Source organism: Equus przewalskii, chromosome 22 (assembly GCF_037783145.1).
Source record: "Equus przewalskii isolate Varuska chromosome 22, EquPr2, whole genome shotgun sequence".
Classification (NCBI taxonomy): Eukaryota; Metazoa; Chordata; class Mammalia; order Perissodactyla; family Equidae; genus Equus; species Equus przewalskii.
In genome coordinates, this window is record NC_091852.1 from 14,275,953 (window position 1) to 14,841,880 (window position 565,928).

Here is a 565,928-nt window from a genome sequence, read left to right on the forward strand (position 1 = left end):
GTGGCTGCAGATACCAGGGGTAGAGGGGACCATGAAGAGTTTAAGATTTTAGGACTAACTGAAGTCATGGTGGAAGACATTGGACTGTCACTGGTTGTGGAATGGGGGTGTTGGAGTTTGAGTCAACTGTGAGATCACCAAGAGTCGTGGAAACCTGTTTAGATTGTTTTACTTATAAATTCTGCATGGTGGACATAATGTATGGCTTCTTGACTCCAAACAAATAATGCCTACTTAACATTTATCTTCCATAGTTAGACATCCTTGTGATAAAAATTTTGTGCATGCCTGCATCTTTATGAGGCATGTGGAAATGAGGCTCATTTTCTACACAGGAAGAATTAGAATATCCCATATTCTGAATTAAGTGTGTCATGTTGCTTGGGTGTCCATAAGTTCTCAAGTTTGGGTTGCTGTTTTGGGCAGGTTTGGACCAGGTACCACAATGCTGAGCCTAAGTGAAATCCATTGATCCTCCAACCCCAGTGTTAGCTAAACCCTAGGCACAGAGGGAAGGAGGAAGGCCTTGCTGAGGCTGTGGGAGAGCTATGTGGGACTAACATCTACGTGAAATATTGGCCTCTGAGGAATAAGAGGCAAAAGGGAAGGGGGACTGGAATGTTCTGGTCTCTAGGTGAAATTGCCACCGAATCTTGGCATGGCTTGCCCTGCAGCCCACCATCATTCACTAATTGGCAGAATTTCCTCTTTGTTATGCTGGCTCTATTGAAAACCTACTGCAGGAGCAAATCTGCTTGTCAAAGCACTGGCTCCAATGAGGCAGAGACTCTTCAACCTGCATGGCTTTTATGCCTGAAAAACACTGGGTGCAGCCGAACACTGTGCGCAGCCAGGATGAGGCAGAGGATCTCACCTCCATTCAGCACAGGCTTATTTGACAAGCCCTTGCCTCGCTGTTTCAAGTGACCAGCAGAAAGACACCCACACTGTAGCTCTGCACCAGAAGTGTTTCTTCTTACACACAAATTGAAAGAGTAGATAGCTTAGAAAGAAAACTGTTCTTGCAATTTATTTTATATTTCAAAATCAGTGGATTATTTGTTTGGGGGATGCTTATTATTATTTTAACCTGTGTTACGTTAAAGTAGCTATATATTTGGCTTTATATATATTTTTAATTTAATTATGCGTGTGCTCTGACCTGCAGTACCATATAACTCAACATGTACTTTGGCTTCCAGACACATCTACCCAGCTGTTTACTCAACCCTTCAGTTTGGATGCCTAAAAGGCATCTCAAACTAAACACATCTAAAACCAAACTCTTAATTTCTCCTACACTCCTGTCTCAGCCATCCTGCCAAACCTGTCTTCATCATCACTAAATGGTACCTCCATTCATTCTGTCACTCAGGCCAAAATCTCTGATCAACCCTTGTACTCTGCACTTGACCAACCTTTGCCTGGGAGGATCCTCACCAAGATCCACATACCTCATTCCCTCAGGTCACTCATGTCTCTGGTCAAATTTTATCTTACCAGAGAGGCCTTCTGTGACCCTCCCTGTCTGCTACCTTGTCATTTTCCTCTTCTTATCTACTTTATTTTTCCATAGCATATCACCATATAAGAAGTTATATATTTGTTTCTTTACTTCTTGTCTGTGTTCTCTTACTAAAATGTAAGCTTGTTGAGGATAGGGATATTCTTTTGCTCATTGCTATATGCACAACACAGGAAGATCCTTACATATAGTAGGTGCTTAATAAATATTTGTTGAATGAATTAATGAGCAAATAAATGAAAGAATTGTTTGAGTGTAGATCCAAAAGGTGATTATCCAGGGTTTAGTGTTAACCAGCAGGTAAACTGAAGTCATGCTTTGAGGAGACACAGCAAATGAAATTTAATGGGAATCTCTGCAGAGGACTACTTAAATGGTGATTTCTTGGGATATTTTCTCTTTGGCTATTCTTAAGTCTTAAGGAAAAATAGAAAAAATAATGTACAATTTTAGTTAAGAAATATTTACTGAGGATTTTCTCAGTGCGTGCTGTCGTGAGGGACATAAATATAATGCAGACACAATTCTTTCTTTCAAGGATATTGCAGTCTTACATTACTACAACACTAAATTGATCCACTGTGGTGAAAAATCCTCAAATGTCTTAATCCTCCACTCAACAAAAATAAATTATAATTGCGTAATTACCTCATTGTTATATTAAAAAAAGAAACACATATAAATAATTCAAATACAGAAAGGTTATAAAAAAGAAAGGAACAAATTACCTCGAATATCAATACCAGAAATAACCAGTGTTACTGGGCGAACATGACATAGATAAAAGAAATCATAGAAGTTCTTTAGAAAGAGAGGGAAAGAAATAGGTTGATAAGATGGGATAATGCTATACATGGTGTTTTACAAATGAGAAGTGACTAATGTTCCTTGATTTAACAGAATAGAAAAAAATAAAGTGCAACAGAAAGAATAGTTAATTCTTACAAAAATCTTTCTTCCCTCCTTAAGGTATTGATTTCTAAAAGGTCCTTTTAAGTAAGAAATTGCCCCACGAAGACCAGTAAGATGTTGGGGTGTGTGTAGCTAGTTGTGCTGCTGACAGAATCACTTGCTATGAAACAGGCAGAATAGCCATGCTGCTATCCTCCCCCTCATACCTACTGTTTGTTTTTTTTTTTCATTTTCAGGGTTTTTTTTAAATCACAGTTTATAACTGTTGCTTTCTATGTTGTGAACATAGTCCTCCCAGTTCTTATTTTTACCTCTATATTAAGATGGATCCAGTGCTCTTAACAATGAATTCCTAGTAGCTGAATTCTTTCCTTCAGCTCCACTTGGCTAGAGTTTTGGCATCAAGTAGAATTTTTTTTCCCCAAGAAGGGCTCCTGGGTGCTATGTTTTCAGACTTCTTTCATATTTGAGAATGTCTTTTGTTTTCAAACTTGAGTGGCAACTTGACTAGGCCAAATTTTTGTTTCTCAAAGAATGGTGTGGCTATTGCTACACTGTCTCTGATGTTGAATTCTGCTGTGAGATATCCAAGGACAACTTGATATTTGCCCCCTTTTGTTCCTTCAGAAATTTTTCTTCATATTTTTTCTTTTTAATAGACTTTATTTTTCAGAGCAGTTTTAGGTTAACAGAAAAACTGAGCAGAAAGTACAGAGTTCCCCTATGCCCCTCCCACCCCCAGGCATAGCCTCCCCCACTATCAACATTCCCCGCTAGAGTGGAACATTTGTTACTATCAGTGAACCTACACTGACACACCGTTATCACCCAAAGTCCATAGTGTACATTAGGGTTCATTCCTGGTGTTGTAAATTCTACAAGTTTGGGCAAATGTATAACGATATGTATCTACCATTATAACTTCAAAAAATATATATAGTTATAACTATATATAGTTATAAAATAGTTTGACTACCCAGGAAAGCCTCTACGTTCTGCCTATTCACCCCTCTCTCCCCTCTAGCTCCTGGCAACCACTAATATTTTTACTGTCTCATAGTTTTGCCTTTTCCAGAATGTCGTATAGTTGGAATCATACAGTATATATCCTTTTCAGATTGGCTTCTTTCACTTAGCAATATGCATTTAAGTTTCTTCCATGTCTTTTCATGATTTGATAGCTCATTTGTTTTTAGTGCTGAATAATATCTTTCCTCATTTTTAAAATTAAAAAAATATAATCAGAGGTATCTGAATGTTATTATTCTATATGTCTTTTTTTCTTGGTGTAAGGTGTGACCTTTAAATTTTACTATTGTTTCATATTTGACACATAGAAACATAGTAATAAAATAAACTGCTTTAAACTTTCCACTAGATTAGATCAGAATTTTTCCAGGATCATTGCATCTACCAATGTTCTCTGCTATCATAGCCCATTATCGATCTCACAGAGATAAACACTATCTTGAATTTTGTGTTTATCATTCCTTTGTTTTGTATGAAGACTTTCATCATGTATTTATAAATATATTCTTCTAAACTATAGATGATTTAGTTTTGTGTGTTTTATAGAAATAAATTCACAATATATGTATATCATCTTCTAGAACTTGGTTTTTCACTCACTATTATTTTTTTGAGAATTATTATTTTATTATTATCAACCACCTTGTTGCATAATATTCCGTTGTGTGAACATGGCCTGATTCCATTCTCCTGAGGACAGGCACTTGGGATGTTTCCAGTTTGTCTTACTATAGACAGTGCTGCTATGAGCGCTTTTTTATTTCTATCACGCTGCACAGGTGCAACAGTTTCTCTGAGGGGGTACAACGAGGAGTGGAATTGATGGATTGCAGGTCATGTCAACATTTATTTTAAAAGACAATTCCAAATTGTTTTGCAAAGAGTTCTTACTAATTTACATTCCCACCAGCAGTATAGAAAGTATGTGTTTTCCATATTCTTGCCAATACTTGGTATTTCAGACTTACTTTTTGCCGTTTTAGTAGATGGAAAATAGCACTTCTTTGTGGTTTTAGTTTGCATTTTCCTGGTTGCTAATGAGGCTGGGACTTTCTCAAATGTTTGTCCATCCTTGTTTCCTCTTCTAAGAAATACAAGTTCATGTCATTTACCCATTTTCCTATTTAGTTGTTTTTCTTTTTAACTGTATAGGTCTTTTTATATATTGGTTATATTCCTTACAAATATTTTCTCTTCTTTCAAAGATCAGCTTTTCGCTTTTTTTATTGTACTCTTTCTCTGAAAGATAGAAATTCTTAATTTTAATATACACAAATTTATCAATCTTTTCTTTGATGTTTAGCACTTTTTTTATTTAAGAAATTTTTTTCCTTATTCCAAAGTCAAAAAGATATTCCTTGATCTTTTCTTCAAAATGTTTTAAAGTTTTGTCTTTCACATATAACCCTTTAATCCATCTGGAAATGATCCTGTATATAGTATGAGATAGAGACACAATTCATTTTTTCCCACCTAGATAACTAATTGTCTCAGCAACGTTTACCAAATAGTATCTCTGTCACATATTAAGTACTGATAAATGTCTGTGTCTGTTTCTGGGCTTTCTCTTCAGTTTGTAATAGTGGCTGCACCAATACCACACTGTCATAATTAGTACAACTTTATAATAAGTCTTGTTGTGGGGTGGGGCAAATCCTCCTGCCGTATTGTCCATTCTTGGCTTTTTGTTCTTTGATAGACATTTTAGAAACAACTTTTCAAGTAGCTCTAAAAATTCTATTGAGGACTTTTTCTTTTTTACTGGAAGATTGGGAAGAATTGTAATCTTTATGATATTGGATCTTTCTATCTATACCTGATACATTTCACAATGTAAGTCTTCTTTAAAGTCTTTCCATAAGTTTTGTAATTTCTCCAAACAAGTTCTGCATGGTATTTGTTAGATTTATTTCCAAGGATCTTATATTTTTTCATAGCTATTTTAAATGTAGTGTAGTTTTAAAAATAAAAGAGTTTAGCTGGTATTTAAAAATGCAATTAATGTTTGTATATTGATCTTATAAATGCCCTTTAGCTTTATTCTCTTATTTATTCTAATAAATAATGTAAATCATCAATATGCAAATAATGATCACTTTGTTACTCCCTTCCTAATCTTTATGCCTTTAATTTTTCCTTCTTGTCTTATGGAACTGACAAGGACCTTCAATAAATGTTGAATGTAAGCAGTGATAGTGAGCATCCTTGTCGCAGTCTCAGTTTTAAAGGGAGTACTTCCAGTATTTCTCCATTGAGAATGAGGTTTTCTCTACGTATTTTAAAATAATCTTTATTAGAATAAAAATGTTTTCATCTATTCCTGGATTGCTAAGTTATTTTTTACCTGAATAGATGTACTTTATCAAATGATTATTCTTCGCCTGAGGAATTGGTCTATGGCTTTTCTTCTTTAATTCATTAACCTGGTGAATTACGCTTATAATTTTTCATTTGTGAAGCTACTCTTGGCCTTCCTAGGATAAACTCAGTTATATCTGTGATGTAATAGCATCTTTATATGCTGCTGATTTTAGCTTGATAATATTCAGTTTAGGGTTTTTACATCTATGTTCACAAAAAAAGTAATATAGTTATAAACAACTCACCAGTTTGTGTTTTACAGTTAGTATGTATTGTTGGTTGACTCCAGGATTTGTACGGTGACAAATATTTAATAGCCACTCAACAGATAGTTTTGATATTGATGATGAAAGTATTAGAGTTGACAGAGTGTCTTTCTATATCAGAAAAATGCCACTTTAGGACTGTGGTTTAGAAGATAAGGGGATGTCTTCTCTGATTAACGAGCCCATCGTAGACACTGTCAGTGTCTCCTCACAGCAAGACACCACAGCAAGTCTTCATGTCTCACAGCATCTATGTGGCCAAGAGAGAATAAAAATATTTTCAAAGCATGATAATATTTCTAAGTTTCTGAAATACTACAGTGAAAATTATTTTAGGGAGTGGGATGTCCTTGTTCACAGAACAGAATTTCCTAATTTTAAATGGAATAGCCTGTCTCTCCAAAAATATATTTCACTGAAAGTCCCCAGTGCTGCAGAGGAAATTCAAAGGGACAGGATAATGGATGGTTCCCTCAATTCAGTGTGTCACTTGTTACCACAATAATTACACTCACTGTCCTCCTCATGTTCCTTGTCTTTCACCTTGCCTCAAACATCAGAATTCATATTTGTTTTCAAACTGATTTTATATATGATCTACAATAGGAATCATCTAATTTCACGGACTTAGTTATAGTACTTACTATAACACTGGTCTTTCTTCATTTTTCTTTGATTTAATCATCATTTCAGAACTTAATATTATTGTTCTCTCTGCCATCACTTTTTTACTATGTTATAATATTCCTTTATGACTTGCTTTCACATACCAAACAGTATGTGATGAACCAAAAATCAATACTATAAAATGATGAAGCAACTCCAAAATAGACAAAAAAAAACAACAACAAAAACCAAAGAAAATGTATAAGTCAGAAAAATAAACACAGATCTACAGGCTGCATGGTAATACAGTTTGAGGATTCAGATTTTTTTTACAAGTAACGATGACCTTGAAATGAAGAAATAGCAAGAAAAACCAAAAGAACAAATGGGCCATGAAATTTTATCTCTTGCAAGAGGAGAGAATAATTTACATTAGTGTCCTCCAAATATATTATTTTTACCCTTCAGCTTATATGAGAATTAGAGAGGCTAACAAGTGAATTGATTTTGCCATGATAAAAATAGAAGAGGAACCATGTGATAGGAACGGGTCTTAGGCTGTCACTCTGATGAAATGGCCAAACCTGGAGATATCACTGAACATGGAACATGATGAAAGTCATTTAAATTCTAGTGCTGAAACAAAGAGTAAGAAACAGAAAGTCTTCAAATGAGATGTACTGTAAGGGTCGATTTTACTCATTTGTGAGGTATACCATGTGAAGGGACATGCCACATTGCAGTGTTTGTCTTGATCGACTGTCATGGGTAATTTATTTTTAAGAGTCTTGCACTGTGTCTATCTAAGTATGTGATTCACCATATGGCAACTCCAGTTCTGGATGCTAATAATCCACATTTCTGTTACTGATGTATTTTATTAGTTATTTATCCAACACGCTCACTTCTATCCAACTGTAGGGCAGAATAATGACAGTGATCCCAGGGAGTTGCATGTAAATAAAAAAAAATGTTTTCAAATATTGATGGCAGCTCAAGGCACCCAGCATAAAGCTCCTCAAATGCTCATTCACTTTAAAGAATCAACTGATACTGAAGTAGCTTCTTTTACTTTCTGCGCTTCTACAATAGCTTTGGAGTATTAATAAACCTTCGTGGATAGCCCATTACACGTAGCCAAGGAAGGACTTTCAAAGGAGTCCACACATTTAAATTAACATTTGGCCTTCTAACTCCACAAGAGGTCATAGAATTTTAAGTGGGACTTTATCGGTTTGTTCTGTGCCCTGTATAATTCCCTTGGATTTTAATGAAACATTAGAGCTGATAAAACACTGAAAAGCACTTGACCTAGAAAGAATATTGAAAAGTCCACCTTTATATCTCATTGGTACCACACCCATAGTCACCTGAGTTTTTCATGAATATTTTAGTGGATGCCACTGAGAACATATTACAAAGACCAGGGAAAAGACACTCATACACACTCCTTATACCATGACGCTACGTAAGCCATTATCCCCTGATTATAGGTGCCACTTCCAGGCAGATGGGAGAGTAAGGAATAATCCTGAATTAACTGAATTAATATCTGAAGTTACTGAATTATTGCAGAATGGATTAAGGTTACTTTTTCCCCTGTAATCGAATATAATGAAGTTTAAACTAGAGATTAAGTTGAGTTATAGAAAAATAAAGAACATTATTTTTTCCCCACACACATGGATGTGACCAAAAAAATTAAAATTTACTACATTTTCTTTTGACTTGAGTATTAGTTATCTATTGCTACATAACAAATTACCCAGCCAAAGTGGCAACTTAAAACAATTATAAACATTTACGTCACATAGTTTCTGTGGTTCAGGAATTCCAGAGTGGCTCAGCTGGGTGTTGAGTGGTTCTGGGTCAAGGTCTATCAAGAGGCTGCTGTCAATACGATGATTGGGACTGTAGTCATCTAAATGATTGACTGGAGTCGGAGGGTCTGATTCCAAGATGGCTGACTTAATCCCTGGAAAGTCGGTGCCGGCTGTTGGCAGGAGGCTCAGCTCCTCACACATGTACCTTATCGTAAAGCTGCTGAAGGGTCTTCATGACACGGTAGCTGAATTCCTCCAGAGTGAATAATTCAAGACAGCACAAGTTGAAGCCATACGTCTTTTATTATCTAGATCTGTTATCTAGAAGTCACCTACCATCATTTTCACAATATCCTATTGGTTACAATTGGTCAACCCTATTTACTGAGAGAGGTGAGGATCGTTGGAGGACCCCTTATAGCACAGTTAACACAATTTGCAAACTAGAACTACATGTTGTTTAGAAGGCATTTCAGCAGTAACTATAAACATCGAAACGGTATTTCAAAGCATTTATGTTCAGATCAGCACACCCAGTCAAACAGTCTGAGAACTCTGTTTTGTATTGTTTTCCTGTTAGTACAACACCATCTGATAAAAATAACAGGATTTTCCATGGAACATAGCTCCTTTTTTCCGCTCCACAGTCTAGTGCAAATGTCATTTTACCAGCCTTTACATAATGCTAAAGCACAGATTCCTTGTTAAAAGTCACACAGTGTGTTAGAGAGGAACAAGGCTCTGGCTGAAGTTATTGCACACACATGGAGCATTTCATCTACGTTTCGTTGTTACTACAAACAAGAGGCAATGAAACAGGAAGGATGGAATTAAATGTCTGAGTTAAAGAAAGAAATGCGCCCGTCATAACTGGTTGGCAGTATTGTAAAATACAGACTTTTACTCCCAGGTAAAATAGGTTGTGAAAGGCAGGTAAGGAGGGAGGAATAAAACAAAGATGGGCCTCCAACAGGGCCTTCTAATTTTACAAATGAGGAAACTAAGGCCCAGCAAGTCTAACTGACTTATCCGAAACTACACAGTGGATTAACCAGTTACATATGCACAGGTGATTTCACAGGCCTGACCTCTCTTCTCTTAACTAATTTTGTATTTATACAACATCAAATGACAGATCAAAAGAAGAACAAAGTTGAGTTGAATCAGTGATTATCACCTAGACAAATAACAAAAGTGATTGCTTGGTGGACTTCAACTATTTTTTATTTTTTAGAAGCAGAAATTTGGTCAAACAACTTTGCATTGTGAAGACAACACAAATCACTAGATGAAATCTTTTTTTCTAATTCCCAAACTTTAACTCAAGGTACTGTTAAACAAACATTTTGGCGCTCTTTGCAAGACATTGCTCCAGAACAAAATATTTCTGTTTCTTTTTACTTGTAAAAATGCTCTGATTTTTAATATAATTTTAAATATAAAGGAAACCTCTTTCATGTAGGAAGCACAAATCATAGAAAATAATTTCACGTTCTGCCCAAAATTCTGATCAGATGAAACTGTTATCCTTTAGCTGAATGTCTCTTTGGCATTCAGGTGGCATTTTACAAGTGTGTTTCAAGCATTGTTTTGCAAACTGCAGTGTGACTCATTGCCTTTTCAACTCTGCATAGTCTGCTCCTCTTTAGTGTGCAAAACTTTCGGATTGTCGTAGTTTTATTTTCACGCCACGTTACCCTAGAAAACGTTCTTCCAAACAAAAATTGTTGTTAAAAGGAAGAAGATGCAGTGTTTATCTTGGGTTCTTGTGAATGAAAATAATTCCTAATACTCTATGGCTTGGTTTAGAAATGTCACTGCTCACATGGAAACTGAATTAGCATATGCTAGATGGCAACTCTTAGTTGCTAGGACAAGATGGAAGAGGTCCTTGGACTAATTGATTAGAAAATGTGAAAATTAATGGGCACTGTAGATGAAGAAACACAGTAATATACACAGGCACCTGAACGTCTTTATAAAATCAAACATTTATTAAGCACCTACCACGGATTGAGCGTCTACCAGTGATCGTGGATGGTGCTGTTATTAGAGGTTCAAGATTGGTTTTAGGGTTTGAATTTTATTACTCACTTCTTCTATCCTCCAGATTTTATGTTAAATGTATTAAACACAGAACACAGAAGGAAAAATGGCCAACTATCTTAGAAAATACTCACTAATCAGGGCTCTTCTAGAAAAGGCTTGACAGCATGGCTAAGGCCAAGAGGCTTAAATAAGTTTCAGCCTTTATCATACCCACCAACCTCCACCCCACTGGAAAGCTGACTCAAAACACACCCACCAGTGCCAGTGACACAGAAACAAGAAAGAAGTTAAAAAAAATCATGCTGTTATCACCAATGCCTACTGTTTAACTGCCAAGGGTACCCAGCCCCTACTTCTGTGGACTGATAAACTGATGAGAGGCTGTCCTATGAGATGAAAGAGAGCAAAGAAGAAAGGTCTTGGGTTCCTCGTATGGGGAAAAGGCCCTGGGGCAGCCTGCCTTTGTAAGGTGGGTCAAGAGCCCTGCCCAGGTAGCCCTACTGTTTGAGAAGAGAAAGAAAGCCCCATGGGAGAAGGCAGGAAGCGAAAGTGAGAGCAAGGGACCAGCCCTGAGAAAACTGCCACCAGATGCAGAAGACATTGGTCATTGATACTCGTCTGCTCTCAAGGCAATGACCCCACCCATCAGTGAATGTGACCCAATGAAAGTCAGGCACAGAGAAAGAAAAAATTCTCTTTGATAAGGAAGTCGAGTTGCCATCACTGATATTTTTTTCTATTTTCCTCTGTGTGGGGAAAAGAACCTTGGGCAGAAATTCTGTTTTCCTTTGGGCAGAGGCTAAGTCCAGGGGAGAAGAGTCTCCCATACTATCAGGTATCAAGGTGCCTCTTAACGAATTTGGAATCGGAAAGCTAGGGTTCAAGTCAAAGGCCGTCACCACCACCACCACCATCATCACGACCACTTTGCTGGATAAACATTGGCAGTTATCACCTGGAAATCTCAATTCCCTCTGAAAAACCTGAGCGTCACTCCCTACTGGCTGTGAGTGACAAAGGTGTTCTCCTCCCTGTAGGTTTGCCCAAAAACTTCTCTGGGCCAATCCTGGTAGGTCTGGGAGTCTCTTAGAGGTCTCCTATCCCCTGAAAGAAGAGGTAGGATGCAGAGGAAAGGGTCGAGAATTAGACCTTGCAGCAGAACATGTGCCTGGGGTGAGCTATTGACTTCAGGAGGCCCACTGAACAATAATTCTCTTTAAGTCCCCCTGGGAATTCCTAGGACTGGCTTCTACCTGATCTCTTAAGTGTGTTCCAGTTTTCCCAGGTATAATTGTGGCATGACCCTTCCCCTGGCTCAAAGGAAGGACCTGCTTTTCCCCTGCAGTTGTTGACTGGACCTCACTGCAAAGACACTGTTACAGGCTGGCTAGGTAGAACAGTGCACCTGCCAGGAAACGTTATGATCATCCCTTGAGCATCAGCTCCAAGTTCATCATACCCCTAGTTTAGTGTCACGTTCACCACCGGTTAGCCTCTTTTGGGCCCAGCTGCCCACCTGAGTTGGGCCTGTTGGCTCTGCCTACATGTTTCCAGCTTCCTTTCTGATTTCTACTGGTCTGCTATTGAAGTTACAGCAAGCCTCCTGTTTAAGGTTACAGTTCTCCAACCCTGACAGGTGCGCAAAAGTGATGGGCCTTTACATTGTAAGCAACCCAATAGCACCAGCCAGATATGGATGGCAGGGGTTTAAATTAGGTCATGCTCTCTACTTGAGTGCAGTATGGTTAAGAAATGTGTAAGGCTTGCTTTCAAAGAAGGCAAGCTGCTTTCTCCACCAGAAATGTTCTTGCCACATCTCAACAGCATGTCTAGGCCCTTCTTTCTGTTCAGTGCTCTCAAGCAAAGATGTTTGCTTGTTTCTTTGTAACAAGTACCTATTGCATGTCTCTATTGTTTCACTGATCATACCATATTATAACTATTGGGTTTAAGTCTATTTCTTAATTTTGCTGCACGTTTCATAAAGGTCAGGACCCTATACTAAGTATCTTGATACTGTGAGTACCTATCATTATGCTGAGGACAGAGTGGGCCTTCAATGAATGTGTTGCATGACTGGGTACACAAATGGATGAATGCATGAATGAATGAATGAATGGATCCCACAGTTAGATTGGGATATTATGGCATATAAAAGTAAAAGATCATTACACATCCTTCCCAAAGTATCACAATACTTTGGCAGACCTTTGACAAATCCCAATTTATAGGGCAAGGTATCTAAGACACCAATTTTTTCTCCCATGTTTTACATCTCTCAATCCCTGTCTTCCAGAGGGCAGTTGGGATATGCTTGTCATGGTGTGCTTGTACATCCAAAGTGGTAGGATGGGTATCCATGGTTTAGAAGGAATTCATGGAGAGGCTGGTGAATCGTTTTAAAGAAATGTGACATCACCAACACTCCTGACACCACCGAAGACAATAGTATGTGGAAACTCACAATATCTACGGCTGTGAGTGGAAAACTTTTCAGAAAAGATGGTATCTGAATATAAAGAGTTTTAAGAATATCATAACCAATTTAATTTGCTTATGTTTTCCTTTTTAAGGAATGCACAAGAGTGCTGTATCGTAATAATCTATGTCTAAATAACTCTAAAATAGCTCTCTCAATAAGAAGAAAATAAAAACTCTGAGAGAAAAACATTATGTAAATTTAATTGATAGCATCTTTTCTTTCTCAGCAATCTGTAAAATAATGGTGGTTCTTGTAGTCGATGACATTATGTTCCATGAAATATGTGGTACTTGCTGTAAAATTAGTGATTTTTTTCCTCTTTGAGGAAAAAAATGGACTGAGTAAATTATATCTGTTCTCTCTTTTGCTGAAGTAAAGGCACAGGGAGATCTGCATGTACCTTTTTCAGAGAGATAAATTTCACACTGTTACAATAAACAGAACACACCATGCTTGCAGATTCTCAGGGAAAAGTTTCTCTGCTCTGAAGTTTTGTTATTGTTTAATGTTGTTACTGAAGAAAAGAGAGGGACCTCCCCAGGGAACCCGTTAAAAGAGTCAATATATTTTTGAAAGCACTGAGAATCAGTTCCACCCTCCATACTCCCCATCTCAAAACGGATGTAAGCAAAAGAGACTATAAGCCTCTGTCCTCACCCACCCTAACTTTGAGACAGACATGAGTTTATTGCCCAAAACGTCTCTTCCTTCAAAAGAAGGTGGTTAGTCCACATCTTAGATGATCAAAAATAAAAGAATAATAACAGTAGCAAAGGAAAGTATCTTGTGTGCAGAGCTATACCATTAGTGAGAAGTAAGGAACCCATTGGATAGTCACGAAGCCTCTGCCAAGCTCTTTGTGTCTTGAACTTTCCACTTTGCTGCTTTTTTTTTAAAGAGCCAAAATTAGACCTCACCCAAGTGGACGCTAATCCTGATATTTTGGCAAGGACCAAAAATACATATTTACCTTTACTAGGTCTACCATCCCTACATTTTCTTCTCTGCTCCCCACCCAGGTGGGCCCACCCACTCCATGGCTTTCCAATTCTTCGCCTCATCCTCCACTTCCCCTCCAAAACAAACACTGGGAAGCAGTATCTGCAGAGGTATAAATGATAGCCTTTGACCACGTTCCATGGATGGTGCATTTAACAGCATCAGGTCCTGGATGTAACGCAGGCAGCACACAGCCCACTTCCAGCCCATCCAAACAGAGGAAAGTTATGACTAAAAGAATAAATAAAAGACACCCTCCCATATGAATGTGCCCCAGTGTGCAATTATAGCAAAGTCTGTAATTCCCAGCAGTATCATTTAAGTTCTTGCCTTCTCGAACTCTCATGGTAGATTGTAAAAATACTGATTTACCACCTTTCTTGGCTAGTCATCTCTGGAAACGCTCACCCCACTCCACCCGAGGCTTAATAAAAAACTGGTGTCCAAAAGGGTTATAGGTTCATCTCTAAATTCGATATTTGTCCAAGGAGAAAAAATAGTATTTGTTGTTTTGGGGGTCCAGAAAGCAAGAAAGAGGAAAGAAAATATTTGATATTCCAGGAGTGCATGTCTCAAAGCTTCAAAATTCTCTCCAGCAATATCTGTAGTCCCTGTAGCATCAGTGGCCTTTGCTCGGGGACCCACCTATTCTCCATAACTGCATAAACATGTAACCTTGTTGTATCAGAGAGAAGCAGCTACACATGCCACTGAAAAAAATTTTAATTACTATATCTCTTCTCTAAAAACCAACTGGGTTCCACAAGGGGAGGTTGGACACTACCCTGGGCAGGTTACACAGGGCAGAGAGCAGCCATGAGCCAAGGGGAGGGCGTGGGGAGGCCGTGAGGTAGTGTCTCGTCTGAAGGAAATGAAATACTGCTTGCAGAGGGCTTATTAAAAGCTTCATGCTTGAAAAATCCATAGCAAAGGCAAATCTTGGGAAGCGGTTTCCCCTTTTGCTGGTCATGTTAGCTTTATAGTTGGAAATGTGAATGCAATTTTGACATTCATATGGACTTAGGAAAAAAAAGATAGTGAAGCATGAAGCCAGTTTTTATTGAAAAAATGTGACGGGCAACAAAACTTCTCAAGTCAGCACTTTGCCGGTGACTAAGGTGCAGCCTTCTCTTCTGGGGCTTTGCATACCACCTGGTCACAGCTACAGCAAATAAAGAAGCGAAGCCGCCTGGCGACTGCGGAGGCCATGGCTTTCCTCTGAATGCTCTGACAAAATCACTAGAAATTTCCCCAATATTTCAGGACATCATACTCCCAGCAGCAGCAATACAGCTTACTGTGTTCCCCAAATTTAACTTTTAAAAATTCAACTGGGGTATTTTTTAATTTTAAAGTTAAATTTGATATGTAGCATTTTTGAATAAGTAATTCATGCACATGGTATGAAATTCAAAAGGTATAACCAGTATAGGCTGAAATGTAGGTCTCCCCAGACTTCTCCCCAGTGATTCCAATCCCCTTCCTGGAGGCAACTCTTGTTATCTTTTCTCGCAGATCCTTCTAGACTACTACGGCATATGCAAGCATACTCGACATATAACCTTTCCTTTTCGTTTATTGTATGGGCTTTCTTTTTGGTTCACTTCAAGAGGTTTAGTAAAAAATACAATAAAATTGGTGAAATGGATAATTTTTTAAAACAATCTGATGAAATAATTTACTAGATTTAAACAGATATTTTTAAAGTATTTGCATATTGTTAAACGAGCCTTTAACCTAAAAATGCTTTTTTTCCCACATATAGGTACATCCACAATATCCCTACCAGATGAATTCCAGCGTGAGAATTTCTCTCGCGTCTCTTATTCTTCACGGGATTGTGTCTTCCATCAATGGAGCTTTCTCTTTTATCCCACTTCATTGTGATCTTTACACAGTCCCACTGATGTTCGTTGTTTCAGCCTTTCTTTGAAATTGTTAAAGTAATTGTTCAAGGTTTTCTTGATGGAGATGGCAAAAATCATGATTTTTTTAAATTGGCTGATAGAAATCAAATCATTTACCTCTGGCATCCATGGCTGATCACTGGTAAGAATGAGAGACGAGGTGTTACACTGTAGAAAGAGCACTTGCCTCGGATTTAAGTGGGTCTGATCTACTCATTCTAACCTTATTAGCATCTGGATCTCACCCAGATCTTCAAATCTCTCCAGACTTCTATTTCATTTTTTGAAATTGAAGGGAAATCACAATTAGAAATTTCCTGCTTAAACATTCTGCTTCTTGTCTGAGACTTTCCTGTGTTTTCTGCCCATATGTATCTAATTCCTAAAGTCTCAAATTAATCAGGGCAACAAGCTTCTTCTTCTTCTTAAATTAAAATGAAAAAAGTGAGCACAGTCACTGAAATTTGCTAGGTGTTCTGGACTAGATATTTGTGTCCCCCCAGAAGTCACAGGTTAAAGACCTAACCTCCTATGGGATGGTATTTGAAGGTGGGGCCTTTGGGAGGTAATTAGGTTTAGATGAGGTCATCAGGGTGGGGCCCCCAAGGTGGGATTAGTGCCCTTATAATAAGAGGATGAGACCAGAGCTCACTCTTGCTGCCATGTGAGGACACAGAGAGAAGGTGGCACTCTGCAAACTGGGAAGTGGGTCCTCGCCAGATTCTGATAATGCTGGCACCCTGATCCCAAACTTCTCAGCATCTGGAACTGTGAGAAATATATTTCTGTTCTTTAAGTCACTCAGTCTATGGTATCTTGTTATGGCAGCCTGAGCTGACTAAGACACTAGACATTTCCTCGTTTCTTCACAGCAAATAGTTAGCAACTCAAACATACGGTTTCAGCTGATGCCAATTCCTCTTTGTTTCGTTCAATCAGATAGACTCTTTCAGCATTAGCGCCTCAGAAGTGCATGTTTCATCCTGCATATGGGGTGGGGCCTGCACTTCATACAGACACTGGTCACTGGGCACATTTCCAGCTCCTGGGTCCTGCCACTGAACTCACTGAAAACTAAGAACTGGAGTAGGACAGTGACATCTGCCCACATTCGCCACACCAACCAGCCTGAAGTCTGGGTTACTGAACTGAGCCGAGCTGTGTGTGTGGGCAAAGACAAGAGGGGACAGTGGGCTGCCGAGATTGAAGCAAAGACTTATGAAAAATTCTTTCCAGGGGTTAGGCTATGGTCAGGAACCACAAACACGGCCTTTTTAAGGAGTGGAATAACACATGGAAATCCAGTATGAGGCAGCATATATTTTGTTCTTCTAATTGTTACATTTGTAACTTTGAATACGTGCTTTTCACTCAACAAATTTGTACTAAGGGCAAATTATGTTCTGGGCGTTGTTCTAGGTGCCAGTGATACAGCAGTGAAGAGCTCTCCCTACAGAAAAAGAAAAAAAATCCCTGAATTTATAGAGCTCACATTCTACCATTGCGTTCTCCTACTTCTGTTCCATCAACCTAGTTAGCGTCTCAACTAACTCATTTATGTTTAACATAAGATATTGGTGCCCTATTCTTCTTTTACAGCTGTACTTGTATCTTGTACATATCAGGATTTTTAATGTTCCCATTCTGTTTTTCAAATATAGATAGGTCTTCCAATCTTTGTCCACATAGATTGATTCTAAAAGTCAAAAATCTATAAAGAGATTTATGTTATCATTACTATGTACATGCCAATGACTGCAGAGCCAAGTAACATGCTAGAATTACATTTTTTTCTCTAAAATATCTAATGACATAACCTCTGAGCCAATTACAGGAAAATATTTATATCCTAATCATTTGAGTCAAATGAAGTCCCTGTTCTTATATGAAAACAATTAAATGCTAAAAATTGTGACATGCCATATCAAAAAAAATGACACATTTTACTTTATTTCATAATATCTGAACCATAATTTCTTATATAAGTTTTTTGTTTTTCCTGAAGTTTGTAATTGCTTTCTTTTTTCTTGTTGATAGAAAAATGATGCTCCTTCAGCTTATCCTCAGACATATCTAAACCATCAATCATGTCGTCCAGTGCACGGAGTTCGCCTTTGTCCCCAGAGATGTCTCTCCCTGAACTCTGCATTCTCCTGCTCCAATCAGGAGTAGTTTCTGCCTAAACCTGTTGTATAGCTTTTACCCTCATCTCTTCACTGTCTTCCTGGGGTCTACTGTTCCTTGGATTTTACTTGTCCTCATTCTTAATTTTCCACCCTGGTCTTCTTAGGGGGCATCCCAAAATAACTTCCTAAGAAATGATTTAGGAGATCCTGAGACACGTACCTTAAAGACATGTCTTTATTTTTGCTCTCATATTCACTGGACAGTTTGACCAGGCAAAGAATTCCAAGTTAAATAAAGAAGTGAAAAGGCAAGCAAAAGACTAGGAAAAAAATATTTGCAAAACACATATCTGAAAAAAATGAGGATTCAGGATTTATAAAGAACTTCTAAAATCAATAAGAAAAAGACGAACAACCCAATTTTTAAAGTGGGCAAATACTTGAATAGGAACTTCGAAAAGAAGATAACCAAATGGCTAAGTAGTATGTGAGAAGTGGTTCAACATCAATGCTCATGAGGGAAAATCAAATTAAACTCACAGTAAGATATCACTGCATGTTGACCAAAATGGCTTAAGCTAAAAATATGGATAATACTGAACATTGGCAAAGACATAGAGCAACTAGAACTTCAGTATACATTACTGAGGGTAAAACTCTTTGAAGTACTGTGTAGCAGTTTCTAATAAATTTAAACACACACCTACTTATGACCAACACAGCAATTCCAATCCTGGGTAGGTACCCAAAAGAAATGGTCAAACAATTCACAAAAGCTGTTTAAAAATTGTTGTAGTAGCTGTATTCATAATAGCTTCAAACTAGAACAAATCCAATGCCCATCCAAACAAGGAGGGATAAACAAACCATACTATAATAAGACAATGGAGTGCTTCTCAGCAATAGAAAAGAATGAACTACTGCTACACTCCACAACTTGGATGGATATTAAAACAATTACATGCTCAAAAGAAGCTAGACATAAGAAGTATATTCTGTATGATTAAATTTTGTATAGCTCACGAATAGGGAAAACAAATCTATGGTGATGGACGTCAAATAGAAATGGTTTGAGGGAGAAGGTGATGTGTGTTGACTTGGAAGGGGCATGAGGGAACATTCTGGGGTGATGGAAACAGTCTGTATCTTGGTGTGCTTGGTGATAATGCATATACTCATCAGGCTCTACACTTAAGTTTTGTGCATCTCACCATGGGTGTTACACCTCAATTTTCTTTTTTTTAGAAGAAAGACATCTAGATTGAAAAACCACCTTTCCTCAGTACTTTGAAAGCTTTTCCTCCTTGTCTTCCAACATCCACAGGTGATGATAAGAAGTCTTGTGCCAGTCTGATTTTCATTTCTCTGAAGCCCAAGTTTATTCACTCTGGAAGCTTAAGAACTTTTCTTTAAACTTCTTGTTCTTTTTTTTTCTTTTTGTGCAAAAATGTCACTTTTTATTATTTATTTATTTTAAATCAAATTCATAATAGTTTACATCATTGTGGAATTTCAGTTGTACAGTATTTCTTGTCTCTCACCACACAAGAGCTCCCCTTCAGCCCCGGTTCCCACACTCCACCTCTCTTCCTGTGGTAACCACTGAACTATTTTGTTTGTCCCTGTGTTTGTTTATATTCTGCATATAAGTGAAATCATGTGGTGTTTGTCTTTCTCAGTCTGGCTTATTTCGCTTAGCATAATACCCTCCAGGTCCATCCATGTTGTTGCAAATGGGATGAATTTGCCCTTTTTGATAGCTGAGTAGAATTCCACTGTATATATATACCACACCTTCTTTACCCAATCATCAGTCGATGGGCACTTGGATTGTTTCCATGTCTTGGCTATTGTGAATAGTACTGCAATGAACATAGGGGTACCTGTGTTACTTTGGATTGTTGATTTCAAGTTGTTTGGGTAGATACCCAGTAGTGGGATAACTGGGTCATATGGTATTTATATTCTTAGTTTTTTGAGGAATCTCCATACTGTTTTCCATAGTGGCTGCACCAGTTTGCATTCCCATCAGCAGTGTATGAGCATTCCCTTTTCTCCACATCCTCTCCAATATTTGTTGTTTTTGGTCTTGGTAATTACAGCCATTCTGACTGGTGTAAGATGGTATCTCATTGTAGTTTTGATGTGTATTTCCCCAGTGATTAGCGATGTTGAGAATCTTTTCATGTGCCTGTTGGCCATCTCTACACCATCCTTTGAAAACTGTTCATATCCTCTGCCCATTTTTTGATCAGGTTGTTTGTTTTTTTTTGTCATTGTTGAGTTGTATGAGTTTTTTATATAACTTTAGATATCAACCCCTTGTCTAATAAATGATTTTCAAATATTTTCTCCCAGTTGGTGGATTGTCTTTCCATTTTGTTGATGGTTTCCTTTGCTTTGTGGAAGCTTTTTAGTCTGATGTGGTCCCATTAATTAACTTTTTCTTTTGTTTCCCTTACCAGAGTAGACATGATATTCAAAAAGATGTAGCTAAGACCAATGTCAAAGAGTGTATTGCCTATATTTTCTTTGGGGGTTTTTATGGTTTCAGTTCTTACATTCAAATCTTTAATCATTTGGAGTTAATTTTTGTGTATGGTGCAAGATAATTGTCTACTTTCATTCTTTTGCATGTAGCTGTCCAGTTTTCCCAACACCATTTATTGAAGAGACTTTCCTTACTCCATTGTATGTTCTTGGCTCTTTCTCAAAGATTAACCGTCCATAGATGTGTGATTTTATTTCTGGGCTTTCAATTCTGATCCATTGATCTGTTTGTCTGTTTTTGTGCCAATACCATGCTGTTTTGATTACTATAGCTTTGTAGTACGTTTTGAAGTCAGGGATTATGATGCCTCCAGCTTTGTTCTTTGTTCTCAGGATTGCTTTGGTTATTTGGGATCTTTTGTTGTTCCATATAAATTTTTGGATTCTTTGTTCTATTTCTGAGGAGAATGTCATTGGGATCCTGATTGGGATTGCATTGAATCTGTAGATTGCTTTAGGTAGTATGGACATTTTTTCCATGTTTATTCTTCCAACCCATGAACATGGAATATCGTTCCATTTCTTTATGTCTTCCTCAATTTCTTTTAATAGCGACATTGTTTTCAGTGTAAAGGTCTTTCACCTCTTTGGTTAAATTTATTCCTACGTATTTTATTCTTTTGTTGTGATTGTAAATGGGATTGTATTCTTGATTTCTTTTTCTGCTAGTTCATTGTTAGTGTATAGGAATGCAACTGATTTTTAAAAATTGAGTTTGTACCCTGCAGATTTGCTGTAGTGTTAATTATTTCCAGTAGTTTTCCAGTGGATTCTTTAGGGTTTTCTATATATAGAATCATGTCATCTGCAAATAGTGAAAGTTTCACTTCTTCCTTTGGATTCCTTTTATTTCTTTTTCTTGCCTGATTGCTCTGGCCAATAACTCCAGTACTATGTTGAATAAGAGTGGCAAGAGTGGGCATCCTCTTGTTGTTCCTGTTATCAAAGGGATGGCTTTCAGTTTTTCCCCATTGAGTATGATGTTGGCTGTGGGATTGTCATATAAGGCCTTTATTATGTTGAGGTACTTTCCTTCAATATCCATTTTATTGAGAGTTTTTATTATAAATGAGTGCTAGATCTTGTCAAATGCTTTCTCTGCATATATTGAGATGATCATGTGATTTTTATTCCTCATTTTGTTAATGTAGTGTATCACATTGATTTATTTGCAGATGTTGAACCATCCCTGCATCCCTGGAATGAATCCTACTTGATCATGGTGTATGATTCTTTTAATGTATTGCTGTATTCAGTTTGCCAATATGTTGTTGAGAATTTTTGCATCTAATTTCATCAGTGGTATTGTCCTGTAGTTTCCCTTCTTCTTGTCTGGTATGAGTTTAGGAATTCATCCATTTCTTCTAGGTTGTCAAATTGTGGGCATACAGTTTTTCATAGTATTTTCTTATAATCCTTTGTATTTCTGCAGTATCTGTTGTGATTTCTTCTCCTTCATTTCTAACTTTATTTATCTGAGCCTTCTCTCTTTTTTTCTTGATGAGTCTGGCTAAGGGTTTGTCAATTTTGTTTATCTTCTTAAAGAACCATCTCTTAGTTTCATTGATCCTTTCTACTGTTTTTTTTTTTAAAGTCTCTATTTCATTTATTTCTGCTCTGATTCTTATTATTTTCTCCTTCTGCTGACTTTGGGCTTTGTCTGTTCTTCTTTTTCTAGCTCTGTTAGGTGCATTTTAAGATTACTTATTTGAGATTTTTCTTGCTTGTTGAAGTGGGCCTGTATTGCTATGAATTTCCCTCTTATGACTGCTTTTGCTGCATCCCATAGAGTTAGTATGTGGTATTTTCATTTTTATTTTTCTCCAGGTATCTTTTAATTTCCTTTTTGACTTATTCAATGATCCACTGATTGTTCAATAGCATGTTGTTTAGTCTCCACATATTTCTGACTTTCCCGGTTTTGTTCTTGTGATTGATTTCCAGCTTCATGGCATTGTTGTCAGAAAAGATGGTTGGGATGATTTCAATCTTCTTGAATTTATTGAGGCTTACCTTGTTACCCAATATATGGTCTATCTTTGAGAATGTTTCATGGGCACTTAAGAAGCATGTGTATTCTGCTGTTTTTGGATGGAATGTTCTATGTATGTTTAAGTCCATTTGGTCAAGTGTTTCATTTAAATCTACTATTTCCTTCTTGACTTTTTGTCTGGATGATCTATCCAATGAAGTAAGTGTGGTGTTTAGGTCCCCTACTATTATTGTATTGCTATTAATTTCTCCCTTTAGGTCTGTTAATAATTGCTTTAAGTACTCTGGTGCCCCTGTGTTAGGTGCATATATATTAATAAGTGTTATGTCCTCTTGGGGAGTGTCCCTATTACCACTATATACTGCCCCTCTTTGTCTCTCATTGTCTTTTTTAACTTGAAGTCTGCTTTGTCTGATAAAAGTATGGCAACACCTGCTTTCTTTTGTTGGCCATTAGCTTAGAGTATTGTCTCCCACCTCTTCACTCTAAGCCTATGTTTGTCTTGGGAGCTGAGGTGCCTTTCCTGGAAACAGTATATTATTGGGTCTTGTTTTTTAATCCATCCAGCTTCTCTGTGTCTTTTGATTGGAGAGTTCGGTCCATTTACATTTAGAAGGATTATTGTTATATGAGGGCTTAATGCTGCCTTTTTAACTCATTTTTTTTTTAAAGATTGGCACCTGAGCTAACAACTGTTGCCAATCTTTTCTTTTTCTGCTTTTTCTACCTGAATCCTCCCAGTACATAGTTGTATATTTTAGTTGTGGGTCCTTCTAGTTGTGGCATGTTGCCTTTTTGACTCTTGTTTTCTGGTTGTTCTATGTTTCCACTGTTTCTCTTTCTTTGTATTTCTGACTGCCATTTCATTTTGTTGGTTTTCTGAGAGGGAGTTCTCAGTTCTCCCTCTTTTTGTGAATTGTGGCTCTGCTCTGATTTTTTGTTTAGTGGTTACCATGAGGATTGTATGAAAGATATTGGAGATGAGATAGTCCATTTTCTTATAGCCTCTTACCTCAATTAACCTAAGTTGTTTCTTCCCTTTCCTCTCCTCTTCTGAGTAATTGCTGTTACATATTGTTCTGTTTTTAATTTTGTGAGTGTGTGCTAAATTGAAGTGTTTATCATTACTTTTGATGCTTTCTTTCCCCTTCTCTTTTAAGTTGTAATTGAGCCTTTGCCTCCCTGTTCTAGTAGAGAGCTGCAGGTTTCTGATCATATCTGTCTATTTATCTCCTTGTTCAGAGCTTTGTAGACCTTTGCTTGTTTGTTGCCAGTGTGAGGGCCTCTTTAATTATTTCTTGTAGGGGAGGTCTGGTGGCAATGAACTCCCTCAGTTTTTGTTTATCTGGGAAAGCTTTTATTTCTTCATCACATCTGAAGGAAAGTTTCACTGGATAGAAGATTCTGGACTGAAAACTTTTGTTTTTCAGTATTTTGAATATATCATTCCATTCTCTCCTAGCCTGTGGGATTTCTGCCAAGAAATCTGCTGAAAGCCTGATAATGTCCTTTGAAGGTTATTTTCTTCTGCCTTGCTGCTCCTAATAGTTTTTCTTTATCCCAAACTTTTGCCATTTTTACTATTATATGCCTTGGAGAGCATCTTTTAGTGTTGATAAAGTTGAGTGTTCAATTAGCTTCATTTATCTGTAAATTTGAAACCATCCTCATGTTTGGGAAGTTCTCAGCAATTACGTCTCTCAAGAAGCTCTCTGCTCCTTTCTCCCCTCTTCTCCCTCTGGAATACCAATAATCCTTATGTTGCTTTTCCTAATTGAGTTGGATATTTCTCAAAGAATTCCTTCGTTTTTGTAAAACCTTAGCTCTGTGTCCTCCTCCACCTGTAGAATTTCTACATTTTTATCCTCAAGAAGACTAATTCTTTCCTCCATAAGATCAATTCTATTTCTTAATAATTCTAGATGATTATTTATTTCAATGTTTTTTTCATATCCAGAATTTCTGCTTGGGTTTTTTTTGTAGTTTCTTTGGTGAAGAGATTCATTTTATTGCTGAGCCTCTTGAATTGTCTTTCTGTGTTTTCTTGTAAGTTGTTGAGTTTCCTTATGATGGCTATTTTGAGTTCTCTGTCATTTAGGTTGTGTATTTCTGTGTTTACAGTGTTGGTTTCTGGAGAATTGTCATTTTCCTTCTGGTCTGAATTGTTGCACCAGTTTCTCATGGTGTTTGATGAGCTAATCTTTTGTCTAGGCATTTGTGGTATTCTTAGGATGCAGATTCCCCCTGTTACCACTAGAGGGAAGAGGGAGCAGTGTTTCTGGCCCCACCCTATCTGCTGGAAGGTGTGGGGGTGTTATCAGTGCTTGCTCCAGCCTGGGATGCCTTCAGGCACTTGTGTGGACTGTCCTTATTGGGTGGGGCTTGCTCTCCAGGCTGGGGCCACTCTTTGGAGCCTCAGGGGTGCTCTGAGCTCATGCTCCCCACCAGAAAGTGATCACCAGTGGGCTCAAAGCTGCCATGCCTATTCCTGCAGCCATCTGGACCCATTCCCTCTTTTGGAGTACAGCTGCACTGTGAGCACTCACGGGCACCTGGGAAGTATTTGTCCCAGCACAGAAATCTGCTGAGGTCCCTGTTTATGATCCACAGACCATGGGGCCACTGTGCTGGTGGGCAGGGTTTCCTTGCTGGGACTCAAACTGTGGCTGCTCCTTTATGGCACAGGGGTGCAGTGGGCTCCCTCTCTCCGCCAGGAGAGTGACCATGAGTGCAGGCTAAGGGTTACTGCCTCCTCCTCTTACGGTCATCCTGCTGCATGTTCGACTTTCTGGGTGCTTGTACCAGGTTGGAAAGCATTCGTGTGTGTGTACAGGACTACTGGGGAAGAGCAGGTTGTGCTCACCTATCTCTGCCACTTCCTAGGGGGCCAGTCCATCCACCCTCAGATGTATAGCTGTGTGTGTCTTTCAGGCGTCCTGTTGTGCTGTGTGGGCTTCCTCTGTTGGTCAGTGAATGTCCATTTAGTTGTAGTCCAAAAAAGGGAGAGACGAGGAGAACAGCTCACTCCACCATGTTGCTGATGTCTAAACTTCTTGTTCTGAAATTCCGTGAAGACGTCTCTGGGTAGGAATCTTTTTTCCCATTTATCCCATTAGGCCCTCAGTATGCCTTTTCAGTTTGAATACTTGTGTCTATCTTTATCTCTGGGACATATTTTTCTATTAATTTTTAAAAGAATTTCAACTCTTCTTTTTATTAAGATCTACTCTTCTTGAACCTCCATGAGTCAGAAGATGGGCTTCTTAAGTGAAGCCTCTACGTCTCTTACTTTCTTTCACTGTTATCTTCCCTTTGTCTTTTTGCTCTATGTTTTGTAGATTTCTCCTCTTTATCTTACAGAAATTATACTTAGTTTCTGAGCACTCTTACTTGTTTTATGTTCCTGTTTCACAGTGTTTTGATTTTATTTTAGGATACTATATCTCTTCAAATCTCTCTGAGGGCACTTAAGGATTTTCTAAAAGTCCTCCTCTGTTTTCTGAATTGTCTATTTTCTCTGATAATTGTGGTCTTCCTCTTTCATGCTACTTGTTTTCCTCATGTGTTTGATCCTCCTTAGAGGATATATATTAATAATGAAGATGTGCGTTTACTCCTCTGTCCAGTAGGAAGATTTGTTTCCTCAAAAAAGATGTTTCATTATCTGGGGGTCTTCCTGGAAGATCTGTGTATAAGGGCAGTGCAGGTTGAAAGACCAGCTCTATGGTAAGTGGACATGGAGCTCCCTGATGGTTGAAATGCCAGAATGAGGAATGCCTTCTGCTGAGGGGTCAAAACTCTTAGAGGTCATGGCTTTCTCTGGTTTATTAGGTATCATTAGAGAAGGGTCTTGGAGGCAATGGCCAGGCAGCCTGCAGCTCTGCTGGAGTCAGGGAGCAAGCAGGGTTGCCAGGCACTGACCTTCATACCATCTTCCCATTTTATATCTTCAGCTCACCCTTTCTTTCTTATGATTCCTGTGACTCCAAGCCTTTAGCCCCTCCAGGCTGGTGGATAGCCTCTTCCACTACAGATGCTCACAGCACATTCTAGGCTGTGGTTTTTCTACTCTTTTAATCTGTCCACATGCTTCCAATCACTTCTCATCTTCTGGAAATTTCTTGAAGTCTCTCATCTACTAGTGTCCTCCTCCCCATATTCTTTCCACTCTTTTAAAACTTTTATTATCACTTGATTGTAGCCTCCTGAGGGATGGAGGTAAACATGTGTGTTTAATATATCTTGAATTGGAATGTATATTGTTTTTCTTCTTTTTTTCCAAAAGTAAATTAATTTATTTAGAAAAACCTGATACAATGTTAAATATAACATGATTAAGGATATTACCAAACAAAACTCACTTATCAAGGCATCAACTGACACTTCAGTGCAGATGATTCCCAGATCTATACTCTCGCCATTTTCCTACATTTCCACGTACCTGTTGATCATTTCCACTTCTTTGTCCTACTTTTACCTCATTCACAGCAACCCAAGCTCATTTTCATTGACTCCCTCCTCACAAAGATCCCCTTCTCTGTTATGACTGGCCCCCTCAGTCTTTGTACAAGTTCCATCCCCGTCCATGCAGGTTGAGCACTTCACACAAGTCTTTGACTTGACTTTGCTCTGTTGCTTTATAGTCAATGAGTGCTCAAATCCTCTCAGTTCTTCCTTTTCAGCTTATTCTGTTTGGAGTGAATTATCTCCTTTAGCTCAGCCCATGTCTGGAAAATAAAGGGGACTAAAAGTAGTAATGGATATTTTGGCTCCAGTACTGCTGGGAGAATGGAAAAGGAATCACCACTTGACACCCAGTTATATCTTTTCCCTTTACACAGAGTGCACAGTTCATACTTAGCTAAACAAGAAAATTGTGCTAATTAAACATTTAAAGAAAATAAATTGTATTTGTCACAGAGAAGAATTTAAAAACATCTTTTTAAGGGTTGAATGCCTTATATATTCTTAGACCTAAAATTAGTTTCAAGTCCAGTAGACCAATTCCAATCTTTCCTACTCCACAGCCATTCTGATCAAGTCCCAACCCCACCTCATTTCTTTCCTCTCTTTATATAAATAAGACACTACAAGTGCATGTAGTATCTGAATCATCACATTAGATAAAGACAGCATCTTCTGACAGCTGAAGTTTATGTGGGGGGAAATCACCCTTATACTCCCTCCAATGCCATTGTACTTGTATGATGTTAGTGCCAGTCTGACGTTTGCATCATCATCTGTAATTAGAAACATACAAAATGATTATCGGGGTGAACCGTTGTTAAACCTAGTTCAGGAATTTGTTTTCTGCTTTGGCTCATACTCATGTCTCTACTGAAATATGACTGTAGGGTTTACACTTAGACACTTGGAAAATTCAACTTGCCATTAAGTTGTTACTTCTGTGCCTCTTGGGTAGAAATAAATTGATTAGAGAGCAACTCTGAGGTCTGTTGGGAAGGTTTGGTGGGGGTGGGGGCAAGCAGAGAGAGGGGTGGTGACAGGAGGAAGAGGAGTATTTATATTCAGTGAGGTTTTGATACAAAACAGAAAGGCACTCACAGATGGTGTCTGATTACAGTTGGATTACTGCCAACAAATCACAGGTACACACTGCAGGAGAAACCAAATGTAGCACCCATGGGAACCTCATTCTCCAGCCTTAGTGCCCTTCAAGGACTTAGGATTGTGCCCTCTGTCACTGTTGCTGATTATATATATATATATATATATATATATATATGAATCCATAATTCATTTTAAGAAACCTCATCATATCAAAACTTGAATGTATTGAAGAGGTACATTAACCAGAACAAATTTCTATCACAGAAGAAGCTTCACAAAATGAATTTATAAAATAGTAAATTTCCTTATGAATTTAAAATTTGATTTATTTACAAAATTAATTTTCCATGCAGCTTTTGTTTCATTCATTGAATCACTCATAAATCTTTATTGATGACTGCCATATTCATGTTTTCAAAAATACATCAATTAATGCAGAAGAAGATTGATATCTAAATCAGGACAGGCCAGGATCTTGAGTTAACATGATGTCCTTTTGTTTTCACCTACAAAGAGGACAGTGACTCATTTTTGCTCAGTAGAGGGTGCTGATTGGCAACTGATGTCTAAGTTTATCAAAGGCATCATAACTCTGAGACTGCATCTTAGTGGTCTGTGACTCTCCAGCTTTATCTCCACAATTCTCTGACAACTTGATGAAAACCAAAAATACCTAAACAATCAGTTGTTTGTCCATTGTAGAGCAATGTAACAAAATCAGCTGGTTTCTGCTGGAACACGATGAACTTAAACTAAATTGTCACAATGTGAGGTGTATTGGATTTCTTAGACAGTGAAAGAAAGGCCATTCACTGCAAAAAAGAAATCCAGAGTCCTGAGGTGCTTCCTCAAATTCGTGGGATCCATGTCCAAACGAAAATAACAACAAAATTCCCTTTCAATTCTGTGGGAAGAAAAGTCACTGTACTACAGGTGGGGGAACATCACCATTCATCCACATAAGACTCTCTACGTGAAGAGCACAGGTCTAGAGATCAAGAGCCAGGATCAGATTGCCTGGGTATGAATCCTGACTCCGCGTCTTACAAGCAGATGTGTGTTTTAGGGCAAGCTACTTAACCTCGCTGTGCCTCAGTTTCTTTATCTGTAAAATGAAGATAAACATGGCACCTGTGTCGTATGGCCATTTTAGGATTGTTAAGACAGAAAGTGCTTGGGAGAGAGCTTGGCCCAGCCACAGTACTGTGTAAGTGTTTGCTACTGTGATTAGGGTAAATACTGCTCTAGGCCAGGTGCTTTACAAGAGCAATCATGGTCCATCCCTCTAGGTGGATAGTGGATATTATTATCCCTATTTTCCTTGTTGAGAAAATGGGTTTCAGAGGTGATAAGCAATTTTTCCAAGACCACACAGTGGCTAAGTGGTTGAGCTGCAATTCATACCCAAGTCTTTCTAATTCTAAGCCATCTCTTCCCACTTGTGAAGAGAAAGTAGCTAACTAGCTAGTTGGCTGACTTTCTCACTTTTCAACTAGTTGTCCTAGTATTCTATTAAGAGGGTCCTGGCCAGGCTTCGACAGCCACCGCAAAGATGCTCCATCTGCTCCTGTCCCCTTTACAGCCAGGGAGCAGCCAGTGTAGTCACCCAGCATGGGGCAGCAGCTCCTCAGGGAAGCCGGGGGACAGATGCAATGATCAGAGGGCCCTGGTCCCGACCACTTTCTCTTCCCTATTATCAGAGAGGCTCCCTGCAGGGATTGCCTGTCAGACTGTATGATTTGCTTGCTCTTTCTCTTTCAAAATGTTTCCATTTTTTCATACTATAGTTAATATTTTATTGTTTCTTGTGGATGAAAAGAGAAAAGCTTGTTCTGAAAAATATATAACTCCCCCTTCCACAGAAGAGATCCATCCTGGAGCGGTGTTCACAGCCAGCACTGCCAACTTCAAAAATAAATGGTTCTGATATCTTCAGAAACCAGATTTTCATATTTGTTCTCTGAAGAGCGGAGGGTACATTTTTAATAAAGCTCTAGTTGTGATAAATCACTGGCTCAAAAATAGCAGGCAGAGGCTTAGCAAGTGTGGTGGCCTAGGAACCATTGGGGTGAGTAATTTGCCTATAAAAACAGGAGCACCAGGGAAGTCTTTTGTAAGGTTCAGCTCACTGTACCTGGGTGACTTCATTTCCCATTATCAGGTCTGATCTCAGCGAAGGTGATTTGCGCGCAGTCCAGATCTGGCTGACTCTGGCACACACCCACCCAATCTAACCTTAAATTTAAATCAGAAGGGCAGATATTCATCTTCCCCATCATATTATGGTATGTTTAAGTACGACATTAACGTAGCTTGTACATATTTATTTGTGACAAGGCTCAGACCTTGGAAAACCTTCTTGTTTAATTTCTTTTACACAGTGACTGAATACAGATTAATTTTTGTGACTAATAGGAGTATATATGCTTAACTTCAAAAGCAATCCTTGCTGTGATAGTTGGGGCTACTTAAATGTGATCTGGAGCAAGGATGAGCTAGGAGGAGTTAGGATGGCTACACAGAAAGAAGTGGCAAATGTCATTATCTTACCTCTCTCTGAGCTCATCCGTTATGCATTTAGTCCAGTTCTCTGCTGTAGGCGACAGGAGCAGGTGGTCTCAGAAAGGGCCCCTTAGGTAAGTAAGCTTTGACTTAACTGCTACTTGAACGCTCTGAAACATGAGCAAAGTCCTCTGGGGTACCCCTTCATGTGAAGGAGTGGAGCTGTCTCCATATACTGAGAAGGAATTAAGGAAAAAGGACATGTGACGTAGCCACAGAATATCCACCACAGGGTGCTGTGTGGGCCGGCAGACAAGGGGAAAGGCATGAGTGTGTTGCCCTCCCTTTTAGGGGAACTGTGGATGAAATGCTGAACTCTTTTCCAGCTGGAGGACCTGAAGTACAGAGGAATATGGAACAAGAGTCCTAGTGCAATCCTCCTTGCTCCCCCTGCCCCCTACATATTAATTGCTTGGAACTCTGGGCGTGCCATAGGGGTCAAATCCCACTGAAGTGCAAAATGCTAGAAGACCTTCTCAGCTCTTGGCTCTGAAAAAGGAGGACGTGCTGCATATTTTCCTTTGGCCTTCTAGATCTACCCTCTACCTTCTCTCCTCTGCTCTGTGTCCTGGGAGATTGACATTTCATGAATTGCATCAAAGGGCACCTTTGCCCTCTGGCTTCCAATTGGGTTCAATCGATGGGAAGCAACAGGAAGAGAAAGACAGCAGATAAGTGAGATTGGGGTACTTATTCCCTGAGTCCTCCCCTGTGGGGTCACTGCAGTTTTCCTACATCCTTCAACAAATGGCCCAGCTCCCGTCTGGTCCATCTTGCATAGATAGAGATCAGCCTTAGAAAGGACATTGTCTGACTCTTCCAGCAGAGAAGAGGAAGCAAAGATATGTGTGGATGCAGTTGTGGGTAGGAGATGCAGGAAACGGAGCGTTCTCCCATGGTAGCATCCTTTCACTGCGTGTGTGTGAAAGAAAGAGGTAAACGCATTCCTGATGCACAAGGGGAGAGGTTAGTAGAAGAAATGGCTGAGGGGTATGGAAAAATATGGAGAGATTTAACTCAGAAAATGTATAAATTTAAGGCATCTTTGAAGACTGCATGAAATTAGAGAACATGAATTTGTAGTGGCACCAATCTTCATGTGTAGCATTCAGAATTCTGTGAATGTGAGCAGAAAAGGCAATCAGTTGGAGATCTGTAAAATTAGGAGTTTACCACGCATAGGAAATAAAAGGAGGACACTGAGAATTGAAGACTTTGGCAAGAGAATGAGTGAAGAAATTTGCCTTGCAGTCTTGAAGGGACTAAACATAATGTGGGGATGACAGTTGAGAACAGATTGAGAGGAACTAGAAGAATATGTGACTGTGATCAGAAAATATGAGATTTGGGTGGAGGGAAGTAATTCCTGGTAATGATAAGTTTTGAAATGGAAATGAGGTGGAGGTCATTAAAGTTCAAAATGTCAAGAAATGAGAAGTGTTTTTCATCCAGAATGACAACAGATTAGAGAGGAACACTGTCAACCCATGCATGAGTCTTCAGTAGCTTTGAATAAATGAGAGTTGATGGCAATGACAGTAGAGGTAGATGATATTAGCTGCAGATGAACTTGTTTTTGTGCATGAAAGGATGGAGTAATGGTCTAAAAGCAATGCTGGGGAGCGGGAGGGTGCCCAGTCTGTCTCCTGACTCTAAGGTACGTAGAAATGATCAGCTACCACTCAGTAAAGCTGCCAGGGAAGCAGTACCTTCAGGGGAGGGCCAGATTTCAGCATAGACAGGAGGTGAAAAAAATATTTAATGATGAGGTCAAGGAAAGAGAAAAGTCCATTTGTTATGAATCTGGGGAACAATGCAAGGGATTAGGATGGGGGGATTAGGGAGAAGTTGAGTTGAAAGAGAGATAACCAGAGTGACGTGCATTTGTAGAGGTGCAAGGCACCATGGGTTTGGTTAGCGTAAGTGGTCCAAATGACTGACTGGTAGCACTACCCAGGTACTGGGAAAGGGATAGGGAGGAGGGAACGTGACCAATCTGGTCTGGAAGAAGTTAGAGCAGATGAAGGATTGGTTGATATTTGAGGAATTCCTAGTCCCAGTGAGCAGGCAGGCATGGGGATTAATTAATTTCTTGAATTCTTACCACAGCGGTTCTCAAACTTTTTGGTCATAGGTCCCCTTTCTACTCTTTAAAATTATTGAGGCCCCCAAAGAGTTTTTGTTTGCATGGGAGATATCTATCTATATTTAATATGTTAGAAATGTAAATTGAGAAAAATTTAAATTATTGATCTATTATGCTATTTAAAAAAAATCCATTTCTTGCTAACACAACTAACATTTTTTAAGCGAAAATTAGTTTGTTGAGAAAAATTTATTTCAATGCAAAACTATGCATTGTGTAGAGGACATCCCTTCTGGGTTACCAAATGCTAAACTTCCTTTTTCTTTGAGCTATTCTATATCTCTGTAGTTGTAGATGTCTGACAGACATGCAAATCATGTCCCATCTGATAAAGGTTGGAGTGGAAAAACTGATTTTGCCTCCCATTACAATTCATTTCGGCATACCTCTACTCCATTATAAATTTGAATTTAACTTATTTTTTGAACTGTTTGGAATACCTACCTGGTTCCCTTATTCATTAATAATTAGAATAAGATCTTCAACTTGTGTCCATTTTTACACCTGTATGAAAGTCACGATTTTACTTGAATTTTTTAAAAAATCATCTTTATGTGAGTGTATTTTCTAAAAAAAAGAAATTAGTGAGAAGAGTGGAGTTGTTTTACACTTTTATAAATCTTTTTAATCTCGGGCATAATAGAAGACAGCTGCTTTCCCATGTCTGCTTCTGCATTCAATCTGCTGTAGATACGTTGCTTTAGTTGAAGTATATGAAGAAAATCTGGCTTCACACAGATATGTAGTTGGAAGAGGGAGGAGTATTTTAATACCCTTTAAAGATAATTGCGGATATTCTTAATATTGTATCAAAACTTGCAAAGTTGTAGTTTCTTAAAGGTTAGTTGAAATTTGGAATCTGAAACCATTTCAATGAACTTTTCGTACTCTGTTAAGTTAAACATTCGTTGTTCTCTCACTTTGAGAGGAGCTTTTACCCATGTGTGATCTTCTAACAATGCATTGGGCATTGGGAAAACGTTGGTTCACTGAGTCATGCACATCTTCCAAATGTTGACACATCTCATTATATAACATTTTTTTTAAAAATCACATTGTTAATATCACTGCCAATCTAAAAGCAAAAATCCTTAAATATTAGGAAGCTGTCAAATTTACAGGTGAGCATGATTTTCAAAATTCTAGTTTTCACTTGCAAGCTTGAATTTTATGATGAGCAACAAATACAGTCAGTTGTTTTCCATAAGTGACAGGCTCACTCACTCATTTAAGAAATATTTGCCAAATAGTCAAGTCTGAATAGCCATAGTTTGCTCATCAGTCCTTCGTTCAAGCTAAAATGGCATTTCACAAAAAGCAGCTAGTCCAGCTTACAAGTGTTTTTCCTCAAGATAACCATGATACTTCAGTAAGCAGCAGAAATACTTTATGTGTACTTCTCATTTTGTCACACGGACTATTAAAAAGACTATATTCAATGGTTGAGATTTAAAATTAATAATTTTTACTGTTTCAAACAAAAGGACATTCTCAAGTGAAATTGACATTTCCTTTTACTGTAAGTGGAAGTGAAGAATCCAACGCCTCCTAGTTTAATGCCACTGTCTTGACTTGTTATAAGGCATCAAGAAGTTCACCCACTACTGCTTTTGTATCATCAGTGCAAATGCCAATATGGTGGAAAAGCAAATTATGTCTTAACATTATTATGGAAGTAGTTTTGCTCTTGTGGACCCCCTGAGAGAGTCTCAGGGACTCCTAGAGTCCTCAAACTACACTTTGAAAACCATATCCTTACTGGCTTCTCTTGCATGTCACCTTTACTAGAGGAACTTATTCCTCTGTAGTGACTTCTCTGCTGGTATGTGAGATGCTTTCACTTTTCTTTCTCTGGGGTTTGACATAAAGTAAATTATCCATGAACGTTTGTTGGAAGAAATTCACCAGAGGGGAGCCCAAAAGACAGAGTGATTAACTCTACCTGAAGGAATTGGCAAGGTTTGAAAAAGTGGCATTCAAGTAGGTTTTGAAGGGTGAAAAGGAGTTCCACGTGTGGATCTTGCCAAAAAGAGCATTGTGGGTAGAAGGCATACAACACATCCATGAGACCTTTGCCATGCTGAGTTGATTTGATGGATAGAGATAACCATTATGGTGTTGGACATGTGGGCCAGGTCTTGAGACATACATTTAAGTTAGAGAGAGATTTAGAATCATCAAAATATTGGTATTAGTTATAATCATGGTGGAGGATATGATCTCATAGGAAAAGTGTGTAGAGTGAGGGACAATGGGGGTTGGGGGAAAGAGAAGATGATGGAATCTTTCACGAATCTGCTTTAAAGGGAGTAAGAGAAAAAGATGTCAGCAAAGGAATATGAGAAAGAATAGTCAGAAATCAGGTTTGGGATTTAGGAGAGAGTAGAATCCTGGAATTAAAGGAGGAAAGAATTTAATAAAAAAGTATCCCAAAGTATCAAGAACCTCAGGGAAATCAATATTGAATATTGTCCAGGGGCCGGCCCCGTGGCCTAGAGGTTAAGTTCGCTCTCCCCACTATGACGGTGCAGGATTTCGCCAGTTCAGATCCTGGGCGCGGACATGGCACCACTCATCTGGCCATGCTGAGGTGGTGTCCCATATGCCACAACTAGAAGGACCCACAACTAAAAACATACAACTATGTACCAGGGAGCTTTGGGGAGAAAAAGGAAAAATAAAATCTTAAAAAAAAAAACGTCCATTAGAGTTGGTAACAATGAAATGTTTGGTGGCCTTTGCCTGGATAGTTTCATGTAAGTGGTGAGGGCAGAAACCACATTACATGAAGATAAGGGTATGTGCAAGGATGATAAAAGGGGGAAAGAGTATTAATGACTCACTTAAGAAACTTGACTATAAAGAAAATGTGAGAGAAGAAGAGATATGCAGTTTCAGAGAAGGATTTTTTTTTAAATGTAAGAGATATGTGCATATTTGTAACCTATAAGGAAAGATTCACAGAAAAGGGGTCAGTGAGATTAAACATAAAGAGGAAATTAGAACGAATGGATCATGTCACGGTCTTGGAAGAAGGAAGGGGCCAGGCTCCAAAGCATAATGAAAGACATTAGACTTATATTAGAGGAATTAAACCTTTCTCTGAGACCGGAGACAAACACAGGGACAGATAATTAAATTTACATCTTTGGAGCAAAAAACTTGACATTTTTCACAACTCAGTAGACTTTATTCTCTCTATAAAATAGAAGGTAAGTTTTCTTTTGAAAGTGAAGGTAATGAGGGGCTGGCCCCGTGGCCGAGTGGTTAAGTTCGCGCACTCCGCAGCAGGCGGCCCAGTGTTTCGTTGGTTCGAATCCTGGGCGCAGACATGGCACTGCTCATCGGACCACGCTGAGGCGGCGTCCCACATGCCACAACTAGAAGAATACACAACTATGTACCGGGGGGCTTTGGGGAGAAAAAGGAAAAAATAAAATATTTAAAAAAAAAAAAAAAAAAAGAAAGTGAAGGTAATGGGGCATAGGAAATATTCTAGCCAGATTACCCAGCAAACAGAACCTAGAACAAAAGCTTATTTTCTAACACTTTTTGGCAGTGTGTGCCACAATTCCAAGGAAGTAGGAGGATGGGAAAAGGGAAGTGAGACAGAGACAGAGGAAGAACAAGCATGAAAAGGTACTTTACTGAGATGACGCCTGCTTGCTATCAGGTGCAACTGATTACATGACACCAGAGGTCCATGCAGAAGGCCATGTGAAATATTGCAAGACAGTCTAGGGAGGGGATGAGAATAAAGGGAGAAGAATTTTTCCAGTAGCTCCTATCTCCATTGGTCAAAGTTTTGCCCCAAAGAGTACCAACACCTCTGCACTACTAGTTTGCTAGTATCTAGGTGCCTGGCAGTTTTCCAGGGAAGCCCCGGGGCACAAGATGAGTTGCTGTGCCCATGTGAAGATGGTGGGTGAAGTATTACTTGGAAAGAGTCCAAATAGAACAGATCTTCGCAGTGGCATCTGGGACAAAATTAATGGTTGAGGGCCTATGAGAAAGGTAAGGTCAAAAGGTTCGGGCATCATGCCTAAGAGATGTCTGAAACAGGAAGTTAACTTGAAAATAACAGTAAGACTTCAAAAAGTCAACAGCTCCCTAAGAATAAGAGAATTTTTGAGCAACACTGAAGGCACATTGGATACAGAACATTCATACCGGCAATAATTTGCAAGGCTACGTTATTTTCTCCAATAACATTCAATGGCCCCAATATAAGAGGGACGTAATCACATTGTAGAGTTTATACTGAAGATTTCTGGGATAGGATTAGTGGAAAATGAAGAAGTGAGGTTGTAGGTGAGGAATGGATTGTAGTGACCAATCGTAAAATCTGGACATAACGAAGAAGTAATCATACTCAAGAGTGGGCCAAAAGTGTCAGAGAAAGGGACTGGAAGTCCTAACATATTTGAAATCTGTTTTAATGGGAATGAAAGAACAAGAGTAGAAGAATATGAAATTGAGATTATAGAACAGCATACTGGAATTTACTATTTTGGAAGGGAAAGATTTTGTTGAAATGAAGAACAATTCTTGAGTCATGGGAATGAATTTATGAAGCAGAATCACGATGAAAATTCCATTTGACTTCATGTCAAGGATGTTGAATGTATCAAACACATGGAAGGCTCTCAAGATGACAGTAATAGATGAGGAAGTGAGGTGAAGAAGAGATGCAAGATGCCAAAGTTATCATTGAATGTAGGAAAGTGAACTAGAGGTTAGTAGACCCAGTGACAAGAAGGAATAGGAGGTGGCATTCATTAACTATTGTCTGGCAGGTCTGAGTATCAATTGCTTGCCAGGCACTGCACCAGGTTCTGGGAAAACAAAGATGAGCAAGACAGTCCCCCAATCTAATAGGGAGACAAACAGGGAAACCAGTATTATAACACAATAAGGTATGTGTTTTAATGAAGTTATGCATACCATGCTTAAGAAGTCATAGTAACGGATGCTAAAGTTAGTCTTGAAAACTGATTCAGAGTTTTGCAGGTGAAAAGAGAAGCAAAGGAATTCTAAGAAGAGGGAAGAACATACTAATAGGCACTCACTGAGAAAGAGATTCAGCAGAAAGAGACTAAGAACTATGGATGAACTTGATTACTTTGTGGACTTTTAAAACAGATTCAGTATGTGTTGCATATTGTTTAAAAATTCTTCTGTTTTTAATTTTTGTTGCAATGCACAATTTTATATATGAATATTTAATTTAATTTTAAAAATAATTTGCACCTTCAGTTTGTTTCTTTTCTTGGCATTCATGTTTTTTAGCTCCCAGGAACTGTGAAGAAGGATTACAGAAGCAAGTCCTTACAGGATCATCCCGTTTGCCTCAACCCTGGGTGGGGTGAGAAGAGATCACAAGTCTCTTCAAGACAAGGTTGAGCAGTCTGGTCCAGGATCAATAAATTACAAATGTCTGCTCTAGAGAGCTGAAGACTAGAAAAGAAAGTCATAAATGAAAATCAAGAGTATTATCTTTAGAATTGTCTGCTTACGTTAAAGGATATATTCTGCTTGCTTCTCCCTTCTTTTACTACTTTTGAAGGAAGATTAACTCATTTTATTTTTATGGCATTGGTTGCACTTCCAATTTTTAGAGAAGCAGCAAAAAAGGGAAATAGCCTCGTAAACTGCCATTAGCCCTTTAAAATGGTCCTGTGGATAAATGATCAAATGGTGAGGGCCTTAAAGACTTTTCCTCTGCTTGTAAATGGTCACTAGCTGATGTGCTACCCAACATCATTCTCCTACATTCAGTTTTAGAGCAAATAGTGGAGACAGCATGGGATGGGTAAAAGAGGACAAGAGACCTAGGTTAAAGTCCTGAGTTTCTTACCTGGTGCATGACTAAGCTACATGACTAAACTAGGTACTGCTGCATGACTAAGCTGGGTACTGTCTACAGGCAGATTGTTGTCTTCCTAGAAATTTGTTTTCTTTTTCTATAAGGCTAGGCCTGGGAACAGTCCTGATGGGGTAGACCTGAACTCCCCAATATCAAAGGACTCAGTCAGCAGGGATGCCCTTACAGAGCTTTGACACTCTTGGAGTGCCCTCTGGAGCTGTACCCGGTCCTGCAAGGACTTTCCCAGACTACTCCCTGACTATGGTTTGCCTGATCCTGGATCCTTTGCTCAGCCACATCACCTGCCTATGTGCCCCTCCATCCCCTTGCCCCAAGAGGCTCCATAGCTTTCATCAAATTCTCAAAGGGACCTGTGATCCAGAAAACAGGTGTGTGTGTGTGGGGGGGGGGGGAGGACTCATTTTGCTAGGTCTTCAAGATCAGTGCTGCCAGTTTCCAACCTAGAAGCACGGGGATAGGCAGGTGAGAAATAGGTCTAGGCAATCAGTCAGACGCAGTTCTTTTGGAGGAACCAGAGGAGACCTGAGGTCAAGTTCAAAACTAAGAGTTCTCAATTATGAGAAGTTAGGAGTCTTGTCCATTGCATTTCACCATGTACAAAAGCACATGTATTATTAGGAATGTTAAGAGTTGTTTTGTTACTAAATTGTAATCTGTCTCTCAGTAAATATTTCTTAATTTAAGGTGATAATTTCCTGTAATCCAGAAGAAAATCCAAAGGATATTCATGCATTGGATCTTCTATCATTGGTCAAGTGAACCCAAAAGAAGGAGAAACTTTTAAGATATGATTGTTGATGCGTTTCCCCAGGGACCCAACCTCTCATCATAAGGGGGTAGAGGAAAACTTAATGATTCATGGAAGCCTCTCCAAGGCTATAAATTCTGATGATTTCTCAATGATATTTCACTACAGATGAGGCACTTGCATTTATACCTCAGCTTCCTCATTTGTGAAAGAAGACGTTTGGGCCAGGCTAGTGCTTCACAAAGCATGGCCATGAAATTCCCTACACAGTATCATCTAGAGTTTCTACTTAAATCGCAAACTTCCCAGATGAATCTCAAAACAATATACTAAGGGAGAAAAGTTAAACACAAAAGGCTTCATGCTGCGTAATTACATTTATACGAAATTCCAGAAAATGTGAAATTCCAGGAAAGAAAGCAGACAGGTAGTTGCTGAGGGCTATCGGTGAGGGAGAGGAAATGGGATGGATTGCAAAACAGCACAAAAACTCTTTGTGGGGCGATGCAACTGTTTCATATTGTGATTGCAGGGGAGGCTACACGGCTGTATACAATTATCAAATTTCATCAAAGTGTACACCTCAAGTGAGTGAATTTTACTGTATGTAGGTTACACCTCCTCCAAAAATTTTCAGACTCCCAGGGCTTATCAGAACCTAATTTTTAACAAGCTCCCTCAGTAGATGTTTTATTCACTAAAACTTGGGAACTATTGAGTTTAATAATTTATTTGTCTCTTACAAATTTAGGATTCCATAAAACTCCAAATCGGGTGACAGTGGTAAAGTGTTCCTTAATGTCAAAGATAGATGGCAACGGATATTTTTAGCTGTTATGCAGACTATGAAAAATATGGAAGACTAAGAAGTCTAGAAGTTAAAAAAAATTATTTTTGAGCTTGGCAAACCTCTCTCTAGGGAACAGATTTAGAAGAAGGATTTAGCATGTGGGTTAGAAGGACTTCAAGGGCTGTTGGTAACACCTGGCCTCAGGCCTCGGCAGACAATTCCTTTGCCTCTGGCTACATCTGCTCAGTCCTGCAATTCAGAAGAATGCAGACTTTGAGAGCAAGAAGAGCCAAAACAGAAACTAATATAATTTTGCTATGCCTACCAGCATCATTCTCATTCCTGTTAGTCTGAGTTTTAAGTAATTTTAATAAGCAAATGAATCCTTTTCCAAATCTCCAAGGCCTATTTTATTGTGAGAGAAAAAACACAATGGCTTGCCGAAGGCCTTGGAATGCTGCTAATCACCCTCAGAAGAGCCGAGTGAGGAGAGCGCTGGAAGTCCAGCTCTCTTGCTGCTCATCTGGGTGATGACATCATCCAAGTTAATTGATTGCATTCCTATCTACCTTACCATTTGGGACCACGCATTATTCAGACTATTTTTTGTTAATCCAAAACAAAAAGTGCTCACCCTCTGGAGCATGGCCCTCGTGTGTGAGATCACGATATTGATGGTGAACTGCTGACAACTACCGGGGAGGGACCGCAAGCTGCCAGCGGTTGCCTGGAAACGGCCTCAAAGTGGGCAGAGGAGGCCATGAGAAGATCCAAAAACCAAAGAGGATTTCAACACTTGAAGTATAATAAATGAATGGTTCCTCAATAAACAAATAAAATAGAAAGAAAGAATGCAGGAAGGCCAAAATGGGAAGCAATTAACTAGGAATGACCAGGCTCAAACGTATAAACACATCACAGGCCTCTGGTCAGCAGAGGAAAAATGGACCGTAGAGTCACTCCCGCCTCCTTTGCTGCTTCACTACTTGCTTCTGTCCTCCTTCCCTCTCCGTTCGTTCCTCTCTCTCTGCCTCCCCACCTCCCTTCTCTGATTCAATATTTAAATGAGCATCTTTTACACAGATCCAAAAGGGGGCTGGAGAAATACAATGAGTACAAAAGACCCAGTTCCTTTGGAGGTGTTTGCAATCTAGTGGGAGAACCTGACAGCTAACCAATGACAATTAAGCATAAAAAGTGGTTTAATAGAACTAAGTGCCACAGGAGCCAAGCAAGTGTCTTTCTCTCCATAGGAAATTTGTCTTACCTGATACCAGTTTTCTCGTCTGGGGGAAATCTGCCTCCCAGTGGATATTTGGCAATATCTGGAGACATGTGTGGTGAAAGGACAGGACAGCTGTAGTAGAAAGAGAGCCTTCAGATAGCGATGCAGGTCTGACAACTGTGAAAGGAGAGAGGGAAGGAAGATGGCTTGAGTAGGATGAGTGACAGACTGCATCACAGCTCTGTAAAAGCTGTGGTCAGGCTGATGAGGACTCCCTGAGCACATACCGTCCATTCGAGGAGTCCTCTATCAGGCAGGAAGGGTCCTTTTCTAGTATCCTAGTATCCCCATCATGCTCATTGGCTGAGAACTGTCTGGGAAGACTATCACCTTGGCACAAATGCCATAGTGGATCCAGAGGTGTGACATCAGATGCTATCAGCTAATGATGCTCCTCTCTCGGAGGTGCTCCCTCAAAGGGACTGAGTGGTGAACCTCCTTGGTCACCACAAATAGATGGTGACTGTGTCCATGTTGTTAAGCAAGATTTATTAAAGGTCTCCATCTCCTTCCAAAAGGCTAGGCAGCACATCTGAACTGAATGAAGAGAATGTACAACTGCAAATTTTCTTCCTAAAGATTTTTTGTTTATAAAGCTACTGGCTTGATCTTTTGTTATGTGTATCTATACCATACTAGAAGAGAGACTTGTCCTTCTGTGACACAAATTAAGTGAAGAAAAGCTGTGATTATGTGCCAATATGAGACTACAATTTCTGCCCCTGAAATGTTAATAAGAGGGATAAGAACACACACACATTTTTCTATAACGATTCCCTGCTATTTCCACAGGGCATTGGCTATATGTTGCTGAAACTACCTTTCTGCGTATAGCCCATCACCAAAGTAGCAACTTCAACTCCAGGATCCAGGATCTATCAGATGTGTGATGAATCTTCTCTTGGCAAATAACGAAAAGCAATATAGAAAACATCTGATATTTGGTGCCATTTTATTTGGAAGAAGACAATGAGGCAGTGAAACTCCTTGACTAGTTTCAGTCTCTCTTGGCATCTTGATTTTGGCAGGTCTGAAACAACATCACAAGGGGAACCATCTGCCTTGTGTGCTTGCCCCTTAAGGAGAAAACATGGTTCTCCTATTATGCTATTGATTGCACTGTAGTCTAGTGGGTTCCTTAGGAAATGATGTGAACATACGCAAAACAGCACTCTGTGGTCCCTGCAACCAGTCAGAGTATGCTGTCCTTGGGATTAATGCAATCTGCACTCTGAGTCACAAAGAAGATCCTTATTGTCAACAGCTGGTGTTTGGGTCTACTCACTGTTGGACAATAAGGAGCCACTCCAGTGTTGTAGATTTAAGCATAAGATGTGGAATATGATGCATTCCTGAGTGGAATTTCTTAAAACCCAAATGCCAAGAGTAATTCCTCTGAAATAGAAAGGCGAAGGTAAAGGGAAGAAAGAGAGAGATAGTGTGTTTACGTCAGCAGTTTGCTCACTTCTCAGCTTTTTTGTGGCATTTTGAGGAAAGTGATTTTAGCATTAAACCCCTCAGTGAGAGTCCTCTAGTTCACACCCAGCTTCAGGAAATGGGAAAAGAACAGAATACAGTTTTGCCAGGAAGCTCATGGCACTTATAAAATCTCATCACGTTAATTCATGAAATCCCCAAAGGGAAACGGCCCCATATCAGATGCTTTCCTTTGGGGAACACCACACATGGGATAGTCTGTAGGAAAAATCCTAAGTTTCCAGCTCTCACGTACCAGAAATAGCTAAAGAGCTGAGGAAGGGGGAGCTCGTTATATTATTATTTTTCCAGAGGACTCAGCACATTTATTTTATCTGCAAACGATTTCGGGGAAAAGACAAGCTACCACACTATGCCTCATCAATGTCAGAAGATGTATCATACACAAACTCTCAATAATGACTTTAAAAAGTGATTATGAATTAGTTCATTTCTCAATGCAGTGCACACTACAGTAATAATCCAAATTGCCTGTGACTTATGAGTGTATTTGGCAACAACCACTAGTTCCCACTGTAGTGTGAAATTAACACCACAGACTGTAGCTGTGGCATTTATTGAGCACAAGGGAGCTGATTATAGCCTCATAAATTCAAAGGCAACCTCTGCTATTACTTAATTAGAATCAGTATCTATGCATAAATTACAGTCGCAATAACTAGGCCTGTTATAGTCAAAGATTTGTCAGCTTCCTTATTATCCAACAATCTCTTATTTTTCCATGTAAACGTGTAATTTAGGAAGGTTGTAAATTGTCTGTAAAAATGGTTCAAAGGGGGAAATTGGCACTTGGTAGCCCAGAGGCCACTAGTGTTTTGTTTCTAAAAATATTAATCTTGTGCTGTTGCTTTTTTTTTTTAAAGAATGAAACCACTAGATCCCTAATCCAACCCTAGTAATAAATTGTTTTGGCTACATATGCATGTTTTGATATGCAAAACTTTATTTTAAAACAAGTGTTGTCTTGGCACTTTTCCTTCTAGAATGCTTTTTATTTTTTAAATTACTATAAACCAAACTTTATGCACATATACATTCTCCTAACAGACGCTAGATTATTACCCTCCAAATCCCTTTTTATTTTTTTACTAACGTGTGCAACACTTTTACATAGTTGTAATCAATGTGCACATTTTCTTTTGGGCCCAGCTTTTTAAATTTTTGGCTTAACACTTTTACTTACATACATCAACCTCATCGATATAATCAACATACGGCTCAGTATTCTATCAGATTAATCTTCTAGAATATTTCAGAAAGATAAAATCATCAGAGTCAAATCACATCTTTGCATCACGCAAGTATATATTCCAGTCTAAAAGGTAAGTTTTAGCCATAAGACAAGCCAACTGTGATAAATCATCAGGGAAACAGTTGATCGAGAATGTGGAACAGGTCGTTGAAATAAAATGAATCCATTAATTTTTTGGCACTATGCTGTGTTTTTAAATATCATTTGGCTAAATTAACAATTTTTCAACTGAGTGTTTTTCTACTCTGTAGATGCTACCTATTTTATTTCACAAAGTAGGAGCCGTATTATTTACAACGTAAGAAATTGCATAAAAAGAGGCAGGGTAGCTTTCTTTCCACTTTCAACTACAGTCAATAATCTTTTTATTCTCCAGATGGACATAGTCTAGCCTTTAGCAGTACAATATTTTTAAAAATCACATTTTCAAATTTGTCTGTGTATAATTGTTTAAAAATACATCAGCCTGATAATTTGAAATATGGGATCTATTATTGCTAATATTAAATTATCACCATTATTTTTATTATTATTGTTGTTGTTATCCATTCCAGCAAATGTTTTTCCAGCTTGCTTTTCCTTGGTTGTTGTTGGGGTGTGGGTGTCTTAATGTTAGGAACATAAAGTAGGCAAACATTTTTTTCTCCACACCCAGTAGTAATCATTATTTATTCTGGGCAAATAAAAAGGTAAATAGCTATTTTCAAGCCTGCACTTGACTGTCACCAGGCATGGGCTGTACAAAACTTTAAAAAAAAATTTCAGGAACATATTTAGCAAAGGAATTCAACTATTAATACCACAGTTTATCTGCTTTGCTATGTAGGGTGTCTACCTGACTTTGAGACTTAAAACCACGCTGACACACCCGCACACCATACAGATGACAGCCAGCAAGAACGGGCTTCTGGACATTGTATCACTATATATTGATGCCTGGACTCACGAATTTGGCTGCTTAAATGACAGAATTGGGTTGGCTCTGTTTAATCCCATCAAATACTTATAAGCTGTTGTGATGATGAGTGGGGAAAAATATTGCTGGAGGATGGCAGCTGTAATAAGTGTGTGAGTATGGAAATGCAGGGAAATTACTGTAGACAAGCTCAATTTATCCATAGGGAGGGCAGAATATGAAATTCTGCCTGCATGGAATAATTTCGGGGCTTCTGGTGTGACCTTGCTAGCTAAAAAGAAGGAGAAGAGCTTTCTTATTTTACATTTTATGTTAGAAGTCATCACTTAGATATTGAAGGACAATATAGTTGCAAACATGCTGAGGGGGGTATATTTGAAGAAACTGGTACCGTCTTAGTTTTGGAAGAAAAATTAGAAGGTTAAATTTAATCCCACTTCTCAGTGAGTAGAATAATTACGAGTACTTCCTTTATAGTAGTATTCGGTGTATGCTAAGGGGTGAGGGAATATGTCAGTGTAAACCTGCATCCACAGCATTGCCTCCTTTTACCTTTTCCTTCCTCCAGATCTGCTGGGATGTGTGTGAGGATGCAAATGGCAGAAGCCTGGAGAAGATAAGATTATTAAACACAATGGGCAGTGGCGTGGAGGGAGAAGTTTGGGGAAAAGTTGCAAGAAAGAAAGCAAGATTGGGAAGAAATTCCTTACAGAGTAAGACTTTAAAGAAAGACAGAGAAAGGAGATGTCTTCTAAGAGTCTTTACTGTGTGATGTGTTACGTAACCTCAAGGGACTACCAGGAAAGATTTGCCTCCCTTCGAGGCTGGTTTTGAGTCAGGTCTATGGTTCTATTGGGTATACCAGAAAGCTAAGATGGGCCATAAGGGCTGCATACAGGTTTATATCTTAGAATCAATGGGTTTGGGATCCTTCACCTTGTGCATATTTTAGCAGGAATACATTAAAAAAGAATATGAGGGCACACAGTTTTTGAAGGAAGAGTCAGGCAATGCCCTTTAGGGTAGGATTGTCATATTTAGCAAATAAAAATACAGGATGTCCAGTTAAATTTGAATTTCAGATAAACAATAAATAATTTTTAGCATAACTGTGTCCTAAATATTGCATTGATCCTACTACATGCTGGAGTCAAAGATAGGCATGACAGGTATCTAATGAGCTATCTCTATCCTCTCTATGTCTGAAATCATAATATAATTCTGGTAGTGTTACCAGCTCTCTCTGGTTTGAAAAAATTAGATTTTTTTTACTAGGAATATGAATGTTACTAAGTACTAGACGTCTGGTAAGAAGAATAGCATGTTAATATGAGATGCTGAAGGCCCAAATGCATACAATTTAGAAGAATAAAAATCTATTTCTTCAAAAGCTGATTTAATACAGTTTATCACCAAGAGCCATAAAAGCTCCAAATGACTTGCTAATTTATATAAAGTAGAAAGTCTACCACGTGCCTTTGTGAATTTGCCGAAGTATACATCTGCATTTATTGAATTTCCAAATCCACAATATGCTAGGAGGATTGGTTGTCATGTCAACTTCCATGTGCTGTACTGAGAGACTATTTTATTTTTTCTTATTTTTTTAAAAGCCAATTCCATAATAAAGCTAAATAAATATTGCTGCAGGAAATAGAGAAATAAAGATATTTTGTATGTCTTCTTTTTTTTTTTTAAAGATTTTTATTTTTTTCCTTTTTCTCACCAAAGCACCCAGTACATAATTGTATATTCTTCATTGTGGGTTCTTCTAGTTGTGGCATGTGGGACGCTGCCTCAGCGTGGTTTGATGAGCAGTGCCATGTCTGCGCCCAGGATTCAAACCAACGAAACACTGGGACGCCTGCAGCGGAGTGCGCGAACTTAACCACTCGGCCACGGGGCCAGCCCCTTTTGTATGTCTTCTAATGTCCATGTATTGATACTAACCAACCACAGCTAGAAATATCTCTGTTGGCATCTTATTACCAAAGATGTAACATACAGGAAGTGAACTATTAAAAGATATTGCCTTTGCTCCCCTGGTTCAAGAATCATATTGAATTCATATTCATTAAGTAGTCACAAAGTACACCAGGCTGTGTTACATGGGATGTGAGTATCTTTCAGGTGAGGATACTGTTTCTAGGAGCACTTGGTCCATGAAATTTCTGCATTGCTAAAACGTTTTTTCATGAGACTTCAACCCCAACCAACATCAACACTTTTAAATGGATAATAACACTTACCATAGGTTAGAAATCATGGCTTTTTCCTCTTAACAAGGACATATCACCTATATATGGTTTTGCTAGAGATGGCACATCAACTTTTACTGTCAAAAGGTCCAAATATCACTTCTTACCAACCCTATCTCCCTTTGCTTTCAACTATCCCATGTCCTGAAAATCAATCGGGTAGCCAATCACTGTTATGTGTACACTTCCTGCAAAAGTAATAATAATGATGATGGTAGTGGCTAATAATAATAATGATATGAGAATGAAGGTGATGATGATGATGGTGACGATATCAACAGCAGATACTGTTTTGGTCTACTCAAGCATCCCTTCCCTCCATTGTTTTGGTAATTGTACCTCCTTTCCTTTGGGAATTGTTGTCTCCCTTTCTGTCCGGTTTTAGTGAAGGTGTCGGTTACACTGCACAACACAGTCACACACATGTATATACACATGTCTCAGAGATTGGCTCAGCAATGATCAAGTGACTCAAGCCAGACCAACCTGAGTTTTAGGAACTCATACTTTCATGAATTTGCCTTCAAAGACACTGCAAGACTCCTCATAGACACTGAGAGAAAAGAATTTTTTTTTCCTCTTGAGCTACTCAGCTGAGATTATGAAGACCCAAAGTTGTCTCTGGTCATGTGCCTGTTCCCATTTAATAACTCATTGGCAGTAGGGATCATAAGCCAATGGACTTCAGGGAAGCAGAGATGATACTCTCAGACTTCCTGGAGTCTCTAAGTCCAGTTGTTCACCTCAGCACCCTACCCTAGTCCCAGGACACATGAAATTATAAATTCCCTTTTTCCCAAACTAATTTAAGGATGAACTAATATAGCTACCGTTTATCATGCACTAATTTAGAACTCTAATTCATGTATAGATATGAAATATATATGTAGAGTTGGGGATTTATATGCCTACCAAAACTCTAGGTTACAAGTGGCAGAACAACATTGTAGCCATTATTCTTAAAATACATAGCACATTTGATATAAATTATAAAAAAAATAATAATAATTCTTTTTCTCCTACTGCTTATTCAAAATGTACTCATGAAAAGAGACTACTGGGCCTGCCCTGTGGCCGAGTGGTTAAGTTCACACGCTCAGCTTCCATGGCCCAGGTTAGCTGGTTCAGATGCTGAGCGTGGACCTAGCACCACTCATCAAGCCATACTGAGGCAGCATCCCACATAGAAGAACTAGAAGAACCTACTACTAGGATATACAACTATCTACTGGAGGACTTTGGGGATAAAAACAAGAAAGATTGGCAGCAAATATTGGCTCAGGGCCAATTTAAAAAAAAAAAAGGGAAAAAGAATACTTCTTTGTGGATTGTCTCAGCAAATTCTCAGGGAAGATTTTAATTGACTACACTTGGGTCTTATGTCCATATCAGAAACCAACCACTGTGGCCAAGTACTCTGGACCCTGGGTCATGTGACCATTCCTATTGTCAAATCATGTAGATCAAGAATAGGAAGGGGTGGTTCCCTAAAGAGATGCTGGGCAGACCAAGAAAATAAGAGGGCATGGCAACAGCATCATTCCATTTATTCCTCTTCTCATTCTCATGAAGTAATATTTACCTTTGTTTTGCAGATTGAAAAAAACAGCTTCACAAAAATTCAGTCATTTGCTCAAGTAACTTTGGTAGTCAAGAGAAGTTGGATTTCAAATCCAGGTCTATCTGATTCCAAAACTCCCTCTCACTTCTGCCGTGATACAGTCTTGGAGGTCAATGGCAGGAGGTGCTGGGCTTCACTGGTACCTGATTGCCTCTCTAGGTTGCAGCAGAGAAGTTGGCACAAGGCTGTATGGGAGTGGGCAATGAACCTTCGGGAGGAATCTGCTCATCAGATTTGGAACCAACCGGTTCCTCTCCAGGAAAGTGACTGAGGTCCCAACATGAAGAAAAAGAGTTTAAAGTGTTGCCTAATGCTCCAGGGATGGAGGACAGAGGGACAGAAAGATTAGGTCTTCAGATGGACACTCAAATACCAAATTAGTGAAGCAAAAGGAGTAGGCTGAATCTGGGCAGCCCCTAAGGAATTTAACTCAGGTGGCCAGTTATAAGCATAGTGCTTCCTAAGATGATCCTGAAAGGTTATTTTCTTTCCTATTGGTTCTTAAAGAGGTTCTAAGCATTCAGTTCCTACCAGAATCAAGAGTGATCATCCAGGAACGATTTTCACAATGTTTAACCAGAGATTGAACCCAGGACCCACAAATCAAAATGTTAAACTTTTAGTTGCTGGAGGCAGGAGAAGAACCTGTGAAGGCAGTTGGGCCACCAGGGCAAAGAGGAGGAGTAGATGGGTGGGGCAATGGCTGTTTACCAATTAGTAGGGTAATATTTCCATATTTTAACAACCAATAAGACCATCCTGGGTGTTTGCCTCCTGACTAGAAGATTTGGCTTCACCCCTTTGTTCATGAGAGCCAGGAGCCAGCAGCTACTTTTCACTATACCCCCCTACTTCTTGCTGCTGGGTGTCTTGGGAGTCTGGTCTACCTGAGGTAGACCAGAAAGAAAGAGGATGGAATCCAGGCATACAATTGTTCAAATGTGGCCAAAGCAGGTTCTTAATGTTTTCTAGACATGAAGGCATTTCTCTGATGTTTGTTCTCATTAATCTTCCCTTTTTCTCTTTTGCTCAGAATGTCTATCTCCATATTTCACTAGGGGCTGAAGTTGAACAAAAGGGTCACACCAGATGCTCATGCATATCTCTGCATGTGTACACAAACAGAAACCCTTTCAAAGGAAGCAGTCCCGACCACCCCAAACTGTGGGAGGAGAAAATGAAGCCTGAAATGTTGAAATGAAGGACAGAGGTACAGACAGGTACCAGGAGAAAGAGGATGAGAGTTGGGAGAGAGTTGAAATGCAGGTATGGCAGTTAAGGTTAGGCACCAAAAAAACAGGTCATGACCAAAAGGACTAGAAAAATCAATAATGTGTAGAATCTGGGAATTATAGAGGAAGCATAATTCAGGATGCAAAAAAGTGTCTAGAACCCAGATCTCTAGGTCCTCACTGAAAGCAAATAGAGATATTCCACCAGAGTCAAGATATTTCATGAGCTGAGCTGTAGACAACCTGGTATATCAGCTCCTAAGGCACTTAAATTCTTTATGTTCATATAGGTCTCCCTCAAAAAAAGGTGGATGAGGCCAAATTGGATTAGTTTAGATTGGATTGGATTGGATTGGAATGGATAGGACCAGACTGGATTGAATTGAATTGAGTTGACCTCCAGTGGCTGAAGAGACAGGCAGTTCCCAATAACCACAAGCAGCGTCAGGGAAGAAAAATCATATAACTTTCCACACTCCAAGAACAGGTTGGAAGGGGATAAAGAAAACATTTGATTTCTTAATCACAAGATTTGGCCCCAAGCATCGTGTGTTTAATGTCTGAAAAGACTATCTGATCTGCCAACTTTCTGTTTTGCATGACTGCCCAAATGGGTTACAGCTGTTCAGTTTAAAAGCTCCTGATTCGAAACCAACTACATAGCTAGTTCTTAAGATTTGAATACTACACAAATCTTTACATTCTCTTTTGGAGGAATTTCATATCATGCCTTTCAGAAGTTGATTCTCCTTCAGTGAGCCAGAGTTACCCATGTGCCCAAACTCAGCCTATGATTACGGGACTAAGTCATTGTAGAATCCTTTAAGGCTTCCACTTCCAGTGCCTGGAGAGACATTTTCCCCAGGATCTCAGAGTATGTCTACATAAGGACAATCCAACAATATGTCCAAGAATAAGTTGAGGTTCACCAGAGACATAGCGGAAAAGATTTTTCTGGGTTAGTAAAGGTTATTTTTGCATTTCTTCTTTTACCTTTTGCTTCTTTGCCCCTATACACAGAAGCCTTCTGAGATTTCTTTACAAGTCTCATGAACCTGAGGTGACTATACATTGACCGTCTACTGTATGAGTAATGTTAGAGGCTGGCTGGGCAGGAGACATGAAGTTTTATGGGTCAAATACAACCAGATACAGCTAGAAGGAAAGGAAGACTAGAGCAGGGACTTTATAAAGTCCAATTCCAGGGCCAGGGACTGAAGAGTTTTTGCTGTAGAGGTCATCTGCAGTAGAACGTAGGAGGAATTCCATTCTAAAAGTTATTTTAATGGCTATTAGTCTATTCCAGTAGCCTGGTGGACAAACAAAATCAAAAAGACATACAAAGCTCAGATATATGGAAAACCCAGTACCAGCAGAATCAATTGGGTAGCATTATCATCCAGTTCTGTGTATGGATTCAGAACTCTAGCCACCTTTTTGAAGGAGAAGTGATGTAAGCAAGGATTACATCCTTTTGGATTCAGAGTAAGGTTCTAATTAGAATTACCAATAGAAACCAAAAGAGAAAACTATGAGAGGGAGAAGGCAGGAACAAGGTCTTAGTGTTAATATTGATGCCTAATCTAAGGAATAAATAAATAAGTAGGATTAGCATGCCAAAATTTGTCCAGAATTTGGTTGTCAGCAAAAGACACTAGATTCTATGTAGGATCCTAGCAACATTCAGATCTCACTTGGGTGGGGTCAAGGCTATTCTTAATTAGGATGTAGGGGAGAGCTTGGGATTCTGCATTTCTAAGAAGTTCCCAGGGAATACTGTTGCTGCTGGTCCACAGACCACACTGTGAATAAGAAGGGTCTAGAGCAACGGTCCTCAAATGTGGCTGCAGATTAGCTTTAAGCAATGCTGGTGCCTGGAGACTTTGATTTAATTGGCCAGGATGGGGCTTTATTTTCTGGTTGTCTAAAAGCTTCCCTGTGTAATTCCATTTAAGAATCCATTTAGGGTCACTTCAATTGGTTCCCTTTGGATTTTAGGACAGTGTTTTTCTTTATTCCTTTTATTTTTCATCCTGCCAACAAGTTCTCTGTTGATAGTTCTGGGGGTTGTAAGTGTTCAGAGTCCTAGGCACTCTGGGTACTTTTTCAATCATGAAACATTTCAAGGTAATAAATCTTGTTTAATTTTTTGTTTTGTAATTTGATTTGTTAAAATTGTGTAACTCAGAGATTTTTTGTTTCATTTGCCTTTAACTTTTTTTAACCTACTTTAAGAAGAATCACTCAAAATATTCCTTAGAGTAATAGGTAGATTGGAAATTCATATTTTTCCTTTCTTTTAAAACCCATCCCTTGTCTTGAGTGGTCTTCCCACAGCCCCCTTCTTCTGTTTTCTTTTACTTGGGTTGCTTGGATTGTGCCCTAATGATGTGTTTGTTCTCTCATTACCCTCGTAGGCTTGAGCCAACTCCAATAGCACATTCTTAGGAAGTTGATGCCTTTGTTTAATTCCGTATATTTCTCCTCCTAGAGAGAGGGCAAATGAGGACGGCTGTCAGTTACAAGATGTGTGGAGCACATAGATAATCTAGCACTTGATTGGGAATAGCATTTGCATGAAGAAGATCCAGTAACTTTCCACTTACATCACCCATCCTCTTAAATCTTCTCCTTCCCAACCTCCCTGCCTCCTCCACCCCCATTCCACCCCTATTTTCTGTCATCCCAGAACAGAAGGTTTCCATCAATTCAAAGGTTGGCTTATGACACCTTTGATCCTCTTTTAGGCTGAATTTTTCTTATTTACTGTTGTTCTCTAGCATTCCAGAGGCTATTTCATTCTAGGCAACATGCCTACAATTGGGGTGGACTGCCACCAAAAGAATCTTGGTTTTCTCCTTGGGGTATGAACAGTTTGGTTTCGCCTAAGCAGAGATGAATTAAATGAATTAAATAAAATCTTTTCTTTGCAAGGTTTTTTTTAAAAGATTGGCACCTGAGCTAAGAACTGTTACCAATCTTCTCCTTTTTTTTTCCTTCTTCTTCTCCCCCCAAAGCCCCCCAGTACATAGTTGTACACTCTAGTTGTAGGTCCCTCTGGTTGTGCTATGCAAGATGTTCTAAAATAAATATGTAATAGAAAGATATAAGGTTGTTTCTCAGAGGACCTTAAAGCAATCTTTTTCAGACTGCAGATTATTACTCATTAGTAGGTTGTGAAACAAATTTAGTGATTCTTGCCCAACAATGTTTTTAGTAGATGAGAAGAATGGAAAAGAGAGGACAAAATATCAGAGAATATCTCACATCGTAAGGGCAACTATAGTCTTTTTTTTCTGGACAGGACTCCCATTTCAGTTATATAGATGTAAATTGTATCTTTACTGTGAGTTGTGTTTAAAAAGACTGAAAGCCACCGTCCCAAAGCATTCCTCTGTCAGCCTACCTTCACTCAGAACCTTCCAAAAAGTGTTATAACTCAATGGTAATTTATGATTTTAAGATCTTCAGATAAGACATCAGCTGGCTATTTTGGCACAAAAAGACAATCTGCACTTACATATATTTCTTGACCTCTCTCATAGAATAAAACCCTAAATTTCTGTTTTCAATCAGATTGGAACATTGGATTTTATTTGATCCATTTCTGTGCAGTGTCCTCATTGCCTATTGGGCTTCCTGACCACAGATCTTTGTCTACTTTGCAGTTTACATTTATTTTTATTTTTTCCCCAATCACTTGGAGACCCTCTCTGAAGTTTTTTGAAGCTATTATTTCCTTTTTAGGAGAAAGGAAACATCAGTGGTTCTTAAAATCAAAGGCTTGAAAGGAACTGAAATCCTATAGTTCTGTAGTGATCTGGAATGCTGCTGCCTCTGGGAGTTCGCAAAAGGTTCCCAAGGGATAGAATGGTTTGAAGGGAATCAAACTGGATTTTCATCCTCCAGATATTTTTCTTCCTAAAATTGATTGGACTGGGACCATATTACAGTCAAGCCATCCCTTTCACAATTGCCCTCTTCGACTTTTCAAAAGAGTAGCATACCTTCTGCTGCTTCTTAAGATGGTGCAGTGCTCCAGGGTGTAAAATCCCATAAGACACCAGGTGAATTCAAAACACGGGTGGAGGATTGGGAAAGTGAATGACTTTAACGCCCGAGTAACAAATTTGTGTGCATATCAGGTACTTTCCAAGTCATGCTTTCGAAAAACTGAAAAAACAAAATTGTGCTGCCAGATTCTAGATCATTAAAAATAATTTTTCAAAATATATCATGTTTTTGACAAACAGCTCAAAAGAAGTTCCAAAAAATGAGTGAGACTATTGTAACAAAACTCTGTGTATTCTCATCTACTTAATAGGTATGCCCTCATTGATGACATCTATAAAAGTAAAAAACCAGAATAGAAAAGATCCTGAGCCTTTTCTCATTCTGAAAACAAGTAATACTTTTTCATGGTAATGTGAATTAATCAGGAAAAAATCGCCATATTTATCTCATTGAAAGATTCATTTTCAATAGAATTTCACATTTTATATGTAATACTTTTCAAAATTTATGATACATTTATAATATTTTGAATAACTGGCTGCTAGTAATGTTGTAACAATAGAGCAAAAAAATTTAGCCCTTAGAACCTTACAGTTACAGGAAATATATTGACATTTCCATTTCAATTTACTTCCATATTTTTTTTACACAGAATTAATCAATAAAGTCAATTAATTAAAGACTTTCCAGCCTAAATATATATTAGGATAAAATTCAGAGAGGGAAATGCAATGAAAATACACTACTAAAGAAAGCTTGCTCATGTATTTTTTAATGGATAATGATATATATAAATTCATATGATATTTAGATTCCATTGGATAAATTTTAAAAATTTATTGTGATAGTTTAATTTTACATGTTGCTACTTATGTCTTTTGCACAATTTCATCTTTTGACAAATAAAATTATATACTTAAAATAGAAAAAGGGATATTTATTGAAAATAAGTTTTCAAAATTTTTTAGGGGGTACACAAACATCTAGCCCTCTCACAGCCTATTGTTGTCAGAATTCTGCAAGGCCATCCCAATATAAGAATTTTTATTTCTTCTACAAAATCTTTTTATGAATTTTCTCTATAATTTTCCAATGAGTAAATGTAGTCTGAACGCAGCCTCGCATCACCCAAACTAGTCTTAGTTGGAATGCTTGATGCTAGTTGGACTACTAACTAGAAACATTGACCAGAATAAGCAGCACAAAAAGCTCTGCCTCAACTTCATAATCCATGATGCAGTTCACAGATGGAAATTATTAACATTATGGGACATTTGGTGTTATAATACTTTAATTAATAATTCTTGATAATTAGATAATCAGGCAGTCTTTTGGGGGGGAATACACACCCCATCAACTGGTAAATGAAATGAAAAAAATGTCAAAAAAATTAAAAATCAGAATTCGTTTCACTGTTCAGGATCTTGCACTGAACACATGTATTTATTGCCTTCTCTCAGAGATCCCTTAAAATGATGGCAAAGATATACATAAAGGTATTTTTCATAATAACAAAGCAAATGGATGTGGAGGAACACCAGTGGATGAGAGTTTTCAAAACTTTCTGAAGAATAAAAACCATAAGGAACAAATAGAAGAAGTTACATTTTCAGAGGGTACTTCAGCCAAAGAGGGGGCCAGGCAAAACCCCAAAGAGGCTATTTATTCAAAAGTGAAAAATGAGGCAAAAAAGGAGGACAACATTGAAAATCTGTGCAAAGAACTGCTACCGTATTACCTTTCTCCAGGTATAACTTAGAAAAGATATTTCTTTAAGAAAGAAATTGATTAAACTTTCTAGTTTTTCTTTTTGTTCTCTGTTGATCTTGGAATGATCTCTTTCCATTGAAGCCGAATTTTCTGATGGTTTACCCTAGCTAGACTTTAGTTAGCTTACTTACATTTCATGTTGCAAGCTTTCCACAAATGCGTGATGATCCTTGTTATCTGTTCTCATTTCAGATTGCGGCAACAGAAGGGCTCAGTAGAAGCTCTGTGTATGTGAATGGGATTTGCCATCTAGAAGATTTTACTTTAGGCTAAACAGATAAGAAGCCAGTTTGGACAGCCCCAAATCTCAAAGTAAGAAGGACTTTGCTCTAGGGTCTTAATAGCTGTGTTTGAAAGGTAAATCTGAGGAAACTTCTAAGAATATAGAACAAAGAGAGACAGAAATGAGAGTAAAGAAAAATGACAATAAGAATTTATCCAGGAGGCCCAATATCTATCTGATGTAGGTCCTAGAAAAATTTCAATCTATAGTGAAGGGGCTTCTAGAGTGCCCAGGTGAATAAATGGAAATGGTCCCAGGGACACACTATCATCGTATTTCAAAAGATCAAGAATAAACAGAAGATCCTAAAAGTTTTTGGGTTATGGACCAGAAAAAAAAACAGGACCCCAGTTTTTCATCAGCAACTGAATGCTAGAAAACTAAGCCATGCCATCAAAGTTCCGAGAGGCATATTCAGCCAAACCATCAATTCTGTGTGAAGAGAGAATAAAGATATTTAGAGAATGGGAGACTCAGAATTCTTAACTCTCAGTGTACTTTCTGGGAAGTAATTTGAAGATACACTTGTGATACGAAAGATATGTTTGGTCTTTATTCTGTTTCTGGCACAGAGCTCCCAAAACCCTCGGAATGTCCTAGGTGACGACAGTGTAAAGGTGTGTTTTGTTAATTGACTGAGGTGGCTTTTGGAAAGCACTTACGGATGGAGTTCTTGGCCAGGAGAACCAACCCTGTGATTAGAGGGTTGGAACTTTCAGTCCTGTCCTTCTCACTCCCACCAATCTCCAGGGAGGGAGAGGGGCTTGAGGTTGAATCAATTGCCAATAGCCAATGATTTAATCAACTGTGTTCATGTAATGAAGCCTCCAGAAAATCCCCAAAGGAGACAGTTCAGAGAGCTTCCAGGTTGGTGAACACGTGGACGTTTTTGGGGAGAGTGGTGTGCCTGGAGAGGGCCTGGAGGCTCCCTGCCCTTTCCGCGTACTTGGCCCTTTGCATCTCTCCCATCTGGCTGCTTCTGAGTTGTATCCTTTTATAATAATCTGGTAATCTAGTAAATAAAATGTTTCTCTGAGTTCCATAAGCCACTCTAGCAAATTAATCCAACCTGAGGAGGAGGTTACTGGAACTACTGATCTATGGCTGATTGGTCAGAAACACAGATGACAAATGGCATCTGAAGTGGTGTGTTGGGGGGGGCAGTTCTGTTAGGACTGAGCCCTTAACCTGTGGGATCTGATGCTATCTCCAGGTAGATAGTGTCAGAACTGAGTTGAATTGTAGGACACCCAGCTCATGTCAGAGAATTGTTTGTTGGTGATGTGTGGAAAAATACACACACACACATTGGAAATTGTCTCAGAACACTTTTTCACTCTATGAAAATGAGAGCGTAAACCTAGAAATATGGCATCCAAGAAAGTGATAAATCTAATCCAGGAGAGCAGAGAAGGTAGGTCCTGAGATGATAACTTTGCAACTGGAATAGAGCAAACCTCAGATTCTGGAAGATCTCTGTGGGGAAAAAAAAAGAAAGTTGAAAGCTTTCCAGTAGCTCTCAACACTTCTCATATCATGGCACAAATAAAAAATGGTAAAATATATATCAGGCACACTTAAGTAAATGGAGGAAGCTGCATGCCCCTGGAAACCTAACTCTGTATGTTCTGTGAGCCCTGGGTCTCCTTGGCTGACCTGACGGCTGAGGGGTCGAGAACCTGGCTGACCTGGAACTCATTCATGAAATCAGTTGTTGGGAAGTTCTGAATTACACAGCGTGGTTAAAAGCTTAGAATAACTTGATAATGTGATAAGATAATTGGTGGCTTATTTAAAAAAGAGAGAGAGAGAGAATCCAATCAAACTTTTGACAGGAGTAATTTCTTTGGAGTGACATTGATTCATGGAGGAAAAAAAATATAATCTGGGCACACTATTTGCCTCTGAGGCAGAAAATATTTACACAGTCATAATATGATATTATTATTTATTGATTTTTACCTTCTAGAATCAACAAGGGTAAATCAAGGGAAAAGGTGTAAAATGTAAATATTCTCAATATTGACAATATTAAAAGCTGGAGTTTGAAAGGTAAAGAGAGGATGAGGACTGTGGAGGGAGGACTAATGACTTTATCATATGAATTTGGGAGCCGAGAGATACTGTTTATAAAGTGAGAGTCTTCTCTCGGATTTCTGCCATCTGCCCTCAGCTACTGAGTTCCCAACGAAATGGAATGTCAGGTCTTACACTCTTTCGGTGTCCTTGATTGAGGGAGAAGCAATATGAAAAGAAGTACCACCTCTAAGGCACCAAAGGGTGAAAATTAGAAGCAACTAAAAATGGCATTGGAAAACTACCAAGAAAGGAAAAGACATAAGAAAGATTTCATATTTCTGTTGCCAAATAAATTGCTGTTAGGAACTCAATAAATGCTAAATCCTGAGAGGTGGGGGAGGTAGAGAGAGAGAGAGAGATTGTGGTTTATTAAATAAGAAACAGAGGTTTAAAAATCCTATTCAAAGATGCAGGGAGGGACTATATAAGTAGGAGAGAGGTAGGGGAGATGGATAGTGATATAAAAATAGCTAAATCCTCATGATTCATGGCAGGAAGTCAATAGACAATGTCTAAATTTGATATATCAAGAAACTGCATCATTATCATATAATTTAGACAACCAGCAGAAGAAGTAAGAATTGAGGAAATTTCCCACTGTGTCCCCAGTACCTAGAACAGTGACTAGCTGATTGCATATGCTCAATAAATATCTGCTGAAAGAGTGAATTTGCTGAATAATGTGTAGGAATGGCAGAGGGGATGAGGGAATTCGACGCTGTTGCATACATTCATTATAAACCTATAGCAGTTCTATTTGCAAACAGAATTCAGATTTCTACTTCTCAGGGAATGTGATCCCATCTCTAACCAAGGGGTAAATCCTGATTAGTCTAATGAATCATGGTACTCCTACCTCTCTAATCGGTGATCGGATTAGAGGATGTCATGTGGCCCAGTTCTGTCCAATCAGATATGAAAGGAGGATTCTTTGCTTTCCTCTTCTTGCTCTCAAAATAGACATGTCTGAATATGATGCCTGGACTGACATAACTATCTCACCACCAAGAGGAAGAAACTAGACGGAGAAAAAAAGCAACATCACAGAACAGCTCAGGCATAGAAAGAACCTGAGTCCTTGATGACATCATTGAACTCTCAGTTGAACAACCCTATCTCAACACGTCTTGTAGGTGAGACAATAAATTTTCCTTTTTGTTCCAACTAGTTGAGTTGGGGGCTACTCTTATTTGTTCACAAAGTATAACAACAGGTGAAGATCTTTCTGTATTTTTTTATATCAGTAAACATACGCCTGTGTTAATGTTTATGAAAATAATAAAATAAAGCTGTACATAATTTCATCCAATTATAATAGAAAAATATTTTTTTAAATCTGCGTTTAAAGTGTTGTGCTCTCTAAATTTTGGTGGCCAAGTTTCAAGCCCAGTTATGCCCTCCTTTATTTCTACTCTGATTCTTGTCTTCCAAGACAAATTTTCCAAAAGCTCTTCCTCTCCAGTCTGATAAGCTCAGAAGTTTTACCACGATGAACTCTAGTTGAAAGGAGATACTTCTTCCTGGAAACAAAAAGGAAAGTAGAAAATATAGCTACATTACCTATTTAGTTTCCTTATCATGATATTTATTCTTTCAACAAAGTGTGAGACAAAGTCAATAGCTGAGAGGGAATGAAAGGAAATGAGTGCAAGATGTGAGGTGAAAGGAAAAGGCATAAAACAGTCATCTCAAGGACTAAAGGATATAAATTACAGATGCAAAAGGATTTTGAATGGGATATTTCCTACTATTTCAGAATTTCAGTTAGAACCCAAAAGCTGAGAGAAATTGAAGGGTCTTTGAGACACTTGTATGAAAGAGCTACAAAAAGATAGCAAATGGCCTAGTGAGCATCACGTTCTATAGCCTATATAAGCAGGGTCTAAGAATTCATGGAGAATTGTTTGGAAGAGAATTTAGAGGAAAGATGGAGTTTTGAATGATTAATTTTACTGCCTTCGACACAGACAGTAGAAAGTTGGTAGGGCCATGAGGGAGCCATTAGAAGGAGCTTCAAGAAAAAAAATTAGATCTACAGGTGCTTACGTCCTGCTTTCACCTGCTCATTATGAGAAGGCAAGAAAAGAGCTCAGAAGTAGAATCATCTTGAAGTGTGCTGATCTAGCAGACCAAGAATATGTGCTGTAAATTGTAGGATACAAGTCATTGCTATAGAGGGGAGTCAGATATGAATATTCTTATAGTATCTTTGCTTAAAGAGTTCTTTGCCTTTAAGCCTGAGAGGACTCCAGGTTTAAAAGGCTGTTGATGTACTGAACCTCTTGTCATGGTAGTGCTGGAGGTGGTGGGGTTCAGAAACTGAGATAGTGGGTCACAAGAGATTGCTGACTCTAATAGGGCAAAGAGTCCCTCTGCTGGGGGAGGTTGAGTCACTAAAGACAACAGAAGAGCCAGTATTTCAATCCCTGACCTGACAGAGGTTAATTGACAGACAAGAGAGAACATCCATTAGTCTCACCTGACTGAAAAGATCTTTTCCCCATTATCTCATTCATCTTTTGCTGATCTTGACCCTCCAAAAGCCAGAAGAAACAGAACAAGCTAGTGGGAGTCGGGGGAGGGGGAAGGTGGGGAATGAAAAAGCAAGGTGAGGAAACATTGAAAATGTAGACCGTGCTCTTCTCCTCCACTGAATATCCTCAAACCACGGGTCAAACCTGAGCTGGAGAAGAGGAGAAACTTTGAACTGAGTGATAAGTTCAAGTTGTAATTTAGACTGGACTACACGTTTTCTTTGGCCTGAGAATGTGTCTTGTTTATGACTGAAAGTGGTCAGAAAGCATAAATATGCCTGAGATGCCATCAGTGAGTGGGGAAGGGAACACGTCTTCACTAGGTTGGAAAGCAGGGGCTGGAGGAAAGCAAAGAAGTTTCCTGCTTTGTCCCTGTAGAAGAAAACCCATTCATTAAAGTTGCCGTACTTGGGGAGAGCACTGTAACAGGATTGTTAGACAGTATCCATCTTGGGTTTCTAGTTATGGATTTCAGGTGATGCCAGTCAGTTGCATTGTGACTTCCCCCCCCAAAATATTCTGCTCCTCCAGTATAGGCACAGAAGAAGTAAACAGTCAGGTTTAACCAAGGTTGGGATTTTGCTTATGAACACATAGGAAGCGAGTGAAGAAAAGTGAGCTGAGAATATTTTCAAGGAAGTGACTACAGTGAAGGATTTATGAATAGAATCCAAGTTGAGTGAGGAAAATAGAGATAGCAGGGGGATGGATAGTGAAAAGAGGGTGGAGTTATGGTGCAGAGACATTGACAAAGCAAGAACTGATACAGTTAGGAAAATACAGAAAGTAACTGGAAGAATAAGTTGTGGTGGTCCAAGAATGATTTGTTTGAAATGGAAACTTCAGAGGCAATACAACTTCTGATGATGACAAGATTTAGTATGAGGTTAGTAGGACGAAAATGTTGTAGAAAGTGAGGCAGTTAAGTAACTGAGGAGGTTAAAAGTGTAATTTTATGGATTGGTTAGAACTGGTTTGAGTTAATTTTAATTTTAAAAGAATTGGACCAACTTTTCAGTTTGATCTATGCTGAACCAATAGATCTATCAGTTTCTAAATGTATACCTCATTCTATGAGGCCAATATTACCCCAATACCAAAACCAGACAAGGACAATACAAAAAAGGAAAACCACAGATCAATATTGCTGATGAACATAGGTGCAAAAATCCTCAACAAAATATTAGGAAATTGAGTACAAAAATACATTAAAAGGATCATACACCATGATCAAGTGCGATTTATAGCAGAGATGCAGGGATGGTTCAACATCTGCAACTCAATCAGTGTGATACACCACATTAACAAAATGAAGAATAAAAATCACGTGATCGCCTCAATAGATGCAGAGAAAGCATTTGACAAGATCCAACATCCATTTGTGACAAAAACTTTCAATAAAATCGATATAGCAGAAAAGTACCTCAACATAATAAAGGCCATATATGACAAACCCACAGTAAACATCATACTCAAAAGAGAAAAACTGAAAGCCACTCCTCTGAAAACAGGAACAAGAAAAGGATGCCCACTCTTGCCACTCCTATTCAACATAGCACTGGGAGTTTTAGCCCGAGCAATTAGGCAAGAAAAAGAAATAAAAGGGATCCAAATTGGAAAGGAAGAAGTGAAACTCTCAAGATTTGCAGATGATATGATTCTATATATAGAAAACCCTAAATGTATATCTCACTGGTTTTATCCATTGTGAGCTAAATCTGAACCTGTTTTACCTAATTTAAAATTACTGACATTAAATTATGCAGTACATTAGTATGCAGTATTGTTTTTCACTTTGATTAGTAGCTTAGAAGATTAGATTGGATTTAGAGTGACTTATATTTACATTGACTTTATTTAGAAAATCTGTGCTAAAGTTAAGGAAATATCTCACCAGTTAGAGAATTTTTTTGAAGAAAACACATAAAGCTTTTATCAAAGTGGATCAACACATCATAAGGATGATAAAAATTACAGGAATCCATAGTGCTTTCTTCTCTTTCAAAATATGAAAATTGTCTTGTGGTTTGAATTTACCCCTGCAAGTTTTCACCACTTTTCTTAGTAGGAGAAACCCTCCTATTCAGACTTTTTATTTTATAAACCTTAAATCTCGTTTCTGAGTACTCATTTTGTCTATTTGATGCTAATGTTTCACAGTCACAGCCTACAAATTTGTGACTACCTTCACATAGGCAAAAAAAAAGTCCTCCTTATAACTAGATGAACATATTTGTAAATAGAGTGAAGCCTTGTCTACCAATGAAAACCTATTTCCATCAACACTCTGGTAATCGTTTACCATGTCAACGTTAAGTGAGTATGTGAAAGAGATTGAAAGGGATATAGTTGGAGTCCTGTTTTCTTCCCTTTTAGGGGAGTGGTCCACAGCTCTCTGACCATCCCAACTCTGATTGGTTTTTCACATGTATTCAAGCTGAACACTATGTTTTAAGATCCATATGCCCTTCCCTGTTAGTTATAGCCATATAATACAAGAATATCCTCTGTTTTATTCTACCATATCCATGAATATAGACTATCCAACAGTCATAAGTTATATAGACTAAAAATGAATTTGAGAACATATCAATTTGTTACAAAGATATTTAATATCCAGATGTTTCATTAATACATTATTAGCAGTATTACATAAACCAGTTTTTAAAGTATAGTTTTAGGATCCTACATCTGAATCACCTGGGATTATTTTCAAAGCGCAGTGTGCAGGATCAAACCACAGCCTAAGTGATTTAGACTTTCGGGGGGTGGGAGGGCTGGGTAGGCCTGGGGATCTACAATTTAAAGAAATTCCCCCAGATAGTCCTCAGACTCAGAGCTGTTTGAGAGCTGTCTTTAGGAATCAAGATAAAGTATCTTCATCTCAAATCAGGAAAACCAGGATTAAACTGCAGGATTTTTAAAAGTATATATATTTAAGTACAGACATGAACTCAAAATTAGATAAACAAAGGCTATTCAATCAATTGTCCCTTGTAGTAATGAAATGGGCTTATTTCTATAGGATTTATCAATGACCTATCTTTACAGACAAATTCAAATGGAGAGTGGAGAAAAGTTGGATAATTCAATCTCCCTCTCTCTCATTCTCTGTTCCAAACATCCAAACCCCATTACTTACTCTCAGAAATTTTGGGTCTGCGTCATCCAAAAGAATTTCCTCAATTCTGATTTTCCATTTCCCTATGTGAACTTTGGATCTTAAAGGAAAAAGAAAACAAAATTATTTCAGAGATTCCTTCCTGGCGAGAGGTGAAAGGTTGCATTGTAAGCTAGAATTCAAGTACACTTAAGGGCATTTTTTTCCTCTGAATACTTCCACTCAAATGATCCTCTTTGCCTCCTGTCTCCTCAGCTTTCCTATTGTAGTGTCTTCCTTTCCTCTTCTCAACCCAGATCTGTCCCTGACCCAGTGAAATCATGAGTATTTTAGCTTTTCATAAGGTCTTGACTTTTACAAGCACTTATCTTCCTGCCCAAGGTCACTCACGTCATTTTTAGTTTGCACATACCTGTTCTACTAGCACAGATTAGAATTTTGCTGGCTCCTTGAAATCCACTTTCTGTACTCCTAAGTGTTTGCCTTTCAGGACTTTTTAGCCTCATTTGTTTTCCCTCTGAGCCTGAGCAAAGTGGATCAACTATTGAGGAAGCATTTGTAGTTGCTGTGGAGATTTTTATTTGGTTCCCTATGCTTTTTTATTATTTTTTTGTGAGGAAGCTTGTCCCTGAGCTAACATCTGCCCCAATCTTCCTCTATTTTGCCTGTAGGATGGGGCCACAGCATGGTCTGACGAGCAGTGTGTAGGTCCAGGCTGCAATCTGAACTCACAAACCCCAGGCTGTTGAAGCAGAGCCCATGAACTCAACCATTGCACCACTGGACCAGCCCCTCCCTATGTTTTTTAGAGAGGAGTCATTCAGCTTTTCAATCTTTCTTTTTTCAGGAAGATTGGCCCTGAGCTAACATCTGTTGCCAATCTTCCTTTCTTTTTTTTTTTTCCTCCTCAAAGCCCCAGGACATAGTTGTATTTGTAGGTCATTCTAGTTCTTCCATTTGGGATGCTGCCACAGCATAACTTGATGAGCGAAGCGTAGGTCTGTGCCCAGGATCTGAACTGGCAAACCCCGGGCTGCTGAAACAGAGTGTGTGAACTTAACCACTGGGCCCTGGGCCAGCCCCTCAATCTTTTTATTTAGACAACTGCTACAGAAAGAAATGGCTGAACAATTAACTTTAGAAATTGGCTCATCAGAAAACGGAAAGACTCAATGGCTACCTATACCATCTAAAACAACTTGCTTTCCCTGCAAAATCTGTGTGTGTGTGTGCGTGTGTGTGTGTGTGTGTGTGTATGCACATGTATTTGCAAACATGAGAAAAGAGAGGGATAGTGTGACAGTGAGAGAGAGAAGATATCTGCTTCATGTAAAGCACCATGATAATTGCCATGGGATACACAATGATAATTTAAAAACTACATGTACTTTCAGAGGTGTTTCCAATACAACTTTGAAGGCAGGTATGTCCACAGACAATGAGGAAGCTGGAGAAGCAGGCTTGAGTGGAACTCCTGAGTGGAGGTTTCCATGCACAGCAGTGTGGAAAGAGCCAAGGGTTTTGGGGCAAATTGAGCTGATTTCAAATCTCAGCTCAGCTCTTCTATGACCTTGGGGAAGTGGTAAACATTTGCTGAGCCTCGGTTTCTATGTCTCTAGAGGAGAGCAGCACCTAGCTCCCGGGGTTTCTATAAGGAATAGAGCTAAAAGTAGGTAATGTGCCTAGTGCATGGTAGGGGCTTAATAAATAGGAGTTGTTATTATTGAAATAGCCAGCAGCTGCAAGTCTGCAATTTGAGCTCTCTGCCACTGTACCTGGAATGCAAAGTCAACAGTTTCTGCATCCAGATGCAAACCTATCTTCATTTCAAGAAATTGGCTCCAAATCAGAATGTAGTTTTTAGGGCAGGGGTCAACTTTCAATGCTGTCTAAGCAGTGTGGGCCATGTTAGAGACTTTGAGGTCAGCAAGGAATGTGAAAACAAGCATTCTAAAAAGCAACTAAAAAGTCTATAGTTTAAAATCAAACGAGAGGCTTGAGCACAAGGTTCTTTTGGCATCTAGATACTTCATCCATACTCGGAAAACACTGCGCTTTATTTAAAGGATAGATCTGTATGTGCTGCTGTAAATGAATGTCCATGACATACTTGATACTGGCCCTGATATCGGTTTCCCCACGTTAAACCCAGCATATATGGGGCTAAAACCAAAGCACTCATTCCCTGTTTACTCCCTGGCTTTCTGGCTCCAGAATCCACTATCCTCCCTGGAGACAGACACCACGAAGCACAAGCACCTGGATTTGTTATCTCCTCCCAGCCAAGGAGATACAGGCTGGTGGGAAAGCTGCTGACCAGCAAGGTCACGGGCTCCCTCCTGTCTGCAAGTAGTCTCAAGGCCAAACACAAGCTGATGGGAAAGCTCCAACCAGCAAGGCCATATGCTCTCCCTCCCCTGCCTAAAACCCCAAATAAAAACCTTTCCTTTTAGCTTTTCAGAGAGTTTAGGATTTCAGTGTTAGCTGCCCTTTCTCCCTGCTCAGAGCTGTGGAATAATAAAATTCCTACTTTCTTCCACTACACCTGGTGTCAGAGATTGGCTTGCTGTGCAAGGGGTGAGCAAACTCACTTCAGGTTCTATCTCATACTGATGTGTGAAAAATTATAATGAACGCCTGAGGTTTCCATTTTACAAATCTGTTTTCTCAGCCTCTAGTAATGAAAATATACTTTGTCTGGAGACCATCCCTCCCCTTTGTCAATCAAGGTGTCCTGGCCAAGAGGAAACCTTGTAACTCAACCTAAGCAATCTGATACTTTCCTGGGAGTTTGACTCTCAAATGATATTTACATAGCATGCAAAGGGACGGAGCTGATACATGCTTATGACAGAGCCCTGAAGAGATTGCACCAGTTTCTGCTACCATGATGCCCAGGAGTACTCTGATTCCTGTCCTTTTCAAAGATCTTAATCCAGCTCTTCAACCTTTCTTTCAATTCTTCCTTAAGGAAGAAATATGCTTCAGTACAGATCTAATCCCTTAAGACTTTTTCTAGAGCCAGCCCTGATGGCCCAGCAGTTAATGTTCAGTGTGCTCTATTTTGGTGGCCCGGATTCAGTTCCCAGGTGTGGAATCACACCACTTGTCTGTCAGTAGTCAAGCTGTGGCAGCAGCTCACATAGAAGAACCAGAAGAACTTACAACTATCCACAACTGTGTACTGGGGCTTTGGGAGGGAAAAAGGAAGGAAAAAAGAGGAAGATTGGCAACAGATGTTAGCTTAGGGTGAATCTCCTGCTGCCGCTGCTGCAAAAAATATTTTTTCTAAGAAATTATTTTCCTTTTAAGTTAACCAGAGTAGATTTCTGTTGCTTTCAAACAAAAAACCCTAAAACACAGTGACAAAGTAACAAACATTGTGTTTGTTTTTGTATGTATATTTTTAATTCACTTACTTTACAAATTTTTGGACTAAAATTTACTTACATGTATTATTTTTATAAACAAAAAGCACTAATAAGTCAAAAAGAAATTTAGCTAACCAGAATGTCCTCTGAGACGGAAATAAGCTTAACTTGAATCTTCTTTGCGAGGTAGGAGCAGTTTTCACTGGGAAGTCGGGGGCAGCATTTAGAGCCAACTGTCCCAAGGCACCTGAGGGAAGTGGGGAGCAGTACTGAGAGGGGAGAAAGTGCTGCAGTGGCGAGCCTCTGGGTACCAGCTACACCATGTTTAATTATTATTGAGGTCTGATGAGGCCAACAGATCAAGAGACAACTGCCATTGAAAAGATAGCTGTTATACTCCAGATCCCAAGAGGAGAAGGCATACCACACTGTGGGAGCCACATGGGGAAGAACTGGGGTGATCAGGAGGCAGAGAGAGGGGGAACACTGAGGGTAAGAGCCCTTATTGTGGTTTTCATTGGAAAGGCACACTTACAGTTGAGTTGCTTGCTATCTCTAGGAATTGGCAAACCCTGGGAGGGGCAGTCCCTTCAGGGTCAGTGAGGCCCCAGATATAAAAGTATCAGAATAGGGAAAATAAAAGACATGGTTAATATACCTTACAATCTAGATAAGGCTCTTGAACTCCTGCCCCTTCCATCATCCATGGAAGTTAGAAACCCTTCCTGGGAGTTCTGTAAATTTTCAAGAGAGCTAACATTTCCCTCTTGGAGTAATTTTGATCCCTGGGATTCTGTGTTTTTGCATGTTGCTCCTGCTCTATACCATTTAACCCCAAGGTAGCATGCAGTTCTCTCTTCAGTTTCCAGTTTGAGGCGGGAGGGGGGCGGGGAGGGGGGTGGAATCACATTAAACATGCTTTTGGAAACAGTAATCTTTACTCAGGTGGGTGAAGGTGGGTGCAAAAGTGGACCACATCATCTTGGATCTACCATCTTGCTGACTCCTCTTCTCTCTTCCTCCTCCTCCTTGCCAGATTGCCCTCCACAACTCCAAATGTTTCATCTTCTCTTGTACAAAGCAATTTTTTTTCCTATGAGTTTTTGCTCTAGTGAGCACTGGGTCCCATACATTCACTTCTACAGACCAAAGTAGATTTTCACGGTGTATTTCCAAAAGAAGACAGTTTCTCTTGCTAAGATGAGTTCTGGTACCACCTGTTAGGAATAAATTTTCTCCACCTCTCAGATTTATATGTAACATAGAGCAGGAAATGAAGCTTTATGAAGGAGATATATATGGTGTCCACAGGGACTAAGCAAGAGGAAGAGACCCAGGGATTTTAAGAACAGAGAAAGAATCTACCAGAGAATTGTCTTAGCCAGAGAACTTCCATGACTGCATAATCCTTTGCTGAATGAATCAACAAATATTTATTGGGTGCTGACTATAAGCCAAGAGGCAATCAGCTACATGTTGGGAAATTTAGAGATAAATAGGACACAACTTGAGGAGTAAAATGTCCAGGAGGAGAGAGAGATACATAAATAGATAACCAGAAGACAGTGCTGCAATGGAGGACTATATAAAGCTGGAGTGTTTTGTACACATAAGCCCAGGCCTATGCCAAATATTTGGGGCCTAGGAAGAGCACAAGTGGAGGCCCATGTAGCCTATGTCTAAATATTTAAAAGATAAAAATCAAGCTAACAGACTGCTAAATAAAATATGTTCTACTCTTTTACTATGAGAAATAGACTTCCTAAAACCTGAAAGACCAGATATGAGTTTGGAATTCTCAGAGTTCTGAGACCACGGTAGTGCAGGTTCTTCCCTCCTTTTCCTCCTCTGATTCCTTCCCACACTTGCTCACGTGCATGTAAACACCCAGGCCACGTACATAAGTTCCAGCCACCGCCTCCACAAACAGCTGTCCCTTGGTTACCACTTAGTCTACAGTGTAACCCAGGGGTGCCATTTTTTCCATTGGAGCAAAGACTAAGGGAATAGACACACCCAGACTCTAAAAGTAGGGTCAAGGCCATTTAGACAGGATTTCTAGGGTCCTAGATATCAGAGTATGTTCCAGAAGAGGGTACATCTTTGGATGGGCCCACACCCTTGGTTTTAGGGACCCTTTAGCCTATAGTATGAGGCACAGCCAGACAAGGGCTACTGAGAGGCTTTCTGAAGCATGGTCACCCTCTGGCTTGGGTCAAAATGCAATATTGCTTAAGCTATTTCATCATATTTTTCTCGAGATGAATCATCCTAAAATGCAGCATTTCAGCTTTGGATGCACAGGTTTTGTGCAAGGGTAGGACAAATGTGTTCATTTGATTTTCAGTCCCTACCTGATGGATCCTTGAAGAAATATTATTTCTGGACTCGTGAAGCATTACAATCCTATTTTTCAAAGGCTATATAGGCAAATAAGCTATCTCCAGGGAAAGGAAAATAGGAAGAAATTTTTTTTTGCTGCAAATCCCACTTTAGAGTCTAAGTATAATAGGGCCATCTTCAAAGACAAAGGACTATGTGTTTTCAAGCATTTCTTTCAATCAGACGTTTTCCTATCAACTGGCTGTTTTCATTTACTATCACCTGTGGGCCAGGCTAGTCCTGGATTGGTTTTCATCAGGGTCACAAGGGAATAGAGCTCAGGCTGAGCCAAAGCAATGCGATTCCTTCCCTACAGGTGTGCTGCGTCTGCCCTCCTGCCTACCTTGTTTTCACCTAAATTCCTGGTTGTGCCTGACTTTCTGCTTATTTTTAAGTCTTTCTTTTTATTCTTCTCTCTCAGTGTCTACAGATCTTCCAGTTGTTCATCAACTCCAGGCCACTTGCCATACTTCGTTCTCTGGTATTTATGTCCTCCAAGTCTCCGTTGGCTCCCATGCCTGACACATTGCTGTCCTGGCACCCAAGTTTCTTGTGGTTTGTGATGACCTAAAGCAATCTCATTCCCCTACCCAGTTCCCTGACCTAAAGCTACCCACATATTGACTAGTAGTGGGAGCAAACAAATGTCATGCCTTGAAGTGAAATCCCCTCCTCCAGTCTTAACTCTGCCGTATCACAGTAGTAGGAAGGAGAGGATTTTATCTCTGAGTTACTTGGCTGCCTCTTTTCCAATAACCTTTTCTTCCACTCAACCCCAAGAAACCCATCTCCACCTCATAATACTGTGGACATCCATGTTATGTGAGACTGCTCTATCTCCAAATCATGAATTTAGGCATATCACCTTCGACCATGACATCATAGTTCCAACTATTCCCACTTTGGACTTATCCGAACCTCTGCTCTATTGATCCCTATGTGCTAAGCAATCCTTCAGACTGTTAATTTCTTCACTTCCCTTGTTATCCAGTCTATAAGCCTTAATCCTTCATTTAAGAACCACTCTCATTAATCCCCAAACTCCTTTATGCCTTTGTATTTTGTCACATCCAACCTGGGATCAACCCTGCTTTTGGGCTTTCTCTCCAGTAACACTTATGCATCTCATAATTGCTGGAGAAAAACAGAGCAAATTGTTATCACTATAAATCTATAATCTCTAAGCTCAGTGAGCCCACCAATCCTCAACACTGCCCACCAATCCTATCAATTTCTCCTTGCCAACTCACCCTCTCACTTCTCCATTTTCCTCAAAACTGTGATGATGCCTGCACAGCCTGCCTCTCCAATGTGTGACCAACCATCTTCCTTCCTTCCCTCACAGAGAAAATTGAAGCTATAAGAAAAAATTCCTTCAATTTTTAGTTACCAGTTCTAGAAACCTACCAATTGTCCTCAGGATAATGACCAATACACTGACGCAGCCTGCCTTTCATCCCACAGCCCCATGATCTTTATGCTTCAGTCACACTGGCCTTCTTTTGGGTCCTCTAACGTCCTGTTTGAAACTTCCATGATGATAAGAATCATTCAAGTTATGTGATAAATTAAAATTTCCAAGCCCACTAGATAATACTTTAAGGCGAAGAACCTAGAAAGTGGTCATCTTAACAAGAGCTTCAGGTCAACCATACTATCAGGAAAGACTGGGAAAAACACACCATGATCTCTCCTTCCATAGGGCTTTTCAAGTGCTTTTCACTCTCCCTGGAAACCTCTTCTTTCCTTTCTCCCACTTTCCCTCTTCCCACCACACCAGATTTACTCTTGGTCATCTTCTAACTTTCTTCTCAAGCATCTCATCAGCAGGAAAGCCTTTCTTCACAAGCCCTCCACCCCGTGCATGCACGCGTGCACGTGCGCGTGCACACGCACACACACACACACACAAAGTTTAAGTTTCCTTTGTCATATGCTCTCATAGGACCAAATTCCTTCCCTTCATGACACTCATCCCAGCCTAATGTCTCACTCTCATGGTGTGATTATTTGGTCATTGTCCCTCTCCCTACACGACTGTGATGTGAGGTGCCATGTCTGCTGTTATTCGTCGTTGTTTCTACAATATCGAGGCAGTAACCTGATACATTACAATCCCCCAATAATAATTAGTACTTGAATGAATGAATGCGGAGTGAATTAATGAATGAGTTGGCTCTGAAAATTGACAAGAGATGTTGGAGATTAACAAATTACAAACTTGACAGAGAGTTATCTACTCTCTACTTGGATATTTTTTAGTGTTGGGCAGTCTGTTCCATCATTGGATAGTGTTAGAAAGTTCATTTGTTTATTGAATTCAAATCTGCCCCCTTGTAACTTCCCACCAATACTTACAGTTCAGACTTGTTGGAAATATGATCAGTCTGTTTCCTCTTAATGATATTTCCTTCCAATATCTGAATACTTTTAGCATGTGTCCCCTGTGTCTTTTCTCCTCCAACATAAACACATTTGCTTCAACAGTTCTTGATTTGAGACAGTTCTCAGACTTAACTATCCCCTCCCCAGTTACAGTACACTCTAAATAAATACAGAAACAAGATAGAAACAACAGCCATGAAGAGCTCACGTCTTCAGAAGAGTAGCTTTAAGTCATTACTTGAGAAAATGAGGCTGTTTCCTTCCTTCTGTCGCGTACAGTTTAAATTACAAAGTCATTGAACCACCAACTGCAATATCTCCAGGAAGGATTGTACCTACAAGGCAATGAATCCACAGGACACATGGGATTTATTGCAAGTACTTTTATTGGAGCAATTTGTTGACAAATGCCCAAGAAGGAGAACAGAGTGATCAGTAATAATAAAACCTTATGGAGATCATTTCCCCAAATGCTATCTGGGAGAGGAACTGAGCCAAGATTTCTTAACCAAAGGTACGTTTTCTGTACCTTTCCACTAGTAGTTTTTATATGTCATTTCTGGAGAAATTTCAGATGTTTCAAATCTAAATCTAAATCGAAGCTGTGATTTATAAAAATAGCAAAGGATTTCTATTTATCTCTATTCACTAATCCTAGCCAGCAGCAGAAAAGAATTGGAGTTTAAATCCTATTACTCTCTCATAGCCCCATCCCCCAGGCCACAATGTCAAGTTGATACAATTACTTCTGGGATGAGCGAGGAGGCTGTCACATTGACCAACTGTTTCCAAAGGATACGGTTTGGTTTTCCAGGTTAAGATGATTACATGTCCCTCTAATAGCTGGAAACCTTCCCAAGGGTCACTCTTACAGGTTTCTCTGAAAACCAGAAGCAGAAGGACCATGTCATTGCTTGGCTTTGGGCCCAGGAGGCCAAGTGCCACTTAAGAGAAAGTGTTGAGAGCTACTTAGTGTATTTTAAGACAGTGACGCTACTAATGTATAGTAAAATATGACAATAAATGACAGCCTGCAATTTGGACAAAACCAAATTGCTCATTGGGTCAGGACAATGCAAGACAATACTGACTCAGTGTTTTTAAAATGAGACAGTTAGGGACAGAGCTGGGGCACTGGTGATAGGAATGAAAAGGAGAGGATTTATAAGAAAAAGAATCCACAATCAGAATTGACAAAAATTGGAATTGTACCATACTCTAACAAACTTCATACTGCCCCACACCCAGCATTTCTATCTATCTAGAAAATTTTAAACACTTACATAATTAAAAAGTAAAAACTAAATAAAAAGTCATTCTCAAAGAGATCTCACTTTTATCCCAATTCTATTCCTCTATACCTACCCACTTCCCATAATCATTTTCATTAGTTTCTGGTTTATACTTCTGGGGTAACTTCTTACAAAAAAACCATATATGTATAATTTATATTTCACTTACTATAACCTGGAAATCACTCTTTATCGGTTCACAGACATCTTCCTCATTCTTTTTCACAACTTCATAGTACTACACTGTGTTAATGTACCGTAGTTTATTCAATAAGTCTCTTAAGAATGGACGCTTAGGTTGTTTCCAATATTTTGTTTATATAAATAATGCCACAGTGATGAATCTTCTGCATGTGTTTCTGTTTTTCATGTTTGTAGAGTGCATCTTCTGGGTAAAATTCCCAGAAGAGAAAGTGCTTTGTAAAAGGACAAATGCCTATGAAGTTGTGTTAGGTATTGCTCAGTTTTTCTCCACGGGGCTGTACCACTTTGCACTTAGGAGAGGAGATGGTTTAGAACGGCTGAGTGTGGGAGGACCGAGTGTGGGGGGAAGGCAGGGGTGGAGAAGGAGAACTCTTTTCTAAAGTCCCTACAATCCTCCTTTCCCTGTCCAGACTTGCTCTGTGATTATGTCTCTATTGTCAAGAACGTTTTTCCCTAAATTTGCTGTTTTACATTCAGGAAGATACTGATAACTAGATTTGAAAAGTTGGTGACCTCACCTCTGTTCCATACTCCCAGGATTCTTCTCTTCAGCTGCAGCCTCTTCCCAGGTGAGGCCAATACAGGCATGAGGAAGAGCTCCTTAGAGCCCTCGCCATTATCAACACCTATGCTTACTGGCCAGTTACTATGTGCCACACACTGTGCTAAGCCACCTTGTTTGCACTCCAGACTCCAACCTTTCTCATCTTCTCAAGGACCTTCCTTCTCTCAGTTCCTTCCTCTATGTTCTATAACATCGCTTTCTGCACCAGCACCCTGCCCCCCAACCCCCGCCCACAGCATATCAACATTGTATAAGACCTTCCATCTTTAAAAGGGAAAATAAACCCTCCTTGAGTCCTCATCTCTCTCAAGTTAATGCCTATTGTTTGCTCCCTTCTTAGCCCAGCTTTTCAGAAGTGTTATCTTCACTTCCTTGTCTCCCATTGCATAACTCAATCCATTCGAGAATGTCTTTCTCCTCCAATATTTCAATCTTCTCTTGTTTAAAATGACCAGCAAACCATGTTGCCTATTCCCGTGGATGTTTTTGTCTCATCTCCATTACCCTTTGGCAACTTTCAACACTGCTGACCCCCTCATTTTTGAACTGTTCTTTTTTAGTAGCTTCTAACATAATAATGTCTTTATTCCTTCTTCCTTCTTTGACTATTTTGGGCACTTTTTCCTATGGGACCTGCTCTTATGACCTCCAAGTAGTGTAGTTCCTTAGGACTCAGAACTAAGCCATTTTATTGTCTCTCCTCTCTCTAGTGATCTCATCTATTCTTGTGGCCTTTTCTGATGATGCCCATGTGTACTTTTCTCCAGCCCAGGCCTCTTCCCTGAGCTTCAGACTCACATATCTTACTAAAGACCTGAAGGCTCCACTTTGTCACTTTACTAACATCTCAATCAACATGGCATGTCCAAAATGGAACTCCTGATACCCTTCCCTAAACACATGTCCCCAACACTAGGGGGCTCTTAATTTTGCTATTTTCTTAAATTCCTACATCCAATTCATTAGCAAATTCTGATTATTCTATTTTAAAAATGTTTCCCACTCCCCCTGCCTCCACCGTAGGCCATGTGCCATGATCTTTTTTCTGAATTACTTGCAACACGCTATTGACTGATCATCCCTCTTTTACTCCTGCCCCTCAATTCATGCTGCACCAAATTGCTAGAACGAGGTTCTAAACATAAATCAGGTCAAGTTACTGCTCTTATCCCACCATTCCTACCAAGAAGCCTTCAGTAGCTTTTAATTGAACTTGGAATAACCAAACTCTTAAGGTGCTTGAATGTCTGGCCTTTGAATATTTCTCCAACAGTCAGCTCACCCTACTACTACCAGCTATGTTGACTTTCTTTCTGTTACTCAGATGCTCTTAGGTTCTTCTCTTCCATTCCACACAGTTAGTTTCTTTTTTTCCTTTAAGATTCAGCTTAAATGTCACTTTTATAAGGAAGCCTTCCCTGAGCTCCTTGTAAGGGACATAGCTCCTACCTTATTATTGTCTCACTTTCACGTTTGTTTCATTCATAACCCTTGTTGCTGTTTTCTGGGGCTTTTTGGCCACCTGCCTCCACTGTAGGAATATTTTCTTAAGTATGTCCAGCACCTACCACATTGCCTGACAGATGGTAGGCACTCAATAATCCTTTTTCAATAAGCGAATGAATTAATGTGTGACTATAAACTCCATGAGAGCAGGGACCATTTTTGTGTGTCCACTCCAGTGTCCTCATTACCTAGCACAAGAGTGAAACAATCAATATGTACTGAATTGATGCTTTAACCCCTATCTTATAGCCGAGAAAACTGAAGATTAGCGAGTTCAAGCAATTTCCCCCCGATCACGCAGGCAGTAAAGAGGCAGAGGCAGCACTTAACCTGTCACATTTGACGACTCAATTCTTGAAGTACCAGTGTTGAAAGGGGCTTTGGAGATTATCTTATCCAATTTTACAAACGAAGAAAATGGAGCTCAGGATGGTGAAATGACACAGCCAACTCATCTCTTTTGACTATACTGTAGGGCCAGCTCTGTGACTAGCTAGCCTGATAAGCTTAGTTAAATTACCTGTCTGTCCTTCATTTTCCTTTTCTGTAAAAGGGGTCAGAGGGTCTCGATGGCATTATTTAAGCCTCCCTGGATTTAGGCATCCTTGCCAGCACAGAATGTCTGACCCTTCCTTTCTCAGGTTGCTCCTGCCTCCTCCCCTTGCTGTTTCTCTCTTATTTCAAGACTGGGAGAAAATTTAGTTTCATTACATGCACTTTGTTCTGTACTCCAATAAAGCCATTAGAAGAAAAAGTTAAAAAAATCACAAAGTTTCCCAATCTTTGTATACCTTAGGAAGAACAAGAGTGCCACTGAAGAAGCCCCCTAAAGGAAAGACAAAAGTTATATCTTCAGCTCCCAGCCATAGTTGAAAAAAGTATGTCTATAATAGTCATTCTGAAGAAATATCATTATCAATCCCTGTAATGAGGCCATAAATTGGAAAAGGGTAAAATAATGTTCACAGCAATAACTGAATATAAAATTCCTTGGTGTGTATGCAAGAAAATTAATAACCCCACATTTCGGTGGTTTTAGCTTTATTTTAACTGCTGGTGAAGATAGACTTATACTGCAATGAGACAAACCATTCTTATTTACACTCAAAATGTCAAATCCCATTTGCACTCAAAATGCCATCACCTTGCATAACTCTACCACCTTAACCTGCACAGAAAATAAAAGCTAAAAGCAGAATATGAGACCTGGAATATTAAATCCACTCTTTTCTTTGCAGCCTTGATCAAACGTTCTGATTTGCTACAACCATTCCAAGATGGAAGTGTTTTGAATTCTAAAATAGCTTAGCACCAAATGTGTCATAATTATCTGAAACTATATTTAGAATGATGAAATTTGCCATGAAATCTGAAATATGCCTCAAATGTCAGTCTTATTTTTAATTACTATGCCAATCCACCTTTGCAATAATCAAGTTTTACAGTTTCCCAGTGCTGGATAACTTAGACGCTGTTTGTGTGCGTTTTTTCTAAATCTCACAATTATGATAATGTAGTTCTCCCACAGATCCTTCCGTCTCCTACAGACTGTCAGAGGAAATCTGATTTCATCACAGTGGTATATTTGTCTATAAAGCCCAATGATGTGAAATGAAATGTCTTGTCATACTGGTCACAAAATCATTTTAACACCATCACATCCTCATGATCTGATATTTGTTGTATGAGGGCATACGCTATAGTGCTTTAGTCAACCCGTTTCTTTTTACTTAAACTCTAGGGTAATGGAAATGGAAGCCCCAGATTTAAAAGAAATACGTCTTTTATTTTTTACAGTGGATACGGAGTTTTAAAACATTAATCAAACATAAAAAGCATCACTCGTTTCACACTCCTTTTTAGGTCTCTTCTGTGTTTTCAATTGAATTTTTGAATATTTAACATTTGATAGAAAAAAGAAAGTCATATGGAGCCCTAAATTGTAATAATCCTGTTCCTTCTCAAATTGCACTGTGTGAACAGAAAGCTTATCTGCTGATATTGACTTTCCTACCTTTACAGACTCATTTGGTAAGAGAGAGACAGCAATTTGCTGGAAGTTTCACACACATACATGTGAATTGAACTGGTACTTGAGAATTTTCTGCCATTGCAAATAGTAAGATAGTTGTAGACCAAATAAAGTTGCCAGGAAAAACAAGTAAAGTATACAATTGAGAGTATTTAAAAACTTTTTTTAGCAACTTGACAAACTTTATGTCTGTTTCACCTATAAACCTTAGGCTTGTGTTTTGCATACATATATATATATATATATATATATATAATTTTTTTTGAGGAAGATTAGCCCTGAGCTAACATCCACCTTCAATCCTCCTCTTTTTGTTGAGGAAGATTGGCCCTGAGCTAACATCTGTGCCCATCTTCCTCTACTTTATATGTGGGACGCCTGCCACAGCATGGCTTGACAAACAGTGCATATGTTGGAGCCTGGGATCTGAACCAGTGAACCCTGGGCCATGGGCTGCCAAAGTGGAGCCTGAGAACCCAACCACCATGCCACCGGGCTGGCCCCTGTATTTTGTGTATTTTTGTTTATTTCAGCTTAGTAGTAATTTATTTTTATTGTACTTTAAAAAGATATTCCTTGACAGTTTGGAAATTCAAAAACTGCTACTTCCTTAGTGATGGTTTGAAAATCATTGTAGACGAATGTCTTAGTTTCCTTATAACAAAGAACCATGTCATTAGGAATAGAGACTACAAACAAATCCAAAAAGCCTTTAGTGTATGTGGGGAGCCGTTGGTGTATGTTGTTCGGGTAAATGATACTCACTTGGTTCTTGCTCAATTGGACTGAAATGGAACATGCTAACTTTGGACTCAAATCTCCCAAGCCATCATAGCATTGTCAAGAACCGAAATTCCAATCATTTCGTAACGGTTCTCAGGATTATAAGGCTGGACAGCATCGTTCTGTTCCTAGGTCACGATGTGCGCTTCACATCTCTCCTTGGACATGGCTGAATATCTGTTCACTCTTTATTACCTTTAAGAAGAAGATAACACAATCTTTATTATACGAGTGTAGTAGTGTTTAAAAGCACCCCATTGGGGGCTTATGCTTATAAATTTATCTATCAATCAATATCCAATGCAGTCTTATAAGTGCCAGATAAGACACTAGATGGGAAAACCTTACCCTCATGGAGCTTGCACTCTAATGGAGAAGACAAATACTAAGCAAGCATTTATGTAAATAAATTTAAGGTTAAAACTGTGATAAATGCCATGCAACAAAGGGAAATAATGCTATGAAATTTACAGCAGAGGGAGTCTGACCTAGTTTAAGGGATTGGGAAAGACTTGCCCAGAGGATAGTTTTTTAGCTGGGATCCAAGGATGACTAGGAAAGCAGCGAAGAGGAGCAGGGAGAGCAGTCCAGGCAGAGGAAAACTAGGTCACTTCTTCTTGCTGCCAGAGCCTGTTTTATTGTGTATGCATTCACTTCTCAACAGAAAACACTGGCCCCGCATAATTATATTTGAAGAATTAAAATCTTGCTCTTAGGTTCTACATATTCCCTGAACATTTTTTGGATATTTCCCCCATCAACGTCCATCCAGCTCTGAAATTCTGTTTTCTAGCAGTGCTATACAAGCAAGTGTGGACATGACCAGAATATTTCTTCAACCTACACAGCTGCTAAGACATGTGCTCCCACAAACCCTCTTTGCCCCGTGTTCGGTTGCTGCCTCTCAAATCCCCTCCAATAGGATTGCTAACGTGCTGTGAAGTTCAGCCTGGCAGTTCCCACCTCCCTGGTTCCCGCTCCATTTGTCCTGGGTGGGACTGATTCCTAGATACAGGGTGCACCATATCACCCAGGCTCAGCCAGCTGAACAGTGTACTTTTCTGATCCATTGTGATAGGTTTTTATGAGAACCAATCAAAAAATGAACTCTTTCAATATAGTAGAAAAAAGAATAATTGATGGAGAGAAACAATTTTTGATTGCATTGTTTCAATCCTCAATACAGACTTTCTTTTTTTCTTAATTGAAATATATTTGACATATAACATGGTGACAATTTAAGATGTACAACATGTTGATTTGATACATTTATATATTGCAATATGATTGCCATTGTAGTGATAATTAGCACTTCTATCATACCACATAATGATCATATCTTTTTGGTGGTTGGAATAAAGATCTAGTCTCTTAACAAGTTGGATTTTTGTAATATAATACTGTTGTCTATACTCACTATACTGTGCATTAGATCTCTAGGACTTATTTGCTGCTTATCGCAAGTTTGTACCCTTAATCAACATCTGTCCTATACTCCCTCCCTTCCCCAGATAACCACCATTTTACTCTCTGTTTTCACAAGTTTGGCTTTTTAAGATTCCAAATATAAGTGATATCATACAGTATTTGTCTTTCTCTGACTTATCTCACTTGGCATAATGTCCCCAAGGTCCACTCATGTGGTCGCAAATGGCAGGATGTCCTTCCTTAATGCAAACTTTCTTGAAGCCAGATGTATCCCCAGAATTTTCCATTAAATGAGATAAGAACTCCCCCCATCGGTTTTTTTTTCTTAATGAGTTTTTGGGTTGAGTTTTCATTCATTTGCAAATCAGAGTCCTAACTAATAAATAGAACCTGTATCAGTCTTCTATCTGATTAATGTATAGAGCACCAGCTGTGTGAGAAGCACTGCCCCAAATCCTGAAGTAGACAACACAAGGCAGGAGTCTCACACTTCAGCTACAGTGAGGTGTCAACTCACTCCAGCCAAAGGCCACCAGGAACACACCTGTGGTTGAACAAATCCAGGGTTTATTCACAAGGGAGAACACACACCATGAGGAGCTGTGGGTGCCTCAATAAGAGAGTGTTAGGAGGGACTTACGCTAATTTGAGGGAGGCACAAGGGAAGCAGGAGCTCTCTCTGGATTGAAGCTCGTCTGAAAGAGGCAACAATTCGACGACTGGCTATTTCAATAAATCCCATCTATAGAGAGGGCAGGCTAGAGTGAGGATGAAGCTGTAATTGGTAACGAGGTAGCAGTGCCTCATATTAGTCAAGAATTGGGGACGTTTGGTATTTTGTGGGTTGCACAGTGGTTTTATTTTTCTCTGTGCTTGACAGAACCATGAAGCGGTCTTGACCCTTCTCATTTTATCACTGGCTGAGGGTGATCTTGCCCGATGTTGGTGTCCAGTAAGATTGTTTACGTCCAACAGGAGAACAGCATGATCTAGCTGTGAGTGCCAGGCCAGCTCCTAACAACACCGAGGCCTGGCTGTGAGCATCAGACCCGTTCCTGGATGTCAGGGGCTGCTGTTTTTCTCTTCCTTGGAGGTTAAGAGATACAGAATCACAGTGAGGGGACTCTAGACCCCTTTTAGGTTGAACTTGGCACTTCTGTTCTCAGCAGTCGCTCCAAGCACAGGCAGAGTAGGAAGTTGCTCTCCTGCTTTTGTTTGGAGAGGGCTAAGAAGGTTTTGGTAAAACCTCTTAATTTTTCTGCACCTAAATAATGATGCCAGAAATACCACTAACAGCGATCAAAGTGTCTCACTTCCTAATGAAAGAAATGTCATAAAATTCAAATTCCTCCAAGAAGGACAAAATATTATTTAACTCTTGCCTCTCTCAATAAAGAAATGGAAGATTTTCCCTGAGCCAACATCTGTTGCCAATCTCCCTCTTCTTTTACTTGAGGAAGATTAGCCCTGAGCTAACTAACATCCTTGCCAATCTTCCTCTATTTTGTATGTGGGATACCTCCAGAGCATGGCTGATGAGAGGAGCAGGTCCACTCCTGGGATCTGAACCTGCCAACCCCAGGCTGCCGAAGCAGAGCATGTGGAACTTTACCCACTCAGCCATGAGGCCAGCTGTGACAGAGTGTATTTTGATCATATCTCCAAACAGAAGTACAAAGGAATTTCATTCCTTGACTCAGCACAACTGTCATGGAGGAATCCTCAGTTCTTTCCCAAACAGGTGGTGGCCTGGTGCCCCTTTAATGATTCCCTGTTCTCTCCCACCCACCACAGAAGTTACCACGAGGAAATTAATGACAGAGAGAAAGGGCGATTCTGGCTCCAGATTAGCTCACCCAGGATCCAGGAGACTGAGCTCGCACCTCAAGGAAAGGTAGCTCGATGCTTCATTACCTGCACTGCAGAGCTGGCAGGAAACGTAACAGGCTTGCCAAACCCAGAATCTTTCTCCCACAAAATTGAAGGGCCCTGTACTCTGCTCCTGTGCATACTACAAAGGTACCTTTTTCTTTTGTTTTTTGTTGGGAAAGATTTGCACTGAGCTAACATTTGTTACCAATCTTCCTGTTTTTTTTTTTCCTTCTCCAAAGTCCCAGTGCAGAGTTGTATATGTTCTAGTTGTAAGTCCTTCTACGTGAGCTGCCACCACAGCATGGCCACTGACAGATGAGTGGTGTTGTTCCACGCCCAGGAACCAAACCCAGGCTGCCAAAGTGGAGTGCATTGAATTTTAGCCACTAGACCATCAGGGCTGGCTCACAAAGGTACCTTTTTTAAAATGTTTTTTTTTTTAAAGATTTTATTCTTTTCCTTTTTCTCCCCAAAGCCCCCCAGTACATAGTTGTATATTCTTCGTTGCGGGTCCTTCTAGTTGTGGCATGTGGAACGCTGCCCCAGTGTGGTTCAATGAGCAGTGCCATGTCCGTGCCCAGGACTCGAACCAACGAAACACTGGGCCGCCTGCAGCAGATCACGCGAACTTAACCACTCGGCCACAGAGCCAGCCCCCACAAAGGTACCTTTTTAATTTCCACTAGGCACCCTGCTAAAGAACACATCATCATACCATAGAAATTTCCTTTCTGAATAGTCCTTTGCCCTCAATAATGACATCAGGCCAGAACAGGTGGGAAGGTACTGGAATAATTTGATTTCTACCAGAAGGTTCTATCTCTCTCCTGTCCCCTCTCACTATTCTTCTGCTCCTGAAGCAGGTGTCAACTCCTCTGAGCCACATTTCTTCCTGCTTGCCCTATGAAGCAAAGACTGGGGTTGGAAGACCCAAGCGTGATTTATTTTCTTTCTTTTATTGCCAAAATGATCTATTCATACTGTATGACCCATTTCATCCTCTTTAATCTTTCTTTCTAATTAGTCTCCCCTAACTAGAATGTAAATAATTTATTCAATCATTTATTCATTCAATAACAAATAATTATTGAGAGCCTACTGTCAACTGGGCACTCAGTGAATGAGACTGATATCAGAGTGTTTCTTGATAAATAGAGGGAAGAGAAAAGAGCCTTGGAGGCGAGAGGGGTTGGATAGAGGGGTCTCGTGGAGGGAGACAAAGGGCAAAGAAAGGAAAGCATTGTCTATCATCACTTTCCCAATCACGTGAGGGTCCTACTGGAACGTTAGTTCCAGCACTTCTGGTTGCTCCACTGCAAGCCAATGAATGCAAAACTTTTAGGGGAAGGATGCGATTCACAACCCTTAGGCTGGGGAGACCCTGGCTCTAGGCACTTCAGCAGCAACCTGGAGAACTTCAACATTCTCATTTGATAGCACAGGACAGTTAACGTGCTACTGCGAAAATGAAAACTAAACCCTAAAAAATGTGGCTCTGAAACAGTGTGGTCCAAGAAATCGCTGAGGTTTGGAATGAAATATGTTTGTTGTAGGCTAAGAATAGGTATGTTAATCTCATGCAATTTTATCCTTTGGGTTTCTCTGGCATTTTTAAGTGAAGTGATCTTATTTTCAATAACCTTAATAAAATTTGAGTTTGAGAGAAGCGTAAAAAAATCCATATTTCATCCCAGGTCAATGTTCTGCTCTGTCTATTTTAGTTTTTAAGACAATGTGAGAAAAAGAGATTCAAAAAAATAAAACAAAGAAAGTCTCTGCTAATGGTGAAAACTGATGTGCAGTGGGGTATTATTTTGAAGCACATGAACTTCTAACATGAATGAGATTTTTGTGGCTTGCCCCCCAGGTGGGAAAAAGGTCATTGTGAAAATTAAGTTGTCTTCAAAATTATGATATATTTAGAAAGAAGAAAATGATTTTGTACTATAAACTTTTGGGGGCACCCCAGGCATATTATCATATGCGTGCCTTTTTCAGTTTTAATGTTCCTTATTTTTACAGAAAATTTCAGCATTTTAGGTATCTGAGAGGGAGAAACCATGGAGAGCTATAGTAAGTAACACCCAGCTCTGTAAATCTGTTACAATCTGCCTTTTGCATATATCTGCCACATTTTAGTCTGCCCATGTTTCTGCCGTTCATCTACTGTTGAAGAAAACTCCCACTGGTATCGTACACAATGTCCACAGGTATTATAAATATCCTTTCATTTTTCTCTACTGAGGGATAAAGCACAGGGTCAATTCAAAGTCAATCTTAAATTTTTAAGGCAGGCAAGTATATCATTTGCATACAGATCAGCAAGCTGTCCTTTACTTAGGGAAAGATTTACAGATACTTTAAAATCAGGCCTAATCTATAAAACAAACAAGCACAAGGCTAAAGCTAAACTGAGAGACAGAGAGAAAGAGAGAGGACAGAACAAATTGTAACAGCTTTGAATGTTTGTCGCAGAAGAAAATTCTTTCTGTAAATTGCTTTTGGTTAAGATTCCAAATGCCCCAGTGTGAACTAAACTGGGGACCCTGATCTGAGAGGGCTCATGAGTGGCTCCGAGGTGCTGGGCATCATTTATTTTCCATTTAGGCCACCATCATAAAATGTAGTTTTCAGGCACTGATTGCTTTCGGGGGTTTTGTTGTCATTATTTAAATAAAACCTTCTTTTCAATTATCTCTGGCTTAATTAATGCACGCTGGCAATTTGCTTTGGTCAAACAGAACTTATCTGTAAATGTCCTCCTCTGAAAGTCATTCATCACCCGCTGCCCACCCTGCAGAACAAATGCAGGATCCTAGCAGGATCCAGGGGCAAATGACCAGGACACAGCAGGTGTCTCCCTCCCAGGACTTGATCATGGAATTGCTCTCTCAGATCTCCTAAGCGGCTGCCTGCTTGTCAGGAACTGGAAGTCAGGGACAGGACGAATGAAAGGGCAGAGGAGAAATAGCCACAAAGACAAATTGTGTACTTTGTTAAAAGTGAGCTGGCGGCTGTGCAAACACAGGGAAGTCTGGGGGCCAGGCCAGACCCCGGAGACATCAGAATTGGCTGTTGCTCTCAGCAGGAGCTTCTCTACCTGCATCCTTACCTCCCGTCCACCACCTCGCCACATTGAGGTTGACCTTTTCGCTCTCCTCAGGACATTTCATGGCCTCTCACAGTAGCCCTGATTTAAACCCATTTTGCAGAAAGAATCAGCTCTTCGCACATTCTAAGGTGTCAGGGATGACTCACAGCCTAAGGCATAAATTCTTAGAAGCAAAGTATCAGTCTTTTAACAATGACAAAAAAATATCCCCGCAAATTTTGTAATTACAAAGTTAATTACACAGTTATTTATAATTATGTACCCCAAAATCACATAATTACAAAAGATCACAAAAAAAGGAAAAGTGCGCTGACAGTTTAGTTTCACATGAGTAAGGAGTAGATGTCTTTCCTAAGATCCTCCAAACATTTGTCACTGTTTCCCAAATTTGCTCTGGAAGTGCTGTTTTCCTTGAGCTGTCAGTAGGTATTTCACACACATACACACAAAGAAATTTGAAACTGTAGGGGAAAGACAATGCAGAACTTCCCTGAGCTGTCAATGTGCTTATGTGAATTTTGGATCTATAAAATACATTTTTATGTACATTTTATGTACATTTTCCAAACTTATTTGTCCACAGAAATTTTTTGAGGCTTATGTCTAGTATAACCCTTTTCTCTTTGGCCACATCAACTCAACTTTGAGATAGTTAGATACAAGTACCTTTTCAAGATCACACCTTTAATTTTTCCAGACCCTTCCTAGAACACCGTATCACTTGCCCTTCCATTCCTACCTCTTCTCCATCTTCCTCCTATTCCCACACTGGAATCATTTCAGCTGGCTCACTCCAACTCTATCTTCAAGACTTCATTCAGCCATCATCTCTTCCAGCAGTGTTCCTTGACTTCTCACAGCTTCCAACCTGTATTAGTTTCTTAGGCTACTGTAACAAATTGCCAAGAACTGGGTGGCTTATAACAACAGAAATTTATTCTCTCTCAGTTCTGGAGACCAGAAGTCTGAAATCAAAGTGTTGGTAGGGCCACACTCCCTTTGAAGACTCCAGGGAGAGTCCTTCCTTACCTCTTTCAGCTTCTGGTAGCTATAGGCATTCCTTGGCTTTTGGAAATAAAACTCTTATTTTCTGCCTCCATCTACACATGGCCTTCTCTCCTCTGTCTGTATCTTCTCTTCCGTTTGTTATAGGGACACTGTCATTGGATTAAGACCCGCCTTAACCCAGGATAATCTCATCTTGAGATCCTTAACTTAATTACATCTGTGAAGACCCTTTTTCTAAATAAGGTCTCATTTACAGGTTCTAGTAGACATAACTTTGGGGGAGCCACCATTCAACCCACTACACATCCTCAGGCTGAGCTCAGGCCCCTTCACTACCCTCCCTCACTTCCTCAGTACCCTTGGCGTGTGTTTATCATAGCATTTACTCTACTGTGTTATAATGACTGGGCCCCACTCCTCATCATGCCACACCATTCTGTGAGATCCTGGTGGGCAGCATGAATGCCTTATTTGTCTTTGAATTTCCATCACCTTGTACATCGTGGAGTTTCCATAAACGTCCAAATGAACAAATGAATGATCCTTCAAGCAGCTGCCTGTACTCCTAAGGCTGTTGCTATGCATCCTACTTCCTTTTCCTATGTGGTCGTTATATGGTTACTCAAAGATCTTTAAATCACAGTTGTTCTCAAATAGTTACCTTTTTTAAAGTTTGCAAGGGATTGATTCATAATTTTGCCATTTGGTAGAAAATGTTTGCCCTGTTACAGAAAAGCTGGCATTGATGCATTGGCATTGCTTTCGTAACTGGCACCATTAGTTTTGTTAACGTACTGAAAGGACAGAGAAATGCCTTTAAATGTGCATTTTTGTCCAAAGAACCAATTACTACAGTGTTCACCTACCATGATTATTATCCACCAACAGCATGGGCACCATGGAATGTTGGAAAGTTTGGTTGTTGCCTTTTTTGGGAGTGACTACGGTTTTTGCCTATGGATTTTACCTATGTTCTGGCCTCAACATAGCAGGTCCCAATAGGTTATTTCCTACTGGGAAATATAGACATTTACAAAAGCTATTCTTTGCCCTTCAGAAATTGATAATCGATTTGGAGTGAACAGAAATATAAACAAATCACTTCAGTGCCTTGAAGTACAAGAGAGGTGCCATGTGTGTGGAGTGACTTCTCCTCCACTGAATCCTCATTATGCAGAAGTTCTAAAACTGTTGTGAGTAGAGCCTTTGAGACTTTTTGAAGCAATTCAAACACCTTAACGTGATTTACGAGGGTCTTCTTTTTCTTATCTCTTCAGCCTCACTTCTCCTCCTCCCAGAACACACATCAGCCATGCTGTGCTTTTCATTGGTTCCTAATGTGCTATGTTCTCTTTCTCCTCCAGGCCTCTGCACATGCTGTGAACTCTTTTAATCCCATCATCTGCTGCCTCCTCTCTGCTTCCTTGGCCCCCTCTCCTGTGAACAATAATGGGGTGTCACCTGGCTTATTCATCCTTTAAGTATCAATCTAGTTGTCACCTCCCTTACAAGGCCCTCCCTGAAACCTCCACATCAGAAGTGACTGCCCTTCCTGAATATGACCTTAAAGCTCTTATATGTGACACTTCAACACAGGTTGCAGTTACTTCCTTGCTTACCTGTCTTTTCTATTGGACTGTGAGCAACCTGAGAGCACCGCCACATCTTGCCCACCTTCTTATCCCCAGGGCTAATAAACGCCCCTGCACTTTGAAGGCATTTAATACAGACTCGTGGAATGAAGGAAGCAAGGAAGGAAGTGTCTTCCAGAACTAGATGAATGCTTGCCTGTCCTGCTTGGACAGTGACCAACCCAGTCCTCCATCTCCTCTCCTCCTCCCAGCGAGTCGGAGCTCACATGCAAGGTGGTAGATCTGTGTTAGAGATGCCCCCAGCGATGCCCAGTAGAATGCACCCACTCATCTGCTTCTGTCTACTTCCAGACATGAGGAAAGATGATCTATTTTCTGACTTTGATGCTTGTTGCATTTTAATGAAAATAAAAATACCATTTCATTTTCTCACATTAACACGAGAGGAGGTTTCCGGAGAGGCAGAGTTGCCAAACTTTCTTTCCTTCTTTTTTTCTTTGCCTCCCATACTTCATTTAGATTCCATTGCTTGTTGCATCAGAATAAATCATCAGGGCCTGCCCAAATTTAAGCAGCTGCTAGCTTTCCTGGTTTTTCCTATTGGCTGGATAGGCTTTCTGCAAAGGTGTTCACATTAAAAAGGCTGCTTCAAGATGGGTTCTAAACGCCTGCAGAATGCAGTTATGTCATCTAAATGGGGTTCCTTCATTTGTTTATTCAACAAAAACTTATAGAATGAATGAATGAATGATGTCTTCCAGAACTCAGTGTCGTCTGTTTATGTGAGCCTCCAGTAATTAGCAACCTGGCCTGTACCCTGTTCTGCAAGAGGTAGAACGAGAAATCTACTAATCATTCTTCACGATCCATGATTTTTAAGACCTAAAACTTAATAATCACCCTGTTTTTTGACCCTACAAGGACTAGGCTGTATCTGTAGCTAGTGTCCTTTTGTTATATAATCAGACAAGTTTGTCATTCTCCGGGTCATAAATTAAACTATCATAGATTTTACTTTTGCAAATTCTGGGTCTATTTTTTAAAGACTTTACTTTTTAGAGCAGTTTTAGGGTCACAGAAAAATTGACAAGAGTTATGGAGATTTCCTATATACTACCGGTCCCCACACACGTATAACTTCCCTCATTATCAACATTCCCCACCAGAGTGGTACATTTGTTACAGTTGATGAACCTATATCGACACATCATAATCACTCAAAGTCCAGAGTTTAAATCAGAGTTCACTCTTGGTGTTGTACTTTCTGTGTGTTTGGACAAATGCATAATGACCTGTATCCATCATTATAGTGCCATATAGAGCAGTTTCACTGCCCTTGAAACCCTGGTGCTCTGCCTATTCATCTGCCCCCACCTGACCCCTTGTGGACACTGATCTATTTACTTAGTTTTGCCTTTTCTGGAATGTTATATAATTGGACCCATATATTATGTTGCCTTTTCAGATTGGCTTCTTTCACTTAATAGTAGGCATTTAAGTTTCCTCCACATCTTCATGGCTTGATAGCTCATTTCTTCTTAATGCTGAATAACATTCCCTTGTCTGGATGTGCCACAGTTTATTTATTCATTCATTTATTGAAGGACATCTTGGCTGCTTCCAAATTTTAGCAGTTATGAATATAAACATCCGTGTGAAGGTTTTTGTGTGGACATAAGTTTTCAACTCCTTTGGGTAAATACCAAGGAGTGCAACTGCTGGATCCTATGGTAAGAGTATGTATGGTTTTGTAAGAAACCACCAAACCGTCTTCCAAAGTGGCTGTGCCATTTTGCATTCCCACCAGCCATGAATGAGAGTTCCTGTTGCTGCACATCCTCACCAGCATTTGGTGTTGTCATTGTTCCAGATTTTGACCATTTTAATAGGTGTGCAGTGGTATCTCATTGTTAATTTGCATTTTCCTGACAACATATGATGCTATCACAAATTTTTGAAGGAACCTAAGTTTTCCTCCCTCCAGACCCTACTTGGAAACTCCAGAAGGAAGGTTACCTCTTCAGTTTTCAGCTGCCTATCTAAGGGTAAAGATAGGAAAATGGTGATAGTAGGGATTTTTGATAGGTTTTTCAGGTTCATATCCTGAATGATAATTCCCCCAGGAGCAAAATATCCTTTGACAACTGTAAGAAAGATTTGTCAGATGATTCTTTCACATTAATAGAAAACTTTTGTTTTAAAATATAAACTTGGAAAAGAAATATTTTGGCATGAGAGGGAATGACTGCAAAACAAGGTAATTGCCCTCTTTATTGCTGTCTCTGGATAGCTGCCCAGAGAGGAATACATTCTAAAGGGCCAGAGCTTCAAATCAATTTATAGTCCTGGTGGTCTGATGGCACAATAGATTTCCTACATGCGACTCGATCTTGAAAACCAGACGGTCTTAATTTAAAGCCAGACTTTACTGAAAATCATTCCAATAGACTAACTAACTCCTGTGATCCCAAGTGAAATGAATTTAGAAGTCATAGATAAAATGTTTTACAAAGGACTATAATAATTAAACATCTAATGAAAATGCAATACAACCTACTGTTTTCTGTGGTATGTAGAATAAAGACGTGTTTATCTAGGTCTTTTGGTAAATGGTACTGTAGGCACTGCTCTTAATTTTGGAGATCTTTATCAGGCATTGTTGAAACTTATAACTGCAATAAATAGAATCTACATCTGCAAATATGTGCTTTCAAGCTTTTAACATTCATTTCACTTGGGATGGATAAGTTTAGACCACTTAATTTTACTTCATGTTCTTCACCAAATTCTTACCAACTGGCCACTTTTAATGTGAGACTTGCTTTCTACAAAGACAGGAGGTCCAATTCCTCCAGTAGGATTTCTTTTGGGTGAAGATAAGCCTGCTTCAGTTGGATATTAGCAGATATCCCCAGCCTTGTTCCAGTGTCATCACCTCAATGATGTGAGCTCTCAAACTATTAGAGGGAATTTCTCTGAGCACACAAGAGAGATGGTACAATGGAGAGGTGACCTCACTAGCCAGGATTCTTTAGAACATAATATTGGATATTTTCACAGGTTAAGTACAAATTTTTATCCTTATCAGAAATTTACTAACTAATGAAAAGCAGGTTAAAAAAGAGATAATCCACAATACCGACCATGCTATTCTGAACAGAGAGAGAAAAGAATTCCAGCATATGTCATGGGTAAAATGAGAGTAGTCTTTTCAAGATAGAATGCTGAACTCTCCACATGGGGACCAGGTTTTCTCCTAGGGACTGACAATCTCTAGCTCAAAAAGGAAAGCTATTAACAATCCCTTAGCCACAGTTCACCAGGAATCAGGCCCAAATCAGCTTTATTTCACTCCCACCCTGCACTAGACACATAGCCGTTTAAGACAAAAAATTCATCTTACTTTGGCTGTGGTTGAAGAATTTCAGCCTTGTGGATTTAACCAGTCCATCATAAGCTGGCAGGAAACAACTGTCAGAAGGTTGCCAAATAAATAACACAGAAGTTACTTGAAAGGAGTTTTAATACATCTCTTGTTGACAGGCTATATGGATATAGCTATGGATATAGATATCAGAATCTTCTATATCACCCATTATCAATACGCCAGGCACTTAAAGTTGCTGCAAATACAGACATTCTTCCTGCTCTCAACAAGTTGATAGACCAATGGGGAACAGAGAGAAGTAAACAAATAATTACAGTAAAACATGACAAATGATGTAATACAAACAGATTCCAACGTCTAGGTGCCCAGAAAAAAGAAGGTTAATGCCTTCCTTCTTAAGAAAGGAAGACATTCACCACCAGGTTAAAACTCTCCAAACTATACATGTCAATAGCAACAAGAACATCCAAAGCCTTGCTACTCAGTGTGGTGCCCAGGCCAGCAGCACTGGCATTACCTAGGAGCAGGATAGAAATTCTCCTAGCCTCAGGCTCCTCTTACTGATTCAGTCTGCATTTTAACAAGGAGTTTTGTATGCCCATTAATTTTGAGAAGCACTCCTCTAGAACAGCATTCCTCACACGTTAGTGTGCTTCAGACTCACCTGCAAGGCTTGTTAAAACATAGATTGCCTTGTGCCAACCCCAGTGTTTCTGATTCAGTAAGTCTGGGTAGGGCTGTAGAATTTGCCTGCCTAACAAGTTCCCAGGTGATGCTGATGCTGCTCATCTGGGGACCACTTTGAGAATCACAGGCATAGATCATACTCAGGAACCTGCCTCCAGAAAAAGAAATTAGTATGAAGACTACACATGATTTGGCTCAGAAATGTCTCATTGAGAAAATTAAGGAAACCACTATAAGACTCATATCTTGCACATTCAGGAGCAAACCTGTTCATTAGCGGATGAAACTTCCATCCTATGTGCCCTGCCCGGATGAAAAAGATGTACTCTCCACTTTATTCCCAGTCCCTAGAACAGAGCGGTGCTCCACAATATTATGCTTTCTTTTTTCCATGAGTTAAGCATGGAAGATCCTGTTCTTTGATAGACCGTCCATCCTTGTCTACACCACTGGTTGGAAGAGTAGACTCTGAGTTTTCTGGAATACGCCACACACTGCAGCACAACTTGCCAGAAAAGCCATGCCATGAGAGGATATTGAACATTTATCCAGCTATTAATAAAACAACCCTAGCTTTCCCATTTGGCTATTGCTTCTTTTGAGTACACATCTAACACATACCAGAGAGAGTATACTAGAAGTTAATCATGAAAAGCCATATCAAATATTTAATAGTATGGACAACAGCCTAGGTCAAATCATATTGGTCCATATTCACAGAATTATTCAGAGTAAACAAATTGTCAAGGATTAGACTCCACTAGTTAGAGTGTCCTCTCAAAAGTTCTAGTAATTGAAAATCTCTCACGGATGTTTAACTTGAAAATTCAGGTCAACAACATTGTTTAGTGGCAGATCATAATGGTCCACGTACATAGAGAGAAGCTAAGGGAGATTTCCCCCATTCTCCATAGGTTAAGGTCAAGCTTTTTCAAGAGTAAAGCATGCTATGTTAATTTACTTTATACCGAAAATTTCATAAATGATACAAATCATGAATCCTTGACGATGTCATTACCCCACTGATGCTTCTTCACTGATCCTACTTATCTTGATTTTTTCTCCATTTCTGCCTTCTGTTCTAGTCCACACAAGCTCCAGGAAGGAGAAGGCTGGGTTGGAAGTCTTCTGCTTGGCATCCTGGACGTGTCTACTTTGCTTATTATTCAACAATTCCAGGCACTCATGATAATGTAATATGATTTATGGCATGTCAAGTGATAGTTGTTTTTTTGTGATAGTTCTTAAATATGCATTTGCCTCAGTAGTTTAAAAATAGGTGAAAATAAGAACAAGAAAACCATATCCTCACTCACATGAAATAAATCCATTACTCTGAATACAATATGTATTTCCATATGCTCCGAAGATACAGTCCCTCTTCCTTATTTTGTTGAAGTGCAAAGGTGTTTTTTTCTTCTTAAAATATTCCAGCGTTGTCAGTTATAGTGCTAAGCCTCTAAAAGCTTACGTAGTAAAGGAGCTGTGAACTCAACATTTATTTATTCAAAATAATTGGAAAAAGCAACTGACTTTTACTCACATATCTTATCAATCCTTTAGAATCACCATCTTTGAAGGAGGCGCTGTTGTCTTAATGTCCCTAGGGGGGAACAAAAGAAAAACTAAAACTGCTCCAGCTACAACTCGAGAGTGCATTGCTGACAGAGCACATCGCCACTGACTCCCTTCTTCCAATATTAGTAGGGAAATGAGTGTGATACGTGCAAGGGCTTGTGTATGATATGCTCAGGTTGGCCATTACAAATGTATAGACTCTCCATCCTACTCCTAAGAGCATAACAGCAATAGGACTAGGCAGGCTCTCTCTATATGAGAATACATACATGTAGATACACACACACAAACATACATATGATGCTTAAGCAATATGGATCTCCCTGAAAAGGAAAATTTAGGAACCAACTTTTTTTTCTCCTTAAGGAAGAGAGCAGGGGCATAAAGAGTTTTTACATGATCCATATAATTACCTAACTTGCCCCTTTCATTTTGCCTTGGCAGAACAAGCTGTGTAAGACTAAAGGATGAAACAGGCCTTAAAGGTTTAATTAGTATCATATCACCAGAAGTTGCTGTTAGTGGTTAAATGTTATTGCGCTTTCCTTCTCCCTTGGATATCTTCTTTCCTACCACTGCTAATTGCCAAGATAGGTTTTCTAATGACACACCTTTGTCCTTCATCTTACTCAACACTGTGAAGAAAATAAGGAGACCCGTTGAAGACAGGTGAGACATTGTACACTGAAATTTGTTAGTATATAATAAATTACTGTCATTTCAATTCTCCCATGATCTTTGTGGTAAATTTTATACAAAGAATAATGAACAAAAATGTCTTAGAGAAATTTCCTGAACTTCCTGTTCTATATACATAGAAATTTTATTATAATATTATTAGGGGTGGGAGAAGGTGGGGAAGATCAAAAGAAGGTTAATTTCCAGGAAATCTCCTTATAATGGAGTCCATTTGGCAATTAGCAGATAAATCTCTTTACTCAAATTCAAAAAGAATCTGAATTATGGTGAATTCTGTTCAACTGGTAGAGTATTAGAATGAGCTTTCAAAGTATGCTCTTTTTGCACAAATCTACGGACGTAAGCCAGCAAGGATCTGAACAAATTCCAATCTTTTTGGCCCTTTTGTGGTCAAAACTTTTCCTAGGAATTACATATTTTCACTGACTATATTACCTATTTGGCCACCTGCCTTCAGTTATACAAATACAGCATTTAAAACTTGCCCATGAACTCAGTCTGCAGCCTCTATCTGCCTCTGGCTATCCCAATGTGGGTAGAAGGAAAAACTAGAAAGATTTAGAACAATTGGGAACTGTCTACAAAGGAATAATAGACTGAAGTTTGCAAGAGTTGACCCTGGACCCTGCTTCAAGGCAACAAATGATGTGTGGAATGTAAAGAGGGATGGGTCCTACCCTCTATCCCAAACTTGGTCTGTAATTTCAGATGCCTTTTTATTTCAAGTGGAGCCATGGTGATGTAGTGACAAGAGCAAAGAACTGTGAATCTCAAGTCCCTCTACTAATTATTAACTGGATGAACTGTTGCATCACTGAGGAATATTCTCTTCATCTAGAAAAGGAAATTAATATTACCTACCCCAACTAGGCAATTGTAGGGTTCAAAATTATTTATGGATGTGAATGTGCTATCCATGGTGCTATCAGTGCAACGAAGGAAATTTTGGAATGAAGGGATTTGCAAAGATTTGCTTTTTGCTCTGAGACTTTCCTCAGAGAAAATAAAAGTAGATAATGATGCATTGTTTTCAGTAGTAATAAAGTGAGCCTTCAATAACATCACCTTTTATTGCTGAAAAAGCTATTCTGGGTTAACTCTACCCTTAAAAACTACAACCTACAAACCCAAGAATTCATATAAGAGAAAAAAAGCAAACTCTGGACCCAAGCATACATACTACTTTTGCAATGTAAAAGGTCTATGAAAATTTAAGGCAGTGAGTTATGGCATGCAAAGCACTCAGATATCCAAGAATCTCTCTGGTCTTTATGATTTATTCATTAATTACAAAAATTATGGTATTTCACACCACAGTAACTGCTCTGGACATGTCTTTATTTGATGTGTGAAGAAGAAAAATGATCATTGATACAGGCTTCATCTGTCCCTTTCCTCTTATGTAATGCAATCCCTGAGTTGGTCTTGCAATGTTCAGTAGCGTCATTTTACATCTTATTTATGCCCTATGAAGAAGGCAATTCAGGTAATGCGGTGTGTGTGTTGAGCAAAATGACATAACTATCAGCTTTATACAATAAATTCCCATCATCTGAGGAGTATATATCAAGGCATTTCACCCCTGTGAATCATGGGTCTCCCATGTGGTCTTCTCTTTTTAGTGGGCTTGTTTATAAAGCCTAGGCTGGTTGTGTTTGCAAAGCAGAGGAGATGAATAAGATATGAGAGCTGTATGGGAAAATCCTCACTCTCAGCAAAAATGAGCCTGTTTATGGGACAATCTTAAAGGGCGAAGTATTTATCATTCTGACCTTAATGGCCCAAGGAAAAAAAAATCAATGTAGATGGTTTTTCATGGAGGAAAGTGTAGATTTTCACTTTGGTACCAATTTGGCATTGTATTTGCATCTTTCCTTATTAGAATGAGTTTCTAGTTTCACCTTTCTATCATATCCTTACCCACTTCTCAATTCCTTTTAACAGAGGATGTCACTCAATGTGCACTGAGATCTTGGCAATGAAAACATAGTTCGGGTCCTGCGAGAGCACTGGGCCAAGTTTAACCAAGTCAGTCCATAATGCAGCACTTTCTAATGACAGCAGAAAACTAAGAAATCTGTTTTTCCCCTGATCCAACTCAGTACTCTCAGGACCTGGCTTAGGTGTTTAGGTCAGGGGGAAAAAACACCTCAATGATGTAAGCCAGAAGACAGGTTTGTTTATTTGTTCAATATATTCCTCATTATTTTTAAAATGAATTATACTTCAATTTAACAATGAAATAAAAATAAATAGTTCACACTCAGACAGCATTGTAATCTGCTCAATTAACTAACTACTTCAAAATAGTTCATGGCCGTGGCTGGTGAGGTTGCGGGGAAAATGGCAGGCTCATTCGTTCCCAAGGCAGCAGCAATTGGGACGGTCATTTACGCTTTTTTATACACTTCTAGAAACTTATCCTATGGAAGTAATTCAAATTGAGGCATAAAGCTATAAGCATTAAAATGTTTATTGCCATATTACCTATGACTATAGAAGAATTTAGATGAACTTGTGAATCCAACAATAAGGGAATAGTTAAATCAATTTAGTAGGTTAACTGCATAGAATATTAGAAAGTCATTAAAAATAACTATGAATGCTATGTAACAGCATGGAAAATGTTTATGATATACTATTAATTAATAAAGCAGAGTATAAAGTTACTATGACTGCTGTAATTACAATTACATAAAATATGCACGTGTCCAGATGAAAAGAAGACATAGGAAAGTGATAAAAAACAGTTTTACGGTGGTTGGATTAAAGGCAAAATTTTCATCATTGTATTTATTTTAGTGCCTTTAAATTATTAAAACTCTGTGGGTAGGGAGTAGCTAAATGAACTTGGATGAAATCAAGCAGTTACTTGACCTAAGGAAATATGCTCTCTCTCTCTCTTTTTAACTTTCCAGTTTCTGGGAGCAAGACTATCTGAATTCCAAACTAGACTCTACCCATCCAGGAAGAGCTATCAGTCAAGGAATTTAACCTATTGGGTCCTCAGTTTCCTATCTTAAAATTGAAATGATAACCATACCTCTCATAGAATTACTGTGAGGATTAATAATGCTATGCAAGTAAATAGCCTGATATTTAGTAACTTCTCAATGCAGGTTAATTATTATTATAATTTCAATAGAGCTTGAACACCTTTGGGAATTTGGCACTAAGTTTACTGTAGGAAGATGTTTAATTTCACTTTAAATTATGAATGCTCCTTCATTTAGAATGGTGGATACAGTAGGAAGTGGAGGGTAATTAAATGGAGGTGTCAGTAGTAAAACGTCAGTAGTTTCTTACACATTTGTAAACCAAAGAAAGTGTTGATGGACAAAAACAGTCAAGAAAACTTTCTGCAAGACTAATTTAACCAAAAGCATGATCTATGACAAGATAAACAAAGACGGAAATCTCTTTATACTCCATCTGGGAGTTGCTGAATAAAATTACAGATGCAAATTATGCTCACAATCTGAAAACATACCAATCCATTCTGGTTTGTCTTACTGCACTGCCTTTCTCTCCTCAAATCACCATAATATGTGGCCTTTCTTGATGACATTGATTAACCTCATTTTATCACGTATGGCTCTGTTGATAGAAACAGATTCACGTTGGACGTTTATTGTCAAAGCAACTGGAGAGTGTTGCAGAATTGAGTACGTGAGATGGTTCCTTCTCAGCAGTTTACAACCTGGTACTTTCCAGTAGTTCCCTCCACCAGATGAGTATTTTATTTCTTCCTGGATTTGAGGACACAATGCTTAGGTCCAAGTGGATCATGTCATTTATCCTTCTGTCTCCAAAGAGTGGGCTTCAGACAATTAGATTTTTCTTTTCCACTGAAAGAGCAAGACAGTACACTATCTTAGACTGGTAACCTCCTTCACTTATTTACTAAACAGAAATCTTTAGTGACCAAGGTATGGGATTGGAGGTGGAGAAGAGGATGACATTGATATATAGGCAATTACATAAATCCATACAAAATTTTTTACCTCCTGGACTGGCAAAAATCTAAAATGTTTGATGACATGCTCTGTTGGCAAGACGATGGGTAAGTGGGCACTTATAGATCTCTGGTGTGAATATAAATTTGTACAACCTATATGGAGGGTTTTTGGCAATAACCAAGAAAATCATAAATTCATGTACCCTTTCAGTCAGTAATTCCATTTATGGGAATCTATCCTACAAGGAAACTATAGCCTTGTGACATGATGTATAGTTATGCATCACTTAATTATGGGGATACATTCTGAGAAATTCGTTTTTAGGTGATTTGTCATTGTGTGAACATCATAGAGTGTACTGACACAAACCTAGATGGTATAGCCTACTACACACATAGGCTATGTGGAACCAATCTTATGGGACCACTGTCGTATATGCAGTCCATCACTGACTGAAACATCATATATGCAAGGTTATTCATTATGGCATTGTTTATAATACAAAAGAAGGGACAAAAAACCAAACAAATGTCCTATGCAACTTGGTAGAAAAGACTGAGGACACAAATAAAAAGGAAAGATTTCTTTTTTCCATTTTTCTTTTTTAAAGATTGGCCCTGAGCTAACATCTTTTGCCAATCTTCCTTTTCTTCTTCTTCTCCTTCTCCTTCTCTTCTCCCCAAAGCTCCCCAGTACATAGTTGTATATCCTAGTTGCATGTCCTTCTGGTTGTGGCATGTGGGATGCCGCCTCTGCATGGCCTGATGAGCGGTGCCATGTCTGCGCCCAGGATCCAAACCCACGAAACCCTGGGCTGTCAAAGCAGAGCGCACAAACTTAACCACTCAGCCATGGGGCCAGCCCACTAAGGAAAGATTTCTAATACCTATTATGAAGTGGAAAAAGTGGCATGCAAAACAATAAATATAATAAGACATTCTTTCTATAAAAGAAAGTGAGGATAAGAAAATATATTTGAATTTGCTTGCCTTTACATTAAAAACTCTGGAAAATACTTAAGAACCTAAATTAAAAAATTGTTACTGGGGGAAGAATTGAATAGATGAAGGACAGAGGTGGGAAGCAGAGCAATATAAATGGATTAGTGTTTCAAAAGAAATTTTAACAGTTCTCTTTAGAAAACATATATATGGAACTAGAGTTTATTCTCAAGTAATGTAATGTTCCCCCCAAAAGTATCTTGAGCCACTATTCATTTGCTGTACTAGATCATTTTTATGAGTTCAAGGATTTATCCCTTCTCTGGTTTGTTCAGACATTCCTTATTAAGTGTCTGTTGTATGTCTTGTACTATGAATGGTACATAATATCGACCAGGGAATAATTAGAATTGTTTTTCTAGACCCAAAGCACACTCAGACTACTACCTAACCAAACCTCACTTGGTCCCTAACCCAATCTCTCTACCTGACTCCACTCCGTCAGGATGTCAGTCTCTTCCCTAACTTGACCCACCCCAAGAATCACCAATTCACCCAACTGTCAGCAGCACCCCAGCCTCTCGGCTATAGCTCAGACAGACTCCACTTTTACTCAGACATGATTTGAATCTTACTGAGCCCTGTCCTGGGCACTCCTCTGCAGATAGGTCCAGGTGGCTGTCCTCCCCTGTCCCCACAGTCTGAGACACAGACCACTCAGCCTTCCCCTGGGTGGCATCTCCCTTCGACGTGGTCCCTCTCCTACCGCTGCCTCCTTCTGCGAGAGCTCATTTCTCTCCATTCACCAGAGGCCTCTCTCAGGGGAGGCCCTGCAAGCAGCACGTGGAGGCTACTAGACTCTTTACTCCTCTTTGATGTCTAGGAGCACCTGGAAACATCAGTCATTAAGGGAGAGGATTTCCAAATTTGGGAGAATGAGAAAGGAGGGAGCACTTCCAAAACTTCCAAGATCGGGTTACCAGGTAAAGTCTGAGAACACCTTAGAGTCACTTATTGACAACCAAGATACCACAGTTGTCCAACACTTTGTGAGCAAGGAAGGCAAATGAGAGCTGGTGCACAGGCAATGACAGGCCCACATCCCACCTGTGGGCACTGGGGGCAGCAGACAGAGCCAGCTCTTCCAGAGTCCTCATCTGCACAGCAAGCTTGGGCGGCGATTGTCCTCATCTCTGGCGATTCTTTCCCACTAGAGTCCCCTCAGTCTTACTCAGGGGGACATCTCATGGCCCCTCAGTCCTAGCGCAGGCTAAGGGATCCCCACTCCTTCTCCTGCCCAGAGCCTGCCCCATCCCCCAGCTCCACTGGCACCCTGCTTGATACCACGACATATCTGGCCCAAGTATGGCCCCAGGCTCAGCTTCAATCCTCATTCTTACTTATCCTAATTTCTTCTCCATCGCAGAGTAGGGCCTGTGGGGTTCCCTTCTCTAGAGCACTGAATGAGGTATGTCTATCACTCCCACTGAAAGTGAACATCTTAAATGGTTCTTGTTGCAAAAGAAGATGCAAAGTTCATAGAGTTTACTCCCTTAACAAAAATCTCAGGATTCTTGAGTCCTCCCATTCCCAACCTTCCTCAGTATTGCCTTGCCTCCTAGACCTGTTTGCCAGTTTCCATCCTCCTGGACATTTTACAACTAGAAGGATTGGGAAGGACCTAGAGCACCACTTTTAAAAAAGGCTGATCCCACACCGATGGAGTCTGGACCACGGAACTCAGGCATCTCTGGCCCTGGAGCACCCTCAGGATGAATTACCAGGGATATCCAGCCAAAGGGCAGACATGGCCCCGACAGCCGTCTAACTTCAAGGGCCAAAGCAGCAAGGATCTAGGGGAGATTGAATTGTCACTCAGGAAGCCTGCTTGTGAGGAGCCCAGCAAATTTTCATCTAAGAAGAGACAAGGGGAAGGGTCTCAGGAATGGCCTTGTGAAGAGCCCAAAAGATAACATAACAAGAGGTTCTAAATTCTACCTAGTGAAGGGCCCGGAGGCTGCCCCTAAGAGGGAAACAAGTGACAAGGTGAATCAGTCAAAGACTCAGGCAATGAATTCTCAAGGGGCAGAGGGAGAACCTAGACCAGAAGCAACTGGATGATGCCCAAGAGCCCATGTGGCAAGAGGTAGGGCAGATCCATCAGGGACAGGCCCCTGTGCTGAGCCGTGCTGTGGCTTGGTGCCCACTCCATGCTGGCCTCCAGGGAACCTTGCCAGGAACCTCAGGATGTCATCTCCATCTTTGGGGATGTGTGTTTCATTGTCAACCAGAAAGTTCTCCTCAAATCGCCCCCCCAAGAAGAAAATTTTGCTCAAAGAAATGTTTCCAACCAGTTTCAGCAACTCCATTAATTCTCACAGGAGCACATCCTCTGATGAGGATAGTCTCTGCTTTTTGTAATCAATGATGTTTATCCTTCTCAGTTACATTTGTTTCTTCTAATAGGAAAGTGGTGTCTTCAGTCTGTGTGTTGATGTGGGTGGAGGTTTCGGTTATCCCTGGAGCTTGGGCTTTGAGAAGGAGGAGTCAGCTTCCACTTTACCTGAACACCTGCTCTGATTTCTAAAGCATGGCCAGGTGTATGAGGGAGGGGTAGAGGGGCTTTGCACACCTATCACTGTCCAGGATCCCTTCATTTCTTCCTGCTAACATGACCTTTGAGAATTTTCACCTAAAAATTCCATTAACCCTGGAAGCCTGAGCCAAAATTAAGCCTATTATTTTCTTGAGACCACAGGAATGGGTTTGGGTTTCTTTAGGGAAGCCAAGGGAAGTTGGAGGAACTTGTGGCAGCTGCCTCCTCACCCTTCCCCTGAACCTCAGGATCTGTTCCTTCCTCCTGTTGGAGAGGCTTGGGATGGTGCTGATTATCATGCAGTTTAGGAGGCATGGCTTTTCTTCAGTGTAGTACGCTTTCAGCTGACAGTGACAGGAGGCAGTTGCTTCTAAAGGTGTTTCTGATTTATCTTAATCTGCTTTAGATAATTTACATTTGTCACAGGATAATTTACGAAGCTATTAAATGTTGTCCTGACTCCCTACAGAGGGGACTCTAGAAGGATGAAGAGTTAACTTTTTCCCTTCAATTTCTAGAAAGTTGTGGGCCTCCAGCCTCAAGGCATGTTCATGGTTTTTATTTCTTCTGGTCCTACACAAGTTATGAGGTACTTGTTACACATCCCTATCCAGGATCCCTTATAGGAGAAGTATTAGTGGGGTGTTCCTAAGAGGAAAGCGATGGAATCTAGTGGGGGGTGGCTGGTTAAAGAAGTGTGGGGGACTAGAATTGGCCACCCCAAGATACGTCTCTTTGGCATGAGGATTATTTTGGGCTGGTTACTTTTAAAAACTGCAGATGGGAAAGAAACTCTGAAAAGTAGAATTTACTTACCCTTTGTAAGAGACATTTACATTTGTAAAGGAAATCTCCATCTGTAAAGGTGTCTCCCTCTCTGTACCAGGAAGAAGGGGGATGACCTTATCTCTAGAAACTCTTATCAATGCGGAAGCAAGGACTCAAGTCTGCATAATAACTTGACTCTTGTTTACTGTATTTGTGTGGTAATCTCCCATAACTGACTCCCTCCACCCCAACATCCTCCTTTGTCTTTACCTGAGGGGGTATTTAAGATGAGAACTTGCACCATTTTGGTGAGTTGCTCAGTTTGCCTGAGCCTCTCTTGTGTATACATGTTATAAAGCTTTGTTTAATTTTCTCCTGTTATTCTGTCTCATGTGAATTTAATTTGTTTTCTGGCCAGAAGGACCCAGAGCGGGTAGAGGAAATGTCTTCCTCCCCTACAGACAGGATGATGCCTGAGGGCAGCAGGGGCTCCAAGGACTTGAGAGAGGGAGGTGGAAAGGAGTTCCACAGGGAAGGGGCCTAAGGAGGCCGCAAAACTTCTGACAGGGTGAGCAGATGTTTTTGCTGGATTAAGTGAGCTGGACAATATTATTTTTATCCCCAAATGAAATGCCCTCTAAGACTAACTGTGCTGTGTGTCTTGTGCAGTGTGTAAATGCATCCGGTAGGCTTCCAAGAGACTCTCAGGGTGCAGGGTCCTCTGCTTTTGAGGTGGCCTGAGCCCTTCCCAGGGGTGATACTGCACTGGCTCAAAGGGTGATCATCATTAAAGCACAAGGACAAACCTTCCGAATGCTGGATGCCACTTTAGGGGGAACTCTAAGGTTCCTATGGGGTGTCCCTCTGGGGTAAAAAGTTTATTGGGAAGATTGGTGGTGGAAAGACCAAACTCACTCAACTTGTACTTTAAGATTGTTTTATTCCTTTTTTCTTTTTTTTTTTATAACTATTTGTAGAGTATCTATGGAGTGCCAGGCACTGCACCTAGTACTGGGGTCAAAGCCAGCTACATAAATTGCAGGGCCCTGCAAAATGAGAATGTGGAGACCTTCATTGAAAAAGCAGGAAAAAAGTGCTGCCTGTGGCACTAAAACATACCATTTTTTCTTTCTTTGCGGTCTCTCAACTTCTATGGTGTCTTTAATTTTGCTATTTAATGTTGTTCTAAGTAAAGAGATATTAAAAATTTCAAGTTTTAGCATGAATTTTGCCATTTGTCTTTATATTTTGCAATTCCTGTTTTAAATGCAAACACAAGAGCATTTAACTCATATGTGGAATCACAGAAATTACGCAATTTATATTCCGTAGCTCGTACATGCATACGTATTTCCTTCTTACCAGAACAGTGGAAATGCCTCACAAAAGTAATTTGACTATTTTTATTTTACTTCTTGATATGCTCACATTCTACCACTACTCTACATTCAGCTCAATGATGAGTAAGGAAGGACCAAAATGAGAAGGAACTATGGGTTGTCTGACCTTTCTCTTTCCTTCTGTGTTGTCATTTTTAGCACAAATAGTTGGCTAATGCAGGAAAGTAATATGTGTAATATAAGCTGTGATAGAATTTTGTTCATGTTCAATGTCTGCTGTAGCAATGTAACTTATTGACTTAACACGAATTTATTATTTTATAGTTCTGGAGGTCAGAAGTCTGAAATGGGTCTCATTAGGTTAAAATCAATACATCAGCAGGGCTATGTTCCTTCTGGAAGCTCTAGGGAAGAATATGTTCCTTTGCTTGCTCGAGCTTTTAGAGGCCACCCTCATTGCTTGGTTTGTGGCTCCTTCTTCCATCTTCAAAGTCAGCAAGATCGGGCCAAGTCCTTCCCATGCTGCCGTCTATTGGCTTCTTTCTCCTCTTCTTCTTTTACTCATAAGAACTCTTGTGATTACATTGGGTGCAGTCAGATAATCCAGGATAATCTCCCATCTCAAGGTCAGCTGATTTGCATCCTTAATTCTATCTGCAACCTTAACTCTCCCTTTGCCATGTAACCTAACATATTCAAGTTTGCAGGTATTAGAATGTGGACATCTTTGGGGTGGAAGAGGCATCATTCTGCCTACCACAGGATTCCTTGGTGGCTCTTCTTTCTTAGAATGCTATTGCCTTCTTTCTACATTCAAAACAAGTTCCAGTTCCAATGGAAAGCAAAGGTCATTTGGGGCTGTCTCTGTTTCCACTTAGCCATAGATGTAACATACTTACCTTGTACTCACTTTTAGTCTCGCTGAACTCCCATGCCTCATAGGTCCACTAGACTTCTGTACTCATGGGGCACTATGGACACTATATGTGAATGGGGTAGCTAGGAATTGTGGAACTACATATTGCACGTGTCTTGTCTGCTAACCTGCATGCTCCATTAACTCATCAGACTTCACTCACAGAACACAAGTTCAAAAATAAAATTAAGAATTTCAAGATGGTGATAGCAAAGCTTTAAACCAAATTCATGGTCCTTTTGAGAATAGAGCCCCGTGAGATGCACCAGTCACCTGCCTATGAAGCTGGCCCTGCCCTCATGAACTCTAGCAGCATTATTGGCCAACCAAAAGTAACTTTTAAGGTTGATGTTAAAAGAGTAAGACTTGACTACAATAACAACAGAAACAGAACCATAATTTTCAGCAGATTTCTTAATCACAAATTTTCACTCATAGGCTCAAATACACAGACATGGTCCCATATCAGTTATTCCTATTTATCATAATTCACTTAAATGTGCCACTTGTAGTTTAAGAGGAGAAGTAGGCAATTTTCATGGTACCATATGGGATCTCTTTCAAGTACAGTTGGGACTAGTTGTTAGTTAAATAATAAAAAAAGTTTTAAATTGGAAATGATAAAAAATACAAAAATACTATGAACTTCTTCCTTTGAACTTAAAATACATAAATGTACATTCATTAGCAATCATTTGATATAGGGTCATGGTATTTCCTTTGAGTACGGGAACTCTGATTGGAGTTCCAGATCTTTCTTCTATAAATTATACCCAAGATGCATAATCTACTATTTCCAATCTACTACTTACTCTTTCATATGAATTTCTTTAAAGTGATACAAGACACTTTAATAAAAATATTTAGGACGCAAGCAATTTTGGAATCTTTCTGGTTTTATAACCCCCTCCCCAAACTTTTATAGCTGTTGTCCACACATAATACATCAGAATATTTTTATTTTGTGACTGGTCTTTATGGAATCTTTCCAAAGCATTCAACTGTGTTTTAAAAGGAATAACTTTTCTTTTTTTAAACATACATTTCATTGATTTATTTAATATTTAATTAAAGTCCTAATTACATAAGTACAATTGGCATAAATATTTAATCAAATTATATCATTTGCTAAGTATAATTGCCATAGGAAGTTTAAGAACAAAGTGAACTGACTTTGATAAGCATGTGACTTAACTGGTGGGTGTGGAAGTACACAGGTTCCCAGAGATCAGCCAAATAGTGATGAGCCCTCAGCACTGAATGGACACCAGTCCGTATATGTCATACACAGATAATGGAGAACGTTATTTGATGTAGACATGTGGTTCAGGGGAAATTGGTTCAAAATACTTCTATTTCAAAGGAATGCCCCCAAGAGATTCCATTTCATTAGTTTCTTTACACAAAATTCAAGGGGGCATAAAAAGCCCCCTGTTTATTCACTGTTCTCTCAGATGTCATTTCCTCTGTAAGGCTTTCCTCACCTCCCCCATGTGTGGAATTAGTCACTCCCTCTGCTTTGTCCTCTTAAATATAGTCTGTCACTGTATCAATCACATTGTATTGAATTATTTGTCTTTCTATTTCACTCCCTACTTAGAAGGTGCTCCATAAATATTCCAGGACACATCCTCTCCCAACATGTAGTTGTGCTCCAAGATTCTCATTTCTTAGTCGTGTAGCCTTACTTTATTGAATAAATTGATTATATTATTCATCATTCTTCGAACAGAATCTTTAATCTTTCACTAAATGATATTTTTAAAACCTGTCAATGTATATACAGTGCTTAGAACAGTGCCTGGCATATGGTAAGTTCTTTATGTGTTTGCACTCATATATTAACTTTCATCTTACATGTCTTTTCGGATATATTTTCACTTCTAACCAACCCTTCCATATCTTTAAGGATTAATTTGTAAGCATTAATTCAATTGTTAACTTGCTGGTACCCTAAGCACTTAACTGTTTTCACTGTCACTTATTATTATACTAGCGACTGTAATAGTTTTGATTATAACTTATCATTTCAATGATCACTTTCATATTTTGGTGAAAAAAAGTAGAAGAAAGGTACTATTATCAATTGGAGAAATTGAAAGAAAGTAGCATATGCAGCTTATCCCAAAGTCCATGATGAATCAAAACAAGTAGCTGGAATAAGAATTTCCAAGTACCCTTTTCATTATTAGGCTCTGATTTCCACAGGACCAAATCTTTCTGTTATATTAAGAAGCACAAGCAAAAAGGCAAATAAACTTTTTAATTTCAGTACCACTATTATGAGAAGTGCTAACAAATTGTAATTTCAGCTGTGACCCTAGTCTAGAAGTATCCATCTGACAACTTGCATTCCATAGCATTATAGCTCAGCACACTTCACCCTCACACACATCCTATGTATTCTAAGCTCTGATCTACCCTCCAACCTGTGTTTGCACCTTACTCAGGCTGGTTCTTGACTCTCCTGGTACCTCCCTCTGATTTGATATACTCTTTCATCTTGACCACATTTCAGGTTCCTCAGCCTGTAAATACTTCCCCAACAACCCCAAATTGATCCAGCTGATCAGAATGGTCCAGCCACTACAAATCCTTATAAGGACAAAATCTACATCATAGTCTATAAGCTACACAACCACACATGGCAGCCCTGAATGCAGGGTCTGTAATGCAATAGCCACACAATTCTTGTCTTTTCTGGTGGAACTCAGAAATCTTGATATTTGTTTTATTTGTGTTTTACTTTTAGAGCCATTATTACCTGCAAGAACTGCAGGTGATTTTAAGTCTTACCATCTGATATGGACATTAGCTTGCTTCAACAGGAAGTTACGGTGGAAAGGAAAAAAGGTATGCCTGTGACACAGGCAGGCAAGTGGGAAGAAAGACATAAGAGTCAAGAGGAAGAACACGTTCCAAGAAGTAGGAACCCCCTGAACACACTTTGTATGGTTCACAATTGTACCACCCATAGGTGCTACTTTGGCATTTTGGTTTGTCACAGTATTCATAGTTTCAAACCCCAAACATGGGGCAGGCCAATGAAATCATGTAGACAGTGGGACAGAATATTTAAATCATGATTTGCCTAGAAAACTTTTGCACATTTAAAACATTAATGTAATTCTGTAGAGAAAAATAAACACTGGATGGGAAAGAATTAATTCCTGATTTGCATGGCAAATGGTTGTGGCAACCTTCTCCTTGCTTTTGTCTATTTTGATTCACATTTACATGAATTACCCCGTGTTGCCTAAGGTAAGTACAACTTTTCCATAGTGTTAATGGGTTGAAGATGCAAAAAGATTATCTGTATGAGATTCTTCTCTGGGTGCTGTAAGTTTCATATATTCAAAAATGTTTTAAGACTCTTGATATGACATCAGTGAAAAAAAAATGGATGCTCTGATATGTAACATGGCAACCTTGTGGACCCAGAGCCAACTAGTAAAACACTCAAGTAGAGTGTAAGATAGGTGTGGGAGTGAGGGTGAGGTAGTGGTGAACCTTATTTTTTTCCCATACTTTGATAAGAAAGGAAACTGAAGATGTCCTTCCACCTTGATTGCCCAATGTCAATATCCTATCATAGCATGGCTAATAAGTGGTGTAGGTCCACACCCAGGATCCGAAGCTGTGAACCCAGGCTGCTGAAGCAGAGTGCGCCGAACTTAACCACTATGCCACCAGGTTGGCCCCAATCCAAAACCTTTTTATCACTCCTATCATATGGTTATCTGAACTGTCCTTTCATGAGTATATGGGAGAAGATAATGTTGAAGCTGTCAGTTAGATATAGAAAGTAAGTTGTAAAGTAATTTTCCCATGAGCTCCTAGAAACAGGGTGGCCAACTGTTTCTATTTTCCACTGACTGAGGGGTTTTCTGAGACAAAGGACTTTCAGTGCTATACCCAGAAAAGTCCTAGGCAAACAGGGATAAATTAATCAACCCACATCAAATGTTTAAACAGGACATTAAATCAGGATGACAACTGGATCCTTCCTCTCACGTAAATCCTATGAAATAACAAAAAGTGTATTTTAAAATGACAGAATAACTGCTCAGGAAAACAAAAAAAAGAGGAAGAGGGGGCAACTCCTGAAAGACACCCAAGATTAGATACAAAGGTAAACAGAAATGGCTTAGAATGCTTTAAAATAGCTTAGAAGGAAAAAACATATGAGGGTCGGAGAGGTTTTGGGATGATCCAAATCTAAAACAAATGGAGATAAGAAAGTAGAGAAAATTCCAAGGGAATAAATAAGATAAATACGTGGGATATACACTCAAAAAAGTTAAGCCATTTTCCCCCTTCACACTTTTGCCAATTTATATTAAACATTGAACAGCAGTCATATATGGCAGCAGACTAAAGTAGTAAATATGGTCACTGAGGCCAGAGAAAGAAGTGCTCCAAGAAGCAACTGAAGAAAACCTCACATCCTATAGACAAATACCAAACTCAATTCTAAAATAGTTATTTATCTAAATACACATACACACACACACACACATATCCATCTATCTATCCAGATACATACATGCATAGATATCCTAAATAAAGGATGTTACTTGATAGGGAAACAACAGAAGCATTCCTACCAAGGTCAGGGATGAGGCAAGAATGCACACTAACTCCATGACTATTTAATGTGATATTAGAGTTATTAGTCAACACAAGTAAACAAGAGAAAACAATTAGAGCCATGACAGAAAATAAAGTATCTATATTTGCAGATGGCATGATAATATATCTGGAAAACCCTAGGGAGTCAATGATAAAAATAATTGCAAAAATAAAAGGACGATATCAAATTAACACAGAAAAATTAACAGCTCGCACATACCCAAATAAAATCTAAATAGAAGAACTAATGGCAGAGAAACTCAATCTACCGTAGCACCAAAATGAACTTAAAAGATAAACGACAGGGACAGTCCTGGTAGTGTTAAGTTCATGCATTCTGCTTTGGCAGCCCAGGGTTTGCAGGTTTGGATCCCAGGTGTGGACCTACATACCGCTCATCAAGCCATGCTGTGGTGGCATCCCACATACAAAATAGAAGAAGATTGGCACAGATGTTAGCTAAGGGACAATCTTCCTCAAGTAAAAAGAGGAGGATTGGCAACAGATGTTAGTCCAGGGCAAATCTTCCTCACCGGAAAAAAAAAAATACCCACAAAAAAATTAGAAATAAACTTAACAAATAATGTTGAAAGTTGATGTAAAGAAAACTATAAAATATCCTTCCTTCTACCTTGTTCTGTTTTGGACATCTCAACATCATTAAGATATCAGTTCTTTCTGACTTAAAATACCAACAAGCTTTTTTCCAGCACTGAACAGCTTGAAAATTACGTTCATACAGAAAAACAAACATGCAAGGATATAACTAGGAAAATGATGAAAAAGAAGAGCTATGAGAGGGGACCAGCTCTACCAGACATTAAACTATCATAAAGCCATGATAATTGAAACAATCTAATGGTACATGGAGAGATGACCAGACTAGTGGGATATAAAAGAAAGTAGAAATAGACTCAATGCTGTATGAAAATCTAGAGTCTGATAAAAGTGACAGTTCATATCACTAGGGCAAAAAATGGTGTTGAGCCAATAGGATAGACGTGTGAAAAAGATAAAATTTAAAATTAGATCCATTCCCCACATTGTATACAAGAATAGAATCCAAATCGATTGAAGACCTAAATGTAAAAACAAAATGAACAAACAAAAAACTCTATAACAGAAGAAAACATAAGTAGATTCCTCCATAATTTCGGTGTAGGGAAAGGCTTTCTAACCATTACTCAAAATCTAAGTTTAATAAAAGATTGACAAATTTAACTACATAAAAGTTTTTTAAGTTATATGAACAAAAGACATGTACAGACAATAAAATGGCTTTAAACATATGCAAAGATATTCAATTTCATCCATAAAAAGAGAAATTCAAATTCAAACTATACTTAGATACCATTTCTTACCCACCAGATTGGCAGAAATTAAAAACAATGAAGAGGCTGTGGATAACAAGCATTTTCATGCATTGTTGGTAGAAATGAAAGATGGTACAATTTCTATGGAGAGATTTTGACAATATCTACAAAACTACCTCTTGACCCAGAAATCCTACTCTCTGGAATTTACTCTGAAGATATACCTCAAACAGTATGAAAATACATACGCATGTGATTATTCATTGCAACATTATCTGTAATTGCAAAATACTAGAAAGTACCTAAATTTCCAAACAGGAGATGGGTTAAATAAGCGATGATATATATGCACATTGATGAACTCTGCAGCTGTAAAAAAAGAATAAGGAAAATATCTACATATTGTTATGGAGTGTTTTCCAGGCTAAATTATTAAGTGAAAAAAGCAAAGTGGAAAAAAATTTTAAGGCAGGAAAACTGTATAAATCTGCTTAGTTTTTGGAAAAAGCAATACAGGAAAATTAAAGAGAAATAAATGAAATTGGTTACCTACAAGAGTAATTGTTATGAGTTGAACTGTGTTCTCAAAAAGTTCAAATGTTTGAGTCCTAACCCGCATTACCTCAGACAATGATTTTGTTCAGGCAGAGTGTCTTTACAGAGATAATCAAGGTAAAATGAGATCATTAGGATGGGCCCTAATCCAATATAACCGGTATTTTCATAAGAAGGAGAATTTAGACACAGAGACACACATAGAGGGAAGACACTGTGAAGAGACATGGAGAGAAGATGGCCATTGACAACCCAAGAAGAGAGGCCTGGAACAGATCCTTCTTTCACAGTCTTCAGAAAGAATTAACCCTGGCTACACCTTGATTTTGGATTCCTAGCTTCCAGAACTGTGAGACAGTAAGTTTGTTGTTTAAGCCACTCAGTCTATGATACTTTATTACGGCAGCCCTAGAAAATTAGTATAGTGATGGCGGTGGTGGTGGTTGGGAGGACAGGGTGTGTTCCAGGTTATTTATTACTTCTAATAAACAATCCCAAATTAGTGTAGTAAAGCAACAATTATTTGATTTGACGAGTCAAGAATTCCTACAGGGAATAGTGGGCAACAGCTCATCTCTGTTCCACAACATCTGTGGCCTCGGCTGGGGTGACTTGAATAGCTGAAAGCCTGGAACAATTTAACTGAGGCAATAGGTCTGGATTGTTCTTCCACTGACATCTGCTGAAGCTGGAGTATCCAAGATAACTTCTTCACTTGTATACCTGGCACCTAGAAGTGGATGACTGGGTAACCAGGGATTGGAAGCATTGTTTTCTCTTTACATGGCTAGCTTGATCATCCTCACAAGAGGGTGGTCTCAAGGTACACATTTCACATGCTGGATTTCCCCAGAATGAGCATTCCAAGAAGCAGGAAGTAGAAGCATCACTTCCACCATACGATATTGGTCAAAGCAGACACAGGGCCAACCTAGATGCAAGGGGATAGAGAGTATATTAAACCTCTTGATGAGTGAGTAGCAAAGTGACATTGTAGAAGAGCATGTGAGATGGAAGATATTCTTGTGACCACCTTTGGAAAATACAAGAAGCCACTAGGTGGGAGAGAAAGGGGAAAGAGTGACATTTCTCTATTACTTCTTTTCATACTTTAACTTTGGAAAACATCTTAGAGTTATAAAACAGGATTGGCAAACAATGGCCCACAGGCCAAATCCAGCCTGCTGCCTGTTTTTGTGAATAAAGTTTTATTGGAACTCAGCCATGCCCATTGTTTACATATGGCCTATGGGTGCTTTTGTGGTAAACCAGCAGATCTGAGTAGTTACAATAGACAGTATGATCCATAAAGCTAAAATATTTACTATCTGGCCTTTTACAGAACAATTTTGCTGACTCCTGGTCTAAAAAAGTACAAATTAATTAATTAATTAAATTAAAGCTACAGAGATAGGGAGAAAAACACTAAAACTGAATGCAAACAGCCCAAAATGAACCCAGCTGTATTTCAAATGAATAACATAACCACATTGCAAGGAAGAAAAAAGAACCAATTAAAGTACCTATTGAACTTAATAGTATGACTGTACACCTTCAGCCTAGAGTGAAGAAAACATTCCAAACAGATCTTGAAGTCTTTTTGTAGGTTCATGTTTTGTGGTGATGTTGGTGCAGAAATTCTAAAACTAATTTTTGTGTATTGTGGAGTTAAGCAAATGATGAAGAAATGACTAAGAAAGTGTTACTGATGTTGAAAGTGCCAGGTTATCTCTGTAGAGGGAAGAGGATACAAAGTGGAATGGAGGAAGGCAAGGAAGAGCCCTGGGGTTGGATCGAAGCTATAGGTAGCCATATGAATCTATAATCAACATCTCTTAATTCTCTGCTGAAAGGGCCTAGAATCAATGATATTCCAGTATCAGTAAATTTAGTGCCCACATATTAGTTTCTAAATGCCATTTCTATTAAAGGGAACAAGGCTTTTTGGAGAAATGGCAAATTCCAGGACCAGGGTTGGGAATTAACAAAATGAACCTGAAACATCTTCTTGTGCCAAAAAATAAGGAAGTACTCCATAAAATAAGCAATTGGTCATGTCCCATGTAAAGGACATATGACAGTACTCTTTAAAACTGTCAAGTTTATGAAAAATAAGGAAAGTCTGAGAAACTGTCACAGAGCAGAAGAGTCTAAGGAGACATGACAACTAAATGTATACTGTATCTTCAAGAGGATCCTGGAACAGACAAAGGACATTAGGAAAAAACTAATGAAATTTGAATAAAGTATGCAGTTTGGTTAATGGTAATGTACCAATGTTGGTTCCTTAGTTGTTAGAAATAAACCATAGTAACATAAGATGTTAACAACAGGGGGAAATGTGTGAGGTATACACAGGAATTCTTTGTGTTACCTTTGCATCTTTTCTGTAAAATTATTCTAAAATTAAAAGTTAAAAAAATATACCTCAAAAAAACAAAAACAAAATACACAAACCACAGGAATTAACTTGAGGCTCCCATTGGCCAAAGAGAGAAAAATTTGAGGATAAAAATTAAGGCTAGCAATGGATTATGACTCACTGAATAAAATAAGAATGCATGAGTCCATATCGATAATAAATATTCTTAGTGGCAAAGGTAGGGCTCTTCGTTGCAGTAGAATGCCAATAGATAAATGTGGAGGGAGTGCCCAAATTGGAAAGTCACTGTTTTGCAGCCATAAGAGTCAAGATTGCTTCAAGTGAGAATCATGAATGGATGTTAAATCTACCAGGGGGAGGTGGAAGCAGAGTTTGATGAATTTTACATTTTACATTTTGATGATATTTACATGGTCTTAAGTGTCTCCTCAGAGATTGCTTATTATTTTCAAAGGGAAAAGATATTAATTTTACAATGGAAAAAAACGAGCAATATCTTAGCTGGGTGATTAAAATGAGCATCTCAAAAGAAGGAGAGAGGGACATACTGTGCATTCAGAAGTGATAGCCTAATAAGGATGCATGTACTTTTGTGGTATTTTGACCAGGAATATAGGCCTAAACCTAATCAGGAGGAAATGTTAAAAATTACACAAAAACCAAAAGCTAAACTGAAGAATATTCTATAAAATAACTGACCTATATTCTTAAAGTATGTCACATGCTCCGCTTTGGGGGCCTGGGGTTCGCCAGTTCAGATCCCAGATGCGGACCTACACACCACTCATCAAGTCATGCTGTGGTGGCATCCCACATACAAAATAGAGGAAGATTAGCAACAGATGTTAGCTCAGGGTCAATATTCCTCACCAAAAAAAAAAAAAAGAGTCATGAAAGACAAAAACAAGCAAACAAAAAACAAGGCTAAAGAACTGTTCCTAACAAAGGAGATGGAAGAGACTCAGCCTGGGCTGATGGAACAAAGACGCTAGAAAAGACATTATTGAGACCATTGATTAAATGGGAATATGGAGTGTAGATTCGATTAAAATATCGTTATCAATACCAAATTCCCTAAATACAATAACTGTGCTGCGGACATATGAGAATATCCTTGTTTTTAGGAAAAACACATTGACAGTTAACTACTGAAGATTAAACTATTGAAGGCTGAAGGAATATTAGGCATGCAACCTACTTTCAATTGGTTCATTAAAAAAATATGAGCGTGAAAGAGAGAAAATTATAAAGCAAATTCGGTAAATTGGGTGAATCTGAGTGAAAAGTATTTGTGAGTTCCCTGTACTATTCTTGCAATTTTTCTTTAGGCTTGAAATTATTTTAAAGTGGAAAACCAAAAGAACATTTTTAAAAAGATCTATGTAAGCATACCTAGCACAAAGCAGGAATTCAACAAATGTTAGTTTGATTCCTGTCTAATTAATTTGATTGACTGAAATTCATTGTAAAATGTGACCGTACTGGAGAGAAAATAACTGTCAAAATTTTCTGCACTTAGAAGGTAAGAAAAACAAACGCTTGATATCCCAGTTTTCCCAAAAGAAAGGAATATAAATATTTGAGGATTTGGAGCATAAACCATGCCTATATTGGCTTCCTTTCCTTGGTAGCTACCAGCTTAAAAATCTTTGGAAAGAAATATAATAAGGAACTGTGGTTTCTTAAATAAATGGGCTGAGTAAATGGATTACCCCCAAAATGTTCAGATTGATAGATTGATGGGTCAGTGGAACTAAATGCTGCTTTAGAAGAACCTATGACTTTGGTCCAAAAAATACTTAATCTGCATTACTAATACATAATCATCTGCATTAGAATTCAGCTTCCCCTCCTTTACCTGCTGAGAAATACCAGGGAGAGGCTGCTGCTGAACGTGTGAGGGAACATTCCTTCCCCTACAGAAATCTGAGGACAGTGTACGGTGTTGTTCCCTTTACATACACCAGTTTATCTGAACTCAGATTAGAAGATACAGCACAAATCCACTTCCGTTTGACAAGTGGAACAGACTCTGTAAGGCAAAGTCAGTCAGAAAAAAATCTCAGCTGAGACAAAAGTTTACAACCAGGTTGACACAGATCATATATTCTGGATGTCTGAGTCTTTAATAATCCCTCTACACCCAGTTACTCCCCGAGAATATCCTTAAGTGAAAATCAGCTTAATTATTTGCTGTTTTTCTTTCCTGGTCCTTTGCAAATTGATGGGAAATCCTCCTTAGCTCTAACCAAGTTGTTGTGACTGTTAAACTCCCTGAACTTGCTTTTTTCCGTAAACGTTAATTGAGTGACAAAATGCTAGGCTCTTCACTGCCACATCCATGTCACTATTCCTAGGTCTCCTGTGTCTTTGAAAGCTATAGCCCTGGAGTTCTAGTTCTGCTGCATTTACTGTGTCGGTAGTAAACACCACCTAAGTGCCACACTCAGCATGGTTAAAGGTCATTTTTGAACAGCTTTATTTTACTCGCACTGGGCATACTCAAGAAGGATCCACATTTCTACAGATGCAGCACTACTCCAAACCACCGTGTTCTCTCACTTGGGCTAATACAGCAGCCTCCAACTAATCTCCTTGCTGCCATGCTTCCCCTCTTATAGTTCATGCCCCACCAGTAGCTGGGGTGACCATTTGGAAATATAAATCACTTTCCTGCATAAAGCTCTGCAATGGCTTCTTATTTGAATAAAATCCAAACTTGTGGCCTCCCTACAAAGACCTAGAAACCCTGTGCCTGCCTGCCTCTCTAACTTATTCTCCTAAAACTCCCTCCCTCCTTCACGATAATGTAGTCACACTGTCCTTCTTGCTGTCAGTCAAACAGACGCAGCTTATTCCGACTCAGGGCCTTTGCACTAGCTGCTCCTCCTACCTGGAAAGCCACTCTGCTAAATCTCTGAACTGCTGCCTCCTGCTCATCATTTAGCCCTCAGTTTGAATAGCACCCCCTCAGGGAAATTTTCCCCGAGCACACCACATAAACTAGACCTCCTTCTATTCAAGTTCATGCTCCTAGTTTCGTTTATGTCAAAACTTATGGAGATCTAAAATTATTTATTTGCTTACTTATTTATTTTCTTTCCTCGTTCACCAGAATGTCAGTTCTATGAGAGCAAGACTGTCATGCGAATGGCTACATTGGATTCTCAGTCTCGAGAACTGTAAGCATTTGATAGCTACTTGCTGAAAGAACATATAGTTGAATGGGCAATCACAAATAAAACAATAATCTACTAATGCCTGTTGTAGAGTTGATTTACTCAAAACTTTCTGATTTCTAGAAACTTTTGGTCAGTGATCTAAGTTGGGCCCATTCTTGCTTGAATGTTTCTCAACCTGGTTGTCAAAAGTTTGTAATCACTTTAGGTTCTGCCCTATTTCTTCTCCTCAACGTAATAAAACATCTTTCAACTTCCTTGGAGTTCCCAGAAGGCAGGTAGAGTGATTGAGTCCCTAGGACCTATTTCTTGACTCCCTCCAAACTAGCTAAGCTACAGTGCTTCTCTTTGGCTTCCATATTCTCTTGAACTTTGAGTTTTGCCTTGAGTTTTTTCTTTTGTTTACTGTATCTTCATCTAAGCACTTGTTTCTTCCTTTTCTTTTTTAAAGCACATCTTACTTTACATGTAATTAAATATATACACATATATATATCTATATATATATATTCTTTTGTTGAGGAAGATTGTCCCTGAGCTAACATCTGTTCCAATCTTCCTCTATTTTGTGTGTGGGATGCTGCCACAGCATGACTTGTTAAGCAGTGTGTAGGTCTACACCTAGGATCTGAACCCATGATCCCAGGGCCACCAAAGCAGAGGGCACAAACTTAACTACTATGCTGCCAGGCCAGCCTCGATATTTTTATATTTAACTTTAACATCCAAGAAATAATACTATACCACTCTGGATATGCTCTTTGTGTGAATTAAATATCAGTATGACACTGATAGCTATAAGATTTGAGGCCTATACTAGACACTCTATTGCATTCCTTCAGTCAGCGCTATTCCCATTGTATTCCAGAAAATTGTCCCCCTTGGAATTATTATTCAATATGGTTTTGCTGTAGGATACCTTGATTGGCCAGAACACCTAAGGAAGAAGCAACTACTCTCAGATCTGAGAAGTCCCTGAGGCTGAACACATTGTCAGATCCCCACAGCTGTGTGTAAAGACAGTAGATCACCACCCACAGCAGAAGTTGGGGGCAGGCCAGACTTTGAGATAGCGACATAATCAAGCCTCTGCTTTTCCCCACTGGCCAGCAAGATGGGAAGCCCAAGAGGCTTTCAGAGACCCACCTGACTTCAGTGTGGCTGTCAACAAAACTAACCTCTGCCATGATGACTAAAGCAGTAGTTCTAGAAGTGGAAACCAGTAAAGGGTGCTATTTCATAATTCTGGTAACCCTTGAAAACTGAACGGTCACCGTCATGAATCGTTCTCTCGGAGACTCATTCATTCCTATTGTTTTTGAATCCTCATTATCTCATCTTTCATCAAAATGATTTAACTCTCCTAAAGAGTGGGATTTTCAAGATCTTCCTAAATTTTATTTCCCATTCCTATTTCCACTTTAGTTTCACTTATTTTTAAATTTTTAACTATATTTTTACATATGCAAATAACAAACTAGGAACATGCAAAGATGCAGGCACAGCTGCACTGTCTTCGACATACTCTGTAGTGAGCAGAATTTGGAACAAGAAATTGGCATTGTATTTCCTGTCTTTCAAAATCAGTTTTTTGCAACCTTTATTCCTAAATTTAATATGTTCAATACAGAAAATTAAAACATTTTTGTAAGGGTAAATTGCAGATAAATTTATAACAAGTTGTGGGGGAGGTAGGATTAAGCAGTTTAGCATGATTGCAGCAATGGGTGAAAAGTATAGTAGAAGAGATCAGCTTAGATAGTTGGTTAAATGATTATATTTTTATAACAAGCAACAGGTAGCCGTAAGACTTTCTTGAACTGGTAAAAAAAAAAAGCAGGAGAAATTGAACTTAGCATTTAAGAAGAGAGTGCATTCCACTGCATAGAACAGAAAGTCCAAGGCAATGATGGCTTAGAGACATAGGGGTTTATTTTTCTTTCATATGAAAGAATATGAAGGTGAGCACTCCAAGTCTATCATCAGGGACTCAAGTTCCAACTCTCATTCTGATCTACCGTACTTAGTACTGGCGTCTATCCTTAATGTTCTCTCATGTTTTGAGATAAGTGCTGGAACTCCAATTATCATGACTACCTTCCAGGCAGCTGGTAGGAAGGAATGGGTAAGAGCAAAAGGACAGGAGCCTTTGAAGACATTTTCCAGAAATCTTCAGCTTATATTTCATTGGCCAAGGTGAGGAAATTACATTGTTGTTCTTGTTGTTTTCCCCAGCTGGGCACACTGCCCAGGAAGAAGGGGAAAATGGATACTGGGTAAGCAATTAGCTGTCTCTGCTGTTAGAAATGGTAAATTTAGCTGAATAAATGACAAAATGCATTTACTATGATAGACTCATGGAACTGATTTTGATAGGCAGAAATAAAAATGTTGCTGACTTATCTGATGAAATAGACATAAAGTATTATACATTCCATGAATTATATATAAATAGGTTTTGATTAGCAGACAATTAGAAAATTGCATACTGAAGAAGACCCTCAAAGCTAATTATTGTAAATAAGCCAAGCAAATTGTTTGAACATTTCTTTAGATCTCTAACCCAGAATTGCATACTAAGAATACTATTAAAATAGTTTAAAATTATCAAAGAGAAGAATATTTTGGGGTGGCCAATTCTGATCCCCCACAAGTCCTTGGTTGCACAACTGTCATGCTAAAGAAATCAATGATGATAGAGGTATTTGTCCAACGTCCAAGTCCATCCTCCTACATAAGGTGAAACTCAAACAATGTCCCTAATTAAAGCGAACAAAAAACAAACACACATACAACACTAGAACTTACACATCCAAATGAGAGTCATCTTTCAAAATAAACCTAGAAAGCAGAACATTTTCTTCTAGTGATACAGTTATTATTTTAAAGGTTTCTACTATTTTCTTCTTCTAGAATTGGGTAGTTGGGGCAATGAGCGAAGGCAGGACAGGGCATTATCTCAGTGGCTGGTATGAGCTTCATGAAAATTTTTGCCTCAAGACTATTATCTAATTTGATCAATAGTATTTCCATCAGACTTAGCTCCAAATGACTTCATTGTTTCCAGTAATGATTTGCCACCATTGAGGACGCTGACATGGACAAGTTAAAGAAAATCAATTCACCTTATCAGCCCTTGTTTCTTCATCTGAAAAATGATGAGGAGGAATCAGATAGACAGATGATCTCTAGGTCTCCTTTCAGGATGACATTCTGTGATTGTATAATCCCTTGTGCCAATCCTATACTTTAGGTCCTACTAAAGTAGAAAACTGAGAATTTATTATTTAAAAATCTTATTTTCTTTGATTTCAGTAAAAACTATAGATTACCAAAATTCTACATTAACATATCAACACACATGTTAATACACACACAACACACACATGCATACAATGCAGTATGCGTACGTGTGCGTATAAAATAAGTGATTACACATTTATATTAAAATATATGGAAAATAGAAAAGACCTACCAGTCAAAATGCAAGCTGACCCAGTTAATTTAGGTTGCTTCCCTGCTGGCTTCTCTAAAATTAAGACCTCGAAGGGCAAGGGAAGTGGGGAAGGAAATTAACATGCATTAAAATAAAGCCTACTAAGTCAGGCAATTGCTAACAACTGTTGTTTGTTAATCACCATAGTCAGCCCCCTGGAGTTGCAAAGCCTACTAATTGCCCCCCAAACAAATCAAATTTTTTAAAAGCAACTCTTAAACACAATCTCGCTATTAGCAACCTACTGCTGGCTCTGTTCCACTTATCTGTCCCCCCACACTCACTCTTAGTTTCAAGAGCTCAATAGACACCTATTCCTAGAGGTTTGTGGGTATCAAGTACCAGGTAACACAGCCTCCACTCTGTTATGTGACCCCCAACATGCCTTATCTGAAGAGGAATAAGTGTCTACAAAGACATGTGTTCTTCATAATTTCTAAGTTATTGTATTCCAAATATTTCTTTGCCCATTTCCACTGAATTATAAACTTCCTAAGCACAGGTATGTCCACTAACCAGGTCTGTAGTATGGTGTGCTTCCGTTGCTATAGCTCAAAGCTCTACATTTTGAACACAAAAATCTTTGATACGTGAGATAAGTCTTAAATTTATCTGAGAGGTTTCAATTTTAAACCAAATCAGAGTTTCATTTCTCACTTGCTGGATTTTTCAAACTGTTTACCGATGAAAAGAATGCTGTGTGCATTGAACCATGCAATCCATTTTGGTCGGATGTATGAAATTTTCCTCTCCAACAAAAGTGCCTGTAAATCCCAGGGAAGCTCCGTGCTGCTTTGTCTTTAATGTAAATTACCCCTGTGGACAGCTACTTAAAAAGTTCAGTCAATAGATAAATTTCCTACATCTTCTCCAGTCTTCCTGAGGGTAATTTCTCCAATCTAGCAAAACGGGCTAGCTGTAAACCAGATTTCTACATTTAAAACAAAACAAAACATACCAACAAGCTAATTTACACTGAAAACTTTGAAATGCCTAGGGAATTATGGGCAGCTGAACTGATGGCTCCAGGGGGAAGGAGATGTTGGTACAAAGCTGCACACATCCAGTTTTTTCATCTCTCTGAATTCCTGCTGGTGATAATGGAGCAGGAACAATGAGGGGGAAAAAAAAGGAGAAATATTGTGTTGCTATGTAACTACACACCTGCAGATCAGAAGAAAGAAGGAAAGATGTCAATGAGTCTAATAATATATAATTGAGCAAATATTTATGTGAACCTTGAGAAACGTGCAAAAAAGAGCACACGGAATCATCACAGGTTCATATAATCCTGGTGGAAGCAAACACTAGCTTTTTGCAGTACCGAGAGATCTGTTTGTCCTGTCTGTGTCTCAGAAATCGTTAGGACAGTGGTATCCATGATAAACCTGAGAATGTTTAGAAGTGTGCTTAGCTCATCACTGATGATTATGATGCCCATTTCTGCCTTAGGAGATGCTATGAAAGCAAAGCAAAAGGAAATTAACATTAATTAAAAGCCAAATAAGAGGCATTTTGTTAGCAGTTTTTGTTTGTAAATCACATAGTCTACAAAAGCTCTTTAAGTCAAAATGTAATTTCCTCTTCCCCAGTAAAAGGAAGAGTTGAAAAGAAAAGGCACCTTTTGAAGACCCCCAGCTAGGACCTGCATGCTGTCCCTTGGGCTCAGCTAGCTTCCCTTCCTAATGCAGAAGACTAACCTGAAGCGCTCAAGTGAGGACAATAGACACACATTTCCGCCGCAGAGGAAATATTTGTGAATCTACCCCCAAAGAATTTAGGATTAACAAAAGTAACAATTAAAAGGTGAAGTAGGACAGGGCAGAAAGAGAAAGAAACAGAGAGATGGATTGAATTGTGTCTCCCTCCACCCTCAAATGCTTGCGTTGAAGCCTAACCCTGAATGTGACTGTATTTTAGATAGGGCCTGTAAGGAGGTAATTAAGGCTAAATGTGGTCATGAGAGTGGGGCCCTAATGCAACATGACCAGTGTCCTTATAGGAAGAGAGACACCAGTGATGTGCTTGCACAGAGCAAAGAGTATGGGGACACAGCAAGAAGTTGACCGTCCACAAGTCAAGGAGAGAGGCCTCAGAAGACATCAACCCTGATGGTGCCTTGACCTTGCACTTAACAGCCTCCAAAACTGCGAGAAAATAAATTTCTGTTGTTTAAGCCAGTTTGTGGCATTTTGTTATGGCGGACCTAGTAGACTAACACAGATGGGCAAAAATGATGAACAAGACCAAAGACAGGAAAAAAATAGAGTGCAGTATTAAAACTTACTCAATGTGCTACAATAAACAGAAATGGATATAAATTGAAGATTGATTTTGACCCTGCTCTGAAGAACTTGGCTTCTTATAGAAGATTGATCAGAAAGCTGGGGATCAGAAGCCTTCCTTGTTCTTGTGCCTTTAATGAAAAAAAGCAGACAACTTCCTACTCCTAAACATGCTCTGAGTTGCAAGGATGGAATGTTCCAGGAGACGATTCTCCTTTCACTGTCTCTTTCCTCTGTTGAAACTCCTGCTGCAGCTTGGTAAGGATTGGCAGTTGGTGCTTTTAGAAACGGCCTGAAGCTTGTCAATTCATTTCTTTAAATCACTGAACACCTATTGGAAGGTAATAGAACCTGACAAATTGACAGACTCTAATAAAGCCCCACTCTGGAAATAAAACTGATCTAATTATTGGTCAAGTGTGTATAGTTAAGATGAGATATGTTCATGTTATCCTATAGGATTTTAGCAGTGTGTCAGAATTCATCTTCTCGGAGAAAGAGTGTTAATGATTTGGGTTATTGTAATTATTATAATTGTAATATTCTTGTTTATAACTTCATATACATTTCCTACACTATGAGGCCATGTCATATTTATCTTTAGCCTATCCTCCCGAAGCAAAGTACCTCACTTAGTACCAGTGGTCCCTCAATTAAAGTTTGTGAAATGAGTGGGTCAGTCTATCAATCAATCAATCACATTTAATGAGAACATCTTTGTGACAGAATGTGCACCTAAGCCTGCCCTTTCTTCTAGCCAAAGGTGAATTATTTGGCCACTCTGGGATCATAGGTTAGCACGCAAAACTTTAAGGTGGGATTCCTGTGTGGCTAAGGCTTATGGGTTAGGACATACTCATTAGCCCACCATTTAATTTCATATTGGTATTTTTTTTCCTGTCATTCATTTATAAAAACTTGTTCAAGTTTTTCCTTTTATTTCTTTTACTTTTAATGTGCAGATACAGATTTCCATTTGAGATGTTTTAGTATCAGATTATTTATAAACTTCTGATGATGTGTGGATTCCTGTAGTCAGGGTTATTATAGATGGATGTGTGGATTGTGCACTGCACAACCCTAGAGAATATCCACTCACAAAATTGTCCATTTGATAAACAACTAGTTTTTTAAAATTTTAGTCACTATTTCACATTTTAACGAACTTTTGGGACTGGTTTATATTTGGGACAAATAGTGATATTTAAGAAGATACATTGATCTCAATAATTTAGAAAATGATTCACTTAATTCCTCTGGAGTGAATTAGTCTATTTCTCAAATTTCTTTTTATTTCCAACAACTAAAATAAATTTTCTTGTTTGTTTTTTTCTTAGATTATGCACAAACACTGATAGTAAAAGAAAAATAAATTTAATTTAAAGAGGTCAAACAGTACAGAAAGTGAAAATTTCCTGAAATGCTACCATTTGATTAAGTTTCCACTTCCAGACATACTACCCTGTTCCCTAGCAACAAGATCAACAATCTGTACATATTCTTCCACATATTTCTCCCTGCTCATAAAATCATTAAAAAATGCGGTGGTAACGAGAAGTGGCATTTTTTTGTTGTTTCATGAAAATGGGATCATCTAATACATATGTATTTCCCTTCCCTTATTTTTCTTATTTAATGATATATCTTGAAAATATCTTCAAATTGACTGTTAAAGATCTATTTCATTCCTTTTAGTGGTTGCATAATATTCTCCCATATGGATTACCAAATTTTATTTCTTCTTCTATTAATAGATGTTTATTTTGTTTCCAATTTTGTTGACGACTGCAAAAAATACAACACTAAATAACAAGTACACATATCCTTACATATACTGCTGTTCTTATTCCGATAATTGGTGGTGTTGAATATTTGTGCTTTTTAATTTTAGCAGATATTGCTATGAATCCAATTCTCAAGCATACGAGGATCTATATCTAGGCTCTCTATTCTGTTTCAATGATTTGTCTATACCTATGCCATTACCATAAAGTTTTGATTCCATGAATTCATAGAATGTTTGAATATTTGATATTTGATCAAGTATTTGGATATTTAATAAAGCAAGCATTATCTCACCATTCTTTTTCATAATTTTCTTGGCTATTTGGACATTTTTTTTTTTAAGATTTTTTTATTTTTTCCTTTTTCTCCCCAAAGCCCCCCAGTACATAGTTGTATATTCTTCGTTGTGGGTCCTTCTAGTTGTAGCATGTGGGACGCCACCTCAGTGTGGCTTGATGAGCAGTGCCATGTCCATGCCCAGGATTCGAACCAACGAAACACTGGGCCGCCTGCAGCGGAGTGCACGGACTTAACCACTCGGCCACGGGGCCAGCCCCTGCTATTTGGACATTTTTAATCTCCCAAATGATTTTCAACATACTGCTATCTAATTCCAACAAACTACAAATCCATAGGTATTCTAAATAAATTTCATCTAATTCATTTGTTTTATGGAAATATTTATTTTAAGAGTTATTAAAACATCCCATGCAAGAACACAGAACTTCTTTCCAAGTGACCAGATCTTGTTTATGTCCTTCAGTAAGATTTTATCACTTTCTGCATTTAGGTCTCATGCTTTTCTTGTTAAGTTTTTATCTAAGTATTATATAGTTTTTGACAAACTTCCTATACTTAGAAATAGCATCTGTTTCCTATAAAGCTTGGTCATTATCATTATGAACTTCCAAGAATTTTCAATTTCATGCACAAGTAAATTACTGTGTAGCAAATTATCCTAAACTGTAGTGTCTTAAAACAAGTACCATTCTATCTTATCTCATGATTTTGTGGGTCAGAAATTCCAGAAGGGCTCAGTTGGCCAAGTCTATTGTTGGCATGGTGTTGACTAGCATCATGCAGTATTTTCAGTTTTCACCTGAAAAGAGGGCTGATTTTGAGGATCCATGAAGCTTGTCACCTTGACAAGGATGGTTGGAAGCCTGGGCTGAACTGGGCTCTCTTCCTGTCTTTACATTCTCAGCACCTTTCCACATGAATTATCTAGAAGGATAGTTGAACTTCTTACATGACGTGTGGTCTCCAAGAGACCAGAATCGAAGCATGTAGTCCTCTTAGAAGGCCAGGCCCCAAACTGGCATAGCATTGATTCTGACACTCTATTGGTCAAGGGGTTGCAGGCCAGTCTCAATTTAAGGGGGAGGTAAATAAATCTGAGTTCTCAATATGAAAGGTGTCAAAGAATTTCTGACCATCTTTCATCCACCATGCCAATCCTTTATTTATCCAAATAAATTAAAAGCAAAAGCAAAATCTTACCTCCAATTTATTATCACAATCATTTTCTTAAGAAAATACATTTTAACATGTACACACAAAAGAAAAAAGAAGATTCAGAAAAAAATATTTTAAACTGAAGAAGTTAGATTTAGAGAAAACAAACTGTATTGTTCTCATTATTTATATTTTTCACAGTTTGGGGAAATCTGCCCAGTTTGGGGAATGAATGAGAGATCTGGAAGACTTAATATTGCTTTGAGAATATCCTGATGAGGTGAGGAAGAGATGTGTAGATTTCAAGTTCTAAATGTAATTCTTTGCTCCTAGTTCCAAATTTCTCCTGCTATCTCAAGCCTGATAAAGCCATTTCTAACCCATACAGAAATAAAGCCAAAATTAAGGTACCCAATTCAGCCTCCTTCTGAGGTAAGTGCCTCTGTAGCTCTTGTGATAATCTGATCCTGTCCAGGTCTCCAACACCATGTGTCAGCTCAATGCAAAGGAAGAATTTAGCATGGGATGAAACTCTGCTTCTAGACTCATCTTAATGGTTGTGGCTGGAGGAAGGCATTTATAGAGCTTACCACTACTGTCTCCCATTTTTACCTACTGAGCATAGCAGGTGGGCCTGGTACAAGGATGTAACTCTTGACCTAGCAAACACAAATTCTACAGAAATGAAACTCAGATGATTACTGGAGTGTCACTAGGATAAGTAATATCATGGTGGATATGACTACATAAACATTACTAAAAATCACTGAAAATATGGATACACTGCCTATTACTACACTGTCCTATCACTAAATCACAATATGGGAAAATAGATACATCTAAAAAAATTCTGGGAACTATTATGGTTTTAGTGAGGCACTTTGGGGTAAGCAGATGCTCTGTTGGTCACAAGTAAAAGAACATGCAATTTAAATCAGCTTATATAGTAAAAAGAGTTTATTGGCTGACCTAAATGATAATTTGAGAGATAGGGTAGTGTGTCAGTTAGGGCACTTTTGGTTACAGGTAATGAAAACCCCAATCCAACTGACTTAACAAAGAAAATATATCATCTATATAACCAGGAATCTCAAGATAGGGTATCTCTTTGTTGCTGTTAGTGCCCTTGAGTCAATTCCAACTCCTAGTGACCCTGTGTAGAGCAGAGCAGAAACGCTGCCCAGTCTTTTTATGCCATCCTCTCACCTTCTGGTGCTATATCAGACAATGCTCTGCCGCTATTGATAAAGTTTTCACAGTCAATTTTTTTGGAAATGGGTGGCCAGGTCCTTCTTTCTAGTCTGTCTTAGTCTGGGAGCTCCACTGGAACGTGTCCACCACAGGTGACACTGCTAGTATTTGAAATACTGGTGGTATAGCTTTCAGCATCACAGAGACACACAGCTGCCATAGTATGACAAACAACAGATGGGTGGTGTGTTTCCCGACTGGGAAATAAACCCAAGCTGTGGTAATGAGAGCATCAAACCTTAACCAACAGACCACCAGAGCTGGTTAGGGTTGATTAATTCAGTAGGTCAATTCCATCATCAAAAATAGTGATTCCTTTTGTCTTTCTACCACGTCATCATCATGTCAGCATTCTTCTCAGCTAACTCCTTTTGCAGTCCCAAAATGGCAACCACAATATCCAACAGTCACATGTAGACACAATAAGGTCCAATCAATGAAGGGGATCTGTGCAAACCTTGTGTCGCTTTGGAAAAGTGAAAAATCCTTTCCCAGACTCCTGAGCACTTATTCGAGTTCAATGATATAAAAAATCTCTCTCTCTATAGCTCTTTTGAAAGAATTCATTCATTCATTCAACAAATAAATATTGAGTGCCTTCTATACCCCAGGTACTGTTCTAGTGTCTGAAAAAAACAACAGAAAGCAAAAAAAAAAAAAAGTCCCTTCCTTCAAAGAGCTTACATTCTTGTACAAAAAAATAGAAAATTAAAAATAAATATGGCAGAAGACATGGAAACAATCCAAATGCCCATCAACTGATGATTGGATAAAGAAGATGTGGTATATATACATACAATGCAATACTACTAAGCCATAAAAAAAAATACAAAAGCATCCCATTTGCAACAATATGGATAGCCCTGGAGGGTATTATGCTAAGCGAAATAAGCCAGACTGAGAAACACCATATGATTTCACTCATATGTTGAATGTAAACAAACACATGGACAAAGAAAATAGTTCAGTGGTTACCAGGGGGTGGGGAATGGGAGGTGGACACAGGGAGTGAAGGAGAGCACTTATGTGGTAACAGACAAGAAATAATGTATAACTGAAATTTCACAAGGATGTAAACTATTATGAACTCAATAAAAAAATTAAAAAATAAATACGGTAGGTGGTGGTAAATGCTATGGAGAAAAATTAAAGCAGGGAAAGAGGAAAGGAAGTAAAGTTTGGGCACAAAGTACAGCTTGTTATTTCATATGGGATTGTCAAGAAAGTCCTCTCTGATAATGTGATATTTGAAAATAGGCTTGAAAGAAGTAAGAGTGTCAGATGATAGATAGGTAGATAGATAAATACATATATACATACATAGATGATAGACAGTTGGGAGCAGCAAGTGTAAAGGTCCTGAGGCAAGAGCATGCTTGTTTAAGGAACAGCAAAGAGAGCATACAATCCAAGCAGAGTGTTCAAGAGGAAGAATGATAAAAGATGAGGTCAGAAAACTGTTGAGGAGTAGGAAACACATTATATTGGGCCCTAAAGACCATCTTCAACTCTGGCTTTTATTTGAGTGAAATGGGAAGTCATTTAAAGGTTTTAAGCAAAGGAGTGAAATGTCTGACTATAGTATTAAAAGAGTCATTCAAGCTTCCATGTGGCAAATAAACCATAGGGAGTTGGAATTGGAAGCAAGGAGACCAGTTTAGAGACTCTGCATGTGAGAGATGTGGTGGTTTGGACCAGCGTCATCAAGGTAGGGATGATGAGAAGTGGTCAGATTCTGCATATATGTTGGTAGTAGACTTGGCAGGATTTGATAATGGATTGAACGTAGGATGCAAGACAAAAAGAACAGTCGAGAATGATACCAATTTTTCTAGCCTGGGCAATCATAAGAATGGAGTTTCCATTTTCAGAGATTAGGGTGAGTACAGAAAGAGAAGGTTTATGGTGGAGGGGCTTGCGGACATCTAATCCAGTGGTTTGGTTTTATAAACATTTGAGATGCTTATAGTTATCCAGGTGAGGATATTGAGTGTAGAGCTCAGAAGAGATGTCTAGGTTTGAAACAAATTTGAGAATCCTCAGCAAATAGATACTATTTAGAGCCACAAAACTGGATAAGATTACCCAGGATGATGGTGTACGTGGAAAAGAGAAGTCTAGGGACTAAACTCAGGGACACTGCAATACTTAGAGGTCAGGTAAATGAGGAAACACCAGAAAACAAGTTGAGAAATAACATCCAGTGAGGTAGGAGGACAATCCAAAGTGAGTGGTTTCCTAGGAGATAAGTGAAGTTCTTCAAGGCATAAGAAATGATAAATTGGGCCAAATAAGATGATTGAGAATGGACCATTGGATCTGGCAATGCAGAGTGGTAAAGAGAAAAAGCTAGCTGGTATGGAGAGGAAGACAAGAGGATACTGCAAACAGAGACGGTTCTTTTTTGGAGGTTTGATGAAAAGGGAAGTAGAGAAAAGGACAGAGACGCTTCTTTTTTGGAGGTTTGATGAAAAGGGAAGTAGAGAAAAGGAGACAGTCCCTGGAAAGAAATGGAGGTCAAGGAAAGTTTATTTTTGAGATAGAAAATATTAACAGTAGGTTTCTACGCTGACATGAATAATTCAAGAGAGAAGGGAAATTTGACAACAAAGTGAGACATGAGAGAATTGCTGTAATGATATCCTTGAGTAGGTGAGAAAGACTACAATCCAGTGGAGGAGCTGGCTTCCCACAGACAGCTGATCCATAGCAATGAGAGGGAAAACAGACTACATGGGCACAGATACAGGGGTAGTAGATGTGATAGCGGAGAAAAGAGAGAGAAAGACAAGAAAGCTCTGGCAATTTGAGAAAGGAGGAACCATAAAATAGTCATCAAAGAGAGTGGAAAGGCTAATAGTCAAGGAAACACAGTAGAATTACCAAATAGCTGAGGGCCAGCGTGAGGTTATGGTCATGATTTACAAATCAAATCAATCAGCAATTTGTGGTTTTCTCCAGCTATGTTCAGCTGCCTGAGTACAGTCAGGGAGTAGACAAAGTTGGGTTTCATCCATGTAGAGGTTTTGCTGGCAAGTGCAAGGGAGGGAGAAAGGGGCAAGGGAATATATGGAAGATACATGAGGAAGTAATTTTAATGCTATATCATGAAATCTAAATAGACATGGAGAAAACATGACGTGTGCACAAGGGTGGTGGTTCAGGGCAATAAGGTAACGTGTTCAATTGTAGGTCTGCGTTTAATCATTAAATTTTTGAAATGAGTTTACAGGATGGATTAAGCTGGAATGATATCGAGTTGGCATAAAATGGGATAATTGAAAGAGATTATGAATCCGGTACAGTTATTGGTAATGACAAAGTCCATGGTCAGACCATGGAAGTGGGTATCTCATTTAGAGTAGAGGAGAAGAGATGAAAGAATAGAGTGTCCAGGGAATTAGATGGGTCGTCCATGTAGTTACTCAGTTTGCCAATAATTAAACAGAAGTAAGGTTAGAGAGAGTAACAGTAAACTAACTGCTAATATGTTCATATTTTCAAGGAATGAAGGGGAATGACTTTAATAATGAGTCTTTCCAAGTATTTCTTATTAATCAAATCAGGAGATATTCCAGTGCTAAACCAATCACTGTAGCAAAGGTAATGAAATACACAACTGGCTTAATCTGACTATGGTCTACTCCTAGAGAGGGGGAGTAGTCCCATACAAAGAGCATGGCCAAGAAAGATAGAGGAACATTTCTCCAAAAGAAATTAGAGATACTATTACTGTAATGAAGGGGAAATGGATTCTGGATAGCAAATAGTAGGTATACACAACGATTGCTAGGACAATACCTACGATACTAAATCTTGATTTAGTTTTGTTTTTGTTTTTCTTGGATTTTCTGATTAGATAGTAGATGATAGATAGATAGATAGACAGACAGATAGAAATAATGATATGCTATGGCCAAAATCCTCAAAAACGTATTCAATGGTTACACTATGATTAGCCTATACTTACTAATAGAGAAAAGAAAGACAAATAACGCTATGTATTCTCTAACTGTTGCTACATATTTTTCTTAAGGAACAGTCTAGATTCCTATTGGTTTTGTAATCCACATGGCTTTACTAGGACCTAATTACTTACCCAAAGGTGGTATGAAGAGTCTCAGGCTCACTACGGTTCCCCTGGAAACTTTTATGGCAGCCAGTTTAGGAAAGGATCATCGATGTTGCTCTGAACATTTTAAGAGTTTCTTTAACCCAGAAGGCACAGGGCATTATCTGATGAAATTTGACACTGATTTCTTGGTTATTAAGTCTAAAGAGATAAAGTTTTCTTGACATGGAGAAAATCTGAGGGCAAACAGATTACTTCCCCATATGACTAACATCAGAAACTCATAAGAAAGTACATGGCTTAGCATGTGAAATTCAGATGTTTATAATTTTTGCTAAATGAATCCTCAACTGTCTCTCAGTCCCAAGGCAATATAACCTCGTTACTTCTTAGCTGGGGCTTTTTACTTCTTCATTACTTTGAAAGAAAGAACTCTCCTCTTACCATTAGATATAAAATGGAAGTACCATTAATTGCTTGCCTTGGGCACCTTACCCAATGCATGCAAAAATGCAGTTCTTTTGAGTTCAGTCATAGAATAATGTAAAGTAAAACCACAAGCCGTGAACGGACAGATCATCACTTCTGGGTGGTACACCAACATATGATTCTTGCCCTTCAACTCCTCAGGCTAGTTTCAGAAAAAGCACTGGAGGCGGCTTTGCTGCCAGTTCCTAGTAGGACATTGTGTGTTTTACAAAGAGTACCTGTGCAACAAGCCTACAGATCATCTGCCTAATCAATTGTTTTTGAAGGTTCCCACTGTCAACTTATTTTGAGCCTGACATTAACACCTTCAAAATTAAATGGCCAATTTGGAAGTAGCTTAATGATAACCAGCTGTGAACAATAATAATAATAATAATAACAAATAATAATCCTCAGGTCAATTTAAATCGAAACTTAGACATTTTTCAAAAAGTTTGACTTTGTTTTCCTCCAAATAATACGTTTTCTCACCTCTGCATGCTCTATTTCTGTCCAGAATCTAACATTCAACATCATTTAGAAGTCTGCTTTGGTACAACCATGCTACTGTGGCTGGATATAGATAATATCTACTCCTGATTTGCAAGGTGACCTTCCAAATGATTTAACTTCCAGAGTTTAGTATCCCCAGCCAAAGAATGGTTAATAATGCCCACCCACAGCTTGCTGAAGTGAAGGCACTGGTCTAGTGTCACATGAAGGTAAGTTCACATTTCAGCTCTGCCATCTACTGGTTGTATGGCCTTGAGCAAGCTACTCGACCTCTCTGAATCTTGGGTTTCTCATAGTGTCACTGTGAAGTTGTGGACTTACGTGATATATGAGGTCACTAACTCAATGCCTGGCATGCTGTAGACACTCAACAAATATTAAGTACCGAATATCTGAGAGTACCATGTAACTACAAAAAAGAATCACTGAGAGTTCTCAGTAGACCACTTTGATCCAAAAAGTTCATAGAGGGAGCTGGGGTTACTAATGACCACGTCAGTTCTCCCCTAGGGAGGGAGAGACAGAGTGTACAGAAAACATGTTTATCCCTGGTTTTACAGCCTCTGAGGTATTTTCAGTGACCAGCTTTGCTGTGAATCCAAACGGCTGCATATGTCTGTCAGATGGATGGGGGCCACTGTCCTGAGACAGGAAGATGCATCAGGCTCGGCTTTCAATGAGCCTGGAAAGGGGAAAGGAGACTCCTAATACAGAGAGTGTCTGACAGCAACACAATCCAGCCATCATCAGTCATGTAAACCTCATCAGTCCAGGAAGCACGTGTTCACTCCAAGCTCACGAACTTCTAGACCTGCTCAATCAAGACTGCTAAACTTTCTTGGCTTCACTTCCTGCAAAATGAAATCCTTCCAGCTGTGAATCTTTAGAATTGCAGGTTAATTCCTTACACTTGGCAGAATCATTAGGAAGGCAATCTTGAATAGGGGAAAGAGCTAACATTAAAAGTATAAGATGCAGCCCAAGAGGGATATCAATTGATGCTATCTCCTGTTTTTATCCTTGGTCCAGTCTCAGTTGTAAGTACACTTAAAGCATGGATGTGGGACTGTGTAGGATCGTGTTTTCTGCCCCATCACATCCTATTACTAACTTTGAAAGCCCACATAAATGCCACCTTCTCCATTGAACTTCTCAAGATCCTTCCAAATGAATGTCATCTCTGCCTCCTCTGAACATCTCTTTAAGTCACACATATTTTTCCTTACATATAAGAAGTAGGGTATAGTGAGCAAGAGAAAGGAGCTAGAAGTCCAACAATCTTGGTTCAAATTCTGCCTCTATCATTACTTGCTGTATGGCTCAAACTTGCTGAGCCTTCATTAATTACATCATCTTCAAAATGTGAGAGGTGATGTCGCATACATAGAGTTATCATGAACATTAAATAAAATCATGCATGTAAAACACTGAGCGGACCCATAGTGAGGCTCAAAACATGGTGGTGGTTGTATTGTCAAGGTTGTCTTTAGTGCTATCATTCTTATCCCCTACCATGATGGAAGCTCACAGGGAACAGGGACGGGGTTTCATACTGCACCGCTGCCTTTGGAAGATCTGGCTCAAAATAACTACTTGGAAAGTGTTTGTCAAACAAATTTAAATTGAGTATTTATAGCCGTTTGTTTTAGTCAGGAAGTTTTTGATTGTAACTGATGGAGACCATAATCAAACTCACGAAGGCAAATGGGAAATTTATAAGAACAATACTGAATTTATCTCACAAAATTGAAGGATATCTAAAAAACCAAAATTAGAGAAAGGCAGAAATGTACCTGGAACAGCTGGAACCAAGGACTTGAATGTGTCAATGACTCACTCTCACTCCCCTTTTTTACTCTCTCTGAGTCTCCACTTTAGTTTCAACCACCAAAATCTGGCTTCCTTCACATGGAAGGAAAGTGGGCACCAAGGGAGCCTGAGTTTTACAAACTGTGGTTCCCATCCCCAGGGAGGAAGTGACTCATTTCCTCTCTCCCTTTCACAAAAGTCCCAGGGGAAGATTCCTATTGACTGAGCTTTGGCCATGATCACTGTCTGGCCTTGTGGTCAGAGTGAAGCAGAGTCACGGAAGAACAAGGCAGCTTCTGAGTAACTACATGGCTGGAGCTGAGGAAGATGCAGTCCCCAGAGAAGGAGAACTCTGGTCCTGGAGGAGGGGAGAGTACAGGATGGAAGAGACCACCTGGATGTGCATTAGACTACGCTCACTGGGTGCCACAATGTTCTTGAAACAAAATTAAGTTAATTCTAATGTACTCTCATTATTTTAATGTTTATATGCATGCAGTTTTTGGAGGAGTGGAATGCAGTAAGGGTCCAGGACTAAGGAATGTGTCTTCAAAACGATATTGGTACTTTTTAAGAAATAACAGTATATGCTTAAAGTTTTAAAAAATGATATTATCATACAAATAAATCACATAAGCCAACTTAAATGAATCTTTTGACTAGAACAATATGCCTATGTGTGGGCTGATCCACATAACTCTGCCACCAAAAAATATAAAATATCCCAATGTTTTCATACTGATAAACATTTAAAAGTGGCTAGATTTTTCTTTTCCTTCTTATTTTTTCAGAGTAGGTGTATTGACCTAAATCTGGTGTTCTAAATGATAGATGCCTACTCTAGGTATGACCAATAGGAAATTAACAAGGTAAGGAAAGGAGAGGGAAAAGGGATTTTATTTTATTTTTTCATAATAACAAAAGCTGTACCTCATTTTTCATTCCACTCAAAATAAATCATCAAAGAAACCATCCTATAGTTTAAGCAATAGTACCCATGACCTCCTTTCAATAAATGGCTTGGACCTCACCACAAAATCAGACAACAGTAATATGACATTTTAAGACAGAACTAAGAGAAATCAACCTTATCAAGAAACTAATGGGAACAGAGGAGCTGCTGTTGTCACTGTAATTGAATGACATTCTACCCCACCGCTACTTGGCATCTGAAGTTGAGGTTTGCCCCCATTTGCAGGCCAGTGGTAATCCCAGCTTGCCTGGTGTATCAAAGTCTTGGCAGAAAAAAGATGGCACTCTTAAATTGAGCTATGTGAAGAGAATTTAATAAAAGGCTATTTCCTATTTATGAAGAGGCAATAGGGAAAACTCAAGGAAGAGTGTGGTAACCCAGGGCTGGTGTATACTGTGTACCATAACTTTCCTAGGGAGGCCTGAAGGGATGAGGGAAAAGTGTGGTTATTGGAAGCAAAGACAGAGAAGGCTGTGCGGGAGGGACACCTGACAGAGCTCTGGCCCCCCAGTGGCCACCCTATGTAGAGACAACCAGGGGAACACTGCCTCACTCCCTTCCTTCCATGGATCTCCTGCTGGGGCTCCAATTGGACAATCTGACCTGAAGCCAGAGTATAAGGAAGCCAGCTGATAGAGTTCTTACAGGTCAGCCTCCCAGGACTCAGAGCAGCGCAGGGAATGGTGGACGGTGGACCCCAGGACTCCAGGAACAGACCCCATATACACATGGCTCTCTGACTGGGTCACATCCACACTTTGATTCTCACTCATTCTGATCATCCCTGCCACACGGTAAGAGATTTACAGGAAACTCAAAACCTCCCATAACTTAATATCCTACAAGCTCTAGGAGAAAGCTGAGAACACTCCCTGCTTTAGTCCAGCGATTTAGCAAGAGCCCTTTTGGCTCCCTCCTTCCTTGGAGAACTGAGCTGTCCACTGAGCATTATTAGTGCAACATTAGCAGCCAGGGTGGTGGGCAGCTGGCTGCTTCTGAGAGCTCTTCAGGACAACAGCTTTTGTGGCATTAGGGCCAGATTCTACCAAGCCCACACGTTCTATCCCAGTGTTACAGCACAAGTTTAACTGCACAGTTTCCAGGGATCAAGTTCTAATCCCTGCTCCTGTGGTGTGAGGTGTTGACAGAATTACAACCTCTTTGTTCAGGGTTTCTGAAAATTCTCACAAGGGAACCAGTGGGACTACAAATCAGGGAGTAGAGATGGGCTGCCTTATGAGTCTCAGTGTCTCCTTATGCAGATTCCAGAGTGCCTTTCTGGAATATGAAATTCAAGCCACAAGTGTGGCTAACATAAATTTTCCCATCTCGTGGGGAAGAATTTAAATTGCTATAGCAAAACTAACACATGTAGTACCAAACTATAGAACACCTTGCCTCAACCATCAGTATTTGCTTCGTTCTATATGAATCTAGAAGTTAGCTTTGCTTCCCTCCCTTCCAGGAGTCTTCTCAGCTTCTCAGAATTCACACTAAACGTAAAAGATTAGAATATTCATTTCCAAATGAACCTTATGGATAATTCAGTAACAAAGTCAGTTCACCATTGTGGTCACAATTCAGATAAAACACTGCACTCAAAAAGAAAGAGAAGAAAGACAAGGAAACACATGTCTGACTATGATTTACAAAGCTGCACGCTGGATTCTTTCCTGCTCACAGTGATCGTGTGAGGTAGCAGCCAGGTGTTATTACTGTTCCTGTTTTTAGGCAAGATTAATTGACACTTGCCAGCGTCATGGAGTTTTCACGTGGCAGTACCTCACTTGGAGCTCAGGTGTTTGACTATAAATGTCATGATCTTTCCATCGTTCTATGCTCCTTTTGCGGAATTAGAACTACAGTCGACTAATGCAGCATCTCCTTGGGGCGGCAGTGTCACCGAAGCCAACTCATAACTAAACAAATGAATGATTTCAGCAAATTTGGGTCTTCATCACGTAGACCTATTTACACAGTATCACAAAAACAGAATAAAAATCCTATATCATCCAAACGTTTTGCCTCTATCACACTGAACAGTCTGATATTTGAGAACCAGGCATCTCCATGTGGACAACACATTTGACCGGCATAATGGAGTTCTTTTTACTCTTCACTTTTGCCATGGCATGACAGAGAGAAGTTCAGTTTGATTGTACTTACATGATTTTCCTCTATGATCTGAGTATGGAATTTTTTAGCACAGTCAGAACTTTCAACCCTTGGAAACCCTAACCAAGAATCCTAGGGAAATTTCCAGGTTTGCTCAGACTTTGAGAAATTCTAATTCTAATGTACATGACCAGATAAGGACAATATGTATGTATCACCTGCACTGTGCCTGCAACAAAGGAGGCCCTTAGTTGGAAATTAATCTGAATAGTTTATTAGGGTTTTTTGCCTGGTCAACACACCATTTCACATTATATCTGGAGAATAAAAAAACAGTGATTTATTCTTTTTCTCTCTACTTTAAAAGGCCATCATCTTCATTAAGATATAATGGATTGGGAAGGGAATATATGTTTCAATAATAAAATAATAATAAAATAATAATAAAACATATAATAATAGCAAAGAAATGTATGTGCAAAGCATAAATTCAGTAGAGGTAGATTTATCTTTCAAGACTGCTTCTTACTCCTTATAAATTTATCAGATACTAAAGCAGTCTGAATTTATTAGTAAATGTGATTTAGTTTGCACATGATTTAGAGTGAAGAAAACATTATTTTACAATTTTTCCTCGATGATGAGTGTTCGGTGGGGGAACTGGCTCATTTCGTTACCTGATTCTATTTCTATAATAACACGAATCCTGCCTCTATGATCAATGGTAAATTCTCCTTCACAGCCTTCTGTTTTCCTTTGGTGCAAGGCACATGTGTATATATATGTGTAGTGCTGTAAGATTATGTGACTTAGGCACACAAGCCTAAGAATCATTGATCCTGTTTCACTCTAACTGTGAGAGATTTAGAGACCCCTGACAGTCCTATTTTTCATAACCCTCTGCTTTCTCTTTGTTGAATAGGCCTGCATTTTCTTTCCAGCAGCTTTTTTGCCACTGTGCTCTGTGAAGGTGAAATATCCCTACATGTTCTTCAAAAAAATTCTCTTTTCAATAATTTCCTATTGAAATTGGTTGGTTCATTAAGTTGACTTATTGCATTTTTCTCTCTAGATTTTCTTCAAACTCTGTACTCTTTCACATTTCGTTTTCCATCTTATTTTTGGAACAGCTCCACTCAGTTTCCAATCTTATCTTCTTGTTAAATAGGCTTATCTTTTCTACTTGTAAGGAAAGAGTATGAAGAAAAAAAAATTCAGTGTGAAATAGTATCCCAGAGAATAAACAGAAGCAACCAATTAAGGTAATCGATTATACTAGCATTTTGACCCTTGAAAAATAGTGGGGTTTAACTGAGAGTCACTCACAGTGACTAGGCAGGCAGAACACCATGCCTTCCCATCCTACTTTTGCCAGAACCAGTCTGCTTTTAGCTGATATCCATTGCTTTAAAAAATTTAGCAATCTAGAAAATGTACACAAAAAATGGCTGGTGTACAGTATGTCACATCACTATCACTTGCAAATGGACACTTCATCCTTCTCCTCTTTCTCCTGCTTTTCCTCCTCCTCCCCCATGACATCCAGTATTCCACTTCTCAGTGAATGGCACCATCATCCATCCAGCCAGGATCCTGGGAGTCATCCTGCACCTCTCCTACCACCCCGCATCACCATCCAATCACCAAGCCCTATGCATGCCGCTTCTTTAATATCTTTTGAATTTGTCCAGATTTCTCCATCCCGATAATTACCACCTCTGTCTGAATAGGCACCCATCATCTGGTGACTGGACTATGGTAATAGCTGCATCCAGAGCTGCCCCCTCATTTTCCACTGTGCAAACAGTGATGGTTTAAAACGTAAATCCTGGCATGCTGCTCCTATGCTCAAAATCTTTCAACAGACTTTTTGCTCTCTTTCTCCATTGTCACTTGCAGTTTGAAAACAAGAAACAAAGAAGGAGCATTGGTACTTATTTCAGGAATTGGAGGTTAACTGAGTGACTATAAATTGATGTGGTATGTGTAATGGGCCAGGAGAAAAAGAAATCCTGTTCAGAAGAAGGAGGGTAAAGCAGCACAAAAATGAAGCAAGAAGTTAAATCCAATGCTGAGAAGAAGAAAAAAAAGACACCACTGAGAAGTCAATCTGAACCTAAAAGTCTAGATTAAAGTACAACAATGAAGACCTCCAGAAAGTGCTTTACAAAGAAAAAATGGAATAGATGGGTTATCCAATACATATATATGACCATGTTGAAAAGTACGAGGAAGAAATAGTAATAGATCTTTCTTTTAAGAAAACAGCAAAAGGAAGCAGTTGTTGATACTGGGAAGAACAACATTATGCAAAGAAGTAAATGCCATTCTACAACACTATTATGTCTCAAATGCAAACAACGTGAAATACTCATGAGACAAAAACTCTGAATAATGATTTAACCAAGCATCGTATCTATCCATAGTAGAAGGATGGGGGGGGGAAGGTATGAGGGAATGGGTCCTCATCTACCATACTTGGAAATCAATAGATAATGCCTCAAACAGAAAAAAGTTAAAACTTGTATTTCAAATATGGTATTTTAAAATATGCAGGCAAGTATGGAATAGAAAACTAAAAATAATTCTAAATGTTTGCCTCTGGAGGACTATAACTGAGGAACGGTAAGAAAGAGGACTTCAAGTTTTCATTAAATGTTGTAGCACAATATGGCTTTTTAAATTATGGTCATATGTTATTTTAAAGAAAATGTATGTAAATATTTAAAAATGATAATATTTAAAATGATAAAGTGGTAAAATACACAGCTAAAATATTAACCAAATAAAGTAATATGAATATCCGGCAAGATAGAGTTTTAAGCAAAAATGTTATTAGAAAAATGAAAGTTTTATTCAATGATGAAAGGAACAGCTCACAAGGAATTTATTACAATTCTGTACCTGCATCCCTCTAACAACGTTGATTCAGAATGTAGACAGTGAAATTTGACAGAATTACATGAAGAAATTAAAAATCCACAAGCAATTCAGAAGAGGAAAGGGGCAGAGAAACATGTACACTTAGTTTACGTGCCAGCAGTTTCAGTCCAGGGCATTTACCCACGAGAAACGTTTGTATATGATCATTCTTAGCATACTTATTCATATTAGCCAAAAGCTTGAAAAATGCCAATGTGCGTCCATCAACGAGTGAGTGGATAAACAAACTGTGGCAAATGCATAAATGGAAAGCTACTGCGAAATGAAAAGGAAATAGTTACTGATCCCTTTACGTTAATAAACCAAAAACGTCATTCTGAGCAAAAAAGCCAAACACAAAAGACCACACACTTTATGATTCATTTGTCTGAGATTACAGAATCCACAGAATTAATCTATAGTGACAGAAAGCAGATCACTGGTTTCCTGGAAATGTGGTAGATGTCGGGAGAGGGGCACACTGACAACAAAAGGGCACAAGGGAATTTTGGGGGTGACAGAATTTGGTGTGTTCTGTGGCTTGACTGGGATAGTTACACAGATACACACATTTGACAAGATTCTTTTATATACCTAGATGCCTTACTGCATGTAAATTGTAGTTCAATAAATTTGCCTTTAACTTTTTTTTTTAAAGATTTTATTTTTTTCCTTTTTCTCCCCAAAGCCCCCCAGTACATAGTTGTATATTCTTGGTTGTGGGTCCTTGTAGTTGTGGCATATGGGATGCCACCTCAGCGTGGCTCAAGGAGCAGTGCCATGTCTGCACTCAGGATTCGAACTGATGAAACACTGGGCCGCCTGCAGCGGAACGCACGAACTTAACCACTCGGCCATGGGGCCAGCCCCTGCCTTTAACTTTTTAAAGGAAGGGCATGTGTCTTTCTATAGCAGCTTGGGCTGCTGTAACAAATTACCACACACCTGATGGCTTAAACTTCACACATCTATTTCTCACAGTTTTGATGGCTGGGAAGTCCAAGAGCAAGATGCTGGTATTCAGTGTCTAGGGAGCGCCATCTTCCTGGTTTGTAGACAGCTGCCAGCAATCTTCTTGTTCTAATATCCACATTTCGTGGGAGAGTAAATAGGGGGTGGGAGAGAAAGAGAGAGAAAGCTCTCTAGTCTCTTCTTATAAAGGCATTAATCCCATTATGGGGGCTCCACCCTCATGACTTCATCTAAACCTAATTACCTCCCAAATGCTCCACCTCCAAATACCATCACATTAAAGATTAGGGCTTCAACATATGAATTTTGGGGTGACACAAACATTCAGTCTATAGCAACATGGGGTCTTTCAAAGGGCCTCCAGCCTGGGACCTGGGAATCTGTACTCACATTGATTGGCAGTGGGGACTGTAACTTGACAGATCCAATGAAAAAGGTGTTAGTGCCGATAGAGAGAGAAAGACAGAACACTTTCCGCCTAAGAGGGGAAGGGTGGGAAGAGGGAGTGGCAACACGAGAGGTGACAGCACAAAACCTGACTCAGTGGTCATGTGAGATGGCAGAAGTAGCAGGAGCCAGTCCAGGCCACCTAGAAGTGCATTTTGGCACCAGCAGCAAGAGCAAAATTTAATTAGCTTCTGAAGGAGTTGCTGGAGGCTTCACTGAATTAGTTATGTTTTATTACCATAATTAATATGATATAAACCTTTAATATTCTCTCCCTTATCCTAGAGCTGATGTGTTTTGGGAAAAGTGAAATGTACATCTATTTCATGGTGTTGTAACAGGACCTGGAAAAACACATGAATGAGACTGTGAGACTTAACTGCTGTTAACCTCAGTTGTTCTTTTTACAAAATGAAAACATTAGTCTAGGTGATTGCCAAGGTCTCTTTAATTTTTTATTCTAAGGCATAATCCCTTTCTTTAAAGACCATGGGAGGGAAGGACATTAACACTTATAACTGTAAAAAATTTTTTTTAATTTTTAAAAATCAACATTTACATATGCAGAAAACTCAAGATAATAATTACAACTATAATAATAATATAATATCATATTAATTATTCATATAATTATACAAAATGAGATTTCAGTAGAGTGGATAGAAACAAGATAATTATATCTATCTCATCTCTCTATGTATCTGTGAAATCAATACAATTCCTGTGTACCAGCAATAGCTGGTTAGTAACTAATAAAGTAACAAGAATAAGATGATTACATTTAAAATAAGAGGAAAAAAACAGCAGTTAACCAGGAACAATGATAACAAAAAATTTGCAAAACCCACAGAGAGCTATAAACTTTCCAGAGAGTTATAAAAGATTTGAGTAAAGGACAGTCATAAAATATTCCTGGATAGAAAGTCTGAATTACATTGATCTTTATACCTTTAGCTATCACTCTTTTCTGTTTTTCCCTTCTGCTATTTTCACTCTATAAATCCTGCCTGGGAGATCACATCCACCCTTATAGCTTAGTCCATCCTTCAAATACTGAAGACAACCAAATTTGTGCTCCAGATGGTCTTACTCTCATTCAGACTTCAATAGCCTGTTGGACGTGTAGTTCTGGGTGTACCACATACATCTCAAACTTAACATACACAAAAATTAGCATCTTCTCATCTCATATTCACCTTTCCTGCATTCCCTCTCAGTGAATGGAACCAACATGTACCCAACCGTCCTGTGCTATCAGCTCTCATTCCTCCCTCTCCCTTATATTCAGCATCCAATCAATCACCAATTTCTGCCAATTTTACCTCCTAAATATCTTCCAAATATACCAAATTATACTTTGTCAGATCCACTATATTCTCTCCATTCCTGGTACCACTACCCTAGTTCAGGCCAGCATCAATTTTCTTTTCCTTTGATTTATTAGAACAACGAATGTCCCTGACAAAATTTTTTACTCCACTCCAATTGATCCTCTATGTTGCAGCCAGACAGATCTTCCTTAAATGTGAATCTGGTCAAGTCACTCTCTTATTTAAACCTTTTCAATGATTCCCCATGGTCTTCAGGGTAAAGGCAATGATCCTTAACATAGTTTGGCTCCCCTGTCCGGAACCAACCCTCTGTACTCTGCTCCAGCCATGCAGAATTGTTTTCAGCTTCTCAAATGCACCAGGCTCTCTATTGACTCTCAGATTGTCAGGTTGTTGTTCCATCCATCTTCAACTTCTCTCTCGTCTGTTTGCCTGCCTACCATGAACCTCAGGACTAAACTTAGATATCACTCATCCAGGAATCCTCATTGACTCCTAGTGTGGAATAGACCCTTACCATATGTTCCCCTAACACCTTGTGCCTCTTTTCTCAGTGCCCATGGCTCACTAGGTTGTACACATTGATTATTTCCTGTTTCCTGCACTAGAAACAATGAATGTGAGGGCAGGAACTATGTCCACCTGATAAACTGCTGTATCCTCATGCCAAACACAGTTTCAGACACACACCAGGCACTCAATGATTATGGGATGAAATAATTTATTAATCATAGACCCAAAATGATGAAAGCAGTAATATTGGTAAAAGAATAGACAGATCAAGGAGTGACATCAGCATCATGGTGGCATGAGATTCTCCTTTTGTTTCTTTCCTTCAATCTACAACTAGGTAGGATATTCATAACTCAACAAAGTTTCCTCTGCTCAGCACACCAGGACACTGGAGGGATCCACACATCTGTACATCTGAAGGCGGGTAGACTGGAATGCATAGAGGTGGTGAGACCAGGGAAACAGCAGAGATGGGGCCTGAGACCACACCTCCCTGGCTGCAGCAGCTGAGCCCACAGCCCCAGTAATCCCAGTAGCAGTGGGGGAGGTGGGGCCCATGACCCTCGCCCCCTCTCCAGCTGCAGTGGTGCCTTCACCCCCAGAGAACCTGATAGCATCAGTGGAGGAGCACATGTGACTCCAGTCCCCCAGCCACGGTGGCACTTATGGCCACAAGGAACCCAGGCTCCACAGGGAATGTGACCCTGGCCCCCTGAGAGAGCAGTGGCAGCTCCTGCAACTCCACCCTTCCTGCTTTTGGTGGTTGTACCTGGGAACCTGACAACCTTGGGTGCAGTGAAGGTGCCAGTGACCTTGGCTCCCCTGCATCAACCACAGCAGCAGTGTTAGTGACCCAGGCAACCTTGGACACAGCAGAGGTGCCTGCCATCCCAGTGACCCTGGTGGTGATGCATGTGACCACAGCAAAACCAGCAGCAAAGGCACCAGCAACCCTGGAGGCACAAGCAGAGATAACAAAAACACTGGCAACACCTCTGATGGAGGCGGTGGAGGGGGGAAATGCCAGCTCTCAAATATAGCCAGAGGCAGCTCAGGTAAGAGAACTCCAAAACTTGTGCTACACCGCCACCTACAGGAAAACAAAAGAAAGATTTAATTACTAATCTATTGAACTATTAGAATCAAAGTAAACAAAGCTTTACCTAAAAAAGGAAGGAGTTCACTACTTCAAATACACTGGCAGAGGGACAACTCAACAAGCACCATGAAAAATTATGGTAACATGGTATCACAAAAAGAAAATGCTAATTCTCCAGAAACCAAATTTATAGACATGGAAGATTGTGATCCAACTGATAGAGAATTCAAAATAACTGTCATGAAGAAATTCAATGAGCTACAAGGAAACTCAGAAAGGCAGTTCAATGAGCTCAGTAATAAAATGAATGAGCTGGGGTACTTTATCAAAGAGATGGAAACTCTAAAAAGGAGCCAAACAGAAATTCTGGATCTGAAGAATTCAATACATAAAATGAAGAATGCACTAGAAAGCACTGAAAATAGAGCAGACAACATGGAAGAGAGAATTAGTGAACTCGAAAACAGATATCTAGAAATGATTCAGGAGGAATAGGAGAAAGAACTAAGGTTTTTAAAAAATGAAGAAACTCTAAGAGAAATATTTGACTCCATTAGAAAAAGCAACATAAGAATAATGGGTATTCTAGAAGGAGAAGAGAGGGAGAAGAGAGCAGAGAGCTTATTTAAAGAAATAACAGGTGAGAACTCCCCAAACCTGAGCAAGGAACTGGATATACAAGTCCACAAAGCTAATAGAACACCAAATTAGCTCAATGCAAAAAGACATTCTCCAAGACACAATATATGAAAACTGTCAAAAGTCAATACTAAAGAAAACAAATTTTTTTTTGAGGAAGATTAGTCCTCCTCTTTTCGCTGAGGAAGACTGGCCCTGAGCTAACATCCATGCCCATCTTCCTCTACTTTATATGCGGGATGCTTACCACAGCATGGAATTCCAAGCAGTGCCATATCTGCACCGGGGATCTGAACTGATGAACCCTGGCCCACTGAAGCAGAACATGCACACTAAACTGCTGTGCCACCGAGCCAGCCCCTAAAGAAAAAATTTTAAAGGCAGTCAGGGGCAAAAATATCCCAATAATCTACAAAGGTGCCCCTATTAGGCTATCAGCAGGTTACTCAGAAGAAATACCACAGGTCAGGAGAGAGTGGAATGACATATTCAAAATATTGAAAGATAAAAACTGCCAGTCAAGAATACTGTATCCAAAAAAGTTATCTTTCAGATATGAAGGAGAAATAAAGATTTTCCCAGGCACACAAAAGCTGGGGGAGTTCACCACCACTAAACCAGCCTTACAAAAAATGTTGGAAGGAGCTCTTATACCTGAAATGAAAAGGCAAAAGTGCACAAAACTTTGAGTAAGGTGTTAAATAGAGAGAGAGAATCGAAAATTGCAACTCTATTTCAGAATAGGATGTTAAATAACTAATTATAGCATAAAGGTTAAAAGGGAAACAACATTAAAAATTACTATAGGTCCCAGCCTCGTGGCTGAGTAGTTAAAGTTCCATGTGCTCTGCTTTGGCAGCCTGGGTTCACAGGTTTGGATCCTGGGCGTAGACCTACTCCACTCACCAACCATGGTGTGGGGGTGTCCCATGTATTAAAAAAAAAATGGAGGGAAACTGGCACAGATGTTAGCTCAGGGCTAATTTTCCTGAAGCAAAAAAAAAAAAAAAAAAAAAAAGAGGGAGAAAGAGGAGGAAGATTGACAACTGATGCTAGCTCACAGTGAATTTTCCTCAGCAAAAAAAAAAAAAAAAAAAAAATTATAGCTGCTTCAATTTAATAACAAACAAAAGAAAAAGGCATAATTTTTGACAACAAAAACACAAAGGGGGAGGACGAAAAGGTTGGAACCTATATAGGGAGATGAAGATAAGATACAATCAGCTTAAAAAAGGATTATTTTATCTATGAGACATTTTATACAAACCTCTTAGTAGCCAAAAAACAAAAATTTAGAGCAGAAACAGTAAAAAAAGATGAAACTGAGAAAAACATCATAGAACACCACCAAGATAAAATGGCAAACAGAAACACAAAAGAAAAGAAACAATGGAGATAAAAAGCAATCAGAAAATTTAAAACGGCACTAGTAAGTCCTCATATATTAGTAATCACTCTAAATGTAAATGGACAGAAGTCCCCAATCAAAAGGTATAGAGTGGCAGGATGGATTAAAAAACAAGACCCACAACATCAACAACATGGCGGTGTGAGCAGTTTTCTCTGTCTCTCCCCTTTCAAATCTACAACTAACTGGACATTCATTGGTCAACAAAGGATATCCACATAGCATCTCAGGATGCCTGAGAGACCCATGCTGCTATACATCAGAAGGTGGACAGGCTTCTTCCCAGGTGGAAAGTGGAGATAGGTGAAAACTCTCTGACCCCTGACCCCTGGACAGCCTAGTACCTGCAAGTGACTTTCTCCCAGCGGACACACTCATAGCATTGCCAGGCACCAAGGGCGGGCGCGTGCATGCACTGGCAGAGTGATGGTGGAAACAGGTGACTACAGCCCTACCTAAGTCCACTGCAATTGCACCTAAGCCCAGGGGGAAAATCCATGGTCCCACAGCAGCCATGGGGAAAGCATCTACTCTGGATTAGCAGAGAGGTGCTGCCCAGCACTCAGAACACTGGGAGGCTCCAGGAATGGAGGATCCCGGGCAGGGCGGCAGCCTGCCACCCGCCTCTGATTCACGGACTCTGGCAGTGTCCCAGAGGGGGCAAGGGATACCCAGTGAGCCCATGTGAGTGGGCGGGTTGAGGCCCCAGTGGCCCTGCTCCGCAGTCCAGGGGGACATTCCACAGTCCCACAGCAGCCAAAATGAAAGCCTCTGTGCAGCATTAGTAGAGAGGCCCCGCCTGGCAATCACAAGGCTGGAAGGCCCTGAGGCAGAAGTAGCACAGCTGGGTGAGCTAAATACAGACTGTAGTAGATGCCCATAGCTCTGCTGTGGCCCATAGTGGACACATGAGATCTCGCGGGCCCTGACAGTGACAGAGCTGTGAATCTCGGTGAACCTGCTCCAGCCGCGGTGAAAGCCCATCACACTGCTGCAGACCCTAAGGAGGGAGTGCCTTTAGGTGGTCTGCGACAGTAGGCACCAGCAACCTGAGGCCCCCTTGCGATTGTCCCCACAGCTAACAAGAGACCCCACAGGACCACTGTGACTACGAAGAGGGGCTCAGGTCCAGTCAGCAAGAGCTGACAGGGATCCTGGTCAGTGCAGATTAAATAGCTGCCCCCACTCCAGTAGATGCAAGTGGAAGCAGTAACTAAACTCTATCTTTATGCAGAGGCACAAATCCACACCATCAAGCAGTGTGAAAAAGTATATTAAATCTCCAGAACAGAAGGAAAATGACAAGTACCCAGAAAACAATCCCAAAGACAAAGAAATCTATAACCTAAATGACAATGAATTCAAAACAGCCATCATTAAAAAGTTCAATGAGTTAAAAGAGAATACAGATAGACAACTCAACGAGTCCAGGAGCTATGTCACAAAAGAGCTTGATATTATAAAGAAGAACCAATCAGAAATATTGGAGATAAAGAACACAGTGGAGGAGATTAAGAAAAATCTGGACTCTCTGAACAGTAGGGTTGATAATATGGAGGATAGAATTAGCAATTTGGAGGATAGGAATATAGAAATGCTGCAGATAGAGGAGGAGAGAGAACTAAGACTAAAAAGAAATGAAGAAACTCTCCGAGAATTATCTGACTCAATTAGGAAATGCAACATAAGGATTATAGGTATCTCAGAGGAAGAAGAGAAGGAGAAGAGGGCAGAAAGCCTGTTCAAAGAAATAATGGCTGAGAACTTTCTAAACCTGGGGAGAGAGATGGAACTCCATGTGACAGAAGCCAATAGATCTCCAAACTTTATCAATGTAAGAAGACCAACCCCAAGGCATATAGTAGTGAAGCTTGCAAAAGTGAATGACAAAGAGAAAATACTAAGGGCAGCAAGGCAGAAGAAAATAACCTACAAAGGAACCCTCATGAGGCTGTCAGCAGATTTCTCAGTGGATACCTTACAGGCTAGAAGAGAGTGGCATGATATATTCAAAACTCTGAAGGACAAAAACTTGCAGCCAAGAATACTCTATCCAGTGAAAATATCCTTCAAACATGATGGAGAAATAAAAACTTTCCCAGATAAACAAAAGTTAAGTGAGTTCATTGCCACAAGACCTCCCCTACAAGAAATGCCCAGGGAGACCCTCATACCTGAAAAATCAAAAAAAAGAAAAGGGGTTAAAAAACCCAGAGCAAAGGAGATAAGCAGAAAGACAAAATCAGAAAGTTGCAGTTCTCCATCAGAACAGGTTAGCAAATATTAAGTATAACATTAAAGATAAAAGAAAGGGAAACACCAAGAATAAATATAATCTTGTCATTTTAACCACAAACTCACAACACAAGAAGGAAGAAAAAAAAAATCTGACAATAACAACCTAGAAGGGGAAGAGGAAAGGAATGGAATGTCTTAATCTAAGGAAATAAGAGGCTATCAGAAAATGGACTATCTCATCTATGAGATGTTTTATACAAACCACTTGGTAACCACTAAACAAATAACAAGAATAAAGACACAAACTACAAATAAGAAGAAAGCCAATATAGAAATCTACCTACCTGAACTAGTAGTTCAAAAATCATGGGATGAGAAACAAACGAAATGCAAGAGAACTGGAAAACAAGTGATAAAATGGCAGCGTTAGGCTCCTACATTTCAATAATCACTCTAAATGTAAATGGATTGAACTCTCCAATCAAAAGACAGAGTGGCAGGATGGATTAAAGAACAAGACCCAACAATATGCTGCCTCCAGAAAATACACCTCAGCCCCAAAAACAAACACAGACTCAGAGTGAAGGGATGGAAGACAATACTGCTAGCTAATAATGAACATAAGAAAGCAGGTGTCGCCATACTTATATCAGACAAAGTAGACTTCAAAGCACAACAGATAAAGAAAGACAAAGAGGGGCAGTTTATAATGATAAAAGGGACACTCCACCAAGATGACATAACATTTATAAATATACATGCACCCAACACAGGAGCACCAAAATTTGTAGAACAACTATTAACAAAACTAAAAGGAGACATTAACAACAATACAATAATAGTAGGGGACCTCAACACCCCATGAACACCATTGATAGATAATCCAGACAGAAAGTCAACAAGGAAATTACAGAATTAAATGAAAAATTAGACCAAATGGACTTAATAGATATACATAGAACACTCGATCCAAAAACAGCAGGTTACACATTCTTCTCAAGTGTGCATGGAACATTCTCAAGGATAGACCATATCTTGGGAAACAAAGCAACCCTCAATAAATTCAAGAGGGTGGAAATAATATCAAGCATCTTTTCTGATCATAATGCTATGAAACTAGAAATCAACTACAAGAATAAAGCTGGGAAAGGGGAGAAAATGTGGAGACTAAACAACATGCTACTGAACAAACAATGGATTACTGAATAAGTTAAAGAAGAAATCAAATATTATTGGGAGACAAATGAAAATGAAAACACGCCATACCAACTCATATGGGACGCAGAAAAAGCGGTCCTAAGAGGGAAATTCATTGCAATACAGGCTCATCTCAGTAAACAAGAAAAATCTCAGATAAGCAATCTCAAACAATACCTAACAGAATTAGAAAAAGAAAAACAAACACAGCCCAAAGTCAGTAGAAGGAGGGAAACAATAAAAATTAAAGCAAAAATAAACGATATTGAAACAAAAAAGACAGTAGAAAGGAGCAAAGAAACAAAGAGTTCATTCTTTGAAAAAATAAACAAAATTGACAAACCCTTAGCCAGACTCACTATGAAAAAAAGAGAGAAGACTCAAATAAATAAAATCAGAAATGAGAGAGGAGAAATCACAATGGATACTGTCGGTGTCACAATCCAATGTACACATCAGGATAGATGCAGAGAGGGCTGATGGCCACTCTGAGTTTATTATAACCAGCATTTCAATATATACATATCTTACATCTGTTAAACATACACAGGTGTTCTGGATGAAGTAATTAGCGAATGCCAAGAATTCTTAATGATTTCTCAAGGAGCCCTCCCTCGGCCTCTGTTTTGATATTATCATGTTTTTGCTGTGCTTGTATATTTTTATCTCAGAGCAGGCAAGCCTCCTAGGCAATGGCCCCTCTTGCTCCCGATATTGATATCGTGTCTCCATCTGTGCCCCCAGGCAACCGTGCCTGGCTTACAGTGCCTCCCCCTGGAGGTCTTACCTGTCATTGGCTGACCAGCCTTCTCACCTCTGGGTCACAGTTTGTTGGCAAGCCTTTTCCAGTGATTATTAACCCTTCCTGCATCAGGGCAGCTACAGATACCACAGAAATACAGAGGATCATAAAAGAATACTATGAAAAACTATATGCCAACAAATTGGACAACCTAGAAGAAATGGATAAATTCTTAGACTCTTACAACCTCCCAAAACTGAAGCAGGGAGAAACAGAGAATCTGAATAGACCAATCACAAGTAAAGAAATCGAAACAGTAATCAAAAACCTCCCCAAAAATAAAAGTCCAGGACCAGACGGCTTCTCTGGAGAGTTCTACCAAACATTCAAAGAAGATTTAATACCTATCCTTCTCAAACTATTCCAGAAAATTGAGGTAGATGGAGCACTCCCTAACACATTCTATGAACCCAACATCACCCTGATCCCAAAACCTGACAAGGACAACACAAAGAAGGAAAACTACAGGCCAATATCACTGATGAACATAGATGCAAAAATCCTCAACAAAATTTTGGCAAACTGAATACAGCAATACATTAAAAAGATTATACACCATGATCAAGTGGGATTTATCCCAGGGATACAGGGATGGTTCAACATCTGCAAGTCAATCAACGTGACACACTACATTAACAAAATGAGAAACAAAAACCACATGATCATTTCAATAGATGCAGAGAAAGCATTCGACAAGATCCAACATCCATTTATGCTAAAAACTCTCAATAAAATGGTTATAGAAGGAAAGTACTTCAACACAATAAAGGCCATATATGACAAACCCACAGCCAACATCATACTCAATGGGAAAAAACTGAAAGCCATCCCTCTGAGAACAGGAACAAGACAAGGGTGCCCACTCTCACCACTCTTATTCAACATAGTACTTCAGGTTTTGGGCAGAGCAATTCAGCAGGAAAAAAGAAATAAAAGGAATCCAAATAGGCAATAAAGAAGTGAAACTCTCACTGTTTGCAGATGACATGATCTTATATATAGAAAACTCAAAAAAAAAATCCATAGGAAAACTATTAGAAATAATCAACAGCTACAGCAAAGTTGCAGGGTACAAAATCAACATATATAAATCAGTAGCATTTCTGTACTCTAACAACGAACTAACAGAAAAAGAACTCAAGAACTCAATCCCATTCACAATTGCAACAAAAAGAATAAAATACCTCAGGGTGAATTTAACCAAGGAAGTGAAAGACCTATACAATGAAAACTGCAAGACTTTCCTGAAAGAAATTGATGACGACATAAAGAGATGTAAAGACATTCCATGCACATGGATTGGAAGAATAAACACAGTTAAAATGTCCGTACTACCTAAAGCAATCTACAGATTCAATGCTATCCCAATCAGAATCCCAATGACATTCTTTACAGAAATTGAACAAAGAATCCTAAAATTCATATGGGGCAAGAAAAGACCCCAAATTGCTAAAGCAAACCTGAGTAAGAAGAACAAAGCTGGAGACATCAGAATCCCTGACTTCAAAGCATACTACAAAGCTACAGTAATCAAAACAGCATGGTAGTGGTACAAAAACAGGTGCACAGATCAATGGAACAGAATTGAAAGCCCAAAAATAAAACCACACATCTATGGACAGCTAATCTTCAACAAAGGAGCTGAGGGCCTACAATGGAGAAAGGAAAGTCTCTTCAACAAATGGTGCCGGGAAAACTGGAAAGCCATATGTAAAAGAATGAAAATTGACCATTCTTTTTCACCATTCACAAAAGTAAACTCCAAATGGATCAAAGACCTAAAGATTAGACCTGAAACAATAAGTCTTCTAGAAGAGAATATAGGCAGTACACCCTTTGACATCAGTATCAAAAGGATCTTTTCAGACACCATAACTCCTCCGATGAGGGAAACAATAGAAACAATAAACAAATGGGACTTCATCAGACTAAAGGGCTTCTTCAAGGCAAGGGAAAACAGGATTGAAACAAAAAAACAATGCACTAATTGGGAAAAAATATTTACAAATTATTTCTCTGACAAAGGGCTAATCTCCATAATATATAAAGAACTCACACGGCTCAACAACAAAAAATCAAACAACCCAATCAAAAAATGGGCAAGGGACATGAACAGACATTTCTCCAAAGAAGATATACGGATGGTCAATAGACACATGAAAAGATGCTCATCATGGCTGATCATCAGGGAAATGCAAATCAAAACTACACTAAGATATCACCTTACACTTGTTAGAACGGCAAAAGTATCCAAAACCAAAAGTGACAAATGTTGGAGAGATTGTGGAGAAAAAGGAACCCTCATACACTGTTGATGGGAATGCAAACTGGTGCAGCCACTATGGAAAACAGTATGGAGATTTCTCAAGAAATTAAAAATTGCAATGCCTTATGACCCAGCCATCCCACTACTGGGTACCTATCCAAAGAACTTGAAATCAGGAATTCCAAAAGTCCCATGCACCCCTATGTTCATTGCAGCATTATTTACAATAGCCAACACATGGAAGCAACCTAAATGCCCATCAACTGATGATTGGATAAAGAAGATATGGTATATATATACAATGGAATACTACTCAGCCATAAAAAATGATAATGTCATCCCATTCACAACAACATGGATGGACTTTGAGGGTATTATGTTAAGTGAAATAAGCCAGATAGAGAAAGACGAACTCTGCATCACTCCACTCATAGGTGGAAGTTAAACATATAGACAAAGAGAACTGATTGGTGGTTACCAGGGGAAAGGGGGGTTGGGGGAAGGGCACAAAGGGTAAAGTAGTGCACCTACAAAATGACTAACAATAATGTACAACTGAAATTTCACAAGGTTGTAAACTATCATAACCTTAATAAAAAGTTAAAAAGAAAAAAAAAAAGACCCAACTATATGCTGCCTTCAGGAGACTCATCTCAGCTCTAAAGACAAGCATAGGCTCAAAGTGAAGGTGTGGAAGATGATACTCCAAGCAAATGGTAGCCACAAGAAAGCAGGTGTAGCCATGCTAATATAAGACAAAATAGACTTCAAGCCTAAAAAGGTAACAAGAGACAAAGATGGACATTATATAATGATAAAGGGAACAATCCATCAAGAAGATATAACAGTTATTAACATATATGCACCAACATAGGAGCTCAAAAATATACAAAGCAATTATTAACAGACTTAAACAGAGAAATTGACAGCAACACAATAATAATAGAGGACTTTAACACCCCACTTACATCAAAGGATAGATCATCCAGACAGAAAGTCAACAAGGAAACGCTGGCCTTAAATGACACATTAGACCAGATGGACTTAATAGATTTATACAGAACATTCCATCCAAACCAGCAGAATACACATTCTTCTCAAGTATACATGGTACATTCTCCAGGATAAACACATGTTCGGCTAGAAAACAAGTCTCAATAAACTTAAGAAGATTGAAATCATATCAAGCATCTTTTCTAACCATGACAGCATGACCTAGAAATCAACTACAAGATAAAAGCTGAAATAATAAATGACATGCTTCTGAACAACTATTGGGTTAATGAACAAATCAAAGGAGAAATCAAAAAATTACCTGGAGACAAATGAAAATGAAAATATGACATACCAAAAGGTATGGGATTCAGCAAAAGTGGAAGTTTAAACTAAGATGGAAGTTTGTAGCAATACAGGCCTCCCTTAAGAAAAAAAAAACTGAAATAAATAATCTAACCTTACACTTAAAGGAACTAAAAAAAAAAAAAAAAAAAAAGGAAGAACAAACAAAACCCAAAGTCCTTAGAAGGAAGGAAATAATAAAAATCAGAGCAGAAATAAATGAAATCGAGACTAAAAAGACAACAGAAAAGATCAATGAAACTAAGAGCTGGTTGGTTCTTTGAAAAGATAAACAAAAATGACAAACCCTTAGGTAGACTTACTAAGAAAAAAAGAGAGAAGGCTCAAATAAATAAAACCAGAAATGAAAGAGAAGTTACAACAAATACCATGGAACTACAAAGGATCATAAGAGACTATTACAAACAGCTATATGCCAACAAATTAGACAACCGAGAAGAAACTGATAAATTCTTAGAATTATATTATATAGGCTTCCAAGACTGAATCATAAAGAAATAGAAAATTTGAATAGTTCACTAGTAAGGAGATTAAAACAGTAATCAAAAACCTCCCAAAAAATAAAAGTCCAGGACCAGATGGCTTCCCTGGTGAATTCTACCAAACATTCAAAGAAGACTTAATGCCTATCCTTCTCAAACTGTTCCAAAAAGTTGAAGAGGAGGAGAGGCTTCCTAACTCATTCTATGCAGTCAACATTATCCTGATACCAAAACCAGACAAGGACAACACAAACAAAGAAAATTACAGGCCAGTATCACTGATGAACATCGATGCAAAAATCCTCAACAAAATACTAGCAAATCGAATACAACAATACATTAAAAAGATCATACATCATGAGCAAGTGGGTTTTATTCCAGGGATGCAGGGATGGTTCAACATCCACAAAGCAATGTGATACACCACATTAACAAAATGAAGAATAAAAATCACATGATCATCTCCATAGATGCAGAGAAAGCACTTGATAAGATATAGCATCCATTTATGATAAAAACTCTAAACAAAATGGGTATAGAAGGAAAACACTTCAACATAATAAAGGCCATATATGACAAACCCACAGCTAATATCATTCTCAATGCAGAAAAACTGAAAGCTAGCCCCCTAATAACAGGAACCAGACAAGGATGCCCACTTTCACCACTCTTATGTAACACAGCATTGAAAGGCCTAGCCAGAGCAATCAGGCAAGAAAAAGAAATAAAAGGCATCCATATTGGAAAAGAAGTGAAACTGTCACTCTTTGCAGATGACATGATTTTATACGTTTAAAACTCTAAAGAATCCACCACAAAACTTTCTGAAATAATAAATGTATACAATAAAGTTGCAGGATACAAAATCAACATACAAAAATCAGTTACATTTCTATACACTAACAACGAAGCAGCAGAAAAAGAAATTAAGAACACAATCCCATTTACAATTGCAACAAAAAGAATAAAATACCTAGGAATAAACTTAACCAAAGAGGTGAAAGATCTGTACACTGAAAACTATAAAACATTGTTGAAGGAAATTGAAGAAGACACTAGGAAATGGAAAGATATTTCATGCTCTTGGATTGGAAGAATCAACATCGTTAAAATGTCCATACTTCCTAAAGCAATCTTTAGATTCAACACAATCTCTGTCAAAGTGCCAATGACATTTTTCACAGAAATAGAACATAGAATCCTAAAATTTATATGGAACAAGAAATGACCCCAAATAGCCAAGGGCATGTGGAGTAAAAAGAACAAAGTTGGACATATCACACTCCCTGATTTCAAACTATATTACAAAGCTATAGTAACCAAAACAGCATGGTACTGGCACAAAAACAGACACACAGATCAATGCCACAGAATCAAGAGCCCAGAAATAAACCCACACATATATAGACATCTAATTTTCAACAGGGGAGCCAAGAGCATGCAATGGAGAAAGAAGAGTCTCTTCAATAAATGGTGTTGGGAAAACTGGACAGCCACATGCAAAAGAATGAAAGTAGACCATTATCTTATACCATACACAAAAATCAACTCAAAATGGATTAGACTTGTATGTAAGACCTGAAACCATGAAACTTCTAGAAGAAAACATAGGCAGTATGCTCTTTGACATCAGTCTTAGCAGCATATTTTCAAATACCATGTCTGACCAAGCATGGGAAACAAAAGAAGAAATAAACAAATGGGACTACATTAAACTAAAAAGCTTTTGCACAGCAAAGGAAACCATCAACAAAACAAAAAGACAACCTAACAATTGGGAGAAGATATTTGCAAACCATATGTCAGATAAGGGGTTAATATACAAAATATACAAAGAACTCATACATCTCAACAACAAAAAAAACCAACCAACCAACTAAAAAATGGGCAAAGGATCTGAACAGAGATTTCTCCAAAGAAGACATGCAGATGGCCAAAAGGCACATGAAAAGATGTTCAGTGTCATTAGCTATCAGGGAAATGCAAATCAAAATGACAATGAGATATCACCTCACTCTGGTCAGAATGGCTATAATTAACAGGACAGGAAACAACAAGTGTTGGAGAGGATATGGAGAGAAGGGAACCCTTGTACACTACTGCTGGTGGGAGTGCAAACCAGTTGCAGCCACTGTGGAAAACAGTATGGAGTTTCCTCAGAAAATTAAGAATAGATCTACCATTTGATCCAGCTATTCCACTGCTGGGTATTTAACCAATGTACATGAAAACACAAATGCATAAAGATACATGCACCCCTATGTTCATTGCAGGCTTATTCACAATAGCCAAGACTTGGAAACAACCCAGGTGCCCATCAAGGGACAAATGGATAAAGAAGATGTGGTATACATCCATAATGGAATACTACTCAGCCATGAGAAATGATGAAATCTGGCCATTTGTGACAACATGGATGGACCTTGATGGTATTGCGCTATGTGAAATAAATCAGATGGAGAAAGTCAAATACCATATGATCTCACTCATAAGTAGAAGATAAAAATGACAACAAACAAACACATAGAGACAGAGATTGGATTGGTGGTTACCAGAGGGGAAGGGGAGAGGGAGGAGGGTGAAAGGGGTGATTAGGCACATGTGTGTGGTGATGGATTATAATTAGTCTTCGGGTGGTAAACATGATGTAATCTACACAGAATTAAAAATATATTACAATGTATACCTGAAAATTTTGTAATGTTATGATCCAATATTACTGCAATTAAAAAAAAAAAAAGAAAACAGGATGATGCCAGATAAATCACCAAGGAAATAAAGAGACATAGAACAAGAAGTAGAAATAAATGATGAACAACAATTAAAAAATTCAACTTCAGTCGTAATAATAGAAATGCAAATTTTTTTATATGAGACAACTTCTTTTAACCTTCACATTAGTAAATATTTTTAACGTAAAAATTCTAGTCATACAAGGGAGTGGTGAGACATTATTGAGGGAGTGAGAAAATGATACAACTTTTTTTTTTGAAGGGTTGGGATTTTTTTGTTTTTTCTTTTTTTGCAGGGGATGATTCGCCCTTCCCTAACATCTGTTGCCAATCCTCCTCCTCTTTTCTCCCTGACAAAGCGGTACATAGTTGTGTATAGTTGTAAGTTCGGTTCTTCTATGTGAGCCACTGCCACAGCATGGCTACTGACAGACAAGTAGTGTGATTCCACGCCGAAGAACTGAACCCAGGCCACTGAAGCAGAGCACACAGAACTTTAACCGGTAGACCCTCCTGGCTGGCTCTTGATACAACTTTCTATTAAGCAATTTGCAATATGATCAAAAGTCCTTAAACCTTCTAAGAATCTAGGATTCTTTGAACTTTGAAAAATCAAGACTGAAGAAACAATCCAAAGTGGAAAAATTTCGTCCACATAAATATTAATCACAATGTTATTTGTAACCATGTAAAAAAGGGAAATATTAAACAAGAAACTGGTTAAGTAAATTCTAGCATATCAACAGACTAGAGCGTTTTGTAGCCATAAATAGGTAGGTAGGTAAGTAGATGCAAAATTGCATAGAAAGTATACTACCTTTGTAAAATTAAGTACACACAAACACACACACAAAGAGGCTACAAGGAAGTAAATATGTTACATATGCTTCCTTCTAGGTTAAGGGATAGAGAGACTGTTATTCTCTTCTTTATATGTTTCTGTATTTCCACATTTTCTGCAGCGAGTACATATTACTTTCATAATCCAGCAAAACAAAAATAACAAAAATTGATAGATTCTAATATACAGCTAAACTGACTCTGTAGAAATAATCAAGACTAATGGAGCCCGGTATTGACTTCTGTGTTGAAAAAGGCCTGTGGGCTATGAATGTGGATGAATCCTGGAGCCCAGGAATGTGACCAATGAATGTCTTGTACTGCTTGTTGGCACCGTGAGGGCTCAGGAATGCTGGAGAGGAGTGAGGGGATGTGGCCGAGGTGCTGTGTGGGGCCTAGAAACCACAGCGAGTGGGAAAGAGAGCACTGGGAAGCACTGAAGGGACCCCAAGGGCCCTGGAAACAGGGAACCTGAAATTACAGATGGGGATATAAGATACAGACCAGTAGATTTAGGAAACATGAGCTTAAAACATCCCACAGTTTCTAGAATATTGGAAGTGAGAAGTCAAATGAGCTAGAGATGAGGCCTCCGGGCCACCATGTTGCAAGCCTGTTTCAAAGTGAAAACACGGTATTCCAGGAAATCCCTTAAAAGTGATGATGCCCAGCTCTGAAAATAAGAATAGTCACAAGAAAGGGAGCCTGGAGAAGAGGGGGCTTTGAGAAGCCTTTCAAAAAAGAAGAGAGAGAGGAGCAAAAAGACCTCCATGTGCCAGGGAAACTTGGGAAAATCAATGGCCTTTGCTCAGAGCTCTATGTTCCTACACGTGATACTGGCATTAAAATGAGCTTTAAAGCACAAGAAAGTGGATTCGTTAGAATTAAGTTCACTACGAGTGACAGGAACCCCCAAAATAACAATGATTAGAACAATAACTTACAAGTTTGTCTTTATCTAGAGTATAAGCCAAGGGGCAAGCAGTTGAGCACTGGGTAGCCTATGCACAGTATCAGAGATCCAGGCTCCCTCTACCTTATTGTTTTGCCATGCATTAACTCCATTCTCAATGCCACCTCAACTTCTGGGATCGCTCATCTACATCCAGTCATCTTGTCTCCATGATGGTCAGCAGTGGAAGAGGAAAAGGGCAAAGAAAGAATGGCAAGGGACATTTCCAGATGCCCCTGCTACCTGACACTTCTGCTTATATCCCATTGGCCAGAACTTAGTCACAGGGTCACACCTAGAAGCAAGAGAAGCTGGTAAATGTAGGGTTTATTCCAGGTAGCCAAGTGTCCAGCTCAACATTCTACTACTATGGAAGATGGGGAAGAGGGTACTGGGAGATAAATAACAGTTTCTTCCAAAGACAGATTTCAATAAATGAGGTAAGAGGGAGAGAACATCCAAAGGAGGGAACACTTTGTGCAAAGTCAAAGAAGGGTGAAGAGCATCATGTGTTCAGGAAATAGTGAATACCATCCACCAGCTGGGGGCTGCCGATTCAGCCACATGTATCTTTAGGTTTAGCATGAAATGCATGTTTGTCTTATGGGGGATGGGTGAGGAGACAATGATACAATGTCTTATATGATTTTTCTAGTCTCCTTACTTTTTATATTTGGTGCAATTTGCATCAGTTAACATGCTCATGGTGTGTTGGTAGTTTGTTTTTTAAAGCAGTTACTGTTCCAAGTTTGTTCTCATCTCTAGAGAATTATTAAAATGACTCAAACATCCGCAAGGATGTGAACTTCAGACTGCTGTGTATATTCTCACCCTGGATTTAAAAAGCATAGGTGTGCCAATGCTAGCTACCCACAACCAGAGAGATCTGAGCCAACTTGCTTTGCCCAAATTGGCAATTTTTGTCCTCTGCAATACTGCATCTGAGAATACAAGTAAAACAGGCATATGACATTCAAAGGTGAGACAGTTGAAGAGTCATTACAGCATGCCAGATGATTATGTCCCACAGAGCCAGAAAAACAGCATTTTGTGCAAAGTATGATTGCTTCATGGCTTCATTTCCAGCAAACTTGATTTGAAACAGGAGAGATCTTTCCCTTAAACCCTGTCCTCTTAGCCCTGATTCCAGAAAATAAACATGACGACATTTATCTGGCCCTTGGGTGGGTCTCAAAAATTTTGGACAAATGCCTCCATATGTTGCTGCAATTGAATGTCTTGAGGAAAATGTGGTCAGTGATGGAGTGACAGGAAATGCAGCCCATTTGAGTATCCAGGGTCAAGTGTTCTTATCCATAAAGTGCAGCATCAAGGTGAGCTTGTGCTCACTGTAGAAGAGACTTGGTGATGGGAACACACTTGTCTCTGAAGAAACTACGAGACAGGCTGCACAATAGCCATCTTTGCAGCGATATTCAGTGTAGAGATCCTGGAGCAAACGCTACCTTTGGGGAAAGCCTTTGGCGGAGGAGGACATGGCCAAACAGCTGGAATGAGTTACCTACTACACAGAAACTGGCCCTGGCCTTGTTCACACTGCAGACATCTTTATGCCCCCAGTTTAAGAAGCGTTGTCTACAGGGAATATAATTACCATTTCTCATTGCTGTGTTCTGGCATTTTCTTACAGCAAATGAGTTTGGTGCATTAAAATTTTTGCTCTGGAAACAGCTGGCTCAGCTCAAATAGCTTGAAGAAAAATGAAAGCCCTGCTTACCCCTTTACAAGTTTCATGTTTGGGCATGAAATCATGCGATCGAATCCTTAACAGCCCTGGAACTTTTCTTGGGACAAAATGCTTCGTATAGTGCTCTTAGTCTTCCCTTTGTAATTACAAAGTAGAGGAAATTAAGAATCATCTTCTTTTGAGCATTTCAAAAGACATGACTTATATGACCTTCTGTCACTTGTGCACCGGCTGCAACATTTTTGCCACATCCAGACCCCCAGATATGTGTTTAATTGACAAAAGCCGTGAGCAGAGCAGTGTGGTAATATGTCACCACTTGAATTTCTAAAGAAATAAACAAAAACCTATATCATGGCTTACAGACAACTGCACTCCATCTAAGTGTTTCACATGGGATTACACTATTAAAGAACACATTTGCTAGCTGGAGTCAGTCTGGGGTGGCAGGGAGGCGATTTAAGAAACATCATTTTTCCACCCGCATGAAGGTGAGGCTACTGATGATCTGGATGATCTGGAATCAAAGGACCCAGGCTGGAGTTAGGATCTGTCCTTCAAATATATATCAACTTCTCTGATCCATACCTTCCTGACGTAGATAAAATGGAGGTGGTGATAATACGTCAATGCTACTATTGTACTATTATTATATTATGCTTTAGAATAGTTGTTAGAATTAACAGAGCATTTTATAACTTTTTGAGAGATGTTTAACAAATGAATGAATCATATGTGCTTTCTGTTGGTTAGATTCTCCCCCCAGTGGTAGGGAGGGGTCTATCTAGACCACCTGTTACTTGCTTCTAACACCTGGGGCAAAACCTCCTGCACTTAAGAGGAGACGAGTTGAGATCCATGGCATCATTTGAGGCAAATGAGCAGCTTTTCCTCTGCCCCACATGGAGCTTTAACTCCAGACCTTGGCACATCCACTAAAGAACTGAGCTAACCCTATCATCAAGTGGACAAGAGATAACAGGTGCTAGTGAGGACGTGGTGAAAAGGGAACCCATATACACTCTTGGTAGGAAGGAAAATTGGTCCAACCACTATGGAGAACACTACGGAGGTTCCCCAAAAAATTAAAAATAGATCTATGATACAATCCAGCAATTCCTCTTCTGGGTATATACCCAAAGGAAATGAAAACAGATTTCAATTAGAAATATGCACTCTCATGTTTATGGCAGTATTATTCACCATAGCCAAGATATAGAAACAACCCAAATGCCCAACAGTGAATAAATGGATAAAAAAGATGTGGTACATATACACAATGGAATATTATTCAGCCATGAGAAAGGAGGATATCCTGCCATTTGTGACAGTATGGGTGGACCTTGAGGACATTATGCTAAGTGAGATAAGTCAGATAGAAAAAGACAAGTACTGCATGATATCACTTACATGAGGAATCTAAAACAGTTAAACCTATAAAAAACAGAGTAAAATGGTGGTTATCAGGAGATGGGAGGAGGATAAGAGTGATGGTTTTTAAGGGTACAAACTTATAACGTGTAGTAAATAAGCCATAGAGATCTATTGCACAGTATATTGAATACAGACAATAATATGTAATGTGACAAATATTGCTACATCAGCAATCATAACATGACATATAAATCCATCAAAGTAACATGCTATACATCTTAAACTTACATAATGTTACATGCCAAATTTATTCAATCAAAAAAAAAATAACTGAGCCAACCAGCCCAGACCACAGTTAAGCTGGTATTTTTGACCCTCTGAAAACATAACCTTTTGGAGATGAATATGCTCAAGTTCACAGAAATTGGAATATGAGTTGGCTAAAAAAATGTTTATAATCTGGCCAAATATATTTTTGGTGAGAATCTAGGGGAAAAAAAAAGCCTGTGTAGTAAGTAAGGGAAAGGAGGTGAGTCCAAAGCTTGTCTTGGGCTGACTGCGTGACTTGAATAGAATAGTTTTCCTGAGTTGCTGCAATTTGTGGGCTGGTTTGCATGGACCTCAGCAAATCAGACTATTGGCATATTTTTGTTAAATCTATCTTAGCTTTCCGGAGAGCGAACCATTAGGAAAGGCCATTTCCCCGTTTTGTTAGTTTGATTCATGCTCCAAGCTCCTCTAAACCATTAGAGAATGAAAACGTTCATTAACACTATTCTCTCTTTGCAGATCTCCTTTCTGGTGGGCGAGGGTCTATTCCTGCCTTTACTTCAAGGAGAACTTAAGTAAAAAGACCACACAAGGAGCAACACGAAAAAAATGTGGCAGCAAAAGTCATATGACTAGACATTATTTAGTTATTTAAGTTTTATTTTTGGAGCAAAATTTTCAGCAATATATCTTGTTTTCACTTAGGGGCAATAGGAAAGAGATGACAATCTTCAGTCATCCATGAACCAGCTTCAAAATTTCTGCCATATCTGGGACCTCCAGATATATGTTTAATAGAAAAAAAGCAATGTGCAAAACAGCTTGAATAATATGCTACCAGTTAAGTTAAAAAAAAAAAAACTACATATAAAACACACACACACTGCTATGAACATAATATATCCCTGAAAATATCAGTAAGAAACTGTTGACTGTCGTTGTCTTTGTGGAAAATTTGGGTGACTAAAAGACAAGAGTATACCTTTTTGTACTTTTTGAATATTGTACCATTTGTATACACTATCTGGTCACTAAAATAAATAAAACAGCTTTACTGAGATATAACATTATGGTAGTTTCAGGTATACAACATAATGATTCTATATATATGTATATATTGCAAAATGATCACCAAAATAAGTCTACTTAACATCCATCACCACACATAGTTATAATTTTTTTTCTTGTGATGAGAACTTTCAAGATCTACTCTCTCAGTAACTTTCAAAAATACAATACAGTATTGTTAACCATAGTCACCATGCTGTATATTATATCCCCAGGACTTATTTATTTTATAACTGGAAGTTTATACCTTTTGACCTCTTTCATCCATTTCCCCCACCCCTACGCCCTTGCCTCTGGCAACTACCAATCTGTTCACTGTAGCTATGAGTTTGGTTTTTGTTTTGTTTTTTTTTAGATCCACATATCAGTGAGATCTTATGGTATTTGTCTTTCTCTGTCTGACTTACTTCACTTAAACAACCTCAAGGTCCATCTATGTTGTCACAAATGGCAGGATTCCTTATTCTTTATGGCTGAATAATATTCCATTGTACACATATTTTATATACCACATCGTTTTTATCCATTTATCCATTGATGGACACTTAGGTTGTTTCCATGTCTTGGCTATTGTAAATAATGCTGCAATGAACATGGGGTTGCAGATATCTTTCCAAGTTAGTGTTTTTGTTTCCTTTATATAAATACCCAGAAGTGGAATCATTGGATCCTATGGTAGTTCTATTTTTAATTTTTTGAGGAACCTCCATTCTGCTTTCCATAGTGGCTACACCAATTTACATTCCCAGCAACAGTGCATAAGAGTTCTCTTTTCTCCACATCCTCGCCAGCACTTGTTATTTCTTGTCTTTTTTGTAATAGCCATTCTAAGATATGTAAAGTGACATCTCATTGTGGTTTTGATTTGTACCTCCCTGATTATTAGTGATAATGAGCACATTTTCATGTATCTGTTGGCCATTTGTATGTATTCTTTGGAAAAATGTCTATTTAGATCCTCTATGTTCGCTTTTTTTTTGTTGGTGGTGGTGAGGAAGATTGACCCTGAGCTAACATCTGTGCCAGTCTTCCTCTATTATGTATGTGGGACGCTGCTACAGCATGACTTGATGAGTGGTGGGTAGGTCCGTTCCTGGGATCCGAAGTCAAGAACCCAGGGCTGATGAAGCAGAGCACACGAAGCTAACCACTACACCACCAGGCCAACTCTTGTCTGTCTATTTTTTAATCAGATTTTTTGTTCTTTTGTTATTGAGTTGTATGAGGTCTTTACATGTTTCGGATATTAATCCTTTATCAGATATACAATTTAAAAATGTTTTCTCCCATTCAGTAGGTTGCCTTTTCATTTTGTCATTGTTTTCCTTTGCTGTGCAGAAGCTTTTTAACTTGATTTAGTCCCATTTGTTTATTTTTGCTTTTCTTGCCTTTGCTTTTGGTGTAAAGTCCAAAATATTATCGCCAAGACTGATGTCAAGAAGCTTACTGTCTGGGTTTTCTGGCTTCAGATCTTAGTTCAAGTCTTTAATCCATTTTAAGTTGATTTTTGTGTATGGTATAAGATGGTGATCCAGTTTCATCATTTGTATGTGGATTTACAGTTTTTCCAACACCATTTATTGAAGAGACTGTCCATTCCCCATTGCATATTCTTGGCTCCTTTGTTGTAAATTAATTGTCCATATATCCATGGGCTTATTTCTGGGCTCTCTATTTTGCTCCATTATTAAAAACTATTTTTTAATAAAAAGAAAATTTAACATCACCTCGACTAGAACATAACTGTGAAATAGAACTAATACACTGTTATCTGCGTCCTGCTCTAGATTTGTTGAAAGGGGAGATTTGCCAAGGTTAGAGACGTGTTAAAGACTAGAACCAGAGTCTTTCTCCTTTATGTACTCAGAAGTGTTGAAAAAGAAATTGATCACGAGAATGAGAAGACCAGCCAAAGACTGGGAGAAAATATGTGCAAAAAACACTTCTGATAAAGGGACTGTTATCCAAAATATACAAAGAACTCATAAAACTCAATAAGAAAATGAACAACTCAATTTAAAAATGGGCAAAAGGCCTGGGTACCTCACTAAAGAAGATATACGACGGCAAATAAGCATATTAAAAGATGCTCCACATCATATGTTATCAGGAAAATACAAATTAAAACAATAATGAGATACCACTACACATCTATTAGAATGGCCAAAATCCAAAACACTGACAACACAAAATGCTGGCAAGGATGTAGAGCAACAGAATCTCTCATTCATTGCTGGTGGAAATGCAAAATGGTACAGCCACTTTGGAAAACAGTTTGGTGGTTTCTTACAAAACCATACGTACTCTTACCATATGATCCAGCAATCACGCTCCTTGGTATTTTCCCAAATGAATTGAAAACTTATGTCTTGACAAAATCTGCATATGGATGTTTGTAGCAGCTTTTTTCATAATTGCCAAAACGTGGAAGCAATCAAGATGTCCTCCAGTAAGTGAATGGATAAATAAACTGTGGTACATCAAGACAAGGGAATATTATTCATCATTAAAAAGAAAGGAGCTATCAAGCCATGAAAAGACATGGAGGAAACTTAAATGCATATTGCTAAGTGAAATAAGCCAATCTGAAAAGGCTACATACCGTTCAATTCCAACTATATGACATTCTGGAAAAGGCAAAACTATGAAGACAGTAAAAAGATCAGTGGTTCATCTGTCAGTGGCCATGCTGTGGTGGCAGCTCACATGCAAAAAGAAAAATAATCAGTGGTTGCTGGGGGTTATGGGGGAGGAAGGGATGAACAGGCAGAGCACAGAAGATTTTGAGGGTAGTGAAACTACTCTGTAACTGTCTATAGTTATAACTATAACCATAACTATATATATAATATATATGAAAGTATGTCTATCTGAAACTATAACTACAAATATATGCCATTATATATTTTTCCAAACCCATAGTGTATACTATAGATGCTGGGTGATGTGTTAAAGTAAGCTCATTGACTGCAACAAATGTATCCCTCTGATGTGGGATGTTGAGAGTGGGGAAGGTTGTATGTGTGCACTGGTGGGGATGTATGGGAAGTCTTTGTACTTTCTGCTCAGTTTTGCTCCGAACATCAAACTTCTCTAAAAAATAAAGTTTATTAACTAAAAAAGAAATGGAAACATTTCTAACATTCTGAATTTACGACAATGCCATTAATACCATGTTCATGCCCTACTTAAAATCTTCACCCTTTGGGAAACTCTAGTATCACAGATGGGCATTCAACTTGGGAATCATGGTTTCCAGTCTTGGGTGCTCACCGTTTTCTAAATCTATTTAATCTATCTAGTGTTAATCTTTCTCATCCAGACTGAGATCCTTCTCATCCTTCTATTTCTCAAGGATTGAGTGGGATTAAATGAGATAAGACATATGAAAATACTTAGAAAATAATATACAAATAAAAGAAATTATTATGTCTAGAATATCTTACAGTAAATAGTTCAAATAGTTTATATGAAATAACATATTTTTGTCTCTTCAGGGATTTTGTTTCCTCTCTTGTATCTTGAAATAAGTATTTCCAGGAGTAGGCTGAGAATTGGGGGAAGTCAGAGATTAGAAAAAGTTATCCAAGTGTCACAATGAACTCAGAGAATGGAGTAAGTGGACATATTACATATCCCAGCAGAAACAAAACAAAGAAGGAGGCGAAACTTTAATAAGCAAGAATGGGAACTGTTTGGGTGGCTTGTGTGACAGGACACAGGAATGCCTTAAACCTGAAAGGGAAGGAGAGGAGGCAGTGAGTGCTTTAGCCAGACAGACATGAGGCCCAGGCTGCCATTCCATCCTGAGGCAGGATGCTGAGCTCCTCCTGGTCAGGCCTTTAGCTAAGCAGTGGAGAAATCCCGACTTAGAGCACTTATTCTTCTATCACAAATATAATTACATTGTGAGAACAAGTGCTCTGTAAGAGGCTGCATCTATATGACACCACAACACATCAGTCAACCATCTTAGACAAGGGAAACAACCAGTATGGTTATCTTTTTCTTGTGTTGTGTTTCATGAAATGTATAGGTATTCACTGGGAAGAATTCAGATATCCATGGGGAATAAGAACTAGAATATCTAGGCTGAATAAAGGTAAATGCTTATTTTACAGAAAAATATCTCAGAGCCTTTAACTAACACACTACCTATTTCCTAGAGGGATATAGGTAAGCAGTGTTCTCCTAACACCTGACTACGAGTTCTCTCTACTCCACACAATCCTACCTCTCCCTTATTTTTTTATGTAACATTTATTAACAACTATATTTTCAAAACTTTGAACTAAGCATATTGAGCAATGCAGGCAGGGACTGCCTTGGGCTATACTGCTCTGAATCCCCCACTGTGTATTCAATAAAGGGTGGAGGAATAGATGAATAATTTAGAGAAGCCAGAATTAGCTGCTTTTCTACAACTGTTCTCTTAAAGAATATAATCTTCAAGGCCCCTTCCAAAAGACTAAAAAACATAGATCTATTGTTTCGTAAACCGCTTTAAGCAATACCTATGCAAACACACACCCCACACAAACTCTCATTTTCTTCCAAAGAATGCACACACAGAGAGTGTCCCCTCCACAATTTTTTATGCCAGTGCTAAGAAGTGTATTATAAGAGTAAGTTAACCCAGAGAACACTTCACTGGGATCTTCAGACCCCATTATTTCTCAGCATAATTAAATTTTTATTAGACTAAATTGCGCTTTTTCTGGACATCTCAATAAATTTAGTACACAACCAACTTTTAATGCACCATTACATAAGACCCCAAAAGAAATTTAAAGAACACTATCCCTTACCAATATGTTCAAAATTCTCAATTTTATAGAAGAGTCCCCTCAGACATATGTTACTCACATTATCGTGGCGTGACTTTCAAGGTGCTTTTTTCCAAATAAGAAAAGGAAGGAATCAATAGAATTAGCACAAGAAGGCTTTTGGCTGGCAAGGAAGTGAAAGGTAAAAATGGAAAGACTTTAAATAAGAGGGATGTGGTTTTTGACAACCCAGACATATTGGCCCAAATTATGAAGCCAAGCAAAACGGAGAAAAATTCAGCTCTGAAACTACAACACTTTCTTTATGATGCTTGGGAAATAAGGACAATGGCCGAGATGCTGCAGTCTCCGAATTCGTTCACCACCCACCACATATCCATGCCCCCACCCCAGCCCTTCTCTCCTCCAAAAGGTTCCAACAAAGACAACCACCCCTCCCCTTGATATTCCTATCATGCCTTGGTCTGAGGGTTTCAGTATTTGAAGAAACAACAACTTAAAATTGACCTAGAATTAATGAGCAAGGAAGGCTGGAGTCTGACGAACACTCAAAGCATACCCAGCTTCAACCTGCCAGGGCATCATCAGGAAAATAGCACTATAGCTATGTTGGCAGAAAAGAGTGCTTTTCATTGCACGCAGGTGTGGAAATAAAAGCTCTAATTGTCTCACCAAATATGCTTCTCTTCAACAGCAAAGTTCAACCGGCCAAAACATTGCTGACAACTTTAAAATATGAGAATCAAAAATCAGCAGCAGCCTTCATTTATTGTGCAGAACAGTTGACTCTCCATCCTTCATTTGTTGCTAAGTCCAAGGTGAAGCCAATGCAACTCCTTGTAAAGCCAAAATATTTAATTGGATAACTGGTTTTATGTGTGTGTGTGTAAAATAGTGGAAATAACTAGATTTACCTGTCTTTTTCCTATGAATGATTAGCTGGTGGGTAGATAGGTTTCCACAATATTCAATGATTACCCCCGTTACTGGATTACCACATTGTATTGAAATCTACGTGTTCTCCACACAACAAACTTCTTAAGAGAAAGGATCACCTCTTAGTTTCCCCTTGTATCCTCCAAGTACACAGCACAATGCTGGGCATGTAATAGGGTCTTGGAAAGTATTTGTTGACCTAAACTGAACTGACCTAAACTTGTTCTTGAAACAGGTAAGTGGAGACCACTGCAGATATATGCATCCTGAGGCTCCTTCCAGACAAAGATTGTTCCCTGTGTGACACAAAGTACAAGTGATAGGAAATCACAGCTTAGCCTGTTCCATGAGACAATTTGTGACTTCCAAGTTCTCGGATCCACCCAGTAGGCGTCAAGCCTTTAGAGCTCTCTTACAGAAAAAGGCACTCTCAGATTCCACCCCACTATACAGACCCACCACATCATCACTGACTCCTGCCAATTGTTGGCTTTTCTCTAAAGGTAAATTTTACAAAAGAGATTGGGACAAATGTGCTACCCCTGCAACCAGTGAAACTGAGCTTGCTGAGCTCTGGCTCATTTCCACATCTGTTCCAAAGGTTTGCTGAATGAACTCACACACTAGTGAGTTGAAAAGGAGAGCAATTGCGCTTGCAAAACATTTAGTCCTCTTTAGAGGGGAGAAGCTCCTTTTTAAGGGTCAGCATTTTAGAGGTAGATTTTTATATAGTTTGGTACAATTCAGTAATGTTCCAGACAGGAGGATGTTTATCCAATCCCAAAGTTGGTATTTTTAAGATAAATGCACCTTTTTACCATTTATGGCAACGTTTCTAAAACTCAAGAAATGAACAGATTCCCTGTAAAGAAAAAACACATTTCCCCTTAAGCCCCTGGTGTTAATTTTATTTGAATGTTGCTCAAATCTGTACAAACTTAAACTTATAGATATAAAAGCCCTTATGCTCATAGTTCTTAGACAACTAAACAAGTTTTAAATTAAATATAGACAAAACTTTGAGCCAATACATTTTTAATTAGCAAGCTCAATTTGATATGATGGATGATGATGGGTTGCTGAGAGTTAATCACTACTTGAAATCTGAACCCGGAATCCGTATCTACGGTATGGGTCCTTTTGGGTTTGGCAGGCTTAAAAGAATAGATGCCATTGAATGACTCACTTCCTTCAATCGGATTACTGCAAAACCTTCATTTACAAAATGTGTATCTGCATCATTTACATATTAAATTGGCTTCTATTATTTTCTTATTAGCTCAAGATAATTAAAGAAGTACTACTTGGCACAAAAGATACCGGAAACATAAGCGCAAACATGGGCACTAAATTCATCCAAATGATCTATGTACCTTTCAGGATTTCTTTTAGTTGCGAATAAAAGAAAATCTAACTCCAGCTGGGCCATAGCTGAAAGAATCCCTGGCAAACACACTCCGTTGGCTCTGACGGGTTATGTGCTCATCCCCAAGGCCTATTAAACGGGATGTGCTGATCACGATCAGAGCTAATGCCAGGAGCCACGGATGGGATTACTCTCACCCAAGCTCTGTGTAAGCCTGGAAAGGAGAGAGAAGTGGTTTCTACAGGAAATGGGTGGTACTGTTACCAAGAAAGAATGGGAATAGACGTGCCAAACAACCAAAAATCAATGTTCCCTACAATCTAGAATACGTTTGTATTAACTTTTTAGATTACTATTAAAATATGAACACAACATTTAAAAATTATTGTAAAGAACTCTCAGACCCGGCAAAAATGGTGTTTCGTGTTTCCTATTTGGAAATACTGACTTAGGGGCCATAGGCTAAGAAAAGAGTGAAAAGAATCTCAAACTTGACCTTAAAAGTTCTAATTATTGTAAAGAACTCTCAGATCCTGCAAAAGTGGTCCTTAGACACCCAGCATTTCTCAGACTCGGTTTGAGAAACACTGACTTAGGGGGCCAAAGTCTAACAAAGGGGCAAAAAGAAACTTAAAACTTGACCTCAAAAGTTCAAGAAAGCAAGTCCAGAGAAGCAGATGTAATCTGACCAACCAAATACCTAACTACATCTAGGAGCCTGCAGGAGGAAGCCATTACTGTCTTTTAGATAAGCTCATCTTGCAATTTATACAATTAAAAATAGACTTTCATCTCTATCTTATCACCTCACAGGACATAGATTCTCACCAAATTTGGAGTTCACATTGGGACGGTCAGACTTGAATTACAGGCAACATGGCATTGATGAAATCTACCTTGGGAGGTGCATCAAATAGAACACAGTCTGTTCAGAGAAATGGGACAGAGGTCATGTGACTGATGCAATGGATCAAGAAAACAAAGAGAAGTTTCAAATTGAGCCTGAAATCAAAGGTTAACAGAGCACATACTCTGTATAACAGGTGGCAATTTACCCTGAGCACTTCTCTACTGGATAACACCCTGAAGCACAGCCCCACCCATGGTGGCAGCAGCGGTCTATTTATTCAACAATGGCCCATGATTCTCTTGAAGAACACAGAGAGGCCAGGTGGCTTGTGACAAGAAACAACGTGGCCTCAGTGAGAATACTCATGGCTTTCTCCCAGGTAGGTGAGTTACCCTGGGCAAGTGTGCACACCAGGACAGAGCTGGGGTAAAACCCTGTTATCTGTCTCTATCTCTTTGTACTGATACCCATCCTTAGGCTCCTGGAAACTGGTCTCATGGGGAAACTAAGGTTATCATTAGCCTTTAATTTTTAATATATGGGCACAATTGCTATCACTTTGGAATAATCTAGGACTCTGATTTTTACACAGAAGGGGCATCTAGGTCATGTTTATCCTTGGCTTCCAGGTGACAATGTCCCTGAACCAACCAGACGCAAATATGCCGTTTAAAAGTTTCTATGCTCTCTGCCCTTGCAACTTACAACCACATCCATTGTCAGCTGGGAGTTGGATACCATTCAGGTTTCTCCCTGTGATTACGCCAGTATCAATAGGGTAACCCAGGACAAGTCACTTAATAGTTCTGTGGCATGATTCCTCTACCTATAAAAGAGAATACTGACACTCACTTTTCCCCACTCACAGGGCTGGTAGGAGAATAAATAGGTGAGCTCAGATTAAAAAATTATATAAAAAATTAATAGCAATGAATAGACATGAAGACCTATTCAATTATCCAGGTATGTCTTGACTACCTACTCTCTTCCTAGGACTATTATTGCTTCTCCAGTTTGGTCTTATGTCGAAGAGCATGTAACTTCAAGTTCACAAGGTTGTACCTGGCAAGATGGCCAAAACTGGAGCTTCGTGGTGATCTACAGATGCTCACACACATTTCTCACAAGCAGTCACATAGAAACATATTGTATGTACAGCAAACAGGGGAAATTGAACTCACTCTCTATAGTTACAATTGCTGCTGCAATATTATTATTTTATTGCTATACCTTAATTAAATTCCTCTTACTGGAACTTAAAAACCGTGAAAACCCAGACAGATTGAATATAGCAGACCATTAAGTCACTCCCCCCTTTACTCATAGGATTCTGTTTTAGGGCACAAAAGGGACAATATTACAATGTATTTACTACTCTTAGCAGTGAGTAATATCAACCCATCATCCAAGCACCAGAAACTGACAACATTTTGTTATGCTCTGTGGCTGTAGGCTACTTTTTCTTTCCCCACCCAAGACTAAAAATCCAATAATGTCTTTCAGAAGGGGGTGATGTGGCTTGAGAAATATCTGTTTATGATTCATGCTAAGGAGTGAACATAGTCTGCTACTCACAGCAAGCTGCTTTGCTGCAGAGGAAAACATATTCTATGTTGCATTAACTCTGAGGCAAAACATCACAGCCATATCATCAAATTGGAGCCTGAGTAGGTAGCATAATCATCAGCTGATCCTGATATCCCTTCCACATCAGAGACCTCAAAATGAGCTTCCAAATAGCTGCATGAAAGGACTCATTGATTCCATCTCACAGATGAAGTAACTGAAATAGAGCAATACAGGGTGGCTTATATCTTGGTCAGATACTTGCAACTTACATGATGAAGAATAGAAGTCTAGAAACCTAAAGTCTCATTCCAAAACTAAGCAGCCAACAAAAGCATTAGGTATGGTCCCATTTTGGGGGTCAGGTTCTCCTCCCAGTTAAGCCTAGCCCCAAGGAAATTATGAAGTGAACAATTTTCATATCGAGGGATCTTCTGCTTCCCCCTATTCTGTGGCCTGTTTTTCTAATTGCCTGCCCAGAATCACATACCCTTAAAGGCTTGCTCTCAGATAGCTGCCCCAGACAGAAAGCAATCTGATGAATGTATTAACTGTTCATTCATTTTTTTCATTCCTAAGAGCATTTATTGAGCTATGTTCTACTCACTGTACTAGATTCTCAGGGGTCAAAGATTAATACATCAATATCCTGCCTTTAAAAGTTCATAGTCTAAGGTCGTATTTAATAGGTTATAGCTTGGCAGGGGACAAGGGTTAGATATGAAGTGCCACCTGAGAAAAGGAATGTAGTAGGTGGCACTGAAAACTAGAAAGAGCATTTTTGAAAGTGGTAAGGAATGCTAATAATGAACTTTGTCAAGGCCTACCCCCTGCTGGTTCCTTGCTTCCATTATTTACCAAGCCACAAAATCAACTCTAAGAACCTCAGATCTTTCCACTAAGATCCTGCCTCCATAATCATCTTTCAACAATTCAGCATCATTTGGCACCTACTAAGGGCCAGGCACTGTGCTTTGGGAGTGCTACAGGGAGACTGTCCTTGAGAAGTTCACTGTATAACTGGGAGACGTTGCTAAACATGTAATTACTCTATCATGAGTGAAGTGCAATCAATATTGGAGGTTTGCACAACATGCCATGAGCACGAGAGTGGGTGTGGAGCAACTCATTCTCTCCTTTGGAGTTAAGAAATGTTTCCCAGAGCAGATAATGTCTGAAGAAAGTTTTAAAGGATAAGTAGAGTCATTTGTATGAATAGGTAGGGGGGTATTATATGTAGAACACAGGCACTCACTTTGAAAATCTTGGCCATACCAGGCCTCAATTCCTGCTAATGGCCATAATTGCTGGAACTGAGTGGGGAGTCCCTTTGGAGGGGCATGTGTTGAACTCAACCTACTTTATTTACTTACATTCTTAATCCTTTAAGCATTTGAGTCTGACGTATCTGGTCTATTGATTCCAGCCTGGGTCCAAATGAACATAAAACAATCAATGGAGTTAGACAATTATGTAAAATTATCACTTAATTCTGTTCATTTTTTAAAAGAATTGCTTATTTGATATTTTATAACAACTGATTTAACATTAAATAGGCACATTTTGACTATATCCATGATCCAAAGTAAAGAATTAAAATATTGATGATTAAAGCACTAATGAATTACTCTGTCAATTTAAGTAACAAACCAGTCCTGCAGAGAAAGAGAGCTCAAAAGCCTGTCCAAAAGCCCATGTGTCCCATCTACCCCTACACATGTCAGATGCCACCTTCTCCCATGATATGCCCTAGAGTTCTAGTTTAAATGGACAAGTATATAGTGGTACTGGATAAAATTAGGACTCTCAGACCTTCTCATTTTGGTGTGATGCAGTCTGCAGTGGTGTTCTGGCTGTGACAACGCAGAGACAGGCTCTCAGCAGCCCAAACTGATACATCAGGCCTCTATCAGCCATGATTCCAATTCCTCATCAAAATGATCCCATAATCCCACGGCAGACTGACCAGACTGCAATGGGAGTCCGGATTCTGTTTCAATCCCATTGCCTGAAGTTAGATCTGAAGTTACATGCATCTGAAAACATCTGAGCAGCTGCTACAGGAGAAATGCGTGTGTGTGCATGTGTGCATATCAGATATATAACTTAGAATTGATACAGTCTCCTTATAAAAAGAGATCAGATGGATGTGCTGAAAGCACTCCCATAGAACATTCATATGAAGATTTTATAAAAAGTTATAATATCTGAAGAGAGCAGCAGATTTTGCTGAATCTGGTTTTGCTCAGCTGTTTCCTGATTAGGTCTGGTGACACAAACAGGTTGATTTACATGGTTGACTTCAGTACATCCTCAGACTTAAATAACATGCGCTAAATCCACTATCATACTTTCATTCCAAAATCAACACAATGAATCTTCTCATTCCTTGTTGCTTTACTTACCTTTTTATTTTTAAATCAGTTCTTTCATGGAGGGAAGGGATTGGAGGGTGGCTTTTTGGGGGGTTTTCTTTTTACAAGGATATAGAGAGCAAAGCAAAAAGAATGGTAGATTTGACAGTGAGTTGAATCCAAGTAATGGCTGAGAATAGGTGTGTGGGTTTTTCTAATGGCCCTAAGAATGTATATATAAAAATGTAACAAAAATAAATTGTTAAGACTCAAGAAGACTAATTATAAATAATGGATTTCTTAAGGAGTAGTTTTTAAATCTTCAGGGAGGTGAGAGTACATCTGAAAATTGTAGTGATTCCAGCAATTCTGCCTGATTCCTTTTGCCCTGAGTGGACTTGTTCACTGTAATATTAGTCCCAACAATGTGGCTGGAGCTGCCAATTTGGATGACTTTATACACAACCTCAAATTCCATGGCTGCCAAATTCAACTGAAGACCAAAATCGTGTCTACATGACCAGGCAGAGTTAGAACAAAACCCATTAGTGCATTTTTCCAAGGTCTTAAGATGTTAGGAGAAGCAGGATCCGAAAAGGCAGGCCTCACTATTCAAGGAGCTATCCTAACAAACCAGCAGGCTGCACCAGCTCAAGGGACGTCACCCTAAGAGAGACCAAGAAAAAGGTTGATTTGCACCAATTCAAACCAGAAAAAAGTCACACTCTAAAATCAGCACTGTTATCTGTAATAATGATAATGATACAACTTTTAGCTATTCCAGTGTATCACTGATAGTAATAATTTTTTAATTTCATTAAGAAAAGTCTCAGTGATGGCATTTCTAAGCTTTGTTTATTTCTAATAATAAATATTTAAATTTATACTTCTATGTCCATCAGCACAGGCTTGTGTTTAATCTTTTGTTCCTGATTTATTGTACTTGTTTTTAAGATGACTTATCTTCACAATGGTTTGCACTGAGCAACATTAGAAAGAACTATGTTCATCTACAGAGTAAAATGCACCAGCCGAAAATTTAAATTATTTGTTTAACTTTATTTGAACTTGAGAATCACAACATCCATACTTCAAGAACTTCCTCTGATAATATAGCTGCTTTATCAAGAAACTAATTAAGAGAAATTAAGATAAAAGTAATTAATTTACTAAATTAAGAGACAAAAAAGACAGAGATCCCATCTGGAAACTATTGGAACCTAAATGGTGCCCCCCTACTCCTGACTCACAAAATATAAGGAAAAGAAAAATATATATGCTTAGGGCTTTTAAAAAAGCTCTCATTCTCTTTTTCTTCTCTTTCCTTTCATTAATGCAATGCTCATTTTACACATTAGACCTTAGATTTATTAACAAAGCACCATGTGTAATGAATTCTCATCTACTAGGGATCTGAGAAGACCATCTGGAAGAAAGAGAGTATGCATGAGTCAGTAGGTCCCAACAGCTGGCATCAATGTGCAAACCTTCTGCCACTCTCCTTTGGATTTTCACAATTTTATTGTATTTCTAAATACACCATTGCTTCTTTAAATAAGCTTCCAACTTCTGGCTTTCCAAAACATCTTTGGATTTATTTGTCATATGACACCCCGAACAACAACAACAACAAATGCAAACCCAAAAAGGAGTGCTAATTAAGTGTAGGAGTTGCAATGTTAAATGATTTTTTAATAACCATTGAATTTCTATATTCTGGAGAGAAGACAGCCCAGCCCACTGGAAAAAGCAAGCACTCTGAAATGAGAAAGATGATGTTTTGATGCTGGTGTCTGCTAGCCTTGAATTTCTTTTCTGTAAAATTGAGGTGATCATGACTGCCTGAAGGAGTTGTCGTGAGTATTAAATGATACAAGAGATGTAATCTGTTAGAGCAGCTCTGAAGGCCTGAGTTAGAGTGCCTCAGAGCAGTGTGTGGAGTGGGCCTTCTTTGAAAGCACAATTTAAGACAATTCAGGAGGTTCTCTATTTCCCTCTAGTTGGCTGTTGGCTCCTGGGAACAAGGCATGGGGTTGAGGGGGGCATGGCAATATGCTTTCAAAGGAGAGCTGAACTTCAGATCTTAGAGAGAGTCATCTCATTAAGGCTTGGCTGGATCTGTGGGAAGATCTGAATGCCAACCCATCAGGAGTGACATAATAGCTCTCCGTGCCTACTCTGAATACAGAGCTACTCCAGGGAGCAGGGGTAGGGGCTCACATATTTTTCACTGATGGAAAAGGGCCACCCTATGCACAATAAATAGTCTCCTGTGGATTCCAAAGGCTTCCAAGTTTCTTTCAGGGAGGTGTGTTCCCACACACCTGCTGAGAGGTCACGCTCAGGCAGCAGCTCTGACTGCCTAGAATTTGGATTAGATGAACCCACTTGCCATTTTCCCATTTCTATTGGACAATGGAGTCTACTGATGTATACAGGAGAGCAGTAGCCAGTGCCCTCCATTCTGCAGAAACAACCCAGAAAATCCTGGAGATTCATTATCATGAGAGTAGTTAGCCCAGAGGCTCAGTCCAGGCAAATGGAACATTTCATCATTGAAGTCAAGAGGAAAGGGAAGCCTAACAGAGATGAGAAGTATTCATGAGAAAACAGAAGCAAATGAGAACCCAAGACATTCTCATGGGAAGAACTAAACCAATAGATGTTTACTGAATGCCGGCTTAATGATCAGCAATCTACAGGAAAAAAAGGAAATAAAAGTATTAGTTGCAGTCCCTGCCTCCAAAAGAACAAAAGTTCCAAGACCATGGAAAGTGAAATAACAATAGATGACTTATGAAGTAGAAGAAATGATATCAGTGAGAGGGAGAGAGAATAAGGGAAAGAGTGATGATAGATAGATAGATAGATAGATAGATAGATAGATAGATAGATAGGCAGGCAGATCATAGAGAGAGACTATAGATAGATAGATGATTGATAATATATAGATAATAGATAAAGGAATAAATAGGTGATAGATAGTTGGACAGACAGATAGATGATTGATAGATGGAGAGAGAGAGATAGATGATAGGAGAAACATGATAGATAGATAGATAAATAAAAGGAGAGAGATAGATGATAGATCAGAGAGTGAGGGGGAGAGAGAGAGGTGGATAGATGGACGGAGAAATACATAGATGATATGATAGATGGACAGATAGACAGACAGATGGATAGATAGATATTGGCTATCATGTGCCATGTACTTCGATGGATACTTTACATATATTTATTTAATATCGATCTTCACAATAACTGAACTGGATATTTACACCCATTTTACAGATTTACAAAAACCAAATCTTGGAGACATTTAAAAAACTAATTAGGGATATATGGCTAGTAAGTAGAAGAGCTGTAATTTGAATCCAGATGTAACTCCAAATACTTTTTCAGAGTTTAATGGTGTCATGTTTCTCTTTTCCCAGTGCTGACAGGTGGGTCAGGGCCAGGTACTCAGCTCGATTTATCCTATATGATTGGCACATTTCTGCTATGTGGTCCATTGTATTGCAACAGTCTTTTTTTTATGTTTTGTCATTCTTTTTTGGAAATCAGTAGGATCTACATAAACAATTTGGATTAAATTGACTCCAAAGCTCATGTTCTGTGTGTTGTATCATGCGCCACATTAAAATAACAGGTCTCGGCACCAATTGAAATTGAAAGGCAAAGCAAGCTTTGTTGCCAAACACATTTCGTTAAGACAAAAAAAAAACCCACAAATAGTCACAAAATGATAGATCCTTTCATCTCACTCTGAAGGATTCAGAGACGCAGAGAGGTAGGATTCCAATGGGGCCACTCCACTAAAAGTGGAGAGAAGCAGGAGAGAAGCAGAGGTGAGCTTCCCACAGAGTTAGTGAAAGTAGGGAGGAAGGAGAAAGGAGGATCAGAAAGGAGAGAGAAATTAAACACCAGCAAATAAAAACAATTCAAGCTTGCTGCATTATCTTCAAAGTTATTGTTTACGTTTCATTTATTTTTTGCTTTAAAAAGGAGAGTCGGGATCCCTATTTTATATCTGTTGAAATCAATTTTTTCTGAGAGTTTTCTTTTTGTTCCTTTGACAGCCTGCCCTCCCAGCAGCAACTGATCCTAAAGGAAAGTGCCAGGCAGTCCTGCCATTCCCTAGGCGGGGCACTGTAGCAGCATTCAGACACATCGTCCTGATGGCTGCACCTGCAGAGATACATTTCAGGAGAGTCCCTTCCCTCCCTCCCGTAAGCTAGCTTTAGAATGCTCAAGTCTCCTTTAGAAATGAGATAATGCTCTCCTTTCCTCTCCGCAAAGCTCTGCTGAGAATTCTGTAAGGTCAGGAAATCAGCAAACCAGGGTGGACTGCCTCACTTTCTCCGCCTCCTTGTATTTAATCCCAACTGGAGGCTGGGACCTGCAGGTGAGGGAAGGAACGAGGCACTTGGCACTAGAACAGATGTTCCTCCATCCTCATCGTCCCCAAGGGAGAACAGCCCTCAGAGGCATAGTCTCTATGTCAAAAGTGCTTTCTTAGCCTCCAGGGCAATCTCAAACTTGAAAATTCAGAGGAGCCCACAGCCCAGGCTTTGTAAGCCTATATGACTATCCAACTGCCAGAGCGGTTTTTTTTTTTTCTCATTTATAGGTTTCATGACTGCCAGCAGAAGCCAGCTCCTCCTCTCAAAGGGATTCTTTCTGTCATCGTTGTTATCATCAACAGGCATTTATTAAATACTCATCTGCCTGTGGTGCTGGGTACAATAGAGCACAAGGGCCATTTTCTGTTTGAAGTATAGATTGTGGCAACAACTGATTGAACGTTTTTCACTTTGTTCAATAAACAATGAATGAACTTATATCACCTACAGAGCAAAGGCCAGTCAGAAGCCTGCACAGAGACTTCACCAGGGGCCAGGAGAATTGGGCTCTGTTCAACCTGGCACCCTAAAATAGATATGGCACATGAAGGTGTTTTCCACTTACAGTTTCAAAGGGCCCACCCTCCAAGATGGAATTGGAGAGACAAAGAAGCAGGCAAAAGCCTGTATCCACAGTCTTTTTCTACACTTTCTTCCCTTTTTTTCACTAACTTTAAAAAATTAGGTAATATTTGATACATACTAAAGAATGTATGTCATAAATATATGAATTATAAATTATAATAATAAAATGAACTTTATGGCCCCACCAATGAACTTAATACTGGAGCTTAATCCTCAGCGTCGAATCCACCTGGGTGCTCCGCTCCTCCCTCACCCCACACCTTTCCCTCCAGAGTCGAACACTGCACTGAATTTGGTGTTAATCGTTAATTTGCCATATAGATTTAGCACGTATATTTGTAAATAAACAATATATTATTTATTCTTGCTTGGTTTTGAACTTTATAAAAAGGAGCTTAATTCACATTTCCCTGCTTACAAATGAAGTTAAACATATTTTCTCAATACATTTGCCATTTACGTTGCCTCTTTAGTCTGATGTCATTTCCCTCTTTCTTCTGTTGGCTTGATAATTTCTTTTTTTAATTGATTTTTAGGAATTCTTTATATGTTCCAGAAGTTAATTCTATTTCAGTTATATGTCAGGCAAATGCCATCTCCTTGTACTTTCATTACATTATGATGTCTTTGATACGCAGAAGTTCCTAATTTAATATAGTTGAATTTTTAAAAATTTAGATTAGTGCTTTCTGTGTCTTATTTGAATAAATGTTTCCTTACCCCAGGATGTAAACTGTCCTATATGTTCTGTGAAAAGTTTTGCCTTTCATATATAAGCTTTAATCCAACTAGAACTGATTTTCTTTGCGATGTGGAACAGAACTCAAGTTTAATTTTTTTCCCATGTGGATAATCAACTCTCTCGGTACCATTTACTGAATACTACCTCCTTTCCCAGTCATTTGCAATACCACCTGCCACACAAAGTTCCATATGTGGATCTGTCTCTGATCTGTCGATTGTCCTATTTAGTTTAATTTCTAACTGCATGTGAATTATGACCACATGTAGTATACTGATTACAGTAGCTTTATGCTTGGTTATCTGGAAACACAAGTCCTTCCATTGTTTCCTTCTGAAGCAGAGTCTTGGTTTTCCTTGGGACCTTGTTCTTCCATTTAAATTTTAGAATTAGCTTGTCAAGTTCCTCAAAAACCACCGGTGGGGTTTTGATGAAAATTATTCTGAATCTATAATTCATTTTAGGGAGAGTGACAACTTCATAATATCGAGGCATTCTATATATGGAAATGGTATATCTCTCCATTTATTTAGGTCTTCTTAGTAACTTTCAATAAAGTTTGATTGATACACAAACAACCATTTTCTTCAGCCAGATCTCGCACATCATTTGTTAGAGGTATTCTTGGACATCATTTGTTTGTTGCTACTATATCTCTGTTAGTACTATATTTATGTTTGCTGCTGCTTTTAGAAATCTGATCCTAATTCTTTTATTTTATTTTCATATCTTACCACACTGCCAAGGACTTCCAGTGGTGCATGGAAGTGGTTAGGTGATGTTGCAATTTGATTGGAGATCGTCTATCAGGCCAAGGCACTTCCATGTATTCCTAATTTGCTAAGAATATTGCCTATCACTTACAGGCACCTATTAAGATGTCACATTTTTGGCTTTTAATATGCTAGTAAAATTACATTTATAGATGTTCTAATATTAAGCCACTCTTGCATTCTTAGTGGAAACTCAACCTGATCACGCTTTATTATTTTATGTGCTGCTGTATTCTATTTGCTAATATTTTGTTTAAAATATTTACATCTTCGGGGCTGGCCCCGTGGCCGAGTGGTTAAGTTCGCGCGCTCCGCTGCAGGCGGCCCAGTGTTTCGTTGGTTCGAATCCTGGGCGCGGACATGGCACTGCTCATCAAACCACGCTGAGGCAGCGTCCCACATGCCACAACTAGAAGGACCTACAATGAAGAATATACAACTATGTACTGGGGGGGCTTTGGGGAGAAAAAGGACAAAAAATAAAAAAAAAAATCTTAAAAAAAAAAATTGTTAAAATATTTACATCTTTGCCTGCGAGTGACATTGACTTATTGTGTAAGGTCTTTATCAGGTTTTGATATTAAGGTTACACTGGCCTCAAACCATAAACTGGTTTGGTTCCCTCTTTCTGTTCTATGGAAGAATTTATACACTATAGAATAATTTATCTTTTATTAAATTGATATAACTTACCTATACAATCATCTGGGCCTGATGTTCTATTTACTGAGAAGGTCATTAACTATTTCAGCTTTGTTTCTCTTTCAATCAGATCTGGTATGTTATATTTTAAAAGAATTTTTATATTTTTTCTGTTTTCAAATGCAGTGGCATAAGTTTAGCCATAGTATTCTAGAATTAGTTTATTGTTTCCAGCTGTTTATCTCCTTACATAAACTTTTTTACTCCTCATATTTTCGTCTTTTCAGTCAATCTAAAAATAAGTGTATCTATTTTGATAATCTTTTCAAAGATATAACTCTTAGCTTTTTTGATATTTCCAACTATATTTTTATTTCATTAATTTCAGATCTTACTTTCATTATCCACTTTCTTCCATTTTTTTGTTTGTTTAATGTTATCACTTTAAAAAATTTCAAGTTGGGGCCAGCCTCATGGCGTAGTCATTAATTTCATGTGCTCCACTTCAGCAGCCCAGGCTTCCTAAGTTCAGATCCTGGTCACAGACCTACACACTGCTCATCAAGCCATGCTGTGGCAGCATCCCATATACAAAGTTGAGGAAGATTGGCATGGATGTTGGCTCAGGGACCATCTTCCTCAAGCAAAAAGAGGAAGATTGGCAACAGATGTTAGTTCAGGGCCAATCTTCCTCACATACAAAAAACTTTCAAGTTGGATGTCTAATATTAAATCTTAGCATTCAAGGGTATAAACTTTGACATTTAATTTATTCCACAAGTTTAATTTGTAGCATTTCATAATTTAGTTTTAAATAATTTTTTTAAAACTTGTATTGTGATTTCTTCTTTAACAAAGGGGTTAATTAGAAGTATATTTATAAAATTCCAAATATATTGCAATTTCTTTTTAATTTATCTTTTTGGTTTTAATTTATAACATTTTTCATTGTGGTCTGACCATGACATCTGTTTTTTTTTTTTTTTTTTGAGATCTGCTTTATGGTCTATTACGTGGCCAATTTTTGTAAATGTTCCATGTGCAATTCAGTACAATGTATAATCCAAATGGGAATACAAAATTTTATATGTCCATTAAACCAAACTTGTAAATTGTATTATTCAACTCTTTAATGTCTTTATTACTTTTAAGCTTGCTTTATCTATCAATGATTGAGAAATATGTGATAAAAGCCCCCAAGAGGGTGATAAATTTGACAATTTCTTCCTTTGTTCCACCAATATTTGCTTTATATTTTTGGAGATAGTTTGTTAAACATATAGCATTTCAGAATCTTTACTCATCCTGGTGAATTAAACCTTTTTCATCATGTAGTAAATCTTTATCTTTAATAAAGTTTACTGTCTCACATTTATCTATCTAATATTAGTAACTATTTCAGCTTGGTTTCTTTAGTTATTTTTCTTTTAATTTTTCTGTGTCCTTGAGTTTTAAGAATGTTTCTTGTAAAGAATATTTAGCTGGATTTTGTTTCTGTCTACAATGTGGTAATCTCTATCTTTTAACTCATTATTTTAGTTAATTTACATTTGTTGTCACTATTGATATATATAGAATTCTACTATCTATGCTATGTTAATCAGGGTTCTCAAGAGAATCAGAACCAATATGATATTTGAGAGATAGCACGATTTAAGGAATTGGCTCACACAGTAATGGGAGCCGGCAAGTTGAAATCCTCAGGGCAGGCCAGGCAGGCTGAAAACTCAGGTAAGGTCTCCATATTGCAGTCATAAAACATAATTCCTTCTTCCTCCTGAAATCTTCTTCTCTTAAGGCCCTCAGCTGATTGGATGAGGCCCACCCACATTATGGAGAGAATTCTGCTTTTTAAAATATTAAAATATTTATTAATTATAAATATTAGTCACATCCAAAAAATACATTCACAGCAACATCTAGACTGGTGTTTAACCAAAAGGCTGGGCCCTATAGCCTAGTCAAGTTAACACATAAAATTAGAAATGACACATGCTTTCTTTCTTTTCTTTTTTCCTTTTTTTCACTTTTTTGCTTTTTCTTGGCTTCTTTTCATTTGGATTGATTTGATCTTTATGTTTAATGTATGTTAATCTTCTCATTCTACCCTTGTGTCTCTTAATTTCTTTTCCACATTTTTCATCTTATTTCATCTCTGTGTTACATGCTGTGTAATTTCTTAAGCTCTATCTTCCAGTTCACTAATTCTCTCTTTAGCCTTGTCTTATTTCATCAATTTAACTAATTTATTGAGTTTTTAATTCTGTCAATTACACTTTTTATTTCTAAAATTCCATTTGGTTGTTTTTCAAATCTGCCTAGAAACTTTTGTTATTGTTCCTCATTCAGGTTTGTCGCTTATTTGCTTATTCCCCTCTTGTATTTCTTTAACTATTTCAAGCATAGTTATCAGTATCTGATAATATCTGAAGTGTGTGAGGAGGTCTAAGTCTGTTGTTTCCATTCATTCTTAATCATATATTACTTTACCTTCTGTGTTTTGTTAAGTTTTTATTATGAGCTCATATTTTATGGAATTTAAACTGTGGAATTCCTAAGGGCTATGGAAAAGATCGTTTCTTCCAGGGAAGATTTGCTTCTGCTGACAGCCAGTGGGAACTACTTATATGACATTACTTTGTCAAAAATATATATATTTTTTAGAGAGGAAGATTGGCCCTGGGCTAACATCAGTTGCCAATCTTCCTCTTTGGCTTGAGGTCACAGCATGGCCTGACGAGTGGTGTGTAGGTCTGTGCCCAGGATCTGAACCCACAAACCCTCGGCTGCTGAAGTGGAGCATGCCAAACTTAACTTCTATGCCACCAGACAGGCCCCTCTTTGGCCCATTTTGAAGGTCTTGGCTTAATGTAGTAGGCCTAGACTCAGGTCCCTTTTATTGTGCTGAGTTAGTCTTCCTGTCTCAATATGGCAGAGCTCTCAAGAAAACACAGCTTTTGTGCACATTTAATGCCTAGACCCCTGTTCTTCTTTCACTACTCTCAGTGATAAATGCAGCAGTACATTGAAAAGTATTGTAATTTTTCCAGGATACAACTGTACTTAACAAGAAGGTTCACTAGAGTTTCTATTCTTCTAAAACACGAAGAGCCTATCTCTGTGTCTTCATCTCCTTTCCTTTCCAACTCTCTGCAGTCTGGCTCAGACCCCACTGGGTTAATGATACAGAAATTTCAATTGCCAATAGTTTGCAAAAACAAATATTTATCTTCTTTTTCACTTAACTCTCTGTATAAATTCATTGTGTCTATTTCCCCTCCTTCTTGAATCTCTCCCCTTCCTTAGCATCCATGATCCCATGTTATCCTGATATAGTATATAATATTTTGATATACTGATTGATCAACTTATTCCTCTGACATTCACATTTGCTAGATGTGGAGCATTGTATCCCTTATAACAGCAAGACCAGAGACCAAAAAAATTATGTTCTTGGTTTTAGAGTTTCCAAAGCAAATTCCAGGTGTAAGGCAAATATAATTCAAAGGACATATGAATAGGAAAGGTGTTCTTTTCCTCACACTTTAATAAAGCTTCTGAACTATGGAAGGTGGAGAAAGAAGAGACAATGAAGAAAGTTGGCAGGGCCCATAATAAGGGGACCAGGTAGGGCTCAGACCAGAAACAGCAAGCACGTACAAGGAGAGTCAATATCCAGAGACCTTAGTGCCTACTCTTGAACACCATAATGTCTTGTCAGCACCAGAGAGTGTGAGCCCTGCCTATGCCCCAGACCATCCAGTCTCCATTCTAGTAAGTAACACACATCACCATCCTTCTCACTGGTGTTCAGCGAGAACTTTCCATTGTGGGCAGCCATCACTTTACTTAGGAAAATTCACTAGGAGAGATGCCTGTTTCAGCCCTAAGGATGACTTATTAAGAACTTAACTGTCCTATGTAAACAATGCCTTTTCATTTTTAGGAAACTCAAGAGCTACCAGAGAAAGAGTAAAGTGAGGACACTAAGAGCAATGAGAGGGAAAAAGTTATCATCCTGCCAGCACCCTATCTCGTCAGCACTGGGGTGCTTCTATAGTCCAGAACAACCAGCTTGTAATTTCTTCCCATGCAGGGACTGTGGAGAACATACCTTGCTTTCACCACATTCCTGCTCTCTAACTAGTCCTTCTTCTTCTCCTTAACTGGATTTGCTTCTTTCTACCACCACCAAAATATGTATTCACTGAGAGGTTATCTTTGACACTCTCTATCTCCCTTCTCTCCTTGACAAATAACAAATTCATATCCATACTGCCATCTCTGAACAAATGTCACAAGTTCTGTAATAGACATGTGTTTAAAAGAACATGTGCCATAGAATCACAGAGGAAGGAGAGCTCAAGTTGGCCTTAAAGAGAATTCAGTTTCCCAGAGAGCAAGTGAAAGATGACCCTGAGGAGCAGCATCACTCACAGAGATACAGCTTAGTGGTGGCACAAGAGACCACAGGCGACAGCAGTTGCTTGACAAAATGAGGGAACTACTTGTGTGGATAATTGTTTGGTGACTACATTGGACACTTTATGAATATTTTCTCATCCAATTTACTAAAGCTTTTCCAAAGTCTTCATAAGTAGCATCAATAAGATAGCTAGTCGTTGGTCTTTAGAGACTTTCTGAAAACTGAGTGTGGAACTGGCTCCCTCCTCCAAAAACCCACCCATCTGGAGCTGGTGCCTCAATGGTTTGGTGCCAAGAAAGCCAGATAAAGTGAGCTAGTCCCACTATCTCAGTTTTATTCTCCCTTTCAATGGGAATGTAATGAACCATTTTCCAAGTCACAGGATAAATCAACCGTTATATTTTCAAAAAGGAACTCTGCTGCAATTTTATAGTTACAATAATTTTCTCAATATTTTCATCACTTGAAGATGATAGAGAAAACAAAAAAGGGCAAGTGGATTCCCAGGTCATTAAAGACAGCACTAGAGCCCACTGAGTGTCCCCGAGATGCATGTAATTGCCTCCAGTAATATGTACTTTGTCATGTTCTGTTGCCAAAGTCACTAGTGACTCTTTCTTATCAATCTCCCACTTGCTACAGCAAAACTGAACTTGTTGCAGCCCTGACATTTACAACAATATCATTAGTTGCTGAAGACAAGACAAGGAGCAGGGCCTCAAATTTTCAGGAAAGCAACATTTGCAGGCTGAGTATAGGAAAAGGAGGAATCATTTACTGCTCCTTAGCTTCCCATCTTTATTACTCTAAAGCCCATGTTTCATGAGTTGGCTTCACGCTATAGCACTCCCTTTCATACATACTTACCAGCTTGCATCTCCTGACATACGCACACATTGCAAAAGGCTTAAGTGTCCCAGAGGCTATTCTTTCAGACAGATGTACTGTGAAAAGCCAATATCAGGCATAAAGCACTTGTGGACCACACTGCCCATGTACTCACCTCAGACCAGTTGTGCATCAAGTGTATGTCGCATTATCAATGAATTCCACAGGCACTGAGCTGAGCCAGGTACAAACCCAGCAGCAGGGCAGCAAGCTTTTCTCGACAGGCCTTCCACAAACCATTCCTTGTGCACAGTGACACATGAAGCCTGTTGTGTATCGCATCAATGGCAATTTGCAGAGCTTCCACAAATCACGTTTTGCTTGCTTTCTGTCTTTTGTTCCTAAATGTGGTATTTGCTGTCGATTAAGTAGTGGGCCATTGTGGGGCTGGCCCCATGGCCAAGTGGTTAAGTTTGCGGGCTCCGCTTCAGGCGGCCCAGTGTTTCATCGGTTCAAATCCTGGGCGTGGACATGGCACTGCTCATCAAACCATGCTGAGGTGGCGTCCCACATGCCACAACTAGAAGGACCCACAATGAAGAATATACAACTATGTACCAGGGGCTTTGGGGAGAAAAAGGAAAAAAATAAAATCTTTAAAAAAAAAGTAGTGGGCCATTGATTCATGAGACTGAGAGATACGAAAGCAAGCTCTTTTTTGTGCCTTCCAATGGGCTACGTTTCTTCAGGAGCCTCCTTTTACGACTACAGAGAAAATGAGAACACCTTTTACTTCCTCCTTGTTGAGAAATGTGTTGAAGAAGCATAATACCACGGTGCAAAGAAGTTCAGATTCTTGGATCAATGTGCTATAGAAATTTAAGGTATATCATAAAATTGCCTGAGGATGGACAAAATCCGGAGAGTCATAATTATGTAAATAAACCAGGTAAGAAAAAACAAAATGCTGCAAGAAGATATAGATAAAAAGATGCAGATTTGAACATTTGCATCAGCAAGGCGGTAGGAACGACATTACATCACTTGAAATCCATGCCATTTATCTGATAGCTTTTTTTTTAAAGATTTTATTTTATTCCTTTTTCTCCCCAAAGCCCCCCAGTACATAGTTGTATATTCTTCATTGTGGGTCCTTCTAGTTGTGGCATGTGGGACGCTGCCTCAGCATGGTTTGATGAGCAGTGCCATGTCCGCACCCAGGATTCGAACCAACGAAACACTGGGCTGCCTGTAGCAGAGCGCGCGAACTTAACTACTCGGCCACGGGGCCAGCCCCCTATCTGATAGCATTTTAATAAACAAAGTTAAGAGCATTTCTTATTTTTTAAATGTAATTACTGTTATGAAAGAGATTTTTTTCTTATCATTAAGCAGCTATTCACTGAGATAAGAGGTGGATTATTGACAATTTAATTACCTATTAAAGTTATTAATAACTTTTGCAATGTTTTAATTCCAAGTTTCCTTTCACAGCTCTTAGATGAGATTCTTGTTTACTGTGTAGGATGGACATTAAATATCCTTCTCAACACAGGCTAGCAGAGTTCCGCAGTGCCAGGATCCTAGACAGAGGTTCCATCAAGTGCAGGCAATTGCTACATGAATCGGTTAGAATACTTTCAGCCTCAAATAAGAGAACATCCACCTAAAGGCAGCTTTAACAATAAGAAAATCTATTAGCTCACGTGGCAGTATCTAGAGGTAGAGTGGTTGCAAGATTTGTTAATGAACTGTTTAAAGATATGATCAAAATGGCATATCTTTTCCAATTTTTCAGTTCTATCATCCTTAGCACACTCTCGCTTGTCCTCAAACTTCTCCTCTCATGATGGCAAGGTAGCTGCTGCAGTTCCAGACATTATATCCTCACACAAATCCACCCAGAAGCAAGAAGAGTAGTTTCTCCTTTCATCCCTTTGTATCTCTTTTATTCAGGGGAGAAACCTTTCCCAGAAGCCTCTCAGCAGACATGTCTTCTGGTTCCATTGACCAGGATTAAGTCACATGCACATGCCATTTCTGTAAGGGAGGCTAGGAAAGCAGTATCGGGATTTCCAGATCCTCTGTTGGGAGACAAATGCTGGTATCAAGGAAGAAGTATGGGGCCAACAACCATATCCTTCCTTCTACATATTTCATTTTCTCCCTTTCTCTAAAAAACAAAAACAAAACAAAAAAACCAAACTTCTTTCCCTTTTCATTTGTTTATTTCACCTCTTGGTCATCCTATCCTTTTCATTTTGGTGGTGGTGGTAGGTATTATCTAAGAGGTTTGGAGAATAGCAGAAATAGCCCCAGACTTGGCAAATGATATTCTGGGTTCAAGAACCTGCCTTGCCCCTTATTAGCCATGTGGTCACAGATGCTCTTGGGCTCTGAGCCCCATCTGTAAAGAGAAGATAATAATCCCTGTCCTACCTATTTCTAGAAGTAATTGTGGGGGCCAAATGAGGTAAGAGGCAGGAGACTGTTTTGGAAGCTGTCAAGCACTATGCATATTCAATGAGCTTCTGAGACAGCCTAAGATGATTGTTTGCACTCAGAAACACCTACACCTTGAGTGGCCTTTTCTCATCCACTATGCTGAGGTCATTTTGAAAAGTAAAATTCTTGTGAGCCAGAGATTTGCTAACAGTGCTTGGAAAGAAGCCAATATGTACACAAGTGAAGAGCATTTGAGCAGCTGCACTTTAGAAGTGGAAATTAGGGAACAATGGTCTCTCTCTCCCATTAACTCATCACCCTGGACAGGTCACTACAGCTAATTAATGGAATAGGGACAGTCTACAATGGAGTATGCTACAGACTTAGAGAAGAGGCTACAGATGGTCAACTATTTGGACCTGGGCACCATCTTTCCAGAAGTCTTCTCCTCCACCAGACCCTTCTCCATGGCCCAAGCAGCTCACTCAGGACACTCAGCAACTTTCTTAAGGTTCAGGTGCTTATTTGGGCCTGATAAGTGAGACTCCACAGAGCAGGGCTGACCCTAAGATGGCCCCTCCTCTTTGAGCACTTATCTACTATGTTCTTGAAATAGACACACACATACACACACAGTACATACTAGAAAGACTGAGACATAGGCCTTGCCTTCACACTCTAGTGGGTCAATTATATAAGAGCACTACTCAACTCTAGCTCAAGGTACATACAGCAATTGCCAAGAAGTATCCAAAGTGCTCAGACCTTCTGTATCAAAGTCAAAGCAAAAAGAGAATGAATCCAGGCAGGAGCATCAAGAAAGAATTGACATGGTTTTGAAAGATGGTGTCATGTTTACAGGTGGAGATGCTGGTAGAAACAGAAGGAACAAAATTCAAGCTGGAGGAGCAGAATCATATTTGAGGAAGGGGAGCTAATTAGTAGTATATAAGAATAGAGAACAGGTAGATTATGGGGAGGTTGGAGTCACGGGCAAAGATCTTGGGTATTAGGCTCTTGTTTCCACATACTCACTTTGGCAGGAAGGGGCATTTTCCCCGGTCTTCCTCCTCCCATCCCTTCAGAACCTTGCTGTTCAGTATCCCCTCCTGCCAGCCTCCCTATTCACCAAAATTGCCATCAAGGAAAGATCTGATATAAGTGACTTAGAGTTTGGCAAGAACTGAAGGCAGACTACTACTTCATTTTAAACCTTGGCCCAATTATAGAGTAAAAGGCATTGTTTCCAATCAAAGGAACTCCAGGAACCAAGATAAAGAGACATCACATCCCTTAGCTGACTGAAAGCCAGTTGAACTAAAAAAACATCTGAATTCCAGTCCCAATTATACGATTTATTTGTCCTGGGGGCAGGTCATCTAACCTCTCTGCACTTCAGTATCCATGCCCATAGTAAGAAAATCCTATCTGTCATACCTACCTCACAGAGCTGTTGTAAGGTTCATAAAACAACCCACACAAAGGTAAGGCATCTTGGTAATAAGGATGCTTAGCCTACTCCTGGAGTATCTGGCTACTGGCAAGTATCCTGGTGATACTAACCAAGGGACTAATGGCCCAGATAGGGAAATGCAGGGAGCTGTGTAATGTTTAGGACATCCCTCCCCTAGCTTAACCCTTCTCCCCATTGAGGAATTCCCAAATGCACAGGACTCTGGCCTCGGCTGGCCCAGTCTAGGCCACTGGCACTGGAGCACTTGAGAAGGGGATTGCATGGCCAAAAACACACTTAGATCTTGTCCTTTCATGGGTGCTGAGTATGGGAGAACACTGACCCAGCAGGCACCAAGGAGACCCAAGTTGAGCTCCTGACCTGCTTTCTTGTCTTAGCTCTACCCCTGCCCACCCACGGGAACTCAGAGAATCACTCTGTCTCTTTGAGCATGATTTCTTCTGTAAATTGGAAATGATACCACCTGTCATATCTTCCTCACAAGACTAAGATGTATTTTGCAAAACAACATACTATTACTATAGTGTGTGATGCTATCTGACAGAAGAGTCTTTGGACACTCTTTGAAGCATGGGACGTCCTTCGGAGTCTATTTCAAATGCCATGTCCTTGATGACAGCTTTCCTAGTTTTCAAGACAGAATTCCTCTCCATCTGTGCACTCTCCAAGCACTTCAGAAGTTCCTCTGACATGCATGATGTCATACTGTAACTAATTGCATGTGTGTGTCCCCCACTGAGGTCCTTGAAGCTCAGGAGCTCTACATTTTTCACCTTCAAAACCCCAGGACACAGCACTGGCCCTGCACATAGTGTTTGCACAGGAAGTATTTGGATGAAAGAAAGTGTTCTCAGACAGTGGTTTTCTTCTGGATTTCCTTTTTGCCTGTAGGACATCCCAGGGTTGGAGACCGGATACCTTTTAGAAACTTGGTACAGGCTGGGTCTGAAGCACCAGAAGATGAATAGGAGGATATTATGATAGGATGGGGATGGTCAAATGCAGTGGGTGCCACTTCATATCCAGTCTCTGTCCTCAGGGCTCTCAGGCAAAGGTTATACTTTACACCTTTTTCTTCTGTCTTAGAAACTCTTTCCTAAAAATGTTTCTAATTGAAACACTGGAATTAGAAATTGGGCCGCATGGTCATATTGATGGGTCCACTGCAGAAGTGCCAATAAATTGCTCAATGGCACCACACCGTTGCTTGCTCAGGCTCCATTAAATACACAATATTCTACCTATACATGCCAAGAAACATAAATGAGGTATTTTCATTATAAATTAGCAGAGGAATGTGAAGCAGCTAAACCAGAAATTTTGCTAAAGTTTTTTTTTCCCTCCCTCAGTGTGATCTCAAGATGGAATGCAATCCAGCAGTTGAAAATGGAACAATTTAAGGGTGTTTGGTTCCAAAGCATGAAACATGCAAAAGTGTAGTCTGAAGAATGTCGAGCAGAGCTGGGAATGAGACTCACCAGCCATTCCTGGGTACTTTTTAGAGGGAAGTATTATTGAGATCCAGCTGAGCTGGGTAAAGTCCCAGTAACATTGACATCACTTGCTCCATTGCTTTTCCTAGTAAGACGAAGACACCGTAATGGTTTGTAATGATACTGCACAATGTTGTGTCTAAAGACACGGTTTATTAAGGAGGAGATGGTCACTGATGTGTTTCTCTATGTGATAAAGCACTTCTAACTACAAACCACACAGGCAAACAGAATATTAAAAATGACTCTGAATGCTATAGAGTTAAAACAAATTGGATATCTGTGCCTCCAGTTGGGTTGCCATTCTTTCTAATAAAATAGTGTCCTAAGAGGAAGATATGCTGTTTGAAGTTAGGAAGACATGGCTTGAAGCTTCTGCTCAAAACATCAGAATTCTTGTTACCACGTGCAATTGCTATATTTCAAGAAATAATTTATGGCACCACTACAGACAGGCTAGGCTTCCATTATTGAGCACTCAGACAATGATAACTTCTTATGTATGCCTCATTTAAGATTAAATCTGCTCAACAACCTTATTATCAGATCCTATTATTATGTTCATTTTATTAATGAGAAAAACTAATGCTTAAAGAGGTTATGTAACTGCCTCAATGTTACACAACTAGTAAATAGCAAAACTACTTTTCTAACTCAGGTCTGACTAACTCCAAAGTCCACAATTCTCATTCTGTGGATGAAGACATCAAGGCTGAGGGAGGTTAATAACAAGATGGTTACATTGCAGAGCTGAGACGCCAAACCAGGAGAGTCTGACTCCACGTTACATGACCATGTTGACTCTTGCATTTACCTGTCTTTCTTAAGACCGTTTCAGTGAGTGGATGTGGGTTGGTACCTCTCAGCTTTCTCCAAACTTCACCCTGTTTGGGTATTTAGCACCCAGCAAGTAGTTCAGCAGACTCCTAACTACTGAGCAAAGAGAGCCTCTGCCACTCCCACACAGCCATGCAGTTGTGCCCATGCTGGGGTTAAAGGCCTTGCTACCTCCACATATTAGAGAGACGGCTTGAGTACATCTAGACATCTAAAGAGTCTGGAGTCTTACCAGAGGCACTGATGTTCCCTGCAGAGTTCTTGACACTCTCCCTTGTATTTAATAAATATGTTTTGGCAGCTTACTCTGTGCCAGCACTGAGACAGACTCTAGGGACATAAAAACGACAGATACGGTCCCTGCTCTCAAGTATAAAAATAACAGCTGACATTTGTTGAACGCTTAGTGTACACAGATCCTCCTAGTGCTGCCCATGAATGAACTCATTTAATCCTCACACACCCCATGATCGATTTACCTAATTGTCCCATTTTATGGATAAGGACACTGAGGCATAGGTAACTGAAGTATAACTTCCCCAGAGTCTAATGTGGGACACAGACAAGTAGACAAGCCTTGCCAATCCAGCGCATTAAGTGCTGGGCCTGAAGGAAAGCAGATGTGTGCTCTTAGCCCCACTTGGGGTTAGGAAAGGCTTCCCAGAGACCAAAGAATGAGTTAGAACTGGCCAGTGAATAGGTGAGGAAGAGCATTGACACAGAAGGGGAGGATAAGAAACCTTCAGGTCCTGGAAAAGTTCAATAGGTCTGAAGCATAAGGAGGGCAAAAGATGAAGGCAGAGAGGTAGATACGAGGGCTTTTTATGTCATGTGGCTCACTGCCAGAGCCTGAAATCCTTTTCAAATGATCAGAACCAGAGGCCTTTCAAAGTCACGAACATAATCTAGACCATGGCAAATCAAAGTTAGCAAAGGATGGCCAATGTCACATTTCTCCACAATATTTCTTTTTAAAGATGGCTTATTTTTTCTCCCTTCAACTCAGATTAACTCTGGGTGGTCTTGTTTTACCTCCAAGAGGCTCTGGGGGAAAGTAATATTCTTGTCTCCCAGAATATCATCTGTAGGAAGCTTTTCAAGAAACGCCAGACTCACCAGCCTCATTCTGGGCAGGCATGCCAAGTGGCACACACCTGCACTTACCCTGATTCCTCTCCAGCCCCTACCCCCAAGAAAAGGTGCTCACAAAGGAGTCCAACCATTATTTATTGCTCATGCAATGAATCTCCAAGCTCTCTTTCCAAAAAGGGGCCCAATAAAATCTTATTAGACAATCATGTGTGTTCCGTATCTAAGAACATAGGTGACTCACAAAAGCAGTAGCGGTCCAGAGTAAAAAAATGTCACTTCTTGATCTTTGTAATCCAAGTACTACAAGATATTTGAAAATCAGCACTGAGTGGTAAAAATCACATGAAAATCAATACAGCGCAAAGGATTAAACCATCTCTCCTAAGATCAATCATGTGCCCGGTCCCGGCCCTCCTGTATACTCATGTCCTCAGCTTTCCTACTTCTGATTTGCTACTGTCTAGATCATGTTTATGACTTTGAAAAGTCTCTGGTTCTGATCATTTGAGGAGGATATCAGGCCCTGGCAATGAGCCATATGACGGAAGAGGCCTTCAGATCTTACCCCTCTAGCTTCGTCTTTTGCGCTCCCTATGCTCCAGGCACATAACCATTGCTTGACTATCCTTGAGGATGTCCAGGTGGACTTCTATCACTTCCCGAGACAAGGTGGTCACTTGTGAAAATAGTTTAGACTCTGGTTTTTGCCCCCAAATAAGGACTAAAGTATGAGGGGAAAAGGAAAGATGAGAGCTATTTAGAGGCCTCCCCCAAAGGGACATCCCAAACTCTTTACCTCCGGTCATCTCATTCTAAGAACCCACTCTCTCCTCATGTCCCAAACTTGAGGTCCACTGGGGAGGTGGGGAGGGTTACTGTATGTAAGAGAATAAATGAAGGAAGATAGCAGATTGTAAAAATCTAGTGTTTTCATAAATTAAACTGTAAAGATCCTTTTACTAATTCCAAAATGTAAATGGAGGCTGAATTACGATTAAAAAATAAAATATTTCTAAAACCCTGCCCACTTCTTTGATTCCTCAAAGCCATTATTCAGTAACATCGAGTCAGTAAGTCCAATGGTTTCCAGAGCTCTCTCCCTACCCCGCACACTCCCCATTCTCCTCATATTTTCATTCAGCGAGTATTCGTTGACGGCACACTTTGCACCAGTGTCCTGCTCTGTGCCACTAGGAAGACTTCAGCCATCTTATACCAATATGCTCTTGAAGCCGATATTAAAATGAACCCCAAAGGTAGCATGTGCAGTAACCCAGCATCTCTAACTGGGTGGGCCTTCGTCCCCCTCCACAAGCTCATCCTCTAGAAGCAGATGTTAGAAGTTAGAAACTAGAGGGAAATAGAACAAAGAGGTTTGCATACTGAGTCACAGACTTTTCCTTTGGTTCTTTCTCTTCATTCCCAGGTGACTGTCCCCATGGCTCCTCAGCCACCCCAGTTCCTGCATTTGGATTTTTTTGCAATCCCAACTTATTAAGAATTGTTTCTTCTTAATTTTTTTTTTTTGTTTTTTTGCTGAGAAAGATTAGCCCTGAGCTAACATGTGTGCCAATATTCCTTCACTTTATATATGGGTCACCACCACAGCATGGCTGATGAGTGGTGTAGGTCCACTCCTGGGATCTGAACCCGTGAACTCAGACCACCAAAGCAGAGCACCCTGACCTTAACCACTACACCATGGGGCCGGACCCTCTTCTTAACTTTTTAAAATAAGATTTGAAAACAATGGCCTTCAAAAGTTCCCCTCATGATTGAATAACGCCTATGACTATAGTCTTGTAAGGATTTTATTTCAAACTGTTCTAAGACTGTCCTAGTGGGACTATTTCATAGTAAATAACTGCCTTAGGAAAGCATAACACAAGATGCTCTATCATTTTCTAAGCACATAAGCAAGATCTTTGGAGGCCTGCAGCTCTTCTGTGCCTCCAGTCTCTATCTTTTCCTATCTGGTAGGTATTTCTGAAAATTTTTTAAAGAACAGTGTTTCCTCAGGCCTAAGAGTTTTTTAACCACAAAGACAACCTTGGCTGCAATTCATACCGTCTGCTTCTATGAATGCTTCAAAAATGGCTGAGGCAGACAAAATTCTTCAGAATCCAGGCCCCCCTGAATTCAGAGGGGAGAGAGGGGGAAAGGGATTCCTTTCTCCTTTTATAACCTCAAGACAATTGAATGCTGCCAGCGGAATTCTTGCTAGCTAGTCCCAGAGTTTGACCTCAGGCTGTTACAGAAACAATGTTTTCCATGAGTAGCTCTTGGTTAAGAAATTTCCTCTCACCCTGAGAGTCCAACAAATGTGGTTTATAAACCCTCAATTTCAACTCAAATAGTCTAAGCTGGGCCATCCAAGTTGGCGAGAACGACAATTTCCGAGGAGCTGTGCACGCTGTGTGCTCAGTTGTCATTTTATAGCTGAGGGACTTCTTCTTAAATAAAAAATTATGCTTGGGTGAGAAGATGTTGAAAATTCCCTCAGGAGCATCCAGACAAGTGGTAGGGAAGGGACAGCCCTCAGGCAGATGGAAGATGTGTGTGAGGGAATTCTCTTTGCAAGGGGGAGAGGAAGGTGTGCCTGCTTCTCAAAAAAGAACTTTAAAATAGGCTCCTGGCTATTTTCTCGTTTACTCCTCCTCTGTGTAATTTTCTCCTGATAAGCTGAATTGCTCCATGTCTAAGGAAGAACCAAGGGAGTGATCTAATGCTGGGCTGTTTTCAGAAGTAGCTGGGAAGAGAGGGAAGGAGAGGACAGAAAGGGGCAAGAAAAAAAAAAGCGATATTACAAGTACTTGGATAAAGATATACCCCTATAAATAAAATTTTCTCATTCCTTCCCTAAAGACCAAAATTATTTGCTAAATCTGTGTTCAGTGAAGAACCGTGTATTAAATTATAAAATAAGGGGGCATCCTTCTACTCATGAGGCTTTTCATTAAGAAGCATTCTGTAACCACACAAGGTAATATTCTGATGAATCCGCAGCAAATAAATAACGTGCACTATTTCCAGAAGTAACCGCGGTGTCTCTTCCTTCCTTTCTAGTTTACTGTGCAGTAAAACGAGAATCTGTCATATTCTTCCATTTACCTTGCCAATTACAACTCAGACAGGCGTCATTACTTTCTGTTTAAACACTTTTCCTTTTCCTTTGAAATATGTGACAATCCCATCACCCACTTCAGGTCTGTTTCCCAGGGTGCCAGTGCCTCGAGCCTTCAGTGCTTACATGCTGGAGTTGCATCGAGATGCTTCTGTGTGAAGCCCTCAGTAGGAGCAGCTAGAGCTCCTCAGGTGTTTATTATCCTATGAATGGGGTATCCAACTCAGCTAGGCCATCCTGTCTATCTTCTGCCTCCAGCCCCTATAGCTTTGAGCTCACTCAGGGCCAAAGCTGAACAGTTGCTCTTTTTTCCCCTCTGGTTTTGCTCTGGTGGATCACCCATAAAAACTTGTTCCTGGGAAAGTCTACCCTAGTTCACGCCTTATTGCTTCTTTTCTTTTACAAGGGCGGCCACTTTCCCTGAAAGTGTCCACATAGGCAAAAGGTAGGGCCACAGAATGTGGGATGCACTTTACTGGGCCAATGTCATGTCAGAAAGGGAAAAGCTTTCCTGCTTCTCAATAAAACTGAAATATATACTAAATTAGAAGAAGAAATGGGGAGAAAACTGGAGTGATATGGTCTTGGTTATTGTGTCTTTTCCTGCTTTAAGAACAGTTGAGGAAAAACCTTGAGAAAAAAAGATTGATCAATAATGATAATAGTAACCCATTCATTCAAAGCTGATAGTTTATCCCAGAAATGTAAATAATTTGAAAACTGTCCAGAAGGTCCAGTTCAAACAGCCTTTGTTTCATGAACCCAGTAAGAAGCCAGGCCGTCCTCTCTACCTCTTTCTTCTTTGGTAAGGCTGGATAGCCCTTACAAAGCAAACATCATTTTGTCAAAGCAGCCTGGAATGATTTTTTTCTTTCTTTGTTCCCTGTGTGGGCTTTTTAGCCCCAGGATCTTTTAATCCGATACAACTCATTTAAAATAGATGAGAATGTTCTATCACCCAATCTAAATGCCTTGGGAAACAGAAGGGAGCTGTCATAATTGCAAACTGTATGGTGAACACCAAAAATTGTGATGCAGCGTTTGCACAGCATGCGCCAGCTGGGATGAGTGATGTGCAGACTGAGTTTCCAGAGCCAGGGTGTGTGATCAGATGCAGATGTTCCAGGTAGTCTGTAGGGCAAAAAGGGATGTCGGGGCCGTCAGGCCTGGTAACGGTTACAGGAGACCCTCAGCAAGGCCTTGTGAGTTGAATCATTGCAGTGAAATCCACATGCTCTCATCTAAGACGCTTTCTTGTTGAGTCATGACACTGCTTCTGTTTTTCGGTCTCCTTGTCGCCAGTGTCATGTGTTTGCCAGCTACTATTTCCCTAAGGTTATGATCCTGTCTGGCCCTACTAGCTTTTCCAAGTGTTTATCTGGATTTCTCCTCCGTGTTTAGAGCGCACAAATTTCCTAGTCTTGTCCTATTTGCCAGGTCTTTGACATACAATCTTGCTCCTGAAGATGGGTCTCCTGGTTTTTGACAACTTGCCTAGTTTATCTCATTTCTTGGCTGTGTGCTGTATGTGATATGAGTCTGAACTGCTCACCTTGATCTTGACCCCAAGTTCCACATACACACGTTATCTGAGTATCTACTATGTGCCAGTTATCAGGGGTTCCATGGTGAACAAAACAACTATCTTCCCTATCTTTACAAATCTTCAATCAGCGATTAAGATAGATATTAATCCTAAAGCCAAATAAACACATAATGAAAAATTATAAGTACCATGAAAAGAACAGAGCTCTCTGAAATACCCTAAAAGGAAAGGCCTTTATGAGAAAGTGAGATTTAAGCTAAAACTTGAAGGATTAGTAGGAGTCAAACAGACAAAACAGCTTTCCAGGCAAGAAAAACAACATGACCGAAGATCTTCTGGCAGGAAAAAGCTTGGCAAATTCACAGAAATTAAAGTAAGTTAATGTGACTGAAGAGTAGTGAAAAAAAGGGGAACTGAAACGAGGTTGTAGAATTAGGAGGGACAAGGCAATGTAAAGCTTTTTCAGTCATAGCTAAGAATTTGGTATTCCAGTCTAAAGCAGTGGAAGCTGCTGAAAGATTTTAAGCAACAGAATGACTGTGATCCCATTTATATTATTCAAAGGGCAAGGGCAAGACCTAAAGCAAGGAGACCAGTAAGAGAATATTGTCACAAACTATGAGAATGTTCAGTCTGCTCCCATGTGACTCTCCAATCCTGGACCACAGTCCTGAAATGGTTCTTCTCATTCTGGCTGTGTGTCTTATCCTACCATTCCTAGGTCCTTTGGGAGCTCAAATATCACTACAGCTTGCCTTCACTCAAAATAAAAAGCCAACCCAGAGAAGAGATCAAGGCAATCACACGTCGTGTTTGGAAGGAATTTTCCATTTTCAACAATTTGTTCTTCTACCACAAGAAGAACTTTAGGGGCCAGTCATTTGTCTCGTTTCAAGCCCCTCTCCTCACAACCAATATAGGAGCAGGAACCAGCACTGAACCAGGAATTAGAAGAGCAAATATCTCGTCTGATTTCAGAGATTGCCCAGATCGTAGAGGTGACACAAACTTAAACGGAAGGTAGGATGGACAGTACCAAAAATGACTATGAAAGAAGTAATAAGACTAACTGTTGACAAAAGGCAGAAGTAGAGTTTTTCCGATTCAGGCACTATGTTGAAGGATAGAACCTTAAACCTCTGAGAGGTCAAATCCAGGCTTTGATCCAAGGGAATAAATCCTTAAATAGAGCAGAAAAATCAAATGACCTGAACTTCAGCACGCTTACAAGAGATAATCCTAGGCACGACCTGTCTCACAAATACTACTGAATCCTCCCAGACACCAGGAGGTCCTTGGGGTTGGAAGTGGTGAGGAGGAAACATTTATTTATTATAGTTCCAGGTTTATGGAGGGGAAATTTAGTGGAAATCTTTTTCCATGGTCAGGAAATTGAATAGGATTGGAATCAGAGTCAGAATGCGAAGGTTTTTGCTTAGAGGCCAGAATAGTCTTGCAAGAAGCCCCAGGGCCCATCGATAGTAAATACTGACAGAAGCCCACAGTGAAGGCTGCTGAATTGTGTGGACGGTATTTTACTGTCTATATATCCCCTCAGTGTGCTGGGGGAGAGAAAAGAGGCTAACATAAAACATGTGTGAGTGTGTGTGAGTGTGTATGTGTGTGCGTGCACATGTGTGTCTGATTTCTCTGAAAGAAGGGCAATGACATGCTTCAAAGCATAGAAAAGATAATATTTCAGAGTGACATTTCTTCCAAAATACTGCAACGACCACCTTAGAAACAAATAGATTCATTTTTTCATGCTGAAAGCAAATAAATAATATTGGTTTAATTCGTCTTAAAATCTGGGTTCTAAAACGAGTTGAATGTCTGGTTAAATGGCAATGGGTTGAAACACCTGCACACAGTAAGTTCCCTCTTTTATTATCATTTTAGACAAAGTGACACCTAAAGGAGGAAAGAGACATTTTTATCTTCATGTTTCCAACTCCTTTGTTTAATTCTTTTGTGGCATGTCGCGTATTGATTCCAAATCTGAATCCTTCTTGACTCCAGCAGAAAATTGGAAGGAAAATGTTGAGGTTTCTGTATATGCTATGTTTAGCTCTTTTGGAAAGCTAAAATAAAATAAAATAAATAAAATAAAATAAAATAAAAGCACATTGTTACCACCCTGAACCTGGGAGAAGTAAGTATAAAGTAAGGAAAGGCAAGGAAAGAGCGAGTGGCATAGCGCAAGCTGATGTGTGGCCTTGGTCTGAGAGTAGATTGCATTTACTCATAAGCAGAAAGAATTAATCAGGAGACAGAACGTGGAACCAGGAAAACATTCCAGCTCATCCTAGACAAGGACTTCATGCCTCAATTTTCTTATTCTCTTGTGAAGTGGTGGCTTCCCATAAGTCAGGCGTGCCCATTGTAGTCATAAAAAAGAGTCTTGTAATACAAATAAGAATAATTTTTGATTCATTCATATGGTTATCACCACTTTAACCCAGAAAATTCAGAACAGTGTATTTATAAAGTTACATGACATGTACCATTTGAGAACGGGAATTACATCCAGAAAAGTGATCATTTTGTCTCTTTATTCTTGGTCTAGACGGCTCTGGTAAATATCACGTGAAAGGGAAATACCAACCTATGAAACAGATGAGGAGTTCACTAAGCATCTCCTTTGAAGGAGCTACTCCCAATTTAAAAAAATTTGTTTCCCAGTTAAGTGGGGCTTAAACTTCTTTTCCCAAAGTCGGTATAGCAGAGAACATGAAGTGGAAATAGCACTGATATGGCCTCTGGTCCCAGCCCAGCTCTGGTGTTAAGTAGCTGTGCGACCTTGGGCATGTCACTGAATCTAAGTCTCAGTCGTGTCACCTATAAATGGGGGATGGCAGTCAGAGATTAAGCAATCAGATTCAAAGGCAGCCTCTTTGTCACTTAAATGAGAAAAACATGGAAAGTCCTTAGATCATGCCTGACACACAGTAAGTGCTTGAGAGATGTCAAATACTCATTTTCTCATTCTTCTTATTAGTATCACCACTTGTGTGACTTTAGGCAAATAGCTGCACCTCTCTTGACCTTCAGCTTTACCTATTTATAAACTGAGTTAAACAGTTACTATGAACATTAAATGAGAAAACATTTGTTGAAAGGGCCAGACACAGTGCTAGGCAAAAACTAGCTGCTCAGTAAACGTTTTCTTCTTTCCCCAAGGTTGTATGGGTTTATGACGAGGAAAGAACAAAAACAAACAAACAAAAAAACTTTCATTTTTCTTTAGCAAGACCACTGGGGGAAGAAAAAGGGATCACCATATGTACTCAGTTTACAACAAACTTCTGTTTATTCGTTCTTTAAAAATCCTTCTTTAAATGAACTGACCAAATTTTAAGAAGTCAAAAAATCTCAGAATTACCATATCCCTTAGCAATTTTTTAAATTGTGGTAAAAAACTTATGCGTTTTAACCCTACCATCATAACCATTTCTAAGTTTGCAGTTCAGTAGTGTTATATATTCATACTGTTTTGCGACCAGTCTCCAAAACATTTTCATCTTGCAAAACCGAAACTCTGTCCTCATTAAACAACAACTCCCCATTCTCCCCTCCCCTCAGCCCCTGGCAACCACCATTCTACTTTCTGTTTTTATGAATTTGACCACTCTAGATACCTCATATAAGTGGAATCATACCTTACTTGTCTTTTTGTGACTGGTTTTTTTCACTTAGCATAATGTCCTCAAGGTTCATCCATGTTGTAGCATGTGTCAGAATTTCCTTCCAATTTAATGATGAATAATATTCTATTGTAAGAGTATATCACATTTTGTTTACCCATTCATCCATTGATTCTTTTAGTAGTTTTATCCAAAATCTTTTAAAAAATAAAATTTCCAGGTAACAAAATTGTACCGCCTTCTCTTCTCCCTTGCCTCAATTTAGCAAATCTAGTTTGCTAAGAGGAATCAAAACCATGGAGAAAGACAGAGCTTGTTTGTGTCCCCTTTCCCACTCTGTCATGTGTAGATTATCATATTGGCAATGTGTTTTCCTCAAACCTCAGCAGGCTCTTCCTCCTCAGCTCAACCCAGACGAACCAAAATAATAAAAATAATAAAACTCTTGGTTCTGTTTCCTTGCCCACCAGATGAATATTACCAAACTCCACTCTCCTTACACACTGGCTCTTACTTCTTCTTGTCCTCTATCTGACATTTTTTTTTTTGAGGGGGCTGTAATAGTGATTCTTCCAGAAGGAATTTACCAAAGGAGAGAAGAGATGTGGAGGTTTGGAGCTATAAACATGAACACTGGCCTTCTTGCCCAGGAGCAAGGCAGTCAGTCCAATAGGATGGGATCCTTCTTCTCCCAGGGCCATCGAAGAGGGCTGAGTGTTGTCACTAACTTTTTAGTATACCCCTCCTAAAAACTATCTGGACTCCAAAATGCGTCATGGCTATAGGATCAATGCTGGGAAAATAGTAAAGAAGATAATCCTGTTGCTCCTAACCTCCTTGCTTTGCATTGGTAGACTTTTCTTGTGTGGTGGAAAGTCAGCACAAGCATCATCATGGGTTCTAAGATCTCACTATCCAGTCTAGCCTCTCTGGGCTGGTCATACTTCCAGTCTGTAGAAATATTAGAAAGGATTATCTTATTCTCACTAATTGATTTCCTCCAACTATACAGCAGTGGCCACCTAGGTCCAAAGCCTGCTCTACCCAGAGAATATAATTCAGACCCCTTGTTTAAGCCCATTGCTTTGTAGAACAGAAAGTAATCCAGCACCTACAATGTATCAGACACTTCTTATGGGCCCTGGGGATATAACTATGGGTGAGAGAGGATCTTGTCACCAACAAAGCTTATACTCTGAAGGGAGGAGGTAGATAAACAAACAATTGAATAAAGATGGTTTCATCCTTTCATTTCTGATGGTGATACCCACTATAGAGGAAATAAGGTGATATGAGAGAGAGTGACTGCAGTGAGGTGTGGGCTGCACTGGATGGCACTGTCAGCAAGTAAAAGCTTCTGGAGGAAGGGCCACTGGACTTGTGACCTGAAGGTTGAGAAGAAATCAATCAGGCAGGTTGGTGTCAAGATGGTGGTGTAGGCAGACTCTGAACTCACTTACTCCCATGGACAAAACCAATTTACAACCACGCATGGAACAATTACCCCTGAGAGAGAAATGAAAACTGGATAAAAAGAACCCCCCAACAAGGAATAATCCTGACTGAGGTGGAAGAGGCAGAAATTCCTTTTTGGAGAGAAAGAAAGCCACCCTGGCAAGCTGCAGTGCTTCATGGCCCACGAGGGCCAATCCTAGGGTATGTAGCCTTCCCTGGAGGAGTGGGGGAACTGAACAGGGGAGCATTACCACTAGAAGCATCTTTTGAACTCGGTAGAACTGAGACAAGTGTCATAATATCTGGCTTTGATGGCTGTTGACAACAACAGGGAACACCCCCGGAAAAGCTATCAGACATAAGGGGGAAAAAAGCCTCTTAAAGGGCCCACACACAAATTCACTCATTTTGGAAAGTAACCTAAAATCATCAGAAAGAAATGTGCACAGTCCTTTGGTGAAAAGAAACTCACCTAATAGGCTCTGGGTGAATCTCGGTGAGAGGTGAGACCTCTCCAGGGACTGAGACATTGGCGACAGACATTACTGTGACCTAGTACAGGCATGCTGACACAGATGCTGGCAGTAGCCACTGGAGTTCTTCCACTGGCCTGTTATCCCAGGGTCTGCCCCACCCACTAGAGCATTGACTTAATCCAGCTCAGCCAGGGCAGGCAGTCCACCCTGGGGATGGACCCCACCCAACAGCAAGCCCTCAGGCAATTTGTGGGCCTGCATAGGCTGGGTGCCTGGATGCAGTTGGGTGAGAGGGTCTGCCTCTGCGGGGCAGGGTGCATGTGAGGAGTGGGTGGAGTGTGTGTGGCATTGGTGGAGTGTTTGGGGCCTCTGCAGTAGGGCAACTGGGTCTTCTTCAGGGGGTCAGGGCATGCGCATGGGGCAGGACTGTGTTGACAGTGTATGTGGCCCTGTGGGCAGTGTGGCTTGTCAGCTGCAGCAGACTTGTGCTTCTCAAACAGCCACATACAGGATCACCAACAAACTGGATAATCCAGAAGAAATGGATAAATTCTTAGAATCATACAATCTTCCAAAACTGAATCAAGAAGAAATACAGAATTTGAATATACCAAACATCAGTAAGGAAATTGAAACAGTAATTTAAAAACTCCCAAAAATAAAAGTCGAGGAGCAGACAGCTTCCCTGGTGAATTCTACCAAACATTCAAAGAAGACTAATACCTATCCTTCTCAAACTCTTTCAAAAATTTGAAGAGGAAGGGAAGCTTCCTAATTCATTCTACAAAGCTAACATTACTCTGATACCAAAACCAGACAAGGACAACACAAAGAAAATTACAGGCCAATATCACTGATGAATACAACAATACATTAAAAAAGATCATCCACCAAGATCAAGTGGGATTTATTCCAGGGATGCAGGTATGGTTCAACATCTGCAAATCTATCAACATGATACACCACAAAATGAAGAATAAAAATCACATGGTAATCTCAATAGATGCAGAGAAAGCATTTGACAAGATATAGCATACACTTATGATAAAAGGTCTGAATAAAATAGGTATAGAAGGAAAATATCTCAACATAATAAAGGCCATGTGTGAAAAACCCACAGCTAACATCATTCTCAGTGGAGAAAAAAATGAAAGCTATCCCTCTAAGAACAAGAACCAGACAAGGATGGCCACTTTCACCACTTTTATTTAACATAGTATTGGAAGTCTTAGCCAGAGAAATCAGGCAATGAAAAGAAATAAAAGGGATCCAAATTGGAAATGAAGACGGGAAAGTGTTACTATTGCAGAAGACATGATTTTATATATATAGAAAATCCTAAAGAATCCACCACAAAACTTTCTGAAATAATAAGTGCATATGGTAAAGTTGCAGGATACACAAATCAGTTGTGTTTCCATACACTAACAACAAAGTAGCAGAAAGAGAAATTAAGAATACAATCCCATTTACAACTGCAACAAATAGAATAAAATACCTTGGAACAAATTTAACCAAAGAGGTGAAAGATCTGTACACTGAAAACTATAAAACACTGTTGAAAGAAATTGAAGAAGACACAAAGAAATGGAAAGATATTCTATACTCTTGGATTGGAAGAATTAGCATAGTTAAAATGTCCATACTTCCTACAGCAATCTACAGATTCAATGCAATCCCTATCAAAGTTACAAGGATATTATTCACAGAAATAGAACAAAGAATCCTAAAATTTATATGGAACAACAAAAGACCCCAAATAGCCAAGGAATCTTGAGAAAAAAGAACAAAGTACCACACTCCCTGATTTCAAAATATACTACAAAGCTATAGCAATCAAAGAAGCGTGGTACTGGCAAAAAAACAGACACACAGATCAATGGAACAGAATCAAGAGCCCAGAAATAAACCCATACATCTACAGACAACCCATTTTCGACAAGGTAGCCAAGACTATACGATGGAGAAAGGAAAGTCTAATCAATAAATGGTGGTGGGAAAACTGAACAGCCACATGCAAAAGAATGAAAGTAGACCATTATCTTATACCATACACAAAAATCAACTCAAAATGGATGAAAGACTTGAATGTAAGACCTGAAACCATGAAACTTCTAGAAGAAAACATAGGCAGTATGCTCTTCAACATCAGTCTTAGCAGCATATTTTCAAGTACCATGTCTGACCGGGCAAGGGAAACAATAGAAAAAATAAACAAATGGGACTATATCAAACTAAAAATCTTCTGCACAGCAAAGGAAACCATGAACAAAATGAAAAGACAACCTGATAATTGGGAGAAGATATTTGCAAACCATATATGTGATAAGGGGTTAATATCCAAAACATACAAAGAATTCATGCATCTCAACAACAAAAAAAGCTACCAACCCAATTGAAAAATGGGCAAAAGATCTGAACAGAGATTCTCAAACAAGATATACAGATGGTCAACAGGCATGTGAAAAGATGTTCAACATCATTAACTATCAGGGAAATGCAAATCAAAACTACAGTGAGATATCACCACACTCCAATCAGAATGGCTATAATTAAAAATACAGGAAATCACAAGTGTTGGAGAGGGTACGGTGAGAAGGGAATTCTCATACACTGCTGGTGAGAGTGCAATCTGGATGCAGCCACTGTGGCAAACAGTATGGAGATTCCTCAAAAAATTAAGAATAGAACTACCATATGATCCAGATATTCCATTGCTGGGTATTTATCCAAAGAACATGAAAACACAAATGCAGAAAGATACATGCACCCCTATGTTCATTGCAGCATTATTCACAATAGCCAAGACTTGGAAGCAAACTAGGTGCCCATCTAGGGAAGAATGGATAAAGACAATGTATAGTATATATACACAATGGAATACTACTCAGTCATAAGAAACAATGAAATCTGGCCATTTGTGACAAAGTGGATGGACCTTGAGGGTATTATGTAAGTGAAATAAGTCAGAGGGAGAAAGTCAAATACTGTACAATCTCACTCATAACTAGAAGACAAAAACAACAACAAATAATCACATAGAGAGAGATTGGATTCATGGTTACTAGAGGGGAAGCGGGGAGAGAGGAGGGTGAACTGAGTGATTAGGTACATATGTGTGATGACGGATTGTAATTAGTCTTTGGGTGGTGAACATGATGTAATCTATACAGAAATTGAATTATAGTGATGTACACCTGAAATTTATGTAATGTTATAAACCAGTGTTACCACAATAAAAAAGAAAAAAGAAATCAATCAAGCAATAGAGGAGGAATAAAGAGCTTGAGGCCTTGAAGGAGAACAAAGAGCTCTCCATTTTCAAGAGCAACCTGAAAGAAGGCCAGAGGGCCTGAGCCTTGGGAGCAAGAGAAGATAAGCTTGAAGAAGTCGGCAGAGAGAAACCATGCAAGGCCTTGAAGGCACAGAAAAGCATTTGACCTTGTTTCAAGTAAAATGGAAAGGCACACAAGGGTTTTAAGTGAGAAAATGATATGATCTGATTTAAATGTTTAAAGGTTACTTTGGATGCTGCATGAAAATAGAGTACAGCAATGATTCTCAAAGTGGGGTTCCAAGACCACCTGGAAACTAGTTAAAATGCAAATTCTCAGGTCCCACCCCTGACGTCCCATATCAGAAATTCTGGGAATAGGGCCCAACAACTGTGTTCTAATAAGCCCTCGAGGGCATTGTGATGTGCATTCATAATTGAAGACGACTGATGAGAGGAAGACAGGCAGAGATGGCGGGAAGCCAGATAGGAGGCTACAGCACAGGACAAGATACTGCTCTTCCTGCTGTTGTTCCTATTGTCTAGGGATGGATGAGACCCGCTGCTTAAGAAACACTCCTTTGAACTTAGAAATTTGCTTGAGGGGTGTAGGAGGGAAGGGGAGTCAATGACAAAGAGGTTCTCTTCCTTTCTGTCAACCAAAACCTATCTTTCAGACAGTGATTACAGACTTCTTTTATTTTTTCTTTCCTTCTCTCTCTGTTACTGTTGTGTTTTTTTTTTTTTTTTTTTTTTTGGCTGAGGATGTGTGAAATTCAAAAGTGCATTTACATCATTTATCTAAGGAAAAAGAAATTTAAACCCGCACTTTTTTCATGTCTACACCATATCACAAGAAATAGAATAACCTTGGGGTGAATATGGGGGACTGGTGCATTGAGGAGCTATGCCTCATACAGATCAAAGCTGGAGGTTTTGACCCAAATATAGTTAGACAGAGTGTTATCTGGGTCAAAAGTAAAGTTGATTAGAAAGTCCTGTTAGAGGTCAAAATCCCTTTTCATGCTCAGAAGGGCTTTTCACACGTGCCCTCACACCAAAGAGGGAAGGAAAACCTTTATTTAACATCCTGTCATGGGCCGCACACCACTATTGACTACAAAGGGCCTTCTCCCAGGCATCACTAGAAACACTCATATTCTTTTCTGTGGATTTACTGAGCTGGACTAATTTTGTGGTTTTCCAAAATCAGTCCCCACATCTAATCTCCCATAGAACCTGAAAATTATTATGAAATGCAGACTTTACACTGGAAGAGTAAAATGTTATATCTTCGTCTGTCACTAAGCACTCTTGAGTTTTTAGATTGGCTAGCAGCCAGCTAAGTGGACAGGAATAGGATAGCAAAGAGGGAGAAGAAGAGGCAGGGAGAGATTTAGGAATGTCGATCTTTGGACAAGAAGGGGATTAGAATAACAGGAGAAAGAGTTACTGGAGAAAAAAATTGGGATAAGAAAATTAATAAAAAGGGAAAGTACTGGAGTAAAGTGCAAAGATCAAGGATTAACAACACATATTTGGGTTTCAATTTGACTATGCCTCTTACTAATTGTGTGATTTGGGGCAAGTTACACTAATGCTCTTAAGTTTCAGTTTCTTCATCTATGAGATGGGGATCATCATCGAGCTACCTCAAAGAGATATTGCAAGAGTTAAATAAAATCTTATCATTAAGTGTCTGGTATAGTACCTGACACACAGGAGATTAGTAAATACTAATGGTCTCCTTCCCCTGCGCTCTTTTCTTCTACCCAGAGTATAGCATGGGGAAGAAGAGAGGAAGATGCTTAAAAATAGAAAGAGATAAAACTGCTTGGTTATTTTGTATTTTTCTGTTCCAAAAGTAAAACTTTTGAGATTTTTGGCATCTCATTTTTTCAGTACCACGATCTCCTTGGGGGTCTGAGTGAAGAAGGTAGAGCTGCCCCTCTCAAATCATTGTGGGACAATCCTGTGTCCGAATGCCTCTGCCTCAGGCTGCACAGTGCCCCTCTTGGGATGTGCACTCCCAGAGCTCCTCATTGGGTCTCAGCTCCTAAAGTTGAGGAAGGCAACAGTTCTCTCCCCACTCTGCCAACTGTACTAGGAGGCTTAGAATATGGGCCTGTAAGTCTACTGCTCCTTACAACCAGTCCCAAGCATTTGGAAAGATGAGGAAGGCAAGAGCATCCAAACTTTATAACTCAGAGGTTTAAGTGACACTTGTGAAAGTCCTAAAAGAATGTTTTCTGTCTCCATCAATGGAATAAATTTTGTAGAATTCTGAAAAAGGACCTTGGGCTGCCCAAAGGCCAAAAGTACACAAATTAAAACAACAACAAAAAGGAAACGAAGAGGTTCTGTGACTTGACCAAGGTCATATAATAAGTTAGGGCAGCATCACTTACCTGTCTGAGTCAACATCAAGTCCATGCTCTTCTCAAATGGCACAAGTGGTCCAGCCCAGCATGCAGGACACAATGTTCCTCTTTGAACAACTTGTACTTGGAAAGTGAGACTATCTTTTGAAATCTTACTGTTCTCCTGGGACGAAATACTGCATCACTAATTTGAAAATGCTTACGTTTTAGAAATAACTGCAAAATCGAATCATTCATTATGCCCCTCAGCAGCAAAGACCAGCCCTGCCTTGCCACACTTGCAATTGATATTTTATTTGTGGGAAGGCATTCCTTTTCTTGCTGCCAGCCAACATTATTTGTAGCCTAATAATTTATTCACAAAATAATCCCACTTATTTGTGTTTCAGATATATATTTCCCAGGATACTCCATATATTTAATGATAACACCGCAAATATGCCCAAATAAGACAGTGCAATTTGCAACTTAATGGAAAAAGGTATGTTAACAATACAATATGATTTCCGTATGAAGAACAAAAGAATTTCCTCTGAATGCATTGGCCCTGAGACACATGAGGGAGAGCAGCAGGGCAAAGCTGATCAAGTGGTCTACAAGGGTAATTTCCCCGCAAGGGCTGAGAGCACAGGTCACAACCCATCACCAGCACTGGTGAAAGACAAGTAATAACTGACAGTAGTAACACGCCCTGTTTCCCCAATCTGATCTGTCTGCCAGACAGGCCATTCTATACATTTTACAGAAAATAAAAAGAACACAGACTAAAAAGAAAATAAAAACATAACTTGGAATACAGGACAAAAAGAAAAATCAAGCAAACACTAACACATATCCACATAACTGAAACAAATTGCTCCATGCTTTTAAGGTACAGTTAGCGTCACATAGCTTTTGTTTTCCCTAAATAAATCTGTCTTGAGCTCCTAGTGCCAAATTAGCAGAATATCTGGTATCCTCCTCTTATCAAACTCTTTAAAATATCCAAAGGCCTGGGAGAGAGGTGGGGTGATTGTGACATCCTCACCTGAAGAAAGACCCTGGCGTCTGATGGGTTATGTGGTGTTGGGTCTGCATCGTTATCCTGGCCTGCTGCTTGTCCTGATCCCTACAGAGACCACCCTGCATCTTCATGAGAAGCTGATCCTGCTCCATTAGGAGTCCTTTTATCCAGGATGTGGTGGGTTCCCAGAATCATAGCTCTGAGTGCTCAGCCTTTCCATGCTCAGCCATCCCCGCAAGGACCAGCCCCACTTCCCAGCACCGTCCCAGTGGTTCAAGCTTCAGCCTGTTGTGGACACCTGGTGACTGTCTCCTTTCCTTCCCTGAGACCCACTACTTCCTTCCTCCCTAAGGTCAGGCAGCTTTCCCCATTAATCCCTGAAATGCAAAGGGTCTCACTATATACTTTCGGTGCACAAGAAGGCTACCATCTACCACCTATGTGGGCTGCCCAGATTGCCTCTAGAGCACCCATTAGCTTCAAAACACAAGAGGCCTGATTTTCAGTTTTTGCCAGCCACCTCCTCAGGTGTGTACCCTAATGATTTAGGGGTGGGAGTGGTTCTCATTCTTCAGGAAAGAACCAACATAAGCACAACAAAGATGATTTAATCTCCTTTGAATGAGCAAGATGACTCTTTGTCACCTCTTCCTCTAGACCAGAAAAATAAACCAAGTTCAATCAAAAGTAGGACATCCTGCTAGACTAAGAGCTAGAGCACTAGTAATAATTTAGTATGATATTTGCAAACATTGTGTGTCCCTGCAAATAGTCACTCTCCAATGTGCATTATTACTACTTGCTCCATAAATTTTGTGCAAATAAGTAGGGAAGACAGATTTGAAAATTAAAATTCATATTGTAATGTGCTAGGCATTCAGTAGATTACTGTTTGTGCTTTCATATACATCTATACCATTTATTTGAAGCTTTCCAACAACCTTGTAAGATATATACTATCAAATTTATTTCACAGATGAGAGAAGTAAGGTTCAAAGAGGTTGAAAAACCTCAATATCAAGTAGCAAATTGTGAAGCCAGGATTTGAATTCTCAACCTCTTTTCCACTCCATATTCTGATGCTTACGAAGGAGACGATAAGAAGCAGCTTGGTTTTCTTGCTTCTAAAATGGGAGGCTCATACTGAGCTGGAAAGAAAATATCAAAAAATTACTTTTTTCTTACGACTGCTTTGGAACAATTTCACTTACTCTGCACTACATTCCACAGCACCACTTGGGGAGAATACTGAGTGCTGATTTGCCCCCTCTAGAACCTCTGGAGAAAACACAGACCCTGTCTGTGTAACTAGAGCACTGTAGAGAGCCCAAAACTAACCAAAGAGTGGTGGCTTATGCAAGAGAGCAGACATTGCATTAGCAAACCCAACTCTGGGTGACAATCACAGAGGCAAGCAGTATGAAACACAAATGGGGGTAAGGGTACACCTGGACAAAGAACTGATGGGTTGAAGGGAAGAAAAAATAAAGAGGATTCAAAGAGATAGGAATTTACTTGGTTGTGAGAGTGCTTCATGATATGGTTGCATGAAGCTAAAAACAGAAGGTTACCCTGGTACCGGGGGAACATCTGTCCTGGAAAACAAACAGTGCTCCACTATCCAGGATTCTGCCTTCCCCTATTCTGATGGCAGCATCCCAACTCAGCTGCTGGAATTAGAGAAAAACAGAGAGGGCAACAGGAGGAAGTCATAAAGGCATTGCTCAGAGTCCTGGCTTCTTTTGCTTTTCAAAGTCCACTTCACATTTCATTTGATCCCCACTTTGCAAAAGAGGAAACTAAAATATGTAGAAGCTGAATGATGCATCCATGTGATGGAGTAGTTTTGCGTTTCAGCACTAGAACTCAGATCCCCTAACACTCAGCTCTATATTCCTGTTGGACAAATGAAGAGAGGAGAAAAAAGAGAAAACTTCCTTTTTCAGAGCATTTTTTGTTTTATCCTCTTACTCTTGCTGTGTGTGTGTGTGTGTGTGTGTGTGTGTTTCTCTCTCTCTCTCTCCCCCTCTCTCTCTCTCTCAAACACACACACACACACACACACACACACACACTCATTATATACATATTTAAAGCAATGTTTTCATAAAGAAAAATAAGAGCTGCTGGGTGTGGATTGAGTCAGGGAATGTCTTGCATTGAGAATGCAGTGAACATTCCCAATGGAATAGGACTGGTACACTGAGGTCTGCTGCATTCTGGAAGAACTCTTAGTCTTCTTTTAGACCCTTTTTAGTCAAGGGACAGATAAAGGGGAAATTTAGTCGGCTAACATCTTGGCCAATTAAAGAAGGAGAAAAAAGTAGCTGGAACTCTTCTTAAATTAGTCTATTAGAAGACTACGGAATCTTTGTTACTATCTCCCTAGTATTACATTTTTACAGTGAGAGAATAGTGTGACAGTATCCAGACCATGGTCAGAGGCATCATTTTTTGGTGTCTAATTCATGCTCAGGCATACTCAGGTGTGAGTTTTTCTGTGTGGTTTCTCTACACATTGGCCTGGGTGATATATCCTAAAAATAAACTTTGGATCATTCTCCAGTACCTCCCTTAAATCCAGGCAACTGAGGTCTCTGCCAGGGGCCCTGTGCTCTAAAGGGCCCCCATGGGCCTCCTACATGGCAATAGCAAAGAGTCCACAGGGCCAAGGGTGTGTGCCCATCTGGAACCCATGATTCTAAACCATCCTCTTGGTACCTAAGCTAAAATTCTGAGCCCAAATAGCCTGAATATGTTGCAGGGCTTGCACAGCCTCCAAAAAGTAAGTATCCTTCTGAGAGCAGACAGCACAGACCCTGTGCATGCCCCCGGGTCTGAGCTGTGACCAAGAGCTGTTTGTGGGATGGTGAGGGGGCAGACAGATGGAGCTTTGACATGTGGATGCAGGTGTGAGTGTCCTGAACAGGAGATGGGAAGAAAAGAGGGTAGGTAATTGGTAGGATGGAGATTTGGGGTTGGGGAAGTGGTCTCCATTCATATGCTTGCCCCAGGCCTTGCAAGTGAAATGCATGTTGGGGGAGACTGCCTCTATCATATCCCAAGAAGCAAAGCCTCCTAACTAAACTCATTGCTTCTTTCTTCTGCCTCGATTCATCCTCCACACTGTGACCAGGGTTCATCCTTTAAAAATATGAACACGATCTTATCAAGTCTCTGGTTAAAAATATTTCATGGCTTCTGTTGCTTACAACATCATAATCTAGCTCTGTGTGCTCAAAGTCCCTTATGATCTGGCTACCCCCTACTCATTTTTCCACCCACAAGCCCCCCACTCCACCACCACTTGCTATGTCTTGTATATTGACCACCTTGGACCACCTCACTCAAAACCATGTACCCTTAATTGTGATATTCTCTTTTTCTGGCCGGTATGTAGAAGGTAGAAAATAAATGTTTTGTTGAACTGAGTTGAAACGACAATTTACTGATATGACAGAGCAATTTTTTGAGATGTTTTATTTGTGGGATTTTTTTTGTAGTTCCCATTCCCCCTCCTCCCCATTCTGTGGAGGTTGCCAACCCTTTCATCTTTCATTGTTTTGGGAATATTTCTTCCATGTGAAAAGCATATGCTTCTTCTTCAACTCATCTTTTTCTCATCTACAATAAAAGCCTAAACTCTCTCAAGAGATTATGCTCCAGAAGGGAAGTAGTGGTGGCTGTAAGAAGGTGCTTTTGAGGGGAAAAATACAGAGAAAAGACAAGAGATGGCTAGAGATAAGAGGGGACAGAGATTGTCAGGTCCCTGAATTTAGTGTCAATATCTTGGAGGTGGCAAGTCCTCGTAGGGTTTGAGGAGCTGCAGGGGTAAGACATACATCATTCATGTTGTATGACATGGATGTTGAGACAATCTCCACAAAGTCAGCTGGACAAATTGTCAAGATGCGAGGCTGTGGCACTAAGTCTTCTGCAGTATTAGCCAGGTAATGCTTCCTCTCTCCTAAGTAATGTACAGTAAGATCACATTGTCCTTCAGTTAATGAAAAATGCTAGAATAATTATACAACAGCCTTCTCCTGCTCAGAAAATGAGTGTGTGGCTCAACCAGTGAAGATCACTTCTAGTCACTTTCACCGTTACCACCTTAATGTACTCATTGCTCCCCGGGCTATCTAACAGGGTTTGAATGGGATTTCCTCAGGCTATGTCTATAACAAGAAATGTTTTCCAGCCCCTTCTTATTTGGTCCCTTCATCCCATAGTATTTTTTTCTACACAACTGATCGTGTGAGGCCAATTATGAAAAGCAAGCCCAATAATTTCCCAGGAGCTGCTTCTGCTAGCTTAATGAAAGACACTTCCCCAATGGACACAAGCAAGAGCTACCTACTCCAAGGGCCCAGTGACTGCAACACCTCACTTTCAGAAGTTAAAGAAGGTCTTATCTAGTCAGGATGAATGGGCATTACTTAGAGAACTGTGTTGTAGGTTTCCCAAAGACATAGAGCTTGAGTATTAGAAATCAATACAAAGGATAAGCAACTACAGCCAAATGCAGGCATCTTTTGTCTACTTGCAGGTCATGTTAAGTCTCTCAGGTATTGCTGTTCTATCCTTATTGTTAAAGGCAGCTTATAGGTGTTTCAAAATGGGCCTGTCGGAGAGTAGCACAAGCTATCTGCCTTGGCTCTAAAACCCATTATGTAAAATCAAGATATTTGCCTTGAATTCATCCCATTGGCACCTGGAGTCAACTCAGAACAAGGTGGCTGAAACTTCAGATCCACCTTCCTTCCTTCCCAGTTTCAGATATTCAACTGGATTGAAGCATGTCGACCTAAGTGACAAAGTGAGTCTATTTTGGTAATCTACCAAATGTCATTTTGGCACACACTCACGAAATCTTCCTCTGACGCACAATAATATCCTGGGAGACAGAAAAGTTTTCAAGAAAAGTTTAGTAAAAGAGTAGAAATGGTTAGAAGAGTCTAGTCTGAACATTAATGCTGATTTATTATTCACAGGTCTGCTACTCACCTAATTACCCCAGGAACAATCTACATACTCAGCCTTAGATACTTAGAAGAGAGCCAATAAATAATAAGTAAACAGGGCTTTGGGCCATGAGATCAAAAAGCACTTAGCTGTTCCCACTCACTAGTAGAATGTGTATTTCCCACCCAGAGAAGAGACCTACATCAAAATTTCTCAGAGCTTCCTCACTCAACTTTAAACCTCACAAATAATGGTGAAGATATCCATGCCACCTTGGGTTGTTTCACTCCCTTTCTTCCTGGGAGGCCAAAACATTTCACCTACACTAGCATTTATCCTGTTGAGTTGGTAAGATAGGACCAAAATAATCAGCTATGTGGTAGGCCTTCCAATCACTTCTCTCTGTTTTGGATTCCTCCTCAGCCATAATCTGCATCTCCTGCTATGTCTCTTAAAGTCTTCCATCCACAAGGAGTCTCATTTAAATAGAAATCAAAATCAAGCACTGCTTCTAGATTGAAATGCTCATGGTTTAGTCAGATGTTGTCCTATTGCAGCAAAGTTGAAACCATTCTTTTCAACTCAGTGAGTTCAAAATCTGTTATAAGTGGAAATATTGGAGAGAAATTAACATTTTAATACCATTTTTAGAATTTTGCTTGTGTTCTATTTCAGGCTCCAGTATGGTTTCAGGCAAGAGTTGCATGCAGAATCCTCTATGCTCAGCATGGAAAGTCAAATGTTTTTATTTAACTTTTAAGACTGTTGGACACTCTACGGATTAGGTGTTTCTCCTGTATCTGAGAAATTAACTTATGAGAGTCTCACTTTTGAGAGCCCTCAAAAGTTACAAAAACAGTCTTCTTTTACATGTGTTTTGAAGCAACTTTTTGGATAAACTACTTTCCTAAATCACATCTGTCTGTCGTTTTCCCAGGATTTGCTCAAACAATGGCAGAGGGACAAGTTCCCCTATCCTTTACAGTAGAGGAAGATTTGCCATTTGCAAGTTAAACAACCACAACAAAAATAAGAACAACACACTGGACCTTCTATATTTCAAGGAGGAGTGTATTGGACCATGTCGAGGTTCTGAAGTTAACTTGGAGAGTCAGGCCTCAGAATGCTTTTCATTTAATAAAGAAATAGCGAGCCAAATTATCCTGGAAAGGAGGGAACTTCCAGGACATTGAGAGGGCCTGTAAGGACGTAGAGTTGGCCTCATGTGCTCCTGTGCAGAGCACTGCTGCTTGGGAGCCTGTGGAGTGGAGAGGTAGCATGAGTTTGGAGGTAGGTAATACCCTCAAGATGCCTGCCTTGGTGCTGCTTGGCGGAGCTGCCTTAGGGGGTCAGCATCCGCGTCTATCATGCCACTCATGTCCCCCACCTCTTTTCCAGGTTAGAGGAAGCTCGGCCTGGGTAATATCACCCCTAGATTTCCCCATCTTTGCTACTTTCCTTATCCTGTTCCCACTGCCTAGAAAATCTTCAATCATCATTACCTTGAAAAAACTTATACAGCCTAACCAGCCATTTCCTTCCTAAAACAGATCTCCGCACCAGATAAGACTGTGTCTGCTTCTGAATTGCTGCCCACCCTACAGCTTCACTATCCATCACACATTACAGGATTAATTAATTAAGTGTTGTAGGTCCCCTGTCTTCCCTTCCTGATCATAGGTACCATAGGGGCAAATATTGCACACTTTTTCACTCTTGTATCCACACTCCTCTAACAGCCAGTATGGTGCCTTGCGCATAGCAGCTATTCGATAAATATTGACTGAGTGAATGAATAAATGAATACTTACTTTAAAGAGTCCCCAGAAGCCAGGGTTGATTTTAAAGAGAAATAATGAATGATTTCAAGGATTCAGCTAGTGAGATGGTCAAATTCAGCCCCAGCTCCAGATATGTAACGATTGGGAGGTTACCTCATAATGAGTACACAAAATTTTATAATTTGTCACTAATAGGCTGCTTCTGCTATAGTCCACTTCCTCCCAATGGGCATTTCTCTAACTGGTGAGGAGGAAAAAATGCTCATACAACTAGCTTTTAAGACTAAAGAGAAGCAGATTATTCAGGGAGTTTGAACTTTCATGCCTTGGGACTCAGTCAGGAAGTACGATGAAAGCTTTGTAGATCCTGGAAGTTGGGTTATTGAGTATTCTAAAACTCTATGTCACTTTTCATATTTAAACTTATTTTTAGAAAACAAAATCAAAATCTCCTTAGAAAATACAGAGTATATGTGAGAGAAGAGTCAGGACATCCTCTAAAGGTTACTAGTTTTCCCCCAGTAAATTCTATTCTTTTTCTTAAATTTTGCTGGACACATGGTTGCCCAACTAAAGACTTATTTTCCCAGCCTCCCTTGTGGCTTAGTATAGTCAAACGACCCAGTTCTGTACCATGGGGTATAAGGAGGAACCTGAGAAACTTCCAGGTCCTGTTCTTGAATGGAAATGTGTCTTTTACTTTCTCTGTGCCCTTCCTTCTAGCTGGGACACAGACCCCACCCACATGGAGAAAGCAACACCCTAGGGGATGGTAGAGATGCAAAACAGATCGAGGTCCCTGGATAACCTTGTCTAGGACTGCTCTTCCCCTGGACTCCCTGCCAACCTGGACTTTTACATATGAAAGAAAGAAACTTCTGTCCACTTTAAACCACTGCTATTATGGCTTCTGTTAAAAGCAGCCAAACCAGTATCCAGACTAATATAGCATGTCAACAAAGTACCTTATTTTTAGAAAATTAAAGTGAATTAAAATGAGTGGTTAAGTTTGTGAGTAGATGTGTGTGTGTGTGTGTGTGTGTGTGAGACTCGTGACAATCCTGGTTCTGTACATTGGCATAGGGAATCAACCATCAAGCATTTGTTAATGGCCTGGTAAGTCTCTAGACTATCAAGATTCTTCATACTAAGTCTGAGTTTTATGGATTTTACAAAACTGAAATCTAAGTCAAAGATGCAAATGAATAGGGAAGTAAAAAATGATCAAGGGTCATCTTATTTGCACTTTTGTTTGTTTATTTGTTTTTGCTGATGAAGATTAGCTCTGAGCTAATGTCTGTTGCCAATCCTCCTCTTTTGTTGCTTAAGGAAGATTAGCCCTGAGCTAACATCTGTGTCAATCTTCCTCTATTTTTTCACATGTGGGTTACCACCACAGCATGGCTCACCAAGTGGTGTAGGTCCCTGCCCGAGATCCAAACCCACAAACCTGGGCCGCTGAAGCATAATGTGCTAAATTTAACCACTATGCCACAGGCCAGCCCCTACATTTTTTTTTCAATGCCTAGCACCTAGAATAATTCTGGCACATTGTAAGTAGTTTCTCGAATAAACAGATGACTGAATTCATAAGCAACCTTGGAGTACCTCCTGTGTGCCAAATACACATTTTCTTTAAAGAGTTTAAACTCAGATCAAATGAAATAAGACACCTCCTTGATCCATTATAAAAAATGACGGTTAATTAAAGTGTTATATTCACTGTGACTTCTTTCTCACTTGGAAACCCAAGATGAGGTAAAGATGAGTTTTCTCCATCATACTTGAGCTGTACAATATTTCAGACCAGAAACAAATTTGATCGTTATCACATAAACCCACTGTGAAACCAGGAGTCAAATGATGTCACTATTAAACTTTGTAGCTAAGGCTTAACTAATACATTCTGAGCTAAAATCTCACTATTAAACTTTGTAGCTAAGGCTTAACTAATACATTCTGAGCTAAAATCATCCATAGTAAATGCAAGGAGACAGCTTTTAATGGATGTTTTATAAATTTTGCTTAAATTGCTTGATGAATTGAGAATTTCAGAATTAAGGATATTAAATGGGCATAAGATAAGGAATTATTAACATCATAAAAGAATTCATACAGGTTTAGAAATTAGCTCATAATTTACAAAAAGAAAGGAAAATTGGGGAAGATATGACATAATGCATGACAAAAGTAAGCACTGAATGTTAATGCAATATTCAAAGTCATGAAGATCCAAGAAGTTTAAAAATATAGATAACATCTGCTCTCAGTTGAGTGGGATTCATTTGCTAGGAAATTTGCCAAAGACATAAGCAGCCTAAAAATCTACGTATTACAAATGCTTTATGATTGTTCTGATTGGTTTGGCTTTTCTCAGATACTGGAATTTGAAAAGATGGACAACAAATTCCAGGCCACTGTATTCATTCACCAATGACTTCTTGGCTGTCATTCATTTGTCCCTTCTTATTGTCTGCCTCTCCTTCTTTTCCTACTCTGTTTCCAGACACAATTTTCCATTTAGTACTGACAACAATGTAAATTTGTATAAATATTTTAAGGTTCCAAAACACTAGTAAAAGATTCTCTCATTTGATCTTCACAACACTTATGGGGGTGAAAAGGGAGAGTATCATGATTCTTTATTTTCCTCCATTTACCAATGACGCAAATAGGTTTAGAGAAGTTTAGAAACTTGCCTAAGGTCTGACAGTCTAGATCCAGTGTTCCCAAAGGGTTCCCTACAGGTGCCTTCTGTACATAGTAGGCTGACAGCACAATGGAAATCCCTGAGTCTCCTTAGCTTTTAGAGCGCATTATGACCACTGTAATGATGTGAATATTCATTCACTTATCAAAGTTTCTTGAGCACCTACTATGTGCCAGGAACCATGCTAGATACTAAGTACTCATTAGTGAACAAAACAAAATAGTCCCTGTCCTTCTGGATCTTACTGTCTACTAAGGAAGAAGACTATTAAATAGATTCACTAACAAATATAGATGCATTTACATAGTCTGATATAAGTGTAATGAATGCCAAGCCCAGAGTGCCCTAAGAGAATAAAGGAGGGGATCTTATTTAAATGGGAGTGTGTATGTGTGCATCAGAGAAGGCATTTGAGGTGAGAGCAGCAGGGGAGTAAAAGGGATCTAGGGTGAAGAGGGGGAGAAAGTGGTCCTGTGAAAAAGATCAACATGTGCAAATGCTCTGAGCCCCTAACACTTCCCAGGAACTAAGAAGAAACTAAAAGAAAGCCAGGGTATCTGCATCGTCCTGCATAAGGAGGGAGAGTTTTGTGAGTTCCTGCGGGCCATGTTGAAGTGTTTTACTCCAAGGACAATGAGGGGCTACTGGAGTCAGGAAGAGACATGATCCAACTTACATTTTAAAAGATTACTCTAACTTTGTAGAGAATTAGTTTAGGCTAAGACAGCAGTGAGGGTAACAGAGAGAAGCCAACGGCTTTAAGATGTGTTGATGGTAGGGCTGGCCCAGTGGCCAAGAGGTTAAGTCCACCAGCTCCATTTTGGCGGCCCAGGGTTTCATCAGCTGGGATCCTGGGTGCGGATGTGGAACCACTCATCAAGCCATGCTGAGGTGGCATCCCACATGCCACAACTAGAAGGACCCACAACTAAAAATACACAACTATGTACCAGGGGGCTTTGGGAGAAACAAAATCTTAAAAAAAAATAAAAAAGATATGTTGATAGTAGAAATGAAAAGACTTAACGTGGAAGGTGAAGGAGAGATGGGAATCCAGGCTGGCTCTCGGGCTTCTGGAGGTGTCATTCATGGGGTAATTTTAGCCAAGTGAATATTTTCCTTGCTTCCGTTATTCACAGTAAAGCCCTCGTGTACATATAACGACGTAATCAGATACGTGTTCCAGACTTATTGACATATCATTTCTTATTCTAGGCAGTAGCAACCTGGTAGTATTTTTAACCAGGATTTATCCTTCTCATATTCATATTGAGATTGTGTTAGAGCACATAAAGATGTATTTATACATCTGACAGTGTGAGGAAAAAAGATCTGGGTTTTTAACAACTTTCTGTGAAAAGGCGCAGATGTGATTTTTGGAAGTTCCTGTACCAGGAGAAAAAAGATGTGTCCCATCCTAAGAGAGAAGACAAGTCTAACTCCTCCAACCCACATAGATCCTTTAAAAAAATAAATAAAGAGGTTAATACTTGGAGGAAAATCAGTTAAAGTCCTCCTGCCTAATCGTTCACTATTATATAAACTCCATTTCTTTCCACTCTCCAGTAAATACTGACATGGCCATTTCTTTTTACATCTCAGGTTGGACGAAGAGGATCTTATGGTACAAAAGATAAACACAGCTAATAATCGTAACAGCTAATATGTGTACATGGTTTATACTTTATATATGGCTTTTACATATGCTATCTCACTAAGGTCCTTTTAATTGGGAGATTATGCTCATTTGAAAGCTAAGAATATCAGACATTGTCCTTAGTGTTTTTTGTGTATTAATTCATTTAATCCTCAGAACAGTCTAATATTCTAAGGGTTTGGGGTAAATACCAGAAGCATCACTTGATAAGGCTAGAACTGAGGACAACAGACGTGCAGAGTCTTTGATTTTGGAGCATTCTGAAGAGAGCCTTCTTCGGGCCCATGTGGGGTTGGAGGTACTTTGTGCTACAAAGGGACCCTGCTCCAGCAGAGGGCTCTACCCCCTGTTGCTCTATCTTCATATGGGGCTATCTTGAGATATCTTCCATCTTGTCAGAGGAAGTCTGAGCTTAGGTACCAGCTATTTACATCAGTTGCTAGGAAAGCCACCGCCCAATGCCTAAAGACCTCAGCAGCCTGTGGGAGGTTGTAGCCAGGAAAAGGAAGCCACCAGTCTCATGAGATCTTGAGATTGGAGATAGCTGCTTTCTCCCAGCTGAGGAGAAGGCAGTGGCTCCTAGCTTGAGGCAGCTTGTACTAGCCAATCTAGGATAATCCAAGGCCATTTTTGGACAATCCTGTGTATCATTCCACATATCCCTGCTCTTTAGATACAAATATTATCCCCATATACAGATAAAGAAACTGAGGCACAGAAAGATGAAACAGCTTGCCCAAGATGGCTTCAGAGGGTATATGCAGCCTCCCTATTTTAATATCTACATTCCTACCATGCTGGGAGAGTGAAGCAGGGAAGCAACACCCTGTCCCTCTGGTAAATACCAAGACTGGGCTTGCCCAGAGCTGGGGACCAGGTTAACACTTCACAGTCATTCAGTCCCAGGGCAAGAACCAGGGCATGAAGACCTGATATGAAGCCAAAGCCTGCAGCACCTGACCAAGGGGACGATCAGGTGGATAAGAACTGAATCTGATGCAAGCCAGTTTGATGCCCCCAAAGTTTGCCTGTAGATTTGTAAATCCATACTCTTGGAATACGGCCCCTCCCCCCCAATTTTTTTGCTGTTGTCCTTGTAGTGATACACAGATTAGTCATTGCATTTGTCACCTAGGGCCAGATTCCCAGAAAGAAGTTATCCTGAGCTATGTGAGCTTATGATCTTTTAGGAAAAGATCTTAGAGCAGGAATAGTCACAGTTTGAGAGATCTTCAAAATACCATTTTCTACCTCAAGTGAAGCCTCAAGGAAAGTATAGAACTTATATAGAATTTACTAAGAAGTAGCAATGAGGCCTATCACAAATTTCAAAAACATCAGGAGTCTTGAATTGTAGTTCCAGTTAAAAGTGTCCTTGATCAAGTAACTTCACCTTTCCAAGCCTGTTTCTCACCATAAAATGAGGATGTTGGCCTGACTGATAAACCCTGGTATTCTGTGACTCTTTGATAGGAAAACAAAAAGCTTCTCACTCTAATCAGACCTGTAATGGTATTTCAACCTACAAATGTCAACCATGAAGATGCAAAGAGGTACTTTAGACATTTGGTCCCAATATGATAGTCTTTTGTAGCGTACACATTCAGTGGATTCATTAGCAGACATAATCATCAGAGGAAGCCTCAATATTAGCTGTGAACGGCAGAACTTATTTCCCACAAGCAAAGCCTCCAGGAAAACTTATCTTATTCAAAAAGGAAAATAGTTGGATCAAAATTAAATATTGCCAAGTTGCAGCCCATGGGAGACAGATAGGAGTATCTTCACTCACATTTTTAATCAGGAACCAGAATAATAAATGAAGAGTTAGCACTTTCCTACTCATCTCAGTGAGTGTGTTCTCTTAGTGTCAAAAGTGATCATACCCTCCTTTAATCAACCCTTTTCCTTTCCAGATCTCTCTCTCTCTGAATCTAAGTGTGCCCACAATTCAAATGGCACCATCAGGGACTGGAGAAGGTTTTAACACAGAGTCCTCTCAGAGAGGGCACCTGATTTGGGAAGCTATTCCCAGACTAAATCATTCCCTAACTGGCCCATAGATGTCTGGATAACCAGACAGACTGGTTCTCTTATTTCTTGATTTTTTTTTTAAAGGAAGTCAGATACCATTAGAAGCTTTTCAAAGTTAATAAGACTATCTCAAGATGAGTTCAGAAGAATCCACTCAGAAATTCATTAACTGTCAATCCTTTTATATATATAATAGATCAAAATTGATAGTAATAATTAAATTTTAATTAGAAAAATTCCTAACGATAGATTTCACAGTCTCTTTAAATGCCATATATGTATGCATTCATTAATTTATTCAACAAACATTTTTGGGTGCTAAATATGTGCCAAGCTCCACAGTAAGTATAAAATAAGTTCATGAAAATGTACCTACAACCTACCTAATTATTCACAGGACAAAATGTGGTTCCTAAGAAAATGTTTATAGAGTTTGCTATTCACAAAGCATCTCATGCCATTGGGGTATTCTTCGTCTGCTTTCCAAAGACTAGAATCTGGAAAATAACATCCAAGTTTGATCTCAATCTTACGGACTGAGCAAATACATTCTCTGTTCAGAAAAATAGGTTATGGCTTCCGATAGTCTGTGTGACTTGGAAGATTTTGAGTTGATTAGCAGGAACTGTTATTTTGAGGCCGAAACCATTTCTGTTTCAAATAGCATAAAGTTGTACCCCAGGAATGATGAAAATGCCAAAAGTAATTTCCAGCATTCCAGAAGATTAAGACACTGAAAACCAAATACTTGGGATGAAAGCAAGTGTATAATAAGTGTTTATCCAAAATTTTTATAAGAATATTATTGTCTGCATGTGCCAACCCAAGACGTCTGGGTTTCATACCCATTCTTTCTTTTCCCGTATAATCAAATGGCACATGTTATTCCCAAAGCAAAAACACAAGAAGCTGGTTTCTTTTGAGCCTCTTTATTAGAGATGTACATTCTTTTGCCCATCTTCCTAGATTCTTAGAACCCCATAATAGGCAAGAATCCCAGTGGCCATTTGCTTTCTACCATTTTACATATGGGAAAAAGGAGGTTCCGAGGGGTCAAGGCTTGCCCCAAATCACCAAATTAGTGGCAGAGAAGTGAATAGGCTAGACCTGTAAATTCAGGGCCCCAACTCTCCAGATCACGCTCAACATGCAACTACTGAGGCTAGAGCCTCTTAAGGAGGACGGTCTCAGTCTCTCCTCGAGGAGCAGAAGAGATTGTTGCAGAAGAGAGTGTGTTCACACAACTTTCCCTTCAAAGCTTCCCTTTGCTTATGCTGTTCTTTCCCAAAAAAATATTGATGTTCTGATTCATGAGCTACAATTCTCCTTGTGGTATGTGTTCCAAATCAGCCTCCCTCTAGCATTAATAAGAAAAACAATGTGAAATCCAGCATCCCAGAGTCACTGGTTGTGGGCTTCCCTGAGCCCTGCCTCTTCCTTTAGGACTTCTTAACTGTCTTTTACACTGAGTTGTAAAAAACGTGTCTTTAATCACCACCATCTCCTTTACAATTTCAAAGGGATAGCCTAGCAGTTCATCCTAGAGATGCAAACAGTTCCCTGACTTGCTCATTTATCTCAGGTCATATGCAGAAAGTTCCCTGGCAGCTGCCCAGGGGAACAAAGGTGAAACCTCCAATTAAGAATGACTTACGTGTACTCCTCCAGCCAAGAGTCGCCTTGCCTTGTTAACCCCCTTTGCCGTGCTTTAAGAGGTAGGAGCCTATATACTCAAAATTCATTTATTCCTGTTAAAGGTAATTATCTCAATTTTTGATGATGCCTCTAGCTATTGAAGAGTGATGATATGCCAGTAAGATGTTTCTCTCCACTCAGGAAGAAAATATGAGGAAGTATATGACACAGATTGGGTCTTACTTCATAAACACAGCAAATTAACAAGCCTCTTTAAAGCACAAGATTCAAATTTAAACTTCTCAAATTTAAACAATTATTTGGTTTTCAGTGTCTTAATCTTCCGGAATGCTGGAAATTACTTTTGGCATTTTTATCATTCCCGGGTACAACTTTATGCTATTTGAAACAGAAACGGTTTCAGCCTCAAAATGGTTTCAGTTATACTTTTTATGTCTCGACTTGTGTTCCTTAAATCCAAATGACAAAAGGGACATAGAGTAAAGAACTATGAAGCCAAATTTTGTGATAAGGTATCGTCTTTATTAGAAGAGACAATTACACAACCCTGGATGTATGGGTAACCTCTGAGATAAGGTTCCATCCCATCTCTCTCTCTGTCTTCTTTTTCTGTCTGTCTATTTCTCTGTCTATGTCTCTGTCTGTCTATTTCTCTTGCCTTTCCTAGCTAAACTGCTTTAAAAATTGTCACTGTCCCCACTCACTTCTGAATGAACACACTGCCATTTGGCTTTGGTCCACACCACTTCATTAAAACTGCTTTCTTCAGGATTAGTAATATCATCCTTGTGGCTAAATCCCATAGACAATTTTCAATCTCTCGCTTATATAATGCAGGCATCATTTGGGAACCTCCCTTAACCTTGAGCCCTGGGGGAAACTGCCCTAATCTCCCCTAATTCCATGGTCTGTGGGAGTCCAAAGCCCTTCCAAAGGGCTTTGAAAAAACAGCCAATGTCTAGTAAGAGCCTATTATGTGCTAGGCACATGTAGTAACACATTCAGTCCTGACAATAATCCTATGAAATAAGAAGTACTATTGTCCTCATTTTTTGCAGATAAGGAGACTGAGGCTCAGAGCAGTTCCATAGCTGATAAGAGGGGCAACCAGACTGAAACTGAGGCAGCCTAGCCTCACCTTCACCCGACCTCCACCGAGGTCTCCAGGCCTCCTCTGTACCCTCAGCGTCAGTTTTCTCACCTGCTCTCTCTGTTTCTTACCACACCTTCTCCAGTTGAGAAATTCAGCCCCTCTATTGGTTTCCACAAAATAGTAATATCACTTCAACCAACCGCACATTTAATACATTTTACAGAATTTCTGTGAGGTTCCATGAAAGTGTCCCGTCATACAGATCTGGGCCTGTTATTTCCCTGGCTTTTTCCCTCCATCTCCTTTCCTTGCTGTCCCTTCCAGAATTACTCCAAGACCTCCAAATTCTCTTTCTCTCCTGAAGATGGACTTTTCCCTCTTTTGAAACCTTGACACGACTGGTTTTATTATCAAGTGTTTATCAACATTTCTTTTTTTTTTCAACAAGCCCAGAGCTCTCCATAATAAGTATTCTGATACCACCTGCTAGACGAGCAGTAACAATAGCTTATCACAGTTCTTTGACCCTAAATAGCACTGCTGACTCTTCACCACTCTCTCTTTGATACATTTTCTAGACTTGGCCTCTGAAGTGCCACACTCTCCTGATTTTTCTTCCACTCTTCTGATTAATTCTTTCTAGGCTCCTTTTGGGGCCATTTCTCCTCTGCTTAACCCCTAAATATTGGTGTTTTTCAGGATTCTTCCCCAAGCCCTCTTTTTTCCTTATCTAACATTGATTCCAAAATATCTCATCTACAATCATGGCTTCAGTTACATTCACATCTCCCAAATTTATATCTTCAGCACAACTCTCACTTTCCTGACATAGAGGACCAGAATATTCCACATTCTATCCCACATTTCCCCTCAGATATGCCAAATACTTCATACCCAAATTCTCCAACACTGAATTCCTCTTCTTCCAAAACCTTCTGCTTCTGTGATGCTCTCCCTCAACACCACCATCAGCCAGTGCCCAGGGCAGGAAACTAGCATCTTCCTTGACTCCTTCTTCCTGATCTCCACCCAGTCAGCCTCCGAAGCCTCTTGACTCTAACTCTTACAAAGCGCTCTAATCCATTCATGTCTCTCTATTTCCACTGCCACTACTAGGAAAGGCCACCATCATGTCACACTAACTGGTCTCCTTGTTTTGCCCAACTTCAATCAATTTTCTACATGGCTGTCAGAGAAACACTTCTGGATAGAATTCAGATCTTGTCATTGCCCCACTGAAGACCCTTCCTCTTGCCTTGAGGATGAAGTTTGGGGTTACCTGACCTTGTGTAACCTCTGCAGCCTCATGTCTCCGTGGTGCTCCTGCCTCTGTCCCTTCTTGCCCTCTATGTACCAAGCAGTGGGAACAGCTTTCAATTCATCAAATAAGTTGCACTATCTCTCAACTCACAGTTTTCCAACATGCTGTTTCCTTTGCTGAAAACACTCTCCTTTCCCTCTTAGCATGACTTCCTTTGAGAGACCATTTAGAAGTCACTTTCCCAGGGAGCCTCTCTGACTCTGGACTGCATTAGGTGTCCATTTATATGCATTTTAGTCGCAGGTAGCCTGGTTGAACTCATGTACTCAGATGGTCTCATCAAAAATGTGTCTCCTGGGGCCGGGCCGGCCCCATGGCCGAGTGATTAAGTTCGTGCGCCCCACTTCATAGGCAGCCCAGGGTTTCGCTGGTTCAGATCCTAGGCGCAGACATGGCACCGCTCATCAGGCCATGCTGAGGCGGCGTCCCATGTAGCACAGCCAGAGGCACTCACAACTAGAATATACAACTGTGTACTGAGGGGCTTTGGGGAGAAGAAGAAGGAAAAAAAAAAAGAAGATTGGCAACAGATGTTAGCTCAGGTGCTAATCTTTAAAAAAAAAAAGTGTCTTCCTTCATCATTCAATTCCTTTTCCTCTGTGTTCAGCTTCATTTTCATACAATGTCTCTACTTGTGATGACAAGATGGCCACTAGCAGCATCAGAATTAAACTCTACCAAGTTAGCAACTCCAGATGAGAGTGCTTTTTCCTGGTAATTCCAGCTAAAAATCCCAGAAATTCCTCTCACTGGCCAGACCTGGATCCCATGTCCTGCCCTGAAGCTGAGGTGAATACTGAGCCTCACTCAGCCACATGGGCCAGCAGTGGGAGAGGGTGTATTCCCCAAGGAAAATCAGGGTGCTGTTTCCAGGAGAGAGGGGATGAGATTAGAACTAGGCGGACCAAAAATAGACAGGTGATAGATGGATGGATAGATAGATAAATATATAGATATGATAGGTAGGTAGGTAGGTAGGTAGATAGATGAAGAGAGGAGAAAAGGAAAGGAAACGTCTATTTCTTTAAACTATCCTTTAAAGTAATTAAATTCGTCTGATGTAAGAACACGGCTTTTTGTTTCCTTGTTGCCTCCGAAGGACACCACTGAGAAACACACAGCATAGGCAGGGAAAAGGTAAAGAAAGGGAAGAAGGAGAATATTGTCAGAGTATAAATCTCTTTTGGGGTCTGTGCTGTGTCTTCACCCTGTACCCACTCCAGCTTATGAGCTTCATAAACACTTGCTAAATGAATAAATGAGTGGGCTAACTCAGGGTGGGGTGGAATCCTTCTACAGTAGAATCCTGAACATCTAACCTGTTTCCCATCTCAGGGTAATGTGTCTCTTGCTTCTTAAGAGAAAAACATAGCAGCAGGAGGCATTAGCTTCTAAACAGGTATTAGCAAGTACAGGCAGAGAGGCCTGGTGCATTAATACTAAGTGAAATAACTCAGGGCTCTAGAGAAGTTAAATATATGGATGTCCTTGGATTTAAATAGTAATTTTGTAAGAAAAATAGAAGAAAATTTGTTTTTAGAAGGTGGGAAGGATGTGAAACTAAAATTCCTTTTAGAGAAGCATTTCCCCAGTAGTTTTTGGGTTTTCATTTGTTTGTTTGTTTGTTTTTAATCTTGTTATGGTTTCTCAGGTATATAAACTTAAGCTAAGTGACTTATACTATTGCACTTCCAAGCTGTTCACAGCTCATCTCAATATGATGAATAAATTCTGAAACAATCATGAAATGAGTTTCAAAAAATGATCACAATGGAACTATGTGAGATTTTAAAATCTCAAGGAAAGATAACATAATAAAAAGTGCAAATGGGCTCATTGGTCTCTGCTCCCTGATTCAGATATAATTCTTTAGTTGGACTTTTTGAAAAACAGTTTTTGCAAATTATGTTCATGGTATGCTCAGCATGTCGTATATAAATCAAACTGACACAATTCTCTCAGGGGAAGACAAACACGGCCTTTTGTAAAGTACAAAATTCTAGTATTATGATATTCCTTCAATTGCTGTGCCTTCAGGAAACTTTTTGCATCAGAGACTATGTCAGGGACTAAGGATACAAGAATTTCTAAGGACTACACCTGCCTCTAGGAAGTCTCAATCTAACGGGAGAAAGAGATGTTTAAATACATCCAATTACTGCACTGGGGCCGTACTCAGCCACATGGCTGAGTATGTCCTACACCAGTGCGGGTAGAAAGAAAGGTGTGATCAATTTCACTACAGATTAAATTTAACAAGAAATCAGCTCTATTTTTTAATGGAAATAGCTTCAGCATTTCATGGTTTGTTATAATTTTTGCTATTGGGTTTTGGTAAAAAGAATCTATCATATTTAAATAGTTTCTTTTATTTCTAAATTACTTGGAATTTTTATTAGGGATGGCTGTTGAATTTTATGATGACTTTCAGGCATCTATTGATATAATCATTGACTTTCCTCATTTAATTTGCTGATGTAATAAATTACATTGATAGATTTCCTAATATTGAACCATCCTTATGGTCTTAGAATAAACTCTAGTAGGTCATATTATACTGCTCTCATAATACACAGCTGAAATCAATTACTATATGCTATACAGCATTTTTATATTTATATCCATATATGAAATTATAGTTTTTCCTTTTTTGTAATATATTAATTAACTTTTAGTATTAAAGTTATGCTAGCATTATAAAAAGAGTTAGCAAACTTTTGCTCTTTTTCTATAGTCTGGAATAATTCAAAAAACATAGACTTTTTTATTTTAAAAGATAGATAAAACCTTGAAAAACCTATACATGTTCTTTCTTTTACAATCCACCTCTCAATCTGGCATAAAAGGGAATTCAAGATCCTTTAGAATGTATACACTCTTTCTAGAATTGTTTAGTCATCCTGTAGATACGTGTTGTCATAGGCTGGATTTTTCCATGAGACTGAGTATGCAATGAGGATCTGAGTACAGGAAGTTCAGCAAACACTGAAAGGAAGGTGTGCAGTCCTACCCCAGTTCTGCCATCACTCCCGGGAGTGCTGACCTGTGGAAGAGTGAAGAAGCAGGACTGAGCACGAGGAGGGAAGCTGAAAGGAGCAGAGGGAGAGGATGGAATCAACATTGACTTGGGCCCATTTCACCCTAGAGCACTAGAGCTAGGATGGCCCTTCAGAGTTGTCCCTTGTATTAGTCAGGGTGCTCCAGAGAAACAGAACCAATAGGAGATATATATATCTCCTATCTTCAATAGGAGAGAGAGAGAGAGAGAGATTTATTTGCTATAAGTAAGAACTGGCTAGTGTGATTACAGAAACTAAGAAGTCTCACCATCTGCTGTCTGTAAACCAGAAGCCCAGGAAAGCTGGTGGTGTAGTTTCAGACCTAGAAGTCCTGGGAACCAGAAGAATTGAGGTGTCAGTTCCAGTTCAAGAGGAGGAGAAGACTGATGTCCCAGGTCAGCAGTCGGGCAGAGAGAAAGAATTCTCCCCTTCCTCCACCTTTTTGTTCTATTCAGACTCTCAACAGACTGGACCATGCCCACCTGTATTGGGGAGGGCAAATCTGCTTTCCTCAGTCCACCAATCCAAGTGCTAATCTCTTCCAGAAACACCCTCACAGAGTGTTTAACTAGATATCTGACCACCCCAAGGCCCCAAGACCACCCCAAAGTCAGTCAAGCTGACACAAAATTAACCATCAAATCCCCTAATGAGGCAGGAGGGTAGGTCTTTGTATCCTTGTGTCAACCAGTCATTGGAGGGGAATGGCCTCTGGACTCGGAATCTAACCTTCAATGAGGCAGCTCCCTTAGGCCAAGGACAGGTCTGTGGGAGACACTCAGTTGTGAGCTATCCTCAGCCAACACTCCCAGCATGTGAGGGAACAAGCATATGCTGGTTCCGAACGGGTTGGTCTGAGCGGTGCACCATTATATCCACTGCCTATGCTTTAGTTGGACTAAAATTTGCACTTCATCCCGTTAGAATAAATAAGCATAGATCAATAATTTTCACATCTTCCAAAACTTCCTTATGCCTTTATGGAAACTCATTATTATTTCACTTTATCTAGAAACTTGGATGCTCAAAGGATTTTAACATGGTAATTTTCAAATAGGGCCATAAAAAGTAAGTGAACAATTTTTCCATTTGGCAAATACATGATTTTTGCATTCAGGAATAAGAAGGTTTGAGCCTCTCCACTGAGAGTTTCTCCCCTCACAACTTTATCTTATCTCTGCAGTATATAGTAGTCATTGTAAAATACCTACAATTTGTTACACTATTGCTCTAACATTTCTTATCTTGGTTGATCAAATAACGTTCTTTTGGGTTACAGAATTCCAATAATATTTTTCCACCTAATATGTTCATTTTTTAAGGTAAATCTTAGGAAAATTATTGGTGAATATAGCACATCCCTTTATTTACATTTCCTCTTGATATGTACATTATTTATTCAAGAAGATCACATTTCTATACTACTATGAGAACAGCATTTATTAGCAGGAGAGTCAAGGTCCTCCAAGATCTGGTCTCAATCTTGTTTTATAACCTAATGTCCTAAAACTCATGTTGTCCTACCTACCCCCTCCCCCAATCAAGCTAAGTACAGTGCACTCACACTCACTGTAATATGACATTTCACAAGTGTCTTTACCCAGTTTTGAAGCCATGTCTAAAAACTCTCAATTCTTCTTCATGGACAGTTTGTTAAACCCCCACCCCAAACAATTCCCTTATCAGGCTGCCACTCTCCAGGGCCACTAAGCATTCACCCCATCTGGTCCCCCTTACGAGGCTCCCACATTCCTGGTCTGGGTACTAAACAACCTCTATGCTCTCGAGAGCCACGCAGTTATTCAAATTAACCAATCCCCAGAAGGCTGCAAAACCTAGCTACCATGCCCACCTGGCCTGCCATACACAGACTGCCTCCTACAGCTCCAGCTTGCTGTTACCCTGGGCCCAGTCACAACCCTCCGTATGGCCCTCCCAGGCAACCTTCTCTCCTTTGGAGCTCTAAATTACAAAGAGTTCTGCCTTTCATCTACCCCAATGTCAGTGAATTGTGTCTAGCCATCAAAAGAATCTTTAAATTTGATAAAACACAGACTTGTTTACTTGTGCATATACTTCTCTGCCTCCAAATGTGTACTTATCCCATTCTCCCCTTGTGTGACGTCCTTCTATCTGCCTTCATCCTCAGTTGTGAATGGCCTATCCTTTTTATTCAGAGATCCACCCGAAATTCTCTACCTTCAGGGACCTTTTTCCATGTCTGTGTTCTCCTCTGTCCTCTTACCTTTCTTTGGGCCACTCTTAAAGCACACATCCCTCTGTTTTATATCACAGTGCTTTGTGGGCAGACCTGCCGTCTTGATCATTTGATAAGATATTTGAAACACTAGAGTTTTAGTTTCTTTGATTGCTCCATAGTCTCTAGCACAAGGTCTCTTACAATGTAGCCCCCTCAACAACTATTTATCGAATTCAATTCATCAGAGCGCTGCTATGCAACTGTAACCCTGCCTTGGAAGTGACAAGTCCCATTCCCATCATTTTAATGCTCCTTTCTTCTCCTCCCACCCCAGTGCAGGGAGTGGAGGGGTTACAGGGGTGCAGATATAGAGGCTGGAGGAAGAGCAAACACTGAAAGGAAAGTCTTCAGTCTTGCCCCAGTGAAAAGGGGTGAATAGAAGCAAGGCAACAAGGACATCAAATGGCCAAAATCCTTTATGGGAGTTTAGTGTAGGGACACATAGAAGGCGAAGAACAGATATTCATTGACTGTAACAACCAAATTTCAGAACCTCGAATTGACTGTGCCAGGATTAGGTCACATATCATTTGAGTTGCATGGACACAGAGGACCACACTGGACCAAAATTGTTCCTATTGAAGTTAATTTGACTTTCTGAATTATTCACATGGTAATTAAGTTCACTTGGATTTTAATTGCATAAGATATTGTTTTAAAGACAAAATCCTTTTTTCTTTATAATTCATGAATTGTGGGATTCCCACCCCCTCCCATAAGATTCTTTGAAGTCTTATCCTAAAATACTTTCTTGAGTTAGAAAAAGAAGAAAAGAAAACATCTAATAAAATTTTCTCTCTTGAACCACAATTAACTTAGGATACAGTATGCTTAACAGATATCTCTAAGGAAAAGATGGTTTTATTTTGTTTCACGCAAAGTGCTATTGGCATTGGCAGATTTGTGTAACTTAACTCTCTATAGCTAATTAAATGAATATCATGACAAAAAGTATGTATATGCAAAAGAATAAAAGGCTACAGTGAATGTGGGCAGCTCTCAGCCTGGCTATCCTCTCTGTTCTCAGTCCCTCTATCTCTCTCTCTCTCTCTCCCCACCTCCACCTCTATTTCTACCTCTAAAGGCATCTCTATCTGATTCCTTACTTGTTTCTGATTGGTCACTTCTCTCCCCATCTTGTAGTGTAATTCTAGAGGCAGCCAATAAAATGGGCTCACCTCATGACGAGCTGACCTACTGAACCCTATCATTCTTCCAGGTTACCTGCTGGGTTTGGGCTGCCTTAAGTCTGAAGCACACTCCTGATCTAATTAAGACCTTCTCTGCACAAAGACCAAACCAGTCGTGCTCCCATGAACTATGGGCTGTTGACAAGCACTTAAAACTAGAAAGGGATGCTGAGTAACTGACAAATTCAGCCAACACAATCATTATTATCTTTCATTTTTCCATGATCGAAAATAGAAGCTGAAAACCTACAAAGATTCTAGGCTTCAAAAATTCCTAATAAACTGCAGAAATCCTGGGCTTTGGTTTATTTTGCAGGACTTCAGGATGAGTCAAACCAATGGATATTTAGTAAGCATCTATTTCTTCCCAGTACTTTGCTGCATGTTCTAAGACATCCAGAAACATGACAGAACTTCAGAACTGGACAAGAGCTTAGGAATTCTTCTTCATGCTATAAATGAGAAAAACGGAGACTTGGAAAAGTTAGATTTATTTAGAAGACCTGGCTCTTGCCTTAGAGAACTTCTAGAGCTAATTCACCATACAAGATACATTATAAATTTATTTAGGCTTGATGCAGCTAAAAGCAAACAAACAACACCTGAGCACACTTTAACTAATTGTTACATTGACAAACACAGCCTTCGAATTCTATAGGAATTCAGGGAAGGGAAAAATTACTTTAAGGTGGCCCAGCCTGAGCCCTGTGAGAAGGAGAGAACTGCGAATGGTGGCGAAGCCACCACCTCCAGCATCAAAGAAGATCTGTGGGAGAAGATGCATTGGGCAACAGAAGAAGGGCAAGGCTAGATGGGTGGGGTCACATGTTGAACAGCTTTCCACGTCAGACCAAAGAGTTTGCAATTCATCAAAAAAATTAATCTATTAATCCCAAAACAAGTCATTATAAGTTTGAAGCAGGAAATAAATATCATGAAAATGGCATTTCACAAAAGGAGATCCAACATAGCATGGTAGCTAAGAGCATGGGTTTTGGATCCAGGCAGCCTGGGTTCGAATTCTGGCTCCAACACTTAGTTGCTCTGTGACCTGCACAAGTCATGTAACCACAGTGTCCTCATCTGTAAAATGGGAATTATAATAGTACCTAGCTCACAGGACTATCTGTAGACTGAACGAGTTAATATCTATAGCATATTTAGAGTAAATACTTGCTCTTATGCACAATGTTATTATGACCCCAGATATCATTGTGGGGAGATCCTGCTCACAGAAAGATTAGTTTGACGGCTTCTGGCATAAACCAGAAAGCAGATGATGAGGTGTGAATTTAGGACTATGAGGTAAAAAATCCTAGGCAGTATACCAAAGGAGGGATGAGGACGTGATAACTCAGCAGGTCTAGGGGCTGAAATACAGTGAAGAGTTAAAATGAACCCATGATCCTGAGAATACACTGGATTCACCAAAATTAGCAACTTTGGAGGAATAAATGTTCAGCATGATAAAATGTATGTTTTCACAACTTTGGAGTGAAAATATCCTTTAACATGACTTATACAAGGCACCCAACCCCATAAAGACTCAGATTCCACCACTTCTCATTCTCTCTCACAGTCTCCCACTCTCAGGGTTCAGTACTGCTTGGGTCTCTTAATTCCCGACTTGCACATCCAACAACTCTCTCATCAAAAATTTTCTAGATGTGCTTTTTTGCCTCCCAACTCACCTTGCTCGTTCCATTTCCCTGAAGTTCCCACCATACCTGGGGGAATCTATATTATGGGTGTCAGAATAGCCACATACGGTTTCACAACACTTGATTGCACCATGACCCAGCATTGAGACTTAAAATCCCTTCTCAACGTCCCTTTGTTTGGTGGTGAGACTGCAGTGTATACAAGCATGAGGCAAGATGTGAAGACGGAGGCCTTCTTACCACCAAGCACAAGAGTTGGAGCACGAGCTACTACCCTGATCTTCCCCTCCATTCATCCTAGGGATCCCCTTCTGAAGTCCTTCTTTCAAAATAAATCATTAAGATATGGGGCACAACCAGGGCTCTGTGGGGATCAAAGGAGGGTACAAAGATTGAATCTGCCTACCACCCTTTTCCTATTTAAGGGCCAGTCTCCCATAGACCTTCACTCTCTTCATATTTCTCTCTTCTCCTCTCTCCCTACTTACTGAATTTATTCTTATATACTTAGAAATAGATGTGTGAATCTAGAACAAAATGAAAAAAATTTAGAAACACCTAGTTCAAACTTTTCATTTTTATGGATTATGAAATACAGATCCAAAAATGTTTAAGTGACTTTCTCAAGCTCCAAGAACATTCTATATTCATCACACTTTTGAAAACAGCTTATTATCCTCTATTACTCAGAATCTAGTGCATACTGGCACCATAAACTTACTATATGCCATCTCAAATTATCTCACAACAGCCTCATGAAGCAGATATTATTATTCCCTTTTTACAAATAAGGAGTCTGAAGCTCAGAGAGGTGATATATCTATCAATAGTCACTCAACTAGTAAGTAGTGGAGACAAGTTTTAAACCTAGGTCTTCCAAATCTCTTTTGCTGCTATATTGAATTTCTACCACATCTAGTGCCAGGACTTGGCTGGAAATGGGTTCAATGTCTACATACTATTTTCTCTTGTATTAGTACATTATTCAGGACACTTGTTAATTTGTGTAATTTTTCATTTATTGTCATTGTCAGCAAGTAAAATGAGACTGCCTGGACACCTGCCATCCTCTCCAATGGATCTCATCTCTTTTACAATCCTCCCATTCTTTGCTGGAATTCCTGTTGGCATTCATTAAGCATGCTTTCGGCTACAGGTAACAGATGATCCAGCTCTCAGAGGCTTGAACCATGAGGATATCTGAATTAGGCAAGATCACAAAGACTGCTTTGGGTTCAAAGATTGATGAGAACAATTCAGAATTGGCCAACGTTGTTTCATTTTACTACTCTTTTCACTTACTACTAAATTGGCAAAAAATTAAAAAGATGCACATGAGTCCTGGGACACAAGTTAGTGATTCTCTCATGCCTCCCTTCTTTCTCAAGAATGTGTCTAAATTTGGTGTCAAAGGATGGAGTCAATATAAGGAATCTGCAAAGTCCTAGGAGCTCGGAGCTGCACGCACACTGCCTTTAATACCATTTAGCTGGGAAAGAGGGTAGTCTCAGCCTAAAATGATTTGCCCTAGTGTCATATAATGAAATTCTTGCTGCCCCAGTTATTTTTTTCCATGTTCAATTTCTCGCTGCACCACATCAAACCTACAACATCTTGTCAATGACCAACCACGGAGTGAGTTAGGAGCTCAACAATGTTTTCCAAAATCCAAGCTCTCGACAAAACAAGCTTTTTACAAAATTAAGCTCCATCAACCTCCATATATAAGCTCTTTGTTTTCTTTTTCGTCACTTCAAGGTCACAAGTTAGCCCCTACAGATCCAGTCAGCACATCATCCTAACAGCACAACAAGCAGGGAAAAACAGGAAAGGAAAACAAATTTGCTCTTGCAAATCCTTGCATTTTTATCTGAACCCAGGAAAATATTTCACAAATGCTCCATAGCAGACCTCCTACTGACAGGTTATTGGTCAGAACTGAGTCACATGACCACTCCTGTATGCAAGGGTGGCTGGGAAAGTGAAAATCTGGCAAAAGGGAAAGGGAGCACCATGACCAACTTAGACCAAGGCTGATTCAGTCCTCGGGACAGGGCACTTTGCGTCTCTGACCAAAATGCAGGTTTGGTTAACAAGGAAGTAGAGCCAAAAGGCTATTGGTTGGACACTAACAATGTCTGCCATAGAGACACTCCATATAGCATGTCTAACAACATTTTTTGCATGACTTATGACGTGGAAAGAGAACCTGAGTGTTTATATGATGTTAAATTGGGTAAAAGCTTATCCTGTCAAACGTTTTCTCTTGATCCAGCTTTGCAAAGCAACCAAACTCTCTCCTGTTTTTGTGTGTTTTGTTATTTCTTTTCAAATCTCCAAGAGGTCTACAATTTTATTGCCCAATTTTGTACTTCACTGTGAGTCATTCTGCCGGTTACCACTATAAAAGTCTTTGTAATCAAATTCCCAGCAAAAACAAAAACAAAATCCAAACTTTAAGAAAGTCTAATACCTGATGTCATCTCTTACCCCTCATTCTTTTTTTTTTAATCCATTAATCAATTTGTTTCTTTCCTTCTTTCCTTTTCTTTTGCTAGGAAAGATTCACCCTGAGCTAACATCTGTTGCCAATCTTCCTCTTTTTTTTCTCTCCCCAAACCCCACTACTTGGTTGTATATTCCACTTGTAAGTCCTTCTAGTTCTTCTGTGTGAGCCACGACCACAGCATGGCTACTAACAGATGAGTTTACCCCTCATTCTTAAGCTAAATAATTGACAGCTCTTGTACCAAGCCTGCAGGCGATGAGTCTTCTAGAGGCTTTCCTATAGCAGTGGACAAATCTCTAATTCAAATCAACCAAGCACAACTATGGCTGGAATCCATCCTTTTCTTAAAGCTTAGGTTATTGAACAATTTTTCTCTGTGAAACTTACTTTGATCTTTAAACCCTTATTTTTCCTGCTAATCAACTGCAACCCAATATGAATTCCCCAATACTTATTTGCTTCCTCTCTTCTTTCTTCTCTAAATGAATTTAAAGAATAAGTGATTTTTGTCATTTCCTTTTTTTTCTTTCTCCCCAAAGCCCCCCAGTACATAGTTGTATATTCTAGCTGTAGGTGCTTCCAGTTGTGCTATGTGGAACCCCTTCTCAGCATGGCTTGATGAGTGGTGCTAGGTCCAAACTGGCAAAACCCTGGGCCACCAAAGTGGAATGTGTGAATTTAACCACTGGGCCATGGGGCTGGCCCCTGTCATTTCTGACTTTATCTAATCTTATCATTTTTTCCTCTTTTTCTCTCTTCCCACTACTTCTCAATTATTCTGAGTATTCAATGCTCCTTCCTTAATTGAGACCTCTCCTTATTCAAAACTCACTTGTACACAGACTGCAAGCCATAAGTTCAAAATTAGTGGATTTTCATTTTAGTCACCATGATTTATAGCAAATATTATACCTACAAAGTGTCATGACTTTTTCTTGTCTGCATCTCTATACAAACATTTAAGGCAAGCCCTTAAAATTATGGAGTTGGACATAAAAGAAGGGCATAGGAAAGAACTCTGTAAAACTTATGAGGAATGAGGCCTGATAAATGTCAATCAATTAAACAGAACTGATAATTAATAATTTAAGATGTAATAAAAGTGAGATTTGTATCAGTTAGCTGTGAGTAACAGAGACCTTCAAAATATAGTAGCTGAATGTAGATATTTATTTCTCTCCCACTGCTTATAGCTCATTGACTACAACTTGGTCAGGTGGCCAAAGGGAGTTTACAAGGAAGGCTAAGAAACTAGTCCTTTAGCCCAGTGTCACTGTGCTCAGTTAGCTGAAGGGAAGGTGTCAGGAGAGGCTAGGAAATATATAGTCCTTCTGTCTGATGGCTGTCCTTAGCTAAAAATTTGCAAGTGGTTACTTAAGAAGAAGGGAAGAATGGATGTAGGGAGATAACTGGCAATCTCTGATGCATCACTGTGTCTCTATCAATGAACATAAGACATATTTTAAGTGCTTCTTCATAGTTTTACTCTGATGTGCATCCTTCTAATGCAGGGCAATATGGCTCCCAAGGGGGTGAAACTGATTCTTGGAAGAGGGGCAGCAGGGAAAAAATTCTTATTGTGTATAAAACACAGAAGTACATACAATACATAACAGATATACAAGAGAACCGTGGTATTAAAATTTCAAGGGGGAGGGTTTTAGGAGAAAAACGTCTCAAAAAGGTCTTTGAGTAGTAGTAGGGGGAAGGATGCTGAAAAAAAGTTGAGAAACATTGTTCTAACCTAACACGAAAGTTTTCATAAACACATCTCAGGGTTGGACAAGGAAACGTGTCTTTTGGAAAAGTTTCTTTTCAGTATTCTACAGGTTACACAATGCAGTCAATAGAAAGGACCTGCAATTTCCAATCGGACTGACCATTCTTTCAACAATTATTTTTGAGTACATATTATATGAAAAAATACGCTGGGTGCTGGGGACACAGCCAAGAATGGAACAGACCCTCCCACTTTCATGGGGCATACAGGTTGTTGAAGAAGGCCAGGCATTGGACACTGGGTACTGCATTGATGGCAGATCACAACGTCAAGTGTCCAAGGCATCTATACTCAGCTTCTGAAATTAAATCTCCTTCACCACTTCCTTTCCAAGTGATGTGGGAAAATTCTTACCTTCTACAGGCCACAGTTTCTACCTCTAATAACATTTTTGTGAGGATTCAAGATGAGGTTGAATATATTATGACTATGTCTGACACATACCAGGGGCATAAGAAAATGGTATTACTCATATTATTATCTGGTGGTTTCCTCTTACATATTTTGGCTGAATCCATGTTTTTCTCCTATCTTAAACTGCTTACAATTGTTTTATGTAAGGTGTTTTCTGTAAGGCTGGATGTCTTCATTCCTAGGTTCTTAAATCAAGTTTTGGAATAATTTATTTTGTATGCTTGTTTGTGTGTCATCTCCTAGGTCTCTCAACCTTCTCAGTAATGTACTGTAGTATGACTTAAACATATTTTTTTCCTAATAGATGGGAAGGATCCTATAACTCTTTAAATATATTTCCTTGCTTTCTGTCAAGGTGCCATATCTTATCATCTTATCTATTTGATGCCAGTAGTTTGCCTCTCCCCTACTGAAATCACCTCCATTCATCTTCCTCCTGAAATTTCAAAGATTTGACACAACTGCAAGATACATAAACACATAGAGAATAAGAAACCACGGGGACTGTTTACTCAGAGATTGGAATCCACTCTTCTTCCTGCCCTACTCCCACTCGTCTGGCACTTCTGTCACGGAAATCTTCTCTTCCCATAGCTGGTGTGTTCAGAACAGAGGTTGGGATCACTCCCTCATTTCAGGTACCCTCTTGTTTCTTCCTATGACATTACACGCAGAACTGGCACTATCTCCACAGACTTCTCTCAAAGTCAGCCTCAATCAAAGGCCTTAAACTTCTCTGCTTCTTTACTATTTAAGAACTGGGTTTTTTTAGATCTCTCACTCCCTACTAAGGATTCACCCTTCCATTAAAACTGCTCCCAATTAAAATCTCCTTATTCACTCTTCATCCACTTTTACCTTGTCCCTTTGCAGTCTTCAGCTGGTGCTTGTGGTCTTCAGAACAGCATCCTTGTTTTTGTCACAGAAGAAGATGAGTTATTAGCAAAAAGAACAACTGACATCTATAGAGTGCTGACTCTGGTCCAGGCACTATGCTAAGAACTTTACATTTTTTATCCTTTATCGTCTTCCTAACCCCTTGATGAGGAAATATGCCCCAAAGTGCTAGCTCTGGAGTCTAACTCTGAGGGTTGAATTTCAGCTCTACCACTTACTATCTACAAGACTCTGGATGAAGCATCTAACCTTTCTGTACTTCAATTTTCTTTTCTATAAAATGAGGATAATGATAGTACCTACTTCATAGGATTGTTATTAAACATTAAAGTCTACTGCATGTAAAACACTTAGAACAAGGCCTGAGCAAACCAATTTTAATTATTGGCAGTATTACTATGCCTATTTTACATATGAGAAAAATAAGGCACAAAGAAATGTCATAACTTGCCCAGGTCACCTAGCTGTTGGTTATTGCCAGAGCAGGCAGTCTGGTCTGTAATGTGTGCTGCCAGAAGGAATTAAGGAACTAAACCATATAACTTCAGAGAGACAGTGAAAGAATCCAACTGTGTAGTCGAGGCTAGACATTTAATGGTGTGGCACAGAAAGTGCCAGGAGAGGCATTACGCGTCTGAACAGTAGGAAGCCTCTTTATGAGTATCTAACTCATAAGTTATCTCCCTCCTACAAAAAACCAGAGAAATAGAAAAGCCCTCCCACAGAGGGACACAGAGAACAACACAGTTTTATAAGGTATGTGGAATAATGCTGTATACTCAGAAATCCTAATTTGCACAGATTTGTGCAGTATCAAACAAGAACAAAAATAGCTTAATCCATACAAATACATTAATCTATTCAACACGTATTTACTGAGTGCCTACTATGTACCAGGTAAGGTTCAGAATGTTGGAGACACAGCAGGAAAACAGCCCTTGCTGTCATGAAGCCTAAATTTAGGGGGGCAATGAACAATTTGAGATAGTAATAGAGTCATGGATGAAATAAAAAAGGTTAATATGATATAAAAAATTTTATTTAAAAAAAGTATTATTCCTTAAATGTCAAGGTAGAAACAGAATTCTCTACAGTGAATGCATATAACTGTTCTGAGCCAAGGTGTTGACTAGTATCACATGGACCGATGTGGATTAGCACAGAATCAAGAAACCATAGGAAACAGGACCTCTAGACAGAAATAGTAGTAGAAAGACATTTTCCTTAGCTTCTCTTAATAAGAAGTGCCCTACTCTGAAGTTATCTGTATATATGCCTGTGTTTAAGTTGTCTAGAACACTGTATGTGGGAGCTTTCTCAACAGATCTTTTTTTGTGACTTTATAAAATCTGTAATTAAAATAGCCCCTTCAGATACTATCTGATTGTATTAGAACAGGACAGGGCTAACTGACAGTTATGGTTGCAGACATGGATTGTGGAGGAGATAAATCCCAATAAGCAGCCCTTTCTACACAATGATATCTGAGCAGGGACTTGGGCTCTGTTGTCCATCACACCTTTCCCAGCTTACTCTCCATCTTGTGACCCTCTCCTGCACAGTCTTTGACCTATGATTTCCACAAAGTACACTAGAAACCCTGAAGCTCCCATATTCCTCTAAGAACTCCAAGAACCCTCTAAGAACTCAGCTTATTTCTACCTCTCCTGTAAGGGCACTTCCTGCTTTATAACATGGTCACTGTGTACTCATCCTTCACATTCCTAAGGTTGGAATCCTGTTTCATTTATCTGAGTCCACACAGCACCAGGCACAATGCCTTAAACAGGGCAAGTTACATCTGTAGAATGTAGTGCTCTTTCTGCTTTAAAAGAAGAAGGCAAAATAGGAATTAATTCAAAATTAATCAAAGGCCAAAACATAAAAGCTAAAGCCATAAAACTCTTAGAAGAAAATATAGGGGAAAAGCTTCATGATATTGAATCTGGCAATGATTTCTTGACTATGACACCAAAAGTACAGGCAATAAAAGAAAAAAACAGATAAACTGAAAAAATAGATAATTATATCAAAATTAAAAACTTTCGTGCATGAAAGACACTATGTGAATAGGCAACCCACTGAATGGAATTAAATTTTGTAAATCATATGTCTGATAGAGATTAATATCCAGAATATATTTTTAAAAGTCTTACAATTCAACAAAAGAACAAATAAAACAATTTAAAAATAGACAAAGGACTTGAATAGATATTTCTCTAAATTAGATATACTAATGGCCAATAAGTACATAAAAACATGCTCAATATCACTAATAATTAGGGAAATACAAATCAAAACCACAATGAGATACCACCCATACCCATTTGGATGGCTATTAAAAAAAAAAAAAAAACCGAAAATAACAATTGTTGGCAAGGATGTGGAGAAATTGGAACCTTTGTGCGCTACTGGTAGGAATGTAAAATGATCAGCCTCTATGGAAAACAGTATGGCAGTTTCCAAAAAAATTAAAAACAGAACTACCCTCTAATCCAGCAATTCCACACATGGGTATGTACCCAAAGAATTGAAAGCAGGGACTTAAACAGATATTTATACAGCCGTGTTCACAGCAGTATCATTCACAATAGCCAATAGGTGGAAGCAACCCAAGTGTCCATCCATGGATGAATGGATAAACAAAATGTGGTATATACATACAATGGAATATTATTCAGTTTTTTAAAAGGGACGAAATTCTGACACGTGCTACAACATGGATGAATCTTGAACACATTATGATAAGTGAAATAAGCCAGTCATAAAAGGACAAATACTAGATGATGCCATTCATATGAGGTACCTAGACTAGAAGGATGGCTGCAGGGAGTGGGAAGAGGAAGGGAGAAATGGGGAGTTACCATTGAACGGGTATAGAGTTTCAGCTTTGCAAAGTGAAAAAAGTTCCGGGGATGGATGATGATTCACATTCACAAGAATGTGAATGTACTTATTGTCACTGAACTGTACACTTAAAAATGGTTAAGACGGTAAATTTTATGTGTATTTTACTATTAAAAAAAGAACTAAAAAGAAGGTGAAGAAGGCCAAGAGGAAGGAGAGGGGGAGGAAGAGGAGGAAGAGGAACAGCAACAATAAGAATGAACACAATCTGTATCTGTATCACTGTCTGGAGAAAGCTGACAATTCTTCCCCTACTGCTTCCTTCCCCATGAACCCCCTCTTCCCTTATTTATTTTCATCAGCTTGTGACCCTGGTACTTCTGCCGGAGAAATGGAATGGATATTAATTTGGAAGGATACTGATGTTAAAGTTTTCATGATAAAAAGATCAGTGAATGTTATATACTTACATTTTCTCTCCCCTCTCTCATTTTCTCTTTCCCTTTCCCTACACACACACAGACACGCACAGGGACACTCTCACCCTTGATATTATTCAGATAGGTGGATAATTTTGTTCACTTTGAACCCAATCTAATAATACTATCTTCTCCAAAAATCCAAAGTAAATGGGATTAATCATAAAATTATTATAAACTCCTGCTAGAAAGAACCAATTCAGTTACACAGATCAAACTCCTCGTATACACAGCAATTCAACAAAAAAAAAAACAAAGAAAATGGCCAGTTTTGTGAGAAAAGATGCTGTTAGGATAGAAGGAACTTAAGGTTGCTGGGGGCAAAAAATATTGGCCCCTCAAATCTCTCTCTGGGGCTTTAATAATTCCAAGTATGGCATATTTTTCAGATTGTTTCAGAAAGAACAGCTGATATTTAACCAATCTGGGTAAAAGTGTGCCCAATTACTTCTGTGGTTATTTGTGGTTTGTTACGACATTCTCCAATCTATTTATTGTTTCACAAACCAACCAAACCAGGCTGTCTCTGGGGATTTTCTAGAGTGCTTTCCCTATGTGCTTCATGTTTTCATTCAGACCATAAGGGAAACAAGTTTCTTTGGTCCCTTAAGGCCCAAACATTCCAACAACACTGAGACCAGACCACTTTCTCAAGGCCTTGTCATAATGGAGCTGTGAGGGCAGCTTCCATCCTGGCCTTTCATCTTATTGCAGCCATTTTAGAGCCACTGTGGTTGATCACAGCCTGCCCGGTGTTTGACCAGATCCTACTGAATCCTTGCTTTGGTATATGGCCAAAGAACGTCCAACAAGGGTAACTTACTGTTAGTTTAAATGATCCCAGTCAAGCACCCTCTGGGATCTGTTTTTAGACTCTGCCTCTAAAGCCTCTAAATCCTTGGAAGCAGAGGAAAAACCAGGAAGGCTTTTCTCCACTGGGTCTTCCCTCAAAAATATCATCAAGAGGAGGAAAAGTGATGTGAAAGTAGGCATTGCTGGCCTCATTTTACAGATGAGAAGTTTGAGAATAGGAGCAATGAAGAGGAATGACAGTTCAGGAAACTGTCTGAGAACGAGAACCCAGACTCTAGGCTCGGTCATGACCAAGATCAAATTCTAGCTGTCACTCGCCAGCTGTGTGAACTTTGGCAAGTTACTTAAACTCTCTGACTCAGTTTTCTCATCTATAAAATAATATTATGTTAATAATACATATTTCACCAAATGGCTGTGAAAAAGAAAGTACTAATCACAATGCCCAGCACATAGATAAAGCCAATTAATGTTAACTGTTAGTATAATTATTACAATTATCATGGTCATTAAGAGACTTACACTATCTCTTAGCTATTGCAAAGCTAATATATTTATGCATCAGTATAGTTGTTCTCAGTTATGCTGCAATAACAGATAACTCCTAAAATCTCAGTGGCTTACCACAAAGGATGTTTTCTAATTCTTGCAACATGGTCATGGTGGCCAGCTGTGGCTCTCCTCTAAATCATCTTCATTCTGTGACCCAGATGGATGAAGCAACACCCTTGGAACCACTGCCTAGAGTTGTGGCTGAGGGAAAAAAGAACAGAGTAAAGTCTAAACTGGATTTTTATAACTTTTGCCCAGAAATGCCGTGTGCTACTTCCACTCATATTCCATTGGCCAAAGCAAGTCCAACCTCAATATCGTGGAGAAGTATTTCCTCCACCTTGTAGGGAAGCAGAGAGGGTTAACAGTAATAAATCCACCTCATTAGAAGAGCCCACATCAAAGCTCTAAGGTTCTTTCCACTACACCACTCCATCCTTCAGTAAATTAAAGTTTATGAGATTGCTTTTCTGTAAAGCTAAATTTGTGAAAACGAAAGACAAAATTTTTAAAAGAGAGACAGTGGGACTCTTGCTCTTTTTCTGTGTGCTATTTTCTCTTTAAATTTACGCTGATGTCATTTTGCTGTCATGTAAAGAAGATGAAGTAACCAGAGGCATGCGTTTGCAGAAGGCTTGCTGCCCTCCTGGGTCCCCTGCTGCTTGGTAAGTCCCATTCTCTTGACACCACAGGCTAACAGGTGGTCACTGTCTGAGAAAGATGTCAAAGGGGCATTCTCCCATTAAATTCAACCTGCCATTTCACTTTTCAGTAACTTGAGGTCCTTCCACAAAGAAAGAGACTGGCAAGACCATCAGCCCTATCCTTTGAGTCTCTGTTCACAAATAAACTCAGGAAATAAACTGAGTTGCAGTTTTTAACGCATTCTACAGAATCATAAAAGATTAGCATGAACAGGACACTCCAGTTCAGGACTCAACTCAACATCAAATCAGAAACACTTCTTTCACATTGCCAGTAGAATTGAATGCTTGAGTACTTTTCAGCAATCCTGTCTCAGCTTGAATGCTTTCACCAATGAGAAACTCACTACTTCAGAGGCAAGTAATTCCACTACTGGAACGATATGACTTTTAGAATGATTCTCCTCATGTTAAGCTAAAATCTGGCTAGGCACAGATTTCAACCCTTTGTCCTAACTCTGCATTCCTGTGGAACATAGAAAACCATAGCATCATCCCAAGAAAGACTTTTCAATACTTGAAGGAGGTCCTTGGAGCCTCTTGTTGGCCCTCTCTCTCACCTCCCAAAATTTTTCATATGACAGGGATTGCAGAGCCCTCCATACCTATTTTGCCAATCTGACTATAAGATATCCAGTGAAAAACTCAAACTTTTTAATCAGAGGCAAATATATCTCTAAACCACTGACAAGGAGGGTTGAAATAGGAAGATTAGGGAAATCTATAAAGCTTGAGAATATCATTTATTGTTCTATTTGTATTCAACTAATAAATAGTAATGAGATCCTCTCAGAAATACTCAGTGGTAAAAGAGGGAAGAGGAGAAAGACTGAATTTTACATTACATATTCATCAACGCATTCCACAATATTAAAAAGAGCGTTGTGTTTTTTGAGATTGCCTCATTACAAATTCTATCAGGAAGGCCTGCCTTTGAATTGTCTTTCAGAAGTAGATACAAACAGGAGAAAACAGTTTTTCCCGGATCCTCGTAGGATCAACAAGCTGCAAACGTAAACAGCTACATGTGTGGGATGGAGAACTGATTTTCCACCCTCAACAGTGAAGCAAGTTCACTCTCATGGGGAAGAGAATTTTCATTTGGAACATCCACTGATCTTGTAAGCCACAGTCACAAAACGAGGAACAAGGATAAAGAGAATTAATTAGCTTTCCTTAATTTGAAGCGGGTATTACCAAGGGTCTATGGCAAGTTCACTTTGCATATAGAGCTCTCTCCTCACCAGATAACTGCCCAGCTTGCTTCCTCCCTTGCTTCAGGCCTCTGCTCAAATGCCATCTCCTCAGTCAAACTGTCCCCTGATTCCTCTATGTAAAATTCCATCCATCCTTGGAAAACAGTATGGAGGTTTCTCAAAAAATTATGACCCGGTAATTCCACTTCTGGGTATTTATCTGAAGAAAACAAAAATGCTAATTTAAAAAGATATATGCACCCCCATGTTCACTGCAGCATTATTTACAACATCGAAGATAGGGAAACGATCTAAGTGCCCATCAATGCGTGTGTGTGTGTGTGTAATATAATGGAATATTTTATATATATATAATATATGTAATGGAATATTACTCAGCCATAAAAAATGAAATTTTGCCATTTGCAACAACATAGATGGACCTCGAGAACATTATACTAAGTGAAATATGTCAGACAGAGGAAGACAAATACTGTATGATTTCACTTATATGTAGAATCTAAAAAAATTTAAGAAAATAAAAACAAAACCAAGCTCACTGATACAGAGAACAGATTGGTGATTGCCAGAGGTTGGGTGGTGGCGGGAGGAATGGGTGAATTGTTCCTGTTTTTTTTAGTTTAAGTAAGTTGAATAAAAAACATAATTACACAAAATAAAATTGCAACCCCCTCCTACTGAGCCTCCATCTCCTCTCCCTGCTTTAGTTCAGCACAGAACTTATCACCATCTAACATAGGCTGTTTTTCTGATTACTCCCTTTATCATGTCTCCTCCCACCAGAACATTAGTTCCAGGAGGGCAGGGGTTTTCTCACATTTTCATTGTCATATCCCTAGTGCCCAGAACAGTACCTGTAACTCAGTATCTGGTTTCTAGATTTTTTAAAAAAGACAAAAATTATCTACTTTCCTAGTGGAGCATACATTCTAGTGGAGGAGATGGATAACAAAAAAGCCGATAAAATAAGCAAGTGAGGAGGGTGATGTGATGGTAAATAAATGGGGTGGTCAGGGAAGGCTTCTTGGAAGTGGTTTCATTTGAGCAGTGATGGGAAGGATGAGATGGCCACGTGGATAGAGATAGTAGAAGAGGATCCAGGCAAAGCTACCTCAAGCACGATGCCCTGAAGACAGAACAAGCTGGCTGAAGAAGGGAAAGTGAGCCAAGGGGCCTGGAGTGTTGTGATCTGGAGAAAAGGGGGTAAAGTTGGAGAGACAGAAGCCCAATCCTGTAATGCTTTCTTCATGCATCCCCATTATGAACCATAGTGTGGGTCAACAAAGTCCCGTCTACACCTGCTTTGAACACCATTTCTTAGGCTCTCTAAGCTCCTTCTCATTATTCCATTATTGTCGGCAGAAATGTCACTTCATCAAGGAGACTTTCTCTGGAGTTGTACACGTGTGCGCACACACACAGATATGCACACATAAACCAGCCAGTCTCATACACTTAATCTTGTTTTATGTCCTTGATAGCATCTATATCACTATCTGAAATTTTCTTTTGTAATATTTGTTTATTGTCAGGCACCCCCCCCCCCCATCACTACCTAGAATGTAACCCCTATGAGAGGAAGGACCTTTCTGTCTTATTCTGTATTCCCAGTGCTTGGCAAATGATAGGTGCTCAAAATTATTAAATGAATGTCTTAAGTCATTGTCTCTCAGAAGCAGACTCTGAGGCAGAGACTTGTGCTCAGGAAGTTTACAGAGAGTGGTCTGGGGGAAAACATGTGTAACAGAGTGAGGGGAGCAGAACTGGACAGAGAGGCGAGTTAAACTGTCACTCAGATGCAGTTGAGCTAGAATAGCCCTTCAGAGATGCTCCCGATGGAGACTCAATGGGGATCAGCATTGTAGTTTCACATAGACCAGTCATTGTAAGTGGGCTGCCCCCAGGGAGGGGTGGGAATTAATTTTAGGCAAGGCAGCTTCCCTCAGCCAGGGCAAATTGTGAAGAAGCCCTCATCTGGGACAACTGGGGAATTGAGAGCCTTAGTTCTGAAAGGGGACTCTGGGCAGCACATCATAGCACCCACTACAATAAATGAACAAGGAGCGAACGCTTCCTTACTATCTAAACTTGTGTTAAAGCATCTCTAATCTAGTTGACCACATCAATATAGTCTTATCAACCCTATCATGTGGCAAATCCCTCTATTCATTTTAACAACATTGTGTGCAAACATATACATAACCATAAAATTACCTCTATCCTAGAAGATTTTTAAGTCTGTGTTTATGTCACAAGTAGTTCTAGCCATTTCTATTATCCTATTTCATTTTAGCTCTTGAAAATAAAGAAATTTCTTTTATAAGAACATCACAAACATTTTTATGATGATTTTAGAGTCAGGAATGAACCTGTTTAGGGTTTTATCTCCATCAACAGAGAAAGCCCTATAGATACTAATGAATTCTTTAGTATCATTTTATTCAGTGTCTCCTTATTACCTAGCTATTTTCTCGCCTTTAGCCAAAACAAAAATTCAATTGATCCTTCAGTTCCTCTGCTTTCTCTTGGAAACTGATATGTGAACCTTTTACATTGTTCCATAGAATACTGAACTGGGGCAAGTCATCTACTGAAAAGTACGGCAGGTAAATATGGAGCTGATATATAATAGTCATTTTACTAGAAATGTCCAGGTGTCAGGGAGCCAGATATGGGCAAACAGTTTCATCTCATGTTTCAGAGAGTTGTTTTCATGCCCAACCTTGAAGCGCAAATAGAGGAATCTGTGACTAAAATGATCCAGGATTATAATTTTTTCTTCTTTTAAATCTTCCTTTTAAAAATGCTAATGTGTATCAGAGTAATTAGAAAGCACAGGGAACTGTTTTCATGTTCAAGTTGGGAAATCAGTTTCCCTACTGTACAAATTTGCCCAACATCCTCTTCTACCCCCACCAGACGGTGCCAGGCACTGGGTTTCTGACTAGACAGAGACTCTGAAGTCATCCAAACATCGGACCAGGAAGATGAGAACCATCTGAGCAAGTCACAAACAGGAAGAGGGCAGTCCTGAGTAATTTCCTCAGTATGAGACTGTTTTCCTGAACCAGCTGGGGCATGGTGCAGGGGTGGCTTGGTCTGGTTTAAAACATTAAGAAACAGAGTGGTCACTGACTATAAAATTGACCACCGTGAACGTAAATTAGTGTAGCCACCATGGAAACAGTATGGACGTTCCTCAACAAATTAAAAATAGAACTAGCATATGACCCAGAAATTCTGGTTCTGGGTATAAATCTAAAGAAGATGAAAGCACTATCTCAAAGAGATATTCGCACCCCCATGTTCACCGCAGCATTACTGATAACAGCCAGGACATGGAAACAACCTAAGTGCCCATCGACAGATGAATGGATAAAGAAAACGTGGCGTATATATACACAATGGAATATTATTCAGCCTTAAAAGTCCTGTCATTTGCAAGAACATAGATGAACACTGAGGGCATTATGCTAAGTGAAACAAGTCAGACAGAAAGACAAATACTGTATGATCTCACTTATATGTGGAATCTAAAAATGCGAAGTCATAAAAATGGAGAACATATTGGTAGTTTCCAGGGGTAGGGGATAGGGGGTGGAGGAAATGAGTGAAGGTGATCACAGGGTACCAACTTTCAGCTATAAGATAAACAAGTTCTGATCATGTAATGTACAGCATAGTGACTATAGTTAACAATACTGTATTGTATATTTGAAAGTTGCTAAGAGAGTAGATTTTAAAAGTTCTTATCACATGCAAAAAATTTGTAACTTCATGAGGTGATGGATGTGTTAACTAAACTTATTGTAGTAATCATTTTGCAATATATACTTACATAAAATCACTATATTATACGCCTTAAACTTACACAATGTTATATGTCAATTATATCTCAATAAAGCTGGATGGATATAAATAACAAAATTGACTACCTTAAAATGACTAGGAAAAATGTGACCTATGTCATGAACCGTAGTGACTAATGGTAGGAGAGGAAATGGTCTACTTGTGGCATACAGAATGTGTTTCTGCCAAATCCATTTTCATCCCATGCACAGGCATGAAGACTAGCTGACCTGGGTCTCAACACACCATCCTAACATCCTTAGGTCAGCTTCCACCTCTAACAGTGATAAACTTCATCATGTTCATCCATCAATATGTCTGGGTACCAGCTGAACTGAACCTTGTCCACAAACATTATTAGCTGTTTGCTAAAATAAGAGAGGAGTAAGTGGGAAAGAAAGAAAATGTGAAGTGGGAAAAGGAGGAAGAAATTTGATTAGGGAGTTTTACTGAGTTTGATGACACATAACTTGGAAGCAAGGAGCATTCCTAGGTCTGACGCACATGTAAATAGGGGAATTCTTCCAGACAAGCTTCTTTACAGAGGTGGAGTAAGTTATTGCCTACATAATATGTGTTTAAGGGTGTGGGAAAGCTCACTACTCTCTAGAATACTTTTCCACTCAATGAATAATATCAGAAGTACCAGATTTTGAGTTTTGTGCCTTTAGGGTGGTGGTAAAAGAAAGAGGAGTTCAGGTGACAGTGATCAATTTTTTCTCCCTCACAATTTTGCCTGGGACAAAGCCTGCCTGCTTTTGGTTGTAAGCCAATTTTATGGATAGATGTTTGCTCCTGAAAGGAACCTTACTGATGAGCTGATAGAATTTTCACATTCTGCGAGTGAACAACGGGGTGAGGGAAGAGCCAGAGAGACCAGATGATATGCTCACATTATTTAACAGGACAGAGACAGAGATGCATCTAGATAGGGTGTTGTAACACTAGCCTAAGGACTAGCACTCCCTCTGATCCTTCTGTAAGATTCTGTTTCCATAGGACTGATATGTGTAGATGTGTGAAAAGACATAAGATGATAGAACATCAAACTCAGTGCTGTATTTAAACGATTCTCAGTGCCTTAGTTCATAGGGTTAGATCACAAATGCTCAACTTAGTAGAAGTTGGATGTGATGTGAAAAAAAAACCATAATGCGGCGTTACATTTGGAAATTCTACAAACTTCTATTTTTTATGTATTACAAACTACAGAAAGAACAACTGGACAACATCTTCACGGCTGGTGGGAGCACAGAGAACCTGAATTCTTTTTTTTTTTTTTTCTTAATAGGGTAAAGAAAAGAACTGAACCAATTCCCCCTCTCCTCACTCAAGGACAAATTAGAATCTCAGTTGGGCATGCTTTGGGCATTTATCAAAAGTGGGCATGGGTTCAAAACACCAGACTAAAGCCTAGTTCTGACACAGCTAAGGTCATAAGGTCATAGGTGGAATGTTCTTAAAGTTTCACTTTATTTATTGAGCAAATGCCTAATCTCTTTATTTGTAGCTGACTGCACCCAAAATATGTGTATATACAGAGAGAAAAGTGTAAAACTATTTCCACTGTTCAGAAAACAACTAGAAGGACTTAGCTTTTCTTAGGAAGCTCCACAGCATCATTTCTATATGCAAAAGCCCGTAGAAATTTTATTAAGACTGCTATAGAATAAACTCTGAAGTTCTTACCACGGCTTTCCAGGCTGTCTGTGGTCAGATCTCTCACTTTTTCCTTACCACTGTCTCCTTGCTCATTCTGCCTCTGCCATGCTCGCTTTCTATCACTCAAACATTCCAACCTTCTACTTGCCCCAGGGCCTTTGCATTTGACATCCCCTCTCCCTCTTCCCCAGATCTTCGAATGGCCCTGTCTCCTAAGTTAGGTATGGGCTTATATAACATTTCCTCAAAGAGGCTTTCCTGATAAGCTAATCTAAAGTGGAGTGCTCCAATCATTTCGCCATTTTCTTTTCTTCAAAGCTTTTACTACCTTGTGAAATTATTTATTTCTTTGTTTCTTTATGTGCTTATTGATTATCCTTCCGGTAAGCTTCATGAGGACAGGGACCTTATTTCTATTTTCATTGCTATATCCCTAGCCCCAGCACAGCACCAGGCCCACAGTAGCCACTCATTAAAAATCTACTGAATAACTGGTTCAATACGTCAATTAACATGGCAGTAATTTCCACTCCTTATTCTCCCTTCCAAGGACACAAAATAGTACAGACCAGAGATATCATAGACCTAGGTACTGGTAGGTATCAGGTGCACTCATAAGAGAAAGCATCTACTGAGAGCCTTCTCTGTCAGGCAGACACACATTTTCCAAGCCTCACTAAAACCCTATGGGATGGGTATTTTTATTATTCATTCTATCTTACAAACGAGAAAACCGAGATAGGAGAACTTAAGAAACTTGCTCAAAGTTATGTATTTAGCAGATGGCGGAGCCCAGATTTGAACCAAGGCAGTCTGATTGCACTTAAGAACTATCTTTACTCAACTTCCTCATTTGTGCTTCAGGTTCAGTGCTCCATCGGTTTACCCTAATTCTAAAACCACCTGGAGCTTAATTTGCTGTACTCTGAAAGGTGGACTTTTTAGAAAATACCCTAAACCATCCTATGGGACATTACTCTTCTATTTCTTAATGCCATAAAAACAAAAATATTTTATCTCGGCTGCCTGAAGTCTGGGATCATCTGAGCTTTACTGTGGAAGGCAAATATTTTTAAACTTTTATTTGCCGTTCTCTACTGTGATACCTCATTTTATAGTAATCTGCATCCCTGCGTAAACAAACGCTTTATGACACAAGGAAGAGAACTTTCTGTAAAGGGACAAAGACAGGAAAAAAACAGAATCTAGCTTTTGTTTCTGAACTTGAGGGTTCTGCTTTGACAATACAAATCAAGCAATCAACTTAAAAGCATTCTGAAAAATCCTTGCAGGTAAAGGATCCGTACTCTTCAAACTTCCAAATCTTACTTCAAGACTTGGTTTTCCCCTGTCTGGCAGGTAAGTTATTTTCAGAGTGAGTAAAGGAGCTAAGAGGTAGGGAATTTGTTTCCCCTTTTATTTTAGTGAGTGTGTTACTGGTCGTAGTTGTGAAACACTTTTGAATTGGGATCTTCACCCAAGCTTATCGAAATGCCAGGTTATGCCTGGGTGGCGCACATATAAAGCCTCCCACTGGAGAAATTAAGCTGTCCAAGTCCCTTCGGAGGGAGTTACTCTTCTAAGTGCTGGATTAAAGGTCCAAGAGATTGGATTTTGAATTTATCAGAGCAATAAAAGTAAAATTTCAGTCCCCTAATAAATTTAAAGGAAATCCTTGGACCACATATTGTTCCCCTTTAAGCAGGCAGTCTATGTGAAATGTTTTATTGTAAAATAAATCAATAAATACCTTGAAACAACCAAAGTAGTATATATGCTTACATAATTCCCCTTAGTTTTGAAACCTCTTTTTCTATATAAATATAATTATTTTTAAAAAATCAAATAAAAAGCATCTCTGGTGTACTACTAAACACATCAACAAATCCAAAATAAATAACTGGAGGAATGGCCTAATTTTATTTGATAGTTCATAGAATGAACAAATTCCAACCAGGATGGTTTTTGTTAACCAGCAGACCCTGGTTAATCTCAATGGGAATCTCTTTTTAAGTTGATGAGTCTAATGTACATGAAGTTCAGTTGAAGATGGTTAAAGACTTTTAGATATAAAGTTGTCTATGTAAGCATTATTATTACATGCATTCCCACAGTGACAAAGTGTTCAGGCAAAGATGGACTGGAGGTGAGGAGGGAAGGGGTGAAAGGGAGGAAGAAGAAGGAAAAGGAAAGGAAAGGAAAGAGCAGGGAAATAAGAGAAGGACGAAAGATGAAAAGAGAAAAATCACATTTTGCCTTTGACAGATGGCTCAAGAGCATTTTGGTTTGGGATTTTGTTTTTTGGTTTTTGTTTTTGTCTACAGAAGGTAAATTGCCTTTGGATTTGGAATCTTTGTACTCAACAATCGTACATTACTGAAAGATGGCCTGTGCAAATGTTTTGGGCTTAAGGGTATAAATAAACACATGCTGTACACTGTAGAAGACGATGTGCACAGCCTTGTATTTTTCTTTCAGACTTCAAATATCTTCACCATCTTCAAAATAGTATTCAAATAGTACCCACGCTGTTTGGGATCGCTCTTGCATTTGCTAATAGCTCAGAGTCCTGGCCACAGCAAGTGGATAAAAACCTAGATAATTGATCCTATTCTTGTTGCCTGGATGAAGCTAACAAAGTTTCTGAATCCAGACCCAGGGGAACATTACTACCACTAAAACTTAGCGTCTACAAATTGTAGTCCACAGAATCTAAGATCCATGTGATGGTAATCAGTTTCCTAGTGGGGGAAAGTTTGCATGATCCATTAAGTGTGAAAAACTTGGGTTTCCACAAAATGCAAGTCCAATCACATGACTCTTCATGAAGGGCATATTTATGCCAAGTTTCCCAAATCTTTCTTTTTTCTTTTTGTGCAGAGTGTCCTGAGGCTAGTGTCCCACGGAACGTACTTTAGGACACACTAGTCTAGACTTCCTACTTCACCTCCTTCACTGAACAATCTCTATTTTCTTTCAGGGGTAACCTGGCTACAAAATGAGGAGACAAGCTTCATTTTGATTAAAATTAGATGATTTGAGGAGAATAAAAAGCTTTTTTTAAATTATTTTAACATTTTAATAACCCCCCGAGTTCCAGAAGGAGCTGAAATCACCCTCACTGTAGCAGAAAAATTAGACCCTGGGAAAGTATTGCAGCATAATATCAAAATAAACCAAGGCTCAGCAACTACTTGCTGCATGGCCCTGGGTAAGATCTGACCATCTCTGAGCCTCTAATTTTCCTTTCTAATGTGAGGGTAATGATGCATTGTACTAAGATTAAATAAAATAGTGTGTGGAAAAGCACCTTTCCTGGGGTCGGCCTCAGAGGTGATATACCATTGAAGTTCTATTTCCCTTTTTCTTTCTTCCCTTAGCAAATACCCTACTCTTGAAGCCCAAAATGAACATTTTAGGAAAACTGATGAAGTAAATAAACATCACTATTTAGTGCCAAAAAACAACCTTGAGAAACTCTCTTTGGCATTCCGGTCTGGGTGGAGCAGATACACAGGTTGGATTCCACTCAGAGATGATGAAGCTTCTAGACAATTCCTCCTGAGACTCCCTTCTGGAAAGGATTTCTGTCAAAATCCACAGAGATCAATCTCATCCCAAAGGTCAACGTGTTTTTCACCTCCTGTCTAGACTATTCCAATGTTTGCGACCTGGACCTCCCATAGGGAGTCGTCCATTGACAGCAGATGACCCAGACGTGACAGCATTGCCTGCTGGTTATGTCAGCCTGCCGCAAGCCCAGCACATCCCAGCGGACGCTCGGCCTTGGCTGCTGTTTTACATCAAGTCCAATTTACGATCTGGGTTCTTGAATTAAATCACTAAGCAGTGATGAGCCTGGATTGCTGGAATGTCTTTTCGTTCCACGTGGCCCGCTGATAACTTGTTGGACACGGAGGTACTGAGACACAATACAGATATCTCTTCATTCAGGTCTGTTTTCAATTCAAATAACTGGCCCCACGTGTGCTTCTAGTTAACTGTGTATGTGTGCCAGTGCCAAGAAGAGTTTGCGTGCAGTCCTTCCTCTCCAGACCAGAGACTGGTGTTCAGGACATCACAAAGGATTAAAGAAGTAAACTGAGCACAGAGAAATTTAAAAAAAAAAAAAAACAGAGGTATGCTAAATTTACTAAAATTTGCTAAAACTAGCACTCTTGCCCCTTCTCCAGCCCATTCCTCAGGCCATTGTCTTGAAATGCTTAGAATTCAAAATACATTCCTGCTTACAAATCCAGAAGGTGACACACTGAGACACTTTTCCAGTAGGGGCGGTATTATCAACATTCTCTATCAGCTCCTCTGATGACCAATATTTCTAGTCTGTTCATTTAAAAAGTCACTGGCAAGGATCTGTGAGAAAGTTCAATTACATAACATTACCCTGTCCTGCTGGGCTTAGGCATGCAGTCTTGGTCAGTGGGGCAAAGGTGGCCTCTTTGCAAAGAAAATTGGTCCTTTCCAGTATTCAGCTTCTATCACTTGACCAAGAATTTAGCTAATGAAGCATTATCTGACCTTTCGAAGACAGGAGGCGGATCTTCTTATCACTTATCAATTTGTCAAACATACAGTTACTTTAATTTAGATGCACATGGCTGTGAGCAACAGCAGCAAAAGAAGAGAAAGTACGTGGACAGTAAGAAAGAGAGCCAAGCAGAATCAGGAAGAAAGGGTCAAAGAGGAGCAGAACACATTTTCCCAGAAAGCCAGAAATGAGAGTGTGTGACAGAGATAAAAAGAGAGAGAGAAAATGTATACTGCTATATTGAATTACCCAATCTGCCACTGCCCTCTCCATCAGCATGGACAAATGAGAGAACATGGAGGCATAAACCAGATCCTCTCCTCCAACCACAAACTTCACTAGCTTAGGGCGCTCAGAGGCCATGGCAATGACTATTTTAAAGGAGTTTTGTAAGCAAATTATGCTCCATTTTTATCTAAGCAACTGCCCAGAGCTTCCTTGATTCGACACAGCTTGTGATAATCCTCTCCTCTGCATTTTTCCTCTTCTTCTCATGAAATACTCTCCCTGAATTTTGGGACAAGATGGGACATCCTACAGAGAACCTTTGAGACTAAGTTTCCATCTAAATGTATGCAGTCTCTATGGGATTAGACAAATTTGCTTTGAGGTAGTCCAGGCACACAGCTCTTTCCCTATCAGAATTATAAGCATGAACTTGCACATTAGTGCATAGGCTATCTTTTGCCCTCTAGCTCGTCCTTGGATAAAACTCAAGAGAGTTAAGAGGTTTCCACATGGGTGTCTTTCCAAACAGGCTGCCATTCTTGATGCATCACCCTCACTTTCCGAAAATGGCACAAAATCCAGCCAGACTCTCCCAAGAAGGAATTATGTCACTCCTTAATCCTATGCTGCTGCTTAAGTAACCCAAACAAGCTCTCTTCCCGCTGGAGGAGGAATACACCCCCAGTTCTCTCTGTTGGCCATGGACAGGATTGTGGGTCTCTTGGCTTGATTCTTCGTTGTACAATCACAGAAACAAACAAGAGTGATTTCTTTTTTCTAGACGAACATTTTGTACTGAGTAATACCCTCTGATTGTCATCTACATTTCTCTAAGCTGTTGTCTAATCAATATTTCTGTTTCTTTCAACATCTCCTTCCTCTGTGAGTCTCATTCCTCACTGCTGGATAGTTCTGAGGCAGGGCACCTGAACCAATGATATCAGAAAGAATGGGAGAGAGAAATGAAGGGTACAATCTCCTTGGGCAATCATCTTAATTGACCAAAAAGCAAGTCAGGTTGTACAGGCAAGTGCAAATTGTATGCACACCATATATAAATCCTAAGCCTCTACACTCTGTTTTCTTGCACTTCAACAAGTCTTCAGGGAATTAAGGAAGCAGAATCACTTCTTTCATGAGAAATCTGATTTTCAAAAAAACTTTTCCTTCTTTTCTTTCTTTGTGGAGGTAAGGTATGGGGAAAGGGCTTTATTTGAGGTACAAGAATGATGAAATCTAAGTTCCCAAAGTTATAGTACTACAGAATGATATGTGGAGACTTCTGAAGAATTTACACACTGAAAAAAATAAACTACTTTGTCAAAGGACTCAAGATACAATTGACAGAAGTTTTAACTGGACTGGATTATCAACATTGAAGGGATAACTACATAAAAGTAAACAGAATTACTCTGCCCCATTAGGATTGACGAATGGAAACGTATTAAGAAGAAATCTTAAATAAATATAAAAAGGGAAAGATTACACTAAAAAGATCCATGTCTATGTGGGATATAAACTTAAGATAACTCTTGACCTCTTTACAATGCAAATTATTGTATGAAAAATTTATTAATTCAACAAACGCTTATCGAGTACCTCATATGTACAAATCTCACAAAAAAAATTAATGAAACATACTTCCTAGATACAGGAAATTTGATACATAGTCGAGATTAGACAAAATATAAACTTATATTGTAAAACTTTACATATGTCCTTCCATTTGATATTCAAAATAATCCTGTGAGTTGTGGAGAAGAAGTATTCATTCCTATTTAGTGTTAAAGTAGAGGCTAAGAGAGGCCAAATGATTTTCACCAGGATCACACAGAAGTAATAAAAGGAAGAACCCAGACTCAACCTTAAGTTATCTGACACCAAATCCGCTACAATTCACTGCCTCTATAATTCAAAGTAAAATGTCACAAGTGCCAAAAGGGAGGTATGCACAGAGTGTTACTGGCATTCCTTCTCACTGAGGTCAAAAGCGATTTCTTGGAGGTATTTGATCTGAGCCTTGAAGAAGGCAGACCTTTGACAGGCAACAATGGACATAGAGAAAATCATAAGCTGAAGGAAATCACTTAAAGAGAGGGAAAGGTAAGGAGGCAGGAACTAGTACACATTTAAGAAATGGTAAGCGGTCCAGTTTGGCTGGAGTACAAGTTATGTAAAGGAGCACAGTGGGAGATAAGGCTGGAAATTTGGGTTGGAATCAGGTCATGTAGTGCCTTGAATGCCTTGCAAAGGAATATGAACACTTTTGGCCGACAATGGAGAATTACTGAAGGTTTCTGAATAGAGGAATGATATAATCAGAACAGAGCTTAAAAAAGATTAATCTGGCAGTAAGATGTAGAATTGTTTGGAAGAGACTAAGGAGTTATGAGGCCAGGGCAATAATCGAGACAAGAAATAATAGGGGTCTGATCTACAATAGTGGGAGTAGAAATGGGAAGAAAATAGGGGATAAATACGAGAAATGTTAGAAATATAGAATCAAAAGAACTCTTTGACTAATTAGATGAGAAAATGCAAATGAAAGAAGGAAGTTGGTCTGAGTGACTATAAAGGTAATGACAATTATTGAAATAAAAAATAAACAAGAAGATCATGTTTGTAAAGAAATAAAATGAGTTCAGATTTGACCATGTCCAGTGTTCATCAGAGATATTTGCCATGTAAATGTGTAGCTGTAAGAACAAAATGACCTACCCTCCCTGCCACACCCTCACCCCTATATACACACCCAGAAACCACAGTGGTTTGATTCAGAACTTAATTGGGCTTTATAAGTGGTCAGGTATTTGTATAATTAGTGAAGCAGCCATTAAGAAGTATGTGGGCAAGGGGCTGGCCCCATGGCCGAATGGTTAAGTTCTTGCTCTCTGCTTCGGCAGCCCAGGGTTTCGCGGGTTCAAATCCTGGGCGCAGACCTGGCACCGCTCATCAGGCTACGCTGAGGCAGCATCCCACATGCCACAACTACAGGGACTCACAACTAAAAATGCACAACTATGTACCGGGTGGCTTTGGGGAGAAAAAGGGTAAATAAAATCTTTAAAAAAAAAAAAAAGTATGTCGGCAAAAAAGACCATTAGTTATTTTAAATAATGGCAAATATTAGGGCAATGCTAGTGGATGTTAACCAAAAATCCTTCAGATCTCAATGGCCTAATACCATACAATTTATTTTTCACTCATTTGAGTCAAGTCGCCATTGGCAGAAGAAGGGGGGACTCCACATGGTCAATGAGGGACCTAGGATTAAGGAAGTTCTTCCGTCCTTAACACATGATTTCCAAGGTCATCTTAGCACTGACATGCGGCTGTCAGTTGGGAACAAGAGAGAAGTGAGAATCCCATGGAAGGGTTCTATGGCCCAAGCCTTAAAATGGTATGCATCACTTTTGCCCACATTTCTTTGGTCAGAACTCAATCACATGGCCATAACTTAACTGTAAGGAAGGCTTGGAAATACGAAAATAACTGTGAGCCATAAAGGATAAGAAAATAAATTTGCTGAACAGATAGTCAGCCTCTGCTTCTAGGCCACAAAGTTCAAAGGGAAGTTATAGGGACTAAGAGTAAACAAAAGGAACCACAATTCTCTCTATAAAAACATAAATTACTGTTGCCATCGTGGGAAGAAGTAGTATAACAACTTATGGGGCAGTTGGAAAACTGAATGTCCTCTTCCTTATGAGTTTGAACCATACAGCATCTGAGAATTAGTCTTTCTTCTTAAAAACTAGGGGTGGGGGATGTCCCAATAGTTATGTGCTAGACTCAGAAGAATAAAAAGGCATACTTGCAACTTGCACCATCAAAAGAACCTCAGTGGAACATAAGGTGAAGTTTCTACCCACACTGGGCTCTTCCACAGGACTAGGAGTGGCAAAGTCAATACTGGACCATCCTGCTCATGCCTTTTCCCATTATTTCCATTTCCCTTCACTATAATAGTGTTATTCCAGATTTGAAAACTCAGACTCAGGAAATGCGCTGTTGGGAAATACTGCATCTCACAAAGAGTTCAATGGAGTAAGAGGATGGAACATAATGAAAATGAGACAAAGTCCCCAGGGATAGAAGAAACGGTTTCCCAAAAGGAGACTGGAGATGTGTACCCCGGAAGTTTAAATAAGAATTTCTCTAAAGAAAAACAAAGGGGTCCACCCAGTGGCGTAGCAGTAAGTTCACACATTTTGCTTCAGCGGCCCGGGGTTTGCCGGTTTGGATCCCAGGTGTGGATCTATGCACTGCTTGTCAAGCCATGCTTTGGCAGGCGTCCCACATATAAAGTAGAGGAAGATGGGCACAGATGTTAGTTCAGGGCCAGTCTTCCTGAGCAAAAAGAGGAGAATTGGCAGCAGATGTCAGCTCAGGGCTAATCTTCCTCAAAAAAGAAAAAAAGAAAAGAAAAGAAGAACAAAGACCTGTGGACAAGGGAGCAGATTTAGGAATAGTTTTCATGAGGATAGCTTTTATAAGTGCTTAACTTCTTGGGACTTTTTTTTTCATTTTTTCCCCAGTTTTACTGAGATATAATTGACATATACATTGCATTAGTTCAAGATATACAACATAATAACTTGATGTGTGTATATATTGCAAAATGATTGCCACAGTAAGTTAACACAACCAGCTCCTCACAGTGACAATTTTTTGTCTTGTGATGAGAACTTTTAAGATTTACTCTCTTAGCAACTTTCAAATATACAAAACAGTATGTTAACTATACTCACCATGCTGTACATTACATCCCCAGAATTTCTATAGCTGGAAGTCTCTACCTTTTGAGTACCTTCACTCATTTCACCCACCCCACAGCCCCTGCTTCTGGCAACCACCAATCTGACCTGTTTCTATGAGTTTGTTTTTTAGATTCCACTTATAGGTGAGATCATACAGTGTTTGTCTTTCTCTGTCTGACTTGTTTCACTTAGCAAAATTCCCCTAAGGACTATCTATGTTGTCGCAAATGGTAAGATTTCCTTCTTTTTCATGGCTGAATAATATTTCAGTGTGTGTGTGTGTGTGTGTGTGTGTGTGTGTGTGTGTGTGTGTGTGTGTATCACATTTTCTTTATGTACTCATCCATTGGTGGATAATTAGGTTGGTTTTTTTAAATTATGAAAAAAGTTGTATATAATATATAATCTCAAAGTCTTTCATATATTGTGAAAGTCATTTTTCCCAATCCTTCTGTAAAGCTCCAAACTTTACGTGGTGTGTAGAGGCAAATTAGAGAAGATGCCATAAAGAGACATCCAGACTGCCTCCTGTGTGGCTCAGTCTGCATCCACCTGTCTGCAGACGACTTCAACTGGCAGCAGCATCACACCCAGAAAGATGGCTCCACCACAACCTTTTCCAAAATAAGGAATGGCTCAGAGCTAAGTGGAAAGCAGTGGGAGCAGGCCATGTGGAGGAGCAGTGGTCAAGCAGAGGACTCAGGGTCAACCACAGAACACTCTCACCACCGCCCCCTACTAAGATGATTCTTAGGAGAGAAATGTTGACACTGGGTCCACTTTTGTTATAAAAGAAGTTATAAATTTTAGTAAGAAGTCAAGTTTAGAGACAAAGATTTAGAAATCCCCAGGCTTGTTATGATATAATCACGGGAGTGTATAAAATGGACCAAAAAAAAGCATTCAAAAGAGGTACAGAAGGAGAAGGAGAGCACAATATCACAGACCAGTGGACATTGTTGGTGCTCTACCCAGATCTCCTTGGATCCCAGTTACAAAAGCCTGCATTTTTGACTCTCTTCAGAGGACTGACCCATGGTCATTAGAGCTGGTTTCTCCATATGCTCAAAAAACTGGAAGCATCTAGGAATTGATGACCTCCCCAGTGGCCCATAGCCAATGACTGTCAGGTGTGGGTATGAAAGCCTAGCTCCCTTTACCTGTGTGAGGATAAACTCTGGCAGGTTTCTGCTATAGGAATAGGCTAAAATTGAGACTTCACCTGAGAATACACTCACGCTTCACTTGTTCCTTCTCTGTCCTTCCCCACCCTGCTTCCTCTACTCATTTGCTAGTCTTTCTTGGGAGTGTTCTCTCAATAAATCACATGCATCTGAGTTCTTGTCTCCAGGTTTGTTTGTGGTAAACCTGACTTAAGACACACACATTAAAGGATGCCATCATTACCACCTCCCAAAATGGTAATAGTTATAAAATGTAATGTTTTGTTTTGTTTTGAGGAAGATTAGCTGTGAGCTAACATCTATCGCCAATCCTCTTCTTTTTGCTGAGGAAGACTGGCCCTGAGCTAACATCCATGTCTATCTTCCTCTGCTTTATACATGGGACGCCTGCCACAGCATGGCTTGATAAGCAGTGCATATGTCCACAACCGGGATCCGAACTGGTGAACCCCAGGCCACCAAAGCAGAACGTGCAAACTTAACCACTGCACCACCAGGTCAACCCATAAGATGTAGTGTTTTAGATCAAGAAAGATAAGCACTGCAAAGATTTAGATCAAGAAAGATAAGCACTGAATTTAGCAGCTGGGAGATTACTGTTGCTTCTAATTCTCCTACTTATTATATAACATCAACAAGGGAGCAGAGAATAACCCATGCAAATGTCCTTGACACTGTCACTAAATGTCACCAACCATCAATCCTCTTTTCCAGTCCTCAGAAACCACATGTACACACTCCCCACATTGCTGCTAAAACCATAAACAAAAAACAGAGGTAGAAGAAATTTAAAAATTCTTGTAAGAGGACACAATAAATTTTGTGGCTTCAAGGAGTTTAAATCAGACACAGATTAACTGCATGTCAGATGGCACTAGAGCAGACTTAGTGGGAAGGAGGGCACCTGGAATTTCCACTTATCCTATCCATGGCACCACAGACAGACACAAGCAGTAGAATAATTGAATGCTTAGAACTGAAAGGGATCTCTGAGAAGTTTCATTTTATCCCCATAGTTTATTACATAGTCCATGACAATAAAATGCCTTGGCTAAAAGTTGAATTATCACTCAAGTTCAAGTCCTTTGGCTCCCTGACTTTCCAGTATAACACACAGCCTTTCAAGTTCTTATTTGTTATCATTACTAGTAAGAATGTCAGTATTACTATGTGTCAGGCACTTGGCTAAGTTCTTTACATTGTCTTATTTCATATTCCAAATAGCTTGTAAGATGGATTCCCTTATTCCCATTTTATAGAAGAAGAAAGAAACATAGAAGAGATTGGCTTAATTGATGTAACGTAGCTTACTGTAGCAGAGGCCAATCTAGAAACCCAAAGACAAAACTGGAATCCAAAGCCCATGTTCTCTTACTATGCAGACAACCTGCTCTCATTCTTTGACTGAAAAGCTGAAAGTCCTGTCTCCTCAGATCCTGTCCTAGAATAATTATAGGACTGTATGGTCCTATGACCCTCCACTCCACCTTCTCTTTCAGATAGATAAATAGATAGGTAGGTAGGTATATAGGGAGGGAGGTAGATAGATAGATAGATAGATAGATCAATAGATCCAACCCATATTTGAGTCACTTACTTAAGCAGAAAAAAATTTAGGAATTCTGCTTGGATTATGCAGCTTTGGGATCAATTCTTTTCTTTCCTTTCTTTTGAAAAGAGATGATTTGCAGCTTCCGTATCATTGCATTGTAGAACACTCTTACTGGAAAGGGTCATCTCACACCATTCTTTCCAGATGAACAAAGACAACACTGAGGCCCTGAGTAGAGGGGAAGAGCATTGGACAAAGAGCTTGGAAATCTAAATATTAGACCAGCAAAGGGTAGAGCCAACTGTGGCAAACGTCCTGGTTCTACATCCAAGTGAACGATGCCTCCTTTGAGAGTATGGCCTCAGAGAACTTCACAATTGTCTGATAAAACAACTGCTCGAGTTATTATTGAAAATCTTCTTTTGCAACTACCTCTGAGAGATGTATACAGTTCTGTGAGGTGAGCTATTTTCCAGAATAAAGCCTGGTTCCTTATGCAAAATAGAAGTCTTAGTTTTTGCTCTTTAGTGTGAGACTGTGAGCAAGAAAATATACTGCTCTCCAAGACTCAATTTTCCCATCTACGTAGTGGGAAAACAACAATGCCTGGAGGTATGATAATAAAATGGGGTAATGTTTATAAATGTGATTTTGAAACTGTAAAATTCTTTATTCAGATAAGACAGAAGTGGAAAGTCAATCTTAGTTGTTTATTATGGGGCAAAATATCCTACTTTGTTCATCCCTAGCTAGAGGAGATAAATAGTTTAAGAGCTTATAATGACATTGACCATTTCTGCTTCCTTATTCCCAGAAATAAGCACCACATTCAAAAGTTACTCAATACATCAGTCATTATGAAAAAATTACCACCAACAGAAAATGCTATGATGCTGGGTGGTTTTCTTTAATTTTCTACTGTTTCTCATGTCTTGAGAGAGAGATCTTTTTGAGCCTTTGACCCTCAGACAAAAATAAAACCTCTGAGTCTGAAAACCCATAGGCTTCACTTTTCTATGAACAGCATTGAATACGCACGATGAAGAATTTATAGCCCATGATGTGAGTCAACTTCTTTGATAAGGGGCCTAAATTTAATTTGCAAACATGTAGCTGTGACCTCCCTGAGCCAATGGCTAGAGATTTGAAGCAGCGTGTGTGGGCCAGCTGTGGAATTTGGCTCAGCTCCTAGTTGAAGTCACCTCCCTTCTCTAAAAATTCTTTAAATACTGGATGAGTTGTGTGTAAGTAGAGGTTGCATGGGGAGGAGGTGTGGGGAGCTGTTAACAAAAGACAACAGATGAGCTCATGAAACTTTAACAAGCTGTTGGGGAGCACTCCACGTGTGGGGTTTGAAGGCTGTTCCCTAGTCCTCTGTAGTAAGCTTATTGGAAAGGACAAGATCTTCAAACGAATTTTCTTTTTGGAGAGGGAAGGGTGTGTGTTACACAGGAAAAGGCCTTGCAATTCGGATCACACTGAAGGCCATTCATGAAAGCCTGGAGGCTGGCTGACTTGACTAGAGTACCCGCATTCGCATGGCTACATATTGTAGACATGGTCACAATTTACTATAAAATCCAGGGGCTTTCCAACAGCATGTGGCTCTTACGTGCCCACCCGGTACCTGAACTTTCCTGAAATGCTTGTTTCACATCCACTTACACAATCCCAGGCAAAGGTCAACAGACCATTCCGAGTTGCTGATATGGAATATCACTGGCAACTTCTGGGTCTATACGTATTCTAAGTATGCCGTGGAACACGAGTTCAGTCACAGAATTAGCGGAGAGACCCATATTCTAATAGAGTCAAACTCTGACTTATTTTCACATCAAGGAAATATCTGCCTTAAAACAAAGCATATTTTATGCAATTCCATCTTATTAACAATGTTGATTTCATGACATAACATTAAAAATTTTGCTTGTGGAATATATTATACATTTGCTTTATGTTTCTGCAAGAGAATATTCCCATAATTAAAAAGTTTTTAAGCAGAAAACAAGAGGACTAAATTTCTCACAAAAATATGCCTGTGATCCTTTTGTGTATCTGCCCATTAAATTGCATCTAAATTCAATAATTAATTTGCAATGGCAAAACACAATTGGGTCTTTGCTTTAAGCATTATTCCAATAGAATACAATAATTATTTTAAAGCAGAAATTCTCTGACCAAATAGCTCATAGTCCTTTTCAGAGTTTTATAGAACTTTCATTGTTTGGATGTTCTTCAACCAGAAAAATCTTCTTGTGCAGAATGATCTTATTCTGCCTCTATTAACTATTTTATCTCTTTGCTCATCTGTATATGGAGAGATATTCTAAATGGTTCTAAGTTCTCTTCTAGCCCTAAATATTCTTGAATAGTATGATCCCATGGTCCCAAATCATTCTACAGAAATTTTTCATAGCACTTTCACACTTATATTTAACTGTATATTGCACTATAGTAAATAATTCATTGTGTTCTAGAGGCCCAAAAGAATTAATAGAGCATTTAGTAACTAATCTATGCCCCAAGTCTACAAGTGTAGGGAGAAGTAATAAAACCATTTTTAAAACTTAATGCATTAGCATAATAGATCCTATGTGCAAAGTTAAGAAAAAAAGTAAAAATGGAATTACTATCCTTAAACAAGAGAGTGGTAAATTGATGCATAGATGGCTAAACAATTTAAGCAAGTATGTCAGCTTTAGCAGAACCAGGCCAGGAAAAGGGGAATATTATTTAGCATCTACTATATTGCAGGCAGCATGTTAAGTTTTTTTCACATATATTATCTCAATAATTCCGCATTTTTATCTCTGTTTTTAACAATGAGATAACCAGTATCAGAGAGATTGTGGTATCTGCTACTACAAATTATTATAGCTGATACTTTATGAAATTGAAACAGGCATATTTTGGCTACAAGGAACAGAATATCTAATTGATAGTAACTTGATCAAATAGTGGTTTTTGTTTGTTTTTTTTTAAAGATTTCATTTTTTTCCTTTTTCTCCCCGAAACCCGCCAGTACATAGATGTGTATTTTTAGTTGTGAGTCCTTCCAGTTGTGGCATGTGGGACGCCGCCTCAGCATAGATTGATGAGTGGTGCCATGTCCACACCCAAGACCCAAACCGTCAAAACCCCAGGCCGCCAAAGCGGAGCGAGCGAACTTAACCACTCAGCCACAGGGCCGGCACCCTCAAATAGTGTTTTACATTTCTTAAATAACAAGAAGTCTGGAATTAAGTAATCCAAGGATTTGTTCAGTAGCTCAATGCTGGATCCACTTCTCTATAATTCCTGTCACCTGACCCTCATGATCACAAGGTGGCTGCAGGTCTGGATCACTCAGAAGTACTATAAGAACAAAAGATTCAAAGTTCTGTGAGTATGTGTGTACATGTGTGACAGATGACTGAAGTTGACATATTTAATGGCTAAAAATTATCAAAACCTATAAGTTCCTGGAGAAACATTCACCACTTGTCTCATAGGCCAATTTTATCCAGAAAGGCAACTATGGAAGGCAAAAGTAGGTACATGACCACTTGGAAATACAGTCACCATGGAGTGGCTCACTTAGAGGCATGAATGAGCTACACACATCCAGCGAAGACCAGCTAATGTAAATAAACAAGATACTCTTTTTTCCAAAGGGAATTCTCTTAAAAGAAATAAATGTAGCTGTTGATATGATGGGCTCTCCCTTCAACCTTTCAAAGATGGAATTTGCCACCCTTCCATGCTTGTAGTAAATGTTAATTCTGTGATCTTACATTCAGTCAGTTAAAAACAACAAAAGTTTACAGCAGTGCACCATGCCACCCATGACTTGTCCTAACTCTACTAAGGCTCTAGTGTTCCTATTGCACAATGTGCTTATGTGCCAGTAGAACCAGGCCATAAATACCCCAAATGGTGCAACTCTAAGCCCTGCCTTTCTACTCCCGATGCTGTTTTTTCATCCCTAGCAAACAATAGCTTTAAAACACCTTTTACTTCCTGAAATGACCATGCATCTTCCTCTACTACAGTCCTTCTTTTGATCCTCTTCACCTTTCTTCTCTTTTATTAAGATTTCCTCTTTACTTTCTATATTATGTTTGTTATTCCTTTCCAACATCCTAAAAGAATTCTTACCAGCTTGTAGTATCTACTTTAGAAGTTACTGACATATCAAATCTCCAGGGTAGACGTGCTTCTTTACATTCTGCTGAAGTACTTTCCAGATGTTCCTGAGAACTCATGTTCCCAGCAGGCTGAAGAATTAAGGCTGGTGCATCTCCTACTAGCCTTTCTGCTTCACGTTGTTCAAGCAAGTGAGGAATAGTTGTTCATAGCATATTATTTCAAAAAGGATTTGGTATGCAAAGAGGGTAATTTCAAATATTGATTCTCATAGACTCATTGTCCCATTTTATATGGGAAAAGAACCATGAATATATATGCTTCAGGAAAAAAAATCACCTATAATTCCTACATACCTTTGGATTTTTGAGATTTTAATAGGATTCTTCCGCCTAAAGCACTGGGAGAAAAAGAGAGACCAACAGTACATAACCTACAGCTGATAACAACATGATCACTTTCAGGTCATGACCTCATAAAATCATACCTGGACATACTAATAGTATCGCTTTATAAGTGCAGCGTGGTGTGTGAAGAACAGCGAACTGGATGTAAGGACTCTTGCAATCTTTCTCAGGGATGAATATATGACTAAGCAAGATTAACAACCTGGTGGTTAGATTTGGGCTAAGTGCACATTTTCCCCTGGATGTGTGATATGAGACTTTGGCTTCCTAATGGCACCATACCAACCAGCCAGAGCAATAGCCTGCTGTCCTCACCAGCAGCCATGTCCCAGATGCATATAAAGATATGCTTGAGAAACAGGCAGAAGAGGTGAGTGGAGTCTCCCCAAATACACATCTAATCTCAGACTTAACATTGTTGATGGGACCTTCCACAATCACTCTCCCTCTCTAGGTTGGTTCCCTCCTCTGCAAAATGAGAAAGTTCCAATAATAATCAATATTAGAGCATCCCTGAGGTCATTTCCAACCCAAATACTTAGTTCAGCATTATGTACTCTCAAATCTAAGCTGTCCACCTACAGAGGGGAGAGGGGAAAGAACAGATCTGGCCATTCATTTTCAAGCATCTTCTCTTTGATTTCCCATTACAATGTCTTAGCTCCACTTTTAGTACTTGTATAATAATTACCTACACGTGTGACAGGGTAGCTTTCTTCTCCTTTGACCCTTTATTTTCTTCCTCCCTTCCTCCTACCACCCACTGATATTCCTACCTCTTCCCTCAAAAAAGCTCTTTGGGAAGATGGAGGGAAGCAAAAGAGAATCTGACTCTGGAAACATATCAAAGTAATGCCTAAAAAAGGGTTAATGTTACAGAGAGAACACTTTATTTTTCTTCTAGTTGGAGGACCACGTGAAGGTTTTACATCCTTCACATGGAGCCTAAAGAATATGTTACTTTCTCTCCAACTTCGAATTCTGCAGACTTTCTCAGTCCAAGGCAACTTTAATGTCACCTGAGGCCAAAAGAAATACTTAACAATTCCATTTATGAAGTTCTTAAGTTCCAAACCCTTAATAAGCACTTTAGGCCTAACAACTTAGAGCAGTTTGAAAAAATACTATATATAAATTGAAAGGAAAATATATTTTTGTTTTACATAACCATAATCACTTAACTAACGGGATGTATGTGCCTGTTGGGCACAACACAACTTCTCAGACCTTAGAATTAGATTGAACATCACTATTGCACGTTGATTTTCAAGGACACTGGCTTCTTAACACAGCAATTACTAAAAATTTAGCTTTGCTAAGATATGACTTCATTAAAAGCAATGTAGCACTATCTGATGTTAAAACCATACTTCATGGGGGCCGGCCCAAGGGCACAGCAGTTAGATTCATGCACTTTGCTTGGGAGGCCCTGGGTTCGCTGGTTCAGATCCAGGGCGTGGACCTGCCCACTGCTTGTCAGGCCACCCCATGGCAAGCATCCCACATATAAAATAGAGGAAGATGGGCACAGATGTTAGCTCAGAGCTAATCTTCCTCAAAAAAAAAAAAAACAGTAGTTCACATAGTGTCCAACAGAGGTCATGCTGTTCTCTTCAAAAACAAAATATCCACAGTGATGGTGCCCCTTTGAATTTGCTGTTGTGTCCCAGGGCACCTTGGCACAGAGTTTGTGACCCACAGCCCTATCTCCTTTCAGAGGGAAAACAGTTGTAATTGGAACCAATCTGGTACTAATTGCCTAGATTCCAGAAAACCAAGGGAAGGAAAGATGGGTAAAAATATGGACAGGACCATAAGGATAGCAGAGGGAGGGAAACTAAAGAGAGAGGAGGGACTCTTAGTTGCCCGTCCAACATGGACTTTATGAACTGATGATTGACTCAATGGGAAAAATAAAGTAAAATGTCCCACATTCCTATGCCACAGACAGTGTGGACATAAGTAAGTTTACGTGTATATCCGTCTCCCTCACTAGATTAAGACCCAAGCAGAAGATCTTACTCATTTCAGTATGCCTCCAAATAGCTAATTCAATACATAATACATCAATAATTCAATACATATTGAATTGCCTTACCCAGAACACTGAACTTAAATCTAATTGCAGTAGATGTCTTAATTAATTTGTTCTGATTTATTTTACACCTCTTGAGTTAGGCCTTCCTAGAATTCAACACACAGATTAATGGAAAGTAAGGTTTTTCTACTTCTCTGCTTCTGAGATCCCTTTATGTCCCTGCTGGAATTCTGAGAAGAGGATTAGATTTATGGTTTATTTTATGTTTCAGACTAAGTACCTAGAGGAAAAACGTGGCTGGTAATGCATGAAGTCCAAGTGCACCCTCACTTATTTTGGCAATGTGTGAAGTGTACCCTCGCTGATTTTACCTCAAACATGACGTTTGTGAGTGTTGATTTCACGGGGTTATTTTTTACTGTGTGAGCAACAACACTTGAGAGAACTGCTCCCAAACTTCTGTTAGCCTTTGTTTACCAATGTAACCAATATGCCAGATATGTCTGTATCATCATTTGCCAGGAAAACATAGATCAAACCACTGTTGTGCAGGGAGATCAAAAAGATACAAGGTTCTTTGAAAAAAATAATAATGGTGATAACAAGGGCATATTAAGGAATGAAATTAAGTAACTGAATGTGGAGTAGAATAATTGGTTTATATTCCTTCTTCATTTGGAAACTTTAACGCTGTTTCAATTTACAAGTTCTTGAGAAAGGGTGTTTGTTTTTTGTCTGTTTGGGTTTTTTTAAATCTGGTTACATCATTTTGTTCACAGTCCCAGAGTTAATCATACTTTGCACTTATCTCTCTCACCTTTCATCAGAAAATTGCTGAGCTACTGATAGCCTTGTAGCCAGATTCTTCCCCAGTGATTGCACAGAACATGCAAGCTGGCTCCCTTAATAATCAAAGGGATAAAGGAAGGCAGAGCACTGGAATAGCAATCAAAATAGCCTATTGGGAAGGATGCCTGAGAGTACACTGACTTTACAAGCAAGGAAGCAATGGAATGGAATCAAACATCTCAGATAGTAAGGAGAAGTAGCACTTCGCATGGGCCTAGAAATAAGCTGTGGGGCTATAAACATTGTCTCATTCACCTACATTTAACAGAAGTAGAAACTGAGGTCGTCAGAGCTGATGTAACTGGCCCTTGATCAACTATGGGGCAGAAGCAAGACCTAAACCTTCGTCAGATCAACCATCAAATTGACACTCAATAACATGTGATTTTTTACATAAAGCTGAGCCATTGCCAGTGCAAAACTGTGGACAAACAGTGCTGGGTTTCAGGGAGAATGCAAAGGCCCTGATTCCCTTTTCAACTTGAAGTCAGGAAAGTCCTCTTAGCATCACCCCACCTATGGCTGGAGAAAGTTGGCCCTTCCAGGAAAGTGTTTCAATAGCAGCATGGAATGACACCTCAGAGCTAATGACAGTTAGGTCTCAGTCATATAATATGAGCTGGCTAGGAATGCATTTCAAACTGAGTATCTCTCCCTCCTCCTGTAAATCTGATCCCCCTTGTCATTTCTATTATAAGCACACATCTCTTCCCCTCCTGATTTTCAAGATTTGTTAACTTGACCTTATTAACTTTTTTCCATGGCTAAAATTTGGCCTGATTCACTTCATATTTTCTTCCTGTTTTCAATCAGAACTAAAAATGTTTAAAGTCGGACAAAGCAGTTATTATTCTTCAAAACGTGTTTTGAACAGTCCTGCATTCCAAGTCCCCACTTTGAGTATTAAATGTTTAATGATAGAAAAGCAATAACTAACCAGAGCACAGATCTCAGTGAATAGCTGTTATGTGAATGTACAAGGCTCCCAAGCAGATACAACTTAAGACAACCCGTAGAAATCAGAGTCGACGTTTTGCCTGTTGTCTTAGGTCGGGGTTGCCTAGAAGCAGAGCCAAAGACAGGGATTTAGGCACCAGACATTTGCTGAGGGTATTCTTCATGAAAACCCCCCCAAAAAAGTAGGGAAACAGGACAGGGGAAAAGCAGCCTTAGCAGGGAGGGGCATCGTGAGGGAAGGGGACCCCTCTGGGCTGTAGGCCGTATTGCAGAGTTGTCCTCTCTTAAGGTAAGGGGCCAGACTTTGGGCTGCCCCTATCAGTCAATTGCTGACTGCTGGAGGCACTTGGGAAGAGGCTAGTGGTGAGAAGGATGGTAAAATCCCAGGCGTCTCTAGGAAGGCAGCTCAGCCAAAAACAATTTTCTGGGGAAGTTAGCAGGTATAACAGCAGGGAGATGGATACACCAGCTGAGAAAGAGGATCTGGGCGGACATCAACAGCATCGACTATAGCATCCCAAAGCATGGTTTTCTGAGAACTTGTTAGAAAAGCAAATTCCCACTCCCCACTCCAGACCCGCTGAATCAGAAACACTGGCATGGGAGCAGCAACCTATGTTTTAACATGCCCTCCAGGTGATTCGGATGCCCTCTAAAGTTTGAGAACCACTGGATGACAACTATCTTCCCATCAAATATTACATATCACAACGCTATTCACTAAAAGACTTAAGTTAGTGCAAGTGACATTGAAACCAGGAACCTCCTGAAAAGTATTTTGTTTCAGATATTTACAAAAGACAATCCCATAATTAGATGCCTAACTTCAATCAGACACACACATTTCCACTTTCAGTTATTTTCTCTACTCTTCCCCTAATTTTCTGGACTCTTTCCATGACTTCAGGGCTCTGCACAATCTCTTCCCTGAAGCCTTTTTAAAAAGCCTTAATTAGTCTCATACACTCATGGGTCATCAACTCCACCTGCCTCCAAAGGAGGGGTTTATGGCCCAATAAAGATTTTGTGTTGCATTATATCCTCCTTCTTTCTGGAATAAAACCTGTGAACACTAAGTTGACATTTTGCAGTCATTTTGCTCAGAGTCAGACCTTATTATTTTCTTAAGTAAGCAAGGTGAAAAAATTAGGCATTCTACCATCAAAGGGCTGTTGTAAGAAGTTACGATTTCAGATTATTAACTAGCTTCATTATTTCTCTCTAGAGGGTATGGAGGGGGAGGTAGTGTGGAGGATTTTTTTCACAAACTTTCCTTTTAACTCTTCCTTTTCGCCATTAAAAACCTATATTCAACTATTATCTTAAATAATGGAAAATATTATAAACACTGTTTTAAAGAATCTGCTTTTAAGGGCTACTGGTTCTCTTTTATTATTGATGCTGTTATTATCATGAGCTATTTTAAACATAGAAGAAAGCCCAGAGAATAATACAACAAACATCTGTAAATTCACCATGTAGATTTTTTTTTTTTTTTTGGCGAGAAAGACTGGCCCTGAGCTAACATCTGTGCCAATCCTCTTCTATTTTGTATGTGGGATGCTGCTACAACATGGCTCGACAAGCAGTACATAGATCTGCGCCCAGGATCTGAACCCATGAACTCCCGGCCACCAAAGTGGAGTGTGTGGACTTAACCACTATACACTAGGCTGGCCCCACCAGGTAGATTTTTAAATTATTAATATTTCATCATATTTTCTTGAGAGCTTATCTTATATTAAAAAAAAGCTTTATAGATACTGTGAAAGGTCTCTTGACCTGGTTGGAAGGCACATAGGTGTCAATTGTATAACCACTAGTTTTGTTAACCTGTACAGACATTTTTGCACTATTTTTTGTACTATATTTTGCAATAAAAGTGTTTTAAAAGATATAGTCTTTTGGGATGGTGTCAAGATGGCAGCATAGGTGGACTCTGAACTCACCTCCTCCCACAGACACAACAAATTTACAACTACTAGAACTGAAAACTGGATAAAAAGAACTCCCATGGGGCTGGACGGTGGCATAGCAGTTAAATTCACATGCTCCACTTTGGCAGCCTGGGGTTCACTGGTTCAGAGCCTGGGAACAGACCTACATGCTGCTCCTCAAGCCATGCTATGGTGGCATCCCACACAGAAGAACTAGAAAGACTTACAACTAGAATATACAACTATGTATTGGTGCTTTGGGGAGGAAAAAAACATGAGTAAGACTGGCAACAGGTATTAGCTCAGGGCCAATCTTCCTCACCAAAAAGCATACCTTTAAAAAAAAAAGAATCCCCACAACAAGGGACAGTGCTGACTGTGGTGGAAGAGGCAGAAATTCCTTTCTGGAGAGAAAAAAAAAAAAAAGCATTTTCTAGCTCCAGTGCTTCACAGCTGGCTGGGAGCAATCTTAAGGTACGAAGTCTTCCCTGGAGGAGTGGGGGGATCTGAGCAGGGAAGTGTTACCACAATAAGCATCTTTTGGACTCAGCACAACCGAGACAAGTGTTATAATATCTGGCTTTGCTGGCTATTAATTACAACGGGAAACACCCCTAGAAAAGCTATCAGACATGAGGAGAAAAAAAGCCTACTCTTAAAGGGCACACACACTAATTCACCCATTTTGAATCACCAGAAAGAAAGGTGCACAGTCTTTCAGTGAAAACAGACTCACTTGATAGGCCCTGGGCACATCTCGGTGAGAGTTGAGACCTCCCCAGGCTGGGACCACCTCCCCAGGGACTGAGACATTGGAGGCAGCCATTATTGTCACCTAGTACGGGCTGACATAGACACTAGCAGACACCATTGGAGTTCTTCCCCTGGCCTGTTAGCCCAGGGGTCTGCCCCACCCACTAGAGCACCAATTTAATCCAGCTCAGCCAAGGCAGGCAGCCTGCCCTAGAGACTGGCCCCACCCAATAGCAAGCCCTTGGGCAACTTGTGGGCCTGCATAGGTGGGATGCCTGGAATCTCTGCAGTGAGTGGGTCCACCTCTGTGGAGCAGGGCATGTGCTAGGGGTAGGCCTACACTGGCAGGATGTGGAGCCTCTGCAGTGGGATGACTGGGTCCACCTTAGTGAGTCTGGGCACACACAAGGGGAGGATTGTGTCCATGGGGCTTGTGGCCCTATGGGCAATGGGGCTTGTCAGCTGCAACAGATTTGTGCTTCTCAAACAGCAACATAGGGGATCTGCCCCACCTTCTAAAGCCGGAAACAATCGGGTGCTCCCATGCCCGGGGCCAGACCCACTCAGTTGTAATCTTGAGAGAGCTAAACAACAGCCTTGCAGGCCAGAGGACTGTAGCAATTGTAAGCCCCTGAGCATAGCAACCAGCCATGATGGGAGCCAACTCTTTTAACAGAAAAACTGCAACAGGAATGTGCTATTAGGTCTTGCAGCCAACTGTGCTGGGGCTCCCCACACCTGATAAAGTGACTGAGGGACCATAGCAGCCACACACAGCTGAGCATTACAACCAGCCTGCCAGGGGGACAGCCTAACCTCCCTAGGCACCTGCATCAAGAGCAACCCTGCCACAACAGAAGGACACACATAGCTCACACAGGGGACACTCCTGGAACATTTGGAACTGGAGACAAGAGGAAAGCACACTGCTGGGCCTCATAAGGCATCTCTTACATAAGGCAACTTCTCTAAGATTGGGAGATGTAGCTAACCTACTTAATACATAGATATAAGCACAGGGAAAGAAGCAAAATGAGGAGACCAAGGAATACATTTCAAGTAAGGGATAAAACCCCAGAAAAAGAACTAAATGAAACTATATGCCAACAAAATGGACAATCTAGAGGAAATGGATAAATTCTTAGACTCTTATAACCTCCTGAAACTGAATCAAGAAGAAATAGAGAATCTGAATAGACCAATCACAACTAAAGAGATTGAAACAGTAATCAAAAGCACCCCAAAGAATAAAAGCCCAGGACCAGATGGCTTCCCTGGGGAATTCTACCAAACTTTCAGAGAGGATTTAATATCTGTCCTTCTCAAGCTATTCCAAAAAATTAGGGAAGATGGAACACTTCCTAACACATTCTACAAGGCCAAATTGCTCTGATATCAAAGCCTGACAAGGAGAGCACAAAAAAGGAAAACTGCAGGCCAATATCTCTGATGAATATGGATGCAAAAATCCTCAACAAAATATTGGCAACTTGAATACAGCAATAGATCAAAAGGATCATACATTATGATCGAGTGTGATTTATTCCAGGAATACAAGGATGGTTCAATATTCACAAATCAATCAATGTGATACACTACATTAACAAAATGAGGAATAAAAACTGCATGATCATCTCAATAGATGCAGAGAAAGCATTTGACAAGATCCAACAGCCATTTATGATAAAAACTCTTAAAAAAATTGGAATAGATGGAAATTACCTCAACATAATAAAGGCCATATATGACAAACCCACAGCCAACATCACACTCAATGGGGAAAAACTGAACGCCATCCCTCTGAGAACAGGAACAAGACAAGGATGCCCACTATCACTACTCTTACTCAACACAATACTGGAGGTTTTTGCCAGAGAAATCAGGCAAGAGAAAGGAATGTAAGGAATCCAAATAGGGAGTGAAGAAGTAAAACTCTCACTATTTGCAGACAACATGATCTTATATCTAGAAAACCCTAAATAATCCATTGGAAAACTATTAGAAATAATTAACAACTACAGTAAAGTTACAGGGTACAAAATCAACTTACGAAAATCAGTTGTATTTCTGTACTCTAATAACAAACTTACAGAAAGAGAACTCAAGAATACAATTCCATTTACAATCACAAAAAAAGGATAAAGTACCTAGGAATAAATTTAACTAAGGAGGCAAAGGACTTATACAATGAAAACTATAAGACATTATTGAAAGAAATAGATAATGACGTAAAGAGATGGAAAGAGATTCCACGCACATGGACTGGAAGAATACACATAGTTAAAATGTCCATACCACCCAAAGCAAACTACAGATTCAATGCAATGCTAATCAGAATCCCAATGTCATTCTTTACAGAAATAGAGCAAAGATCCTAAAATTCACATGGGGCAACCACAGACCCTGAATTGCTAAAGCAATACTAAGAAAAAAGAACAAAGCTGGAGGCATCACAATCCCTGACTTCAAAATGTACTGCAAATCCATAGAGATCAAAACAGCATGGTACTGGTCCAAAAACAGGCAGACAGATCAATGGAACAGGACTGAAAGCCCAGAAATAAAACCACACATATATGGACAGCTAATCTTCGACAAAGGTGCCAAGAACATGAAATGTGGAAACAATAGTCTCTTCAATAAATGGTATTGGGGAAACTGGACAGACACATGCAAAAGAATGAAAGTAGACCATTTTCTCACACCAAACACAAAAATAAACTCAAAATGGATCAAAAGCTTGAAGATAAGTCCTAAAGCCTGGAAGATAATATAGGTAGTACACTCTTTGACATTGAACTCAAGACTCAATTGGAGAATCCTCTTCCAAGTTCATTGGTTGTTGACAGACCTCAGTCCTCACTGTTATTGTTTAGTTTCTTGCCATGTAGGCCTTTCCATAAGACTGCTAACAACATGGCAGCTTGCTTCCCCCAGAGCAAGTGATGAGAGAGAGAGACCTAACACAGAAGCCACAGTCTTTAATAGCCTAATTTCAAAAGTGACATGCTATCACTTCTGCCAAATTTTATTAGTTAGAAGCAAGTCACTAGGTCCAACCCAAGCTCAAGGAGAGGGAATTATACCTGGGCATGAGTACTAGGAGGTGGGGATTACAAGAGGCTATCTTAGAGACTGGCTATCACAATTATATATAAAACTTAAATGCACTTAACAAATTATGCATGGCCCTTATATATTATATGGGATATGTGTGTGTATTTTTTAAATATATAGTAATTATTTTTTAATTAAATTTTTTTCAAGCCTAGGATTTTTTTCAAATGTTTGTACAAAATTTTCCCAAGAGTATTCACAAGAATGCTAGCTTCAATTTGACAAGTTATTGGTTTATATTTAATCACTGTGCTTCTATTCACTAACATTTTAATCCCATGTACATTTATCTCCTGGCATTAATTTAAAAGTTAATGATAAAAATATTCTACATAATTTAAAACATTTAAGTATACCTTAGGGGCCGGCCCCATGGCCAAGTGGTTAAGTTGGTGCTCTCCACTTCGGAGGCCCAGGGTTCACTGGTTCAGATCCTGGGCGCAGACCTATATGCCACTCATCAAGCCATGCTGTGGCAGTATCCTACATAGCAGAACTAGAATGACTTACAACTAGGATATACAACTATGTACTGGGGATTTGGGGAGAAAAAAAAGGAAGACTGGCAGCAGATGTTAGCTTAGGGCCAATTTTCCTCACGAAAACAAAAAGACAAGGAGACTTTAACTATATTTCTGCATATCTCTACTTTCTCCTCAGACAAGCCCACAGGTAATACCACACTCAATGGTAAAAAGCTAAAAGCTTTTCCACTAAGATCGGGAATAAGACAAAGATGCCCACTCTCCCTACTTTTATTCAACAGAGTACTGGCAGTCCTATCCAGAGCAATTAGACAAGAAAAAGAAATAAAACGTATCCAAATTGGAAATGATGAAATAAAATTGTCACTATGTGCAGATGACACGGTATTGTATATAGAAAACCCTACAGATGCCACCAAAAAATTGTTAGAACTAATAAACGAATTTAGTAAAGTTGCAAGATACAAAATCAATATACAAAAATCAGTTGTGTAGTACACACTAACAAGGACTTAGCAGAAAGAGAAATTAAGAAAACAATCCCATTTACAGTTGCATCAAAAAGAATAAAATACTTAGGAATGAATTTAACCAAGGAGGTGAAAAATCTGTACACTGAAAACTATAAGACATTGATGAAAGAAATTGAAGACACAAATAAATGGAAAGATTTTCTGTGCTCACGCATTAGAAGAATTAACATTGTTAAAATGTCCATACTACCCAAAGCAATCTACAGATTCAATGCAATCCCTATTAAAATTCCAGTGGCATTTTTTACAGAAATAAAACAAAAAAATCCTAAAATGTATATGGAACAGCAAAAGACCTCAAACAGCCAAAACAATCTTGAGAAAGAAGAACAAAGCTGGAGGCATCATGCCCCCTGATTTCAAACTATATTACAAGGCTATAGTAATCAAAACAGTATGATACTGGCATAAAAACAGACACATAGATCAATGGAATAGAAAAGAGCCCAGAAATAAACCCATACATATATGGTCAATTAATTTACAATAAAGGAAACAAAAATATACAGTGAGGAAAGGACAGTCTCTTCAAATAAATGGTGCTGATAAAACTTGACAGCCACATGCAAAATAATGAAACTAGACTACTATCTTACACCATACACAAAAATTAACTCAACATGGATTAAAGACTTGAATGTAAGACCTGAAACCATAAAACTCCCAGAAGAAAACACATGTGGCAAGCTCTTTGACATCAGTCTTAGTGATGATTTTTTTGGATTTGACTCCAAAAGCTAAGGCAACAAACACAAAAATAAACAAGTGGGATGACATCAAACTAAAAGCTTCTGCACAGTAAAGGAAATCATCAACAAAACGCAAAGGCAACTGGCCAGATGGGAGAAAGTATTTGCAAATCATACATCTGATAAAAGGTTAATATCCAAAATATAAAGAACTCGTAAAAGTCAATAGCAAAAAAAAAACCAATCCAATTTAAAAATGGGCAGAGGATCTAAATACATATGTTTCTGAAGAAGACATACAGGTGGCCAACAGGTACATGAAAAGGTGATCGACATCAGGGAAATGCAAATCAAAATCACAATGAGATACTACTTTACACCTGTTAAAATGGTTATTATTAAAAAGACAAGAAATTAATGTTGGCAAGGATGTGGAGAAAAGAGAACCCTTGTGCACTGTTGGTGGGAATGCACATTGGTGCAGCCACTATAGAAAATAGTACGGAAGTTCCTCAAAAAATTAAAAATAGAACTACCATATGATCCAGCAATTCCACTTCTGGGTATTTATCGGAAAAAAACAACAACACTAATTCAAAAAGATATATGCATCCCCATGTTCATTGCAATGTTATCTATAACAGCCAAGATAGGGAAACAACTTAAGGTGTCCATCAAGGAATAAATGGATAAAGAAGATGTCATATATATATGTGACAACATGGATGGACCTCAAGGGCATTATGCTAAGTGAAATAAGTCAAATAGAGAAAGACAAATACCCTATGATCTCACTTATATGTGGAATCTAAAAATCAAAATAAACAAGCAAAAAAACTAAGTTCATGGATACAGAGAACAGATTGGTGGTTGCTGGGGGAGGAGGGGTGGCAGGTGGGCTAAATGGGTGAAGGAGGTCAAAAGGTACAAACTTCCAATTATAAAATAAATAATTCATGGGGATGTAATTTATAGCATGGTGACTACAGTCAATAACACTGTATTGCATATTTGAAAGTTGCTAAGAAAAAGGATCTTAAAAGTCCTCATCACAAGAAAAAAGTTTGTAACTGTATGGTGACAGATGTTAACTAGACTTATTGCCGTGATCATTTTGCAATGTGTACAAATATGGAATCATCATGTTGTACTCCTAAAACTAATATAATGTTATATGCCAATTATACCTCAATTAAAAAATAAACAAAGTTCTTCCAGTGCTGTGCTTTACAAATATGATTATACTTTTCCCCTGAATCCCAGGAAATAATTATAAAAAAGGATAGCATTTTCTTAATTAAAATTTTTTGTCAGAAAAAAATATTTAATGCTAAAAAATATTCTAGACTATTTAAAACATAAAAGTAGATCCTAACTATATGTCTGCATGTTCCCTACTTTCTTCTAAGAGTAGGTGATTTCATTCAAGGATTGGGCTGGAGGATAGGGTACAGGGATGGGAGAAGAGAAAGATGAGAGATGGAAAATTCTGACCTCACCTTCACTGTTTTTTCTTGGTCATATGTATAACGGAAGTTCGTTATCAAGCATCCTCTACCAAGATTCCCACTTATTGCTACAGCAACATCTGATGTGGGACCAATGGGCAAATTTATATCATTCATGTTTTATAAATAGTGAGATTCTAATGTGTCCAGGTTGAAGAGTTTGTTAACATGGCTTATTTGCAGTATTTTATAACAGTATCATATACTGGGAATCCACGCGCTATAACCGTTAGGACTTTAGGGGAACTAGTTTTCTGCCCTTGTTGTCAACATTATATTCTGGGCCATGGAGATTCCTGCTTCTTTTTGGCTTCCCTTGTCTGACCAAAGCAAACAATATGCCTAGTTTCCATGTGGATGGTAATAAATCATTTGTGCTGCGTATCTCTGGGTATATTATCTGTTTAATTCTTGAAAATGACAACTGTTTTTGCTTATCTTTTTATGCATTCTTTCTAGAAGCTCTCAGATTTTGGCCTTGGTACCCAGAAGGTGCTCAATTAACATTTATTGAATGAATTACTGGATTGATGAATATCTACTCTAGATTTACACACACTCTTCCAGCCAGGTGCTGATCTCTAGATCATGGTGCTTTGAAACTACATAATCTTGATATTCCGTGGACCTAATGAGTTCCACTAGAATCCCAATGTTTGAAATAAAGTCATCTAAGCCTCAGCTCCTATGCTTATAAAATTGGGAAATACAACTTCCCACTGCCAAGGATTATTAAGTATGAAAATATGAGAATGAATGTGAAAAAGTTTCATAAACAGTAATATTTGTTAAAGTATTATTACATTGTTACTGTCATCAATCACACCAGATATAATTTATATCCCATTATAACAAACTCCAAGGATTTTTGGCCATAATGGCAGCTCATTGCAACAAATATCTATCTAACAATTATACAATGACCTGAGGCTTGGGCATATTCTTGTTAGTTCAAAGTATAGAATACTTATTTGTTGTAATATATTTTTAGAACAACTTGACTTGCAGTAATATTACCAGGATTAAATCTCAGAAACTTTCAATATACCAGTTTTAAACCAAAAAGTTAAAAAGAAAAGTGGTAGGCACCAGACATGACATTCAATCAATGAACAAGCATTTGGAGGTATTACATCCTTCAGGTACTATGTATCCAGCTGTAGATAAGACACTCTGGCAGTGTAACGGACAAGCGAACCAGAAGACTACAGTTCTGCTCATGAGTCAGTCATTACCTACTTGAGATGCCTCCTTTAACGAGACACTTCATACTTCAGTTTCCTTATCTGCAAAAGGAGAGTATTAGACTAGATCCAATTTTCTGAAGGGCATTTCTTGGAACTCTAAGAACTCAAGGACCACTCCAGAGGGCCTGAGCAGGATTAGGGTACATTCGGACAGGTAGGACTCAGGGACCTTGGTGCTTGTTTCATTCTGATTTCCATTTTGGGATATCCCATTAATTTTTATTTGAAAAGTGACTCATTGTTTGTTGTTGCTGTTTGTGCCACAAGTACCTCAAACTTATCATGTCCAAAATCGAACTCAACATTTTCTTGTCTTCTCCATCAAACAATACTAATCCCCCCTCCCAAACTTCCTCTACAGAGCATCCTAGGTAAGAAGACTCAGTATCATGTTAACTCTACCTTTTCCTCAGCAGATCCTCACCTCTCAACATCCCATCAATCGCCAAGTCTTATCTAGAAGGAATTGAGGATACAAATAGCAGAAACAGAAACTTAAGGCTTTAGTTTCTTTTACTGATCAAAGTTACAAAAATGAAAGCTACAATTATATTTGATGAAAATTCTTGAGAACAGTAATTCAGTACTGAGCTGGTTATTACTCTTCACAATAAGATAAGAGGAGAGAATTGTAAAATATTTACATTTTGATCACAGAAATATGAAAAAAAACCAGAAAGCACTTTTAGAAAACTAGTGTGATATATGTCTCTATGTGCTCTAATTCTTGATATGATCAATCATAATTCCTCTGTTTAACATTTATCAAAGTACTCTAAGATATTCAACTGTTAACCATAAATAGCTTTCTGTTTGTTTCTTTGATTTCCAAGGAACATAATTCTTAAACTTGAAGTCTATGATGATCACAAAGCTTCTTCATATGGAAAATTGGCTTTGTTTACTCCATCTTAGAGTATTTTCATATGTGAAATTTTATTTCTTTGCATGATCTATAGAAATATTTGTTATAAGAAGCTATAATCTATAGAACATATTTCTTAGAGGAAACATTTTTTCCACTGTAAATGAATTCACCAACCATGGTGGTACTTAACCCACCCCTCTGCAAATGAAGATATGAGTCTTGTGATAACTAATCCTCCATTGTAATATGTTGTGTATATTCTCTTATTAAACAGAGAGCGTTATTCCTGGCTCTGCCCTATAGCTACAAAAAATAAAAATCCTCAGATGGATCTTATCCAAAAAGAGCACTAAGTTTTATTTCTTCCACAAGCTTGCACAACAGGTTAAACATAAGCATGGAGTCACACCTTGTGGACAGAAACCTGTTTGAAGTAAAGAATATGAACTTCATGCCTTATTTTTTCATACTGTTACCTTTATCTAGAATGCCCTTCTGATGACATTTCTATCTGGCAAACTCCTATCAGCCATTCAACTGTGTGTGTGTGTGTGTGTGTGTGCGTGTGTGTCTATGAAGCTGTCCCTTTCTCTTTTTCTTTCTTTCCAGGAAGGACTTACTGCTATCTCTTCCATGTTCACCTGGTACTTAGGGCATTTTTCAACTATGGCACTTGGCACATTATATATGTTATTTATTTATATGCCTTTCTATCAAACTAATCCATAAGGCTTTACGGAAGATTCTATGTCCTATTATCTTTGTAACCTCAGGGTCAAGCAGAGAAACTAGAGTTTAATAGCATTCAGCGAGAGTCACTGAATTGAATTAAAGAAGGCTGGATAATTACAGTGGAGTCAAATTACAGAGAGCTTTGAAAGTCAGCAGAGCAATTGTGACTTGATGGGGTAGGCTTTTGGGAGCTACTGTGGAAGTGAAAGTTTTCTATGATACTAACTAATCTCCCAAACTCCTCCATGGGATCTAATCAATTTGAGAAATATATGTATGGTGACTAAAGCAAGATATTACATAACATGTTCTAGGATCCTTGATAAAACTAGAATGGCTAATGCAGCTCAGCTCTGTGGCCAAAAATAATCATACTAGCCCTTCTTCTCTGGATTGAACTTGCCGACTCAGTCATAAAAAGGACTGACAGAGAATCGTTCGAGGGGTGGGGGAAGCAGACACCAGCCAGAAATCTATGCTGTAGTGTGTTTACCACAAGAGGCAAAAAAAGAGATAAAGAATGTCATTTACAGACAGACATATCTAGGAAAGCATGAGCCAAGAAGTAGGGCTACACACGAGGAAAGACTTTGAATGTATTATCTCCTCCCAACAGAAAAACCTGGTACAGAAGATTCTTCTGACTCTCTATCTGATTATTATTCCATAGAGAAGATTGAGTGATGTTGTTTTCCCTCTGAAAACTACTATCTCCTAGAAGACAGAGGAAAAAGTCTTCATGAAAAGAAGAAGGGAAGACTAACAAGGGTTCCCTCCTGACCACCAGCAGGAGAAAGTTCTAGAGCAGCACTGTCCAACAGAACTTTCTGCACTAATGGAAAGAAATGTTTACATCTGTGCTGCCCAATATGGTAACCACTAAGCATGAGTGGCTATCGAATACTTGTTAGTGGCTAGATTGATTGAGAAACTAAATATTTAACTTTCTTTAATTTTATTTTTAATGGCCACACATGGCTAATACCAGCATCCATATTGAACAGTGCAGTTCTTCAAGAAGAGCTTTCAGCTTATTCTGACAATGGTAAGCAGAACTGGGTTAAGGCAGAGGCATTTAGGATGAAGACTAGATTAGTAGGATCTGCCATTCACTTGGCAGTTACTGTGTGCTGGACGTTATTTTTGTTTCTAATTGTTTAACGTGTATTAACTAATTTAATCTTCAAAACTCGGCGAAGTCAATGACTTTATTATTTCCCTGTTTCACAGATAATGAAACAGTACCCAAGATCACAGTTGGTGAATGGCAGAAGGGAGATTTCAACCCCGGAGTCTGCCTCTGCCTGGGAGGGATACCACGTAGATTGCAGCAGTCATGCAAATGTCGGGGCGATAGAGAAGAGGTAAAGTCAAGATTCTGAAAGAATTAATAGGATATAGCAAATGAGAAAAAATGACGGGCCTAAAACCATATCATCACCAATGACATTTTTCATTCCCTATTAGGCTCACAGCAAGATTAAGGTGACATTATGTTCTACTGTCACATCTGAAAAATACTTTGAGAACAAAGTCCCATTAGAGGATCAAGTCACTCTATTTCCAGAGGAGTAATAGATAACAATCTAATGATAGCACAATAGATAAGACTATTACAAACTGAAGAAAGAGAACACAGAATCAGCCCTCTGTAGAATTCACTAGTAAGTAATGAGATCATTACCCAGCAGTATTTCAGGGCTTACAATAGCAAGGTTTCTCTTCATTTATTATGTAGAATTAGAAGATAAATCTCCAAATTTTAAAATGAAAGAGGACCCTAGGCATGATCTTGTCCAATTCTTTCATTTAATAGGTCAAAATATTATACCAAAAAAGAGATTTTTAAGACAATTTGAGCATATAATGGGAATTACATAAAATTAAGAAATTACTGGTAATTTTATTATGTGTAAAAATGATATTGCTATTATTTTTTTAAATTTTTTAAGTTATATGTATTAGAGTTATGTACTGAAATTTTTATACATGACATGATATGATGCCTAGAATAGGAGAGAGAAATATATGGGACAGGGAGAGTAATAGATGAAATAATATTGGCAAAATGTTGACAACTGAGTAAGCCAGATGTTAGAAATATAAGGGATCATTAAATGGTCTCTCTACTTTTGTGCATGTTTGGAAATTTTCATAATAATGTTTTTAATTACAACCTAAAATGGCATGAAGAGATAGCTTAAAAATGGCACATAAATATATGAAAAAGTACTCAACTTCTTTTGTAATGAGAGAACTAGAAATTGCTGAGATATCATTTAGGATCTATATGGTTGGCAAATATTCAAAAACTTGGCAACACAGTTTTTTGGCAGGACTATGGGGAAGCAGACACTCTTACATGTTGCTGATGGTACCACAGGTTCGATTATGTCCACCAAAAAGATATGTTCAAATCCTAACCCCCAGCACTTGCAAATGTGACTTTATTTGGAAATAGGGTCTTTGCAGATGTAATTAAGATTAAGTCTGTCCTTATAGGAAGAGGGAAATTTGGACACAGACACATACACACAGAGGAAAGTACACTATGTGAAGACAGAGGCAGAGGTTGGATTGATGCATCTACAAGCCAAGGAACATCAAGGATTGCCAGCAACCACCAGAAGCTAGGACAAGGCAAGGAAGGATCCTCTCTTAGAATCTTTGGAGAGAGCATGACCCCGCTAACGCTTTGATTTAAGACGTCTCAAAAATTGATGAGGAACTTCTGGGATGGTAGCGTGGGGAGCTGTAGTTCAATTTACTTATTCTTTTGCTTGATGGACCCACTCCTTCTTCACATCATTGAGATTAGATAAACTTGACTTCACCTCATATGCATGTAAACCCACATACATACACATACACCCTATCACTATCTCCCTGTTATATAGCTAAACTCTGTCCCCCTCCCCAAATTCACATGTGATATCCTAACCCATAGTACCTTAGAATGTGACTATATTTAAAGAAAGAATCTTCAGAGGTAAATAAGTTAAAATGAGGTCATTAGGGAGGGCCCTAACCAATATGATTGGTAATCTTATAAGAAGTAAAGATTAGGACACAGGCATGCACAGAGAGAAGACCTTGTGAAGACACAGGAAGAAGACAGCCATCTACAAGCCAAGTAGAGAAGTCTCAGAAGAAACTAACCCTTCCAATACCTTGATCTCAGACTTCCAGCCTTCAGAACTATGAGAAAATAAATTTATGTTGTTCAAGCCACACTGTTTATGGTACTTTGTTACAGCAGCCTTAGCAAACCAGTACACTCCTCAGTCCTAACCCACAATAATCTTACTATGCTGTCAATGTATGACTAAATCAGCTCATACTACTCTATCCCTGCATTGTTCAATTCTTGCCTCACTTTTTTGTTAGTCCAAGAGCTCTGTGCTGAGATCATGAGTCCCAAACCCATGGGACTGGGCATATGACCCAATAAACACGTAAGCTATCCATCCAGTACCAATGGATGGATGCCACAAATTCTATCTCCTTGCCCCCAGTACTCTCTTCCAGCTCTGTTGCTTCCTTCATGTTAAAGCATTGAAGCCCGAGATTAAATGCAAATGCTACCCAAAAAAAGAGCAAGCCATTTGGGAAATTTTAGCTTGGCTAGAATTAATCTATCTTAGGGTCAGCAAAACACAGCCTGCGGGCTAAATCCAGCTGGCTACCTGTTTTATAAATAAAGTCTTATTAGAACACAGCCACACTCATTCATGTACATACTGTCTATGGCTGATTTTGCACTACAATGGCAGAATTGAGTAGTTGCAAAAGAAAGAAATGTAGCCCACAAAACCTAATATACTAACTACCTAGTCCTTTACAGAAAAAGTTTGCAGACCCCTGATCTAGACAACAGTAAGCTCCACTGGTCAGAAGGTAGGGAATTTGAGAAGAGGCTGTACCTTGGTGATATTTCCCTAGAGTGAACCAGCTGAAGATTTCCCCATGGGTGGAGCAGTAATGGACCCACTGCAATCGTTATATTTTATCCCAACTATTGTGAATTTTTCATCTTCTTAATACAAAGTATTTCAGAAAGATTTATTTCTGCCTTTAGACATTATCTATCATTGCTCCTTCCTTCCACAAAATCAAAATAAAAGCTGTCCTCTCATCATACTTTGTACTTTCCAACCTTGCTGTCTGTGTCCACAACATCTCCTCTACAGATTACTTATCCTTCAGGCCCCATATTGCACAGTTCCTCACCAGAATTCTTCTTACTTTACTTTGGAATCCCATAGAACATTCCTTTTAGCTTGCAGAGTGTGGATCCCCATTTTAATATATATATACTTCTCTCTACTACTGGATTGTAAGCTCTTGAGGGATGGGGACAAATGTCCTGTTCAACCTTGTGTTCTGGAAAAGGGCTTATTGCCTTTCACATAGTGAATGTGCTATAAATGACTATACAAGTGTTGACCACATTTCTGCATGGTGACTCACAAAATGCACACTTCCAATTGCCCGGATGGTGGTCTGGAAGTGCAATACATACTAAAAACTAAAGTTGGAAGAGTGGAAAATAATTTAATGAAATAATACTAGCCATAGTTTTAGTATACAATGTAATCAAAAGGCAATAATAAGACCTAGGTTTAAGGAAAGAAAATTATCTTTTTCCAACTTACTTTCATTTTAAAATAGAGTACATAGTCCCTCATTTAGAAATAGAGTCCAGAAAACTTGTAAAGCTTTTATGAACTTTTGTCTCCTATCTGTCTTGGTTTGCGTTATCCAGAAGCAGACCCTGAGGCATGGTTTTAAGTGCAAGTGGTTTATTGGGAAAATGATGGAAAACAGTAAGAGAGTTGGAAAGTGAAGCAAGGAAGAAATGGAGCGCAGTTAATAAAGGGTGCACAGTCGCGGCAGCCAGCACATTGAGTGACTGAAGATACATTCTGCTGCAGCAACTCCAGGAGCCAATGTAAAGATGCTTCAGAGTTATCCCACCCAAGAGACAAGGGAGCTAGGATATCTATACACCAATTGCAATCTGTCAGTGGTTGAGGGCACCTCCCAGGGGTATATTCATTTCTAGGCACTTCCAGCCTGCTGTGTGAGTGGAAAGCAGTCTCCAGTGGCAAAAAAAATAGATAATTAAGTGCAGGTACTGGCAGTTGAAGAGAGTTGGCATGCCCTGCAGTGGCCATAGCAAGGAGGTATGGGTAAAGCATCAACATCATCTGCTAGCCTAACTTTGAATGTCTCATAAATACTCATTCATTCATTGAACAAGTAACTATTGGGGCCTCTGTTTGTGTCTCAGTCCTGGGTCTGGGTGCTGGGGAAGAGTGGAGAGCAAAAGCAGACATTGCAGCCATGCTAGTGCAGCCTACATTCTAGTGGAGAAAGTGGGTAATAAACACATAAACCACCAAATAAGATAATTGCAGACTGGAATAGATAATTTAAAAAAGAAACAGGGTGCTATAATAAAGAATAATCAGGGTAGGAACAAACTTAGATAGTGTGGTCAGAGAAGACAGACTGCAAAATAAGGGGGCTATAACATACTAAGTAAGGACAAATTTCCTTGATTCAAGGAAATCTGGTGCAGATCCTTCCTCTCTAGATAAATGGGAGTTTACAAGAGGCTCAGACTCCCTGGGTGTTATCATCAGAGATGAGTCATGCCATCTCCCTGTCTTAGTCTGTTGGGGCAGTTCTAACAAAAATACCATAGACTGGGTGGCTTAAGCAACAAACATTTACTTCTCACAGTTCTGGAGGCTGGGAAGTGCAAGATCCTGGCTCTGGCAGATTGGTTGTCTGGTGAGAGCCTGCCTCCTGGTTCATAGATGGCCACCTTCTGACTGTGTCTTCACATGGCAGAGGGGCTAGTGAGCTCTCTGGAGCCTCTTATAAGGGCACTAATTGCATTCACGAGGGCTCTGTCCTCATGACCTAATCACCTCCCAAAGATCCCACCTCCAAGTACCATCTCATTGGGGATTAGGTTTCAACATTTGAATTTGGGGGGGACATAAACATTCAGTCCATAGCACTCTCCTTCTTCTAAGACCCAGTGGGGTTGGGGGGGAATAGTCTCAATCAAAGATGAGCGTAGTAATATCAGTGCAGGTAGAAAGAACATTAAATGGCAAGATTACTGGATAAAACTCCAGTAAAAAGATATCATTATTCATTGAGCATAACCAGTTTCCTACAGACCTCCAACATTTTTTCTCTCTTCAAAAATCTTTTGAGCAGGCCACAACCATCCTCACTAATCCTAGCTGAAAGGTATAGCCACACTTCTGAATGTCTTAAAACTCAGGATCAACTCTCAAAGAAGTCTAAAAATTGATCCTAAGTGAATTAGACCAAATTGAACCTGACATTCTGAGACACTGAAGTACTATAAACCAGTTTCACATACATCAACATGCTCCCCAAATGGAATCAGCATCCTGAAGGTCTACACAACTACACAGAACTTCAAACAGGTGGCTACTGTCGACTGAAAGATAAATCTTCAGTGGCCAAGCAATGACTCTTAAGCTAGATGAAACACTATCAGGTTACTAAGAACAATTTTTGCCTTAAAAAGAATTATAGCTGACTTGCTGAATAAGCATATTTCTCCTTTATTGGGATAGAGGAAGTAGAGGAACGCTGCAAAAGAAGAACCGCAGTGATGTTCTCCTTCTGGTTGAATAAAAACCAAGCTTTATTACTAAGATGGGTCAAGGTATGTGGAAGGCATCGAATTTTCTTCTTTCTCAAAGACAGATTTTATTGCTCTATGGTTAAAACTCAATTTCTTCCTGTATCCTCAGAAGATGCCTTTAATTTTCCCAGTAGGATGGTTAGAAGTTTGGAGACCAGCTTCATAGTAGCTGTTCTCACTATGTGATCAGGTATAAGTTTCAGCTCTGCCTTTTATCATCCCCAACGTGCAAATCCGGGACCCCTGGAACTTCAGTCCGTGAAGGCCTGTGTGTAGTGGGAAACAACACAGAACAGAGGAGAAGACCCAGGGATGAAACTCAACTCTACCACTTCTGAGTTAAGTAGCCTTGGGTTTGTCACTTAATGTCTCTAGGCTCAGTTTCTTCATCTGTAAAATAAAAATAAGAATTCAAATATTGTTGTGGGAATTAAGTAAATTTTCCTAGTTCAATGTCTAGTGCAAAAAAATCATACTATGAATATTTATTCAATAAATGTTGCGATTGAAGGACAACCATTTTGGACAAACATTTACATTAATTTCCAAAAGAATTCCAACCATACTTCATTTTCCTACTGCTATGAAATAGAGAAAGTTATTCAGTTTTTATATAAGTCAGGATCCATCTGTCTTTACTTAAACCCATCATGGTCAGCAGATCTTCAATACTGCTTATTGATTCCTGCATCCACTGTCTGCCTGGATATTACATACCCTTATGCGGTAACCAGATTCTAAGACGATTTCTAGTGATTGTTGTCTCCGGTATTCAGGCCCTTGTGTAGTTTCCTCCCACGTTGACTACAGCTGACATGCATAGCCAATAGGATATTGTGGAAATGACAGTGTGATTTCTAAGGCTAGTTCATAAAACACATTGCATTTTCAACCTTCCTCCCTCTTGGATCACTTGTTCTGGAGGAAACCAGCTGCCATGTCAGGAGATACTCTGCAGCCCTATGAGGAGGCTCACGTGCTGAGGAACTGAAACTTCCTCACCAGCACTAACTTGTCAGTAATGTGAGTGAATCACCTTGAAAGTAGTTTCTCCAGTCCTGGTCAAGCCTTCCGATGACTACATCTTTGGCCATCTTCTTGACTGAAATCTCAGTCTGAGCCAGAATTAGCTGAGCCACTCCTAAATTCCTAACCCACAGAAACTGAGAAGATAAACATTTATGGTTGTTTTAAGTCACTAACTTTTGAGGTAACTTGTCACTTAGCAATAGATAACTAAAACTGTGCAAAATTTCACTCCTTCAACCAGCAAAATCAATACTTGCTTTCTACCAGTAGTGAGGAATGTGTATCAACGGTGCAAAGCAGTTCATAATATACTCAGCATATGAAGTGACATAAAAGTCACAGAAGAATCAGTCACATAAGATCAGGGGCCAATCCTGTGGCCTAATGGTTGAATTTGGCACACTCTGCTTCAGCAGCCCAGGTTTGCGGGTTCAGATCCCAGTGGCGGACCAACATCACTCATCTGCGGTAGTGACCCACATATGAAAAATAGAGGAAGATTGGCACAGATCTTAGCTCAGGACTAAGCTTCCTCAAACAAAAAAGGAGGAAGATTGGCAACAGACGTTAGCTCAGGGCTAATCTTCCTCAGGAAAAAAAAAAAAAAAAGCAAAGATCACAATTACTCCATCCTATTCCTCAGGACCTTGTCAGAAGGCAGAAAGCATCTACCTTTCATCATCACCAAATAGGGGATTTATTTCCAAACATTTACAGCTCTATTAATATTACTAGGTCCAAAGAACAATATAACATCTACATTTTTTGCCTACAATTCTGCCTTCAACTGTCTGTAGGAGTAACACAGACACCAGCTCAAATACCAAATAAGTAATTTACTAGCTTCATGACCTTGGAACAATTACTTAACATTTCTGAATCTCATATTCCTCTTCTGCAAAATGTAATTCAATTTACATCATACAGAACTGTTATTAAAATCAGGGATATAATTCATGACACAAATTATATGCTCCATGAGTAGAAGCTAATACCACCATCATCTCCAAAACCGACATAAGAGTTCCTGAGTTATATAATGCCTTTGCTTTTGAAACTTCAAATAGATTGCTAATACTCATTGTCATTGAGGTTTGAGAAATAGGCCTCTTTTACCCATTGTGACTGGGAATAGAATTGGTATAACATTTCTGAGGGATACATGTCAAAAGACATAAGAGATGATGCCCTTTGACTCAGTAATTCTTTATGTAAACATTTATCCTAAGGAAATGGTTAGAAAAGTGCCACAAAATGTATGTAAAAGATGTTCTTCACAAGATTGTCCAAAACAATGAAAATCAGGAATACCTTAAATTTCCACCAATATGGAATTGACTGCTTCGACCAAAATTGAATCTAACTCAAAAGGGAGCCCTTACATAGGCTAGCCAGTAATGCAAGAATTACATGACTTGACTTACAAGATGAGTTATATACAGAACTTCTGGTTAGAGTTTGGTGACCTAAACATGTGTTTTTCTTCTTTTTCATCCAAACATCCATTAAAGTTTTAGCCAAAAAATAAAAAGGGTACAATCCCATAACAGAAAGGAAAATAAGAGGATAGCATAAACGGATGAGGGATTTCAACAAATTTCTTGTAGGTATAAGCATGACGTTGAAGCTAGACTATACTATCCATGAAACTGTAAACATGGAGGAAAAAAATCTCTGGAAAGTTTCTGGACTGAGAGACTAAAGGTATAATGAAGTATGAAAGCAAGAAGTGGAGATAGAAACAAGGGGAATAATTTAAGATCTGTAGGCACTGTGGTAGCCTCCCTACTCAAAAATGACAATCTTAACACAGCACACTGTCATACACCTATAGGCAAAAAATTATTCTCCCAGCAAGAATAGCTAATGAAGGTTGAATGTGCTAGCACCACAGAAAATATCCTCCTCATTCACACACTGAGAGCTCCTCTCACTGTCTAACAGCTAGATCCCTGACCACTCGACGCAAAGAGAAGTCCTTATGTTGACAACCTCCCAGATCACTCTCTAGATCTCTCTTTCTTCAGTATAAGACTAACTAACCAGGTTTTCAAGAAAAATATTCATCATCAAAGAGGATGATAAAGACAAATCGACAGAGAACCTGATCCCAGATGAACAGCTATTTCATGGAATAAAAGAGAACATTTAAAGCCCCTAACCGATATCCTCTAAGAGATTCAAGAAGCTATTACTTTCATGAAATGAAAACACAATATTATGAAAAGGAAACATCATAGAACATGAAAGAATTCTTCAATGTTAAAACTATGGCTGCAAGTACTAGATGGCTTTCTGACTTTTGTTCAAAACTCAGAAGTATTCAAAAGATAGATTACAAATTTGGCTATAGGAAAATTTTTAAATATTTGCAATGGAAAAAGCACTATAAGCAAAGTAAAAGAATAATTGCAAACTGGGAGAAAATATTTGCAACGTATATCACAAACAAGAGCTAATCTCCCTGGTCTCTAAACCGCTTTTAACTATCAAGAAGAAAAAGACCAAAAACCCAATAGAAAAATGAGATAAACAGACAGCTCATAGAAAAAGAAAGGCAAATAACCCTGACACATACGAAAAGAACCTCAAATTCATTATAGTAAAAGAATGGCAAATTAAAACACTTGAGATGCCATTTCTTACCTATGGAGATGGCAAAAATCCAAAAAGTTGACAACAAATTCAGTTGGCAAAGTTTAAGAGAAACAAATGCTTTCATACACACCTAGTAAGAATAAAAATTGGTACAGTCCTAAGGAGGAATATTTGTTAAAAAAAAAAAACAATAAAATTGTATATGCATTTACCCTTTAACTCAGCAATCTCACTTCCAAGATTCCACCTGAAGATACACCCATCCAAATACAAAACAATACATGCTCAAAACTATGATTCATTGTAGCATTACTTGCAAAAACAAAACTTTAGAATCGATCCAAATATCCATCAGTCAAAGACTGGTGGAACAACTATGGTGCATCTACCCAATGAAGAACAGTCTCTAAGAATTGGTATGTACTGATTTCCAGGATATATTATTTAGTGAACAAGCAAGGAACAGAACCATATATATGTTATACTACCTTTTATATAAAAAAAGAAGACAGGGAAAAAAATAAGAATGTCTGCGTATATGTGTGTGCATGCATGTGTATGTATGTGTGTTTGATCAATTCTGTCAAAACAAATGCAGTCAAGAATACAGTGACTAATGAAATGATTACCTCAAGAGGGTAGATGGGAATGGGGTGGGAAGGCTTGGGATGAAAGAAAGGTTTCTCTGAGTATGGATTTTCACGTGTGAACCAAGTTTATCAGTAGAAGTTTAGTCAGGAGACGAAAGCACACCAGTTATTTGAAAGAAAGAGTTTAATATAAAGAACTGTTAACTAAGTATAAAGTTATTAACTAGATGACTGAAAAGATAAAAAGACAAACGTATCAGGATTGCAGTAACTGCAGGAAGCAGCTACCACCTTTAGGAAAACGAGAATAATGAAAAGATGTTGGAATTATTAAGATTTAGAAATTATGAAAATTTAGAAGAGCTCTGCAGAACTGAAACTCAGCTTTAGAGAGGAGTAACTGCTCAGGTGGTGCTGGGGTCTCCGAGTTCAGAGGAAGGGCCCCTGGACCGGACCTCCGGAAGAAGCCCATTCTGCAAGTATCTGAAAAACTGCAAAATGGATTCAACTACTTGTAGGGGAAGGAACTTAGGCTGCGGGGGTGAAAAAAGTAGGACGAGGGTGATATGCACAGGAACAGGAAACAGACAAATAGCCCCAAAGGGAAAAAACAGGAAGTAGCGAGTTTCTTCTTCCTCTTCCAGCCTTGCAGTCTCCCCCAGGACCCCCTTTGGAAGATCATAGCAGGGAACCAGCTGGAAAAGCAGAAATGTGGTTTGCAGAGTCCCAGCCCCAGTGTCACAAAGCAGGGTGCAGAAGGCTGAGAGACAATAGCTTAATAACTGACACACAGAGTAAATGTTTTATATATTCAAAAAATTAAGTTAAATCAAAAAGAGAAAGGCAAACCATAAAATTGAACACCAAGAGAAACCAATGAACCTAACTGTATAAAATCAATAACCACACAGAGAAAAGAATTATTTCAAGTACAGTAAATTGATTGTTTACTCTTACTGTGATGTATTCCAAGGACAAAAAGAACTGCAAAGATATGTGAAATTTCATTCAGTATATTTATTAGTAGTAGTAATATTGTACTTTAGAAATTCTTTTATGCACATTATACGATAAAGCAAATGAGTACACAAATGGTTTTAAGAACAAAGATTCTCAGTGTTATGGAAAAGATGTACCAATATAAAATAAGTTTTTTTAAAACCCTATAATGTTAAATTTGAATTGGAAATCATATGAATTTTTTAAAAGATTTTTCCCAGTTTTACTTATAGAAAGGGCCTAGAACCAATGCAACTAGTCGCAATGAATAAATCTATCACCCAGATATTGGTTTCTAAATATCATATCCCGCTAAAAGGAACCAGGGCTCCTTGGAGAAATGGCTGATTCCATATCTGGGACACGGGAAGTACTAGGCAATGAGGGACATGTTATGTCAAAAAGTAGGAAAGTACCCAAAGACCATTTGAGCCACGAGAAAAAGACACAAGGAGCTAGCCTGAATCAGCTCCCAGTGGTGAAATTTGGGACAATTTGACCATTGAAAAGGAGAGTAAGAACAGTAATTATAATTGATTATAACATTTTAAAAAAAAATTCCTTGAGTCTGCAGGGAAACTCAAAATGAGAGAGAAAAGAGATTAAAAAAAAAAAAGCTCTTCTCTGTAAAAGAACATATATTAATAAATGTGCAAGGAATTACAAAAGTAGAAAATCACCATCTTGAAACTTCTAATGTAATAATTAACTTGGGCAAACAATCAGTTGATGCTAAAACCATAAGGTGAACGATCTTTGGCAAACCTAATCACCCCAAAGATAACTTACTAATTGCAAAAGGAAAAATGCACCATTTCAATGGAGAGATCTGAAGGGCACCACCTTAACAAAATGAGCAGGCTGAGTAACACTATTACTGGGACAACCTGATATAACGTGCCTTCTTATGTGACACAATATGAAGTACATGATTTAACGCAAAATTTTCACGGCATAATATTTAACCTGACTATAATCAATTCTCTGGATACAATTTAAAAGAAATACAGAGGACTGGGAAGCATGTTAAATATTACCAAGAGGATACAATCAAACAAATCGAGAATGTAGGGCACTCTACAAGAAAAAACAGTTGGTAGCAGTGTGAGGGGTGGGGAGGTCAGTGTACAGTTCTAGGTTAAAAAGAGTCAATTATAACAACTAAATGCAGTACATGAATCTAGATTATGTTTTAAAAAATGTATAAAAGATATTCTTTGGACAATTGAGGAAATTAAATACGAGCTGAATATTATATGACATTATTGAATAATTTTCTTAGTTGTGATAATGGTATTGTGCTATTAGAAACAAATATCTTTATTCTTATGAGATGCATTCTAAAATATTTAGGGGTAAATGGTTATTATGTCTGCAATCTACCTTCAAATGGTCCACAGCAGAGATATGCACATATATATAAAGAGAGGGGGAAATGTTTCAAAAAGTTAACATTTGTTGAAATTAGACAGAGGTTATTTGAATATTTGTTAAATTATTCTTTTAACTCTTTAAGATGTTTAAAATTTTTTATAATAAAGTGTTAGGGTGGGGAAACATACTATTACAGAAAAAAACAGAGTTGCAAAAATTTGGAAACATTAGATAAAGGCGCAAGCAGACTCTAAAATATTAGAGGGGGGGAAAAAGGGAGAAAATATAAAGACCAAAAGGATCAGGCCAAGAGTTTTAACATCTAACAGACATAGCATAAATAGAGAAGTGAAAAACATTGAGTATGAAATTGTCAAAGAAATTATGGGAAACGTTTCACAAAGTTGACAAGTCTTCAAACTGAATGTTGCAATGATTGTTACGTGGAACGAATGAAAAGAGACTAACATCTAGACTTATGCTGGTGGCACTTCAGACCTCCAAGGACCAATAGAAAAGCCGAAAAGCTTCTGTAGAAAGGAACAACAATCAGGCAGCATGAGTCCTATCATGAGCAACAATGAATGGTAGAAGACCAGGAAATAAGTCTTCTAAGTCCAAAGGGAAAATAATTTTGGGTATAAAATTCTACAGCCAGCTAAGCTATCAGTTCAAATAATAACGCAAAATAAAATCATTTCCAGATATGCAACTCAAACATTTACTGTCTATATAATAAGCAATATCTTAGGAATTACTTGAAGATGTTCATCAGTAAAATAAGAATAATATCAAAACAAGAGGAAGATGTAGGATGTTAAGAAATAGTGAAAAAGTAAACTCAGGTTGATTACTATAAATCAGGCCCAGAAAGCAATCAGGCAATTAAAATAGTCACAGACTTCCAAGATGAGTGTCTGTAAAAAGAAGAATAAAATGATTTTAAGCATAAATAAATTAGCAAAAGAGAAGAAAAGACACACAAAGATCAGTAAAAGAGAAAGGGATATGACAAGTTACAAGCATATAACTTTTCTCCCACACAGAAGAATAATCAAAAAGTGAAACTGAGAATGCAATTTCTTTCACAATAGCATCAAAACTAATAAAATATATAGAAATAATTTTGAAGTGTAATACCTATACAATAAAAACTGTAAGACATTACTATGAGAAATTAAAGAATATCAATATATAAATGAAAAGCTATCCCATGATCATGGATTATAAGACTCAATATTGTTAAGATCGCAACTCTCCCCAAATTGATCTATAGATTCAAGGCAATCCCCATCAAAATCCCAGCAGGTTTCTTTGTAGAAACTGACAAGCTGATCCTAAAATACATATAGTAATGCAAAGGCCCAAAATAGTTTTGAAAAAAAAGAAAAATGTTGGAGGAATTACAATACTTGATTTCAAAACTTACTATAAAATTATAGAAATCAAAACATATTAGTATAAGGATAAACATATAGGTCAACTGAACAGAACAGAAGCTTCAGAAATAAATCCTTACATTTGTGGTCAATTGATATTCACAAAGGTATCAACACAATTCAATTGGGAAAAGAGTCTATTTTTAACAATCTGTGCTGGTACAACTGATATCTGGGCAGTAAAGTGTTAACTCAGCAGGCTTAAGTCGCCCAAACCCTGCACATTCCAAAGGTCTTAGGACTGACCCTGGACCAAATGCTGTGAAATAAACTCTGAGGGACCTTGGAATACCTTGCCTGGTAAGAATGTCTTTACATATCTGAAACCTTGGGCCATACCAGATAGTTTAGGCTAACAGTGTGATTTGTGGTGAACATCTGTTTTTATATGCCTGAGGCTTTGGGTTATGCTGATATCAGGTGACCTCTAGGGGCCTAGAGACTAAGAACTTAAGGTCAGTCATGCAGGTGCTTCATGCCTACGTGAACTGTGAACTTAGGTAGGCTTCCCTGGTTGGCAACACTTCACACATGTTGTCACATATACTTGCTGGGAGAATTAAGCACTATCCACGCAAAACTCGAAGAAGACAACTAAAAGTTTGCACTTGGTTTTTCCTGAAATCTGTTCTAAGCATCCTTTTTCCTTGCTGATTCTAATTTGTAATAAACTCTTCTGTAATAAACTATAACCATGAATATAACAGTTTTTCTGAGTCCTGTGAGTCCTTGAGCAAATCATCAAACTTGAGGTCATCTTGGGGACCCCTGCCAAGCAAAAAATAAGAAAAAGATCTTAGACTTTGCCTTATACTTACAAAAGAATTAACTCAGAATGGATCATAGACTTAAACGTAAAAGGTAAGAGTATAAAACTTCTGGATGAACACTGGAGAAAATCTCAGTGGCCTTGGTTTAGGCAAAGATTTCTTAAATATAACACTAAAATAATGATCCATAGGAGAAAAAAATTGATAAATTAAATTTCATCAAGTTTGAAAACTTTAGTTCTTCAAAAGACACCATTAAGAAAGTAAAAATCAATAACCCACAGATTGTTTTATATAAAAATATGAAAGAAGATATGAAAATGTCTACAAACAATATATCTAATTAAAAAAACATATCTAGAATATACAAAAAAACTCTTAATAAAGAAAATAGCCCAGCTTAAAAATGGGCAAAAGATTTGAATAAATATTCACCAAAGAAGGTATACAAATGGCTAATAAGATGGAAAGATGCTCAACATCATTAGTTATTAGGAATATGCAAATTAAAACCATGATGAGATACCACTGCACACCCTCTAGAATGGCTTTAATCCAAAAGAATGACAATACTGAGTATTGGTAAGGCTATGAAGAAACTGCAGTTCTCATGCTTTGCTAGTGAGAATGTAAAACGGTACTGCCAATTTGGAAAACAGTGGCTGCTTCTTTCAAAAGTTAAATATATACTTACCATATGACCCAGTGATTCACACTTTAAGTTTCTACCCAAAAGAAATGAAAACACATATCCACACAAAGACTTGCATGTAAATGCTACAGCCTGTTACTCATAGTAGCCAAACTAGAAACAGCTCAACTGGTGATGAATGGACAAACCAAATGTGGTATATTATACAATAGAATACTACCTAGCAAAACAAAGGTTAGAACTACAACATGGATGAACCCCAAAAACATATTAAGTGAAAGAAGCCAGACATAAAAGACTACATACTATGTGATTCCACTCATATGAAGTGTGCAGAAAAGGCAAATATATAGAGACAGAAAGCAGAGTAGTGCTTGCCTAAAGCTGGAGGTGGAAGCAGGGACTGATTGGGAAAAAACACAAAGAAACTTTTGGGGATGATGGAAATATTCTAAATCTAGATATAGTGATAGTCACACAACTCTATAAATTTGCTTAAAAAAATCATTGAAGGTACACTTACAATGGATGAATTTCATGATATCTAAGTTATATCCCAATAAAGCTATTTTTTAAAAAACTCCAGGAAAAACAAAATTTCATATGAGGCTATCATGGACCATATGTGAAGTAACTAAAATGAGGCATGATTTTGTTTCATTGGTGGTGTGTGCAAAAGGAGCCTCTTCACGTTGAGTGGAACAGGAGTGGAACATTGTTTGAGTGGAACGTTCAATTTCATAATATTGAAATATAGAAAAGGAATTGTAATCAGAGCACTTTCATTCATCAAATAACAAATGTTACATATCATAAAAAAGCACACATCTTTGTATACTGGTTTTCGATTTTTAGAATCAACCTGTAGACACAGCATGGAAGACTTTAATCACAGTTACAAAAAATATATTAACATCTCCCTTATGAAGTTAAACTGTGGCACAGTTGACCAGAGTTGAGGGAGGTTGAAGAAAGGGAAAGGGTATTAAAGGGCTCATCTTTAAAAAGAGAGAGAGAGAGATTGGGAATTTAGAGATACAGTTGAAAGTTGATACAGCCATGGATAGTGGTTTAATTCTAATATTGGAAATTACAGAGGTAACTAATAGAGAAACTAAAAATAGTGACTTAGTCATCAAAAAATTAAGAGAAAAGGGTGTGGTGGGATGATGTAAGTAAACTCTACCCTCAGATATCATTATGAGATCCCCGAGAGTGACAGATCCCTGGAGACGCCCCAATTCCTGCCCTCTGTGAGCTAAAATAATTGCACTTCTCCTGGATTTCTGTAGCCTCTTCTATCTCTTTAACAGAACCATCCTCTCTGTCACTCTTTAGCTTACACTAGTTTTTAAACTTTATATTCCATTCAATCAAAGGGACACACAGTCAATACTATGTGAAGATGGACATGTTACGTTGTGATGTAATTAATTATATGAAGTCCCTCTAATAATAAGTCTCAGTATTAGGAAGGTCCACCAGCAGCCATAAAACACCCTACAATCTTGAGATTTTTATCAGTAATTAATGTGATATTTTGATATCTGTTTGCATTAAACCTTTGTTGCTAATTCTCAATCTATTCAAAAATAGTGGAGGAGAGGAGCTCCATTTATTTAGTTCTCATAAAGATCACATTCTACCTAAACCATGTTCCCACTCATGAAAAACATGTGTGTGTGAGCACACAAAAAAAAAGACTGGAAATAGACATGCTAACATGCAATCAGTAATTATAGCTGAGTGATAGTGTAATGGGCAAGATTTGTTTTCTTCCTTTACTCTCATAGGTTTCTTCAATTACTTCCCTCAAAACAAAAATCTGCATTAATTTTAAAATTAGAAAAAATTATTTATTTCCATTTTGGAAATTTTAAAAGCTTGGGCCTCATATCAGGAAAAGGCATCATGGCCAAAGGAAAGACAGAGTAGGAGGCGCATTTGCTCATCAGCAACCAACTTAATTAAAACTCTAAAACATTCTTGTAAGTATTAGGTAACACCTCATCTTGGGGCTGGCCAAAACCATCTTATATGCTCAAAAGCTTATACCCAGCAACCCCTATGCCTGGATTAGTTTCAAATACTTCTCTAGCCACATTTAGAAACTTTCTGATAACATTTAGTAGTAAAATCTTTAAAAACTTTAGAGAGGATCATCACACTTCAATTCATTATTTGGAAATCAATAAAGAACACTAGGAATAGCTCATAATATAATCCTAGTGTAGTCTACCCTGCTGCTAAGTAAAGTTGCTTTCTCTTTTCATTGACCAACAGTGTGGCTTGCCCCCAACCAGTCACTGCTTGGGGCCAGAGTTAGAAAATATTCTCTTCCTAATTTATGTTCCATTGACTTTTTACAGGGGCAGATATTGATCTTGCTTTGTGCCATCAGATCAGATGCTGCAACGCAACTCAGGGCCAGGATTGTGACTGTAGATGATCAGCCTTTAATGTGCAGGAGAAATGGAGGTAGAAAGATTATTTATTTTGCTTTTGTAGGATCTTTTATTACAGACACAGATGTTGGGAGCTTTCCCAGCTAGAATCAGCCATAGAGTGAGGCAGGTGAGCTGCCCTGCTTTGCCGGAGTGCCACAACCATAAAACTAAGCAAACATTCCAGGAATGACTCATTTGATTAAAAGAGCCAAAAACAGCACTGAGAGCAAAAGAAGAAAAGAAAAAGGATCATTTTTAATAGGGTTACTGATGGACTCTAGGCATGGACAAAGAAAGGATAGAGGAATGATTGTCTGCTTATTATAAAAATTAGATGACTCAAACATCATTAATATCTTTGTTCCAGAGCTGATAGCAAGAGCGGCTTGACTTGGCTGCCTTAGGCAATGTTCTTCTGTTATATATATTCATTTGTTATTTTCTCTGAGTATTTTCTAAAGAGACTGACTTCATTGTTAGAGCAGAACCATATATGTCAAATCCCACGCAATGCGTTCCAAGAGACTGACATTATTCTGTTGGGTTGGAATGCTATTGCATCAGATATGCTGGCTATAGGAAGTATGTGGACCACCTGAGCCCTGGAGATCTCATAGTTATAGATAACTTCTTGTGGTATTGGGATTTCCAGAGTGAACACCCATTGCCTTGTTACAGAAATGTGGAAGCTAAAAGAGAAAATGTGACATTTTAGAAACTGGGCATCCCTAAAAAACAGGAATAATAAGGGGAATTTTAGGTTTCTTCGATTTCCACCTGGAGCATGAGAAAAGAGAAATATGGAGGACACCAATAATGTTGAGTTAGGAATATACGTGTCTTAAAATATTTAAATGAGACCCTAAGTGATTCCAATGTGTAGTCAAAGCTGACAACCATGGCTCTAGGTCCATCCCTTCCAAAGTGTTCTAAATTAGAACAGTTGCTTCAAAGACAGTGGTCATTGACATGTCAAGCATTTAAACAGAAATATTTGTTTCCCTTCAGAGAAAACGAGTTCTTAGAGAACAGAGACTGTTTGATCTTTCCTTTGGATAATTTACCAGCAGCTGGCTAATCAAATAATAGGTTCTCCACAATTATTTGTTGACATAAATTTCTAGTCTTAGCCTGAGAATGGGGTTATTCTGTGACTTTAAACAAAATTTTCTCAAATCACCAGTCCGCATACTGTGGAAGGTCCACTGCCTTTACTAATATTTGTATAAATGCCCAGGAGATTCACATTCCCAAAGTCACCTCTGGTGTTAATTTCATGCCCCTGCTGAATTTTTATTTCCCCAACCCCAAAGCATCAAAACACGTAAGACCTTCAGCAGAAGGGAGTCCATTCTATATCACACAACAAACACAAAATCCCATATCAGACTTCTCTGCTCTTCCAGTACTTTCTGTCGTCCTGACACCAGAGATTTCTCATTTGTTTTGCCACCTTGATGACTGATGGCTCCTCCCCCGCACCTCCCCCAACTCACCTCCTCTGCCCCTATGCCCAACTCCCAGGTTTTCCACTCACAAGACAGATCTGCTCTCCCAATCCCACTGCTAAATAGCTTCAAGCCCAACGCTGTACCTACCCATTCAGGTGTTCTGCTTAACAGGATGGGTATCTGAATCCTTTTTAGCAACCCAAACTGACTGGGAGAGACCATGCGATTACAGTTTTTAACAGGATTTCTCAATTAGGGGTAATGCTGCCCCCTTGCGGGAGGAGGCAGAACGCTGGAGATGTGTAACGGAACTGGGGTTTCCCCCAGATTACTCCTTCAGATTTTAAATGTGTCTAAAACATGTTAAGACCCAAAACTTGGTGGGAAATTCCAGTACTATTCCACCTTTAATTCAGGACTATACATGGATTGCTAAGGTGCTTCTAAACTTTGAGGCCAACACCCATTAGATAAAAAGGAAACATTGGTCATGTGCTAATATTGGCTGTGTGATAATTTACTTTAAAATAGACTAGATGATGTCTAGAGGCATCTGTTTAGTATTTGAAACATGCGTATCAGGAATACCAACCTCCAGAGGACTTTAGCTAGAACTTCAAATATGGTTACAGAAATCAACAGCAGACAGTTTATTTATTAGCATAAGCATTATCAGAAATCATTTTTCTCTGGTAAAATAAATGGAATTCACAATATATCATGGGCTAGAAAGATTGTTAGGGCCTCACCAACCTTTCTAGAACCAGGAGAACAAAATTAGCAGCCCTAGGATCCCAATCCTTAGGACAATCTCAAACTCTATTTGGCCCTATATCTCCCACGTCATGGAGGACTGTCATCTGACCCAAACAGAGAGTTATCATCTAGTCACCACAGTAGTGTTGCCTCAGCCTCACAGAGAACCTCTCATTTTAGATGCTTAGAGAAATGCCAAAGTCAGAGAAATAAGGACCTTTCTATGTTTTTAAGAATGGGTAATATGACCTACTTTGCCATCTACTTGCTAATAAAAAAGGTTTTGAAATTGGTAAACAGTTAGCCATTGATGATTAGGTAGCTAGTAACTAAAGTTCTTTTGCAATTACTGATTATAGCTTTTCGTTGTTCCCCTGCCCACTGTTAACTGTGCTGCTCAGGCAATATGCTATCTGAGTCCCACTGGGCTCCTATAGATAACATCTCCCTGGAGCCTGGGTCACCATGGTAATGGTGATTTGAGAAGTTTTTCAGGAATTAGGACCCCTTGTCTGGTTGAGGCCACTTGAGACCACCAACTCATCAAGTCGGCCTGTGCAGATGTCCAATAAGTTACCTTTTGACATTAAGAGGCTAAAATCTCCACCTTCAGATCATGCCAATGCCAACATTTTGTGAGCATGCGTCCTATGAAGAGGCATGAAGTCTGACTACGCTTGCACAGATCATCAGTTACCTCACCTCTCCTCACCTCGGATCACCTACCTCCATTACTACAGACCACCTTGCCCCCTACCCCATAAATGTCCCTGAGCCCCCATTTTCACGGAGGCAGATTTGAGACTCGCTCTCCCATTTCCTCACTTGGCTGTTTTGTGATTAAAACCCTCTCTCTGCTGCAATCTTGTCATCTCTGCATTTGGCTTTCCAGGTGATGGGCAAAAACGAACCTGGTTCGGTAACAGTTTGGCAGAATTTGGTCTAAGGCTATTTTCAATATAAACTACCACCTAGTAGAAAAATTGTGTGGGAAATGAACATATAAAGAATTTTGTTGAACTTTAACAAATGAATCTGAATATTGTTGAATGGTCAGATTAACTAAAGATCAGTCCACCATACAGCGGTGCGTGTTTCTAAACACAAAAAGTTGAGCTGCATTTTTCAGGACAGAACTAGCTCCCAATTTTAAAAATGATTGACTGTGCCAATCCCACAACCTTGATTGGGTTCAGACATCAGACACTTGCCCAGGCTTATGCAGCCAGTTAGGGTTGAGCTGGGCTGAAAGCTTATGACTTTCTAACCTTCAGCTTCCTGAAATTTCTAAGATTTTGGGCGTTTCTTTCTCGCCATTCCTCAGAGGTTATTTTGAGGTTTTTTGGAGAAGTACACTGTTTTACATTTTTATAGCAGCATCCTTAAGCTGTGATCCTTGGTCTTCAGTATGTGTAAGAATCAGTTCAAGGGCTTTATAAAAATGCAGGTTTGATTCCCAAACTTTACTCCATACAATTCACTGTATTTAAGTGGAACCCAGAAATCTGCATTTTTCATTCACGCTTTCAGGGGACTTGGATGTAAATGGCCTGGAACTATGGTTGACTAAATACCTTCTAGAATGTTCACTTGGGCTTCATTGGGGTAAGGAGAGTCATTCAAGTAGAGAAGTCCAATGAGAAGGCTTTTGAGCACCTGCCTCAGAAAGGAAGTTAGATATTAGTTTCCAGAGAATGAAGTCACCATTCAATATACGAAGCCCTTAGAAACATTAATTAAATCTGGGATGTATTATTTATTGAGTATTATGTGTATCTGCTTTCCTCCCAGTATCTCATCTATTTATTCTTGTATAATTGTTCTGCTTAGGATGTTGCTTTTCTAAATCCAAACACTAAAATGCATACATTCCTTCCTTACTGGCATTTGGTTAAAAGATTTTATAAAGGTTTAAATCTAATTGTGATGTTCCTCTCAAGAAGCAGTTCTCAAATATTAGCACACACAGAAGTCACCTAGGAAGAAGAGGGATGCTTTATAAGTGATGCCTCATCTACGAAAGCTATACAAACAACTGGCCTAAGAGAACCATGAGTGAAGCCACGGCCCAGGACAGAGAATGCAAACTGACCCCTAAGGGGATCATACAGTACCAGGTCCTGGCCACACAGCACCACATCCCACTCAAGGAGCCACTAAATGCCACCCTACGGCAGAGTATTCTCTTGCATCAGAATTACCTGGGATTGCTGATAGAAATACAGATCGCTGGGACACATTCCAGATCTGCTGAATCAGAATCCCTGGGGAATGGGCCCCAAATCTGTACTTTTTTGGGTTTTTTTTTTTTTTTTTTTGAGGAAGATTAGCCCTGAACTAACATCTGCCACCAACCCTCCTCATTTTGCTGAGGAAGATTGGCCATGAGCTAACATCCGTCTCCGTCTCCCTCTATTTTATATGTGGGGCCCCTGCCACAGCATGGCTTGCCAAGCAGTGCATAGGTCCGCACCCAAGATCCAAACCGACAAACCCCGGGCTGCCTAAGCAGAACATGCAAACTTAACCACTGTGCCACTTGGAACCCCCAGATCTGTACTTTTAACGAACATCTTCAGTGATTTTTATTGACACTAGAGTTTGAATACAATCCCTGAGGTGGACTTTTACAATTAGATTCATGCCATTCACAAAAATCTCTCAACCAAGTACCTGCAGTTGTACCTATTTGCCTTTTTAAAAAGAGCTTTGGTGCAGAGAAGTGGCACTTAAGCAGGAAGAAATGAAACGAGAGTAAATATAAATGTGATATTGGGGAGAAATACAGACATACTACAGGAGCTTCTGAGTCAGGAAGTTTAAAGATAAACAAGTGATTTATAACTAAGATAGAGTACTGTGGATAAAAGCACTACATTCTAACTATTTTAAAAAAGATAATTATAGTGTTAAAAAGTGCCAAATGCAGTTCATTTTATTTATTATCACAATGTATATTTTTGAAGATATAAACGATACCATAAAAACAGAGATTCATGACAAGTAAGAGGAGTTAACAAGCTGTCTGACATGCAGAATCTAACCTTGGGCTGTTTAACAGGAACTCCACTGCTAATCACTAAGTATACAAGGCAGAAGAATAAATGCTCTGCTCTGCTGAGAGCCATGAACCAGAGAACAGAAACCCTCCTTTGAACCAGACAAGATTTCCCATGGGAGAAGAGTTTGCAAAGCACAGTTTAGGCTGGTATGACTGGAAAAAGAGTCTAGTGATCAGAATGGCGAGTGCAGAAGCACGAATCACAGGTCAGTCTCTCCAGTAGAGTTCACCCATGTGAATTACAGGCAGTAGCACAATCGATAACAGCATAGATCATGGATGCTTGTGGAAGGCTCCAGTTGAAAGGGACATTAGATCATTGAGTTGAATCTCCTTGTTTTATAGATAAGAAGTCTAGGCAAATAATTTAGTCTCTCTGGGCTTTGATGTCATACCAACTCATTTGTGCTAAGGCAAGACTGCCTCCCTAATGATGAGACTTATCATTTGGTGCCTTTTTACTCAATACAGTTTCTCAAAATTTGGTGGCTCTGCTAAGTCATGACAGACAATAGAATTTTATGTAATGTCTGCTTCAAAATCTTAAAATCAGAATATTATATAATTATTCTAATTTAAGCCTCAATTATTTATTGAATAACTCCTATGTGTGAAATACTTGTTAGATGTTGGAATTAATCCTTTCCTCTATAAAACCTAGCAAAGATGCTTCATGAGAGCATGGTTATTACGGTGTGTCTTCTATTTGGCAGGTGTTGAACTGTTACTGCATATTAGGATGATAATAGATTCCATATACTACAGTTACACTTTGCACCTGCTGTCTACTGAGATTTTCACAAGAATCAGAAACACATTTCTTGAGGATCTCCCTTAGCAACAACACTAAAGATTAAACAAAGAAAATGTTTTAAAATTGGGCCGATCTATCAGACATTATCATTGCTCTTGAATAGAACAGAGTCCAGGGACAGCGGAGGTAACTGAAAACTTACCCAGCAGTCTTCTCAGGAAGGAAAAGGGGTCCATTTTCACTCCAGAGAATTCTTCCATAAACTCTACTCAATAGGACAATTATTTTCAAACTGCGTAGAGCCCCAGAGTTCCAGAAAGATGCCTCTGAATGAATGACGTATGGGTACAGGGACATACAAAGTAGGGGTGTGGGAAGAGAAAACTCTGGATAAACTGAAACAGTTCTTCTCTTATGTATTTTATATATTGGGGTCCCATGTAAGCTTCCATTTCTACCCCACTCCAAAAAATATTTCTGCTGCTGCTAAAAACCATTTGAAAACATTGCACAAAGTCACCACATACATCAAACATTCTAATTTCATAGAATGGCATATATAACACTTTGCAACAATCAAAAGTCTTGGTTAACAACTATATTTATTGTATAGGTATTTGCCTTCCTTCTCTGTATGTGAATGTATCTTAGATCAAGAGAATTTACTGAACTCTTTCAAAGAGATCAAAACAAAAAGAACATTGTTTAAATAACCAGTTTCCATAGGGTATAAATGTAAACATGAAAGTCCTAGATTCTTGTCAGTCATCTTTTATTTCTCTTTTTAGAAAATTCAATAATTTCCTAGATACTAGTCCCTTGAAATCTGTCTTAATTATACTCTCACTAGTAAGTTTCCTACATAATGGTAATCACAGATGTCTATAATACTTGCCTAGTGAAAATGTCAAAGGAGACTCTGTGTGATCTCTATTAGTATCACATAATTAAAGGTCCTGATATATTCTGGGAGGGTCTCTGTGGGGATTTTAACTAGGGGCTCATTGGACATGCAGCTAGCTGAATAGATTGGCCCTTGCTAAAACTGAATACAACTCCATCACCATTGAAGGGATTAGTGGAACAATAATCAGCAATAAAATACTATGGGGATCTGAGAAGTTAAATACATGGTAATAGTCATCCCAATAAAACTGTCCTGGCAATGACTAATGAATTGCCTCAACTTAATAGTGTCTCCGTCATGCTGGGAAAGCCACAGAAATAGAGCCAAGCCACACATTAGAACCTATTTGAGGCCTTTGTGAACTGGTGTCTTCTTTGGTTATATTAGACAAATTCATCCAACAAATAGTTACTGCATGTCTGCCAAGTGCCAGGCACTGAGGGGGGTGAGGTCCTCCCTCTAGCTCTGTTCATGAAATGGTGAGGGGTCTTATTTCTTGCCTTGCTTCAATAAGTTCCCCCACCTCAGAGCCCATTTAAATCTTTCAAGGGTCACTGAGGTCAGGAAAGGGATAGTGCTTGGCTCCACAGTTCTCCCCTCAACTCCCCAGCTCTGCTGACCACCTGGACTTAAGAAACTTCAAAGAAAGCATCAGCTTGAGCCTCTTCCACTGCCACAACCTCCACCCACAAAGATCTTATCATTTAAATGTTAACTTTAAGAACCAAAGGAGGACATGCTTTCAACATCCAAATCAAGATGATAGGACAGAGAGCAGAAAGACCTTTTCAACCAGTAACTTATTAAAAAAGAATTCTAGGGGCTGGCCTGGTGGTGTAGTCACTAAGTTCACGCACTCTGCTTTGGCAGCCCAGGGTTCGTGGGTTCAGATCCTGGGTGTGGACCTATGCATCACTCATCAAGCCACGCTATAGTGACATCCCATATACTAAGTAGAGGAAGATTGGAACAGATATTAGCTCAGGGACAATCCTCCTCAAGCAAAAAGAGGAAGACTGGCAACAGGTGTTAGCTCAGGGCCACACATACACAAAAAAATTCTGTGAGCCTCAGCTATGTAGAAGTGATACCAAACCTCTTAATCTCAAGTTTGTGTGCCCATGCACAGTAAGCCAAACACTGAGACATCAGTGCTTGGAGATGGAGAAAGGTTTATTAGAACTGGCCAAGAAGAGAAGATGGGAGCATAAATTTGGTCAAATCTGCCTTAACAAGAGCAGAAAATGGGGGGTTTTATAGAGCTAAGGGGCGTGGCAGGAGGAGCTTCGGAGAAACAAAGGGGTCACTCCCAATAAGCCCCTGGGCAATCTGCAAGGGCTGCTGGGGGTCAGCCACTGGTGATCATAACCTCCCTGAAGGCCTTCTCTTTCTTCTGCAAAACAAACTCACAAACCCTCAAGACCCGAGTCACCTCTCCAGTTAAACAAGAAAACAGCAAATTGACAAGATTCATCTATGTCTGTGCTGGGAACAAGATCATAAAGCATTTACATTCTTATTGAAAATCTCAGTAACCCTCAGGTACTCAACTTCAGAGGTGCTGTGTTAGGTGCAAGATCAAAGAAATGGGTAAGCAGGGTTCTTGCCTGAGAGAACTTTAAAGTCTAAGGGAGGAGAAAGAAGTACTATAAATATGACATTGCCTAAAAGATGCAAACAAGCGCTTCCGAAAGAGAGAAAAAGACAACAGCGCTTTACACAGCTGAAGGCAAAAGCTGGGATTCACAAAAGTGGGGCAGTCTGTACTGAAGAGATGCAAAGGATGACTGGGCCACGACATGCCAGCCCCCGATCTCCATTTGCATTTTCTGTGCTAAGTAGATAGAAAGTCAGAGGAACCTTCCCTGGGATCTTTCCCCCTCTCTGTTTGGCTTCATATTTTTCCACAATCCCTTCCAAACAAGAATTTTAAGCACCACAAGATCATGTTTCCTTTTTTTCCAATCTAGGGAGATCAGGACTGACCTGAAAACTTGGGCATTTTCAGTCACCTTTATGAAAGACAGAAAAGCCATTTTGAGAAGGCTGAGCTCTGGAGGCTGGAAGGATGGCTTCAGATTCCCACCAAAGAGTCAAAAATAAAAACTAGAATTTCTTATCTCTTAAGATCATTTCTGATATGCTGCCTCGTATTCTCTTCAGCCTCCCTCCACTAGGAAGGTTTTGGTTTCTTACTTGACTACAACATGATCATTTTAGTGAAACCCAAAGTTTGTGATGGTCACAGGCCCAGGAGACCAGTGTGGACAGACGTTGGACTCCTACAGCCATCCTCACAACTCCTGCCCAAACTCTGACGGGCTCCTCAGCACAAGACTTGCTGTTATCCCTGACTTTGGTTTCCTGGGGTGGAAGACAGGGAGCATGATGACCCACTATTTCCAACTGAACTGAAGGAGCCCAAGAGCAATGAGTAGAATGACGATATGACCACCTACTGATGGGACACTGAATAACTTCTCTCTGACCACAGGCTTGAGCACAGCAAAGGCATGTTTCCATGCTAGGACAGTGGAACAGGGCATAATTGCTCAAGCCGACAGTGTGCAGGTGGGGTCCGTGGCACCCAGTAGCCCTCAATGCTTTTCCACCTCCTGACCACATCTGTGAACTTTTTTAAAATACCAAAGCCCAAGCCCCACATCTGACCAACTGAATAAGAATTTTGAGGGATGGTGCTGAAGTGTTGATGTTTAAAAGCTTCGCACATTATTCTAATTGAACCACCTTGAGCTGTGATCCAACGGGAATATAGACACCAGCATGTGAGAGGTCCTCGGGCTTGAGATGCTCTGCCCTTCTTTATCATTAGTTTCTAACAGCCCCACACAAGTAATAGCATCCTTGAAATGAAATCCAGGAAGAGATAGTTTGTAGATGAAATCAAGAAGGCTTACACCTTTTTGAGAGCCCACAATACCTAGCCATGACAGTGGTAATGTAGCAGAGCAGGCATAACTTTGGAAGTCTAAGACTTACTGATCAAAAGAGAGAATGAAAGAGAACAGATCCCATTAAAAGGTACTCCCTCTTCTATCCTCTTTTAATTTTCTTTCCAGAGATTCTGATTTGATGGTGTTGGGGTGGGGCTTCAGGCATGTATACTTTTTCAAAATTCTCTTGGTGAGTTTAATGTATGCCAGGGCTGAGAACTACTTGTGAGAACTCCCTTCTCTCAAGCTTTCTTGCATATTATAATCACCTGGGGAGCTTTTAAAACTCCTGATGCCCCAGGGCACATTCCACACCAACTGAATCAGAATCTCTGGGGACGGGACCCAGGCATCAACACTTTTTAAGTTCCCAGGGTGTTTCCAATGTGTGAGTCCAAGTGGAAACCAGTGCTTAAAAGTCTGCTGCAGGGCCAGCCCCATGGCATAGTGGTTGGCTTCGTACATTCCACTTCAGCGGCCCCCGGTTCTCCAGTCCGGATCCTGGGCAGGGACCATTCATCCAGCCATGCTGTGGCATCATTCTACGTGCAAAATGGAGGAAGATTGGCACAGATGTTAGCTCAGGGCCAATCTTCCTCACAAAAAAAAAGTTTCCTGCAGAGGAAAGAACACTAAGAACTCTCCTTCCACTAAGAAGAAGAAATAACTAGGCTCTGCTTTGCCACTAATTTCTGTGTGCCCTTGGACATCTCACTTTTCCATTCTGGGCATCAGTTTCCCCACTTGTAAAATAGACCATTTAGACTTGTAAAATGGACCAAGATTTCTCCAGCCCTGATGCACAATACTCTACGCATGTAAAAAGGCTTTACTAAGAAAACTCCCTCAGTCGCATGTGTTGCCTCCCACAGCTCTGACTGTATCTACAGCTCTCTGCTGTTAAAAAGAGGCAGTAATCTGACTCAAGGATTAACAATTCTAGGCATTGTCTCCAAAGCAGGAGAGTATGAGGGAATACAATTCTTCCCTACCTCTTCCAACATATTGAGGATGTAATGGAACCATGATCCTGTGTACAATAACTGTCACCAATCAGTATGACCAAGAGTCATGGTCAGAATGTGGTCTGGGATGAACTGGCTGTCACACATGTAGAAAGAGCTGTACATGATTAACACATAGTTTTAGTTCTTTCTCTGGAGCACAATGCATCAGGTATATACTCTTTGTTAATCTAGACATAGATCACTAGCCGTGAGTCACTGGGAACAGCATGCATCAGTGCCAGGGTCCTCTGGACTTGGAATGCTCTGCCCACATTGCTTATTTATTTCTAATACCAGTACACAGGCAACATCACTAAAACAAAAGCTGGGGAGAAGATCATTAGCAACCAAAGAGAGATCATTAAAAGAGAGATCAGACCTGATCCTTCTCAAAAGGGCATGGATTAGATGAAGCAACACCCAGGAGAGCATTTTGTAAAACATCATTTTTCTACCTTTTTTCCCTTGGACTCCTTTCTCTCACAACACATAAAAGTTCATTTTTAAAGACTTAAATTATTCCCTGCTGTGACATAATTCCTCCACAGATGGGTCCCATTTGATAGCCCAGACACCAACTTGCTGTAATCTAACACACAAGAAGGAAGCAGGCCACATGGAGATGCTACCAATTAACACAGGATTTAAGAGAAGGCAACAATGCAGTTAATAAGGAAACAATCACCATTCTCATTTCCAATTCTGTATGAGTGTTAGATTTTATCACAAGAGAAAGTGAAATCATGCAACTAGGTGGCCTCTAAATACAAGAGAGAAAATAGAAAGGACCCGGGTTGTTGAAAAAAGAGTGAGACAATTCTGTGAAGCAAAGGCAGCAACAGGATGATAGAACAATGTTGTCCAGCGAGAAATGAAAAGGTCTTTACCAATGTAATAAGGCAGAACATGCCTCTTCACCTCTTCTTTGTTCCAGTTCTTCCAAGACCAGGGAGAGCAAATGCATTCAGCTGTTGAACGAATTCAGCTGCAGGTCTATAAACCACAATCACAGGGAAGGAATCTTCATATGACAAAGGAGACCTATTTTTACATATCATAGGTTACTGGAAAATGATGTGGAGGAAAATAATAATGAAAACAGCGACAGGGAGGAAGATTTCTCCAAAATTACAGATGAAGAAACTGAGATTTAGAGGTTAATGCCACACAAAGCCAGGACTTTTCACCCCAGACTCAGCTCTTCTGTCCATACCACAAAGATGCTATGGGAAATTTGTTGTATTTTCAAACAAATAAATACTTGCACTATTTATCTGAAAGTCAGACTGCTGTCAACCTCAAAATTGCCCAAACATAGAAGTAATAATAGCAGTAGTTAATCATGTGCCAAGTGCATTCTGTGCTCCAGTCTCTCCCTAAAATAACTATCATACATTGGCCCATTTAACTCCTGACAACTCTCTCACTAGATGCCATTATTTCCCCCATTTTACAGATGAGGAAAAAGAGGCACAGGGATGGTGAGTAGCTGCCTGAGATCACACAGTTAAGAACTGTCAAAGGCAGGATTCAAGACCAGGCCATTGGCTCTAGACCCCACATGCACAACCACTATTTGATTGTGTAAGAGAAGCAAAGACTCTGAGCATTGGTCTACCCCAAACTGTGATCAACATTTACACCATGATTGCTTAAGCCTCCCTTGGAGCCTTACTGACTCTTATTTAACATCTAATTCTTAGCAAGCTTACAAAGTACTCTTACATGCAAAGCCAGAAAAATTTGGCTCCGACCTATAGTTCTACCCTCATCTTCTGCCATTCTCACTATGCTCCAGTGTCACGAGCCTACATTAGTGCTCTCCTCTGGGCCTCTCCACCTGCCATGCCCTTTGCATAGAATGCTCTTCCCATCATCCTATGCCTGATGACCTCCTACTCACCCTTCAGACTTCAGTTTAAATGTTACTTTCTCAAGGAGGCTTACCACCATTCTACTTTTCCATAGTGCTTTGCTATCAAAGCACTTACCACAGTTAGTAATTATACATTCATTTGGCTGATTATTGGCTTTGCAAGTGCAAAAATAGAGACAGTTCTGCTCACCCATGTACAGGCTGTGCTTGTTATGCTCCAGAATGCAATAGATGTAGAATAAATATTTATTGGATACATTAGTTGAATTAATAACTTTCTCATAATTTTCATAACTCTAAGAGGTGATGAGGTAAGGGTATATTAAACTCATTTCATTGATGTTGGCACTTAAGACCAGAGAGGCTTGCAGTGATTTCCATAATCACCCAATGTTACCTTCCATCACTCCATGAGAGGAGTTGATAATGGAGCTGTCCTCTATTTTCAACAGCAAATAAAGTGTGTGCTCACAGGGTCAGGCAAGGATGCTGTCAAAACCAGCTCTGTGCCCATTTGCCTTCCTCATTTTCCCAGCACTGCAAAACATTAATGTTCTATTGTCATTTGATAGCCATCAGAAGTCCACAGTGTTCTAGGCACTATATAGAACAAGTCCTTGCTTCCAAACATTACCTAACAACATAACAAGTCAAATTCAAGCAATTTTGAGTAGTCCTTAGACTTTAGTCGAAAAGCCTGGATGAGACTGATTCAGCCTTTAGAGTCAAAAGAAGTAGTAACCTAATGCATAGGAAGGATTGTCTATTGGCCTTCATCAGGTCATTGACCTCTCAGGCCCTTGGATTCCTCATGTGAAAAGATGAGAAACCTGGACTTGTTGATCTCTAAGATTTCCTCTTCTTTGCATGGTCTTCCAAACATACTTGTAGATTTGACTGTTCACAATCTGGCAGAAAAATTTTTTGAGATACTGATTACGATTTTCTTGTATTTTCTTCCTTCTCATTCAGGAAGGTAAAAGTCAATGCATCCACCCTTTAGAGGAAGTGTGGGGCAGGCTACAAATCAAAAGTTGCCTATGTGCAACTCCTTTCCTAGCTTTTATTTCTAAAAGAACCAAGACCATATAGGAGAAAAGAATTTGAGAAGTAAAAGTTGAGAAGAAAGAGGTCTACAGATATAGAGAACAGATGACTTGTAGACTGCTCCCTGGCGATGCCCAGGAGGCAACAGAACCTCACAGGACATGATAAAGGCTTATCTTCTAGGCTTAAAAAAGGGGCAGTTTTTCCTGGACTTCTGAGTTAGTTAACTGCAACTCCTACTACTTGCATATGATGACCTGTATTAAAAACAATAAAATCCGGTTACAATGGGTAGGCTTGCAGAGGAGGAAACATCACCGACAAGACGACCCACATCCTCAGAACTGGAAGAGAACAGCAGCAAAGGAAGCTGCCCCTGATTTTGTGGGGAGCGTATGAAAGGCTTTGACCAAATAAGAACTTCCGGCTTTTTCTTCAAATAGAGCATACAGTTCAGTCATTCTTTTGTGTAGTCTCAGAGCCTAGTACTTAATAGATACATTTTAAATGATTAATTCATTCTAATTTTTAGTTACTGGTATAAGTGTTCATTTAAGTCATATTACTATATTAAGAACTGTCTCAGGAATAAATTTTCCTTGTTCACATAACCATAGATACTTAGGCAGACTGTTTTTTGGCATTCTATATTTCTCATTGTCAGCTGAAAAAACACATCTCATAATTAACAAGAAGCACCAACTAACATCCTCAGTAAAGATAAATAACTAGCAAACGCATGAGTAAAGTTTCAATTTATGCTTCTATTGTAAAGAATAATGATTTGAGAGGTGACTACTTTATATACATTAAGAATGGTAAACATTTCCATTCTATGCTCTAAAATTAACCCCCAAAACACAAACATGAATAAGAAACAGAACCACAATCTCCACTTTTATAAAATCAGAAGGCATGTATAACCCAGAATCACAATATATTAAGATGGAAGAATGATGGAGGAATGGGAACAACCATTCAGCCAAGAAACAAACCAACATAACACACAAAAAAATCTCAAGAATTAGAGACCCCTGGGAAAGCAGAAGACACAGTAAGGCAGCAGGCTAAAAAGGAAGATTATTTGGAAGTCTGTATGAGAAGCAATTAGACCCCAGATCCCTACCCCACACTAACAGATTAATACCCCTTCCAATCCCTGTAGGAGATGGGAAGTACATGCCGGGAGAAAATGAATAAGAGTGACTACAGGAGTGAGGACACCAGATACAAAAGAGGTGCTGAACCAAAACCAGCAACCAATTTGAAAGTCTATATGCTGAACAGAAAAACCTGCCCCACGCCCTCTTTTCCTGATCAGTTCTAGAATTCTAGCAGTCCAGTCTTTACTCCCCAAACAGCAGAGTGGAGAATATTTTCCTAGTAAAATTGAACCATCCCAGAATAAAGACCAAGAGACTGACATGTGAGGATTTCCAACTAAAAATCTAGATAATCATCTTATTGTCCCAGGAGGCCCATCAGTCATTACCACCAATGCATAGCGGCTTTCAATCAGCTTTTAGACATCACTAGTAAATGTGAATGGACAGCCATGGATCATTTGAGGCAAATGAACAGTGCCTCAAACATGAAAGGCAGAGGGAAAACAAATAGATAAAAAAGGGGATTTGACGAAAACAAGCAATGCAGAGAATAGAAAGTAAAAAAAAAAATAACCTTTAAATGGGGCTGGCCTGTGGCATAGTGCTTGAGTTCGCATGCTCCACTTCGGTGGCCTGGGGATCATGGGTTCGGATCCTGGGCACAGTCCTACATACCACTCTTCAAGCCATGCTGTGGCAGCGACCCACATATAAAGTAGAGGAAGATCAGCACAGACATTAGCTCAGGGACAATCTTCCTCACAAAAAATAAAAAATAAATAAATAAAAATAGCTATGTTATCATCAGAGGGAAAATAAAAGGTATTGCACTCATTAAAAAAACAAGCTGCTATTTTTATAAATGATCAATCAGAAAATGGAAATAATTTTTATTAATTAAAACTATGAAAACCAAAATAGAAATTTCAATGAAATGGTAGGGAGATAGCCAAGAAACTCTTCTATAAAGTAAAAACAAACAGAGATGGGAAAAAAAAAAAAAAAAGAAAATTAGAACATCAGTGCAGGAGAGTCATCATATGCAGATAGTGGAAGTTGCAAAAAAAAGAACAATGCAAGAAAATCTCCCAGTGAAATTTCCTTTTCTAAAGAAACTACAGAAGGATATGCTCCAGGAAACAGGGGAATTACTGAGAAAAAAAGAAAGCAAGTGACTTAGAGAAATGGGGAATCCAACATGGAATAAAACAAGAGAGATTCCAGGAAGATGGCAAAAGAAAACACAAAGATGAAAGCTGTGAATTAGACCAAGCAGGCAGCCAATCCAGAAGGACAGGATAGGGCAGAAGGACAGGATAGGGCAGAAGGACAGGGAACTTGAAGGAAGATGTCTGTCTGCAGGATAATATAACACCAAAATTTTATCTGATGCATTTGTGTGGAAATTGAATTAAGAGGCATTTTACAATAGTATTAGAGGGTGAGGGAAACTAACCCATGGGTTCAAATATTTATAAGCAAATGAAAAATAAGAGACAGAGAGAACCATTATCCCCAGGAAAAACAAAAGGTTGTAGTAGACAGAAAATGTAATCACTTGGCTCACTTGAATGTAGACTTAACTGAACTATATTAAACAATGGGTAGATAAAAAGAAGAAGTTGATAGAGCCAGCCCTGATGGCCTAGAGGTTAAAGTTCAGTGCACTCGGCTTCGGCAGCCTAGGTTCAGTTCCCAGTCGCAGAACCACACCACTCATTTGTCAGTAGCCATACTGTGGCTGCAGCTCACATGGAAGAACTAGAAGGACTGACAACTAAAATATGCAACTATGTACTGGGGCTTTGAGGAGGAAAAAAAAAGAGAGGAAGATTGGCAACAAATGTTAGCTCAGAGTGAATCTTTCCCAGAAAAAAAAAAAAAAAGAATCAAGGAACTTCTGCATAACGGATTTAAAAAAAAGAAGTTGTTGCTGAAGAGCTAAAACTCTCATCTTTCATAATACAAAATCAATAAATGTCTGAGATTGAAGACTAACGAGACAAATGTAAACTATATTACTTGGACACGTGGAGATAAAGAGAGAAGACATAGCTTAAAAAATTAAAGATGGATGCCCCTGGGAAGTAGATCAGCAATGGTCAATGAGGATAAGTGAGCGTGAAAATAAAATAAAAATCTAAAAATAAAAATAATAAAGTAAAATAGGAAGCTTTTTCTGTATTTTATAAGCTTTTTAGCATTATTTAATATTTTAACTATATGCATGCATTCTCTTCATAAAAATACAAATTAAAAATTAAAGACAGCTAAATCCAGGACTTCAGCTTAGGTACTTCATAAGAAATACAACAATATGAATAAAATCCAGACTCAGATTATTCAGAAAACTTAAACACACTTTCCTTTAATTACGAGGACTACTGACTTTCTTTTACTTGAAAGAAAATCAATGATTCCTCTTGAATGAAGGAAATCATGAAATTGTAGCTTCTTCACTGCTTGAGTAAACATCAGCCAGCCTGATGATCCGTGAAATACTTTGTTAATGTTTTTTATTCTTTTAAAAAGAGAACTATCATTTAGAGAGCTTCTGCACATTCTGGAAGACCTTCAGAGCTATCTTATGTTTGGAAAAATTACCAGGATATATCCTTAATTATATCACTGTAAGGTAATGATCCAATCATTGCTTTTGGAGAAAAATGGAAGGCCACTTTATATCTGAATGCAAAGAGTACTGACCGAGATGTTAACTGTTGAGTTTAACCAGGTAAACGAACAGTTTGTTTCACTAGACTATGCCCTTGATGAAGGAAAAGAAATAGATGTCCCAGAGGACAGATTATCATTATTACACACAAAGTTCTCCATGCTCCTAGTCCCCCACATGAGTCATACCTATAATCATACTGGATTATTGAAGGCTGGATGACCCACACTTTGAAAACTGTGCTGCAGACTATTGTGATGTTCAGACTGGACCAGAAAGTCTACACTGGACCATGAGTTGAGGCAGTTAAGGAGGATAGCTGTATTTGCATTTGGAGCAAACCAGAAGAAAAGGGATGATCCTGGACACAGAAATTTGATGCTAAACAGTTCTTGATGCAGCATCCTGAGGAATGACTGCAGGACCAGAGCTATGGCAGATAGGACCCAGCCACCATGATGATTCCTGCCAAGGGCAGAGTCTTGCTCGGTACCCTGGATTCAGTATCCTGATCATGGAGGTTACACTGTATCTCAGCAGAAGCAGAAACAGCAGCAAAGAAGTTGGACTTTGAGTAGCCTCAACAAACATTTTATTGATGGTGTCCTTAACTGACCCCTCTGGAATTAGTAAGTAAACCTAGGGGTCCCAGGAAACGTCAGAGAAAAGAACCTCTGAAGAAAAATGAACTTTTCATATGTTGGGATGGGGACGCGAAGCCATATTCATTTGAATATTAAATATGTTGTGGCCTTATTATATCCTAAGCTGATAAGATGGATGTATATAGCAGTTTGTTTTGTATTGAGGTTGTTATAGGCTGGGGGGGTGGTTACTTTTTTAAGAATACCTTTAATCCAGCCACTCAGAATCAAGCACTGTAAGTATTTTGGGGTATATACTTTCAGAAATTTTTCCTGTGTAAATGTACAAATGCAGCTATGAGGCAGAGTTAGTCCTCCCAAAATTAGATAATACTATACAAACTGTTTTATAATCTACTTTTTCACTTAAAAAAATAATGTGAATAACTTTCCACATCAAACGTAGATCTACATCATTTATAATAATTGAATTATATTCCATTTGAATGAATGATCATAACTTTTTAATCAGTTCCATATTAATTAATAATTTGAACATCTTCCATATTAAGATAAATAGCATTGTAGAGAACATTCATTATGTCCATTTCTTATACCACCACTCTCATTATCTCTTCCAGAACTGTTGCACTGGCTTTATAAATAGTATCATTTTGTCTGGTCTTGCCTCTTTCAGAATGATTCTCTACTAACTAACAGCCTCTCTAAACCAGTTCCACTATGAAATAATGTCCAAGTTACAAACAAGACCTAGAATTCTTCATCACCTCGACTCTGTTGGCATTACTTATCATTTGATTTGGAGTGCACTATTCTCTTTACAACCCGCTACGAAGATCAATCTCTGTTTGGAGGAGGCTACCCTCTCCATCTTTTGAGCAACTATAGTCTTAGGTTATGGAAGGCATCCATCAGTTACATATAAACTCACAACACGGTTCACTAGGGTTACCTCTAGGATGTGCAGGCCCCTGGACAATATTTGATTTTAAAATGTATTGCAAAATTCACAGGTCCATGTGAGGTATGGTGACTATTAATCACTAATAATGTGTAGAGAAGGGTACTTAGAATTAAATTATTGTCCAATCAGTGCATATAAAGATTTTTCAGAGTGTCCAGGCACCATTTCTTCCTGTTCAGGTCCATCATTTCTTCTTTTCTTTTTTAAATTGTCAAATATGTCATGACTTGAAAATGTTCTATCTCCCATCGTGAGAAAAAGTAGCCGCACTCTTGTTCACAGTGCCCTAGCTCTTCAGAACCTCTTTGTATTGAAACAACATAGATCTTCTTGACTTTGCAGTTCCCTAAAACCATTTATTTAGTGCCAGTTAGTTTATACTCATAACACTGCATCATCCATTGAACTGCCTGGGAAACTGGCTTCTAATGATTCTCTCAAAGGTTGTTACTGTGCTTCATTGGTGAAGACCATAAACACAAGACTTACCCAGAGTAATAAGGGAAAATCTGGACAGTCATTGTTTCCTGGCCATGTTAAATCTACCATTCAAAATTATATAGCATAAACATAGAACAACACGTCTTCCAACCATGTCTTCCCTATAATCACTGCATTTTTAGAATGTGAACTCTTTCCATGTTAACCACACACCTGCCTTTCACACAGTGCCACCTATAAGGAGAATAGGCAGCAACCCATGGGTGCTACAGGAGGAGCAGACCCATTCAGGCAAAGGAGGTTCATCCCTTGTCTAAAGTGGCTATGACCAACCTAAGAGAACACAATGTCACTATATCGAAGGGTGGCATGAGATGAAATGGATTGGAAGGATCCACTGGTGTCAGAGAACAAAGGACTTGAAAACCCATGGAGGAAATAGGAAATAGGAAGACTGTCTGACAAATGTTAGGAAGCTTGCAGAAAGGTGGAGTGACCACCCTGGGTGCTAACGGAGGAGGCACCCAGGGTAAAGAACACATGGCCCCACCCCTGCCATGATCATGAACTGAAGACTAGAGGTGGTACTGTGGTCAAGACACATGGGTGAGCAGGAGAAGATACACAAGGCCACACACACGGCTCAAACCTAAGGCGGACCATCAGAAGCCCAGACTACAGAACTGATCCTGAGTCTGATGTGATGAGAGTCACCCAAAGTCAGCACATCAGCATCATTCTGGTAGCCTAGTCTCATGTAATCTCATAAAAAAATGCACTGCCATCAAAGTAATCCACTGCCCTCCTGGAACCAGCCCAGCCCCCGGGCCCCAGGACAACTCCACAGGCATGAGTTCACTGGGGCATCTGGTCATCCCATGTGCACTGTGGCCCTGACTAATCCCATGTCCAAGGTCTTACAAATTTTTGATGAAGGCACTCTAAATCCTGAGACCTGGGACCTAGCCAGACATGCTACTTGCCCTGGTCTAAGGTGAGTACTGTTGTTCACAGTCTATTACATGTCTCATTCATTTCAGTCTTTAGCTGAGCACCCTTTATTTGTTGTTAATTAAAAAGATACGTTTCTGCTCTCAGTTTGGAAAAATTTTCTTGTTGTTTTCTATAAGCTTGCTTTTCACTTGTTTGCCTAGTGAGTCATCAGATGAATCAAGCACAGTTAGTTACCTAATTAGGAAAGCTGATATAAATATTTGTCCAAAATTTAAAATAAAAAATTCTGTTCCTCAAAAATTTAACATAGAATTACCTTATAACCCAGCAATTCCACTCCAAGTTATATACCCAAAAGAACTGTAAACAGCTACTCAAACAAGTATATGTACATGCATGTTCATAATAGCATTATACATATTAACAATAGCCAAAAAGTGGAAACAATCCAAATGTGCACCAATGCATGAATGGATAAAAACTGTGGTATATCTATACAACAGAATATTATTTAGCCATAAAAGGGAATGAAGTGCTGATCCACGCTATAATGTGAATGAACCTCAAAAGCATCACGCTAAGTGAAAGAAGCCAGACAAAAAAGGAAAAATATTATGATTCCTTTTATATGAAATACCCAGAATAGGTAAATCCATAGAGACAGAACACAGATTGGTGGTTTCCAGGGGCAGGGAGGAAAAAGAAATGGAATGTAACTGCTTAAAAGTTCAGGGGTTTCCTTTTGGGGTGATAAAAATATTTTGGAACTAGATAGAGGTGGTGGTTACACAACATTGTGAATGTTAGATGCCACTGAATTATTCAATTTAAAATGGTTAATTTTATGTTATATGAATTTCACCTCAATTAAATAAAAAATTCTCAGCCTTAAAGATACTTATTCACAAAATAGTTGACATTAAGTAGTCATACTCAAACACAAAATTGAGTCAACCATGATGATTGGTGATCATGTTTATGATTATTATTTCTCATAGAACAAAATATCACTGAGACTAGAACCCAAAATATATCTAATCGGGGTGGTTTTCATAAAAAGACAAGAAGGTTGAGGGGGAAAGTTGCTGAAAAGAAACAAACCTATAAGGAAAAAAAGACCAGAAAAGAAAAAAATTGTATTTGTTTCTTAAGAAAGCGATCTTTTTATCAAGAACTTTTATATATCAAGGAAAAGAAACACACTCTAGCAGTTGGCCTTGGAAACTACAGAACAATCAGAAATTCATTTTATAACCAGAACCTTCAAAATATTACTTTAGCGTGGTGGTCCTCAATAAAGATAACTGCTATCTGTTCAACCAACAAATATATTACAACGAAAGATATAAAAGCAACATAACCTACAAATTTGCTGTGTTCTTTTGTATGTTGTTCAAAAGTAGAATTTTGTTGGAAACATGAAGCAGGCAAAATGATTAATTCATATATGAGTTTAATCTTATTACAGCCATTACCTTCTAAGTGGAGATATAATATGCAAACAATGCTGTATTTCTTTTTAGACTGCTCTTACCAATTCCAGATATTAAAATAATTATTTTAAGCTGTTAGAACCCACAGGCAAAATGAAACAGCATAGGAACTACAAAGCTTTGTAAAACAAAACATATAAATAGTCCAACTGGGCTTATCACACCCCTGCCAGACAAAGAGGCTGATCATCAGTCAAGAAATACGCACATTAATCCTGAAGGAAGGAACATTTGCATTTCTATAATGCAAAATTACTCCCGCACTAAAAGATCATGTGTTTGAAGAAACAATGCATTTCTCCCAAAAACAATTTTTAGATATACTTCAATCCTGGAATTCTTTTGCACAAAAATGAAACAAAAATCATCTACTTTCACAGTATAATAAATTTTTAGAAGTAATTGTTCTTCAACAGAGATAAAAAGCTCCACTATTAATGTGCATGATTTTCTAGATAATATTAAAAGCAATGCAATTACAGTTAAGGTAATTGATATGGTTCTTACCTGATAATGATCAGGGGTCAAGAGTTTAAAACATAAAGCAGAACACAATTTGCACTTTTTTAAAGTCAAATAAGTGATTTGAAGGTTGGCTTTGCTATTGCAGACCCTGGCCTCTCTCTGCCTTAACTGAAGTAGGAATGGGGAGAGAGTGTTGCTAAGAAATTCCGTGTGCCCTCTTCTGTCATTAACGCTCTTATCTCCTCCAAACCAGAACTGTTCTTTCCTTAGGAAAAGAGTGTAATTTTCAGTTATCTAGGCAAGTGAGAATCATGCATAACAAGGATAAATTAATTTCACAGTTAATCCCAAACCCCAGTTTCAGCCCCATTTTATTAGTGTCTGAGGCTTACTGAATAGATTGACTAAACAGAATCCATAGGTTAAGATAAAATAAATAAATAATCTTTTAATTCATTCAGAGTGATAGCACCTAGTAAAATTGTGGAAACCACTCAACATGCCATGGTGCAGTTTTGAGCCTGCCATTTTGTCCCTGCTGCTAATGGACCCCTTGACTTGGAACCTGGTGCTATGCTTCCTGGCAGGGGAAGCTGAATGCAGGACAATTTAATTAGAGCTTTTGGCTTTTCATTGGCTTGGGTATTTATAAACCGAACTCAGCGGAGTCAGAGAATTTACCCGGGTGTAACAAATGAAGAGAAAGATCATTCCCTTTGATGTGACAGGTAACAGGAAATTCTAAGGAAAAAAAGCTCAAAAGGAAGTCAATTTTTCAATAATCTGGAGATCACAGTTTAATGTGCTTCTGACAGTACATAAGATTGCTCCTGAGCCTTTAATGACATGATGTGATTCTTTCTACGAACCAGAAACAAAAATCTATGTCATTGCCATACTAAAACACTGGCATAGTTAAAAATCAGTGAGAATACAGAAAAGTGTTAACAGCATTGATAATCAAGTTTATCTTGGGGTGCTGAGATTACAGTATTTTCTGTTCTTATCTGTATGTATTTTTAATTTTTCCCCAAATAAACATATATTGCTTTTTTAAATCGAGGTAACATTGGTTTATAACATTAGATAAATTTCAGGTGTACATTATCATATTTCGGTTTCTGTGTAAACTACATCATGTTCACCACCCAAAGACTACCATCCATCACCACACACATGTGCCCTTTCACCCCTTTTGCCCTCCTTCCTCCCCCCTTCCCCTCTGGTAACCGCCAATCTAATCTCTGTATCTATGTGTTGTTTGTTGTTGTTATTGTTTTTCTCTTCTACTTATGAATGAGATCATATATTGCTTTTGTAACAAAAGGAAAATTAATGATAATTTGTTTCTTAATTTTAAAAATTAGTATCATATACTCTCACTGAGCTGGAATTTCTAACTGTCTTTCAAACTGTCTTCTTCAGGAGAGAAGCAGGATGCAGATATCCAAGCTCCTTGTCCAAACTTGAGTTTTATTTTGTTTAATAAAGTTTCACGTAAGATTTATAAAAAATGGCTCCACTGATTTTAAAAAAAATTGGTTGGAAGCCATTAATCTATTTCAGATAATTTCTCAGAATTTACTATATAGCAAGTTCTGTGTTGAGAAAACCGAGTCACATCAAGGCTGTGATTTTTCTCTTGTTCCACTCCCCTCCTCCACACACTGATGCATGCACTTTCCTTTAATTACTACGCTTTTTTCTCCCACGAGTAAATCTCAGCCCTGTCCTGGTTTTTCAAGTTCTTACTCACCTTGATTCAGCATCACAAAAGCCAAGAAACTGAGCAGGCGAAAACAGAACTTTCCCTAGAGGATGGGAAAGGAGGGCACACTATGTATATTTATACATTAATTACCTACTTGTCTTCATGGTGTCTGGAGACAGAAGAAAAAAGTTGAAGTCAACTGAAAGGTTTTTGGGTGACTAAAAGATGGGTGGGGCAGGCCAGTCCTGGTAGCCTAGTGGTTAAGTTCAGCGCACTCCAACTTTGGAAGCCTGGGTTCCATTCCCAGGGGCAAACCTGCACCACTCTGTTAATGGCCGTTGCTGTGCTAGCAGACTACATACTAAAAAATAGAGGAAGATTGGCACAGACGTTAGCTCAGGGCAAATCTTCCTCAGGAAAATAAAAAAAAGATGGATCTGGAAAAAAAAATTATAAGAAGCAGGACTTTGGGATATAAAATGGATTCCTTTTGATGTTTTTTGAGAATCTCTAAGATTTGATTGTAATCAATTACAATTTTTTGTCAGATTATTTCTTTGAATTTATACTTAATAAAGACTGAATTTCATATCCTCCTGATATATACAGGTTCCAACCATATAGGTAGTGGGAGCAAGACACAGAGCACACTAATTACATAAGGACTCGAAAAACGAAAGAAAATTTAGGTGGATCTGAACATACAGCTATCTTGATCCTCAACATGAATCTTAATGGCAACAACAACTGATGAGGTTTCCGTCTAAGGTGACTTGGTATACCTCTCAATCTATGACAGTAGCACCCACGTATACTGGACTTTTCTGTTCTAAAATCGGAGGTGTGCTGCTCATATTTGGGACAACTTCCAACATTCCTTTTAGGACATTGACTCTCTTTCTCATACAGACACACATACACACACACACATGAACGTTTCCTCCCGTGTGGACTAGGAAATGTTTATCTCTTTGTCTAGCTACTTTCAAGGGAACTGTTGAGCTAATCATTCATGAGACAAAACCTTCATGGAGAGTCTGTATCTGACATTATCCGCAGGTTTAGGTGAAAGGGGGTCTATGTTTGGCCTCGTCACAAGTAAACAAGAGAGTCATCTGTGAGTCTTACTGTAGTCATGAGAAAGAGTGAAGAGTGGAAGCAAGTCTTATCTAAGTCCTATGGAGAAGTGTGGTTCTTTGTTGCAAGCTGTTTCCCAGAAGACAAAGGGTGAGGGACTATCTTAACTGCCAGTGTTTGCAGGCTCACTGGAAGTTCAGTGTTGTCAGGCTCAATGAACTTCTAAGGGAAAAAATATTGAGGACCCGACTCTCACATGAAAAACACTTGATGATATCATTGCTTACTGAGGCTGGTGTGCCCAGTTATCTCTGTAAGTAGAACTCATCTGAGTAATAATTGAGCATTTTACCACTTAAAGAAGTTGAAAAAAAAATTAGATTAATTCCCTTCCTCTGCTGAAGGACAGAATGAATTTGATGAACTCTGAGGATATCTAACAGGCAAAAGGGCATGTTGGTGACCCAACCACATTATAGATATTTTGTAGTCAAAAAAAACTTTTTAGAGAGGCAGCATGGCACAAAGGAAAGAGCACAGATAGACTTGGGGTTCAAATCCAAGGTCCATTATTTATTAGCAGTGAGCCTTTGGGTGAATCAACCTCTCTATGCCTGATCTGGAAAAGAAGAATAGTGAGACTTACCTTGCAAGACTCCCATGATTAGAAATCATGAATGTGTAGCCTGCCTGGAATGTGGTAGGTAGTAAGTGATGGAACCTGAGTCTCTGGCTGAGGTTGAGGGGTCCCACACTAAATCGGTGAGTGCCTTTACCCAGTGCAGGGAGGGTTGTGTGTACGTGAGTGTTTCATAACTACTTGTTTATGCACATTGTCAAACTCTCTTCAGTGAGAGAAATTAATGATGTAAATCTTGGGAACTATCAATGGTCATATCTCCTGCCATATGGAGAAAGTCTGTGCTAAGAAAGAAGAATGAAGCTGACATCCAGAGAGAAGTTGAATAGAGGAACTAAGAAAAACGTGACATTGTTCAAGTCCCTGGTTCCACTTATCCCTCTGTCCAGATCCATCCTTCCTACCACTTGGCTATGTGGAAGGTTGGATTTCTATCACTTACATGCCACAGAGTCTTAATGAACACAGGCAGCAATTGTTATTCTTCTAACAATAGGCAAGATGTCATGAGTAAAAAAGGAAGGGCCGAGATAAACATTCTCTTCCCAATTTCATCTACTTAATAATTTATTCTATCACTAATTCTCTGCTTTAGATTGTCTAACAAAAATCCAAGAATATTAAATATAGTCGATAAATATTTTTTCAAAAGATGTTTTCTTCCCCATATTTGGCTTTACCTTGTGGGAATTCTTCTTCAAAGAATAAATTTCATCTTGACTCTAGTTCTCATCTTCCCAGTGGAGCTTTTAACATAAGTTAATGGTTTTGATGTACATCCAACTCAAGCTGCATAATATACTATTATGTAGGCTGTTCCATCTGGGAAACACTTAGAGATAAAGAAAATAATCTGATTATTTGCTTCATACAAATTTCTGCTCAAATTCATTTTTTAATGTAGAAAATGAGGTCATATTTAATGTTTCTTATCTGGCTCAGACTTTTTAGATGTCCAAGGGACTCCAAATGAATACCGACATGTGGCAAAACACTACAGTATATTTAACAGAGAAATTTCAGACTATGCAAACAAGAGTACCTTTATTTTGCCATCCTGCATCCAGAGCTATTCTTAAGGGTTATTTTCAGAGAATTAAGAACAAAAAGAACCAGAGATAAAAATGAGGTACCTTAGTACTTAGTAGAAAATACTAAATTCATTCTGATTTTATATACTCTGGGCAGCACTAAACAGGTAAGGACCAGACACAACTTCAAAAGTAACGTGTTTTGTGGACAGAATGTACTGTGAGCTAAACCACTGTAAAAAGTTGTAGCCTCCATACAGGATCCCAAAAAGAACAACAAAAACACAGACATAGATTTATACCATTGTATACCTTTGTCAGGCATGATAAGATGCTCCTGAAACGAGAATCCTGCTATCAACAGTGGCACTTGGTTTTAGGAGTTTAAGGTTGTATGGGTTTGTACTTTTGGTTACCTTTAGAAAATATTTAAGCAAAATGTTTTACACCTTTCAGAAAACTTACCAAAATGTCCATCTGTTTCATGATTAAAATGTGTAAAACCAACAAAAGTTTGTCTTTGTTGTCAAAAACTAGTTACTGCTTTGCTGCAGACCCAGAAGAAATCAAGCATATGCATACATACATCCTCTCAAAGCCCTGTCCTATCCCCTCCACCCGCCCAGAGGCCATTTGCAGACAGTTCTCATTCACCACTGTGGCTCCCTGCATTGTCCTCTTGAGGGCATACACTGACCACACAGGGAGGAAAGGCACAGACTGGAAGTACCAGGAAGTGAATGCTCCAGGAGCAACCCTTCACTAATGAGGGTCGGAGTTGGTGGATAACCTCAAATTCCTCATTGCTCAGGGTGACTCAGGGAGGCTTGCTCCATGCCTTCTCAAGGGTAGGACTGATCTTTTCTCCCTTCCCTGTCTCATTTCCCTACTCTCTCACAGCGCCTCCTGGGGTCACTTCCCAAAGAAGCTACTTGCACCCAAGTCCTTGTCTCAGCATGTGCTTTTGGGGGAACCTAAAAAAATAACATCTCCAAGTAGGCTGTTTTTACTCCGTATTGCTCCCTTCCCTTCTTGCTACCTCCTTCCTACTTTCAAACCCCAATTTGCACAAAGAGAGTGTGTCTCTACAATTCATTTTAAAAAAATAGTTGATCTCTATTCCATTGAGAAGAGAGAACCAGGAATAGTAGACCGTGCCCTTTGATACCCAAGGACTTCACTTTTAGCGATGCACCCAAACACTCACACAGACCTGGAGGTCGCATTATAAAACAAGTAGATTCTTTTCATAAGTGTATAAAGACTACCCAATTGTATCTGTAAAGCTAAATTAATGATAAAGGTATTCCTAAACAGACATGCTCAATCAATACTTATACATGGGAGAACAGATAAAAGAATGAATGAATGACTAACTTCCAACTGTAGAACTGAGCACGGGGGACACAAAAGCAAGATAAAAATTGGAAAGGCCACTGAACTGAATGTAAGGGTCCAAGTAGAAGAAACTAGCCCAGCTCCATCCCTGACAAAGTAACATACACAACATTTCCTCTGTGCTTAGATTGAATCAAGAGTGTCGGACATGCCAGCATTAGGAGCATTGGCCCACAAGTCAGGACAGCTGGACCAGAAATCAAGCACACCAGTAACTGACATCTGACATTTGGCAAATCACAATCTCTACTGCAATAAATGCTAGGGTGAGACTTGTGCCTTACAGATTATTGTTAGAATGAAATGGAAACTTGGCCTTTTTCAGTGAGGAAGATTGGCCCTGAGCTAACATCTGCTGCCAATTCTCCTCTTTTTTCTTTTCTTTTTTTTTTTTTTTTGCTTGAGGAAGATTGTCCCTGAGCTAACATCCCTGTCAATCTTCCTCTATTTTGTACGTGAGATGCCTCCACAGCATGGCCTAATGAGCAGTGTGTAGGTCCATGCCAGTGATCCGAACTGGTGAACCCCAGGCTGCGGAAGCAGAGCATGGGAATTTAACCACTATGCCACTGGGGTGGTCCTGGAACTTTTGTTTTTTTTAACGGTAGAAACTTTTATTCAAAATTAACTTTTAGGTAGGAACCCAATTTATATATCTTCATGTATTCAGTCAACAAATATTTATTGTGCACCAGGCATGGTTCAAAGTATTAGGGATACAGCAGTGAACACAACAGACATAAAACCTCACACCTCATGGAGATTACAATTTGAAAAGAAAGTGCTCTGGTTGAAGGGTGTATATGAGCTGGGAGAGGCAAGAGGGACCAGTTCCTGGAGCTCTCCAATATGCATAAGAATCACCTGGAACACTTGTGTAACTGTGGGTTCCCCTCTCTCCCTCCATTCCTCTATCATCTGATTCTGTAGGTCTCAAGAAAGGAAATCAGGACTTTCAGCAAGTGCTCCAAAACATTTGATGCAGGTGATACAGACCACATTGTGAGAAACACTGCCCTTGAGTTTCCTAAGGCACAGTTTACAAACTACTTGTCTGGATGATTTCTCTAGAAGCCAGCCTTTCTGTCCTAATTATCAGATGATCATCAATAAACATATCTGACGGATGCTCCCCTTGACCTAGAACCTGGGAAATTTGTAAAGTTTAATTAGAGGTATGCTTTGTGTCAAAGTCACAGTTAAATAAAAACAAAGTACTAAACCTCATATGTTGCATCCTAAAAGTATTCATAACAGTAAACTAGACAAATGACTCCTTCTTAGTTTGCTCCTCAACTGACTTCCCAGAGCACTTGGCACGTAACTCTGCACATTCTCTTACCCTAAGTATCATTATGTATTTCTGCCAGTGTTTCCTACTCATAAGTAGTGTTCATCAAAGATAAGAACTGTGATTACGTTAGTCTCTGTGCCATGGTGCCACCACAGTACTTGTCATATGGCAGACAATAAATGCTTGTGAGAGCCTTGAATAAATAAGACAACGACTGAACGAACAAATGAATTAACGAGTAAACAAACCAGCCTCTATTGCATTAGTTTTCTCATCTGGCAAATGATCTCTTTCCACATAAAATCCAACTTCCCTTCCAAATCTCTAATTCTAATATTGAAAGAAGGAAAAGCAGGAATAAAGAGAAAACCAGCCAAATATTAACGACTGCTTCCAAAAATTTGCCCCCAAAATTACAGAATGCTCTTTATCAATGGTTATAAGTCCTGGATTTGACTACATTTCAAATCAAATCTGCAAAAATATATCTATCAAAAAGAAAGCTTGATATCAGTTTATAAGAGTTTGCTGGTCCTCCAACACCAGAGTTATATAAAGTTTCCACAGTACATCCTCTTTCCACTGCAAAAACTTTTAACCTTTAAAGTAATTCCAAGAATTTGATGATGACGATGACAATGATGAGATAGCGAAAGGCTCCAACTGTTTACTTAGGTATCACTGCCCTCTGCTGGATAAATTAGAAACTCCCACATGAATGTGTGTAATTTTCCAGACTCTCTGCGTAGGAAGTCACTTTTATTCTTATCTAGTCAAACCCAGGGCTGAGACTAAGGATCGGTATTTGATTTTTCCTCTTGCCTAAGACTCCACTAAGGCACAGCCTTGTCACTAATCCTTTCTTTATTCAAAATTGTGGTATTTTGTTCGCCATGGATTATTATGCATTAATTTCGATTTTTTTAATATCGCATTGAAATGTTATCTTGGTTATTGAGTCTTTTTGTGTCCCCTTAAATTTTGCACCTGAGATGAGTGCCTCACTCACCTCATCTCATTCCCAGCCTGATCGAAGCACCTCCTAAAGTACTTTCTCCAGGTGGTTGGACAGTGTGCTTGAACACTTCAGGGACACCTCCTTTCACTAGGTCAAGGCTCCTTAAACCAGCCTCACACAGTGCCATGTACCTCTCCTTGCATAACCGATAAACATACATCTAGATAAACATCCCGCTCTAACTCTAGACTCTCAGCTCTATGAAGGCAGGAACCATATCTGGTTTGTTCTAAGCAGGGGATTTCCAGCCCCTAGCACAGACCTGGCACACTATAAGCTTCCATGAATATAAGCAGAATGAAAGAATAAACAAATAGCCTCAAGGAAAGAAGGAAGAATTGCGTAGTAGACTGGACTCTTCCATCTTTGGACAGCTCTATTAGGATGATCCTACTGTGGATCAAGGTAACAACAACAACAATCACCATTTATTGATCACTTGTTGCATGGCAGACTGTGTGCTAAGTAATATACAACCTCATTTAATACACACAACAAACCAGGAGATGTACTTTTATCATCCACGTTCCAATAGAAGAGGCATCTAAGGCTTAGAGAAATACAGAGACCAGAAACATTTCTTCCAGGAGCTTTCACATTGCTTCTAGAACTTTTCCTCAATAATACTTCTACATATCCCATAAAAATAATTCCAATTCCCACCAAAAAAGTGTTACATATCTGTTATGTCAAAGGTACTACAGTAAGATCTTAAAGGGATAAATAGGGAAAATAGAACACATTTCTCTTGGGGATCTTCAGTCTAGGAAAAGGAAAAGGATTAAAAAAAAAAGTATGCAAATGACAATTTAAAAATATAAAGTCCAGGAGGGTCAAGGTCATAAGAGAAGGGCTAAATGGAAGGTCAAATGAGAGAACAGTTATAATCTGGTTGGAGGATCAAGAATTCCTTCATAGGAGGTGGCAGTATGTCAAATATGCCTTGAAGGAGGGATAAAATATTAACAGGCAGAATTAAAAGGGAAGAGAGAGGGAGAGCAATTCAGTAAAAGGCAACAGTCCACGTACAGTAAGAGAGGCATGAGCCCGTGGTGGGAGGGGAGGGTGTCCTCCAGTTTGCCTGCAACACAGAGCACATGAAAAAACAACAGGACTTAGGGAAGTGAGACCAACTGGAATATACTACCCAGGGCTCCCCATGCCAGCCAAGGGATCCATACTTAAGTATTTCCTACATAAGGAAAGGTTCTTAAGCAGAGAAGGGCCATAATGTTCAAACCCTCCTGCTCCACCAAAAGCCATCCATTCAGGCTGCTGGTGGGTCCTTGGGCCAACAGGGATACCTCATCCATTCAAGCCCTTACTACTTCTACGCTTGGTTACCTGCTGGGACCACAAAGGCAGGTGAAAGGTCTGGAAGCATTGGTAGTGCAGGTGAGGGCAGCCCCTTAGTGGCCGCCCAGCCGATCAGGCAGTGGTGGAGGCAGCAGCACCCCCAGGTCGCCCCACTGCTCTACATGGACCTGGGTTGAAACAACAGAGCAAGTGATGGGCAGGCACTTCGTGGGGGCCTTGTGGATGGAGCTAGAACATAGGGTCCCCAAGTCCCATCGTTGGCAGGTGCTGGCATCTAGATGCACATCCAATGCAGGCACTTCTGGCTGCAAAAAAGCTAACAAGTAGACCTTGATGTACTTCCCTGTGTGAAATCATGTCTTGGAAATGAACATTCTTTAGTCAGTGACAGCCACAAAAATGAATTTTTTCTATCAACAAATAATTTGGAAATTATTAGAATAATTGCATGAATGATGTACACTAGTATTTATAGCACTTTTTATGACATAAGGTTTAGCTAGAGAATAAGAAATACATTTTCCATTTTTTTATTCACTTATATATATAAGCATAGCAGTTGAATGTTTTAAATATCAGTCAGGTTTGCAGCCATTCATTTGCATGGAGACGGCGAGCTGTCAGAGAGAGGCTGGGCAGCAGATGAGGGTATGCAAAGACAAACTTCCTCCACAGTGGCTGACCTGACCTCGGTACAGCCATAGCCGTTGCCTCCTACCCCACTGAGTTCTGTCCTATGATATCTCCAGCCAACTCCCCTAAGACAACACACTGGCATAATATGGATCTGGTTTTCCCTCAGAGGTGGAAGAGACTGTAACCAGAACACAACAGCTTTATTGACTGATTAACTTGCCTAAAGTTTAGGTGAGATGTATTTACTCACTTGAACACATGTAATGATTGAAGGCTTGCTATGCGCCAGGCACCGTGCTAGACTCTTGTGACACAGCAATGAGAGGGGTAAGTAAAGGAACCTAGGGAGGAAGGACAGCAACCCAGCCTGACAGAGTAGGAAAAGCTTTCCAGAGAAAGTGATGTCAACACTGAGACCTGGGAGATGAGGAAACATTAGAAACTCTGGAATTGCTGGAGAGGAGAGAAAGGAAGAAGAAAATGGGGTGGGGGGAGGAAAAGGAGAGCATAACTGCTGCTCCTGCAGGAAGAACAATAAGGACAAAGGCCTGGGAGAGAGAGAGAGAGGAAGTGTGGTCCTTTGGGGGAACTGAGGTTATTTTTAAGGCTGGAGCATGAATCACGAGGTAGGGAGTGGTGAGAGATGAGACCACGGTGGCAAGTAAGGGCCAGTTCACAAAGGGCCTTGTGAGCCATTTTAGGGATCTGGGCTTTATCATTAGAGTAATGGAGGGGCACAGAAAAGATTTAAGAGAAGACCGGTGTGGTCAGATTTGCATTTGAGAATGGGTGCCCTAGGTGCATCTCAGGGACTAGATGGGACAAGGATAGACTGGGAGCAGCAAGACAAGTAAGAATGCTTGCTGTGGTGAACAGGGTGAAAGATAATGGTGTCTGGAGCTAAATTAATGACGACAGGAATTAAGAGAAGTGGGTGTTTCAAACACTACTTATAAGGAAGAACTGAAAAGACCATGGTGATTGACGGATGGTGTTATGGACTGAATGTTTGTGTCACCCTCCTCCTGATTCATACGTTGAAGCTCTAACCCCTACAGTGGCTGGATTTGGAGTTGGAGTCTCTAAGGAAGCAATTAAGGTTAAATGAGGTCATAAGGATGGGGCCCTGATCCAATGGGATTAGTGGCCTTATGAACAGAGACACCAGAGAGCTCTTGATTCCTTGCTCTCCCCCACCCACCCACCCACCCAATGTGAGAACACAAGAGAAGACAGCCATCTACAAGCCAGGGAAAGAGCCCTCACCAGAAACTGAATTTGCCAGCACCTTGATCTTGAACTTCTCAGCCTAAAGAAATGTGAGAAAATCCATGCCTGTTGGTTAAGACACCTAGACTGTAATATTTTGTTATAACAGCCCAAACAGGCTAATACAGGTGGGAATTCAGGGAGGGGAAGGGGTCCAATGGAACATCCAGGGCTCTAACTTGGTCGCTAGATAGCTTGGAGCACAGCCACTGATAGAGAAGCACAGGAGAAAGAGGCTTAAGAGTGAGGGTGAGTTCAGTTCTGGGCAGATACAGATTGAGAGACTATGGGTATCCCTGTGGAGATGCCCATTAAGCAGTTAGATACAGAAGTCTGGAGCTCTGGAGGAAAAGGCATACCAGAGATGTAGATTAGGGAATAATCAGCACACAAGTGATAATTAAAGCCTTGAAATAGATAAGATTTCTCAGGAAGAGAATGAGGATGAATGAAAAGAAAAAAGACTGAGGATGTAAGTTAAAATATAGCCAATATTTAAGGAATGGGAAAAGGAAAAAGAAGAGGTCTTAAGAAAGATTTGAGAGTGAAACAAACAAACAAAAAAATCCAAGAAAGTATGGTGGACAAAGCAAAGGAGGGGAAGGGATCAAGAAGGAGGTCTGAGCAATAGTGTCAGATGTTAATGGGAGATTAAGTTAGAAAAGGACAGAAGTGGGTCACAGGTTTAGCAGCAAGGAGGATGCTGATGACTTGGAAAAGGACTTTCAGTGGAGCAGTGGGGGCACAGCTGGGATGCAGAGAGTTAAGGGCTGAATTAGCAGAATAAACTTTGAGAGAAATGGAAGCAAAATAACACGAGAAATAAAAGTTAATGCATACTTGCACAATTTTTCACCCTTGAGTTGTAATTTTTTTAAATAGATGTAAATAGTAAGACAGAATTCATTACTAGAAGGCATAAAGAGATACTTTATTTGTGCAATGCTATTTTTTAAATTAGGCTCTTTGGCAGGTTAGAAATGAAGTCACATTTTAACCTCATGTGGATCTAGATTGGTATATTTTGTTCAGATTAGCTTTTAATAGAAATGAACCCTAGTGAATCTCTGAGCTTTCAAAACTGTTACTTATGTTTATTTGCAAAGCGGCTTGAGAGCAACTACAAATGCATTCTGAAACCAGGCAAATTCCAGGAAAGTTATCTTTGTGTATTGTAATGTTGATTGCCATTACTGTGATCTGGAGATAATAATATTCTGTACCTTATTATAATCAAATGATCTGCATTGACCCAGGGCTCTATTAATCTATTGCTGAGATACAAATCTCTGGATTACGGTGAGAGTCCAGGAAGAAACTAACCCTGTCCCTCTCCCTCTTCTCCTCCCCTTTTCCGTCCCTCATTAATCATCCAAATGTGAAGACTTAAATCAACTGCTGGCAAGATCACGGCTAGTGTTATTTTGAGATGACTCTGTTTACCTGTGAGTTTTAATTTCTCTGCAAGTTCTTTCCTGGTCTCAAGTCCCCAAATGTAGTGGAGGATTCTGCCACTCTCTTCCTCCCTCCCAATTCTAGAACTTGGCCCACCTAGGACCCATTACCTTCTCAATTCCCTCTAATTCTCTTCTGGCCCACCCAAGACCAGGCAGATATTATCCAGTCTTTATTCAGGAGAAACCGGCTCTAACTGCTTGTGTAGTCTTCCAAACTACCTGTCTTTCCCAGCTCGTGATTTCAAAAATACAAAAGGTAAAAGTTAACTCTTCTTTTATCCGCAGTCAGCTCTGTCAGCCCATCCCTGGGGCATGAAGGTGAGTCTCATAATGCCTCAGACTGACACAGAGGTACAAAATCTACAGGAGGGGCAGGTGGGAGGGACACATTAGTTTATATCTCAAAATATTATCTTGCCACTTTAGCAAATAGAAGAAGGAAGAAGGAAAGGACAGGAAAAAAGCAGTTGGATATAAGAAAAATTAAAGCACCCATCATCCAACATCATAATCACTGGGGACAATATTCGTATATATCTTTTCAACTTATTATCTGTTTCTATGTATATGTGTATATTTGTACTATGCCTATCTTTTGCTTCCTGTAAGTTGCAACCTGCTTTATGTAATTTAATCATTCACATACCTCTTGCATAAGATTATTTAATTCTGGAAAAACTTGCTAAGTGAGAAAACAGTAATTTTTAAATTTCCATTAATTTTAATGGGAAAAATTATGATACATTTCATCTCAACCTATGGTACCCAAACAATTTTCAGATCGCTAACAAATGAAAACAAATTATATAAGTAATGGACAACAATATATGAAAGTATATTAATATGGTTTGTACATTGACTAAAATATAATAAAGTTTTATTATTCTCACAAAATGAGGAAGAAGAGTCTTAATAGTGGGTGTTGGTTGGGACAGTTGTGAGGGAGTAATTCTTTCGGAAGATGACTTCTCTACACACCATTTTCTTTACCAACTTTTCAAACTTTAGGGGATTCATGGTTATTATTTTGCATAATATAATTTTGCACTGAAATGGGACATAGAAATAAGTTAGAACACTGAAAACCACTTTTAGGGCAAAATAAAGGCAAAATCTGCCAGTCCTTAGTAAGATATGGAAAGAACACACAGAGATGCTTTATCTCTATCCCACTTATTAGTGAACATACACAAAGCAATCATTTTGGAATCACCAAACATGGTGCCCAAATTCACTGTTTTCATATTGTATTATTTGATTAGAATCTATAGTGTTGAGAAAACTGGTGAGTGTTCCTTACCCTACAAGCATAATGTTTCTTATAATATATCTATTTAGTGTTTCTTGGATGCAAAAGGTTACTTTTTTTGGAGTTGTATGAAAAGTGGTATAGCTATTAAATAGCCATTATGGCAAAAAAATCATTAAATGAACAGTCATTATATGAAGCAAATCTATATATGAAAACATCATTTCATGCCAGTAACTATGACTCTACAACAAGATTTTAATTGGCCGCATAAATTCCATTATGTAAATGCACCGTAATTTATTCAAACAATTCCCAATTGTTGGAAATTTAGTGTTTTTCTTTAGATTTCATTGTTATAAACAATAACATGGATGAACATTCTTGCGGTTAAGACTCCAGGGAGGTTACGTACAAGTATTAGCTTTGACCTGGAGCTAGATTCCAATTTTTCTGATTCCCAAATTAATATTTTTTTCTCTATACCAAATTGAGGAGACTTGGATCACATCAGATTTGCTATACATGGATTCTGCACAAGCACAGAAATAAACACATAAAGATTCCATGAACACACACACAGAAGTTTATGTTGATTGCCCAATTCAAGTGAATGCAACTCTCGCTCCAAAGTAACTGACTGACAGTTTATTAAATGATATGCCTTTTGAGACATATGGTCAAGAAAAAGAAGTGATTCTTGTCCAATTTACATTGTCCTAATGGCTTGGATTGGGAATCCCTCCTGAATGACTCTGTGACTCAATGCCTGTGGGCCAGAGCCTCTTTGAGAGTGTTCCAACTTTCCTTACTTAACTAAGTAGGGGGGAAACTGTATTAAGCTCAAAAAGAAAAAATCAGCTCTCATTCTAATTCTTCTACCTTTATCTTTGTCTCTTTATTGACTTACAAAGGTAATTAATATGGAAAAACTCTGGTGAGCCATATGGCCACAGTGCTTAGGACTAATCATGTTGCATAATGATTAACACACACACACACACACACACACACACATACACATACATTACCTGGGTTTGCACACATAAGCAGAAATGAACTTGGTGACAAATGTAATTCAAGCAAGACTCCATGACCTTTGAAAGGTATAATCTAGTATGGATTGAAAAGTAAAACTGAATGTGTTTTCATAAACAGAGAAATAAATGGCTCAAATGCATATTTCAAATTCAAATGTGACATTTTCCTGATGAACCATGGGTCCTGGCCAAGAAGAATGCCATGTCGTAAGCAAGTTTTCTGTAGATGCTACCAATCTACTTCCAATCCAACAAATTCCCTTAGCTTCTATCTCCAGTAGTTGATATAAAAAATATAGTATATTGAGTTATTTATCCATCTTGTTCAAGAGGGATAGAGCAAAGTTTATATAAATTCTGCCAAAAAGAGTCCAGAATTGGTGAGGTGAATTGATTTCCCATTGACTGTTTCTGAAGTGGATTTCCTTGAAAAAGAGAGGTGTTTGCTTCATAAATAGCAAATCAATGGCCACTTACCTTTCTTCATTCCCTTTACAAGGAGCAGCCTAGGGCAGTGAAAGGCTCCCCAAACAAGGGAGAAATGACAAAGAGGTGCTACTGTGGCTTAACGGACCCCTGGAGTATATCCCCACAACCCCAAAGCCCCCACAGCAATCACCAGCAACTTCTAGCAACCATCTGCTATTATGGAAACCAGAAACAGAGAGTGTATCTTTTCCTCCCACTTCTGAACGCTCACAAATGCCTCTTAATGACAGAACCTAAAAGGAAGCAAGTTGGCAAAGGAACCTGGGAAATGTAGTTTGTAGACTCCCAGAAGCAGCAGTACAGAACCAAGTACAGAAGAGTAGGTGTTCAGCTTAGAGACCACAGGTAAATAACTGGCGTGCTTCTAAAGGGAAAAACAGAAGCAGAAAAACAAAACAGAATTAAGGAATTCAGAGGAAACACTGACAATACAGAGAACTTTAAAACAATTTAAGTAATAACAACTTCAAAAACTGAGAAGGTATAACATTCACACAACAGAACAAGACATTCTTAAAATAAGTGAACTTTCAAAAAAAATGGAAAGAGTTCTTGAAAATTAAAATCATCATAACCAAATTTAAAATAAAAGTTCAAAGGAAGGCTGGGAATATTAGGGCAAAAAATCTTCTGTTAAGTTTTTTTAAAAATACTGATAGAAAGTAGAGAAAAGACAAGAAAATTACAGCAGCTTCTGAGGAGCACTGTCATCTGAACAACAGAAATTCCAGAAAAAGAAAACAAACCAAAGCAAAAGTAGAGGGTATGCTATAAAAGATATAATAGAAGAAAATTTCTCAGAACTGAAGAAAATAAATCTACAGTTTGAAAAGACCCATGCAAGTACCCAAAAATACCAACACACGTCATCATAAAATGTTAGCATACCAGGGATAAAAAGAAGATCCTAAAAGTTTAAATAGAAAGAAAGGAGGACATATCAAAGATTCAGAAAGAAGAATGTCATCAGATGTCCAAAAAGCAAAAATAAGGCAGGAGATGGGGGGGACGGTGCAGGGAGGCATAGAAAATGTCATTAAACTTCTGAGGAAAAAATTATTTCCAACTTAGAATTCTTTCCCACCCACATTATCAAACAAAAGATAAAATAAAGATATTTTAAGAATACAAGGTACTCCTCAGACAATCTATCTCCCAAGCATTGCTTCCCCGAAAGCTATTATAGTATAAATTCCAATAAAAGAAGGATGCAAACCACAAAGTAACAAGGTCCAAAAACAAGAAGTTAAAGTAAAAGGAAAAAGGTGAGGAGAATTTAGGAGAGAATGGTTCCTGGATGGAGCTCTGCAACAGCCTAGAGATCCCAGGTTGGGGCCTTAGAATGAAAGGCTCCAAAAGAGTTCTTTAAGATTATCTGGTGGGTGTGGCTGATCAGAAAGGACATTTACCATTCTGTCAGAATGTCTGAGGAAGAAGTAATGATAGGCACATAGAAATGAAACACAAGGGGAAAAAACTCAGCAATTATAAACTCCAGGAAAAAAAACCCAAAAAGTTATAAAAGAAATGTAATCACATTACACTTAATGATAATGCTGTGAAAAATATTCATGTAGTCAAAAAAACATAAACAATGCACACTGATTTCACCAAAAATGTACAATATGACTGTATTAGGAGGATGGGAGCAGAAGCTTAGATGGGGTTAGTGGAGAGCACTGGTGTTGAGGGAGTACAAGAGAGAGGAAACATCAACTTCTCTAGTAGAAAATCAATAGAATATATTTAAAACTGGAAAACTAATATCATTTAAGCATGAAGATCCATTTTACAGATGATAAAATAAATGCTTTTAAATTGTAACTTGCTGTAGGTTATACATGTAAAACTGGTAGGATTCCAATCCTAATCTGTTATGCAAAATCTGTGCTTTTAACCCTCTATGTGCTGATTCCGCCTCACTGAGGATGTCATCTTTTACATCCCAGGTCTTTAAGCTCTAAATCCTACTCTACAAGATGTGCATTTCTAACATCACAGAGTCTCACATAGCATCACGTTAGGGATATTACTCAGAACTTATTGCAGAGAAGAATTGTAACAAACTGTTTGTCAGTATAATATGCTAACAGCAAATAATAGCACATCCTTTGACCCACATCCTCTGAGAGTGAACTATCATTCCAAGATCTTCTTACAATTTTAGGAAATCATTTTAGAATAGATTATTCTCATTCCTGACTTCTTAAAAATAAAGTAATAGGGCCAGCCCACTTATGTAGTGGTTAAGCTCACAAGCTCCATTTCAGCAGCCCGGGTCCACAGGTTCAGATCCTGGGCACAGACGTACACACTGCTCATCAAGCCAAGCTGTGGCAGCATCCCACATACAAAATAGAGGAAGATTGGCACAGATGTTAGCTCAGGGCCAATCTTCCACAACAAAAAAATAAAAAATAAATAACTAGATAAAGTAATAATCATTGTTAACTTTTTATTAATGATTCAATGCCAGTGCTTATATCCTCTCGTAGAAATGCCATTTTTCTTTTTTTCTTCTTTTTTTTTGGTGAGAAAGATTGTTGCTGAGCTAACATCTGTGCCAATCTTCCTCTATTTTGTATGTGGGATGCTACCACAGCATGGTTTGATGAGCAGTGCATAGGTCCATGCCTGGGATCCAAACCTGTGAACCCCAGACCACCAAAGCAGAGTGCAGGAACTTAATCACTACACCACTGCGCTGGCCCAGAAATGTCCTTTTTCATATTGCAGGCTACTTCAGAGGAATTTTAAAGTAAATTGCAGGTCTAACATAGGACTTCTTGGCCAGCTATAAATTGGAATCACCTGCAGAGTTTTTAGAACTACTGATCCCTAAGTCCCACTACAAACCAATTAAAAATCAGAATCTCTGGGAGTTTTAAAAGCATCCCAAGCGAGTTTGTCATGTAAAGCCAGTGTTGAAAACCATAGGCCTAGAACAGTGATTCTCAAGTGTTGTTCCCAGATCAGCAGCACCAACATCCTCTGGGAACTTGTGAGAAATGCACATCCTCGGCCCTGACTCATACCTGCTGAATCAGATACTCTGGAGGGTTGGGGCCAGCAATCTGTGCTGGAACCACCCCTCCAAGTGAGTCTGATGCACACATGTATTGATCTCCTAAGGCTGTCATAGCAAATTACTATAAACTACGTGGCTTAAAAAAACAGAAATTGGGGCCGGCCCCATGGCTGAGCAGTTAATTTCACTCACTCCGCTTCGGCAGCCCAAGGTTTCACCAGTTCGGATCCTGGGCATGGACATGGCACCGCTCATCGGGCCATGCTGAGGTGGTGTCCCACATGCCACAACTAGAAGGACCCACAACTAAAAAATATGCAACTGTGTACTGGGGGAATTTGGGGAGACAAAGCAGGGGGGAAAAAGGAAGAAGATGGCAACAGTTGTTAGCTCAGGTGCCAATCTTTAATAAAAAAAAATTTTTTTTAAACCCAGAAATTTATTTTCTCACAGTTCTGGAAGTGTTGGCAGGACTGCACTCCCTCCAAAGGCTCCTTCTGCTCCTTGCCTCTTCCAGCTTCCGGGGCCGTGGACAGTCCTTGTGGATGCATCACTCCAGCCTCTGCCTCCATCTTCACATGGCCTTCTCCTCTGTTTGTCTCTGCCTTCTCCTCTCTATCTCTTTCAAGGACACTTGTCATTGGACTTAGTGCCTACCTAGAGGTTCTTAACTTTATTACATCTGCAACGACACCATTTCCTCTCACATTGACAGGTTCTGGGGACATATCTTTTTTTAGGGGGGGCACCATTCAACTCACTACAACAGTCAAGTTTGAGAAGCACTGGCAGAGGAAGAATGAATGGGGAAAGTCCGTGTCAAAAGATACTTTCTTTAATTTTACACGAATCCTCCACTCTCTTTTCATTTTCTCCTCTTCATAGTCTTGTTCGCTCCCTTCTCTTCTTTTATCTGATTATGTTTTTTGATTTCTTTTTCACTATTTAAACTTTTTCTCTTTCTACACGTTCTCTAAAGAAGAATCTTTCCATTATTCCTTGACTCTTCTCCTTATAGTCTTATTCACACTGGAAACCTTGCATTTCTATTTTAGAAGAAAATCCAGGCTAGCCTCCAAATAAAGCTGCCTTCCTTAGATGAAATACCAGAATTATGTTGCACATAAGGTGTGATCAAAACTGATTTTAGAATTAATACTACAGATAATTTAATGCTGCATATAAATTTCGAGTTCTAACTTTTTAATGATTGCAACTAGTGCTCTCTAGTGGTCAATGTAGGAACTGATAGTAAAAAAAGTCCTTGCTCACAGATTAACATATATTGAGTATCTAACGTGTGTCAGACACTGTCAATGTCTCTACGAGATACCTAGACAAATAAACTACATACTCTGTCCTTCAGTTGTTCAGATTTTTCCCACATTATTTCAGAAATGCTAGAATAATATATGATTGAAATATTTATTTCACTAGAAAGTCTATGAAAACTATTTTGAGTTCATTAGGGTGACTATGCAGATTTTCCAGAGAGCAAGATTTTTCTTGCTGAAAAGAATAATTCCAGAAATTTCATATGTATGAAAATGAATGAAATTTATAACTGTAACTTAAATCAGAAACCCTGGGTGTGATTTAGTGAATCAGGCATGTTGATATGGAAATTTTAACTCTTTGAAATTCCTTTACTTATAATGTAATCATTATATACCTCTCTGCCTTTGAAATAGCAGTTAGTTCAAGATAACTGATGGAGCATACACATTTCCTTCTCCTTCCTCCCCAAATCCCATTGAAATCATAAAAGAAATATAAACATGAGAATAAATCTGTAGAGAGTTGACTAATGGAAAAGGTGGCATCATCAGACCACAAGAAAGTGCAGTTTTGACAAAAATGTATGGAGTATGTGTACAGAAGATTCATGTCAGGTATGCGAGCTTGAGGTCAGTACAGGGTTTTCCAAGGGCTGTGTTGGTAGTCACAAAAAGAGGAGGCCTTAGGGAAGAGGAGGTCACAGCAGGAAAGGAACTAGGGGGATGCAGAAGAAGCCACAAATTAGAGCAGGCTGTGACCTGAAGAAATAGAAGTTTCTGGAGATGCTGAGAGAACACTGGACACTGGACCCCAAGAGCACATGGAACTAATGTCGGAGCAATTGTACTCATTATTAAAGGATCAGGCAGTCTCCTGAGGCTGGAGGATGTGAGGACACCAAGACAACAAATTGCTGGGTTTCAAATAGCTAAAGTTTGCAAACTATTTGTTTTTTTTAAATGAATTAGAATGGTCTTGCTATCCCTACAATAATATCACCATCATTCACTTGCACTTAATATACTTCATTGGTTGAGAAAGAAAGGGGCAGTTAGAGCTGGCCTGAGGGTGATAGGAACTGACCACACAGGGTGTATTGTACTCGGGAATATTATCCATCATCTGTATCACAGAGGGCAAAACCACCTAGGATGATACATTTTATGGAATTTGCTCAGGGAGCCTGTCCTGGTGAGTCAACTGATGTGTTGTTCACAATCCTCCAGCTGAGGGAGTCTCAACCAAGGTTTGGCCCACACTTAGCTGAATGACGAGAGTAGAGCATCAAGGAAAAAAAGGCCACTCCTTCAGTACCCCCAAACCCAAGCCAGCTTACCTATTCAAAATAGCCCCAAGCATGCACATTCCTTGTTATAGGCTGAAATGTGTCCCCCAACAAATTTACAGGTTGAAGCCCCAGTACCTCAGAATGTGACTATATTTGGAGAAGTGGCCTTTTTGGTTTTTTTTTTTTGAGAAGATTAGCCCTGAGCTAACATCTGCAGCCAATCCTCCTCTTTTTGCTGAGGAAGACTGGCCCTGAGCTAAAATCCGTGCCCATCTTCCTCTATTTTATATGTGGGGCACCTGCCACAGCATGGCTTGCCAAGCGGTGCCACGTCCGCACCCGGGATCCGAACCAGCAAACCCCTGGCCACCGAAGCGGAATATGCACACCTAACCACTGCATGACCAGGCCGGCCCCAGAAGTGGCCTTTGAAGAGGTGATTAAGGTAAAATGAGGCCTCTGGGGTAGCCCAAATCCAATCTGACTGGTGTCCCTAAAAGAGGAGGAAATTTGGACACACAAAGGGACACATGGGATGCACACACACAGCATGAGAGGATACAGTAAGAAGATGGCCATCTGTAAGCCAAAGAGAGAGGCCTCAGGAGAAACCAACACCTTGATGTTGGACTTCCAGCCTCCAGAACTGTGAAGAATAAATTTTTATTATTTAACACATGCAGTCTGTGGTATTTTGTTAGGGCAACCCTAGCAAACTAATACATTCCTCAAGGTTTGATGTCTGATTTTTCGTTTTCTGTCACCTAAGCTAGGCTCCCTCATATCTTTTTTTCTGCTATTAAAGTCCACCCACCAAAAATCACCAAAACACACCTGTGGTCAAATAAAAAATGATGGAGTTACTAGCTTCCTGCAGCAAGGGGAACACATGCCATGAGAACTTGACACATCTCAAACTAGGGCAGTTAGAGAAGGGGACTTACAGGTTTTGGGGACAGGGTTTGTTATCAGGTGGCTTTAGGGCAGAAGATAATGAGCAAGGTCTGGACAGAGATAAGTCAGAATTTATAAACTAGGTGAGTTAGAACTATCAGTGGTTTTTATCCCTAAAAGATACAAGTCCTTATGCAGTTACTATTAGGTCCAGTTTGTGACCTTATCTTGAATGAGCTGGTGTTAAAGAGGTCAGAGCTTAGTTTGTCGCATCTCATGGTTTGGTACAAGTTTATCTGCTCTGCAAGTTATGGCACAGTTTTGCAAGTTGTGGTTTCTGTTCCATTTCTCACTACTCAGAACCTTTTTGTGCTTACCTCGGTGACCCCAGATGTGGTCCGCAGAGCTGATGTGGATACGTGAGCACTGGACCCATGGAGAGTGACTATGCTAACTGTCTGGGATTCCAAAATTCCTTATCTGCTTACAAACCACCATGATGCTAAGATTAAAAAGAGGCAATAGCATGTGAAAAACTAAAAGTTCAACATGCCCAATTAACATAAATTTACTTTTTCATGTCAACTGAGATCCAAACAGTGGGATTATGTTAATAATTTAGCTTGAAAGTTAAAAATGGGGCTCTGGGGTCAGAAAGACCTTGATTCAATTCCCATCACCCTGGCATAGTTGCAGGATCTTGGGCAAATTATTCAACACCTCTGGCTCAATTTCATCACCAATAAAATGGCATAAATAATAGTACTTCCCTCATAGGGTGATTGTGAGAATTGAATAAGTTAATGAATGCAGTCTAGTTATCTGCTGCTACGTAACAAACAACTCTAGAACTTAGTGGCTTAAAACAGCAGTTTTATTTTGATCATGATTTGGTGGGTGAGAAATTTAGTAAGGGTTTGGCTGGGTGTTCATCTCTACTCCACAAAGCATCAGCTGAGGTGATTCCATTGAGGCTGGAGGTGATTCCATTCCAGGATGGCTGTCGGGTGGGAGACCACCCAGGGCTGTCAGCCAGAGGCCTCAGTTACTCTCCAGTGGGCCTCTCCACAGCGCAACTTATGCTGACAGTTCGGCAACTGGATTGCAAGAGTTCCTGTTCCAAGAGGCCTGAATAAAAGCCAGAAGCCTTTTTTTAACATAGCCTAAGTCCCAGAGAGTCATTTCTACTGCATTCTACTGATGAAGCATGTCACAACAGCCAGCATAGACTCAAGGGGAAGAGAATGAAACCCTACCTCTCACTGAGTGGGGTGCTAAAAAAGTTTGTGGTTATTTTGAATCTACCACACATGTGAAGTGTTTAACACAGTAACCACCACCACACTCTTTGAGCTGTCACAATCTTTAGAGTTACTACTGGACCAAACATAGGACACAAGATAGCTTTTAGTTTCCTAAAATCAGCATAGGAACAAAAAGTAAACATATATTTTGCTTTCCTGACAGAACTTTCATCACTTTTATTAACTCTATATTGCTTCAGGGAATGTTTTCCCAGGCTTCTTCAACAATCATAGCCACCACAGGTGCTAATGATAGTTTTTCAGAGATGTGTGAACTTGTTGAAACATATTTTAAATAATCACTTGTCCAGATTTCTCAAGAGGCATATCATAAAGCATTCCCTGCACCAGCTGTCTCTTGTAATGGCTGTCAGGCCGAAGGTGGGAAGAGCTTCCTCAAACATTAAATCAAACCCCTTCCTCTCATCCCAGCCCGTACCCAGCACTCTCTGCTTCCATTGGATAAAGCATAATAACTGGTGATCCAGATGCCTGAGAGAGGAGGACACTGGTGACCAGCCTTGAGAGAACAGCGACAACCTACTGGATTATTTTCCAGTCCCATTTTTTAAGAGGAAAGAAGATTTAGGGTAACAATAAAAATTGCCTTCATATATCTGAAGGGCTACCATAAGAAAAGCAGACTTACTCCCAAAGTAAAAACTTCTTTTAGGGGCTGGCCCCGTGGCTGAGTGGTTAAGTTTGCGCGCTCCGCTATAGGCGGCCCAGTGTTTCGTTAGTTCGAATCCTGGGCGTGGACATGGCACTGCTCATCAGACCACGCTGAGGCAGCGTCCCACATGCCACAACTAGAAGAACCCACAACGAAGAATACACAACTATGTACCGGGGGGCTTTGGGGAGAAAAAGGAAAAAATAAAATCTTTAAAATAAAAAAAATAAAAATAAAAAATAAATTAAAAAAAAAACTTCTTTTAAAAATTTTAACTTGAATCAGTGTGTAGAAGTTAAAGTAGACCTTGGTTCAATAAAAACATTTTCTTTGTCTTAGAGCTGTTCCAAAATGGAACAGATGCCTCAGGAAGTAGCACCCTTTGGCTCCCTGAAGGGCTAGCAGCAGGGTCTGGATATCTGTTTGGTAAGCACATTACAGACGGGATTCCTACAACTGTTGGTCAGGAAAAGCTTGTTCATATGAGATCAAAAGTCCTCCCACTCTGGGATTATATCATTTAAAGTGTGAGTAAGAGTCACTTCCTGTTTTTCTGACGTCTTTTGCAATCTACAATTCTACAATCTACATGCAAAAACCATTCCTTCCCAAGTGGGCAACAGGTTAGAGGTTCAACAGACGCATCCAGCAGAATTTGGGAGAGAAGCAACTCTTGTCAGCAATTGCAGGATGTGCCATTGAAGAGTAATTACTGGAAGAACCATCCTACAGAAGCTCCACATTTGTGTCAAGGCAAAAAGTCTAAAGGTGCTATACAAACAAATGCAAATGGAGATATACAGGAATTGGACACAAAAAGATGTGACATCTGTTGGTTTGGGGGCACAGGAAAGTTGGTGCACAAGCAACAGTATTTTAAAGCAGAAGAAATATATAAGAGTCTGGTAGAAACCTTGAGCTTAGTAGCATTTATGCAGTACCTACAAAACTCTGCCTTGGGCATGCCAGGACTAGGTAAGAGCCAGTTTTGGCATGTTGATGGGAGTGCTTGTATCATTAGGCTGGGAAAGGACTTCAGTGGCTAAGGGAGAGGTTATCACAAGACTGAAGATCACCATCTCCACATAGACCATTCTTACAGGAAAAGTGTCTTATTTTACAGGAAGAATAATTAGAATCTTAACTATGAGGTCACCAGTGACCTCTATGTTGCTAAGATTATAATCCTAAAACTAGGACAACCTCTCTCCTAATCTTATTATTTCTTTCTGCAGCATTTCACACAATTAAAACCATTCCTTTCACTTTCTTTAAACTCTTTTCTCCCTTGGTTTCAATGACTCTGCACTCTTCTTGTTTCTTCCTCTCTCTGTCTACTCCTTCCAAGTTAGCTTCCTTTGCTGGCCCTTCTTCTTGAGATCACCTCTAAAGGTTGGAGTTCTTCAAGCTCCAGCAATGGCAACTATTCTCTTTCTATATCATTATATACCATCTATACCGCCTATACACTTATCACCCCAAATGTGCATCTTGAGACCAGAACCTCTCCTCAGAGCTCCACTATCATATATCCAACTGCTTGCTTGACACCTACACTTATATGTTTCACATATCTTAAATTCCACATATAGAAAACACATCTTTTGATTTTGCCCCTACCCACACTGCTCCTTGTGCTCTCATTGCCACCCCTGCCCCAAATCTCTTGCTCTTTGAGTCCTCCCTACATCAGTAAATGATACATTATCATGTAATCAGTTGTTGAGTCAGACACTCAAGAATCATCCTTGACTCCTTCTTTTCCCTCATTCCACCACATCCAATCTTCATTAACAAGTTCTGTTGAGTCCACATACAAAATATATCTAGAATCTATCCACTACCTAACTTTTCACTGCCAGAACCCTAATGCAAGCTACCCTGGACACTGCAATGGTCTTCATAACAGGTCTCCCCACCTCCACCTCAACAACTCTCAATCCACTCTCCACATGGCAACCACTATCGCTCTGTTGAAAAATAATTTCTTTTTCTTACACATGTATTTCCATTTTTCCTCCCTCAAAGGGCTGAAGAAGAAAAAGGCTTACGGAATTCCTATTCAACTGTAATAACAGCTTAGGTATCATTCCTTACTATTTCTAAGAGGCAGTGTTTCTGTTCTCGGTAATCCTCTTTTCCATTGTTCTTTTCCTGTTCATGCGTCAATAAAATGCCTAAGGAATATGTCCCCCATATGGCAAGGGAGTCCACTTTTTGACATGCATCTTAGCCAAACTAGCTCCATAGTTGTCTTTTTAAAAGATAAATTGATTCGTGTGACTCTCCTGTTTAAAACTTTTCAACAACTTCTGTTTGCACCAAAAAGAAGATCTAACTCTTCCCTGGGGCCTATAAGACACCCACAGCAGCACTTCTCAAACTATTATCTATGGTAAAGGACCAGGTTATATTTTTTTTAACTTCCAGTCCCTCTCTGATGGATACTTTTATAAGATATAATAAAAATGAATTACTAGAAAAAATGAAACCAGAAAAAAGGACATCAAAATACAAGTCTAATTTTTTATTAGATTGAATAGATATAAAACCACCCTGTCAAATCATTTAAAAGGTTTTACATGCTTATTTTCAACTTCTGTATTTATGCCATCATGACCCAGTTCAAGAATTGGCACTGACCTAGATGATCTGGCTCCTGCCGAACTCTCCAACTTTGTCCTAAGGACTCTCTTTCTCCTTCACTCTGTGCCAGCCCTACTTTCTGTATCTTAAATAGAACAAGCTCTTTCCAGCTTCAAGGCACATTCCTTCCCCTGGATCTGAAAGCTTCACCATCCCTCACTCCTCTGCCTGGAGAGTTCCTTCTCATCAATCTCATTTTAACTCCATCTTCTCAAATGACTGCCTCAACTGAAGTAAGTAGCCCTGTTATTCCCTAACACAGCACCTGTCCATTTCTGCATATCACTTTTCACAATTCGTACTATTCATTTATGTGTTTACTGTTTGTCTCCTAAACCAGACCTCAGTTCAATAAAGGCAAGAACCTTGTCACCTTTATTCACCACCAATACCTGGCATACACTGGGCATTCCATAAATATTTGTTAAATGAATAAGTAAATGAGAGAGCTTTTCTGATGGGGCACACTAATAGCTGAGCTATCTATCCTCAAATATTCAGCATTTGGACCAAGCCAATCCAGTGAAAACAAACTACAAAAGTATACCATTATTCTATGGTTTTGTTCAACTGTTTATTTAAATTTGAAATACCCTGAAGGATAGTACTAAATCCAAAAATATGATATAATGGCACAACTGTCTGCCATTAACTGACCTTAATGCTGATTTTGTGCAAAAGAAAAATTATTCTGAGTCTCTTCAATCCTTTTGGATAACTTCAAAAACACTCTTTTACTCACTTAGTGTAAGCATGTGGCATTTACACTCCATTGAGATAACAGCATTAGCCCACAGGAGTCAATATTTTAAAGCTAGGATTCAAAATAGCGTAACTAGGGGAGGAGAGGAGACTAGCACTGTTATTTTTGTTTGTTTCATGACAGTTTTGTTTTGTGATTTTTTTCATTTTGTCTCTTATTTGTAGGCTGTTGTATAATAACCTAGCTATGAAGGAGAAGTCAATCAAATACAAAAATCTTCTCCAAGCATATAAGAATTCCCGAAACATTTGTTGAAAAAAAGGTTTGACAAGCAGCTGGTATCTTAGCCAACTACTCTTAAAAAATTGAAATGTAATTTAATATCCCTACTGTTATCCTCAAGAAATTCAATTGTTAGGCATGCAGAGAACAAATTTTGAAGATATAACTATCTACATTTGAAATACCAAATAAAGCATTATGACATCCTCAAGTCAGAGGGTGGAGGCTGGAGGGGAAGTATAGGAGATAAACTACAGAAACCTTGAAGTCAAAGCTAAACAATGAGGATGAGCCAAAAATTAGATTTCAGAATCTCCAACCAAATAACAAAGCAGTTGGAAAACTATGAGAAAGCCCTTCTTCAGCACTTCCTTGAATGTCTAAATTTCCTTCTCTAAGGTCAAAGGGTCGAGGTGGGAATGAGGGAGAGGAGAGAGGTTGTCTCTAGATCTTTCGCAGAGCCTAGTCTCAGTTTCCCATTATCTAAGAGGCCACTACCAAAAGAAACTCCTCCCAAAACAAACAATAACTGATCTGCTGCTCTATTTAAGAATTTATTGTTTGTCTCCCCTCCTTTAGATTTAAGATCCTTTATAGAAAAGATTTTGTCTCTCAGATTCATCCTTAGAATTCAGCTATTGCCTCAAATACAAGAGGAGGTCGACAAATATTTAGTGAGTGAACAAATGACTTAATACTTGAGTGTTCAGCAAATGATATCTACAGCTCTGTTCAAGGTGAATGTATACTCAATCCAATTTCTTTAAAAACTGTGCACTAAATGCCAAAAAGAAGATAACTATAAATATTAACCACAGCTCCTGCTCTCCAGGAACACAGAGTCTAATTGAAGAGTCAAACATGTGCACTAAGTGGTGTAGGGGAGGAGGACATTTCCTCTCCCCAAATGTGGGTTCGTCTGGCCAGAGAACGAATTAAATTCACATGAGACAGAATAGCAAGAGAAAATTAAACAAAGCTTTATGAGGAACCATGGCCCAGGGCCTTTCTTCCGGAAGGAAGAAAGGGTATCAAAGAAGTGGGGTGCACATAGTGGTTATATACCCCCAAACAGGGTGTTTCACATGTGATTGAAATGTCCCTTTTACAATAGTCACGAGGCTGCTCTGTCAGCACAGCGCTTGATGGAAATGGCAGATAGGTCTGCTGTCTCAGTGGACGCCACGGGGTGGCAGGTGTGTTACCTCAGGCTGGGGGGGGGGTCACAGATGAGCCCCGCAACCCGTTCGCAGCCCAAAGAAAGATGCTTAATCTTTAAGGAGACGCCAACGTTGAGAGAGGGAAGGAAGTCAGTTACAGGAGGTTACCAGAGAAGCACAATAAAATGCAGATTTAAGTCCTTGCCTTTGGTATTGATTAAGAGTTTTTAGAGAGAAGGTCATCACCTTTCTTCTTCCTGGTACAGAGAGGGAGGCAACTTTACAGATAGAGATTTACCTTACAAATGTAAATGTGTCCTAACGAAGGGCAAGTTCCATTCCTCCTTCCCTGTCCCAGTTTATCAAAAGCAATCAGACTCAAATAATCCTGATGCCAAAGAGACATATCTTGGGGTGGCCACTTCCAGGTCCCCACAGTGGCATCAGCAAAATGGTTGAGTAGGCAGTTCCAAACACTTTTTTCCCACAGAAAACTGGAAAACAAGGAGAAACTGTCAGAACCACCTTTGTCAGAATTCCAGCAAACAAGAAAAAGGCTTCAAAATGTTAGCTAAATTTTGTGGCAATTTTACTTGCTCTTGCCTATCCCTGCCCTGGCATGGCAGTGGTTTTGGTCTTGATGCAGTGGCTACCTGTATTCCCAGTGTGGGACTCTTTTCCCGGGTTCAGGAGGGAGCAGAGCAGACCTTATTCACAAATTGGGTATGTCTGTTCTAACCAGTCTGGATAACCAGAAGGACTGATGCAAGACAATCATCTCTGTTCTGCCTAACTCAGAAATCAGGCCAGAAAAGTAGCAAGCATTGCTCAAAAACACTGCAAGCCAAACCAACAACTCTCAGATACCTGGGGCAAAAGGTTACAGTCTAAGTATACAATAGACTGCCTAAGGCAAAAATTCGGGAAAATTTTGGGGGGAAATTAGGACATTACAAAGCAGCCATGTACACTCAGAATTTAGAAAGCCATATGCATGCCCAAGGAAAGATACATACAGAGAAAAAAACTAAGAATGCCCTAAGCTTTCACCTTGACCGATCCCTAGGTTAGGAGCCAGCCTGCTAAGTGTTAAAATAGGGCACCAGCACAGAATGAAACTGCAAAGACTGGGAGAGGTGGTTTTTCCCTCTGTCTCTCTCTCTTTCTGTCTCTCTTTCTCTCTCTCTTTGTTGTTTGTTTTGTCTTGTTTTTAGCTCCTGGCATTTAAGGAAATATATCATAACACTAGCTGAACACCAGCTAAGGAGCAGAGACTTCAGTGACCTCACACAATAAGAAAGACAGTCTTTGCAATAATAGCTTCAAAAAGTCACTAAGCAGATGATTACAGTCTTCAACAACCAAGGGAAAAAAGCCAGCAAACCTTAGGGAAAGAGCAGAATCTGATTTTCAGAGTTACCATATTATAATAAGCAAATGTCCAGTTTTCAACAAAAAAAAAAATCACAAGGCAGAGAAGTGCAACAGTATAGCCCATTCAAAGGAAAAAATAAACTGACAGAAACTCTCCTTGAGGAAACCCAAACATCATATTTACTACACAAAGACTTTAAACAACTGTTTTAGGTATGCTCAAAGAACTAAAGGAAAACAGAGATAAAGAACTAAAGGAAAGCAGGAAGAGGACATAGGAATAAATTGAGAATATCAATAAAAAAACAGAAATTATAAAAAGGAACCAAGCAGAAAATCTGGAGCTGAAAAGTAAAATAACTGAAAAGAAAAAAAATCACTAGAGGACTTCGAAAGCAGATGTGAGCAGGCAAATGAATCAGCAAACTTGACAATAGGACAATTGAAATTATTGAATCTGAGAAGCAGAAAGAAGACAAAAATTTTTAAGTGAACACAGCCTAAGGGACCCATGGGATACCAGCAAGAGAATCAACATACGTATTATGAGAGCCTGAGAAAGAGAAAGGGGCAGAAAGAACATTTGAAGAAACTAATGGCTAAAACTTCCTAAATCTAATAAAATACGTGAATCTACAAGTCCAAGAATCTCAACCAACTCCAAGCAGCAAACTAAAAGAGATCCACACTTAGACACATTAGAATCAAACTATTAAAAGACAAAGAGAGAATCCTGAAAGCAGCAAGAGAGAAGTGACTCTTCAGGAAATGGGATCCTCAATAAGATTAACAACTGACTTCAGAAACCATGCAGGCCGTACAGTGGGAAGGCATATTATAAGTGCTGAAAGAAAAAAACTGTCAACCATGAAGTCTAAATCCAGCAAAACCGTCCTTCAAAAACAGTGGAGAAATCAAGACATTCTTGGACTAACAAACAGTGAGGGAGTTCATTACCAGTAGATCAACCCACAAGAAACATTAAAGGGAATCTTTCAGGTTTAAATGAAAGGACACTAAACACTAACTCAAAGCCATATAAAAAATAAGGATCTCTGGTAAAGGTAAATACACAGGCAAATATAAAAGCAAGTATTACTGCATTTGGCTTATAACTCCACTTTTTATTTCCTACAGGATTAAAGGCAAATGCATTAAAAAAAAATAAAAATCCATGTAACTGGACATACAATGTATAAACATATAATTTGTGACTATAACAACATGAGAAGAGGGAGGACAGGGTTGTATAGCAGCAGAGTCTTTGGATGCTATTTAAGTTGGTATTAATTCAAATTAGATTGTTATAAATTTAGCATGTTAAATGTAATCCCCATGGTAACCTCAAAGAAAATATCTTAAATACATACAAAAGGAAACAAGAAGAGAAACAAACCAAATGCTACTAAAAAAGTCAACTAAACACAAAAGAAGGCAATAATGGAGGAAATGAGGGACAAAAAAGGTATAAGATATGTAAAAAGCAAATAAAACGACAGAAGTAAGTCCTTCTTTATCAGTAATTACTTTAAGTGTAAATGGATTAAACTGTGTACTCAAAAGGCAGAGATTGGCAGAATGAATGAAAAAACATGATCCAACTATATGCTGTCTACAAGAGACTCATTTTAGATCCAAAGGCACAAATAGATTGAAAGAAAAAGGATAGAAAAAAACATTCCATCAAATATTAACCAAAAGAGAGCTGGATACCTATACTAAAATCAGACAACATAGCCTTTATGTCAAAACCTGTTAAAAAGAAACAAAGAAGGACACTGCATATTGATAAATGGGCTAATTCATCAAGAAACTACAACATTTATAAACGTCTATGCAACTGACAACAGAGCTCCAAATGCATGAAGCAAACACTGATAGAATTGAAGGGGGATAAAGATAGCTCTACAATTATAGTTGGAGACTTTAACATCGCTTCAATAATGGATAGAACATCTAGACAGAAGATCAGTAAGGAAACAGGACTTGAACAACACTATAACTAGATCTAACAGACATACCTATGTAACACTCTACCCAACAACAGCAGAACAGACATTCTTCTGAAGTGCAAATGGAACATTCTCCAGGATAGAGCATATAATAAGCCACAAAACAAGTGTCAATAAATTTTAAAAGACGGAAATCATACAAAATGTCTTTTCTGATCACAATATTGGGATGAAACTATAAATCAATAACAAAGGAAAAGTGAAAATTTCACAAGTGTGTGGAAATTAAAAAATACATCCTTAAATTACAAATGGATCAAAGAAGAAATCACAAAGAAAATTAGAAAATACTTATAGACAAATGAGAATGAAAACACAACCCACTGAAATTTATGGAATGCAGTGGAGGCAGTGCTCAGAGGGAAATTTATAGCTGTAAACAATTACATTAGAAAAGAAAAAATACCTCAAGTCGATAACCTAATTTTCTACCTTGAGGAACTCAAAACAGAAGAAGAAATTAAACCAAAAAAAAAAAAGGTATATACATATATATATATATATAAAAACACATCTACACTGGGACCGGCCCAGTGGTGCAGTGGTTAAGTTTGCACATTCCGCTTCAGGGCGTGGGGTTCGCTGGTTTGAATCCTGAGTGCAGACCTACACACTGCTTGTCAAGCCATGCTGTGGCAGGCGTCCCACATATAAAGTAGAGGAAGATGGGCACAGATGTTAGGGCCAGTCTTCCTCAGGAAAAAGAGGAGGATTGACAGCAGATGTTAGCTCAGGGCTAATCTTCTTCTTCAAAAAAACCCACACATCTACACTAACAAAAGAATGTGAGCAGACATATATCCTGGGAATATATGCCTTTTAGGAGATGACTGTATATATTTAACTAACATTTCCTGGCCCAAATTCTGTGCTACTGCTCTACTCAACAAACATTAAGACAAGGTCCTTGACCTCAAGAAATTTACTAGAAGAAGCAGACAAGCCTAATGCCAACCCTGATAAATTCAGGGAGAGATGTAAACTTGAGAAGCTGGGCAGCACACAAAAAGAGTACCTGATCCAGACCAGGATGGTAAAGAAAGAAGATTAAAAAGGGTCAAAGCATTCTGGGCAAGAACAGCAGCTTTTGCACAGGCTGGAGGTGAGACAAACATTGGGACAAGGTTAAAGACTGGACAAGGTTAAAGCAGAGGTGGGGAAGAAGTGGTGGGTATTGAGGAGTAGAGAGGGATGAGGTTAAAGAGACAAGGGAAAACTAGAGTAAGCCAGGCTGAGAAGTCCTTATCTTGTCCTGTAGAGAAGTCATTGCAGGATTTTAAGTAGAGTGGTAAAACAATTTTGAGCAGCTCTATCCGGAATGGATTTAAGGGTGGTAAAACTAAATAGAGGAATCCAGGCCCTCCTATGAGCTTGAGAGAAAAGCCTTCAGGAGACAGAAGACCTATCAATAATGCCCAAAAATCACAATAATGTTTAATAAATCCTTTGTTGGCAAGGCTCTGGATAAACTGGCATGCTCATACACTGCTGACATAGAGCAATTATTCTATCAGGGTAATTTGACAATATTTATGGAAATATATGTACATACTCAGCAATTCTTCTGCAAATTCATCCTAGAAACAGACACACTCGTGTGTAAAATGGCATACCTATAATGTTATTTATCACTGCACTGTTTGTAATCATAAAAGATTAGAAATAACCTAAATATCCATCAGTTGCAGCCTGGTCAAATACATTAGGCTACAGCCATACACTGGAATAAAATACTATTTGCTAAACAGTATTTTTATTGCCAAATAGCCATACTATTTGGCAATTAAAAAAAGTGATAAAACTCTCATGTACATATAGAGAATAATTGCCAAGATAAATTTTTAAACAATAACAACAAAAGCAAAATAACCTCTCCCAAAAGGTGTAAAATATGACACCCTTTATGTAAGAATAAGGGGGGGGCCATCTTAAAAAGACATAGCTATCACCAAGATAAAATTTTAAATAACAACAAAAAATAAACAAGGGGGGAAAAGTGAGGACTAAATATGTTACTATCTGTGTAAAAATAAAAGAAAAAGAAATCCTAGATTTAAGAAGAAAAATGCTATAAAAGGCATCAGTAAGACAATTGGGAAACTAGTACTATAACAGGGTTAAATTTTCAGTGTGTCTTGATTGTGTTATAATTATGTAAGAGAATGTCTTACTTTTCTAGAAACTCATTATTTGTTTTATAATTCATTCCATAATTTTGGCAACGATTGCCGTAAAGCCCATTTACCTACAGGTTATTAAATTCAACTTAGTATTTTCTTCTTTGGAAAATAATGATGTTCACTACCCTCAAATTTTGACCTTTCAGAGAGATAATAAAACCCTTTGTGCAACGGACTCCTAGCAATACTAATTGCTCAACACCCAGTTCTAAATTTCCTCTGACCATTGTTGATACATTGATTATAGTTCTATGGCTTTTCCATCTTCTCTGTGTTTTAGGAACATGCATACGAATTAATTTTAAAAGTGGACTCCAGACACAGACCTTACACCCTTCATTTAACTCAAAATGGATCATGAACCTAAATGTAAAATGCAAAACTATAAAATTCCCAGCAGATAACATAGGAGAAAACCTAACATGACCTTGGGTATAGTGGTGCCTTTCAGATACGTCACTAAAGATATGCTCCATGAAAGAAATAAATGATAAGCTGGACTTCATTAAAATTAAAAATTCCTATTCTGTGAAAGCCATTGTCAAGAGAATGAGAAGACAAGCCACAGACTGGGTGAAAATATTTGCAAAAGACACATCTGATAAAACACTATTATCCAAAATATAAAGAGAACTCTTAAAACTCAATAACAAGAAAATAACCAACCAGATTAAAAAACGGGCCAAAGATCTTAACAGACACCTCACCAAAGAATACATACAGATGGCAAATAAGCATATGAAAAGATGCTCCCCATTATATGTTATCAGGGAAATTCAAATTAAAACAACAACGAGATACACTATACACCTATTGGAATGGCCAAGGTGCCTTGTTAGCACACTAGGTAGCACATCAGTCTCACAGAATGGCCAAAATCCAAAATACTGACCACACCAAATGTTGGTGAGGACATGGAGCAACAGGAACTGTGTCATTCATTGCAGGTGGGAATGCAAAATGGTACAGCCACTTTGGAAGACAGTTTGTAAGTTTCTTACAAAACTAAACATACTCTTAGCATACAATCCAGTAATGATGCTTCTTGTTATTTACCCAAAGGAACTGAAAAGTTATGCCCACACAAAAACCTGCACATGGATGTTTACAGCAGCTTTATTCATAATTGACCAAACTTGAAAGCAACTAAGATGTCCTTCAGTTGGTGAATGGATAAACAAACTGTGGTGCATCCAGACAACAAAATATTATTCAGTGCTAAAAAGAAATGAACTATCAAACCATGAATAGACATGGAGGAAGCTTAAATGCATATTACTAAGTGAATGAAGCCAATCTGAAAAGGCTAGATACTGTATGATTCCAAATATATGACATTCTGGAAGAGGCAAAACTATGGAAACAGTAGAAGAATCAGTGGTTGCCAGGTTTTGTGTTGGGGGTTGGGGTCAGGGATAAATAGGTGGAGTCAGAAGATTTTTTTTTTCCTGAGGAAGATTAGCCTTGAGCTAACACCCATGCCAATCTTCCTCCACTTTATATGTGGGTCACCACCACAGCATGGCTGACAAGTGGTGTAGGTCAATGCCCAGAATCCAAATCCATGAACCTGGGGCACTGAAGCAGAACACACCAAACTTAACCACTACATCAGAGGGCTGGCCCTGGTCAGAAGATTTTTAAGGCAGTGAAAACACTCTGTACAACACTATAATGAGGGATACATGTCATTATACACTTGTCCAAACCCAAGAGTGAACCCTAATGTAAACTATGGACTTTGGGTGATTATGATGTGTCAATGCAGGTTCATCAATTGTAACAAATGTACTGTCTGGTGGGAGATGTTGACAATGGGGAAGGCACGTAGTATATGAGAAATCTTTGCATCTTCCTCTTAATTTTGATGTGATTCTAAAAAAAAGTAAAGCCTTTAAAACAACTAAAAAGTAGACTCCAGACTAAAAACTAATTTCTATAGAGCAGTTGGGAATCTTTGAGTTCAAGTTTAGACAAGTAATATCATTATTCCTTATTTATCATGAAGTACATTCCTTAATTTGGAAGCTTGGATCACTACTCCTAACCTCCCCCATTACACTTCACAATGTAACTTCAGGGGCCAGCTGGTAGCATAGTGGTTAAGTTCACGCACTCCAGTTTGGCAGCCCAGGGTTCGTAGGTTCAGATCCTGGGTGCAGACCTGGCACCACTCATCAAGCCACGCTGTGGCAGCATCCTACATAAAATAGAGGAAGGCTGGCACAGATGTTAGCTCAGCAACAACCTTCCTCAAGCAAAAAGAGGAAGATTGGCAACAAATGTTAGCTCAGGGACAATCTTCCTCACCAAAAAAACAAAAACAAAAACAAAAAACCAATGCAACTTCAAACACGAAAACTTTCTCATCTGTAAAATGTAAGACTAAGATCAGATGATTTATAGAATGTTTCCTGCTCTGGATTATTATCTTTTTTGATTGGGTGAATTGTGAACAGGTACGTCTTTCAAGCACACAAATTTCTAGATAAGCAAGTAAAACATTATGTCCCACATCCTCTCTTGTACTCCAGTTTGACCCATGAGAATAAAGTTTTAAAGATAAGGAAGTTAAAGTTCAGAGAAGGAAAGAAGGCAGGACCTTAACATTTATTGAATGAATAATACAACAAGCATTTTCTGTGCATTCTCTCTTGAAATCTGCACCATCATCCTGCTTAGTAGCCAACAGTACCCTTATTTTAGAGACAAGGAAATAGAGGCTCAGAGAAGTTAAGTGACTTGCCTGAAGTCATTCAGCTAGTTTGGCAGCTAATCCAGGACTAAAACTCAGCTTTCTCTAAAGATGGATTATTTTTCTCTATGCCATACTTCATAAAACATACTGCCTTCTGTTAGTAAAAGGCGAAGTCAGAATGTTTTGCACTATTTGACTTTTTCTGAGAATGTCTTGGTCTATTTGAAATGTCTGAGAATCTCTACAGTGACAACTTCTTAAGAAACCTGTATTTAAAGAGTTTCATATTTCTGAATCACAGGGAATGATTCTGTCAATGCTACAACCTGACATTTTGGACCTCTTGCAAGCATTCCAAAAAGGGTCAATTCTATATAAATCACAAAATAAACAAATTTTTATACATGTTCATGCATTTCCTTGATTTGCAGTCTCAAACCTCTGTTTGGAAAGTAATTATTTGATTTCAGAATCCAAATAATATTGATTATGCCTCAGTGATACCCCTAATCAGCCAGAAATAATCCTACCTTTTCTTGAAATCCAAAAGAACATTGTATGTCTATTTTAGAACTACTCATTATATATGCATATATAATCTTATATCATATTTACGTGTATATAACATATATCAATATTATATATAGTACATAATAAGAAATATACCTTTGGTCTCCCTTCTCCTTTCCTGACACACAGTTTCTGAAACCCTTGGAATCTCTGAAGTGATGTCTTCTTTATGTTAATGACATGACTAATGTGTCTAGGGGTTCCTGGAGAGTCTCAGGATTGGGGCTGGTTGACAGGAGAACTAATCATGTGATTATAGGGTTGGAATTTTCAGCCCCACCCCTCACCTGGGGGGCTGGTAGAGGGACTGGAAGTTGAGTTAATCACCTATGGCCAATGTTTTAATCAAGCATGGCTATGTAGCAAAGCCTCCATAAAAAAACCCTCCCCAAAGGGGTTTGCAGAACTTCTGGGTTGGTGACTACACGGAGGTGCCTGGAGGGTGGGGCACTCAGAGACGGCATGGAAGCTCCTTCTTCCCCTATACATCTCTTGCATCTGGCTGTTAAACCAGTAAGTAAATTGTTTTCCTGAGTTCTGTGAGCCATTCTAGCAAATTATCAAACTGGGGGCGGGAGGGCTGGGGCGGCGGGAGGTGTCGGGTCACAGGCCCATTTGATTTATAACCAGCAAATCAGAAGCACAGGTGACAACCTGGACTAGTGATTGGTGTCTAAAGTGGGTTGGGGGGGGGGGGGCAGTATGTAGGACTAAGCCCTTAACTTGTGGGGTCTGGCACTAACTCCAGGTAGTGTCAGAATTAAATTGTATCATAGGAGACCATGTTGGTGTCCAGAGTCGGAGAATTGCTTGCTGTGGAAACCGCACACATTGGTGTCAGAAGTGTGTACAGCAGAAGGAAACAGTTTTCCTTCTCAGCCTCCAAGGAGGCCTGTCACAAATTTTGCTTACATATGTCAGCTCATGATATCAATTGGTGGAAACTACACTGATAATTTTTTCATCTGTTCAAAAAGCACTTACTAGGTGGCGGTCCATACCGCCTGCGCCGTATCTGGAGGCCTGTGCTCGGGTCTGGGGAGGCAGAGGACACGAAGGAGAAGGAAGCCGGCAGCCAGCAGACTCGCCATCAGAAATGTTGCCTTAGCAAGGGTGCTCACCGCAGCTAAGGAGCGGCACGTGAAGCTCAGGAGCGTGGCGGCGGAGGGACACAGTGTTCCAGCGGCAGAAGCAACTCCTGTCCAGCCACGCCGGGTCGTGGGGCACGCGGTGGAGCGGGACTTCATGCCCAGATCTCGCGAGGTGACGAGACTGGGGCGGGAGCGCGCGGGGCAGCACGGGAGCGCCGTGTCGTGCGGACGCTGCCCAGTGCTCAGCCGGCGCCAGAGTTCAGATCTCTGCTGGTGCCGCCCGCGTGTTCCGCCTCCCGGGGTAGGCCCAGCTGCCAAATGCTTGCAGGAAATCACGGGTTTAAAGATGTAGCTCAGTTATCATCCAGGCTGTCACGGAGATCTGTGCACCTGGGCCTTGGGTGTGTTGCAGAGGAAATGAAGGTGTTTTCTGGGTAGATGACCAGGAAAGGAAAAAACATTTGAGACTCAGGCAGGGTGGTCCTGGGCGCAGGAAAAGTTCCAAGCAGACGGGGAGGTTAGAAGGCAGGCACCTGGACCATTCCTGCTGCCTCGCACCCTGGTGAAAGACGAAGCTAAAGGGAAATCTGGTATACTGTCGATAAACAAACAAAAAAACAGCTTACTGAACTTGTACATAAATGTTTATAGCTCTTTGAAGTTGCCAAAAAACTGGAAACGACCCAAATGTTCAGCAACAAACTGTGTTACATTCAGAAAATAGAATATTACTCAGCAACCAAAAAGGAACTGTTACTACATGCAACAAACTTGGATAATCTCAAAGGTATTATGCTGAGTGAAAGAAGTCAGTCTCAAAAGATTGCAGACTGTATGATTCCATTTATATGACATTCTGGAAAAGATAAAACTGTAGGGATGGAGAACAGATCAGTGATTGACAGGAAGTGGAGTGATTGACAGGGGATGGAGTAGGGGGAGGGTATGACTATAAAGGGATAGCACGGTTATTTGGGATGATGGAACTGTTCTGTATCCTGATTATGGTGTGGTTATACAGATCTATACATGTGTTAAAGTTCATAGAACTTCACATAGAAACGGGGAGAGAGTAAATTTTACTGTTTAACTTTTTTTTTAATTTAAGCACTTACTCTATGCCAGGCATTATGTCATCTGAGGCAGAAGCACTGATGAACCCTATCCTCAAAAAGCTCAAAGAGCTAAGACATGAATATAAACACAAAATAACTATGGCACAAAAATATTTGATATATGATAACTGAAAAGTAAAATCAGCAAAGGTGGGAAATTAAAGGAGAAAGAGATCACTTCCAGCTTAACTAAACAGAAAATGCTTCAGAGCAGAGGTTGCCTCAGATCTCAGTTTGAAGGGCAAGAGAAGGCAGATGATCATTCGAAGTAGAAAGATGGCCTTTTAGATCGATTAGCATGTCAATAGTGTGTAGGAAGGAATGGAGCAGAAAGTGCTGAGGGCAGAAAGTGTGCCTAGTTGGAAGATAAGGAATTTGGGGCGAGCCTGAACTGGGATCCTGGCCATCTAGCACAGCAAGCCTTTCCAAGCAGCTAGACTCAGGCCTGCAGGGTGCCCTGGAGACCACATAGATTAGTCTGGTCCACTTCTTCATTTTTTTCCCCCTAATTGAGTTTTTTGCCTCATTTACAAATGTGGGGCACATCTTCATCTTCCTTGCTATAACTTTGGCGCTTCTTCATTATGATTATGCTGTCTCTTATCTGCAGTTTATCCCCAAATCTCCAAGAACATCCCTTCCCAGCTTATTTTACTTTCCAGCAAGCTCTACGCAGATGGTACCCCCACAATAGGGCTACAGATTCCCCCTTGAGAATCCAGGCAGTAGTAGTGGAAATGGAATGGAAAGCACAGATTTGAGAAACATGATTTTGGAGTTAGGATTGACAAAACTGGATTGTAATCTGGATGTAAGGGATGAAGGAACAGGGAAGAAAAAAATCAAACAGGTTTAGAGGCAAAGATCTAAAAGGATGAAATGTTGCTACTGATTATTTTATTCTTGTCCAACAATAACATTTAAATATTAGTTTGCTTTCATCAAAATTTATAAATGAAATCAATTTTTCTTTAAAAAAATACATGCAGGGCAATAAAACAATGTTTGAGAACAGGTCATTCCAACTGTAAATAACAAAAGTATTTTAAGCAACAGCATGATGTCATCCAATTTTTTAAAAGATCAAATAATAGTCCCTCAGATCACAATGAAAAACTCCTTATTGGTGTGGAGATGAGGAAAGAATTTTCATGGATTTTATAAAATACAGAATAAGAAAATAATACATGATTGAAGGATTCTTAAATTAAGTATTGGTGGCTTTTCTCACAGTAAAGAAATTATGTTGAAAGAGAAATGAAAATTACTTTTATAGAGAATAAAGTTTGTTATACTGCTTGCAGTAAAAAGGAAAATTTGATAGTACTGGATGTATATCGTTACAGTTTTAGTGTTAAACCACAATTGTATGCAACAGAAGAGACCCACAAAACTAATTTGAACACACTGAGATTTTTCATATTGGTATGAATTTATGTGAAATCATCACTAACACTGGAATTAAAAAATATATGCAAGCCATTAAAATAAGCAAAGCACATCAATAAAAACTGAAGAAATGAAACCTGCTTTGTATGCTTATTCACTTGAAGTCATGACAAAGTTTACTGCTCTTGGTTCAAAGGAAAACATAATAGCCACAATGTTTACTGAAACATTACCTATTTACCATGGTTTCATTCTTAAGATTCCTAAGTGCGTCTAAATGACAACACTGCTAGACAAGAACTAAGTAAAATCATTCAACACATTTATTATTCTTCAATTTAAAAAGGAAGCACCTTAAACACAAAAATGTTCATGAATATTTGCTAAATATTCAGCAATATTCATTGCTGATAAATGAAATAGAGAGAAAGCACAATGAACATTGATATTCTGTGATTGGACATACTCCATGGAATTGAGTCATCTTAATAGTGTAGTAACTCAGCCACCATAAAAATTAGGACACAAGGGTTTCAGATCCTTTTCATCTAGGATAGGTAATAGGGCCAGCCACAAAACATGGATAATAAACTCAATCATTTCAAATTTCATTTTGGCTAGCATTTTAATTTCTTGCCATATTAACCTTTTATCAGGAGATAAAAAAAAAAAATAGTTGATATGGTCAGGTCCTTCCCATTCCCCCTGTGTGGCTAAAACGTAGTTGAAGAAAAAGAAAAGGGAGGATGGAGAGAGCACGCTAAATTATAGAAGACCTGGAAAACCCGCTAAAGGGAAAAATGCCCTCAGTGGGAAAATGATCTCTCACACAGCAACACGATCTAGAAAGAAATACCCATGGCAGCTATCTCAAATCCCTTGTGTCTGATTCCTCATTGGTGATCAGCTCTGTCATTAATTGTCACTAATTTCTAATGAGAAGTCACTTCTGGGCCTCAGGCTCCGTCTATTAAAAACGGGGGAGAGGGGCCAGATATTGGACTAAATAAATAACATCCAAGGACACAATTTTCATAGTAGCAGTCCTAGTTTTCTTACTGAAATTTCGTAGCCCGGTGGCACAGTGGTTAAGCTCACGCATTCTGCTTCGGTGGCCCGGGGTTCACCGGTCGGATCCCCGGTGCAGACCTTTGCACCGCTTGGCAAGCTATGCTCTGGCAGGCATCTCATAGATAAAGCAGAGGAGGATGGGCATGGATGTTAGTTCAGGGCCAGTCTTCCTCAGCAAAAAGAGGAGGATTGGCAGCAGATGTTAGCTCAGGGCTAATCTTCCTCAAAAAAAAAAAAAAAAGAAACTTCCTAGTGGAGAATAAATGCCTAATAGTTAGAAGTAGTAGTATTAATTAATGAATTCACATTACAGTATGGAAGAAACCATTGCTAACTACTAATAAAAAATAGACAGGGAGAGATAAGGCACAATTTTCAATTTTAAGAAAGAGAAGAAAGGCATTTACAAATTTCACAGAGTACCTGTAAGTGGTGACAAAAGATTTAAAATAGTGAAAAGCATATGACTCACAGAAGAGCAATACCCCAAGCACTGAAAAATGCAAATCTAAAGATACAGTAAAAACCTCCCACTACACCACACCCCACTCACTTTCTCAGCGGGGTCAGAGCAGAAGACCCCCAGGCACCCTTTCATCCTGAGAACCACTACCTGATCCCCAGTTCTGAGATTAAGCGCAGGAGTTCTTCACGTGTCCTGCTGCAGATGAGGGGTATCACTCTGGAAAGTTGACACAGCAACCACAGCAGATTATGCTGTAAACTGAGTTTCTCAAAAGTCAGGTCCTACATCGAGGTCCTCTAGAGAATTGATGCAGCAATGACACTGCATTCCCACAAGGAGCCAACATCACCTGATCCTCACGGGGCTCAGAAATGACAGGGTGAGGGCTGCAGGCCAGGTTTTCCCTGAGCCCTGGTGTCGTTCTGACGCATCCTCTCTATCTGAGGGCTTTTCAGGGCCATGGATTTCTCTGAAGCTATTTCTAGTTTCAGTCAATGACAGGCTTTGGCTGATTCTTCATACCAACCTGTGTCCAAACAGGCCTCGCTTCCACATCTTAGACTTCCTCCTAGTATGAGAAGGCATTTTCCTGTGGCCTCAGGATTTGCCCTTCTAGAATCGGAAAGGATGAAATATCCAATTTAGCTCTTGTTCTATGGCCTTCTTGTTCAAAATTAGTGAGGATTGTATATGTAACTTCTAAGCATCTTCGTTTCTTTATCATTGATGCTGGGAGACTAAATTTTTTTTTCCTTTGAGGAGATTGGCCCTGAGGTAACATCTGTTGCCAATCTTCCCGTTTTTTTTTTTTTCATCTCCAAATTCCCAGTAAATAGTTGTATATCCTAGTTGTAGGTTATTCTAGTTCCTCTAGGTGGGACGCCGCCACACCATGGCTTGATCACTGCATAGGTTCACACCCCGCAACCGAACCAGTGAACTCCAGGCCGCCAACCGGAGCACGAAAACTTCCCTACTCTGTCACCAGGCTGGCCCCCGGGAGACTAAATTCTTGAAGCTTCTATCTTATAGGGTAAATGTATGAAGTTGCAAAGCTTATCTATTTGAATAAATGAATTGTTTCCATTTTGAAGACATGGAAGAGCAAGATGGTAATATCAAGTACTCTTCCGATTTAAAATCATCACATACCAAATACTGGACACATGGTCTTTCGAGTCCATCAAATGACTCCAAAGTCACAATGTAAAAACTGAAACAGTGACAAAGACATTCTCTTCACTTGACCTTTGCATTATTTTAATAATAATAACAATAACAACCAGGTCTTTTCCAGTTAAATAACTCTTGTCTGTAACTCACAAAAAGTATATTTACATTGAAAAACACTACTACCACATGTAAACACACCTAAATGACAGGAAGGAATCGACATTGTTCTCCAGTCCTTTTCAAAGCATTTTAGGAAATCCTCTTCACAATTACAGTGGTGCCTTTGAAAAACATTTGTTGACACATCCTTTATATAATACATTTATTTGTTTTTAATGAAAACTTTCTCCTTCAGGCTTATGAGTATAGCCAATATTTACTGAGCAGTTACTCTTGCCAGACACTATGCTAAGTCATTCACATAGATCATTTTATTTAATCCTCCTAACTTTAGGTAGTAGGCACTATTACCTCCCCCATTTTACAGCTAAGGAATCTGAGTGTTTTAGGTAATCTGTCCAAAGTCACTCAGCAATCAGCAGCAAAGCCGGACTTGAATCCAGAGAGTTCCACTCCAAAACCCATACTCTTAGCCACTTCTTGAAGCCTTCTTATGATTTCATATCAGAACTATGGGTAATCTTTATAAAGGTCACCATTTCTCCTTTGCTGTTCAATCTCTTTCCTCCTTGTCTCTTCTTCCAGTTTCCTTCCTGCTTCCTCTCAGGCTAACTCATCCCTTTGGATTTCCTCAGTTGTCTTTTCCAGCCACATCCAAGAACCTGGCCTCCCTCCAGCTCCCAGCTGGCAACAGAGCAAATTTAGGTGGGAGGCTGAGCCTGTTGGGAGCTCCAAGCAGATGGCCACTGGCAGAAGTCAACAGCAGAGCTGCCGGGGAAGAATGAGGTTACTGACATGTCCACAATGAGCTCCCAGACTTAGGTGAGACAACATTCTCTGACCCAGCCTAGTGACATATTTACCGTCATGGTTATGTGGAAATATGTGAGGAGCTCTCAGACCGTCTGAGGGAAGTGTTGAATTTAGCCGTGCAAACTCAGCTCAAGGAGAACAACTGCCAGTCTAGGCTTTCCTTCCTTCATACTTATTCACAGTTTCATGAGGAGAGCGTTGGAAATTTTGGAAACTTAGGGGTACAACCTGCTTCAATGAAGCATATTTCTTCAGGGTTACCAAGAACCAAAAAGTTTTGCCAAAATTTTTCTGGAGTGGGGAGGGAAGGAGATTCTTTATTAAAAATAAGCTCTTAGGGTTAGTTTAAATTACATATTTAATTAAATTAGCAGATATGCTGCATTTATTAGATGCTACATCCACAGATTGAGTTGGAAAAGGAGCTGGTCTATTTCTGCGTATTTTTCTAGCAGAATGTGAATGGCGTCATCTGCCAGTTGCAATAGGCAGCAGGTGCTTGAGCTCAGAAGTTGGCAGACCTACATTTCCACCTTCAAGCAGTGTGACCTTGAGCCAGTGACTTAACTTCTTCAAACCTCAGCTTCTCTGTAAAAAGATAGGGGCATTAATGTTCACCACCTGGGGTTGCTGTAAAGATCAAATGACATCATGTCTATGAAAGTGCCTAGCACAGGAACTGGCAGAGTAGGCATTTAATAAATGGTAGTTTTATTTAATTTTATGTCATTTTAAGGGAGGGGCAGATGTAAAGGCTTGTTATTAAGAAATAAGGAGACAGAAACCATAAATTTGTGGTCTGCAATTTTTCCTTCACTTAAGAAAACTGTTCACCAAAGCTGTATTTTCAGTTAAAACAGGGAGAGCAGAATCTTTTACAATACTTCTCCCACCAAAACCTCAACTTTTAGTAATCAGACGCTTCGAAGTTTGGTTGCACAACATATAGCTGCTCTGTGTCTTGCTACTACATACATATTTACAATATAAAATTCAGGGGAACAAACACAAATCAAAGTCAACAGGGAAATACTCATGATCCAACATAAATGTCAAACTTTACAGCCTATCAAAGAAAACATCATTTACAAAGATGAGAAATGCAGGGTTCCCAAAGAAGAAATACCATTAAATCAGAAATTCTACACAATAAAGAATATTTATGCAGAAAGCTTATATGGAAACATATTTTGCTCTACCTAAAATTATCTGAGATTTCATTTTCAGCATTATTACCAGTTTGTTTTTTAAGATTAAAAGAAAAAACCAGGGTCATGACTACTTTGCTCAACATTTCCCTTTAGGTAACAACATTGTCAATCTAGTGAAAAAAGAAGCCAATGGGGGCTCACTAAAAAGACAAGGAAACTGACAACTGTAATGCATGGCAGTCCAACAGCAAATAATTTGCAACAGACCAGTCCCAGGAAGGAAACTAAAATGGGAAACTGATAAAAACTGGTTTTTGCATGAGGTTACTAGGCCGATGGTTGGACAAGTACCTCACTGCCCAAGTTACAGGAAGGCATCTTCATCTCACGGATGCATCCACTGGGAAGAAGTTCAGGCCACAGTGACTGTCAGAAAGCTCAGGTTACAGCAAAACCTCCAAAGTCATTATTTCCAGAACATAATCAAAGCTCTCCTCTACAGTCAGAGCAGTGGCAAGTTCTTAGAACCGATGTTTGTTGCTGACTTCAGCATTAAACAATCTGAGAAAGCTCAGACCAGCTAGGCTGAATAAACAAGAAGCAAAAGTAAATTTTCCCATGGAGTTTCAACCACAGCTAAATGCGTTGTCCTGTTTCACCAAAAACTCGTGCATATACCTAAGTCTGCCCTCTACTCCAAAAAAAATGACAGTTGGCCAACTTTCTAGAATTCTCAGTTTGATAATGTTTTTAAAAGCAACGACAGTGAAGCCTCCACTATTTTTTTCCTCAAATACATAAAAAATATATCTACATCAAGTACAGTGTTTTCATAAAAATGATCTGTATTCATACAAACTGTATTCTCTCTGCCCATGTTAAGAAATTAAGTGTTTGTTTGGCATTTATCCGAACTACCCTGGGCGCAAAGTATACAGGAGCAAAAAGTTGGAGATGTCCAAAGCATTTTGTTAAGACACAAACCCCATTTTAAAGAACAAATCCTTAAAAGTTCTGTGGGAAAAGATATGATTTCAACAAGGATTTCATATCTTCAAGTTTATGGTTATGTAGAAATATAAATGTTTAACTCAAATTTAATCACATTTGTTTTCAGAATAAAATGCCCTTTTTTATTAATTTCAGATTTTGTGCTCATCCTTTGCTGTCACTACTTATACACATTTCTTTCTACTAAAATGTAATTGGGGTATTTGAAAGGCCTTGAATAGGCTTCTCAGGGGATCCTTTCTCAAGGCACCCACAGAAAGAAAAATCAAACAGCCACAGACAGAGGACACGTTATTGAGGCAGTTATTTGTTTCCTGAGCTGACCCACTTCCTTCTTCAAATATTTCCTTCTCTTCACCAATGTGTTTTCTGAAATTAGTATCAAAGTCTTCTGGCAAAATATACTTCTGGGCCTAGGGCCTGGAATCTAGACAATGCCAATGGCCAGGCCATTTTTAATATCATCACCATAGTGAGCCAAAATTAGAATCGCAAATGAAGTGTCACTTCAGTGGTACAGAAGGCTCCCTGACATGTTAATTGATGTTTTAGCAAAAGAATCTGAATCATTATGAGCTGGAGCCATGATTTAAGAAAACAACCGTTATCAAAGTGAAAACCTGAATACAAACAAACTTCATGGCTCCTGGATCCTCACTCCATTATGGAAGAGTATGGCTTCTTCCATAAGGAAATCAATTTTTTTTTTTTAAGATTGGCACCTGAGCTAACAACTGTTGCCAATCTTTTTTTTTTTTTTTCCTGCTTCTTCTCCCCAAATGCCCCCAATATATAGTGATATATTTTAGTTGTGGGTCCTTCTAGTTGTGGCATGTGGGATGCCGCCTCAGCGTGGCCTGATGAGCAGTGCCATGTCCACGCCCAGGATCCGAACCAGTGAAATCCCAGGCCACAGAAGCAAAGAGTGGGAACTTAACCACTTAGCCACAGGGCCAGCCCCAGGAAATCAATTTTTTTAATCTTTCAAAACTTAAGCAAACTGTAATGAGTTGCTGAGCTTCTTCATACTATGTATATATAACCTTGGAGATAAAATTGAAAGTCTCATAATTATTAAAGTTACGTATTTCATTAGAAGTGTATCTTTTTAAGATTATTGTCAACTTTAATCAAAGCAGATACAGGAGACTGAAGAGAAATTTGGCTATTTTGATGTTTCTGTGCTAACAGATACAAAATATAATTTAAAGAAATAAAATCAGTCTTTAGCTAAATATAAATATAAAAAGCTTTATTTATTTACCAGCAAAGAGTGATACCAGAAAAACAGACGAAAGGGATAAAGTCTCTTAAAATGTTTATTTTTGTCAGAACAGCTGACAATTTTCTGTTAAGTCTTTTGGTTTATTATTACAATAAGCATTTCCCCCCTTGAAAAATCCATTCAAAATATCTCAATCCTTGAGGTAAAGAACTTTAAAAAAACCATCTTGATTTTTTAAAGAAAAAAATTCTTAAAATTCCTTTAGCTTGATAAATAGAAATAATCTCTTCTTGTTCTACTCTGGTGAACAAAAATGTACTTTATACAGTAAAGTATCCAGTCACTTATTGGCAAACCGAAGGTGAGAACTATTTATTTACACGTTCTACTCAAACAGTGCAATACTGCCACGTTCACATAGACATTTTTTTTCAGACAGTTACCAACACTCTCTGGCAAAGACAAGGTTTTGGAATGGCAAAAGCAACAGAAGTTTTAGATCTCAAAGCTCTGGAGGGGAATTAATCTGAGTCTTCATCATCAAGATAGTCCTCAGCATTGCTTAATGTTCGAACTGCATCTAAAAGAAATAGGGGGAAAAAAGAAAAAGAGAGAAATTACAAATTGCTTGGATTTTGTTTTCACTTTCAAAGCTCCTGACAATTCAACAAATTGTAATCTTTCCTCAGATCCAAGGATTGTACTTTCTCCGAGGATCTTTTTCAACTTTTGCTTTTCCGCCTAACTATTCAGTTTCTGCTGCCACAGAGACGTATCCATCTACAAATACATTTGTCCACACATTCCTTAGACATGCCAAAAAGTAAAGCGCATGGTGCTGAGGTACCATTAGTTCATCTCGCACAAAATGTGACCAGCCACATGCGCCGTGACCAACGTGGAACACACCAGAAGCCCCTCCACTCTGACAACTGTGCTTCCAACCTCCTCTCTCAGTGACAAGTGCACACGTGGCTTCAGTCAGTCGGCAGCCCGTGGCCTTACCTGAAGGCAAGGTCACTGGGTAGAAAGATAACTAATAGTAGGGGGGAAAAAAAGAAAAGAAAGAGAATGAAAACAGAAGGTTCAGTTTCATGTTAGAAAACACTGATAAAAAAGTATACTCAGAAGCGAAAGACTGAAATGAAACATAAATAAATGAAAGTTTTGAAATAGAAAAAGCTGAACCCCATCAAATGTTAAATCAACCTCAAATAGGGCTCAAAAGGCATCTGATCTTTAACTGTTCACCTATTCACCTGCCTAGTCAAATTCCTATAGCAACGGGTTATGCTTCATATAATTTTAGGGGAAAACTGAAATGCAAGTATAAGCACTCTGTTAGAGCTCAATAAATCTATGTTATAACACCCAGGTGATAGTCTCTAAATACTACATCCCTAAGCTCATTGGAGATATAAGTCATTTGAAATCTGGGTCAGAAAAGGAAAAGGTGGACCTGGAACCTCTTGTCATGTCCTAAAGCAAGGATCCTTTTAAAGACAGCATCATTTTAAAGGGGTTCAGGAACCAACCTGAGGAGACCTCCACCAGCCAAAGACAGGCTATCAATACAGATACTAACTATAATGGATCAAAACACAGCAAATATTTCAACGTACACCAAAGAAAATTCATCGGTCCCTTTCAGAGAATCACAGGGAACCAGAGCGTTATTTTGAAAACTCTTAAATAAAGGGCAAAAATCAATCCCTTATTCTGCCCCTACTACATGAACTATTCCTCTGAGTAACCAAACAGTTGATGAGGGGAAAGGAAACATTGATTTAAAAAAAAAAAACTAAGAGAGACATACCCATCAATTAGAAATTGACCTTATTTGGACCCTGACTTAAACAAACAAAGTAAATAAATAAATAAGCAAAGAATAAACAAACCTGTATGAGAAAAATAGCAAGTCTGGACAATGACAAAACCTTTGATGATATTACGGACTTATTACTAATTTTAGGTATGCTAATGATATTGTAGTCTTTTTAAGAGTCTTAAGGTTTAGGAAAACGATTACTCAGACAAAGGAAGGGAGAAGGGGGAGTCAGCACAACAGAGGTAGAAACCGATTTATCTTACACAAGAGAGAAGAAAAGATAAAAGACAAACAAGTGGATGTGAGCAGAACAGAGGCAAGCTTCAATGATTTCACATCGGCTTTCAAACCGCCAGAAGTCTCCAGGTTGACTATATTCTTCTCCATTCTCCTTAAGAGGGGTTCTGGGGAATTGGGAGGAATATATTTTGTTCTATCCCACACACACCGAGGAACTGCAGACTGGCTGTGAACTTGGCAAAAGTAGCTTTTCAAGCTAAAGACAAACAGCAAAGCTCTTTCCCTTTCTACTCTGCTACTACAATCCTGGGTTTTGCCCATTTGAGATATTTTGTCCTTCAGTGGTTACTTCTGCACTTTGTTTTAACCTCATTTCTCCTGCTAGCAAGAGAAAGGTGACTTGCCGTGGAGCAAACTCTGACCAAATGGAAATCAAGAGACAGGAATGAGCCTGGCAAATAAATTCCTTATCCTCCCTTCCTGTAGTGGACAGCTCTGAGGCATAGTTTCTCTGGAAACTTCTCATATGGCGAATCCTGAGTGCCGAGCCCGATCTCTTTATAGCCCATATTGGGGCCTGACCAGTATGGTAACCTATCTCCCAGAAACTTGCCATCCTCCCTACCTCACTCCCATTCTTCCTCGATCTCACTGCCCTGGATTTACATGTTCCAAGTCAAGTACCAGCACTTAAGACAATCAAACAATAAATCAACAAGTCAATAAATACATGGTGGACGGATAAACACGATCAAGTGGATAAATCTCACAGACATAACATTAAGTGAAAGAAGTTAGACACAGAAATGTACATACTGTTTGATTCCATTTATATCAAATTTGAGAAAGCAAAACTAATCTTTGGTGAGAGAAGCAGAGGATGCTAAGGGAGGCTTCTGAGGAGTAAGAAATATTCTCTATCTTGATCTGGGTTGTGGTGAGTAAGTGTAAGCACAGTAAAAAAAAAAAAAATCACCAAGCTGAACACTTAGGATTTAAGTACTTTACTTAACGTAAATTATACCCCAATTTTTAAAAATTAGAAAAAGGATTTAAGGGCTCAACCCTCACGTACTGCCCTGATCCTACCCCCCATATCCCGGATTTACCCTTAGTGGTAACTACAAGTAATATGAATTGTTTTGTCCCTAAAGGAATCCAAGACGTGCTTTTAAACGTGGACAATATCAGAATACACCTTTTCTGCTTAGAGTTCATGCTGGCAATTAGCTATAAGGCCCAATATTCACACTCTCATTCCAACTAGGATCAAAATACAAATTAAAACTTTTTAAACTGGATGATTGGGGGAATGAAGCAAGAAAAAAGAGAGAAAAAGTAACACGAAAATTCATGTCTTGGCTCTGCGTGCCAGGCCTCAAGGTGACCTCATTAACGAATCCATTATCTAATCAATACAAATTTAGGAAGGCTGACTAAAGACACTTGGAGTGAGCAGAGAGGAAGAGTACCCATCTCCCCACCTTACTCTACAAAGACTAGAAAAGTGAGGGGAAAAAAGAAGAGTCTGCCACCTGCTTCCCCAGGCTCCAGCTACTCATGTGGGGGCTTCTGGATGCAGCTCTCCAGGGGCTGAGCAGGTGTGCTATTTTCCTTGCCTATCACGACCAAGCTCATGGGATGCACAAGACTCTGATAACCTTCAGCTCATAAGACACCTTACTCCTTGGTCAGGACATTCTGGAGGCACTCATATAGCAACAGGAAGTCAGTGGCAGAGTAAGGAAGTTAGGCCACAGTCCTACTTCCTGACCCAGCCAAGGCAGCAGGCAGGAGGAGGTCCACCTCAAGTAAAAATGTCTCTCCCACATGGCTGCAAACACGGCTTCTCAGTCAAAATGTAGCCGGGGAGTACCATCTCAGGCTCACTTAGAACTTACATCCATCTGTGCATGAGTAATTACTTTAAAGAAAGACTTGCTCTGCCAGAGAGCATCCATGGCTTGAATAATTAAGGAATCCCAAACTGCTTAATGGTTTACACTACCTCTGAACTGAAGTTAAAAGAGATAAAAATCTGGAACAAGACATATCTGGGATAAAGAACAAAAGAAACAACAGACTCAGGAGGAGGGCTATGATGGGAATTTGATGACATAAGGAGGATAATTCTGGGAGGCTCCCTTGGCGAGCCATGAAGAGTGGGGGACTGTTTGCTATTTTTGATTGACTAAAGCAGGAAACCAGGGACTGGCTTTATTTGTTGTTTCTGCTAGAAATGGAATATGGGACAGCATAACATTGCCTCTTCTCATAAATCAAAGGATACCTGGGAGAGAAGACAGTTTTCCAAGGGTTCAAAAATTAATGGGAATTTGATTCAAATAATAAAAACAGAAATCAGTATCTCATTACAGAAGTTCGAGAACTCTGAAAGTGATAACAGCCTCAAGTTAAAATGGAAACAAATGCACTTGACCTCTGTAAGGGAAATTTCTCAAAAGCTGTTCTGGTGATTCTCCACTAACATGGATCAGTCTAAACCCTAGACTCTAAATCAATACTAACAAGGTTTGGAAGAATGAGTAGCAATGCAAAAGACTTACAAGAAGTAAGCCCTTCATTGAGCTAGTTCCTTTCTAAAAAATGGTGGAAAAAATTTATCAATTATTGGTTTATATTTCAAAATGGTATTAAAGTGCCAAACATAAGATAATACAGTAGAGAAAGGCTCGAGAAGTGAGGAAAAAAAAGAGAATAAGTGTTCCCTCCAATCAAATCATCTTCTACCTTTCTTTTGCCTACATCTCTGGGTTTCTCATGGGCCAGGAGGCTGATGATGAATGAAAAGGGGAAAAAGGAGAGGTGGATGGGAAGAGCTCAAGGCACACCCTCCCAGCATTTCCTTGAGGAATTACCACATTAGAATGAATCTAGGGGCACATGTTCAATAGGCTTTGTACTGAGAGGTCAAATAAATAGCCTGTCTCTGAATAGTAATCAGGAATGATGCAGGTATGTCTAACACCTTTTCTTTAACACCTTTTCAAAACAACCATACAAACTTTTCATTTTTTTCAAACCTGTTCTCCCACATCAATAGTTATTTTTATCTTTAAGAACGTATACCTAAACTTTACCTTTAAAAACCACCCATAGTACTTTGAATTGATACCAGAATGTTGACAAAGTCTAGAATAATTTTGATTATAGTTTATTGATACTCTCATTTCCAATAGAAACAAAATATAATCATGGAGCTGTTGAGTGATTAACTCAAAAAATACTAGGAGATAACCACTCATAAAAACATATCTGAAACGAGGAGATGGAGACCACGGTTCTCTGCTAAGGACTGTCATGCAAGGCAAGGTGATTAGAACTTGATTGCAAGGAACAAAAGAAACATACAAAAATAGTAAAAGATCAATATCTCTTCAAATTTCTGTTTGCATGAGGGTACTGTTTCATGTCGGAGTGTCTGATTTAGACCAAGGATATAAAATCTAACTTCACAATCACCAAGAAAACTCTTTTCCCCATACTACGTTGATAAGTCTTAGTCAGGATGCCACCAGAGGAGAGAGAATTGAAACCAAATACCTGTTCCCTGTTTCTTTTTCAGGAGAGATGCACAGGCAGCATTAGTAGCCATGTCGAAGGCCAGCTTCTTTTCATTGTTCCTTAAGTCTGTTCTAGCACCTTCCCCAAGACAAGAAAAGTAAATTAGGCATTTTTGAAGACCCTATAGCAGCAGCCAATCATTTTCCACCAAAACTAACTAGAGAACAATTCTGCTGAAGAAATAAGCTTTTCCAAATAGGAAAACTTTCTCAAAACAGTTATAATGTATTTGGGCATCTTTAATCAGGGAGCTTGTTGCTGCACTTGCGATAATTATGTGCAATTAAAATATAGCCTTTCAAGTCCCTATAGAACTGCATGTGAACTTCTCAGTAAGGAGTTACCATCCCCATGGTAAATCCTAAATCAGTTAGACTCCAGTGGTTACATGTGCCTCAGTGTGAGTTTTTGGGGATTAAATTCAATACACCCTTGGCTGCTGCTTCTGTTCAAGGAGGTCTTTAGAAAAGACCATGTGAGTTGAGTTTGAGGGGATTAATATTTTATATCTAGAAATATATTCTCATGCAAATTAGAATAGTAACAATAAAATCTAGAGGCAACCCATTCTTCCCAAAGCCCATCTTCTACCTGCTTTTTTCCTTGTCATTTTTTTGTGTTAACAATTACATCAAAATTCATGAATACATTCTCACTGTGAAAGAGTAAAAAATAAAGAAGTACGCTGAACAAAACGCTATGTCCCATTTCATCCCCCAGCAAACTCCCTCCTTCCTCCATCTTCTACCTTCTGCAGAGGTAACCATTCCCAACAAGTGGACATCAGTTCTCGTCTCCTTTATGTGCACGAAGGCCTTCACAGACATATATGTACATACACAAAATCATAATACATGTATTGGTCTGTAATTTGATCCTTCTTATTGCTGTATAATTGACATGAAACATTTGTTTCAGGTGTACAACATAATGATTTGATATTTGTATATTCTGTGACATGACCACTGTAAGTCATTAACGTCCATCACCACACATAGTTGTGAGATTTTTTTTCTTGTAATGAGAACTTTTAAGATCTACTCTCTTAGAAACTTTCAAAAATGCAATATGGTATTATTAACTATAGTCACCATGCTGTACATTACACCTTCATGATTTACTTATTTTATAACTGGAAATTTGTGCCTTTTGAACCCAAGAGTTTTTTTTAACTTAATATATAATGGTACTCATTCCTTAGTAGGATGCATACTTACAACTCAGTCTACTTAAACGTTTATAAGTATTCCATTTCGTGGATGTTCCAAAATTTATTTAATCATCCCTCTACTGAGGGGCACTTAGACTGTTCCTAATTTTTGGGTTTTTTTAAGGAAGATTAGCCCTGAGTTAATATCTACCACCAATCCTCCTCTTTTTGCTGAGGAAGACTGGCCCTGAGCTAACATCCGTGTCCATCTCCCCCTACTTTATATGTGGGACACCTACCACAGCATGGCTTGACGAGCAGTGCGTAGGTCCACACCCCGGATCTGAACCCGCGAATCCTGGGCCACCAAAGCAGACCATGTGAACTTAAACTCTGTACCACCAGGCCGGCTCCAGGCTGTTCCTAATTTTCATTATCACCACCAATACTGCCATGAGCCTCCTTGACCAACATCTTTGTCTACATGTATTTCTGAAGGATGGTTTCCTAAAAGTGGTGTTGAAATGTACATGTGGAATTCTGCTAGCTGCTGTCAGATTGCTTTCCAAGAAGGCTTCACCAGATTACACTTTCTGCTACAGGGTATGAGAGTACCATTTCCTTTGCAACCACATCCTCTTCAATAAACAAACAAAAAAAATGTTCTAAAACCTGAAGGTACAAAAATACTGAGTCAAGAAAAAAACAGTATTGTTTAATTCGGAATATGGTAACTGTGTGTCAAAATCTCTTTCTCCTGAGCAGATTGAGATCTATCCACAGCTGGAGTTATGTGGAAATCCTCATTCGCTCATTGTGCTACAGGTCAAAAATCCTGAGGGTTAAGAGGTCTATGACGAATCATATCTTACAATAAATTACACTATAGAACTCATAGACGTGATTTCTATCCTGATAGGAAATGTTCAGAGACAGCAATGCTAGAGAAAAGAAACACACCCATTGCCTGTGTCCCTCTCGACCAGTGCTGCCCAATAGAAATACAACGTGAGCCAGATATGTAATTTTAAATTTTCCAGCAGCCACATTTTCAAAATGTGAAATTCATTTTAATAATATACTTTATTTAACCCAGTATATCCAAAATGTTATCACTTTATCATGTAACCAATATAAAAATCATTGTGATATTTTACTTTTTTATTGGCTAAGTCTTGAAAATCTGGTGTACGTTGTGCACTTACAGCACATCTCAGTTCAGACTAGTCTCACTTCAAGGGCTCAGCAGCACACACGGCCAGTGGCTGCCGTATCAGACAGCAGAACTCTGTATAATCTTTGAGGGGCACTATAGTGGTCCTCACAGTGTCTGATCTCTTAGACCTGGCATTTACATCACTGACATACTTTAAATCAAAAACGTTTCCTCTCATATATCCTACAACATTGCTCCGAGGATCCCTAATGATAGTGCCGCCATATGACTTGTGGTCTGGAGACTCAAGCAACCTATATGGAGCGCCTTCTGAACCACAGTATAGTATAGGGTGATATACCTGGCCCTCTGTAAGGGTTAATTAATATTTATGGGACAGACAAATGCATGGATGGTCAGCCCATAACTCCACTGTTCACTCTGACTTGTGCAAAAACAGGGAAAAAAGGATCCTCACTCATTCTCTATCCATCTAGCACTTCAATTCTCTGTATGTCTAGCACCTGCTCACCCCAAAGCCGGACACTGCAGCCACAACATTCTTTCTTATCAATCAAGACTTTCCTGTGTAAACAGGGGCCTCAGCAACTTTACCCACAGCTTTCTCAGAGAGGATCCCCTCTGTATGTGCACATGCACATGCACACACACACACAAACACACACATGCACAAGTATGCTTTCCTTCTAAGGCCCTTTAATCCTGCAGAAATGTACAATAAGTTCTTACTAAAAGCAATATACGTAATTTTAAAGCTTACCAAGGTTTTACTTTATAACTAAAAACTTACACAAATAAACTCAACAATTTCCTTGATTTAAAATAAAGACATCTCACTCTGTGATACAGTCAGAGTAGAGATTAAAATCCCAGTTTTAAAATAAAGAGCCTATTATTCTTCCTACTATTTCAAAAGGTATAATTTGATGTAGCCTATTTTTCAGGCTAAGCAAAGATGAGATAAACTCAGCATACACTTTACCTTTTGCCAGAAGCAGCTGGACAATATCTGCATAACCCTTCCAGGCAGCAGCATGCAAAGCTGTGTCTCCCAACTTGTTCTAGAGTGATAAAAAGAGAAAGAAGTATTTTTTAAAATGAAGTGTGAATTGAAAACACACATGAATTTAGGTTTAATCTAAGCAAACCTAAAGTGAGAACAAAGTTATAAAATCATATAAAATTCCAAAGAGGGAAAGAAGACTGGAGAGATGAGAGATGAGTCATTCAGGGAGACGCAATGGGATGGAGAAGTAGAAACTGACTTGGCAGAGCACAAGCAGAGATGCAGATGCCTGCAGAGGGAGACACCAGGGAAGCAGGCAGATCTGACCTCGGAGAAACCTAGCATGAATTAGGAACTGGAGATGCCTGGATACCTTGGAGCAGGAACAAGGCATGGGGTGAAAACAAGGGTACTGGGCAAAAGTGTTTATAAGGAGTAATTAGAACCCCAGAACCCCAGATCACCTTCCTGTCTCTGTGCTGCCAGGTGACACAGTACAGAGGGTAGAATTACCCTGCCGAGAAATTAACCAGATAGTTTCCAAACTCATGGACACTAGGTACAAGAGAAGTGGCAATAATGATGGAAACTAAAAGCAGAAGGCCAGCTGAAAAACCTACAAACTGGGCAGTAAGATCCCTCTCCCAGCTGCCTTTATTTACCCCACTGCCCAGTGTATACATTCAGGCATGGAGCCCCAGGCAGGAGGCTGGAGGATACTTCTCTGTGAAGCTGAACAGCCCCCCAGGTGGGGAGGGAAGGAGAACTCATAGTGGCATGGGTATAACCCAGCAAAACAGCCAGGGCCTCAGCACTTCACTCCATGGAGAAGCCCGCCAGCCAGCAAGCCCCCAAAACACTCAGCACTTCCAATCACACTTACACATGAGTGGAAAGCCAAAGACACTAGGTATTTGAGGAAAGCCTCTACTATTTGAGGAAAGACCAAAACAAACAAAATAAGTGCATCTTAGAGGAAAAAGACACAGTATAGCAAATAGCAAAAAATGTTTTAAAAAGCTATAATTAATATATAACAGATATAAAATGATTATAACCTAATGAAACAAGAAAAAGATGCTATTTGAAAGTAACAGAGTTAAAAAAAAGAGCTTGTGGTAGACAGTTCTAGGATGGCCCCCAGATCCCTGCCCCCTAGTTTACACCGCCTGTATAATTCCCTCCCCTTGAATATGGGTGAAACCAGTGAATATAATGGGATATCACTCTCATAATTAGGTTTCTAACCAGTTGATGCTGAGTTCATCAAAAGGTAGATTTACTGGGTGGGCCTGACCTAATCAGGTGGGCCTTTTCCCAAAACAAGGTGTGGCACCAGAGACACAATCTCTAGCTGGCCTTGAGGAAGAAAGCAAACAGCCATGTTGTCAACTGTCTATGGAGAGAGGTGGTCTCTGAAAGCTGAGGACCCCAGTACCACAGGTACAACAAACTCAATTCTCCTAGCTACTAGTGAGTATGAAATAGGACCTGAGCTCCAGATGAGAACCCCGCTCCAGCCAACACCTTGATTCCAGCCTGTGGGATGCTTAGCAGAGAACTCAGCTACACCTTGCCCAGAATTCTGGCTCACAGAAAATACACGGAAATAGGTGTTGTCTTAAGCTGCTAAATTTGTGGTAATTTGTTACATAGCAATAAAAAACAAATACAAAGCTGTGAGGAATTAAAAAGATAACCAAGGGGGCTGGCCCAGTGGCACAGCGGTTAAGTTCACATGTTCCACTTCGGCGGCCCAGGGTTTGCCGGTTCAGATCCTGGGTGTGGACCTACGCACTGCTCATCAAGCCATGCTGTGGCAGGCGTCCCACATGTAAAGTAGAGGAAGATGGGTACGGATGTTAGCTCAGGGCTAATCTTCTCCCCCCCCCAAAAAAAGATAACCAAAATAAACATAAAGATAAAAGTGAGAAAAATTAAGAAAATTGGAGGTTCAATCTAAGAGGTCCAACATAACTAACTACTAAAGGGCATTCTAGAACCAAAGAATAAAGAAAATGGTCAGATAAAAGCTACAAAAAACCGAATACAAGACATTTTTCCAAGCCAAGAGAGTTCGTCATCATTCTTGGGCAAAGATTCACACTAAAGTGCATTATTGTGAGATTTCAGAACACCAAGGATAGAGTCAAGATTTTGAGCGAGAGAAAAAGCAGATGACACACAAAAGAATGGGCATCGAAATGGCCTCAACCTCTCAAAAGCAACCCTGAAAACTAGAATAGCACGGAGCCATGCCAGAACGCTGGGGAATCATTTTCAACCTCGAATTCTGTCAGCCAAATAATCAACCCCAAACCCCCCATACTCAAGAATCTACTTGAAGATGTTCTTCTAAAAATGGAAGACACAGCATCCAGAAAGCGAAGACACGACACAGGAGAGAGTGAAGGGTTTCCCGGGAAGACAGCCAAGGGCAGCAGAGGCCCAGTTGCTCAGATAAGAGAATGAGGATGAGGTCTTCAGGAAGGATCATTCCAGGGAGAAAAAAGAAAGCAGTTGATTATCTTATACATTCTGGAAAAGTCTATCAAGAGAGTATAAAACAGTGTAGAAGTCTTAGTCAGACACACACACACAAAAGCTAAATAAAAGTCAGTAAGTACAGAAACCAAAAAGTTATACAAGCAGTGAACTATATTTAAATTGCCCTAGTACTGTAAGCATCATATAGTAAGATAACCAACAACTATGACATGATACATTGGGAGGACCAGAGGAGGAAAGGCTCGGTCCTGGAAGAGGAGAGTGGGGCAGGTGAGAAGCTTAAATCTTCACCTACCAGACAGGATGCCAAAATACACATGAAGCAATGAATTTTGAGATAGCTCCATAAATATAATCCTTAGGAACATGAAGGTAAGAAGAAAGAGAAGAGCTCAGAGCTGAAAGTGATATATCAAGAGGAGTTCATAGGCATTTGGGGCTTTACACAATTTAAACTTTAGTTTAACTATGTGCTTGTAGGATTTTGATTAAAAGTTTTATGAAAGATAATAAATGGGAAAAGGTCAGTGAAAGATACTGAGATAGGATTTTACATGCCCATAAACTGCACAAAGAGAACACAGCAGGTGTGTTAACTGACTTCCACGTACGCAAGCTCACCTGTTGGTTCAGTTCAATGTTTGGTTGAGCAAATAGCATTTCCACTATATCTGAAATGCAAATAGAAAAGATATTTTTTAAGAATGAAACGTAAAAGCCTGAAAAGACTAGACATAGTCTTTTATTTATTATTTATTTATTATTTATTATTACTATATTATTTATTAAAATAATTTTTAAAAGGAGGATTCTTTAGAAGAGTCTTTAAGAAAATCATTATAACAAATTTTTCAATATTTATGTAAACAGAAGACTTAAGATTCTAAAAGGTAGAATTATTTAGGGGAAAAATATTTTTCAAGTAATTTGGCTTTTGCATTTTCACATGACATCTATAAGAATATTTTTACATTTGCTATTATATTTAATATTCATATAATTAAATTTGTGTTTATTAGCTAAAATCAGATAGGGTTCTTTTGGGAGACAGCCATAATTTTCCTTTGGCTTTGCCATTTAATTTGTTGGGTTCTTTGTTTCTCATTGTCGTTGGGTTTATTTTTGGGGTGTGTTGTAGAGAGAGGTAAAAAAAAGAGTGGGTGTGGTAGGTTTTTGGCAAGGCTGAAATACATCTAGAAATTCCATTTGTCATTATTATTGATTATAACAGAGAAAGACATCAACCGAATCACTAACTCAAGCAAATGCTGTCTTTCTCCTGAATCTAACAGTTTGCACTAAACTTAAAATGTAAGTCATAAAAACGTATCTTGGGAACAGGTAAGCTGAGTCAATTCTGCCCCTTTCTTCTGTAAGATTAGATAGTGGGGTTTGTTTTTATATTACTGTTGTTTTCCTGTAACCATTCCAAGCCTGAGAGAGGAAAGGAAGTTTCCAGTCTTTCAAAAGAGAGAGGTCGGCGCAGTGAGGCTGACCGACCAAATTCTACCCACTGGTTTACAGAGCTTCCAGGAACAAGGCTTTTGGATGATGTTCTAATGGATTTGAAAAAAATAATCAACTTTTTCTTTTTCGTAATTCTAGCTCCCCTGGGTGAAGCACATTTTCAGCCGCACACACATTTATGATAATAAAGAAAATGGAATACCTTTGTGACCCCCGTGACAAGCCCAGTACAACGCGGTGCTTCCAGCTTTGTCCAAGCCGTTAACACCGACTCGGTTGTCCAAACACTCTCTCAACCAGCTCAAGTTGCCTGAAAAAATTTTATGTTTATAAAAACACAAGAAAAAGTCTCTTATTTTTTTGTTTTGCTTTATTTAATCAATTTCATCCTGCATAAATTCCCATTTGCAATGGATTAATCAGCAAATCTGAAATGAAGACCTACCCAGTAATGCATTTATTATGGTACACGTTGCCTTCCAGTTTATTAATGGAAAGCATTAACATCAATTTTTAATGGTAGGTTAATGGGAAGAGTTGCCTAAATGGATCTACTTAGGGTATTTTTACTCTGCAAAAAATTTATATACTTCTTTTTCTTTTTCAAATTCTAGAACTTGGGGAAAAAACAAACCCAAGAATAAGCAGACACTACTCATATTCATATTTAAAATGCATTTTTAGTTCTTACAAGAAAAGATACACTAAATAACCTACTCAAAGCTGCTGCCCTTATATGCTAAGTATTTATCTAATTTAAGAAGAATTTTTTAAATGTCAGTTTAGTAGTTCTAGTCACGCACCATCCTAAACCAACGAGTTCCTTTTGCACGCTCAGATTTCAAAAATATCTAAAACAGAATGAAAGTAAGGATTTACAAAAACTCCCTATTATCTATGGCAATTGACAGTGGCCCTACTGATGTTTGGGATTGGAGAATTCTTTGCAGTGGGAGCTGTCCTGTAGGATGTTTAGCAACGCCCAGCCTCTCTACCCAAAAGGTGCCAGTAGCATCCTCCAAGTCATGACAGTCAAAACGTCTCCAGATATTGCCAAAAGTACCAGGGTTTGGAGAGAGGAATGACCCCCAGAAGAGAAGCACTGATCTACAGGATAAAGCCCCAGGTACAAGCCCCATCCCGGATGCACCCTCCCTCACCCGCCCCACCCTACCACACACACACCTGCACTGCACTAACACTCTTCCAAATGCTGTGCCCCCAAGCAGCCTCTGCCATCCTGACCTCCAGTTATTCATTCTGGCCTCTACAGCCTGTTTAACCTGAACACTTCAACTGCTGTACTCATCACATCATCTTATAATGAGCTGTTACACACCTCTCTCCCCTACCAGATTTTAAGCTCTGGGAGTCACAGACCATGCCTTTCTACTCGCCACCAAGCACAGGTAGGTAAAGCACTGAAAACTATTTGTTGACTGAAATTTTAAAATTAAAATTAAAATTACACTAGGATGATAGAAGAGAGAAGAGAGACTGCTTCTGGGGCAGGCAGAAATTTAACTAGGAAGGGAACTCTCTGGGATGACAGAGATGTTCTAGATCTCGATCTAGGTGTCTGTTACATGGGTGTATACATTTGCCAACAGTCATCAAACTATAAAATTAAAATCTGAGCATTTTACTCAATCAAAAAGAATCACACCTACCTCTTTTTGCAGCTTCATGCAATGGATTGTCAATGGATTCCGCCTGCTCAGCCACTAGATTGAAAAGAAAAAGTGCAAACTCAATGTTGAGAGTGCCACCCAAATGACACACTGAAGCCACTCCCTCATCACAGTCCCCCAGCTTCCGGGGCGCCTGGGCCTTCCACCATACAGCTTCCCTTACTTAAAGTAGATAAAAAATAGCGGAAAATCAAACTGATGTTTTCTGCTTTAAATGAAGCTGAATTATGTGTTAGATGAAACCTTAGCAACAAGGCAATAACACTGTAATTAACTGGAAGTATAAACAAAAACAAGCACAGCAATTAACTAGAAGTACAAACAAAACCAAACAGATCCAGGACCTGCACAGCAGTTTACTCAAGTACTTAAGAAACGAACTTCGTCACAAAAATGCAAGAGAAAGTATTTGATGTTCATTTTTACTTTCTGTAAAACACCCTACTTCAATTTGAAGATGGCTGAAAATTACTCTGTTTCCCTTGTGTGTGTGCCTGGGTGGGAACAGTCTGCTTCCTGTCTTCAGAAAGGGCAATCAGCAAACCTACGGGCCTCTAAAGGTGTGCTCGCTGTTGTCCTAGAATCAGTAGGAGGGACCAGCAGAAGACTGCTGTTCAAATTCGACTTCAGGCCCACCCCTGCCCGCCACAAAGGGCTGTAACAGGACACTCCCTTGGCTACGTAGGAGCCAAAGCAACAGAGGAGGACTTTCTGCCCTCAGTCTCTATGAATGGCTGGAAATGGCATGCACGGTTGAGGTACATGAGGGATTTCAAAGGTTAGAGGAGTGTAGAAATGTTTAAAGTCTTTTTCAGCTGCAAAGGGTATCACCCCAAGACCAGGGCCAAGTGAGGCCCCTGTGTTGGGGCCCAGGCCTCAGCCCTGGCTCCCCTCCCTCCACCTCCATCCCCGCCTGGGAATTTTGCAGTGTCTTCCTTGAAATTTTCTAAGTTCCCCTTCCGTGCTTGGAACTGTGCCTGATGCCAGCCTATTGGTCGAAGGTCTCATCTAACTCTAAAGTTGAAAGGAACCTCAGAAGTGATTTAAATCAAACCCTCTCAATATGCAGATGGGGAAATAGTCCCGGGGGAGCAGTTAGGTGCCTTCACTAACGTCTCTTGTTACGAGAAGTAGAAGAAAACGGATTAAAACCCAAGATCTTTGTTTACCAATCCTGTGCTCTTTTTAACTTTACTCTGCTGATTTGATTTCTAAGTGAGTCTATTTTGTCCACCTTTCAACCAGAAGCAGCTTCACGGCAGGGGCCACATCTCACTGCTCAAGCTCCCCAAACTGCCCCAATACACACTTGAAGAACATCACTGCCCCAAACGTGAATTAACAAGGCAGGATTACTTCATCACAAAAGAAAGGTTAGTTTAAGACACCATGGGTGAAATTTGGTTTAACAGGAAAAGAAAAAAAAAGACAGAAAAATGTTCCTAAGAGTTGAATCAAGTAAAACCATAAGCCTTTCCTTGGAAATCGTGGGTTCTTTCAAGAATGCTACAACGTGTTTTCTTAAGCCAAGAAGTCAAGCTCAAGCCCCACCGATGTCCATGACCATTTTACTAACGGGAGGCTCATGGAGCAGAAAATGTCATAGACTGGCCATAACTCCACTGATTTCTCAGCCACAGCAGCAAGCAGAAAGGCCTCAGGAACCAGATAACCAACAGTGCACAAAGGACAGACAAAGTAAAGCCACCATGGCCAAGCTTACCATAGTTGCTTGGGATCAGTCCAGTCCTGCCTTTGGAAGTGCCTTTCCACCAATTGGTATCACTCTGGTGAAAGAAGAGTTAAATTAAGTGGTAGCAAATCAATTTACATTCAGTCACTTTTAAAACCATGAGGTTCCTGGAATGTACCTGCCCTACAAAATGTCCATTGGGCCTGGTCACAATGGTCAAGCATCCTCACCTATAGATGTCCATTCCCCTTATCACCAAATTACAAATAGTCACATCTGCCTGTAACACATCAAATATACTTCATCACAGAGCCTCAACAATTAAACAAATCAAACAGAGATCTTACGAAAAACAAGAAAAAAATTACACCCAGTTTAGACTCTCTATAGGATTTCTTTGTCCAGAGTCTAATTTCTCTTAGCTTCAAGATTTTGGGAGGAGGGAAATGGGGGGTGGGGTTCTAAAGAACTATCTCACCTTCATTTTTGGGTAACTTTTTATTATTAAAAAATTCAAACTTACACAAAGAACAGTATAATGAACCTACATCTACCTATTTCCCAAATGCATGAATTATTTACTCATGGCCAATACTGTTGCACATATACCCTCATCCACAACTTCCTTCCCCTGTGCATTATTTTGAAATAAATTCTAGACATCATATTATTTCACATCTGTAAATATTGCAGTATGTATCTCTGAAAGATAAAGATTCTTTCAAAGACATAATTATAATACCTCTATCACAGCTTAAAAAAATTCTTAACAATAATTCCTTAATATCATCAAATATATAGATCAATACTCCAATTTTCCAGTTGGCCCATAATTTGAGATCTAAATAAAGGTCATGCAATATGATTGATTGATTTGCCTTTTAAGTCTCTTTTAGTCTACGGTTCCTCCTCCATTTTTTTTTCCCCTACTCTTTCACAATACACTTGTTAAAGAAACCAGTTTGTTTTGTAGAGTTTCAAACAGTGTGGATTTTGCCTGTTTCATCACTGTGTTATCATTTAATGTGTTCCTCTGGTTCCCCATATTGCCTATAAATTGGTCATTAGTTCTAGGGGGTAATTAGATTCAGATTCAATTTTGGCAAGACTATTTCATAGGTAGTATTGATTTCTTCCATCAGGAGACCCACAATGTCTGGCGATCTTTCTTTTTGTAATGTTAGTAGCCAGTGACAAGCATTATCAGGATCCATTATTTCACAGGCATTGCAAAACGGGTAACATTCTAATTCTATCACTCCTTCTTCATTTAAATACCTAGAATATCTCTTTAAAGAGAAAATTTCCCTCATCAACTCTCAGGTTACCCAGAGATGAAGTTCATACGGAAAAGGCAGAATCAATGTTGATTCTTTTCCTTAAACAGTTCTCAGAATAAAAATTTGGTTCCCTCGCATTCTCTCAGGGTGACCAATGATGTTTGTTTGTTTTGCAGTATCATTAGGAACTCGTGAATTTAATCACAGGAAATGTGTCAATCCTTGAGAACTGCTGCCCCGACTGCTCAAACTGTCCTATCTTTGGCTAGTGGCAGCCTCTTTCACTTAGATCCTGTGTCTTTCCAACACGACTCTAGCAATCTTTGGTAGTTTCCCTGCTTTCTAAATAACAAAATGTTCTGAGATTATCTCGTACCTTTGCTCTCCCTAACCTGGTACTGCACATTTCTCAAAGGAGCCTTGTTCCTTTTAATGGGAAATAACATATTATTATTGAGTTGGTCATTTTGTTTAGGCCTTTTCTAAGGACAGAGCAGCAAGTATTTTTGTTTTGTTTTATTTTAGAAAATATATAACATACTTCCAATTCAAATGCAGAGCTACAGGGTTTTTATTTAACCTCATTGATCTTACATCTGTATATGCTTTCTTGCAGGCTGAAAATCCCAGTTTTCAACATCATTGACCTAATGATTCATTTGCTCTAAACCATAATACACATGCAAAGATCTCGGAAGAGCAATACCATCACTTCTCCAACAAGATTATGATTAAAAACAGTTTACAATCTTTTTTGGCAGTTCTTTTTGTCCTTCATATATATTCTACCAGATATTTGTAGTTGGGCTCTTAAAATCTTAAAATCCCTTAGAATAGTTCCTCTCTGTGTGGTTATGCCAATTACCTGGGGTATAATTAAATTCATTTGATTCATTCTGCTTTTAATTTTCAGGAAGTGATTTTTACCATCTAACTTAATTTTATAACTATGCAAAAGTTACACGATTCCAAAGTCTGATCTCCATAACAAGGTATAATTTTTTGAAAGTCTATCTCCCATCTATGTTTCCTCTACTCTATTTCCCTTCCCCCACATAGAAGAAACTGTATTTAAATTTTATTTTATGACTATTCCTTTGACTTTTTATTTTAAATTGAGGAAAATAGGTATATGTGTGTCCTTTCACCCTTCCTTAGATAAATGAAGGCATACTATCCATATTTTTTCACCCTGTTTTTTTCACTTAAATTATCCTATAATAGTATATAGAGATATTCCTCATTCCTTTTTATAGCTGTATAATACTCCATTTACAGACATACCAAAGTTTATTCAAATATTTTCCTACCGAGGGACATAAGGGCTATTTCTAATCTTATGCTATTACAAACTGTGCTAAAATGAATAGACTTGGGCATATGTATTTCTATATAGATACATTTTTAAATGATGTACAATATTATGGCTATACAAAATAGTCATATTATATATCTTTAGTTCATACATGGTATTACAAAATATTAGCTGGACTTACCATGTCAGTAATGTAGATAATATCGCCTTCCTCAAAGTACAACTCATCTGGCTAAAAGAAAAAGATATTTACAAGTTTGACTCCATGTGATTTTTTGATTTAGAATACAGTGATTATGATAACAATTATATAGACTCCAAATCGTAGTGTATCCTTATAGACAATGTGGTTTTTATATACTTAAATCAGCATATAAACCATATAACAAAACATTATTAACAAATTAATACATGTGTAGGAAGCTGAATTTTCCCCATGATGAACTTCAAAGAACTACACATGTAACAAATAAGGATTCAGCACCACCCCCCCACCCCCCGCCACAACACACATCCCTGATATTCTTCCACAGTGAAAGCAGGACATTTCTATATGGAAACAGAACATTAATAAAGTTTCTTCCTTGTAGAGTTCTAAAAGGTGATACATATTTTTCACAAAAGATAAATGTCTAGAATTAAAACCATGAAAAATAACTAAAAGCTTGGTGCTCTGTCCTAAATGATTAGGTTTCAATCCTTGAACACCTTCATATCAACATCTGCTATCTGCTTATCTTGAGAAAACCATTATCCCATCTCTTCAAGTTCAGAGAGAAGGAATATTTCATATACGAGCAGAGTTAATACATAATTCAACCACGAATACGGCTGAAGAGGTGGAAGATGTGAAGCAGTAACTCGACAATCTCGACCATAAGCAGCTCTAAGGGGTTGCAGAGTCAACACCTGCTCTGGCCTGTACCAGGCAAACGTACTACAAACTCTCTGAATACAGCTAGGCACTTTAATTAAGCGTCTTCTTTTTCCCATCAGAAGATAACACTTACCAGCATAACTTTATGAATAAATATGATGATGTCTATTGAGAGTGAGTTTCAGATATTGAGAAATGTTTATGTTGCTACTGTTGTTACTGGACACCGTTCCATACAAATAAAAACTATGCTAGAGAAACAAATTATTTTATCCATTCATTTTTCCATTTATCTATCTCCTCTCTCAGTTGCAGACTAGGGCAATAAATATGACTCTGCACTAGTAATTTATTTAATTTCAAGATGAACTATATTATTATTACTACTATTTCCCCCAAATATAAATGAGGACTATATTAGCTCTATCATGCTTTAAACAACCACAAAACATGGATATTTAGATATATCATGAATTCAGATATAAAAGTTAGCAAATGATGATTAACGATACCAAAAAATGGCTGAGTCCCTTTAAAAGGCAACTTACTGAAGCATTTGTTGCATTTAAACTTGGATTTACAGAGACTGGCCTTACACACAGCAAAAGCTATGCAAAATTAGTTGAAACTATGTAGACTCAATGACACACTTTAATATTATTTGAAACAGGCATTAAGGAGAAAAAAAGTAAAGCCCTCTAAGATTTTCTCTAATCTTTCTCTAAAATGTTCTAATGCTCTATCATCGATATTACCACCAATATATGACAGATATTGAAAGTGACTCAGGAAACAAACTATTTCCTGTAGCATTTCTCTGCTGCAAACTGGATCACCCTGAGAGAGGCCGGAAAAGAGCTCACTTACCACCGTAGCATCCCAGCCAGACGCAGTGGCCATCCCCATAACAGTGCGGTTGGCCTTTACTGGCAATTTTAACACCATTGACTATCTCTCCTTTAGATGACAGTAAGGGATGGGAGGGGAGAATGAAGTAGGATATAAAGAAGTAAGGAAAACAGAATATATGTGAAAACTTAGCATTTTTCTGGAGTGACTCTGAGTTTTTTGCAGTTTTGAAAGAGTTCAATGCCTTGAAGAGATCCTTCCGGTCTTGGAACCATCCCAGGCCCTTCTTGCCCTGTACCTGTCCATGAGCTAACCTTGCCCACTTACGTCTAACAATGAATCCTCTCAATCAGTGCTTTCATCAAAGTTAAAGATTCATCTCTCCCTACAGATATGGCCTCCTTCTAAAATCACAAAAGTCAAGTCTGCCTAAATTTCCACGTTTAATAAGCTCATTCACCCTTGAAACAAAAAAGCACTTTTGAAAAAGAATCGAACAAGTAACTTAAGATGACACAGCACACAGACACAATTCCTATGATTAGCCTTTCTCATAAAAAGGGGAATAAAGCCTGGAAGAATGGGAAGTAAGTGCTTAGCGGATACAGGGTTTTCTTTTGGGGTGATAAAAATGTTTTGGACTAGACAGAGGTGGCGGCTGCACAACATTGTGACTGTATTAAAAGCCATTGAATCGTTCACTTTAAAATGGTTAATTTTATGTTATGTGAATTTCACCTCAATTTAAAAAAAGGCCATAGAGCCAAGAACAGTTTAAACTCTTAACATCTTTTAAGTAATCCACGTCCTTCGTGGTTTGGTAAAGTGCATCATCAGGAAAATATCACTAAGTACAGTCATTTCGATACTTCTCAGTGCTGTTTCGGTTTTTAAAATTAATGGCTGCCGTTCAGTGGTGGCGTCTGCCACAAGCGACCTATTAGGTCAGACTTGTTTTTCAACTAAGGCAACAACAACAGGCGGTCGATTTCAGTCAGGTGAAAAAAGGTCTCACTGTTTTTTCATCCTGAGAAAGGAGAGTGGATAGTTTATTCTCTTTTCAATCAATAGCTCCCAGACGCACAATACTACTACCCATAAAATACCTTCTTCCAAAGAAACTGGGGGCAGTTTTTCCTAACCTAGCCAAGCAGGTGTGCTAGCAAATTCTTCAGACTATTGGTGGCAGTACAGACAACAAGGTAATTTCTGCTTTTAAAATTTAGATAGATTTTGCCTAAAATATTGACACTTTCCATTAAGAAACCATTTGCAGGACACAGTGTAAATTATTCAGTGAGGATTTACTTCTAAATTCCTGGCATCCTATTCGTGGAACAGAAATGGGAAGATAGTGACACAATCAAGGAAGCACTTCTCTATTTCCAGAGTGCTCTTTGGTTTTTAACCACATTCCTCCTTCCCTCTCTCCTTGAAGAACCACAAGGTATCAGAACAAGTAAATTGTTGGTCCCGGGGACGTTACAGCAATGAGTACAAACTTTAAGTGTAGTCTCACTCCCATTCCATATATTCTTGGTAACATATAATTCCCAAGGCATTAATTTTGTTGGTTTAGGCAAATACACATTTTATGAAAAATTTTAGAAAGACTGTGGGATACTTCTGACATTTTCAGATTTATCAACCTGGACCCCTCAAAATTAATAAAAACAAATCAAATTCCCCTTTGATGTTTTTATTTAACACTTTATAGTGTTATTAGCTGCCAGGCACTGGTCTGGACATTCACAAATATTAACTAGTTTAACCCTCACCAGCAACACTGCGGGGTGGGTGCTGTTCTTATCGCCACATTATAGATGAGAAACTTGTTCAAGGCCTTGGGGCAGGTACATGGTAGACCCCAGACTTTAATCATGACAGACAGATTCTAGAGTCCCTGCTCTTCACCACCACCTATGCTTTCTCTCATTCAGAAGGGTCATGCATAGCCATTATTGGTCATCATGGTGTCATGACACGGTTAAAAAGTGGTGGCCATGGAAAATAGCTGTCATTTCCAACTCCCCCACCTCCACATAATGCAGTACAACAAAACCAGCTGCAGCACCTTACACTTGCAAAGCATAGTTATCTCATTTGATCCTCACCACAGCCCGTCAGGCAGGGCTGGGTCACGGGTATAATCTCCGTTTCACAACCAGGCTCAGAGAGGTTGAAGAACTTGTTACAAACCACACAGTGAATGAGCGGCAGGGCTGTGCTCCTATTTCAGCTTTTGGAATCCATTCTAGGGCTCCCTCTTCCACACATAGCGCTATAGACCTAGCAAAGCCCAGCAAACATTACATGATAGAGCAGGGTCCCACTAGTTTCCCTTTAGAAATCAATACACCCCCAGCACACTGCAAATGCTCTTCTCTCTCCATCAGCATATCTTCACACTGGTCTATCCAGTCCAGCCAGGTCTCTGTATGACACTTTACTGGACTGGGGGTTGGGTGAGAAATAAGAACCAAACAGGGCTGGGTGGTGCCAGGACTACCTTGCCTTCAAGCAAGAAAGAGGAGAGATGGATTGGCAGGAAGAACCAGGAGCCATAAGCCGTCAAGTGTTCTATCTGTTCAGTGGACACCAAGACTGGAGGTGGGCATTGCTGTCCCCATCTCCTGAGGGTGGAATAGTAGCTAAAAACTGGACCCAGGCCTCCCTGGGGTACTGCACGCGTTGGCAATGGTCCCGAAGAGTCCAGCTCAGCCCTTCTATCTTGCCTGGTCCAATGACCTTAAGAATGCCAGGTCAGTTTAGGATGTACCGGGGGACATCTATCCCACCAAAGATGGCTACTGGTCACAGCGGAGCAAGACCAGACTGAGCTTCCAGCGTTGTCCAACAGAAGTTCTCCTTCAGAAGAAGAATGTAAAACTAACCTAATTCTAGGACGATATTCAAAATGTTGAATAACTGGTACAGCATGGGCACTTAACTAGTCAGGAAGGCCCATGGGAGCTAAAGGCTACCTGTCCAGACAGACGCTTCCCTTTTAACATGTGGACTGAGGGGAGGTGTAAAGAGGTGGAGTCGAGGGGCAGTGGGGCGTGTGGCAGTCATTACAGACCATCAAGTACCTACAGGATGAATCAGTAGCACTGCTCTGCAGCCTAGGATCCTTGGGACCAGGGATATTAAAAAAAATACAAAATACAACAGCATGTTAAATACAGAATACTCAAAAAACCTAACAAATAAATGCCTATTTTCTCCTGTGTATTCAACAATAACTAAGATAAAAAGCAGTGGAGAGACTCCATCTGGAGCAGAACTGGAGGTAGATTAAAGTAATCAATACATCAACCAATCAAAAACATTTGTTAAAGGTCACCGGAACCAAAGGAAGAGGAGGAGACCAGTGAGAAAGGACAAAGGTGATGACCCACAGGATACTGGGGAGAGAGAGGAGAAAGAGTGAGGAGTCACCTCAGGTCTCAAACTGAGTAACTGCAGGTCCCATTCTAGAGTGAGGGAGGTGGCAGAGAATGGTCTATTCACAGACCTGCCCCAGAGGGCAGCTGATGACCGCCTCCCCTCTCCCACTACCATCACCTCAAGGGTCATAAAACCTAGGAAACAACTGATTAGGACAATCAGAGGCATGAAATGATAGCCCTCTCTCTGAGCAGACAACAAAGACACTGTCTGGGCCTCACACTTCCTTACCTTTTTGTGTTCCCCCAAAATTCCTATGTTGCATCCTAACCCTCAGTATCTCAGAATGACAGTATTTGGAGATAGGTTCTTTAAAGCGGTAATTAAGTTAAAATGAGGTCATTAGAGTGGGCCCTAATCCAATCTGACTGGTGTCCTTTTAGGAAGAGGAGATTAGGACACAGACAAGTCCAGAAGACCATGAGGACACGGGGAGAAGACGGCCATCTAGAAGCTAAGGAGAGAGGCCTCAGAGGAAACCAACCCTGCTGACACCCTGATCTCACACTTCCAGCCTCCAGAATTCTGAGAAAGTAAATTTTTGTTGGTTAAGCAATGCAGTCTGCAGTACTTAGCTACAGCAGCCCTAGCAGACTAACCCACTGCCCATTCCCCACCATCACCGACCCAGGAGAGATGTCACCGGAGCCTCTTGGTGAGAAGAATAAACAAATGAGACTTATCTCTGATGAGGATTTTTAGGCTGGTTAATTTTAAAACTACATATGAGAAGCAGGCTCCCAGGAGTAGAATTTGCTTGTCCCTTTGTTGGGAAACATTTACATTTCTAAGGGAAACCTGTATCTGTGAACATGCCTCCCTCTCTGTGCCAGGAAGAAGGGGGATGGCCTTATCTCTAGAAACTCTTAATCAATGCCAGAGGCAAGAACTTAAGTTGTTTACTGTCTGGCAACCTCATGTAACTGACTCCCCCCCGCCTCCCCAAATCCTCCTTTGTCTTTAGCTGAGGATAATATTCAAGCGGTGACTTCTGCCATTTACTCAATCGGGTTTGATTCTTATCTAAAATTGGCCGGACCCTATGGGCACTGACACCATTTTAACTTTTTTACATATTCCTTTGTCTTGTAAAGAGATAACTCACATACCTATGCCTTAAATTTAGCCTTACTCTCCACCCAACTTTGCAGCAGAAGCTGCAGCAGCAACAGCAACATGCCAGCAGCAGCTCTACCTGCCCATGGGTCCTGTCCCCATGCCAGCAGCAGCAGCAGCAGCTCCCCATGTCAGCAGCATCTCTGACTGCCCGTGGGTCCTGTCCCCACGCAGCAGCTCTGACTGCCCACGGGTCCTGTTCCCATGGCAGCAGCAGAAGTTCTGACTGCCCATGGGTCCTGACCCCATGCTATTCTATTCTCTAAATAAAAGAGCACTACTGCCAGATCTTAAGAGTCTAAGAAATCTTTCTTTCGACTCCTCGGCTCACCGACCCAGCATCATCTCCACCCACCAAATCCCTTACCTGTTCCAGAAACATTTTGTTTACAAAGTCTTGGGAGAACTCATCTGAACACACACATACTCTGTATTAGCCATGTTAGTTGCTGCCATTTGGCGGCATTCACCACGTGGTAGGCCTTAACTAGTGACCTCATTCCATGCTCACAGCAAGTTTCTACTGCAGGAAAGTTAACATTGTTCTCATTTCAAATGAGGGAAGTGATGGCCACGAGGTTAAGTATATTTGCACAGTGAGTAAATGACAGATTTGGGACTTGAAGGCAGGACCCAGCCTGATGGCAGTGAATCAATATTCAGTGCCACTTGTCCTGTGGTGACTGCTCTGGGCACAACAGGGTCCAGGACAAACCCAGACGAAGCCGCAGCAAGCTGGCTGCCCACAGTGGGCAGGCTCTCCTCTCCAGTGAGTAAAAGAGTCAATGAGAGCAGGGTTCCTTCTTGGTTTCCTTCTTACCTGCCTCCTAAGTGTCCGGACTCCCATTAGGGGAGACCGTTCTTCCAGTCTTACTCTCCTAGATGGTTTTTCACACCTCAGAGTGATTCTTCTAAAATTTAACTATCTAATCACTCTTATACTCAAAAACATCCAACTGCTTCTCATCTTAAGCAAAATCCAAACGAGACCCACAAGGCCCAAAAGGACCCAGCCCTTAGAACTCATCCCCTATCTCTCTCACCCTTGTCAACAATCTTCCTAGCCCCACTGTCCTCCCTGCTGTTTCTAGAACCCACTGAGGATCTCCTTGCACTTACTGTTCCCTCACTTCCTTCGGGTCTTTGCTCAAATGTCACGTTTTTAGAGAGGCCATCCCTGAATACCCTACTGAAAATAACACTCTCCCTCCATAACCCCATTGTCCCTTACCCTCCTTGGTTTTCTTCATAGCACTTATCAGGCCCTGACAGACATTCATTTGTCAACTGGCTGTCTGTCCCTTCCCATTGGGATGTGAGCTCCATAAGAGCATCCTTTCCGTTGCCACTGCATTATCACTAAGACCTGGACCCACGTCTGGCACATAATAGGTGGATTTATGGATGGATACCAGAAACTATAACAATGGAAAATTCATACAGCAGACACATAAAAAAATTGCTCTGGGCAGTTGCCAGAGGTGCCATTAAAATGTAGTTTGAGATAGAGAGTCAAGGGAGATCGGGGGAGGTTAGCATGAGATTTAGAGGAAGATGACTAAGACGGGGTCACGTGCAGGTCACTTGGTGATTTTAAAGCAGATGGTGTCACCACATGGGGGAGAAGCAGCACAAGATGACTACGTGACCATGAGACAGGGAGGACGTGCAGATCAACCAAGTGGCTTAGTTTTCACACCTCTAGAACACAGTGGGAAGTGACCGAACATCCACTCTAACGAATTATTTATGTCTACCAAAGAAAAGGCAGGCCATTTAGGCCAGAGGAAGTACCTAAATGAGATCACCTCAGGTTTCTATGCCAATTTTTTTTTTTTTTAAGATTTTATTATTTCCTTTTTCTCCCCAAAGCCCCCCTGGTACATAGTTGTATATTCTTCGTTGTGGGTTCTTCTAGTTGTGGCATGTGGGACGCTGCCTCAGCGTGGTCTGATGAGCAGTGCCATGTCCGCGCCCAGGATTCGAACCAACGAAACACTGGGCTGCCTGCAGCAGAGCGCGTGAACTTAACCACTCGGCCACGGGGCCAGCCCCCTCTATGCCAATTTTAAAGTTAGAAACTGAATACTTACAGTTCTGGGTTCAAACGTATACAGCGCTCTGAACACTTTAACCTGCCCTAAAAGAGAGAGAAAAAACAACAGGTGATCAATTTTTTCATCTCTAAATATACTCTAAGTGGTACTATCCATTATAGTCTTCAAAAATTCCCTAATTAAAAGCCCATGTGGGAAATTTATCTTGGAATTAAGTGCTTTTTCTGCATAGGAGGTATTTTTTAAATATTTGTTAAATGAAAGCATGAGTAAACACACACCTCTGTGGGATGATTTTGCTTTCTCCTCTCAAACAACAGGAGCTATATATTAATTTGTACTCAGTTTCTGTCCTATACAGAGCCCTTCCAAACCTAAGATACAAGTTAAAAATAGAAAGATGAGTGTCTTCATAGAAAGAGAGACTTAACGTGACAATTGACAGTGGTGTAATATTCTTAAAGCAATGGTTTAGGAGTTTATATTTTCCAAAAGAAAAGAAATACCATGGAGAAAAATAGTACCTTTTGGAGAAGACTATATTCCATTAAGTCTCAAAACAGAGAAAAGAATGCAGTAACTAAGCAAAGAGGAGGTCGTGTTCATGAGAGATGAAAGTTGTTCTCCATTCTACCAAACAGTACCTTTCTTTACACACTCCTGTGCTGCGTTTCTGTAACACCGCATATCAGAAACACTGATTTGCTGCCCTATTTCATTTAAGAGCAGGAAATCCTAACTTGTTCAATTTCCCAGCAGTTACCTGGCACATACAGTATGAACTTAATAAATGCTTGCTAAATAGATATGTATGTAAGAGAACAAATTCAAACAGTGTCGGAAAAAGCCTACAGATGGCAAAATAAAAAAAAGCTCTTTTTATGAAATAAATAGAGTTAGAAGCTACATCAAGATAAAATGAATACCTATTCAAAATGTGATAACACTTCAGTTTCGGCATTGGAAGAATGTTTCCAGATGACCGTGCAGTGTAAGAGCATCATTCAGAACAGTAGCCCCCAAGATGGGATGGAGGCAGACCACCTCAGAAATTATTTCCATTTTTATCTTATTCTTTTTCATTCCTATTTTTAACATGTTTTACAATATGACAGCATAATAGACACATACAACTTATAACTACATGTACATTTATTGGGAGTGAGTATTCAAAACCTTTTGCTGATAGAATGTAAGCGTTGTAAGGACAGGAGTTTTTGTTTTTTAAATGAGATACCCAAATACCTAGCACCATGCCTGGCACATAGGAGGCACTTACTAATTATTCGTTAAATGGATGAAGAATGGATGAATCGAGGAACGGAAACATGCACCCAAAAAAGTGTGAAAACCAGTAGTTCAGAACAGCTGTGTCCAGTATAACTTTATGAAATGACGGAAAAGTTTTACATCTGCACTAGTCATATGTAGCTACCGAGCACTTGAAATGTGGCCAGTGTGACTGAGGAGCTGATTTTTAAACATTATTTAATTTTAATTAAGTGAAACTGCCACATGCGGCTGGCCAGCATATTGAATGACGCAGGTTTAGAACACCAGAAAATGGGAAATGATGTAATGTCCATTAAGAGAGGACTATGTAAGTCAACTCTGATCCATCCACACGATAGAGTCATTAAAAAAGAATGCTGTAGACAGATCTACAGACACTGACGTAGCAAAGAGTCTGCAAAAATTCAGAGAAAAAAGCAGGTTATGGAACAGTACGCCAAGTACCATCCTGCTTACATTAACCCACAGACCCTTTGAATGATAGCACCAATTACTGGGAACCCTCACATTCTACTTTACATGTATCGTTTATATTCATTACACTGAGCACGTGTTGTTTTTCCAGTCAATGAAAACAGTAAAGATACTTTCATGGGGGGGCAGTGGGAATCATTCTTTTTTCTCAACGCCCTAATATAGAAGAGCAGCTCAGATCTTGTTACTCAGCGTGTCTGCAAGAAAATACGATTTCTGTGATCTAAATTCTAGTGCCACGTCTTTCCCACTCTACTACAATGAGGTTAAGAGGCAGACGCAAAAGTGAAAACTTTTTTTCATTTGAGTTTGCTTTTTACCCACACGCACAGGCCTGAGAAAGGAAACAGAAGCAAGAGCTGCCAGGAGAAATACTTTCTGCTAAGCCTGTTGTGTCTCTGAGAGCGGACATTAGCTATCTTGATGACTTCACACTTTCCAAAGACAAGGTACACAAGGAACCCATCTGCTGTGACCAAATCAATAATGAGAGAACTTTCTTGCTCCTTGGAGGGAATGGCAGCAATGAGATGTGCTACAGTTAACTTTGGAAACAAGATCCAATGTCAACTTAATGAGCTTAGATAAAATTCAATATAAATTAAAGAATCAGAAAAAAAATATTTGGAGTGTGACTAAGCCACGGATTTTTGTAATTATATCTTTGGTAACTGCCTTACTTAAAATGCTCATGATTCAAAGGAAGTGGGAGATTTATCTGCATTTGGATTTATACTAAATATTGAACATCAGGCAGCTTGCTAGGCTATTATGCAAGGGAACACTCTGTGTAAGGCTGTAGAAAACACTTTCACATACACGATCCTATTTATAAATTAGTGTTAGGACATTAGGCTCCTGTGGACCCCTTTTAATCCATGTATTATAAAAGTTCTGGGCCTTAATTTATTCTGTCCTCAAACCTGAGTCAAGCAGAAATGAAAGAATGCAAAAGAAACAGCCAGAAGGTGTGAAAGAACTGAATAAAAAAGAAAAATAGATGACTTTCATGATCACAGTTTACCAACCCTGGATAGTCTCTCAAGAGAATAACGATACTTAATTCACTGATCATTTTACATCACATTTAATGCAACTGCGACTGATGTTTTACTTCTATACGTCTACAGGTTTAGACTACAGAAGGGAAGAAATCAGGGTACTCAGTGTTTCTACAGTATTGTCCCTGCAAACATCTAAAAGAATAATAATAAACATCTTAATAAATCATCAGGACCAGACATTGACCAATTCCAAATTTGTTTAAAGAAGGCAGATTCACAAAAGTAAAACAGCTATGTTCTTGTATATGCAGGCAGGCTAAGTTGGATGCCTTCTTCTGGAGCCTCCCGCTTGATCACTTTCTCATGAAAGTCTGGTTACAAATAGCAGAGAGAAAGTGGAGCTGAGAAGACTGTACAAATTACCTGAAATCACCCTGGAATTTAACCTGAATTAAGACTGGAAAGACGCCCAATCTTTTGTCTGATGCTTTATGTGAATCTCACAGGAACCAGCACATGAAGGGTATTAAGGATTTCAGTGAGGCTGGCCTCCTGACATAGAAAGATAAGCGAACTCCCATGAAAGCAGCAGCAGCAGGCCCCTGCTGGCTTCTCACTTTGCTGGCTCCTCACCTAGCCAGGCACGCCCTTCCCTTTTCTCAGCAACCCCACCCTGCCCCTATAGAGAAGGGGCAGAGTCCACTAGTCATCAGCCAAATGCTTTATTTTCCTCAGGAGTTAGGCTGACCTCAGACTCCAATAAACTAATCCTTGTCCACAGCAGTTGAGGCATGCGGAGGGACAGGGTCTTGTACGGGCAAAGGTTAAGAGAATTTTCTGTTTCTGAGGTTTGCAAACAGATTATGTATCGGTGCACCTCCAAGGCCCTGAAACAGCACTTAGAAGCACCTGGGCTTACCAACCCGAACACACAATTTTTTTTTTTTCCTTTTTCTCCCCGAAGCCCCCCAGTACATAGTTGTATATTCTTCACTGTGGTCCTTCTAGTTGCGGCATGTGGGACGCTGCCTCAGCGTGGCTTGATGAGCAGTGCCACGTCCGCGCCCAGGATTCAAACCAACGAAACACTGGGCCGCCTGCAGTGGAGCGCATGAACTTAACCACTCGGCCATGGGCCAGCCCCCTGAACATACAATTTCTAATCTACTTATTCTCTGTTGGTGAAGGAGTGGAGCAGAAGCTTCTAGAGTGAGCCACCAAGGCAGCATTAAAAAGGGACATAGAATAAACAGCAAGAGGAATGAGTATTCAAAATGTCAGACCTTTGTATTCTGTAACAGATCGACTCTTCCATTTACATTCTACTTAAAAATGTTCAGAGGCATGAGACATTTCAGATGGACTTCGTTTAAAATGGCTATGATTACTACCACATACCCACTATGATAGTTAAAACAAAAAATCCTGACAATGCTAAGTGTTAAGGACACAGAACTAGAATTCTCAGACACTACTAGCAGGCGTGTAAACTGGTACAACCACTATAGAAAAATGTTTGGCAGCAGCATTAATTCATTTTTTATACGTCTTAACATGCCTTTGAGATCCTAAATTGCATTTCTGGGAAACGAATGTAACTAGAAAACCCTCCTCACATTTTCTGTGGGACTAAAATACAAAATGACCATGCAAAAATGACACCTCCCAACGGCGTCACTATTCCCAGAACACAGGTGAGTCTCAACATTTTTAAACTGTGGATCATGATGTATTAGTAGATTGTGAAACTAATTCAATGGCTTTAAAAAATATTAAACAGAACAAAAAAGATCAGAGTACATTGTAAACACTATACACAATAGAAGTAATTATAGTTTTGTGAAATTTTTGTTCCATTGGGACTGGACAGATAGACAGATGGATGTTTATTTTAGAAATTTACCAAATTCACATGTTGGCATAATGCCAAAACCCAAATATTCTAATCAATATTTGCCAAAGTCAAATGTTGCCTTTACAGAATGAACTACAAGATGATGCGGGGTCGGTGAGCCGAGGAGTCGAAAGAAAGATTTCTTAGACTCTTAAGATCTGGCAGTAGTGCTCTTTTATTTAGAGAATAGAATAGCATGGGGACAGGACCCATGGGCAGGCAGAGCTGCTGCCGGTGCTGCTTCTGTTGCCACTTCTGCTACTGCAAAGTTGGGTGGAGAGTAAGGCTAAATTTAAGGCATAGGTATGTGAGTTATCTCTTTACAAGACAAAGGAATATGTAAAAAAGTTAAAACGGTATCAGTGCCTGTAGGGTCTGGCCATTTGGCGGTCCCACAACTTTTAGATAAGAATCAAACCGGGTTGAGTAAATGGCAGAAGTCACCGCTTGAATTTTATCCTCAGCTAAAGACAAAGGAGGATTTGGGGGGGTGGGGCGGGGGCGGGTCAGTTACATGAGGTTGCCAGACAGTAAACAACTTAAGTCCTTGCCTCTGGCATTGATTAAGAGTTTCTAGAGATAAGACCATCCCCCTTCTTCCTGGCACAGAGAGGGAAGCATCTTCACAGATAGAGGTTTTCCTTAGAAATGTAAATCTTTCCCAACAAAGGGACAAGCAAATTCCACTCCTTGGAGCCTGAATCTCATCTGTAGTTGTAAAAGTAACCAGCCTAAAAATCCTCATCATAAACTGTTTTAAAATTAAGCAGCCTAAAAATCCTCATTATAAACCGTTTTAAAATTAAGCAGCCTAAAAATCCTCATCACAAGATACAGGAATAAATACAAGAATACATCTGGAATATGAGCTATAAGAATACATCTGAGGAAATACACCTGGGGTACAAGAATAAATCTGAAATTTTGTTCAAAAGTTGATTAAGATTATAATTCTATTATTAAAGTTTCTAGTAGGTCCATTTCTAAAGTTTGCTATAAAAGGGCAACATCCATAATTCCTCAGCACCATCAAGTGCAGCCTGCCAAGACTTCTGCAAGACCAAATAAACACTCTCTCTAAAATGAGGTTTGTGGAAAAGCAAGATATTTCGGTGCTAGCTCTGCCAGCATGGCTGTCGCCTACGGTGATATTGCCACCAAGTTAGTAAGCTTTCCTTTCTCCCTAATAGGAACTGACTTATCTCCTCTTCATCTCCCGGGCTTGAAGATTTCCTTAACGCTGATGCAATTTCCCTGAAGGTGATCCCACAAAGGAGACAATGGCTTCCCTAAAATTGTTAGCGATTGCACTTTCTCAATATCAATTCTCCATCTATAATTTTTACTATTTACATAATAATTTTTGGACATATAAAATTCACAGCCTCACATTCATCATTGATAATGGCAGTATTTTATTCTCTAATAATAAATATACATTTATATTTCAATTGACTGAGAGAACTTCATTCATAAACACAAAAGGGGTCATTTTGAATAAGCTGCATTTACAGTACTAACTTTCTTTCAAAGTGAGTACTAAGATAAGAATAAATCCAGGGGCCGGCCCCGGGGCTGAGTAGTTGAGTTTGAGGGCTCTGCTGAGGGGGCCCAGGGTTTCACTGGTTCGGATCCTGGTGACAAATAGAAATGGCAAGCAATAGCATATATTGGAGTATATGAGGAAGCCATTTGGCGTAAACCTAATTCGGCCTGACTTTGTTTTTCCAAAAGGGCCTGACATGGCCATCAAGCATGCATTGTATAACTGCTTTAAACATTTCCTATGGCAAGAACAAATGCCCTTAAGATAAAGGCACAGCTTCCCCCCACATTGGCATTTCCTTAAGGATAAGCATCTTTCCTTAGGCTAGGAACTGATTGCTGCACTGGCCTTTGACCACCCAGCTCATCTGTGACCACCCAGCTCGAAACAGCAGACCTGCCACCCTGCTGTGTTCACCGAGACAGCAGACCTACCTGCCGTGTCCATCAATTGCTGTGCCCACAGAGCAGTTTCGTGACTACTGTTAAAGGGACATTTCAATCCTATGTGAAACATCCTTTTTGGGGGTATATAACCACTCTGTATACCCCACTTCTTCGGTGCCCTTTCTTCCTTTGGGAAGAAAGGCCCCAGGCCATGGTCCTCACATTTTAGCTCAAAATAAACTCTCCCAAATTTTCATTTATAGATTGATTATGGATTATTTTCGTCGACACTGGGCACGGACATGGTACCGCTCATTAGGCCATGTTGAGGCGGCATCCCACATGCCACAACTAGAAGGACCTACGACTACATACTGGAGGGATTTGGGTAGAAAAAGCAAAAAAAAAAAAAAAAAAAAAGAGGCAACAGTTGTCAGCTCAGGTGCCAATCTTTAAAAAAAAAAAAGATAGTAAATCCAAACAGCCTGGCTTGTGTGCAGTACTGGTGCTGCTACACCAGTTAGGCATGAGGACTACCTATGCAAGCTGCAGTCCCTTCTCAAGTACATGTCTTGATATGTGCCAGAAATGACACCGAAGTAGGCATTTCACCATCTGGCCAGTCAAGCGAAGCTGAATGGCAGATTTAGGGAGAAATTTGAGGCGAAGGTGAATTTCTGAGTACTCTATGGTCATCTGTGTGTATATGTCTCTGTGTGTGTGTATATTTTTGTATGTCCCAGCTCATTAAGTACAATATATATCTTACAGGAGATCAAGGTCAAAAAAAGTTTGCAAGCCACTGCTCTAGACTATCTGATCAAATTAGAGATTTGCTACAGGACTCTCTAAAGAAGGGGTAATATTTCCCCTACTTTGTGAATTTCAAAATCCAGCTAGCATATAAAAAATAATATTCTCCCATCTCCCCCAAAAGCTGATAGTTATAACCAATAGTAGAGCTTTCAAAAAGAAAGAAGAGGAAGAGAATTATTTGAATAAAGGAGAATCATGGAAAAATAAGAATTTACACATATACACATATATTTCTCATATTTGTCTAAGAAAATGCAGGGAGTATGAATCTTTTTAATTTATATCCTGTGGTATGGAAAAAATGTGTCGCCACCTCCAAGTAGTCACAGGGAGAGTAAAAGTATTGTTATTTCTACTAGGCCTATTTAAATTATTTTATGAAACACTCATGATGAAACAGGATGTTTTCTGCTCGAAAACAAAACAGGAGTCTATGTGAGAATATCCAAGAGTCAAGGCCATCATTTCGATTGCTGGGGTGAAAGGAAACAGATGTGCTCTGCTGGGCCAACACAGGGCTCCCCTGGGCTTTGTGGAGTCCATTGCCCATAAATGCGACGATTCGCTCAGAACAGGCTTTTTGCTGAAGATTTCTATTCACGTCATTGCACAAAAGCCCACTGCTCTTGAAAATAAAACACAGAGGCTATAATCCTTGCAAAGAAAATCATCATGTGAGCGCAGCAGTGTCCAAGAGTGTCCAATGTAAAGAATAAGTTTCTTCCTTCATACTTATATTCTTGGATTAGTTAAATCAAATCCAATGAATTCTATTTGCATAAATACCTTCAAAGGATATAACTAAGATAAAAGACTACGAACATTATATTTTCATTTCTCCTTACTCCAACACTACCTCTTCCTGCCACCCCCTTAAGCAATCCAAAAAAAAAAAACCTAAAGAATCTGAAACGTGTCTTGATTTCAGCTGCAGGAATGGCAGACTCGTTAAAAACAGTAGCCAGTGTGTTTTCTAACAAGAGGGTTCTGTTTATTAACAGTATGCCTTTCTTATCCATTTTTTTCCTTTGCTTATACTTCTCAGGGCCTTTCAGAAAACTTGGTTACTTTTACATCTTCAGGGGCCATAACTGCTGGTTATTTTCATTTCTTCTCCACAGTATAACATAAAAGTCCCAAAGAGCGGAGTTCAAAATTTCAAACGACAAGCTCATTGCCAACTATGTCTTGACTGGCTAAAAATTAGAGGAGGCAGCAATGGCCCCTAAAGAGCCTCCACCCCAAGAAGAACTGCTTCCAAAGTCAGTTTGAGGAGACCACAGGGAAGAATAGAAGAAAACTCTTTGTTTTAGTTGTTAGAACTTAAAAAAAAGGCTACACTGGCCATGACATCTGCAAAAAGCAAACTGAGTCCAAGGCAATGCCTGTTTCTGTGTGAGTCGCAAGCTAAGGATGGCTTTACATCTTTAAACGGTTGGGAGGGGATCAAAAAAATAATATTTTGAGACACATGAAAATTATCTAAAATTCAAATTGCAGCATCCATAAATAAAGTTTTATTGGAACACGGCTAATATTTATGTACCATCCATAGCTGCTTTCACACTACAATGGCAGCGCGGAGCAGTGGCAACAGAGACCATCTGTGGCACACAAAGCTTAAAATATTTACTATCAGTCCCTTTATAGAAAAAGTCTGTCAACCCCTATCCTATGGTCCACGTTTCCTATAACTAACAAGTGAGATCAAAGGGGCATTACACCATAACATGAAGAGCTGTGGGACCAAATCTGCCTCTCAGTGACCCACAAGCAGTCCCAGTCTCAGCCTCGTCCTGTGTGAAACGACTGGCGGGGCAGATGAGTCCACACCTCCAAGATCAAGACAGAAAATTCCCTAACACTAAAATCTCTAATCCCAAACTGAATTACCCATCTAAACTCACATTTACCAAACATCTACCACGTGCCGGACACCATGAAAAGTGCTAACTTACAGCAACTCACTTAATCCTCACCACAATCCTGGGGACGTAAATACCTTATTAACCCTCTTTTACAGCCAAGGAAAGTGAGGTTAGAGTGAGTGAACAACTATGTCAGGTCTAGACAGCCAGGAAGCAGCAAAGATGGGGTTTAAACCCAGGCCATCTGGCTCCGAGAGCCATGCTCTGAACACTGTGGATGTGGCTCAGAGACCTGAGCTTTTAATGCTGATACCTGGGATTAAGTGAGACTAAACAAATTAATACACATAATATACTGGGGACTGTTCTAGAGACTGTGCCCATAAGTGTTAGTTACTGTTAATTATTACGAATTTTTGCCTTATTTGGGGGCTTATTCCTGTGTCTTTGTTCTCACTGACAAGACAGCATTATCAAAACCCTATTCCCGTATATTAGGGAATTTATAATTTAAAATTCCCCGGCAGAGAAAACTTAATGCTTTTGTTAAGCAAACAAAGCGTAACATCTAATATTATATCCCTTAGTGGCCACTAAAGAATTAAATGTGAGTTTTCAGTTGTCATTTTTGAAACCTATTATCTATTGTCCTAGTCAGCTCAAGTTGCCATAACAAAATACCACAGACTGGGTGGTTTAAACAACAGACATTTATTTATCACAGTTCTAGAGATGGGAAGTCCAAGATCAAGGTGCCGGCCAATTCAGTCTCCGGGGAGAACCCTCTTCCTGGCAGGCAGAAGGCTCTCTTCACATTGTGTGCTCACACAGCCTTTCCCTGGTGTGCGAACACACACGGAGATCTCTCTCCCTCTTCTTTTTTTTTTTTTTTTTTTTAAAGATTTTATTTTTCCCCTTTTTCTCCCCAAAGCCCCCCGGTACATAGTTGTGTGTATTCTTCGTTGTGGGTTCTTCTAGTTGTGGCATGTGGGACGCTGCCTCAGCGTGGTCTGATGAGCAGTGCCATGTTGGCGCCCAGGATTCGAACTGACGAAACACTGGGCCGCCTGCAGCGGAGCGCGCGAACTTAACCACTCGGCCACGGGGCCAGCCCCTCTCTCCCTCTTCTTATAAAGCCACTCACTCCATCATGTAGGCCCCACCCTCAAATCCATCACATTGGGGGTTAAGGCTTCATTATATGAATAGGGGGTTGGGGGTTGGACATAAACATTCAGTCCATAACAGCTATGAACATTGAATTATAGAAAAAACAAAAATGCACGAACATGTACTTGTATACATATGTGAGAATACAGGTTACCATAATAATAAAAAAAGGTTTATCAGGTCCTTTAAAAATTAGTTTTTTGGGGCTATGTATATGTTTTACAATTATGTAAAAAAGGCTGGTGGTAATACCATATATATGACTGACTACGTCAATGACACGCATAGAAGAAAAATGGGAAGGAAACAACACCAAAATGTTAACAGTTATCTCTGGGTAGTAGAACTATGAGTCATGTTTATTTTCTTCTTTATTTTCTAAATTCTCGACAAAGAATAGGAATTCCATATATAACCAGGAAAATGTTCTCTTTTTATGCCCTATTGAAGGACAACTTACAAGTTATTTTTACTTCATTTATCAGCAGAGTATTTTTTTTCTATTTTTTTTTGTTTTTGTGAGGAAGATTAGCCCTGAGCTAACATCTGTGCCAATTTTCCTTTACTTTGTATGTGAGACACCTCCACAGCATGGCTGATAAGTGGAGCAGGTCCATGCCCGGGATTGCAACCTGCGAACGCAGACCGCCGAAGCCGAGCGTGCAGAACTTTAACCATTAGGCCACGGGGATGGCCCCAGCAGAGTATTTTTTTAAATGAGTCCTCTTTGTTTCCCTGCTCTCACCAGGGAAAAGAAAAACCGGTGAGGAGACAAGCAGCAGCAACTGCAAGTATGCTCACAAAAGTGAGAATGCAGGGGATGTGTAAGTAACACTCTTAGGTCAGTGCAGGCTGTAGAGGATGTGGCATCAACTTTGATTTTGGAAAGATAACAGGAGACACCAATTCCAAGGTGAGGGTGGGGGAGTGGAGGCAGAGCCAGAATACAGAGCAGCATACGGACGGAGGGGCTGTAGGCAGGAAGGGTGGTCCAGGAATGCCAAGCAGATCAATGTGCCTGAAGCCTGGCAGGAGAAATGGTGAGAGAGTAGGCTGGAAACACGAGCACAGAGAAGCCAGAGGTTTCTCAAATTTTTCCGAGACCCACAGTAAGAAACATTGCACATCAGGACCCAGGTAATACACACATATTCTCTCACGAAACTAAAAAAAGTTTCACAAAAAATACTTATCCTTACTTTGAGTGATTCTGATATTTTCTCTTCGTGTTCTAATCCCCGCCCCCTTCCCTCTCTCTTTCTTTCTGGGTCACCACTCGCAGTCTGAAAAAACGCCAGGGCAAAGGATTTAATATATGAATGTGTGTTAATGGTGTTTAGAGACCAAATGGAAATTTTTCAGATTTAGATTATCTGGTACTCTTGGCAATAATAAAATGCTCTCAGAATATACTGAAAATGGCCTTGGTCTCAGCCCTCTATAGAGACACAGGCTAGCAAGACAACATGATGATAAAAACGTCTCCTTGATTTAGAGCAGAACCTCTTTAAAACCTGAAGTAGGAACAAGGACATACACTGTATCTAAGAAAAAGAAAAGAGAATCTCTAGAAACATAGAACTGAGCTTAAGTGAGGTGCTCATTTGACGCTTACGTTGGTCACACAGGGGCCAAATCTGTAGCTGAGGGCTTTTTACTATTTCTAGTTAATATTAGAACTCTCACATAATAACACACGCTCTAGAAGTGTAAGATGTACTATCAAACACAAGAGGAAAAAGTAATTAGAGAGGAAAGAATAAGCAGTAACTGAAAACTGAGCCCCTCAGTTCAGAAAACAAAAGGATCCACTTTTCTTCTGCAGTGTATCTGAGAGACTCCACAAAAGTCCACATTCCAAAATTATAACAGAACCAGAACCAGGAAAGTGGGTTCAGAGGGGCCATCTATAGGAAACCAACATGAGGTCTAAGACATTCATTTCTTCCAAGATCATCTACTCACTAAGAAGACAGTCTTTAAACTGGAAACTGTTGCCCTAATTGGATCCTCTCTCAGGTAACATAACAGTGCTCCTTCAAAAGGTTTATAAAGTGTTCCTAAGAGTCACGTTGCTATCCTATGAAAGCAGTGAGCCTTGCCTGGTGGCCCTGGAAAGGTAGGACGTGACAACTCTGGTGGGAGCTACCCCCACCAGCCATTCCAGGGCCAGCCCTGGCATCTCCCTGCAGCCTCAGCTCAGGCAGCCGAGGCAGGGGGACGCCCCAGTCAATGAGTTCCTTCTCCCAACTAGCATGGTCCTGAAAGTCAAGGTTGTTTATGGAAGGCAGGGGCTAGCCAGAAATCTGGAGGGTCTGGGAAGACCCAAGGAGTCTGAGTGACTCCCAGAAAAGGCCAGGGGGAAATCCTAACCCAAAGAAATGGTCAGGTGTTTTCCCAAACCAGATCAGATTTCAGGAGGAAGAAGAGGGGCCCAAGAGAATAGAGTCGTTAGGATTTCCCCTAGAGAATAACAAGGCAAGACAAATGAAAAGCTGTGGTTTTCTAGGGCTGTAATTAAAACAGGGTAATTACAGGATCATTCTTGTGAAAATCTCCCTACCTGTCAAGGCCTAGTGGGAGCTGGGACAACACTCCTGATACACTGACATTCAGTAACTAACCTCAGTCATTCCAAAGCCCAAGGCATCTTTCCAAGCCATTCCTGAGGGTTGCAAGTTGCTGATGGATTTGCTTTTAATTCCTTTTCATTAATGTATGCCCAGAAGATCACTTATCTTTTTATGAACAAAGAGTCATGGGTGGGAGGAAGGCAGGGGATTGAGACATTGGAATTTGCCCTTAAACTTCTAGGAATACCCCTGGTCCCCTCCCAAACCCTTGAGCCTGCAGAACTATCTGCTCTTTACCATATGGATGGGTTGACAGTGAAAATAACCTCTGCCCACAGGGACAGAAGAGGGAAAAGTCAGGGCTCTCTAGGGCAGTGGCTTTTCACCCACACACAGCAGTCATGGAAATTGCAGGCTTCATAATAATTACCAGGAATGTGCCCTCCCTCTGTGCCCTGTGTCCAGAAGCAGAAGTAACCCACCTTCTCTTGTCATCTGTCCTAACAAATTGTAGCTCTTCACCTACGGTCTTAAAGACACTTAGTGGAAAATTAATAATCAAGAGCACTATAATAATTTTTAGCTATGAACAGAATTTGTTTTGAGTTCTAAAGTCATAGCAATAAACTTACTCCCATTGTACGGGATCAGAATTGGCCCCCCCAAAATGGATCTCTTTGCCTTGCCTTTATTACTTTCAAGAACAAAAGACCCTGAAAGAAACTTTGACCTCCCCCTCAACTGCCTGAAAGAATTTAAGATAAAAGGTCTGTCCCTAGACAGGCCATCACCACAGATGACTCTGGGTATCAACAGACTGTGAGGATCCTTGCTAAGCTTATTCTTATCTACCAAACATTTGCTTTTCCATTTCCATGTGAATTGCCTTCCTCCCCTTTGAAGTCCCAAACCACTACCCCCAACACCCTTCTTTGTCTTTAGCTAAAGATAGTATTTAAGGGAACAGCCTCCACCATTTTGGCGAGTTACTCAGTTTCCTGGGTTTCTCCCATGTATACATGTTACAAAGCTTTGTTTGATTTTCTCCTGTTATTCTGTCTCATGTCAATTTAATTTGTAGCCCAGCCAGAAGGACCTAGAGTGGGTAGAGGAATTCTCTTCCTCCCCTACACAATCAGTACAATTCTATGTTCTTGAAATTCTCATTATGTCAGAATCCCTATAAATATAGAAATGTTATTTTCTTAAAAACAAGACAGAGAGAGGCTTTTGGTTTCTTGTGCGAGATCCATGTAACTGACAGAACAATAGGTGGGTTGGGGACCAGTCTCAGAGGAAGAATTGTCATCATTCTTCCAGAGAAAAGCACTGAAAACCCTTCTTCCTGGAATGAAAGATGAGAATTTCTATAAAGCAAGGTCTGCTGAATCCATGGCTTAAAACTTTCACCTCCAAAAAAGACAGGAGAAAAGAACATGGGAGAAAGGAAGATTCTGAACAAAATTTTGCACACAGAGTTAATTTCTAAAAACTAGCAGAAGACATATTCTTGAAGGTCAAGACTATGGAATTGACGTCATTGAGTGATAATCAACTTTATACATTTTCCAAACATAAAGGGCCTCAATGTGTTAATGGCCATTCATAAACAACCACATTTTGCGAGGCTTTCCTTGGAATCCATGCATGTAGAGCCCAGACACATTTCTGCAGTGCCACCCCAGTGTTCTCTTCCTCCAGGCTGCTGCAAAACAACTCCCTGCCCAGTGTAGCCAGAGCCTCAGAGAAATCAGATCAGACCTAATTAGGAACATATTACGTCCCCACCCTAACACTCACCTCATCCTTTCCTCTCTTTCTTTCTCCTCCGCGACCTACAAAAAGCCCTTAAAGTATTTAACTCCTCCACGTGTTTGTATCCACATGGCACTGAGCATTGGGAGAAGCAGGAAGATGGGTAGGGGATCATCAAAAATATCCCAGGGCTCTCTAAGAAGCACAGGACTAAATTATTTAGAGATTTGGGAAATTATGCGAAAAGCCAGTCTCGGGCAATGAGATTTAGAATCAGATTTAGAATCAAATGAAGAAACTGAGGTCCAGAGTAGTCTAGAGACTGGCTTATCAAGGTGACCTAGCAAGTTAACAAAAAAAATTGGGGCCAAAACTTCATCCCAAAGCCACTATATTCTGCCTCCCTCTCCTCCCAATCACAGCTTGGTCCTAGAAGATCCACCCTATTAGCCCAGCTTTATGCCTAAAGTAGTATCATTAAAGAGTAGTTCAGAGCCGGTCCTGATGGCCTAGTGGTTAAAGTTCAGCACACTCTGCTTTGGAGGCCCAGATTCGGTTCCCAGACACAGAACCACACGACTTGTCTGTCAGTAGCCATGCTGTGGCAGTGGCTCACATAGAAGAACTAGAAGGACATATAACTGCATCCTGGGGCTTTGGGGAGGGGGAAAAAAAAGAGTACTTCATTCAAAAACAGAATTCCTTTCAGGAATCTTGTTTTTAGCTTATTTTACTTTTTAAGGTAAGCACCTTTGGGAAGAGTTGAACACACAAGGTGAACTAGTCATCAGATGTGAAGCAGTGAGGTCATTTTCAAAGTCCTGTGGAATTGAGAGAAGAGGAACCAAGTTCCAGGTGACGTCAGGACAGTCCCAAGCAAGATTCTGTTGGTAAAGCTTTCTGGGCATGTGGCTCTGGACCCTTGAGATGCCACAATCAGAGCTCAAACAACAACTGGCTACGGCATTCAGGTCTGCCAAAGGTTAGGTCTGAAGAAGGAAGGGCACCCAAGGGTAAATCCATCCAAGAGTTGACCCAGACCCAGACCAATCTTGGGGTCACAGCGCATCAGAAAGGCACAGATGTGTTAGCCAACCCGGTAGGGGGCATGTAGCCAAGTACAGGGAAAAAGCAGGCCAAAGGCAAGAGTGCAGGGCGGACTAGGCAGCAGACATCCCGGTGCCAGTCAACAAGAGAGTCTAGACATCAGAGGGACCCAGAACCAAGCATGAATCAGGAAATAGGCAGGAGCCCATTGTGGTAAACAGAGCTCCTACCAAGCCAGTGTCAAGTCCTAGGGACCCTTTACAGCCTCAATATTAAGGTACAGAATTGGTCCTGGAGAGTGGGAAGGTGTTAGGCAAAGATCAGAAGCAACCTGTCAATGGGACAGGCTCCTCGACAGAGGAAGTCAGCAGTCACCCTAAACAGCGACTCCTTCTTCACATTGCATATTAACATAGGTCCAGGTTCTAGTCGGCAGCTGCTTGGGTGACAGAGATTTAAAACCTGAGTGCAGAGGAATAAAAAAGAATGATTTATTCCCCAACAGAAAAATAAGGTTGAAACCAATCTCAAGTCTGGCACCCCATTCAGAAAACTAACTGGAGAAAATGGTTTCTGTCGCAATGTTTCACAGCCAGTTCCCTTGCCTGAAAAAAGAGTGAGAATACCTTCCACTTACATCCTTCCAGGGCTCCTGTCAATGAACTTGCACTGACTCATCAAAAGAACAGACCCCAGAGCAGCCAGAAAACCCTGTAAACCTGGAGAGGCAACATTTTAGCGTTAGTCATAAGAGTCTGGTATTCAAGCAAGGAAAGACTCCATGGAACCGTCCAACTCTGGAGTCTGAGATACCTGCCAACTGGGCCACAAGGCTGGAGGGGCTTCTCTCGGCCCGGCCGCCCTCACCCAGGCTCAGAGAGATAGAATTTGGAGGCATCCTCCCCCAAAGCACGGATTTGGTCAGGGGGTTCTTGAAGACACAGCCACTCCAGAATACTCTCCAGGTGGAAGTCATCTCTCTGTCTCATGCGAATGGGTTGATTCAAGTCCTCCCACATGAGGGGATCTGGAAACAGAACCCATGAGTTTCTCAGAACCAAGCAAAATCCCTGGAGGGGAGGGATGCCAGAGAGACTCTCTAGGGCTGCCTTCACATCCTCCTGAGGGCCTGAGGCAGCCCCTCCAGCAGGGGCATCAACTGAGTGGGTCTCTAGGGTCTTCCTTAATTTGAATACAAATTGCCTTCAGGCTCCCTGGGAATCTGGAACACTAAGCAGAAAAGATCCACATTGAGCGCACTCTTTGGTCCCCAGAATATAAAACCAAAGCAGTCTATCAAATTCTAAGGGATGCTAAAGAGTTTTAAAATCCCTTGCTTCTCAAAATGCAGAAATACAAAACTCTCCCCCAATCCTACCCCAAAGTTAAGTTGAGGAATTTGCCTTGTGCCTTTCTAAAAACTCTACAGATGCCCAAACATAAAGCGAGAAATGACTGGCAAGAATTAATACAAAGGAGGTCGCCACGACAGTCCCACCAGTGACCGGTTTAAGTGATTTGAAGCTGTGACCATCTTTAACCCATGGCTGCAAACTAAACACTCACAGCCATTGTTAACACTCTGACAAACAGATTGCAGATATGTAGATGGCTGACATGTGGACATTTCAATTCTCGATTTCTGTATGGAGGTACCATTTTCCATACACTGTTACACTACACCAATGGCTTTCTCTTTAATTTGAAACAAATTTCTCTGGTTCACAGTTCCATGTGTGTCTCCCTGGCTTCTCTGAGAGAGGCTCAGCCTTCAGGCAAACACAGATAGGAGGACATACCAAGTTCTCTCTTTTTGCCCAAGTCAAATGACTTTTCCGTCTTTTTTGCCTAGCAAAGTCTTACTCAGCATTTAAGACCCTGCTTAAATTTCCCCTCTTCTGACACCTTTTCAGCTTCCTCAAGCTCCTTGCCTTGCGCTTCCCAGTCCTCTGATCACACTTTGAAAATATCTCCTGTCTGTGCATTGTAATTTTTCTGTTTAAGGCACGGTCACACATTTTTCACAGGAAGGTAAACGGGTACAACCTCTTTGGAGAGCATTTTGGACATGTCTACGAAAATGACAATTGACACAACAATGCCACTGCCAGGACTTTCTCCTGTGGATTTACTCACACACGTAAGCAACAAAGCTATTGTAATACTATTTGTTACAACAAAAGAATGGAAATAATCTAAATGTGCATTAATATGGATCTGGTTAAATAAATACAATGGAATACTATGCAGTTGTTCAAACGAACAAGGAAGCTCTCCCTATACTGATATCTGTAATTCTTCCTCTAACTCCCTCAATTTGTTTGATAGAGAATCTTTTTTTTCCAGCTTTATTGAGGTATGATTGACAAATTGAGAGAGAAACTTGACTTGACAGCTTACATCAGCCCACTGAAAGTTGTGTCTTCTCCTCCTCCTCTCTCTAATGTACTCTGTCTTCCCCTGGGCACAAAGCAAGTGAGAATGACTTTGGCAATGGTTCTTCTTGGGCGAGAGGGAAGAGGTAAAGTGGACTGGAATATGCCAACCTAAAATATGCCACTTTGGTATAAGGATGATTTTGAGATGAAGGTAATTGCGAAAAAGTAGACACAGGAAGAACTCTCTGCCCTCCCTCGATCTGTCTAAAAGCAGGGCAAAAATTCCCCCTGTGAAAGTGTTTCCCCCCACTCCTGACCTGCCCACCAGACAAGAGGAGAACAACCCTTAACACCACTGACGGAGAGAGCACCTAGATGAGTCTGCATAAATACACCTTGCTAAAATAACCCTTATTTTCCATTAGTTTCCCCATATATTTACCTTTCCACAATTTACTGCTGCTAGAAGCCCAAACCCCGCTTTCCTTTGACTAGTCACTTCTCAACAATGTATTGCCCTTTGTTAAAATGGTGCATAAGCTTCCAAGTCTAACCACTTCTTTGGGTTTTCACTTCTATTTTGTATAGCCCCTATGCAGAAAAAATTTAAAACATCAATTAAATGTGTATGCCTTCTTCTCCTCTTACTTTGTTTCTTTTTGTCAGTTTAATTTGCAGGACCCCTAGCAAAGCATAACAAGACAGAGGAAGGGTTTTTCCCTCCCTTACAGAGGCATGTCAGAAAAGCTCATGGCACTAGTCACATTGAAGTCAAGCCACGCAAATGTTGAAATACAAAAGGGAGAGGACCTCATTATTTCCAGAAGAAGTGCCTTCCAGAAGTATTCCAGAAGAACCCCGCCTCCTGCCTTTGCTACTTTATAGTCAAGCTACAAGATGTGCCCAAGGACAGCCTCCCTCACCTTCTTCCAGACGAAAACTTCATTATGTATCAAGACTTTTTATGTATCTGTCACGCATAAAAAGTTTAGTTGCTGTGCAGTTACAAAGACATAAAAGATTACTCTATGCTCAAAAAGTGCCTAACAGTCTAATACAGATTCAACGAAAGAGGGAAGTTACACAAAGCAAAAGCAAATAATACAACTGCATAAGTTAATAAAAGTGGCTGCCCAACAAAAATAGGTCTGTTTCTCTGCCCAAAATGCATACACTTAAGGCTTGTGTTCCATTCCCAGGTCAACCAACCACTTGCTAGCTTTGAGACCTTAAGTAGTTTTACTCAACCTCACTAAGTTCTACTTCACTCATAAAATGGGGATATTGGGATCCAACTCATAGGAAAGTTAGAATAATTAAATGAGACAGAGCATATAAAGTGCTCGGCACAGTGCCTGACACTTAGAGCCAAATAAATGTTAACTATTACTACTATCATCATCATCATCATCATCATTCAGAAATTTTCAAGATGCTTCTCAAACTTTGCCATGAGGTAAAATGGAGCATCAAGTTTATAGAAACCACTCATGTGCCTATTTCAAGCCAATCCCACACTCTCACCTTAAACTAATTCATTTATTCAGAGGGAAAAAACTACACTAAGGTTCAGATTATTTTAGATGAAGACCTTTTTCCTCTCAAAGGTGTTACACAAACAGCATGTGCCACATCTTTGAAGTTTATGATGTTTTTACTGTGAATGCAAAAGAACCCAAAACGCTGACATTTGCTTCTTCAAAGTCCCACGGATTTATTTTCATAAGACACGTGAAATATTTATGCCACGTTACTTCCACCACCTAAATCAAGAAGTCATTTAAAAGAACTGAGCAAGGGAGAGCATCAGGCTTCCAGTGACAGAGGAGGGTTATCACACTGGCTGAGGGTGAGATGATTCTAGTCCAAATCACATTCAATATCCTCTGGCCCATCTTTACACCAAGTCTCAGAAAGAAGTCTCCTTTTAAAAAGTCTTTGTAAGAACAACCTGACAAGCCAGGCGGGTTCACCCTAATGGAACCTCAAGGCTTCAGAGGGTGGATGAAAGGAACAAAAATGTTATACGCATAAAATTGAGAGGCTGCAAGGGTTCAGTAGGAAAAGAGGGTCCCATAAAGAACGAGCTAAAGCCCATGGAATGTGACACATTTTAGCAGAGTGAGTACCATGGTGGCACATGTAACAACGAGAGGGGAGAGTTTCAAAGACGGACCCTGAGTGGCCAAAAGTGACCCCAGAGAGAAAAATCAGTAAGCAAGGAAATGTGACAGAATTGTTCTTCAAGCAGAGCGGAGGCGATACTATACAGACAGTAGGAAACATATGCCAACAACAGCAAGACACTTAAAACCGAAACTGAGGCACTGTTCTGAGAATAATTGTTTGTATTTTCTTTTTTGAATGAAATGGATTTGAAAAAGACGGGAAAAAAAAAAAAAAACCTGAGAGAAAACAGTGGTTATCACTAGACGATAAACAGGAATGATTTTTATATTTTTATCTATATATGCATTGTTTTGCTGTTCTATATTTTCTAAATTTTCCGTAATAAAAAATACATTACTTTTATCTTTAATTACAAGATTTTTTTAACGAAATGGTAAGACTGGCCATCCAACTGTAGATATAGGACAACCTAAGCTATTATCTGTAGATACATAAATCTCCTCCATTAGACTCAAGACCTTCAAGGACAAGACCTTATTTTCTTGTTCATTGGAACCCCAGCGTCTAGCACAGAGCCTACAATATTAGCTGCATATATTAAGAACTGCTTAGCAAATGAATATTGGATGTGGCCACAAACCCAAATCCTGGTACAACCTCAGGAAAGTGCAAAAGGACATGAAGTGGCAGGGTTCTCATGTCAGCATCTGACCAGGACTTTGAAAGGACCTTCCTTTCAAAACTGGTCCCTACATGAGGCATATGCCAATCATCCCAATAGATACATTAGCCCACATTATAACTTAACGTCCCTCGCTACTAAAATCTCTCATGAAGTCCTTTCTCCTCACCTGCTCCCCTCCTTTTAGCACTGCCTATGGAAGTCAGCCATGCTGTCTTGCCTGGATCTTGTTTGCAGGAAGCTTTAGGGAGCACCACTGTGAAGTCCCACTTGTATTTTGTGGAGAGATGTCCAGTCCACTGCAACATTTTCAGAGAACCCATGGGAGAAGTTCATCTCACATCTCAGTGCCATTAAATAACTTCTCAGAGCAAGCAATACATTTTAATTTTACGAAGCCTGGGATCCTTTAGAACCTCTGGAGGACCTTACAACATGCATGCCTATAAGCTAACTTTTCCTCTAGTTTCTTCTTCTTCTTCCCTCCCTCTATGTGACCCTGCTCTCTTTATCTTTTTTTTTTTACTCTCATTTGGGATGAGGCAGGGTATAAACAAACCAAAAAACCAAAAATTAAATACCGTGCCCCCACCCCCAATTCCAGGCTTGCTTCAGACGTTTTTACCCATTGGCTTGCCTGCAGGACAAGACAGTAAAACAGAGCACCACTCGCCTTGGTGCCACCAACTGGGGGTGACCTCTATGTGCATTTGTGACAAGAAAGTCTGAGGACCAGAGGCGCTTTCCTTTCCACTTCCTGCACACCAGCTCTGAATACACATGACCATGCATGTGAATGGTGCCCTGAGATGTAAGGCAGAATAACTCTGTGGTTAGAGCCCAGACTCTGGAGCCAGACTACTTGGGTTCTAGTTCTGCCCACTCCTCCCCATCCAGCTGCTGACCGTGGGCAAGTTACTAAACCTTTCTGTGCTTTCCTCCATTTCCCCCACCTGCGCAATGGGAACAATGATGATACTGACCTCTTAGGGTTGTTGTGAGAAGTAAACGAGTTAATACATGTAAACGTGATCAGATCAGCGCCGGGAACACAGGAAATGTGGGCCAATACTATAATAGGACGCTTTTGTTTTCAATTAAGCCAGGCCACACAAAGGTTCAAGTCTGATTCAAAGTAATATTTCTCATTATAAACTAGTAAACTAACAAACCAATCTCTGTGGTGACCTTATTTGAGTTTGGATCTCATTTATAAACTAGTGTGGAGTCAAAGCTCTCTCTCAACAGTGGTCATGTTCAACCATTTGCTTTCTGCTTCGCTGAAGAGAAGGAGAAAGCTGTGGTATCAGACAAAAATGGTTCCTGGGAGTGGATCTCCAAGTAGTTATCAGTATGATCGCTAAACCACACCCGTGTGTGCATGAGAACACACACATCACTGCCACTGTCCCTCCAGCTGCAGCACAGACATCACTTACTGTCTAGAGAGTTAAAAAAAACACCCTCACAGCCAGCTTCTCAGGACCTTCTTTCAAGTACTTTGTTTAGCTATCAAAAAACAACTCGGCTTTGTTGGATACTTGAGGTCCTGATTTACATGAGTTTAGAAAGCTGCCACCTCCTACATAAGCACTTAAAGTGCAAATTCCTCATCAGATTCCACATCTAGAGAAGCACAGAGCCCAATTCTAGCCCCGCCCCATCTCTGCTCACAGCAGAGCCAAAGTCCCAGCAACCTCCTTCACAGCCACCCCACCCCACCAAAATTTAAGTCGTCAGTGAATCACTATGCCACATATATGAGTATGTACATAATTTTCTAGTAAAATGACTTGAAACTGCCACGTATGATGGCAAAGAAAGAAAACTAGATAATCATGAAAGTTATAGTGCTTGACTAAAGTTAAGGAAAGTCAAGAAAAAAATTACTGAAATTTTACCCTCTTGCAATCAAGGTTACTTCGAAATCTGATATAAACGGAGAAATTTCAGCCTGCGCTATACTGAATTTACATGAGTTTGGAAGAAAAAAATCGAAGAGTATACCAGAGCCAATTATGTTTCATTTCCTAGGTTTCCCATAATCACCTACCAAATGAACGCACGAAGGAGTTTGTCGCAGTATTGAACTGAAATACGCCAGTCCCTTTTAAATTCTCCTTTCTCCACATCACAGAAATTATGCTAAGAATAGACTCAAAAATGAACAAGGACTATAGGCCAAGAAAACTGCTTTGAGGAACTTGGTAATCTCACCCTCCCCAGTTCAGCACGCCAAATTCATTGGCGGGAGCGGAGGCAAAGGACTTGTATTGCAATGATAAAGTGACACTTCCGAATAGTAATAGCCGAGATTACTCGGCCGCAGCCTAGATTCTTCTCGCCACGAGCACAAGTACAAAGTTCTCTAAATGCTTTTCCCAAGATTCCGAGGTCAATTTCAAACGCGGCTCCTCTCAAAAGTCCCAGAGGAGACTCGCTCACCCACCCCACCCTGCAAAAAGCGCACTTCCCGTTCGCGCTGGCCGGTCAAGAACTCTAACTTGACAGTGACACACAGTGAAATAAAAGAGGAAGTGGCTAAAAGACCGAACATTTCAAGACATATTTTTTTAAATTTTTTTTTTTTAAAGAGATCAGTGGTTCTGTCTTCCAGGAAAGCTTCAATGGGACGTAGCCATCACACCCGCTGGAAAGCTGCAGCGAATGACAATGTTGCAAAACCGAGGGTGACTCCTCTTTAAAAATAAAATTTTAAAAAATCCTCGAAATCCTCTTGCTATCCAAAACGATCCCTTCCCTGTAGCGAATGCAACAAAGCTAACAACTCCCATCCTGGTGGATCGGATCTCGAAAGAGTGGCTCGGGCTGGGTACGTGCCTGGTCTGTCCTGCCAAGTGGCAGAGGAAGCGCAGGGCACCGAGGCGGCCAGGGGACCCGGGGAGCACCTTCCTTACCTGGTTTGACCGGTTTGGGTGGCGGCTTCGACATCTCGCTTCCTGGAGCGGCTGAACCCAAAGACCACGCACGAAAAACCGACCCAAGGCCTCGCCAGCTGGCACTCCGTGCGCCCCGAAGTTTCTTTTTGTCTCGTCTTCCGTGGAGCGCCTTCAGGGACCAGCGCCCACCCCTGGCTGCCGGACCAGCGGACGCAGGCACAGCCGCCCGGCGCAGCGCCCCGCCCCGCCCCGCGGCCGCCCTAGCCGCCCCGAGCGCGCTCCCGGGCCGACGAGGAAGTGGCCGCCGCCTCGCCGAGCGCTCATTGGCTCCCGGGCTGGCAGCTTCGGCGCGGCGGGAGCGCGGGCGGCGCGCACGGCGGCGCGCGCGGCGACGGAACCAGCCGGAGTGGAGCAGGGACGCCGCACGCGTGCTCCGGGGCCGCCCCGGCCGCGCGCGCCCCCGACGAGGAAGGGCTGGAGGCTGCAGCGGCGCGCGCCGGGCCGCGCTCCCCGGAGTCCCGTCCCGGCTCGCCCTTTCCGGGGTGCTTCAGCGGGCGCTGCGTCCCGCCCGGGTGGAACGGGACCCTCGGGTGCGCCCTCTACTTGGGCCGCCTCCGACCCGGGAGGGGCGGGGGGCCAAAGGAGGTGGGCCACTCAATTAGCCAGCTTTGGGGCTTGCGGCGAGTTAGTGACAGGCGCGCGCTCGGCCATCGCCTCTGCCCCTTTGCTTGTGAGCACTCGCCCTGGCGCCCGGTGAGTACCTGCCTGACCCCTGCGCCGCGCAGCCTCGCTGGGGCCTGGAGGTGCTGCTTCCAGAGGGTTCCTGCGCTGGAGCCGACCCTAGTTGCGTTTTTACGTTGCGTTACGACCCTAGTTTTTACATTTTTATATGGCCGAAGATAAATTGAAAGAAGAGTATTTTGTGGCACGTGAAAATTACATAAAATTCCAATTTCAGTGTCCATAAAGTTTTATTAGAACACAGCCACGCTCATTTGCATATGTATTGTCTGTGGCCGGTTTCATTTCACAACAGTTGAGCGGCTGTCCCCAAAGCTGAAAACATTTACTGTCTGGCGCTTCACGGAAGAAGTTTGCCAACCCCTGACCCAGCAGCTTGACTCGGCCGTGGGAGGCAGAGACTGGAGCGTGCGAGAAAGGCAGCGTGCGTGAGCACAGCCAGTGTTAGAAACCAGTTGTATGTTGGGGGTAAGAAAAATGGAAAAGAAAAGATTTTACCTGAGAGTCTACGTAAAGTGAAGCTTCAAAGTTTCTGATAGGGGTTAGTGAAAGGTCGAGTGATCCCAAGAGAAAGGGCATGGATTTCATATTCAGAAACTCCAGCCTTGGGAGATTTCTGTTTACCAAAAGGGAGCAAAGTTTAAGCGACAAGAGGAAAAGACTTCCCTGCGGCATGGAAGAAGATATTCAAAATATCTATTGAATAAAATAAGTGAGTGAGAAGTCTGAAAACATGTCACTCTTTAAAAAATACGACTTCTCTTTAGACGCATTGAAAAGCACAATATTTTGTTAACAAGTTGTCATCCGTTTGTATTAGGGAGTTGCAGTCTTCCTTATAACCTGCTGATTCTGCATGTGCCACCTCTGGCCATCTTGCAGTTTAGAATCTAAAATGCACCATGTTTAGTAGTGAAATAAATTTAGTAAGCACGCAAGTTATGAAAAAAGGACACAACATATTTTACTTAGGGTAAAAAAAGTATTACAAAATTTGAAATTACTCCTTTTGAGTTTGCTCTTGGCGATCTTAGTCTGTTGTCTCGCTGTGCATAATACTCTCTGCTGTTGAGGAAAGCTTTTCAATTATTGGGAGAATAAAGTACATAAATATCCCACGTGATTGGAGGCGGTGTCTGTTCCTAGTAATCAGAAGCCCTGGATTGATGAGGCTGGAAAGTCCACATGGTTGTCCCTCCAGAGACCTGCAGTGATTTACGGTTTGTAGTTAGTCAAGCTTGTGTTCGCTTCATGGGGTCTGCTGCTGCTGTGTTTGGAGCCTGGCAACTCTTAATTGCAAGCTTTTTAAATGTGATTTTAAAGTAGTTCTTAAAGAGGGCATCAGGCAGTGAAATTACAGCCTGAACTTGGAGTTCACCAGAAGCTGCCTTGTGCGTCCAACACTGTTTTTGAAATAAATGGCTTCTGGGATTGCTACGCCTACCCTCACCCCAGCCCCTCAGCCCAGTCTCTTGCTTCTGCTTCTCCCAGTTCCCAGCCCTCCCACCACACTGTCACCTGTTCATTGCTAATGGACCTGTGCCCAACATTTACCCAAACACTGTCTTGGACAGGCTGAGACTGCTGATTAATATAAAGCTGAGAATTCCTGTTTTGGTAAAAATTTGCATTTGACTGTGGGAGTCCCCTCTTAAGCCCAAGGGATTTCCTAAGTAGGTTCTTGACCTTTCCTCACTCCTGGTTTCTCAATTCCAAGAGTTTCTACCTAAATAACCCCCTCAAGCCTATTTCCAGTGCCACACTTACTTGCTATGTAATTGAAACATATTCAATAATAAATGAAACTTATTTACATGCTATGTAATTGAAACAATATTCTCACGCACAGATGTGGCAAGAAACACAGGGGACCAGCACTTGCCATTCAGTGTGCACAGCAAATATACACCCCATCAATAATACATCAATAAAAATGACATCAGTTATACACGAGAGCCTCACAATTAAGCCAGCACATGTGCAACATCCTTTCTTTGCTCCTGGCAATAAAGTGCTTTTTAGCAGCTTGGAAAGGGGAAAGAAGTTAACCTGCTTGGTTTAGTTTCGTTTCTGGCTTTTCCATCTTCTCCGTGGGTGACCCTGGGCAAGTCACTATGTTGTCTGGACCAGTTTCGACTTCTGCAAAATGAAGGCGTGGGCTAAGTGATCACTAAGGCTGCGCTTCTCCAGGCTTGAGAGTTTGTGCTCTGACAAACTATCCAAAAATAAGCTGGGGGAGAGGGAGGGTAAGGAATGACAGTATTTTATGATTTTCTTTTGCGGGGGGCAAGGGAGAACATCAATCTGCTATCTACTGCCAACATAATTTCATAGGAGAAAGGACATTTATCACCAAAAAAGTAAGAAAGATACCATCTCAGGATAAAGGGCAGCCTTTCCCTTCCCAGAAAAGGTAGTTGGCAGTCTTGCACTGACGTATTGAAAAGAAGAATAGGTAAGATAAAATTCAGAAGAAGAAAAGTTACAATGTAAAAATTTATATTAGCAGACTGTTCGTATGCAGTTGTTCCTTAATCCACTTTGGTAAGTTGGATGGAGATAGACAGTCAACAGTGAAACACAGATGTCCGTCTTGTTCTATTTTATTTTTATTACAGTCGTTACTGAAGTCTTATCTCACGTAGGCTTGTTAATGAAAGTGGAACTGAGCCTTAAACAATTGGATTTGGAATATTCTGGATAAAGTGAGAAGAAGCCAAAGAACAGTGCTCTCTCCACCAGGCTCTTCTCCCCACCCCCTGCCACCAGGGGGAGCCTGGGCACAGGGCAGGGGTAGGAATTGCGAGGATGGTTGGGAGCCTCCAGCTCAGCCACCGCTCACCCCAGGTGGTACAGACTGGGGTCCCTGACCACCCAACCGGGTCAGTCAGCCATGAAGAGCAGTGTCAGTCACAGGCCACCTTCGGGAACTGCTGTTCTAAGGTTTCCTGCAGCTGAGCTTCACCTTTTCACTTAAAGAGATGGAAATGATCCACTGGAATACCCACAGGACTGCTTTGGTGAACCTGTGGGGGCCAAGTGCGAAACTGCCCCCCACCCTCTAGAGCAGGGGTCAGCAAACACTGGCCCATGGCTAAAACCTGGCCCTCTGCCTGAACCTTTGCCGTCCCTTTCATGATAGAGAACACTAACTTTGAAATCCAATAAGGGAGATGTTCTCCCCATCAATAAGGAATTCTACTCTTCTCGTTAGTAGATGTGCATTATGAAAAAAATTGTACTCAATTATTATTATGTCTTGACTTTCATCAAAAAATTTGTGGAAATTTTTCTCTCTTGTAACGTTAAGTACCTATATAATAACCTTGACCACCTCTTGCCCCACAAAGCCACAAATATTTGCTCTCTGGCCCATTTCTGAATAAGTTTGTCTACTCTGGCCCTAGACCTAGGCTTTTGGGTGAGGAAATAGTGCCCTTAGAGAGAATTAAATTCCTCTTGCCTCTGGCCAGCAGTGTCTTTCCCCATTTCAGGAGGGCAGAGAGGCCAGCTCTGTGACTTTCCTGCCATGGGGGGAATGGTCATCTCTGGATAATTGAATCTTGCAAGGGAGAGGCGCCCTGGCTAAACTAAGGGGAGCCTGAAACTGTAATGTGCTTTGTGGCCTAGCAACTCTCCCACACCCTTGAAGAGAGATCTTCAAGGGTGTGTGCTTGGCCCTGGGGCCCCTTTCAGTTCCCCTGGCTTTTCTTACAGGCCCTCAGCATGTACCAGCTGTTGGCACTTAGTGGGAGAGTGTGGCGGGGAGAAGCCAGTACATGAAGCTCCTCCACGGCATGTGGGTGCCCCAGGGTGGGGTAACCCAGAAGTCATGGTCATCTTTCCACCTCAGCGGGCCCTCCTACTTTAGGACTGTTTCTTTTACCTCTTTGGACATCTAAATGATAAGCATTTGATTTTTTTTTTTTTAATTTTAGGATATTTTAGGAAGACGTGACTTTCAAAGCTAATTATGAAAACATTTGTCATTGGAATCAGTGGGTGAGTAATTTTGCTACAAACAGCTGGTCGAGATACTCAGGATGTCTAAAGGGTGTTCTCCTGTGGCCGTGGGGGGGGGAAGGAGAAGCAGTGAGAAGGATTCCTGAGTCCTGGAGGAGAGAGCCGGCCACTGTCGGTGGAAAACAGTGGAGCCTTGGCTACGTAAATGCCGACAGGAGATGGGAAAGTTTGCTAAAAACAGCAACAGGAGAGTCAGTAGACAAGTTTGCTTACTTTACCATTTATTTTCTGGAGCTGACACCAGAGGCAAGGCCTGATCAGATGTTACCTTGGTTTGGGGTGATTTATTGTCCCCCGTATGGCTGCTCCTCCAGTGTGACATAGGAGAAAATCTCATTTCTTTCCTGTTATGCCCAGCTTTGGACATGTGGAATAAGGACCGCCTCACCTCCACCTCCTTTTTCCCCATGCTTAGGATGACCTTATATCTTGAGCTAGTCCTTGTTGCCCTGACATCATTACTAATCGTTTGCCCCTCTCCCTCAAAAGTATCCTAAATTACGTGGTCACCCTACTTGTGGTACCAGAGGTGGGCACACAAATAAGGCATCAACAACAACACAAAAGGACGTTATTTGTTTTTCTACTGTATTATGTTCATCTTGCTTCTGAGTACATTCACGTTATGTGTGGTCCAGTTAATAAAATATTTGAGACTATTGAAATTAAAAGTTTGTAATTTGGGGCAGATCATTGTATTATTGTATCATGTTACTATAATAAGTAATCAGAAGTAAAATCAAATGAATTAAATGTCAGAACTCTGCCTTGTCTCGCTCCCGTCTAATCAGAACCAAAGTTGAGTTTTTCTCTGCATTGCTTCTTTTGTCCACCCCTTCCTTTCCACATCCACAGCCACCATCCTAATTCAGGCCCTCTTTCCCTAATTCCAGGCTTCCCCTCTTAATCTTTCCTACGTACTTCTACCAGTTTAATCTTCATACAAAATTTTTAAATTATTCTTTCACCTGATGAGCAATATTTGTGGTTTCCAATTATCTAGAATGAAATCTGAATTTCCTGATATATGAAAACCAACCATAAAGTGAAAAAAAAATGTATTAGCTTTAGGAGCATGCAGGCTGCAGGAAAGGTTTGATACAGGAGCTCAGTGGTGTCACCAAAGACTTGGTTTCTCTCCATCTCTTCTCTGTGTCTTCCTCCATTTGGATTCATCCTAGAATTGGCTCTACTTTTTTGGTCACAAGGAGCTCCCAGCAGCTCCTGGGACGTCGTGCTTGTTCTTAGCCTATCACTAAGGGAAGAAAAAGTGCTTCTCTTCCCCTAGGTCATGGGTCTCCCTTTAACTGGACCAGCTGTGTCATATACCTACAGTCACTGTGGCAAAGGGATGGGATGACCTTGATTGGTTTAGGCCAGTGGGGCCCTGCTGTGGAGTCGAGAATGGAGTCAGTCCCAAACAGACCTCAAAAAGGGGTGGTCTTGGGGAAGCAACTGCCAAGTCCGCTAAAGGATCCAGTCCGACTTTCATTCTGCGTGCATGTGAGTAAAATTCCCCTCTTCTCAATGTTCCCATACAGCACCCTCTGTCTAGAAGCCTGCCATGGGCATCAGGTACTACCCATAACTCCCTAAGACAGCCTCCTCTTGCCTGTCTCTTCCAGCATCTCATTTTAGTGCCGCTGCTGCCTCTGTGAAGCCCCTGCCAGCCTCAGCTGCACTTCCTGCCTTTCTTCCTTCCTCCAAACTCACTGTGTTGTATCTTTCTCGCATACTCACCGCTTGCTGCCCTATGAAGAGATTATTTGAGTGACACTACCAGGAATAGGAGGGGTTCTAAAGGATTCAGGGTGTCCATGAACCTCCTGAAAATTTAGTGCATGTGTGAAGATGTTCATTTTTCTACGGGGAGGGTTTATAGCCTTCATCAGATTCTTGCAAAGTTCCGTGATATTAAAAAGTATAAGATTCATGGGCGACAGAGTCAGACTTGTATCCATCTCTGTTATTTGCTAGGTGTTCCCTTGGGCAAGTTTTATGAGTATACAACTTTTCAATCCATAGTTTCCTCAACCGGAAATGGGCATATTAATATCTACCTGTTGCAGTCTGGATTCTCCACTTGTTTGAGTAATTACAAACAGCCTTTTTAACTTCTCCCTGGCCAACGGCCATGTTCCAAAGACAATGACCCCTCTTGTGGCCTAGCACATAAAAAAATCAATGGGCCAGGAGTTGTGCATTTATTTGAGTGTTGTAAACAAAGGAGGAAATGGCTCAAGTAGTCACACATTTTCCTTCCCCAGAACCTAGGCTGGAACATGGTCCTATCTGGTCACTCTTCCCCTGCGATTTGACAGCACATGTGCTGTGGACATTTGATGGGATGGTGAAGTCTTGAGTTCTGAGAGTAGTGGTTTTAAATGAACAAAATAAAATACAAAGAAAACCAGTTATGATAATATAGTTATAAAAATATTTTAAAAAACAAACGTGTAGCATTGCCATATATACACTTCTTTGTTAACTCATAAAATAACAACGTCCAGGGATGGGTCTAAAAACTGCCATAAATTTGAAATGATGAGTGTAAGTAATACTTCAAGGCGTCTGCCCCAACTGCAACATGATATGGAAACATCCGTGATTTCTTTTGGTGACAAAGTCACAGGTACTATTAAAAATACTGTTGTTTGTGACTTATGTTTATAAAAAGGAAATGCTAAAATTCTGTTTGAATTTAGTGAAAGTAAAGATGTAATTTCTTTTCCATTCAAGTTCACAAACACCCCAAATCTGCCATAGACTCTTTGAAAGTGCACCAGCCCAGGTAGAAGAACTCTGGGGTTGAATGACTGACTACAGAAGTGCCTCCCATCTGCTATGCATGGTGCTGGATGCTGGAAAACTAGATACACAGGAGATAGTTGGGGTCTCCCTTGCCCTCGATGTCACAGTCCAGCCAGAAAGAACACATAACTAACTAGATGTGATAAGCTACAGTGGACCTCCCATTTAGCCCCAGAGTGGAGAGAGATTAGGGGAGAAGAAGGCACCCAGAGGAAATGTGAATTCAGAGTAGGTGGGCTAGCAATAAGCCACCCCTCCTGCATTGAAACAAAGTCACATGACCCTGTGCAGTTCGATATACTTGTGCCAACATGTGCTCTTCACATTCTCTGTGTTGTGTATGAGCCCTGTGAATATTTCGCCATAGACAAAAAATTCTTTCACTTCCAACACGATAGCTGTATTTTTAAGTCTTAGTATTGCCCCGTTCATTTGCCCAGTAGTACCTTTCTCTTCCATTCTTCCCAGCTTATTTCTTATTTATTACATCAGATTTTCTTATCCTATGGTCTTGCCAACAGACAAAGCATTATATATGAAAGAAATAATTTTTTCTTAGATATTACATATTGTTTTAAATATCATTTTTCTAAGCTCATTTAAAAATGTTTTATGTTTTTTAATACATCTTCCTTCGTGGTGTTTGCAAGTTTTCTTTTTTTTTTGGTTCAGTGTGACAAATGGTGGGAAGACAACACTGGCTAAGAATTTGCAGAAACATCTCCCAAACTGCACTGTCATATCTCAGGATGATTTCTTCAAGGTATCTAAAAAACTTCTTAGATAATTTATTTAACACAGAAAAGCTCTGGTAGCAAAGTTGATTGAATTACTTCCAAAAAGCCTTTGCTGAGTGTTGCAGCTTTTGTAGTAAAGGGCGAGGCTCAGTGCAGTAGTGTCACTTATCCACTAGATGGCACCACTTATTTGGTGCTGGTCTTTGATTTTATTAACCATCATCATCCAAAGCATTTCTTAAAAGTTTATCGCCTCTTCATTCTATAGTTGTATTATTTCTGCACTCACAGTTTTGATGGGTACTTTATTATTTTTCCAGCCAGAATCTGAGATAGAGACAGATGAAAATGGATTTCTGCAGTATGATGGTAAGAAGTTGAGCTTGTAAAGCATTACGGGCTGCTGTTGATTCTGTTTTTCAAACCCAAGTAACTTCGCTATCTATGAAGACAGTCTCAAAATGTGCTGAAATATATTGCTGTACTTTGAACCTGCTTTTATAAAGCTTTCTGATTTATGTTCAGCTATTTAAATAAATGAAACTTTTTCCCCAGTTTTATATTTAAAACTAAAAACATTGGAACAATAGATTTTTCTTCTGAATCTGGGGGAGGTGGGTTCACCCATCCCTTCCTGGGGCACCCATAACTACTATACTCCCCTCCAGCTCCCCCAGTCTTGCCTGGGGCAGACTCTAAGTGCCCATTGCCCATCCTCTGAGCTTACCTTCCCAGAGCCCAAGCTACTGGGAAGCTGTTTTTTTCTTTTGACTGCTCAAAAAGGTTAGTGAATATATTTTAGATGGGTTCACCTCACTCCCTTGCCCAATCTAAACTGCTTTGAAGCCAAAGGATTAAACCCTATCAGAAAAAACATCTATTTTCCTGTAAAGAATATCATGCTAATAAACTATATTCAAAGATCTTATCAACTTTTATAGTTAACAAGATGATCGAGTGCTTGTGCAGACTAGCAACAGAGAGAACTCTCTTAAAGAGCTGTAAAACATGTTCTTTACTTTTATTTATTTATTTATTTATTTTAATACACTGTTTTATTTATTTTTTTGAGGAAGATTAGCCCTGACCTAACTACTGCCAGTCCTCGTCTTTTTGCTGAGGAAGCCTGGCCCTGAGCTAACATCCATGCCCATCTTCCTCTACTTTATATGTGGGATACCTGCCACAGCATGGCTTGCCAAGCAGTGCCACGTCTGCACCCGGGATCCGAACCGGCGAACCCCAGCCTGCCAAGAAGCGGAATGTGCGCACTTAACTGCTGCACCACGGGGCTGGCCCCTATTTATTTATTTTTTGATGAGGAAGATTTCACTGAGCTCACATCTGTGCCAATCTTCCTCTGTTTTATGTGGGACGCTGCCAGCGTGGCTTGACAAGTGTTGCTAGGTCCACACTCAGGATCAGAACCAGCAAACCCCAGGACAATGACATGGAGCATACAAACTCAACCACCATGCCACTGAGCCAGCCCCTATGTTCTTTATTTTTAACTTTGGTAACCTTGGAGGAGAAATGTTGTGTAATCAGTTCTTACACACACGATAGTCTTAAGAGGGAAAATCCTTGACTGGCTGTCTGTCCTTGTGTCTTGAGCTACAGCCAGGATATTTTTTCTTCTCTTCCCCTCCTCTAAAGGTTAGTAAGGAAGATCATTACAAAGTAGGAGTTAAACGAGGAAAAACTACTTTAAACAATTAACAAGGAATTATTCCTGGGGCTGGCCCCGTGGCCAAGTGGTTAAGTTCCCGTGCTCTGCTTTGGTGGCGCAGGCTTCGCTAGTTCAGATCCTGGGTGCAGGCCTGTGCATTGCTCATCAAGCCATGCTGTGGTGGTGTCCCACATAGGAGAACTAGAATGACTTACAACTAGGATATACAACTATGCACTGGGGCTTTGGGGAGGAAAAAAAAAAAAGAGAGGAAGAATGGCAGCAGATGTTAGCTCAGGGCCAATCTTCCTCACCAAAAAAAGCATTGAAAAAAAAAGAATCCTAATTTAAATGAGTTCTTACAAACTGATAAGAAAAACACTAATATCCCAACTGAAACATGTCCAATGATATAAGTTATTCACTGAAGCAAAAGCTTATTTGATTAATCAATATACAATAAAAAGTCAACCTTAGAAGTAGTCAAAGAATTATAACTTACTTTTTTTCCCATTTACCTAATAAATAGATTTTTAAAGCAATGATAATTATCTAATGATGGCTCAGGCTCAATAAAACAAAAACTGTCATGGATGGGAGTATAAATTGGTACAACCTTTCTGGAAAGGAGACTGAGCATAAGGCCCATAGACCTTAAAATGTTCATGCCATGTGTTCAAGTGTCCCACTTTCAGGAATCTATCTTAAGGAAAAATCTAAACTTTTTAGGTAAATGTATAAATTTAAAGTAAGCCAAAGTAATGTTGAAATCCTTATGATGACCACCAAAAGAATAGTTTAAAAATGTGTAGCTATCAAGTTTATAAATAGATGGAATCATTAAAATACAGTTGATAAATACAAAAGAAGTAAAAAGCAGAGAACTAAAAAAATCAGAGGATGGTGGAAAAATAAAAAATGATAGTAAGCGGATAGATTTAAATCAAATATATCAGTAGCTACGTTAAGTTAAATGAAATAAAATACTCCAAGGATTGTCAAACTGGATTTTTGGACCAAAAAAAAGCTCCTTTTAAGAGATAGACTTAAATATTAGGATATAGAAAAGTAGACAATAAAAGGGATAGAAAAGGATTTACTATGCAAACAGCTACTGAAAGAAAATTGATGTAACTATACTAATATTAGACAAAGTAAACTTTAAGGCAAAGGGTATTACTAGAGATAGAGATAAATGGATCAATTAAACAGGAAGACAAAACAATCTAAAATTTGTCTGCATCTATTAACATGACCTGAAAATCCATTATGCAAAAACTGACAAAACTAAGAGGAGAAATAGACAAATCTGTAATTATTGTGGGAGATTTTAATACTCAGTAACTAATGGAACAAGCTAACAAAACTTATCAGGGTATAAGAGATTTGAACAACACAATTAACAGACTTGACCAAACTAACATATATAGAACACATACCCAACAACAGCCGAACACACGTTTTCCTCAAAAACGTGGAACATTGACCAAAATGGAAGACAAACGCAAGGACATGGAGCAAGTCCTGATACATTTCAATGGATTGAATGATACAGGGATATCCTCTAATCACAGAAAACTGAATTAGAAATCAGTAATAAAAGAGTGAGTACAAAATTCCCAAGTGTTTGAAAATTAATGTTTCTTTCTTTCTGATTTTTAAAAACTGTTTCTTATGGAAAATTTTAAACATGTACAAAAGTAGGCAGAAAAGTATAATGAATTCTCACGAGTTCACTAAACAGCTTTAAAAATGATGAATTCTTGGGGCTGGCCCCGTGGCCGAGTGGTTAAGTTCGCGCACTCCACTGCAGGTGGCCCAGTGTTTCGTTAGTTCGAATCCTGGGCGCGGACATGGCACTGCTCATCAGACCACGCTGAGGCAGCGTCCCACATGCCACAACTAGAAGAACCCACAACGAAGAATACACAACTATGTACCGGGGGGGCTTTGGGGAGAAAAAGGAAAAAATAAAAAAATCTTTAAAAAAAAAAAAAAATGATGAATTCTTAGCCAATTACATTTCATCTGTACCCCCACCCACTTTCTCCTTCTATATTATTTTGAAGCAAATCCTAAACATCATTGCATTTGATCTGAAGCAAAACACTTCTATATATCCCATAGGTGAAAGAATTAATCACAATGAAAATTAGAAAATATTTTTAACTGAGTGATAATGGAAATATATTAAAACTAATGGTACTTCTGGTTCCAGCCAAGATGGATTGGCCTCATTCCTCACTATTCCTTCCTCTTATAACTAAAAACCCTGGATTGGACTACAACAAAGAAGGAAGACTCTGGAAGATGAAAAGAAGAGAGTAGACTGACTAGAGACTTTGGAACTTGAGGAATGACATAGCTGTGAGTTCTCTGGGCTTTCTTTTTGCTTCTCATTTATCTGGGAAGGCATGCCAGAGCAGTGTGCAACATGGAACCCTTAGGTACACATGAAAACTTCCAAGAAACCTGTTCTCTATAGTCAAAGGACTAGAAAAAAGGTGGCCTAGCAGAATAGAAAATCATTTTGGTAATATCTACCCTACTCTAACCAAACACAAAAGGAAACACCACCCTCCCCTCATGGTGGTAATAGGGCCAAGTGGGGAGCTAGACTGCTGGACCCATCTGGCACCAGCAAGGTAAGGTGAGTTGGCCCTCCACGTCATCCACAGGGGTCATATGATTGGAGCCAAACAGGGAACTGAACTTTCACACCCACCTGGCAGCAAAGAGGCAGAATGCAGCAATGTGAGGTAGGGCGAGTTGGTGCTCTACTTTCCTCACCTGGGTAGTGTCACTTACTGTCAGCAGGATTCAGTACAGAGCTGAACCTCTGTCTTCACTGAGCCACAATGAAGCCACACCAGCACTCTGCTTTCTGCCATTTCTCCCACTCCAGTACAGATGAGGCCCAGCAGGGAGCTGAACATCCACCCCAACCTGGACCTGCACACTACACTTGAACAGGGTGACTGCCTGCAAAAAAGAAGGTTAAGTAGGATCCAGAGCCTCACAACATAATACTCAAAATTTCCTGGATGAGACTGAAAATCACCTGTCATATCAAGAACCAGGCAACTGTCAACTTGAATGATAAAAGACAACCAACAGGCTCTGACACCGTGATGACACAAATGTTGGAATTCTCTGGCAAGGATTTTAAAGAAGCATTCATAGAAAGGCTTCAACAAGCAATTGTGAACATTCTTGAGTCGAGTGAAAAACTAGAAGCCTCAATAAAAAAAATAGAAGATGTAAAAAAGGACCAAATAGAAATTTTAGAGCTGAAAACATACAATAACTGAAATTTTAAAATTCAGTGGATGGGCCAAACAGCAGAAGAAATACAACAGAAGAAAGAATCAGTGAACTTGAAGACAGAACAATAGAAATTACTCAATCTGAACAACAGAGAGAAAATAGACTGAAAAGAAATGAACAGAAATGTGGGGCAATAACAAAAGATCTAACATTCTTATTATTGGAGTCTCAGAAGGAGGGGAAAAAGAATGTGGTGCTGAAAAAGTATTCAAAGAAGTAATGGTGTAAAACATCTCAAATTTGGCATAAGGCATAAACCTACAGATTCAAGAATCTGAGTGATCCCCAAACAGATAAAACAAGATGGATCAAGAAAAAAATTAAGACACAAATTACAAATATCAAAAACAAAACAGGTAATATCACTACAGATTCTACAGACATTAAAAAGATAAGAGGATATTATGAACAATTTTATGCAAATAAATTTGGAAATTTAAATTGACAATTTCCTGGAAAAATGCAGCTAACCTAAACAACCAGAACAAAGAAAAAATCTTAATAGCTCTGTGTCTATTAAATGAATTAATCAATCATTTTAAAACCTTCCGCTAAAAATCCTTTAAGCCTGGCTGGCTGGATTCAGTAGTTCTGGTGTAGGGCTGAGAGTTTGCTTTCCGATAAGTTCTCAGATGTTGCTGCTGCTGGTCTAGGTACCACACTTTGAGAATCAGTGTTGTAGGATGCTTTTCTAGAATTACAATTGTAAGCTCTAAAAGTATGCACATTTTAGAGTTTGAAGATGGCATATTCGTATCCTTTGTAAATTCTTTTTATGATTGTTCCTCCTCTTATTTATCTGTAAAAGCTCTTTGTATATTAAAGATATTAGTTCTTTGCCAAAACATTGCACATATTTTCCCAGTGTATCATTTATCCTTTAAACTTATTTATAGATATTTTGTCATCCAAAAATGTGAAAATGTCAGGAGGGAGTAGAAGTTATAAGTAAAGCAAGATTAGCCATGAGTTTGTGGTTCTCAAAGTTGATAATGGAGACATGGGAGTTCATTATACTCCACTCTCTACTTTTGTATATGTTTAGAATTCTCCATAATAAAATGTCTCAAACATACCAATTTATCAATATTAGAGTTTAAATTTATCTAAAATATTTGTTATTAGGTGTTTTGAAGGGTAAATAAAGTGTTATTTTATACATTTATAGACCCCTGGATATACTCGTCATAAAAAGCTGCATCATAAAATTTTTGTTGTATTGATTTCTTATTTTTGTATGTTTGTCTGAAGTGCTTGAAGCGCTTAACATGGAAAAAATGATGTCTGCCATTTCCTGCTGGATGGAAAGCTTGAAACACTCTCTGGCATCAGCAGACTGTAGAAGCTCTGAGGAAATTCCCGTATTAATCATCGAAGGTTTCCTTCTCTTTAATTACAAGTAAGCGTTCCTCACTCTGATATTGACCCTGAATAAATGGGGAAAAAACCTTATGAACTAAATATGCTATTATTTTAGGCCCCTTGACAGTATATGGAACAGAAGCTATTTTCTGACCATTCCATATGAAGAATGTAAGAGGAGGAGGAGGTAAGTTTTGAAATTGCCTTTGTGGATTGTAATTCAAAAGACAAAATTTAGGAAAAATGAGTAAACAACCTCATTGAGCAATGTATATGTGTCATTTTTCAGACCTGGGGAGCCTCAACTCTTTACACAAAGAGCAAAACCTTTTTCTATAAATGGTCATCAACATGGAGAAACACAAACTGCTTTTCTAAGAAAAGGCCTTTAGACAAGCTATTTGGCTCATCTCCCTAAATCTTCATATGAAGCAATCCCTTGTTGATTATGATTTTAAATTAGTGAGCCTGTATTCTGTTACAGCCACAAAGAACACCAGTTAGTTTAAAGCTTTATCCAACATATCAGTGTCTCTAACATTGTTCACACTGATATTTGTCTCTTAATTCTTTCGTAAAGTGCTAGAGGGGGAAAAAGATAATATGAGTGATAGTCAGTGAATTACAAAGGTAATTTGTAGATTAGAGAACTAAATCCGTTGAATTGTCTTTGTGCCTGGCTTTGAGTCTAAAATGTGTAGTCTTAATCCTGTTTAGATTCAATCTCTGCATGATTTCCCCATTATCCTGACCATCGTTTTACTTTATCAATTGTGCATTTCCATCAACCTAACATTTCCTACGTATTTTGATAGTACAAGGGTCTACGAGCCTCCAGACCCCCCAGGGTACTTTGATGGCCATGTGTGGCCCATGTATCTAAAGCACAGACAAGAGATACAGGACATCACGTGGCAAATTGGTAAGTACCTTTTTCTCCCTCCACGGAAGGCCTTTTATTTGTCATTGCCTCAAAGTACACAAAAGAAAGGGCTTTACATCTGGTCCCATAGCCAAGTGGTTAAATTGCCACATGTTCCGCTTCGGTGGCCTGGATTCATGGATTTGAATCCCAGGCGTGGACCTACTCCACTCACTGGCCATGCTGTGGAGGCCTCCCACATACAAAAAAATAGAGGGAGATTGGCACAGATGTTAGCTCAGTGCTAATTTTCCTCAAGCCAACAACAAGGAAGATTGGCAGCGGATGTTAGCTCAGGGCTAATTTTCCTCAAGCCAAAAACAAGGAAGATTAGCAACAGATGTTAGCTCAGGGCTAATCTTCACAAAAAAAAAAAAAGAAAGAAAGAAAGAAAGGACTTTGGAAGGCATTTTCTCATGTATTAGATTATAAAGGACACTTTAAGCCAGAACACGCTGGACTCCCCCTCTTCCACAACTGGCCTTCCTGGTTTCTGTTTCTCTCTCTATGACACTTGTCACCTTCTAGACGGTCATTCATTCAACAAATATGGATTGAATACCTTCCATGTGCTGGTATTGCCCTGATGATATCAAGGGAAATAAGGCAGACCCAGTCCCTGCTCTTATGAGTCAACATTCTGTCAGGAAAACAGACAAACACACTAGCTGCACAAGTTTGTCCTTCTAGCTGGGCTGACTGTGACACAGAGCTCCAGGGGACTGCCCAAGTCCCAGCAATCAGGGAAGGCTTCCTTGAGGAAGCCAGATTTAAACCACACTCTGGTGCGTTTACCTGGACAAAAGGAGGTGGGTTGGGGGGATAGAAGATCACTCCATAAAGTAGGTATGGCACATGAAAAGGCCAGGGGCCAGGAAGGAATGAGCAGCATGTGAAAGAAGGTTGGTGTATTTATGGTAGAGAAAACCAAAGGCAAGAAGTGATGCCAATTGTGATACGGGAAGGGTCCAAACCCTACATGGCCGCTGACCACTTAAGGACTTAGGTTCTTATCCTAAGAGAAGTGGGACACCCTCTACAAAGAGGTTTTAAGCAAGGACATTGTTGATATCAAAATTCTTGTTTTAGTAAGCTCCTTCTGGCTGTGTGGAGGGTGGATGTAGAGGGTGCGATATTAGTCATATGTAGTCATTAGAACTGAGTGATAGAATATATATGGAGGGTGCAGGAAATTGAGGTGTCAAGGACAACACCTTGGGAACTGGCAAGTGTTATTCTGGAAAACAGAAAAAAGTGAAGGAGTTGCAGATTTGGAAGGGAGGAATGCAGCTCCATTTTGCACATAATGAGGTCGAGATGCCTGGTTCTATGGATCTGGGCTAAGAACGGATTGCTGGGATCCAGAGCTCAACACGGAGAGGATATAGGAGGCCGGAGAGAGAAGGCCTTTGGATGGAGGCAGAGGAATCAGAACTGATGCATACTTTTCAGAATAAAAGGAATTGATCGTATTGTGAGAAGCCTCATGGCCTCTGTGGTAGCTCCATGAGAGCGTGCAGAAAGCACACGGGGCCTCCTCACGCTTTGGCAGCTGTTATGATCCCGTCTTCAGTCCAGTTCATCCCCTCCTCCCCGTCCCCAGAGCTGCTGCTGACATTCTTGCTGCAGCACTTCCAATTTGGACGACTGGTTGCAGGGACGTCCTCTTCTTACTGCCTCTCTCTCCCCCTCCATCTAAAATGCAAATCTAACCATGCTCTTACCGTGCTTAAATACCTTCAAAGAATCTCCAGCTCTTCAGGATCAAATCCAAACAACCAGATATCAAGACCTCTAAAGACGAGAGCACAGCCTTGCTCTAAAATCTCATCTCTGCACTGTTCCTGCCTCTCCTCATTCTAGCTTTTCCAAACTGTGCATCCTTTCCTCAACAGGCAACGTTCTCTGCTCCCTCCCTGCCTTTGCAGTTTTCTGACTAGAAGGCCCTTTCTTTCCTTTAACCTATATAACTTCTACCTTTTCTCCAAAACTGACTCTGCCGGTTTTGTTAAAAAACTTATCTCCTGGGCATGGAGAACTCGAATTCAGTGCATGAGGCGGAACCCAGACCCCAGCATGGTTTAAGAATTTTCACAAGTGATTCTGATGCATAAGTTGGAGAACTACTCCCTTAAATGATTCTTTTGGGAAGACACCTCTTCAGTGCTCCTAAAGTGTCATATGCACAATGCCACTTAACTGATTCTTTCTTTTTTCTTTAATGATTTTCACTTGAGCTGGTGTGAATTTCTCTGTAATAAACCAAAATTTTTTACCTATTGTACCTAGCTGTGATCTGTTTCTCTCTGATGGCTATTAATTTATTTCTAAGTTAGGTTGCTGGGTTCTTTGGTTAAACCTCTTGGTATTCTCAAGAGATGTCAGGTGCCAGAGTCAGCATCCTTTACTAATATAAGCCTCTTAGCATTTGACCTGCTCTCTTTTGCCCTTCTCAGTTTACCTAGATGGAACAAAATCTGAAGAGGACGTCTTTTCACAAGTGTATGAAGATGTAATACAAGAACTAGCAAAGCGAAAGGGTGAGTATTGTCCTATCCAAGTGGATGGTGAGGGAACAGCCAGGAAACTGGTTCATGACTTACCCAAGAACGGCATACCAGAATGCTAATGGCGGAGCAGTTGTATCCATTCATTCATTGCTTTGAAGACAATTCAGAATCAGAGAATCTGAATGGGTTTGGGGACTTGATTATTTTGTCTGTGAGGTGTTTTTGTTTTTTAAATTCTGTGCATATGTGCATTCCTTTTTTTTTTTTTTGAGGTATGCTTTTTGGTGAGGAAGACTGGCTGTGAGCTAACATCTGTTGCCAATCTTCCTCTTTTTTTTTTTCCCTCCCCAAAGCCCCAGCACATAGTTGTATATCCTAGTTCTGAGTCGTTCTAGTTCTTCTATGTGGGATGCCGCCACAGCAAGGCTTGATGAGCAGTGCATAGGATCTGAACCAGCAAACCCCAGGCTTCCGAAGTGGAACGTGAACTTAACCACTCGGCCATGGGGCCTGCCCCTGTCTGTGAGTTTTTAAGGGTGAAAATATTCCCCCTTTGTTGCATCTCTTACTGATATTTGTGGTATTTGGTTTAAATTTTTTAGTAGATGGCTGTTATTTCAGTGGGACTGAAATTATCCTTTGGGCAGAGTGAAGTAGAGTTGCTGGTGGTCTTGTTTTCATATGTCTAGAGCTCTCCTTCTTTGTTCCTCTTAAAGATTTTCCCTGAATTTATATTTCCCAAATACTTCAAAAATAAACACAGGATTTTAAAAATTATTTATTGAGTGTTCCTTTAAGGTTTTCATGTTAGGTGACACATTTTGCAAGTGACAGAAATCCTCCTAAATCTGGCTTAAGCAGAAGGAACTATAGCAGTGGCAGTGGCTTCCGGCTCAGCCGGATTAAGCAGCTCAGGTGGAGTCCTCTGGGCTCTGCCTCAATTCCACTTTCTGTGTAGGTTTATTTTGACGTCAGGTTCTCTCCATTGATAGACATGGTGTCTCTTGGTAGCACCATTCTCCTCAGTCCAACAGCCTCAGTGGAAAAAGACAGTTTATCCTTTTTCAAGATTGTCCATGAGTTGATAAATATTGGAGCAGGATGTTGGGTATAGGCATTTGTGTATCTCTCACTACTTTTGCATATGTTTAAGATTCTTTATTTTAAACAGTTTTTTAAAATGCAGTTTTCCATCTTAGCCCAGCTGAAAAGTCCCAGGGGAGACCTTGGTCCTGCTTGGGTCACATGACTTTTGCTAAACCAATCACTGTGGCCAGGGAGATGGCTTACTCTGATTGGCTAGGGCTGGATCATGTACTTATCCTGTAACTGAATACCTCTCCTGAGGACTCCTGATTTAAGAGGAGAAATTCCCCAAAGGGAAAGCAGGGCAGGAGGTAGGAACCAGAGGAAGCAGGATGACAATGCATGCTAGGAGAACAAAACTATTGATCCAGCTGCTGCTATGTTTGAACTAAAAGTGTTCTCATGGCTAGTACATGCAAAATGCAGTCATCATCTGGCTCAAGAGAAGTTAGTATGAGTCACTTCAGCAGTGAAGTATATTACATGTTTTTTTGGTGAGGAGCAACTACCCTGGTCCAAATGTCATCATTTTTCAATAAGAATTAGCTTTCCTATGTCCTCAGTAAATTCCTATCTGATTAGGGGACTGAGCCCAGCCAGGCAGCCCAGCGATCCTACACACTCCCAATTTCGAGATCAGTCCTTCATGTAGGCATGAACCCATCTGATGAAATTTCAGGACCATTTTCAAATTTCTTCTTATAAGTGGAACTGAAAATCCTTGCTAGGTGTGCCTGCCTACGCCTGCGGCCTGTTACTTAGGTGAAAGGCAGGCCTTCTGTAATGACACTCAGGACACTGGCATGAGTGGGTATAGAGAGTGTAGGGTGAAGGGAGGGGCTCAGCCTTCATAAATGATAGTACCTGAACCAGAGCCACTTCGCTGAGAGTTACTGGCTCCATTTCTGGCCCTAATGAGATACTTCCAGGGGCATTTCAGCCACTGGACACATACACCTTCCCATCCTTTCGTTAATGGCCAGTGCTCAGGTCCAATTCTCCTTTAGTGACTAACTCATACACTGGAGTGTGGCCACATGATCTACCTGCTGATAAAATGAAAGGAGCCTTGATTATGTAGCTCAGGCACATTGCCCCTAATTCCATACCTAATGCCAGCTCCCACCATCTGGTCCAAGGCCCAAGAATAGCTGGCAGGTTTTGACGGGCGCTGAGAGCCCACAAGACAGTACATTTCCATGTGTGTGACACCCTCTTTCCTGGCCTACAGCCCAGAGGTTTGTAAGGAAGTATTCAACTCTACCTTTTAAGGCTATCTTGCTTGTTTTCTAAATATTGGATAAAGTTAAAAAAGAATAACAAATGTTAGAAGTGATAGATTCAAGAGCAGTTCAGCTTTTCCTACCACCAAGATCTGTGTTAGTTTTTTTTCCAGTTGCATAGATAAGTTACCATGTTATCTGTAGTGGTAACCCACCACCTTTCCCAGCTCTTCCAACCACTGGGCCCTGGCACAGCCAGCCTGGTGGGTCCTCAGCATAGCCTGGTTGACCCTCAGTTTGGCACTGAGCTGGCACTGAGACCTTTCAGAGTTTCAACTGACTGCTCTTCAGGCTTCTCATAACATCTCATAAACCTGCTTATCTGATTTTCCATTTTAAGCATATAAAATCATAATTGTGATAAAGCAATGATAATGAAAAGGAAACAACAGAGATTGAATTTAATTATTAATGAAACAATAGATGACCCAGGAGAGTAAGGATATGAAGTTAGATATTTAATTCAATCCTTATTTAAATCCAGACTTTGAGGCAAAACTGATCATTACCTGTTCTCACTATAACAAGGCAGTCTGGACACCAGGAACATTCAAACTCCCTTGAAAAATGTTTACTTCCATCTCTTTATAAAACGTATTAATTATTTTTTAAAAGGTTTAATGTAAAAGCAAAAGTGAGAAAATCATCATCTATATTGCTACCAATCTGCCATGCTAACACGTTAGTGAGTATACGTCCAGTGTTCTTGCTATTCATGACAGTCTCTTTTTTTTTTTTTTTTAATTTTATTTTTTCCTTTTTTTTCCCCAAAGCCCCCTGGTGCATAGTTATATATTCTTCGTTTTGGGTCCTTCTAGTTGTGGCATGTGGGACGCTGCCTCAGCGTGGTTTGATGAGCAGTGCCGTGTCCGCGCCCAGGATTCAAACCAACGAAACACTGGGCCGCCTGCAGCGGAGCACGCGAACTTAACCACTCAGCCACGGGGCCAGCCCCCACGACAGTCTCTTTTATGTGGTTACTTGGTTTACATACTAACTGCCATGCTTTTTTCTGTTTTTAAATTAGTATTTAATATTTAAGAAGGTTTATGGGCTGGCCCTGTGGCCGAGAGGTTAAGTTCATGCGCTCCACTTCAGCAGCCCAGAGTTTCACCTGTTCGGACCCTGGGTGCCGGCCTAGCACCACTCATCAAGCCACGCTGAGGCGGCATACCACGTAGCACAACTAGAAGGACCTACAACTAGAATATCCAGCTATGTGCTGGGGGGACTTTGGGGAGAAGAAGAAGAAAAATGGAAAAAAAAAAAAGATTGGCAATGAATGTTAGCTCAGGGCCAATCTTTGAAAAAAAAGAAGGTTTAAAGTCCATTATATAATGAAACTGAGTAAAACTAAATAGCTCTCCTAGTTAAAGGATTCAAGGCAGAGTTCTGTTTTGCTCACTGAAAGTAAATTATAAGACTTGACACTGATATCTTAGTGCAGAAGAAACATGTCACATCTTGTTTTAAATCAAAGGAATAAGAAATGGCAAAATAAAAATTTAATAATCAAATGTTTATATTTTTCTTTTTGGTATTTTTCTATATTGAATTTAAAATATAATTTCCAATTATAAAGTAACAGTAGTGTAATTATCTAGTATGATAGTTCAAATTAACAAGATTATTGAACTATCTCCCAGTTGTTGGATATTTAAGTGTTATCACAAGTTTTTCACATTGGCAAAAACATGCTGTAAAAATATCTGCACATATTGCTGCTTTATTCTTCTTGATTATTATAAAAATTTTCAGGGGTGGCACTTGCTTGGTCAAAAAGTATAACCATTTTTACATTTTACATTCTTCAAAGATGAAATGCTATGCAAAAATATGTGGATTTCTCCAGCATGATCTGTGTAATAAGAACGTGGTAGGTTTCTCACTGAGTTTCTAAGCCAAAGTCTCCAAATATTCAGCTAGCCTTCCTTAGTTTAAGAAAAAAGACTCAAGGTAAAAATACTTCTTTCCTCAAATCAAGGATAACACCCCAAGAATTCTACTGCAGCTATTCACCCTTTGTGATATTCTTCTAGATCTGAAACTATTTCATTCCTTGAAGCCAAGGATTATTATACAAGTTGAAAATGATATTGGATATCTGATAACTTAAGAGAGGCTTAAATTTAATGCAAGCATTAAAAGAATAAGACGTGGACTCTGGGGCAAGCCCCCCTGGCCGAGTGGTGAGGTTCGTTCCCAGCCCAGGGTTTCACTGGTTCGGATCCTGGGCACAGACCTACCACAACTTGTCAAGCCATGCTGAGGTGGTGTCCCACATAGTAGAACTAGAATATACAACTATGTACTGGAGGGCTTTGAGGAGAAGAGGAAAAAAACAAAAGTACAAAAAAAGATTGGCAACAGATGTTAGCTCAGGGCCAATCTTTAAGGGAAAAAAAAATGCTTCACTCATTAAAAAAATAAATAAAGAGACTTGGGATCTATTTAGTTCTTATGGAAAACCAGCATTTCTGGCTCCAGAATCCCTGTAATCAGAATTCTCCATTAATTTCCTTTCTATTTATCTTTATTCCCAAGGTCTGCAAGAAACAGCATAAAGATGGAATGCACCAAATCCTTCCTGGGGTGAATTAGGAAACTCGAAGGAATAAAATCAAGAACCTTCCCCAGGATACAATATGTACATGGGTACAATGACGGCTGTTGTTTTGTTTGTTTATTCTGTCACACATGATTCTACCAACTTGTGGAACAGGACATATTCATCCATGACGGCGGACAGGAACTTACCTTAATGAGTTGTTCTCACTCCACGGAGTGCAAGATATAGCATAGCTCACAGTGAGTCAGTTTCTCTAGCCCAATGACTGTCAGAGTTTTCTAAATGGGACCCAGAGTAAGAAGTGATTTATATCACAATCCAGTATATATATAATCTATTGTGTGTATATTTGTATGGGTGTGTCTATATGTATATATATGTATATATGTGTGTGTGTATGTGTATATATACACACACGTATCAAGTATCACAAAACACTTACCTTATATATGATACACCCTGATATTTTTCTATTTTTAGCTTTTCTTTAAAATATTGGTTACCATCCCATACCAATGCCTACCTCCTGCAGATAATGGCATTATCAGAAGTAGCAGTCACATTGAATAAATCAACAATTTACTGCAGTATCTTTTTTATGTGTTGTTGTTGTGGCTGTTGTTGTTTTGTGTGTGTGTCTAAAACCACTGGATCATTGTTGAGACTTTGTCACAAATAGAGGTGTTTTCCTGTGTTTTGTTCTTGTCAAACCAATGGTCTAAAGTCACAGAAATAAGTTACCTCAATGATATGTAATACAGGGGAACCTGCGTTGAAAAGCACAGGCAGGAGATCTAAATTGTTAATTTTTTGAGGCCTCTTTCGATGCTAGGATTTAAGTTATCTACGGTCCTGATCAACTTTGTGTTTACTAATAACATGGATAGCTCACACCCCTCTCAATCCTTACAGATATAAAATATGTTGTTACGTTAATTTTAAACATTCTCCCCAGACTCATTTGATCATCTCCCGTTATTTCTGTATTTCTAACTAGCTTGCACTCAGTGATGATTAGGGGGTTTTTTGGTCACACACCAAACAAAGAAACAAACCAACCAACCCTGGCTCAAATCACAGTTCATCCATTTAATAGCTATATGACTTTGATCAAGCTATTTAAAGTCCTGATTTCCTCTTTTTTAAGATGGGGATATCAACAGTTATTTAATATAGGTGGGTAGTGTAGAGTAAGAATAAAGTCAAAAGTCTTAATAGAACTTCCAAGGTGTTCCCTGATCTAGCTTCTGTGTGCCTCTCCACCTCATTTCCCATCACCCAATCCGTGGCTGTTCAGCCACTGGGGCCCCTCTCCTCAAATGTACCAGGACCCTTCCTGCCTCAGGGCGGCCACACGTGCTGCTCCCAGTGCTTGCTGCAAACTTCCACAAGCATTCTCTTCAGATCGCCCCTAAGATCTCACCTCTGATCCCCTGCATAGGTGCTCTCTAAGCTCCCCTACTTTTCCTTCAGAGCACTGATCATAATTGGAATCGGAATAATTGAAATCATACTGCCACTCACAGAAGCAGTTGTTTAGTGGCTGTCTCTCCAGCTAGACGACAAACTCTAGGAAGGCAGGACCTGCCTCTGTGACTTAGTTACAAACACATCCCTGCTAACTAGCACAGTGTCTGGCACATGATGAACACACAAGAAATGTTAGGCACTTTTTTTTGCTGAGGAAAATAGGCCCTGAGCTAACATCTGTTGCCAATCTTCCTCTTCTTTTTGCTTGAGGAAGATTAGCCCTGAGCTAACATCTAAGCCAGTCTTCATCCACTTTATATGTGGGTGGCCACCGCAGCATGGCTGACAAGTGGTGTAGGTCTGCACCTGGGATATGAACCCAGGCTGCCAAAGCAAAGTGCGCTGAACTTAACCACTACGCCACAGGGCCAGCCCCAGGTACTTTTTTATAAATAACTATTATATCAGGAATGAGTTCATATGCAAGCATTATATTACTTGATTAATAGTACCCTACACTCTCTGGGTGCTGGTGGTGGTTATTTTTTACATAACAAAAAAAATCCAAGACAGGCAGTCCAGGGTTTGTGCATAGAGTTGTCAGATTTAGGGGGGGGAAATTAGAAGACATGGTTAAATTTGAATTTTGGATAAACTATAAGTCTTAAATATTACATATTTAAAACTGCTGTTTTTCTGAAATTCAAATTTAATTGGGTGTCCTGTCTTTTATCTGACACCCTTACTTTAGCAGCAACTCAAAAATGTCATGAAAAAGCCAGGTCTTTCATCCTTGGCTGTGGACCTATCACCTGGAGGTCACAGGAAGGCACTGGAAGCTCCTGGCATGGTGTCAGCTATCAAGGCAGGAAGACAAGCGTAGGGAGGCACAGACAGCCACGTGCCGTCCAAAATCACCCAACAGTGTTCTCAACGCACTCCCAGTATGTCTCAGAACTGGCTCACATGGCCACTTCTCACTGCAAGGGAGGCTGGGAAAAGGATGTCATGATAGATTTGGACCAATAATGATTCACTGCCTGCGGATGTTGCCACGGGAACAAAAGCCTCTTTTAGCAAGGAAGGAGGAGGAACTAGGTAAGAAACTGACAGTGTCTGCCACCACATTTTTTTCTGCATACCCACCCTGGCCATGGTTTTATCAAGAACAGATTACTGTAACTCCGAATTACTGTTATCAAAACAGTAGGAATTTCTTTTTTTAGAGTAAAAGTCTAAATATGATTTTTCAACCTTCATTTCTAAGAATTTCTGAAATACCCTCTTCTCCCCCACAGAGAGGCATGTCCTTGCTGATTGCAAATCATTACCCTTGACTTTTCTCCCTGTTTCAGCATGTGAAAATAGGTCAGAGAAAGACTTTATCTTGGAGACAAAAAAAAACCTTAAGAGATATTAAAAATGGAAACATTCAAATCATTTTGGGAGGAAATAACTATCTTTTTGCTTATTACTTTCAGTGAGACATAAATCAGGAATCTGAAATAAAGAACACCAATGCTCCATTTCTGTATGTGAAGTTTCACATTATAGTTAATCTTATCAAAGCAGTTAATGGATATTGTATCTATTGAGAAAGGTACATGCTCTTTATATATTGAAAAGGAGCAAATCTGCTGAAGTCTTTACTTTCTGTGCATAAATTACCTCAATCCCTTTAGGATGAATTTGCTATAGGAAGGTTTCCCTGTGCTTAATATTAAACTCAGAAGAGAGCTTTTAAAAGAGGACCTCATGCACGGACCGTTACACTAAAGGGTGAGATTCAAGCCCCGTGATTTACCTTATAAGGATATGCTGGTAGTACATAGAACCATAAAATATTGGAGTAGTATCAGCTGGTCCAACGCTCTATATTTCAGTATGGAAATCAAAACCAGAGCTGGTGACCTGCCAACCCCATGCAGCTAGTTAGTGGCGGGACCGGGGCCAGACCACAATCCCCACACCACACAAACGCATACACACACATTTTTAATTTTAAAGTGATGAATGGCAGAAAAATCGCCTGCAAGAATACATCATCTCTCCCTCTCTCGTTTGAAGAGAACAAATTGAGGAGGCTGGAAAGGCGAGTGCTGTGTCAGGGAAAAATGAAGCTTTCTGTTCTGGCTGTGGCAGCCCAGTTGAGGAGGCAAGCCCACTCCTGAGCTTATCAGTGGGGCTAGGAACAAGGATGAGTTCGTGAGCTCCGGGCCACTGTCTGGCTATGCTGACCTTAGCTTTGTGGCTCTAGCTGTTCTTTCAATACTCCATCCATGGTGGAGAGTTAGGAAAAAACAAGGATATGGGAAAGGTAGAATAGGTTTTACTGCCCACTTCTGTGTGCGCACAGAAAGAGATGAAAATTGCAGTAGCAGCTTTGGGGCCCTAATCAAAGTAGCATGATCTGCACATAAGAGAACATCAAAAACAGAGTTTCTTACCCAAATGAGCATATCTGATGCAGTCATGCCCAAGAGTCCAGAAACATGTTGTCAATGCAAAAGTAGAGATGTAATAATGTGCTCCCTGCTGCCTTCCAGATGCCAGAGCAGTTAGGTTATCTTCTTCAAGATTAAAAACTGAGACTAAGATTCAAAGAAATCCTATTGACTCTTCCCTTCAAGCTTGCACAGCAAGTTCCTGGACCTTAGTCTTACAAAAGCAGTGGTTCTCAAACCTCAGCATGCATCAGAATCACTTGGACGGCTTGTTCAAATATAGATTGCTGGGCCCCAACCCCAGAGTTTCTAATTCAGTAAGTAGGTTTGGGGTGGGGCCCTGAGATTTGCATTTGTCACAACTTCCCAGGTGAGGTCGATATTGCAGACCAAGGGACCCCACTTTCAGAAGTTCTGCTCTATAGTGGAAAAATGGCAGCTTGCAGACCCAGGATGGCCCACACTGGCTGTTATTTGGACACTACCAGCCTGAAATGATCAAGTGTTATCAGCCCCTGAAGATATTACAGAATCACTTGTGTGCCAGTTATTGATTTGATTCACTCTTAGCTCCAAATTCTTCCTCATTGCCTCAATTGTAAAAATGCAGCTGGGCCCTTTAAGTACTCTTCCTTTGCCAGGTGGAACTGTGTTAAGCTTTGTCAGTAAGGGAGGCTGGAGAGACATTGCAGGAGAAAGGATTTTGTGGTTTGGTTCCTGGGGGTAGGCAACCATAGCAGAGTGCCTCTAGAGAGGCACCACCCCTTGAGCGGCTTTTCTGTGGCCCCCTAGAGGGTGGATTTCCTCAAAATTCCAGAGGATGAATTTCCAAGTTTTGCCATCCTGGCACCGCAGCTACTTCCCTGCCATTCGGTGAGCCATGGCAGTGGCTTCTCCCATAAGGTTTGGCGCTCAGTGCGGGTGGGGGAGGTGGGGGGGGCAGGCATTCATTGGTGTTCCATCTCATCCCCAGAGGATGTGGCTGTTCCTTAAGTCTGTCTTCTGTAGAGTTCTGTTTACTTCTTACTAGCCAATCTCTTATTTATATTTTATTTATATAATAAATTTATAATCATTTATTAAATTATTTATTTCTATGTATTTTATATTTTACACATTAAAAAATATACATATAATCAATATACTAACATATAACTATCATATATCTGTTTATGATTTATTAAATTTATATAATTATTAAATTTTTTAAATAATTATTTTATGTAAAGAATTTATAAAATTATTTATATTAAACTTTTCTTGTTCACATTACTCTGCAGTTTCTCTCTCCTGATTGGACCCAGATTGATACCACTATTGGGTATACTATTCAACTGATTTACAGAAGATGAATTAGAGCAACTGTGTGACTGCTTTTTTTTTTTTTTTAACTTTTGCCGTCTCTGATCTCTGGGGTACCATGCTCATAGAATGAAAACATCTTGGCTAATCAGCAAGGCCACAGCCTGCAATCCTATGATCTTTACGTTACCGTTCCTCTTTCTACGGCAGGCATTAAATGAGTTCCTTAAGGGTAGCTTGGATATTCTCGCTTTGATGGTAAAGTTTCCCAGGCAGGAAGAGAGTTTGGTTTTTTGAGTGAGGAGTTCAGGAAAAATTTTTAACATGACTTGTCTTTTTTAACATAATCTGCCATCTATTGGTCTGAAGGTTATAGAGAAGGATTTTCTTAAAACCTCAGAGTGACCATGATGAAATAATTCAACAGGAAAATAATTTCCAACAGTGGTGATGTTCTGTAATGTTCTCCAAAGACTTAAACTCTGGTACTGGGTTCATTTTATTGTATGAGCAGTGGACTTTTATATAGTGGCCCTAAATTTAAGATAATGACTCACCTTTACTGAGCACTTACCATGTGCTAGGTATGGTGTCAAGTGCTGTTAAGAAAATTTTCCAAAAAACAAGAGAAAATTTTCCAAAGCTTGGAAATAGGTAAAAGAGGCTACTGCATGTCCTTCCTGGGTTATCTAAGCATTGTCTAGCCTACTCATCCAAGGATTAGCCAGTTCTCTAGGAATATGTACCTTTGTTTGACTTATTTTCTCTTGATTAAGATATTTTAAATCTCATAAGGGTAGATGTTATCTTGCAGAAACTGATAGCCAGGTATTCTTAACCTCAACACTACTGGCATTTGGGGCTAGACAGTTCTTTTGGTGGGAGGCTGTCCTCTACCTTGAAGGATGTTTAGCACCATCCCTATTTCTCTACGTACCCCATGCCAGTAGCACCCCTGCCTCAGTTTTGACAGGTGAAAATGCCTTCAGACATTGCCAAATGTCCCCTGGAGGGCAAAATTACCCCCACTTGAGAACAACTGATGTTAGTGATGAAAATTAAGCTTGTCCAGTAGAGATGCAAACGATTTATCGAATAAGAAAGATAACCCTAAAAGTTGCAGTTTTATTTCTCTGTTCAGGAACCAGTTTTGTATCTAAATTAGCTCTCTTGGTCAAGCCTTTTTCTTTCAGCCACGATAATGCTTTGATCTCAGTGATGTTCCTTAAACCAGCTTTACCATCTTAGCAGTTCCCTCATCAACGTGTTAAATGAATCTTTGACACATGCTCACTTTATATTTGCACGAGAGTCATGTTTTTAACTTTTTGAAAAGTACATTTTGACAGTATTTTACCTACATTACTTTATTTAATCCTTATTACAACCATATAAATATGAGGCTTTGAGAGGTAAGGTAACTACCAAAAGTCACACTGCTAACAGTTGTTGGATCCAGGTTTGGAACTCACGTCTTCATGACCCCAAATAGTGAGCTCTTAACCACCATGCTATACTGTCTCATGAGGCTAGTCCTAAAGCCCTGTGACCTGGCTTGCTGTTGTCACTGCATTTAGCTTGCAATTATACCCTCACAGAGCTTTGCCACCCAATTTAAATTCCATGAAAGGGCTTCATAGTTCAAATTCCAAGAAACAATCAGAGTAGCCTTCTAACTTTGGAACATTCTATGCTCAGTTTATTACAATATCACATAAGTCAACGGCTGAGAGAGGAGTACCTGGGATCTGTAACTACTCAATTCAAGAGGTCATGTCTGTTCCACATACTCCTTGAACTTATCTCCATGACTGAGTTGCTGCTGTCTCTCCAGGCAAAAGAGAGACCTAGCAGACTTTCTGGAACTTGCTTATCCTCGTATTCACTTTTTATCCCTCTTCCTGTTTTACAAATGGAGAATGAGGTGAATAAGCCACAAAGGCATCAGGGAATGATGACATCAGTGCTTAAAGCTATTTAGTTTAGGTCAATGCTGATCTTCATGTCTTCTCTGTCTGGTCCAGTAATACTAATCACAGAGGCAGCATATAAATCCTTATTGGATGCCCTGATTAAACAATCATTTTCCTGAGTCTTGAAGTTCTTAGCAGGTAACTTAGCTTTATGAGAAATATTTGCAAAAACTTGGTGTGTTCACAGAGGCTGGGCACATTCTGCACCCTCTTATTTCCTCTGCTCCTGCCTCCCCTGGCATTCTGTTCTGCCATGACCTGCTCTGAAGAGACACCTGCCATCTCCCCCAGCAAGCAGGTGCCTGTAGAGGAGGGCGGCATGAGGCTCAGATATGCCAGGCTCTTGTAGCTGCCACTGCTCCAAGCAAGTGATCCACATGGACCACAGGCTATGACCTGTACAGTGCCTATGATTAGACAGTACCACCTATGGAGAAAGCCCTTGTGCAAACCGACATTCAGATAGCTATTCCTTCTGGCTGTTTTGGAGGAATGGCTCCACATTCTGGCTTGGCTGAAAAACACTTCATAGACAAAGATCATAGAGGAAATGTTGGTGTTGTACTGTTTAATTTTAGCAAAGAAGTTTGAAGTCAAAAAGGGTGATCAAATTGCACAGCTCATTTGTGAACTGATTTTTTAAACTCAGAAACAGAGGCAGTTTAAGTTTTGGATGACACTGAAAGGGGTTCAGAAGGTTTTGGTTCCACTGGAAAGAATTAAAATTTATGCCAAGAATAGAAAATGGAAAATGTACTTTTTTCTTAAAAAGAAAGAGTTTTTGCTTTAAAAAAAGAAAAATACATGCAGTTATATAAATAGCTATCACTTGTAGAGTGCTTACCACATACTAGGCACCATTCTAAGCTCCCTACATATTATCTTATTTAATATTCATTAAGCCCTGTTAGAAGATACTATTATTTTTCAGATGAAGAAAATGAAGCACAAAGAGGTTAAATAACTTGCCCAAAGCCACTCAAGTAGTGGCAGAACCAAATTCAAATTTGCCTTCCAAGTTCATGCTCTTAACCACTACACTTTACCATAATAACAGGAATGATCGACTACTCGATTGACAAGAGTAGAATGAGGGGTTTAAGGGATAAGACTTCACTGAGGATATGACTGGCTGAGTGTTCTGGAGGCCAGAATATGTGGGCCATGTAAGATAAGAAATCCTCCAGACCTCTATTTTGATGTGGTCTTGACTGAAGCAGAGGTGGTCCAGGCTCAGAAAAGGAGTCCACTCCTATGACCACTCTGACAATACTGGATTGAGGACATATTGCCTAGCTGGTCAACAGCTTCTATAAATAGCAAATTTATTTGGTGGGAGAGTTGACATCTATATTGAATAATCTCAGGTATTATTATCATTGCTTTTAGTAAACCACAGACAACGTGGAGAAGTAATGTTTACTTCTTAGAATTAGAAATCTTGACTCAAGTCACATGTAGGCATATCGGTGAGTTATAAGAGCAATTAGAAAGTTTGAGGCCATTAGTAACAGAGATAATGTTTACTTCCTAAAAATCACTATTTCACCCAAACACATGTAGGAACACAAAGTGCTTCCCATCTTTCAGGCCACCTATCCTCCCACATCCGCGAAGGTTAGGCTAATCATAGGAAGTATTACCCAACTTAAGAACAAAGGAAAATGAGATGCCAAGATGTCATTTGAGGCCACTCAAGTAGTCTACATTGGAGCCAGATTTCTAAAAAAATCAAACAAAGGTAGACATTCCTTGAGAATTGAATTTACTTCAATGTAAATTGTGAACTAATTCTCTTTTCCAAGCCAGTATGCTTTCCTCTGTCCTATTTTTTTCTTTCTAATAGGTTTGTAATGAGGCTTGTAATGAAGTACTCACACACACATACAAAGCCTATTCTTAGGATACAAGTCTGGACCTGCAATTAAAGAGTCCTCTGACTCCTGGAGAGTCCCATGCTGCCAGAAGATGAAGATTAAGTCAAGGATGTAGCATGTGGAGAAATAGGCAGCAATGGTTGGTCATGCTGAAAAGTGAAGCAGCCGAATAGAAAGCATGGGGTTCTCATTCCAGCCCTGAGGCTTGACTGCAATCATGTCATTTAACTTCTCTGAGCCCAGGGAAGCTAAGTCTTCCTCAAAGTCGAAATCGTTAATATCGACCTCATGGTGTTTGGTTAAAAGGGTTGATGAAAATGAAGCATCCAGTCAAATGCCTGGCACCTGGTGGGTGTTCACTATTATTAGCTCCATCTTTCAGTCTCAACCCTCTTGACTTCATCCTACAAGCCTAAGATTGTTCTTAAGATCAAATAAGATGTTATGAAATCATCTGAGAAACTCTAAAGTGCTCTGCAAATGTTAAAGATGTTAAAAGGTTATTAAGCCAGATTGAAGTTTATCACCATGGCTAGAAGGGAGTCACACATAACCCTTGGGGTTCTTAGAATTGTTATTCTTTCCCTTTCAATCTTTCCCTTGATACTCATTTTAATCAATTCACCCTATAAAAAAATGAATTGGTATGGTGGAACTTATGATATATTTGCTCTAGGATCTAAAACTCTGTATAAGGATCGTCCTCAGTCTTTGCAATAATGTATCATCCAACCTATGAATACCATCCCCCTCCTCCTACTCAAAGACACCTTAATCTCAGCCATAAAATTGTATCAAGCTGCTTCTGCCTTGCTCTCTTGGATCGCTCCATCTGAGGAAAACCAGCCAACATATTGTGAAGATACTAGAGCAGCCCTGTGCAAAGACCCATGTGGCAAAATAGGTCACCTGGTAGCCAGCACCCTCTTGCCAGCCATGTAACTGAGCCACTTTGGAAATGGGTCCTCCAACCCCAGTCAAGCCTCTAGATGACGGAAAGCCAGCTGACACCTTGATTTTAACTTCATGAGAGACCCTGAGGCAGAACTATGAGCTATGCCACTCCCCAAATCCTGATCCACACAAACTGTACAAAGTAACTGTTTTAAGCTGCCAAATTTTGAGTGATTGGGTAATTTTTTACACAGCATTAGATAACTAATACACAACCCACTCCAAATTGTTGGCTGAGGCTAATTTGAGTTGCATTTCTGCCATTGCCAACTAAAGAAATTCTGAATAATACACCTACTGTATCAGAATCATTTGGGATGGGTTCTGGGCATCTGGATTTTTTTTAAAGCTCTGCAGATGATTCTATGCGCAGCCCAGTTAAAAACCTCTGTTTTATTGGGAAGTATAAATAGTTAACATGTAATTATAACACATTAGCTTCAAATTAGCTATTCTCCCTTCTTGCCTCGATGATGCACTGTGAGAGTTAGTGATGTGAGGTCAGTGAGCCGAGGAGTCGAAAGAAAGATTTCTTGGACTCTCAAGATCTGGCAGTAGTGCTCTTTTATTTAGAGAATAGTATGGAATAGCATGGGGACAGGACCCATGGGCAGTAAAGAGTTGCTGCATGGGGACAGGATCCATGGGCAGTAAAGAGCTGCTGCATGGGGACAGGACCCATGGGTGGTGAAGAGCTGCTGCCGCTGCTGCATGGGGACAGGACCCATGGGCAGTAAAGAGCTGCTGCATGGGGACAGGATCCACGGGCAGTAAAGAGTTGCTGCATGGGGACAGGACCCATGGGCAGTAAAGAGTTGCTGCATGGGGACAGGACCCATGGGCAGTAAAGAGTTGCTGCATGGGGACAGGACCCACGGGCAGTAAAGAGTTGCTGCATGGGGACAGGATCCACGGGCAGTAAAGAGCTGCTGCATGGGGACAGGATCCACGGGCAGTAAAGAGTTGCTGCATGGGGACAGGATCCACGGGCAGTAAAGAGCTGCTGCCTGGGGACAGGACCTATGGGCAGGAGGAACCGCTGCCGCCACTCTGCTGCTGCCGCGAACACGGGTGAAGAGTAAGGCTAAATTTAAGGCATAGGTATATGAGTCATCTCTTTACAAGACGAAGGAAAGAATATGTAAAAAGAGTTGTTAAAATGGTATCTGCCGGTAGGCTCTGGTTATTGGGTGGTCCTATAACTTTTAGATAAGAATCAAACCGGATTAAGTAAATGGCAGAAGCCACCGCTTAAATATTACCTTCAGCTAAAGACAAAGGAGGATGTTGGGGGTAGGATGGTTGGGGGGGGGAGTCAGTTACAGAGGTTGCGAGACAGTAAACAACTTAAGTCCTTGCCTTCCCCATTAAGAGTTTCCAGAGATAAGGCCATCCCGCCTTCCTCCTGGTGCAGAGGGAGACAACCCCTACAGATGGAGACTTCCTTTACAAATGCAAACATCTCTCAAAGGGCAAGCAAATTCCACTCCTCGGAGCCTCCCTCTCATCTGCAGTTTTTAAAATTAACCAGCCTAAATCCTCATCATTAGGACCAGCTTTTAGGTCAGTAAGTCTTCTCCAACATTGGGAAAACTGAGGGTTTTCTTCTCCCCTCTATCTCTAACAGAAATGAGCAAGAAAGATTAATCTTCACTACTTTCTTCTTGGGTTTGCATCTTGGCTTCACTCTTCTGGGTTAAAACCAGAGCCAGTTTATATGACATATTCCTGGCCATGGAGAACAATTTGCAATGGCTCCCATCACATTCTTTTGTCTCCCTTCTCCTGAGTCAGACATACTAACTCTTTCATGCAATACTCTACAAATATTTATCAAGTACATATGAAAATTCCCTTTTACCCAGAGAAAATGAGGGCTATGAGGAGATGCTGACACTTCTGCCTAGTCTTCACATGTAGATATAGACCAAAGATGCTGCATTTCCAAACCTGAAACTTGAAGACAAGAGTAAATGAAGAGCTGACATCTTTTTCTATATGTTTTTCACAAATGCACAAGCAGCCTCTACAGCCGTCACATACCAGCAAATGATTTTTTTTAAATTTTGTTAGGGAATCTGAATTACAAAGATCTTGGCCACCAATTGATAATGGAGTCAACCATCTACCTGATGTCCTAATATCCTAGTAATTACCCTCAGTTCCTCTCTCTCTTCACTTCACTTGTGGAAACAGCTCCCAAATCCTATTAGTTTTACTTCAGAAATCTCATATTTAGATTTTCATCCCCGTCCCTACAACCACAGCCTTTGTTCAGGCTACCTTCATCCCCTGCCCAACCCATTATAACTGCCTCTTATCTAGTGCCTTGACATCAAGCTTCCCTTACGCAGTTCACTCTGCACTTAGCTGCCAGGGTTATCTTTCCAAATTGTAAATTTTATCATGCCACTCCCTTGATTCAAAACATGCCATTGACATCATGTATCCCCTAATGTGATATACTGGGAAGGGCACGTCACTTATATGGTATTCTCGCCAAAAATGCATAGCCTCAATCTAATTATGAGATCAGATAAGCCCACGTCAGGGACATTCTATGAAAAAAATTATCTGGACTCTTCCAAAGTGTCAAGATCATGAAAGAAAAAGAAGGACTGAGGAGCTGTCAAAGACAGATACAGACAACAAAGGAGACATGATGACTAAATGGAATGCCAGATCCTGGGTTGGATTCTGGAACAACAGAAGGACATTAGTGGAAAAACTGGTGAAATACAAATAAATTCTGAAGTTAATCCTGCTCTACTGACTTCTTAGTTTTGATCATTGTGCCAACATTACATTAGATGTTTATGTCAGAGGAAGCTGGGTGAAGAGAATATGAAAATTCTCTTAGTACCCTTGCAACTTTTCTGAAGTCCAAAATTGTTTCAAAAGGTGAGTAGAAAAGAGACCATAAAAAAGAAACATATGCCATCACATCAAATTCCAATCAACTATATAGGCTTAGTGGAGAGGGAGAGAGGGATGGGGGCGGGGGGAGGGGTGGAGAGAGAAAGAGAGAGAGAATGTATGCCTCGCAGGTACCATGGGATGTGAATTTACAAGATCTCTCACCAGCCCCCCAAAAATACATATATCATGAGCATCCCACAGTGCTAAATGTGGTTTGATTCTTTAGAAAATACAACCCATAAATGCGAGCCAGTTACTTCATCTGGTGCTCAGCTGAAGAAACAGTGATCTGTTCCAACATTAGAGGAAAAATTGTGGTGATTTACTGAATATGGCAGAGAATGCCTCCCAGTTTCCATCTGCCCCTTCTTCTTTAGCAATAAAAATGCTAGTTTTCAGGTTGGAACATTGTCACCTAGCTAAAAAATATTTAAGAGTTTCTGTGTTTATTTGGACAAGAGTGTAATATGGTAATGAAAATCAAAGCTTTGGTGTCCGTCATACAGAGCAGAAGAAGACCTCAACCAAGTTATTGTCTATCTTAAGGCTTAGTCACCTTGTCTGTAAAACAGAGGTAATGGTAAACTTACTTTATAAAGTTGCTGTGAAGATTAAATTTTTAAGCCATGCAAATGCCATTTAACTTAGTCATCTGGCACAGGATATGTGCTCATTAAATATTAGCTCTTATTTAAGGGCATAGAGAAAAAGCCTAAAATTTGTAGAAGTGGAAGGTTAGTAACAAGACATTCAAGTATAACTCTAATGGCATGCTCCACTAACCCAGTAGTCAATAGCTTTGAAATTGTGAGCTGGTACTTAGCTTTCTTTTTCCATTCTAGACTTTTACTCCCTTGAGAATTCTCACATTCTCTGTTTTCTATCCACTAACTCACTGAATCTCTCTAGTTTTCTAGAATTAAGAATCCAGGGGCCAGTCCAGTGGCGTAGTGGTTAAGTTCACACGCTCTGCTTCGGTGGACTGGGGTTCACCGGTTCAGATCCTGGGCATGGACCTGCACACTGCTCATCACGCCATGCTGTGGTGGCATCCCACATACAAAATAGAGGAAGATTGGCACAGATATTAACTCAAGGCCACTCTTCTGCAGCAAAAAAGAAGAAGAGGAGGAAGAAGAACAACAAGAAGACAGAGAAAAATCCATCCTGTGATCTAGCAACCAGAGAAGAGAATCTGGACAGGAAAAATGAATCTCTCTGACTGTGTGCTAACGTCAGTCCTCTCCCCAGTCAAGAGATGGCTTTGTGTGAGGTGCTTTTCATCTTTCTTCTTCCTTCTTCTCTTCCCTCTGCCTATATGTAATCGGTACTTCTATAAAATGATCATAAGTACTAAGATTAGATAGATATGCTTTTATTTTGAAAACAGCTAGAATTTATAAATAAAAATTTCAGGATTCTTATTTATAAGTATATATCACATCTTCCGTATTCATTATCCATTGATGGACATGTAGGTTGTTTCCGTGTCTTGGCTATTGTGAATAATGCTGCAATGAACATGGGAGTACAGATATCTCTTCGATGCCCTTTCCTTTCATTTTCATTTCCTTTGAAAATTTTTTAAAAAGAATTTTGGCTGTTTTAGGACACCATTTAAAAGTTGTCTTTAAATGAAAGAAACAAATAACATCCACAGTCTAAAAATATGTTTTCAATCTGAGGGTGAAAAATAAGGACATTATTACTAAAAAGTAGAGCTGGATTACATAAACTAAATGTGAATTAGGATATCAGCAAATAAATTTCTAATGAGAAAAAAATTGTCAAAAGCTCAATGTTTGTGATTGTAAACAAAGCTTCATGATAGCATCATGTGACAAATCATGACTGTTGGACTACTTATGCTTATTTAGCATTTAATATTTTTATTTGGAATCACATATGATGGTGCAGGTGGGGTACCATAACCTTTCAGTACTTAGAACCTCCAGCAGTCTTCATCCAGCCTAGTGATGGAAATCATAGGATGAGAGAGCAGGCTTGTGGAGAAGGGGGCACTGGAAGAAGGAGAAACCCACTCTCCTTATAAATTTCTGTTAGTAATATCTTTGTAACTCTGGCTACAACCTTTGTCATCTCTTAATTCTTCTCTTTATTCATCCCCTATATTCAACTCTGTCTTTTCTTCCTTTGAAAATATTATCTGGATTTACCTTAATCTCTTCCCTTCACTACCATCGTCTAGCGTAAATCTTTATCATGCCATTTCAGGATTATTTGAACAATCTGCCCATCTGGTCTTCCTGACAACAGTTTATCCCTTGGCTCTTGTCCAATTAATCACTCTATAATACTACTTTCACCATAGCTCTACTGTTTCAGAATCTAAAATGAATCTCCATTGTCTGGTGACTCATCCAAACTCTTTGTCTGACTTTTAAAGGTTCTAGTAATTTTATACCATCTGAATTATTGAAATCTGTTTTCTTCTATTTCTTCAGATGGATTATAATCAGACTGGTCTTTGCCTTCCTCTCGACCTTGCTCGAGAGGAGGGTCTGTTATTTCCCCACTATGCCAAAGATTGTTGTATGTACTTTTCTGTCCAGAATCAATTTTACCTTCAGGGTATCCTTTGGGAACCATCAGACCCTTACCTTCAGTCCGTAGGTTTGGATGTGGCTGACTTCACAGCCAGCTTTAGGGTGGAGACATGATCCAAGCCTGGCTAATCAGAGAACCACAACCCATTGGTCATAGCAGCTGGTTCAGTGAAAAGCACATGACCCAACCTGGTCCAATGAGAGCCCTGCCCAGACCCTCTGTTGGAACTTCTGTTAGAAATAATAGTGCTCTTTTGGCACTACTAGAAATAGCAACTAACAGATTCCTGATGATATAATTTGAACTTCTAGATCTACCTATGCCTGATCATTTGGTGATAAGAAACAATAAATCCTTTTTTTCCCTTTTGGCTTAAACCAATGTGAATTGGTTTACAAAGAGTACTCCCACCTCTTTGCTTCTTCAAGTTAAATTTATCCTATGAGATCTAGTTCTCACACCCTTTCAAACTGTTCTTCCCTTTCCTTAACTCCCATTATACCTTCCTTAACTCATACTGCTTTAACACTAATCATGTCAGTTGTTTAATATTTTCTAGTTTTGCTTCCCCACTGTACCATAACCTTCTTAAAAGCTTGGACCATGAATTACATTTCTGTTGTGTTCACAACACTTAAGAATTTTTTACACTTAAGATGCAGATTGACTGATAAATTCTTAGATAAATTATTTTTCCATAGGAAGCCAACGGTTTGAATGTCAAGAATAAATGAAAACTGGGAAAATTGTTGCTAATGAGGACCCAGCTATTTGGGTAATTCTGTCCCCATCGTCCTGATTTAACAACACATATGGCAGAAAGGAAGGAAAAATTATATCAGAGATGGTGGTATAAAATCACACTTTGCATCACCTTCTGAAAATATCTGTTGGGGCCTTTGGAGGGGCCTAATAACAACTCTTTGTTTTAAAATGTAGCTTTTATTATTATTTAGGTATGTTGATGCCAAGAGATCAGGAAATGGCTGTCATTGAAAAGATAGCTTGTTACTCTCAGTCTCTGGCAGGAGGGGGCATACCACATTGTGCAGGGCCCCATGAGGAAGCACCAGGATGAGGAAGCAGAATGAGTGAGGGGAAAGCATAGACGCCAGTCTTCATCATGGTTTCCACAGGAAAGACAAGGCAAGGCAGGGTGAGTTAGCTTAGGCTAGTTTGAATAATTTCAGCAGGCTCTGGGGTGTAGGGGCTGCCCTGAGTTGTCTGGTACCTGGCCCTGGGGTGATTAGGGCAGAATATTGGCGTAGTGTATGAAAGTTTGATAAAGAAGGTAGTTGAGGCATATGGGTTCTAGATTGGTTGGTTTGCATATGAAAGTTGCAGGGGAGTTGTTTGCTAGCTCTAGGAATTAGCTAACCCTGGGAGAGGCAATCTCTCCCCAGTCAGTGAGGTCCCAGATGGCAGAGCATCAAGAATACAGAAAATAAGAAAATATAGTTAATACACTCCTGTCTTTCCCACATGAGTTCAGAATAAATTGACCAATAAGACAAAGGAGAAGCAGACAATAGCCAAAATGTCCCTTCTCTTACTGATGAAGCCTACCTTGGAGAATGTATCTTGATATAAGAGTCCAATGGGCCCCCTAACTCCATCCAGAATTAGTCAGACTTACTCATATAGTCATAGGCAGCATTGGACCAGGACAACTTTACCAACTGGGAAGGTTTTCTTGGCACAAGTAACAGAGAAGAAATTGTGCTTACTGCAAGCAAGTTTACTCCCAAGAGGAAAAAAAATAAGGTCAGGAGCTGAGTCGAGCATGCCCAGTTTATTCTTCCCAAATGTATGAATCAGATCAAACACCCCACCGTCCCCAGGCAGAGTGAGTAGAGCAGAGAAAGTCAAGGGGTGTTGCTTGACTGAACTCCCTTTGCATGGATGAAAACATCAAGAGTGGGAAAGAAACGCTACCTCGAGCCAAAATACATTGATTTTTCTAGAGATTTTAGGAAGATAGTGAAATTCTGGAAATTCCTTAGCTATGATTCTAGCCTCAAGTTTTACCTTTTAAATCCAGAGTTTCAGCTAATTGATACTCAGAAGAATTGATTCAGCCCCTCACCCCAAGGGCTTCCAGGGTGGCTGCTGAGTCTATAAAATTTAGGGTGAACTTTAAGACTCTCTGGTCTGTGGGAAATATCCTGCTTATGGCTCTGGGTTGTATACGGTCCTACCTACTTCCACTCTTCGATAGATCCAGGAAAGGGGTCAACAGGTCCAGACACTGGGGAACTATCATTTGGTGGATATGTCAATAAAGAATGACCTAAAGATAATGTTCGAGGTCCACAAGGGCCTTAAAGTGATGTGGAAAAAAGGGAGAAGGATATTTATGGCAACGTAAATTTTTTTATTCTTTACATTTATCTTAATAAATTCTTTAATTTATCTTATTTATTCTTAACATTTATCTATAACAAGATTAGCAAATTATGCCCCACTGGCCAAATCCAGCCAATTACCTGTTTCCTTTTAGATAGTTTTATTGGAACACAGCCACACCTATTCCTTTCTGTGTTCTGTGTGGTTGCCTGGCTGGTATAACAGCAGAGTTGAGTAGCTGTGACAGACTTTATGGCCCGCAAAGCTGAAAATACTTGCTATCTGTTTCTATACAGAAGTTTGCCAACCTTTGCTTTCTATATGCTCTTTGGATGCTTAGAGATTGCCTACACTGTGCCAGACACAGTAACAGGAGGAGGGACAGTCTGTGCCTTAAATGAGCCCACATTCTGCTGGAGAGCCAGTTATTTTAGCAACTAATTACAAAGCATTATGAGAGACGCAGTAACAGGGGAAAGAGAGCTCTAAGGTTGTAGGGGAAGGAGTGACTCTTTGTGGTGTGATAAGGGGAGGGGATGGGAGGGCATTCATGGGACACAACTAGAAAGATTACCTGTGGCTCACTGGGAAGGATGCTATATGTTATGTTACAGAACTTAGACTTTATCCAATAGGCAGTGGAACATCACTGAGGGACTTGAATCAGAAGAGCAACATAATCAATTCACTTTTGAAAAAGAAAATTATTTATTGAAAAAAGAATCCTCTGAAGTCTTTCATTTAACTGATGCACTGGAGGGAAGTCTGGAGGCTGGCAGATAAGTTAGGAAGTGTTGCAATAGACCCGATTTTTGACCTAGGCCAAAACCTGCCCCCAAATAATTGTTATGTAAGCCTGTTTATCAGCAAGTAAAGTACATACTAGAATTTCATTTGGCATAGAGCACAGAGTACAATAGTAAAATGAAGCCAAACATTAATTGCACACATGTATTTAGTTAGTTATGCTTATAGTGTGGGTATGTATTAACTCAGAGAAGATTCATTCCTTAAAGAGAATTTTTGTCACTTCTGCTTATTCTTTTCTGTTTAAACATGAAGATAAAGTTATTATCAGTTGCCTTCGTAGCAGCAAACTCCCCCATCCCCACCCCACCATTCACCTTTCTTCTTAACAAGAGATGAAAAGAGGTCTGACTGGTGTAGATACTAGGTATTACATGTTTCAGGATTATGAAGATGATATTAATTAGTCTAAGCTGGCAAGCTAATTCTATGTCCTTTGCCTATGATTACTTTAGAAATGGGAATATGCTGCACTATGGGAAGCCTGCTCGGAAGCTTCCAGGACAGGTGTCCCTTCTGAAGAAAGGAGACATATACAGGAGGAAACAGACTTTCTTCTTTGCGGGATTTCTTGCCTCTGGGTGTGAAGCCCCTGGGATTATGTCAACTATCTTGTGCTTGTGAGGGATTACGCTAACATGCTGAAAACAGCCGAGCTGAAGGATGGAAAGGACTGGGTTGATGATATGGATAACTCAACCTGGGGCTGTTGTACCTTGGAACTTCATGTTATTTAAGATAGTGAAGATCCTTATTATTTAAGCTGGTTTTAGCTGAGTGTTCTGTTCATATCGCTGAGAGCATCCTACCTAACATATGCCCTGAGAGAGAAAGGCACATAGGAGATTTGAATCTATCAGAAAAGGATTCCTATGTGAACGTTCTGAGTTGTTTCTAAAGTTTCAAACCTTAACGTGCTTATGAATCACCTGGGGATCTTGTTGAAATGCAGATTCAGATTCAGCAGGTGAGGCCTGAGATATTTCATTTCTCACAAATTCCCAGGAGATGTCAATGATGCTGGTAGCAAATGTAGCACTTTTGAGTAGCAAATGTAGACAATAGGTATAGATTGTTAAAGGTTGGATCAAGGGGAAACCTCCCAGAGACTGACAGGACTTCTTTGTTTTGGTGAGAATGGCTGGCCGTGAGCTAATATCTGTGCCAGTGTTCCTCCATTTTGTATGTGGGATGCCCCCACAGCATGGCTTGACAAGCAGGTGTAGGTCTGTGCCTGGGATCCGAACCTGCAAGCCCTGGGCCCTGAAGCGGAGTACGAACCCAACCCCTATACCACCAGGCCAGACCGTGGTAGGACTTTTAAAGGGAGGGCCAGGAGTCATGATGAGATGTAATTCAAGTAGAATAGCCCAATAGTATGCCTTACTAATCATTTCAGAAAAGGGACAGATTGTGAAACCAGAACAAGATCTTAGAGACTGGCTCTGCAGAGAAGAGGGAAGTAGAAAGTGTCTTTCTTACTGGTATGAGGTCCCCAAACAAAGCTCAAATCCAAGGTTCTGGCAGAGCTTTCAAATGACTTTGATAAGCCTTTTACCCTAAAAATAGGATATTCCTAGCTTCACCACTATAGGTAATTTAAACAAACAAACAAAAAATAATCTGTAAAGTAAGTATAAAGAAGTCCAAACAAGTTCTGATTTCTCCCCATAATTGCCTCTTTGATGCTTTTTTGGGAAGTAATAGATATACAACTCTTCCCAGATGCTTTTTGGGGTACATTTGCTTGGCTGGTATCCTAAACAGGCATGAGTACGCCCACTGGGTAATGTGGCCCTGGATTTCCAGATGAGGAAACATGGAATAGTGCCAGTTCGATGTATCATTTTAACTTGACATGTTCCCCAACAACAACAAAAATGACTAAGCCGCTCATAGGATGGGAAGAAATCTTTGTAGTGACTATTTTAGTGCTCTTGGAAAGAAATAGTGATTCCTAGCAGTAGAAAATCAATGATTTATTTTGTAAACTAAGTTAGCACTTATAATTTACACAAAAATCAATTTTACTTAACTGTTTTCTTCTTCTTTTTTTTTTTTTTTGAGGAAGATTAGCCCTGAGCTAACATCTGCTGCCAATCTGTCTCTTTCTGCTGAGGAAGACTGGCCCTGAGCTAACATCCGTGCCCATCTTCCTCTGCTTTATATGTGGGACGCCTGCCACAGCATGGCTTGATAAGCAGTGCTAGGTCCACACCTGGGATCCAAAGCAGTGAACCCTGGGCTCCTGAAGTGGAGCGCACACACTTAACTGCTACACCCCCGAGCCAGCCCCAATCTTACTTAATTTTAAATTAAAAAATATTAACAATAGTAATAGAATTCTCATACCAAGTTTGAGAATAACTATTGAGAGCATTAAAGCAATGTGTATACAAAGATTGCAACTGGATACTGGTTCCCGTGATTAAGAATGTAAAGATTCACTAAAGGTACAAAAAGACAATTTATAGGAGTCATAGCTCTGTTCTGTAGCGGAGACTGTGCTCATTTTTTAAAGACTAAATTATGGTATCCTTAACCTAGATCCAGCTACGAGAACAAAGAATACAAAGGCAAAACTAGCTAGTTCTAAGACAAAGACAGTACTCATAAAGAGCATAATCAATGAAGGAATTCCAAGAATAAAAATCATAAATTCTAGACTGATGATGATGATTATAAGGGGACCCTGGTATTGAGCCAACAAAACCACTAGCTACTCTCTTGTTTGTCCTTGAGGTCCTCAGATGAATAACTGTCTGAGTCTTTGCTGATATAAAAATATTTAACATAAAGAGTGAGAAATAGTTTTTCTCCTTAAACATTTTCCTTGGGCAATCTAGTCTCTCAGTTTTGGTCAGCAAAATATGTATCTTCTCTTGCCCACCTAGAATGTTAAATCACTGAAATTAACAATTGTTTGCAAATTAATAAGGTTTCCAAAAGTAAAAGGACTTCATGAAACTTATTTAAGTTAAAACCAAGTTCAGTAGTGGCAGTAGATCCAATGGTTGATAGTTTCATGGGCTTTATAGGTCTGCTTTCAGATCTGGACTTTACCTTTTTTTTGGCTGAGGAAGATTCACCCTGAGCTAGCATCTGTTGCCAATCTTCCTCTTTTTGTATGTGAGCCACCACCACAGCATGACCACTGACAGACAAGTGGTATAGGTCCACACCCAGGGACCAAACCTGGGCTGCCAAAGCAGTGTGCACTGAACTTAACCACTAGGCCACAAGGGCTGGCCCAAGGACTTTACCATTTAATAGCTGCATGACTTGAGTAGCTTCAAACAGAATCTTAGTGATAAAAAAAATTCCCTTAGCTGATTCGCTATTGAGAAGGAAATTGAAATTAAGCAAATTGAGTCCAAAGGCCTGAGAATGGGGAGGCTGATGGTATAAGTCTTGGACTGAGTCTGAAAGTCTGAGAACCAGGAGCGCTGATGTCTCAGCTCAAGCAAATTTATCCTTTTTCTGCTTCTTTGTTCTTTTCAGGCCCTCAACAGATTGGATGATGCCCACCCACAATGGTGAGGACATTTTTTTTCTCAGTCTACTGATTCAAATCCTAATCTCTTCTGCAGACACTCTCACAGACACACCCAGAAATAATGTTTTACCAGCTATCTGGGCATCCTTTAGCCCAGTCAACTTGACACATAAAATTAACCATCACAGAAGTGCAATGTCAGGTCTGAAGAAAAACAAAAATGGTTAAGGGAGCTGGGAGGTACATGAAAAAAATAAGGTGCCTTCTAATAAAAAATAAAGTGTGATATGTTTGTCCAAGTGATACTTCATAGTACAAAAATGAACAAACTGTAGCTTTACACAACAACATGGAAAAAACTTTAAAACGTGATATTGAGTAAAAGAAGCAAGACATGATGCCAGGAGAAAACAATCAACCAAATCCAAAATATGGGATATTCTGCAGGTCAAATGATTGAGGAATAAAAGAGATGAGTAGGCATAATGTTCTGATTTTTTAAAACTATCTATAAAAAGAAAACTTTGAGGCAACTGGGGAAATTTGAATAAGAACTGGGTATTAGATGATAAGATTTAATATTAATTTTGTTGATAGATATAATAATGGCATGATGGTTATCCTTAAAAAATTCCTTTTAGTTATGCACAGTAAAGTGTGTATGGGAAAAAGAATATATATCTGAGAACTGCTTTAAAATACCCCTGCAAAAATTCGTGAACAATCAACAAGATGAGTTTAGATAAAACAAGATTAGTAAACTATTGATAATTATTGAAACTGGGTGAAGAGTTATAATAACATAACAGGTTTCTTATGTTATTGTCTCTATTTTTATGTAAGTTTGACAATTTCCATAATTGAAATGTTTTTAATGAGAAAAGTATTTAATTTACTTAGAAACTTGTCTTGGGCTTAATGTAAAAATGTATCTATAAGAATAAGTAGACGATACAAATTTATGCGTCATTATAAAGACTTTTTATTTTGAGCTAATTGTAGACTCATATGCAGTTGTAAGAAATAATTCAGACAGATCTCGTATACCTTCACCCCAATGTCAATATCTTGCAGAACTATAGTATAATATCACAATCAGGAAGTTGACATTGGTATAATCAACCGATCTTATTCAGATTTCACCAGTTCAATAGGTATTCATTTATTTGTGTATGGCGTGTATACTAATTTCTATGCAATTTTACCACATGCATAGATTTGTGTGACTTCCATCATAGTCAAGATACAGAGCAGTTCTATCACACAGTTCCCTTGTGCCACCCTTTTACAGCCACAGCCACCACCCTCCCTCCTTATCACCCTCAATCTCTGGCAACCACTAATCTATTCTCCATCTCTATAATTTTGTCATTTCAAGACAAAATATATAAATGCAATCATACATTATGTAATCCTTTGAGATTGGTTCTCCCCCTCACCCTCCACTCAGCATAATTCCCTTGATATTCATCTAAATTATGGAGTGTCTCAATAGTTCATTCATTTTTTATTGCTAAGTAGTATTACATGGTATGGATGGCCACCGTTTAACTATTCATCTGCTAAAGGACATTTGGGTCTTTCCAATTTTTGGCTTTTACAAATAAAGCTGAATGAACTTTCTTATACAGGTTTTGTGTGAACATGTGTTTTCATTTCTCTGGGATAATTGTCCAAGAGCGAAATTGCTGGGTTGTAGGGTATGCACATGTTCAGTTTCGTAGGAAACTACTATACTCTTTTCCACAGTGGCTGTTATCATTTCACATTCCCTTCAGCAGTGATGAACGTATGAATGTGTGAGCTTTCGCTGCTTAACTCACAGTTCTTTAGAATAACTAAAAGAATTATGGTGTTTTTGGTCATTAATTCTTGGAGGTTAATTGACTTCCTTTTGATGAAAACATTTCAAAACTTTCAGCCCAATGGCTCCATGGTTGGGAAGATTTCTATAGGAGAAACTCATTGCAAAGAAGTTAGGTCAAAGAAGCCTTAAAAGTGCTTTAAAACAAGGCCAAAAATTTATTCTAAAGACGTCTGAAAGGAGGAGAGAAAACATTTATTGAGCCAATATATCAGGCATTTCTCAATCTTTATCTCATTTTATTCCTCCCAGTGATCCTGTAAGAAGGGTAATATTATATCCATTTTAGAAATAATACAATCAAGGCCTCAAGTAACTTTTCAAACAGGTCACTGTTACTAACTGTCAAAGCGAGAATGAGAAGCCCATGCTTCTACTAGCTTCTAGCTGCCTTTAGCTCAGGGCAAGAAACACAGAAGGCCGTTAACGCATTTGTTGAGAAGAATGAATGAATAAATGAACTTCAGCTCTGCTATTTATTTGTCCCTGGGCCACAAAATTAATTTCTTTGAGTCCGTTTCTTCCTTTGTTAAAGGAAGACAATAATAACACCTCCCCCACAGAGTTGAAATAAGGGGCAAAGAAGGTGATACAATAAGGAAAAACAATTTGAAAAATGTAAAATGTGAAACAAATGTTGGCATAATATTTTAAAGGTACAGTCAGTGCCATAATGAAATACTAATAAAATAAAGATACATGAGCTATGTAGGTGGGCACAGTGCCAGTAACTTACTATGTGGCCCCATGATGATTAGTTAATGTCTGCTTCCCCAGTTTGCTCATCTGCAAAATTGCAATTAAGTTTAAAGTTGAACACCTTAATGACACAGACCCTAAGATTCTCACCACATTATCAAACAGAACCAAGCAAGTCTCTACATAGGAAATTAATTTGAAAATGTTTATTATACTTCCCAGGATGTTGAAAAGTGTGTAACTGATTATCCTTATCCGTGGCATTCTGGCCTTTATCAATTAGGTCATTCAGACATATATCAATACATGTCACAAATTACAACGTGTATAATTTATGTTTCTGTATATGAAAACAGTAGTGGTAACAGTTAATAATATGAAAATTTATGCAGAACTTCCAGACACCAGTCTCTAAGAAAAATAGGCCCTGGATAGAAAAATCTGGAAGAATATGCAAAGAATTGGTAATATTGTGTCTGGGGAGGAGATATGGGTGGCTAGGGACAGGGATAAAGAAACTCCACGTTTGTAACCTTTCGCACTTTCCTTTTGAATTTTGAACCATGTATTACTGCATTATTATTCAAAAAAGACTGAAATTTTATAAAAATTTTCTATAAAAATATAACATTAACATGGAATAACCACAGTATACTTTTAGCATTGCCTTTATTTCACTTATTAATTTAAATCGTGGAAATATGAAGCTACTTTATTTGCAATATGATTATATCTTTTCAGCCGAAATTGTGGTCCATGGACATGTTTAAGTCTTCTGAATAAAACAATCTTTCCCTTTCAACGTTACTTTGTAAGACTGATTTGCTGGCTGGTTGATTTAAATTGAACGGAATGAGTAACTTCCTAAGAATTGGTAGCCGTTTTAGTCCCGACCCCAGAGAGAAATGAGGCAAAAGGTGAATGCAGGAGACGAAGAGGAAGAGGTTAAGTCTGGTATTGCTAAGGGCCACCGTTAGATGCTAGTGGCTGTCCCTGCGCCAACGCTGAGGCATTAAGACTCCTGTGCACTCGGAGGGTCTTCCCCAGCATGGGTCCTAGATAGAGTTAGGTTCCTGCATTTTCTTCATCTGCTACCATCAGGGCAGGATTAGGACTCTCGAAGGTCCCTAAACACTGGAAAGATGATGGTGTCCCTCTCCCCTTATGTAATTAAAAATAAAAACTCATTTAGGAAACAAAACTCAAGATGAACGCAAGGCCTTTCTTGTAGACTTTCTGAAATAAGAATTCCGAATAAATTCATCAAAGCTGAACTTTTTTTCTGCTTTTCCCTGTTTTGCTAGTACTTTAGCCTTAGTTCAACTTCCGGTCCCGCAATCCAGCCTCCGCAGACGTCGAACCCCACACACACGACCGCTGGCAGGTGCCCGCCCCACCCCACTAGGGATCTCCTCCTTCGTTCCTCCCACCTGGCCGTTAGCCCCGCCCACCGGACGCATTGTCGTGACGTCAGCGCGCCGTCGCCGAAGCCCGGCAGCAAATGAGCGCGGGCGGCCGCGGTCCTCCGTCGCACCCGCGCATGCGCATGCGCGCTCGGTTCGGGCGCTCTGAAGACCTGGCGGAGCCCGGCGCGGATGGAGGCCTGAGGGCGGCGGGGGCGGAGCGCGCTGCGAGCTGGGGGCATGTCTGCGGCGGGCGCCGTCTAGAGGAAGGCCGAGCAGCCGCCGCCACGCTTTCGGTCGCGGCGAGACGCAAGCGAGCCAGGCCGAGGGCCGCGGCGGCGATGCAGCGACGGCGGCGTCCTCCGCAGCCCGCCTCTCGGCTGCCCGAGGGCTGCGGAGGCGGCGGCGGCCGCAGTTGCGGCGGCGGGAGCGAGGAGGTGGAAGTGCAGTACTCCGCCGGGCGCTTGGGCTCGGCCGCGGCGGTTGCGGCGACGACGGCGGCGGCGGCGGCGCGCAGCACCGAGGAGGAGGAGGAGGAGAGGCTCGAGCGCGAGCACTTCTGGAAGATCATTAATGCCTTCCGCTACTACGGGTAAGGACCCGGGTGTCGCCCGTCGGGGCCCCCGCTGGTTGCGGCACACCCGCCGGGACGGTGGCCACGCCTCCGGCGCCCGGAACGGCCGCCCGAGCTGACCTCCGGGCCCCCGAGTCACCTCGCACCACCTTAGCCCGTCCCGGCCCTGCACACCCGCGTGTCTGCTGCGCCGACTGCTGCCCAGCGTCCTGCCTTCTGACCTCAGGATCAGATTAGCTCTCTTGCCTTCCTTCCCTCGTTAAAGGTTTGGCTTTGAGGCTGATGGGGGTTACCGGAAAAGTGCTGCAACAGTTTCAGATAGAAGATGATAGTGGTAAAATCGTGCAGGGCAGCGCATGATTTGTATGTGTTGTCGATGTCCTCCAAATTGAACACGTGGAGAGCCCAAGTTCATCTACACGTGGGATGCTGTAGGACGTTTTTCCCCAAACTGTTACCAGTTCTTGTGAGAGCAGCATAAGATTTCCACCCCACCCTCCTTGGCTCTGTGAACGTACAGGCACGTTTGTGGTGAGCGAGCGAATGCTGCTGCTCCAGGTCATTAACTGGTGGATGAAATTAAGGTCGGAGGTGGGCCGGATGTACTAAAATATGCTAATTATGAAGGAGGGAAATGAGAGTAGGCGCAGTAGGAGTTGCTTTTATGGTCTTCTATTTTGCAAATGTGTATCAAATTCTCACTATGGGCTGGGGCATGGTAGGACTTTTGAACTTCTTGACTTTCACTTTTCTTCTTTTTAGATAGGTGGTAAAATAGCTTAGTCACAAAATTATAATCCCAAAATCTGAAAGGGACTGAAATCAACTAGAGTTTCAGATAAAGGTGGCACTTTAATTCATATAAGAGATGAGTCCGCTGACGGCTATGTTCTGAGGCTGCAGCTGAAAATCAGACAGACGTGATCTCCTGCGCAAGTTAAAACTGTTCCCTTAGATGGGCGCCTGCTGTGCTTTATGCAAACTTTTTTATGTTGCTTGACTGTGACCTCCTCAAAAGCAGGGGACTGAGCCTTACTTATTTTTTCATCACCAGTGCTTGGCATATGTTGTAGAAGCTCTGTTTTTAACAAATAAGACGAGTAGTAGCAGAGGAATACATTTGTCCTTCCTAAATAGTCTATTTGTGACTAATGGGTAAACTAGTTTGTTACTATTCTGAATTTAGAAACTTGCTTAGTGAAAGCTTAAAGTTATTTAGAATCTGATTACATCGGTGACTTGAATTTTTGAAGTTCAGAATCTTGATGAAATAATTTACTAATTAAACCAGGAATGGGAACCGTGGGCTGCGTTACTTATGGAGCCCAAAAGGGAATTACTAATATGGGGATTTTATTTAGTATCAACAGAGGGGGGAGGGCAGACAACCAGAGAATTGAATTTGATGCAAGTATTGTGCTGGGAAGAACTTGCTGGGAGGGACATTAGATGGCTAAGAGTGGTAGGTGCAGAAAAAGTCTGGTACATTTTACTGTTGAAAAATATAGGAAAAAAATATGGGGAAATGTCTTGGGAGTATAATGGACACAATTAATTAAAATGTTTGTACCCAGTTATAATGTATGAGGACTAATTTAGAATTGATATTTATTATTAGGTATCAGATGGGCCTTTTGGGGTGAGAGGAGGGCCGGGGGTCTTTGACCTGGAACTAGGACCCAAGTGTGGCAATATAGAAAAAGGTGCTTGTGTGCATGTTCTAGTGGGTGTGATACAATTTCCAATATTCTTATCCCTCTTTACCAGTTAATACGGGGTTGAGGGAAATTTCATTTTCTTTAAAAACAACTCTTTATTTTCATGTACTCTCTTGATGAAACACTTCAAATCCCTAGACTGAAGATAGTATACAATTAAAAATATGCTTTTAAAAATATCGCTTAAAGGACTGAGGGTATGGAAAGCATTGTGTAGCAGAAAACACACTGGATTATTACATTCCAACGTTTTATGATCTAGACCTGCACTAATAGTGTAGCCACTAATCACATCCGGCTGAATTTAAGCTTAAATTAATTAAAATTTAATAAAATTTAAAATTCGTTTCCTCGGTTTCACTAGCCGCATTTCAAGTGCTCAGTAGCCACACGTGGTTAGTGTCTGCTCTGTTGGACAGTGCACATGTCAGCCTTTCCATCTTGCAGTAAGTTCTGATGGACAGTCCTATTGTAGACTTTTAGCAAGTACTTCCAAACTTTGCAGAGTTTGGTTTTACTGCTAAATGTCTTTTAGTCAGTATATAGGAAAGTAAGATTAAAGGTCACAGGGCAAGAAATATCTTTTGATTAATATTTTCTCTTTCCAGTGGCTTCTAATTTTGTGCTTCCCACAGATTTTGCTTAGATGACATATTCTGACTAAGTATAAATGATTATAGCATTGTACTGAGTAGAAAAAACGTTGTTAGCCTTAAAATACCCCTCTCGTTGAATGATACCTAGTCACATGAAAATAATACAGTTGAAAAGTCAAAGGCCTTGTCAGAAATGTCCTACGTTTAGAAATAGTGGTTAGATGAGGTTTTTTTTTTTTTTGCTGAGGAAGATTAGTTCTAAGCTAACATCTCTGCCAGTCCTCCTCTATTTTTCTGTATGTGGGACATCTTCATAGCATGGCTGGTGAGTGGAGTAGGTCTGTGCCTGGGATCCAAACCCATGAACCCAGGCTGCCGAAGCAGGGCATGAGTAACTTTAGCCACTAGGCCACAGGGCTGGGCCCTAGATGAAATTTTTAAAATTGAGATGTAGAGTCTGTTGTCATAGGTGAGGGGATGGGCATATAAAGAGGTCAGCAACTTGCTCAGGGTTACACAACCAAATTATGGTAGAGTCTGGCCTGAAATTCAAAATTGTTCACTAAAATTTTATCCTTATTAGTAAGTAAATTACTAGTATTAATAAGCAGTGATACTAGTAAGACAATTTTAACCTTGAGTATTTAATAAATATTTTAAATGGATTGAGACAGACTTTGCTTCTGAAAAGATAGATTCTGTTTGGAATTCTAGAGTAGTCCAGCAGGTGCAGAGGAGTGGGTCTATGACCTTGGTGCATGGCTCAGACCCAGCATTGGACCACCCACCCTGACGAAAGGTGACTAAGTCAGAGTTGGAGTCACTGCCAACCCTTGAGGAAATATGGCTGCTGACTTCACTTTCTCCCCTTAGCCGCTGGAGGATTGTGGCATCTTGATGCTGACCGAATTCTGAACCAGGGAGAGTCTGAAGGTTGTAAAACATTCCTTTAAAGCAGGATTGGCAAACTTTCTTTAAAGGGCCAGGCAATGAATTTTTTAAACTCTAAGGGCTAGATGGTCTGTTATGCAACTATTCAACTCTGCCCTTGTGTGGAAGCAACCATACGCAGTGTGTGAACAAATGGGCATGGCTAATTCCAGTAAAACTTTTTACAAACGGACTAAGTAGCTGGTGGGCCATAGTTTGGTCACCCCCATCTTAAAGCACATTGATAGTGTAAGTATTTCCAGGATAATGAAATTAACCCCAATTTTAATAGTATAGTAAGGTTTGGACTCATCTCTCAACTTTGGTAAGGCTCACTTATATCGCAGGAGTCCCTGGATGTATGTTGTGGACAGCTTTGCACACCATTAAGTCACCAAGGGTTAAGCGATATGCTGCATCTCATCCAGCTTTTTGTAGTTACCAAACGTGTGTCAGGAATTGACAGCAAGTATGTGGGGACTCGAGGCTCTTCTGATCAATCCATAACTTACCTCAGCTCCCCTGCAATCATAGAAATAGGTAGTCTCCGTCGGGAACCAAAAGTGGCACCTAGGGAGCGTAACTGAACATTTAATGATTGCTTTTCACATATGCTGAAATGTGGAGATTAGGTAGTGACAAAGATGAGACTTTTATTGTAGGAGAATTCATCTTATTGGGGTGGTGAGGAGAGTTACGTTGGGGACAGCATTCCTAGGTAGCAGGCCTCTCTGTAATCTTTGGGAGACATAACAAGGGCCTGGGGTAAAGAGGAGCGATAATTTGCAGCTAGTTTTATGAAGTAGGATCAAAAGGATCTTGGGCTTATTGATTGTGTGGGCCATGAGAAGAGCCATGTTAGGATGACTCGTTAGTTTCTGACTTGAATGAATGTGTAGTGTATCATTCATCAATATCAGCCATATAGGAAGAAGTGCCGTTTTTGTTGGTGTGACGTGATAAGTTCAGTTGGATATGTTGAGTTTTGAGGTGTGGTGAGAGGGAGGTTGTGGGGTATCCAGTGCCCAGGAATATGAGAAGTGAAGTACTATAAGAGTGTGTAACCTTTTGACAGTGAGTGGAAAACTGTTGCATCTCTGCTGTTTGCCTAACACATTATGGCCACTTTAAATAGTTCCTTTAGTGTCATACTCTGCTGCCAGGAATGTAAATTGATGCACTCTTTCTGGGAATCAGTTTGTATCAAGAGCCTTAAAAATACTTATCCTTTCTGACCTGGTAATTCTTCTTTTGGGAGTTTCTGGTAATTTTTTCTCACTAAAATATAGACAGATTTTGAACACAAAAAGTTCATTATAGAGATAAATGAAAGTATCTAGATGCCCAATCTGGTTTGGGAAATAGCTAAGTAAATTTTGGTTGCATAAGATGGATGATGAACAGTCGTTATAGTCATTTGAGAACTTTTTTCTGACCTGGGAAAATTCTTCTAATAAGGATGAAGAGTTATAAGTGCTTCTAAACCTTTAATGTGCATGTAAATCATTTGGAGATCTTGGTAAAAGGCAGATTTTACGTTTCAGTAGGTCTTGGGTGGGGGCTGAGATACTCCATCCCTAACCACTTCCAAGTGATCTGCTATTATGTGTGCCACGTTTTGGCTAGAAAGTTGCTGGTTGACTTTGTCTTAAACAACAGCAAAACAGAGAAATATTCCAAAGTTAGAGGTGTTTGCTTCTGGAAAAGAGATTATTAGTAGCTTTTTTTTCCCTGAGTGCTTTTACTTTTCTCCATTTTTCGTATTTTCACTGTGAATGTACTAGTTATATAAATTAGATATACCTCCTATATTTGAGTGCTTGCTATGTTTTCAGGCACTGGGCTCAGTGTTTTGTGTGCATTATTTTGTTACATTTTCAATGAAACCCCATTGGGTAGGCAGAGGAGTGCAGTGGTACCCACCTCATGGGGTTTTGTGGAGATTTTTCAGAATAATCCATGTTAAGTGAGTTGGTTTAGTGCCTGGCATTTATTAAATCTCAACCAGTGATCGCTTCTGTAATCAGCATCATCCTTGTTATGTATTGCCTTGTTTTTGTATAAGGTAGTTGGGGCACAGAGAAAGGAAGTAATTTGTTAAGGGTCACGGGGCAAATAAGTAGCATAACTTGGATGTCTGTCTAAATCTGTTTGACTCCAGAGCTCACTGTTACAGCGTCTCGGGGTTTGCCGGGGAAGCAGACATCAATGCAGCCACTGCCAACTTGATCTTTTCACATTACCCTTAAGGTCCCCAGAGTAGCATCACACACAGGCTTCTGAAACATGATCAGGTTTTTGCTTAAGTTTTGTCAAGAGCTTCTTCAGAACTTCCTTAAATATTACTGTTCAGAAATTAGTGGTTTGTCATAAGAAGGTAAAAATAAGAGAATTATTTGGATGATTAGAGATTCAGACAACCAAATGAAAAACAGTTATTCATCATTTTCATTTAATATTAAATGCCAAATATCATTTAGAAGAAACATATGCATTTATTTGTTTGTTTGTTTGTATATGTAAAGTGTAAAGAATGATGCAATGAATGCCCATGAACCTACCACCTAGTTTAATAAAAGAACATTATCCTATCCCTTTCCCCTCAAAGAACATCACTTTCTTGAATTTTCATTTCCTTGCTTTTCTTGTAGTTTTTCTACGTATGTTCAGTCCCTACAATATATTGTTTATTTTTACATAAAATGGAATCATACATTATGTACTTTTCTGTAACTTGCTTTTTCAACAAATATTTATGTTCCTGGGTTTTGTCCATATTGTTGTGTGTAGCTGTAGTTTATTGATTTAACTGCATTTTTGTATGACTGTGCTGTACTTCATCGCTCAGTCTACTGCCGATGGGCCTTTGGATCGTTTTCAGATTTTTTGTTTATTTCTGATCGTGCTGCAGCGAAGATTTTTCATGCTTCATGGTACCAGTTTGCAAGAATTTGATGAGTATGTGTCCAGGAGAATAATTGCTGGGTCATAGGTGTTGTGCATATTACGCTTTACTAGGTAATGCTAAATTATTTACCAAAATGCCAATTTACTGATTTATGCAGCCACCATCAATCAGTATATAAATATTCTAATTATCCCACGTTTTTACCAGTATTTCATTTGGACAGGTTTTGAAATTTTACCCATCTTGTTGATGTAAAATGGCATTTCATTGAGTATAATATTTAACTGTTAAAAATGATGTTATTTTCAGATCTTATAAATGGGTAGTCCCCAAAGTGACCTTTAGAGTTATCTAGAAACTTTTGAATGCAGATTGTGAATGTTGCCTTGTAAAACACGAGAGAATTTCAATTTTTCATTTGTTTACTACTTTTGTAGTGCATACGCTCTTTAATGGTATTTTAAAAATTCGTCTTGGTTGGCTCTTAGTTAATTTCAAGACACCTTTTGTGTATATTCTAAAGTAATTTCAGAGCAGCATTCTGCTACTTGATGGAGGTGGTTTTGCTGAAAATGTTGTTTGGAAATTGAAATCATAAAAATAAACTTATTGTACATTAATCCTCTTTATGTTTCCTTTTTTCCCTCTTCTAATTGGTGCAGATGTTTTACTAGTTATGAACTATTTGTCTTTTGGTTTGTTGCTTAGAGAATTTGTAATAAGGTGAAAACATAAAAAACTTTGTAAGTTGATATCCTTTAAGAAACCAAAAGATTGTAAATGACAAGACAGTATCCATTATAAAATTGTACAGAAAGACAATCTTAAAATAAGATTGGTCTCTGGTGAGAATTCTTTTGCCAATTTAAAAAACACCTTTTATGTTTTAGCACCAGTATGCATGAGCGAGTGAACCGGACAGAGAGACAATTTCGATCACTTCCAGCTAATCAGCAGAAACTACTTCCTCAGTTTCTTCTTCACTTGGACAAGATCCGGAAATGCATTGATCACAATCAAGAAATACTACTGACCATTGTGAATGATTGCATACATATGTTTGAAAATAAAGAATATGGAGAAGATGTATGTGAAAGTTTGTTATATTTGTTTTTATTTCAGGGTTTAACCTCTTGTTTTGAGGTCTTTCTGGATTTCATTTTTATAATTTTGCATGGGTGATTTGCTCTACTCAGGGAATGCTTTCTCTTATATGTTCAGTCATTTGATTAGGCTTAATAGGACAGTATTCCAGATACTGAATTTGTTCGCTGATTTTTTTTTCCCCGCTAAAAATACTAAGGTAATTGTTGGCATTTTGATACACTTTTCATACAGTATTCCTGCTGTTCTGGCATAGAGAGTTAGTGACTTACAATTCTGTAAAGAACTTTACTAGCTATGTAAAATTAATTTACCTGACTAACCTTATTATTTTCAGTATGTTATATCTATTTATATTCATCTTTTACTTTAAGAAATTACATTCACTTATTAATCTCAAGGGACTGGCAGTAATAGAAACTGAAGTCCTCTTTTTGTATCCACAGGACAGATATAGTTGGGCCACTCCAGTGTGAGCTTTTCCATGCTGCCTCATCTCTGACCTGGAGGGACTTTCTTCCCTCTCTTAGAATGTTCGGTCTCTACAGAGCTCAGTCCTGGTCCTCTCCTGAGTAAAGACTGCTTTATTATATGGTGGTTCATGGTTAAAGGACCACGAGCTATTGAGGGTGCAAGTGAGACCACCAAAGTCTTTTCATTTAGGATCTCAAGCTGCACTTGAACCCCGGTTGAGTTGAGAGGCTAGAGATTTATCCACTAAACTGTGTGTATAGGCCCTTAGGAGCATGTCTATTTAACCATATTCAAGGTTGATTACTTTCTAGAAGCTAATTGATTTCTGTTTTTTAAACAGGGGAATGGAAAGATTATGCCAGCGTCTACATTTGACATGGATAAGTTAAAATCCACATTGAAACAGTTTGTGAGAGACTGGAGTGAAACTGGGAAAGCAGAAAGGGATGCCTGCTACCAGCCAATCATTAAAGAAATTTTAAAAAACTTTCCAAAAGAGAGATGGTAAATAGTGCCTTATTTTTAACCAATTTCTTTAAGATATGTAAGCACCGAATTTCTCTAGAAGACATTTCGCAGTCTTGATTCATTTTTATAGTTGCGGTGTGCCTGTTTTTTTTTCATGTGTGGGTGTGTGGTGCTATATTTGTTCTTGGATGCTTTGTTTGAAGTGGCAGTTAATGTTTTGAGTAATTTTTGCTCTAGCCCTGATGGGAAATTACTCTATCCAGAAATTAAATAATGAGGTTAGATTGAATGTTCATTATCAGTGATGTTTATCTTTTTATAATTTGCTCTATGGCAGAGCAAGAAGCTGTGAACTGTTTTAATTTTCCTCATTATGACATACTTGTAAGCAAATGAGGGATCTATAGCTTAGAGCAGAGACTCTTAACTTTTTTATGCCCTGAAAACCATGAGTAGTCTGAAGCCCATGGTCACCTTTTCAGAATACCATTTATAGATGAATAAAGTAAAATATAGAGGATTACAAAGAAACTAGTTATTTTGAAATAGTTATCAAAATACTTAAAAAGCAAATTTGTGATATAACCTTTTTATCACGTTTCAGATTAAATAAAATCTAGCAGCAAGTATTACTGTATTTTGAAAATACTGAACAGTATATGTGTTATTTTAAGAATCTCAGCAACTAATGTGAAATGAAAATAAATGTGAATTCTATTGGTAATAAAGTCCCAGGTACTACTAAGACTACTGTTGTTGCTGCCTGCATTCATAAGTTATCAGTTAAAGGTTAATGAAATTAAAATGTAACTTTTTCCCTATCGTCTTCATAGATCAGTGAATTCTGTCCTTAGACCCCTTGGGTCCATGGATCCCAGGTTAGGAACCCCTGACTTAGGGGCTTTATATTAAAGAGAACCACTGGGTGGAATTCAGCCTGTCATTTAAACGATCTTTGTAGAGAGGCTCCTTCCCTCATCTCCTTCCCCTCCTCATTGATTGACATCTTTAAGTTTGGGTATATCCTTTCAGAAATTTCAGTACATATGTGTGTGTGTCTCTTCTCTCTCTCTCTTTAAAACTTTTTATTTTGAAATAACTTCAAAATTACAGATAAGTTGTATGAATTGTACAGAGTTCCCATATACTCTTAGCTGAATTCACCAATTCTTAATATTTTACATTTGCTTTATTAGTTCCTTTTCCTTCTTCCCTCCCTCCTCCCCCTACTTTATGTGTGTGTCTAAAACCACATATATACACAATTATTTAAACCATTCAAGAGATCAGTTTGTATATATCATGTTTTTTACTGCTTAATACTTATTTCTTAAGAACAATGATATCCTCTTACATAAAAACAGTGCAGTACCAGATTGAGGAAATTTAACTTTGAATTCTATTTTCTAATCTATAGTCTATTTTCAAGTTTCATAAATTATCCAGATATTGTTTTTTATAACACTTATTTTTCTGTCCAGTCTAGAATTCAATCCAGGATATTGTATTACATTTAATTGTAATGTCTTAGTCTTTAATCTGGAACAGTTCTTTGGCATTTTTTGACTTTCATGACATTGATGTTTTTGAAGAATTTAAGGAAGTTATTTTGTAGAATATTCCTCAATTTGACACTGTCTAGTGTTTCTTCATGATTAGAACAAGATTATATGTCACCTTTCAAAATAATACATTATTGATGTTGTGTCCTTTTCAGGATATTACATTCAGAGACATACAATGTCTGATAGCCCATCATTGATGATTTTAGTTTTGATCACCAAATCAAGATGTTATTTGGTTTTCCCATTGTTTAGTTACTGTTTCTCTTCTTTCAACTAATAAACGGTTTCTGGGAAGACTCTTTGAGACCATGCAATTAATATCCTCCTCCTCAGACTTTCTCCTTCCTAGAATTATCATCCATTGATGATTCTTACATCGAGACCATGCAATTAATATCCTCCTCCTCAGACTTTCTCCCTCCTAGAATTATCATCCATTGATGATTCTTACATTGAGACCATGCAATTAATATCCTACTCCTCAGACTTTCTCCTTCCTAGAATTATCATCCATTGATGATTCTTGCATGATCTAACCTGTGCTGTGATGGTTGTGGAATGGTGATTTTCTGACTCTACAATTATCAGTCCGCATTGTACTGTATTTGTATATCTATTATCAGGAAGGACTCGTGGTCCCTATTTTATTCAATAGGTTATAATCCTTTACTGTTGTTTTTTATTTTGTTATTCAAATTGCCTCAGATTTGGCCAGCAAGAGTTCTTTCATTTGGCTCCTATGTCCTTTTGGCATGGTATGTCCCAATCATTTTTTTGAGCACTTTCTTACTTTCTAGCACAATAAGATATTTCTGTCCCATCTTGTATCTTCCCCAGTTCAGTCCTGGAACTGGGTATTTTTCCAAGGACCTGGTTCTTTTAATGTGAAATCATATGTAGAAACAAAGATCTGGCACTAGGCATGTTCACTGTTACTAAGACGTCATTGCTTCTGGGCCTTTTAATAGACAGAACAGATGCAGGTGCACACACACATTAGAAATTACGAGTTCAGGGGCTGGCCCCGTGGCCTAGTGGTTAAGTTCGAGAGCTCCGCTATGGCGGCCCAGGGTTTTGCTTGTTCAGATCCTGGGCGTGGACATGGCACCACTCATCAGGCCACGCTGAGGTGGCGTCCCATGTGCCACAGCTAGAAGGACCCACAACTAAAATATACAACTATGTACTGGGGGATTTGGGGAGAAAAAGCAGAAAGAAAAAAAAAAAGATTGGCAACAGTTGTTAGCTCAGGTGCCAATCTTTAAAAAAAAAGAAAAGAAATGAGTTCGTACTCGTACCTCCAATTCCGGTCCAACCCCATTGGGCTCCTCCTTGGTTTTCCCCATTCTCTGCATGTGTGTGCCTTTTTCCACAGTGAGAACCCTGGCTTCTGACAATGTCAGTACATTTGCTCATTCGCTCACTTCTACAATACAAACAAAATTGTTTGAGAACCTCCATACCACTATGAAAAACAACTACCAGAAGGAGTTCTGCATTTGCTAGCAATTATTTTTCCCCATAAACTGAGGGTATTTAATGAAAATATTCTTCACAATGCTCTCAGATTAGCTCCCCTTCAACCACCTTACTCTCAGTCTGGTTATGTTTTTTATTTGAAATTCAAATAAAATAAATAGCTTATTTGTTTCCGTTGGCTCTCAGTTTTAGGGTTTTGTGTCCCCACCCCATCCTTGTTGATTTATTTTTATTTTTTGATTCGTGGACTATCAGCTATACAAAACTAGACCAAAAAAGTGATATTCAGAAAAAGTGTCGTTCCCTCCCCTATTCCTTCTATGCCCTATTTCACCCCCCCACCCCCAATCCCACACCCCATGTTGGTAATCAATGTCATTGATTTCTCATTTATCCTCCTTGTTTTTGTTTTTATAAAAGTAAACAAATGTGTTCTTTCTTAAGTATCTCTTTATTTTTATACACAAAATGTAGCATGCTGTATATTTTATTTTGCACTTTGCTTTTTTCACTTAGTGATATATCCTAGAAATAGCTACATGTTAGTCCATGGAGCTCTTCCGTGGTCCTTTTTTTTTTTTTTAATAGCTTTGGAATACTCAACCAATCTCCTATATTTGGTTATCTAAGTAGTTGGCAATATCTTGCAATTATAAATAATGCTGTAGTTAATACTGTTATGCATGTATATTTTTGTATTGTTGGAGGTGTATCTTTAGTGTAAGTTCTTAGATGTGGGATTGCTACATCTGAAAGGTAAATGTGTATGTAGCTTGGGTAATGTATTATCTATTGCTGTGCAACAAATTACCACAAATTTAACTGCTTAGCATAGCACACATTTACTATTTCACAGTTTCTGTGGGTCAGAGGTCTGGGCATGGCTTGCTTCACTGAGTTCTCTTTGTAGGGTCTTGCAAGGCTGCAGTCAAGAGGTCTGCTGGGCTGTGTTCTCATCTAGAGGTTTGAGTGTGGAAATTTCTACTTCCAAGCTCTCTCGTGTTGTTGGCAGTATTCGTATCACTGTAGTTGTAGGCCCTGCCTTCTTGTTAACTGGGCTGGAAGACTGCCTCAGTTCCTAGAGGCAGTCTTGTGGGCTTTCACAAATGGCCACTTACTTCATCAAGCCAGCAAGCAGGCTATAAATGGAGTCTTTTATAATACAGCATAATCCCAGGAGTGACACCTGTTGGTTAGAAGCGGGTCATAGGTCCTGCATACACTCAAAGGGAGGGGATTATAAAAAGACGTGGACACCAGGAGCTGGGGGCCACTTTAGAGTCTGTCTGCCACAGTTGTTGCCACATACTCCTATAAGGGTTGTACTGTTTTGCCTTCCTATGAGCAATGTATGAAAGTGCCTGTTTACTCACAGCCGTGCCAAGCATATTGTGTTATCAAGCTTTTGAACTTTTGCCAATTTGATGGGTAGGGAATTGTTTCTTGACATGGTTTTAATTTACATTTCTCTTATCAGTGAAGTCGAACATCTTCGTGTGTTTAAGGGCCATTTTATATATTTTGAGAATTATGTATTCATGTCTTTTTTTCCTCTCATTTGTAAAAATTGAGGTGATATGCACATAACAAAAGAATCCATTTTAAAGTAAACAGTTCAGTGGCATTAAGTACATTCACAATATTGTGCATCCATCACCTCTATATAATTGTAGAACATTTTCATTAACCCAGAATAAACCCTGTACCCATTAAGCAGTAATTCCCTGTTCTCTTCACCCCATTCCCCATCTTTGTCTGTCAGCAGGTTGACTATGAGATGCCTGGATGTGGTTTTCTTTGTGTTTGTCCTTGGGGTTTACTTTGCTTTTTGGGGTTTGAGTAGTAGATATTTATCACCAAATCAAAAATTCTTTGCTTTTATCTCTTCACATATTTCTCCTGCCCTTTTCTCTGCTTCTTTCTCTTCCGGGACTCCAGTTAATAAATAGTAAACTGTTTGATGTTGTCTCTCAGGTTTCAGCTGGCTCTTTTTCCACACTCCTCCTCCTCCCTAACTCTTTTTATATTTTAGTTTAGTTAATTTCTATTGCCGTTACTTGAACCTTACTGATTCTTTATTATGCCAGTCTGTTGATAAGCCCATTGAAAGACTTCCTTCCTTATCTGTGATACCGTATTTTTAAAAAAATTTCTAGCACATCCATATATACATATATTTCCGTGTGTGTGTGTGTGTTCTCTCTCAGAAATCTCGCTGAAATTTCCTGTTTCTACGTGTACTCTACCTTTTCCACTTGATGTTTTAACATATTTTTTATAGTTATTTTTAAAATCCATGTCTAAATTCCAACATATGTGCCAGTTGTGGGTCAGCTCTGTTGATGGCTTCCTCTCATAACAATGGGTTACATTTTCTTGCTTCTTTGCATGTTTTGTAATTTTTTGATTGAGTGCCAGACATTGTCTGTAGAAGAACAGTAGAAACTGAAGTAAATAATATTGACAACGAGGAAAAAGGCGTTCCCCTCCTTCTGGCAGGCTGCTAGTGTTGGGGGGCTGAGCGAATCTCTTAAGTGTTTTTAATTTCTAATATTCTTACATGTATTAGCTGCTTCAAACAATCACTTAAGAAAAATTTGTCTGTAAACCTTGCATCTAGAAGTGTGGCAGTGTGGCAATATTGTCACTTTCTAGAACATGAAGTAGCTTCTAAGTTTTCATCTGCATCTCACCTTTTACTTTGTGCACATTGATTTCAGCATCTTTCCTCCAGTAGATTAATAGGAAGATCTTTGCAGTATTAAGATATGCTCAGACTCTCAAGGCACGAAAATATATATAGTTACTTCTTCAGCAGTAAGTGAACTACTGTGTCCACAAGAAACCGTTGATATATTGGTATTGTCATCTGCAATGGATAGGGTTGAGGCTCTTTTGTTGTTTCGTCAGCCTTTAACATGTAATGGCTGCTATTCCATGTTAAATGTTTGAATACCTATATGTATGTCTGCCATGTAGATTGTCTTTAGCTGAAAAGTATCATGAAACTCACCCACCATATTTCTGCATATGGCCAATAATTTTTTGACAGGCTGTGCTATCGTTACCTTCTGAATATACAGTTGAAGGGATAATAGGTTCATTATATACTTGTGATTCCTGTATCACTCACAGAAGTTCATTAATTTTATTCCATTGTTGATGACAGTTATGACACTTTCCTGATTTTCAATTCTATAAATATTTCTTGAATCAGATTTATAGTGTTCTGGGTGTGAGACCCAGAAATAGCTGAGTAAATAACATTGGAAGCACAATTGAATCGGTCGTTATTCCAGCCATGTTATCACTCTGAAGATTAGATTGTATGATCTTTGCCTCTTTTTTTTACATGTATTAATCCTCTGTCAGATAATTTGTAAATATTTTCTCCCATTCTGTACGTTGTCTCTTCACTTTCTTGATAATGTCCTTTGAGGTACAAAATTTTATACTTTTGGTGACTTCAGTTTATCTGTTTTTTCTTTTGTTGCCTGTGCTTTTCATAACGTATCCATGAAATCATTGCTAAATCCAATGTCATGAAGATTTTCCCCAATATTTTTTCCTAAGAGTTTTATGGTTTTAGTTCTTAAGTTTAGGTCTTTGATCTATTTTGAGTTAATTTTTGTGTAAAGTAAGGGTCTGACTTCATTCTTTTACATGTGGATACCAGTTTTCCCGGCACCATTTGTTAAAAACACTGTCCTTTCCCTGTTGAATGTCTTGGCACTGTTTTTGAAAATCAGCTGACCACATATGTGAGGGTGTATTTCTGGGCTCTGTATTCTTTTCCATTGGTCTGTATTCCTGCCCTTAGAGCAGTACCATACTGTTTTAATTTCTGTAGCTTTGTAAGTTTTTGAAGTCAGAAAGTGTGAGTCCTTCAATTTATTCTTTTTCAAGATTATTTTGCTATTTGGGGTCCTTTGCAATTCCATATGAATTTCAGAATCGGCTTTTCCATTTCTGTGAAAAAGACTGTTGGAATTTTGTTAGGGATTTTGTTGAATATATAGATTAGTTTGGATAGTATTGACATCTTAACAATATTCAGTCTCCCTATCCATGAATACAGGATGTCTTTCCATATATTTAGATCTTTAATTTCTTTCAGCAGTCTTTTGTAGTTTTCAGTGTGCAAGTCTTTTACTGCCTTGGTTAGATTTATTCCTAAATATTTAATTCTTCTAGATGATATTGCAAATGGAATAGCTTTCTTAATTTCCTTCTTGGACTGTTTCTTGCTGATGTATAGAAACACAATTGATTTTTATGTGTTGATCTTGTATCCTACATCTTTGCTGAATTTGTTTATTGGCTCTAGTAGCTTTCTTGTGGTTTCTTTGGGAATTTCTACATAGAGAATCATGCCATTTGCGAATAGAGATAGTTTTTACCTCTTCCTTTCCCATTTGAATAGCTCTAGCTAGAACTTCCAGCACAGTGTTGAATAGTGGTGGTGAAGGGGGCATCCTTATCATGTTCGTGGTCTTAGAGGGAAAGCTTTCAGTCTTTCACCACTGAGTATGATATTAGCTGGGGATTCATAAATATCCTTTATCATATTGAAGATTTTTTCTCTTTGCCTAGTGTCCTGAGAGTTTATCATGAAAGGGTGTTGTATTTGTCAAATGCTTTTTCTGAGTTAAATGAAACAATTGTGGTTTTTTCCTTTGTTCTGTTAATATGATATATTATGTTGATTGATTTTTTAATGTTGAATCACCCTTGCGTTCCTGATACAAATCCCACTTGGTCATGGTGGATAATCCTTTTAATATGCTATTGGGTTTAATTTGTTACTGTTTTCTGGAGGTTTTACATCTGTATTTATAGGGGATATTGATTTCTTTTTCATTTCTGAAAATTCTTGTGAATTTTCTTTTCTTGTGATGTCTTTATCTAATTTTGCTGGCCTCATACAATGAGTTAGGATGTGTTCCATCCTCTTCAACTTTTTGGGAGAGAGAGAAGAATTGATGTTCGTGTCTCATTAAATATTTAGTAGAATTCACTGTGAATCATCTGGTGCAGTACTTTTCTTCGTTGGGAGGGATCTTTGCCTCTTTCCCGTGGATTGAGGTGGCAACATTGAGATATAGTTTAATTTTTCTTTGTAAGATATGAAGTCTTCCTCAGTAAGACTTGTTTTGAAGACTTGTGGCTTAAGTTGGAATAAATAAAAATTACATAGTTGTTAAAGGCTACCTTTGTTTACTTTAGTAAATGCTACAGTTTGTTAATTTTTATCAGTGGTCCTACATTAAATATTCTACAATGATTAGAATTATGATCTAATCTCTTACATTTTCTTATTTTTCATAGTTTTTACAAATGTTTAAGTTTTATGAATTTTTATAAACATTGCTTCAAAAAGGATATTCTTAAAGTTTCAGTTGGTACTCTTTCAGTGTATATATTTAGCGTTCTCCTCTATAAAATAATAGATAATAGTTTAATAACTTCTATAAATATTAAGTCCAGTTATTTCTCAAAATTCAAAATATCATTGTTTCTGAAAAGTAAGTTGTGAGGTAAGACTCTTTACAGTTGGAATGTACCCAAGTTTGGGTATATTTGGAAGGCTGAATGTCAAATGCTTATGTCAGTATCATTTCTAGCACTTTAAACATGGTGTTATTATACTCAGTTATCGTTGAATTGTGTGTATTACCATGGTATCCAATCAGCATAGCGTCAGCTGTACTAAAGGGCATGCTTGTCATTGTTAGAGGTGCTTAGTGAGCTAGTATAGAGTATTATTTTTCTGTTATTCATCTGCTATTATTATTAGTAATTGACAGATAGAGTGTGGACTGGTGAGAAAAGAATGAACTAACTCTTAATGATTTTAATAGCTTATTTAAAAAAGAATAATTTAAAAAAATTTTTCTAAATAAGTAAAACATTTCACAGGGTTCAAAACTTAAAAGTTTTCAAAGGATATAAAGTCTCCTTCCCATAACTGTTACCCAGCCACCCACTTTCTTTCCCTGAAAGTAATACATGTTATAAAAGTGGACAAGGATATATAAATTTTAAAGTGTGCCAAAGTATCTATCAAACTCTTTGTTGCCATTCTTCGACCCAATGAGAAAATTACCTCTTCCTTCCTATGTCATTTGTTTTGCTTGTTTAATTTAGATTAGTTTCCTTATAGTAAGTAAGATGAGCTATCAAAAAACCTTAAAAAATAAAAGTAATGAAACACAATAAAGTCCATATCCATATTAAACTTTGCCATAAAAAGTAAGCTTCAAGTCCTGGAAAAGGGACATTAATTATAGCCCTTCAGCATCCAGGTTGATTCTAGATAAATCCTGGTCAAGTCTGGGTCTCAAAGAAATTTCTAGAATCTGTTTGCAGAGCACACGCATGGGAATTTGATGTCTTTATACTCAGGCTGGATTTGACTCAAATTTATCTCAGCTAGCCTTTTGATTGTGTTCTTTTCTTTTTGAAATTTCAATAAAGGTCTTTTTGCTAACTGAGCTGTCTGTAAAAGATAATATACTTAAATATGCATAGAATTAACTATATTTGTGATCCTTACAATATTGTTTCCTATGAAAGTACATTTGTCTTACCAATTTGTCCAGTTTGTCCCTGTTTAGAATTTTTAAATGATGGAATTTGCAAGCACAAGCAGCTTTGAAGCCAATGACTGACGTCTGCATCAGGGTCTATTTGTTAATTAAGGAAGTGCTGTTTTAATTGTGCTGAATGCCAAACACTTCAGTAGTTATTAGTCTCTGTTTTGTCTGGGTTTTAAATAGATTTGGACTCTACTCTAGTAAGCAGTTGCTCATTGCAATTAGCAATATAATTTTTCTTAATTTTACGTATGAGTTCAGGATTTAAACCTTTTTCTCAAATATAAACGCAAGTAAAATAACTTCAGTTGATGGTCTGACTAGTGTTGTATTGAGATTTTTAATTTTTCAAGTGACTGTCTAATCATTTAAATTTAAGAATTCAGTCCAAAAAAGTTTATAGTTGCTAAGGAAAGAGATTCTTAAATTTGAGTCCTATCTGAAATGAGAAATCACAACCATGTAGAATCATATTCTCTTATGAATCCTGAAAACTGCTGGATGTATTTTCTTAGATCTTAATTTTTGTTAACCCATTCTGTTTTAGAAGAATTTGAAGTGATATTTTGTTTGTAGGTGAAAATCTATTATGTCTTTGCACTTCAGTATATGTCTAACACTCCAAGAAGATACTGGTAGACTGTTGACTAGCTGAATATATTTTTTCTTTTATAGTTGGGCATTAGGAAAAAATATGCTGAGTTTTAAAGAAGTATTTTTCCACTCAGATTAAAATAAATAATGTACATTATAATTCATAAAAGGATTCTTTTAGCTCTTAAAAGAAACCTTTATTTTTCTTTTATTGATTGGCACATGAGCTAATATCTATTGCCAATCTTCTTTTTATTCTTCCTTCTTTTCTCCCCAAAGCCCCCCAGTACATAGTTGTATATCCTAGTTGTGAGTGCCTCTGGTTGTGCTGTGTGGGACGCCGCCTCAGCGTGACTTGATGAGCAGTGCTAGATCCACGCCCAGGATCCGAACCGGTGAAACCCTGGGCCGCCAAAGTGGAGCGCACAAACTTAACCACACAGCCATGGGGCCGGCCCCAAAAGAAACCTTTTTAAAAAAGAAAATGGAGAAAATGTAGACTGCCAAATAATGCAAGAGTAGTTTAGAGACTGAAAACAGATTTCTCCCTCATCCTGAAAGTCCCCTTAGACCAAAGACAAATATATATTTCAGATTTCTTTCAAATCAAGATCTTAAGCTCCTTTAGTTTCAGATTTCAAGTGCTTACAAATCTAGAGTAATAACTCGGTGGAAAAACAATTCAAGACTAATAACCTAGTAGAAAAGATGCTCAGTCTCATAAACAAATGCAAATATGAAAACCATGCTAACATGCCATTTTCACGTATTATATCGCAAAGATTAAAAAGTTACATTGCTATTACTAAAGATGTGAGGAAACACACATGTTGATGAAGGAAGAATAAATTAATAAAATCTTATGGAGGGCAACTTGCTAATACTTAAAATTTAAATGCATGTCTTTTGAATTGCAATTCAATTTTGAGGAAGTTTTCTACAGATATACTCCTGCATGTGGGAAATTATTTATGCCAAGGAGGTTAGTTTTAACACTATAGTAATAAAAGATTGGAAACAATCTAAGTGTCCTTAATTAGAGCATTTTGATACTTTCTGGTACAGTCATGGAGTGGAATACTTACTCAGTCATGAAAGAGATTAGGGAAGCTCTCTGTACTGATAGGGAAGGAGACTCAAGATACATTGGATCGGGGCTGGCAAGCTTTTTCTTAAAGGGCCTGCTAGTAAATATTTTAGGCTTTGCAGGCAGTGTGGTCTCTGGGGACTACTCAGCTCTGTTGTCATGGGAATGCAGCCATAGACATACAGAAATGAATGCGCATGACTGTGTTCCAATAAAACCTTTTTTACAAAAACAGGTGACTGGCCTGTGGGTCATAGTTGCTGACCTCTGTATTAAATGAAAGAAGTGAACTAGGTATATAAACTATAACAGAGGTATGAATGAAGTACTAAAAGCATCAAGAAGTGAGTTCCAGCCTTGCCTGGGATAGTTGGGAAAGACTTCATAGATAAGATGATAATTTAAACTGAGTTTCTGTGGGTGTGTAGGAGCTCTACAGATTAAAGTGAGCAAATGTTTTCTAGAATTGGTGAGTTGTCTGACTGATGATATGTGCATTCTTTGTTGGGAGTGGCTGAAGAAGGAAGTTGGGACCAAGGAGCTAGACACTAACCTGATTTTTAGCCCATTTTCTACTTTGAATAAAAAATATTTCAACAAATACCTCTATTATTAAACCATGTCATTTTGTCATATTTACTTCAGTTTTTTTGGTATTTTTTTAAAAGAAACACCACAGATGCAATTTAATCTGCCCTGCAAACCACACAGAGTACATTCTTCTCTTTCCTTCCAGAGATAGCAACTGACATGAATTTGTTTATTATTCTTATCTTACCCTTCCACATTAACTGCATGTTTATATACCTCTAAACAATACATTGTATTCTTCTGTATGTTTTTAAAATTCACATATGGTTTGTGGTATCCTTTCACAATTATTTTTCGCTTAACATAGTGTTTTTACACTTTCTCTGTATGAACCAGCACTATTCAATAGAAATACAGTGGAAGCTACACATATTATTTTAAATTTTCTAGTAGCCACATAAGAAGGTAAATAGAAACAAGTGAAATTAATGATATACTATAATAACTCAGTATATCTAAAATATTATTTAAATGTATAATCAGTATACGAGATTATTAATGAGATGTTTTGCATTCCTTTTTTAGTCTAAGTCTCAAAATCTGGCATTTCTTTTACACTGGCAACACATCTCAATTAGAACTACCCACATTTTAAGGGTTCAGTAGCCACAAGTGGTTAGTGGCTTTTACTGTTTTGGACAGTGAATTGCTGTGATTCAAACAGAAGCAAACATTTTTGGTGCTTTAAAGTTGTGCATACTGCTACCACCCAGGATCAGCTAAGTGTCGTCATGTTGACACAACAAGAGAAAGAATTTTTTGTGTTGGAGTTTGCTAATCTGCAACTGTGGTGCAGAGATCGTTCTGTGTAGAGTAAAGGAAACCTCCCTCGGGCACAACGTTCACTGCTGGTAAAATAGTTGGAGCACAAAGGGTGGTGCAGACGTGATCCACAGACTCTTCGGACACACAGGCAGTCTCTTCTGTCCTTGGAAATGTTCCCCTCCTCCATTCTTGCTTGTCTGAAATAAACCTTTGAAATTTTTCCTGCTGTTATCAGGTACTGTCACATTTTTAGTAAATAGACTGCTTCTCCATAGTTGGACCTTAATAACTAGGTAAACTTGTTTGCCTACTTTTTTGGTAAGAATGAGCAGGCAATTTGATTACTGAGCCACATATTATATGCCTCTATTCCTGATTTTCTAAGATTTAGCCAGGTTTAAATCCAGCTCACCATAAAGATCTCTACTTAGATTTATATTTCTCTTATTCTCCACAGAAATACCTCCATAGAAATGCCCTAGACTTTATATGAATTCATAGCAGAAACAGCCTTTTGGAGTGCCTTAGTTTCATACACATTATAATTAGAGAGACTTTCTATTATGCTGATAATATCCTTTGTATAAAGACCAATGAAAAAAGATCTGCATAAGAACAAAGATTTAGGGGAAAATTCTCTCCATTTCACTGATTCATTGCTTGGTTCTTGATATTTTTTCAATTCTAGAGAGTTTGTTTTACCATGTCTCCTTTTATATGCCCACTAAAATGCCCCTTGTTGTCATACAAATAATTTGTACATCTATAGTAATCTCTACTAACTCTTAAGGTGGGGCCTTGGTATAATCTGCATTCCATGGCTTGATGACAGCCTTTTAATAGTAGTTTTGTTCAGAAACTTTATGCCACAAGGTAGGGGAAGACAGTTCATGGGTGTGATTAGTTAGGGAGAATTTGATAATAAAAGTCATAAAGTTAACTTTCCATATGTTACCAAAAGTTACCATTATTAACACCACTTTCCCGTAAGGTTAGCATGATTTCTAATTTCTGCTTGATAATTTTTTACTTGGATCATCAGCCATTCAGAAATTGTTAGTTAATGATTACTTTTATAAAGATTAAATACTCTGTGAATTTACTTCCAAATCATTTTGCTTTCTGTTGTATTACTTTGATTTTTTTTTTTTTTAATCTATGCTGATAACATCTGCTTGGGAAAGTCATGCTTTAATTGGGCAAATGGGAACTGAGAAAAGAAAAGAGGTAATTCAGGAGAGTAAGGGTTTTGGTGGGTCTGCTAGGGAGTGGAAAAAGACAGAGGCCTGGGTGGGGTGCCATAGTGGCAGGTCCTTTACAGAAGAGGTTGCTAGAGTCCTACAACTAGGAGTTTTTCAAATTCTAATATTAAAAACGTGTATATTGTTAGATAACCAATGTAGGTAGGACTGAACAAAATGAGAGGATATACCCATTCTCTTCATTAAAAATTAAGCTATTCACACATACAAACATTGTATATAATCTGGAATGAGAAGAAAGCATTCTATGTTTTGTTTTTATTATATGTCACCTTGGCATTGGTTTGCCCACATCAGTTGTTAAAGGATATCTTACTAATCAGTGTCTACTTGTCAATAATCATTTTCAACAAATTAGGTTTCTGCCTTACTATATATATAAAATTCAACAATAAAGCAAACTAAACAGACTTTATTAAGGTTTTTATACAAATACATGTTCCATTTATAGATATTTAAGCCGGAATGACCCTGGGCAAATTCCCATGTTACTCTATTTGTAGACTAAATTTTCAAAAGCCCATAGTTCTGTTTCTTTTACATTTCAAAGTGGGAATGCAGAGGTTGTCCTATGGGCTACCAGTAAAATGCCCTGTTGCTGTTTGGAGCACATCAAACTTAAAGACCACACAGTGTGAACATAAAAAAGACTTGTATGTGGGATTTGATTTATGAACTAAATTTTGGGGAATACAGACAATAGTGAAATTCCTTTTTAATTGCTTTGATGCCAGCTGATTATACAATTTTCTTGGTTTCCTATAAGAATACCATTTTAGTTTCCTTAGGGTTATATTGATTTGCCAGAATTCCTTAGGAAGGTCCTCACTTTGCTAAGGCTTTTTAGCAGTTTGAAAGTGGAATGGCCATGGGTCTTACAGCAAAGGAAATTTGTGATGGTAGTGTGGTGCAAATAAATGGAGAACAGTTTGGTTATGAACCTCTGGTTTGGTATGTATTTGCCATTGTGTATGCTCAATTAGAAGGCAGTTACCTATTTCCCCATGAGAATATCCCCTCTCCAAATTCTTTTGCCGCTTGAAATGTATAAGATTTTAAAGATAAACCTGACACATTAAAATCTACGTATATTTAATGTATTTAGTTACAGAAGCCATTGTATTAGATATAGAATTTAGAAATAAATTTGTTTTACTGTCTCATATGATAAAATATTTTTGTTCAATCTCTTTGTATTGGGATCCCTTTGAGATAGTTTATCTTCCCAGGACACTTGTTCAGGTGACAGCTGCTAGGAATATGAGTGTCTTTATAAGTCTTCAGATATAAGGCAACTCCCTTTTTTCTGGAAAATAATATTTTGGGGATAAAACCTTCCTCTGATATCTGAACATATGATAATTCCTATCTTTATTTTTCATTGATATTTAGAAGTATTTCTCAGTTTTAAGAAGTCAGAATCTTGAGTGAGCTTATTATTATTGAATATCTAAGTTTTTAGTTGTTAATGTGGATTTTGTCTTTTTTCTTTTTTTTCTTTTCTTTGAGGGGTTGGACATAATTGCCTTATTTCATTTCAGGGATCCTTCTAAAGTAAATATTCTGGTACCTGGTGCTGGACTAGGAAGACTGGCCTGGGAAATAGCTATGCTAGGTTATGCTTGTCAAGGAAATGAATGGAGTTTTTTTATGCTCTTTTCTTCCAACTTTGTACTCAACAGGTATTTAATTTACTTTTTGCTGGAAATAGTAATTTCTTAGAATCAGATTGACTTACCTATTTTTGAACAGTTCTGAATTTGAAGATAAATAATAGTGTTTAATTATATATACCATAAATATTTCTTAAATCAGATTGCTAATACAAATTTCCACTTTAATCAGTTGCCTAGTTAACAGAATGTTGAAACAGAATGAGTAACGTACTTTTTAGAAAGTGGTTGGGCATTCCATGAAGCTGAAATGATTTCTGTCCTGAATTTCAGGACTAAGTATGATCCAGGAAGTATTTTCTCCTTGCTCCTTAAACTTCTTCACCCCCTTGTTTCTTCAGTGGAATAAGAGCTCAGTGTAGCAATCATAGTTCTTTTAATCAAATTCCTAGAAAATGGCCAATTATGCTCACATGACTGAATTGGAAAGATCTCTCAGAACTTCTGTGGCCTCTTTTAGAAGGTAGTGGAAAAGAGTTATTTTTACAGCCAGAAGAGGTGTGTTAGAGAAAAAATAAATAGCTGCCTTGTTAAAATAATGTGTCGTCTCGGTGGCAGTATGAGTTAAGGGATGGTGAGAAGGTAAAAAGGAGAGGATTGTACAAAATAATTAAAATAGGTAGCAAAAAAAACCAATACCAGTTTTTGAAAAAGTAGTTGGACTGTTTTCGCTTGAGTTTGGAGTTTGGAAATACGTTTTTAAAAATTAGAAAGCACAAGACATTTGTATCTCTGAATTCGTTTAAAACATTTTTTTCTGTCTTTTAATCCATGATTGATTACTCATCTACATGTATATGTGCATTTTCAGATAATTGAGTGGAATGTAGTGGTAACACTTTTAAGTATTAATGAATTATATAAGTAAACTTTCAGTCAAACAGATTATATTTTAGTGTTTAAAGTAGATTTTCTTGGTAAAATGTTTAGTTAACACTGAATTTTATGCTCATATTTTGCAGATGTTCTGAAATTAATAAATATAAGCTTTATCCCTGGATCCATCAGTTTAGCAATAACCGGAGGTCAGCTGATCAGATTCGACCCATCTTTTTCCCTGATGTTGACCCCCACAGTCTTCCTCCTGGTTCTAACTTTTCTATGACAGCTGGAGATTTTCAGGAGATATACTCAGAATGCAGTAAGTCCAAAGCAAGCGTTTTAAAGGTCTTGCCCTTTGTTCTAAATTTAACGAGCTAATTTTATACTAAGTCAAAATTTTGGTCAATCATTTTGATGGTAGAGTATCAGGTATACTTTATTGACAATTTAAAATATTTTCAACGTCATGTAAGGCAATGATAGGAAATATAAAGAAGTCTAAGATCCTACAGTTAAGAAATTTAGAATGTGTTGGACAACATAATATAAGACAGCATATAAACAAAGTTCAAATGCATAAAGTAATAAAGATGAAAGTAGGTTAGTGTGAGAAGGAAGTTCTTTGTGGAGAGGCTGTAACTTGAAGATAGAGAGGAGGCACTCCAGGCAGGCAGAGGTACGAAGACATGAATGGATAAGGTAATCGGGAATGAGAAACTGCCTGATTGAAAGGGAAAGGGAGGTTTGTCTGGGGGTTTAATGGGAGATAGTGGTCAGAAAAGTAGGTTGGTTCCAGATTGTGGACGACCTTTATAATCAGGCTATGAAGTTTAGACTTCAGCCTGGCAAACTGTTCAAGAAATTTGAGCTAGGCATTAGAGAAAGGGAGATGGTAATGGGGAAACAGGAGAAGAAGAAAAATAGAATACTGAGAGGTCACCAAGATCATTCTTTCAACAAATATTTGTTCAGCACCTGCTAAGTAGCAGGAGTGTTCTAGGCATTGGAAAGAGCCGTGAGCAAAGCCAAGCCCCTGTACACAGGAAACTTATATTCTCGTAGGGAGATAAGGGCAATAACATGTTAATATTGTGAGGAAGGAAAATAAGGCAGAGTAGAGGGAATAATGATTGACTAGGGAGGGGCTGCTGTTTTATATAGAGTTAAGGGGGAAGGCCTTTGTAAGAGCAGAACCTAAAAAAAAATGTTGAATAGAGAACCTCAAAAAAGTGAAGAAGCAAGCCATTCAGCTATGGGGTTAGAATGTTGCAGGTAGAGGGAATGGTGAGGGAAGGAGGATTGGAGGGTGGGGAGGGTACTTGTTCTGCTCTAGGAAGAGCAAGGGGGTCAGTTTAGCTGGGGTGTAGTGAGTGGTGGGCACACTGGTGGGAGATGAGGTTGGAGAGGGTTTGGTGAGGCAGACTTGTAGGCCATAGCGAGGACTTTGAATTGTACTCTGTGAGAGATGGAAAGCCATTGGAGGGGTTGGAGCAGAGGAGTAACAAGATAGTAAAGTTCTTATTTATTTTTCCTGGAACTCTGACATTGGGAAAACCTGTGCTCTGAAGGTAGAAAGAGAGAGATGGAAGATGTTAGGTCTTGGGAATGAGTTAGGGAGCAAGGTCTCAAAATAAGAGTGAAATAATGGAAAACATCACTTTAGCAAGTGAAATTGATTGTCTTCTGGAGCAGGGTTTGAGAGAGGAGATGATGAAAGTAATCTGTGCCTGGATCACATGGCATTATTGTCCCAGCACGTGTACAGTTCAGTCCCGTCTCTATCCCTGTGCCAGCCCACAGCCTCCGAGAGGCAAACAGTGCTGTCTGCTGGGTGCCCACCCACTGCTTCTGATTGCCCCATCCCGCCTTTGCACGGGAGATTTTCTGAAGTACTGGTGGATGTTTAAGTGTTTTGATACCATTCATTTCTCAGTTGGCAATAAGTACATGCAGTCTTTCTGAAACCTTTTGGAATTGGTAGTTAATACTGGTTTAAATCACAATTTAAAATTTAAATGACTAGTATTTCGTCTTAACTGATTTTAAATGAAGGCTAGAAGTTGAATAGATTATAAACAGAACTCTTATAAATATCATTTAGTAAAGATGTGTAGTGATATAGGTGATAAAAATGATTTCCAAATTGATTATTTTATCAAATTATTAATAAAAATTTTTATGAATTACAAAGCGTCTCATAAATGATTATTTGGCTACCTTGAGTATAGTAGTTGATTAGAAGAGTTTAGCTTCTATATCCCTGCAGTTAAATATTCATATTCTGTAAGAGGTAACTGGTACATTTATAGAATTAATTAAAAGAAAAGGCAAAATAACGTAACAAATGTAGTAATTTGATTTTCCTTGAATAGATGCCTGGGACTGTATTGCAACCTGTTTCTTCATAGACACAGCTCACAATGTAATTGATTATATTGACACAATATGGAAAATACTCAAGCCAGGTGGAATTTGGATAAATCTAGGTAAGTTCCTCAGTGTTTATTAGAATTTTACACATTAATCTGAGTACTGACAGCTGTTCTACATTCAGTAACTGGAGTACCAGCGGTGGAGTTCCTCCAATCCTAGCTAGTTCCTCCAAAGGCAGTGAAAACCCCCAAAGTTGTTTATTCATACTATTCCAGTCTCATAGCTGTTGTAATTTCAAAGAGTACTAATTATTAATGTGATGATAATCATTCCCTCACATTCCCCACCTGCCGCTCCATGGAGACAGCTCTCTGTTCTGTTACGAAAGTTTTTTTTTTTTTTTTCTGTAATGAAACATTTGAGGGAAAGCACTTACCCCTCCTGTGGAAACCTCCCTAGTACATATACATACTGGGAAAAGAGTAGGTATGGTAACTCTTGTGACTACCTTGAGTTTAAGAAAGAATAGAAGTAGAATTTCATTTATGCAAAACGCTTCTTACTGCATCCTGCTGCTCGGTGCTAGAAATAAAAAATGGAATACGACGTGGTCCCTTCCATCCAGAATCTAAGGGAAATTGCCAGTTTTATCCTCTTTCTTTAAAATAAAGGGACAATAATGATAATATCAAGGTAAATATACTTGTCTTTTTTTAGTGAGGTGTATAATCCATGTTAAGAAAGACATGAGGGTTATTATACTACATAAAAAGTTAGATATGCACTGTTTGAGTCCTTGGCCGTCAGCATCAGTCTAGTTTTGTTGGTGGGTTCTGTCACCTGCTCTCTTCTAATGAGATGACATTATTAGAGATTCTGCCACTAGGACTAAGCCTAGAGTTGGTAGTAGGTCTTTTCCAAACTTCTCTTTGGAATTCCATGGGACAGATGAGAGCAACTGTAAAATCTAACCATCATGTGGAATAAATATCTCAAACTTGAGTCTTCTTTAAAAGAAAAGTATTCCTTTTCCCAAAGAGTGATTGAAAGATAACATTACCTACCGGGTATTTGCTCACTGTGGGTTAGGCATTGTGTTAGCCACTTATAATACCTTGTTTAATCTCAAAACAACCCTACCTTAATCTCAGAGCAAATCTATGTTGAAATGACATTATTGCTATTTTATAGTAGAAGAAACTGAGTCTTGGGTTGAGTAACTTGCAGAAACGTCCTGGAGCTTATGTATGGCAGAGACAGGCTTAGAGCCCAGATCCAGCCTTTTGAATCACCAGTGAGCCAGCTCTGCAGGCTCATGCTGGGTCAGTTTATAACCTAGTGTTAATCTGACTGTGCATTTATGTGATTAAAATTTTAGACCTCAGTTACTGTGTTATGGTGAAGTTTTGTGTATTTCCAAAGCATTTGACTTAACTTTCATAGAAACAACTTCTCTTTTTGAGCATTTATTTTATTGGTCTATTGATATTTATTAAGTTATGTAATAACAATAATTATAACTACTTGAAACAAGTAAAATTGGCCCTTGATAAGCATACTGTTTGATAAGAGTAGACGTGTTGGGGCACGGCCTGTGATCTGTCGTGGTCATCAGATGTAATGGGGCATGGTGGTTGATGGGAGGTCAATTAGGAGAACGCTCACTCTTCTTACCACAGAGTTTCAAAACGATTTTGAGAACTGGAATAATGGAGAAACACAGTCCTTAAAAATAGTTATTTGGAAGGTTAATACTTTCCAAATAAAATCCTTTGCATGTGTAAGTTAAAGAGTTTAAATAATAATAATCTCACAGTCAGTTTTCCCTTAAATATCCGTGTGCTCCAGGTATCTATTCAGTGTTTTTTACTTTTTATGTCATGTGCTTGTCCTTTACTCCATGTTATTCCTACCCAATCTCATGGCTTCTCCTACTCTTTCAATTCCCAGTCTGTATCTCTGGTCCAAATATCTCTTATGCTCCAAGCCACTATGTCCAACTTGGATGCACCACAGATAGTTCCAAATCTGCATGTTTCAAAAAAATGATGCCCATGCTTCTCCCATGCTTTTTCTGTTCCATCAGCTACTCAGATTCCCCCAACCAGAAAACTGGGAGTCCTCCTTTAGCCCTCTTCTTACTCACCATCTGTACCCAGTCAGTCTACATGTTGTATCTCCTAAAGCTCCTTAATAGCTCTTGGATCTCTTTCTATCCCAGGATTTCTCAGCTCTGGTACTGTTGACATTTGGGACTGCATCATTCTTCATTTGGGGGTGGGGAGGGTTGTTTTATAGACTGTAGGATGGTTAGCAGCATTTGTGCCTCTACCTACTAGATTCTAGTAGTACTTCCCCAGTTGTACCAGCCAAAAATGCAAAATCTCCCCTGAGAACCATTTCTCTAACCTCATTCTGGTACCTTAGTCCAGGCCCTCATCGTTGCTTACCTGGATTACTGCAGTAGTTACCTTAGGGCTGTTCCTGCCTTCAGGTTGTCTCCAGCCCTCCATGTCCCTTTCAGGTCTCCATTTTACCACCAGAGTGATCTTCCCAACATGCAGATCTATTCCTCTCAGGCTGCCTGCATGAAAGTCTAGCTTTCTTGGTAACCTAAACTGTGTATGTGGATGAGTGCAGTGCCTTTTGTGATCGTTCTTCTGTCTTGTGTCCCAGCTTCATTTTTTTTTCAATTGAGGTATGTGTAATTGAAATACAGCATTATATTAATTTCAGATGTACAATATGCTGAGTTGATATTTGTATATATTGTGAAATGATCACTGCGGTAATTCTAAAGTTCGTCACCATACAGTGTTACAAAATTATTTTTCTTGTGATGAGAACTTTTAAGATTTGCTTTCTTAGCAACTTTAAAATATGCAAAGTGTTATTGACTGTAGTCACAATGCTGTACATTATGTCCCCATGACTTATGTATTTTATAATGAAAGTTATAAAATAAAACTTTTGACTCCCTTAACCCATTTCGCCCACCCCCCACCTTTGGCAACCACCAGTATGTTCTCTGTATCCATGAGCTTGGAGGGTTTTTTTCTTTTAGATTCTACATATAAGCAGGATCATATGGTATTTGTCTTTCTCTGTCTGACTTATTTCACTTAGCATAATGCCCACAAGGTCTGTCCATGTTGTGACAAATGGCAAGATTTCAGTCTTTTTTATGGCTGAATAATATCCCATTGTAATATATATCCCACAACTTCTTTTTCCATTCATCCGTTGATGGACGTTTAGGTTGTTGCCATATCTTAGTGATTGTAAATAACACTGCAGTGAACGTGGGGGTGCAGATATCTCTTCAACTTAGTGTTTTCATTTTCTTCAGATAAATACCCAGAAATGGAATTGCTGGATCATATGATAGTTGTATTTCATTGTATTTTATTTATTTATTTTTTATTTTATTGAGGTCATAATAGTTTATAACATTGTGAAGTTTCAATTCAATTGTGAAGACACAATAAATGTGTATCTTCACCCCTTATGTCCGCCCCCTAGCCCTCTTCCCCTCTGGTAACCACTGAACTGTTCTCTTTGTCCATGTGTTACTTTATCTTCCACATATGAGTGAAATTGTGTGGTGTTTGTCTTTCTCTGTCTGGCTTATTTCACTTAACATAATACCCTCAAGGTCCATCCATGTGGTTGTGAATAGGACAATTTTGTCTTTTTTATGGCCATGGAGTATTCCATTATATATATATACCATGTCTTCTATATCCAATCCTGAGTTGATGATGGGCCCTTGGGTTGCTTCTGCTTCTTGGCTATTAGGAATAATGCTGCAATAAACATAGGGGTACGTAAGTCTCTTTGAATTGTTGATTACAAGTTCTTTGGATAAATAACAAGTAGTAGGATAGCTGGGTTGTATGGTATTTCTATTTTTAAGCTTTTGAGAAATCTCTGTACTGTTTTCCATAGTGATTGCACCAGTTTACATTCCCACCAGCAGTGCGCAGGATTCCCTTTTCTCCACATCCTTGCCAAGACTTGTTATTTCTTGTTGTTTGGATAATAGGCTTTGTAACAGGTGTGAGGTGATATCTCTTTGTGGTTTTGATTTGCATTTCCCTGAGGATTAGTGATGGTGAGCACCTTTTCATTTTATTTTATTTTATTTTTTTTACTATCTCTGTGCTGATTTCAAGTGCTAGTCCTCTGACCTAGAAAGCCCTTTCTCCTTCCCCTCTATTTTCATCTGGCTCTTTGCTGTATACTCTTTAACGTTCTGCTCAAGTGATCCTTTCTGGCTGGGTTAAATATCATGCATTCCTCTTCTATGTTCTCACAGAATCTCTCAGTAGCATTTAACACATTATGGTGGTGTTACTCATATATGTTTGTTTCCCCTTCTAGTCTCTAAGCTCGTTGAGGGCAGGAATCTAATGCTTCCTCCTCACCTAGTACAGAGCCTGACAACTATTTGGATATTTAGTGATTGTTATGTGTGTGAATGAATGTATTATTTCAAAATTTGAAAGAGGGAACAAAGTAATGTTAAAATGCTGCAGGAGGTTGACTGGGCTGCCAGGAGACGTAATAACATGGCGTTTATATTGATAAATTTGTAACAGTCCCATGGTTTTGGCTTCAGCCATGTTGACCTGGAAAATTAATTTTATCTGTAAACTGAGAGAACATCAGCCCCCTGGGATCGATTTCACCCTAACGTGCTTACAGAGACCAGAAGGTCCACATATTCATATATAATGAGAAATATAACTGCCAGCCATTCTAGAATAGAAAAAAGTTACATTGGAAGTTAAATTATACTGAAAATATTGCCCACATTATATAAAATCAGAGTTGGGAGTATTATTAACTTATAAAATGCTTTAAGGGGGTTTAAGGTACTCTTGAATCTTCCCCAGGTTTGGAAAAATTAGTTTTTAAGGGAACTGTTGTGCATATATCCTTTGGGAAAGGCTATGATTTGGTGAAATGCAGAAGAATGCCTGTGCCTCCTGTTTTTCAGTTTTTCATAATGACCAGTACCCCTTAAACACATTTATGTATAATTTGTTTTAACAAGTAGGGGTATAACGGGGGGGTTGTGTGTGCATGCACTGATACATTTATAGTGAAGTAGTGGAGGGCAGGCAGTTAGTAAAGTGAATCTAACTTCATCTAGAAAAATAAACAGGTTAAAGAACCAAAGGAAATCTTAGTAAAATGTAATGAGAGATGGATCCTATCAGATTTTAAAGCATTATAAAGCTACAGGATTTTTAAAAACATGAGAGATTTCCTATAAAAGGTGGATGATTGAACAATGTATTATCTCCTCATTGAGATCTTGTTACAGTGGCAGGAAAAATATAAAAAGGTATAAAACACATGGACAGCGAATGGCAGGGATGTTATCAGGGGACAAAAGAATGTAAAAATTTTTCAGAAGATAGGGTATGTGGATACGTTTTTCAAAGAAACCAATGTGAACAGAGCCAGTTGACCTAAAATAACTTGGGAAAATGAGGGACTGTATGGAAAAATAGTTGAAAATGTATAGGGAACATTTGACTCCTATGTAGCCAAGTAACTAAGATGCCTACTTTAGGCCCATTTCCAGTCTATCCTGAGGCAGGAGACCAGAAGTTTAATTCACTGGAAAAAGTGAATGAGAAAGGAGCAGAGTTTATGAAGCATGCCCTAGTAGAGTGAAGGTTAAATGTAGGACAGAAAAGAAGATAATTAATTAAAAGTCTGCATTGGAAAATGATCAGGCAGTGACCAAAAGCCCACCCACCCCTACCTAGCACCTCCCTACTCTGCCTACAAAACGTTTTGCTGAGGCTTGAGTGCCGACTCTCTTTTGCACAGATACAAACTATGTGTCTTGTCTTTAAGTGGGCATGTCAGTATAGCTACATAAGCTTTCTTTTAGTTGATAATTGTGTGGCATGTCTTTTTCTACCTCTTAAATCCTTTTATATCTTTATGTGTCTCTTATATACAGCATACTGTTAAGTTTTATTTTATTATCCAATTTAATAATCTCTGTCTCTTAACTGGAACTTTTAGAACCTTAGGGATATAAATAGTTTAAATCAACTTGTCCCGAATTTGGTAAATGGGATCCCCTTCAAGCTGGCTCCTGTGTCCTTTTGACATACTCCTGTCATTGTTTGAACACCTCCTTTCTGGCATAACCAGATGTTCTAGGCTTATCTTGTGCTTTGTCTGCCCAGCCCTGAGATGAGCCATTTTTTCCAAGGGTCCCTGGTTCCTTTTAGTGGGGAATGGTATGTAAAAATGAAAATCTGGATTTTACCACTGTGCTGCTGTTGTTTCTAGACCTTCTCAGCAGACAAGAGTAGGAGATATGTGTGTGTCTGTCTATGTCTGTAAAGATCATGAGTTCATACTGATACCTTTAGTTCCAAAGCAGCACTAGGTATAGAGTACAAGGTTGGCAGATAGCTTTCAACACAGGGAAGATATCATTCCAGTGTCTTCTAGCTTCTGTTTTTGCTGCTGAGAATTCAGCTTTTTTAAATGTTGCTTCTTTGAAGGTTATCAGTTTTGTTTTTTAAGATTTTCAGATTTCGGTTTTAAGATTTCAGTTGTAGTTTTTCCGGGTTAAATATATCTAGATGTGAATTTTTCTTTTTTAAACCTGTGTACAGTTTGTTGGGCTACCTGAATCTGTAAATTGACTTATTAGTCAATCAAATATATTTTAGACTTCTCATGCTAGCTTCCATATATCTTAGCCACTTCTCTTTACTTACTATCTTTTTGTCTCTTTGCTGCACTCTGGGTAATTTATTCTGACCCACCTTTCTATTCACAAATTATCTCTTTAACTTTATATCCATTGAGTTTTTAGTTTTGGTTATTGTATATTTTATTTGGATATACTTTTTTTAGTCAGCTATGTCATTTAAAAATTTTCTGTTCTCTGCATGTATTTTCAAGATAGTCTTTTATTTCTTTAAAAATACTGATATGTATCTGATAATTCTAATATCTCAAGTCTTTGAGGTCAGTTTCTGCTTTCTCCTGTTTGCGCTGTTTCTGGCTCATGGTTCTTTGTTTCCCTGGGCTGTTGACATTGACTGTTTATTGCTTAATGCCCTTGAGAAGTCACTTTTGGGGATTTCCTAAAACCTAGGTTGAAGGTATTTCTCTTCAAGGGCATTTTCATTGGCTTCTGCCAGAAGATTGAGACATTGTCAGACCAGAACAATAGAATATTAAATTCTAAATTATATTTAAATATTAAACTAAAATTAGGCTGCAGATCTACCCTAGGGTTAAACCATGATTTACATCTTCTTCGGAGTGGCTTACTTTTTCTCTTTTTTCCCCTTGTTTAAGTCAGCACTAGGTCAGCCTTTCCTGCATTCCCCTTGGGTTAAAGGATAGAAGTAAGTTTACCTATTTCTTACTCTCACCTTGAAGATAGTCCTTAAGATTCCAGCTGTTATGTCGGGTGATTTGTCAGACTCCCTGCCATGTGCGGGCTCTGGGCTTTGTCGTTTATCCCCTTTGCCCAAAGTGTTTGTCAAATTGTAGATCAGTTCCACTTGAATAGTCAGATACCCTCAGGGTTAAAATGGCATATACGTTTACCACTGGTTAAACTTCCGGGTTTCTTATAGTTTCTTACTAATTTGCCAGGTGTTCTATATTTTTGAGATTTTAAAACATAAATTCTATCCACCAATTTTGCTTGTTTTCAAAGGATCTTGGTCTGAATAGCCTCACCTGCCTTTATAGGAAGCAAAAGTTCCTTTATATATTTTTGTTTTCCTTTTCTTTTACAAGGAGCTCTGTTTTTTTAATTAAAAAAAATATTGGAAAGGGAGAAAAAGCAAAAGTCTTTAAGCGAAATCTATCCAGAAATGAAATAGACAGATAACATAAGTATACATGTTATGAAAGAATAAACAAATGACCTATATACAGAAAAAAAATGTTCATCTTCATTGCTAATCAAATAAATATAAATGAGATGCCGTTTTTCACGTATTGTATTGGGTAGTTTTTAAAAATTGTTACTTAAAGTTTAGATAAGGTACAATGAGGTAGAGTATGCTTATATACTGTTAGTGGGAATATAGTAATAAAGCTTTCTTAAGGAAAAACAGTTTGATATGTATGGAAAAATCTTAACAATTTGTACATTTGGTTAGGGTTTGGTAAACTATAGCCCACAGACCAAATCTGGCCTGTAGCCTTTTTTTGAATGACCCACCAGCTAAGAATATTTTTAGCATTTTTAAAGGGTTGGGAAGGGGAGACACAAATAAGAATACGATGCGCCGCTTAATGATGGGGATATGTTATGAGAGATGTATTGTTGGTCGTTGTTCGAACAGCATAGAATGTACTTAGACAAACCTAGATGGTATAGCCCACTACACACCTAGGCTATATGGTACTAATCTTATGGGATCACCGTTGTATATGCGATCCATTGTTGACAGAAACATCGTTAATGCAGTGCAAGACTGGATGTGATTGAGACTTTCTGTGGCCTGTGAAGCCTAAAATATTTGCCGTCTAGCCTATTACATAATTGCATTCACTATTACATATATTTGTTAGATGAATTATACTTGTCAGAGTCTGTGAGATGAAAGTAATTAGCTATGGGCAAAGACTAAAGATTGATTAATGGACAAACATACTCAGCAAAAATTTAGACTGAACCTACGTTTCTAACAGTAATGGAATGGATAAATAGTCATAGGATAGTCATACAGGAAAACCATTCTCCAGAAATAATTAATGAAATAAAGAAGTGTTCCTAATGAAGTGTAAGATGCAAAACTGTACCTGTAGTATCTCATATTAATGCACCAAAGAAGGACTGCAGGGAGATACAGTAAGTTTTCAAGTGATTGTCTGTGAGAGTTAGGATTAGAGATGGGTTTGATTTATGTTTATGCTTTTTCACTTATCTCAGCTTTTGCTTGTGAGCTTACATTATATTTCTGGTCCAGGAAAAAATATTTCTTTGCTCCTTCTGTTAGGTCCACTAAAAGAACGTGAAGAGACATGAGAGTTGAGAAAATAAAGAACTTTTTAAGGCGTGTCCCCGTGTTTTATTCATCTGTATATATCCAGTGCCAGGCATTTGCTAGGTGCTTGGTAAACTTTCATTTAAGGAGTGAGCAGCTAGGTAATAAATAGGAAAAACTGCTCACCCTCAAGGAATTGCAGATGAAACTGTGTATGGCCTATCATTTTCCCTTTGCCAAATTAGCACATATTTTGTTTAATAAAAATGCTTACTGTGTTTTTTCTTTTTAAGTCAGATTTTTTTGGAGGTATAATGGGCATATAATAAAATTCCCCCTTTTGTTAAGTGTACAGTTTGATGAATTTTGAAAGCTGGATAATCGTGTAACCAATACCTCTATCAAGATAGAGAACATTTCTGTCATCCCGAAAAGTTCCCTTGTGCCCCTTTGTAGTCACTTCTATGCTCTCACCCCCAATACCTGACGTCACTATTCTTTTTTCTGTTACTATGGTTTTCCCTTTTCCAGACTACCATATAAATAGAATCATACAGTAAGTTGCTTTTTGATAACGCTTTTGAAATTCATCCATGTTGTTGCAGGTACCAGCAGTTTGTTTCTTTTTATTGCTGAATAGTATTCCATTGTATGACAACACTGTGTTTTGTTGATTCATTCACTGGCTGATGAACATTTGGGTTGTTCCCAAATTATTATTGTTATAAATAAAGTTGGTATAAACACTTGAGTACAAATCTTTATGTGGCCACAAGTTTTCATTTCTTTTGGATGCTTGCCTAGTGGTGGAATTGCTGGGTCATATTTGGTGCGTGTATGTATAGCTTTACAAGAAACCGGCATGCTGTTTCCCAAAGTGACTGCCACATTGCGTTCCCACCACTTGCTAAGGTGTTGAAACAAGTACTCATCATTGTAATTGTGAGTGAAAACTGTTAGATCTCTTTTGGAAAGCATTTTGGCAGTTTGAATCAAGTCAGTAAAAATGTTTATTCTTTTTGAATTGGAAATTCTAGTTCAAGGAATGTCTTTGTAAGGGAAAATCTGAAATATGCACAGGATATTTGTTGAAGTATCATTTGTAATAGGGCACTGTAATAAATAGAACACAACTGTCCTGGTTGTCTTTGGGTGGTAAAATTACAGTTGCTTAACTGGACATTCACTGCTATGCCGGACAGTATGATGGATTCAAAAGAAACTTAAGACATGTTCCTTTACTCACATGGCTTGTAATCTAGTTATAAAACAGTGCTAATTACATGAAAAGTAATCAGTGAGTAAGGCACCATTGCATTAAATTAATGTAAAGTATGCTCTATTAAGGGAATGAGCAGTAGATTTGGAAACTTATATTAAAACTTGATTTCAGCAAGGTTTTGGAGCATGGCTAAAGCTTGAGAGTTGCAGCTTTTTAGGTGGAACACAACATGTAAAGTATGGCCTGAGTATGTAAGAATCATTAGAGTGTGTTTATGTAGATAAAATAAAACAATATTGTGGGAGGCTCTCAAAATAATTGAGCAGGAACAGCGTACGCTTTACAGCTGGAAAGACTTTGCTGTGAGATTCTGCATTCTTATGGAAAAGCTTTGGGATGGTCTAGGGCACAGCAGGTGCTCAGTGAATGGTAGCTACTGTCATTTTCACTAGTGCTAATAAAACTAACAGGAATTTAAAATGGATAGGGAAGCTTGATAGGGAACCATTGTTATCTTTTGAAAAGAGCACTAATGTATAAGTTATATTTATAGTCGTTTTTTCTAGTGGTTTATGTAGGGTGAAAACAGAGGGGAGAAGAAGAAAAACTTTTTAACTCTAAGTAAGTATGTTCCAGACTGGTGAGCCTTTGGGAGAAGAAACTTTGTCCTGGTTGTTAACTTTTTCTTTTTTTTTTCCCAAAGATTTTATTTTATTTTATTTATTTTTTCTTTTTCTCCCCAAAGCCCCCCAGTACATAGTTGTGTATTCTTTGTTGTGGGTCCTTCTAGTTGTGGCATGTGGGACGCTACCTCAGCGTGGTTTGATGAGCAGTGCCATGTCCGCACCCAGGATTTGAACCAACACTGGGCCGTCTGCAGCGGAGTGCACGAATTTAACCACTCGGCCATGGGGCCAGCCCCCTAGTTGTTAACTTTTATCTCCTGTGATTAGTACATTGTATGAGGAGTGGAGATGGGGTGGGAGTGGCGAGTTGGGACTTATAATTAACCCAGTGACAGGGTTAATATAACTGTGAAATGTTAATGTTGCCTGGAGAAGCCTGATGGATTGGGCAAAACGTGAAAGATTAAAAGATTGGAAAATCTGGTTTGAGTCAGATAATAGGTCCTTGAATATATAGAATGAGAAAATAGTAAGGGGGACTGTCATTAAAAGTAAGTTGTAATAGCTATCATTTACTTAGTGCCTTCTGCATGTATTATCTCACATTAAAGTCACGTCACAGATGCACAGAGGTAGTGACTTGTCCGTAGGCAGACATTTAGTAGGTGTAAGGGCTGGGATATGAACTATGCACTTAAAAAGCCAGCTCTAGTGTCACTTCTTCTTTCCAGGAAGTCTTGCCTATGACTTCTCCTGACCCCAACACTCTTTCCTACCCAGGCTAGCTTGAGGGCCCTTCTCTGTTTTCATGTGATACCCAGTTTGTAGCTGCAGTTTTGTATTTACTTATGGAATTATAATTAAACTATAGCTCTGGAATTTGGGGATTTAGCCTTCTCTGATTCAGCTACTCCTTCAGTGAGTTAAGAGTTACAGATGTAAGGGCTATGATGAAGAGAATCAAAATCCAAAGTTAGTATCCCAGAGGGACTCGCTCCCCATGAATGTAGGCCCAGCACTCAAGTGTTAATTACTGGACCAGAGTTTCAGGCGTCTGGATACTTGTCCTTAGCAAATTTAAAGTTTCTTTGCTTCTCTTTTTTATATTGTTTTATCCACTCCCCAACTTATTATTCAATGTGGAGTTCAGTCTAACGCAGCTACTAGTGCATGTTTATATTCAAGCAATTCATTCATAGTATCTTTAAACCTTAGGTCCTCTCCTATACCACTTTGAAAATTTGGCAAATGAACTTTCCATAGAATTGAGCTATGAGGATATAAAAAACGTCGTCCTGCAGTATGGATTCCAGGTAGAGGTAAGGATGAAGTGAAGTATTGCCAAAGTGTAACTTCTAAAACACTTAAATAGGATTGGTGATATTATGTGAGTTACTGGCTTCACGTTTTAACCTCTCTGTTTTCTCATGCATAAAGTAAAAATAATAATACTTAGCTTTTAGAATTATAAGGATTTGGGATAATGTGTACATAAATGGAAAACTAGAATCCCTGGTGTAATCACCTTTCAATAAATGGTAGCTGACCATTATCATAATATTGGCCTTTGTAGGCTGGTAGATACCACGTGGACTAGGCTCTGGGGAAGCAGACGAGGGGTGGGAGGGCAGGTGTAAGGGGGATGTTGTTCGCTATATGAGCCTTTGTACTATTCAGTCTTTTTTTTATTATGTACGTTATTATAAGGTTTTATGATACTTTGACTGTTGTGTTGTATGTTTATTCAGTAGCATTCCATTCATTATAAACAGCAAATTTGTTCTTAAAGATAGAGAAAAGCAATATATTAGTAGTTTAGAGTTCAAGCTCTGAAGTTAGACACTCTGAGTGCAAATCCCAGTTCCACTACCTATTAGTGGTGTGACCTTGCGCTACCTGTTCTTTGTAAAGTTGATTACTAATAGTGCCAATTTTATGGGAGTATTTTTATGTAATAAATGAATTAATATACAGAATATGTTTAAAAGAGTGCCTGGCACTGAAATGTGGTCAGTATTTGTTAGTGTTATCATCATCGTCATCATCATCATTATGATTATTGTTTGCATTACAGGTGGAAAAAGAATCTGTCTTGTCAACATATACTGTGAATGATCTCTCTATGATGAAATACTACTATGAATGTGTCTTGTTTGTGGTCCGTAAACCACAATCACAGTCTCAAGTGATATCACCAGGAAAAAAGTTTAATAAGAGCAATTGCTGAAATAAACAACTCAGAATCAGCTATCACAATGACAGGACACAACCTCAAATCAGTGGTGCCTTCTTATTCCTAACAAAATTTAGAAATAGTGTCTATTTTCTTAATATGTCTATTGCTTTTTCAGAAATATACTATGCCATGCATATTTGTACTACACAAGTAAAAATGGAGGAAAGGTCTTCAAGTGTACTTTTTCCTTGAAGCCCAGAATTGTCTTTCAGTAGAAAAAACTTTATCTCCAGTGTCTTCATGAAGCTGTCCGTTGCAAGTCTGCCATGCTAATGACTAATAGTATTGAAGTCCACAATAATCTCCTTTTTTGTTGTTTTGTATGCATTGCACATGTTATTTTTAGAAGAGTTTAAGGGTCCTCTGTCACATTCAGCATCTGGAATTGGGACTTTTGTTCATTTTGAACCCAAGCAATCTATACATAAAATATGTGTCTGTTCTTTTATCATTCAAATTATGTGATTTTATTTTTTTCTAGCTCAGCTGAACTTAGAGAAGCATCAAGCATTTCATTTTTATGAAGTGCTAAATTTAATAGGATCACAGGCCAGTAAAACTCATTCAAGTAACTGAGAAATCTGTAAGTCTTTTGGCCACACTAAACTGAATACTTTTTGAAAGCATACTCCTCATGGACCACTTGGAAATGTGTGAGACCTCAGCATTCTAAGAGAGGCACAAAAACCTTCATTAAAGGTACTACTAGGAAACTGGGGAAATAAGAATAAACTCTGCCCGTTGGATATGTGTGATTTCAAACTATAAATGAACATGCAGTTTGTCAGTGAGGTGTTTACTACACTGTCTTCTCTTTAGATTGCCTGGATTACAAAAGCAAGCACTTTTTTTCATTCAAACAATTATATACTAGTAAAAACTGTCATGATGGTATTAATGTGGGGGAATTTTGAGTATGAAATTCAGGGATAAATTACTACCCATGGTCTTTGTCTTCAGTATCATAAGCAGCAGCCATTTATATAATTTCAGATTAACACCAATTTTGTTTCCTGATAGCTGGAGCTGAAACAGTATTCGCTGCTTTAAATTTCTACCTCTAGCAGATCTTTATTGGAGGGAGTTTTCCTTTGTGTTTTTTTATGTTTATTATTCTATTTCCAGTAGGTTGGAAAGAAGACATGATTAATTTAATGTTTTAACCTTTTCTTGGAGAAAAGGAAGTACTCTTGAATATTTTCACAGATGATTGTGATGAAATGACCTCTGTGGCAATTTGGATTAGGTTGACTTAATGTCAATAATGTACTGATAGCATTAATGTCATGTTTTAATAGGAAAACTTACTTGTAAATCTTTAGACCTTTGTTGTCAGGTTAGGGGAGTCACTATGCGATTTGGTATCTTACTAGTAGGACCTTTTCTTCGTAAACTGCGGCAGCTCTGGTGGCCTTTACGCCATTGTGCAGTAAAGGATTCCAATGAAGTAAATTCGACTTGTCAAGTTACGGAAGCCTGTAACCTGTTGAGTTTTTTTTTAAACTACTTCTCTTTTTTGTGTCCCTCAATACTTTGTAGATGTTTATATAGTGGGAATTCTCATTACCTACCAAATGAATGAACTTGAAGTTAATTGCAAGAGGAAAAAAAACCCCAAATTATTTTGATTATTATTTTGTTTTTTTTTAGAAAAGAAACTTAAAAGGAGTCTAAATATTTTTAAAAATCCATTGAAAGGAAAGGAAAGCATGCTGTTTTTGAGTAATATAGAAAGGCTTTGTATTCACTGACTGGTTTTCACTCTTTTATAACTTATATCAAAACAAATTATCTTGTTTTGCTCACAGAGGCAACAATAGATTAACACTGATGGGTTGGCTTTATTACTTAAAAATTTTGCCATGAGGTTTTATTCTTTAATAATGTTACTTAATTTCTAAATTATAGCTTACATTTCAGTTAATTCTGAAATCAGTTATTTCAGTTGTTTTTAATTTCCCCCTCATATCATGAATACTATTTTTTAAATGTGCTACACAAATTTGCATCACTTTTTTCTCTTACAGCTTTTGCAGTTTATGTATTCTAAACTTAAAAATTGTGATGTCAATAAATAATAGAAGTGTCACTGGAGGATTTAATTTTATATTTCTTAGATATAGTTCTAGCTACCAAAATGTGTAAGCCTTAAAGTTTTTAATTTTTTTTCTTAACTTAGCTCTGTAAACACATGTTTTCATTTATTTCCATTAAGTGAAAGGAAATAGGTCATTGTGCTTGCTTTTTAAAAAAAAAATTCCGTAATCTGAAGTGGTGCAGGCTAGGCTATGTTAATCAAGTGACCAAGGTGGGGTATGTAAAATATAAAGAGAAGCTGTATAAGTCACAATATAAAATTATGACATTTGGGAACTGTAAAATGTAATGTATTTATGTGTAACTCTAATTCTAAAAGTTGCCACAAAGGCTGAATTGGAAGCTTCATGTCTGCATGAAATTTCCTCTATTTTTAATGTGTATGATGGACTTAATTTTTCATGAATATTAAAGTCTGCCAATTGCTATGAAACAGTATTTGCTTGGTTGTTTCTGTCTAAATTAGTGGTAACCATAGGTTTTGGAATTTTAATTAATTGAACAAATATACTTTTGAACCCTTGGATTGCCTATTTTTATGTGCTTCTAAAAAGTCAGTAATATGAGTACTTGGTCTTTGAGTATGCTAGGCCTAATTAATCTTGATCTTTTGTTTTCTTAAATAATAGAAAAATAAGTATAAAGGAACCAGTAGAAGAGAGTTCCAGGACCATCTTAATATTAGAACGAGATTAGACTGGCACTAAGATACTCTGGATTTGGTTTCCTGAACTGTTGTTGGTGATCTCGGACAAGGCACTCTGAGTTTCTTTCCTCATCTGCTTTAAGATAGGATTGATACCACCTGTTTCAAAGGGGTTTTATGAGGTCATCTGAGGTATATATAAAATATTATATGTGAGTGTTTGAAAGCACATGGTAGACAAATGTGATTTCAGTTTGTTTTGACTGCTATATAGTGATAGAAAGAGATGAAGATTGGTAACAGGACATTACTTTTAATAATGTTATAATGACCCTTTGAAAAAAGTTTCAGTGCAGTCCTGGGGGAAAAAGTCAAAAATTATAGATATAGATTCCAAAAGTTTGGTGGGAATTGTAAAGAAATATAATAGTAGGTAATGGGAGAGAGGGCACAAGTAAAATTTAATAGAGGGTTACCCTCACTTGTGCAAACATGATAGTACATGCATCTTACCTGTGGTTATTTCTCTTCAATAGGTGTTTAGAAATGGAATCATGCAATGTGTATGCATTTTTAGTCAAGGTGCCTTTCAAAAAGACTACCAATTTACATTCCATCAACAGTGTTTGAGAGAATAACTTTGCATCCATTCCCTGGCCAATACTGAATATTGCTAAGCTTTTTATTTTTGTGAATATGATCAAAAGTAGTATCTAATTATAATATTAATTTCTTTAACTATTGGGGAAGTTGAGCGATTTGCCTAAGCTTAATGGCCAAACAGAGATTTCTTTAATCTCCCTATCTGTAGGCTTTCATCTGGCAGACCAGACAGGCCGTTAGCAACAACCCAAAAGTTAGTGAAAATGTAGCGAGGCTCGTCAAGAGGAGGATTGGCCAGACTCATGAGGACTGCTTTGAGTTCTGTCCACTGAGAGGCGTGATCACGCCTGCTTTTGGTTTTACATACCTGGCACTGAGGCCGAGCAGTGGCAGCCGCCCATTGGACTCCATCACGTCTCAGCTTAGCCAGTCAGTGATCTAGGCCCAGGAGTTTAGGAAATGTTTGTGAGTCAGGGGCCTCGCTGAGCCAGCAGCTTTCCTTTAGGTAGTAGAATGGGTCATAATGTTTACCCCCAAAAGAATAGCTGCTACTTTTTCAAAGCACCAAAAAGCTACTAGGGCCAGGCCAGCTACATTCTTGAATATGCTTTCTGTTTGACTTGCAAGGCTTCTTGGGTCCTTTTCACATTGTTAGTCGTCAAGTCCAAGTTGACTCACCCCTTTAACAAGGGATGTCAAGCCAAACAGTTAGAAGGCCTCCGTGACACATGCATTCAGTTTCAACAAAACCTTGGTAGCGAGTTAAGAGCTGCCTTCTTTTGTACAAAGGTGTATTTGGTGATTGTGTCAGGCAGTTGGTGCTGTTGTAGTACCTGGCCATGACTCTCTCAGTACTCGGGCAGCCATTAAATGTTTGAAGCTGTGGTTTCTCTCTCTCCTCCTGGGGTTCTGTATTATTTCTGCTGGACAGTGCATGCAGTAGTCCTTGAACGTGACACTCAGGGGAAGGGAAGGTGCAGGCATATAATACGTCAGTTCCATTACACACATTGAATTGGTCCAAGGGGGCTTGGTGACAGGTTATTTTTTGAGATGTCTGGCTCCTGGTCCCAAACCTTCATATGATTTTTCAGGCCCAAACATAGCTGAGTACAAAGGTCAGCTTACCTGACACGCTCATGGGAGAAAGCTGCCCTCACTGTACCAGACTTGATGCACAGCCACTGCATTGCAGTCTGTGAAGGGAGTTCAAGTCAAGGACTCAGGCCCCCCAGCAGCCATGCTTTCATGCACAGCTGCAGTCTTTGCCCACAGGCCTACATTCGGAGGCCTCTTTGTCAGGGGACTTTAACAGAGGCCTTTCTCCGGTGCCTCTGCTGAGACCTGCTTATGAAGAGGAGGGGAAGAGGGGAAGTTTTCAGACACTTTTCTTCACTCTGACTCAGTACTTTTTCCACTCCTAGCCCTTCCTCCTCTCTCCCCTCCCCATCTCCAACCTGGTGTTCATAAACCTGCAGGAGTCTTTTCCGAGTTCTCTCATCTATGAAATGGCCACCACGTCTGTGCTGTTCCACCTGACCCTTGACTGGTGTGCTGTTCCGTGGGGGAAAATGGAATAGGGAGGAGTCCGTGCTTTGTCTGGTTTAGCTTCTTGCTTTTACTATTGCAGTACTTGACAGTTACTTTCATTTTGGCTGCTTGCTTTAATCAGCTATTCCAACACCTGTCAGCTCAGGGTCAGGGTAGGGTCAGGCCCTAACTATTTCAGTTTCCCTTCCCCACTACAAGCCTTGTCCATACTGTCAGTTGAATTCAAGTGTCATTTTTCCTCTACAGGAACGTAGACCAAGAAGTTTAATATGTGCATCAGGGGCTGTAGCACAGCTCCAAGACACCAAGTTACCCTCAGATGGGAGTGCAAGCTGGTGGGGGAAGCTAGTCCATGGTGAGTGGGAGCCATGGTGGTGGGGAGGCAATATGATTTTCTCCATTGATCTGTGGCTCCAGGGTTAATGCCTGAGCACTGCTGCTGTTTCCTCCCCTGTGTGTTCCCAGCCTCCAGAGCCCCTTACTTTCTGCCCATGTACTTGCCACTGTCCTCTGGTCCATAGTCTTCCACGTTTGGCCACGCTGGCACTCAGAGCCCTGTCCTCATTACCAGCCGAGTTCGGCTGTGGCAGGAACCAGGTATTTGACCTTGCACTAATAGGCAATCCTTCACCTTTCTTCACTTTCACTTTTGACCACCCGCACTCAGTTTCACCAAATGAATTTCTGTTTTCAGGTCACTCAAAGCTCCGTATTGAATAGCAAAGTCTGCGTTCCTGACCTTAATCTCAGCTTCGGAGATTCCTCACCTCAGCAGCCACAGCCATACTGCCTTGTGGCTGGGGCCACAGGGCTTGCTGCTCTGCTGTTGTGATAGGATCCCTTCCTCTTCCTGTCTAGAAGAGTAAGCAGAAACCAAGGTGCCATGTGGGTGACTCATTTCAATCCTACCTCTAGCTGCTCAGCATCATTAACAGGACATAGGAGACTCACTGCTTCCCTGTTGCATTTACCATTTGGGCAGGAACATTCACTACTGGAGTGTAGGGAGTCTTATATTCCTGAATGGCCTGCAGGGCCTTGTCCCGCCTCTCCTGGAAAGCCCTGTCAGCATCCCATCCTTGTCAACAAAGCAGTTGAGTGTGGTATTTGGTTTTACCCTATTTACAAGGGAATGAGTTAGCCTCTATGGTTCCATGGATGCTGGTAGAAGATTGAAAAGTTACGCAAACGGTGGAGAGTTCCTGTGTGCCCTTCCCCCAGCTTCCCCCAAAATAACATTTCATGTAACCATAACGCAGTGATCAAAACCATGAAATTGATATTGGTATGATAGTATTTTTAAACAATAGGCCTTGTTTACCAGTTTTTGCAGGTACTCATTTTTTTTCATCTTTTTGCTTTTATCCTATATTTTCTTTGTATTTAAAGTGGGTTTCTTATTGACTCTATGTACCTGGGTCTTGCTTTTTTATTCAATCTGATATCTTTTAATTGGGTGTTTAAACCATTTACACTTTAACATTATCATGGGTATGATTGAATTTACACCCAGCATTTTGATGGTTTTCTACTTGTCTCAATTCTTCCTTTTTCCTACCTTCTTCTGGACTGAGTATTTTCTTGATTTCATTTCCACTATTGGCTTATTAGTTATAGCTCTTTACAAAAAGTTTCAACGGTTTCCCTAGGATTTACAATATATGTCTTTAACTTTTCACAGTCTACCTTCAAATAGTATTGTACCACTTCATGTATGGTTACAAGAACCTTTCAAGTATATACTTCCTAACTCTGCTGTGTGATCTAGAGGAAAGTTGTTAAGAGAGTAAATCCTAAGAGTTATCACAAGGAGAAAATTTTTCCCCTTTTGTTTTCCTTTCCTTTCTTTTTATTGTGTCTATATGAGAAGATGAATGTTAGCCAAACCTATTGTGGTAATCATTCCATGATATACATAAATCAAACCATCATGCTGTATGCTTTAAACTTATACAATGATGTATGTCAATTATTTCTCAATAAAACTGGGAAAAAACCTTTAGGAAAAAAAAACCAAAGAATATCCTTCCAATTACTCTCTTTTACCAGTCATGGTATTGTTGTCATACCTTTTACTTTGATGGATGTAATAAACCCCCAAATACATTGTAACTATTTTTTGCTTTAGACTGAATTCTTTTAAAGCAATAAAAATGACATTTATCTTTATTTTTATAATTTCTGGCGTGTGGTGCTTTAAAAATATGTCCACAAATTCTTCGATTCTCCTCTATCTGTGACAGTCTTAATTCCCCTCCCCTTGAAGTGCAGATAGTAGTGACTCTCTTCTAACGAATAGACTCTGATGGAAATGTGTGATTTGTAAGGCTAGGTCATAAAAGACATTGCAGCTTCTATTTTTCTCTCAGATCCTTTGCATTTGGGGAAGCCAAATGACATGTCATGAAGATATTCGAATAGCCCTGTGGAGAATCCCACGTGGTGAAGAACTGAGGCCTCCTCCAAACAGTCATATGAATTGAATGAGCATAGAAGTGGGTCCCCCAGCCCTAGTCAAGCCTTCAGATGACGACAGCCCCAGCCAACATGTTGACTGCAACCCCATGAGCAACTCTGGCCAGCAACCCTGAACCACCCAGCTAAGCCATTGTTGAAATTCTGACTCACAGACTCTGAGGAAATGTTGTTGTTTTAGGTCACAAAGTTTTGTGGTAGTGCGTTGCACAGCCCTCTTCATTTTTTGTGTGCATCCGAGTTTCCATCTGGTATCATACTTGAACCTGAAGAACTTCCTAACATTTCTTGTATCATAGGTCTGCTGGCAATGAATTTTCTCAGGTTTTGTTTGTCTGAAAAAGTCTTTATTTCACTTTTATTTTTGGAAGATTTATTCACTGAGTACAGAATTCTGGGCTGAATTTTTTTTTCTTTAAGATGTCACTCCATTGTTTTGATGAGTACTCTGCTGTACTTCTTTGTCTCTCTGAATGTGTTTCTTTTTTCTCTAGCTGCTTTCACTGTTTCCTCTGTAATTTTCAGTAGGTAGACTACTAGGTGTCTGTGGTTTTTTAATTTGTTTTTGGAATTTATCCTGTTTGTTGGATCCATGGTTTGATGTTATTATTTCTGAAAAATTCTTTTCCCTCATCTTTTTAAATATTTCTTCTGCCCTATTCTCTCTTGCTTCTCCTTTTGGGACTTCTGTTACACATACATTAGATTGTTATTGTCCCACAACTCCTGGATGCTCCAATCTGGTGGTTTCTTATTTTTATCTTTGTTTTTCGCTCTTTTTTTTTTTTCCTCTTTTTGTTTCAAACTGAAGTTTCTTTCTACCTATCTGTGGGAAGCATTCCCCCAATCTAGCTGCCATTGTATTGTGACAAGGTCTGGCAATGGAAGGAGAATCGTGCAAGGCACTTCTCCAGGGAACATAATTCTTTAAGCAGAATCCTTTGTCCTCCTTTCTAAAGCCTATTACTGATTAACGTCTTCCCTCTGTCCTGGAAGCCTTGTAAAAACAGGCAGAACTAGCAATAAACATATCTCAAAGAACAAACAGCAGCCCCCAAGGATGTGGGGGTCTGTATTCCGTTAATTATATACTCGCTGCCCTCCTAACTTCTTTGAAGACCCTGAAACTATGTAACCTCTTCCTAAACAATCGATATGTATGCTGCACATCTCGTATGTAGACAACCACCTTTGATTATTACCTTTAGTCACTGCCCCTCACCTATTGTTCCCATGACGACAATAGTTAGACAACCTCGTGTGATTTTTTTCCTATATAAGTGTACCCTGTCCCGGAAATAAATTGGACTTGCTTGCAACTGCTTCGAGTCTCACGTCAAGCACTTACACTTTCGCCGATGCCATCTCTCCCACGGGAACCTGGACTCTGCTGAGGCTGGACCCCGGCACCTATCGTCCAGTTTCTTGACTCTTTCCTCATCTGTGTCTGTTCTACTAATGAATGTGTTGAAAGAATTTTCATCTCTGATACCGTTCTTTTTATTTCTAGCCTTTCCATTTATCCCTTTTTTATAGTTTCATCTCTCTGCTGAAATTCCCTATGTGTCAATGCATGTTGTGTGCCATTTCCACTGTATCCCTTAATATATTATAGGAATTTTAGTCCCTGATTGATAATCCCAATATTGGGGTCATCTCTGAGTCTAGTTCTGTTAATTGCTTCATCTCTTGACAAGGTTTTGGGTTTTTTTTTTTCTTTTTTCCTGAGTCTCATAATATTGAGCTCAATTTGTTATATGTAGGAAAAAAACAGAAACAGGGTAAACAGTATTTATGCCCAGATATAAATATATGCCTGTTAGGCCAGTATGGGAGGTTGAGTGAATCTTGCAAGAACTTGAGTGTGTATTTTGTCATTGTTATCTGTGGTCCATTGTAGGCTTCAAATTCCACCAGCAGTGAGCTGTGTTACCTTGTTCTTAGAGTAGATGATGGGATGCCAGAGGGGTTTCCCCCGTGGTGTTCCTGGTCCCTCTCCAGCATCCAGCTGTCTCTGCCTGCCTGTGCCACAGAGGGCTTCTGCATGATCCTGCCTCTCCAGGGGTAGACTGCTGTTCCTCATCAGCCTGTGCTAGGTTCATGGGAGGGGCATAGGAGTTCTCGTTGTCTTAGTCTAGTCTCGGTCTTAGGCAGGCTCTGTGCACCTGGGCCTCATAAGTAGGTCTTTCTCAGCATTCTCATCCTCTTCCTGTATTTGTGGTTTGTCTTGAACAGGAATTTCTTGCCCACCCCTAGGAGCACTATCAGTGGAGCCAATTTTTTTCTGCTCTTCTCCCCAAAATGTTGAGTTTGCTTCTACTTTCCTTCCAGAAATAAAGGATCTTTGCCCTTGTCCTGGGGGTGACTGGGTTTCCTAGCCCTCCCCTGAGGCAGAGGGAGTTTGCGTCTCCTCCTCCCCCGGAAGCAATGTCTGTCCCTGGGAGAATGTTTTCTGACCTTCCATCAATCTCTTACTGCTTATTACAGCAGGGAATGGTGCAGGGAAGCAGGTGGGCTTTTATGCCTGTCCCATCTCAGCAGCAGCTGTAGTGTGTAGCCATCCCTTCCAGTCTCCTGCCCTGCCCCCAGTCTTTCTCCTGAGCTCCCAGTGGACGGCCATGAAAAAAATCCTGTGAGTGAGCACTGACATCCCTTATGTCTGACTCTCAGCTATTTCAGACTGAGATCCCAACCCACAACTGCCAAGAATATAAACATTTTGCAGATTACTACTTAGCAGCTTATAAAACAGCCACCTCTGGGCTCTGCCAAATGGGAAAAAGTCGTGTGTCATCTCTGCTTGGAGAGCCTTGTCCCTCTCTAGCATTCACTTTACTTAGTTACCGTGCAACATCAGTTCTGATAGGCTTAAGAAAAATTATGATTTTTTTAGATTATAAAGAAGCAGCACAGAAGAATGAGGAGAAAATACAAGGTTGTTTGTTACCAAGCCAGCTACTCCTTCATAAGGAAATAGGGTCACTTGGTTACCTGGGGACATCTCTGGACAGTCTGGGAAGAAACACTCTCCCTAAGAATAGTCCATCAGAGGGAGAGAGTGACAATTTATCTACTTGTCACAGTTTGCTCCAGGAAAGAGAACTCCCTGTGCTTCAAGATTGTGCCATGTGGCTCAGAAGCTACTGGTGAGGTCGGATCCCATGGCCTTCTATGTGGCATTTCACCTGAGGCTGAAGGCATCACTTATAGAGGGGCTGAAATTGTACCCCACTGTCAATCTAGGAGGTTAGCCTGCCACAGTTTCAGGAATAGCAGCAGAAGACACAAAACTATGTCAAAGTCAAAGGACAGTTTATTATTCCCAGTAGCCAGAGTATTAATCTTGCACTAGTTCCCTGAGGCCCAGATCTCAGAGAGTGACACAAGGAGTGCTAGATGATGCCTGTTCATGCGTTGAGTTGTGTTACAGGAGAACCTTGAGTTTAGAAAACCTTCATCTTTGATGACAGGCAGCAGTGAGTCTGCCTGACTTTTTGCCATAGTAGAAGATAATATGCTGGACAGTAAACAAACCTGCACTTTGCTCTGTTTATCATCCAAGCCTGTTCACTGTGCACATGTCCTTGAAAAGATGATGTGGAAGATATCAAGAGACCCGTGGAAAATTGTCTCCCAACAGAAGATAATAGAAGCCAGGAACTAAGTATTGGCCTGTGGTGAAGAAACTTGTAACCCACACAAGACACCAGTGACACTGAAGTGACCCAAAGATATGTCCCATATGCCCTCTGCCCATATTCCTCCACATCCCACAACACTGACTATTGATAACAGTATCCCCCTAGGAACGTTCTGTGCAATACCAAAAAAAACACATATACGTGTGCACGTATACGTGTATATAATATACATATTATGTATATCCTCTGCTTTTTAATATATTTGTGATCTATATATACTATTGTGCACCTTGCTTTTTTGGCTTATTTTACCAATTGTTCCATATCCATACAGATAAATTTACTTCATTTAATAAAAGCTGCACAGCATTTCATTACACCGTACACACACACACACTCACACACATCATACTTTACTAACAATTAACATCATTTACGTTGTTTTCAATATTTTCCTATTCAACATTGTATATCAATGAATAGTCATGTACATACATACATCTTTTTGTCCATTGTCAGTACTATATCTGGAGTATAAATTCCTGGAGGTAGAATTGCTGAATATGCATGTGCATTTTTAAATTTTCACAGATGTTGCCAGGTGGCTCTTAAAGAGTTACACTTTAAAACACTTCAAAGTAAGGAGAGTATCTGTTTCTCCATATCTTCACCAACACAACCTATTATTAAACATCTTAATGATGGTCAATCTGATATGTTGAAAATTGTACTAAAATCTTTTGAAAGATGCAATGTCTTTTTTTTTTTCCAGCAATTTACCATCACAGACACTGTGGGGGAGGATGAAATAAAGTGGAGGAAGATAGACTTAGCCAGTATCCCAGCCTCAGTATTTACTGTGTGCTCTTCACTTTTTCATTCATTCTACAAATATCTATTTGAGAACCTGCATTGTGTCTGGCACCAGACTTGGTCTTGGGAATTGAGAGGTCAACAAGACTGATAGTATTTCTCCTACCACAGAGCTTATATAGTAGAGGAAAGATGTCAAATAAGTAATTGCACAATGGTAAGAACTGAGGTAACCATTATAAAAAACAGGCACAGGGGGCTCTGAGCAGTAGGAGGGTGTTGACTTAGAGAAATGACATTAGAGCTGCGATCTGAAAGATGAGCAGAACTTTTCAAACACACATACAGACACAAACAAGGACCTACACTTCATTTTTAAAGTATTCCTTGTACAATTGTACTTTGTAAGGTACAATTAACTTGTACCTTAATACAAAAAGGAAAACGGGTATTTTTCCAGTCTCTAAGGAAATTTATGCAATTTTCTTTATAGTGGTTGAGTTCATTACAGAATAAGATCAGGCATGTCATAGTCAGTGGTTTGAATATTACAAGGTTGATGAATAGATTGAAATTCAATTTCCCATACTATATGATGAAGAAATACAATTTTCTACAACGAATAAGGAAACAGGCATCATATCTCAAAGTCAAAAGTTACACAACAATATACCCTTGAAGTTAAAGTAAAATGTTATAGGAAGGAGTTTTCTGCTTCTAGTCAAGATAAAGGAACAGGGACTGGATTTACCTTCTCACCTAAAACAACCAAAAACCTGGACACAATATATAAAACAATGGTTTTCACAACACTGAACATCAGCCAACAAAGTATAGTGTTCCCAGAGAGACAGGAAACAGGTGAGCCCTACTCACTGCCTTGAGAGAGTTTCTAGGACATGGTATTGTGAAGGGAAACTCAGGCAAAGCCTGGCAGAATGCCTGAATTGAGGAGACAGAGCTGACAGTCCAGAGAGACCAAGGATGCTAGAGTTTGCAGAACAGAGTACCTGAGAGGAGAGGCTGCACATAGAACGATGGAGATCTGAAGATGGTCCCCCTGGAGTAATCCACAGTGCACAGGTATGAGAAAACTAACTCCCCAAGGCCAGAAAAAGAAGCACCCAACAAAGTAAAATTAACAATATCTGGTATCCAATCAAAAATTACCAGGTGTGCAGAGAAACAGGAAAACACAATCAATGGAGAGGAGAAAAACCAATCAATTAAAATCAACCCAGAATGGACACAGATGTTAGAATTAGCAGAGAAGGACATGAAAACGGTTAGCATAACTGTATTCAATATGTTCAAAAAGTTATATAGAAGCGTAGACCCACATTGGACTTCTAGAGATGAAAAGTACATTGGGATGAAAAATCCAGTGTATGGTGGGGGGAGGGGGGGATTGACCTCAGATTAGGCACAAGAGAAGACAAGGTGAGTGAGCTTGAAGTCATAGTGATAGAAACTATGCAAAATGAAATACTGAGAGAAAAAAGGCTGCACTGGCTTTTGTGCTGTCCCAAGTTCATGCCAGGCTTACTCTTGCTTCAGACATTTGCATTTGCTATTACCTCTGCCTATGACCTCTCATCATATATAGACAATTTGCCCCTCATTTTCTTCAGGTCTCTGCTCAGAAGTCTCCTTATTAGAGAAACCCTTCTTGACCACCTTATATAAACCTTCCATATCCTTTATTTTTATTTTTCCTCGGCACTTGACAGACGTACTTGTTTATTGTCTATCTCCCCCAGTAAAAGGTTCACTGGGAGAGTCACGAGGCAGGGATTTTTGTTTTGTTTACTGTTGAAACTCCAGTGTCTAGAATTTTGCCTGGTCCATAGAAGATGCTCAAAATGTTTATTCAAAGAATAAATTAATGAATGAACATGAGATTGTGAAGGGGTACAGTTATACTTCTGATAGCCGTACCTAGATGATTGATGGTACACGGGGGATGCTGGAGGACAGGGTATGAGATGCCTGTGAAACATCCGAGTGATAACGATGAAGAGTCATTCATTCAACAAATACATACCGAGCCGCTAATACATGCCAGGCACTGTTCTAAGTGCTTGAGTATATCAAGGTGCTTTGTAGAGAGGAGGACAATAAGAATAATAAATAAGTGACTTACATGATGGATTGGGTGGTGATAAGTGCTGTGGGAAAGAAAGAAGATCAGGCAAGGGGAATCTCGAGAGTCCCAGGCAGTGCCGAGTGAGTTGCGATTTTAAATAGGGTGGTGAGGGTTGGACTCATTGAGAAGTTGACAGGGGTCTGATGCTCAGGGGTGAGATTTATCTGCTAAACTGGCAATAATATCTGCCACCGAGTTTTTAGGATTAAATGAGCTGTGTAAAAAGTCTGGCAAATGAGTATTTGCTAAAAATTTTTAAAGCATTTCCCCACCCTAAACTGCTGTGAGGCTTCCATCAGTCTGAAACGGGCAAGTGTAAAAATAAGCGGAATAGGTCCGTGAGTGCGCATCCCTTCGTTACCAAGAAGACGTGGAGAAAAGTCTCCCTTCTTTGCTGCTTTGTTGTTACTAATGATGAGTTCTGGGTCATTGTCCATAAGAAGTGTTGGGGAAAGAGGTCAGAGTGCTCCTTATATGAAATTAGAGGATAGGTGGAAGATCTTTTTGGGTCAATATAGGAGTGCATCGGGACGGGGCGGGGGGAGGGGTGAAGGGTCACAGGAGCTCTGCTTTACGTGAAGTGGTACAGGGTTAACTTTAAGCAGACTGTGAAAAATTAGAGATGCATATGGCAATCCTTAGAGCAACCACTGAAAATTAACAAAAGAGGTATAGCTAAAATGCTAATAGGTTAAATTAAAATGAAATTCAAAACAATATTCAATTAATCCAAAGGAAATCCGGAAAGGAGGTACAGAGTCAAAAATGAAAGGCAACAAACAGAAAATAAACAGTAAAACAGTAAACCTAAATCCAGCCATATCAATCATTTATACCAAATGTTAAAGCACTAAACATTCCAATGAAAAGACAGAGATTGTTAGAATGTCAGAAAAAGTGAGACCCAACTATATATGTCGACTCCAAGAGACACACTAAATATAAAGATACAGATAAGTTGAAAGTAAATGGATGGGAAAAGTATATGCTATGCAAATGATAAGCATCAGGGGGCTGGAACAGTTGTATTGATATCAAATTAAGACAACTTCAAAATGAAGAGCATTAGCAGAGATATAGAGGAATAGTTCATAAGGACAAAGGGTTAACACATCAGAGACATCACAATTGATATTTGTGTGCCTAATAACAGAACTTCAAAATACATAGACAAAAATTTATGGAACTTAAAGGAGAAATAGAAAAATACACCATCATAGTTGGAGATTTTAACACCCCTTTCTCAGCAATTAATGGAACAATTGGACAAAAACAAAAACAAAAACAAAAACCAGTAGAGACATATAACGTCTGAAAAACACTATCAACCACGTTGACCTAAGCGACACAATAGAGCACCATGCCCAATACCTGCAGAATATATATTCTCTTCAAGAGCTCATGGTACCTGCACCATGATAATTCATATATTGGGTCATAAAATAAATCTCAATAAAGTTAAAAGGATTAAAAATTACACAGAATATGAATTAAATGAGAATGGAATTAAGCTAGAAATCAGTAAGAAAAAGATGTCTAGGAAAACCTCAGATATTTGGAAAATTAACACTTAAATAATCCATAGATCAAAAAAGAAATCAGGGAAATTACAAAGTATCTTAAACTAACAGATAATGAAAATACAACATATCAGAATTTGTGGGATGCTGCTAAAAAAGTGCTACAGGGAAATTTATAGCTTGAAACGTTTATATTAGAAAAGAAGAAAGGCTAAGATCAATGACCTTTGGTTATACCAAAAGAACTTGAGAAAGTAGAGTGCAGTCAACCCGAATTAACGAGAGAGAGAGAGAAAATAGAGAAACTAAGAAAATATTGTGCCAACAAATTTGACAGCTTGGATGGAATGGACAAATTCTTGAAGAAGTGGACCTGGCACTATTTACAACTTAGGGTAAACTAATTTCAAGTTCTACTTCCAGAGCTTTTTAAAGACAGCCCAGGAGTAGCAACAATAACTCAGAAAAAGGCGAAAAAAATAAAAAGAGAGGGAGGATACTATTTACCAAAACTATAAAGTGCCTCGGAATAAACCTAACAAAAGATAGAAAAGCTCCTTATGGTGAGAATTATAAACTTTATTGAAAGACTTTTTAAAAGACCTAAATAATTAGAGAGCTATGTAATATTCTTGAGTAGGAATTGGGCTCCATATTGTAAAATGACAATTCTCCCCAAATAGTTTTAATGCAATTATAATAAAAATTCAAAAAGGATAACATACTATTACGATTCTATATGAAAGAGCAAAAAGCCAAATAGAGCTAAGACTCTCCTGAAGAACAGATGTGGGGGATTGCTCGACATATCAAAGACTTATCACAAAGCTATAGTCATTAAGACGCTGTTGTGTTGGCCCAGACAGCAAACGGACCAATTGAACTGAATAGAGCTCCCAAACAGTTGCGCGTAGTTATGAAGACTTGACTTAGGACAGATCAGGTACTGGACAGCAGTGAGAGAAGGACAAGTATTCTGTATGTGGTGCTGATAACACTAATTATTCCATATGGAGAAGAAAAACGAACTTGAGTCTTTGTTTGCATCACACATACACACAAATCAGTTCCACAAGGATGAAAGATTTAAATGTGGAACCCCAAACAAAAAACTATAAAACGTCTAGAACTTGGGACAGGAAAGGACTTCTTAAACAAGTTGTAATATATGAAAGCCAGAAAAGAAAAGGTTGATAAACTTACTACATTAAAATTAAGGTACCATAGAGAGTGAAAATACAAGACACAAAAGGGAAGAAGATATTTGTAATAATTACAACACCTATTACCCACAAGAAAATTACTTTCCAGGACATGACAAACTCTTACAAACCAGTAAGAAAAGCCAGCCAAACCCATTTTTAAAATGGGCAAAAGTCTTTTTACAGAAGGCTGGAGATCCAAGTTGGCCCAAGCAGAGACTGGGATCAGGCCGGATGGTCTCAAGGCAGACGTGGTGGAAAAAGGGCCTCCACCTGAAACAAGGCCAAAAAAGCACAAACTAGCATAAACAATTAAAGAAAAGATTGATAATTTAGACCACATTTAAATTTAGAACTTATTCGACAAAAGACACCATGAAGAGGAAAGAGCTAGGATTACTGCTCCAGGAATGGTCCATAAACATGTAAAGAGATGTCCAACTTCATTGGGGAGATAGAAACTGAAGCCACAATGAGATGCCATTTCACACTGCTCAGGTCAGACCACATTATGTTTATTGTTGAGAATGTGGCAAAAGGCGTCTCTTGTCCACTACTAGAAGGAGTGTAAAGTGGTAAAAAGCACTTTGGAAAACTTTGGCATTAGGTAGTCCAAGTGAAGATGAACATACCCTACAACTCAATAATTCCGTCTTACATAGACATTCTTCACATGTGCCTTAGAAATCATGAACAAGTATGTTCACAGCATACTAGTTGTAACTGAAAAATCTGAAAAACCCAAATGTTTATCAACAGTGGAGTGGATTCATATGATGAAATACTATACTCAATATAAATGAATGAAATACCATAACATGCATAAAAATATAGAATGTAAAATGAGGAAAATAAGAAAGCAAATGACTCAATTTTTATTTTTATTGCTGAGGAAGATTCGGCCTGAGCTAACATCTGTGCCAATCTTCCTCTACTTTATATGTGGCAGGCTGCCACAGCATGGCTGATGAGTGGTTTAGGTCTGCACCTGGGATCTGAACCCGTGAACCCCAGGCCTCCAAGGGAGAGCACATGAACTTAAACCACTAGGCAACAGGGCTGACCCCCCCCTAATTTTTAAAATGGGCAAAACATGTGAACATTTTACCAAAGATACACAAATAGCAAATAAGCACTTAAAAGGTGCTCAACATCATTAGTAATTAGGGCAATGCTGATTAAAATTAAGATTACAATGAGATACATGAAATACCTATTTATAAAGACTAAAATTAAAATCTGACCATCCAAATATTGGAGAGAATGTGTAGGAACTGGAACTCTCATACACTGCTGGTGGGATTGTAAAATGGTACAACCACTTTTTGAAACCACTTTGGCAGTTTGTTACAAAGTTCAACATGCACCCACTATATGATCCAGTCATTCCACTCCTAGGTATTTACCCAAGAGAAAAGAAAGCCTATGTCCATAAAAGGCTTACACACAAATATTATGTGTAATGGCCTCAAACTGGAAGCAATGTACATGTCCATCCACAGGCGAATGGATAAACAAATTGTGATATATCCATCCATGGAACACTACTGGGTAATAAAAAGGAAGGGGGATATAATGACATGGATGAATATCAAAATAATTGTGCTGAGGGAAAGAAGCCAAACAAGAAGAGTATATGCTGTATGATTCCATTCATATAAAACTGTAGAAAATGCAAATTAATCTACAGGCATGCATTACATAATGAACAGGATAAGTCCTGAGAAATGCATCGTTAGGCAATTTCATCATTGTGCAAAAGTCATAGCATGTACTTACACAACCATAGATGGCATAGCCTACTACACACCTAGGCTATATGGTTCTAATGTTATGGGACGGCTGTCATATACACAGTCCCTTGTTGACCAAAACATCGTTATGTGGCCCATGACTGTATAAAATAAATATAAATAACTAAACCTTCAAATGATCTTGGAGGTGAGTCTGTAGCACTTATTTTTCTAAAGTCAGTGAAGCTTAAACTGCATAAAATACTTTGGGACAAACAACTACACACACACACCACACACACATACAAACGCACACATATCCTTTCACAAACCAATCCAGCATTTTCCAGTGCAGTCCCTGCCTTCTACATCAATTTCCTGACAGGTGTACAAATCTCTGTCTCGGTCAGTTTGGGCTGCTATAGACTGGATGGCTTAGACAACAAACACGTATTCTGGAGGCTAGGTAGTCCAAGATCAAGGCACCAGCAGATTCAGTGTCTGGCCAGGCTCACTTCCTGGTTCACAGACACTTGCCTTCTCCCTGCAACCTCACGTGGTGGAAAAAGAGGGTGAGGGAGCTCTGTGAGGTCTCTTGTATGAGGACACTAATCCTCTTTATGAGGCTCCACCCTCATGACCGAACCACCTCCCAAAGGCCCCATCTCCTAATGCCATCACATTGGGATTAGGCTCCAACATATGAACTGGTGGGACACAAACATTCAGTCCATATACTCCCCAAAGGCCAGGATAGGTTGCATTGTGCTAAGCTGTTGATCCCTCAGCCCTTGGGTGGCAGGTGGGACCCAGGAGTGTCAAAGCCCAGGGCAGAATCTCGTCTTGTGCAGGCTCCTCCGAGAGCTCTTGTGGGCCCTGTAAATATGATCTCTTCCTAAGAGCGCCTGCCACGAAAAAGGCTGAGAAGCTCTGCTCTGTATGACCACCCCACGTATGTTCAAAAATCAACCACCTGTCACGCTTTTTTCAGGCTCCTTTTGCCAGGTTTAAATAATCCCAGTGCTTCCCTCCCCTCCTCCTACATCTTCTTTTCCAAACTCCTTATCTTCACGACAGCTGTCCTCTGACGGGTCTCCTAATTTCTCACGTCTTTCTTAAGCTGTGATGCCCTTGCTCTGACACCCACAGCCCAGCACTGTCACCTGATCTCTGTGAAAGGGTGAGACAGCCTTCACTCTGGTGGAGTCTCCTTTCAATTATGCAGGAACAGGTATCCTGCCTGGAGGACAAAACCTGCCGGGAGGTGCCACTTCCTCCTCGCCTTGATAGGCAGCCTGAGCCAAGCTTCATTTAGTAAAAATTTACTGCTGGAAACCAGGAGACACAAGTACCTGTAAGTCATGTCTCTGTCCTTGAACCATGAGCTGCGGTTTTAGGGAAAAGCCCTGCACAGGTCAAGAGTGACACCACCGCACAGGAGAGGCCCCGGCACATCTGGGAACTGCCAAGGATATCTGCGGAAGAGATCAGAGAAGGGACAGACACTGTGGGTGACAACTGCTCCAACACACCGGGATCCTCAGGAGGGCGTCCCTGCAGCTCTCTCCTCTCCAGTTTCTGATACAAATCAACAAAGATGGTCAAAGAGCAGCTTGTCTCCTTTAAAAGGACACGTGTTGGCTAGATATCCTTAACACACACCGAGTGCCTTCAGTTAAACCTACCCGAAGTGTCAATAAAAAGGCTTTTCCCCAAATGCTGGTACGCTTCCTTTTCTAAACAAGGAACAAGATTCTAAAGGTACAACTTTTTTTGTTTTTCTTTTTGTACCACCAGAAAGAAACCCCCTCGATGTTTAGTAGGAGAGGCTCATAGCACTTGCCCCTCCCACACTAACATCAACTGTAAATCAGAAACTTACGTGTCTGATTTATAAAGCACTTCACTTCCAACGATCCCAGTGGATTGTCACAATCACCCTGGATGCAAGCAGACCGGGTATTATTGTGCTCCTTTTATCAATGAGTAAAACTGAAGCCCAGAGAGGGTGAGTGATTTCCCCAGATCATTCACCAAGTGAGCTGCAGAGCCCTGACTACTAAATCCCCGACATCCTCAACTCGTCTATTTTAAACGAGATTAAGTGGTTTCTTAAAATAAAAGGTGTGCCCTACGCAGATGTTAGCTCAGCGACAATTTTCCTCAAACAAAAAGAGGAAGATTGGCAACAGATGTTAGCTCAGGGCCGATCTTCCTCATCAAAAAAGTGTGCCTTAGTCCTAAAATTAAAGCAGTTGTGTGGCTAAGAATAGTCACTTTGTCCATTAAATGCTGGTAAATGTGGGAAGTATAGAAAAGCTATTTTTGTTAGTCTGTCACCTCTTAGGTAACTTTTTCTTTTCCCTCTCAGCACCAGTATCTTTATAGGTTTTCTCTACTGCCCTCTTAAAACCTGCCTTCAAGAACTATATTCCATGTGCCTCTCAGTAAGGTATAAATGAATAATGACAGTTCAAAGGTCACCCCTCCAGGAATGCACCTCACACACTTTACATCTCTCTCACCCCTAAGCCCTGTAACAAAGCTCTCGCCAGAGCATTTCAGGCAGCCATGCAGAGCTGGAGGAGATGGCTATTGGTAGAGTGAGATCTTCTCCCCACAACCCCATGACATCTTCCCAGTGGACCGATGTCACCACAGAAGTCTGGTCCTGGATTTCAGACTGTGCTTGCTTATGTCTCCCAGGAGGAGTGTTTTCCACAAGCTCTACTGGAATAACGTGCTGCTATTGAGGAGACTCAACAGGGATAAGTCATTAGTTTAAGATTCTTATCTGTTCTCAATTTTCTAGAAACAGCCCTCCCACATCCTGATCTCTGTCGCTGGGATGAGCCACATGGAGGCAGCTGTTTGCAGGATACCAAAAGCCCTGCAGAAGGAAAGATGTGGGGGCGAAATCCTTTAAAAATGCATTTAAAACAGTAGCTGTAAGATGTCCTTCGTTCATCCACACAACAAACCTTTATTGAACTCTGCTCTGGAGTGTTTCTAGTAGAAATATCAACAACATAAGGCAGGGCCTCTGCCCTCAGGCAGGTCACAGTTCAGTAAGTGAGACCTGCGCACAGCTATAATAAACTGGTAGGAAATGTAAAGAAGTAGGAATAAGAACACAGTGAAAACACAGATAAAGGAGCAATTGATTCTCCTGCTGGAGGGGGAGGAGAGAGCGGTCAGGGAAAACTTCAGAGCTGGTGCCAAGTGAGATGAATCCTGTGAGGTCACCTTCTCCTCCTCTTCCTCCTCCCCCTTACGCCTACCCCTCCTCCTCTTCCCCCTCCTTGTCCTTCCTTCCCCTCCTCCTCCTCTTCTTCTTTCTTTAGACTTTATGATTTAGAGTAGTTTTAGGTTCACAGCAAAACTGAGCAGAAAATGCAGAGTTCCCCTATGCCCCCTGCCCCCAAGACGCACAACCTCACCCACCAGAGTGAGACATTTGTTACAATCGATGAACCCACATCAACACATCATTATCACCCACAGTCCATAGTTTGCATTAGGCTTCACTCTTGGTGTCATGTGTTCTATGGGTTTGGACACATGGAGAATGACTTGTATCCACCACTGTAGGATCATAGAGACTAATTTCACTGCCCTAAAAATCCTCTGTGCTCTGCCTTTGTATCGCATCCTCTCCCTAGCCCCTGGCAAACACTGATATTTTTACTGTCTCCAGAGTTTTACCCCTTCCAGAATGCACTGGAAAATATTTCTTTTTAGCACTGGATAATATTCCATTGTCTGGATGCACCACAGTTGGTTTGTCCATTCACCTTGGACATCTTGGTTGCTTCTCAGTTTTGACAACTATGAATAAAGCTCCTGCAAACTTTCTTTTTTTTTTAAAGGACTTTATTGAGACATAATTCACACATCATGTGATTCACCCATTAGAACTGTACAATTCAATGGCCTTTAATATATTCACAATGTTGCGTATCCACAACCACAATCAATTTTAGAATATTTCATCACTCTAAAAAGAAACTTTGTTCCCCTCAGCCTTCACCCTTCAATCCTCTCATTCCTCCCAGCCGTAGGTTACCACTAATCTACTTTCTCTATAGATTTGTCAGTTTTGGACATTTCATATAAGTGGAATCATACAATATGTGGTCTTTTGTATTTGCCTTCTTTCACTCAGTGTAATGTTTTCAGGTTTCATCCATGTTGTAGCATGTATCATTACTTCATTTTCTTTCACGGTAAATAACATTCCATTGAGTGGATAGACGACATTTTGTTTATACATTGATTGGTTGATGAACCTTTGGGTTGTTTCCACTTTTTGGCTATTATGAATAAAGCTGCTGTGAACATTTGTGTACGTGCTTTGGTGTGAATGTGTGTTCTTGTTTCTTGCTTATTCATTTTTGCAATAACTTAAAGTCACACTTTGTCTAAGCTTGTGGCTTTCTGAGATTTTGGTAGTATAACTATGTTAGACTCCCTAGGAAATGAGATCTTTGGGGTCTAAATGCAGTTTTTATCAAATGTCTGGGGGCATCAGTTTGGCCTCCTGGCAATAGTCTCAAAATGAGCTCTTGAATCAACAGGAATGATGGTGATGCCTAATGTTTAATATTTGAACATAATGGACACCTTATGCTCTCAAGGTTCTATTCTTGGAAAGTCAAAAAGGGTGTGGGAAGGGGCCGGCCCCGTGGCCGAGTGATTAAGTTCACGCACTCTGCTTCAGCAGCCCAGGGTTTTGCAAGTTCAAATCCTGGGCGTGGACATGGCACTGCTCATCAAGCCATGCTGAGGTGGAATCCCACATGCCACAGCTAGAAGGACCCACAACTAAAAATATACAACTATGTACCGGGGGGCTTTGGGGAGAAAAAGAAAAAATAACTAAAAAAATCTTTAAAAAAATAATAAATAAAAATTAAAAAAGGGTATGGGAAGAGGAAACACAATCCAGGGAGAGGGAACGTGAGCACACCTATAACATATGAAAGTACATGTCTGGTCATGCTAAAGCATAGGGTATGTGCCTAAGAACGAGAGCAGCAAGAAATAAGGCTGAGAAAGCAGAAGGGGACTCAATTATGAAAGGCTTTGTTCTTCTCCCCAAAGCTCCCCAGTACATAGTTGTACACTCTAGTTACAGGTCCTTCTAGTTGTGCTATGTGGGAGGCCACCTCAGCATGGCTTGATGAGTGGTGCCATGTCTGCACCCAGGATCTGAACCAGCAACACCCTGGGCCACTGAAGCTGAGCGCACAAACTTAATCACTCATCCACACGGCCGGCCCTTGAAAGATTTTGAATGACAGTTTAAGAAGCTTGAACTTGTGCTGAGGGCAGTGGGAAGCTAGGTTTTCATAACAAGAAGAATGGCATATCCATATTGTTACCAAAAGTTTGGTCTCTGAACTCAATGCCAATCCAAATAACAAGAACAGAGTCTTGAGTGGAAAGGAAAGGCTTTCTTGCCTTTGCCAGGAAGAGGGAGCAAAGCAATGGCTAGTGCCTTAAGAATTGCTACCTCCCCATTGAGATATGGGTAGGGGGTTTTATTTGGGGTTTTAGGTAGGGGAGAGGGGCATGTAGCCCTGTTGGCTGGCGTTTTCCCACCAGTCTGCATCTGGTCTTGTGAGGCTATTTGCAGGGCCAGATAAGAGAATTCAGAGATGGGCGTCCTTGGCTGTTTGTCTCTGTGGCGGATGGTGGATTCTGGTGCCAGGAAGCTCTGGGAAGCTTCAGTTTCTTGATATTCTCTGGACATTGGTTTCTCCGTAAAAGAACTTCAAGGACCTGTGATTAGCCACAAGTTTAGCGGGAGCTCAGCTTGAGGCCATCTGCGCTTTAACAATTTGTAACTTCTATTTGGTTGTAAAACTCAGGGAGTCAGAGGCTAAAGAAACAAATATTTACATATGACTGTAACTAAAGAAGCAGGGAACCAGGATGAATGTTTTCGGTTTGAACCCCATATATGTTGGGTTCAATGTAGGGGAACTGATATCAGAGCCGGTATTCAGAGCCTGTTACAAGATCTGTGTTTTGGAAAGATGACTGGTGAAAGAGAAGCTGCTTGAGAGTTCATGGGGAAATATGCAAATTAATCACTGCATCTCTTGGGACTCTCTCTTGCAGACCATAGAAAAACAGATGAATTCTGGCTTAAGCAAAAATTATAATTTATTGGCTTATATTTCTCCACAGTACCAGAGTAGATTCAGCTCCTGACTTGCCATCCTTTGATTCTGCTTTCTCAGTGTTAACTCATTCTCAAGCCACTGCTCTTGTGGTACCAAGAAGACATCATTAACTTGTGCAGCAATAACTGGATAGAAAATTAAGGGAAATAAAATTAATTTAGACTCATCCCTCACAGTGTATAACAAAATAAACCTCAGATACATTAAAAAGTAAATATTTTTAAAACATCCTTTTCCAAATGCCCACTCAAACAAGGTATTAGATCCGTGAATTTAAAACCAAGAATGACTTCCTAAGTTTAAAATTCTTTTAAGAAATCATAAAGCAAAAGACCAACTGCTCAGATTACATGAAATTGAAAACTTCTATTTGTGGGAAAAAAGTAGCATAAACAATTTTTTAAAAAACAACAGCAGATTGGGAAAATTACATTAAAAAATATAGCAAAAAGTCAGCATCTTTAGAAAATTTGCATTATTTTTGCTATAACAAGAAAGAACATTTTCACATTTATTTGTTGAGGATTTTTTTTCTGTCAATGGCCTTTGTTCACGGCAGCAGAATTAATCTTCCTAGAACCCCATTTATTTCCTTATGACATTTCCTTGTTACGGGAGTATATTATAGAAATTGATAAACATCTGTCTCTATCTTATTAAAATAGCGTCAGGGGGCCTAAAAGGGGAGCTCTCACACACTCCATGTAGAGCAGAGCCCAATGGCAGAAGAAAGACTGCCTCTTCTTGACTGACAAGAAGCTCAGTCAACAAGACTCAACCAATGAAAAGCCACTACGCTGCCAGCTCTCAATTCCTCCAGTGCACTCTTTTTTTACGATAGCCCTCCCAACTTCACAGCTTCCTAGAGGTTAGGAAGAAAAGTACTCCCTGTTTTATTGTGAAACCAAAGTCCAGACAGATTCAGCTACTTGCCATCATTCTCAAAATGACTTTTATTTCTAGAGGTGACAACAGAAGCAAAACTGAGGAACTGGTCAGCTAGCAGACTTCACTTCCACATCACCAATGTCCCTGCTCTGTCCCCAACACAGTCATGTGCTGCATAACATTTCGGTCAGTGATGGACCTCATATACAATAGTCGTCCTGTAAGATTAGTACCATAGAGCCTAGGTGTGTAGTACGCTATACTACCTAGGTTTGTGTAAGTACACTCTATGACGTTCACACAATGACAAAATCGCCTAATGACGCATTTCTCAGAACATATCCCCATCGTTAAGGGGTGCATGATTACATATATTTCCTTTATATTGGAATCACCATCAAAATATCCCAAACATCAATTAATATGTATTAATATATCTCTTACCCTCAATTAGGTATTTACATTTTCAAAGAGGACTCTTAAAGACCAAAAGGTCTTTAAGGCCTAGTAATGATTCTGTAATAGTAAAACTTCTAGCATCATGAGTGATCAAATAACTTTATTGGACAAAGGAAGCAGGTTCTTCTGAAACTAACTCTGACTGTTAGCTTCCCAAACTCTTAAGAAACAGTCTTTGTTGATTATGATAATTGTGGCTAACCAGCTGTCCATTTACCATATCAAACACATTTCTCACAATTTTAACACAAATTGTTACGTCATTATAAGTGATCCAATGGATTTGGCTAAATAAGTTTTATTCTAAGTGTGTTTACATAAAGCCCCACTCTCAAGAATCTGAAATCAAGCAAGAAACACACATCTCTTTGTCACCCACTCTATTTATTATATGGCGCTAGATGCTGGGAACACTGAGATATAAGACATGTTTCCTGTCCTGAAGAAGTTTGTGTGATCAAAACAAAAATAAACAGTAAAGCAAATCATCATTTAGCCAGCATAAATCCTCACAAAAATGCAACAACACACTCATCAAAATCACTCCATTTTTTACTGGTTTCCCACTGCACTTAGAATAAAGACAATACCTCTTCATAGGACCTATGAAAACCCATATGCCCTATGTGACAGCCTTTTCTCTGCCATAAGTCCTCTTGCTGTCTGCTCCAGACATACTATCCACCTTTCAGTCCCTCGTTCTTACCACATGCTTTCCCATCTCAGGGCCTTTGGACAGGCACTTTCCTGAGGCTAGAAAGCTCTTCATTCCCCTTTCTCCCTAGATAATTCCTTTTCATTATCAGCACTCAGATCAGTTGTCACCCCCCACCCCCACTATGTGCTTTCGTTGCCCCCATATGCTTATCCTTCTTGGTATTTTTCACTGTAGCAAATCTTTTATTCATCACATAATTATTTTATTAATACATTTCTCTCTGCTCAAACCTCCATGAGGCAAGGATTACATCTAGTTTATTGTTGAGGAAGCTTGGCCCTGAACTAACATCTGTGCCCATCTTCCTCTATTTGATATGTGGGACACCTGCCACAGCATGGCTTGATAAGTGGTGCGTAGGTCCACGCCTGGGATCCAAACTGGCAAACCCTGGGCCTCCAAAGAGAAGCCTGTGAACTTAATCCCTATGCCACCAGGCTGGCCCTGGATCATGTCTAGTTTTTGCTTATCACTAAATCGCTAATGCTTAGCATATAATAGGGCTTCAATAGATATTTGTCTCAATAAATGGATGGATGTGAATATGTGGACTTATATAAATAGATTAATCTGTATATTTTTTACTTGATAATAATCATTTAGTATATAGTTATTAAAAGTTTAAAGTTCACTCAGCAAATATTTATAAAATCCCTACCACGTACCTGGCACTCTGCTGGTGCTGTAATGCAGAGATGAAGACACTGTCCATGTCCTTGCTGCCCCCTGAGAGAGACAGAAGAATAAACAAATAATTACAACACAACATACATTGTAGGTAAGAGAAATCCAGAGCACGATGATAACACAGAGGCAAGAATTAACTCTGCCTCGAGAAGCAGCAGGACAGACTTCTAAGAAAGTGGCCTTTGAGCTCTTGAAGGAGAAATAAAAGTGCAACGGGCAAACTAGTGAGAGAAGCCATTCCATGCAGAAAATGGGATGTGAAAAAAGTCGAAAGATTTGAAGATCTTGGGATATCCTGGAAGAGCAGATAGTGAGGCACCACTGTGCCTGAGCGTGTGTGGGAAGGGAATGACTTGAGATGGGGTAGAAACTGTGGGCTGAGGTGAAGAGATGAGGACACGATAAATCTGAGGTAAGAAGAACGCACCCAAGTGGGACTGAAAGGCAGTTAGTGGGACGTACAGATAAAGGTTGGGAAGGGGATCAGAAAGAGAGAAATGCGTTCAGGGGAATGATGGGGAATACGTGGGAATCAGGGACTCCCGTCTCTGGTCACCTTTTCAAAATCATGCTTCATAGGACAGTGTTTCCCACACTTTCCTAAGGACAACAGTCACATGGCTGTTAAAATACATATTCCAGGGACATATCCCAACCCCCTGGAATCAGCATCCTCAAAGGAGAAGCCTGGAAATCTAATGTTTAACCAACACCCAGGTAACTCTTAGTATCAGGGAAACCTGAGAAACATTTTCGAAGGGAACTCCCATTCCTTTCCCAGGTAAGTTCAGCATCCTTTCCCAGCTCTGTCTCTTGGCCTGTCAGGGATGTGGCTGTCCAAGAAAATATCAGCTTCAATTAACAATTAACAAAAGGACCTTTTCCCCTAATATAATGATCAAATACAACTGTGCTACCACAGGGAAAATAAAAGTGTGGTCAGCATATCTTTGGGAGAATTGCACATGCTATAGAGGAAAATTTCAGCCAATTACGCTCAAAAGGTGGAGAAACTAGACTCTGTGCAGAAGGAAGAAGCCCATGAACTTCTTCCATGCGTGCAGCGGCTATGGGTGATTTCTTAGACCTACAAATCCATTTGCTTCTCCACAAGTGACTAACTCTCAATTAAACTATCAGTTGAGATCCCAAGAGTTGTGTGGCCGACTACAGAACAACTGAAATTCCTTCAACACTTAGTGGTTGGGCTTTTCACTGACAGAGAAGGCAGAAAGGATGTATACAGATCACACAGCCAGTCTGAGTTTATCTCACCCCCTGTACTCGAGAAACACTCTTTCTGTGCTATTGAGGTCTTAGTGTTCAGAGTCTGAGTTGGCCGTCCTGTAATCACTCAGAAAGCAACGCTTCCTTTAGCCACACACTTCCCGTGAGCAGCTGAGTCACTGCTCGACTGCTCATGATGCAGATATACATGGAAACTTGGTGTTGGGAGCCTGAACCATTGCTGATGGAAAGCTCTTGCCCTTCTTGGGAATCCAGCTGGGTAACTGCCTCCAACCTCAGAACTCACTGAAAAGCAATGCAGTGGAATCTCAGATTGTCCATACAGTTTCTTTCATGGTTTTAGCTAAAAGATTTCATATCTCTGTGCCACAATTTCCTCACCCTCAGTTCATCACAAATGCAATCCTTTTAACCTGTATCATATAATAATATAAAAATAAAAGCTGGTTTAAGAGTTTGCTTGATAGGGTATCAAAATTACTTGTTGGCATCAAATCATATTTAAAGGGAAGCGTTTTGTTACAGTGGGCAAATACGTACAATCTATTGTTTTTCTCATTTTTAAATCAGGTTGAATGAAGCCAAATTTACAATAGGCACCGTATTTGAGGCAATAACAAATTGCTGAGAGGGAGAAAGTTTGTTCAAAAGCAGGACATCCAAGAGGTAAATGCTACTATGTCTGTATTTTATCTCTCTTTCCTAATGACATTTGAGCGTAAGATAAGATGCTCCCAATAAAAGATGATTTCTTTTCCAAAATATTGTACTGCTGATTTGGTAAAAGAGGTTTTGGGGAAGGAGAGCTATGAAAACGGAGAGGAAAAAAAGAGTAATATTTGGGTGTTACTGAGCTCTAGATAGATTTCTAAAAATACCAGAAATTGTATTTGGTAGGCCAAATAGATGTATTTAAATGAGGATCCCAAGAAATTCTTGGCATTGTTTTGTAAATGACCACCTCTAAACTTTACAGATAATATGTCCAATCATAAAATGATCCATGAAGTTTGCTGAGGTTTCTTGCCCTTTGATCCACAGCGGGTTTTCTCAAAGAGTGTTTACAATAGATGATGATAAGAATTATGTAGAAAAAATAAACTGGAGGGTCATGTTCAGAACCCAGGTATATATGGACACTTGATTTATGATGGAAATGAACCTAGACGAAGTGGGGAAAGAATGATCATTACAATAAATACTGCTGGAACAACTGGATAACCATGAGTGGGAAAATCATGTTGAACAGAAGAAATTAGATAAAAAGTAATTCACACTGTATATTTGACAACTCATAGTCTACAGCAGTGCTTCTCAGAGTGCGGTCCCTGGACCACTTGCATCCAAGGCACTTGGGTGATGCTTGCAGATATAGATTCCCGAGCCTGCCTTAGACTTGTTGATTCTCTAGGAGTGAGACCTAAGAATCCGTATTTTTGTCAAACTCCCCAAGATAACTTTTAGTACGCTAAAGCTGGAGATTCACCAGCAGAGTGTTTTGCAGTTAGGAAAACAACTATGTGAATCCCAGGTCTGCCACTTATGGGCAAGTTAGTCAATCTGCCTAATGTCAGTTTTTTCATCAGTAAAGTGACAATAATAATAACCTCATAGGTAGGTTGTGATGATTGAGTGAGATATTGCATATATAGTGCTTAGCATAGTCCTCGTTCATAGTAAACACTCAACAAATGTTAAAAGTACTCTCCATATCCAGTAAACCTACTAGAAATGAAGTATTTTCAATCACGAACAAAAATTTTTCATTGTAAGATTATAATTTTGTACTGGTATTACTGTATATAAAGGACAGTGCCTTAGTCAAGCGTATTGACTTATAAGTGGAGAGAATTTGATCTTGAGAACTTGTTTGGAGGTACTTCCTGGAGAACATAGCTATTCATTCATACACTCCCACCAATGAAATCGTGGTCTCAACCAAAAGATCCACCTTTAGGACTTGTGCATGTGATGCAGGGAGGGACATCTGCCCAGTGACCCTGAAGAACTAAATCACCTTGGTGATCAAGGCAATTGCAGACTAATTCATTCAGCAAACATTCACTGGAAAGTTACGTTGTTGTGGGCCCTGTACCAGATGCTGAGCATTAAGAAGAAAAAGCTATGGTCCTTCCCCTCCAGTAGCACATAGTTTATGAGGTATTGCAGTGTGTCATCTTCACATTTGCATGTAGTACAATGCAACCAATTGCTTTACACATTAATAAATCTTTTGTTAAATGGCTAGAAAACTGGACAAGCCTGGTTTTATGGACAGGGTATTTATGGCTATTCTTTCTGAATCAGGGATAAAAGAAAGATATTAAACAATAGATGCACCTAGCTTTCTCTCCTCCTGACCCCAAAAGCAAACATTTTTCTTTGGAACTTTGAAGACATTGCTCCAGTTCCTTCTAGCATCGAGCACTGCTGATAATAAGTGTGATGCAATGCAGGAAGGAAAGAAGCCGCTCTGGTGAGATAAAAGCTACCTCACTGCCTCCCCAGTTTGTACCTTCCTCTCTTGCTCTTCAGCACTGAGGGACTAGCTATCAGTGCTGGGAAGCAGACAGCCGCTTCTGAAAGTAAGGCGCGGAGTTTATGAGTCTGGGCCCAACAGTGCCCAGAGAGTCCTAACCAGGGACACCTGAGATGCAGAGGAGATGCTTTGCAGAGACAGTCTGGACTGGGTTCCTAGGGCTGCCATAATGGAGTTCCACACACTGGGTGGCTGAAACAACAGATTTTGGTTATTGTGCAGCTCTGGAGGCTAGCAACTCGACACAAGGTGTCGGCAGGCCACACTCCCACTACAGGCTCTCGGGAAGAATCTGTTCCATGCCTCTCTCCAGCATCTCGGGGATGCTGGCAATTCTCGAGACTCCTTGGCTTGAGGTTGCATCACTCCAATCTCTGCCTCCATCATCACGTGGCCTTCTTCTCTCTGTGTCATCTCTTCTTATAAGGACACCAGTTCTTGGATTAATGGCTCATTCTACTCCAGGAGGTTCAACTAAATTTGACTGATTACATCTGCAAAGACCTTATTCCTAAATAACGACATTCTGAGGTCCCGAGTGGATATGACTGTGGAGGAGACATTATCCAACCCAGTCCTGTCTCAGTAGAGCTTGTCTTAGGAGGAGAAGGTGATGAGGGTTAGCTGAGGTGCAGGCAGGAGAAGGGAGGGAAGGCAGGGAGACAGAAAGAGGCACACTCAGCCTCCAGCAGCACAGAACCACTCAGGGTTGCCTTCCCACACATTCCTCCCTCCACTAACGGGGCCCACATATCCATTAGGCACAAGAGGCACAGGGCCAAGGTACTTTCATGGGCCCGTGGAAATGTTTCAATGTCTTAAAATCTAAAGAAAATCCAACCTGGATTATATCCATACTTATATCAACACAGTCATAAGATATCATTTTCTATATATGTTTTATGGAGGAGGGGGCCCAGGAGAGGCCTAAGTGCCCAGGGCTCACAAAAGCCATGATGCAGCCCTGGGCACTGATGCTCACGCTCACACTCTCTGCCTGAAACTTCCTCCTCTCCCGTCATCTGTCTCGCCCTTCAGGACTCAATGTACGACTCGCTGCCTTAGAGAATGTTCCTTGATAACCACCCCCTCTCCTCTCCCATGCCCCCTGCCCCCGAACATACTCATACACAGCTTGGTTTATTGCTCCTCATGTGCAGAGCTCTATCACCACCTGTTTCTATGGAATCACTCAGAGACTAAGTACCAGGGATCATTGTGCAGCAGATGCTCTTGATTCCCCACTCAGACCCTTTGTCACTGGGGTGCACTCATCCCCCAGATGTCAGGGGGTTGGCTGCTACTGGCTCACACCTCAAGTCTCCAGAGGACCTGTCCTTGCCTGACAGGACTGTCTGGGGCGCTTGGGGTTTTACATTAGCCTCCACCCACCCCATCCCCAGGGGGGTTCATAGTCATCAGTGACTGGTAGCAGGGGTCTGAGAGCCAAGCCCCGCTGTGATGGAGGAATGGACTGTATGTACAATTCATTCTCCAGGTGGCCCCTGAAACCATCTCATTGCCCAGCCTCTTCCCCTGCCCCATTCTGTTTTCCTCCCACCTTTATGGCATTCCCTTACTAGACCACTTGCATAAGAATTCCCATCTTGGGGCCGGCTCCATGGCCGAGTGGTTAAGTTCACGAGCTCCACTGCAGCGGCCCAGGGTTCGGATCCTGGGCGCGGACATGGTACCACTCATCAGGCCACGTTGAGGCAACGTCCCACATCCCACAACTAGAAGAACCTGCGACTAAGAAATACAACTATGTACAGGGGTGGGGTTTGGGGAGATAAAACAGAAAAAAAAAAATTCCCATCTTGGTCTCTGCTTCTAGGGACCATGACTTAAGACATCTTGAATCTCTACAACTAGCATTGACACATGGCAAAAATTCTCTAACACACAAATTGAATGAACAAATGAGGGAGTATGTGTTAGAGAGACATGAAGCAAGTATCAGAGGATTACTCAGGGCTTTATAGGGGCTGAACTGATAATAAAAGAACTTCAGTCCTTGTTAAACTAAAGACTTGAACACAGAGAGAAAAGACAGGGACGTTGTTCTAGAACAGCAGCACCAGACAGTGGTTTGCTCACAAAAACTGGGGAAGACTCTAACAATTAGACCTGAAGAACTGTTACTGAACACAAACACAGGTTTTTTTTTTACCCACCGCACAGTAAGGGCCAATAACTGAAATGTCAGGCTTGTGGCAAGGAAAGAGGGTTTATTATTACCAAAGGGCAGCCAGATGAGGAGATGGGAGGTAGAACTCAGATCCACCTCCTCGAAGGGAAAAAGATAGGAGTTTTTATCTGGGGTTTTAGGTAGAGGAGGGAGAGCATGTGGCCTTGCTTGTTGGCATCTTCCCACCAGCCTGCGTTTGGCCTTGAAGACTGAATTTCTTTGCCCTTGACTGTCTGGACTTTTCTGGTTAGTTTTTATCTTCAGCCTGAGTTTGGACTTGTGAGGCTTAATCTTGATGTCTGGACCTTGAACTTCTGGGAAAGACAGCTCACTCATTTACTAAAGAGGGACAGAAAAACCTGATTTGTTTTAAACAACACTTATTCTGCTGAGTGTGCACAGCTGCAGTTAGCAAAGCTTATCTCAGAGGTTTTTGCTCTAGCGAAGATTTTTTAACCTCTTCGTTCTCAGTTTCAGAACAATGCCTACTGTATGCCAGCAAGTCACTGTCACATACACCAAGCTACTAAGATGATATTACACTATCAAAACTGATAGAGGATTCCTTAAATTCTCTCAGACACGGTTGGCTCCAGTGCTGAGGACTAGATGCGTTGCAAGCATACGTTATGAGGGTGGTTCAGATGAACTTTCGTGAACAGTGATCTGTTGACGAAAGGGCTGCCTTTGAAGACCGGGTACCTTGCGATAGTACCTGGAGAGCCCAAAGGCGTGGTCCTCTGGAGCCAGTGCTCGACCGCTGGGAAAATGAGAGATTTCATGGCATGGCATTTCTACCACCAATTTGGTTCTCTGGAATTGAAGCAGCTCCTCAGCCTCGGCAGCAGTTTCAGAGCCGAGCAGATGGCAGGGGAGGGCGTGACTAAGTGGTGAAGTTTCAGCTGCAAAAGGCAATTCCTAGAATGACAACTCAGAAACTCATTTCCCCCAACACTTACCATGTTGGCAGAGGGCTGGTGAATCTTTTTAGGAAAACGAGAAGGAAGCAGTGCGTCAGAGTAAGGCGTCCCATGTTTGGTTAGGTTCTGTGGAAGCAAACCACTGAATCCAGTGCTTCCCTTGTCTTGGCTGTTCCCAAGTAAATTAAATAATTCCGAAAAGCTAAAGCTTAAGGTCTGCAATAGTCAGGCCTCCAGCACAGGGAGCAGCTGCTCACTGCATTCCAACACCACCGTATGATGGTTTCAGCTAAGTTGTTCCAACCCCGGCTGGCATCACAGACCCTGTCATTTCCAGCTATATCCTATAAAGAAAGAGTGAGGTTGTAGAAAGAGCAGATCCTGCCTCTGACACTAAATAACTATACGATCTTTAACAAATTACTGTTCCTGTCTGAGCCTGTTTCCACAAATGTAAAATGGGGGGTGGTGGGGAGGGGATAACAATCTCAAAGGATTATTATAAGAATTCAGTGTGATAATGTGTGTGAAAGTAACTGGCAAATACATAGCAGACCTTAAACTGGTGTCAGTTTTCCTTCATTTTTATTCTGCCTAGCTTGGCAGAAGTCTATGTCAAAATAGCTGTCGTTATTTCAGACTTTTTTAGCTCTGGCTCAACTATAATTTTTCCTTTATCTTCAATCAACTTTAATAGTAAAAGTTTGTTTTCCTTGAAATTCCTTAGTCCTTATTCTGTGTGAATGAGGCAGTGAGGTTCAGCTTTGGGGATCTTAGTTTTCTGGGTTTTTTGTTTTTTTTTTTTCTTTTGTGAGGAAGACTGGCCCTGAGCTAACATCTGTTCCCATCTTCCTTTTTTCGTTTGAGGAATATTGTGGCTAAGCTAACATCTGTGCCAATCTTCCTCTATTTTATGTAGGATGCCACCAGGGCATGGCTTGACGAGTGGTGCTAGGTCCATGCCCAGGATCTGAACCTGCGAATCCCAGGCCGCCGAAACAGAGCATGCGAACTTAGGCCAGCCATGGGATTTCAGTCTTGATCCTTTACAATGTGTATGTAACAGAAACTATAAACGTATTCAATAGTCAGAAGCTATAAATGTGTTGTCTTTTAATGAGGATTGTTTGTTTTAATCCAGTTTAAATACTCAAACTAAAAAAAGTGTTATCAATTGAGATCATTTCTGTGGCAAATAACAGAAAAGCTATTCAACTGGCTTAAACAATTAAGGGAATTTACTGGCTCCTGTAACTGAGAAGGCCATAGGATTTTCATGGTTTGGTCCAGGCTCTGGCTCAACTTTTCTCTGATTCTCTCAGTTCTGTCTGCCTTCAGATGTTGGCTTTGTTCTCTAGCTGGCCTCATAAAATGACTGCCAGCAGCATTCGTGGTGTCTCTGCATTCACATCCAAGGGCAGAGCAATGGCCAAGGCCAGTTTTTAGAACCATCATACAAAAGTCCCAAGCTTCACTCTGATTGGACCACCCGGATACAATCTCTGTAGCTAGGGGAATGCTATGCTCCAATTGGCTTAAACCATATCAATCACTCTAAGGAAATGGGATCATTTTATTCTGAGTGGCTTAGACCAAGCAGGGCTCTCCTCTGGATCTGAAGATAAGGCCCTCCTAAACTCCATGATTGTCACTCAAGGAAGCTGAAATGGGTGTTAGAGGAACAATCAAAAAATAATTTTTAGGGGCCTGCCTGGTGGCGCAGTGGTTAAGTTCGCACGTTCCGCTTCTTGGCAGTCCAGGGTTCGCCAGTTCGGATCCTGGGTGCAGACATGGCACCGCTTGGCACGCCATGCTGTGGTAGGCATCCCACATAGAAAGTAGAGGAAGATGGGCACGGATGTTAGCTCAGGGCCAGGCTTCCTCAGCAAAGGGAGGAGGATTGGCAGTATTTAGCTCAGGGCTAATCTTCCTCAAAAAAACAAAAATAATAATTTTTAGCAATTTAGTATGGTGTTCCTAAATGCCTGTTCTTCGTTTTGAAATTATCACTTGCTTTACTACATTGAACTCTTTCCAAATAAAATATACTTTAGCATCCAAGGGCAATGACAGGCCGAGAGTCATCTAACACAAGACAAGACATTAACAAGAATTTCAGGACACCCAGGTCAGTGGTCTTGTTTCTTGCTCTTTCTCTCTCTCCACTTTCCCCTATGTTTCTCTCCCTCTGTTTTCTCACTGACTTTTCCTTTTTCTCGCTTTCTTCCTTCCATCTATAGTCCTCTTTTTCTTTCCTTAATATGCCTTTTAATATATACAAACATAACAGGATATGAGATTAGACATTTCCTGACATGTCACAATTTTAGCTAAAGACTCAAAGCCTTTGAAACAGGTGACAGCATCCTCCTATGGAGTCACTAGACACGGCCATTCAGGAATCATTAAAGAGGCCAAACTCATACGTTACTCACCTCCCCAGCAGCCTATGGAGAGGAAACTAGACTTTCATTAGAAAGTTCTTCAAAGGTGAATTTATATGTAGAGATGAGAGAGGGACGTTCTCACTGGCCTGAAGCCCGCTGAGGAAAGCTTTTCAGGTGAATCACTTAGAGAGGGCCATGCTTGTCAGAGGGGAGGCTGCTGTCTTACTCCCAAGTGGGGTATTTACGGAAATCCACAATATTGGAGTTTAGGGGGACAGGGGAGGAAAGGAAAGGGTGAAAGAACAGATATCGCCCATCGTTCCCACTGCCAAACCCCAAGACTTGAGTCAGAATTGAGCTGGGGAGCGGGTGGAGAGCTGGCGGGAAACTTTTAAATTGTATGCAGGATGGAAAGTTTGGTTTTTTTTTTTAGGTTGAACTAGGTTTTCTAATACCTGAAAATATAACTCTTCAATAATAGCCAAGCATGACTCTGCCTAAGCCGAGGTAAGGAACAGAAAGTCCTAAAGAACACCGTTAGTTGTGGGAACATTTTTTTAAAGTTCTACATTATATTTTAACGTAAAGAAAAAAGCTATTTCCTAATCGTACCCCCACTGAATTCAGTTTGTTTAATAAACTCACCACACGAATGCAGAGCACCATATATGTGTCTTCAATATACTTTCATGAACACACCTGAATAACGTCTCAGTCACATCCTGCAGGAAATGGGAAATGTTCAACGAGAGAGACTGAGGATGACAGACAGATGTGGGCGGGGCTAAGGGGTAAGGAACCAAACAGAGATGGTGAATCCCTGAGCTAGCAACAATGGGGAGCCCTTAGCACCCCAAGGCCTGCAGGGGGACAGGCAAGGGAGTGGTCGCCCGTGCCCAGAGAGGGATGGAGCTGAGCTTCCCTCTGATCTGCTGGCACCTCGGACATCAGGTGGCAAGGAAGGTGCTGGGCACAGAGCAGGATGGAGATGGGTGAAAAGCTCACTGGGGTTGGCAACTGGCAGATGTTCAGCACGTATAATATATTTCAATTTCTAAATTCTGACAAATATAATTATAATTGCCATATAGGATACTTAAATTTCATAAAACTGGTGATAAAGTAGAATTTCCCCATTGAGTCTCTTGGTAAAAATGGAATTATACTCCTCAAAGACAAAAAATTAACCTCGGGTCAATGAAATCAGCCTTAAGAGTATAAAAAATGTGTTCAACTGCAAATGTTATTCACCTAAAATAAATATAGATAAACATATGATAAAAATTAATCACCATAACAAATCTGGAAATAAAAATGCTGAAAATGAAAGCTGAAGACACAGTGATCCCCTGTGAGCTCACAAATGGAGGCCACAGCCTCAGCCCTTTTCACCCACAGGGACAGGTCTGCACAGACTTTTAAAGTACCAGCTCTTCTCACATCTTTGCTGAGACAGGCCCTCAGTGATGTATTGTCTGATATTTACAGTCTAAAATCATGACAAAGTCATGTGTACTCCTAGGAAAACAGAAAGCTTAGTCCTTCTTAGCCCCTCAAAGGATCATTTGTCCCCTTGGCATCATTTTTCATTACTCTCTGCATTCTTATTTTGTGAACTTAAAGTGGGCCACCTAAACCTTCCACATCTTTGTTCTTTCTCACTGGTGAAATAGGGAACTCTTTCCCCAACCTGCCTTCTAGTTGGTTCCCACATCCCAGTCATGAAAGTGTCTCCTTCTCAATTCAACTCAGCACAGAGCTCTGTTTTTGTCCATTGCTCTGGAAAACTTTCTTTATTGTCTCCACGACATGCACGCACATACACATACACACACACACACACACACACACACACACACACACACACAACTCCCACTCCCTTCACTGTCCAAGAAAATCCTTCAAGGTCCAGGGAAAATATGTCTTCTTTCAACCTCACTAATCTTGCCCCATGCCGCACCCCCTACCCCCAGTCTGGCCAACATAATTAAACATCCCCTGTCCTCACGTGGTACCTAGGCCCCAAACCTTAGAATGGTTCTCATCACCTATGTTACAGTTAGCTTTTCTGGAGGCCATCTTCCCATTGGACTGTTAGATCTTGGAGGCAGAAACTGTGCTGTTTGTCTCTATGTCTCCAGTGGGAGAGGGAGAAGTTTCATAATTTATTCCAAAAGAAAGAACAAAATCTGAAAAGATTTTTAAGAGGTCTTAAAGGTTCTGTAAGCAATGGAAATAACCCCTGTGCCCTCCCCTCTGGTCCACTGGTACATCGGGGCCAGACCACAAGGAGACAGATGGCAGACATCTGGGCTGCCCACTTAGACACTGGCTTTCCACTTGACTCAGAAATCAGGTCAAGGCCACCTCAGAATCCCTTTAAAACAAATACAAGAACAACATGTAATAAATGAAAACCTCCTTCTGCCACTTAATTCTTAGCCAAGTTCTATAGGTCAAGTTGCCTTAAAATGAGAGGTGGCTGTTTATCAGTATCTTCCTGTTTATTAACGAGCAGTGAGGTGGCTGTGTTTACAAAATAAGTTGTTGCTGCAACACAGTTACACAGTTATAAATAAAGCAAACTGCAAGGAGATTAGCAATAGAAGATCTGAGATTTTATTTGTTTTCATGAGGACTCTCCCAGTCACTTCCTGCTTAATGGCAAAGTCATGACTGTACTCTAAGGTCTAGTTAGCCTAGACTTGGTGGCCCATTAATGCCACTAACTCAGTGGAGCTGCTTACAGACCAGGGAGGAGAATGATGTCACTTTGCTTTTAATAGACGCAGTTCTGAAGGCTATGAGTTTCCTTTGCAGTCAGTAACACAGACTCAAGTGCAGGGAGAGAAGTTTCTTTTTTGTGTGTGTGAGGAAGATTGTTGCTGAGCTAACATCTGTGCCAGTCTTCCTCTATTTTGTATGTGGGACGCCACCACACCATGGCCTGGTGAGCAGTATGTAGGTCCACACCAGGTATCCAAACCATTGAATCCCAGGCTGACGAAACGGAGTGTGCAAACTTAACCACTATGCCACTGGGCTGGCCCCTTGAGAAGTTTCTGACTGTGAACTTTTAGGAGTTCCCTTCTGGCCCACCCCTCCCCTTGAGTCCCGTTTACTATGCACATTAAGTGGGTTACTCAGGTACAGGCATTTCTATTATTTACAACCCATTTTTTTTCTCTAAAACTGTTTCGTAAACTATAAAGGGCCTTAACAATTCATTTGTTTTCCTGCCTGAGGTGGGGACTCTCCTCCTCCTTCTGCAGTTATCAGCACACAGATCACAACTGTCCACCAGTGAGGATGGACTTTCCTTGATTTCTAATGCTACATATTGAAGTGGAAAGAATACTTCAGTTAGAGAACTAAAGGCTTGGGTCCAAATTCTGGCTACATCACCAGGCCAGGGACTAGACAGGTGAGCTAGGGGCCCAGGGGGCACAATGTAAGGCAGCACTCACTCTCAGGGTCTCCCTGGTCCTGCCCCATCCATTACAACCTTTTGACTCTTTTTTAATTGAAGGCAGATTCCTATACCATAAAATTAACCATTTTGAAGTGTACAATTCAGTGGCATTGAGTACAATCACAATGCTGTGCAACCACCACTTCCATCTAGTTCCAAACATTTTCCTCACCCCAAAGGAAACCTTGTACCCACCCATTAAGTAGTCACACCCATTCCTCCCTCTCCCCAGCCCCTGCAGCCACCAACAGTTTTTCTCTCTCTGTGGATTTACCTATTCTGGATAAAACCCATGTGCTTTTGAGGAGTAGTGCTAATAACTAACTCACTTTGTGCAAGAAATGATTTGAAGAGTTTTATGTGCATTAGTTCAATTAATTCTCATGAAAAGCCAATGAGGTGGGCACGAATATCTGCAGGTGAATGGTTTATTATTTAATTCTCCAGTTATTATTTCTTCATCTGTAAAATGAAGAAAAGAGTAGCATGCTAACAACAGTTTGCTCAGCACATTTATGTGAGAGGCATTGATCTAGGCCAGGACTGGCAAATAGGATTCATCTCTAATCACCTGGGAGCGACTTCCTATGGAAAGAGGGGAGGGGTTCCTGAGATGGCTCACTGGGACGGAGTACAGTCCTGGGCTCATGGTGTCTGTCACAGACAGAGCAATGGGTGATGGGCCATAAGGAACGGAGATCTACCTTCCCTCCCAGACCAGTGAGAAAAAAAAGACAAGCAACACGCAGACTGTGCCTCAGTCCAGAGCAGGAGGAAGCACCACCCCTAGGATGCACTGAGGCTGTGTGGGCCATTCATTAGAGCAGAGGGTGGGGATTCAGAACAGAACAAATGGACCACATGCACATCTCCACTCTGCGATTGAGAAGTAGTGCCTTGAAAAGTTACCTAACCTTTCCTGTTCTCATTTCCTTGTCTGTAAAATAGATAATAAATCCAATTCATAAAGTTCTGGTGGGAATGGCATGAGATAATGTGAGTGAATTGTGAAGCCCAGTATCTGACAATACATGGGAAGAACATAATAAGAGGGAAGGAAATAAAAAGTATTACATGTTATATGGAAAGCATTATATTATGTTACATGATATTATATATATACTTCATATATGTAATATTATATATATATAAAGAGGAGAGAATGGGTATATGTATATACATATGTACATTCTCTCTTCTTTATAGGACACAGAATGGACACAAAGGAGGAATTAAGTCTACTTGCAAGAGGCGGCAGAGGTCAGAAAAGCCCTCACAGAAGAGGAGGCCCTTAAGATGATACTTGAAAGAACAGACTCACACGCCTGCTTCACCCTGTCGTTTGGAGGACTTGGTGACATCATTTATCTAAAGCATTTAGCACAATGCCTGCAGTCCATAAACGTTAGCTGACTCTAAATGGTTTTGTTGCTGCGTTATACTCCATGTGACCCTCTGGATCAGTCAGGGTTCTTGACGGCAAACAACAGAAACTGCCTGGCTAACCTAAGCAGAAGAGAAGGTTCATAGAAGGGTCTCAGAGAGCTCAGTGACTCCACAGGGAGCCGGCTCAGAGCAGAGATGGGAATCAAGAGAGGCCCGGCAGCTGAGGACATGCCAGGGCCAGCTCCCAGGAGCAGTCTGCTCAGGTCAAAGCCATGGACACCACTGGACACTCAGCACTGCTGCCAACACCAAGAGTGACTCTCAGTGTCCTCGGATTTTCTACCACACCCTCAGATGGAACACCCTGGGTGAGAGGACCCACTGGTTGATTCTGGGTCAGTCGTCCACATCTCCGCTTTCAGTGATCGTCGGGAGAAAGTATCTGGCCTCTTCAGCTTCCTGAGTAAGAAGCGGGGCCCATTTTTCTTAGTAAGAATCACACAGCAGGGCCTGTTTTAGAAACAGAAAGGGATTTGGATGTAGAGCATCAAAAAAAGTTTCAGCTATGCCTTAAAGAATACTGTTTTGACAAAGCAGAGAACACTGTACCAAAAATGTAGGAAATCATTATAAACACAGAAATTTATTTCAAAACATAAAATACTTAAAAATCAAGACTTTCAGGCCATCTTTGAGTGTTTTATGTTTAACACCTGCTATATAGTAGGCAATCAATAATAATAGTGAAGTAAATATAAAGAGAGACAGTGTGATTAATACTGATCATAGAGCTGGCCTGGTGGCACAGTGGTTAAGTTTGCACGTTCTGCTTCTGTGGCCCGGGGTTCACTGGTTTGGATCCTGGGTGCAGACATGGCACCACTTGTCAAGCCATGCTGTGGTAGGCTTCCCACATATAAAGTAGAGGGAGATGGGCACGGATGTTAGCTCAGGACCAGTCTTCCTCAGCAAAAAGAGGAGGATTGGCGGTAGATGTTACCTCAGGGCTAATCTTCCTCAAAAAAAAAAAAAAAAAAAAGTAAAAATACTGACCATAAATAATGATTTCTTCAAATGTTTAAAAACTGGTCTAAGATGTTAGCTTCTCACTTTGAATTCATATACAGGCCAAGTTGAAATGTGGGAAGATTAGTTTTTCTCTCTTTACCCCCATTAACAAATTTGAGAGACATTTTGATCTAATGTGAGTGTGAGCATCCAGAAAGTCGTCAGAGGGGAATGTGGGCTTATGAATTGATAGCAAGAGCTGGTTGTTGAGAGTTAGTTGATCATGGAGTAGTGAGGGAGAATTCTGATGCTCCTCAGAGATCTGCTCTGAGATTTCCAGGAACCACACAGACCGTTAGGCAGAAGGCAGGAGACAGAGAAGAGAAAAATTTCTTCAGTAGGAAAATAGGCCTCTTACCATCAGCACTGAAACTTGCCCAACTCTCTCCCGAATCACATAAAACCCTCCCTCCCCATCTTCCACTGCAGGTGCTGCCCTACTTCTCTCTCCTTTTGATTGTCCCAAACTTCTCGATACTTGTTTACATTCGCTTTTTCTACTTCCTCACCTCCCACTCACTCCTCAGCCCATGGCAGTCTGGCTTCTTGTTTCACCACTCCACTGAAACGTCACTTGCCAAGGTCATTGATGACCCCCTAATAGCTAAACTTAATGCACACCTTTCCTTCTTTGTCTCATTTGGCCTCACAGCGGCTATGGATGATGATAACTCTGTCTTGGAAACACTCTCTTTACTAAACTTTCATAACTCAGTAGTCTGGTGGTTTCCCTTCTGTGTATATTCAATTGTAATATATTGTATTGGCTATTACAAAGGCACCCAAAACTCAACACTCCCAGACCAATCTCGCAATTTTTCTCTGCATGTGTTTTTCTTCCTCTGTTCTCCTTCCCGAATGCCCCCCATCTGCAAGGATGCAACAGTTCCTTCACCTCACATAATTTCCATTTTATTGTTTTTGTGGTGAGAACATTAAAGCTCTGCTCTCATAGCAACCTTAAGTATACAACACAGTATTGTTAACTACAGTCACCATGTGTACATTAGATGCGGAATTTATTCATCTTATAACTGAAACTTTGTAGCCTTTGACCAACATCTTCCCATTCCCCCCACCTCTCCCTACCAGGCAACCACCATTCTACTCTGTGTTTCTGTGAGTTCAATGTTTTTAGCTTCTACATATAAGTGAGATCATAGAGTATTTGTCTTTCTCTGTATGACTTATATCACTTGGCATAAAGCCCTCAAAGGCCATCCATGTTGTCACAAATGGCAGGATTTCCTTCTTGTTGATGGCTGAATAATATTCTATTCCAGATACACACACACACACACATATATCACATTCTGTTGGTAGACACTTAGGGTGTTTCCATGTCCTGGCTTTTGTGAATCATGCTGCAATGAACGTGAGAGTGCAGATATCTCTTCCAGATAGTGATTTCCTCTCCTTTGGATATATATCACGAAGTAAGATTATTGATTATATGTTAGTTCTATTTTTAATTTTTGAGGAACTTCCATACTGTTTTCCATAGTGGCTGCATCAATTTACATTCCCACCAATAGTGCACAGGGTTCCCTTTTCTCCCATCCTTGCCAGCATTTGTCTCTTCTTTTTTTGATAATGGTCATTTGAACAAGCATGAAGTGACATCTTATTGTGGTTTTGATTTGGGTTTGCCAGAAGATAAATGCTATTGAGCACCTTTTCTAGTACTTGTTGGTTATTTTGTATGTCTTATTTGAAAAAATGTCTATTCAGGTCCTTTGTGCATTTTTTAATTGGATTTTTTTTTGCTATTGAGTCGTATGAGTTCCTTACGTATTTTGGATATTAACCCCTTATCAGATATATGGTTTGCAAATATTTTCTCCTATTCCATACGTTACCTTTTCACTCTGTTGATAGTTTCTTTTTTTGTGCCTAGTAGATTTTTAGTTTAATGTAGCCCCACTTGTTGATTTTTGCTTTTGTTGTCATATCCAAAAAATCATTGCCAGGACTGCTGTCAAGGAGCTTTCCTCCCATGTTTTCTTACAGGAATTTTATGGTTTGAGGCCTTACATTTAAGTCCTTAATCCATTTTGAATTAATTTTTGTGAGTAGTATAAGAGAGGGGTCCAATTTCATTCTTTTGCATGTGGGTATCCAATTTCCCCAATATCATTTATTGAAGAAACTATTCTTTCCACATTTAGTAGTCATGGCTCCCTTGTTAAAGATTAGTTGACCATATCTGCATGGGTTTACTTCTGGGCTCTCAATTCTGTTGCACGTGTCTGCTTTTATGCTAGTACCATAGTGTATTGGTTACCATAACTTTGTCATATAGTTTGAAATCAGGGAGCATGATGTCTCTAGCTTTGTTCTTTCTCAAGATTGCTTTGGCTATTTGGGGACTTTAGTGGTACTATACACATTTTAGAATTTTTTTTTCTATTTCTGTAAAAAAAAAATGCCACTGGAATTTGACTCTATAGACAGCTTTGGATTATATAAACATTTTAATAATATTAACTCTTCCAATCCATGAACACAGGGAACACAGGTTATCATTCCATTTATTTGTGTCTTCTTCAATTTCTTTCATCAATGTCTCATAGTTTTCACTATAGATCTTTTACTTCCTTGAATAAATTTATTCCTAAGTATGTTATTGTTTTTGATGCTGCTGTTTTCTTTATTTCTCTTTCAGATAGTTCATTTTTAGTATATAGAAATGCAGCTAATATTTGTATGTTGATTTTGTATCCTGTAACTTTACTGAATTTGCTTATTAGTTCTAATCATTTTTCAGTAGTGTCTTTAGGATTTTCTATATACAAGATTATGTCATCAGCAAAGAGAGACAATTCTACTTCTTTCTTTCTGATTTAGATGCCTTTTATTTCATTTTCTTACCTAATTGCTCTGGCAAAGACTTCTAGTACTATGTTGAATAGATGTGGTGATAGCAAACACCCTGGTCTTACTCCTGATGTTAGAGACAAAGCTTTCAAACTTTTACTGTTGAGTATGATGTTATCTGTGAGCTTGACATATATGGCCTTTATTATGTTGAGGTTTATTCCTTCTCTTCCCAATTTGTTGAGTTTTTATCATGAAAATATGTTGAATTTTGTCAAATGCATTTTCTGCATTTATTGAGATTATCATATGATTTTTGTCTTTCATTCTATTAATGTGGCATATCACATTTATTGATTTGTGGATGTTGAACCAGAAATAAAGAAATAAATGCCTCTTGATCACAGTGTATGATCCTCTTAATGTGCTGTTGAATTGAATTTGCTGGTATTTTGTTAAGAATTTGATAATTTTTGCATCGATATTCATCAAGGACATTGGCCTATAGTTTTCTTTTCTTGCAGTATCCTTATCTGGCTTTTGGTATCAAGGTAATGCTGGCCTCATAAAATGAGTTTGGGAGTGTTCCCTCCTTTTAAATTTTCTGGAAGAGTTTGAGAAGAATTGCCATTAATTCTTTAAATGTTTGGAGTAATTCAGCTGTGAAGCTATCTGGTCCTGGGCTTTTCTTTGTTAGGAGGTTTTTCATTACTGAGTCAATTTCCTTATTCCATATTTGTCTGTTCAGATTTTCTGTTTCTTTGTGATGTGGATGTGACAGGTTTCATGTTTCTTGGAATTTATTCATTTCTTATAGGTTGTCCAATTTGTTGGCATATAGTTGCTTGTAGTACTCTCTTGTGATCCTTTGTATTTCTGTGGTATCAGTTGTGATGCCTCTTTCATTTCTGATTGATTTATTTGAGCCTTCTCTCTTTTCTCTAAAACAAGCTAAAGTTTTGTCTATTCCATTTGTCTTTTTTAAAAAAACCAACTTTTAGCTTAAATGATCTTTTCTATTGTTTTTCTATTCTCTATTTATTTCTGCTCTGACCTTTGTTATCTTCTTCTATCTGCTAACTTGGGTTTAGGGTGTTCTTATTTTTCTAGTTCCTAGAGGATTAAAGTTAGATTACTTATTTGGGATCTTTCTTTTTTCTTAATTCAGTCATTGTCAGTGTAAACTTCCCTCTTAATACTGCTTTTGCTGTATCCCACAAGTTTTGGTATGTTTGTTTCCATTTTCATTTGTTTCAAGATATTTTTTGATTTCCATTTTGATTTCATCTTTTTCCCATTGGTTGTTCAGGAGTGTGTTGTTTAATTTTCATGTATTTATGAAATTTACAGTTTTCCTCCTGTTATTGATTTCTAGTTTCATACCATTGTGGTCAGAAAAGATAGTTGGTATGATTTCAATGTTTATAAATTTGTTGAGATTTGTTTTGTGACCTAAAGTATGATTTCTTCTGGAAAATGTTCCATGTGTGCTTGAGAAGAATGTGTATTCTGTTGCTGTTGGATGGAATGTCTTGTATATGCTTGTTAGGTCCATTTGGTCTAAGGTATAGTTCAAGTCCAATGTTTCCTTCTTGATTTTCTGTCTGGTTGATCTATCTATTATTGAAAGGATGTCACAGAAACATCTATGATAGTGGAGGCCAGAGAGATAAGTCAGTCTGGGGACATGCAGGTACACAGCTGAACGGGCCAGCTACAGAGGAGCCCAATAGTACAGGCCAGTGACAAGAGATTGGACTGGATCCAGGCCCACAGGGGGCTGTGGGGGCTCTGGCTCTTAGTGTGCACTCCTGTGGCTGCATTGTCTCTCCACAGGTGTGCACATGGCAGTGGAGGCCACCTATGAGAGTCAGGCTGGGGGCGTATAGGTGGGCAGCTCTGGGGGCTAGTTTTAGGTGAGGCCAGTGGTGCAGGCCAGTGACAGGAGATAGGGCCAAATCTGGGCTCACAAGCAGCTGTGGGGGCCTTGGCTATTGAAGTGTGCTTGCTTCACTGGCTGTAAGATCTTGCTGTGGGTACAAACATGGCAATCAGGCCAGCAGCATGCAATGCACAGATTGAGGGGCTAGGCCTGAGCACAAGGACAGTGGGGAAGGTTAGCCATGGGGGTCTAAATTCTGTAGCCTCAGACATCTGGGCAGGCTGCCTGTATGGATCCCAGGCCTCAGTAGGAGCGGGAGTGGGGAGCAGCAAGGGACTCATGCTGGCATCAGCTAACACAAATATGTACCTACAGGGTGAAAACCAGTAAAATCTGCAGGGAGTCTGCAGTGGCTGCGCTGCCATTGGTTTCTTCAGTGGTGAAAGCCAAGAAAGTTGGGGTTATCTGTAGAACAGGTCACACAACAGTGGTCCTTTCCACTGTGTGCCTGATACTGGTAAACTCTGCTCTTCTTTCCTGTCC

At 39.5% G+C, this 565,928-nt stretch overlaps 3 protein-coding genes, 2 long non-coding RNA genes and 1 pseudogene across 9 annotated transcripts; 3 read left to right on the forward strand and 3 right to left on the reverse strand.

The window, feature by feature from the left end:
* Positions 1-56,991: 56,991 nt before the first annotated feature.
* LOC103540681 (uncharacterized) lies at positions 56,992-371,933 on the reverse strand. The gene is made up of 6 exons (XR_011531695.1): positions 371,674-371,933; positions 247,751-247,879; positions 78,697-78,909; positions 64,216-64,294; positions 59,396-59,557; positions 56,992-57,936 (listed from the first exon to the last, which is right to left on the reverse strand). It is a non-coding gene; the product is annotated as an uncharacterized lncRNA (long non-coding RNA).
* Positions 141,739-167,857, reverse strand: LOC139078680 (uncharacterized). The gene is made up of 3 exons (XR_011531696.1): positions 166,104-167,857; positions 165,812-165,971; positions 141,739-144,157 (listed from the first exon to the last, which is right to left on the reverse strand). It is a non-coding gene; the product is annotated as an uncharacterized lncRNA (long non-coding RNA).
* Positions 371,934-377,085: 5,152 nt separating the features above from the next.
* OSTF1 (osteoclast stimulating factor 1) lies at positions 377,086-428,734 on the reverse strand. Its single transcript, XM_008531060.2, has 10 exons — positions 428,303-428,734; positions 404,405-404,451; positions 396,201-396,251; positions 393,455-393,518; positions 391,711-391,764; positions 390,243-390,350; positions 389,195-389,244; positions 386,042-386,120; positions 382,712-382,810; positions 377,086-377,659 (listed from the first exon to the last, which is right to left on the reverse strand). Exons 1-10 carry the CDS (start codon positions 428,334-428,336, stop codon positions 377,601-377,603), a joined length of 645 nt encoding a protein of 214 aa, XP_008529282.1. The 5' UTR covers positions 428,337-428,734; the 3' UTR covers positions 377,086-377,600.
* NMRK1 (nicotinamide riboside kinase 1) lies at positions 428,651-451,911 on the forward strand. 4 transcript variants are annotated; one of them, XM_070590423.1, is made up of 10 exons: positions 428,654-429,037; positions 430,172-430,245; positions 432,964-433,027; positions 436,532-436,622; positions 436,917-436,965; positions 442,844-442,991; positions 443,070-443,141; positions 443,770-443,876; positions 446,333-446,416; positions 451,300-451,911. In XM_070590423.1, the coding sequence occupies exons 3-10, from the start codon at positions 432,999-433,001 to the stop codon at positions 451,317-451,319; spliced, it is 600 nt and encodes a 199-aa protein (XP_070446524.1). In that variant the 5' UTR covers positions 428,654-429,037; positions 430,172-430,245; positions 432,964-432,998; the 3' UTR covers positions 451,320-451,911. The 4 variants fall into 4 exon arrangements, with proteins under 4 accessions (XP_070446523.1, XP_070446524.1, XP_070446525.1 ...); XM_070590424.1 differs by having other exon boundaries at positions 428,755-429,037; positions 430,172-431,271; XM_070590422.1 differs by lacking the exon at positions 430,172-430,245 and having other exon boundaries at positions 428,651-429,037.
* A 6,855-nt stretch (positions 451,912-458,766) lies between these two features.
* LOC103558205 (deoxyuridine 5'-triphosphate nucleotidohydrolase, mitochondrial-like) lies at positions 458,767-459,236 on the forward strand (annotated as a pseudogene).
* Positions 459,237-476,708: 17,472 nt separating this feature from the next.
* Positions 476,709-520,635, forward strand: CARNMT1 (carnosine N-methyltransferase 1). Of its 2 annotated transcripts, none has more exons than XM_070590695.1 (8): positions 476,709-478,038; positions 485,063-485,258; positions 486,091-486,254; positions 501,699-501,839; positions 502,793-502,971; positions 505,025-505,138; positions 517,085-517,188; positions 517,944-520,635. In XM_070590695.1, the coding sequence occupies exons 1-8, from the start codon at positions 477,545-477,547 to the stop codon at positions 518,094-518,096; spliced, it is 1,545 nt and encodes a 514-aa protein (XP_070446796.1). In that variant the 5' UTR covers positions 476,709-477,544; the 3' UTR covers positions 518,097-520,635. The 2 variants fall into 2 exon arrangements, with proteins under 2 accessions (XP_070446796.1, XP_070446797.1); XM_070590696.1 differs by lacking the exon at positions 476,709-478,038 and adding an exon at positions 478,158-478,285.
* Positions 520,636-565,928: the final 45,293 nt, after the last annotated feature.

Coding starts and splice junctions, on each gene's coding strand:
- OSTF1 (XM_008531060.2), bottom strand. CDS start 428,336: ATGTCGAAGCCGCCACCCAAACCGGTCAAACCAG. Junction 391,765..393,454: donor ACTGATCCCAAGCAACTATG/GTAAGCTTGGCC, acceptor TTTTCAATCTAG/TGGCTGAGCAGGCGGAATCC. Junction 377,660..382,711: donor GAAAAAGAAACAGGGAACAG/GTATTTGGTTTC, acceptor TATTTCTTTTAG/ATGCAGTTCGAACATTAAGC.
- NMRK1 (XM_070590422.1), top strand. CDS start 432,999: ATGAAAACATTTGTCATTGGAATCAGTGG. Junction 436,966..442,843: donor TGGATTTCTGCAGTATGATG/GTAAGAAGTTGA, acceptor GTTTGTCTGAAG/TGCTTGAAGCGCTTAACATG. Junction 443,877..446,332: donor GGACATCACGTGGCAAATTG/GTAAGTACCTTT, acceptor TGCCCTTCTCAG/TTTACCTAGATGGAACAAAA.
- CARNMT1 (XM_070590695.1), top strand. CDS start 477,545: ATGAGCGCGGGCGGCCGCGGTCCTCCGTCGCACCCGCGCATGCGCATG. Junction 502,972..505,024: donor GGAGATATACTCAGAATGCA/GTAAGTCCAAAG, acceptor TTCCTTGAATAG/ATGCCTGGGACTGTATTGCA. Junction 517,189..517,943: donor AGTATGGATTCCAGGTAGAG/GTAAGGATGAAG, acceptor TTTGCATTACAG/GTGGAAAAAGAATCTGTCTT.